This window comes from Xenopus tropicalis, chromosome 7 (genome assembly GCF_000004195.4).
Source record: "Xenopus tropicalis strain Nigerian chromosome 7, UCB_Xtro_10.0, whole genome shotgun sequence".
In the NCBI taxonomy this organism is placed as follows: Eukaryota; Metazoa; Chordata; class Amphibia; order Anura; family Pipidae; genus Xenopus; species Xenopus tropicalis.
The window spans coordinates 101,795,200-102,371,915 of NC_030683.2; the positions used below are offsets into that span (position 1 = coordinate 101,795,200).

General features: G+C 37.9%; 1 protein-coding gene and 1 long non-coding RNA gene across 8 annotated transcripts; one reads left to right on the plus strand and one right to left on the minus strand.

Annotated features, from left to right (window-relative positions):
- Nucleotides 1-19,220: 19,220 nt before the first annotated feature.
- On the minus strand, nucleotides 19,221-419,686 carry prdm16 (PR domain 16). Of its 7 annotated transcripts, none has more exons than XM_031905687.1 (18): nucleotides 419,207-419,686; nucleotides 291,667-292,016; nucleotides 214,689-214,739; nucleotides 83,932-84,066; nucleotides 57,865-57,967; nucleotides 50,431-50,629; nucleotides 48,161-48,308; nucleotides 47,943-48,035; nucleotides 46,687-46,840; nucleotides 41,525-42,944; nucleotides 39,163-39,250; nucleotides 34,958-35,127; nucleotides 34,000-34,077; nucleotides 31,211-31,380; nucleotides 30,388-30,562; nucleotides 25,350-25,586; nucleotides 24,503-24,677; nucleotides 19,221-20,524 (listed from the first exon to the last, which is right to left on the minus strand). In XM_031905687.1, exons 1-18 carry the CDS (start codon nucleotides 419,241-419,243, stop codon nucleotides 20,390-20,392), a joined length of 3,918 nt encoding a protein of 1,305 aa, XP_031761547.1. In that variant the 5' UTR covers nucleotides 419,244-419,686; the 3' UTR covers nucleotides 19,221-20,389. The 7 variants fall into 7 exon arrangements, with proteins under 7 accessions (XP_031761547.1, XP_017950953.2, XP_031761546.1 ...); XM_018095464.2 differs by having other exon boundaries at nucleotides 41,525-42,935; nucleotides 47,937-48,035; XM_031905686.1 differs by having other exon boundaries at nucleotides 47,937-48,035.
- A 22-nt stretch (nucleotides 419,687-419,708) lies between these two features.
- On the plus strand, nucleotides 419,709-422,796 carry LOC116412115. The gene is made up of 2 exons (XR_004223562.1): nucleotides 419,709-420,560; nucleotides 422,199-422,796. It is a non-coding gene; the product is annotated as an uncharacterized LOC116412115 (long non-coding RNA).
- Nucleotides 422,797-576,716: the final 153,920 nt, after the last annotated feature.

Here is a 576,716-nt window from a genome sequence, read left to right on the forward strand (position 1 = left end):
GGCCAAAATCAATAGCGCCACCGCGTCAAAGCAGGAAACATGGGCAACCGCAGGAGCAAACCAGCAGCCGTGCCTTTCTGCTCTTCTGTTGTCACATTCTCGACCACATCACACAAAAAGCTATTGAGTGACAGAAGGAGACTCATAATGAAGCAAGGAAGGCCATAATAATAATCACGTATTTCCCTATGCTTTAGGCAGTGAACATTTTATAGTAAGCTCTATAATTAATGGTCTCAGTCTTCAAACACCCAGGCTAGGTGCCTTTCTTCCCTGCCCTCGGGAGCTCTTAATGCATTGTTAGTGTAGAACGATGTTGCCAGTCTCACCTTTTCTGGAAAAAAATACTGGCCTTCCTATATTTTTATCTGTCTTCACATTGTCATCAAGCAAGTTGTGTAGTCAGGTGACAACCCTACCTGACACAACTTTGTCCCAAAGGGAATCTAACCCACTTACAGCACGTTACATTCAGGTTGGGGTACCCCAAGCTCTTCCACCATAATCACCTTTGCAGGGTAGAAGACTATAGGTGTTTAAAAGTGAAGCATTATGCAGCCATAGCATGGCGCCACAAGTGTTAATGGTGCAGTGGATATTATTGCTGCCTTGAGGATCAATTCCAGCCAGGGCTCTTTCTGCACAAAGCTTGTATTTTTACTCCAATGTCCACAAGAGTTTGCTCTAAATACTCTAGATTCCACCCACAATCCAAGAACATAAAGGCAGGCTAACTACTAACATACTGGCTGCTCATAACAATTGTGTGAATGTGATAGGGACTTACATGGGGACTGTAAGCTCCACTAGGGCTGGGACTAGTATGAATGATGTATAATAGAGTTAAATAAATCATTTGGATTGAATAAAGACAAAAGTTAAACCATATACTAAAGATGCACCGAATCCAGATTCGGCCAAACCCCAAATCACTCGTAAAAGATTTGGCCGAATACTGAACCAAATGCCTATATTATGATTTGTTGCACCCCTAGACTATGGACACCCACATTTACCAATTTGTTTACACCCCACAACCCATCTGCCCCACTTACCGACTCATGCCCCCAACCACTTATACAGTTAGCTAGAATTATAAAGAAAAGAGCTGTACATAAATCATAATTTTGCCCCTGTTTTGCTACAGAGTAGCAAACCTACTCAACTCCCTCCCCCTGCTCTGACACGTCATCCCTACGCTATGACATGGTTTCCACCCCCTCCTGCACTTGCCTGTAAATCCCCACCTACTTCCTACCTGGGAGCCGGCGTGGAGTGGGGATTTATATGAAAAATGGAGGAAGCACTGGGTCAGCTACCTACAGAATACCCACAAAGCAGTTGGGCTTTGGGCAAAAGTCCCTGATTCCATGACCGTGTCCATGGCTAGAGTGCAGGTTTTTTTTCCCTTGACTCCGATCTGCCTCCAGAGTCACGCCATTTCTGATTGCTGTTCCCAGGTTGGGAAAAAACATAACCCCTTGCAGGTAGGGTTGGAGAGTGGATCTGGAAAGAGACAAAGCAGGTTGGCAGGTCTGGATCAGGCACGGGTCTCTACTCTATGATTGCTCCTGCTACACCAAACCTGTTGCCAATAGGTACTATGATCTATGTAATAAACTCGTTCTGTTGCTTTATCACCAGTAGGTCCCAGCAGACACAGGGCATCCATTCAGATTAGAAGCAAAGAGGTATCAGGCCAGGAGTGTTCCCTGCAAGCTGATTGTGTATATTTTCTGCCTTATTGGCCTGTAGGGACCTATAGGGATAAAATGGTGATGTTGGCTTATGCACTGTAATAAATATGCCCTTCTGTGTATTTATTAACATTGGAGACAAACATCACTGGTGAGGTTGCCCATAGTAACATCACCAGTTATTTATTATCAGCAATAAAATTTAAATGGTTACCTACAAGTTGGAAAAAAAGCAATGATATGACTGGTTGCTATAGGCAACATCTTTGGTCATGCTTGTCTCCATGGTTAATAATTATACCTCAAGTGTAATTCAGTTAAGGTTAAGCTGGAAAGTTTTGAGCTCCAACATAGGAGTGGCAGATTGAAGGTATCTCTCCCAGGCCATATTGCCTGTAGTGTAGGGATAGAAAAATGCAATGGCACTCAAGAGCTACAACTGGGACTAGCCCTTTAGATACTTTATTACGGAAGTGCAACGTTTCGGGGCAAAACAACCCCTTTGTTTTGCCCCGAAACGTTGCACTTCCGTAATAAAGTATCTAAAGGGCTAGTCCCAGTTGTAGCTCTTGAGTGCCATTGCATTTTTCTATTTGGATTCTTTGGGAGGGTGCCGATCCCCCTGCAGTGAGCACCGAGCGCAAACTTTTGAGGAGAGTTAAGGGTGTGCGTATAAGGTCTTTTGTTGTGTTTACCTGTAGTGTAGGGATCCCAGTGGATAGGGCATCAGAATACAGAATTCCTGAAGCAAATCCAAGCCACTACGGGTGTTGCAGAGGTGATGTGAGATTCCGCGGGGGCCTGTTCCTCTGGCGCCCTCTATCTTTATTTTTCTGTATAGCAGCATGAGAGGTGTACAGCACCCTCGCCTTCTTCTTCCACTTATGCCCTTTCTGCCTACAAGAGTCCAGTGTAACCCATGTTCTACTGGTACTAGTCCAGGAAAGCAGTTATTAAGCCGATAAAGAGGTTATAGGCCCAAGGGCCGAATGGACAGAGAGTGTATGAGGAGCTGCACATGGTATTGGGCCATTGTTCTGATTGTGCAAAAAGCATGAATGATGAGGAACAGCAGGAAATGAAGACACTGACATGCCATGATATGTGTGCCAACTATCGGTATGTGTATGGCAGCTTTAATAATCAGGTAAATAATCCAGCATAAATGTATTGAGCTAGGGGCATCATGGCCTAGCAGGTGGGGTAGTACCATGCTGTCACTCCTGTGTGTGCGCTCAAAATTCAAGGGAGCAGTCAGAGGAGCCGAATATGTGTTCCACAGAGCAATGGCCGGAACAATCACAATGCAGCGCTGCCCTCTGCTGGTCCCAGACATTATTGTTTCTGAACTGGAGAGAGAGAGAAATTATTTAAATCTTTTTCACAAAGGTTGGTGTCATCTTTATAACTTTATAAAATGTTTTATGTTGTGATTTTAATTCTACCCCCCCCCAATACAAACATTATGTAATCCTCACAGTATCACACTGTATCCTCACAGACCAGTGTTGTTTTTGGCTTTCATTTCAGTCTCTTTACTACAGAGAAGTATGTGCAGGATTATTCTAGTATATAGAGAGGTAACCCCAGTGCCAGATTTCAGTTTGGTGCAGAGGGCTGCCTGCTCCCCCCACAACTGGTACTTCTAACATTAAAAACTTGCTGCCCTAGGCCTGGAATTGTATGGCCTTGCCAATAATATTATGTTATTTAATGTCCACCAGGCCCCCATTTCCCCCATTGTTTTTAATGATTATGAGTCAAAAAGTGCAAAACAGTGTGCCATGGCATATCGGAGTCCCCCCAGCCAGCACTATGGGTTGGTGGGAACTGGTGCAGCTACACCCATGGTTCTGCCCAATGCACCTACCACACACAAGATCTTTATGTATCTGTGCCAGGCTGACTAATTACCCCATTTAAATTATGAATGGCATTACTGCCACAAAACCCAGCCTGAATTTCTCTGCAGTATTTTATGGAGTATTCAGCATACCAATAAGATCAATGTGTAAATAATAAATATATTTGTGGTAATACATCCCCAATATTACTTTCTGCGGAGGCACCACATAGGCAATTTTGACCTTACAGGTTTGTCATTATACACCGATGGGGTAGTGGTCACATGCATGTTACAGCAAATATGGCTCGGATATTCCTGACTGATGGCTTTTAGTTAATAAAAATCATTTCTATCATATCTAGTCACACACATGGGGTTGTTAAGACAATATCAGGCAGACCCATTCCCCATGGTGCTCCCCCCTGTCTGTATGTATGAATGTATATCTTTATTTATAATGTGCTACTTATGTACGCAGCACTAAGCCCTGCAGAGGCCAGTCCGACCCTGCTAATGCCCCCCCCCCCACAAAAATTTGCTTGAGGCAGAATATGACAATACATTGTCATAATGGACAATAATGAACAAATCAATAAACTGAACTGCTTATCATATCCTTTCAGTTCTGTGAAACACAATAAGAACAATACCCAAGCTATACGAGGGTGCCATCTACTGGCAGCAATGGGTATTATCTGTATTACATTCCCAGAGAGGGTGATACAAGAACAGCTACTGAATTAATAGTTAATACTGAGTTAATACTGCTGTTAATCACATCAAACACAATTTTTCCTATATCAGTGCTGTACAGATTCCATTTCATTTCCATGTAATGAGAGGACTATCTCTACAGAGCATTCTGTTGCTACTAACAGGTGCAGGCTCTGACCCTATCTATAAACATGTAACACCAGGCAACTTTCAGGCATGTAATCTTATCAAACAAAGTGCACGCCTTTCGCTGTATTATATATATATTTGCATCCTTGAGTCAGGAACCTGTTGTTTGCATTATTTAAAATGATCAGCGTTACCAGAACAACTGTGCATTTTACACATATAGGGAAGTATTTTATCTGAGTGTGAAAACAAAGCTCACAACAGTTGATCACTCCTGCCCTGATATCTTATCCAACTCTTTTTCATATTACTAAAACAGATGTATCAGTCTGCAACATGGCTGCACCTTTTATTCACTATACAGTAAAACTTGCCGGTATAGTGTCAGTATAGTGTCAGTACAGTGTCAGTATAGTGTCAGTACAGTGTCAGTATAGTGTCAGTATAGTGTCATTACAGTGTCAGTACAGTGTCAGTATAGTGTCAGTACAGTGTCAGTATAGTGTCAGTGTAGTGTCAGTACAGTGTCCGGATAGTGTCAGAATAGTGTCATTACAGTGTCAGTACAGTGTCAGTATAGTGTCAGTACAGTGTCAGTACAGTGTCAGTACAGTGTCAGTATAGTGTCAGTACAGTGTCAGTACAGTGTCAGTATAGTGTCAGTATAGTGTCATTACAGTGTCAGTACAGTGTCAGTATAGTGTCAGTATAGTGTCAGTACAGTGTCAGTATAGTGTCAGTACAGTGTCAGTACAGTGTCAGTACAGTGTCAGTATAGTGTCAGTACAGTGTCAGTACAGTGTCAGTATAGAGTCAGTATAGTGTCATTACAGTGTCAGTACAGTGTCAGTATAGTGTCAGTACAGTGTCAGTATAGTGTCAGTATAGTGTCAGTATAGTGTCAGTACAGTGTCAGTGTAGTGTCAGTACAGTGTCAGTATAGTGTCAGTATAGTGTCATTACAGTGTCAGTACAGTGTCAGTACAGTGTCAGTATAGTGTCAGTATAGTGTCAGTACAGTGTCAGTATAGTGTCAGTACAGTGTCAGTATAGTGTCATTACAGTGTCAGTACAGTGCCAGTACAGTGTCAGTACAGTGTCAGTACAGTGTCAGTATAGTGTCAGTATAGTGTCAGTACAGTGTCAGTACAGTGTCAGTATAGTGTCAGTACAGTGTCAGTATAGTGTCAGTATAGTGTCATTACAGTGTCAGTACAGTGTCAGTATAGAGTCAGTATAGTGTCAGTATAGTGTCAGTATAGTGTCAGTACAGTGTCAGTATAGTGTCAGTGTAGTGTCAGTACAGTGTCAGTATAGTGTCAGTATAGTGTCATTACAGTGTCAGTACAGTGTCAGTATAGTGTCAGTACAGTGTCAGTATAGTGTCAGTATAGTGTCAGTACAGTGTCAGTACAGTGTCAGTATAGTGTCATTACAGTGTCAGTACAGTGTCAGTATAGTGTCAGTACAGTGTCAGTATAGTGTCATTACAGTGTCAGTACAGTGTCAGTACAGTGCCAGTACAGTGTCAGTACAGTGTCAGTATAGTGTCAGTACAGTGTCAGTACAGTGTCAGTACAGTGTCAGTATAGTGTCAGTATAGTGTCAGTACAGTGTCAGTACAGTGTCAGTATAGTGTCATTACAGTGTCAGTACAGTGTCAGTATAGTGTCAGTACAGTGTCAGTATAGTGTCAGTACAGTGTCAGTATAGTGTCAGTACAGTGTCAGTACAGTGTCAGTACAGTGTCAGTATAGTGTCAGTATAGTGTCAGTACAGAGTCAGTATAGTGTCAGTACAGTGTCAGTACAGTGTCAGTATAGTGTCAGTATAGTGTCAGTACAGTGTCAGTACAGTGTCAGTACAGTGTCAGTACAGTGTCAGTACAGTGTCAGTATAGTGTCAGTACAGTGTCAGTATAGTGTCAGTATAGTGTCAGTACAGTGTCAGTATAGTGTCAGTATAGTGTCATTACAGTGTCAGTACAGTGTCAATATAGTGTCAGTATAGTGTCAGTACAGTGTCAGTACAGTGTCAGTATAGTGTCAGTACAGTGTCAGTATAGTGTCAGTACAGTGTCAGTACAGTGTCAGTATAGTGTCAGTACAGTGTCAGTATAGTGTCAGTACAGTATCAATATAGTGTCACTATAGTGTCAGTATAATGTCAGTATAGTGTCAGTACAGTGTCAGTATAGTGTCAGTACAGTATCAATATAGTGTCACTATAGTGTCAGTATAATGTCAGTATAGTGTCAGTACAGTGTCAGTATAGTGTCAGTACAGTGTCAGTATAGTGTCAGTACAGTGTCAATATAGTGTCAGTATAGTGTCAGTATAGTGTCAGTACAGTGTCAATATAGTGTCAGTATAGTGTCAGTACAGTGTCAGTATAGTGTCAGTACAGTGTCAGTATAGTGTCAGTACAGTGTCAATATAGTGTCAGTATAGTGTCAGTATAGTGTCAGTACAGTGTCAATATAGTGTCAGTATAGTGTCAGTACAGTGTCAATATAGTGTCAGTATAGTGTCAGTATAGTGTCAGTACAGTGTCAGTACAGTGTCAGTACAGTGCCAGTATAGTGTCAGTACAGTGTCAATATAGTGTCAGTATAGTGTCAGTACAGTGTCTGTATAGTGTCAGTACAGTATCAATATAGTGTCAGTATAGTGTCAGTACAGTGTCAGTACAGTGTCAATATAGTGTCAGTACAGTGTCAGTACAGTGCCAGTATAGTGTCAGTACAGTGTCAGTATAGTGTCAGTATAGTGTGTCAGTACAGTGTCAGTACAGTGTCAATATAGTGTCAGTACAGTGTCAGTATAGTGTCAGTACAGTGCCAGTATAGTGTCAGTACAGTGTCAATATAGTGTCAGTATAGTGTCAGTATAGTGTCAGTACAGTGTCAGTATAGTGTCAGTACAGTGTCAGTATAGTGTCAGTACAGTGTCAGTATAGTGTCAGTACAGTGTCAGTACAGTGTCAGTATAGTGTCAGTATAGTGTCAGTACAGTGTCAGTATAGTGTCAGTATAGTGTCAGTACAGTGTCAGTACAGTGTCAGTATAGTGTCAGTACAGTGTCAGTATAGTGTCAGTATAGTGTCAGTACAGTGTCAGTATAGTGTCAGTATAGTGTCATTACAGTGTCAGTACAGTGTCAATATAGTGTCAGTATAGTGTCAGTACAGTGTCAGTACAGTGTCAGTATAGTGTCAGTACAGTGTCAGTATAGTGTCAGTACAGTGTCAGTACAGTGTCAGTATAGTGTCAGTACAGTGTCAGTATAGTGTCAGTACAGTGTCAGTATAGTGTCAGTACAGTATCAATATAGTGTCACTATAGTGTCAGTATAATGTCAGTATAGTGTCAGTACAGTGTCAGTATAGTGTCAGTACAGTGTCAATATAGTGTCACTATAGTGTCAGTATAATGTCAGTATAGTGTCAGTACAGTGTCAGTATAGTGTCAGTACAGTATCAATATAGTGTCACTATAGTGTCAGTATAATGTCATTATAGTGTCAGTACAGTGCCAGTATAGTGTCAGTACAGTGTCAATATAGTGTCAGTACAGTGTCAGTATAGTGTCAGTACAGTGTCAGTATAGTGTCAGTACAGTATCAATATAGTGTCAGTATAGTGTCAGTATAGTGTCAGTACAGTGTCAGTATAGTGTCAGTATAGTGTCAGTACAGTGTCAGTATAGTGTCAGTACAGTGTCAGTATAGTGTCAGTACAGTATCAATATAGTGTCAGTATAGTGTCAGTATAGTGTCAGTACAGTGTCAGTATAGTGTCAGTATAGTGTCAGTATAGTGTCAGTATAGTGTCAGTACAGTGTCAATATAGTGTCAGTATAGTGTCAGTATAGTGTCAGTACAGTGTCAGTATAGTGTCAGTATAGTGTCAGTATAGTGTCAGTACAGTGTCAGTATAGTGTCAGTACAGTGTCAGTATAGTGTCAGTACAGTGTCAATATAGTGTCAGTATAGTGTCAGTATAGTGTCAGTATAGTGTCAGTACAGTGTCAGTATAGTGTCAGTACAGTGTCAGTATAGTGTCAGTACAGTGTCAATATAGTGTCAGTATAGTGTCAGTACAGTGTCAGTACAGTGTCAATATAGTGTCAGTATAGTGTCAGTATAGTGTCAGTACAGTGTCAGTACAGTGTCAGTACAGTGCCAGTATAGTGTCAGTACAGTGTCAATATAGTGTCAGTATAGTGTCAGTACAGTGTCTGTATAGTGTCAGTACAGTATCAATATAGTGTCAGTATAGTGTCAGTACAGTGTCAGTACAGTGTCAATATAGTGTCAGTACAGTGTCAGTACAGTGTCAGTATAGTGTCAGTACAGTGTCAGTACAGTGCCAGTATAGTGTCAGTACAGTGTCAATATAGTGTCAGTATAGTGTCAGTATAGTGTCAGTACAGTGTCAGTATAGTGTCAGTACAGTGTCAGTATAGTGTCAGTACAGTGTCAGTATAGTGTCAGTATAGTGTCAGTACAGTGTCACTATAGTGTCAGTATTGTGTCAGTATAGTGTCAGTATAGTGTCAGTATAGTGTCAGTACAGTGTCAGTATAGTGTCAGTATAGTGCCAGTATAGTGTCAGTACAGTGTCAATATAGTGTCAGTATAGTGTCAATATAGTGTCAGTACAGTGTCAGTATAGTGTCAGTACAGTGTCAGTATAGTGCCAGTATAGTGTCAGTACAGTGTCAATATAGTGTCAGTACAGTGTCAGTACAGTGTCAATATAGTGTCAGTACAGTGTCAGTATAGTGTCAGTATAGTGTGTCAGTACAGTGTCAGTACAGTGTCAGTACAGTGTCAGTACAGTGTCAGTATAGTGTCAGTACAGTGTCAGTACAGTGCCAGTATAGTGTCAGTACAGTGTCAATATAGTGTCAGTATAGTGTCAGTATAGTGTCAGTACAGTGTCAGTATAGTGTCAGTACAGTGTCAGTATAGTGTCAGTACAGTATCAATATAGTGTCAGTATAGTGTCAGTATAGTGTCAGTACAGTGTCAGTACAGTGTCAATATAGTGTCAGTACAGTGTCAGTATAGTGTCAGTACAGTGTCAGTACAGTGCCAGTATAGTGTCAGTACAGTGTCAATATAGTGTCAGTATAGTGTCAGTATAGTGTCAGTACAGTGTCAGTATAGTGTCAGTACAGTGTCAGTACAGTGTCAGTACAGTGTCAATATAGTGTCAGTACAGTGTCAGTATAGTGTCAGTACAGTGTCAGTACAGTGCCAGTATAGTGTCAGTACAGTGTCAGTACAGTGTCAGTATAGTGTCAGTACAGTGTCAGTATAGTGTCAGTATAGTGTCAGTACAGTGTCAGTACAGTGTCAATATAGTATCAGTACAGTGTCAGTATAGTGTCAGTACAGTGTCAGTATAGTGTCAGTATATTGTCAGTATAGTGTCAGTATAGTGTCAGTACAGTGTCAGTACAGTGTCAGTACAGTGTCAGTATAGTGTCAGTACAGTGTCAATATAGTGTCAGTATAGTGTCAGTATAGTGTCAGTACAGTGTCAGTATAGTGTCAGTATAGTGTCAGTACAGTGTCAGTATAGCACTGCTATGGAAGGGGTACGTATAGAAAAGACCTCTGTGGTGGCTGCGTGAGTAACCTTCACCAGGGTTCTTCCTCTGGACTTTGTCAGTGGGAACAGAGAAAACAATTTCTTCATTAATATTATAAAGTCACCTTTCTTACTATAGTATGAATATATTGTAATTTGCCATTCTTGAACCGATCTTCAGGCTTGGTTCTGTCTCTGACCACCCTTGGACTTTTTTCAAATACTTTTAGGGACTTTTTTCTATAGGGACTCTGTTCAATTTTCCTATAAATGCTCAGGAAAAGATAGCTTTTATAGGTACAGGTATGGGGCCTGTTAAGGCGGGGGTGCAATGAGGTTGTGACCACAAAATACATAGAAACAACAACTAGAGATCCTCTGCACTCACCCATTATCAATATATATAGGACATTAAGACATTCGGTGCATTAAGCTACTAAGAAATGCCCTTCCCTTTAAGCAAAACAGGGTTTGTTTGTCCATATATTGCAATATACTTCAAGCTGGCCAACTGCGTCACAGTCATCCCCAGTCTGACCAGTTCCTACACTGACTTGTGCGATTCATTAAGAATTCTACTGCTTCAATATTGGCTAAATGTATATTGAAGCAGTAGAATTCTTAATGAATCGCATAAGTCAGTGTAGGAACTGGTCAGACTGGGGATGACTGTGACGTAGTTGGCCAGCTTGAAGTATATTGCAATATATGGACAAACAATCCCTGTTTTGCTTAAAGGGAAGGGCATTTCTTAGTAGTTTCCCAGGTAAGTGGTCTTTTCCATAATTTGGATGGAATTTGCCACCAATAAGGATTCATTTTATCTTAGTTGGTACCTTTTTATTATTACAGAGAAAAAATAACTTGTTTTTAACAATTAGAATGATTTGATTAAAATGGAGGCTATGGGAGATGGTCTTCCCATAATTTGAAGCTTCGTGGATAACAAGATAATGGATTCCAAACCTGTATATATATATATATATTTAAAGGAGATGGCAAGGTAAAAACTCAGTAAGCTTTATCAGAAAGGTCTATGTAAATACAGCCATAAGCACTCACAGAAACACTGTACTGAGTTCTCTTTCAAAAGAAACAGGATTTCTTGTCTCTTTGATTTCCTGTGCCAGAGACATGCAGCTCTCTCCTTTCTCCCCTCTCCTGCTCCTCCCTCCCTCAAGAATGCTAAGAACTCACTCCCCTCCTTAGGAATGTGGATCTCAGCCAATCAGCAGGAGGCTGACTCATAGTCTAACTGAGCATGTACACCGGTCTTGGTCTTGGTGCAGGAGTGAAGCATTATGGGAACTTTCTTTACACAGCTCAGTGTTTTTTTTTCCTATGAGGCTTCTGATCATCTGAGCAGGAGTAATATGGGGAGACTTAAGGGCACTATTGAGAGAACTGAAGGTATGCCTGTAGCTTGAGATTAACTCTTTATTAGCCTTTCCTTCTCCTTTAATATAGTTTTATAGGTCATTGTGTCCTGAAAGCCAATTGAATTGTATTTCTAGATATGAGGGAAATATTCAAGAGGGCAGAAAGATTATTTGTACTGACAATGTACAGTGGTGTGAAAACCTATTTGCCCCCTTCCTGATTTCTTATTCTTTTGCATGTTTGTCACACTTAAATGTTTCTGCTCATCAAAAACCGTTAACTATTAGTCAAAGATAACATGATTGAACACAAAATGCAGTTTTTAAATGAAGGTTTACGTTATTAAGGGAGAAAAAAAACTCCAAATCTACATGGCCCTGTGTGAAAAAGTGATTGCCCCCCTTGTTAAAAAATAACTTAACTGTGGTTTATCAATTTCAATTTTCAATTTCAATTTTCAATTTCAATATCAATTTCTGTAGTCACCCCCAGGCCTGATTACTGCCACACCCGTTTCAATCAAGAAATCACTTAAATAGGAGCTACCTGACACAGAGAAGTAGACCAAAAGCACCTCAAAAGCTAGACATCATGCCAAGATCCAAAGAAATTCAGGAACAAATGAGAACAAAAGTAATTGAGATCCATCAGTCTGGTAAAGGTTATAAAGCCATTTCTAAAGCTTTGGGACTCCAGCGAACCACAGTGAGAGCCATTATCCACAAATGGCAAAAACATGGAACAGTGGTGAACCTTCCCAGGAGTGGCCGGCCGACCAAAATTACCCCAAGAGCGCAGAGACAACTCATCCGAGAGGCCAAAAAAGACCCCAGGACAACATCTAAAGAACTGCAGGCCTCACTTGCCTCAATTAAGGTCAGTGTTCACGACTCCACCATAAGAAAGAGACTGGGCAAAAACGGCCTGCATGGCAGATTTCCAAGGCGCAAACCACTTTTAAGCTAAAAGAACATTATGGCTCGTCTCAATTTTGCTAAAAAACATCTCAATGATTGCCAAGACTTTTGAGAAAATACCTTGTGGACCGACGAGACAAAAGTTTAACTTTTTGGAAGGTGCGTGTCCCGTTACATCTGGCGTAAAAGTAACACAGCATTTCAGAAAAAGAACATCATACCAACAGTAAAATATGGTGGTGGTAGTGTAATGGTCTGGGGTTGTTTTGCTGCTTCAGGACCTGGAAGGCTTGCTGTGATAGATGGAACCATGAATTCTACTGTCTACCAAAAAATCCTGAAGGAGAATGTCCGGCCATCTGTTCGTCAAATCAAGCTGAAGCGATCTTGGGTGCTGCAGCAGGACAATGACCCAAAACACACCAGCAAATCCACCTCTGAATGGCTGAAGAAAAACAAAATGAAGACTTTGGAGTGGCCTAGTCAAAGTCCTGACCTGAATCCTATTGAGATGTTGTGGCATGACCTTAAAAAAGGCGGTTCATGCAAGAAAACCCTCAAATAAAGCTGAATTACAACAATTCTGCAAAGATGAGTGGGCCAAAATTCCTCCAGAGCGCTGTAAAAGACTCGTTGCAAGTTATCGCAAACGCTTGATTGCAGTTATTGCTGCTAAGGGTGGCCCAACCAGTTATTAGGTTCAGGGGGCAATTACTTTTTCACACAGGGCCATGTAGGTTTGGATTTTTTTTCTCCCTAAATAATAAAAACCCTCATTTAAAAACTGCATTTTGTGTTTACTTGTGTTATCTTTGACTAATAGTTAAATGTGTTTGATGATCAGAAACATTTTGTGTGACAAACATGCAAAAGAATAAGAAATCAGGAAGGGGGCAAATAGTTTTTCACACCACTGTATATGCCATACATTTGTAATCTATATGTCTATGTAGATGGTCTGTATAACGTCTCTTGGAAACTAACACGCAGAATGCAGCCTCTCAAGTAAGTACGATAAAGGGAGAAGGCAAATACAGGTATGGGACCCATTATCCAGAATGCTTGGGACCTGGGGTTTTCCGGATAAGGGGTGTTTCTGTAATTTGAATCTCCATAACTTAAGTGTACTAAAAAAAGTATTTAAACAGTAATTAAACCCAAAAGGATTGTTTTGCCTCCAATAAGGAGTAATTATATCTTAGTACAAGGATCTGTTTTATTATTACAGAGAAAAAGGGAATTATTTTTAAACATTTGAATTATTTGCATCAATAGTACAATAAGTGGCTTATAATGGAGTCTATGGGAGATGGCCTTTCCGTAATTCGGAACTTTCTGGATAGTGGGTTTCCAGATAAGGGGTCCAATACATGTAGTATACTGGTATGGAACCTGTTATCCAGAATGTTTAGAACCAGGAAAGACCCCTTGGGGTCTTTCGGATAAGGGATCTTTCCATAGTTTAGATCTCCATGCTAAAAAATAATTTAAACATAAAAAAAAAAACCAATAGGATTGTTTTGTCTTCAATAAAGATGAATTATATTTTAGTTGGGATTAAGAACAAGGTCTTGTTTTATTATTACATAGGAAAAAGGGAATTGTTTCTAAAAATTAGAATTATTTGGTTACAATGGAATCTTTGAGAGATGCCTTCCTGTAATTCGGAACTTTCTAGATTATGGTTTCCGGATAACAGGTCCCATACCTGTACTGGAAATATACCTTATAGACGCACGCCTTCCTTCAGTAATTCTATTCCTATGCAATGCCTTCTCCACAGACCTTTCTAAGCAATAAGACATATTGGACCAGGATTAGAAAAGCACACAGGTTTATTGCATATCAATCTCATGTATAAATTCATTGTAGCATTGGAAAGATTACATTTGGTATACATTCCTATTCTACAGCATTAAACTCAAAATCAACTTTCTTATTTCATTATTTTAAGGAATTTCTCTACTCAAGTACATTTGTCTTTTATCACAAGCATCAAAAAGATTTCCCTCCCCACAAAAAAAAAATCGCTTTTTTGTATTTTTTTTTTCTACACTTAATATCCTGTATTTTCTTTATATTTACCCACATAAGCGATTTTATTTTTTTCATATTAACATCTGCCACAATATATCATGGGCAGCTGATGCATCAAGTCCCGGACAAAGAGTCTAGTCACATATACAGTAAGTGCATCTACAGAATTTTAAAATTGTTTTTTATTATCTTTTTTGTATTTTTTTCAATTTTCCTCTTAGAAAACTCACAAACAGACACAATAATGACGGCAATAACACCAGTCATGCACGGCTTCGCCTATAAACATAACAGAAGCAATATACAATCCAGAGTGTAAAAGAAACAAGCACAGTTCTTGTTCCGAAAACATTTCATTTAAAACATCAAATGAAAACCAGACATTTACAACTGATTTTTACTTTTCTGCAATATACAATCTTTTTTTGGGGGGGGGAGTGGGGGAATACAAGAGAAAAATAATGGGCCCATTGCTATATCAATGGTGAACCTAAACAGCAATATGAAGTATAGTCCAGTGAAAAGAGGGTCTATGGAGAATCTAGAACGCCTTGGAATTTGACGGCTGAGAATTAAGGGTGCCTTAATGCCAAACACACACTCAAAATGTCAATTTCCCAAAATACCGGTAGCAGTTTCTTTTTTACATTCTTTCTTGAATTCTGATAGAATGATATATCAGTGTTATTCGTATATAACAAGCAACAGAGTGAGAGCCAGTGGACTGCTTAAACAGAAGACCCGATGGCTGGAATGATCTGGTAAAATCTTGGTCCCATCCTGCTTGGTCCAAACCAGCTTCCATTTTGATTTATTAGTTCCCTGAAAACTATAAATGATGGGGTCCAATAGGATTATAACTGCGTCCGTGCGTCAGCAGGTAGACAATATAAATCTACAATATACTTCACACATTATTTGTACTGAAGGGGCTTGAAACATGTTAAATACCGTATGCTGTAAGTCATTCATATCTCTTATCAATCATCATGAACCCATTGATCTCAATAGCAATATAAATTCTTCCTTTGACGGGTGTTTTACAGATTGCAGTAAGGACTTATGTGCTGTAACACTTATGTGCAGATCAGTAGCCCAACGGCTAACTCCTGGAAAATCCACTGGATCTAAAGTTTCACATTTATGAAGTTGACATATTACAATATTATATAATGTTATTAACTGGCATGCCAGTGGTTAGGCCCATTGCAAGGTGTTATCTACGAGCAACAACTCATGATTTACTCATAGATGTACAACTACACAACTCAAAATGGTGTCAATTTAAGCCTGTATCCGTATTTTACCTGATTTTGTTTTTCTTAACCCTTGGTATTCAGTGCATCTGTTAGTTATGTGTTGTATAAATTGTAAGTGCAATTAACTACAGTGGATTCAAAACTGAACATTTAAGTACTGATAATAAGTGCTGGTTTTACAAACTGGGACTAGTTTTATCCTCCAATCATTTAATGATTAGTAACCACTGAATTCAAACTCTAAAGAATGATAAATAGACTATTCAATTTAAGCCAGATGGGAAACACTGACATTACAATTGTCTATCACATAAATACATTTAATTTATAGTCATAAATTAGCAACAGAAAAAAAATCTATGAAATTACCCAGTTATTGTATATTTAAAAACCAAAGCATGACCTCAGTGAAACTTCCAATGAAAACCTTTCAGAACTGCAGTCCGACTAAATATAGCTGGGAATTTGTACTTACATAGGCAGGCATTCACTTTTTTAAAAAAAAGGAAATATGTTCCATTGTACGGTTGGGTCTCTGGTGTCATTATTTCAGAAATCCAAAATAGTCCAGTGATTTTTTTATTCATTGTGTCTAAATATAAAATATAGTCAGGGTATTTGAGACTCTGGGAATACTTCAAATTAAAAATGCCCCATAGCTTCTAATAATAAAAAAGCCGATCCCTCAACTTCTAACTCATCACAATACTGATGTCATCAGCTTAAACTGGATATCCAGCGCCGTGATGTCATCTCTTTAGGCTCATTTTCAGAGGGAAAATCTTTATTGGGGAATTTTCCTGAATTTTTAGAATCCACTGGACAATAATATATGGATTAGCCGTAGCCATTCAGCATCTATAGAATATACATTCATCCTTGTTCTTTATGTCAGACTGTCATCAAATACTCAACCATGCATTGTTCCAATGGAACTGTTGAATAACTACATTTTATCTGAGATTCTTAAACGTCAGGACTTTCTTAAAAATAAAATTTTTTAAACTAAATGATCAAAATCAACAATCATTTATTTTGTCTGGAAACCCCTCCCGGGACTCATTTCATTAGTTGTTCTTTGCATTTTTGGAAGCTGCCATTCGAACCAACAGTAGAGGGGTGTTGCCTGCTATTTAATTTCCTTTTTATAGTTCCTATTCTAAAGGGAATTAGTTGGAAGGAATTCTTTATTTGACAGTTCTCTGTTCTAAGATCTTGGGCACCATCCAAATAACACAGCATGCAGAGACTGAAAAGCTTTAAACTTTTAGTGCAGTCTCCGAGTGGAGCTGGTTTTCGCTAATTATTTGTCAGAGGCTTAGTTTTATATTTTGTTTGTGATTATATATCTGTGGCTGGTAATGCAGAAGAAAAATATCTATACTAACCTGAAATAAGATATGTGAGGTATTAGCACAAGTTACAAAATAGCAATGCATTTCTTTCAAAATAATGCCCAAAAAATGCATTCTGAAGCTCACAAATAAGCGTTGGCTAATATGGCAATCTGGAATTGTACAGCAAAGCACTGTCACAAAATATTCTACATTTAAAAATGTATAATCATTTCATTTATGATGAACAGAGCCCACAATTAATGTTAATTCAAATCAGACAAGTTCCAATCTTTTTTGAAAAGAATAAAAAAAGTTATTATGGACAATCGGGTATGTTGATGATTTTATCTGTGCTGAAGAAAAAAAGGAATAGGATGTGTTTTAAGAGCTATGGTGGAATAGAATACAAATTATAGTAAATATCCATTACTGTCAGTGCCTCGTTTTGTGGATATAAAATCACATGGTATGTTCCGTCTTGTGTCATATTAATTGTTTGTTACTGTGCTTAGTGAAATCACATACCTATCTATAAATGCTGCCATTGGATCAGCTAGGAAAATAGCTGCTCTTATCTAGGTTTTTTTTGTAACATTTACAAATATATTTTTAGATTTCTTTCTGTAGAAGAATTCTGCCACTCATCCAGGAGAATTAACCATAAAGAGATGATAAAGGTATCCATGCCTAAGAAATCGATATTTATAAATATTACAAAATACCCCTTTACGTAGTACATATGTATATCCCATCGGGAACTGATATGTATTGATATATATATATAAAGCACAGAATATCTTTGGGCAGCAGACAAAGAGGCTGTCCATAATACTTTTAACAGCTACAAATATGGGCAAGGATCCAGTGTATTGAAATGCCATTATGTCAAAGTAATTGTGGCCTAGAATGCTGGGAAACGTCCTTGTCTTATGATATGGCTTTGGAAGCTATATACAAAGGCAGACAAGCATACCTATACATTTAACATTTTTCAGTCCCCCTTATATTTACATTTTATTATTTTTTTTTGTTTGTTTTGAGTCAGGTGTCTAGTGCTTTAATACAGTACATTATAGAGTGATTCCAATTGATTTTGAACTCACCAACAATGGATAACAATGAAAAGAAGTGACATATTTATTACATGGCACTTACTGCTGTGGAAATGTGAAACCGGTAGCCTTAAATCACTATGTTGCTGTTTTCTCAAGCAAAGCACATGAAAAACATTTTACTTTTTTTGACATAAACTGTCTTTTTTTTTTCTTAAACACTTATGACAAATAAATACAATATTTAGGAAAAACATAATTAGAAAAAAAAAGAAAATAATTTTAACAAATACGTGATTGTCTGGAATTTTGCAGCAAAAAAGGTTAAAGGAGTCATTAAAACCGAACTTTGATCACAGCTTTCAAAAAAACCAAAAAAACCTTAAAAAATAACTAACATATTCTTCAGCGCTGAGATCTTCAATTGAAAAGAATATGTTTTTTTGTTGTTGAATTATTTGGCACATGGAGATTTCCAACACCTTTAATATTATACACATCACAAACTTATTACTCGGTTTTGGTCCTTCACTATTTTCTAATATCAACATTATTTGTTTCACTATAGTGATATGTAATGCAAAAATACTGTTACTGAAACATAAAATAAGTAAACACACCAGAGAAGGAAAATGATAAAATATATACAAACTAAGCTTATCTCCATCTTTTATACTAGTTGAAAAGAAATATTGGCCCCCAAAGCAGAATTTAGCAGAAGGGTAAGCCCAATTGTTGGGTTATTTTCTGACCTAAAAAGCTATTTGCAACCTTGAGGGGTGTCTTCTTTGAAAATTAAAAATGCCAGTGCCCAAACTCTTTTATTTGTATTGAGATTTGAGGTGCTTTCCTATGAACTGGAGATCTAATAGACGGAAAAGGGAAAAAAGAAGCTATATTGCAATAAAATGTGCCTCTCAAATGGGCAAAATGATGTCTCTGCAAAAGGCTGAAATTACCCATTTTTTTTACTTAATTTATTCTATTAAAAGGGTTGTACAGGTATGGGACCCATTGTCCAGAATACTCAGGACCTGGGGTTTTCCAGGATAAGGAGTCTTTCCATAATTCGGATCTCCTACCTTAAGTCTGCTAAAAATCATTTAAACATTAAGTAAACCCAATAGGATTGTTTTGCCTCCAATAAGGATTAATTATATCTTAGTTGGGATCAAATACAAGGTACTGTTTTATTATTACAGAGAAAAAGAAAAACATTTTTAAAAATGTGAATTTTTTGATTAAAATGGAGTCTATGGGAGATGGCCTTTCTGTAATTCGGTGTTTTCTGGATAATGGGTTTCTAGATAAGGGGTCCAATACCTGTATTGGTTAATCCCCCCATCAATTAAGGAAGTGATGTTTTATTAACTTTATAATAAAGGATCCCACATAATTGGCAAATTTCTTACTTTAACCAGATGGAGCAAGAAATGAACATATGTGGTAGAATCACTACTTTAGCTGGCAGGAGAGTATGTGAAATAGATGCCAAATACCTCAATATTTAATCTAGATACAGTGGAACTAAATTTAGAAACACAATATAATTTGTCTGTGTTTTTATTTTGATTATTACTGTGCCAGCTTATTGAAGGAAAAAACATTTAATGGACTTTGAAATATAAAAATATTGCAAATATTGCTTCTAAAATTGCAGTCTGATGCGATTTGTGGCAAGTTTCGATGCCTGTGAGAATAAGAAGATTTAAAAGGCAAAATAGATCCAACTCTCCCATGATGATAAGGGCACACAGGATTATGTGATTGGTCTATACTGCCCAACTTTTGCTTCATAACTTATTTGGAAATATCACGTTTCTATGTAATTTATATTCTACATTTAGAATCTCCCCTACAGTCTCTTGTCAGGCACACAGGTGAACTTTAGCCCAGTGCAGGTCTTATATTTAAACAGTAATCTATGCTTCTGATGGAACAAAAGACTTGGTATATAACTTGACAATATTGTATCTATTTTATATAAATAATTTTACACAGCACCATAAACATTTTTCATTTTCATATGGAATTTTTGAAGATTGAAAATGGTATATTCTCCTAAAATAACTCTAGTGGTTTAACTTACTTCTACCGGCGTATGCAGGACTGTGTTTTTAATTAACTCAACACCATGCTTTTATAAAGGCTTTCAGTGCTTTGCGTCCATCTTTGAGTAAAGGCATTAATAGGAACCTGTGGTTTACACAACATTTTCTTCTGTGTATAACAGTTTCAATGAGGTGGTAGCTTTAAAGGGCCAACAATACATGGAGAACACGATAACTGAAATGATACTGGGGACAAACAATTCTTGCCCCCTAAAGACCAAAAGGACCACTTGAAATCTTCACTTTCCGTTCTGCTTTCTCTTGTGTTGGATAGGGATGTAGTTTAAAACCTTGGTTAAATGTACTCTGTGTTCACAAATGGTTGATTGAATTAAAAGTCCCTGATTCTGGTGTGGCTCCAGCCATGTTCAACCAAGCGTCCAGGGAATTGTGGGAAGAAGTATGAAGAGAAGTGTTTTCAGAAAGGGATAACATCATTGCGTAAGCCTGGAGGGTGTTAATATAAACAATTAGATGTGAAATGTATCATGATAAAATATTTGCACAGGTGATATTATTTACACATTTTACTCCCAGTAAGGAACATTATTGCTATTCATGTTTCTGATCCTATAAATGATGGGAAAATGTTTAACAATAATTTCATGCCACTAAATACAGGTATGGGACCCATTATCCAGGATGCTCAGGACATGGGTTTTTCCAGATAAGGGATCTTTCTGTAATTTGGATCTCTATACCTTAAGTCTACTAAAAGATTATTTAAACATGAAATAAACCCAATAGGATTGTTTTGCCCGCAATAAGGATTAATTATATCTTAGTTGGGATCAAGTACAAGGTACTGTTTTATTATTACAGAGAAAAGGGAAATCATTTAACCATTAAATAAACCCAATAGGACTGTTCTGCCCCCCAATAAGGGGTAATTATATCTTAGTTGGGATCAAGTACAGGTACTGTTTTATTATTACAGAGAAAAGGGAATCATTTTTAAAACTATGAATTATTTGCTAGAATGGAGTCTATGGGAGATGACCTTCCCGTAATTTGGAACGTTCTGGATAAGGGGTTTCCAGATATTGGATCCCATACCTGTACCTATAAACTATTTCATAAGATTAAATTGCTTACAAATTGTGTATCTTTACCACAGTTGGTTCTGTCTCTAAAACAGTCTCATTTTTTCATGTTGGCACCATTTCACTTCTAGAACATCCAGTTGTATGAAACTGTGCCCCAAAATGCTATGAACCTTCCTTTGCCAATAGTTTAAGTAAGAATTGTTCTTAGGAAAAAATACAAATATCTGAAATATTTCCCTCGCTTTCATTCTAGACCATTAACTTGTTTGAACCGGCACTCAACTCTTTCTGTGTTTAAATTTGTATTGGCACAAGTTTTTGTGTACATTTTACTCCTTATATAGAGACGCATGATTTGCAGGCTCTTGTCAAATAAAGAATTAAAAAAAATTAAAACAGGAAATTGCCATTTAAAAGGAAAATGTATTCAAGCTTCAAATCAGCTTTTAACACCTCCTTTATATTGCTGCAAAATCAATCTAATTCCAGTTTTATATTAAGCAATATTTCCATGGCATGAAGTTAAGTAAAATGTTTAATACTTAATAAATATAAATCACATTGCAACTTTGCTTTAAGTTTAGGAAGCCCTTTTCTGTTTGCAAGATTGAATTACAGCAAATGTTCATTTCATTTTACTGTAGTTGTACTTATATTTATAAACCGCGTTCATTAATTCAATTCTGAGCTTAATTTTGTTACACTTCGCACTTAAGGTGACCACAAAAGGTGGCGGAAAATTGTAGCTCATCTCCAGGATTATAAAGATGTAAAAGATTATCCTACATAGTTGTGACAATGGTATACAGGTACAATTTAAATAATAATACAGGTATGGGATCCCTTACCCGGAAACCCCTTATCCAGAATGTTCTGAATTACGGAAAGCCCACCTCCCATAGACTCCATTATAAGCAAATAATTCTAATTTTTAAAAATGATTTCCTTTTTCTCTGTAATAATAAAACAGAACCTTGTACTTGATCCCAACTAAGATATAATTAATCCTTATTGGGGGCAGAACAATCCCATTGGGTTTATTTAATGGTTAAATTATTCCTTTTTCTCTGTAATAATAAAACAGTACCTGTACTTGATCCCAACTAAGATATAATTACCCCTTATTGGGGGCAGAACAGCCCCATTGGGTTTATTTAATGGTTAAATTATTCCTTTTTCTCTGTAATAATAAAACAGAACCTTGTACTTGATCTAGCTAAGATATAATTAATCCTTATTGGGGGCAAAACAATCCTATTGGGTTTATTCAATATTTAAATGATTTTTAGCAGACTTAAGTTATGGAGCTCCAAATTACGGAAAGATCCCTTATCCGGAAAACCCCAGGTCCCGAGCATTCTGGATAACAGGTCCCATACCTGTACTAATATACTTTTAATAACTATTCTTTTTTATTTGCCATTGACTGGGGACAGGATAGAAATAATATTCAAAATATTTTTTTATAAGATATACCAACATGCACATAATAATATCTGGGCATTATTACAAATATTTTCATAGATCTTGGACAAATATGATCAATGTTGTTTCATATGTACACACATTTGACTGACATATAGTATAAGAATACAGAAGCAACCACTTTGTTATGCATGGGACATCTTCAATACCTCAATACCTCTGCTTAGAGCAGATGTCAAAATGTCCATTAAATGCCCTTGATCACTTGAGACTGACTTGATTTGGAAGCTATGCAAGTGTGATGATAGGCTATAATTCTCATTCTGACCTGTGGTAAGCCATTAGGTTTGGGCAGATTTTGACTGTAGCTATTGACAGTAGTGATTAGAATTCACCATTGGTGGTGCAAAAAAGTTACTTCTAGTCTTGTAACCTATAGTAACTAATGATCACTGACCATTAAGTGTTGAATTGACTATTTTCCATCATGGCCCATTTTATAATGTAGCAAAGGCTAGGTTTATGATGATCATTTTCACCTTACTGACCATAATATACTATCTACCTTGGCAACTGAAATGACTCCACCTACATGTAATAGCGGTCGATGCCTGCCAGAACCCACACCCAATCACTAAGTCACTTTTTTTTATTACATAAAATATTCAGGGGCAGGTTTTCTATTGGCTGTTGTGTAAAGATCAATTCCAATCAATCCAAAAGAAAAATAGAATGCGTAACGATTCAGAATGAATAATGAATATTGAATCTTCCTGGCAAAGGGTGCTGACGCTTCTCACAAAGAAGATTCAATCATTATTATTTTATCAATATTAATCAGGTCAGATTAATAGTCTATAATGGAATTCAATATCTCAGACCATTTGGTCTTTTAGAATTCTAAGAGATTGATTTCCAACATGGCTTAGGCAGCATTAAACGGTCTTGACCACATCAATGAGATTATTTGATTAACTGATGCCTATAAAGATTGATGGAGATAAGAAAAACTACAGAAAATTCCATTTGATCTTTAATAAATCTGCTCCTCAGTGTCTCCTCCTTAATAAGTGTTTTTAAAAATTAATATATCTCTGCTTTAGCCTCATTTCTATTAACGATCTGTTATTGTAACTAGTTAGTAGCCTGTTAGTATTTGTCACCTTTGTACTTTTTCCAAAATGAGTTTTTCTCATACTATTAAAGCAGACGTTAGTACATTAACCACATTAGCAGGCATGAAACAGAGACATGCAAATGACTTATACTGAAACACAACACACACCAATGTATCAAGTCTACTGTCCACTTAGCCAAACTCTGTTTCATTACCTTATGTTAGATAAATCATAAATAGGTAGAATAGGGCTTAGTGAAGCAGGCTGCATAAGAAGGATGTCATAATGTATTTACTGTTCTGAGCACTTTTAGATACATGAAAAGGAGTATTTTTAGTCCAAGTCCAGGACTTAAGTCATATTATATTCAAGCTGACACAGTACATAAGTTGCCTGCAATTTAACATAAGGGTTATGTTTAACATAATTAGAATGACATCAACTGTGCCTCAAAGATTGATTGCAGATTTCTGTATCAGGGCATAAAATTAAACATTTATTTATTCTATTCCTTCATTCTCACCAGTATACTAGGGAAGCAAGTAAAAGCTGCGCGGTGGCCAGTGGTTGGGGGCGCAGGGGTTGCGGTGCAATTTCAAGGTGAGGTTGCATAATAAAAAAGGTTCAGGCTTGTAATTCTCTAGTGGGGGTCAAGTGTTCTATGTGTACCCTCCAGTTACAGTTTCTTGAACCCTTACAAGAATATCTAGCTGTAAGTGTGTGCGCAACATGGGTAACAATGAGAGTTACATTTTGTAATTATACAAATTATTACAGGGCTAGTTGATGCTTCTGGATGCCATGCTAAGTGATGTACGTTCGTATTCTGTACATACCTGGTTTTTAGCCTGCCTGTACAGAGTTTCTTTTAATGTTTCAGAGTCTAAGGTGGAATTAAACACATCTTTAACTTCAAATGCTTCCTCTGCTGTTTTTCGAAGGTCCAGCCCCTTCCCAAAATTCGGAATCTGTTCCATATCTAACAGACCGGCATCTTCCTCCTCAATACACCTGTACCAATGACCAGGGGGAGGGGTAGTTGGTGGACCTTTTATTAGCTTGTCTGTTTTTTTTTTTTACTTAAACTAGCCGTTTGTGCAATTTTGCTATTTTGGTGCCAGCATGCAATATGCCATGGGGTTTATTTGCACAAGCCACATGCACAAAAAGAAGGACAGGAATGGAACTGACAGACACACACAGAGAAAATGTGACCACAAATGGATATGTCCTTAATAATGTTTAATGGTCCAGCATGCGGTTCAGTATTCTGTACCTGTGTGACTGCCTGAAATGTTTTTACAAACTCAGGGATTTTTCTTTTTTTGGAAACTGAATAAAATTGCGTTGTATATACATACATACATATATATATATATATATATATATATATATGCACATATAAAATTGCTTTTGTTGCAATTTTTTCATTGACCACAGTCCTTGCAATTAGGTATGCCAACAGTTTTCACTGATATACATTTTGGCCCTGCATTTTTTTTAAAAGAATGTTTAGTGCCAGCAATCTCTTCCAAAATATTTAAGGCCTCAGAGCTGTGTGTGTACATTTCTAAAACAAACTGTGTTGTAAAAATACCCTCTGATATTATGTTTAATGATGGTGAAACACATAAATGATTTATGAACATAAGGCATGGCACCAAGGACGGGTAATTAAATTACCTTCGGGTGTGATCAAAGCTCATTGTGAGGGATGTGGGTTCTTCATCTTCCTCATCCTCTTCATATGTTTCTTGGTTTTCCATGGAAGGTGACACCGTTTCATCTTGTGACTTCCCTGTCAAGCTTCCATCTTCATAGTCTTCTTCTAGTTCATCATCTTCTTCCTCATCTGCATCATCTGGTTTCTGGTTGACCAAACTGAGGCATTTCGAACTGTCTATATCCTGGATTTCTGTCCTATAATATCATCAATAGAAGTGCAAATGCATTATTAGTGAATGTGTATTATTACCAGCTGAACAAACTTTAAACTCCTACTCAAAAATCATAAAGGGTTTTTTTGGTTGAACTTATGGGTTTTCTCTATCAACAGTATCTAGTCAGTACCAAATTTATTGGTGGTGGTTAAAATGGTGGGATCCCAGTCTAGCAAGAAATGGCATATCCAATTATGATGGCTTGCTTGGCCCATCTCTGGATACCTTTTTGTGGACATAAAAGATTTTTTAACCCACAGTTGAACTGCTGTACATTTTGCTTGCCTTCTTTTTGTTTTTTTAATCATTTAACAAGACGGACTTCACTTTTTTCATCCTTACTAGCTATGTTATTTGGAAAACATTACAATAGAATACCTACAGTCAAACTCGTGTGGGAGTTTAAGATGGACCTGTCTCAAGGGTTTACCACTCATAGCATGTGAACAATTTACAATTGCATTGGTTATTGCTCCTACATTCCGTCTTTATGCGTATTATACAGAAACGTATAAAGAATGCAGAAAAGCTGTAACGCATGAAAATAAAACTCATATCTAGATTATTCAGGAAAAAAATGTATGCATCAGTTAAGTCTGTCAACCTACTGATTAATTAAATGTTACAGTCTCAATGAGATTTTACGATAGGAACCCTTTTCCCTGAAACGCCTTTTGAGCCTTGGCTCCTGTCACTTAATCTAAACACATAAGTGGCATGTTTGTGTTAGAGTGTTTCACTTAGTTATTCTTTATGATAAATACCCACATTTGATTCTCTCTCAGGAATCACTATGCCAGTCTGCTACGTATTCCCTTTGTCTATCTTTATCCCACAGCAGGAAAGGCTGAGTGATCTCCAGTTTCCTTCAGGAAATGCCAGATGAAGTTTATTTCTTAAGTATGCAACCCAATGCCTTCACACCCTCTTCCCCAAGACACAAACCCCATAAACTGGTGATTAATGAGACACAAAAAAAAAAACAAGAACATACATATTGTGAAATTCAAAGTGATTTTAGATAACGCAATATGGAAATGGATTTATGGCTCGGTTGAGAAACAGTGCTCTGTGCTGCTTCTCTTATGTGCCAACCTTGATGGTTTGATAGTCTGTACTATGTAGGCAAAGATTTTTTATTATGAAGTTGGTTATACTAGGGGGCTGAAGATAAAAATATAACTGGTTAATATAATGAAAAACAAGCCATTCATTCATACACAGGTATCAGAACCATTATCCGGAAACCTATTATCCAGAAAGCTCTGTAATAATAAAACTGTACCTTGTACTTGATCCCAACTAAGATATAATTAATTCTTATTAGAGCAAAAACAATACTATTGGGTTTAATTACTGTTTAACTAATTTTAAAGACTCCTTATCCAGAAAACCCCAGGTCCCGAGCATTATGGATAACCGGTCCCATACCTGTACAACTTTGGTTACTGGAGGTAGTTACTGAGGCCTTCTAAAAAGTTGTAGAACATTTTCATTTGAGCTATTTATAGTTCCCTTAATTTCAACTACTAAAAGAATTTGAAAAGGTGCTGAAAACTATAAAAGACAAATAACTGAGCTGAGAGCTTATTATTAATCATTATTGCTTAAGGTGCTTTGTTTATTCATTTTTGACATTTATTTATAGGAATCCAGAGCCCCCGACCCATAAATGGTTAAAAACCCCCATCTGTTGTGCAGTATAAACAATGCATGCTACAAAAATTGGTTGGCGATTACATGGCTCATGCTGTCAGCATCTCCGAATGTCATTTATCACCCTCCCAGACAGACAGAAAACAAACGTCATTACGATAGCCTCTATTTGGAGCTGCCCTGGCGACATTTGCAGTATGTGTGGGAATTTGAAATGCACTACATCTCGTTTGTTTTCTTAGCTCGCTAATGAGATTCAGTGGGGAATAACCTGCGGCATGTGCCCCAGCTGCTTTCATTAAAACCTTTGTTCATTAGCTGCCCTCGAGAATTATTTTACCATTATGCAGTAATCTTTAATATTGCAACTTTTATTTGCTCTCATAAATGCAGGTGAGGAAAGTCATTTATGCTACACATTGGCGCTCTGTTTAATAATGAAAGAAATACAAAAGAACTAAAAGTATATTAAAAAAAAATACATCTTTATATGTATACTTATACTGTATATTTATATATATATGCTTTCTATGGTTCAACTGGAAATAAAAATCAAAATCTAAATAAAATAGGGATTAGTGAAATTTAATGAAAAAATAAAGTAGAAAATATACTTTATTGTAGACATATAAAAAAAATCTACATTAGAGAAAGTAGAAGAGAAAAGGATCACTTATTGTGTCCCCTTAGGGTCTTGGAAATGACATTCTGCACAAACAGCTTACACATAGTGATGAAAGACTCCCACACCTTTACATTTTTGCATAAACAACTGCTTCTTAGTACTCCCAGCTGGGACGGCATGATACAGAAATGAACTAGATACTGCTCTTAAAGGCATGAAGGAATTTAAAAAAAAAAGTCCCCCTTGTCTTATTAGAATGATTAATGCTCGGCATTTCTTTTAATATACCAAGCACTTAATTTCTGTATAATGATTGTCCACCTCTGGACTAGGGCATTTTAATCCTGATTGTGTATTGGCAGGGGATTATTTGTTCCTTGTTTATGGGTGCACTCTGGCTCAAGCATGCAAAAATTCTATGCTAAGTGCCCCATATTTTTGCACCCCAAGATACAATCAAATATAAGATTGTTTTTCTGTTAGTGAATATTTAATTTACTATAAAACTAAATAGCCATTAGTATCCAGTAAAGGTACACACTATCATAATTCTCTTTTCTACAGAGAATTTAGTCTATATAAACTTTATAGCTACCACACTCAAGTTACCAAACATCTGTAGAGCTGACAATTAGTACAGAAAAATGAACTGCACTTTATTAAAGAAAAAAAACCTAGATACCCTCTTTTCTAAAGTGGCTAAAAATCTAAGCAATGATGAATATATATGGCAGAATGCCAGAAGGCAACGTGTCCCTGTATCATGTTGTGTCCTTTCTACAGTGTTTTGTATATTTATTTGTATATATTGGTAACAGAAAATTTAAGATTGGGAGGAAATAATGGAATATTAGTCCTGGGGGTAATGTAAGAAAAGTCACCAAGTTTGCAATAGGTCTGGTAACCCAATACAACCAATCAGAAGTCAGTATTTATTGGTCACCTGCAAACGTCTGATTGGGTCTTATGTATTATCTGCTACAGTATTTGTTACTATTATAATATTAGTTCATTTGTTCTTTATTCTAAGTTCCTAAATCACAATATAATTGTTAAAGAAACTAAATCATCAAAAATTTTTAATAATATATTATTGTAACTTGCGCCCTCTGCACTCGTCTCTCATTATGGCCCATTTATTTAAGTTTATAAAAACACACACTTCATGGATCATTTTATCTTTACAACCAAACCCACTAGTATGAATGTTTTTTTCTGATCAAAAAAATGTATATTATTGTATTTCTCTTGCTCGAGACGTTCATTGTTCTTGATGTGGCAAGCTGAACATGGCCAAACACGTAAAAAAGCAGGCAGAATTAACAAGCCCTTATGCTTTCTTATAGTCTATACTGAGAGTTGTCATAAACTATGTCTATCATAGGTTTCAGAAATGTCAGCGGCTGTCCAAACACACCTGCCATTGATCAATTATGTGCGTCCCATTGGGACTCATAGGTGCCACTTTGCAGGCAATGGCACTTTTCGGTTTACATTCCCCACGCAGGTTTGGGTTCTGTGACTTCATTATAGAATTCTAATCTGGAATTCATCATCTCGTTTTTCAAGTGAAGTGTTTTCAGCAGAAAGTACTGAATGTTCTCCAGTGACCCATACATCTCAACTAATTTTATAAACAAAATATTTTCATGGCTTGAATTTCTAACAATCCATTACTTAACATCTTCTCTCATCATTCCATGACACAGCTCCAGATTTGCCTCTCCATGTTAACCTTTCTGCAAAAGGTGACTCTGTTTGACGGATGACACACAACCATCTGTTACACATTTCACGGCTGCCAGTGACACCTCCTAATTGCATTAATTGGAAATCATTAAAAGGAGTTTATAATGTGAAAGAGGATTCTAATAAGGAATAACCCCCTGATCGTTGACTGGAAAATGTCATATTTTCTTTATGTTGTTTATTTTTTTTAAGGACTGACTAAGTTACATAGTTTGATTTATGTTTTGTACATAGTGGTCTATTTTCCTGAAAAAAGGCGCCCAGCACTGGCAGCTCTCTCAATACAGATGGCTTTTAACAGTAAAGGTGCCTATACACCAAAAGACTGGTTTGTTTGGCAAGGTCACCAAACAAGATCGGACAGATCTAATCAAATGATCAGATCACATTGATGGGATACAGGCTGTTGGGACGAGTTCCGCATCAATATGCTGATGTGCTTCTTGCCTCAGGGGGACTTTTAAACCCGACATTTGGACAATTTTCGGCTAGATATTAGTCACCAATATGCTGCCGACTCCGACACCATCAGCAGCTTTTATTGGCCTGTGTATTGTCATCTTTTAACTTTTTTCATTTTTAATTATGACCAGCAAACATCAAGTTTTATGGCACACACATTGCCTGACAGTCTCACAGTTTTTATAAAAATTGCTCCAGTGCCTTTGAATCATCAAGGAAATGAATAAGCACAGAATAGAATTTGTTATCCAATGAAACATGTGTAGTAATTTTTTTATCCGTTAGTTACCTTTTTTCTGCCAGACTAGCTGTTTGGTTTAGCTCGCTATTTGCAATAAAGTTTCGGATTTCCGAGAAATAGGAATCTTCTTTCTCATCTAAAAGTGCATGGTTTTCGGATTCGGAGTTGGGGGAGGAGACACTGGTCCCATGGTGGTTTGTAATGACTCCGGAGTGCTGACTCACTAGACAGGAAATCGGGAAGGAGAGAAAGTTAAGGGGAATCAAATAACGCTCAGGCCATTCTTTGGGGAACTAAAAACATCAGCCCAATAAACCTTTTTTTTAAAGCGTTCATTAAGTACAGTGCTAGAACTACTTAAATATATTTTGTCATCGAGTTCTAATTAAGTCCCAGCAAAAAACTTTCATTCTGGGCTCAGAAGTGAGAGTAGGTGAGTTTTATGGGCTGCCATCACCACTTTATATATTGTTTGTCTGTGTTGCCTGTTCAGGAAAAATGATGCCTGTCAGCACCAAGGCTGGTCAAACTGGGAATATAAATATTCTTATATTTAGGGGGGCTCATTTTTTTCCTTTGTCTTGCAAAAACAAATGCATGTAATGCACTTTGTACATTTTATACTGTCTTGGGGAGCAAAAATAACTTTAAATCTAATGACTGACAATCTTTATATTTCCACTAGTAAAAACTGAGATGGTTTCAAAAAATGCTACATATTCCATAGGATTATTTACAAAGAACTGGCACAAAGCATTATGTTTTTTTCCCCCATGATCCACCCAAAGACTTGCATCTGATGACTTATGTCTTATGATAATTATATTTTGTGTGTACTAAATCAAAAAGACCACCTATTTTGTTATCTTACCAGGAACATTTTCATGTTCATGTTTCTTGAGGTGTCTGTCCAGGTTTGTTTGCTGCCCGAAACATCTGTTACATAAGTGGCATTTAAATGGTTTTTCCTTGTTGTGAATGTTCCGGACGTGCCGCTGCAGATTGGAGGAGATGCTAAATGACCGATCACAATATTTACACCTGAAAGAAGAATCAGCACAAAAGTTGTAACAGATTACAGTGAGACTGCAGAAACATTGTATAACTTTTTTAAATTGAAAAAATACACACTGTTGCCATTTATTTTACGCTGCTTTTTTCCCAGTGTAAATAATTGTACAAGGCATGATAAATAGGCCATTATGGGTATAATGCAATAACAAGTAATATGCTTGCTTTAGGTCTCTTAACCCATAGCAACCAGCAGGTGCTGTTAGTACCTTATTTATCTTAGAGCAAGTCTTTTATAATGCTGACTTTATTAGATGTTAAGCTAATCTGGTACAAAAAAAACAGGTATCCCTAACTGTCATTCTACTATAAAGCTAATGGTACAAGGGTTGATCCACTGCCTTACGCTCTCCAGTAAAAGCAAACAGTCTACATATTGCTGGTTATGGCCACACATCGGTGAGGAAATGTTGAATAGAAAACACAAGTTAGCTTATCCGGTACTATTTATTACAGCTATTATGATCTTACATTTGAAGGCTGTTTAAAATAAAGTTATCATTCCAAGTTGCTTGTACCCTGAGAATTCCAATTCCTTATTGTATGACAAAGACAGCAGACTAGATGATTCCAATTTCACTGAGGTTTTATAAGTAGAAATAAACAATTCATGTCATCTATTAGTTTGTATTGTTCAAGGTAGAATGAATGAAGCCATTCTAGGGCCAACTATTTGGTGGTGGTCAATGTAATTTAATTGGATTCAATTTGAAACAGAATACTGTGGACCTGAGGATGATTTAGGAACCATTAGACATCAGTCACCTAGTAGTACAGAGTACCAGATGCCATCATATAATCGTGGATGCTCATTTAGAGATACTCTCAACACAGAGACCTGGCACCATGCCTCTTGCTCTCTCCCTCTCTGCCCCACTGACTTTTGCTCTCCCTCTTTAGGATCTCCAAAAGTTAAAGAGCATTACTTTTCATCCAAAAGTTAATTTAAAACACCACCGACCAGAAAGCTAAACACAAACAACTGCACCCAGACAGTATGCATTTTCATTCTCCCCCATCACTGGCCTGACCTGCATTTCACCAGACAGAACAGACTTTCACAAAACAAACTTTTTAAAAACAATTAAGCTGACATTCACAGTTGTCAGAGAGCAAAAGAAATCAATGATAATTAAATTGTTCTCTAAACATACCATGGGTTCCCTAGGGTGCTATTACAATGCTACAGTCTCCAGAAGTCAATCTTATACTGCACTGTTACACAAAACACACACATCTTAGGTCTGAGGGAGAAGACTGGCCAAATAAATCACATCATTCCTAGATGTGCACGCTTTCCTTTTTTGGGCAATCATTTAACAGAGCCGGATAAACATTGACCGTAAACGTATTAACGCATAACTGGTAGGATGCGTTGCGCATATTTCAGCTGTGTAAAGATTTATATCATCTGTCTGCACACCATTATGGCTAAATGATTTGATCATCCCATATTTTCTTAGCTTTTGTTATCTTACATGTCTGATTAATTAGGAAGGCAGCTTATTTTGACTCCACGCTTACAGGATAACATTAATGAGTTGCTATTTATTGCATCGTGGATGAAAAGATAAGGTTCTCTAAATATATATTACACTTTTTTTATAATGATTTAGAATTCTGTAGCCATGAACTGTTTACTGTGAAATGCTGCCCCAGAAATTATTAGAGGGACTAAGGGCTTCAAACTTCTATACATCTTACTCCAACACATTCATGTCTCAAGCCAATCCCTTGATTTAGCTGTACATTTCACTTCTATTCACTGGGGTTATGGTTGATTTTTTTTGTTTCTAGTTCTTATTTGACTTGCTCTTCATTTAGCTGTTTTTTTCAAACATTAATGACTCTATTGTGCCATACTCATGGGTGATTTCCGTGTTTTGTCCCTGAGATGCTCAGGGATAAATATAATCACAGAGAAAAAGCTAGGGGAAATTACCAGATGTGGTGGCATTAACCTTAGTCCAGCCATAGATTACAGTGTTTAAAAGGGGCTTTAAAAAACATAATCAAAAGGCACTAAGTTTGCCCAAGAGCAGTATCCCATAACAACCAATCAGCAAGTGACTGGTCACCTCTTTTAAAGCAAACATCTACATATGAGGGATAGACTCATATCTGAACACCCTAATTATACAACTAAAGGAACATTTCCTTGTAAATGGTGTAACCATAGAGGAAGCAGAGCCCACAGTCACTTGGGGGCCCTGACCATGGGGTCTACTTTCTCTATAGAAATCTTCCCAGCCACTTTCCTTCCATGAGTTGGGGATCAGGATGGATGTATGCACCAGGCTCCTACCAAGATTTTTTTGCAGGGTGTGGGGCCCGGTGGTGTATATTTGTAACAAATAATAAAGGTATGTGATTTTACCACTGAGTGCAAGCTGATGGCTGACAGGTTTATTGGCTCTTGACCTTAGTGTGTGTAAATGTGATAGGGACCATAGACTGTGGGCAAGGAATGATGTTAGTGATAAGCAATCTCTGTAAAGAACTACACAAATGTGTTGGCACTATATAAATAAAGGATCATTATAAGTCAAGTCATTGCAGTTTAAAGACCAATCAGTGTTTTCCGTTTACCTGTATGGTTGCTCTCCTGTGTGGGTCCTGAGATGTCTTGTTAGATTTGCTGATCGAGGAAAGATTTTGCCACAGTACCTAGTCATAATAAATAGCAATATTAATCAAAAAGCTGACTATAAATCCCTGTGCCACTAAAGGTAAATATTAGGCATCCAATTATAATTGTTTTGTTTGTATTTGCAGATACTCAAGTCAAAATCCTAATGTGGAAATTCAAATGCCAAGTTTCTAGCTTTATTTGGTAGCTTTTGTTACAGCTGTAGTCTAAGCCAGGGATCCCCAACAAGTGGCTTGGAAGCAACATGTTGCTTACCAAGCAGTTGGATATTGCTCACACTGGTCCCAAAGCAGGTGCTTATTTTTTAATTCCTGACTTGGAGGCAAGTTTTGGCTGCATAAAGACCCAGTGTAATGCCAAACAGAGCCTTCTGTAGTCTGCCAGTCCACATAGGGGCTACCAAATAGCCAATAATAGCTCTAATTGGAACCCCAGTGGTTCACAGGTATAAAAAGTTGGGACCTCCGGACTATGCCCTCTATGCTCAGCAGAGGAAACATTTAGTACAATATATGATGCCCCTGCTTCAGTCTGTACTCAAACCCATGGCTGATTTTCAGTTTGGAGTGCCTAATTGGAAAGAGAATATGTTCCCTTTTGCCTGATGAAGATCAGCACTATGTATATTATATCACAGTGATGGCAGCATTGCTCTCCATTTGCAGTTAACTCCCATTAGCTGCTGTAGATTATGGAGCCTAAAACATCATTTAATTGTTTTTTGACTGCACATTTCCACCCTAATAATGAATAAGATACATTTCTATTACATTATCCTTTTCTTTATTCTTTATTATAGATGGTGTAATATTTCTAAAGGCACGCGGCTGTACATCAACACATTTGATTCTAAATTATTTTCTTGATGCATTTAAGTAGCGTTCCTTTTTTTCTTACCTGCACGTGTACCGTTCCTTTCCTTTTCTTAATATTGAATCTGAGAGAGTTGTGGGCGGGGAGCGGAAGTTAAACGGGTGATGTGGAAGTGGCTGTAAGGAACTTCCCGTGTCTGCTTTTAAGTTGGCAAAATTTTCCAGCTTTTCAGTCATATTTTCAATGGCCGACATCTAGAGAAACAAGTTTAGTATATCAGGTCAAAATGGTGCTGCACAGGAAGAGGTATGTACATTAAAGCAACTGGGCTTGTTTGTGAGACAAAGCAAAAAAACTAGCTTGATAAAAGGTCTTATGTGACCTGAAACGTTGCTGTTGTTGTTTGCCCCCAAAAACTTTGCAATAAAGGCATTTTAATCTACAAAGACAAGAGGTGCAGTTCCTTTTCTTCTGTACCAGGATATGCCGATGGAAAGTGGCCATTGGGGAACCTGCACTACTTCTAACTAATCACAAGGCTTGGTGCTGACTACTACTCTCCAGACAAAGCAAAATGATGCAGTTCCTACACACATGATCCTTATTGTATGTGTTTTAGAGCAAGGATATGAAACCCATGGCCACTCTAACCTTAATATTTAATTTTATATATATTCATTTGACAGTTATATTCTGTACCTTTCAGTGAGCTACGCCCTAGTTATGGAACTACTGTGTGACTGCACACTGCCCAACTTGTTTATTTCTGGTCATTTGCTTAAGGAACTACAATGGTAGCCTAAATGAGCCCCAAGATTACACCAAATTTATTCTTTGTGAAAAACAGAATAGCAGTTAAATGGTAACTGGGACAAAGGCTCATTTCTATTTAACTGCATAATCTGTAAATATATTGGCATCAATTTGGTAATATAGGCTTTAAAGTAAAACTATACCCCTGAACAATGGACAAAGTTCTGCCTTTTACTCCCACACTATTTCTTCTTACAGCTGCATCTGAGGGAACACACAGACCATCATAAAACGGTGCCTCAAGATAAAAGATGTAAAAGGCAATATTTACTAATACATATATTCTAGTTTGGTGAGATTCTTTAAAAAGTTCATTTAATATGATATAAACTATCTGTTGGTTAAGTGTTCATTCTGGGGGTTAAGACTGACATGGTTCAAGAGAAGGAATTAGATCTTCCCGGTATATTAACCTGACCAAATGTCAGTCAGATTTGAGGTCATATCGGCATCGATAAAAGATTTTCAGCTGTTGTATACTACTGGCTTAAAAAGGATGCTGAGTTTTTAATTTTTTAACTCTTGGTGGGGGGGCTTTGATTTTTTTTTCTTCCTGTAGAGCATACGGTAACAATTAAATGTTGGCTTTGTGCCAATCATAGTATGAGATTACCTCATTATTCCAAACCGGAGACCAGAGCCTGCAGCCCTCCAGCAGTGGTTAAACTGCATATCCCAAGGACTCTCAACAGCAGGGGGATATCAATGCCACTGATTAATTTTTTTGCTTGGCCAACTAGCTTGGTAGACACTAAATTGCATAGTATAGATATGGGTGTTGCGACTGTTATTAATTTTAATAGCTGGAACAATATATAAATATATATATATATTTGTTCTCTGATAATGTTTTATCAAAGACCTATAATAACAGCCAAGCCATCAGTAAACATCTGTAAAGCTATTGATGCTTGCTGAGCTACTATTTCTTTTTAGAGATAATCCAGCCACTTTTGTTAGATTCACTTATAGTATGAAGTAGCTTTTCATGGATTATGTTTCTTTGAGAAAAGTCTTGAAAAAAATAAAAAAAAACACAATTTGAATGTGAGCCAAGGAGGGAGTAAAGGACATAGCGAACAAGCGGAAAATGAGAGGAAACCATACATCAAATAATAGATGCTCTATTGTACAGCAAGGGCTGACCTTTTGCACGTTTACAATACATTAAACTAGACTCTGGGGACAACTGCAGCCAAGACATTGTTTTAAAAGATATCATTATTAAAAAAACTCTTGTAATTACCAAATATAAATTGTAGCATGGCTGGCAGCTGATCGTAAGTCCAGTTACATGTAGTAATTAAACTTAATGGATTTAAATCAATAGATTTATGCCCGACAGAGTTTATAGGCCTAACGCAAACACAGAATTCAAATGACCTGAGCGGTTTAACTCTAAGCAGTGACATTTAGGTCATGAAGCGAGCAAAGCAGCGTATGTAATTCTTGCACTAGGCCGCCATTGCAGCGGTCTCTAATTTCTGGGAACCAACCTTATTTTTGACTTTAAAACCTGGAAATGGGACAGGTTTTTAAAACTGACCAGTTGCGCAGGAGCATTCCCATTTCCCTGTGATCATTAAGCAATGCTCTCTTATCTGCTTTTACCTACAATCCCATAGTTATAGTAATATTGCCCATCTGGCATGTCATCTTTTGTTCTGTTGCCAAATCCTCTTCATACCTATGTAGTTATTATTTAGGAATGAGGCTCTTACATACAGGTCTATATTCTGGCAAATGCCAGAGGGGCTGCTGTAAGATGCCATAGCTTAGTGATCCCCAACCAGTGGCTCAGGAGCAGCATGTTGCTCACCAACCCCTTAGATGCTCCCACCAGTGGCCTCAAAGCAGGTGCTTATTTTTTAATTCCTGACTTGGAGGCAAGTTTTGGAAGCATAAAGACCATGTGTACTACAGACAGGCAGCTCTCTGCTCTCCCCTCTCCTGCTCCCCCCTCCCTCAAGAATGCTAAGTACTCACTCCCCCCCCCCTTAGGAATGTGAATCTGAGCCAATCAGCAGGAAGCTGACTCATAGTCTAACTAACTGAGCATGTACACCGGTCTTGCTTTTGGTGCAGGAGCGAGGCATTATGGGAACTTTCTTTACACAGCTCAGCATTTTTTCTTCCTGTTTGGCTTCTGATCATCTGAACAGGAGAAATATGGGGAGACTTAAGGGCACTATTGAGAGAACTGAAGGTATGCCTGCAGCTTGAGATTAACTCTTTATTAGCCTTTCCTTCTCCTTTAAGAGTGCTATGACTCCTTGTGGTAGGACTTTCTTTCTTCATTTGTGTCTTTTATCTGTTTTATGGATGTTTAAGATCCTAAATTCCACCACCCACTGGACAAAAGTTCCATGCATCTATCCTTTTTAGAAAAGTTGAGCTTTTTAAGATGCTTTTAGCCAGTAAGCTTTTACCGGCAGACAACCAATTCCTATGACATGATACATATAGCATTTCCTACACCTGTCACTGCACATGCTGCCTGATACTGAATTGAGTAGCAATGCTGGTGACAGGTGGATTTTGGCCTAAACACATACATTTTAAGACTGAAATCCAATCACTCTAGTGAAAATATTTAGAATTAATTCATTTACTCCTATAAACGTAGCATTTACAGTAGTGTGTAATAAATGATATTGAGCTCCTCCCTCTCAGGCATAATAAATAGGGGGTGGTCCTTAGTCTTGCTTTGTATGTTACTTTACTCTTTCAGTTAGAAAGCCGGAGTCACATGTATTTCTGTCTCTGTGCTATACATTTAATGGCCCGCTGGTTAAAGACTCTAAATAATATGACTATGATTAAATGGCGCATTCGTAGCATATATGTTGCCACTTATCTTGGTGTGAGCATATAGGTGGCACTGCTGTGTCAGACAAATTACATCTATGTTAAAAGCCTCAGGCTCTTCCTGAAGCCGGTCTGCCATTATTAAACATCTCTGTGATATCAGATCCTTTACAAGCAGATCTCCTCGCTATTCTAAGGCAGACAAACACAGGATGTTCCTGGCGGGCCTGGTGCCATTATCCAGTCATCTAGAAGGAAAATCAGTGGAAGTTATTAACTAAACTTCTGTGGTGATGTAAAACAATGAGGGAACTATGTTTAGCAGTGAAATCAGCTTGGATCCAGTGTTCACAAACCTGTTAGCTATTTACTCCATGTGGGAAACTGATTTCAGGGAAAAAAGGCACAATGCATTTGGTCTGGAATGAAAACTCAAAATTCTCTACACTCTGAGGTTGATAAGGAGGGTTCAGTTAGAACCAATTAGCCAAAAGAAAAAACCTATGTGCAAATTTGAAACATAGCTAGTAACCCAGAGCAACCAATTAGTAGTGCCATTTAATAGCTGTTTGAAATGTAATCCCATTGGTTAATGTGGAGTTTTAGATCTGGGGAGAAGAGTTAGTCCGTGCTTGTTACTGAACATATATAGAATGTAAATCTTTTACCTGTGGGTGAAAAAGCAGTGGTGATGGTCTTAAATATTTTTCCTTCATAGTCCCCACAGGGTCTGTTACCTTCCGTTTTTCCACCCTGCTGGACAACAAAACATAGGGTTACGTACCCCCTAAAAAATGTATCACTTTGCAGAGGAACATGGGTTAACAAACGTGACGATAAGCTTGCATGTACAATAATTCCAGGAAAGCAAAGGGACCTTTTAGTCAACATAATTCTTTAGTTTAGTAACCTGTAGCAACTAGTGATGGGCAAATCTCTTGCAAAATGGCAAAAATGCATTGAAGTCAATGGGCGACAAATTTTTTTTTTTACCATGTAACCTTTTTTTTTCACTGCGTGACATTTGTGACAAAACCAGGTGAAAAATTTCGCTCAGCGCTAATAGCAACCATTTAGATGTCTGATTTCATTCTTCTAAGCAAACTTAAATCAAACTGCTGATTGGTTGGTAAATATAGGAAACACTAAAGGAGTCATTTATCAGTGACCCAGACACAATCGCTTACTTACCCAGCACGTTTGTGGCATCGCTGTGCCCTGCAACTACCCTTTATGAAAGACAGTGTTGACAGGCAGTGCTGTATTCATTGGGGAAGCACAGGTCCTTGCAGTCCATTCTGAGGTGCAGAGGCCATGGGCAGGGTGCAAAGCGTGAACAACATGGCAGTGTGGGCTTGCTTTTTGTACTCTGCACCCTTTCCCACATAAATGACTCCCTAAGCGTGTGTGTATATACATGCAAAAACCTAGGAATGCATTCATACAACTTTATTACTCATCCAGGTGAAAATCATCTAACAAGTAGCCTAACTGATGTAAAGTTTGAATTCACATGACATGTAAAAAAAACAACATAAAAGCAAAAAAAACCCCAGACCCTTCAAAATGAAATTAATTTTTCATAACTATATTGGATGATGAAAATGTAACATTGGTCCATTAATGTGAACACAAATAATACGAAACCTTCAAACTCCCAGTATAGATTTGTTATGCATTTCATACCAGTATATTGGTACCCTTAACCATAGCTTTAGTACAGTTCATACAGTGCAATATACAGTTCATACAGTGCAATATTCATAGAAACATTTTCTATGATTTCCATTCATTAAAATGTTAAAAATGTATAGTCTATTTAACCACCTGAGTCAGATTAGTCTTCTTTTGATCTGGTAACTTTATGATACTAGGAATAGTAAAATCCTGCTCTACAATTCATTACAGTACATGGATTTTTAAAAACAGATGCTTTTTTGATAGAATAATAGGATAGAATGTGTAGAAAACCAGAATGTGTGGCACATAATGACAAGACAGCATGGTGTGAAACAAAGAATGTGGGATAGAGAGCTTAGGACAGGTGGGGTGGAATACTAAGAACCTGCAAGTCAGATTGGTGAGGGATAGAAAAATGAGAATGCATAGAACAGATTTTTTAAAATGGGTGAATCGACTGATGAAACTGATGAGATGATGCGCTTGACAGAATGATTAGAATGTAGGCAATACAAAGTGGTGTCAACTGGACAGCATAGGATAGAATGGTTAGAAGTTTTGGGATAGAATTAGTTGTAGTATAGTATATATAGGGCCAAATTCATATCAATTGGAAAACTTTATGATTTATCATGTGTAAACTTCAACAAAGGTTTTATGTGATAAACAGTGAGATAAACTAAACTGCATCTGGCTCTATGAATCAGTTTGGAATTAAATAAGGAGATACATCTTTCTCATCTAACTGAATTTGACCCACATTCTGGGTAGCATTTAACAATAGAAAAGAGGGTTTAGAATGACACTAGGGGGAGTGGCATATAACTAGGATGTAACAATTTTGGAGCCCAGACTCAGTTCATATTGATAACATCTTTCCCATAGAAAGCACTTAGATGAAATGCTTTATTCCCACAGAGCTTGCTGAATATTTAAATTATGAGTAAACCCCTTTTTAACCGTTTTAAAATATTAAGAAACTTTCTAGCAATTGGAAGCCTTCAAATAAAAAGTAGAGCTTAAAATCACTTTAGACTGTCATTCAAACTGTAACTCAGCCCAGCAAAGAGAGGGCTGGGCTATTTGATTTACAGTATTCTTAATGCATTTGGATGAGAACATTTCCTGCAAATTAATCACTTAACATCCTTCTTTTTCTGGTTGAGCTAAAGATCATCAGGACTGGAACACTTCTCTGGCTAAACAGATGTTCCTTTCTCCCTACATTGCAACACTATTTTTAGTGTTGTGACATTACTATTATAAGTCATTGGCTAGGAACAAATTTTATGCTCTGTTATTATATGCTATGACCAACTCTCAGTTGATTAAGCCAAGTTATGTTAATACCTGTATATCGGATCCATAAAAAACGGTGAAGGTTTTGCGTAGTGGAGAGGTGGCTGCTGTGGAAGCTGTGACTGAGGAATTTTCGACAGCATATCATTCATCATCATTTTCCTGTCACTGTAAATATGGTTTCTCCGAGTTTCCCTTGCCCCATTCTGACTGGCTCGACTTCTATTACTAATGCTGAGGTCCAGTGGCTGTTCCTCCCCTGAGGACTGTGGTGCCAAAACCCTAGGTGGTATTAAGGCTGATTTAATCTCTTTTGGCTTGGTGGTGAGATCAAATGGTGATTCTGAACTAGTGCTGCCGACTTTCTGAAGGTCCCTGGGTGACTTTGGTTCAGCTTTTACCAGTAAGTTATGGTTCATTGTCCTATCTGTAAAAGCTGGGTACAAAGAATGTGGGAAGTTAGGAAGAAATTGAAATGGGAACATGGAATGATAAGGGAGGGAACCCATTTTTTTCTCTTGCATTCCCATAAATCCAGGTCCAAAATATTTCTCTGCTATGGATGCAATAGCTTTAATAGAGTCATTAGCTACTCCAATTGATGGAAGCAGTTGCTCTTCTGGGGGAGGAAAGAAGGAATGTTGTGAGTAGAAAAATGGTCTTTCGCCTAAGCTATTATTTAAATTTCTAGATACAGAACTACTGACAACATCTTGCTTGTTTTCCACTGGTTTGCTTTTTTCTTTGTTCTTTCCCCTTTCACTGTCTACATCACTGTCCAAATCCGACCCAGTGCCAGTGGTTGTATCTAGATCAGTTCCAGAGGTTGTGTTGACGTCTTCAAAATCACTACCGTCAGACAAGTCACTGCTCCTGGATTTGTGTTTTTCCAAGTATGAGTTTTCCATGCTGTTTTCAAATTTATCCTCTACAGAAACTTGCTGATTGTGGTTGCTGCTATTTAAAGAGGACATTAAGGGGATGGAAGGATTTCCTATGGGGCTAGGAAGCTTTGCTTCTCGTGTATGGTTCAAAGGGCTTTTAAGAAGAGGGGAAGGAGGTAATAATGGAGGCCGGGGGTACAAAGCTGGAGGGAAAATTCCTGGAAATCCAGGTGCTAGGGTTGGAAATGGAGGTGGAGCAGGGGAGAAAGCAAGGCTTCCTGGATGAGCCCTGGAAGGGAAGTATTCATTGAAAGCCAGACTAGAGTGATTAAGGTTTGGTGAAGGTTTAGATTTGTCCATCAAAGAACTTGGTGTTAAGGGTAGACCAGTAGCAAAAAGCCCACCATGGTTGTAATGATTTTTGCCTTCACAGAAGCGCCGGTGTTTGTTAAGAGAGGAGGTAGTGCTGAACATCTGTCCACAGTCCTTGCATTTAATCTGTGTACGACAGTCTGCATGCATTCGTTTATGCCGGCACAGGTTGGAGAACTGTGTGTACGATTTATGGCAGACCTCACCTGGAATACCAACAGAAGCCAAAAAAGAATAAAATAAATAGGCAGAATGGAGTAATTGGAATTTTTTTCATATTTCTGATCACACAATTATCATAATCACCAAATTCTTATTTGTTGAACAACAAACCAGCCAGACTCATTGGAAAACTACTGGCAGAGTAGAAATATGTTTGAAGCTGTTTCTGCTGTCTTCAATACAACCATATTTTTAAAAAGTAAAAAAATAAATTGCCATTTTTATTTATTATTGTTGTCATTACAAATAAGCTACAAATAGCTAAGTTTTTGTTTTAGTCCATAAATTCTCCAAAGTTGGATCCTCCAGATAAAGAACAGAATATGTTCTGGCTTGTATCAAAAAAACACTAAATAGCATTTACAAAAATTACTTTGCCTTTCTGAAATGACCCCAACATTCAACAGAAGCTACAGTGTAGATGGCTAGCATGTCTCCATCAATTCAGGGAAAACATCTGAGTGGAGCCCTCATGACAGACTGCCAATTAAGTCAGATCTCCTAGTTATAATGCAGATATGGATAAAAAGGAGTAAGTCCAGAATTTTAGTTTTTACAACTCGCAGTTAAAGCATCCATGTCCGCTTTCACCATCTTACCATTTATTTGACAATGCAGTGCTCTGTGACATGGCCCTAAGATGTCCATGGAGCAAGCTCCACATACTGTCATAACATAGAACCTATAAAATATACATTCGGTTTTACTGTCACACCCAACTGTATTTATTAATAAAAGATGAATTGGCTCTATAATATAAAATCTGAATGTTGTTCTCAGAGGAATTTATACCTGTAGTTTTTCTAAACAAAGAAGGGCCATTGTCATGTGTAGTATGTATGCACTGGATTAAAATATTATAATAAATATATATATATAATATCTTTGTATCTCTGTAGAATCGTTTCTTTTTAATACTGGATGACAGCCCATAATATCTGAATATATATTAAATACATCAATTTTTTTGGGATGTTATAATGCCAATTAAATAGGCTCAATACCGATATAAACTATTCTTTTGGTTTGTTTTGCACTTTGGGAATATTCAGTAAAGGTGATACAGGATCCTTTTAAATGAAGTAAGCTTGACATGAGGATATATACAGATGGAGAGCTGCAATCCAATACAAGCTGCAGTCCCAGACAAAAAGCTTCAGAACACATGATATGATGACACAGATGCCTTAAAGGGGCAATTCAGACCAGTGTTCACCATGAACAAAATAAACAGAGCTTGTGTTCAAAATTTGTTTTGTATGGTCTTTTAAAGAATAAAAATCAATACTATTTTTATTAGAAAATATGATGTTTTTTGCCCTTATGAACCTTCCTAATGGAACAAGCAGAATTTAAAGAGAGATAATAGGCTATTTATAAATAAACCAATCCCTTTCCTGACTTTCTTAGTGTGAGGCTTATAGATAAGGCTAGTTTCTCAGTGGGTGTGTTTCTGCTGGCAGAGATATGCCCAAGACTACCTATGCCATGTGTCCTTGAGTTTAATGGCAATCGACTGAAAAATCTGCAAAATCTGCCTTTCTTTGTCAAAATCTGCCTGTTCCAGTGGTGACAATTGGTTGCCTCTAAACATAAGGTGGTTTTGGGCAACCATATTAGCTTAAGGAGATATTTGTGAAATAGAGCCTTTACTGTGACTTAAGAGGTGGAATTAGCTGTAAAATGAAAGTGCTTTCAATGTCATGGTTCTGCACTATTTTTTAAGCAAATAATTTACATTTTTACAAATTTTCTCTGTCATAATATAACATTACCTTGTATTTTATCCCTACTAAGATATAATGAATCCTTACTGGGGGCAAACCGATCTGACTAGACTTACTTAATGTTTATATGAATTTTTAGCAGACTTATGTTATTGTGATCAAAATTACAGAAAGATCCCCTACCCAAAAATCCCCAGGTCCCAAGCATTCTGGATAACAGGTCCCATACTTGTACTAAATTATATTGACCATTAGTATGAGACAACTGAATATTTTAAGGAGAATATATACTTTTCTTCCAAAAAAAGGGGGCATACGTCCTAAGCAAACACATGAAGAAGAAAAATGTCAACTAAAAGTTATTTTCATTAGTGAACATTTTTTTAGTTTCATTTTTTTTCTTGTAAGCCCTATTCTGGTAAAATCTTGTACATCTGTTTTCTGAGATTTTTCTTTTTTTTTTTTTTTAATTCAACAATTACTCAGCCTTTGGAAGAGACTTGGGTCGCAAATGAGCAAAGCCTACAAAATCTGCCAAGTTAAATTAACATCTAGATTTTTTTCCTCTAGGTTATAATATATTTTAGTAAAAAAATGGGTTTTAAAAATAAGAGGAATTAATAAAGTGATTCCCAGGCCAGCTGACATCAGAACTGTTTGGTTCAGGATACCATGGAACCCTACTGGTTAATTTATGCGCTCCAACACCAAACAATGTATAAATGTATAACTGGTGTTGGTCCAGAGCCCAGGGTCGACAGTTAAAAATATCGGCTAACACGCTGTGAAGTTCTTAGCTGGCAATGTACCTTATCCCTTAAACTGCAGAGTACTACAAATAAAAAAACTTAAACACTAAAAATAAGACTATAAGGTAAAGGCAAAAATATTTTTTACAATAGATTTAACCCACCCCCAGCACCAAATTCCCAAAGTCTTTATAGTCAACTGTAAAAGTCTGTGTTTATTGGTAAGTACATGACTAACTTGTAACAAGCAATTTTACTCCAAATGAATTCTTTGAAAGCCATGCTCACCTAGCACTAAATATCCATCCATGCATTCATTTCATAATTGCATGTTTAGTCCATACACCTGATGAATGAATACTGGATGTCAAAACATCTTTTTTTCAATACACATTTTGGCTATCTTTGTTAATAACGGTAATAATACCTCATTTGCACTAACTATTTCTATTTATTTGACCCTGGAAATAGAAAATAGAAATTCTTGATCTGTCTGTATAATTAAGTTTCAATGTATGTATTCCTTGCATTTGCCCCAGTGAGCAATCACAATAAAGTAGTTATTGTTACTTACTGAGAAGTTAGCATTGCCAGAAAGGTATTCTATGTAAGCAAACAGACACTTTGAAAAGAACTTGTTGACTTAAAAACACATTAAAAATATTGGCCTATATTGTAAATTATGATCCTCTTCTATCTAGCCTTGTGAATGGCAGAGGAATATTTGAGGCAGCCATAGTTGGGGTAAACCTGTTTGATTGCAGTACAGCAAACACAGTAGAGTCATCTAAAGCAATGCATTAGAACACAATAGGTGGCTTCGCTTGTTTTGTTTTTGCACAAGGATAGGGTACTTTAGTGAGAGTATCATGCAGGTATTAGCCAGCAGTTGTTTCTGCTGGCTTATACCTTCTTTTAGTCTACAGAAATCATGGGGAGAGAAGAAGACAATGCAGATACTGCAGGCCACTAATTAGACCTCGGAAAAAGGCACTCATGCAAGGGACCCTTATTAACTTATGTCATATAAGAAGCTGACTAATTGGCTACTAAGCTAAAAAGCAGCATTGACTGAAAGAGTTTACATTATCCAAATGTCCATGTTCATATAATTATTGAAAATGTATATAGAAATATATAGTTAAAATGCATATTATTTGTAACAATGTGGCAAACATTGATTAATAGGGCAGGACTCCCTGTTGCAGGATTAAGGATGCATACTAAGCCAAGAGTGCTCTGAGCATGCTCCAACTTACATATGAAAGGCTTGACAGTACTATGAATGTGCTTGTGCTGTTTGAGGCCCGATGAAGTGGCGAAGGTTTTGCCACAGTCAGGGCAAGCATGTGCACGAGCTCCAACATGCTGGGAACGGATGTGTCTCTGGAGGTTGCTGGGGTCAGTGAACACCTGCAGGGAAAGTTAAGCAAATATTAGTAGAATAATAAGCATTTCCTGATGTCTAATATTATTGGGATGCATCTATCAAGTTCCAATGCAGTCAGAAACTGTTTAAGTTATGTATAAACATGGTGCAAATTGGCTTCAGTTCCATAACTCAAAGCAGTCTTTGAGATCTTATCTTCCATAATTTAAATTACTATTGTAATTTGTAATGGATTATGGAATGGGCCAATATACATCATATTACCTCATAGACTTGGAGAACTTTTTTATCCCACTATGGCTGAAATTGGATTAGTTCTGGGCAAAGTGCTTGCTTCACATTCATTCTCATGGAACATTCCATTTGCACAATCTTCTGAAGATGAATATGAAGCAATGTATTTTGCATTTAAAAGGGTTTCAGAAGTCATAGATAACCCAAGAACCCTTCATTGTCAGTTGCCTCCATCAGTGTTTGTTCTTTATCCTGGGTCTGTCCCGGATTTAGGAACAAAATGTGGTGGGGCTTACATGAAGGGGCTGGTTTAGGAGTGGACTGGGTAGTGTTTTGGGAAGGATAGGACAAGCTGGGGTGAATCATTACAGCAAACATGTCCTGAAATGTTATTTGGCAATGATACCAGATATGTGTATAACAGTAATGGTACTATTTATAACATATATAATTAATGGATAGTAATATAGTATATATAACCTAGCGTATTCATTTTCACTAAACCTTAATAACATGAAAAAATACTTTCACAAGCCTCTTCCATACTTATTCTACATACTGCATTAATATGAAGTACAGGCTTTGACTATGGATTCTTTACTCATTTGTATGTTACAGCTAATTAACTAGCAGTTAAAAAAATCAATCAAAATAAAAGCCTAAAATTAGTTTAAAATTCGGAAATCTTTATGCAAAATGATTTTGTGACTTCTCATATAACAAGATAAAAAAAAAGTATAACACACACCTAAAGTACATAGTCACAAAGTTTCTGGGAGCTGTGCTTGCTTATTTGGCTGATGGTACACGGCACAGCTGCCTGAAACATTGTGCTTGTAACTGTGTGTGATACTACAACAAATGGAACTATGTCATAACACTGACGTCTACTTTAGGTGTGTGCTCTTCCGCTTCAGTGTTGTTGTTGCAGTTCAAATTTAAGGGTAATCTGGGATGGAGGTCACTTGGTACCCACGACTCGCTCTGCAAAGGACATACGTGAGACACATATCACTCTAACTGTCAGCCTTATGGTAATAGTTGATGGATGTCACCATGTAAAAGTGACAGCAAAGGCTAAAGGAAAAGAAACAAATTGCTTACAGTACCTTTACACAGTTTTCACACTCAAATCGCTTGCCGCTGTCATGTGACATCTGATGGCGAATCAAGTTGGATTTCCAGTTAAAGGCCTTAGGGCACTGATCACATTTGTACTCCCGTTCCTCAGTGTGGATTATCATATGCTGCTCCAAACTGTAAGTAGAACGATTTTAACTGAAATGTAAAATTCTGACAGCTTTCTTCTTTGCTATGAATGTGCTTCCCAACCCATGGGAGAAATTTAAAAATGTTTAGTAGATAATTCTGCAAGGGGTACAGGAAAGTAATTTTTTTGTGAGTAAACACATTTTTAGCCCTTTTCTTTGTTGCTTGGGTCTATGCACACTATCCACATTCTCCTCCAGTGCACCGGTCCAGCAGAGAAGAGCCCATGTCTATTACTGTTTCTACAGTGTCTATGCCACTGCTTTCATAAGCCATTATGGCGCTTCTCTCATCAGCCCCCGACACTTCTGCTTTTAGCAGCCAATGTATGATTAGCTTATTTTGGCAAACTGCATGTAAAACAATGCAAGCAAAAATGTGATTGGTTGTGATAAGTTACTGCCCATATACAAATGTGTGCAGTGTTGATAAATGACCACCCTGAGGTTTCTTGCATTTAATATTCCTTGGTAGCATGTTTGGTGTCATGGAAATACTGGCAGTTTAGCAACAGCTGGAAAACCACAGGTTGTCAATCACTTCAGTAAACAGTGAAAAAATATTCTATAGGCAATGTTGTTTTACAGTCTAATCAGAAGCTCTCAAAGGCTGTGGCTGTTGAGTAGCTGAGATAAAGAACAGGAAGGAGGTTCAAACCTGTTCACAAAGGCTTATTGCACTGTAACAATCTAAGGTCAGAACTTTGTAAAGAAAATCTTCAGGAGACTTTTTGCTAAACTTTGAGCTAAATTCATTCATTCTATATTGGGCTCCCCTATATTTTTCTTGAAAATGTAAATACTTTTACATGTCCAGCTCTTCTAAACACTGCCATATTTGAGAGCAAGCAGTATAACTGATATAGATAATGACAAGTGGGAGTGTGTTTGATAACTGCTTCCAGAAAACTAACTCTGGATATTTATATTTCAGTCAGCTTTTCCCACAATGCACTAGGGCAAGCTGCATAATCCATGGTTTCAGTGATTTAAAAACCCACTTTCAAGGCAAGGCCAAAGGCAAGCTTTAGCGCGCAGCCTCTGTTCTGCAACAGGAATATATTTATCAATAAATATTTCCCTTTCACATCTTTTCCTTTGAACCATCATTTCGTGATGGTCTGTGTGCTCCCTCCTGACAAAAAATAATGCAGCTCTAACTGTAACAGGAAGAAGGGTGGAAATAAGAGGCAGAGCTCTGCCCATTAATTGTCTGATGTGACCTAACATGTATGTGTGCCTTGGTTTGTTTGTGTGCACTGTGAAACATATGATCAGGGGGGTGGCCCTTAGTACTTTAAACCACAAGCCAGATGTTGACTGATCTGGTAGGCTTTGATTGCAAACTTTTAAACAGAATGTACCATGCCTACAGATATAACCAGCCTAGTTGTACAATGGAGTCAGCAATTCTAGAACAACGAACAACATTCTGTATGTACCAGTGGGAATCACTGGCCAACCAGATTCACTATTTTGATTGATTCTATCCAATGATCCAGTGCAATTGCATCACGTCTTACATAATGCCCCTCCAAACCAACTCCTGCAGCATCCACTTTTAATACCAATGCAGAATTCAATACCTAGGAAGTACCGCATCTATGCATGTGCAATTTGTATAGTAAAATACTGCTTTCTGTCTGTAAAAAATAAACAAACACAAGAGCCATGAATATCCTCTAAATTATATCCATATAAATGGTACTTAGTAAAGTTATAAGTTATCAGTGCTTGGTTATGTAACATTTTTACATGGTTTCCTGTGTTATAATAAATAATGTACCCCCCCGTTGTTAAATATGAGGATAGTAGAAGCAGAGTTCCATGAACTGTATAATCCATTTATTCATGGAACTCCTAGTTGACTTATACTATAGTTATATTTTACTACAGGGGGTACTTTATTCACTATATCTCCTGACAAATGTGCCCCAAATAATCACCTCTCTTTCTGTCAGTCAGGAAAGACACTTCCTTTAGCTGACAGGGCCTATCCAGAGTTTTTATGGAGGCAAAATGGGTGCCCCTTTTAATATCTGTGGGGATTTTCCATTTTTCCATTACTTAAGCCAGCACTAACTTTAAAGTTACATTTACTGACACCTTACCTGTATTTGTTGGGGAAAGGGCGTTCACAGTCTTTACACTCGTGCATTTGTTCATTATCGAACCCCTCCTGCTTGATCTCCTCATTTAGCGATTCGTAGATGTGGTTGACTGTGGTGCAGGCGTATTTCTGGTGCCGCCTCAAGTCCAACTTGGACTGGAAGAGTTCATCACACTCCTCACAGCGGAATGTGTGCTCTTCTGAGAATGGAGAAATAAATAGGAATTAGCCCAAGACAGTCCTATAGCAAACAGCCTGTGCCTTATCTTCACCTTTCATCAGTATGTAATAATGCGGCCCCATTATAATACAGTACATTTGTTTGTTAGTGTTTTTCTGCTAGAAATCCATAGTGCATATGTGAATGTGTCCAGGATCTGTCAGAGAACAATTGGTAGCAGAATATAGTAAAGAGCATTAGGGTTGGGGTGAGGGGAAGGAGCTATATAATTAACTATGTAGATAATAAATTATTATTGTCAAGGTCAAACAAATTTAAAAAAGGGCAGCTGTTATTAGGTTTACGAGGCAGCATCCTGACTTCCACGCCAAGTTAAACAATTGGCTCTGTGCAGTAAATATACGGAAAGTACAGATTCTAAAAGAGTCACAGGACTGTCCAGCACTCCCCTAACAGGCAATTTAGCGAACAGAAGCTTCTTAAGCCATTTAGCCGCTCCGCACTCCAAACATCTTTCCATAATTAAATGTTCATTCCTGTGCAAACAACTTAGAACAAACTTTGTGCATGTAGCGAGGCTCATTAACTCCCAAGGTAGACGGTAATTAAGCTTTTTTGGTGGGGATTTATTGATGCTGGCAAGCATGCCATACAGCCCTGCCACTTAAAAGCCAGGGGCAGGAGGGTTTAGGCATCTTACACTTCACCAAACAGGCTTTTTCATTAAGCACTGCGTTTGATACCTGGGGTTTGTGTTTAGAATCTGTCAGTAGATTTTAAATAAAACTGGAGCTTTTTTAAATGGAAAACATGCCAATGTAAAAGTATGGGTTTTTCATCTATTTATTTTCTTTACATTACATCTAAAGCATTAAGGTACAGCTCAGTGTTCATAAGCAACATCCTTTCTCTGCATATTTGCACTAATATATTTAAGACCTAAAGCTCCCATATTGCATGCCCTCTATAGGCACCACCACCATATCTATTTACGAGGGTTAGTTGTTGTTGTTACCTGTGGGGAATTCTGTTTCTACAGTATTCAGTCCTGTGTATTCCTTCTAATATTCATAGAAGGAATATTTTGTGTGCATAGTAATTACTTCTCTTCCCTCTTGCTTTTTATTTATGAAGAAAAACTCCTTGTAAATAACATTTCTATTGACCAGCTTTGTCTGAGCTAAACCTCCCAGACTTAGCATCTCTTGCAGTGGCATAACTACTCTGTGTGCCCACACTCCTACCTGAGAGCTGGCATGAAGCAGAGATTTATATGCAGTAATGGAGGAAGCAGACCTCGTGGTCTGAGCCCCCCTCCCCCCCCGCAACTGCAGGGTCTGCCACTGATCTCTTGGGTATTTTCTATTAAAACAAGAGATAAGAAACACAATTTTATAGCCTTATCCATTGCTGGCTGTTAAATTCATTCGGTATCACAGAATCACCTCGCCTTTGGCTGCAGTAATAGTGTAGTGACTGATACCATCGATTCAGTGGATATAAAATATTTCAAGATGGCACAAATAATGTCAGGATTAGAGGAAAGACAGCCTAATAGGATGCAAAACATAGCGTTTTTATTTTTAGATTTTGCTTCTATAACATCAGTGAATGTGGGCACTGTAGGGGGCGCTGTGCACTATTATATATAGAGGAAGGCTTGTAGTAATGGTTTGGGTTCGCTTGTTACTCAATAACAAATGTTGCCAAAACATACACTTTTCATACAGGCTAATCAAACATGGCACATTGTGATATAAAAGTTGTAACCGGCTCCTCTTATTGATGTCTCTCTGAATTTTGAAAGGTAATAACTTTTAGCAGAAGTAGCTCTATTTACCTATCTGACTGCTCTGCACATAGCACTAATCTGATTAAGTTAGAAGTCAAAGCATATGAGGAAAGAGACATCAGAAGTTTCTTTTGTCTTTTCATTATTACTTCCCCACAGGATGTCCAGCAAAATGCACAATAATGGGAATTCCGTCCCTTAGGTGATCACTCAGGGTTAAATTAAGATGCTGGGAACCTTGAACCATTTCTATTGTCCAGCTAATAACTATTCACAATGTTCACAACAGCTTCTGCTCTGTACAAACCCCTCTCTCTGTATAGTTTGGTCTAGTTGGATATTTCTAAAACCTCTGGGGAAATCTTATGAATATAAAACCAAACAGCAGACATTTTAATTGTTCATTTTATCATCTGAATTTTGAGATTTTGAGCATTTTGCTGCTCAGAAGTTTTGAAGCTTATGAATGTGCACCTGGTGATTTAAGTCAATATTCATTCAAATGAAGGGGGGTGTTCTGAGCATATTATCCTGCACCTTATACCCTACAAAATGTCAGAAAGATAAAAACACAAAATTGCCCTGAGAGCTCCTGCCCTACAGGTAATGGCACAGAGGGAGATATAGGGTATTTTGTTAGTGGTGGTCCACAAACACTTGATATCGCTTCACTTACAGTGGCCAAGGCTGGATTGGGATTCAAAATAGGGCTCTGGCCTTTTAAGTACAGAGGCCCAAAACAGCCCCACACCAGCCCAATAAGTAGTGACTGTCTATCGCATCTTACAGCAGCCCCTCTGGCATTTGCCAGAAACCACAGATTGCCAGTCTGGGCCTGACAGTGGCAATTACCTGGACCAATAGGTTCAGTGGCAGGTTAGATTGTTGTTGCCAGACCCAAGTCTGCATTCTCTGGTTCAGGTGGTTGCCTTTAAAATGAATGAGGGGTATACAATAGTCCTAAAGATATTTAGGTTATTGGACATTCCACTCTCACAATTCCTTTACTTTTTTGGCTTTCGTGTGGGAATGCTTTTCTTTAACTGTTTGTAAGAAGGCAAATACCTTTTATCTTTTAAAGGTCTCTTGCTGGCTTTTTATTAAAACAGAAAGAACCAATACTCAAGCCCCCAGAGGAAAACACAGCAAATAAGAAAGGTGTTTTCTGCATTTACTTTGCAGACTACAGAAACCAACCCGGAATTGGATTCCATTAAATGAATCAGCTAATTGTTCTTGCTTCCCTAAAATGTGATTATGGTCTGGAGATCAAAATGATGCAGGGGGGGAAAAAACGCACTTCTCAAATTCTGCTCTCCTAGGTTTCGTGCATTCTATGGTAAGCGCCTTCTTTCATATGGGCCTTCTTTTGAAGCACAATGTAAATGTTAGAGCGAAGGAACAGGTTTCTTCTGCCTTGTTTGTAAAACCTGCAGTTGCACCGTCTATCTAAAAGTTCCATCAGTAACACTCGGGACAATGGAGGAATGTAACTGAAAAATAAATCAGCTTCTAATGGCTTTCAGGAAAACCAAGGGGGAGGCAATTATGTGGCATCTACATGCTAATCTACCAGAATAAAGTCTCTAAGCAGTTCAAGAGCTCTACTCAAAATTCCAACAGAGATAAGGGGTCTAGTGCATTTGGCTGAGGTTGGCATAAAAGATTTTTGACGATAATTATCTTCATGCGGAACATTTTTGCATTCTCTTTCTTGTGCAATTCCGACTTTAACTGAGCGAGGAAGTATTTATTTGAAAGTAGAAAAAAAGCTGTATGTTTGAGGGAATTATTTGGTCCTGGCATAATCAGGGAAAAATTTGCCAAGAACTTTTTTTTCTGTGCGCGAATTGGAAATTTCTTTGGTAAGCCAATTTGTATAGCTTTGACTATTCAGACTTGCTATAGTATACTAATATCTAATATACGAGTAGAGGTATGAAACCTGTTATTAAAAATGCTCGATACCTGGGGTTTTCTGGATAAGGGATCTTTCTGTAATTTGGACTAAACAATCATTTAAACAAAAGGGTAAAGACACATAGAGCTACTTAGTAGCAGCTACTTTTTCATGGCTACTAAACTCCAGAAAATATGCTTCCATAGACTATACTGAGAATTGCCTCTGCTAAAACACAAATAGAGAAAGTTATCAGTAAATGATTAGCATTGTCTTTGGGAGTCTGTGTGTCTTCACCCTAAATCAACTTAATAAGATTGTTTTGCCTCCAATAAGAATTAATTATGTCTTAGTTGTGATAAAATATAAGGTTCTGTTTCACTATTACAGAGAAAAAGGAAATCATTAAAAAAAAATGAATAATTTGATTATAATGGGGACGATGGCACATGGCCTTCCTGTAATTCGAGGCTTTGTGGATAACGGATGCTATACCTGTATAGGAATGGCCCTACGGATGTAGCAGGTGGATACACATTATACATATAATACACTCACTATAATTCTATCTCTTTAAGATATCCTCTAAGAATCCTCAGTAAGTTGGTGGCTGTAAGTATGGAACCTATGTGCTTTCCGTCTCTTGGTAAAGACATAATCATTGTGCAGTCGGTGTAAGTGGCTGTGTTTTGGGTAATAATTGTGCTGCACATTGCACATGGCATGGGTTTAGTGACCCATAAAAAACAATGAAAGGTTTACATTTTAGATGAAGACCAGTACATACTATCTTCTAATTGGTTGCTATGGGTAATTAGAGTTGCAGCAAACTTTGCACCTATTATTCCATGACTTGATGGGCCATTTGCTTATACTGTCACATTCTATTTTTCAATTAACACTGTTACATGAACTAGGGCTTTTTATGCTAGCTATTCAGGCCATACATTATTCTTTATTGTGTTATTCTTTTTGGTCAATGTTTTTCAGTCAGCAGTCACTGTAGGCCCCTTAGATATTTTATGGGGCTCAGTAGTCTAATAGGCATAAACTACTATTGTATTAAATCAACCCACAATTTAGTTGTAGCAATACTAAAGGTGGGAAAACACAGGCCAATAAAGCTGCGGACATATTCCTTCCAGACTGAGACACCATTGGGCAAAAATTGGCCATATATGAATTGTCAGGTTTGAAATTCGCATCAGGTTAGCAGCACACTATGGCCAACGACAGTGTCCTGCATATGGGTGGCATTAAAACCAAGCGTGCATTTTCCTTTTTTTTTATTTTTACAGGTCATAACAAACACACATGCTATTAAATGGAACATGGGTATTTAACTTTATTCATACTCTGTAAATCAGAGATTTTCTGGCAAGCGGTTTAGACCATAACTCATTTGTGCACATGCTTTTAAAAATGTTCAACAAACAGCACAGACTGTAAAATTGTGGACTTTAAAATGAAACCAAGTTACTAATATATATCTCACCTAAATCACACAAGTAATTAAAGACATAAATTAAGGATCTTTTTGGGTGGCATAATTATATATGTTAATGGAGCCCTATAGTTTCAACACATACTTTTGAGGGATGGCTACGCTCTTAACTTATACAAAAATATAACCTGTGCAAACATGGGATGGATACTATATACAAGGGTGCGTGTGAATGTTTGCCATATAACTGTACCAAAGCTATTACCAAACCCCTCTGCTCCCTTTAGGAAAAGCCATGCCAAGAGACCCAAATGACTACTCAGAATTTTATTCAAGAGCTGCATCTCTTCACAGTGACTGCTTTCTGCTCTAAAGATTCCATAATTCCTTTTTATCTCCCTTTTAGACCAAAAGCCCAAGACACTTGTGGCCTTCTAACAACCCTCTGTTGGCTTACAGTTTAGGACTGTTCCACCTCACCATATGATGGCCCCAGGTCTTTAGAATGCTTTTGCACTGCACAGTCGTCCATGTGTTTTTCTCCGGACCCTCAAGTGCCTCCAAAATATCCATCCCCTCAATGAGGCACTTCTGTTGCTTTGGTCCAAATACATACTGGCAGCTAAATTGGCTCTTGATACAATCGACCATAGTGTGTGTGACTGTTATAGGGACCTAAGACTGTAAGCTTCACTGGGGCAGAGACTGATATATCTATGGGCAGCTCTTATCCATACTATAGTCAATTTACATTTTCACAAACCCAGCTAGAATATAAGATCTTAAGTGAAGGATTTTATTTGTCTGGTCTTCTAGTTTTAAGTGAAGTCATTTTTTTTATACAAGTTTCATTTATTGTGTGTTGGCCTGGCCTGTTGCTGGGTCCTTTCAAGTGAGTCTGCAAAGGGCTGATATCACATGAGTAAATGAATTATATTACATGGCAGTTGTACCACAGAATTTGGTAACTGTGAAATTGAAAGTTATACACATGGGTCGAGCAGTTAGCTAACCTCCAGAGCCATGCTGTTAGGACTCATATGTACGGCATTAACTCCTGACTGTTTGCCTCAGGTATCAAAGGAGACATTTAGTAACTTGTACTATAAATGGGATTATATTGCTGGCCTACATTTACAGATATAGTAACAGCAGTGCTTGTAAGCGTAACTAGCACCTCTTTGTTTTATCTGCAGGACTCACTTTTATGCAGCCATAAAGTTTCATTCTGGGATCTCCAGCCTATGTGAATATAACTCGTTTAGCTATTAATGCCCAGTCACAACATTAACAAGTGTTTTTCAAAATCTCCAAACTTAACCATTCAATGCATTGCATTTAGACACTGTCTCCAGAGAGTGACCATTAAAGAGGAGCTACAAAATAATCACACCTTAAAAGAGAATCATACACATATTCCCTTTTGTGTACATTTCATTGCCTCCCAAAACTAGCACTTGAGAATACATGTAAAGAATTCGAATACATCCATGCTAACCATGCAAGTGTTTAAAGCACAGATACAGCTCCAAGAAAAAACACTACTTTGTGCAGTAATGTATCTTGGCAATACTGGAATTATAAAATAGACTACATTTAGAACTTAACCATATGAATATGTATGTCCATTTTGCATCACTACATCAGAAAACATAGAGAAACTGCACTGTTCTATATTGGAAATACGTAGGGGAATGGCAATGCAACAAAGGGGATTGGTGTGTGCTGTCGGGAGTTTCAGTCATTGGACAATTATAGGCAGTAGTAGCTAGAAGTGACCCTCTAGTGAATTTCTATGGCCCCAACCAGATTTATTGGGTCTTGTAGTGCTTTAACAATATTTACCAATCCTCCCCTTCCTTTTAAACAGAGTTAAATATTGTGAATAAAATATCTCCAGTGCGGGCCTTAGTGATACTGCTGAGGCAACCATCTTATTGTTTCAACATCTCATTTATAGCAATTCTTATAGAAGGGTTATTAATAACTAGTTATTAAATGCACATTTTCATTTAGTCATTTTACCATTTATATTAGTTTCAGCATCATCATTCATCAAGCATTTCCCATTCCTCAATGCAAACTTGCATAAAATGCATGGCAAAGACAGTAACTTACCATCAATATTTGGGGGCATGTTTCCTGGGGAATAATTCCCCTCCTTCATATAAACCAACAACTCTTCTCCTGGCTCAATGTCTTTAATAACCTTATAGGATAGCTGGAATGAAAGCAGGCAAAGAAATGAATACACAAATGGAAATATCTATTTGTTTCCTATTAACTTAGACACATTTGTAAAACAAATGGGGCAAGATGCAAAGTGAAAATAAATGCAGTTTTATTGCACTTTGCCCCATAGAAATATGCTTGTTACACCCTGAAATTCAACTCTGTGTTCATTGGATGGAGCATTAGAGTTGCACATTACTTTGCTTGCATTTGGCAGTGGTGCATACCGGAGAGGAGGTAGGTGGGTGGCTCAATGTGCATATAACAGGCACAAGTGCTCTGTGAAGTTTCATACCCCAGTCTTTGCATCTGACCAGGGCTAAATAAGCCCTACTCCATCTGTATAGAAGCTGGTGTGTGTTTAGTTTTTAATAAATACACAACAGCCCTAAGAACACAAAGAAATGCATAAAGCAGGGCAAAGGGGACCCATGGCCGTCCTGCCAAAGCTCAAGTGCCATCCATTGACTGTTTCTGGCATATGACATAAAAGGCTCTCATTTGTCCCAGCACTTTGAATTTGTCATTACCTATTTAGCCCCATTCTGGACATAATTAAATCCCTTGTGCTCATGTTGTAAATGGTCCTACAAGTGACACTATAACATATACATAACCTACCCAAAACCTGTCAGGCCTGCTGGGTCTGGATGGGGTTAACGCAATATGTACAGCTTAAAATTGAGTGTTGAAATTTTTAATGGTTGGGTATACAAGTCACAGAGATGTTTTGTGAGAAGGAATTCTGGCAATGTTCTACATTAGGCTGGGTTCCAGTTCTGGTGTTAACATAAAAGAAATACCCACAGCACACCCACTAGATCTCTCGCCGCTGAGAATAAAACAGCTCGCTGGCTATTCAGCATCAAATAAGAGTCAAAGAACCACTGATTGCTTAGTAGATAAACTGCTTATATACTATCTATGCTTTAAAGCAAAACAAAGGGGAACTAAGTCGGCAACTGGAGAGTTCAGCCTATGTTAAGGCTGTGAGTGAATAACTTGGTATCTGTTTCAAGAGAATAGGGAGTTTTTACTACTGCTTCTCAGTGGCTAATACCTATGACAAATAAACCCACATCCAGATGAAGCTTGTAAATGCTCTCCCGCTCTTACCTACCATAAAACCCAGTTGTTTGTCCATTTTCACAACCCTATTACATAAGTGAAACATAAGTATCATAGCATTTCTGATACCTTGCAAATCTGCTTTAATCTTGGTAAATGCAGATTAAGGTTTCACACCGCTACCCCCCCCCCCCCCACGCACACACACACAAAAAATGTATCTCAAATATCCAACAGCTATTTGTGGTTGAAAAAAGTTCATGGGCCGTGTTACGACTTCCAGACTGATCAAATAAAAGTCATTGGACTGGGGCTTCTTCAGCAGAAGAACTGCACCGACAATCAATATGAATCTACCCCCTGCTGACACCGGGGGGGGGGGGTTACTTTTAAAAATAAAAAAAAGCTTGCCTGCTGGATCCCAGTGGTGGGATTTTCTAGTCTATTTATTTATCAGAGATTCCAGCTGCTTTCAGATATCATTAGAAGAATGCTGCTAGCAGGCACATCTTGTCTATCTCCTCTTTATAACCTTACAAGCTCAAATTTCCTAAAACATACACTCAACCCATCTTCTAATGCAGAGTAAACGAGACTTTTAGATCTGTTGTTTACAATTCAAGTATTAAGAGGGTTAAATATGTTTTTTTTTTTTTTTTGCTACTGCTGATTAGGAGGCTACAAACATAATATTTAGGATTCTCAATATAACCCTTCTGGCATTTGGTTTGGCGGGTGTTCAGTATATATTATTTTCCATGCTCCAAATAATGTAATTAACACCTCTTACACCTGCCCCTTGTACCCCCCTGTATACAGTGATTTAACAGAACCTGCCCCCCCCCCGGGCATAACATGAAGACAAGCGAGTGCAACAACTGGGTCCTGTCTTTAGCACCAACCAATTGGAATGGTTAATTAACATGCCGGGAACATCAGGGCCCATATATTTCATAGATGTGTCAACGTGATGCCCTAAATGGCTGTGTAATATCTCAACCAGGTGTGAAAAGTGAACAGAGGCCGCCGCTATGTTGGAGAGCCGCATACCCTATAAATTTCAATGAAAACTCAAGGGGTGTTTTGTTAACCACTGAAAGGAACCCCCACACCCATAAGAAAATAGCTTGGTGGTCTGCAATATTTTAAAGGGAGGAGTGGGGGGCACTAACCAAAATGAAGGTATTTTCTGCTAGAAATTAAGAGATGTGATATTCAGTGTTTGGGTGGAAGCCATGTTTCTTAGAATCTAAATTTCGCCTAACACTACAAAATGCAGCCCATTAACAGCACATGCAGTAAAGTTCTATGAACGCGTGGAGACGGCTTACTGTGGCTGGGAGTTACAATGTCTCCCTTTACATGAGAGCAAGCAATATTGTAGGATTAGGATCCCTTTAAGGGACTAGCGCACCACTACTTTCATAAAACAAACAACTCTCTCCAGCCGTTGGGGGGGGGGGGGAATGATTTTCTAAGTCCCGGTTTGTATGGCCCTTGGGTTTCAGCCGTAAGACTCCGGCATCCATAGGCTCAGCTGACCACGCTAAGAACACATGCTCTAAAACTGTTATACAGGGGTCTTCTGAGTTTATAAACATAACAAGATTATTACATTTAAAGGGTAACAGGGGAAAGGCAGAGAGGTTTAACCCACAGGGTGCCAGACTCGTTCCCAAGGCAGAGGAAATATTGCAAGCCATAAATGGGGCTTTGTATGTAGCATTGTGAGAGTAGGTAACACTAGAGGCGCCTAACATGTCGCTCCTGTTAGACTGCAACCCCCAGAAGCACCTATAAGCCAAACAGCCCCTGTTATTTATTTATTTATTTGTGCTCATTCTGGATAACACACATTAAAAATAGAAATCTCTCCCATTGAGTGCGTGGCTTTTGCCTGTATTTACACGTGCCTTAATCGTTTATTTACAGCAATAACATCCACGTCATCTGGAATTCAGCAAGATCCCAATATTTCCCCGGGTCTGAAATATTTCTCATTTCCCCCCACGAGGTATCCAAATGAGACTAAAGATACGTCGCTTTCTCTAATCACCTTCTATCCCTCTAAGTGCACATTCTGATGACATGTGACGAATGGTTACTAAAGCAGTCTTTTAAATACCCTGCAGCCTTTAAATACCACCTCATTAGTAGCTAAACCATAAACAGGGCCAGACATGGAGATCGGGGCCCCTGCTTAATTAAGGCATAGAGCCCTCACTCCAGAAACAGAACTATTTCATACAGGGACCCTCCAGCTGTCGGTGGCATTCTGGGAGTTGTAGTTTCATACCAGCTGGAGGGCTGCCGTTGTAGAGAGTGGAATAAATTATATATCATTTGTACTTTTATCAAGGAAATATGCCCTTTCTGCCTCTCCCTTACAAGCAGTCTTGATAATAACTGAGAAGTGTTAATGTAATCAGTTTTTTGTTATGTTAATGCAAACAAGGTTTCAGCAAATATACCCCGAAACCATACATGTACATTCGCCATATCAATACACGGGCATAGGGAGCATTAGGGCACATAGACAGTGATTGATGAATAAAGGATTCTTAGTACCCAGCTGACATTTATATTCAGAATTTGGATTTTCGCTCCAAGAGATGGTACACAATCACTATATTTATATGGCAAATTATGAATTAAAAATACACTATATATTTATTTTCATTTTTCTGCAAGATGTATAGTAATGCCAATTTCATCTGAATACTACATTGCTTCAATCTGACTTGGAAACACCACAGTATTTCAGTTTTACGTGTTATTAGGAAATGTTTTATAGGAATTGTTTTAATTGCAAAAGAGGCAGCGATATCTGCAGCAATTCTTACACATATTTTATTAGCATTTCAACCTAGTTTAAAGCAAGTTTAGATCACAATTATTTTCAGGTAGAAAGTCCCTTTTATCCAAGTCATTTGTAATTTGCTGCATATCATAAATACATGATATACATGATATATTGGCAATATTTTGATAATAAAGCAGAAAGAGTAAAGCTCATACTACACAGGGTTTGCTTCATTACAGGGAAATATTTTTTTATTATTATATTAACACCTTTAAGGAGAATGTCAATAGATGTTTGAATGCATTAATGGTTATATTTTAGGTATTGTGCCCAACATTTTTGTGGCAGGGATTTTTTTTTCTTCTTTCTAGCAATTACTATGCAATAATATTAAAAGGGAGGCAGTTAGAGTACAAACGCTGCTCAGAGAAAATGATTTTCATATGTGGCTACTGCAGGAATCTGTAGGTTTATTGTGTTACCTACTTGTTTCTCTTTGATTTTCCTTTGCAAAACTTTTGTACTCAAATATTAGCAAATACAATGCACAATTGTAATAGCAAAAGTGTAAGCTCCTATGCCTTAATGTTCTCTACTGCCACTTTGTAATGAGCAATACTGGCAGTTTGTGCAGTTTACTATAAGAATAAAAACAATATGAGACTGATTATAGTCTGAACTGTCACTTCTTTACAAGCAAATCTAATACATTAATTCAATATACCATGTAAATCTGTATTTGCCTGATTTTTTTTCAACATTTTAAAATATTTATTGCAGATTTGGGATATTCCCAGTCTCCCAGTGAGTGTTCTACCCGCGATTATCCTTCATTTAACTGCGACTGAATGAAAAATATCAAACTCCAGCAAATCTGCTTCTATCCCACTAAATTCTCTGTAACCTCACTTTGACATTTTAAACACAATTTAACACAATATTTTCGCAAAATATTTGGATTTTTTTTCAAACGTTACTATTTGCTGTCTTTCATTTTAAATTACAATCTGTAACAATTGCAGCTGAAATTCCCTGCGATTTTATCAGATGTACATTGCCTCTGGATCCGACTTTACACTACAGACTAATATATTCTATACCAATATAATTTACAATGTATGCGTGTGCGATGTTTGTTTTTTTTTTTTAATTAAATTCCACATCAATTTTGACGATTTCTGAGTGAATTTGTTAATAATGTGCTGCTAATAACTGCAAGTATCACTCCGCTCGCAAACGTCCGGATCGGTGAGCCCGCTAGGTGGCGCTCCAAACACACAGATTCTGTATCTCCCTGTGACTGAACCTGCTGATCCCTTGTACTTTCTCCTGAGCGCACTTATTTACCCTTACTTAGCCAAATCAACTTCATTTTACCAATCTTATAAAAGTAAATGAAACATCCACGAATAAGCAGGGGATGCAGGCAAATCCTAGTCCAACTCGGGGGTCTCCCCTGACCAAAACAAGCAAGCTTACCTAACAAGCAACACATTATGGGCTGAAACTTTACTTTTGTTTTTTTCCCCTGCTGTTTCCCAAGTTCCCCCAACAACTGAAACATGCACAGAAAACGGGACAAAAAGAGAGGGGAAAAGTGACAAAACAAACACAAAACATGTCTAACCTTTTTCCTCTGTGTAAGGTGCAGGAGTTCAGAGACCTGACTTGTGTTTAGAGCCTTCCAGTCAGCTATCCCAGTATCAGATGAGTTTGTGGCAAACACCATCCTTCCAACATTAGAGTGACACACTCCAGCCCCTGAGTGTGAGTGTGTGAGAGTGTGTGTGTGTGCCTGTGTCTGTGGCAGGCCTGAAGATAGCCTTCAACTATCTCTATCTCTCCCGAGGTGGGGCTTCATTGGTGATTATCCGACTCTCTCAATGGTCTGAGATCCAAGCCTCAGACACTCCCCCTAATCTCATCCGAGAGGACTGATTTCTCCAGAGACCCTCCCTACATTATGTCTGTATCAGAGCCTACAACATGCTCAAAATCATAAGAGCAAAGGAAGTTTTGTTTTTTTTTTCTTTCAGTCCCTTTTCTCTTCTGCTCTCTCTCTCTTTCCCTCACAGCAAATCCAAGTTTTCAAACTGTTGATATATTTTTTACATTCTTTAGGAAACTGCATGGCTGAACGACGGGAGGGTTGAGCATGTCCCTAACAATGCTTTTTAATAGGCTTTTTCTTTAATATTAGAAATCTCACCTTATAAACTAGCTCTTAAAAGCCCTGGAGGTGTCAAAGCTTTTTTTTTTTAGAAAAAAGTATATTTTCTTTATTTGCTTTTTGTTCTGGTGTGTTAAATATACTTTAACATTTCTCAAAAAAAAAAAGAATCAAAGAAAACTTAAGTGTAAACAAGAAAAGAAATGTAAGTTTAAAAAAAAATTCAGATAAATGCTTGTAAGGTCAGGTTTGGGGAGAGAAGAATGATTTTTAGGGGGAAACAAAAGTCAAGCGTTTTGAACTGATTTGCAAAAAATTGACAAACAAATGAAAGAATAGAAATAAGAAAGCATTTTTTTAAAGCCTTAGGAGAGAGTGTATATATTTAATAGAAATAAAGAAAATAATAAATTCAAATATAATTAAAAAAAAAGGTTTTTATTATTAAATAAATATGTATTTTTATGTATTAGTGGGATTCCCTGTTTAAAAACCAGCATTCCCATTGTAAACGGTGCCCTCTAATAGATGTTTTAATATCATTAAGTGCACTTACTTATGTTTAGGTGAGTTGCAGATATGGCCTCTAAATGTCACTGTCAGATAAAAGCTCCCTTAATTATACAAAAATTCTAGGTAAATATCTCTAATGGTTGTGCTGTAACAATTCCCCCTTGCAAACATTGCTCTCCATTTGTGCAGTTCATTTAAGCCCACGGGAATGGCAAATGATTTACAATTGAAATAATAAAATGCAGCTTTTAAAAATAAAGGTCTCTCCCCCGTATCTGGGAGATGGCGGCTGTGGGCAGTGGGAGCAGAAGACCTGGCTTTATTGGTATAATATAACGCCAATTGTTACGCGAGATAACCTGATTGGGAAATGGAAGGTCTCTTATCTGTGCATTACTCGTTTCACCTCTCATCCGTGCAAACAAGAAAAAAAGACCTGATCATTAATTGATTATTTATGTCCCAAATTGTCCCCTGTGTTTGCTGACCACTTTGCGGAATCAGGCTTAGTAGCCCAGAGCGAGAGGAGCCAACGTCACTATGTTTTCCCTCAGGCAGATTAAATGTAACAATAAGCACCTCTCTGTGGGAGCATTTCATGCGCTGCTTGGGGGACTGGCAATTTCTCTTTTAAAATGTGTCTTTAAGGTGAGATTGATATCACAAAACAACATTTCATTGATTCCCAATACATATTAATGGTGCCAGAATACATTGTAAATTATATTTAAGGACTGTATGTGTCAAAAAAAAACATTTATTTGGGCAAATATGCAGTGGGGGTGTGGGAGTTGTAGTTCAAATGCAGCTAGAAGGCCACATATTTTTGTAGTCCTTTGTTTAATGAAAGGTGGTAATTTGATGCCTGGCCATTGTTGTAGCACCCAGCAGAACCTTAGTAGGGGTGTTGCTTATAGTGCTTACAGAACGTTCATTGTCTGCCTGTTTGACTTTATGAATATGATCAGGAGCTTCCATGCAGCTTTCTTCAGCACTAGGGAAATGGGGAAGGCAAGCAGTATGGCAGCTCTGGAGAGTAAATGCATATATCCATGCTTGATCTGTCTGAAATTGTAGGTTATACTGTAATTATTAAGCAACATATTTTGGGACTTACTGAAAGTTATTAGTAATATATGTATGTATGCATGAATGTATTGTGCAACAAAAGCCAAACGTGAAACAGTTTTACTGCGGAGGTGGGAAGTCCTTACTAAACTTGCTGATACTGAACAATGAAAACAGTTGGGCTGCCAGCATAAAAGTCTTCCAATGGCTGTCAGAGAATGCTGGGAGTTGTAGTCCACAAAGCCAGAGAGCCAGTGATTTGGTGCCAGCAACAGGAATAAAGCAGCAGAACAGAAAATAACTACTAGTTTGCTATTTAAATGGAAATGCTCATCAAATGTTAATATGTCTGGCTTTATTTCTGTTATTTTACTGTGTTGTGCATTTGTTTTTCAGACCACAACTAATTCATGTTTTATAGCTTGTGCTGGTGTTCAATAGCATTTGATACAGAAATGAGACAGATCATGGCCTTTGGCAGAATAATAAATAAATATTTGCTGTTATGCTGGTGAAATAATTGCTTGGCAGCAAAGCAGGCAATTCACATTAGCCGAGCAGCACACCAGATTATCCTGCCATGCCCAGTTTGAGGATAAAAATCTGAATATTGCAACTCCCTGCAACAAAAAAGGACGACAAGGTTCCCTGTCCTTGCTCTTTGCAGTAAATATTTGAGTATTGTAGCACTGGGTCATGATTTTTTAAAATAAATGGCAATTTATTTTTCAACATAACCTTTCTAAAAGATCTTATCTTTCCTATCATTCTTGGGTTAAGTGAAACTGTGACCTGAGGCAGAGAGGGTATTTTCTTTTCATGTGTACTTTGAAAAAAAAAATCTAGACAAAATAATAAAAATATCATTATGGGATCTATAATCCTAAAACCCATTATCCAGAAAGCTCCTCCACCCCCCCCCCACACTTAGGGTCCGGTTTAACAGTTGTTGAATTTTGCTTATCCTCTGTAACAATAAGACTTGATGATAACTAAACTGCATGTTGGTGCAAAACAATCCTATTGGGCTTTTAAAACATTGTGAATGTAAAGTACATTGATCCAAATTACAGAAATACCCCTTATCAGGAGAATCCCTTGGTCCCAGTGATCCCAAATAATGGATTCCATGTCTGTATTACCAACTTTACCAATACAAGAATGGGACCTGTTATCCAGAATGCTTAAGACTTGGGGTTTTCTGGATAAGGAGTCTTTTCCATAATTTGGATCTCCATACTTTAAGCTTACTAAAAAATCTTTTAAACATTAAATAAACCCAATAGGATTGTTTTGCCTCCTTTAGGGATTAATTATATCTTAGTTGGGATCAAATACAAGGTACTATTTTATTATTACAGTTAGAAGGGAAATATTTTTTACATTTTTGAATTATTTTATTAAAATAGAGTTTATGGGAGATGATGGCCTTTCCATAATTTGGAGCTTTCTGGGGTTTCCAGTTAACAGATCCCATACCTGTATTAATGTATTGATTACATTCAGCTGGACTTTGGAATCTATGAATGTTTTATATCTTAAGATGTATTTTCATTTGCTCTAACCATTTACTGTAAATCACTTACATGGTTCAGAACATAGTGTTATAGAACTCTTGTGAACTATAAATGTAAGGTTTCTGCATTGGGTGTGAGAGAGTATTTTAATTCTTTTTATTCTTATTTTTACTTTGAAATGGGTGGGAATAAAACTAAAATATAGAGAACCAAAGCCTGAATATGTTCACAGAACCTAGTGCCAAAATATGTGTGAAACCCACCTCTGTGAAATGAATTTCATACCTACAGACATCCCTCTTGGTCCTGTATATACAGTTGGTAGTCTCATGGGATAAAAGGTTATAAGGGTTCAAAATCCCAGCAGGTACAATCTCTCCAAAATTCTGGGCATGGAAAAATGTAGAATTGCTGGGCATTGGGACAGGACAGATAAGGTAATTAAGGCTATGCATAAATAACAGGAAAATGCTCATTGCTTGCACAGATGAAAAAGATACTACTGAAAACTCAATGAGAATAACACGGTTATGTTCACACATTGTAGAACTTAATATTTAATTGTTGTTTTGTTTCCTGCCAGCCAGTGTTCAGAGTCCAGACATTCAGGCACATGGCGGGCCCATTCTCTTCAGCCTAGTTCGGAACAGCAATGGGGGGGCGGGGGACAAGGAAGCTGATTGCCAGTGTCCATTCTTTGCCTGAATTACTGGGAAGACGGTATTTTCTTCATGACTGGTGGAGAAAGTTTTCCTTTTGCAGCTGAACAATTGATTGTATTGTGTTTCCTAGCACTGTGAGTGTACTTTTTGTTTTTTGTTTTGCTTGATATTGTCAGTTATGCAGAAAAAAAAATTAACGGCACTGACTTCACACGGTGACCTTTGCAAATATGATAGCAAGGGTGGGATCTCTTATCCGAAATCTTAGTTAATTTAAACAAATAATGCTTTAGTTCTGAATAATTTGCTTATTGTAAGTGGTTTTATTTAATGTTTAAGTATTTTTAGAAGCCTTGAGACATGGGGCTCCACCTTATGGAAACAAGCCTTATCTGGAGAACCCTAGGTCCCAAGCATTACAGATAATATATAAAACGTCTTGATACTTTAATAGCTTATATTTACCTTTTTAAATAAAAAAAAGTCCTGGTCATTCCCCATTAATCTCTTCAGGTCATAAGAGCTATTGGTGTAAATATATAGGTATCAGTTTTATGCAATAAAAAACCCTCCTATTATTAAATCAGAAATGTTAACTGCATTTCTGTGGTATTTCTGTATATTTGTATTTACATCGCTACTTGTAGACATGGAACTGTGCATTTCATACCATACATAAATAGACCAGGCGGCGGAGGGAATAACAGGGCAAGTAAATAAATAAAATATAAATATATACAAATACAGATTAAGAGCTAAGTGCTGAGATACAAAGCAGGAGGGACATCCCATTGCTGTGGAGCTTCAGTTCAAGGGTAACATTACCTATTCTCTTTAATAAGTGGAAATATGAAAATTGGTGGCAAATAAAAACTGAAAGCAAATTATGAAAGACCTCAGGCTGAAAGGATGCTTGCTCCTAAACTTAAGGGCCTCTGAAGCTCAGAAACACACACAGAAAACTGATTTAGTCCTCTATTGTTTTCTGTAAACAGTATTCACATGCAGTACAAATATGCTGGTGATTCCTGCCTTTATGTAATGATAAGATCAGAATGGGATAATAAGGCTGCGGGGCTGCTGTGTGCTATGAAATATACAAGGGTTTGTCTGTATATGATTTATGCCACACACATGTAGTCATCAGCCCGAGCAACATACTCATTTTCTTCTCTTCCCTGAAGCAACATCATAATCATTACAAAAAGTTCAGCATCAATCAATGTTCGGTTTGTAAGCAAAAAAAAAAAAAAAACCACATTACATTTGAATGGCAAATATAGAAAAAAACTGAAATTAAATCACTTTGTGCCCATCAAAAAATGTTCTAGATTTTGATCAAGGATACACTAAGGGATTTGTGTGCGGTGCATTACAGGGAAATAGATTGGAGTCGTGCCTGTTTGGCTTTTGTGTTCCTTTGCATTATTGATATCCTTCCCTCTTTAGATTCCTGCTTACGGCCTTTTAATCTTTGAACTGCAGGAAGTCGGGGGGAAGCATTTTTTAGGCCATCTCTCAGATTGGTACCTTTGTTACACAGCCATGAATGAGACATCATTACTGTTTCCCTTGGGTTGGGGACAGGGGGGAAGGGGATCCATCCTGCAGCCCTAAACTTGTTGTTGAGCTACAATACCCATTGTGCTAGGTTGAGTTATGGGTGTTGTATTTCAGCAACAACTGGAGTATCACAGGTTAGTAAAGTTGAAATTAGAATTAGTATTAACTGTACATTTTGAAATAAAAAATTCTTAATGCATTCTTTTAAACTTAGGATAATTAAAAATTGCTGCTTGGGTATTGGTTGAAGGCAAGGGACATTTTTTTTTCATCATAATAATAATGCTTATTCACTCTGATGCAGAGTGGCCATTTTCTCAGCTTATAAATTGGTCATAAATTCTGGTTTGCACTACTGTTGACACATTGCTAATAAGCAAGGCACTCATGCTTAATTTGACAACACCGTTGATAATATAGAATGGGGCTAAATGTATGACTAACGCCATCTGTTTTATGCATTATATACGCTTCTAGAGGGTTAATGACTGGTGAAATCAGGGGCCAGGGAATATGTATTGATCATTCATTAGCATGTGAGTATATGTGTGTGTGCATTTTGTTCATCATGTGTAGCCAGATAAGTAGCACTTCAATTATACTTAAATAAGCCTAAGTTCACTCCCATGGCCTCCTTATACCAGAGTTATTCTGCAAGAAGTCAGGCCAAACATGAATGTGGTAATGTTACCTCTGCCCCTATCATAGCTGTCATACACCTCATACACCTTAAATAATATTTCTTGTTTCACTTCTCTCCTCTTAAATATACAGGGAACAGTGTACCCCTATTGTAAAATAAATGGAGATTAGAAGTCACTGAGGATTTCCATTACCATATAAAGCTCAGGGCAGAAGGTCATATTTTACAGACGACTCATGGCTCTTATATATTATAAAGGAATATCACTGGAGGATCAGCTTGCAAGACCAATGTATTGGATAAGAGACATTGGGCCCGATTCACTAAAGTCCGAAATAAGGAGTGCTATTTATAGCATGCGTTAAAAATCTTATCACTTCTTATTTTTCACTCGATTCACTAAAAGGACACTTGTCATAATTAAGAAGCGATGTTCTTGGCGTTATTTATCTTACGATGACATATTTTCAAGCAATATATTACGCAGCGCACAAGATATTACGCAGCGCGCGATATTTTACGCAGAGCGCAATATATTACGCAGAGCGCAATATATTGCGCACGTAACCATTACTTTCTGAAAACCACCATTTCCCTGAAAACTGGAGGATGCATCACTCTAGGGCAAACTCCATGTTGTGTTGCCAATAGCTCACGAACCGCAATTTTCTTTAAGTACCACCTGCCCCAAGTAGGGTTAATATTCACACAGATTAACACGATATTTTGCACGTTTAACGCTTCATATGTGTTTGTGAATCATGCGTTAGTACTATTTCTATTCGCTAATTAACGCAATGCGTTTTTTTTGTGCATACGATATGCGGATTAACACATGCGAAATGACTTTGATGAATCGGTACTTAATTATCACATGCTTTTTAATGAAAAAAACTATGCGATAAGCGTTATTGACCTTTAGTGAATCGACCCCTATAACGCTTATCGCATAGTTTTTTTCATTAAAATATGTCATCGTAAGATAAATAACGCCAAGAACATCGCTTCTTAATTATGACAAGTGTCCTATTAGTGAATCGAGCGAAAAATAAGAAGTGATAAGATTTTAAACGCATGCTATAAATAGCACTCCTTATTTCGGACTTTAGTGAATCGGGCCCATTGTGTCAAAGAAAATGTAACCAAGCTGAAACGCGGCCACCTATGACCAGAAATTAATCTTTAAACCACCATATAGTTTTTGATATATGAAACATGTCTTATCAATTTTATTATCATAAACTTGTGACTTTAACCAACTGAATAATTAGAAGTTACTAAATCCCACAGCAAAATCTTTTTAGGGCCTCCAAACTGTCTACAACTGAAAGATTCTGCAGGAATAAATTGAACTGCCTATAAGTTAGGACCCCACTAGGCCCTCTTTTCTTCTTCATTTTATTTGGGGGCAGATTTAAAAAGCAAAAAAATGGTATCAGAATACAATGCACATTAATCAATTAATGCCAAGGTGCACTGTGTAAAACCACTGTGTAATGATTTTATGTGAATGTGCTGCTGAGTGCAAAAATCTGGAGCAATAAAAAGGTGTTAGCTTGAAAGTCGCATAAAAACTGGCGTCACTTTTTACTCAGCGTTTTACAACACTTTTTTTTAGACAGAATTTGTACCATTGACTTAATTTGCCCTAGTGGTATAAAATAACCACATACTATAAAAATTATATAAACAAATTTTCCGATTTCTGTTTGCAATGGATGGATAATTTACACGATTATGATGCATATGGTTAATACCTGAAGCCACCTTTTACTCTTTTTCTTGGTGTAAAATATATTCAATTATATGTAGCCCCCTCAATATATTGTTGCATATCTACTTTATTTACAGCAGAAAATATATACTAGTAATATGCGGCAAATTATTGTGTACAGAAAAGAAACATACAGTATATATATATAACATACACTGGTAAAGACAATGACAATACTTTATAAGAATATTATATGCCTCTAAGGATTTCTGTGACTATATAAAGGCCACAAGTCTTAAGTGCTTTATAATATTTATATTTTTCATAATGCATGAGTGGGAGGTTAGGGCAAATAATATCAATTATATTTATCAAAATAAATGATAATAAAACTATTTGTGGGAAGCAGATTTATAAATATACTTGACAATGATGTCCTCATATCCCAACTGTAAATGCAATTTATTTTCACATTAAGCAGAATGCCTAGTTGAAGGTATGCCAATGGGCATATAAAGGTGTGTAAGGAAAGGGTCAAGCTACTTTAACGTCATACAGTGCAATGCAAAATGTTTATTAAGTGGTGTAATTATTCTACACATAGTTGTAGCTAAATATAAATTCTGCCAGATAAAGAGGTACAGGTATGGGATTGGGATCTTATACAGAATGCTTAATACAGGGGATTTCCCAGATAAGGGATCTTTCCATAATTTGGATCTCAATACCTTAAGTCTACTAAAAATAATTTAAACATGATTCATTCAGCTTAGTTCCCATCAAATACTAGGTACTATTTTATTAATACAGAGAAAAAGGAACTGGTATTATTTGCTTCAAATGGACTCTATGGGAGATAGGCTTATAGTAATACATTGTTTTTCATTGCTATGTATAGTACGCTTCATTACACTCCACTATATATTGATTTAAAAAGCCGCCATAGAATATTGCCACCATGTCTGGCAGAGACAATATCTTAGGGTGGCACCAATAGTGAACTGGTGAATGGAGAAATGACCCAAACAGAACACTGGGAAAAACAATATGGGTGCATTTGGCAGAGAAAAAGCAGAGAGTAAGGGGAACTAAAGGAGGAAATTGCAGGGTGAGAAAAAACAGAAAAGGGATGTGGTCATTGATGCCTTCTTTACTGTCTCAGAGCACTCACCTTAAAACCAGAGAAAAAAACACTAACTAGAGAACCCCAGTGAAAAAGTTTCTTATTCTAAACATCAAAGTATTTTAGCATGCGTTTATCATAAGCTCTCAAAATATTTGTTTCTGCATAAAAACTGCTTTTATTGTCCTTGTATCCTTTTTTGTATCTGTTGTACCTGTTCTAATGATATATCTCTAAAATTCTGTTATTCAGTCGCAATAACTAAAACTTGTTAATTAAATAGGAAAAAAAATGATTTTGCTTCTTTCACAGATAAGAAAAGTTGAGTGTATATGTAACTTATAACCAAAGTGCCTATCAACAACTATAGCCACCTAACCCTTCTTTTAGGAAATCACACTTTTCTTTCCCTTACTAACAGCAGTGGAAAATATAAAGACACAGAAAAGGTGGCACATAGGTTTGCTTTTCACCTTTGCATAACACTTTTTTTTATTAAACATGTATTAACCACAGTGGTTTTACCACTAGGGCTGCATATATACAGAACCTTCAATGTGTAGTCTCTGCTTCGAACTCACAGTTAATGATATGGTAAACATGTTTTTAGGGTAGCCTTAAAGGGATAACTTAAGAATCCAAGCTATTTGGCCAGAACCAGACCAGTAGGTTCATTGCAAGATCAACCATCCGAAGTGCTTGTATATACCTTATGATGGGCAAATAAAACAAAGAAAGAATAGTTATACTGGTGGTCTTTATGTAACTTCTTTATGTTAGTAATATGCAGCTCTGTAGCAGTTCCCATAAGCCATTGCAAACAACCATCAAGTTTCACTTGAAAGGAAACATCTGATTGTATACTATGGGCTACTAGACCTCAATCAAAATTTGCATCGTTAACCCCTTTTTGGCTGTAAAATAGACAAGCATAGAGTATGGAGTACACTTAACACACATTATGGGCCTTGACTATGTGGAAAGATCAAGGGGGAGCTTGTGTAACTACAACTCACTTATGCTGTGTGAAAAATTAAGGAATAAAGAGGACGCCAGAAGGTTCTTGAGGCAAACTCCAGCAGAACTGGTTTTATTGTCCAAGACAATTAATCCACAGGGATAAGTACAAAATACTCGCAATTAGTGATGAGGGAACTTTTTCAGCAGGCATGGATTCACAGGGAAATACCGCATTTTGCCATTTGCGATTGGCAAAAAGTCAACAAGACAAAAAAATCACCAAGACAAAAAAGTCGCCACTAAAAATGGCCATTGACTTTAATGAATTTAGAGTGAAGAAAAACACCTAACACGTAAAAATTGTAGCGTAAAAATGGTTGCCTGTTTATTTCAATGCGTATCACCATCTTAAAGCTCTAGAGGTCATGTTGAAGTCAATGGGAGTTGTCCTAGGCAAATAGTAACAATCTTTATTTAATTAGTGGTTTTAGAGGTTTTTGGGGTTTCATTTGTAAGTCCACAAAAATGGAAAAATTTAAAAAACCCCAAAAAATTGTGGTTTACATGTTCTTTTCATTCCGCATTTTAATTTGTTTTTGCTTTTTCAATTCGGATCTTATAATAAATGACTAGACAGTCATGGTTTTAGTGGAAACGTATTTATTAGTGGTTCAAAAATCCTTAAAACCACAAAAATCAGAATGTTGATAAATGTTAATAACTTCTATACAGCAGTTTAAAATATAGCACAAGAATGTGTTTTTAATTATGTGTATAGTGTATTAATATCAACAGAATTATTTAGGGAAAATGTAAATCTCAAAAATAAATAAAATGTTATTTTTAAATAGTTTTTCATCAGGGGAGGCGTATTTACCAAAATTTGTATTTTTGTAAATGTCATATTTTTTCCTACTTCGATTAACCTTGAATTATTAAAAAGATTTGAATGTTACCTTATTTATTAAACAATCCAAATAAAAAACCAGGATCAAAAAGGGAATACCTTAAATTTGTAGCTTTCGCATAAATTTTAATGGGTTGCAAAGCTCACAAAAGTTAGAAAAACTTAAAAAGCTTGAATTGACTAAATAGTTAAAATTAAACTATGGTTGCTCCCACTGACTTCTACATGACCTTGATGGTTTCAAAGTTTGAGTTTTTAATAGTTTTTAACTTAATAAATAGTGAAAATTTGGGGCACATTTACTTAAAAGTGGTTTTTTTCTGGCCTCGAAACGCGATATGATATAATTTCAAAGTAACCATGATAATTTCTGAAGTTCTAAAATGTCTCAACAATGCTTTTATCATTTGTACGAAAATATTGCAATTGCTTTCCAAAAGTCACAAAATTTTCCTGCCGAAAAGTTTGTTAACGCCATGAAAACCTTTCTGGCTCTGATGCCTTCCATGTCTGGCTTTGGAAGCCTTCCATAGGACTCAATGGCACTCAACAGATCAAACCTGGCGAAAAGATAGACCCGAGGAAAGTGTAACCAAGCTTTCCAAAATGTTTGTGTTCTTTGGGCAAATCACGATTTTTTAATGGAAATTTACTGAAAACCACAAAAACTCATGGAATTTTAACTAAATTTTCGCATACACTCCGAAATGTTCTATAATTTAGAAAAAATAAAAATTTATCTCAAAATTGTTTAGTAATTTGCCCCATTAGGGGCACATTTACTAATCCACGAACGCTCTGAGCGTTCGACCGGCGTATTTTCGGCGACTTTTTCGTACCTGCGGGACTTTTTCATACTTTGCGACAAAATTTGTGCAACAAAATCGTATTGTCGTGCCGAGTACAAAAGTTTCGGATTCATTCACGCTTCATTATCGTGATTTTCCTTGGGCCAGGCTGGAGCTGCACAGTGCCATTGAGTCCTATGGGAGGCTTCTAAAATCATGCACAGAAAGGTTTTCCTGCATTTTACGATCGTTCGAATACGAAAAATTTGTGACTTTCGGATCGCCAATATGATATTAACGTGACTAATACGATTTTTTCGTAAGCATATTCGTGATATTTGCGATCTTAAGAAATTATCGTATCAATCCGATTTAAATCCGATTGAAATTAATTTTTACCACAAAAAAGGTAAATCACGGGGAAAAAATTAACTTTGCTAAATCTGCCCCTAAGAGTATTAATTGTGTGTAGTGATTGTTTTAAGGTGGTGTCAATTTTTTGGTAGCAAAATAACTTTTTGGCTATTGTGGAAACAGTATAATACGGATTATGATCCACTTTTTTTTCTATTGGTAGATGAGTCACTAAATACTTTGTGGATTGCATTAAATAAATGCATGGAAGAATAACTGCTGGCATTGAGCATTTTCTTTTTGTTAATGACTTCTATTACATTCCCCTATAAGTCTTCTAATTTCCCCTGTACTGTAAATTAGATTACTGAAATAAGACCTTATTCCCACTGCAGAAATATCATTTCTGTACCAATATTGCAAATTAAATAGTAGACATGCTAATAAAAACTCTTTTCCCTTTAGCCACATGCTAATATGTTTCGGGGAGTAATTCAAAACAGCCAATCGTCCCCAATCCAGGACGCCCTTGGGTACATTTTAAATAAGTGCACAGGTTGGATATGATATAGTCTAAAAAGACCTATTCACTAAATGCAAATGTCATATCAGGATTTACTGTTTCTCTGATAGAAGATAGTTTGAACCACTCTGTGCTTAGCAAGATATTTTTATTTTATTTTCTGAGATATCCTTACAGGCAAGTAGTCAACCATACCTGCTGCCATCTGTTCCTAATGGAACTCTCATAAGTAACGATTTTAGAAATACCTCAAGGTAATTTCAGTGCATTCAGTTCTAAACATGTCTCAGAATGACTAGAAAAAAGTATTCTGGCCAACTTTATTGTTGTTGTTGTTTTACTATAGTTGTAGGTCAAAGAAATATTGATTATTATGACCCATTCAGTAGAATGAAATATTTATTTCCGGTGTGATTTCTTAAATCTGTTTATTATGTTTTTCTTTGGTTTAGTTTTATTTATGGGACTTGGGAAAGTGTTTTTTTTAACCAGTCTTCTTGAAAGTTTCAGTTTGTGTATTTATAGCTTGCATAAGTATGTGGCAATACAACACATACACTTTGCACAAGTTCTTCAAATCTAGGTGAGTTTATTTCCACTAATTCATCTTTTGACACATTGAGCATTATTGGGGTTATGTAATACAAGGCACTGCATTTGCCCAGGAGCAGTAATCCACAGCAACCAATTAGAATTTACTGGCTACCTGTTTAAAAGCAAACATCCTATTGGTTGCTAGGGGTTACTGCTACTGGGCAATAAGTGCATTTTATTACATATGGGGAAATGGCTTGTAACTTTTCCTTTTACTTAGAAAAACTATTGCTAAGAGCAGGTAAATTGTTCTAAAGAGTGGAAATGACATGATGATGGGACCTGAGAAATGGTTGAAAGGGGTTATACAGGGCTAAACATTTACCTTCAGCCCTCTTACCTTACTACCATGGCTACATTTTTTTTGGTTTATTATTTAAAGTTAACTTTTAGCATGCTCCATTCATCATATTAACAACCCTTCATCAGTCTTAGGGGCACATTTACTAATCCACGAACGTCCGAATGCGTTTTTTTTGTTTTGATCGGTATTTTTGCGATTTTTTGTTGTTGCCGTCGCACCTTTTTCGCCGCCGTCACAGCTTTTTCGCGAATTGATGCAACTTTTTTGTCGCTGTCGCGACATAATCGTACTGTCGCGTTGAGTACGAAAGTTTCGGATTCATTCAAGCTTCAGTATCGTGACTTTCCTTGGGCCAGGTTGGAGCTGCAGAGTGCCATTGAGTCCTATGGGAGGCTTCCAAAATCATGCAAAGTTGCAAAGGTTTGCCCGGCGTTTATGAGCGCTCAATACGAAAAAGTTGCGACAATTCGCGAAAAAGTCATAATGGCGACGAAAAAGTTGCGACAATTCGCGGAAAAGTTGTGCCGGCGACGAAAAAATCGCAAAATGTTCGTTTCCAATCCGATTTTTTCCCATTTGGGATTTGGATTCATGGATTAGTAAATGTGCCCCATAATGTTGTATATCTTATAGTTTTTTCTTACTTGGGCAGCAATGATGTTTTGCAGCACTGGGGTTCTAGTTTTGGGTGCAGCCTGGGCACTATGTGCAAGGAGTTTGTATGTTCTCTCTGTGTCTGCGGGATTTCCCTTCAGGTAGTTCAGTTTCCTCTCACACTCCAAAAACAGGTAGCATAATGGCTCCTGATAACTGACCCTAGTGTGTGGGAATGTAATAGAGACCTTAGATTGGAAGCTCCACTGGGGCAGGGGCTGAACGATGGATAATCTCTGTAGAGAGGTGCTGCAGAATATGCCAGTTGCTTTATAAATAAAGGATAATAAAAATAATTTGCCTTCCTTCGGCCACTTTTGCGGTTGCAATCTAAAATGCAATTGGATGACATTGCATTGGATGACATTGACTCAGGGGTTTGGAAATCTATTGCTCTGTGTGGCTACTATTTTATTGCTATTGTTAATTTTTATTAATTGTCTTTTCTATACAACTTTTTTTGGTCAAAACAACACTTTTCATTGGGAAACATAATATTTTAATGATAATTTTAATGTAATACATTTTTATCTAGCAATTTTTGTCATGTTGGTTTAGCGCTTTTGTGAAATGAGTGATAATTTCATTTATGTATTATGTTAATCTGTTTATGTATTATGTTAATCTTAACCTCTTCACCTTTTGCATTGGTCAGTATTAAGATGCAACCTGTTTGAAACTTTCAATGAAGTATCTTATCCAAATGCTTAGATACCCTAGTTTCAAGATTCATACAGAATTTTTTCTGTCCATAACTTGGCACTATAACATCCCTTTCAGTGAAAGGCTATTATGGTTATGGCTAGCTTTTAGAAAGTTAGAATAATGCAGTGCAGGGATGATTTCAGGGCATCTCAGGAGACCTTTGGGCAAAAACATAATACATAAAAAGGAAATATTTTTTTTTAACAATGATTTGAAAATGTCAGTGGAACGCACAAGAGCCATGAGTAAAAGATATCTTTATAAATAGTGTCTAGGAATGTCTTAAGTTATGACTGATGCTTCATGATTGACTTGTATATCCACCTCAAATCCTTAGCCTCTTGCTTTATATGGTCATGGAACTCCAAATATCTTTCTATATTATAATAAGGTTATTTTTTACCCTTTATATACATTAGGGAGGTCCAGTGCTCAGCTTAGTAATTCAGCAATAGGTGCTGCAATTGATATATATACTTTCCTGATGTAAGTGGAAGATTAAAGAGAAAGACAAAAAATAGTATATAGATTAATAAATGCTCTTCTTGTAAGGCCTTATTCTTTCCAGTCATGCATAGGGTAGATGCAGTGCAGAAGCAATTTAGTGCAGCTTCCTGAGGTTGGATCTAAAAGTAAGACACCTTTCAATAGTATATAATTGAGTGTGAGTGACCTTTCAAGCCTGAGTTAAAAATAAAGGCCAATGCTCTTAACACCCCAGTGATAATTGCAAATGACCCAATTTGCATTATCCCTATTCATATTAACCTGCAGACTGTCATAATCAGCTGCCTGTGGGATAAAGTGCATCCTGTGACCTTGATGATTTGCAGCAGATATGTTCTTTTCATGTGTCCAATGCTCCTGCTTATCAATCACTATTGTACACTGTTCATTATACACAGTGGTTTTGCAATTGAACAACATGGAGTGGCCTAAGGAAGCCCCTCGCGTGGAGCTTCAGGTGGAGAAAAGCTTTCCCGTTCAATGACAAACACGACATGTTTTTCCCCCTAAAGTGCATGCTATGCCACTTATATCTGTTGGTATTCTGACAATATATACTTTATTGTGATTATGAAGCTTACGCAGTAGGGATGATTAGGAACAGAGATTTGTGATTGCAGTTTATTCATCTTGGCAACTACACAGCCCGGAGAATCAGAAACAGAAGCTCCGACAGTGCACAAGGAAGGAAAAATAAAGACAAAATCATCATTTTTTCCTTATTATCCATCCAATAATACAAATTGACTCATGTTGCTAAAACAATGGCTGAAGAAGAGCATTAAACATGAAACAGAAAATTCTACTATCTTTGTCATGGGTCAGCTGGCAGCACTGCATTAGTGTTGGGCACAAATCCCAGCATCACGCCAACATATATTATATGTTGGTCATATAGTATGCCCTTTAGGGTTTTTGTTTTTGCTTTTTTGCCTTTTTAAAAAATATTTTTATGATTTTGGCTTTTATTTTTGGATGTTTGAAAAAAAAAAAAAATAGTCTGAAGAATGGATATCACTGACATAACATATAACATCTTTCATTATTATTTCTGTGCCCAATACATTTATTGGGAACATGTGCTGTATTTGAATAAAATGTAGTTACAAATTTAGAAATACAATACATGGTAAGAATATATTTAAATATAAATATATTCTTACAGAATAGACATACAGGCATTTTAGATCATGGTACTTCTAAGATACATGTGGCTACAAAAATAGACAATACTAATAATTTATTCATCTTTGTCTCTATGTGTTTCTCAGTATTCTCTTTGTAGCAGGGTATATTCTGGCGTTCTGTAGCCATGACATGTAGCTGCTACTAAGTAACAGTGTGTCTTAGCCCTTAGGGATAAAGGTGTAGATCAAATGCATGTTACTTCTGACAGATAATTCCCAATCATAAGAATAGGAAACATGCTGTTTATGGCAGGGGCTTATTATGCAACCAGTGGGAAATTAGAGATAATCTAATTCCAAAGGACCCCATTTACAATGTATGAGGATAGGTACAAGATGCAAAAATAAGTGTGAAGTACAATAACCCTTGGTGCAGAAGAAATAATACACCACACTATAAGGTGCAAGTGATCTGTGGATGGGCCCTAAGGGGCACCATTTTGTACCTTCTAGTGCAAATCTACTATTAGTGAATGAGCCCTCAAATATGCAGCAGGAAATACATTTATTGCTAGCGTCTGCATAAGCCAACTGTATAATTCATGCACCAGCCTGGTAGTTTCCCTAATGAGGAGAAAATTCAGTTTGTAAGGCTCTACAATCAACTCCAGAAATTATCTAATTGGTCTTTGCTTTTTTGCTTGCCTCCTACTGGTGAAATGATTTGCAGCCAATAAGACCTATGATTATGATTGGAGGCAGAGTTTTGGTAATCATGATTTACTCTAATAGCTAATAGGGGTAATCTAAACACTGCTAACATCATTACACAAGTCCCTGTATTTCCATGTGCCTTGGGCATCGATTATTAAGTTGTAATCCCTATATTATGACCCTTTGGGTGTAAAATGTACAGTAGTGAATATAAATAAAATGAATCATTGTTTATGCATCCTACAACACAAGGGGTTTGCAAAAAAATGTTGCATCCCTAAATAAAACTCACAATTGCCTGTTGTTTTAAGTTACCAGCGTAATCATTATGCAAACACAAAAATGATATCTCCTTAAATATCAAGTTATTTATTTTATGGAAAATGTATTTCTTGAATTTGCCCTCTCTATTTGGCTAATAAAAACCTCCAGTGCTGTTTTTTCAAACAAAGGCAAACTTATTCCCCGGCTTGGACGCAGACTTTCTATCCATCACTGTCAACTTTCAACTACAACTGTCTTCTGTTCCTTTCCAGTGGGAAAAAGCGAACATCAATCTCCATTTAGGCATTTTTTTTTACTTGCTAGAAACCAGAATTGTGATTGTGGTCAATGGTTTTTCAGTTTTGCAATTAGGGAAAGGGCATCTGGGCCAGGTGATTCCCACCTCATTAGCTCTCATGGTGGAGTTTTCTTGTTTATACAGTGAGGCAGTGAGAAGCCCCTCAGTCTGATGTTTCTAGCCATAAATTAGATGGTTTTACTAGAATTATCCCATTCTGGAATGTCTTGGGTGGCAAAAGGCAAATAGGAATATACTCCAACAAGAATAAAAAGTTCTTTAAAGAACGTCTAAATTTAAATTTAAAAAAGTTAAAAGGCTACAAAGCAATAAATATTGACAGCCTTTTTTTGGATAATTATTGTATTTTAGTTCTAATGTGCTTGTATACTTGAAGTAGTGTTAATAGGGTGGAATGCAATAATCATTCTGGCAAACAAATGGACTCAGAGGCCATTGATCAAGTGAGATTTGACAGTTTGCTCTTTTAATCTGTATTCAATCACTTTAGTGTCACATTATGTTCACGTTGTTAAGACTTGATGCTAATTATTTAACAAAAAAAGTAGCAAAGATATATCAACAAGAGTGAAATATTGCAGGGGAATCGGTCATACCAAAATAAATGATAAAAAAGTAAATGTATATAAAAAAATATATATAACCAAATGCATGCTATCATGCAAGGATCATGGAGAAGGTCGTCCAAAACATATAACCTAAATAGGTCAAGTACATACACTGAATTTCTACTTCTTTTCTTCATATATGGGGATGAAAGCAATAAAATCTCTCAAAATTAGGAATGAAAATGAGAATTTAGCTATAAAAATTGTATAAGTAATAATATTGTTGGAAAACTATTGATTTGACATAACTCATAGCTCTTTTTCTATGACTTTCTTCAATGTGGTGTGTAATTAGTCACAAATGATCAACGTTTCCATCAAAGAAAAACTGTCATGCGAAAACATGTTTTTCAAAACACATCAGTTAATAGAGCTTCTCCAGCAGAATCCTGCATTAACATCTGTTTTTCAAAAATGCAAATAGATTGTTTTATATTTAATTCTGAAGTTTTACATGGGGCTAGACATATTCTTCATTTCCCAGGGTGCCACAGCCATGTGACCTGTGCTCGGATAAACTTCAGTCACACTTTACTGCTGAGCTGCAAGTTGGAGTGATATCACTTCCCCCCCAGCAGCCAATCAGCAGAACAATGGGAAGGTAGCAAGGTAGCAGCTCCCAGTAGATATCAGAATAGCACTCAACAGTGAAAAATCCAAGTCTGGTTTGGGACTCCTCCATTTACATAGTAGTAGGAGAAACAATAGATTACCTGAAAGCAGTTCTAATGTGTAGTGCTGGCTCTTCCTGAAAGCTCAGACTTAGGCACAATGCACTGAGATGGCACCTACACACCAATATTACAACTAAAGAAATACATTTGTTCAAGAATAACATTTTAAATGGTAGAGTGAATTATTTGCTATGTAAACAGTGTAATTTAGAAATAAAAAGTATACCATAAAAGTCATGACAGTATCCCTTTAAGTTTTATTATATATCTATATATTCACTATGCATCTGCACAAACCAGAAAAATGACACAGCATTTTCCAGTGGTAGATGGGTTCACAAAAGGAATATTGATTAAATGCTTTTTAAACAAAGGAAACATTGTCACAGATGAAAACAAAATGTGCATAGATCTAATACTCTCCCAACAGATTAACAGGATAACCATAAAAATAGGAATATTACAGTAGAAAAGATCATATGTATAATGAGAACAATTTGATTTTGCATGGTCCTATTATTCTACCTGTAGTGTTTTTTGGTTAATACTAAAATTAATGAGTTAGGTATCAGAATGACAGACGGTTGTATCAGCAAAGGTTTCATGTTTATGTTATACTTGTCCGGAGGCTACTTGCCAATCAACAGTTGCAGCTGGTAATTGTGTGTGTGATTGGATCAGTGTGCCTTTGAATGAGCACTTGGGTTTAATCAAAGTGATTGAGTAGTCTGAATCAGGCTTTGGTCAGCAAAGATCAAAAAGCCTTCTCCGTGCCAAAGCTGTTCAGTGACCAGCATAAAATGAGTTGCGGCCTTTGTCTAATTTTGAGTGGACAAGGTTCCACTTCACATACTTACAATAATAATGGCACATGGGTTGAAAGCCTTTAGGGGAAAAAAACATACAAGAAAACCGTCATGCTAAATATCTGCACTAGGGATCAGTAAGCCTTTTACTAAAGTTGAATAACTCTAATGTAGAAAAATTAATTGGAAATAGTTTGTTTATCTTAGTTATTTGCCAGTAACTGTGAACATCTTCTAGTAGTCATTTATGTTTCATCATGGTATCTATAGAATAAATAATACATAAATAGTGCTGCTTTACCTGTTCATTTAGATAGCACACTGCTAAATTTTGTTCGTCGCAGGAGCAGGCGATTCGGATGAATTTGAGCCAGTTCCAAGATCCATTCTGGTTGTTCTCTAAGCACATTTTGTCATTATCTAGTTCATCGGAAACCTGAAAGTTACAAAACAAAGCAATATTTAAAAATGGATCATATTTACCAACATCAACATCATTTTTTAGCTTCCATTGATATTACTTGAGTAGTCATGTTAAGCTGGGATATCGTAACATGAGACTGATTCATGGTGTTTTTGAGGGTGTTAAATAAATCGACATGGTTTCAGTTTACAGTAAGGTGATAATAATGTTGTTCATAAGATACCATAAAGTTAGCATGTTCATCAGTAACTACTGAAAAAAATACTCAAATAGACCTGGTGTAGTGAGTTTGGGACTGAGATATACAGGCATATATGGCAGCAATTCCTCATCTACCATTTACACTGTTATACCTTTTTTCCATTACTATTGGGTGATGAAAAAGAGCTTCTCTAGCTTGTTGCTCCAGGACAAAAGAGCCATTCGTGTTACACAGAGGCTAAATAGGATTCCAGCTTTCTGGATATAAGTTGGAAGAAAGGATGCACAAGCCAAAATCCAGTGGCAAGAAAACCAGTGAGGAGAAGAAGTGACATGGCACGTGTGCTTTATGGCCATGATGTACTGATATTTTTGTTCCCTCCCCTGTCCCTGTTTAAAGGGGGTTACATAGTTAATGTAAGTTTGCTCTGGGAGAAGTTACTATCAGAAAAAGGTATTGCCATGGTGACATTGATCTTTTTGGCCATGAGTTCCTAGACGGTTGGTTGCACTATCCACCTCTACTTGCCCACACTAGCAGGAATTATAGAGTAAATTGTACAAAAAAACTGGCACAGTAAGGCGATTATAAGCAGGGTAAACCCAGCTCTTTCGTCAGGGCTTGCCCCAAAACGCACAATAAACACGCAGGGTTTACCCTGCTTATAATCGCCTTGCTGTGCCAGTGTTTTTGTACAATTTATTCCAGATTGGTTGGTGCCAATCCCTCAGTGGACACTGTGCACCAGGCAGAATACACTTTGGGGGGGGGCCAGGGAGTGCTGGTGAGTCTTTCACTAAAGGAATTATAGAGTGGCTATCAAAGTAAGTGGGTTTTTCAACCAGTATTCCACCCAGGGGTTGGACATTAAATGTTCAGGCTTGGTTAAAGGCCTTGGATGATAGTGTATATTGTAATAATAATACACTTCTTGAGAGTGCACTATCCACAATTAGAAGTTTTGGGCCTGAAGGTTTTGTTATAGAAGCTTTCCATAAACTGTAACCCCCCCCCCCATTTAATTTCCTTTTATTCCCTACTTACTGGATGAATTGGATTCATGCTTATTTTAAAAGTTTACCATAAAATACAGTTGCAGTTTACTGATAAATCTCTTATATAACCTACAGTCTATGATGCAAAAGATCAAAATAACGGCACTGAAACTTCTTTAATGATTTATTTATGTGTGTCTATGTGCATATGTGCATTTCTGCTTCTGTCTCTCACTCTCTCTCTATATACTGTATATAAACCTTTGAACTGAGGACCTCGTGCCTTCAACCCTCAGGCAAAGACTGGAGGCCTTCAACACTACTACATGACTTTTCAGGCTGAATAAACCCACCCCCCCTGTGAGCCCCATGGATTTTATTTGGTTCCCCAACATTGAAGTAAAGGTTTAAGGTTTCTGGTTGATGATGTGATAGAGGCTAAAAAGAGGCCTCATTTACAGAAAGAAAAAATATTTGATTATGATCAGCCAAATTTTTCACACTGCCTTCTTTCCTTGCAGTATTGTCGCAGGTCTCTGAGGTCTCTAAGGCCTCTAAGACCTATGCGTACACTGCATTACCTGCATTTAGCAGTGCTTTATTAAAGATGGGAGGGTTGGGGGAAGCGTGTAAGCTACCCATGTCATGCCCCCTACATGTCCACTAACTTTAGGTTAGGGGCCTGTCCTTACTGTTTGCCCTATGGCAGGTTGTAAGGACAGGGCTGGCCTGCATCACTGACACTGCACTGTGCACCTCACACTGGATTTATTACCCAGTGTGCTGCCTACAAAACAGTCATTCCTGGGGGAACTTGAATGCCCTTATTATAATTTTCTTAATGTTTTTACAAAAATGAATGTCCCTTGACCCGTGCACCCTGAACTATAGATCTTTTTTCATTGGATTGTATGGCTCCATTTAAAGGGTTTATTATTATTATATAAGTGCATAGAGCAATCCGCTGGAGTTTAATTCAGCCATTGTAAGAATCCCTGGGAATGATCATCCTATAAATGCCTTTGCCCAGCATTGCCAGCAGCAAAATATTACTCAAAACAATGAATCACTGTAAAGCCACAAACTGTGCACTGTAGAAAATACCCACTTGTATGAACCCACAAACTATTCACTAAGCACTTTTTTGTTACTTTTGCTAGGTGTGGTAGCAATGCCAGGGGCTAGCTTCATTATTTCCACAAAGGTGATATTTCCATTTGCCAATGTGAGACTTTAATACATTTATAACTGGAAACTGCCCTTATTAACAGATTTTGCACACCCACAGACATGCTCATACACACAGCTAGCTCTGCCTTGAGGCAGCCTAGGGAATGCAGCCCCCCCACACCAATCCGCACTTAGGTTTTTTGCAAAAACGGGAGCTGAGAGGTGCAATAGAGCTTTCTGCACTAGAAGAGACTAAATTCAAATTTAAAAATTGGAATTTCATCTCCTTTTTAAAGTTGCTTTTTTTCCCACACCCTGTAACTTCAGGGGCACCGGTGCCTGAGGCAGCTACTGTATGCCCTTGGTAGCAATAAGGCATTACTTTTGCCTACAATGTATTTAGCAATCAGTAGTTTTATTTCCAGTTGACATGGGCCAGTAAAAAGATGCCAAGTGCAAAATTTTGACGCAAATTGCAATTTTTTTTTTTACCCACAATTCAAGTTGTAGAGGAGCATGTATGAATGGAAATATAATCATAAAATCAACATGGACTTGGATTGCATCAATTTTATCCCTTTGCACTGGCTCTTGTGAATGAACCTTCATATATTGCTTCCAGTGCAGTTGCATTTTAAAATAACTTCGCATTCAAAATATTTAATGACTGTATATTAGAAATATACAATGACATTTTCTGTAATTACGAAACTTTACAAAACTTTATGAAATTACGAGTTTGCTGCTCCTTTTATCTGTGTGGCTGATGGGCAGTTATGAAGATTTTGCTGGTACTTGTCCAGCCTTCAAGACAGATTTTTTTCAGAGGAGCCCATGTGATTCAGCCAACGTCTGTACCACATTTTTCTGTCCCTATCTGAAAACATACGGAATGACTGAGATTGGGCACACACTCAAGAAAGGTCTAACTTTAAGAAGCCTGAATAACTCTTCATAACTGGAGTTGAGTACATCTGACATAGTCAATTGACTTCACCCTTAAACGTTTACTTAACTTTTATGTAAACAGGTTCATGAAAACAGGTCACGTTGAGAACTGACGACAGAAACATCTTAGTTGTGACAGCTGTGTTTTACCTTCACCATGCGAGAAACATGTTATAAAAATATAGATTACTACCAAAAATAACTCCCTAAACTTCCCTTTTAAAAACTAATATTGCTAATGTTTAAATAAATTATCCAAGCTGGAATCCATGATTTCTCAAAGTGAAGACATCTGGAGAGGGTGGAACTGATTTATACCTTCATAAACTCGGCTTGGTACGAAGGTGAGGGGGTCCTACATTTATATTTGACCCAACTGGGCTCTGTTTAGTTATAATGATAGCATGCTGTAATTATTATGATTTCAGCGGTTCTTGTAAAACCCACACAAATAACCCTGTTGTTTTCAAGTTCTCTCATTGTTTGGTTTATGCAGGGGATTCGGCAGTTTCCTGTATTTGACACCTTTGGTGTTATGTAAATGTTAAAAGCTTTTTTTTCTGATTTGCTTCTGTCAGTTTGCATGTTTTCACTTTCAGTCTTAATTTAAATAAGCTGACTGTGGGAACTCAGCTAGGGGAACCCTTAAAAAAAAAAAGCTCTCTCTTAGCAACTATTTCTAACTCTGCGTGTTATGGTACATGGCTGCCCTGTTCAAGTGCTCTAACAGGCCTAGCTTTAAATAGAATACATAACTTATTTTAATATATAGCAACATCAGAGAGAAATAGAGAATAGATCCTTACTACTGTAGGATCCATTTATAGGGGGACAAAAAGTAACTATGTTTGAACCAATTTAAATTTGGATAATAATAGATAGTCTGTCTATGTGACCAATCCAGCCATTGATTGACAGGGGCCCCAATGTGTGAGACAGCAGTTTAGTCCTCTACTACCCAGGACCACTTTACTGCCCCAAGAAATTTGTGATAGTATAACCTTCAAGCACGTGAAGTTTAAAACAGTAAAGCAGGCAGTGAAGAAATGGTCTGTGCTTATAGAAGTACACATGATCCCCAGGTGTGCCACTCTGGGCTTTGGAGCAGAGGAATTACAAAATGGTGATGCCACAAGAAAAAGGGCAAATATATGAAAATAAAAACATACTGTAGAACTCTTCCAGATGATTAGAATGAGGGGTCTGCAGGATGCTTCTGCTTTACAAATGAAAGCTATCTTGGTGGGCCCTGAGCAAATGCCCCCTGCTACTGCCCCTCCAAAAAACCATATTCCATATTCCATTTAAGTGTAACTTCACTTCCTGACCTGTAAAACACTTGACCTATGGCCTCCTGGCATTATGGCCATGAAACCTCTTTGTGATTCTAATATCTTTATGGGGCTAGCCATATTCTTTCCAGGGTGCCACAGTCATGTGACCTGTGCTCTGATAAACTTCATTCACACTTTACTGCTGAGCTGCAAGTTTGAGGGATATCACCCCCTTCCCAGCAGCCGATCAGCAGAACTATGGGAACTTCCAGTAGATATCAGAATAGCACTCAATAGTAAGAAATCCAAGTCCAGCTTGGGACTCCTCTAGTTACAGTTGAGTAGGAGAAACAATAGGTTACCTGAAAGCAGTTCTAATGTGTAGCTCTAGCTCCTTCTGAAAGCTCAGACTCTTACAACCTACCCACCAATATTACAACTTACATTTGTTGGTTCAAGGATTAAACTTTAAATGGTAGAGTGAATTATTTGCTATGTAAACAGCGTCATTTAGAAATAAAAAGTACCCCATAAAAATCATGACAGAATCCCTTTAAGCAGAATCATTTTTAAGGTTATAGTTACTATTATTTACATAGCACCAATATATTCTGCATCTGTGAAAGTTGTCCCTCACATCAGTCCCTGAGCCAGTGTTGCTTACAGTCTTATGCCCCATTACATTCACACACGGTATGGTATGTTTTATCAAGAACCATTCAAAATAACTATGTTTTTGGAGTGTGGAAGAAAACTGGATGAAACTTTGGCTATTGGCTAGAATACAGCCTGGGACTCCAACAATGCAAGGCAGTACTAATCATTGTGTGACAACATAATTTCACTTACACTTTGATTTTGAGTTTTGCTCAGTTATAATAATTGTACCCCTAGTATACAGTAATATTAAAAAAGTGATTGGACCAACATTTAGAATTTGTTGCAGCAACAGGAAGTGTATTTGTGTACACTGTAAACAAAGGGGACATTAATGGTTTGAGCCACCCTGTGTATAGATAAGTTGGCTTGAAGCAGGTAATTTGGTACCAATTATGTATGGGGGGGTGCAATCTGCTAGATATATGTCAGGCCTTTCTTGTCTGTATTAATCACAAATTGCTGGAAATGTACTCCCTATGTCTCTTTGACACAAAAGCACTGCTCTTAGCAATAAAATCATTTGTGATTAAGACATTTTGCTCTCTACCTCCTCGTGTTCATTCCTACTTTTTCTGGAATCTGCTCTTTCTACCCAGTAGCTGTTCTGAAGCACAAAATGATTTGGAAATAAACCAAAGAGAGAAACCAGCATGCTGAACACACATGCAATTTCTGTTAACAGCAAAATTATTGTGAGGTGGAACTTGGGCTGCCACTTCTATTCTGTTTACATGCTTGGGCTCTATGCTTCGTACTGTACTGACTCATCTAAACTAGTCATGGGAGGGATGTACAGTACAATTAAGCTTAATTCTCTTTAGGTGAAATAGGACCCCCAAGTTTATGCAATTAAACCTTTTCTTTTCTTTATAAGTTGTCACATCAACAGCAACTTAAAAACATGCTTGTCAAAACAAAAACCACTTTAGAAGAAAAAATGTGCTTTGTTATTTGGTGGGTATTTTAGACTTTCCTTTCTTTGCTTTTCTTCAAGCCAACCTTCATGGAACTTAAAGTGGGCACTTGTATGAGATTGATACAGAGGAGCTGCATTTTTGCATTTTACATTGGTAGCGCTGCACTATTATTTATCCTTTATAATGTCATGGTGGCACAGTGGTACCATCTCTTCCTTCTGCTTTGTGGATTTTATATGTTATCTTAGTATCTGTGTGGGTTTTCTGTATGTGCTCCAGTTTAGTCCCACATTCCAAAAAAGTATACAAGTAGGAAATTACTTTGTATATATATAAATGAATGCATTCAAACTGGTTTTAGTAACATGCATTTAAGGCATTCAGGTTAACTGGGTAAGCATATTACTGGTATAGGACCTGTTATCCAGAATGCTCGGCACCCGGGGTTTTCCGCATAAGGGATCTTTCTTTAATTTGAATCTCCATACCTTAAGTCTACTAAAAATCATTTAAACATCATTTAAACCCAATAGGATTGTTTTGGCTCCAATAAGGATTAATTATATCTTAGTTGGGATCAAGAACAAGCTCCTGTTTTATTATTACAGAGAAAAAAGAAATCATTTTTAAAAATTAGAATTATTTTCTTATAACGGAGTCTATGGGAGATGCCTTTCCGTAATTCGGAACTATCTGGATAATGGGTTTCCAGATAATGGATCCCATACCTGTACTATAAAAAGTAATAAACCCCCACCCTTAAAAATTAAGCAGGAACTGAGGCCTTTAGTATCAAAGTCAGGTAAACTTTTTTATGGAAATAGGGAAAAGCTAGAGGTTTTGAAGAGATACTTTTCTTCTGTTTACGCCAGTGAGAGACCAAATAATGGAAGCTTTCTTTCAATAGACCAAAATAAACAAGATACGTATAGGCCATTCAGGAGGAAGTTCAAAAGTGACTTGAATATGTGAAAGTCAACCAATGTCCACATCATGATGATTTTCACCCCAAAAAACTTAGCTCTTTGGTTGTCAGACCACTATACTCAATCTTCTGTGAATCTTTGATGTCTGACAAAGTTACAAAGTAAATTGTTAATGAAGTACTGTTATTTAAAAAGTGACCCTGTTTTTAGCCAGGTAACATATAGGCCAATTAGTTTCCAATCTATTAGCAAAGGATAAGATATTGATATACAAGTGCCAGCATGGTTTTACATGCAGTAGATCTTGACAGACATATGGAATTGCCCTTTGTGAGGAGGCGAGCAGAAATCTAGATCTTGAGGCTTCAGTGGATGTGATTTACGAAAGTATTTAATTGGCTAAAGCATTTGATACAGTCCTGCACAGAAGGCAACTGATTAAATTAAGTAATATTTCTAAAGATCTATATTTAAACATATATATAAACATCAAAAGTATTTTTTTCTCTTTGTGCCAATCAGGGATTTGGGGGTGGGATACACTGAGAGTGTAACAGTGAAAGTATTACTGAGATAGCACTGATGGACAATTGTATTTTTTCAAACCAAATTTACTGTGTAGCTCAGTAGTGGACATATGAATTGGGTTGAAAATTATGTTCCACAGCTGCATTTCCTCTGAGGATGAGTTCTTTAATTCCCATGAGATCAACAGTGGCCTTAGTTCTGTTCTGGCATTACAAAGCAGACTATCTATACTAGCTTTGCTTAGTTCTGTTCTGGCATTACAAAGCAGACTATCTATACTAGCTTTGCTTAGTTCTGTTCTGGCATTACAAAGCAGACTATCTATACTAGCTTTGCTTAGTTCTGTTCTGGCATTACAAAGCAGACTATCTATGCTAGCTTTGCCTTAGTTGCATATATTTTATACCATGCTAGAAACTGGCCACTAGGAGGTCTCACGAAAAACAGAACTATTGCAGTACATTTTTTATTTATAACAAGGACCATATCTCCCACCTGCTACCCTCGGCACATTGTTAAGCCGCTAATAGGTGCCGGAGAGTAGGAGACACCTCAGCTTTAAAATGAAGTTGGTGGGGGTTGATTTTGAACTGGGTATAGAATGTATGTTTACAACCATACTACAAAATGTGAAAATCACTTTGATTTACATTGAGAATGAAATGGTCCACTAATGAAAATATAAAGAGCCCTCATTAAATCGATAGCAGATTTTGTTGTGGTAATAGTTTAAGGTATGCTTTAATGTCTACGGGCATACCGGCAAGGTACATAAAGATATATTGGGAGCCATGTGTTTAGGGCATGAGGCAGTGTTTGTGCATGATTATATCGTTATTCAAAGCTGCATACGTTTAGCTCTGCAGAAGAGGTGTTGTGTGACTCTATCCAGCAGTCTTTGGCTAACACCTATAAAAAACAATAGCTACTACAACACCCACGTTGACGTTTGATGCACTTTCTGAGTTTCATAGTAAGGTTACTTAATACCAACAAGAAAAAGCTGTGGTTAAGTCACACATGGGTTACTGTCCCAGAAATGTGTTGATTGATACAGCCCCTGCAAACCAAATGTAACAGTTGCCACCACCTATAACTTTTGCAAGTGGTAGGGTGAAAAGTCAACATGTAAAATGTGCTACCTGCTCGTTTCATGACACACAAAAAGTGGCCTCTTTAAAACTGACTTTCGTGGTCAGATGTGCATCAATGGCATAACTAGATGCTACGGGGCCCCACAGCAAATTCAATATAGGGCCTCAAAACATTGGTAAGCTGACCTATTCTATTATAGATATATAAAACAATTTAACTCCTGGGTCCCTGCGATCACAGGGTCTGCTTCCTCTGTAGTTACGTCCCTGATGTGTATTAAATAAAGAAGGAAAACTATTAAAAGTAAGGTTAATTTACAGTTATGGCACCTGTTATCCAGAATGTTCAGGACAAGGGGTTTTCCACATAAGGATCTTTCTGTAATTTTGATCTCCATACCTTAAGTCTACTAAAAAACAATTTAAAGATTAAATAAACCCAGTAGGATTGTTTTGCCTTCAATAAAGATTAATTATATCTCCGAGGGATCAAGTACAAGCTACTGTCACATTATTACAAAGGAAAAGAAAATATGTATTACATGTTTTAATTATTTGAATAAAATGGAGCCAATGGGAGATGGCCTTTCCATAATTCTGAGCTTTCTGGACAACAGGTTTCTGGATAATGGATCCCGTTTTTGGGATGGTGGAACCCTTTAGAAATATGCAGTTGCCATGCAGCAAATGATCCACCAAGATCCAATAACATCTAATGTTAATACCTTCAATAAATGAATAAATGATGGCATGTAACCCCTGTTGAGGGCCCAGCTTTGTTGCATGATGCACTTGAAAGGAGGAAAAAGGCAATAAAGAACAGTAATACAAGTAAAACAATATAATAAAGGGAAAGCAGACTAGGCAGATCGGAAGTGAAGACAAGATACATTAAAAAGTACGGGACACAGAAAAAGAGAAAACAGGTAAAGCCACCAAGTCTGACATGACATGCACCTATCTTGTAGTGCTGATAGCACAATAGAGGCACTATTAAAAGCTGATGTGTTTGAATGCAGTGCTGTTTCTTGGTAGGGATTGTACCCTGGCTATAAGTATCAGAAGGACCTTTTATGGGGAAGCTATGCAAAAAATGAAGAAACATTTTCTTTAGTCATTTTTTAAACTATTGGTACATACATCATGAATGTCTTACCTGCAACCTGCAAACTATTATTAAATTGCAGCTCCCACTATCCCACTGACAGCCAGGCTGAAGGAAGCAGGTACATATGGTTTATTAACAGCAAGAGGGCTGTATATAAATGTATGTATATATATATACCTTCCTATACTGCCAAGGCACCCTTGTTCTCTAACCCCACATATACCCTTATGTATAGGTACCTTTTGATTTCCAGTTACACACATATGTAAAAGGTATTAATTATTTAAGTGAAATTAAAATCTATAAAGAAACACATTTTTCGTCTCACCCCATGTTGCGTTTCTTTATTATGTGCTTCAATGTGTTTATTTTGATGTTGTCAGAATTTGAAGGGAAGTTTGTGGAAGAAAAGTGTTTAATTAGATCATCACCAACTGTTTATGGGAGGTCAACACATCTGATTTACTTTTCCAGAAGCCAATGTACGAATAGAAAAATGTGGGGAAATTGACAGTATGTGTTGTCATTTTGTATTAGATGGATATCAAACAGAGCAGTGCCGGTGATTATGGAAACATGGAAATATGTGATATATTCTAAGTTGTCAGCATGTTCCTTAAGCAAAGTGATTTTTTAAGGAAATAGGTAAACACATATTATAAGGGAGACATATCAGGGAACCCGCCACCCCCCAACAATTGTAGGCAATAATGAATAGTTTATAGGGCTGGTTTTCCTTTGGGCTAAAAGTTATCATTATCTTTAAAATGGCCCCTTTATTGGAGCACCCTATAGATCCATTCTGATCCCTGTCAGTGTTTCAAATAAGGGATGGGCATGTCCTAATGTTCCCTGCCAGAAGCACAGTAGGAGGGTGATAGCCAATCACAGCCCCTCAGTCACACAAAAAAAGACGGGCTTGAGTTCCCTATCAGGTCAGCAGATTGGTTTCTATCCTACAATGTAGAATGCAGTGTGCTGAGTGCTGCCGGCAGCCTTGCACAGCCTGGGAAAGGAGGCCACAGGAGGCCACAGGAAGTGGCACAGATAGGAGGGGCAGATAGGTATTTGAGGCGAAAATTTCAATAAAGCAACCCAAAACACTACTTTTCTCAGCACATTCTTTTTATATTTAGAGGAGTATAATGCACTGGCGCATTCTTGTTGTTCATGCAATACGCCAGCTTTAAAAGTAAGGATGGAAATATTTAACGGTAAATAGTGGAAGTGTAATACAGAGATATACAAAACTAAGGCTCAGTTTGCCTAAAAAAAATTTCTTAAATCCATTATCTGCTGTTTTATAGTTACAGTCACTTACTTTACAGTTACAGAACCTTTTGATAAAGTCTCTAAACTTCGTTTATGAAAGTCTATTATAATAAAAGGATATTTGAACGCTATATGTATTATTCTTCTTTCTATTACAGGGAGATATATCCCAAGCCCTGTCTATGTGAAATCTTTTTTACCCAAAGCACACACAAATTCTCTCAAAGTCAATGCAAATTCAGTTTAAAGTCTGAATCTTAAAATTTTATTGTTAGAATACATTTTTATTGTTAGAATACATTTTTATTGGTGACTTGAATATAATGACATTTTAAATTCCCTAAGCCGTAGAGTCACTTTACACCAGGATTTACTATGTCAAGGTTGAATTTGTAGACTCTGTCTCACAGTATCCCTTTTGTATCTACTGATGCCGTTTCTGTGATACCTCCTGGCAGTATAAAATTACTCTACGGAATACCTACCAGTGCAAATCCCTATAAGAAAAAATAATAAACATCTGATCTGATGTCAGGACCTTACAGGCACTCCTAATCATTTTTTTTAGTTGGTCCTCAGTTTTTACTGGATTCATTCCAATGATCCTATGGTAATGTAATGGTCTTTCTTTCCATTTCTGAACAAAAGGGCTTTTCTTGTCCGATGAGCTGTCAAGTTTATCCAAATATCCTCAGCTCCCAACTAGGCTTTTTTTTCTAATGATATTTCCAAGAAAAGGACACTTTGTATCTTTAAACTACTATACACCATTAAAGCAAAAATAAAACGAAGGTTGAGTTGCCAAGAATAACTCCTTCATGTCAAATGGAGTGTCTGGGCCGGTAAGCGAGCATCCTGTGTCACGTGCTGAAAATCAACAATTGCCTGAACCCCCATGTGAAGAAATTATAGGTAAAGAAAACATTAAAAAAACATTTATATTCTGAATATGGAATACGTAAGTGTGATTTTCCTTGCCTCAGCCTAAGAGCCAATTTTAGCTAATTTCATTCACAATGTTCAAAGTGATGTCAAGTATAATTCCTAGCAATCCTCAAAATGTTTGGGTTTTGGGTGGTGCTGAGAGTTATTACTTCATAACAACTTGAAGACAGTGACTCTACCATCAGTTAAAATGGCCCTACCAAGGGAAATGTGGTAATTTTAGGTTGCATTGTACAACCATCCAAGCCCTACAATAAACAAATCAGAGGATGTTCTGAACATGAAATAATTGGCAGACACCAATCATATAAAAGTGACTTCCTGGAAATGCAATGTAGGTCCCCCAAGGATATCGTCCGATACACAATACATGCACAGATTTTATCATTATCCAATTTAAATTTTCTTACCTGTTCGATCAACTGAACAACCGTTTGTCATGGTATGAAAATTATCGGGGCGATAATTCTGAGCCCACACATGGTTTGAAAATCGTAGGAAACTACTTATTTTGGTCCGTGTATGGCCAGCTTTAAATTGTAAGCTCCATAAAGGCAGGGGCTGGTGTACTGATGCTATATAGGTAAAATTATAATAATATATATGCATATAAATACTGCCGCATTTAAAAATAAAAGGCATTATTTTTCATCTTTGGCTTTTCTGAATGTCAATACATCATATTTTTTCCTATAGCCTTATCCTTATCTGACCTTCAACATATTCGATTTTCTTTCCAGCCTCTGGTTAAGCAAACCTGAAAGTTTTAGTAAGAGCTTGACTATGTGATTTATTAGTTAGTAAACCTACAAGATTAATCACATTTCAAACACTTTGATCAGCTGACCAAGCACATTTAAGGAACTCCTCTTGATGGTAGCTTGGCTGTACCAAAAAGTATTGGATTTACTGCAAGCAGAACATATTTGGAGATTTCATTGTGTCTCTTGCGTTCCCACAGACACTGATTATTGTGAGAAATAGTGATTCACTCTCAAGTACATGGACATATTACATAATCAGCTATAATTGAATCCCTCTGAAATGTGCTAAACCACAACTAAAAGAAAATACGAAACATTACTCTTTCCATACTAAAGAAACTAGCCCAGTTTTCTTCATATGCCACTGAGCCATAATTTCCACTAGATATTCACTCATAAATGTCTATATGTAACCTAATTAGAATGACTGATTGACTGAAAATAAACCTCTGCCTTCCCCTGAGCCTGTGCAATATTTAGATGGAGCCTTGTAATAACAGCCAAAAGTCAATGTCCCAGTCCAAGCCTGAAAGCCACAGGTGCAATCACATTGGCATTACAGAATGATTAAGCCTGCAAAGGTACATGAAGCCCCTCACTTCACCGAGCCATAAAACTTTTTATGGGGGGGTGGCGAAGAGGAAACTGTGTGTAAGGTTTCCAGTTTATTCTGCATGGTCATTCATAATTGCACTTGTTTCTGACAGCTACATGATAATTAAATAGGGGCTTTGGGTCTGTTTTCTATAAACTGCCCCCTCCCAAAATACATCTGGCTTTTAGCGGTGAAGAACTCTGGAAGTATGTAATTGCCTGTCTAGCAATAATGTCTTTGCCATCCGCAGGACTTTAATTTTGTCGCTGCAGCGGGGAGTAAAGCCAGGGAGGCATAAGATCATTAACAGATTGTCTGACCTGGACTAGAATTCCCCTTAAAGCTGGCTGGCCCATAGTTGCTTAAAAGCTTCATGTCAGAAGGTATATAACTGCATGGCCTTTAGAAAAAGAGCTGTAATAAAGCTGTTATTTTAAATGCTAACGGCAGTGGTTGATTGCAAGATGGAAAGAGTTTATAGGCTCTGTTTAAAATTCTTGTTTAACTTCCATACATTTCCTTTATACAGAACGTAAGCAGAAATCTCTAGCTTATTATATGCTTAGAGGAGGGGTTCCCGACATTTTTTACTCAGGAGCCACACTCAAATGTAACAAGTGAAGGTGAGCCACACAAGCATGAAAAAAGTTCTTTGGGAATGCCAAATAAGGGCTGTGATTGGCTATTTGGTAGGCCAATGAGGACTGCTAGCCTGAAGGAGGCTCTGTGTTTCCAAAACTTGCCTCCAAGCCAGAGATTTAAAAATGAGTATCTACTTTAAAGTGGTGGTTCACCTTCAGGTTAACTTTTAGTAGGTGTCTATTTTTAGCAAGTTGTCAATTGGTCTTCATTTTTTATTTTTAAACATTTTTTGAATAATGTGCCTTCCTTTACTGACTCTTCCAGCTTTGGGGGGAAGGGGGGGGGGGGTCACTGACCCCAGTAGCCAAAACACAATTGCTGCAAGGTTTCAGTTTTATTGTTATTGTTACTTTTTATTACTTATCTTTCTATTTAGGCCCTCCTCTATTTATATTTCTTTCTCTTTCAAACCGCTGTTTGGTTGCTAGGTTAAATTGGACCCTAGCAACCAGAGAGTTGCTGACATTCCAAACTGGAGAACTGCTGAATATAAACCTAAATAATTAAAAAACACAAATTATAATAAATATATTATTATATATTATAAATGAAGACCAATTGCAAATTGTCTCAGAATAGCACTCTCTACATTATACTAAAAGTTAATTGAAAGGTGAACAACCCTTTCAAGGCCACTGGGAGCAACATGAAAGGGGGTTGTAAGCAACATGTCACTCACTAACCACTGGTTGGGGATCACTGGCTTAGAGCATTCTTGTCTATGGTTGTTTGAATTTATGAATTTAAAGGGTGCTGCCATGCTGCTTGGCATTGCGGATGCATGATTGTATCCCTGCTATATTAACAGCTGGCTGTTTATTACCATGTAGCTCTCCTCTCCTGTGCACAGTAAGCAGTACTCTTATTCTTTTGAGTTGGTTTAAGGTAAAAAATAAATGGAAGATAAGCATTACGGTTGGTCAGATAGATGTGGATTTTTAAATAGTAACAACAGGTGTTTTTTTCTCACTTGGATTGGAGTAAACAGTCACTGAAAAACAGACTTTACATTTTGCAGTAATTGGTGTTAGCTGCCAGTCTTGAGGCATACTGATTTAAATTATTGCACAAAGAATGTAATAAATGTCATAAATGGAATAGAAAATCCTCAAAATTCCCATATTTTGTAATATAATTTTTGTAAACACCCATAGTGCTTGAAGGTCAGATCACAGCTATAACAATGGATGAAAGGCACGAGGTGTGCAGTTCTCCATGTGGGCAATCAAGTATGGATTAACATATGGCGTGGACTAATGAATATCACTGTGGCTGTACCCTGATTAAAAAAGGGCAAGTAACTTGGGCCGCATTGAAGTCAAAATGAAAGCAACCATGCTTGATATATTTTGTGCCTATGTGCCAGAATAACTCATCACTATTTGCTGACAGAGACTCACCAGGTCAGAATTAGATGGTATTTTTCGAAGGGGGTTGACCTCTGTACTGGGCAGCAGATCCAACAGTTGCTTGGAAGGCAGAAGTGAAGAGGACAAACCCATAGTAGTCAGACTGCATGGACTGTGCGTGTGATAATATTATTGACAATGCCATATAATTATCTTTTCCTAACACTTGACTTGGGTCTCAACCTCATGAAAGTCACTGTGTGTGTGTGTGGCCTATAAATTATTTTTTCGCTGTTGTCTTGTAAATGCCCCCCTGAGCCTCAGATTAGTATATTGAAATCCCTGATTCTCATTTGACCCCAGCTGATAAAACAATTGCACTTTGCAAATAATATTCAGGTAAGACGCGTGGGTCGATTCACGATTGGAACTCATCCTGGTGCAAATGGCATTCTGGCCTTCTACACCTCACTACAAAAAGGAAAAAGTCCCTCAAGAGGCAACTGTAGTTGTATCAGTGTTGACCCCCTCTTTATTGCTGGGTTCTTGCTGCCTGGTCTGGCTAGTGTCAGGCAATCTATTTAACTTAGTTATTTGCTTCTGTTCAACACACATTGTAAACTTGATCACCTAACAGTCTAGAACAGTAGAACAGTGGGTTTCTGGTTCAGTACCCCTTTGGACTCCTCTTCTATCTCTTTAGCCTTCTCTTGACCCCCACCCTACCACCCCTCATTCCCTTTGCCTATGTCTGACTTTCACCTTAGTTTTATCTCAGTCCTCCTCTACTCTTTTCTCTTCCTTATCAAACCCCCTTTCTTTTTGTTCCTCTTATACTTCCTGCTATTTTCCTTCCTATTACTGCCCTTCTTTTAATCTTTTTCCAATTCCAATTATTTTTTATTTTCCCCTTGTCCCCTTTTTCCCAACTTATCTTTTACTCTCTGATTTTTTCTCACCTTCCTTTTCTCCATTTATATTCTATACCACTACCTTCCTGATGTGAGGTTCAATGTGGAGGTAATAGAAAAAATAGAATGTATAGAAATGTATAGCTTGCAAGAAGCACAATTTGCCTGATGTTTTGTTGTACACTAAACCATAATCCCTTTCGTAGTGCCTGTGACACTTCCCTTACTATGATTAATGAACTTCCTTGAGCCTAGTCAAGTGAGTGGAAACTTCTAACCACAACTGTTGGAGGTAAAGAAGCTGTTTGACTTACTCTGAGCAATTCCCCTATGTTTGCAGCTGTAATTGGTTTACCAACATGAACAATGAGCGCCTCTTCCAGAAGGACTTTTATAGCTGCTTGTCCAATCATGCCAAAGAATCCAGAACTATTTACATTGACATCATTTCATATGCTGAACGAAAACATTGCCGTTTGTGAGGTAGTAAAAAAAGGTAATTAAACGAGCCTGTTCTGCCAATTAGTTGCCTAATTGGGCAAACCTGAGTTTTAATTACTTGCCTAAAGCCTAATTTTATGTGCCCTGTGCCAGAAATTAAGCAGGCAGGCTTTATGAAAGCCAGAGCCTGGCACCTGGGAATAAGTTTGGGATACTGGGAAGGCAGAGCTGCCACAACACGACGACATAAAGATCCCTAATTGCAATTTAACGTAGCACCTGGGTTCATTTGACGGCCTCAGAGCTATATGCCACAATGCTATAGCTAATTCATTTATCCTGCTTGAACATTTCTGTCCACATGTGTAACATATATATTTTTATGAAAAGGAAAATATCATCACCGCAGTGTTTACATTTACATTTAATCACAGTCAGCCTTGAACAGGGCCATTAGGTTTAGGATTCAGAAGTATACACAGTTTTGCAGTACTTAATATTGTATTATTTCTTGATATTGTTTTCTGTTCTCGGTTGTCTTGCTGTGCTTTATAGTCTGCTGCTTGCAATTAAGGCTAATGGGACACGGGGTTCACTACAATTTTCCTCACTGAAAAAATTGGCGATGAAACAGTAGGAAAGCCTGCCAATTTCTTCTCATGTTGACTATGGGAAACACTTGGCTTATCTGATCAACCATCACTCAAAAAAACCCCGAACTTTATATTCTATAGAGATGTTTTCTGTGTAAGCCATAGATGGAGAATACTAATCTTTTAGATAGGACTAGCCTCCATAAAGTAGACCAATTGCTATATATTAACTGTATATCTAGCAATAGCAAAGCTTTTGCAACAGGGCACTAGTGGGGTACTTTCTCGTTTCACATTTTAAAAAAGGAAGGACCAGGTCCCCTGTGGGCCAAAAAAACCGATGCACATAGCAGATATTTTTTTTTACATGAATGTATCATGGACGCAAATATGTTTCTTTATCTGAAGGACACAAGGCATGCAGATGATAAATAATACCCAGGCAGTTAAAAGATTTCTGGTAAAATTAGAAGCCAATTTACTCACTACCTTAAACCTTATAACAAGTTGCAATATTGCTTGACATGTCAGAACCGTCATCTATAGTCTTCAATATAATATGCTAGTCTAGTTAGACATTAGATGGTGATATTATATAAAAGAATACATAGTACTTGGGTATGAAGAATGATTTTCATCAGATCAATGTTTTTCCCCATTTACCAACACTTTCTGGACTGTGGAATTGTGTAGATAAGTAAGTTCATGTCAATTCATTAGAATGTGTTGCTTTGAGCAGTTGAACACATGCACTTTCAATGGGGCGTTAGAACTTAGCACAGTTCAGAAGCAGAGCTGAGCACTAACACGTATCAGGAATGTTAGTCCAAGGTGCAAATTGAAGGGAGGGATTGTCGTTTTGGACAACTATTTTCAATAGTGCAGAAAATATATTGGAGAGCAGTAACTATGCTTGACCCACCATTGATAGACAGCATATTCTATACCCACAGCAAACAATGCCCTCAGATTTTACAGTCTATTTAAGGGAAAGTCATTACTAAATAAATACTCCTTATAAACAGGGCGTGCTTTCCTTTCAACAGTCTCCCAAATACAGGCAAACAACCTCCAAAGAAAAAAATGTGGGCGCATTTCTGCATGCTATACATTTACAAATTTCCGCTTTTGTAACGCAAGATATGTTATCAGCAGTCACAGAGAGCCACATTGTTTTGTTTTGCTATTTTGAATGAAAGATTTGTAACAAACTTAGAAGGCCCATTGTGAGGCAGGAAAAAAAGAAGCTGCAAAAATTTATGAGGATAAAGACTGATGACAGGTGGGGTGGAAGCTGAAACACGAACTCTAACGTTTCTGGAAATAAAGATTTGTTACAGCTGGTTTTGATATGGCTGAATACAGAGATGCTGGCATGTGTACATTATCACTTTATACTGCATGCTGGAAATAATTCATCATACACACAGGGGCTATGAACTAGTTGTAGATTTGTGAATTGGCCTTTCTAAAACTTATCACTGTGGCCTTGAGAGTTAGGATTTGTTCAGAATACAAATCTATATATACTGTATATCTATATATATATATATATTTTTTTGTTTGTTTGTTTGTTTTTTGTTTTTAATGTAAAACTAGAAAACATTATTAAAGATTGGAAAGATAAGTGTTTATTGTTGGACCTTGAATAATGTGACAGAGAATTGCAGTTAGAATAAGGTCATCTTGACTAAGAGCCAAGTTCCGTCTTGTTGCATGCCTACAGACATGCAAAAGAAATATCTCTAAAGCAACATACTGTACTGTACATTCAACTCACTGAATTCTAGCTCCCTTTTTATCATGTCCCTCATTGACTATTGCATCATTCTATTAACTTACCTTGCCATGTGAATGTTAGACCTGACATAGTGCAGGTCAAGAAATCAGTTTTACTGGTTTCCACTACACTTCAGGATCAACATTAAACTGCTGTAATTGACCAACAAAGCCGATTGTATGTCAGACATCATGCATACTATAGTGGTGCAAGCCCAAACATAAGGCAGCATAAGGCAAGGCACAAAAGTAAACATAAGAGTTCATTCAGGTGTAGCTAGGACCAAGGGATCTCCTAAAATTTTCTTTGTGTGTGTTTCTTTTTACTATATTTGCCCACTGTGGCATCATGGACGAACCACCATTGCCACTTAATCATAAAGTATTCATAAATATCTCTAGTGTGACATTATTCTTAAGGGTTACTTCTACTCTACAACTGATCTAGAAGCCCCCAACACTCTCTCATTGGTATTTCATATTCTAGACTTTAAAACCTTTTGAAATTAATAAAAGTCAAACTGTATTAAGAACCCTTAGTGGCCAACTATTTCCCCACAACCAAACTATTTCTCTGGTTTTCCATTCTCCATCTCTGTCAAACAGGGCATTTCTTACCCTCTGTGTTAATATATATTGAATTATGAATAAACATACACTCAACTGTATAGCTTGTTGGGATATGTTTCAGGCATTTCCATAACTAATTTTAATAGTAAGAAATAACACCTAATGAAAAAGAGTATTATGTTTTATGTAGTGTTTTAATGTTCTTCAGATTTGTAAAACAGTTATCATACTTACAAATACTGTAGATTCTAATATTGATGATGAAAAATGGAGAACCATAACTGCATGGGCTTGGATCTAGGAGAATATATTTGGGGCAATAAAATTACCAGAAGATCAATGGTAAGGTTTGCGTTGCAGTATTTGCAAGGTAGGCACAGACAGGAGGCTGTAGGTTGTCTAAACTTTTGTTTAAACTTAAAATCAACAATATCTGGACCTCCGCATCATTGTTATAAAGAAACATTTGAAGACTAAAAGCAAAAAAGTATTAAAAAAAACAAACAAAAAACCCACAAATGGAATATTTGCTGCTGAATAGAGGGAATAAAACTGTGAAAAACGTGTATCTTTGGAAAAAGTCTATTGTCCTTGGTACACACATTTGGCACATTTCAAAATGGGATTTAGATTGAGGTTGAAATTTGACATTTTCATCATGTGGAAACAATTTTGCTGCATCTTATTTTTTTATATTCTTCTTCAGAATCTCAAGTTTGCCAATTTTCGGGGATGGTCCCAACTCTAAGGAATCTGTTATTGTTTTATTAAGCTGCTGTATTTAGATATTGTAGAACGTCTGGATAAGAGTGGATCTTACTGGTAATGACTAGACCTTTTAGAAGGCCTATGGCAATAAAAATATTTTCCATTAAAGAAAAACCTATTTTGCTCGGGCGGCAAGATAATAGGAACCCCCTAGTTTTTTCCTGAGCCAATGTTTCTATCTGGAGAAAACTGCCTTGGCCCATGGAAATTCTAAATGCTACACCAGCATTTACTTGCTTGTCATTGGTCAGTGCTTGGGGCATACACACAAGCACAGTAGAGTATAACTTTCTGTGCTTACTGCACTGCATATGTGTGAAAATAACTTTGTTGTAGGGATGCCTTGAATGCTAGAAAAAAAGGTAAAAAAAATTCTTAGTTCATCACATACTCAATGGGAGGAGGGTTGAAGGGATACAAAATGGCATACACAAGTTCTGTAATAGTTTTACCAACACTGGTGACAAATAAGCTTTATACAATGTTTCTTTTCCAAGGTGCTTTTATAGAACAGCAGCTGTTTCTGCCAACAGTAATGGCCAACATGCAATTGACAGAAACTGGGGAGAGTTCTTCTGATCATGGTGAACTGTCCTCCCCCCCCCCAATGAACTGAAAGCATATGCCAGAAAACAAGATATGTTTACAGAATTATCAAAGAGCTATTGATAGAATGAAGCTGCAAGCCCTCGCTGTCCAACTCTCCGACAGCTATTGAGGGATGGCGGGCGGCCTTCACAAGGTATGAATGTGATGAAAATGAAGCACATATGCTTCAGTGCAAGAAGTGAGCCTTGGCGTTCTCGTTGAGTGGGTGTTTTCATGTTTGTAGAATTATATCACGACAAAGGCAGCACTATTCCGAAATGACAAATTCAAGATGTCAAATGTCGAAAGGTAGAAACACAAATAAACATACGAAGGAATTGATTTTGCTCTGAAAATATGGTATGTTGAATATTGTTCAGAGACATAAAGCAGAGCCAACACAGTTATGGGATTTTAAAGAAGCATTTACCCAAGATGGCTTATATTTCAATTTTTTCCTCAGGGACTAAATATTTTCAGAAATATATGATGCGCTCTTCAATGTAAAACAATGAAATGAAGCGATTCCTGTAAATTCACTCCTTTTAAAGATGCTTTGATTTGAGGATGAATGCCTCAGAAAAGCAGGGATAAAAAACACAAACAGCAAAACAAATACAAACATATTGGTATGGTGTCTGTTATGTAGACAGCCAGATTACAGCGACATTTCCAACTGTCCCTGTCGCAATGCAAGAGAACTAAGGGGTACAAGAATAATGTTCTGCTTTGCAGGTGCAATCTGACTCTGACTGGCTGGTTCTTAGGAGGCCCTATTTCACATCAAATAATCATGCCTATGAGGCAAGGTGGTAATGATTCTAAAAAGTGGTCCATATGTACATTTGCATGCTGGTCCTGATTCTCTTCTTTTCACCTTCAGTGCCACTTATTTCTTCCTTTTGTAAAATACGTTTAAGGAGCCTGTATGCACCTACCGATAAGGTACTTGTTCAGCAGTGAAATCTGGTTCCGATTACCAGACAGTGTAATATTTTGGAAATGTGAAATGAGTTGGTATTTAATGAGCCTATACTCTTTGCAAACTAATTTCCAATAATATCATTGGAATGTCTCTAGAGTCCTATCGCCCTTCACCTCTGACTTTTATAGTTATGAATGCTCACTGCCAGCAAGAGATAATCCCTTTACTTGGGACCATGTGGATATAATCTGATTATAATGGAAACCCCATAGTGCTTCATGTTTTTATAGTATTTCAGAAAGACACACATACCCAACATTGTAGCAATCACTTGAATTAATAGTGCGGCTGCACTTAACAAGTATGCATGGCAGTGGCCATAAAGAGAAATTAGCCATCTACCACTGCATCAACAATTTTCAACAGATGTTTAATAATGCTGAATACCCTTAATGTTTTAACAGAGCAGCCAAAAGCACCACAATCCATATCAGATGTAGCACAATATTTCCCATTCAGCTTGATGTTTACCTGGTACATTGATGATGATTCTATCGTAACAGTTCTAACTGTGGTACAATGGGATTTTAATTGTGTGAAAGACGCCCACTTCACATTGCAAAACTATCAGTACAATCAGTTCAGTGTGCATTTCCACTGAGCCTATCTTGCTGCCAGTTCCAGAGCAATTAGTTCCAGCAGCTTTCTAAACGTCACCGATCATTTAATTTGCATTTGGGGTTTGTCTATCAAGAGACATTTCGCTTAAAAAACACCCTGAAATATACATATGATGACTACACCTCTTAAGCTATTAAATTATTTTTAGTAAGACCCCTTGTCTACAAAACCCCAGGTCCCAAGCATTCTGGGTAAAATCTGTATTTTCATATTGTAACTGAATAAATGAAATAGCGTTCTTCACAGATTTCATGGCCTGTTTTTACAGATTGCTAAGTGTGAGAGCTTTCTAACATCGCCTATTATAAAACCGAAACATGGAACTGCAGAAAGTGTGAACATGCCTGAGCTGAACTGAGTCTCTAAGCTGCTCATAGAGTGGTCACATTTAATAAAATCAGAATGTAACTGGAGCATATGCCAAATACATTTTATTTTTCCTCCTGTCGACATTTCATCACCTTTAATGTAAACTTCATTCAAAGTTTCTTAGTAGTGTTTGCTTACCTTTCTTTGTTAATGCCAATACTTATCTATACATTATTATGTCCCATAGTAACTCTTCATTTTATAGAGCTGGCAAGAAGGTCAGCTAAGGGAGGATGTACAGATAATAATGAATGAAGAACAGATCATAAAAGCACATTTGTCAGGTTTATTGGGGCACAAAGAAATAAATGATAGAAAAAATAGATTGAATATGTGAGTGTGATGTGGGAAACCAGAAAATATAATATGAAAGGAGTGGAAAGGTAGCCTAACAGATTTTTTTGAAACTCAGTGAAATGTCCTAAAAGGAAGGGATGGGGATAGTGAAGTTGCTGTTTCCCATGTATAGCCCTTAAGCACTACAATTAAATGGGATTAGGGTGTTTGTGAAATTGTGAGTGTTTTGGACCTAGGGCAAAGGAAGTTATGGGCATTGATGGAGACAAAGGAGAGGGAGGTTAAGTCGAGTCCTTTCCTGTAGGGGCGTAACACCAAGATCTCATTAGCTCATCAGCGTTGCTTTCCTTCCCACCTATTACTTTCACTTACCCTTTAAATTAATATTGGCCCATACAAAATACCACCATCTGCTTCTCTTCAATAATATGTTAAATATGCTATTAAACCTCCGAGTCACACATAAAGCTTTAGAAACTCACTTTCTGCAGATTTGACTTGACTTTGAAACCAAGAGAGAAAGGCAGAGATCAAGATGTTCATTCCTGTGATATCCCTAGCCATCCGTTCCCATGAAAGGGTGGGGGATATCCACCTGGTAGATTCCGAAGGTGAATGGATTTAATGTAAACATCCATCACACAAGTTTCTATGACTTCTATACACGTGAGAACTCTGATGGGTTGCTAAGGTTTACTAGTGCAGTTCAGGACTTGTGTAAGTAAATCAGCCCTCCAAAGTTAAATATCAAAGTAAGTGTATTTCCTTGCATGCATGAGCATCACTTGCTCCACTTTAGAGTCCTATGACAGGTGCAAAGTCCTTTATGAAATTTCAGTGACTTTTTAAGCCTTTAAAATTAGAACGTGCTGAGATTCTGAAGTATTTTGAACCTCATGTTTAGTTTTAAAAAAGGTGAGATTTTTTGAATGCTAATTACGTGGAGCATGGGCTATAAAACTTACAATGTGCCGGGGTACAGTAGTGTTATAAAGATGTGATCAGCTCTAAATAAGGTTGAAAAAGGTCACATACAAAGTTTTCACAGTTGCAGCAATGCATAGAAAGCAATCATCAAGTCACATTTATGGATCTGCCGGCTGAAAGCAAAAAATCTGAATAGATGCACCTGTTGTTACTTCACCCTGTACTGAGAAAAACTGCAGAACTGTCATTCCCTACAATGGAAGCTTCATGTTACAAGTGTCATGCCTCCAGTGTCTGAAAGAATCATTGTTTCTATTGTTCATGCCACTGCTGACTGAAGAGGCCACCCATTACAGGACTAAGCGGTAGGGTGGTTGTAAAGCTAAGCAGATGCTAATATGAAAGTATGTTACTAAGCCCTGGCTAAATGTGAATCAAAAATGAGTTAATAAGTTGGTAGTTGTAAAGGCATTTTCTCTGATGCTGAACAGGTCATACTAACCAGGGTATATCTATAGAGCAAGCTGACCCTGCTGGTTTGGGGGAAAGGGGCATGAGTGTAGAGAACCCAGTGGGGCCCTAATAATAAGCTTTTGAAAAATGCATTGGTAATATAGGTCGACTTCAGCATTTAAGGAAGCCCTAAAACTAATTTGTTGCAGAGCATATTACCATCGGTTAAAAAATGCATTCACTTACCCACTGTTATTTCAGTAAAATAAGAATGGTAGTGGTATAATGTAGAAAGGCCATGCCCCCTGTGTGTGTAGTCTCTTCTCATTAATCTCCACCAGATCGCTAGTTTGCTACGGGTGGCAAAGTTAACACATCAGAAGGGGCTGGGGGGGGGTTGCTACTGTATAGCAGTTGAAGTTACACCAAAGATGGGTACTGTCATCCAACGTTTACAGGTTATTATAATGGATTCTCTGCAATAGGATATATGGGTACAAAGGTCGCCAGAAACCCATTTTCTATGAAGCTTTGAAATACAGCAATGATATTTGCAATAATATCATATTTAAACACACAATTCTTCATTTTTAACTTCTTTGTTCTTTTGATTTGTTTTTTAATAGTCTTAATGGAGAATTAACCCCTAAAACAAATAAGGGCCGAATCACTAAAGTGCATTAAAATGTACGCTATTTATAGCATGCGGTAACATTTTTATCGCGTCTAAATTTTCGCGACTTAACGCACGATTCACTAAAAGCATACTTGCGTTAATTTACGCACAATACTGCATGCGTTATTTTAGTCGCAAAGACTATTTCCGTGCGGTATTTGACGGTACATGCGCTAATCAACGCCCCTCGTATAAATAGTCGCCACATATAAATTGTAATCCAAAGTTGTGCTCTGAGCTGCTGTTGAGAAGCTAAGCTTAGGGGTCATCACAAATTATCAAGCAGAAAATGAGGTTTGTCTGCTATATAAGATGATGCTATAGGGCTGATTATTACATTCTGATGCTAATTGCACTGGTTTCTGAGCTGCCAACTAGTTATTATCTGTATTAATTACTAGGCAGCCTTATATTGTGACATTTATATTCTGTATATACAGTATATTGTGAGTGTGTCCCTAAGCTCAGTAAGTGACAGCAGCACAGAGCATGTGCACGGAATCAGCAGAAAAGAAGATGGGGGGCTACTGGGGCATATTTGGGGGCACAGACCTTCCCCACTAAAGGGCTGTGGTTGCCTTGGGCTGGTATAGAAACTCAATACACAAAGTACAACATTTCTGCCCTACTTCTTTAGTTAGGCTTTAGTTCTCCTTTAAGAAATGGTGATCAACATTATAGAAAAGACTCTTATCCTTATGCAGTTATATAGGACAACTAAATTGCATGCTGCAATTGAAACTGAGTGCCATGCAAACATAGTTTGTTGCCACATGTGCCTCTAAGAGATTTTTATGGACCCAGCCTGCACAAGGTTTCCTGCTTCTTTGTCCTGTTACTTTAATACAACACCTTACAGTTGGTACAGTGTATAATTGTGCATATAAAGTATGTGTTTGCTCCTAATATAAAAGCTATTACAAGAAAATAATGTATAATAAATAGCATACGGTTAATTTAAAGGCTCTTATTTAACACCATGAAGAATGCTATTCACTACATATTGTACTTTTATTGCTATAAAATACATTGAGGACATGTAATTACAGCCCAGGTAATTGATATTATTTTTACTTGCACCTTTTTAGATAAACAGCCGTAATTTCTTAGGTTACAGGTTGCTTTTTCATCAACCGATATAATTGAAGGCATTTCACAGCTAAAAGGTGTTGCACATTCCAGAAGAGAGTTTATATGAGTCCAACTTTTTTTTTTTTGCCTTTTATATTATTTAATGCTGGGTGGACATATTTAGGGGCTGAATGCTTTGACAGTAATTATTAGTACTCTGCATTAAAAGATTCCAGTGAAAGTATTCAGGAACAAGCTGTGCTGTTTGGTTCTCATCCGATGGTCAGGCCTGAAGGCCTATTAAAAACAGCAGGAGAACTGCAAACTTAATCACACAGGCTGGGCCCATGGAGGGAGACAGGAGCTTAAAGTGAGGGGCGGGGGGATAAAGGGGAAAAAAAAGAAGAAATACGATAATAGGACAGACATGTATTTGTATGTAATCCACAACGTAAAAACTTAAGCAAAGGGAGAGAAGTTGTAATAAATATTTTAACAATAGAAAATTAGTCATAGCCAACTTCAAATGTTCTGTGCCAGAATAAATCTATCTGGCCACGATAGCCAGGAAAAAGTAACATTTACTGACTGAAAGGAGGACAAGAGCTCATTAGTCATGTATTGATGGTAATAAAGTATATATCATCTTTTCATAATGATTTTTATTGTTGCAGATGTTTTGGAAAGGACCCACTGAGTAGCAAATCCAGCTTTTTGCTATGAAGGCTCTGACAAAAGAATGATCACAACAGCAGATAATTCTTAGGCTATAAAGTCCAAACTGCCAACAATTCTCACATTTTTAGATTCAGGATACACTTTGATATTTTTTAAACTATGGAAATTTGTCAGAAAATGATAGGAGGGCCATCTATCATAGAGTCGATTTAAGAAAATAATTCTCATGTTATAAAAATGAAATCAGGCCTGGACTGTGCATTCTGACAAATTTCAGAAGGTTTTGTTGTAGACAGTCACTATTTATAGGACCTGTGGTTGTGGAGGCTATTTGGGCCTCGTTGTGCTTAGAATGTCAGGGTCTGTTTAGATTCCAGTCTGGGGACCAGGACCATATTAGTGGCATACCCATTGGGTTTATTTATGTATAAAGGCTTTTAAGTAGACTTGATGAGCCGAATTATAGAAATAAAAACTTCAGGCCCTGAGCATTTTTGATAATATATTCCATACTTGTATAAAGAGCCAGCTCTTTAACTATTATTATTTTATGGCAACCTGGCAAGAACAGGAGCTTTAGACACTGTAGTCACCCAAACAATTTAATAAATATATATATAGCAAGTCTGCAAAAAAAGCCCCAAAAACATATATATATATATATATATATATGCAGGCATGCTAAAACCATAGATCATTCTTTTCCTGTATATGTGTTTCTGTGTTTCTCTCCCTTCAGTGTATATATGTAACATCTGCAAAATTTTTCATGCAAAATCACCCCATTATGGATCTAGACCCTCCACAATGTTATTTAATATTTTCATAAAATTAACAAAATTATCAAATGTTAAGATCTACTCATAACAATGTTATAGATCCAACTCAGATTGTAAGCTCTATATATATATATATATATATACATATATGTATTTATTGTATTTATTTATTATATCACTCGTCCTCCCTGTGTGTAATTTTGTATTCTGTAAGATTGTACAGCGCTGCGTACCCTTGTGGCGCTTTATAAATAAAGTTATACATACATACAGTTATAACTCCAATTCCATTTACATATCTTGTTTGTTAATAAGAGAAAATTGATGCCTGTTTGTGTTCAGTTGGTTACACCCAATGTTTACCAAAGAAGAAGATGCAGCATACCTGAAATTGTGACTAACACAGTGAGATGTCAGTGTGTATCTTATTATTGCATGTGCTTTTCTTGTTTTGTAATCTCATTACACACCAGTGACACGTTTCCCTATAAGGTAGCCCTGAGTAAATATGTGATTTAGAAGAGAATAACACGCCTGCAGAGAAATTACAATGGCTAGAGGTGGTGGCTCCCATTCCTTGAGCTTTCTCACGATGGGAGAGTCTGCATTGCTTGTCACCACTGTATACTTTTGCAGATGATGGATCACTGTCACCTTATCAGGGAGCTAATTCAATGTATTCTTCATTATAGAAGATGTGGCATAGACAGTTAGCATGAACAAACCCAAAGACTTCAGGGAAACTGGGGAAAATAGGGCTATATTGCAAATAGAAAAAAATTCAATGTATCCAGTTAACTTAAAGGTGGCATCTCTTATAGATGTTTATTGGAGCTTAGTTTTGTTGGCTTCTGTAGCACTTACATATAAATATATATACAGGTATGGAACCTTATCCAGAATGCTCGGAACTTGGGGATTTTCGAAAAAGGGGTCTTTCTATAATTTGGATCTAAATACCTAAAATGTTTTAAACATTAATTAAACTCAGTAGCATTATTTTGCCTCCAAAAAGGATTGATTATATCTTAGCTGGGGGTCAAATACAAGGTGCTGTTTTATTGTTTCAGAGAAAAATTTGAAAAAAATTTACATTATTTGATTAAAATGAAGTCTGTAGATATGACCTTCCCATAATATGGATCTTTATGGATAATTGGTTTCCAGATAATGGATCCCATACCTGTATAAAGTCTTTCATTTTGAATGTGAAATTAAAGATTCTCAGCTTACATACAGTTTAGGTTAATCATTACATTTCCATTATTTATGTCCTTGGTCAGTAAAACAAACTATGGATGTTAACTCAAGCAGCCCTTAAGAAAGCAAGCTTGACAACATTCTAACCTTAGTCCTCAATTTACCAAAATATTTCCTGTTCTTCACCAGATTCGGTTTGAGGAGTTGGTTGCAAAGTAAAGTGATAATATGTGGTGGCATTCAATGAGGCCTGTGGTTACCAGGCACAGTGCAAAGGTTGGACTGTTATTCTGGTATTTTTTTCATAGCAGACACGAGTCATGGATTTCTGTGGTGGACTGAAAGGTCAAGAAGAACCTAAATGTATTGGTCTGTGGCCCTTATTCTAGACCCAGGATGGAAAATCATCAAGTGAGTTATACAGATCTCCACTTCTTATACCGCATACAAATTGGTGACTTGCACACCAACGTCAGATATTGATCAGGAGTTAAAAGAATAAACCCTGAGATATACAATGTGTTTTGGCTTATTTAGAGCATAGACTGTAATTTATATATACATATACAGGTATGGGATCCATTATCCTAAAACCTTTTATTCAGAAAGCTCCAAATTATGGCATGGCCATCTCCCATAGACTCCATTTTAAGGAGATAATTCTAATTTTAAAAAATGATTTGCCCATTTTTGTATTAATGCAACTAAGAAACTGATAAGAAAGAACAAAGATCCCAACTAAGAAACAACAAATCCTTATTGGTGGCAAAACAATCCTATTGGTTTTATTTAATGCTTAAATGATTTTTAGTAGACTATGGGGCACATTTATCAAAGTATGACAGGTATGAAAAAAAAATTCGTATTTGGTACGTTTTCGCAACTTTTGGATCGCCAATACAATATTATGGTGGCTATTCCGATTTTTTCGTAAGCAATTTCGTGATATTTGCGATCATCAGAAATCAGATATCGTATCTAATCCGAATTTTTCTCATTTTGGGATTCGAACTTGTACTTTGATGAATGTGTCCCTTAGGGTATGGAGATCCAAACAAAAGAAATATCCCTTATTCCTGGGTTGTAAGCATTCTGTATAACAGGTCCCATACCTGTATATATATATATATATATATATATATAATTTATTCAGATACTGGAAATCATCATTCGTAATATAGGACCATTATTTTGTATTCTTTTCTATGTTAGTCGTGAGATGGCTCGGAGCTTAACATTTTTCCTACCATCAATGATAATATAAGAAAATCCTACCAATGAACTTTCAACTTTTATGAACTTGTGAGAGTTCTTTTTTTTGTTATTATAGTATTTACTGTCTGGAAGCATAAAGACTAACAGTTACATTTAAATAAGCTTATGAGCAAACAGAGTTGCAGCATTCCCTGCCAAGCTTGACACAGTCCTGTTTATACCATTGAATCTGTACTGAATACTGGCTTGTCAAAGATGCCATTGAAAAGCTGACAAGACATCTGTTGATAGGAAAGCAGAAAGGGTATATGTTGTTGTGACTAGAACCTTATTGTCTGCGCAACTAAGGTGCATTCAGATACACAAAACCAAATAGTTGTGGATGAGAACCTCTGAAATATTCTTGAAAGGGACTTAAAATGTAGGGCATTTTTTTCCCAAAGATTTTAAATAAATTCAGGTGCTATTTACAATAAAGCAGATTAACTTTCTATGAAGTCACGAAAGGAAAAAAATAAGAAAAGACTTTATTCTATATCAGCAAGACTAAAAACTATTAGACACCGGTAAACAAACAAATAAATACATACACAAGAAAGGTTGAATTGCAAGCTGTTGAGATTGCTGAAATCTGGGGGTAATGTAAAAGGCACAACTTTATACCAGGTCTAGTGCTATGTTGCTAGTGGGAGCTTCGAATTTTGATAAATCTGCCATTCTTTTAGTTTAAAGGCATTTTACTGGAGTAGGACAAATAACAATTTATAGATGTAAAGAAGGATAACCAGAAAGGTCCAATCAAAAGACTGCAAGAGCCACTTAGGAGCTAGGTTGCATCTTGTTGGCCTTATGGTTGTTGCCTTAGGATGAAGAAGCAAACAAGGGGTGGATTTCTCTTAATCTCATGTTTTCCTATTCTAAAGAACTGCAGATTTTCTTTTAAAGACCACTTTCCTCTCTAAATTCCACACAAACTGTACAATCCCAGCACTGCTGGAGTCTCTTGCCTATAAGTCTAAAACCATGTTCCAAGACAGGCAATGTTATCTGATGTGCTTCAGGGTTTTATAACTTCGTAATGCAGTTCTGTCCAGAATGCCCAAGACTATAGAATCTACATGGCAAGGCAAGGTCTGGCATGCTCAGGCTTAGTCTTTAATGAGAGATCATTGAAAGAACATACTAAAGCTTTGTAGAAACCAAGGCTTGCAAGTAAACATTTGACATGAAGCAATAATAATAATAATTTATGTTTAGCTTTTTCTAATTAGTTGTGTTTCATACAAACTGCAGAGTTAAGGAATATATTTAATATTCAAAGTAAAATCTAATCCATAGTGTTATGATCAGATGTTTTATGAAAAGAGCCAGATAAACTAAAATCTCTATGTATGCCTCTCAGATACATTTGAGTTGAATCAATAATCAAAACTATGTTTTTCTGCTTATAGTGGAGCAAAGTGTCATTAGGTTACACTGACAGGATTCCTTAATTAATCATGCTGAAGCAAAGAATAGGTGTATCCATACATTATTCTGTTATCTGGGAAGTGCAAGGTGCAATCAGCTTCAGTTTGCTGTGAATGAAAGATAGCAAAGACGTTACCAAGATAAGTGGCAGGAGGAGATTTTTAAATATTTGCTTCATATCCGCTCAACGGCAGAAAAATGATAAATGTAATGTTTAAAGAATCGATAATAAAAGAAAAAGAGAGGATGGGGCAAGCTTCAGGCAACATAATTAGGTACAAGGGTTTTGAACAAGGAACTATACTAATGTTACACAAGTAACTTTTCAGGGGGAAACTAAATCTCTCTAAATATCCCAGGGCATAATGGCACATGTGGTATTTTGTCTGTAAAACACTTTTTGCTAAAAACACACAAACCGGCAAAGGTAAAGCTCACAACCACCATCCAACCACCTTGATTCCCATTGAAGACAATGGCATGTGATACATGGTTGTACTGGGTGTTTTCCCATGAAAAATTAAGCAACAAATGGGCTTTTGTGCCATTGTGCTAAAACTAAATATTGAGGCATGCCACATATAATGATGATTAGTAAGACACATCAACTGGTATCAGCAAAGGCATTCATCGTAATCTCAACCATGCAAGCAGCAAAGGGTGGCTTGGACCCAATGCGTGTATGGGTTACAATGTAATAATTATTTGTGATAAAGCATTTGCAATAATCCTATAAGAGATTTAAGGGGATATGTAATAAAAGGCACTAAGTTTGCCCAGGAGCAGTAACCCATAGCAACCAATAAGATGTTTGCTTTTAAACAGGTTACCAGAAAATGCTACCTGCTGATTGGTTGTTATTGGTTACTGTTCCTGGGCAAATTTAGTGCCTTTTATTACATATGGGAGTTAATGTCTTCTGCATGCTGTAGGTTCCATGTAAGCATTGCTCTCCTGTTGGCAATGTCAGATAATTAATTTGAAATTATGGCCAACCCTGTGGTAGCAATTTAATCTGTAATCTGAGGACCACTGCTAGATTTACCTGTCCCACAGGTAAGAATTCTGAGTCCCAATTGCATGAGAATTGCTCCAGTATTGTACCTGCATATATAGTACTGTACAGTAAGAACCTTAAAGTCCTATTATGATTTAACACACAAACGTGTTTAATAGTTTATTGGAATATATATGATGTACTCTAGAGGGAGAACCAGCAATGAAACAACCCCAAGGCTTGTATGCTGTACATGTAATACATTTGCAGAATGCTTTGCCTTCTGTGTTTTTACAATAGGGAGCATATTTATAAAGCTGTGTGAAATATTTTACTCTAAAAGGGGATTAAAATAACATGGAAATCTACATAGCTCTGCTGTTGCCCTCCTACTGAATTAACGCCATGCATTACAGTCACAAAAATAAACTGCAATAGGTGTCTATGTTGTGCGGCAAAAAAAATTGTCGTCCGCGACTATTCTTTTGTCGCCCGCAGCTATTATTTTGTCGCACAGCTATTCTTTTGTCGCCCGCGGCTGTTATTTTGTCGCACGGCTATTCTTTTGTCGCCCGCGGCTATTATTTTGACAATTTTTGGACGTGCGGCAAATTTTTCCGTGGCAAATTTTTTCATCAGTTTTGAGAAACAATCCGCCAATGGCGAAATGCGGAAATTCGCCGCGAATCCATGTCTGGTGAAACATTTCGCCCATCACTACCCATCACCTGTGATAATGATGTTACGTTGTGTGGAATACATAGAAATTAGGAGAGACAAGGCATCCCAGCAGTAGTGCGACCCCCCTGACCTTACTGACATTTGTACAACTCTCTGCAGGGAACAGGAGCCACTGCCGCTGCCAGCAATAGTGTTACATGCTGATGCTAGGAATGATATATTTCCAAGTGCTCAATCAGTGGGATACAATGGGACACAGCTTCCATATCTGAAACTGTAGCTTAGCAATCCTTGGCAAAGAGTGCAGAGGAGTAAATGTCCCAACATACATGAATTATCAACTGTAGGCTACATTAAAGCAATGCCTTCTCCGCCCCCCCCAAACCTATCTTACATATCTATAATGGCTGCAAAAGAATTTGTGTTTAAAGCACTGGAATGTGTAAGTGTGGCAGAATTTATTTTACTTGCTCTAATGAAGCATTATGGAGATTTATTTATTGGACACACATTGGCACACTATCCAGTGATCTTATGCATTAGCATTTATATTATATGATATCTGCCCAGCCTGCAATGGCTCAGTTGTTCCAGCACAGGTAGTCCGATGACCTCTTCATATTTACAGACAAAGGCAATCCTTTGCCCAGATTTTCGGCCATGCATATTTTGGATTTTGAGCTTGTTTAAAAGTATTGTCAGGAAGAGTAAATTCACTGTTGAAATATACTTCATAAATCATAATCATGTGACTTGGCTATAGTCTTCTTAACAAAGAACAGTGATCTAGACATACTGTAGCTTATTGCGGAGCTTCTAGACTTTTTGAGTGCATAGACATTACAGTAAATAGTCATGCAAACTAAGTGCTATTCCTTTAATTGAAGCCTGGAGACTTTGGGGATCTAAGGGGTCCTCCATGAGATTCCTATGACCCTCTAGTGAAATGTGTTGTTCTTGATAACATTACATAAAAAAGATGGCTGTCAGAGTTGGTGTTACAATAAGAGGCTTCAAAACCAAATCAGACAAAACCAAATTAATAGAATAGAGAATGTTATGTCACAGAATTCCAGACTCTGGGGATGTAAGAATCATTCCATGAAATTGCTATGTCTACAGAAAGGTTCCATGAACTTACAAAATGTTATAACACAGAAGCCTATATTGCAATATGCAATATACAAATTATACAGAGAGGTCCATTTATCAATATTCTCATTTTTGTGGTTTTATATTTATAAGATTTTCTCTAAAACCATGAATGTAAAATGATTCATTAAAACAGCCTTTTAAATAAAGCCCAAATGAAAAAAAACCTGAAAAACACACCTTCACACATGGAAGATGCCTCTCGTTCACATAGCTAGTTTGCTTAGGATTACTGACATTATCATGGCCCCAAAAAGGAATTTATTTCTCATACCTGAAAAAATACACAAAGCAAGATGCTACTTGCAGTGTAAAAATAAGAGAGACTACCTGTCATTTCCTTGTTTTTCGAATCAGTTTTGATCAAACAGAGAATCTTTTAATTTTTTTTTTATAAAAGCAGACACCTGGCGTAGTACTTTAACATTGACAACCGCACGGATGCATCTATGCTCTTATACTGCAGAGTGTTACACTGGGTTCCCATTGGCTGGTTCAGTGCCCCTTCATTATCTCTCTGTGTTTTACAGCAGTGAGAACTGGAATGAAGTGAGCCTAAGGAAAGCCAACTATTACACTCTGTAAATTCCAATACCAAAGATGTCATCCTCTGACATGTGAAAGGTTTGTCTCCTAATGACAGGACTGTAATGAGTTAGTAAGTAAATGCAATATCCCACTGATTTTATTCATAGTTTACGAGCACACTGGAAACTGTGAGAAGAATGAGTGTTAGCCATCAGAACTGATTTGTTTTCATTGTTTTTGTTTGGGGACTTAAATGTGATTGACAGTAGCTTCATACAGAGACGCAGCTTCTGTAAGCCCCACTGATTGCTTCACATTATTTGAATTTGCAGGTTATCACGGGGGTCTGTAACTGCATCCATGACCTCATTAAGTAAATGTGTCCACATCAGCACCTTTCCGTCGCCTTTATCACTCATCATGTGCCATGAAGCAGACTGTTGACACCTCATAGCAAACACTAGTTCTATCTTATCTCCTGCAGGGACAGAGCCCTTAGTAGGAGGCATGGAGCTAGTCTAGGAATGTATCCAGGAGACCAATACACTAATATCTAGCATGAAACATTTTTTGGAGTGGTACATCACAAACAAATTAATGGCTTCTCAAAGGCACAAAGAAAATTGCTTCCCAGAGGTCCATTTGCTAAACTTATGGTTTCTTCAAACTGTATAGACTGCTGTTTTTGTAAGTGTGAGTACTTCAGCCCTACTGTATGCATTGGGAATAAATTATTATTGGAACAGTTGCAGGATAGGGCAGGGAGCACATTTAACCTAGTTATTTTCAATATATACACCGCTGATATCCAAGCTGCAGACTTCCGACAGGTTCCTATTGCACTCAAAAGCAAACATTCAAATCAGATTATACAATACGCAGTAGCATTTAAATAAGGGATTTGTTAGCCCTCATCGACATTATATCAGCGAATTGCTAAGAGCTAGTGCTTTTCCAGAATGTCAACACTGATAGAAACATTCTTATGTTATAACAGAATATAAATGTTATTCACTAATATACGATCAGGCAGTTTTGCAGCAGCCTACAATCAATGCCTCCCATCTCTCATAGTATGTATGTATGTATGTATGTAAATCTTCATTTATAAAGCGCTACTTATGTACGCAGCGTTGTACAGTAGAATAGATTAATACAAACAGGGGGTTATTAAGATAATAATAGATAAATACAAAGTATAACAATAAATACAAATAAATACAAGATACAGTTGCAATAAGCTAAGAGTCAAAGACACAAGAGGATGAAGGTCCCTGCCCCGTAGAGCTTACAGTCATAGTGTCAAAGCTAACTCAATTCAGCTAAAAAAAATGAGGATTTGAAGATTTCAATAGGAGGGCTATCAATCGATCAATCAGATTTATAAGGCTGGGGTTTTAGGAATAATAGTAATATGAGGGCCATGTGTATGCCAGATATTATTGCATTTTTGCCTGTGTGTAGTCACTCAGAACACTGGAGAATTCATGTCTACAGCAAGCAGTCATTAGGTTGCTCACTTTGCTTAACAGATCTAAGCTGTGGAAGTGGTTAAGTAAAAGCCAACTATTTATTTCCAATTTTCTCCTATTACTCTAAACGCACTATTCTGTTGGCTCTAATATGTGCATAGGAATCCCTCTTCTTCCATATAAAATGCATTTCACAATGAGAAGAAACATTTAGTTAATAATTTAACAACGTGAGAAAACAAGATCAATACACTGCAAAAATGGCTTATTGGATTCTATTTTTCCGCTGCTAAAGACAGAGATAAAACCACATTGATAGAGTCATACTGTTGAAAAATCAGACTATTGATGTATGTGAATACAATTTGTCAAAAATAATTGTTTCTTTTATAGTATTGATGTAAGAATGGTAAAATGCCATAATCTATGTACATGGATCCAATAGATTAATTTAGGAAGTTGCTCTTAAAGGGCCAGATATTTCAAAGTGTTAAAATTCTTCGACTCTCTATTCTATTACTACTATGAGACCTATTTATCAATGGGTGAAAGTCAGAGTTCATCATTTAATAAGTATGCATTTTAAAACCCCATAGGAATGGATTGAGAATGGGGGAAATTTACTAAGTTGAAATTTCACACTTTAATAAATTTGCCCCCAAGTCGATGGCTGAAGGAGGTTATTGCAAGGTCTAGCTGATTGGCAGAACCCTACTTTACTGCAAGCTTTTTGGTAGAGCTAGAAAATAGAGTGGGGCAAAATCAGCCTTGAGTGGGAAGATTACTGGGGTGTAGAATCTACTTCATGCAAGAAACAACAGCATGGGCTATTATATGAACCACATTACACTAGCTATACTCAGGAGGCCAGATCTTTAAAGGTGTTTTAATGCAGGAAAGAACAATATAAGTAAATAAAAATTGGGGCATCTAATGTGTTAGCTGCTACCTCTTGTTGCACTAAGAACTCCCATTAGTTGGTGATGTGTATAAGGAATCTAGGTTCAACAACAGCCAGGTTGCCATAGAATACATCCTTAAAAAAAACACTTTAAATTTCTACCCATCAGACGCTACAGATGGAACAAACTTTATCTAGATATTTAGCTCAGATGGCTTACCATGTCATCATGTCAATTCACTCAGATAATCATCACACGTTTTCCCATTCAGATGGATATTGTACTGTAGTTTGCATTGGTACAACATATGGTAACGTGGAATACAGTCTCAAAAAGCCCAGACAGGATCATTATCTTACTAATGATATGGAGTTAGCTGATGTCTCTAGATTCCGGAGCCTTATGGTAAGGAAATGACCAGTTTGCTTGTTGTTTTACTGACGACATGGTTATTCTATTCAGAATTTCACTATTTCATATTTTATTAGTTGCTTTGAATCACTGTTAGCAAATTTACTTTCACAGATTTAAAGAGGCACTGTAATTGGATTGTTGTTAATCTATCTATCTATCTATCTATCTATCTATTATCTATCTATCTATCTATCTATCATCTAGCATCAATCTATTTATCTCTATCTATCTATCTATCTATCTATCTATCTATCTATCTATCATCTATCTATCTATTTATCTATCTATCTATCTATCTATCTATCTATCTATCATCTATCTATTATCTATCTATCTATCTATCTATCTATCTATCTATCATCTATCTATCTATCTATCTATCATCTATCTATTATCTATCTATCATCACTAACAGTCAGTCACAATGAATTGCTTAGGGTGTCAGGAGTAAAGTATATCCCCCATATTTATTAAGGGGTACAAAGTTTGCCCAGGAGCAGTAACCCATAGCACCAAATAAGATGATTGCTTTTAATCAGGTTGCCAGTTAAATCTACCTGCTGATTGGTTGCTATGGGTTACTGCTCCTGGGCAAACTTAGTGCTTTTTATTACCTATAGATTTTGTATTGGCTTATAGATTCTTCCTCTTAGGGCTAAGCACCTGCTAGTAGAATTACTTTGAGGGTGGCAATATAATATGGCAAAAAATATCTGTGTGGCACTAGTTTCATGGAGCTTTTATTGTCTCTTTTGCCCACCCTGTGCATGTGTACTCAAGAATAACTGTCAGTTACAGATACAGCTCTATGCATATCCAATATGCTCTATATTTATCTCTAAGATGGAATTGTTCCTATTGATTGCTGTGAAGCTCAGTAGAATGTAGAATTTAATAAATTACTTCCTTTCTTGTCACCTTCACTGATTGGAGACTTTGCTTGTGAAGTCTACATATTTTCTATGGAAACTCTTCAAAAGTCACACAATTACTTCATTTTATTAGTATCCCTTCCCTGGTCATCTCTAATGCCTCTTCTCCTTGTGATGTGGGGGCAGAAAAGAAAACATATAATATCCTATTCTCCTTAAATCCTTTTCGGCTTGTGTTTTGCACGAATGAATGACAGAGTATTATTCCCTCTGCCAACTTCTGGAGCACAATGCCCTGTGGTAGGGAAATGAAATGTGTCCCGCTCCCTTCTGTAACTGATCCAGTTTCAGCAGATAGAGACCCTGAACCTTTGACCTCCAGATTCGTTAACATTATTGAAACCTTTCAATGTAGTTAATAAACGTCATAAAAGAAGCTATCGTCATCTCATTTCCACTTACCCGTACCAATATACCAAAGTGCATCAGTTCTAAAAGCAGGGTTGTTTTTCTTTTTTTCTCTCGGGGTGATGGGCAAAGTATTTTGTCCTTTAAACAGACAATATTATTTACTACCTGTCTGGCAATTGAATGTGGAAAGAGCACTCATATATGTAAGAATTTCTGTTGTGTATACAGGTAACATGTCCAATAAAGTTATAAACCCTGGGTGCAGCACTTTGGCAGCCTTAGCTGGGGTTCATTTATCAACACTGGGCAAATTTGCCTGTGGGCAGTAACCCATAGCAACCAATCAGTGATTGGATTTTTCAGCCAGCTGCAGGTAGAGCAATGAAAGCAAATATCTTATTGGGTGACATGTTACTACCAATAGGCAAATTTTCCCAGTGATGATAAACAACCCCCATAATGTTAACAAAATAGTGCCCATAAACTGAAAAAGCAGAATGGACAGTGGTGATAAGGATCTGTTAATTCCTGATAATTTATTGTACATAGATTTAATGTGTGTGTAGGAGGGTCATAGTTAACCATAATACTATGCGATAGTAGCGGACAACTGTACTATAACAGGGGAAGTAAAATAAGCACAGCTGCTGTCTAAAAATCTGAAATAACAGTAAATATAATATAATATGTCTTCAATATGTTTGTAGATATCTGGCTTAGAACAGCTTGCCTAAGAAGGTGGGGCATTTGGACATCAGGCAATGACCTACACAGAATAAATGGTTTGCCATTTTGATGGTGACTGGACCCTGTTTGGTGTAGACCCCCGCAGACATCCCCTGAGTAGATAAAGCATGACATTCCATTGCATAATCTAGTTGTGCACACACCAGGCAGGATCATATGAGTGGCTTATGGTATATAGGACAACATAGAGTAAAAAGTGTGGCTCTTATTTAAAAAAAGCATTTTCAAACTAAGATTAGGTAAAAACAAGCCTGATTGATGAGCCATTTCAATATATGCCAGCTAAACAGATTATGTTCTAAAATTGACTGGGCAACAAACAAGATTTTGATGTGGACCCACTAACTTCTTACTTTGCAGCTGAATGCATTTATTTCTTTTGAGCTTGCATTTTTGTGGTCTCTTCTATGGTGATATATACTAGATCAATGAATTCTCTTGTTTATTCTTCATTTGCCAAAGGATGGACTATTTCATTAAGTGCCATGAGACGTGTCCTGTTTCTGCTTGCTTGCTGTACACACTGGCATTCATTCCATTGTACAGATACAAGCCTCTCTTGTCCAGTAATCAGTACGATTGCTCAATCAACGCTGCGCCTTCAGGTTTTTTTTTTTTCCTCTAGACTTTGAACTGTAATTAGATTCTCCTCCCATTACATCCACTCTATCAAGAAAATCACCTATTAATTGATTTCAATTACTCATAATTGTCCCTCATACATTCCAATTAGTCTTCCCTGTTCTCAACAATGGTAGTCAATTATGCAATTAATCAATGTTGGTTTAATAACAACAGCAAGAGAAACTCTTTGCCTACAGTGAGTCAGCAGAAACCAAACTGATTTCTTTTATTTTCCAAAGTGGCCCATAAGCCACCCAGTTGCGAAAGGGATATGTATCTGTATAGGACATATTGAGTCATATTTGTAGAAGGTATACACTATACCTAAGTCATATATTTCACTCCCACCTACAGCAAGCAAATGCAAGGTGCTTTCAGTTAGGAGCTGCTAAGCAGTGCACCTCTAATTAGAGTGAAATAGAACAGGTCCCCCTTAATGGACAATTACAAGTCTTTTTTTTCCCAAGAAACTCTTAGTTTTGGGAAACAATGTTATTTTTGTAATATTTTAAGGAGTAAGTATTGTTAAGGCGTCATCTCAATTAATTTCCCTATAAATACAAATTTATCAGACAGAAAGCTAAACTAGGTGAAAAAAGGGGAAAAAGGGTTCTTTGTCAGCATTTCAGAAAAGAATCTTCTTCCGCGTGTCTAAATTTTAAAGAACAGACACTTGGGGGTATATGAAATGAAGCGCTAAACAAAGAAGTAACAAACCAGTTTAAAAGTATTCTACACATGGATTTACAGTATATACACATCCTACTGCTAGTTCCTGCATCATTCTTTGGGTACAAATCATGTAGCATGTTCTAGACCAGATTTAATCCAATGAGGAAACATCTCTTAACTCAATTGACATCAAAGGTGTTTTCATGAGATAAAGCGCAGCTTACATTTTTCTCATTAAATTCATCTGGGCCTTTAAATAATTAAGGGAAGTAAAGGCTTGTTTACTAATGCCAGGGTGCAAAATTGCACTTGTTAGTGTGAAATGCTCATGTGACTAGCGCAAGGGATCCTGCCATAAAGAGATTGTGAGCTCCTAGTGTTGCCATGCCTTTTTAGCAAGTTATAAATGGCGTGTAAGGAAGGATGTGCCATAAAATGTCCATGTCCCTTTAACTATCAAACTTGCATGCAACTAGCAAATCTTAGCTCTACATTAGCCCTTGTTGTATATGAAATAAATCATGACATAATCTACCATATTTTACTGTGCAGTGTGGCAGTGTTAGGTGGCAAGCCAAACTGTTAAACAGGATGGTGGTTCTTGTATGGGAAGACAGTTTATTGTAGTAAGCGGGTCCTAATTATAGGAAATTACTGTATGACTATTTTACTCATTACGTGTTACTATACTGCGTTGCAAGATATTAATGCTTCCATACAAAAAGCCTTATGGGCCAAATGTATCAGGAAGGTAAGAATAAAATCTTGCATTTCATGGATTCCCCAGTTTAAATGTAATTTTGGAACCCAGAAACTCAGTAGAGTTCCGATATCCAAAACCTAATAAATAACTGGCAGATCTGAAGCCAAAGTCCAGCAAAGGGGTATCTTCACACCATATGAGTATAAAAAAGTCATAAATGATTTTATCCATATTCTTGTATAAAATGTTATTTTTATTTTATGTATTTATTCTCAGTTTCATCTCCCTCTGCTGTTTTTTTTTTTTTTTTTTTTTAAAAAGACTCCCATTCAATGTTCTGGCATCTGGCTTCAATTTAAAGAAACAAATAATATTATGCCTTGTATAATGGGAATCACATAAGTACTGGTGGTTGTGTACATTAATGATTAGCTTTATAGCCGAGGTTACGTATGACAAAATACACTGCGTCCTTTATATAGCGCTACTGATTTTCTACAGCACTGTACAGAGAATCCTTCAGTGACTCTGTGCCTCACAGAGAGTACAATCTAGGGTTTGGTGCCTGGGGACAGGGTGGTTATGCCATTTACCTCAGATCACAAGAAGGCAAAGTGAAGTCTCCCACTTCCACTCATTTAATGAATGAACTTACCAATTCATACAGCATCACTTAGGCAGAAAGCTGATTTTTGCTCAGGAAACCGATTCTTGCCTCACTAAATAAGATCATGAAATCATCATAATGGGACCTTTCAAGTATGAGCTCAAGTTTTGTTTAAAATAAGTTCTCCTTTCATATTCCATGTCCTATGTCCAATATTTTTAGGATGCCTACAGCAAGGTCTGTCATTTAAAATACATTTTTCCCCCCACATGATCAAGTTCACTTAAGTAACATTTTGTTCTTGGAAACTTTTCTTCTCATTACTATTAATGTTCTCAGTATTTAATAAATGTGTAAACTAATTTCATACATTTTAGTAAGGGAACGAGCTACCTTTCAGTGTTCTGGGACTACAGACTTTACTTAGCAAGCTGATACTGGCATTGTAACCATGGTCTCTAGCATCTAAAGCAGGGATATGTCCCTGGTTGCCTTTTTCTACCTCTCTTTTAGTCTGGCCTGAGTGGTTGCCTCCTATAGGAGAGGCAGCTCCTGCTTCTCTTTCTCTATCTTCTTGTTTGGTTTGCATGAATGTTACCTGAAGCAAGGTTCTCAGTGTGTTTGATGTATAAAATGCCCTTGGCAGAAGCCTATTCTTGAGAACCCAGTTTTGTAGTTTTTTTCATAATAAAGGGAACACAATGTAAACCAAAATACAGTTTTTACAATCCACATCATGAGTACTTTTAGGTGCCAGCTTCCAAAAACATTTTTCAGTTCAGCAGAGAATCTCTAACCCCAATAAAGTCCACTCTGAAATTAGTGGTGGACATTTCTTCAGCAAAATTAGCAGACATCAGTCATTTCTGATAACTGACAAGTCATCCTCTGTAGCCCTGCAGCTGCTTGATCCTAGGTTGCAGGGAGTTGTTAACTAATAGCTGGAGGGCCACATGTTTGATATCATCATTTCTACTAAATATATTGTGGTCCTAGATTTAAAACTGCTTTGTCCCTTATTCCTCATTATATGTTGTCTCTGTCCTTCTGCATTGATCATCCACTCAAGAAAACCCCAATTGATCAGCAGGGCTACTCTTAGCACTTTTTGGCTAGTATTGTGGTATTCTTCATTATATACTCTTTATTTTGCCCCAAAACACTGCTCTCTATCCAGCCATATACACAGTATCTGCATATCCACACAGGGGATTTATATCCCTTGTTATTATATTTTAAGTTGTGGAGAACATGAAGTTTTTTGCCCTTAAGCAGACAATTTTTATCACTATAGTGTTTTAGATGACTATTGCTTCTTGTGAAGGGAGCTCAATGATTGGATATAAAACTCTGTGCTACATTACTAGAAAAAGCAAACTAGTATCCAATGATACTAGGGTCACTTTAATGGTGCTAAATATTTCAGGATCTATCCCCCCAAAATATAATTTTTTTAACTTTGTTTTATATTTTGACATGAGAAACAGGTTCTAAAGGTCAGTTCTTTGAAATTGCTGAAGGACATATCAGCATATATCTACCTAAACAATCATGGTTAGAAAACGTGGCATAGGTATGTGAAATTGTGTCTAAGGGAATGGCTATCATGTGATATGCAACTCTACAACATGAACAGTACACTTGATTAAGCACCCAATCATTGCCATTAATACCCTAGCCTGGTCTCTAACCATAAAGCCCATTTTGAGTGACCATTCCAGTCTTAGGTTTCATTTTACAGACACAGTAACGAATGCCAGCTTGAAGCGAGTAAGGATTTATTAAGGATTTATTTTACATATACAAAAAGGCTTGCTTTCAAATAAAGCATTACTCATTTATTTTAATGATAATTTCTGATGCAACAGATGTGTCCTTTGAGCACAACTTGTTTTTCGGAAAGCCAAGAAGCAACATAAATCTTCGGTTTTAAGGTAGGACTGAAATGGTGACGCTGATTCTGTATTGATAGTTTGGTTAATTAAGCAGGTTGTGCCCTTGACAATATTAAACCCAAGACCACAGCTCTGCAATGACCCAATGGTAACTCCTTTGCCACTATGCCTATAAGTATGCAATATTACAATTACCCAAACTACCTTGCAGATAAGGCAATACCGCTTAGAACCCTCAGTACAAACTCAAAGCCAGAGACAGTGAATCCCAAGGCCCAACTTTAGGAAACAAACCCCAAAATATTAGTAACTGCACTCCTTAGCCATTAACAGGGTTAGTGTGACTTATATTCCATTAATGATGAAGGGCCACATGCTGGCAACCTTGATGTTGAGCAGATATGTGAAAATTGATACAGTGATACATCTTTATAATTTCAAGTACCTTTTCTGGAATAACGTTGGCACCCAATGGCAGTTTTCTTTTCCAACCTACCAAAAATACACTGCTTGGATTATTAAAAAAATATTTTTTTGCAATTCTCTATGTTGCAAAAAAGGAAAGAAGTCAACATACAAGAAAGATAATAAACCATAAGGGAAATAGGATGTCACTGTGCCCCCTGGTTCTGTGACATAGACCTGCTATACAATGATTAAATGGCTTTATTTTCTTTTTTTTTATATACTTTTTGAGTGGAGTCACCTTCTCAGTGTTATGTTTAGTGCCTCTCCTTTATCAGATTAGAGAAGGCTGAAGTTTCACTACACTGACTCCTGCCATTCTCTTTACATTCACTGGAACTTCCTGTTCTCTGAAAGTCAAGATTCCATTCACAAAAAAAGCCAAATCTAATCTCTTTTCAACTGACCCTAGAGAACGGTTGAATGAATTGAGTTTGGTTTCTATCTGTGCACATAGGTGACAAAGTTCTGCGCTGTTAAGGGTGAGATATGGAAAGGTTACTTCTATGGATTCATTTGGGGGTATTTAGTGATCAACTCTAAAAAGACAAAAAGCAATTTATAATGATAGTATCACATAGCATTTTACTCTCTCTCTCTCCTTAATCCTCAGTAGGACACACATAACGTTTTTTTTTTTAATGGCTGCTACTCAACAACTTCTTTGTTTTTTTACTATATTATAGGAAACAAAAGGTGCAGATGGAAGAAACAGAGCTGAGAATTTTAGACAGCGGCTATTTAGCTTTACAGCATTTTACTATAGGACGCAAACAGGGACACTTGCTAGAGCATATCCTTTTATCGATCCTCATATATATATATGTATATATCTAATGGTGACCACTAAAAAACAACTTGTTTAGCCATACCATAGTTTAGTTAACTGTTATAGAATGGCCAATTCTTAACAACTTTTCATTGGTCTTTTTTATTTTGTATAGTTTTTTTCTTCTTCTGACTCTTTCCAGTTCTCAAATTGGGTCTACTGACCCTGGCAACTTTAATTGAATTTAATTGAAATTTAATTGAAAGTCCAGCAAACAGTGCTACACTGTATGTACAGTAAACCATTAGCGGTGCAGGTTATTCTTGTTTTCACATTAAAATATTTGTGGTTATTTTTTTTCTCACATTTTTGCCTAATTCAGTTCAAAGGCTTCTGAATGAAAATAAAGGAATTCACCTGTAAGATTGAAATGTTAGCTGTTCTACCTTGGGGAAAGATTTTACGGAAGCTGGCTATGGTCACATTCCAACGGTAATAAAGTTGGACAAGTTGAACATTTTCCATGTAAGAGATCATTACCTACAAGAAATGCTGCTGATGTAAAGTTGCAAACTGCTTCCAGACTTCAGCTTTTTTCGGTGCAAGAAATAACACTACTCATGCTTAACCCTTCAGGCCTTGATACTGAGGTGCATAACTTTAAAATAAATCGGTAGTCACAGAGCAGTAGTTCTATCATGCTTTATCCCTAGGAATTTAGCTCCCTTCATAAGAGAACCTTCTGGCTACTGTGGTTGTTTATATCACTGCAGAGGGTCGAACTGGACCAGTGGGACACTTGTAAAAAACCTGGTGGGGCCTACGGCCTCAAGCCCACTCCCTCCACAAGGGGCCCCTGATGGAGGCTGCAAGGTGAAAGTCGGTACCCGGTGTGCAGCGAGGGGAGGGGTTGCCATAGAAGGAGCAGAAGCTCATGACTGGGGTAAGGGCCCCCAGGCAGCAGCGCCAGGCGGCCCTGGACACAGTCCAACCATTAACAAATTAAAAATGACTGAGATAAGAAAACAGCAGTTTTAAAATATAATTTTAGCAAAGCTGAGTATACTTGGCAAAACAAATGTCATTGTCCAAACATTCCATGAAGTATGTAGAAGCTATTTTATTTAAGGTCCTTGATTGATTCCTAATCTACCACTTTCTTTCAAAATCCTAGCTTTGATTGTTAAACGCTTGTATAATCATATTAGCATACTGTTTGTCAATGTTGTTTTACATCCCTTCCCTTTCCTTTTAAACCTTCTCATTTCCTGAGTTCAGTAGAAAAACCATGTAGCAGATCTCAGGGTCACCAGCTTCTGTGGAGCTGGACAAGTACAAGGTGAAGTGGGTGGCCACCAGATTCCCAAAGCTATAAATAACCCGTCTTGGTTGGGAATGCAGACTGTTGTTTTCTGCAGAATCTCACATCGTGACTTGTCGATAGGAATCAAAATGCCTGCGCGGTGGAAGTGCAGACTCTACTCTTTGCAGAAACAGAGGTTTCCGGCAGGAGAGCAGGCATTCTTTAAACTAGTCTGCTACCTCACTGTCTCCCTATAGCAGCCCACACATGGGTCAGCTTCTGGGATATTTTACAATTAGGCTACACATGGGGATGGTCAAATTGCATCTGACTGAGTGGACTAATCAGCCCATTAATCAGATTTTTAAGATGAATTGTGGCCAGCGCAACATCAAAAGGACCTGGGGAAGGCCAAGAGTAGAACAATAACAGTGCATGGATAGAATGGATTAGATCTGGTGGTTCCAAAGCTTGTGACAAGAATTTTCACTTGGAAATATTGGCAAGTAGTCTGATCTTACTGGTTGGTTCATAATGTGCTGCTTTGCATTAGTTGTAGAGCATCTAATTGACTAGCATTGCTTATGGGCAACTCTTTAATGGCAAGTAATTGCCATAAGACTGGTGCCCTAACATGGATCAATATCTCTGGGCAAATAGGTATCATCTGAAGCATACATTACGAATAATACAAAGTAGGGTTAGCATCTCTTCTGTCCCAGCTACTTCTATAGCAAAAAATTAAAAGACAGATTTATTAAAATGTATATTTGTATCATTTTCATGTTTTATTCTACCACAACTAAACTCACTTTTTCTAAAAGCACAAATGTCTACTTATATATTAAAAAATCCAAAAGTGTGATTGTTTGATTATAAACAAAAAAATCCCAAAACCTCTAATAAAATAAAGATTTTACAGTTTGAGGACAGCTCCCATTGACTTCTACATGACCGTGCCAGCTTGTAGATGGCAGAGTTTTGTATTAGTGCAGTGGCACACGGGCGATTAGTCGCCCTGCAACAAATCTTCATTACCGTGGGCGACTAATCTCCCCGCAATGCCATCCCACCAGCAAGAATGTAAATTGACGGTGGGATAGCATATGTGTCACTTTGGGCGACTTCGGGAAACCGAATCGACGTGTATGCCATCACACTAGCGATTTACATTCTTGCCGGTGGGATGGCATTTCGGGGAGATTAGTCGCCCACGGTAACAAAGATTTATCTCGGGCAACTAATCTCCACGTGTGCCATTGCCCTTAGGGTGAAGACACATGGAGCTACTAGCAGCAGCTACTTGTCATGGCTACTAAAATAGACAATGCTGATCATTTACTGATAACTGTCTCTACGTGTTTTAGCAGAGGCAATTCTCAGTATTGTTTATGGCAGGGTATTTTTTGGAGTTTAGTAGCCGTGAAAAAGTAGCTGTTACTAGTAGCCTAGTGTGTCTTCACCCTTAGTGGTTTTTGTGGTTTTTACACTTAAAAAATAAAGAAAAAACTGTGTTTTAGAGTAATTATCTAAACACACAATTTTTAGCACTAAAACGTTTGATTCTGGGAAATGAAAAAAACCCCAAACATTAATAAATTGGCCCCTAAATCCCTGGAGAACCTCAAACAATAAAGAAGAGAGACCTTCAATTTCTCTTTTGTCATCGGCATCATATTAAAATTTTATTTCTGTATAAAAATCTGCATTAATATACCCATCCATAACTTTTAGTTTGACTTCTACTGTTGAAAGACTTTGATAAATATGTAGCTGTATTAAAAGATGCAGAATACACACATTTGAAACCCGTAAAGAAATTACAAGTTTCAGGATGATTTAAAAAACCTGTGTGTTTCTTTAAGAAGTTCACGGCCCTGTGTGTTATAAATCTGGTCTTACTCAACTTGATGAATTGGTCAAACAGTAATTCAGTATGGGGTTGGATCGTAGTTAGATCAATATTGGATATGGTTAGGAAAGTAAATATATCTTCGTATTTTACATAAAAAAATAACCTCCCACGATATTTACACAGGGGAGAAGGAGAGCAAAGCTAGCCACAGGATTTAAAAAAAAAGAAAAAGAAAAAGATGTATAGGTCTAACTTGAAAAAGAGGAATTCATGCAGGAGGAATGTATAGTTCCCAGAGATTTGCAAACAGATGCAATATCTGCCTACCTGGCAACTTGAGAACAGAGGCACTGAGCTCACAGCTGTATCAGAAATAGCTATGCATGCTGGGAGTTGTAGTATCCCAATACCCAGTGACCTCAAGTTCTATTTATATACAGCTAATTACTGCACAGAGTACACTATGCAGCTAGTTATACATGCACAGTTCATGTTTGCTGCATAATGCTGCACGTGTGGTCATAATCTACCCATTATATTTGTAATACTTAAGGTTTAATAAGTTTAATGTGAAAGAGTGGCTTATCTAAGTATTGATTGTAATAGACATCACTAAGCACTACAATACATATATTTCAAGGTTTATTTATGGTGCTTGTGTATTATAGCACAGGTATGGGTCCTGTTATACGGAAACCCCTTATTTGGAAAGCTCTGAATTACAGGAAGTCCATCTCTCATTGACTCACAGACAAATAATTCAAAATTTTACAACACATTTCCTTTTTCTCTATAATAATAAGACAGTACCTTGTACTTGGTCCCAACTAAGATTTAATTAATTATTATTGGAGGCAAAACAATCCTATTGAGTTTATTTTATGTTTAAATGTTTTTTAGCAGATTTAAGGCATGGTGATCCAAATTACAGAAAGACTTTAGGTCTCAAGCATTCTGGATAACAGGTCCCATACCTGAACCTCTGGTAACTGAAAAATTAAGGTCTTAGAAAAAACAAAGACTCTGGGTACAATGTTATCCTAAAACATACAAGAATGGAAACTACAGATAGAAAATGCACTGCACTTGTTTTTAAAGGGTCACAAATATTTAGTTAATGATGCTTATTCCAAATGGAAAGCCTGTACAGAACCCTCCATGAATATTTAATAAAGCAGCCCTGAAATTTACATTTTACATAGTGAACTCTCTCTTCCATACACAGTTTATTGAAGTAAAACACATTCTCACATGAATAGCTTAGCATACCATGAATTAAATACATCTCTTAATAATTCAACGCATTTCAAGCATATTCGGGAGCCGGGGCTGTTTGTGACAATAAATTGCTGATATTGCACTTGTAACATATAAAAGGTGTATATAGTGCATGCCTTAAAGTAATACAGCTTGTTAGAAATCTCCATTCCAGTTTGATGGTTTCATTTTAAGAAATCACAGTAGATATTTCACAGAATGTTAAATGCTTCATTTGAGTTTTGCAACAATGACTGGTCATGTGCAGATGTAAATGCATTACGTGTGCACGGGAAAATAACCAGGACAGATAAAATATTGGACAGGAATGTCTGCCATTGCTTTAACTTCTCTTGGATCTCTTGGATCCACTGATATTTTCTTTCTTGTATGGAGTTCTATGGAGTATGGAGTGCGGTTGGGATGTCGTCCTGTTGAATGTCAACTCTTTCTCTCTCTTTTTATTTGTATAAGGGCCTTGTCATGTGGGACTAGAGTTGGATTGGATATCTGGATACAACCAGGTACCCCTCTTCATTGTCCACCACCCAGTCACTGCTGCCCCCTGCCTGCCCTCACTCCACTTTGCTCAGCATTTACATTGCTGTCAATTAGGCTGCGCCTCTAGGGGAAAACAATTCCAAATGGCCATGTGTTCCAAATTGTAATGCACTGGCATCATTTGAATCTTTCTGAAGTTGAGCTCTGGTGGCTGGCAGGCAGGCAGGCGGCAGGGCCCAACAGGGTTGAGTCCCACCAGTGTCCAGTCTAACCCAGCAGGGGAGCTTCCAGTAGGCGGTGAAGCGTGGTGATGTGTGGTGAATTTTGTCACTGTTTTTTACACAGCATTATAAATAGGCCCCTAAATCTCCTCCAGCGCAGGGGACAAAAACTCAAAAAGATGTTTCCTTCTCTCCGGCGAATTACATGAATATTAAGGCCTCGTACGGCAGCTTCAGGCTATTTCGGAAAGCAGAGGCATTGCGTATGTTTTCTTACTGGCAAGTTACATTACTACTGGTAGGAAGGAGGCTAGGGACATTTTGTTGTCTGCAGTAGCACAGATTTATAGTAGGGGACAAAAAAAAATATGGTTATTATTTCTTATGTGGCACACAGAATACTTCAAAGCTTATTTAGTAATGCACTGCAAATGTGCAAAGTGCAAATATTGGATGCAAATTGCCATGTTCTTGTGTTTTTTCCTGAATTTGCTAGCTTGTGTCAACTGCAACTTTCAATATGGGTGCAAATTCAGTTTTCCCACAGTTTTTGTGATCAAATGGTGTCACTTACAGCATGTGGCCTTAATAACGCCATTAGTATCTGATTCACTTGGCGCTGGCCAGTTGCAGCTATAGACATAATCTGCTAAGGGTTACCTTGTGTCAGTGCATTTGCACATAATTCATCAGAGCAAGTTGAAGGAGTAAATTGGCGCTCACTGCAATTTGCAAGGGAGCAAATATGGAGTACTTTTTTCAATAATGGCTCAGTTTTGTTGTTGTGTTTTCCATAGACATCAATACCGCTTTATCATCAATAGATGGGATGGTTTTGTTAATGCCAATGGAGGATTCCTCATCCAACTGAAGCAATGTGGCAACTTCCATTCACACACTGGAAATATTTTAAAAAGGACTATTCTGTGTCCTCAGTAAGCTAATAGTTTAAAAATAGATGAACAAAATTTTGCCAAACCCACATGTAAATGTTACATTAATTGAATGAAATGAATGGGTGCTTAAATGTGTGTGCACTAGAGACAATTAAGTAGGAACACAAATGAATATTGCTTTCAGCTTCCTGCTTCTTTTAAAGTCTAATGGGGGCAATTTACGGGGTCACTACAACTAAAAATATAATAATTCGTTAATAAGCGCCTTGCCTGCACTATTTTCCAACAAGTCACACTAACGGATTATGGGGGAAGAGCGAGGCTTGTGTATGAATGAATGAATGGGCAAATTCTTACTGCCCAGAAAAGTCAAATGAAACTGATCACTGTCGGTATCCTTAACTCAAGGCACCTGTAGGACTTTGGCATTATTGAGCCGTCTACGAGATTCTGTTTGATGTTAAGCTATAAAAGAGAGGACATGAAAATATATCCAATGTGAAAGGACCCTCTGGGAAACCCAAGAAGAGACAAAGCCGAAAGAGGTTGGTTTGAAGGAGCCCAACAAAGCAAAAGGCTTTAGACTGACTGTGATACATCTGCACTTTCAACTGGATGAAATATCTATTTCAATATAAATTAATTTCTTCTATTTCTTGGTATGAGACTCCAGTCATGTGACTAGAAATTTCACAGAATGACCTAATTTAATCGACCTCCCAACTATATCAAAGTACATTGAAAGCAAATTGATCGTTTCTGAAACCCACTAGCACTTGGGCATTACAATATTTTATTGCCAGATATGTTGCATCAAAGTGCTCAGTGGGTTTGGGGGTTAAGGCTGCCCCTGAATTCCTGAATGCCATTCAGTAAGCTGAACTGCAAGTTGGCTCCGTGCTCAGAATCTCTTGTGTCCTTCTTTAATGTTGATGGTATGAGGAAATTTAGTAATAAATGTGACCTAGAATTGAGAAAATCTTTTAAAAAATAGATGTTAACATAAATATAATAATAATATAATGATAATATATAATAATTATATATAAGTAAATATATGATTTTGCAATTGTTTAATGAGAAAAGAAGCAAAATCTTCAGAATGTCAACCTAGCGAGCACAATTTGAGTTTTTTTAAAAATTTGGAGAGTTTGTAGAGCCGTTGAAAAGTAAAATAAGAATTTGATGCATTCAAGTTTTTTAATATTTTTTTCAATAAATAAGCAAAAATTTTAGTTTAGTAAAAATTGTACGTTTATTTGAATTGAAAAAAAACCTCTAAAATTCACATATTACATTTTTTTAAAAATAAGCCTCTATATATTATGAGGAGCTGAAAACTAGGCTAACTACCATGCCACTATATACTTTATATCTAATGCCATTGATTAATTGTTGTTAATCGAGATAGTAATAAAGGTAGCTTATAATAATATTAAGTCAAAATGACACTTTGGGCAACACAATTGTTTGTCCCTGGAAGATGAGGCAATGCATTAACGAGCAGCTAACTGTGTGTGAATGAAAGGATAGACATGGCTTCTATACGTAACTGTATTTAAAAAAAAAAAAAAACAAAGACTGAATGAATTTGGTGGAATGATGATTAAAATTCTCCAACTCAGAAACCCCATTCTAAATCCTTATTTTTTCACTTTTTCAAGTGGCGGGTTTAATATGTTATGTTGCTTTTAGGACATATGCTCAGTTTTGTGCTTAATTTGACAGCCCCGTCAAGGAACATAGCTTGCAGTTGTCCATGATCTTGCACAAACACAAATGAGTGAACCCTCTATTCAATCGTCTACGATAACAGGTTATCTACATAGCAGCCTGCAGGTCTTGCCTCATATAATGGGAGAGGCTTGGCAGTTGACTGAAAGCTGATCCCTGTCAGAAGCTATTTTCTCTGGAAGACAGAGGAGACATTGTGCCCTGTAGAGCTTGAGTGTGGCCTTGGGTACTGCCAAAGCCCACCTTTTTTTCCCTGAGACAAAACAGAATCCCCCTGCTGTCAGAACTATCTGGAACTGCTGAAAGGAGATGTATAAGCCTAGTAATGCTGCCCAGGAGATAATTGTCAAACAGAATAAAAAACACTGCCTATCTACCAAGCGGAGGTACTCAAGCACTGTCAAAACTACAACTCAGTGATCAACAGTTCTTGGCATCTGTGAGGTCCCTTTTTAGTAGTCCTTTAATACTCTGGTGAAAGAGGAAAAAAAGAAGACACTGGAGGAATTCAGAGACTGTTGCTCTTGCAGGGAGAAAGAGCTGAATAGAAACAAATTCTTTTTTTTTACAGCGATCTGGAAGAAATAAGTGTAGGTGAAAGTGTGCATATGGAGGGGAGCATGATTGAGATTTCCATTCCAAATGTGCTTTTCTTTCTGAAACTATCCATTAAGGTTATAAAATAAGTTGCAATTTGAAAGGAGAACTAAAGCCTCACTAAGGAAGTAGGATAGAAATGTTGTACATTATGTTTTGGGCTTCTGTACCAGCCCAAGGGAACCACAGCCCTTTAGCAGGGAAGATCTGTGCCCCCAAAGATGCCCCAGTAGCCCCCCATCTTCTTTTCTGCTGATTCCCTGCACATTCTCTGTGCTGCTGTCACTTAATGAGCTTAGGGACCCACTCACAATATACTGTATACAGTATACAGAATATAAATGTCAAAATATAAGACTGATTAGTAATAAATACAGATAATTACTACATGGAAGCTCAGAAACCAGTGCAAATAGCATTAGAATTTAATAATCAGCCACATAGAATCAGCTTATATGTCAGGCCAACATAAGTCAGAATGATTCATTTTTTAGTTTTTTTTTTTAGGTTTTATGGTATGGTATGTTTCAGCAACCATGGTAGGGTTCATATCTGGTATTCTAAAAATAACCAGTGGTCTTGAGCCTGGGGTGTAACTATAGAGGTAATGCACCCTGTAACTGCTGGGGACCCAGGAGGTACAGGGACACTGACAGAAAATAAATCAGTTTAAGTATTAACTTATTAAACATACATTTATGTTGCTGTGGGGAGGGCGGGGGGTTCCTAAGCTACATACCCACACATACCAACAATTTACATTATATTATCATGGTAGAAGGGATATTTGATTTTTGCGTTTCTGTCTTAAAGTTGTTAAGTTAATTAGTGATTAAGTGTAAGTAATATATGTATTCTTTTTTCATCCTCACCTGTATGTGACAACAGAAACATGACCCTGAGGTCCTTCTGAGTAGAAATACGCCACAGTGTTATTGGGATTTTTAAGGAGACATTTAAAATAGTGATTAAAGGCTAAACTCAGCCTTCTGGGTGGCAGGATGAAACTGAAAAACCCAGAGTTCTAAATGGGAAAGAATGTATGCAGAAATGAATATTGTACCTTTAAAAATGTCTCAACAAGCAGTTGTGAACTACAGCTACCAGGATCCTCTGTGTGCCAACAAAGGCCAACTGTACAGCAGCTAGTTTGTCTCACCTGCCTTAAGAGCAGAAAAGAAAAACAGCAGGATTCCTAGGAAGAGACTGTGGTATCGAGTGCCAGAGTTTCTAGTAACTCTTTCAGGCTGGATGATCTTATCATGCTTTACGTTCCAGGAAGGAAGAGAAGTGTTCGCAGAGGCCGCATGACTGACTGCACTCTTACAACTGGTAAATAGCCAGTTTTGTGTTGTTAACAGGATCAGGTTGGAATATTGAAAGTCTACTGTGCGGTTACTCTGAGATACTGATAAAGATCAAACTGGACTTTAAAAAACTAAAAAAATACTATTTCAATTCTGAAATGCAATATGTTAAAAACCTCTACATAGTGTTCTATTTTTGTAGGGAGATTTAAGAATAGTAAGTATAAGAATGGCTTTAACCATCAGACTACCCATTGATTCTAGCAAGAGAAGAAGGGTAATTGAGGCTAGGATGAAATCATTTCAACCTTCCTTACTATCCCATTCAGAAATGCATTGTGAAATTGAAGGGTTCTAGAAATCTTTTAGCAGTAGCTGTGTTTTGGAAATAAATTGTTTTAGCATTTTAGTTATAATGGTAGCCAAAAGTGCTGGAATACTAAGTGCTGCAAAATTGCACTTTTCAGCATGAGCGTATGACTTACCACCACTTTATTGTGTACAGGGCCCTCAGGTTGGCCTTGGTCCAGCACTATAAGCCTGAAATAGCCCAATGTGTGGGTGACCAAATCAGACAAAAAGCCACTTGTTTTGTGACCTTGCCAATCAAGCTGAAGCTGGTAACATTGCACCTCTAAAGCTGGCATTATGCATTCACCACTCTTGACCGGGCTGGATGTTTTTTGGCTTGTGTATAGGGTCCTCAGTAAGGCTGTGGGCTGGCATCATACCTAAATTTGGCCTAGCATGTTGGTGGCCAAATTTGGCAAAGATCCCCTTGTTTGTTGACCTTGCCAAATGAGCTAAACATCTCCCTTTGGATATTGTCTTTATTAACATTAGGTCTCTGGCATGGGTGGCATTTTTCCCTCTCAATCACACTAATCTGTGACCCCAGTGCCAAAATGCTCAAGATTTTTTGTTTTGGTGCCAAGGCGCTGTCACTACTCCATGTGCATTGAGTGGAGCACTTTCCTTTTTACGGTATTTGAAGCAAGCATAGGCAGAGACTGGCATTTTGTATGTCACTACTCTCCACAAAAGATCTGACACAGACAAAATAACCCATGTGGCAGAACCCTTACTATTCTAATGCTGTCATTGGCTACAGGCTTGTCCAGTTATGTGAATGATCTGATTGGTTACAGATTTGTTCTTACCCTGTCATCTTTGTTTAAAGTTTGCTACACATGGACATATGGAGCATGTACTAAGAATATTATTTCAGTAACTTGCACATATACTCAGAATTCTGCTCAAAATTCTGTTTGAAATACCCATGTATACACGTTCCTGATCTTTTCATAGGGTCAGGAACATGTATATATGGGTATTTTAAACTGAGCAGCCTCTAGAATATATTCCATTCTGTTTAAAGCAGGTCTCTGTTTAGAACACTATAGGCCTTTTAAAGCCAATTGATGTTGCCACGCCGGTGAGCTGCGTTTGTCCCGTGTGAACAGAACACATTCTCATATATTTATTTCTCTTTAAACTTGACTTTTCAAACAGCTTTCACCAGGTTTGAGGTTGTCTACAGTTATATGGATTCACTCAAAGTTGTGTAGCGTGGGCAAGAGAATATAGGCAATGCGTTTAAAAGACAGATGAATGCATATTTTGCAATAAGATTTTACTGCTCAGATTAAGGAGTAATCTCTGACAAGAACTTTAGGAAACTCAGACGGCTTCAATCAGGGTCCTTGGACGGATTTTTATTACATTTTTATTGCAGAAGGGCATTTTGATGACGTGTTTCATCTTTTTTCAGCCATTTGGGTTGCAGGTGTGGATTTTGAGCTTTCGATGACTACCAAATCAGTGAATTTCTTGACTGGTAATATAACTGCATCATTTATTTAGGCCAGCTCTATGTCTTGCCTTATGTTGGGCAACAAAGTGCCTTCGGCAAGACCCAATTTTTGCCCAGTTTGTCCCAGTCCCATTATGATATTTCATGAGAACATCGTTTGAAAAGTAAGCAGTAAACGCAACAATACAACTTCTTTCATATTTTTTTTTTTACATTTGTGCTTTTTATTAAAAACATGCCATAAAGGCAAGGCTATAAATTCTACTCTAATCAGACAGCTCCCATTTAAGAAAAGAAAAAAAAAAGTCACTCCTGCCATCTCTAAGGCTTTGATCAAAAAATAGTAGTGAAAGAGAGTGGAAATGTAAATGTGTGAATTAACGACTCCTTGCCGGTGGAGAAGCCAGGAAGCCGGTTATTTGGGTAGAGCAGAGGGATCTGTATGAGGAGAGTGTTATCGAAGCCACTAGGTTGACTATAAAATATCTTAACAAGTTCTACCAGTTGGCTAGCAGCGCGGCTCCCATAGTATCTAATATGAAACAAGTGGTAGAGAGAGTAAAAGGCAGCTTTATTTTCGAAGCCACAGAGGCTGGAAGCTGAGGGGTCGTCTCAGAAGCGCTCAATTGTTTTTAAATTCTGTTTTTACAAGGAGCGTGAGATTTATAGGCTCTTGAGGGGAAGAAAATGATGTAACTTGAGTAAATCAACAGACCATTTATTCCTGGCCCTGTTTCCTCTCTGTCACTGAGCTCTGGAACTGGCCTCCAAGCACTCGGCATTAAAAAAAAAAAAAAAAAAAGAACACCATGCAGACATGTTACAGGGATTCTTAAAGAGGCAGGCTTTTATTTTTTTCCGTGGCCTAATATAGCAATCTTGTGTGGCTTCTATTTGCAGCCTTCCTTGGACAGAACACACACTGTTGCCATTATAAATTGCCATCCCATTTATCCTCATCTACATGTTGTTACAGCCTGAAGAAGAACAGAGCGATTATGATGATGATGTTTGGAACCCTTCCAATACCAATGTCCTTATTTTTTGGGGGAAAAAAAATGTTGGACTTCAGACTGCAGAAACATTCCATAGCTGTGCTGCAGTTATTGAATGCCACACAAATGACTGCCTTTCAGGGTAATACTGGAGCTGTCAGTACACTCATACTAACATGTCCAAATACATCTAAACTATGTTTATATTTCTTTTAAAGGGGATGCCCAGCCAAAAAGAGTTTTTTGCATTAAAACGACATTTTTAAGCAACTTTCCGATATACATTAACTGAAAGTTTTTACCAGTTTTAAAGTTTTTCGTAAATGTTATTGAAAGCAGTGTTTGTTTATCCTTTTCTCTGGTTTTGACTCTTAAAAAACAATGTAACGGGAGTCAGTCTCCTCCAGGTCTGACACTCAGCCCTATTATAGTGTCAGAACCAGGGAACATAAACAGACAAATAAAAACTGCAATTAACTAGTGACGAAACAGTGAAAAATCCGCAAAACGGCGTAAATGTTGCACGTAAAAAAAAGGTCATTTTTTTTTGCTGCGGGCGACAATATTTTGTCGAATTTTTATGCGACTAATTTTGTCGTCCGTTTCTCTAAATAATCCAACAATGGCGAAACTCAGAACTTTGCCGCGAATCCATGCCTGCCAAATTGACTGTATATAAGACAGTGATTTAACTTACATCTGTCATAATGCCAAAAAATAGGTAGAGTCCCCCTTTAAGTTATTAAATACGAAAATTCTCTAATCTTAATAATGTGCCAATTAAACCACTGTTAACGATCACTTTTCTGCCCTATTTAAAGGGACAGTCCCTATGTGGATATTTTGAAACTGGAATCCTCTATGGAGACGCTACACAACAGAGCTGTGGGCTTTGCATAACTGTAGCGTCTGTAGTATTTAAAGGGTAAACAATATGGCTGCTGGAACTCTAGGGTATTGTCAGTTCCGTTATGAAATGTAATTTCCATGTAATATAAAAACTGCTGGATGGATAGACTAAGTCTGAGTACATCTGTGCAAACAAGGTTTTCCTCTGTGAAGTTAATTTAGACATTTTAGTGCAAGTAGAACACCAAGTCCTTGTATCTAGTACAATTGATGGCATTACTTCACCACTAATGAACAATCCGATTGGTTATGAGGCTGCTGCGGTCGCACTGATTATAACTAGTGTACTAGAGCGTTCTAAAGTAAATTAGCGATCAACTAACTTGGGATTTTCAGCTTTTGTTTAACTAGACTTCCCAGCAACCCTTGACAGTCTTTAAGTGTAGGGGAGTTTCAATTCAGCTACAACAGGAGGGCAGAAGCTGCAACATCCCAGATAATTAATAATTTAATCATGTACTGAATGATGAGGTGGTGAGGGGCCCTATTTCAGTCCTGATAAATAAGGCCCTATGCCAATGCCCTTAAAGTGGCCACCACACCCCTTTACTACCGACAACATATCAAATCTACATCCCTTATGGCTGGTTAGTAATTGCTTTTTAATGCATGCTGCATGGGCACACAAATAAATCAGTTCAGTCTGCAACATGCATCTAAATTAATATCTGGCTGGTATTTAAGTGGTGAGGTAGCAACCCTATGTAGACGATACAGTATAGATTGTATTCAAGTATAGATGCCCTTTTTTCATATCTGCAACATTTTGGACCAAAACAAAATGCCAGTTAGGTTAGAACACATTATTTAAGTAGATATTTTGCACCTAGTGGCCAACATCAGTCTGGCAGCTGTGTTAATGTGATGTTAGCTCTGAAAATAATTATCAATAATGGGGTATGTATGTATATACAGGTATGGGATCCCTTATCCAGAAACCTGTAATCCAGAAAGTTCTGAATTATGGAAAGGCCATCTCCCATAGACTCCACTATAAGTGAATACATCTAATTTTTAAAAATGATTTCCTTTTTCTCTGCAATAGTAAAAAAAGTACCTTGTACTTGATCCCAACTAAGATATAATTAATCCTTATTGGAGGCAAAAAAAGATCCCTTATCCAGAAAACCAGAGGTCCCGAGCATTCTGGATAATGGGTCCCATACCTGTACATAGTACATTTATACTGTATATATATATATATATATGACCATGTCCCACACATTGTGTTGCGAATACAATATTTGCGATATGCTAAGTGATTGGAATTTGCGATGATACAGTTTTCCTATTTGGTGCAGTTATGCTACAATGCTGGGGGGGGGGGGGGGGTCAATGCATTGTAGGAAAAAGAAACATGGTGGATTGTAGCGAACAGAGTAAATGAGGCAAAGATTTTGACAGCCTTACTTTGTACTTGCCTATTTTTAATAGAGAAATACAATTTGAATCCACATGAACAAAACTGTACATTATAGGGTGTGTTTAGGGCAGGAGGTGTTTAAAAAATAACTATTCTGCAAGAAGGCAATATGTGATCTACCTAACATTTGTACTCCCAGCATATTTTTTTTTTACAAAGCCACAAAAAGGGGGTATAATTTTCTCCAATCAGCTCAGGCTCATGATTGCAATTACCTAAAATCTTTTTTTAAAGCTTGGCATGATTCACCAGAGACAGGTTTTGGGGCCACGGTGTGTGGCAATGTTTCATTTGTTTCTTAAACTGTCCTTTATTGTAAGGTTTCAAATTCATGCTTGAAGCAATGGGAACGTATGATAATTAGTTAATATAATGGGCCAGATGCCACTAACTAAATTGTATGTCTGACAGGCATGCATCTTGTTAGGGAGTAAGGGAACAAAAGCCAACATTTCCAAAGTATTTTGAGGAGAATGGCTTATTTTATTGCGTTTCCAGCAGTTTAATATTAATTGACCTTAACATTGCCTTCTCCTAAAGCACGAAGCAGTTTATGTTGTACATTTTCTTCCTTTCTTGTATGTTGTGTCTGCTAAAAGCTTGGAAATAAACAGGATGTTATTATTCATGGGCATTGCAAATATTCATATAAAAATATCAGTTTGCACCCACATTGATATTCCCCTCACCCAAAGTACCTTCTCTTCTCCATATCTAAATATGGAGGTATTAGTAGATTCCTATTCTAGTGAATGGGGAGCTGCAGGAGGCCGGCTGATAAAAACCACATGACACGAGCAGTAGTCTAAAGGGTCTGTGGGTTTTTCTATTGTAATATTGTAAGAGGGTGTCTTATCCAGGTATAGAATAAGTTATAAACAAGTATGAGTAGCTGTAATGTCCCAATAATGTAAACTATTATTTATTTATTTTTGGTGCAGTTATGAAAAAAAAAGTTTTCTTGAAGGTATTTTTCCTGAAAATTAATTGTCAATTTGTTTAAAGGCTATATTTCCCACTGACTTCTGTGGCATCTCAGCAGTTTTTGGCAGCAAGATTTTTATTTTGTACAAATTTAATTTGATACATTGTGGGTAAGAAAAAAAACCCTTGGGGAAAAATTGAGGCTCACCAAGTCTCAACCTTGAATATTAACACTAATATTACATTGGTAATTATTGCATATGTACAATATAATTGATTCTGTAGAATGGTATAAATTAGCAAATGTGTGATATTATATATTATTATTGTAACATATATACAGTCATATCTAGGGTTGCCCCTTTTCTCTAGATCCATTCCAGCCAATAACATAAGGGGGGGCCAAGAGGGGGTGGAGTTATGGTTTAAAGGGGATGGATCAGGTGGGCAGGGCAGCCCCTGGCCTTAGCTTGTATTTTATTGGTCAAATGGCTTTGTGGAAGGAGGAGCTTCATCTGAATTTTGTGGGTGGGTGATCTGTTAAAGTTTGTGTGTGAGTAGGTAGAGCATCATTCTAGTTTTTGCCAGTAAGAATTACTATGATGTAAGTATATGTGGCACTTCTATTGGGCATATTGTTTTGATTATTGTTACATATCTGGCAGAGAAAGCAAAAAAACAGAAACAAATTACAAACAAATACAGTGGTCATTTTATTTTGTATTTTCCCACAGATTGTTGCAGGAATATTTTTGTCTGCCTTGGCCTCAATATAAATAAGGAGCAGAAAAGAAAAGTATTATGGCCTTACAGCTTTGTTTATTGGCAAAGTAAATTGCAAAAGGACTGGGATGAATATGAAAAGCACCAGTGTTGCTCTAAACCCACTGTTTTAATCAGAGCTAAATGGCCTCCAGCACTGCTCCCAGTGACAGATGATTCTACCATGCAGCATTTTTGAAATGCAATAGAAGAAGGGCTTTATCTGTGTGGTCTGAGCTCAAATGCTCTAAGAGAAAATTCCAACTCCTGTCCAACTGAAAGCAAGGTCTTGTTCTCTCATCAGATGGATGAAAGGAATTTGGAAGTTTGATACTGTCCCTTGAGATGTCATTTAAATCCACAGATACACACTACAAGAAGCCCAATGTCACTTTTTTCAGACTCATCTTTCTCTCTGCCTTCATTTTACATTCCACAAGAATAACTTATTGTAATATATTGCAAAATGTGCAGGGGAATTAAATTAGCCTTTTAGGAATGTGTTCCTAGGATTAGGTGAAATTGCAGACATGCAATAAAAATTGAAATGATATGTTTATTGGCATGCGATTATGCTAGGCGCTTATTAAAATGTTATTTTATCATTCAGCGTGATTGCTCAGATAAACACAAACCTTAAATTGGAAGGGAGAGCTCATATTTACTTAGTGGGAGAGTTGCTGTCACTTTGAATCAGTTTTGATTGAATACTGAAGTTTGAAGAAGGACAGCAGGGCATGTGTCAGGCTTTCTCATTGCTGGGCTTCGTTTAACAGTGATCAGATTGCATCTATCTGTTTATCTGTCTATTCTCCTGCCTATCTGTCTCTCAACCTATCAGCTTCCCCTAAATTCAAATAAAAATCATGGAAAAAATTCCATAAGGTTTAATATGAGCAACCTACCAAAATGACACAATCTTATTATTATTTGTACAGTAATTAGTAAGATGACAACACAAATGGGGTTTAAAAAGATCTTAGCCTGTACCCGTACTGGGACCCTGTACTACTCTGGCATTAGGCATTTGATACAGGTATACAATGTATAAGCTTCAAACAGGGACAATGTCTGTTTCTTTTCAGTGATTTGGCTGAACCCCACTGATTCAAAAAGGGCAATTGGGCCAGTTTCTGGATCAGGGTAAGCTGAAGCTGAGCAGTGGCGGCTCAAGCCATCTGGGCACCCAGCCAGTCGAGTGGTGATGACTTGGGGGGGTGGGGTATCACATAGACCACAAACGGTGGTGAGCAGGGCCATTTTAATAAATGGGCAAAAGGGGCATTTGACCAGGACCACCCAGGGTAGGGGTCCACTAGCACACTTTCATCTGTTATAACGTTTGGCAGAAACATCCCACAAAGATGGCAGACCCCTCATTTTTTATCAGGGCTCTACACTATGGTTATTTTAAATAATTTGCCTGGTGGCATCACCATTTTGTCATTTTTCTGCTCCCAGGGCTGTTGGTCCGTGGCGGCACACCTGGGCAACATGTCTACTTCAGTAAGCCCAGACCATTTCATCACTGCCTGTCTTACTATATAACTTCATGTGCTTGAGGCTTATTCTAGGCCCACCAGTGAAATTTTGCCCAGGGCCCAGTGGTACCTTAAAGTGGCCCTGGTAATTAGGGACAAGAGCCCAGACTAGGGCAACAGAAGAGGTAAGTGTGTAGCACCCCCATTGTTTTGCCCTAGCCATGAACCTCTTCTGAATCCCCCTAGTTCTAGCCCTAAGGCTGAGCTCCCAAGGGACAGGGCCTGGTATTACTTAAAGTGACTATTCACCAACATTTTAATCAAACTATAATGCAGGCTTATATAACAATATTGTTAATTAAAACCTTCTTAAAATACAAACGCCCTCACTTGTCTATTTAAGAAGGAAAAATCATAGGCAAATTAGGTTGCCATGTCTCTGTCCCTGATCCGATGTATGCAGTGTAAAGAGTTTTGGATAACAGTTGCTAAAGTGAAAGCAAATACTACATGGTTGGCTGTGTTTGCCATAAGAAGTTCAGAATGTTAGTACCTATTTACAAAATACAGTATTACAGAACCATACTATATTTCCTCTCAGTATGGATAATAAATTGTGGCTTTGAAAGTGCTAATAGCACTCACATTTATTCTTATTAATGCTTCCTGGTTTTCAAACCTGGGCCGATTCCAGAGAGAATGTATTACAAGCCTTCCCGCTGGAGGATCTGGGTTCCTTTAGGCTCAATTCCAGTTGTAACTGGCAGCTAATGCTTTCACACATTCACAAATCCCTATCTCCTCCCAAAGAGCAGATCAGGGCAGGAGGGGAGTTAGACTTTGGTTAAGGTCAGCACATTTCAGAGCATTTAATAAGGATTTAAATGTAAGTTCACATTTAAAAAAGGCATATCAAATAATCATACGAGGATGGAAGGGCTAAACTGAATATTGCTGGAAATATGAGTCTTTCCTTAACCAAGCTGCTGAAGGCTCACTTTAGTGAGTTGACAAACTGTTGCAGCTTACTCAACACATAAACTGAAGTGTAGCAAGACAAGAGGAAAGGCTGCTTGGCTTTAACCAGGAAGAAGACAGAGAGCTGTGTATAAAATATGATGTTTCCCACTGATATTTGTATATGAATACAAGAAACGTGGGTTTCTTTATGCTCAGTGGGACTGTATATAAACAACACATTGCACTAGTTTGCTTGGGCTAGTGCCTCAAGGACCATCCTAGACATTACCTACCTCTTACAGACTCTATAAGAGACGTGACTTGAGGAAGGGCTAAGGCAAGTAAACATGTTTTGGGGACAGAACTGCTGATATAGGCTAAATCAAATCCTCACTATTTGTACTTAATTGCCTAACAGTATTAAATGATTTTATATTCCATTTAATTGTTATAGGCTTGGGACATATTAACAGTCATGTATATAAGATTGCTTAGAGACTTTTTATTGACCTTTTTAATGCTTTCTTTCTTATGTTGGGATCATAGATGAAGTGATGGCAGATCATCGACCCGTCACACTGCAATTAGTTACACAAACGTGGGCTGAAAACCTAAAGAATGAAAGGAAGAGTGTCTCCTTCAAAGCACAATGCCTTACACTTCAACAACTACTAATCCAGATATATCCACCAGGACATTCTACTCCAAAAACAAATACTTATATTGCTAAATCGTATGTAAAGCCTTGCATTTTATGTGTGTGTGTGCCACAATTTAATGCCCTACTTGCAGGGACTTCCCCTCCAGATATAAACACCAGAAGCCATTCATAATTTCTACTAATTTTCTTACATTCCCTTCCTTATAAGAGCAGAATGGATTTTACCTTGAGTCATCAATTTAATGAAGACTGATAATATTTGCATCTGCAGATGCCTCAAAGTAATAATAGGTGATGTGAAAATGCTGTCATGTCTCGTATTACTGCCCCATATATGTCCAGGGCCTTGCGCACTTCCAAGAGTTATTTCTGGAAACGTTGAATCTCGTAACAGCAATAAAAGGAAAATACCCCTCCAGCCAAAATAAATGTCTCTTTGGAACCTATTTCAAAAGTACTGGACTATTTGTGTAAGTTTGAAATTCCAAACCCAGTAGATGAACAACTTAGTTGTTGATAGATGTTGTAAAGGAGAATAGATCTCAGTCTGATTTGGGACTTTAATAAAACGAATGGTGGGATGCAAACGTGGTAAATGTAAATGACTAGGATTGTGTTTTATAACCTTTATAATAGTAATACGATGATTGAGGGTTTTTTAGAAGCTAGAATCTGATATTTAAAGACCTCAAGCAACTCTGTAGCTGAAGAGGATTGTTTATAATCTATCTGCAAGTTTTAGAGATTCTGTTTTTACTACACTCCAGTGAAGGGGAGGTCGCGGTTCTGATGAGAGATGAATATTGGGCCTCAGACAGCAAATTCTCAGGGGTGCCTAAGTGCTACACAACCAAAGAAAATTGTATAAAAAAAGCTTTCTTCTAAAGTTACATGCTCCTAAAGGTTTGTTTTTATGTCTGTTGGTTCAGTTCTAAATACAAACTAAAAATTCCAGTCCCAATTTTTGCATAAAAGAGGGGGTGGAGATTATATGAAAGGTACTGCCTTTGCAGAACAGGGGTGTAATCAGGAATACCCCAAGTTTTTTCTAGGAATTGTACCAGGTATATTGATTCCTAAGTACTGCCACTTCATGTTATGAGACAATTTAATTGATAACACATAGTAATATAATATAATATATAATTTGATATATTGTAGTTGACAGTAGTATATGTATATTTGTACAGTACATTTGTATAGTACATATATATGTATATTTGGTACTGACCTATATATGTATACTTATTTAATAGTTAATCATCTTAAATCAGGATCAATGACCCTATCACTCAGATAGTATCCTAAATTGGTTGAAAAAGTTTGAATAGGGAATAAAGGCCAAAGGCAAATTCTCATAAATAAATGTGTAAACTAAATGATAGGTCAAACCTAGTTTTTCACTGAATGTTGTCACTGAAAACATAAAATAACCATCTCCTCATCATAAGCCTTGGTTGTTATCCTATAAAGCAAAAACTGGGAAATGCAAACAGCAATGATATTAGGGGTAGTTTACAATGCCCCATGCAGTGTGTCTGCAATTGGTGTGGGGCATTGTGTGAATAGCTGCAGGCCCCTGAAATGGAGATAGGCCATATATTGAAAAGGGGTGGGGGGGACATAATACCTCTCCTATTTTTAAAATATACTAGTATCTGTTATGAACATTGTCCAAGCCAATAATTAGCCAGATACACAAAAAGAGAAATGTAATGTCCGGCCAATGTTTTATTCTTGATCAGTAGGTTTGGCGATCAAGGGACAGGAAAACTATTTCCCCATTTCAAGGGATAAAAAAATATTCATTTAAATCCTGTGACTAGTGATGAGCAAACATTTTTGCCAGTCATGCAAAAAAAAAATTGTTGCACGCATCAAAAAAATAGTGACGCGTCTAATTTTTTTGGCTTGCGTCATTTTACGCATTTCAGGAATTTTTCAAAGTTTCACAAATTTTTTGGCGAAGCAAAATGGGACAGATTCGCTCATCACTACCTGTGACCTTCCAGCTGTTGTTGAACTACAACTCCCTAAAGCTCTCAGTGGGATACTGGAAGACTGAAGGTTGTACATTAATTATGCATTTACTAAAAATTGTAACATAATAGAATAAGTCCTTTAGGCTTTGCTTTGTAATTTCTCCCTGTAATGCCAGGGGCCCAGGACACATGCCCTCTCTGTCCAGTCCTTCCATGCAACAAAGTTAGCAAACATCCTAAAAAGAACAACAGCAAAAGATATTAATTGCACATTAAATGTCTGCAGACAGTGACCAAGTTGTTATGTTTTGTGCAAAGGAGTTCCATTTGTTAATAGAAAAAGCTTTCGGCAGTAGATGTATAGTCGAAATAAAAAAAAAAAAATAAAGGCATATAATGTTCTTTGGGGCCGTCGCTGTACATTTATAAATAGTATTCCAAGTCAGCGTGTCTTTCAGGAACAACAACAGGATTGCCTCTCTAAAACTAGCCGTGACATCTTGTACTGTAACAGTGGAACGATTGTTGCAAGAGTAATCTGGTTTTCATTAGAGGGAAGTGATGGGTCCAATTTCTCTGCAGGACGGCTTGCTAGCATCTCCCTGGTTGTGCTATGTGTTGGCAGTTAAGTGATGTGGCAGAGAAGGTTCTTACAATTCTTAACAACAGATGCATTTGGTATGTTAACCCTTTAACCCGTGACTTAAACAGCTGAAGTGGAATAAGGTGCTAGATGATAGTAGCCTAGCCTCTAGTGAATTTATTGACGGACCCAATTGGCAGTCAAAGGTCATGTGTAGAAACAAGGCACTAACAGCTATAAGTTTAGAGGGTTAAACCAACGCAACACTTGAGTGATCTGGGGGTGACAGATAAAGGTGTGTGTCAGAGACCACTCCAGTACCAAATGGGTTAATGCTCTTGTATAATCTTAATTCATTTAAAGCTGCTTTGCTGTCACTGCAGGGGCCATGCAAAAATTCCATGACTGTAAAACAAAATGGAAATTATATAGGTGGGATCATAAGGAGGGCTGATTGCGATCTCCAATCTAAAGGGATTGTTAACATTTAAAGTATTCAGCAAGGGGAAAAAAAGTAATATTTTAGCAGCTTGTGGTTCAGTAGAGAAACAGAATGCAACAGGCTTGAACATAGATACACACAGGGAGTCTGTTTTAAAGATACAAAGTTGGGGTGAACAGTATAGCTTGATAAAATTATTTTTGTACAACATGCAATACCATTCTGTCCACAAAAATTTTAAGTTTGTAGCAGAAAATAATTACACTGGAGAGGACAGCATATCCATGTTTGTTGGCACTTCTTGAATAAAAATGATGATGGTGCTAGTTAATCTGATCTGCAAAGATGCAGTACTCTCTGATATAGGAGTGTATTTATTAACACTGGGGACGAACATTCCCTGTGATGTTGCCAATAGCAACCAATCAGATATTTGCTTTTGCTATGGGCAACATCACCGGGGATGTTTATCTCCACTGTCAATAAATGCTCCCCTTAATGCACATCACATACAAAATCAAGGTGATCGTATGCCTTGTGTATACAACTGTTTGGGTATGACTACGTGATGAATCAAGAGTTAGTACTTAAAGTCAGTAAAGCATAGTTTATACAGGTCATATTGGGATTTTGTAGCCAGAAGTTTTCTTAAGGTGCTTAATATGGACCTTTCTAAAGCCAACACAAGGGTAAGTTATTCACAGTAGGGCCCCAACCTTTATGACTCCTTTGGGCTTAATTTATCTGTGTTTTTACATTATATAAAATACAGGGGCCTACAGATCCTGCATTCAATAAATAATTCAATAAGAATGTTTAACTCTACAGAAATACTCTGCTTGGGGATAGTAGTGTAACTATGACACCCTACAGCCTATAGAACTTCACCCAGATACCTTACATTTAAATCATCAGAGCTGAGTGCTCCATACCCTAGTAGTCAGTCGTATCCATCATTTCTCACTATATACAAATACAGTGATTCAACAGTTTGTACCTTTCTGCATCCATGTCCCCTGCGGACCCCTTAAATTAAAAATGATTCACTCCTGCATTGTATTCTGAGTTTGGGTAAGCTGCAATACAAGATTTCCCACAATACCAATTAGACATACAGTTTAACCACATATTACAGTTACTATGTTTAAACACAGCCTTCTGTTTTTTCTATGTGTGGAGACTGAACCTGTAACCAATGTGTTTGATGTATATTCACAGCAAAAACACTTATACATGGCACTATTCTTCTATGACTATCAAAGCAAAATTATTCTTTTATGTGCATTAGCACACTCTATAGACAGCTTCAGCCCTCTGAGAAACCTCATTATAATTCTTTATGTAATATTAGGCTTCCCCCTGCCTGCAAGAACCCATATTGGTATAAAGTACTGCAAAAGGTCAACTGGCTTCTGTTCAACTTGACAACTACCCCCAGGACCCCGCAAACCATTTCCTATCTGGAAATAAGTGTTCTGCAAACTAAAACTGACATGAGGAACCAGTGTAACATCAGGCCTTCTAATAAGGCTTCTTTAGCTGGTGCAATACAGATTTCTTAATATTTGTACAAGCAAAATTAAAATGAACTGGAATGTTTTATCAGTTATTTTTCTTTGAATTTTTTTATTTTCCCTATCTAAGATGACAGATTCTATTTCTACAGCTCAGCAAGTGGATTACAAGGCTGCAAGAAAAGCCACCTTAGAAAGTAACATTACGGTACCCCCTTTTTTGCACATCTTTAGTCTTCCAAAGCTCAAAAGCTTAGAATTTCAATGCTATGCACCATTTTAGATCTTTGCAGTGCTCTCGGATTGACTTTTTTTTTTTTTTTTTACAAAACTTCCAGTCATGGGGGCTGATTTATTAAATTTTTTGATGAAATTTGATTTTTCTTGTGCTACTACTCAAATGTTCAATATTTATTATGCACAAAAAATGTAAAGTTTGGAGTTTTCTGAATTGTTAAAACATTTTTGAGAGTTTGTAGACCCATTGAACACTGAAGTTTTGTTTTAGATTTAAATGTTCATATTTGCATTCTTTTAATAAATAAGCAAACATTTGAGTTTGTAAAATGTTATCTTTAATATGTTATATATATATATATATCAACTGCTGCCAACTGTAACTGGTTCTGAAGTCTACACAAGCTTGAGGATTCACTACTAAATCCTACAGGTCCTAAACTGCCACTGAAAAATACTGCTCTTCTAACTGAGAATAGGGGACTTGTATAGTCCTGCAGAATACACTAGACCTTAATAAATAAATAATAGTAATTGTCTGCTCTTTATTCCTTCTAAATATTTCATATCACTGCACCATCTATTTATTGCACAGTCCTTGGGTCCTTAACATCATTATTATGAATATCTTATGTGTGTTGAAGTATGTGTGATGTCTACTTTCATTAGCCTTGTTTATATTAAATACACTGGAAGGACTGTCTCAAAAACAAATACCTAAAGAATGCTGTCTCTGTCTTGTTTCTTCTGGTTTGCTAGAATCACTTACTTCTCTCTACTAGTGGGATATTTTAGCTCAAAGCATTAACTTCATCTTTAGGAAAAGAAATTCAGTCGGGAGTTATCATTTAACTGACTGATTGACATAGCCAAGAACAGGACTTAGAAATATAAACAGGCACAGAGACAGCAGTATAAGAGGTCAGAGCCTTGGGAATTCTAGTATTCAGGCCTAGTAATTTCACCTCGCTGCGGTTTATCTCTGTGAGCTGGATCATTTATCCTCCTTATGGCAAGACAAAGGGAAAACTTGGCAAAGAGGGCAAGACAAAAGTAGACATTTTGTAACTGTTGAATGCTTGTGTATCTGAAGATAATTCTGCAAGCGGTTCTTTGTTACAAAGCAGAGATGTAACTCCAAAGAAAAGAATGCTAAAGCTTTTTTTAGGGGCTAAAATTCAATTATTAGGATAACGATTGAATGAAAATCTTCAATCTGCTTAAAAGCACAACATCAGTCCCCCCACACAAAGCTATCCATCACCATAGTGTTGTCTAATTATGTTGATCAACAGCTCTGTGACACAGTTCCTGGCATATTCAGGCTCTCCACGTTAGGGGATTCTACAAATCCCACTGCTTGAAACATTCCTTATCATGAAATTTCTGTACAAGTAGCACTATCTGTGTTTGTCTACAAAAGGTTTCCACCTCTTCATCACTTGGGCTCATGAATCAATCTGAATGTGAACTGAATTAATAGGAAAAAGAAGCCAAAACTAGCCCCCCCACCACTTCTAGTGACTGCAACATCACTCTCTATTATTCAACCCTTTAAAAATAATGTTACTCCTTTTTTGTTGTTGCTGCTTAAACACTTTATATCATCTTGATTAATGACAAGCCAACAAACATTTGGACCAGAACATTTTTTTTGTATAATTATATATATATATATATATACATAGAAGCCCTGTGAGAGGAGAAAATCAATTTAGGAGTAATTCTCTGCAACACTGCAAAATAATTATTTTTGAAGGTTACAATTTAGGAAGAAAAGAAACCTTAACTGAAGAAAACATGAAAACGGGAAGATTAGCAAATATGTTTTTTCCCGTTATTGTAAATTGCCATTTTTAAGCCATGATTTAGCTTTGAACGAGTGAAATCAAACTGTTGGTTTCTGATTAATAATTTGGGTATCTGATTATAAACAATCTATCTATCTAGAGAGGCTTCAGATGGGGTTTTTTTTGCCTTCCTCTGGATCAACTAGAAGTTAGGCAGGTTTATACTGTATAGTCATTATGGTTGAACGTGATGGACGTATGTCTTTTTTCAACCCAACTTACTATGTAAAAGATTGGCAAACTATGTAGTCTATCTATCTATCTATCTATCTATCTATCTATCTATCTATCTATCTATCTATCTATCTATCTATCTATCTATCTATCTATCTATCTATCTATCTTATCATCTATCATCATCATCTATCTATCTATCTATCTATCTATCTATCTATCTATCTATCATCTATCTATCTATCTATCTATCTATCTATCTATCTATCTATCTATCTATCATCATCTATCTATTTATCTATCTATCTATCTATCTATCTATCTATCTATCTATCATCTATCATCTATCTATCTATCTATCTATCTATCTATCTATCTATCTATCTATCTGTATATTAATTATTTGCAAACACTTATACATAGGCACAATGGCACTCTGCAGCTCCAACCTGGCCCAAGGAAAGTCTCCCATAGGGCTCAATGGCACTCTGCAGCTCCAACCTGGCCCAAGGAAAGTCTCCCATAGGGCTCAATGGCACTCTGCAGCTCCAACCCGGCCCAAGGAAAGTCTCCCATAGGGCTCAATGGCACTCTGCAGCTCCAACCTGGCCCAAGGAAAGTCTACCATAGGACTCAATGGCACTCTGCAGCTCCAACCTGGCCCAAGGAAAGTCACGATACTGAAGCGTGAATTAATCCGAAACTTTCGTACTCGGTGCTACAATACGAATTTGTTGCAGAATTTTGTTGCAAAGTACGCAAAAGTTGTGACGGTGATGAAAAATTCACGCAATATACGAGTAAGTTGCGACGGCGGTGAAATTATCGCAAAAAACCCACACATTACAAAAAAAACGCATTCAGACGCATTCAAAGCGTTCGTGCATTAGTAAATCTCCCCCTTAGTGTATACTGTAGTTTGTGGCTTAGTCACTTATGGAGTCAATGACAAAATGTCCCTCTAGGTTGCCATAAATTGGTATTTTGGCTAGACATGCCATGGATGCTATGCTTTAAAAAACGATTGGGGTTATTGGCCTTTTTAAAAAAATTAGCTTGAAATTTTAGAAACAAACAAAATTGGCAGTAGCACAAGATGCTTGAAAAGGACAGATATGAAAATATAGTTGTAGCCAGAGCTATCACACCAGCACATCTCAGGCTGTACCATAGAGCAACTCTCATTTGTTAAACTGAACAAAAAAAGCTGCACTTAACTCTTTATTTATGAGTTCTGCTCTCTCTGTTGTTGTATCATGTGTAATTTTCTGGGAGATATTTATTAATATGCCCAAATCAGCTGAAACACTGCTATTGCTTCACCACCAGGTAGTGGTTTATGTCAACCAGGTAAGTTAGTAAATAACCCTTTTTATATAAAGACATGTTAATGTCACAGAGCCAGACGTCACCATAACCACTCAGTCACTAGGAGAAAATCCCAAGTGGAAACCCACCCACAGGAATCCTTGGCCAGTCTGGGCGAGTCCTGGCAATGTTATTCTTTTTAATTTGAATGCATACATTACATAATTTACACTATGTCATGTAGGAAAGCAAAGTCTTAAATACTTTTAGCACTTGCACTGAGAAATCAAGCAACTGGTCTGGAGGGTGTAGGAACGTGTCCTTTTTTATAGTCTGTGACTGAAAACATAAGCACTTTTGTGAAATAACATTGGCACTAGTACAGAAAACCATCTGAAACGTTGTGCTCCTATAAATAAAATATGGCAAGGATTGTTATCTTCTTACGGAAATAAACGTAAAGGTATGTAGCTTGTAATTTCATGTACATTTAAGGGGTAGTTAACTTTTAGTATGATGAAGACAATGATTTCCGAAAACAGTTTGCCTTTGGCCTTCTTTTTGTTTTTTTTTAGCATTTTGCTCAGTAACTCTCTAGCAGCTATCTGGTTGCTAGGGTCTTATTTTACCTAGCAACCAGGCAGTGGTTTGAATGAGAGATTGGAGTAAGTATTATAGAGGGACTGAACAGGTATATAAGTGATAAAATTAATATATAATTAACAATAATAATGTAGCTTCACAGAGCAATAGCTTTTGGTTACTGGGGTCAGTGACTCCCATTTCAAGCTTAATTCAAGTGCCCCTTAAATATTGGACAAAATTGATTTATTGTAAATGCACAAAGATACTTAACTTGTGCACAGTACTCTTGGGTACATTATGCTACTTCCAAACCACTAGCTTTAATAGAACATTTTAACCACAGTCTAAGGCATCTACAGGTAAAGAATTAACCTCTTGTTTCACCAGGCTTGAATAGTTTGCACCCTGAATGCAGTGCTCTTGTGTTGATGCCTTAATAATAGAATAAAAGAATAGATAGAATAATTCAGATAATAGCCACAACACATTGAACAGACAGAGAAGTGCTTACATGTAACGAACACATACATTAGTATTGTAAAAAGATTTAAAAAACTGTTGTGGGCAGGTTAGATAATATGGAAAACATGGATTATACCAGCAAGTTTTAATTAAGAGAATAGAATGCCAAAGTTCAGTCACCATGCAAGCTCCGACCCTAATTTCTTTGGCACGGCCTCAGACCTCTGTGGGAACTTTTGATATTATTACTAATATTTTTATACATCGAAGCGGAGGGTATATACACAAAATCTGTAAAAATACAGAAAAGGGTAACAACTATAAGATTAAAGCAATATTATGCCATGTCACCGCAACTGTCATTATAATTCCACAATACTGTAACATTATTATCATGTTATAGTGTGCTCCTTTACCCTACAGTATGGCTAGTAAGTAGTCAAAAATGTTTTTAAAAATGAAAGGGCTAATTTACAAGCGCAAAGTTCTAGTTTGCCGAGGTGGCTACAATTTACAAAGAGCTTCTCACTGTTTGTAGAACTGGTCAGCAAAATCTTTTCTAGCCTACATCTCTTCTTAAATTGCAAATTTAGAACAAAATACATGGATTCTTTCACTGCCCATGGCAGGGAATGAGCGCGAGACAGGCCTGGGACTGACAGGATGCCTTCTGGAGAATCTTCAGAGACACCCTCTGTAGGACACTTTGAAGCTGAAGTATGTTGTGATAAGTGTGTATCAACACCTAAACAACACTTCTGGGAGGTGCCTTGTAAAAATTATATTCACATGCTTCATGTTAGCTTGATCCAGTGCTGAAATGGAAAATAAGCCCCTGGCTTTCCCCTTTATTTTCCCACTGGGTGCTTTCCTTTTGTTGCATGGGGATCACAAGGGTTAAAGAGCCACATGTTTGTTACAGGCTTCAAACATGGCTATTCCCTTGCAATTTATCACCACAATGAAATGTTAAAGGAGGAACGCAGGCTGCTGTTTCTCCTGCCAAAATCCATGCTGCGGATTTACACATTTGCCATTTCAAATAAAATCATCAGACTGACAAAAAGCACTTGTGTATAAAGTGCATATACAGTTCTTAATTTCCTTTGGCTTATTGGTTTTTCAGAGTTCCAAGCCTTTTAGGCTGTAATGTTATTCTTTTCCTGTCTAGGTTGGTGGGATGCTGTTAATGTACATTACACATATCATTACATCTATCTATATACCATCGCTGCAATGTGCCTCTTTCAATACATCCATATAATAGGAATACAGGCTCTCGCCCTAACACATACGCAACTACATTTATACAAAGGCACAAGCTTCCCAAGTGACAGTGCTGGTGTTAGTCTAGAGCTGATAGGGCATCCTAACAGGGGCCCCTTAGAAAGGAAAAGACCTTTTAAAAGATACAATTCACACATTTTGGGTTTTTTGGTATTTTTGTAAATTTATATAAAGCAGATCACATATGCATCACCCCAGTTATTTCTGACTATACCTGTAACTGACAGCATCAAACAACAGCTAAGGCTGTCAGAGGAGGGCTTATGGTGCCTGAGATATAAAGAGAGGGTTCTAGTTCAGCAACCAACTGAAAAGCAGAGCTTCTTGATTTTCAGACCTCAGTATTAACAACCTTGTCTGTTGCCACTGTTCTCTAACACTGGGCTTGCAAATAGATTTATATACACATAGCTCTAGGTTTAGTTAGCAGTCTATTGCCTGGTCCACCAGTTTTCATAATTATCAACAAAGTTGATCCAGTCCCTTTGGAGTAACTGATGATTGATTTGTGGATATTCTCTGACCTTGTCAACAGCCGTGATTATCGTCAGCTTGGTTCCTGTCTGGCCTATCAGAGACATCCCACAGATATTGTTATTGTTCATTGGTTATACACAGACAAATAAGTGACAGCAATGGGAGCTCATAACCTGAAGAAAGCTCAAATATAAGTTAATTGCAATCCCACTAATTAGTCGTAAATGTATCTTCATGTACATGGTTTGACTTAGCTATAATTTTATAGATTTACTGATTAATGCTGTGGTTAAATACAGCAAGTGATAATATTTGGAAGAAGAGACGTATTTAGAGAAGAGTGAAAGGATTCAGAGTCTGGATCATATAAAATTATAATAAAATTCAATAAAAATTTCAAGATCCGAAAAGATTCTACTTGATTTTATGCAATTGGCCATTATATGTTACTCGGTTACAAGGGGCTGGCCAGGACAATGTCAGGATGGGACCAGCGCAAAGCATAGGAGTGGATTTATGCTCTCTGCATCTATTTTTATTAAAGAGGATTAGTGATTGTCACAATATATACCTGTAAATGCTACATACATTAATGTTTGAAATACTTTATTTTCATGATTTACATTTTTTTGTAATATTCAATTTATGGTTCAAAAACTTGAATGTTCGTTATTAATAAGTGCAAATAATCAAAAAACTTGGATGTAAAAATTCAGCTCGTTAAAGCTTGCGAGTTTATGTCAGTGGGAGTTGTCCTAGGCAAATGCTAGCTGTTTTTCAAGTTTTTTCTAGTTTGTAAACTCAATGATTGGAAGTATTTTTTTTTATTCAATCAAGTTCTCCATATTCAGATTTTTTAATAAATAAGCATTCAAGTTTTTTTTTTTTTTTTAAATGTGAGTTTTTTATGAAAAAACTCTGAATTTCAAAAACTTGAAAATTGATAAATAAGTTCAATATTTAATTGTAATTTCACCTTTTAACTTTAACTATATAAAGGGTGTAAAGCGCTACTTATGTACGCAGCGCTGTACAGTAGTATTAAACATTATTCTATAATTTAGGCCATTTGTGCCTGAGATATAGCCAACTTGACTTGCAAAACAATGGAAAAATAACAACTAATTTAGAATTTCAGTAAAATTTGGATTTATTGTCACCCCATCTGAATTAATGCTTTGAAAAAGACATGACAGTCGCATAGTGATCTAATGAGACTTTGTGGAGCAAGATATGATTATTTCCTGCCTCTGTTATTCACACACTAATATAAATATATTATGTAGACTGCAGCAATACAGAAGAGCCCAGGGTGAAGGTTATGTCACAATCACAGAGCAAATACCCCTTTCAGCACTTAAGGAACACAGTGCAGTTACAGATAAAAAGCCAGCCAAAACCATTTTAGTTATTATGTATCTCTGCATAGTTTTAAGGTGGAATTAAATCCAGCAGCTACAACCCATTCATTTTCTATTTTCAATTGCCTTTCCCCAATGACATAATGACTGTATTTTCTCAGATGTTTATACTTTTATAAACTCAGTGGAATTGCTACATAATGCTTTATTAGCTCATTAGGGGACATTGCGTGGCCTCTTTGTTTAAAGGGCAACTAAAGCCTCTGTATACTATGGATATTTTTAGGATTTAGGAGCCTCTGTAATTACAAGAAGCAAAATATAAGGGAAAATCAAAGTCACAAGGTACACAAATCAGCTGTTTTACTCATCAGCTTACTCATCAAGTTCTAAATGGCTGGTATGGATAAAAAGTCCTGGTGCAAACTTTTTTATGTTTATTCTATTAATTATGGATTGCTGAGTGCTCTTGTCCTTACAATTACCCACAGCTACCTTGCTTGTTGCCTACGTACCCTGCTCTCTGACCAGAGCTTGCAGAATGGAGGAAAAGCAATTGCAGATGTCAGCCAATAGTCTACAACAGATAGGTGAATGCATAGAGTGACTGTCCAATGAGCACTCACATTATTCTTTCTTTCTTTCTTTTTACTAATATTTACATTGCCAAGGCAATACTTATGGCCACTTTGATTGCTGCCAATAATAGTAAGGCCCACCACAGCCAGGCTAAACAGTATAGAAAGGCTGCTGCCACCAGGGTAAACAGTATGGTAACTTCGACTATGAATACAAAACATTGTTCTTTATTCCTAAATGTTCATGTTGTCGTATTTATCAATAGGTAATATCTCTCAACACCGCATTTTACACCTTTTAACATTGGCTCTCTTTGCAGAGGAGTTAATGAGCCTTCCTTTTCAACATGACACCTCTTATTTAGTACAGGGAGGAAAAGAAAGATACAGTTACCAATAAGACACTTAAGTCAATTGTACTAATCTTGACTAAAAGTCCAATGAATGATTATTACCCACAGATAAATCCCTTTAATAAACGATCCAAAACCCAGAGCTAATCCTTTACTATTACATCTAATGATTATAAATAGTCTGGAGATCTATAGAGCAGGCCATTCAGGAAGACCAATGCATCTATTTTCCACAGTAGCCCTCAAATATATTATCTAGGGAAATCAATCTTTTAGCAAGTAAGGCTGCTGTGTGCGGGATCCTGGGTGTTTATATATATATATATATGGCCTCTCAGCTGATGTAAAACAAACATTCCCATCATTCTCAGCTAGCCAGCAGCCAGAAAATACAGTATTCAGACTCCGCAGGGCTTTTGTGATCTACTTGCCCCTAAATATCATATACAGGTGAACAGAGAACATTATAGAATGGCCAGTTCTAAGCAGCTTTTCAATTGGTCTTGTTATTTGTTTTTAGAATTTTTTAATTATTTGCTTTCCTCTTTTGACTCTTACCAACTTTTATATAGGGGTCACTGTCATTCATCAACCAAAAAACTATAGCTTTAATCTATTTGTTATATTTAATATTTTTATTACGTATTTGAACCATAGCAACTGCTGAAATTCCAAACAGGAGAGTTGCTGAACAAAAAGTGAAATCAATAAAATAATCAACAATAATAAAAAATGAAGACCAATTGCAAACTGAATATTACTTTCTATATCATACTAAAAGTTAACTCAAGGGTGAACAACCCCTTTAACAAATATACCTGACAGTAACTGAACTAAACATAATATTGTCAAAAAGGAATTCAATTAACTGTCTCCTGTCTCAAATGTTTCCATTCATACCTCCCTGGTAGACCATATAGGGGGGTTATGTAATAAAAGGCACTAAGTTAGCCCAGGAGCAGTAACCCAGAGCAACCAATCAGCTGGAAGCATTTTACTGGTCAAATGTTAAAAAGCAAATATTTTATTGGTTGCTATAGGTTACTGATTTTAGGTAGTGATGAGCGAATCTGTTCCGTTTCGCTTCTTTCAAAAGATCCGCAAAACGGCGAAAAATTCGCGAAACGGCAAAAATGTTGTGCAGCAACAAAAATTGTCGCCCGCAGCTATTCTTTTGTTACGCGGCTATTCTTTTGTCGCCCACAGCTATTATTTTGTCACGCGGCTATTATTTTGTTGCGCGGCTATTCTTTTGTCGCCAGCGGCTATTATTTTGACGCCCGCGAATTTTTCCATCCGTTTTGCAAAACAATCCGCCAATGGCGAAACACAGAAATTCACCGCGAATCCTGTCACTAGTTTTAGGCAAACTTAGTGCCTTTCATTACATATGGAGGTTCGTCCGTTGAATTGTGTAAGACTATTATTGCCAATACTTGGATTGATAGGAGGGCTCTGAAAAGTGGACAATGGGACAAATCAAGGAAAAATCTGACAGCTAGCACCAACTTTACAGAAGCCAGGGAAAGCTCAGCAACATGCATATCATTATAGATTCCTCCCTTACTGTTTCTAATTGGGAAAAAATGCTTAATGTGCTTTGAAAATCATCAATGAAAACATTTATTTTTATGAAAGGAAAAAGGTGCTGCTCTATAATTCCTCGTTCTGTGCATGAAATTAAGTTCAGAAAACCACAAACAAGTGAATGAATGGCTAAAGCATGTCTACCTTAAAAGTCTGCACTTGGAGCCTTTATCATCAGCATTGTTCCACAGCTGTGGGTACAAAAGACCCCTTCCTTACTGCTATGTCAGGAGAAGGTTGGGCCTACTCCTAATAATCTTGGAAGGACAGTTAATAAGACTCCCGATGAATGATTAGTATGGATTTCTGCCCTGCTAATTTCCGTAACTATCACTCTCTGAAAGACAGCTCTAGGGATTGTAGGTTCAGGGTGCCTCTGTCTGTAAAACAGAACAACGGAGCTGTATTATTTGACAAAGTTCAAATTGGTGTATCCCATTACAGTGATCTAATGTGAGATTCTTTTTAAAACTGTAGAATATCTGGAATTATGTATTCATCCAATGTACTGTAAAGGTCATGGTTGCATGCCAGTAGGAGGATATAAGTGTAAAAAATTCTTGCTGAAATGCTGGAGCTTTAACCCTTGAAGTGAACAGAAAGGATTCTAATATTTTACTCACTGTCATATAACAGATCAATTTACATAAAACTAAAATACATTTGCAGAGATTTTAGCACATGTTGGAGTCATTTGATTTCGAAGTGGATCATTTAATTGTGAGGAACTGCAACTTTCAGCAGTTTTAACCAAAGTGCCTTAGAATGGTGCTGTCCAACTTCTGTGGGACTAAGGGCCAGAATGTTTCTGGCCTACATGGCAGAGGGCCAATAATGGAAGCCACTTCTGACAACTCCCTTTTTTAAAACCACACCCACTTCAAACCACAACAATGTTATCACAAGAGCTTTTAAGAGCATATCCACATTAATGGTGGTATCCAAATAAACCAAATGGTTGGTGCAGGGCAGGCAGAGTATGGCACACACAGGCAGCATAGGGCAGACAGAGTATGGCATACACAGGCAGGGTAGGGCAGGCAAAGTATGGCACACACAGGCAGCATAGGGCGGGCAGAGTATGGCACACACAGTTAGTATATGGTAGGGGGAGTATGGCACACACAGGCAGGGGAGGGCAGGCAGAGTATGGCACACACAGGCAGCATAGGGCAGGCAGAATATGGCATACACAGGGAGCATAGGGCAGGCAGAGTATGGCACACACAGGCAGCATAGGGCGGGCAGAGTATGGCACACACAGGCAGCATAGGGCAGGCAGAGTATGGCATACACAGGGAGCATAGGGCAGGCAGAGTATGGCGCACACAGGCAGCATAGGGCGGGCAGAGTATGGCACACACAGGCAGTGTATGGTAGGGGGAGTATGGCACACACAGGCAGCATAGGGCAGGCCAAATATGGCAAATACAGGCAGTGTAGGGTAGGGGGAGTATGGCACACACAGGCAGTGTAGGGTAGGGGGAGTATGGCACACGCAGGCAGTGTAGGGCAGGCAGAGTATTTAATTGTTTAATTGTGTTTTTTTACATAAAATAAGACGCAAATTAAAAAAATTCACAAATACAAACTTTTAAAATAAGTCTCCATGTGTGCCTTGCAAAGACCTTTATAGGGGCAAATGTAATAAACAAATGCTGGAAATAGTACAGATTTGCATACGCAAATGTAATAAAATTTGCCTTGTTTGCCACTGGTCTAGCACCAGAACCAGACAGCCCAAAGATCAGAACAGTTGTAAATAAAGTGAACTACAGTATGACCCATTTTTGCTTTGCATCTGCTGAAAGACCAAGTTGTCGTTGTAGTTGTTGATATTTTGTATCTGCAAATAAAATGTTCAGTCGTGTCCTATAGATAAACCTGCAGATATACATGGTACAAAGATATGGGTCAGAATCATCTGTCCAATATACATGTGCTAAAAATCACAAACAAAATCTTTGTTTTGTGCTAAGTTATTGATATGTGTTTCCAGCTTTACCTTAGCCTCAAACCTTGCCTCTGTTTAAATTACATATTTTATTTATAACTGTGTTTTTTTAACTTTATCAAGGTGTAAACAAAAGGGCAATAAAACTAGAAAGACAGTAGCTATTTACAGAAAGACAAAGGGCAACGAGGACAGTTCAGAGACAGATTATAAAAACAGCAAGGACAGGAAATTGTATTGGTTTGAGAATATGATTTATAAAGGTTTTAAAGCAGTTCAGGCTAGCGGTTGCTGGGGACAGGTTCAAAATGGTGCTGAAGATTAGAGTTGAAATTTGTTCCGTCCACAAAGTAATATGAGCCAGAGCAAGGCTTCTCTCTAATTGGTCCTAATGTTCTCAAATAAACTGGAGTAAAGTCTCCATGTATTCCCTCTATAGCTAAAGAACACGCTGCAGTGTTGTAATGTTTATGCCCTTGCAGAACTCAAGGTGTACGAAATCCAAATCAAAGTTCGTAACCCCTAAAATAAAGTGCCATTTTTATTCAGCTCCAGCTATTGCACTGTTTACATTGCCACAAACGAGCCATTTGCACTGCGGTTGCCATTCAGTAACATATATTAATGTCTGGGAATGTTTGAGCGGATGAAGCCTTTCTTGGGTCAAAGGTTTTATCAAAGACTGTGCTTGTGCTTCCCCAAACTAGCAGGAAAATGTAATGTATTCACTGCTCGTGGCTCTGTGATTGGGTAACACTATACACCTTTCTACCAAAGCAAATATCTTTAAATAAAGCTTGTCACTATTTCCTTGTTTCCTTTCTCTCCACCATTGCTCCCTATGGAGTCGAGAAACCACCAAGAAAAAAAAAAAGAAAGAAAGAAATAACCTCAGAGAATTTCCACTAAAAATATTGGAATATTTTTCCTGACTGATATAATTCTTCTGTGTATATATATATATATAAACTCTGTTTTGTAGAATAGCAATGCATTTGCCTGGTATCATTCATACAAAAACATAGTATATTTTTAGCACAGATTTTTTTTTTTTGCAGGTGAAAAATGTATTTGCCAGGAAAGATGTTATGGCTCCTGTATTGCATCCAGGGCATACAGTAAGGTTTGTCATCACTTTAACCAACACCAATAGCATTCATCTGTGGAACAGGAGAAGTGAAAGTACCTGCAGCATTGATACATTGTCCAAGTTTCTGTCAGTTTGGAATGTAATTAGTGGAAATTAAGCTGCATTCTGTAAAGGGGAGGTCAGCGAGAACCGGCTGGGTCGTACTGGGTCATTACTAAGCATTCATACTAAGCTAAGGTGCCTTTTCTTTCACTTACCTGAATCTATTTATATAATTGTTTAGAGGAATGATCGTATGTGTATTTCATGCAGTCATCTAGCTGGGAGTGAGGGAAATTTAACATATATTACAGTATGCTACTTTAAATACTGCATAAACACTCAGTGTTCTAAATACATGGGCTATCATGGGCTAAAACCATCACAAAGCCTACTTTTTTTTTTATCTAGTTTAGACAGTGAATAATGAGACTTGAGACTTGCGACTTGCATTGGAATACACTTCTGTTAGTATGCTAGAAAGCAAGAGAACAATGATATTACTATATCATTATATATAATGGTATAATGGTCTGGGCAGATTTGAATAGAATTCCTGTGTATTAATGCACCTTTCCTCACTTTGAAGCTCCTTATTTAGAGGCCGTGTAGTTTACAGGAACATCTGTCTATAGCTGCCTATTAATAAAAATAATAATAACAATAATATGGAGAGGCGAATGGTGAATCTTTGTTCAATTTGTCCACTTACATGCTAGATCAAATGGGGCTAATAGCCCTGGGGCCAACAATTCGTTCATAATGGGATGTATGGAAGCCTATTGGGAAAGGGATCAGATCAATGTGCCAATGTGGCCCTTGCAACCTGATGATTTTCGTCCAGGTGCCTGTTATGAAGGCAGTTTGGAAGGGCCCATACATGGACAGATTAGCTGCCAGCTTGGTCTTAAGAAGTGAGTTAATTGCTTCTATTGGTTATTCCAATGTTTGTGTAAGTAATCTTCCTGTTAAAAAGTGTGATTGTTGTATTCCTTGGGTAATAAGATGGGTGGTGTGGGGGGGCGGGTAAAAGCGCTGGTTTGACTCAACATGGTATGACTAAAGGGAAGCTTGCCTTGCTTCTAAATTAGTTAGATTTTCACTTGAATTCTGTAAAGTGAGTAGAAATACTTCTAATGCTCTTCTGGTGCCCGCAGAATTATTATTTCTAAGTGGTTGCTTTGCTGCCTGTTAGTATCAGGCATATTACAATGAGCGTCACTGAAAGGCCTGGAATCCAATCTTCGGTTAATATTACACTGTATTCCTTAACATGTTTCTGCACATAATTCTTGACTTCATTCCTCCCCCCCCCCGAACAATACGACTCAGAGAACATCTGTTCCTGGCACATTTCACAAATAGTTATAAGTGGAATATAATGCAACAATCAAACACCGAGGTGCTCATGTTTCTTACTTCCAGAACACAGCAAACCAGCCAATTGTCAGCCATCTGAAGCCAGTAAGGCACAAAAAATGCAAGAGAAATAGAAATATTCGTTCCGTCCTTTCTCTCCCTATCAGTTTGACATTTTCTTATTATAAAAACCGCCTTCTGTTACCCTTAAAAAGAAACAAACAAAAGAAAAATCAATGGAAAAGGTATGTCCATGAAATCAAAAAGTATGCAGACAGTTAACTGTGGTCTCTCCAAACATGAGTGTTGCTCTGCTCCAGTCTAATTCGGCGCTCTGCATAGCCATATGCTTTTCATTTAAAGTTGATTCAATTACTGGTACCCATGGAAAAGAACATTGCCCCCAGGGAGAATAGGGGGTAATGCATGAGTGGCCATGCATACAGTGTAGGGACACAAGAACTATAACAGATTTGCATCCAGACTGTTGACTTCATTAGTGTGAAACTAATGTAATTGATTTTACTTTAGATGACATTAGCATATAAATAGTGTTATTGCTACAAAGGTGAGAGTTTACTGCGCAATGGTCAATGTATTGGACCGTAGATTAATGTTGATAGCAAAATCAATAGATGATGAACAGAAAAGTGTATTAACAAATATTGAAATTTGGGGAGGGAGACAGAAGAGGATAAAGGTGTGTGGGTGAATAAGGGCAGGGAACTCTATGAAAAATATATTTTTGTATGGTCGTGTTGCTTTTAGATTGATTCAACCCCCACTCTTTAGGCAGATGCTGGCCACCACATTGTTTAAATGCTACAAAGCCAGCAACAGTCGATGCCATGTGTTAAAAATTTACATACATGTTTTTGTATTTTGTCTGTGTTGAAGTAGCAGTCATATTAGGCTCTTATGTTTAATCTACACAGTCTGGGCTTCTGGCTGTACTTGAAGTCAAGTCAAGCAACCGCAAAATGTTACCACCACCTCTCAGCCTGATCTTAAACTACAGCTCCCAGAATTCTCTGTCCGCAAATGTCTGAGAGCTCTAGCTTAGTAATAGTAATAGTGAAAGATTGGTTGCTACAGGGGCAAGTTAGCACCTATGTTTGTAAATCCGCCCCAAAAAGTAATTTTCGACACCATGGTGATGCATTTAGCTTAGGTTATTACTCCCATGTCTTAATACCAAAGTACCAGTGCATTTCCTATGAATATTCTAGCTGAAGTACTGGCGGATAAAAAGTGGATGAGGATATTGTTCAAAACTGGTGATGGGTGAAATGTTTCGCCAGGCATGGATTCGCGGCGAATTTCTGCGTTTCGCCATTGGTGGATTGTTTCGCGAAACAGATGAAAAAATTTGCTGCGGAAAAATTCGCCGCACGTCCAAAAATTGTCTCCGGCGTCAAAAAAGAATAGACACGGGCGTCAAAAGAATAGCCGCGCAACGAAATAATAGCCGCGGGCGACAAAAGAATAGCCGTGCGACAAAATAATAGCCGCGCGACAAAATAATAGCCACAGGCGACAAAATAATAGCCACAGGCAACAAAATAATAGCCGTGTGACAAAATAATAGCCACAGGCGACGAAATAATAGCCGTGCGACAAAATAATAGCCGCGGGCAACAATTTTTTTTGCCGCACGACATTTTCGCTGTTTCGCGGATCTTTTGAAAGGTTCGCAAATTTTTCGGCGAAGCAAAATGGAACAGATTCGCTCATCACTATTCAAAACATATTTGAGAATATTTGGAAGAGATGGGGTAACTGCTGTTCCATCATTAGCGATGGTAATTTATTGTCTATGGTTTTTAGCATACAGAAGAGTTTGGTGTGTCTTTAACTTCACTGGCAATAGAGACAACTAGATAATTCATATTAACAGGGAACTCACTGTACACTAGAACATTTGTAGGCAGGGGACACAGGCAAAATCTAAGCCTGAACTGGGTTGGTTAAGATTTGGTGCAATCTGAGTGCCTGATCAGGGCTTGTCCATACCATATCCATAGGTAAGTGGTTTGGCATTTGCCTTTAGAACATCGGGGCTTTTTTCAAACAGCAACAAGGCTTGACATTGTTTTGCAGGGTCATATTTCTCAGCAAGTTTGCTTATTTTTCAAGGGTCAAAGAAGTACTGCATGAAGTTGCTCAAGATGTAAAACTGACACTGGGGTATTTTATCTACATAAAGAGTATCTAGAAACATTAGAAAGCAATATGTTTAATGCTAGCAAGCTATTTGTTATTTGTTTTTGTGACCCATCAGCTCCAGAATAATTGAGTAGATTCTTATGCTTTAGTTTTGTTTCACACCTCCTATATAAAAACAAAGTTTATACATTCAACTTGTTTTTTGGGTATGGGTATGGGATCCATTATCGGGAAACCTATTATCCAGAAAGCTCCAAATTATGGAAAACCCGTCTCCCATAGACTCCATTGTAATCAAATAATTCGGAATTTTAAAATTAATTTCCTTTTCTCTGTAGTAATAAAACAGTACTTTGTAATTCAAATTGAGGAAAGACCCCTTATCCAGAATACCCTTGGTCTCAAGCATTCTAGATAATGGGTCCTATACCTGTACCCTTCTTTAACTCGACATTCATGCTGTTTAAGTAAATTAAAAAAGAAGACAAAACTTATAAACCCAGATGACACAGAATATAACCTTAATACAGGTATGGGATCCGTTATCCAGAAAGTTCTGCATTACAGGAAGGCCATCTACCATAGACTCCATTTTAATCAAATAATCAATACAAAAATAACAATCATTTTACTCATTTTTTTTCTTTTTCTCTGTAATAATAAAACAGTACATTGTACTTGATCCAAACTAAAATATAATTAATCTTTATTGGAGGGAAAACAACCCTATTGGGTTTATTTAATGTTCCATTATTTTTTTAGTAGGCTTAAGGTATGAAGATCCAAATTACGGAAAGACCCCTTATCCAGAAAACCCCCCTGGCATTTTAGATAACAGGTCCCATACCAGTATAGTTTCAAGACATTTAAGCAGCACTAAAAATGTGAAAACACCCTATTGGGCTTGCTCATTGCCTTATTCTGATATTGTTAAGGAGTTCAAGGGATTCACACAGCTGTAAAACTAGTCCAAAACATGGTAAATAAACTACAGCACCACATCACTGGAGGCTTCAATATCTAAAGAACTCAATCTAACCCTTCAGAAAAAAGTTGACGCTACCTGAATTTTTTTTTTAACCAAATGCATTTGTCTCCTGAAGCCTTGGATCTTTAGCGATCTTTCTGCTTGCGTTGTTATCAGTATCAGCCATGGCTCTAGTACTATGATTAGTGGGTCACAGGTTTAGGTTCTGACTCCTTTAAAATGTATTTTTATTTTCCACAATAATATGCCTTAAAAGAAATGAATAGGGTTCATGTGAAATGTTCTATTTAGAGTAGACATTACTGGCATAATTTGATTTCAGAGCAAGAACTAGTCTAAATATAATCCATTGCAGTTTCCAATTTCAGAAATAGAATGGTAGGAAATATAAAAGATAGTGAAAAATAGTAGGATGACCATCAGCCAATTACTGCCAAGATATCTTAACTATCTCTTTAAGGAAAAAATAGCCATCTTCATACTTTATCCTTTTAGAAACACCCTACTTTATATGGTCCTATAACTCTGTAATATTCATTATGTCAACAGTGGGCTTCTTTTAGTCTCCATATCAACTGCTGTTGTACATGATGTTTATAAAGTAAAAGTGATGACACTCGGAATGTTGTCTTTTGCATGCCTCTGTCCTGAGTCTCCAGCTCCAGTAAAAACATTCACTGCTTTCATTATGTTTCTGGCAAAAGCACATTTTATGACTTTTTTGACAAATTATAAAGGATTTTTTTTAAATATATGTTTAATTGTATTTACTGTACAGCATCTAATGCCTGGGTTCATCTAACAACTGTGCTCCTCAGAATAAAGTTAGGCATGCATGACCATTTTTCTTATGGTATGTTTGTTTCATGGGGGGAGACATTTACTAGACTGTAATCAAGGTAACGGGGGTGCTTAATACCAGGGGGGGCAATTATGTTGGCTTTGAGGCTTCCTAAAGACCCAGTATTGGTTTCAAATAATTGCCTATGAGATGTTTTCCTTGCCAGTTTTGCATGTTGGAGGAGGTGGGTTGGATTGATTCAGAGCCTGCCTCTCACCTTTCAACTTCAGGCTAGGGGAAAGCAAAGAACTTTATATCCCCTGGCAACACTCTGTAAAGTAGACAATAGGCATAATAATAATGTAATAATCACTTAAAAGCAATTTGTTTTAGGACTATCGCTTTATTTATTAAAAATAAAATCAAGCCTTGTTTAAAAAGTACCTCTGAAGGTGTATAGTACAGGTATGGGATCCCTTATCCGGAAACCCATGATCCAGAAAGCTCCGAATAAGGAAAGCCTGTCTCCCATAGACTCCATTTTAATCAAATAATTTAGAATTTTTGAACGGATTTCCTTTTTCTCTGTAATAATAAAACAGAACCTTGTATTTGATCCCAACTAAGATATAAATAATCCTTATTGGATGCAAAACAATCCTATTGGGTTTAATTAATGTTTTATTGATTTTTTAGTAGACTTTAGGTATGGAGATCCAAATTATGGAAAGACCCCTTATCTTGGTCCCGAGCATTTTGGATAATGGGTCCTATACCTGTACATAAAAAAAACCCTAACCCTGACCTTATGTTGTGCATAGTGTTGGGCAAAATAATTCTTCAGGCATGGATTTTCAGTGAATTTCCGTGTTTCACAATTGGTGGATTATTTCATGTAACGGGTGTCAAAATGTGTGCGTAAAATTTGCCACGTGACAAAAAAATTGTCACACAGCACAATTGTTTTTTGACACGCAACATTTTTGCCGTTTTGCAGATTTTTCTCCCTTTTGCAATTCTTTTCAAAGATTCAAAAATTTTCACAGTCGCGAAACGGGACAGATTCGCTCATCACTACTTATGTTATTGCCAAACTTTCTTTAACACTGTTATATTTTTTAGCATTGTACCATTATGAATTGATTGTTGCCAATAAATATAGGTTTAAAGGAGTGGGGGGAAATTCATCAGTTTGGAATACGTAGTCTGAATCTTCTGCTGATCCACATACTTTCATACTGCCAGAAGATGTATGTATCTAGACTTTATTACAGGTATGTGGGTAAGAAAAACTGCCATCTATTAGTGTTTGGAGTTCTGCATCAGATGGTGTGCCAGGACCTATGCCTTGGGTTTTGATAATGCCCAAGTGATTTTTTAAAAAAAAATTTGTTTCCCTTCTTCTAAAAACTTCTAAAAAGTTATAAGAAAGATTCTTTTATATGATCTGCCATCAGCATTTTACCCACAGAAATCTGGAAGACATCTGCTGTAATTTTGATGGTGACAAATGACCGCATTGTGTGGTATTGGTCAGGAACTGCTTTGATTCAAATGACCTACATTTTTTTTCAAACCAACGTTGCCAAAGAGAGGAAAAAAAGCCTCATAGATGCACTGTCTTCATTATATAACTCCCTGTAATGAACAGCTGGTTCAGCATACACAACAGAATCTGCAAGACTTGGCTATAAAAAGCAATATACATTTTTTTTTAAACTAAAAAGGATGGTCATGACATCTTTTAAAAACCTCATGACCGGAGTGAAACGCTATATAAATATACTCATACACATATTTTTCAAGCAATAGAGGGCGCCTTCATACAGTTTTACTACACGCTGCTAAGAATACAGTCTGGAGAGGATACGTTTTGAGATAATGTTCAGAACATAATTCCAGCAGGTCATTCAGCTACTGTATCTAAATCAATAGCACTATTGTGACTGGAAGATAAATTAGCACTTACAACATTTACAAATTAAATAACATAATATAAAGGAATACTTTCTGTTTGAGGATAATTGCCTAAATGTATCATATACATTTAAGTATTAAATCAACTTTATTACATATGTATAAAACAACTGTTTTTACTGGGCTTCACCTTAAAGGAAAATTAATGCTGGGTGCAAGGCACTGGGGAGTTACAGAAGAAACGACAGAACTAAAAAAAGAAACAAGTGGGTGGGTGACTTGCATCGACTGCCCAAACCAACCTCCAAAAACCCAATTACTGTGTGAGTTTAGTCAAAAGGAGATATTGCCCTGACTTCTGACTTTCACCCTAGTGTATTGTTGCTTAGGAGATGAAGTTTGTGCCCCTAGTAGATGTACTATTTGTATGAAGCTGTTTTCCTTCCCATAAAGCAGACATTTAAATGGTACCTATTGCAAAGGGGGACAGTAACTTGGCTAGGGGACTGAATGCTACAGACTTCCATTGGGTCTAGTATCTATCCCTATATATTGGCCATTAAGTATGTGCATGCGATAAGGATATTAGATAATGACAAGCTTGCTGCATGTATTTACCTAGCTATATATTTTGTTTCCATATGTGTGAGATCAGAAAATAATCTTTGTGCTCCTCAAACAGATAACTGGCCATTGATGCCATTGGGGTTGCACAGAAGTAATAGACCATGGGCAGATAAGTTCATAAGCCTGGTCAATTTTTACAATATCTGGCTGATAGTTATGATAACAATGTATCATAAATTATGTCTCCTTCAACCCAGACACCAGTTCCCACAATGCCTTGCAGGTCTGTAAGTCAAAGAACATGCAAGGCATTGTGAGGATTGGAGTTTTGGCTGAAGGGGAACTGACTACAATGCAGTATTGCAATGGTATATAATCAAGGATGTTCAGTAGAGTTCAAAAAAATAGGAAAAAAGCTTCAGAAGGTTTGCTGCAAAACATTTATTATGGGTAGTGGTAACACTAGGAGCTAAAGCTTTTCTTCACCAGTATTTTATACAAAGTTCACCGACAATTTTTCATTTTTTATTTTTTGAATGTTATTATTATTAACATTTATTTATAAAGCGCCAACATATTCCGCAGCGCTGTACAATAAGTGGGTTTCATACACTGGACATAAAGAGTATCATATAAAGCAATCAATAACCAATACAAGAGGTGAAGAGGGCCCTGCCCAAAAGAGCTTACAATCTACAAGAATGTTCAGTAGAGTCTCTGCCCACAATAGCGGTTCCTTCTTCACACTTAATAGATCTAGAATAGATCTAGTCCTAGTTTACTGGTCACCCCAACAGTGCATGTTTTTACAGGTCCACAGGAACATGTTCCAAAAATACCCACCCATTATGGCTGCACTTGAAATGCAATATTTGAAATGCTCAGATTCTGATTTCCATGTTGGCCACTACTCATGTGATGGACTCCACTGTTACTGTTTATGGTAAACTCTGTAGCACTGAGCCCAGCCAAGTGATATCACTGGGTCCTGACACTTGCCACAATACACAGGCTGGCCTTTTCTGCCCAAATGCTGCATTACAATGGTGTAGGCATAGGGACAGCAGGCCAAGTGGTTTTTGTGATGCCCTCTAGCCTAGATGGCTGGGTAGCATGCTGACTAATTTCAATACATGTTTGCAAAATTGATCTTATTCCACAAATATTTGGGACTTTTGGCTAAAAACAGCTATAAAAAAGAATTTTCGACTATTGGAGTGTAAAAAATTAAAAAAATTGAAAATAAGCAAACATTTCTTACTACAAGCAATTTCATATTATCCAGTTGACTAAGGAACTGGCAAGCAGAGCTTTCAATATAAACTCATTTGAAAAAGATTTCATCTGCTAAGATAATATCTGTTCTAATTGTCAACATATTTGGTGCTGGTGGAGAATTTTCAAGAGTTACGACATTTTGCCTTCAGCCTTATCTCTGGTGCCAATTGTGATCTTACAAAGAAGAATCCTATGGATTTGGAGGCAGAAAATCTGAAAAAGGTTAACAAAAGAGGTCAGCGGAGATAATTTTTTCCAATGAGCTGGCTGTTGCAGCAATAACAAAAGCGCACTGTGGGGTTACATAAAGCAAAGCTGCCGGGATAGCTTTCATTCACTGTAAGTTTGTCCAGGTGTGAAGTGACATCACAGAACAAACCGTATTTCTCAGCCTGTCACAGCTCACTTAAATCTGTATACATAGTAAGGCTTTCAAAAGAACTCCCCACTCCCTCTAATTTCTTCTATCTTTTCATTCTACTTTGGGTTATTTTATTGCCTGAGCAAAATATCAGTCTGAGAGTCTTGAATATAATGTACATACTGTAATGAGCAAAACCAACTCAACTAACTGTCAGATCACACACAAAGCTAGAGGTCTCACGCAGAAATTAAAGGGGACCTGTCACCCTAAGAAATAATTCCAGATTCTTTTCTACTGTAAAATAAACGTCACTTACACTATATAAATTATTTAAATCTTGTTTTCTTCCAACTTGGAATTCACAATCACAGTAAGCAGGCAGACACCATTTTTTGGACACTGTTATTAAGGCAAGCTTTGTATCACCCCCACATCTTGTCAGAATAAGGGACCTGATGCACGCGCCCATCTAACACTATTAAATGGTGGTAAGAGAAGGGGAAAGTGAGGACTGCAGTGACATCTTGTAAAGTGCTAAATGGAAAGTGAAAGTAATTATCTAACCCCGCCTCTATGCTTACATCATATAAGTTACGAAGGGCCCCTTTAATACAGTAGTTGCCTAACTTGCCTTCAGTGGGATGCAAAGTAGTGGGTTTAAGATTAATTTTCAAGTGACTTTCTTTGTATCTTTTATTACATATGGGGCTTAGACCTCCAAGCCATGACCCCCACTTGCTAAAATTAAACCAGAGACAAGGCTAATACTGCAAGCTGAATTAGGAGGGAAAGTCAGTATGTATTCAGCTCTGGATGTTTCCAAACTATAAGGGGCCCATTTATTAAAGTACAAATCCGATTCTTTTCGTTTCAATCCGGAAATTTCGGAACTTTCGTAGTCGTTGCGACAAATACAATTTTGTAGCATGAATTGTCTCAAAGCACAAAAAATACGATTTTGTCACACAAATTGTCGAACGAATTGTTGCAAAGTATGAAAAAGTCAGGAAAATTAACAAAAAAGTAGCAAAAAATACGCACAGTACGAAAAAAATAAAAATTTTTTGCATTTGGAAACAATCGTACTTTGATAAATGGGCCCCTTAATGTAAAAAAAATGAAAATGTATACTTTGATACCATTATGAATTTCTACCTTTGCCCACTCTTTGCTATGCTTCTCCTACTTTTTAGGGTGAGAAGGAAGTTCCAGTCCAAGAAACCATGGCGGCGTTGTTTATGATAATCTCTCTAGAAAGGCCTATTAAAAAGATCTATTATTGTTCATACACTGAATTACCATTATAGTCTAGGAAAAAAACATCAATCAGAATCACAGCCCTAATGTACACTATTATCTGTGCAATATCCTCTGAATAGTGTATTACCCATGGTGGCAGCCGCAATACTAAATGGCTTCCCAGTAACAGGGTTTGGAGACGGGGATAAAGAACATTATGGCCTCAATAGAAAATCATATTAATGACAACTGTTTAATTCATGCAAATAGTTCAAAGGACAGGAGAAATGTTAGATTTATAATGCAATTCGTGAATGATTATGATTCAATTGCGGCTAATGGAAAGATGTTTACTTTATATAATGGAGTAAGCCATTTCTCCTAACATAACAGCACTTACTAAACATACAAGCTTCAAGCAGGTGACTGTATTTACATTTAAAATTTCAGCTACATTTTTAATTCGTCCATTGAAACTTTGCATGATCTAATTGTGTTTTTCAAAGGACTTAGCTCTTCAATGCAACCAGCTACACAGAAAAAGCAAGTTAATGGCAAAAATAACATTGAACTGAAATATCACTAACTGGAATTTTCGAGACTGTATAGTAATTGATTGCATTAATAACTGTTCTCATGAATGAATATAAATGCTTTTTATAGGGAATACTAACATGAGTGTAGCTTGAGGGCTGAAGAACTGTATTGGCTTTATTTCCTAATAACCTTGGACCTTTATTTTTATCTTACTGAACCCAAACTCGAGTTTTATCTGGACAATATTTAATGGCATATTGAAGAATATTAGAGGAATGCATAGCTCAGTAGGTGGTAAGCTAACAACTCATCACTAAATATTACAATAAAGCCTGAAACCATGGGATCTTGCTACACCCAATTAGACATTACACATTTACCTGTAATAATACAAAAATAATTTCCCAAAATCCACAAAAAATGTATTTGTTACACATTGAGTTTAGACACAAACACAAGCTTCTGTGCTTAGTGGTAATATAAAAAAATAGTCTTAAGTCTGCTACTGTCTAGTAACCTGTAGCAACCAATCAGTAAGTAACATTTACTGGTCAGCTGTGTGAAAACAAATATCTGATTAGTTGCTATAGGTTACTAGGTATGGGTAAATGTTTTTTTTATAACATTACTGTATATATGTTGATTATAGTGTCCAGCACCAGGAGTCAACAAGATTAATAGAACATGTTCTTGTGAGTATATTTAGAAAAATATCATTTGGAGGGCCATGCTGATTACAGAATGGCATTTTTTTCCTTTTTGTGAACATGATGTCCTTTTAAAACAGGCACAAAAAATGCAATTTTAATGTTAGGTCAAGTGAAATGTAGTGTGTAGAGCTAGCAATCATGGAGACCTGTAAAATGTAAATACACATGGCTGACTGGTAATGAGTTCGTTGCATAGGACCAAATCTCATTTCTCATTTTTTCCCATTACCTTAAGGCCCTGTTAGAAGAAATCAAGTTGATTATGCTTTGGAAGACACAGAATGGATTTATATAAAATATATTACCCATTAGGGTGCCATAGATATAGGCAACTTGCAAATATTTTTTATAGTACCTACATGTGTCTTTACTCTTTTAAGGAGTATAGACACATGAAGGTAAGCATTGGCGGCTAGTTCATTATGTGTATGTGCATTTTGGTACGTACACATTCGCACTTTCACATATGAGAGTGACAACTCTAATATTTATGGACACACCTTTGACATTTTCACTACACATAATCAGAATAGTGCAATTAATTTAAGTCCACTACGGATCTCTCACAAAAGTCTATGGAAAATTTAAAAAATGTTTGTAAATGCATTGTTCCAGATGTAACATATTGGCATGGGTTATTTTGCACAAAGTGGTTTAATTATGTGATTATCTGTGGGTGCAGGCATGGTTGCTCTGGTGAGCACACTGCATCAAAATAATGCACTCTGGTGAATGTGATATTTTATCTCTTTTTGAAGCTGTTAGAGGCAAGGGAACCAGAAAGGGTACAGTACTGATTGAGTCTGGCAGGGCCCACAGCCGATCACTCCTTTAGCTATAAACATTTAGTAGGTGAAGCAGCTAGCCATCTAAGTTCTATTAAAGTTTCACTGTATTTGTCTTTTTTTCACATTTTATTCATTTATGCGTCTTTATAAAACTTCCTGTCTCCCAGTCACACACATGTTTTATTAGTTGCGTGTCAAATAGAAGTTGGCTCCTACAGCTAGCTTCTCCTATGTGGCCCCATGAACTCTACGGTTACATTTCATTGTGATACTGACTCTAACCTTAGTTTTCACTTGGGGACAAGAGAAGAAGAGGCACAATTTCAGCCAAGCTACCACGTCAGACAGGCCAAGCAAAGCATTGCCCCTTGTATGAACAGACTCAGTATACTAAGCTCTTAGGCACAGTTCACAGCAGGACTCACCATGCCAAAATCCAACTATTTCTGGGAAATGTCTCATGATGAGACATGTGGGTGTTTTCTTTCTTTCTTTAATTCTGCTGTATTTTGTTTTACTGCACTTACTTTCATCCGCAAATATGCCAGAAACAAGTTTGTGAGTTTTCAAAATGGAAAAGGATTTGGTGACAGAATTATGGCTGCCTTCCTGCTTCGTGCAAAGAAAAATGTGGCTTTCTCAGGTGTGGTGACCCAACCGAATTACAGGAAATTTTTAAATACTTTAAAATAATTTGAAATAAAGCTGCCTGCTCCTTAAATGTCATTTTTGTACAGAGAACCTTACTTGTCTGAGCATTGTTATTTGTTCATCTGTGTGGCGCTACCATGCTTCATAGAAGGAACAGGTAAAAGTGCCACAATCAGTAGCATAACTATATGCGGTCAAAAATCTTCAAAAGGGCCAGCACGCACTTGCACCTCTACCTAGCCCCACCCCCAGTAGCCTGTGTGCCAGCCCACCTGCTGGCCCCTCGCTTTCAATGCTCCATGCCAGCTCTCAGCTAGGAGAGAGGCTGGTAAGGATGGATTTCTATAGTGCAAGCAAAGATCACGGTCAGGGTCTGCTTCCTTCATGGTTACGCCACTGACCACAATGGCTATTTTATTATTGTGAAAATAGAATTGATGCATTTTGGGTTAATGTAGAACATTAAGAAGACTGAATCACTTATCTCTACTATAAATATCCAGTTCTCTTTTGCACGAATAATACAAGAATATTTAACAGTCTACTTAAATAGTAAAAAAAACCCTTGGCTTTTCTGTAACCCTGAACGTTAGCGCTAGTTAAGTGCCTTCAAGCAATGACCACAAGGGAACCAGTTGATAAATAGCCCGTTTACAAAACTGTCATTCCAATGGCATCTCATGGGAAATGTGGGAGTCTCTCAAACCAGCATATTGCCAACCTGTGGCTATGGCAATGATCAATCAAACTGATCAGAAATGGCAAAGAGGAAAGCATATAAAGAAGAGGCCTTAGCGCTTTTGTGAGATCAACATGATAAATGATGGTAAGATTGGAAAGGCTAAATAAAGAAGAAAATGATAGGAAGTCTAGCCTAAATAATCGAGAGTTCCATTTAACAAATTGCTTCAATAGCAAAATGACGTCTATTTAGTGTGCGTAATTCCCATATCATTGTAATGCTAGAACATTAAAGCTGCTTTATAACATTAGATTATGTTTAAAGTATTATAGCCAAAATATGTCTCAGCCATCATTAGCAAATACACATGTAAGAAATTAAGGCTTCTATTTAATGCAGCTTAGAGAGTCATTGGGTATTTTGGCCCAGAAAAGATTTGTCAAATATAGTGAAACAAAGGTATACGGGTTTGCAGTTTAACAAAAATGTTTACTTATTTGGTAAGTGTTGCTCTAATAAAGTGTTAACCTGCACTGCTTTTTGTCATGCTGGAAATGATGGCAATCCACAGCAATGATGTTGCCCTTGTAAAAGCTTCCCTATTTTTTTCCATTTAAAAAAAGTACAGAGAACTCATTTTGTTCCCAGGTCTGTTGTGTCATTAAGAAAACACACCTGTCTGCATGTCAAGTTGACAGTCTGGAGTTGTCCATTTGAATTACTCTGCAGAAGTGCATATTATTTTATATGTTGAAGCACCTTATTCCAGGGCCTAGTGTCTCTTATTAACCCGCCCCATTAATTAGATATCTTTAGCCTGTATGATAAATAGGTATTACACTGTATGGCAACAAAATTGGAATATTAAATAATGATGCACCAGACCACATACATGTTGTGGGCTAAGGCTGAAACATTATGGATATGTAGAAATATTTACTGAGCTCAGTTTCTCTTTTTCAACTTTGTTTTTGGATATTTTTACTATTGTATACAGGTTAGCTTTACTCTACTTTTTGTGTAGCATTTTTGGGACTGGTTGTTTTGGCCATAGGATCTACACACACATGCACAGGAATATTGGCAGGAGAGAGTGAAACTGTAAGTAAATACTGGCACTTATCTCAGTATATTTGTGAAGGAATGTTTGGCAGTGGGTATTAGGGGGTTGCAATTTGTGGGAGGTGCTTGGCTCAGTAATTATTTCAGTTAATAATTTACTGTTGACATTTGAAGTGACTTGTAGTCAAAGCGACTAGAGACAGTCACACGTGTCAAAAAATATTTCCCTCATGCAAGCACAAAAAATAATGCTCAATGTTATTTGTTTCTGGAACAAATAAATCCTTTGTTATTGTCATATTTTATCAGTAGGTGCTTGTATATAGAAGTTAAAATAAAAAATATATCTTACAAAGATTCCTAACGCAAAACTATAAATTCCATGCAGGCTGCTGCCACTTTGCAGTGCAATTGGACTAAATTGGAAAACTGCAAACTGGCAAATGCGGTTCAGTGTTGACAAGTGCGAGGTTATGCACTTTTGTCAATTTAATAAAAATAATAAATGTGCTATACATCAAATGCTAGTGTGTTGGGGTATTCTTATTTGAGAAGGATCTGTGGATTTTTGTGGATAACAAACTATGTAACTATAGGCAGTGTCATTCTGTGGCTACTACAGAAAATAAAGTGATACCTTGTATAAAAAATAACATAAATTCTAAGGAAACAAAACATAATTTAGCTTCTATATAGGTTTCTGGTAAGGTTTCCCCTTGAGTATGCAGTGCAGTTTGGGGCTCCATTCCTTTAGAAGGATATTAATGAGCTGGAGAGAGTGCTAGACTGGTAAAAGGAATGAAAGAATTAAACAATGAGGGTATACTTTCAAGGTTGGAGTTTCTTTTTTTCAAGTACATTAGAGAACATTATAGACATAGAAAAGATCAATGCACCAGAGGCCATCCCTTTAGATTAGAGGAACGGAACTTTTTAATTGAAGCAGCGTAGGGGGTTTCTCACGGTGAGTGCAGTGAGGTTGGGGAACGCCCTTCCTAGTGATGCTGTGATGGCAGAGTTTATCAATACCTTCAAGAGTGGCTTGGATGTGTATATATGTGCACTGGGGTTAATTTGGTGGGTTTAACTCAATAACTTTAACTATGTAATTATGTAATTCAACACATAAACATAGACATGTTGCACCAAACACATTAGGATTCTATATATAGCAAATTTTAATTTGTAGCTGCTTTATATGAGCACTGGAGTGCAGTCCATGCCCATTTGTCTCTTGATCAAATGTACCCTCCCCTGGTTATGTGGTGAACATGCAACTTACATGCGTATCGTGCCCCAGTTGGAATTGCAAAATGGTGAAACCATGCTATATTTTTACTATACTTTATATTTCATATTGGGCCAGAGACCTGGACATGCATTATTATAGCATTACAAGTATATATATAAAGATATAAGAGATGCTAGAAAATGTTGGAGGCCTATAGTAACAACCCATGTGAAAAACAAATCCTATGTTATTTAATAAAATTAACAGGAAATAAATAACTTTAGAATGCACATTTTTTGTTAAAGATCACAGCAATCAAAACAACCTTTGCAAGTTCTTAAAATAATCAGAAAACAATTGAAGTCAAAGCAGTTGACACAAAACATCACAATCTTATATTACATTTAATGACTTATGTGTTTTAGCCACAGGAGATGGTTTTAAAACCCCATTTGCTCTGGCTTAGAACAGTTACAACTGCTCTGCAAATAACAAGAATAATCAAATTCTCTTAAACACATTACTAGATTTTCATACTATATACCATTGCCTATATAACCAATACACCTTGTTAAGGCTTACTTGTGTAAATATACCCCCTCAAGGGTAGAGAAATGCTTCAGCCCTTCACTGTGATAGCTAAAATGCTTCCAGTATTGACGTGTTTTTTTTTTTTAGTCTCTAACAAAATCAGCAAAAGTCTAATGCCATCAAAAACTCACTTATGTACATGGAGAAAAAAGCTTTTTAATGGCCACAAAACTTGCCGCATGTCAGTTATAGTGACTTTGTACAGATAGATTTTAGTCTATAATAATCATGCAGCTAAGATACAAGGCCTCTCGTTGGCAATAACCTACATGACATGACTTGGAAGGCAGGTGTTACTGTAATTAGCTATTGTTTGACTATCAAAAGTCAGAGCTGATTAAAGCCACTAAGTACAAGTGCACTATTTTATTTCAAAGAATATTATGAATTGCACGCTGGGACTCTTTCACTGTGGACCTTCCTTCCGGAGTCTGCTAAGAGCCCATGCCAGCAGTAATCAAAACTAAAATCTGCATAAACCTTCGGGGTTTTTAATTCAAGCAGAGTCCTTTCATTAGAAATATGTTACTTTATGAAATCTGGTCGCCAGCAAGGGGAGAAAAATGTGACTTCTTAAGAAAAGTGAATGGCATCTCTTTAGTGATTAACCTAAGATTAATGGAGGCCCCTACTGCTAGGTCTAAGTCCATTTTATTGCTAATTCATTTAGGTACCATTTCACATGTACTTGATGAAAATCACCTGCTAGGAAGTCATGTTTTGGCAAGCAGAGATAGCCATTATGGTCAGATCCTAAATACATTTTTTTTTTTTATCAGAGAAGCTTTGATAAGTGCGTTGTATTAGTCAATCTTATTTCAGGGTTTTATTTAATGTATTCAATTAGTTAAAAGTAAGGTACTTTTAATATTAATATTGCTTTATATTTGATATATCTATGATATTTTTAAGCTTAGGATTGGATCCATGAAATTAAATTCCAGAAGCAAAATGTGTTTCTAGAAAATTGTTATACGGATTATAAAAAAATACTTTATTCTTCCCATTTTCTATAAGTACAAATACAAAATGAGATATTTTCTTGCTGTCTGTTTATATTGCCATATTTAATTAAACTGTTTAGATTTGCATAACAATATACACAGCCATTAGGCAGGATTTACATTTTCCTCTTAGCCTAACCATTCTCTAAGAACCACTATGTCAGTCTGTATTCCACTGCAGTGCTGAAAATACATTAACCCTAATAATATTTTTACTTTATCTGGATAGGGAGACTTATTAAAAAATAAACAAGAAGAAATAGGATTGTTTTCAGAATAGATATATGCATCTTAGTTACCATTAAGTACAAAGTATTGTCTAATTCATGGCTATCCAACTAAAGGCCTGGGGCCCGAATGTGGCCCTCTAGAGGATTTTTATGTATGGTTAAATGTTCCATACACTTAACTGTATGACATCATCATTTTATTTTAATTCGGCCCTCGAACATAACATATGAGAAATAATTGACCCACTACATGTAATAAGTTGTATAGGGCTAGTCTAATTATTACAGCAAATCCAAAAATATATATATTATATAAAATTATTATTATAAAATTTATATTTTTTAAATAGGACTTTACCCTCAATTTCATCAAAATAATATTAAAAGGCCACTATTCCTTCATTAATGATTAACTTTTGTATTTATATAATAAAAATATCAAGTTGTAAATGTATGATTATTTTCCCATTTGGTTTTCTTCTATTTTCTATGAAAATGTAACTGGCTCAGCAATTTAAGCCTTGACTAAGTTGTCAATGTCTGACCACAACACTCTTCCTTATCTCTCTACATCAGGGGGACTGCCTCACTGGTGGAGGAGTAGCAGAAGGGTTCAGCCTAAAAGCAAGTAAGAGAAAGATATAGGCAGAGTGCCTATTTGCTCTTCCAGATACACTAAAAAATCCTTGAACCTTCAAGGGGTACTTGGCCTAATAAAGTCCCACAAAAACTGCCCTACATATGCCTTCTATTTTCCTACAATCTATCCCAAAAAATGGTGTCATAATCTTTAAGCATTCTGAATAGAGAAACACTAAACAAAAATCCCACAATAAGTATTTGTCCCTACTAAGCATTATTTTATATTACACAACATGATCTGATGATGATGGATTAGATGTTGGTCTACCAATATAGTCAGACTAAGGGCCTCAAACATGGAACGATGTTAGCATAATATTGGAGGAAAAACAATCCAACCGGGTTTAATTAATGTTTAAATAATTTTTAGTAGACTTTAGGTATGAAGATCTAATTACGGAAAGAACTTATCTGGAAAATCCCAGGTCCTGAGCACTCAGGATTCCAATACCTGTACTGCATAGTGCACCACGCCTAATGGTGATAGAAATGCTGAGGAATATGTCAACACTGTAAAATACATGTTAGATAATAAAAATGTCTCAGACAAAATAAAACCCAACATGGCATCTTTCACTAACCTGTTCCAAATGAATGCAAATAAGCAAATACAATGATCTATGCTCACACGAGGTTGTAATCTTATACTTTATACTCCCTTTTAGGTAAAATAATACTATTATATAAAATATTCTTCTATCACACAATGACATTTGTAACTGATCAAGCACAAAAAGAGGTTTTCCAACTCATTCTCATCACAGGATTCACTTGATTCTGTAAGGCAGGGGTCCCCAACCTTTTATGCCCATGAGCCATATTTAAATGGAAAAAGTGTTGGGGAGCACACAAGCACAAAAAGGTTCATGGGGGTGCCTATAAGAGCTAATTGTCTCTGAGTGGCTTTGAGGCCACTGGGAGCAACATCCAAGGGGTTGGTGAGCAATATGTTGCCCCCAAGCTACTGTTTGGGGAACACTGCTGTAAGGAATGGGTGTGGTTAGCTTAAACAGCCTGTGGTTGCTCCACTAATAGGACATCTTTGAAATGGTATTTGGGATCGAAATCTTGCATCAAAATTGTGCCCAAGAAAGAGTTTCAAAGTAATGACTACATTTTTTTTGGTGGTTACAGATTTGGTTGCATAAATGCTGCACGGTGACACTCAAGACTTCATGAGATCCCACAAGAAGTACAAGTAAAAAGAAATATATATATATATATATATATATAGCACAATAGGTTTGTAGGAATGCCGACTTGAAGCAAACTATATATATTCAGATATTTATATTAATTTAAATTCATCTGTCAACAGAAATTTGTCACCTGATTTGAAACGTTTAGCCAAATTTGGGTCTTGGAATAAACTGAATCCCAAAGCAAATTCATATTTGTTCCCTGTCTGTTGGTACTGGTGGCTGAGTCCCCTAACCAGAGCCGACAGACTAACCCTATCAACATGGTTTTGTTTTGATCCCCTTCCTTGTCTTTCATTAGCATCCAGTGAAAATGCGCATAAGGAAAGGAATTAATTTAAATCTCAGACATGTGATTAATCCTCTCATTTAGCGTTCTTCAAAACAACTTGCAGAATGGTTCCCAAAATGACAAACTTTTTTGACTAGCTACTCACAAGCTGTTTTGCTGGCTGGGAACCACTGATATTTATGAAATATCCCAACTTAATAAATCCTTTTGCTCATGTGTAAATAAAAACAGAGGCATATGTTTTCTTAAATAACCACCAAATAGACAAGGGCAGAGGTGCCACTGCATTTGACTTTGCTTGTGCCAGGATGTTAGTTTCATCCTTAGACAGATTTGTTTTTGAAAAACAATTACAAACACAAACAAACAATAATATTTAAAAAGTGCCCAAATTATAAATGGCAGATGAAGCTTGACATACTGTATAAATATAATAAAAAAGTTCTAGAAATGATTTATTTAAATGATCAAATCTTTTTTTTTTTTTTTTCCTTTTGATTCTGATTGTTCATACCATAGTCCTTTCATGAAGACTACCAACCTATAATACTCTTGTCTGGCAATTCCCTTTAAATAAATGTGTTAATTATCTTGTCACTGCTGTAATTTCTCCCTGTGGTCTATTAATTAGAGGGTCACACACTAGGAGTGTGTTTACCCAATAGGCTTTCTTTTTTAATTATCCTAACTACTTAGAGTCTGACAGAGGCTGCATCATCCATTTATAGTTTGTGCACAAGCAAATGTGTCAGATGGAAAAAGCATGTGTTGTAGACATTTCAGCTTCTCTCTTAATGCTTTACTCTCTTTGAACAATGGCTGTAGAGCATGTGTGCAATGAACCACATATAACTGCAATTATTCCTTCTCCGTGTTTTCTTAGAAAAGGTTGATTCCCTGAAATGACTTCTGTTCATGTCGTGCCACCATTAAGACCCATGATAACTCACCCTACAAGGGCAATACGCTTTTGATTTAGTTGCATTGTAATTTTTTTTTTGGAAAATATTTTTTTACAAATTAGAGTGGGTGCTTAATTATGCCATATATGTCTATTTAAAGCTTGAGTATTATAAGAAATAATTGGCCCATACTTTAAAATATAAGCATCTTAAATGCCATCTTAGCAATCTATTACCCGTATAAGAACATTTAGCATTTAAGCTTTCAAACATATATACATATATATATATATATATATTCAATAGTATAGCACTCAACAGGACTTTTAATACAAAAAAAGATATTTCATTGGGTAGCCATCAATAAAATATATCTTTTTTTAATGAAAGCCCAGCAGTTTTATATTAGTGAATATTTAGTGAATAATATACCACTATATAAAAATATAAGGATAATATAAGTTAATGAGGAGTTCCATGAATCCAAGATCATATAAAAGACCGAAGGGCACGGAACTCCAAGATGACATCTTATATCCTTATATTTTACAATATTTATTATAATACACATGTTTTAGTGAGTCATGTGACAAAATTACATCACTAAACACTGATTATAACTGATGACAGGATATTCATGAGTGTGTGTGTCTGGGTGTGAGATAGTAAAGAAAGAAAGAGAGAACCCCAGAATATCACATGAACCACTTAAAGCTGCATTTCCCTCTTTAAGATCTCCTGGAACTGCACAAACAGAGAGCAATTGTCACAGCGTTGTTGTTAATTCTTGTAAGAACCATTGTTACTATTATACTATTGTCTTTGTCAAAAGGGCTGCATAGGGAATTTCCTCTGATAACCCCTTCTAAATAGCCTCCGACACAGTCAGAGGCCAATAGTTGTTAGGAATTATTGCTGCTGTGGTTAAGGATACTGGATATTAACAACAACTGGAAGCCAGCAATTGTGATGCTGACAATTCTACAACTGACTTCATATAGTTTTGACATATATAAAGACCTTCATATAGACAACAGCAAAATAATCAACACAAAGAGAGATATAAATGAAATGCTATTTTAGAACTTGCACAAATTCTCTATTGTCCAAAACTGGATCACTCGCAGATCTTGTGAATCTATAATACCCTGAATGCAAATGTATTAGACATCTCATGGTAAGCATGATTGATATATATGAAACAGAAGGTTTCAGCACCTATTGTTTCTCTCTGATGGATTACAGAGAGTTGTTTAATAGTTCATTTGATCAGACTCTTCTTGTATTTCTCAGCCGTGGCTGTGCCAGGTTGCACCAGCAGTCTCTTGGTGGTTTAAGTCCCTTTAATGAAGATTAAGATGTCAGCAATCCAGCACTGTGCAAAATCCCAATTTTATTAACTTCTTACTGGAAAGTGCAAATGGGAACATTCTTTTATATGGAATTATACAAATCAAGTAAAATAATTAAAACGCATTATGAGGAAAGGCGCTTTTGGATCAAGAATTAATATTTTATCTTTAGATAATGGAAAATTTCAAGCAGAAAGCCCTTTATGTTAATAAAAGAAATAGAAATGCTTATCTGTGTCATATGAAAAGATGTAAAAAGTATAAAATTATAAAAGTATATTTTTATTAGTATACCATTACTTGTTCATGCAGAGCTGTACATTACAAAATACATTCATAGAACAGACTGGGAACTATACAATATAGACTAAGTATATAAATACAATGCTATGTATTGGAAAACAAAAACAGATGGAGGTCCTAGCCCCTTAGTTTTTATAGTCTAAGTGGGTAAGTAAGACAATTGGTTGACAATTGTTGTTTCTATTATTGCTGCAAATCTTATTTTTGTTTAAGGATTTTTGGAACTCAACATCACCTTTAAAAAATGGCAGATCCAGTCACTACTATAACTAGCTGGCTTTGGGGTAAAGGGACACTTAGGGACCAATTTATTAATGCTCTGTATTTTGTAACTAGTAGTAATAATGGCTGCCGCTGGGTTATTAAATAAAACATATTCATCAGATTTAATGATCTTTTTTCATGTTAGAACATGTTTAACACAATGCTTATTAATTTTAGGAGGTTTAAAGCAGTTGATCACATTTACACTTTCATCTGCTCTGATTAATGTGTCAATTCATTACAGACTTTACTGACCATCAGAAAAATGTTCTTGGCAGTCAAGAAAGTGAATTTAATTTAAGTAAATCTGCCCAAAGTGTTGCTATAGACCATTGACTCTTGCCATGAGATACTTGACCAGTAGAGACATTGATTGAAAGCAGATCTCAGTGGTTTAAGGTATTTTGTTTATATTGGTTTTCCTCACGAGGATCATGGCGGTTAGTACACTTAATGTGACATTAAAGAGATGGCTCGGGGGCAACCAACCCCTTGGATGTTGCTCTCAGTGCCCCAAAACCAGGTAGTTATTTTTGAATTTCTGACTTGGGGGCAAGTTTTGGTTGAACAAAAACAAGATTTCCTACCAAATAAAGCCCCTGTAAGCTGATAGGGTGCATTGAGGCTGCCTAATAGCCAATCTTAGCCCTTATTTGGCACCTCCGTGAACTTTTATGATGCTTGTGTTGCTCCCCAAGTTTTTTTACATTTGACTGTTGGGGACCCCCTGCCCTACTCCCATGTAACTTGAAAGTGCCAAACTGGACTTAGATTTCTTACTATTGAGTGCTATTCTGATATCTACTGGGAGCTGCTATCTTGCTCCCTTCCAATTGTTCTGCTGATCGGCTGCGTGGGGGGAAGGAAGAGGGGTGATATCCCTCCAATATAAAAATCTATTTGCACTTTTGTAAAATGGATTCCAATGCAGGATTCTGCTCAAGAAGCTCTATTAAGTGATGTATTTTGAAAAAAAACTTGTTTTCATAGTAACATAGTAACATAGTAACATAGTAAGTTGGGTTGAAAAAAGACATACGTCCATCAAGTTCAACCATAATGCCTATACCTAACCTGCCTAACTACAAGTTGATCCAGAGGAAGGCAAAAAACCCCATCTGAAGCCTCTCTAATTTGCCTCAGAGGGGAAAAAATTCCTTCCTGACTCCAAGATGGCAATCGGACCAGTCCCTGTATCAACTTGTACTAAGAGCTATCTCCCATAACCGTGTATTCCCTCACTTGCTAAGAATCCATCCAGCCCCTTCTTAAAGCTATATAATGTATCAGCCAGTACGACTGATTCGGGGAGGGAATTCCACAACTTCACAGCTCTCACTGTAAAAAATCCTTTCCGAATATTTAAATGGAACCTCCCTTCTTCTAAACGGAGTGGGTGCCCTCGTGTCCGTTGGAAGGACCTACTGGTAAATAAAACATTAGAGAGGTTATTATATGATCCCCTTATATATTTATACATAGTTATCATGTCACCTCTTAAGCGCCTCTTCTCCAGTGTAAACAGACCCAACTTGGCCAGTCTTTCTTCATAACCGAGACTTTCCATACCCTTTACCAGCTTAGTTGCCCTTCTCTGGACCCTCTCTAGCTCAATAATGTCCCGTTTGAGCACTGGAGACCAAAACTGAACAGCATATTCTAGATGGGGCCTTACCAGTGCTCTGTAAAGGGGAAGAATAACCCCCTCCTCCCGTGAATCTATACCCCTTTTAATACAGCTCAGAACCTTGTTTGCCCTTGCAGCTGCTGCCTGGCATTGCTTGCTACAGCCAAGTTTATTATCTACAAGGACTCCAAGATCCTTCTCCATTATGGATTTGCCTAGTGCAAAATCCATAATGGAGAAGGATCTTGGAGTCCTTGTCCTTCCCATGACACTATTCTTTTAAACTTTGACTATATTTGCGAGATCTATTAAGATGAACAAACATTCATTGGAACATGTTTTTAGTAGAATCTATACGTATAGAAAGAACTATTGGGGTCACAAGTTGCAAATCTATCTAAGACTATAATTGTGTGTGGGGGTTGTGTGTAAAGGACTGCTAGGAGAGGTCACTAACTAGTTTCCATGTTAGCAATAGCTATTGAAATTCAGGCAAAGAAAAACATTTTATGCAAAGGAACAATTTTATTTCATTGAGAATATTTTTTCAAAATTCCTTTTGTTACATATCCCCATATTATTTGCAACCATATCTGTTTTGGGAATGGGATGTCCCGATATATTAAGTGAATAAGCCTGTTAGTTTTCTTTTAAATATTAATATTAATAAGGGTCATAGTATGGTAAATTAAATATTTACTAAATTTTTTTGTTTTCACTCCTACAAAGGTGTTACTGGCTCAGTTTACAAATGTAGCTTTATCTAAAAATATTGACTGTCCCTTAGACTTATTCTTGACTAACTTTTATATCACCTCTCATAGCTCTCCTTCTGTTCTATTATAATCAAGCCTGGACTGGCAAGCTGTGGGTTCTGGCAAATGCCAAAGAGGCTGCTGTAAGATACTATAGACAGTCACTATTGGGGGTCTGCTTGGGCCTCTATGTGCCAGGGCCTATTTTGAATCCCAGTCTGGGCCTAGTTATAATCCCCTTGCAAATGCCCATGTGAGGAGAGGTCTAACTTTAATGGAACTCCCAATACAGGAGTATCTCCCTAAATATTCTCATATCCTCTATAGAAAGGTGCAATGCAACTGTACCAGCATCTAGGGAATTGGTCACTAGATAATTCTCTATGTTTGTAAGCAATATCTGTGCATTCTTCTCTAAAGTTTTCTTTCTTTGATCTGTTTGGGAGCTCTATGGCAAACCGATTCATCTCATCAGACAAACGACGCTCAAAAACCCAATCACTCATAATGTGTATCCTGTAAACATTGTGACATAGCTACTGCATATTGCCACTGAAGGTTTCCATCTCAAAACCAAGTTTCTTTTCTGTGGTAAATTCATATACGCAAACTGAAAATTACATGATAAATGCACCAGGTTCATTTATAGTTCATCTCAGTCTCCTTCTAAGAACGACCATTTGCCTGGTTCTTGACATGGTTATTAAACGCTGGCTTTGAAATTCAAGAATGAAATCTTTTGTTGACAGTTAAAAATCATTCAATGGGGTTTTTAATACATGGGATTACAGTGCTGGTGTCATGAATGCTGTCTTCTTAGGTGAAAGGGAATGAGTTAGCAGCTAAGCAAACAAAATAACAGTGTGTTGTTTTTTTAGATTTTTATGCTAAAGTTAAGACTTATGATATGTGTTGAAATCCTCAGAGAAATGAATTTCCAACCAGAATCTTTGCACTGCTCACCTCACAGGCAGGTCATAGTGTCATTAGATTGCCCTGGGCTTCTTTTAAGGAGGAGTTTAAATGTAATTGTATAAACCTTGCAGAGGTGACAATTCTTTTAAGGTTTTAAATAAATATATATATAAAATAATTATTACTTTTCTGGAGTTGTTAGAATACAAGTGCAAATAGAGCAGGTTTAATTGAATTTAATTGAATTGATTGATCAGACATTAATTTAGCATAAATCACTACGTTGTTTCTATATTCCTTATGTTTCAATTGTACCCTAACCCTTTAGATTGTAAACTATTGTGAGTAGAGCCCTCTAATCCTATTCTTACTCTCTTAACCCTTCTTTGCTAAATTACTGTAAAATCCCTGTTTGTTATAAATTAATGTAAAGTGTTGTGTAACTTGCTGGCGCTATGTGAATAAATGATGATGATCATCTGGCACCTCCTATAGCCAACCCTTTTTTCTTACTAAACTAAATGGTGTGCTAGGGGCATCAATATATTGCCTTTTCTTCTATAAACCACTCCTTTTTAGCCTGGGGGGGGGGACTTTGCAAAAGTGCAGAGGAATTAGCAAATTTTTGTTGCCTGGTATGGATTTGTGGAGAAATTCGCATTTAAGTTAGTGATAAAATTTTTGCCCATCTTTACTAGAATTTCACCCTGTGTTTTGTTTTGCCAGGAAAAATAGCATTATTTTTTGCAGGGTAGAATGCTAAAGATTGATAAAAAATAGCCATTGACTTTAATGCATCTGATGCAAGAAAAATATGAGAAAAAAATGCCCTTTGTCTTTGATGAATATTTAGTGAGAAAATGCTTGAGAAAAAAACACCCACTGACTTTAATGCATTTGGAAAAATAAAACAATGTAGGTCTCTATAAAAATATATTACATATACCAGCCCATATGTCAAACATGGCTTCATCTAAATAAACCATTTTCATAAAACATACTTTACTAGTACAGGTATGGGATCCCTTATCCAGAAATCTGTTATTCAGAAAGTTCTGAATTACGGAAAGGCCATCTCCCATAGACTGCATTATAAGCAAATAATTCTAATTTTTAAAAATGATTTTCTTTTTCTCTGTAATTATAAAACAGAACCTTGTACTTTATCCCAACTGAGATATAATTAATCCTTATTGGAGGCAAAACAAGCTTATTGGGTTTATTCAATATTTCAATGATGTTTAGCAGACTTAAGTTATGGAGATCCAAATTACTGAAAGATCCTCTATCAGGAATTCCCCAGGTCCTGAGCATTCTGGATAACAGGTCCCATACCTGTAGTATGTGCCACTGGGTAATCCTAAATAGAAAATTGCCATTTTAAGTACTAAGGGCCACTGCCTGGGATCATAGGATTCACGGTGCACACAAACCAACCAAGGGCATATTTATAGTAGGTTAGGTCGCATCAGCCAATGAATGAACAAAATTCTGTCTTTTACACCAAACAATTAGAGCTGTGTTATTTCCTGTCAGGTGTTTCCTGTTAGCACATGGGCCATCGCAAAATGGTGGCTCAAGGGAAAAGATGTAAAAAGGGCAATTTAATTTATCTTTTCTAGGCCACTTAATATTATATAAATATTGTGTTGGTTAAGTTTTCATTCTCAGGGTTAAGTTTACCTTTAACAAATGTTTCCGTGGTTTCACAAATTTTTCAGGGAAGAAATGCAAGGCAGTTTTGCTCATGGCTATTAGAGCACAATGCCACTTGTAGATATGGGCAAATAGTTTGATTAAGAAACTGATGACCAACAGGGCATAGAAGTTTAAATGCATTTGTAAGCTCACTGGGCCAGGGACTGCTGTGAATTATGTATAATCACTGTAAGGTACTGCAGAATATGTTGGTTACCATATAAATGTAAGTGCCTTTACTGAACTCCTGAATTGTAGAATTGTGACCGACACATCACCAGCTTTTCTAACCACAAGGCCTGCCCTTCGCAGACACACAAGGGGAGATAGAGATCAGCCCCAGCTAGAGATGCTAGGGTTTGGTGCCACAGGAAGTGTGCTCAAGCAAATATCTGGAACGGAAACAATGAGAGTTCACTTTCTCTCACATTTCTGCTCTTTCTATTAAACAGCAGCTGGTTCACCAGAGAGATTCAAAATGAATTGTACTTTCTGTGCCTCGAGGTAGAAGTATAAAGTTCACATTTGTGTTGGTGTAGGAGGCATTCTTTCAATGCACACTTGTTAGCCTTGTTTCCTTGTTATCTTATCTGTAGGGATGTGTTCTGCATTGCAACAGGAAGGTGTTGTAAATACAGTAAAAGGAGAGTCTAAGGTGATGGTTATCATAACGCCGTGCTGTTACTAGAACAACATGCAAAAGGCTGTTAAATACCACATAGGTGCAGAACCTTCTGTAAAACTATAGGGTACAGGGATGTGTTCTAATAGGCTTGCTGTCACAACCGATACATAAGTGATTCCTTGTGGAATGGCTGCTAATTTTATGTACAAATATCTATGTTGCAGATACAGCAGTTTTATGGGTGCGCAAAAGCCGTTGAGTTGCTTTAACAGATAAGTTATCTGGAATGTAGGCAAGATAAGAAAAGAGATAGGAGGTGTGTGTTAGATACATATACAAGGAATAAATAAGGGAAAAATGATTGGAGTTTTAAAAACCTGGGGGTTGTGAAGAATTTCCATGTGCATTTCCTAAAGAAAAATATGACTGAAGAATATATCTTTCCTTGCCACAGCAAGTTACATCAGATAGGGCCTAGACTATAGATAATACGAAAGATATTGTTAGAAGTAACATATTTGCTCTGATATTGCTTTTCAGTATCATTATGCCAATATACTCTCACCACATGATTTTATCAACTATCCCTTTTTATTATTATTATTATTTTATTATTATTATTATCATCGTTATTTCATGCTGATATATCTTGCATCTTTCCCTCTCCCAGTGGAGGTTATAATCTAAACCTTGATCGCATTCATACACACTATGGTTCATTATCAGGAGCAAACTACCCTGTCTCTATGCTTTAGGAGCATAGTGAAATTGAATATAGGACTCCATCACTGCAAGGCAGCAGCACTACTAGGCCAACTCTTAGGGGCTGATTTACTAAGACACGAATTCCGACCGAATTGGAAAAATTCCGATTGGAAAACGAACATTTTGCGACTTTTTCGTATTTTTTGCGATTTTTTCGGCGCCTTTGCGACTTTTCAGAAATTATCGCGACTTTTTCGTTACCAATACGATTTTTTGCGAAAAAACGCGATTTTTTCGTAGCGTTAAAACTTGCGCGAAAAGTTGCGCTTTTTTCGTAGCGTTAAAACTTAAAAGGTGCGACGTTTCGCGCAAGTTTTAACACTACGAAAAAATCGCAACTTTTTGCGCAAGTTTTAGCGCTACGAAAAAATCGCAACTTTCGGAATGGCTACGAAAAACTCGCGTTTTTTCGCAAAAATCGTATTGGTAACGAAAAAGTCGCGATAATTTTCCGAAAAAATCGCAAAATACCGATCATTACGAAAAAAACGCAATCGGACGCATTCGGCCCGTTCGTGGGTTAGTAAATGTGCCCCTTAGTGGCGCCCAAAGAAACCACCCACCCTCAATCACCCCCTGTCACAGTGAAGATCATTGTGTAAGGGCTGACGTGCAGTAGCGGTGATGCGAGGTGTGTTGGTGACTGTCATCTTCGCATATCTCGTTGTCCCCTGTCAGCTGGCAAATTCAGTTAAAGAGGGGCCGAACTAGTAGTAGACAGGCAGAAGAGGTATGTGACAAGTAGTGCTGCATCGAATCCACTTTTTTCAGATTCGGCCAAACCCTAAATCCTTCATGACAAATTTGGCTGAATACAGATATGAATCCGAATAAGTATATGCTTATTCGGTAGGGTTAAAAAAAAAATTCAACAATGTGTTTACATGACAAAAAGTCATGTGATTTTTAAGATTTGGATTTGGTTCGGCCAGGAGTGTGGATTCAGCCAAATCCGAATAGTACCAAAAAAGGCAGAATCCCGAATCAAATCCTGGATTGGTTATTGCCAGGGCTTACAAGTTGCACTTCCCTTACCCTCGCTAGGTGCACCTGAAAACATAGCTTGCCGCAATTTCATTAAGGCATTTCACAACCCCTAATTATGTGACTATTCTTTTGTTAAAGATGACTTTTCAAAATATACTTTTCCAACAAACCTCATGTTAGCAACATTCACCCCAAAGCAACTCTAAAAATACACTGTAACATGCCATTTTAGGCACAAGCAAACCCTTTACTATAATATATTTTCAACATATTTTTACAATAGACCTGACCATGTGTCAGCTTTCTTTCCTAAGCCAATCATACTTCAGATACAGAAGTACACAACTGAGAAACCTATGCAGTAAGTTTAATATCTACAGAAAATTTTATCTATAGTAAAGAACATCATGCTCCAGACAGGGGCGCAGCTGCTATGAGTCAAAAAACTCGCCTTAGGCAGCAGCGCCTTGAAAGTTACCAGGGGTGGCAAAAAAACGCTCCTGGTAACTTAAGCCAAAATTCAGATTTTTAGAGAACACTATGGGGGAATGTAATAAAAGTCAGCAACGTGTGCCTTTGCATAAATTCATATGGGATATGCAAACGTGGAAACGGTTTAGTGACCACTTCTGACAGTGGAGGAAAGTTTGGGAATTTTATTGTTTGCGACAGTGCGCAGTGTATGTAATAAAACTTCTTAATGGAAAAGTTGATAAGTTTGCTCCAAAAGTTAACGCCACCTTCAAGCATGCCATAAATGTTTGCAATACGCTATTACAATTCGCAATGCAATAACAGTCTAATGAACAATATTAAATTGCAAAATGCAAATTTTTATTCTCATTTGTGCATTTTTTTCTGTTTACAACTTTTATTACATTCCCCCATATATTTCTACTAGAACCTAATGAGATGGATGCTCTCTAGATGCTATGCTTACCCTTGAATAAGGGAAATTTGAAGCTGTGCTTACTTTGAAATCAAAGAACAGACCAGTTATATAGAAATAAACTAGTTTTCCTCATTTAGAGATTGACTGCAAAGTTTTTTTTTCTGTAGCTAGAATTTTCACTAGATTTACCATTGGCAGCCTTTGATAAATGACCCCCTTTATGCTCCTGAGTTCCTGTGCCTTTACGAATGTAAAAAGACTAATTGGCTGCCTGTCTAATATTCATTCTCTCTTCTTGTTTCTTTTAGCTGCAGTATACAATTTAATTAAATGAATATCCCACACACCTGAAGCTTACAGATTTTATTGAGGGTACCATCTGGCTTCTATAACGCATGTGATGTATTCAATAAATCCTCTCTCTAAAGTTGTTTCATACTCATGGATTCTTCTCACTCCAGAGTAATCCGTCTTCTTAACTAGCCTAATATATATTGTGTAAAGAAAAAATAATAATGTTATGGCAACATTATTGTCAACAGTTAAGGGATTATGATAAGGAAATGACCAATTATAATTCAGTAACTCTCACCTAAAGTTCATTGACAACTTTAGTCACCATAGTAGCTCATAGTGATATCATTTTGCACAGAACCAACTGAAACCGTTTCTAAACTGGAAAAAAATAGGCAGTGTCTACATCAGAGAAGTGAAAGTGTCACTTAGATTATGATTCTCTGTTGGTTTGGGTCAGGGTCTTTTTAGTAAGCAGGTCTGACAGGTTTTCCAAAAGCATTGCTTTTTGAATTATTAATCAGTTGAGCTTAATCATACTCATGAAAAAAAATGATCCCCACAGTAGCAAAGGGATTTATAATCATTGGAAAATGGGTTTGTTGATGGGCTTTATGCTGACAAAAGTTGCAATATGTTTTTCAGCATTTTCAGCACTAGGGTGTTTATCAAAATTTTAAAAAGAGCAAAGCTCCCATTGACAGTAAAGCAAGTTGAGATTTTTGATGATTGTTAAGTAAGTGGAACAATAGAAACATTTTGATTCAAGCAAAGGGCGAGATTCAGTTCCATGAGAAAAGTTGTTTTATGGTGAAAACTTATGGGTTTCAGTTTGGGAGAGAAAACTTTTCTACTAAATCAGTTCTATTTTTTTCTCATAGATTTCAATGGAGCTTCCATGTGATAAACAGTGAAATGTTTTTCTAATTTAACTGCATCTGGCTCTATGGGACAACCTAGAACTGAATAATGAGATATATTTTTCTCATCAGATTGAATTTGGACCTGATGTGCCTATTGGTTTAGTTGCATCTTGGCAGTTTAATATTCTAATTCCTTTTATAAAAAGATGCAAGAAGGCACAAGAAAATTGATAAATATCTACAATATCTTTTTTGCTTTAAAACAGAATATAAATTTCATCTCAGAGACAGACAATTGGATAAATATTTTTTGATTAATAATGTAACAACGCCAAGATACTTTGAAGATTAATCATTAAAAGCTGCTTCCAGTCTGAATTTGGATGGCTCAGTTACAATTACTGAACTGCTAAATTGCTTCAATGCTCAAAATAGGAAATCCTTGAAATCATTTTTCCTCACTATAGCCTAAAGTAGAAGAAATTCTACCTAAAATGTTAATATTTTCACACTTGAAGTCCTTTTACAAAAACTTCATGCTGGGCAACAACTGGATGATTTTTGCTGGTATATTTCGAGTTAATCTACACTAACAACACTGATGATCTGCACCTCTCACCTTAAGTATTACGACTTGCATCATGTCCCCGAGTTGTTTCATTTTAATATTTTTCTATACGATTTATTTTTCAGTGGCATCCAACTCATTACTAATGCATGCATAAAAAGTGTCCAACTACTTTAAGTAGATTGCAACTCCCAACCTGGGTTCTTAATTAGCATCTGACCCCATCCATGTACATGTGGCACTAAGGCAGTGGAACATTGTTGGGCATCCACTTTGTAGACATGTGTTTTGTGGTCTGCATATGGAAATACTACTAAGCTTAATGCCAGGTAAGAACATGTGGACTGCATGAACATATGGAAAGCTGGTTTATTTACAGGGGTTTCATTCATAGAAGAATGACACCCCGGATGCGTAAGCCATAGTTGGATTTACCTTTACATAAACACTCTAGGTTTGTTAGCATTAGTTACTCCAAACATTTCGCATTTTTTGTAAATATATCCCAAACATCATTGCTGTTCTATACAGTCATAAGTGTTCAGTACTGTGTTTCTGCATTTTCCCATACATCTTGGTGACTCCAGAATTGCTCTAAAACCAGAACTCTAATTAGCCAAATTATCTAACAAGCCAATTTATCAACCATGCTCTAGCCGTACCCATACATATATGTACACATGGGTGTTCTGCCCTGAGTTTGAACTGGGGTATGGGGAGGTTAAACCATACAGAAAGGGCAGGTGAGCACATATTAAGAAATGTTCTTGTCCTAGTTTTGATGGCCAGGTTAAACCTCCTTGTTATATACTGAAATAATTTACTAATGTGCAGAATTTTGGTATTATTCTTACCTGCCCATAAGCAAGCTAAATTGAAATGGCCTATTGAGTTGGCCTGACTCACTATATTTCAACACATGAATTGAGTTGATGACATATTGCCACTACTTCTATTTTTAAATTCATATGCGTTAATACTTTAATTACTACAATCTCGATCTTGAATTTTGTTCTCTATGTAATTCCTCATGGTGGACCTTATGCCATATGGGCTACACATTAATTTTATGTCTCTACTCCCTGAAACTCCAGCAAAGAAATAGATAGTAGGGAGACAAAAGAAACACAGTGGGACAAGGCAGTGAACAGGAGGGGAAGAAAAACAGTGTCCCAGAGGCGATCATTCCCAAATTGGTGATGTTTTGTCTGCTTTCATGATTTAAGATTTGTCACAAGATGTCAGAGAGGGTAGAAGGCCAAGGACTTTCTGATGACTGAGGGTTTTCTTTCACATGACCTTCCTGCCGTTGATTTTGGTCTGCCTTCAGCTTTGACAGGGCCCGGCTGGCAGCAGATTCACATGGATCTCCAGGGCATTCTGGCATGTTGAAAATAACTGGAGGCTGCAATACCTTTTAATCATCTCCATGATAAACTCCACAAGTGATTAGTCATTCAGACAGATCTGATTCTATAACTCCTTATTTAACTCAGTCGGCACCAGCAGAGGCTTTTACAAAATGCTGTCATCTAAAGAGGCGTCTCCTACTATAAGGGAAAGGGTTAAGTGACATTTACAAAAAAATGGGACGGCCAAAAATAGCCAAGGGCTATTAAAAAATGCTCAGATACAAAACTGTAGTAAAATTGTTGCTAAATAAAAATTTTTTCCCATAGATACTATCTGTTTTTTTTAGTATAAACATATTGCTCTTTCTAATTATGATAATGGGAATACTGTACCTCTATGGTAAATATAAGGATATTAGAATGCACCAAGCTGTTTCATGACCATATAAAGGCAGGATGCCACAGATTTGGTGTGTAATGTGACACAAGTAATACAGAAGAACCATGATTTTATGTCCCCAGAGTTTATGCCTTTCTAGACACCATTTTGTCGCAGTCCCATACAGGCAAGCTGCATTTTTTTTATTTCCCAGATTTAATGCTTTCCCTGAATTTTCACCTTTTGGACATGGTCCCCTGGGAAATGGAAAACCAGGGTTCTACTGTATCATTAAGCAGCCTTAGCAGATATGTTTTACAGGTGTGTATTATGATAAATAACAAAAGGTAAAGCACAAGCCACTCCCCTTCCAGTTTTAAAGTGGCAGGGCTAAGTATGCGGGGAGTTGTAGTTCAGAATATCTAACTTTTTTAAAGTCTACTTTCCATGAGGCTAGAAATAGAAAGCTACAAGGATCTAATTCCACTGATGGAGTTTGGAAAAATTGAGCCATGGGTAATGAATGAACAGTGGGCTTCCATTAAAGCTGGCCATACATTTAAAGATCCGCTTCTTTGGTGAGGTCAGTGTGAGGGTTAGAGTATAGAGATGTAGCGAACTGTTCGCCGGCGAACTAATTTGCGCGAACATCGGGTGTTCACAAGTTCGCAAACTTTTCGCGTATGTTCGCAATTTGGGTTCGCCGCGTTTTTTTTTTCTCTGCGTTTTTTCTCGCCCTAAAAATGCCGCACAAGCCACACATGGCGTTTTTCAGCCTAGTACTGGTGTAAGCAAATCCCGTTTCCATGGTGCTAATAGTGCGAAATAGCAAAAAACGCCGCGTATTTCCACTAGGTCTGCCAGTTGCCTTTGCGGTTTTACGCAACGCTGTGTCAACAAAGTATTTTTCAGAGAAAAATCAGCCTTCCCATTGAAGTCTATGGGGTTCGCAAAGTTTGCGAATATTCGCACTTTTTGGCGTAAGTTCGCGAATGCGTTCGCAAACTTTTTTTTTGAGGTTCGCTACATCCCTATTGGAGTATTCTACAGGTCACTGGGAACCCATTGAACCAGGGCTGCATCAACAATTTAAATTTTTAAACTCGCCCAACTTACAGATTTTTGACTAGATATATGTTGGGTTGGCAGGCCCAAGTGCCCCATTCTTTTATTAACCTGCCTATGGCTATCTTAAGTCTAAAAGGTACATCCTGTGGCCTCTAGTTGTTGCTCAAATCCCATCAGCCTCTCTCCTAACAGACTGGTAATAGCACCCCTAAGGACCCTTTACATTATGCTGCTGGGCACAAAGACAGTTGTGACAAGGTGAATGGCCACAATAAGGTTGGGAGTACAACAATACCAGTAAATAACAACCTTCTGACACAAGTATGGGCCATACATTTTCCACTACAGTAAATGGAAAGCAAGTGGTAACAGTAAGGAAACTTTGCAGAGATGCCAACCTGGGAGATGGTTGCTTCTTAGCCACCCCCCTACCCAGTTGCACCTTGACTCCCTGCCGTGACTTTACAACTATGGACAACTAATCGAGAATTTTTTCATAGAAGGCCCTTTTATTTATATTTTTTCAATTTGAATATGCAAATTGGGGTTTAAATTATGTTTAATATTTGTCTAAATTGTTTAGGATTCAATATAAAGCTAAATGCAAAAATGATGGCTTTGGCTCATCCCTATGGCATTTCAATTAGAGTCTTTTTAATAAATCATTGCCTGGAGTATGTTTGCTATATTAAATAGGATAAAATGAGTGAATAGAATAGGCGTAAAACAAACTTTATTGGGCAAAACAGAAACCATCAGTGTTTCTCAATAAAGAGAAAAACCAGCAACTTGTAATAATGGCAACTTAAGCAACGTTCTGCCGATTAGCACCTTTCCAGACACATTCCAGTCTTTTTGCCTTCATTTGAGCAAATTCAAGGATGCAAACTTCTCAGTAGTACTTAGTTTCCATGGCAGCCTAAGCTGACCTCAACATTATTGTTCTCAAGAGGGAACTGACTTTACTATATGTTCATTCAGTGAATTAATGGACTGCTGGTTCTTTTATGAGGGAGCCTTCCAACAATGGAAATAGACTCGTTGTAAAAATGACTTTTTAGCTAACTACCCAACCCCCCCTCCCCTCATTACCTCCTTTGTGGCAGACATATTGGAACAAGGCAGTTCTTTTCACAAAGAATATTTTAGAAATCAGGGCTGTCTCTGTCTGTGCCACTCAGACATGAATCGGGCATACTTGGACACATTTCCATAATCTCCTCCTAAGTAGTTTTAATGCAAGTCTATAAGGTTGCTAAGATCAGTGTTAGAAGTCAAATTAAATTCTTTGCTTTATTAACAAGGAAAAAAAGTCCAGTGAATGGGCTAAAGCATACCCCCCACAGATAAATATTACATACTTGCATATGATTTTGTGTAAATGCTATTCATATGTATTGCCTTGATTTATATGTAAATATAAATTATCCATAAATTAAGAGAACAATAGCACTCCTAGTGGTCGTAAAGTGTGGTAACATTTCTACAACTCAACAAAGGCCCACGGCCCCCACTCATAGGTATAAATGAACATAACGTAAGAAGTGAGCTCTACAGAAAATATATTATATTGCAAACTTTATATAAAATAAAGGAACTGATGAACTTGCCCTGGGACCACCACACATCTGGTGATCATAGAACAGCAACTAAAAACACACAGGATGGTTGACTGGCTCCTGATACTAACCATAGTGTGTGAGGGCTAGATTTATTAAAATGTGAAACCACATTTTTTTCCACGCAATCTGGAATTTTTTTTTATAGATATTTAGGGGCAGATTTACTAATCCACGAATTCGAATCACGAATGGGAAAAAATGGAATCGAAAATTTCTGAAGATCGCAAATATCCCGAAAATGCTTACCAAAAAATCGTATTACTCACGATAATATCTTATTGGCGATCTGAAAGGCACAAAATTTTCGTACTGACCATTGTAAACAGCGGCTCGCGAGCGTGAAAAAATCGGCGAGAATAAGCTCGGAGCGTTCGTATGAACGCTCCGAGCGTTCGTGTCTTAGTAAATCTCCCCCTTAGATTGCTAAATCTTGAGATTTATCAGTCAAAAAAAAAAAAACTCAAAAATTAGAATAAACGTAAACCATATGAGCTTCTATTTAAGTTAATTTTTAGGTATAACTTATTTCCAGATATAGGTTGCTTTAGCAACCAATAAGCAATTAGCTTTCAGTAGGCTAATACAAATTTGAAAAAGCAAAAATCTGATTGGTTGCTATGGGTAACTGGCTGCCACAATTTAGCACCAATGTTTGTAAATCAGCCCAGTGTCTGTAGAGCTTTGTATTTGTTTGTTGCATATTAAGAGTAGGCCCACATGGTAAGGTACTTTATAGGTGCTATTTACAAAAACTTTGGATGCAAGTTTGGGCCACAGGACAGGTTAGGGGGGCATGAATATGTGTACCCCCTGGCCAGGTCCTCACAAAAAAACATATAAGTGACACATGTTATTATTGGGTTATCCTACCCCCTATACGGTTGGTGCTCTGGTCTCCAAAAAAACTATAAATAAAAAAAAAGAAAAGAAATAAAGAATACTTGAGTATTCAAGTTACTCAAAAATGATTCCTTATCCATCTAATCATCCCATAAAGTGCTGAACTTTAAAATGTCACTGTAAACAACATGGAACGTGCACAGGCCAACTATGTTGTTATACATAAAGGGGGGTTGCATACAATGCTACACACGCTCAGATGGCAAAATTCCACCCATTTCTTTATTTAACCAAGTTCATTTCAATCAAAGCAGGATTGACGTTTGGCCACTGTCAGTTTTTTTGAGTTGGTCAGTGACCTCTCACACATGTCATCGGGGGCATCGGCAGACAAGATTTCCTGTTCGGACAGATTGATGGTTTCTCGTGGGATTTCATTATGGTGTGTGGAAACTGCCTTGAGAGTGCCCCCCCTCACAACACATTCATGGATTAATGGCGTGGTAATTCGGACAAAACCAGGCTAATAGTCTGATCATAACGCAAGTCCTATAATTTATTTTAGGCTGGTTATCATTCTTACACCTTTCATCCTGTAACGTGGCTTAACTTTTACTAAATATTTTTATTTCAGCTGGCAGGGCTCTTACATTAAGTACCTTCCAGCATACAATGTTTTAATCAAAAATACTTCTAATTCTTAACAGAGCAGAATGACATTGTTGTTCCATAAACTGATATAAGGAATTCAGATTCCATTCTTTGCATTGTAATAATAAAACAATTTATATTCAGGGCAGGACGCCAGTTAATAAATGTGTTTAAGACACAAGCAAGCACTTCTTGGAGAACAATAATTGTATAAATAGAGTTAGTAAATACACATGTTTATCAATATGAATAGGTCCCCTCTTGGCCTCAGGCTGTGTGGCCTAATAATTGCTCTACAAAAGACAGTTAACAGTTGCCTGCGCTTCTCTAACTACCTTCCTGGCTCCTTATTGAAGTCTGGGCTTTGGCTGATCCAGGTCATAATTCATCAGTCTCGTAGCTCCCATAGGAAGACCTCTCCACATCCCTTGTTACCAGGGGCCATTTGTGAAAGTCCAGATTAATAGGAAATTGTGCTTGGCCGGGTGGGACAAACCTCCGCTTATCATACACAAATGATCATTTTACAAATTATCATAATTATCAATCCATCACTTGGCTGCAAATATTGTGGCGCTGAGGTATCAGATGGCTGCTTTGACTTTAAGTATTACATATCTCATTTTAAATGACAAGAGATTAATAGTTTCAGTAATGCAGATGTGTATGCCACAAAGCACTATTATCTTTGCTGAAAGCAGATTTCATGTGCGATATTAAAATGACATTTTTTTATCGCTAGTTGAGGGCAAACAAACTGGTGTGCAACTGCTGCTGCTATTATTATTTTTTATTATTATTTGCTATATTCGGTTCTGTCCAATGTTAAGGCTAGAAGCAACTGAACTGAAAGCTTTTTTTTTTTTTTTTTTTTAAATGATCTCTAGCTAAAATATTGTGCCTCCCCATGAAGGAAGGGGGATGTTCAAACCTAAATTAATTTCGGTATTTATTTAACGACATGGCAGTTTCGTGTAAACCTTTTTCCCAAGCTTCAGATTTGCACTAAGGCTAAGTAAATGTATAAAACGAGGACATAACTCTGTAAACTGTGATAAGAAGTCGTTCCATTTGTTGTTTATTTTCATTGTCCACACAAATAGGTAAAGGTTTGCTTTAGGAGTATAGAATGTCTCGAGGAGGTCAAAATCCTTCCAGATGAGAGGATTTAAGCTAACAGATTCCATCTATTGTTGCTGAAAGATAATGCTGCCTTGTGATATGTTAAAAAATAATTGTACAGCTTTTGCCAAATGTCTATCCTATTGGATTTTGATAAGAAGGCTATTGAGCTTTAATAATGTCTTCTATCCATTTTCAGCCAGCCCTTAACATGTCTTTTTATTTGTCCCTAAAGCCTCTTCAGCATTGCCTTTTCATTACAAGTCTCTCAGCTGGCTCTCAAGAGAGACTGGGCCGACAAGAGTGATAGATAGATAGATAACTCTATAGATTATCTCCCACAGATGTTTTCTCTCCAGTAGCCCCTAGGCTATTCCTTCTAAGTAAACAGAGACTAAATAGAAAGTCTACTGAAGAGAAAATCCTCTGAGGACCAATGTCACCAGAGCTAGAAAAATAGCACATTTAAAGAGGATGGAAGACCTCCAGAATGAAAACATTTATAGAAACCGGCTTTCAGGAAAAAGTCAAAGAAACGAGTTACTATCAAAATGTGGAGGGACTATAATGTTTCATTGTTAAGTAACGGTGTCGGCTTCTTAATTCAGTATTACAAGCAAATATTTAGCACCATTTGTATATGTATAAGGATATTTGCTGTTTTATTTCTTTGGTTAAGAATTTAAGATTTCAGAGGTAAGGGATGAATATGATTTTTTAAGACTCCTCAGCCTTTTGGCACTTAATTATTTTGAATATATTTAACATTGCAAATGCTAAATAATGCATTATTTGTTGCCATGTGCATTTTGTCCATATTTGGCACAACTGCTGCTGAAGAACTGCAACTCCCTGAATAAAGCCAATAACCAAAGGTTTCTGGGAGATGAGTTTCAGGGGCAGACGGTGATAAACAGGTTGATGATTGCCATTTATAAATGATTCCTTGGAGGAACTGTTGTGCCTATGGCACTCTTTGATGTTCACCCATCCCACCCAACTATGCCTCATCAGCAGGATTTATTTGCTGTCACTGAGACTTATACCTTCAAGGAAAAAGGCATATGAAGTGACTTTTATTTATAGTAGCTAGTAAGGCTACACAATATATTTTTTTGGGGGGGGGGGGGTCAGATCAACAAACGTGAACATTTCATGGAATTATTTTTGCTGTCCTGTGTTTCACTGATATATGTATATCAACTGAACCAGGCTAGCTAAGGCTACTACACACATGCATAAGAAACGACTACAAAACACTTAGCACAATCTTACATATATATTGCATTTATTTATATTTTGTTTTTGTGTTGACCTCTGTCTGTTCTGTTAATGTATTGTTTTGTTGTACAGTGAATACAAATATACAAACACACATAATATAGCCCATACATATACTGAAATTAAAGGTGGCCATACACGGGCCGACTATAGCTGCCGATATCGGTCCCTTGGACCGATTCAGCAGCTAATCGGCCCGTGTATGGGCAGGGCAGAGCGGCCTGGCCGACCGATATCTGGCCTGAAATTGGCCAGATCTCGATCGGCCAGGTTAGAAAATCCGGTCGGATCGGGGACCGCATCGGCTCGTTGATGCGGTCCCCGATCCGACTGCCCCATTGCTGGCCACATAATCCGATCGTCTGGCCCCAGGGCCAAACGATCGGATTATTTTTTTTTTACCTAAATGCTCCCTGATATCGCCCACCCGTAGGTGGGGATATCGGGGGAAGATCCGCTCGCTTGGCGACGTCGCCAAGCGAGCGGATCTGCTCGTGTATGGCCACCTTAAGGCTATTTGTGATTCTAATTGTAAATGCAGCTTTCCTGCAATCAAAGTGTGCCATTGCCCTTAGAGGGGGAATCTAAGTCAAAGTACAGGTATAGGTCCTTTTATCCAGAATGCTTGGGACTTGGGGTTTTCTTTCCATAATTTGGATCTCCATATATTTAGTTTCATAAAAATCTTTAATTATGAATTAAACCCAATAGGATTTTTTTTGCCTCCAATATAGATTAACCATATCCTAGTTGGGATCAAGTACAAGGTAATGTTTTTTTTATTACAGAGAAAAAGAAAATAATTCTTTAAAATTTGAAATTATTTGATTAAAATGGAATCTATGGGAGATGGCCTTCCTGTAATTCCTGTAATTCTGAGCTTTCTGGATAATAGGTTTCCGGATAACAGACCCTATACCTTTACTATGATTTACAAATTAATTCAGTATTTTTATGAGGAAATATGATATTAGGCATAAACTGCCTGTAAAATTTTTTTATTAATTCTCCTAATTAGTTTACAATTACATTGTCAATTTTAGCCAGATGGACTCTATGTAGCTATGTACTATGACAGACAACACATCATGAGAAGCAAGGTTTTGGCCCTAAAAGAAACCAAACCTTCATATTTATAGGGTATATATATGTATATATATATATATATATATATATACAAAGGCAAATGTTTTATTTCTTTTTACATTAAATGCAATATTATTGAACCTTTCAGCTTGCTGTCAGTGTAAGCCCTTTGCTATACAGGATGACTCAGCCGCTGTTTATAAAGAAAGCAGATACAAGCCACAAGGGTGCATCTTAATCCAAGAAAAGTAAGGTAATTATTATAGATTCATGATTACCACCAACATGGAAAAAATGACTGCGCCTTTCCATTGGCTGGTGCTCTAATGTTTACAGCTACAGAGACTTTTACTTTTACATTTGTCTGTTGGGTAATTTCTTACAGCCCAAATCAAAACTACTTGTGAACAGAACCATCAAATTTCCCTTTTTGTCATACACAGAGACTGGGAACGTTACATCCAATCAGCAATTAGCTGTGATCAGTGAGAATAATGAGGTTAGTACTGTGGTGACTTTTAAAGAGTGGTTCACTGTTATCTCTTAGTATTTTATAGAATGCCCAATTCTACGCAATGTTTCAATTGGTCTTCATTATTTATTTTTTATAGTTTTTGACTTATTTGCCTTTCTTTTCTGCCTCTTTCCAGCTTCCATATGCAGTCAGTGACCCCAGCAGCCAAAAAACTATTGCTGTTTGAGGCTACAATTTTCATTGTTACTTTTTATTGTTACTTTGTATTACTTATCTTTCTTTTTATACCCTTTCCTATTCATATTCCAATCTCTCATGCAAACCACTCCCTGGTTGCTAAACCAGACCCTAGCAACCAGATAGCTGTTGAAATTCCAAACTGGAGAGTTGCTTAAAAAAAGGTTAAATTATTTAAACAAACATAAAAAATAAAGGCAAATTATCTTAGAATATTGCTCTCTACATCATACTAAAACTTATATAATTCCTTTAAAGAATAGTCCACTATCCCAGATCATAGAATTGGAGGCATCATAGGTTACAGAGGTTTTGCAAGGAAGAGAGCTGCCGCTGTCCTGCCATTGACACCCAATGGAGAAATGTCATCATAGCTTCTATTATCCCCCCGGCACGAATAATGTTTTCTTACTTGTACTAAGAAATTCTGGCACCCAAATAATTTGAAAAAAAACTATAACCAAAAGTTCTATTCTTTCCAAAGTACACTAAGCACTACACTACTTGTCATGCAGCTCTTTAAATACTGAACTGTTGGCATCATTATGGGTTGTTCTGTTTGGATGACACCTAATCACATACAATACTCAATAGCTATATACAGTATACTTTTGTTATGCAAGTTTTTATTTATCAGTATTTGGAAAGCTTAAGGCACTAAATTCTCTTTCCTGGTTTGTTCCACAACATTAGTATGTGTTGCCATGTGACCATTTTCTTTAAAAAAATGATTTAAAAAGCACCCAAATACGTCTCCTAATATGCACTTGCCATAAAAAGATTATTTTAGGCCATCAGAAATGTCAGGGTGTGTCGAAACAGCAACTTTGTTTGTTACTTCCAGCAGCAACTTCCTGTTGCAAAACATTTTGGAAGCTTAGCAGAAGCTGAATTGGTCTGAATGCTTTGAATCATCCCTCTCCTTTCCAGCTTGTGGGCAAAACATTTATACGTGACATGTTGTGTAATGCGGATAACAGGCTGCTTTTCTGCTTTTACTTTTTAATCAGCTGGATTTGTGTAAGATGTACTAATCAATAAAATATTTATTGATGATTTAGAGCCTAATATTTTGAAATGACAAAACACCTCCTAAATCAACATACTGTATAACGTATAGCAGAATTATCTGGGATAATGGATAATGTGGAGTCCAGCCACTGGCTAAATAAACTGACAGTTTGTTGTCTCTGCAGGAATATTCTGTTCACTCTAAAGTAGACAATTCAGCCTTTATGTGGCAAAGTAAAACCTGATGGAACAAATTTAATAAACAAGCTTCTAAGTTTTTGTGAAAAATATAGTGCATGGCACTCCAAGGGTTAAACATGGTTTCCAATCCCATCTACCGTCTAAGAAGCTATACCTTCTGTGAAACAAACTCACCCAGCATGGCATTAGCCATATCTTTGTTTGTTTGTTTTTAGCATCTAGGTTTCAAGGTTTTAGCATCTGAAGATGCTCCTTGCACTTCCACATAGTTGTGTTCAGAGCTCCCGTCCACTCTTGTATATCACAGACAGTATGCCTATTGACAGCTATCGGCAGTAGCTCCAGGGTTCCCACAGTGGCTTGGGTTGCTTGTGACTAAAGAATCAGGTGCAGATGTCATTTTGTGCCCAATGACATCTGAACATTAAAGATTTTTAGCGAAATTGTGTTTAAATGTTCAAATTGCATTGAAGCACATGTGGAGGTTTTAACGTATCCGCGTAACGTAGCTGCAATAACACTGGGTTGCAGTTAAACTGGACACTTACTTAACAATGCTGTAGTACAAATATATTAAGGATCAAGTAGGACCACAAGTGCAGAGTGCAAAGGGCAATTTTGAAAGAAAATCACCACGTTTCCTTATCCACAATGCAGAGTTGCGTCCGACACATTGTGTCCAGTGTGTAAAAAAGAACACTTGTGTTCAGATAATTGTTGCTGAAATGTTTATCATAAATATGGCATGAGTTACAGAGCTTGTTGTGTAATGTGTAATTTTTGAGCCCAAGTCTGGTTTGGCTATTGATGCAGCATGCTGAAGGAACCCTGGCATTACTACCACATTCACAGGATTGGGGGTGGTTTCAGGGTTCCCCTATGCCAGTGATCCCCAACCAGTGGCTCGGGGGCAACATGTTGCTCCCCAACCCCTTGGATGTTGCTCTCAAACCAGGTAGTTATTTTTGAATTCCTGAATTGATGGCAAGTTTTGGTTGAATAAAAACAAGATTTCCTACCAAATAAAGCCTCCTGTAAGCTGATAGTGTGCATAGAGGCTGCCTAATAGCCAATCTTAGCCCTTATTTGGCTCCTCCATGAACTTTTATGATGCTTGTGTTGATCTCCAAGTCTTTTTACATTTGACTGTGGCTCACAAGTAAGAAAGGTTGGGGAACCCTGCCCTATGCCAATAGGTGCACTTGCACTTGACTCAAAAGAGGGTGAGGGATGGACACACTGGTGAGAACAAAACTATACTGAACTGCAAAGAACATCCCAGACATGCACAGCCTTGAGTCTATTTTAGTACTTGCACTTGTGTTCATAAAGGAGCCCTGTTATCTTAATCTGTGAAATACTTTCTTAATATAAAGAGAGCTGTTCCCCACCATAAATAGGTGTTAGCTTAGCATTCTTGTAAGTTGTATAAAAACTCACTTTGTACCCACATTCATACACGCTCACGAGTTAATATATAGGATGAACTGTGATAACTCCACGAAAAACTGTTTCCGACAAAAACTTCCATCCCCTGCCTACGACTTTCCTTGTATATTTGAGGATAAACGATCAAACACTTTTTTTTTTCCAGTTAAGAAGCTTCATTTCAACTATTCTTTCCTAACCATTAAGTGCAGAACTTGAACTATTTACCTTACTGGGGGCGACCTTCTTAACCTTGCCTATTAAAACTGCTGCCCATCCCTCGATGAACTCATTACCTCTCGATGTCACAGCATCGTTAGACAGTTTAGATTCAGCGCAAAGCAAATTTTCAATAGACTGCTCATACATCGTCTGCCTGTGGTATCACTTTAAATCTCGCTACAGTATAAAACAAGAGGAGCCCTTGATTCAGCCCTTGAATACTAACACATGTAGACACCCATGCAGTTTCAGCCAATGCTGATGATACAGCACTTTTGCTTCAAGAACAGACATTTAAATACCTATATATGTCTTAAGAGACAAGTATGTGTTTAGGTCAAGTGATATTAATTAGGTTGGTATGCATAAGCTTTGGAATGTGAAAAATCCCATGATGAGGGTCATACCAACGATGCTGCTCTGCCACCTTGCCAGAGTGTCTCTTCACTGGGAAAGATCCTACTGTGTCACCGGCAACAAAGTGTGAGTTATGGAGGAAAATAAGGTAAAAAGTTCACTCCCATAGACGTTGGTCCTTTTACAAGGTCAATTGATGGTCACAATGGCGTTACAGAAGAACCTTATTCTAGTTGTACAGGTTTATTCTCTGCTCTGGACAGAGTTCAACTCCAATACCAATCATGCAGAGAGATAGATCGACTCTAATATCCCAAACCTTTTTATTCCCATTTATTTTAGCCTCATTTAATGATCTGTAAAAAAAAAGGGGATTCTCTTAAAAACTACATTGGGGAGACTTCATGCAAAAATGCCAAGGCTTAGTATGAAAAAAAGAAAAAAAAAACTGGTAGACTTCAGTTTAAACGGTTTACATTATTGTACAATTAGAAATAAACAACATTGAGCACAAGTCGGGAGACATGAATCTGGTCTCATCTAATGCGCAATGATTTACCATTGACTCAGAAATGTATTTGAAATATGTTGAAGTCTCGCTTCACTCACACTCATCGTTTGCCAAATGATGTCACCGTTAAAATATTTACATTCATGCAATTTGCAGCCTGAGAATTCTCTGCGTTGTGCTACTTAGGGATGGACGATTCAAAGCCAGGAGAACCATACTGAGATACTTTCAGTCAATGATTAACCTTGTGATCAACAGGAGGCTGCCAAATGCATCTGAAGATATCTCCAATCTCCATATCACTCACTATACAAAGCAATCAGCAGAATTGCTCATTTTCTCATTTTATATTCCAATTCATAACATTGGCATTCACACACTATGCAATGTTCCTTCATGATGTTCTTCCATATTTAAAAGTATACTAACAAATATTTGATATGATGTTAGAACAATCGATAGTATGGCTAGTTATTTATTCAGGGTAACCATTCTCTTAAAGTTATTTCATTGTAATAACTGTGCATAAGGTTGAATATTGTGTTCCTACCTTACTGAGGCAGCCATCTTGTGATGTCACATCTGATTCAGGAAGGATCTGCTAAAGAAAAACAAAACCAAGACCACAATTAGTTATAAGAGTTTGATACATATAATGATAGTGCTACTGTATTAATGACTCATAGTCAACCCCTTATGGGTGTCTAGTTCCCCTAATTAGGCTACATGTGATGTGTCCTGGTCTAGGAAAAAGCAAGCAACATTGAGGCAACATTCAACTACGCATGGCAAATGGTCAGGCCCTAGCTGAGATCTTGTGCAAAATTACACCCATAAGCATACAACACAGCATACACAGTATTTAAGAGTCCCTTCTGTTCAACGGAGTGCACATACCACCCTTCTGCCTCCCCTTCTTTATGCTGCAAAGTAAGGAAAGTAATATATCTATCTATCTGTGAACATCACTATATAAGCATATATAAATACATTCATGGGTGGTATGGTGAGGAGAAAAGCAGAATAGTAAGAAGGCGAGTCTTTGTTGAACATATAGGAGTTATTTAGGACATGTGACAATTTTCATTTGGTCCTATCAATCAGATAGACAGATCGATCTAAGGACTTGAAAAATGGGTCCATTATATTTTTAAAAAACAAGACTGGTCCATGACCTAACAGTCTGGATTTAATGGACCACATGGGATGAGCTGGCAATGCCAGATTTATGGCCAGGCTGCTCATGGCTACTACCTTACAATTTGAAGGTAAAAGATCATAAAAACAATATATTTTAAGGTGCAGCTCTGTCATATCACTCTAATTACACCTACGCAGAAGATGTTTTTCATAAATCATGTCGGGAAAAATTATGAAAAGCTCCAAAGAATATATATGGAAGACACCAAGACTTTACCAAGACTGCCTTTTTATTTAAACAATTATACACTTCACAGCAATCTGAATCTCTCTCCTTACTATGCCTCTCTCTCTGCTTCTTTCCCTTTCTCACACACAACAGAACTTCCTCTTCCTTTTTCCCTTCTATAAACCTACAACAACAGCCACCCTTTATCAGATTCTGGATAGTCAATACCATGGTTACTTCCAGATATTACCCCAATAGGCATTCAGGTTAAGACCCCCCCCCCCACACCCACTGCTTTGGTCCCCTAGGGTGCAGATCCACAGAATGGAAAGTCTTCTGTAAGAGAATTCTACCACAATAAGAAATGGAATAAGGATAGGAATTCTTTGGATTGGTAGCCCAAGAGCAGTGATCCCCAACCAGTGGCTCGGGGGCAACATGTTGCTCCCCAACCCCTTGGATGTTGCTCTCAGTGCCCCCAAACCAGGTAGTTATTTTTGAATTCCTAACTTGGGGGCAAGTTTTGGTTGAATAAAAACAAGATTTACTACCAAATAAAGCCCCTGTAAGCTGATAGTGTGCATAGAGGCTGCCTAATAGCCAATCTTAGCACTTATTTGGCACCTCCATGAACTTTTATTGTGCTTGTGTTGCTCTCCAAGTCGTTTTACATTTGACTGTGGCTCACGCGTAAGAAAGGTTGGGGATCCCTGGTCTAAGAGTATGCCTTGTACAGCAAAATTAAACTAGACAAGATACATTTCACGCTTAATATCCCCATTAGGCAAGCAAAATTAATTGCGTCTTAAATGACCTATATTAACCCTTTGCTGTCCTTTTAAGTATGTCTGGTTTTATCATATCATGTCTTAAATTGCATGAAAATGAATATGTATAGCACCAGCCAGATTATTTCTTGAAGATTTTGTGTCTGGGTCTGAACACAAGAATGTGTTACTTAGACACGCACAGGAAGCCAAGTGCACTTCCAAACAACTTAGGAGAGGAGCAGACGACATGACAGTCCTACCATTCGATTCCTATAGAAAAACAGTTTACAAACGAGCATTTTTTCCGTGTGGTGGAAGCTGAATTTGATTACATTACCGAGACAGATCACAACTGCTCCATTTAAATGGTAATGTTATCCTTTTGCTTTACCCGTCTAGATAAACTGTCAGGGAAAAAAAGAACTGTGATATAATGTGGTTTGATGTGCACTTAATGTGGCATCGCATTTTTAGGACACAAGTGAAAAAAAATAAACTCCTTCGCTTTCTCCCTATTTTTAATTCCCAAAGAAAGCTTTTTCACTGTTTATATAATGTTAACGCACATTTCTAAACACTTTCCAGCATATACATTATTTGTGCTTCTCATGTGTTTTAAGTTACTATCCAGCAAATGTATAAAAATGAATTCCAAAAAACTGAAATGTGTAACTATTGCATACACAGAGCCCCCGTCCACCCCAGTTAGGCTATAGTTTTATAGAGCATATCATGGTTTTATTGACATTATTTTTGCTGGTGCCCAAAATAGCCCTACCCAACACAAATAGCTTTTATGTTTTTCCAGGCAGCTTCAGATATCCAATTTTCATAAAATTGCATTAAATGGGTCTGGTTTAGTCTTGCTTTGCTTAGCTGTCCCTTTTTAGAACTTGGTAAGTAAGGCTGCTTGTTTTATGCCATAAAGTTAATGATGTAAGAAATCCATCAATAAACTATCTTCTGTAATAAAACAAGTAGTTACAAAGCAAATACTGTTGTGAAGGCATTTAAATAGATTGGGTCCATGGGGTCCATAAAAGAACCTTATCCAGGCGCCCACCCTGCGCTATATACATGGACAAGTAGGGCCATCTAAACAAGTTAAGCTTGGGGGCCTGAAAAAATGCACTGAGCATAGCAGAATGCTGACAATGTTAGGCCACTCTAATACAGAAGAGACATTTTTTGCTTGATACAGATTTGTGGTTAAATTCGAATTTTCATGAGTTGCAAAAATTTAGCAAATCTATGCTAGAAGTTTACCACGCATTTTGTTCCAACAGGAAATAAATACAAGAAAAAAGTGATAACAATATCCATTGGTACAACTAATATGACCACTGACTCCAATGCATTTGGTATAAACACCCATTGACTCATTGATGTATTTGGCAAAATTTAGCTACAGGTATTTCTGCAGTTTTAATATTTGAGAAGGAAAATGGGGCACTTGCGCTCAATACTACACGCTAGGTTTGGCACTCCCTTTAGCTATAATTGCCCAGACTTGCCATTATAATCACTACAGAAAATGGACAACAAGCTTATTAACCCCAAGATAATATAATCATTACAGAAAATAGATGAGCATATTAACCCCAGCAATGCCAATATAATCACTACTGAAAATGGCTAATCAGCATATTAACCCCAGACATGCCAGCAATATCACTGCAAAAATGGCCACCGAGCAGTCCATTAACCCCAGACATGCCAGTAAGATAATGGCAGAAATTGATCAGTTGAAAGAATTACCTCTCCCACATTTGCACAATCAGAATACCACAAACTTTTTATCTATCCCAGTGCTTCCATGTTGTTCTGCCTCCCTTTGCATAAATGAAACTCCTCTAAAACAATAAAAAAATAACCATTCCAAAGTGAAACGTGCTGCCATCTTTCATTTTATTTCTTTGTCTTTTTTTCCCAGTGCGTCGCGATGTGAGAGGCAGCAGGTGGAGTCTGTCGCCATTTTTTGCCACAGCCCAGTCCGGCCCAGACAGATGTGGCCTCACTAATGGCAGTGATGATATAACAGCACTGTTTTGATTTCTTTATAATGCCAAGGACATTTTCTGAGTGACAAATTAAGTTTACAAACATAAAAGTTAGGACTAAGGCATATGCAGTAGTTTTATTATCATTCAAGAGAAATATACAACCTAATAATAATGAATCCAATTAAATTTGGAATGATTTGAAGGAAGTACATCAGCGTAACCTGGCGTTAAAACTACACCATATTCAGAAAAGATATCCATAGGTGCGTGAGACTGAAGTGTGATAACGTGTTATTTACTACAAAAGAAATATGGCCAGCAAAAAAAAAAAATGAAAAAAAAAATCCATTGTGTATCATTTTCGGAGCAGTAATGACACTAACGTCATTGTTAACAGGTGTGTAAACATTGTGATATAGAAGAAATAGTTATTTTTTACCTCAGTCATTCTTTGCATTGCTATAATCTTTTAATCGCCAGATAAATTCTAGTCACTAGCATCTCAAAGATAAAGGAGCAAATAGTGCTTTCTGCAGCCAAGATGGATGATCCTGCCTCCACCTTCAGCAAATATTAATCCTGCAGCTGAATGGAATCTACCTTACACAAACTGGTAGCTCAGTGCCATGCAGAATACAGAAAGTGCTTGCATGTCTTCTGCTGTGAAATATACCTTTTCCATATACCAGCGATCCCCAACCAGTGGCTCAGGTGCAACATGTTGCTCCCAACCCCTTGGATGTTGCTCCCAGTGGCCTCAAAGCAGGTGCTTATTTTTGAATTTCTGGCTTGGAGGCAAGTGTTTATTGCCTAAAACCCAGTGTAAAGTCAAACAAATCCTCCTATAGGCTCCCAGCCCACATAGGGGCTACCAAATTGCCAAGTGTAGCTCTTATTTGCACCCCCAGGAACTTTTTCCATGCTTGTGTTTTTCTATTGGAATGTCGCTCATGGGTAAAAAAAGGTTGGGAATACCTGTCATATACCATTCTCATATACGTTTCTCATTTAGCTTTCACATAGACTTACATTCACTAATGGGTTTTAACAGAATGATTGTCACATTAAAAACACATATTTAAAGTGTTTAAAAAAAGAAGAAATATACTTGCCCATATATCTATATCCATATATTAGACTTCCTGTCATTAAAGGGGTGGTTCGTCTTCAGGTTAATTTTTAGTCTGTTATAGAATGGCCTATTCTTAGCAACAGTTCAAGTGGTCTTTATTATTTATTTTTTATAGTTTTTGAATTATTAGCTTTCTTATTCTGACTCTATCCAGATTTCACTGACCCCAGAAGCCAAAAACCTATTGCCCTGTGAAGCCACAGTTTTATAGCTATTCTTACTTTTTTATTGTTTATCTTTCTATTTAGGCCCTCCTTTATTCATATTCCTGTCTCTCTTTCAAACCATTGCTGCGTTGCTAGGTTAAATTGGACCCTAGCAACCAGATAGTTGTTGAAATTCCAAAATGAACAAAAAGATAAATAATTAAAAAAAAAACCTCAAATAATATAAACTGACCAATTGCAAACTGTCCCAGAATAGCACTGTCTACATTATACTAAAAGTTAATTTAATGGTGAACTACCCCTTTAACTGTTTGTAACATCATATCAATGATATATCACTCTCTGCCATTTTCTCTTCCTATTATTTATATATCTATCTAATATCTATCTATCTATTATCTATCTATCTATTATCTATCTATCTATCTATAATCTATCTATCATCTATCTGTCTATCTATCTATAATCTATCTATCTATCTATCTATCTATCTATCTATCATCTATCTATCTATCTATCATCTATCTATATCATCTATCTACTGAATCTATCTATCTATCTATCTATCTATCTATCTATCTATCAATCATCTATCATCTATCTATCTATCTATCTATCTATCTATCTATCATCTATCTATCTATCTATCATCTATCTATATCATCTATCTACTGAATCAATCTATCTATCTATCTATCTATCTATCATCATCTATCATCTATCTATCTATCTATCTATCATCTATCTATCTATCTATCTATCTATCTATCTATCTATCTATCTATCATCTATCTATCTATCTATCTATCTATCTATCTATCTATCATCTATCTATCTATCTATCTATCATCTATCTATCTATCTATCTATCATCTATCTATCTATCTATCTATCTATCTATCATCTATCTATCTATCTATCTACTGAATCTATCTATATCATCTATCTACTGAATCTATCTATCTATCTATCTATCTATCTATCTATCATCTATCATCTATCATCTATCTATCTATCATCTATCTATCTATCTATCATCTATCTATCTATCTATCTATCTATCATCTATCAATTCAAGGCCAATAATATCACCAGGGTGGGTGACCCTGTGTCTTGTCAGACAGAAAACATATGTATTAAGACCACAGAGATGCAGATACAACACTTGTCATGCAAAGCGCCTTGTTCTATTACAGTAATTCTATAACAAGCGGAGCGTTTTCCCTCTCCGAGACTGTCTTGAGTCTTGGTTTCTTATTTCTGTGAAAGAATAGTAACTGCCATGGTAGGCCTTCGTTTGACCTCTCTTTCCACATCTAACTGATGCTGAACAAGTTGTAGCCTTTAAAAAAAAGAATAGAACTTGCTCTCCCATTCAGTGGCTCCAGCTGAGAATCCATCCCTTTTCCAAGCCTGGACGCCAGCAGAGGCTCACATTATTGTTAGAAACAAATATATGTATAAGGGTGTTGTGTGTTTGTGCCAGGGTACGTACAGCACAGGCCTTATTATATTGCATGTCATTGTTTATTTGCTTATATAGCACCACAAATAGATGTAGTACTTTACAAACACAAACTAGGGGGCAGTTATTTAATTAGACAGTGAGAATCAATACTAAAGTGCTGGGAGCCTTAATACACGTGAGGTTCTTGCCCCAAAAGTCCCCATTTCACCATTAATCAATGAAGTGCCAAAATAGCAGATTATATAATTTTTGTATATTTACATATTTATGAACTATCTTTGGCATTAGGCTACAATTCTTAGGAATAATAGAGAACAGAATGCTTTCTGATTCTCACTAAAGTCTGAATGGAAAGTCAACCCCAATCACCAACTATATAACATCCACTAAGACCAAATGATGAAAAATACAGTGAGCTGATACACCTACATTCAGTATAGAAGGGTTACAAGGAAAATGCAGCAATGTGTTTGCTAAAGGTTTAAATGGACAATATATAGAATGAGGGGTGTTACATGTAGCTTTGGAGGTAAGGTCCAAATAGTTGTGCATGGTGTCCCAGCGGGGTGCTACTGTTGTTATTAGAATATAGATACATTCCATTGAGTAATTTATTTTATGTTTCATTAATTCATGGAATTGTTGTATGTTGTAGCTATTGTTCTAGGGCTGCCATGACATGATTTGCATATTGTGGGGTCGTACTGGTATGACAGAAGTGCTTCATTTATATTTTCAATGCATTTGATTAGAACAGCAATTATTTAATTGCTCTGTTTCTAACAAGCCATCTATTACTGGCATTGTCAGCATGTCACAGTAATACTGAGTGATTCAACGTCCATAGCAAAGCGTTCATTCAGGATTCTGGTTACACTTACTATGTGAGGCTGTAATATCTTGCTGAAAGCCGCACAGGCTGCTCACCAGAAGCTTTAAGGCTAATGCCCCACAGAGTGGATTCTTGGCCTGCGGATATGTGCAAGCTGAGAATCCACACCTACGCTTCAAAAATCTGATTGTTGTGCCTGTACAGGTATAGGACCCATTATCCAGAATGCTTGGGACCAAGGGTATTCCGCATAAGGCGTCATTCCGTATTTTGGATCTCCATACCTTAAGTCTACTAAAAAATCAGTACAATATTAATAAACCCAATTGGATTGTTTTGCATCCAATAAAGATTAAATTTATCTTACTTGGGATCAAATACAAGGCACTGTTTTATTATTACAGAGAAAAAGGAAATTGGTTTAAAAAATCTGAATTATTTGATTAAAATGGGGTCTATGGGAGACAGACTTTCCATAATTTGGAGCTAATAATGGGTTTCTGGATAACGGATCCCATACCTGTTCCTGGAGCCCTTGCACTGACTGAGGGGGGCAGGCACACAAAGTGTAGGGGAGGATTCTTATCCGCAGACTGAGAATTTGCCCCTTGTGGCATTAGCCTTTGAGTTAAATTTTAGTATGTTGTACAAATGACCAGTTTTTAGTAACTTTTCAATTGGTTTTAATTTTCTTTTTCATTTTAATAGTTTTTTAATTATTTGCCCTTCTCTTCTGCTTCTTTCTAGTTTTCAAATGGGGGTCACTGACCAAAAAAACTATTGCTCTTTTATGGTACAATTTTATTGTTATTGTTACTTTTTATTAGTTATTTTCATATTCAGGCCCTAACCTATGTAGATTCCAGTTTATCATTTAAACCACTACCTGATTGCTATGGTAATTTGTACCCTAGCAACCAGATACAGTAGCTGCTAAAATTCCAAACTGGAGAGCTGCTGAACAAAAATCTAAGTAACTCAAAAACCACAAATAGTAGAAAATGAAGGGGAAGTACAAATTGTCATGGAATAGCACTTTCTACATCAGTGATCCCCAATCAGTGGATTGTGAGCAACATCTCACCACCGCCTGTGCCCATTTTTACATTTCTGGCTTGGAGGCAAGTTTTGGAATCAAACTGACATAGTTTTATTCCAAGCAGTGCCTCCTGCAGGCTAGCAGGCCACATGGGGCTACCAAATAGCCAATCACAGCCTTTATTTGGCACCCCCAAAGAACAGTTTTCATGCTTGTGTGGCTCACCAACACTGTTTACATCTGAATGTGGCTACCGAGTAAAAAAAGGTTGGGGATCCCTGCTTTACATCATACTAAAAATTAAGGTGAACAAATAACGATATTCTCCATTTGTCTATTTATGTTATTATGTTGTGTTTGTTTGCTGGGTTTGTACTGGTTTATGGGCTTTGGGAATAATATATTACAAAGGTGTCAGATTGATGCTAAAGATAGCAGCACATACGGTGTATAGATATATGTGTGTGTTTACTATGATGGGTTATATGCTTCTGTCCCTTTAACCTTACACCCCTTGTCCTACCTCTTCGCTGTTTAAAGTTCAGCTTTTTATTACATGTACATTCTAGGAAGTTATGTTTCAACGTAACACCGCGCTTTACAAAGGAAGATGAAAGCTGCTGAACTAAAATAAATCACAGACACAGAAGTGATTCTGAAAAGGAGACCTTCCACTTGTATGTCATTGTTATTTTGTCTCCCTCCTGTTCTAATCCTCAAACTGGATGTGCAAACAGAACACGGCATGGCGTAGTTATCTGTTTCCACCTCACTGTGTACAGTTGCACTTTTCACCTGCAGCTTCTGACACTCATTATGGTGTCATGATTAATGGCGAGGGTTTCTTCCAGCATTCATTTCTTATTCATGTGAGTTCATATAGATACATGTCAAAGCCTTCAATTCGCTTTGCTTGTTCTGTACGACGTTCCTATCAGAGTTCTACAGTTGTTTGATGTGCACTGAACTTATTGCACAGGGTATGAATCTGATTCTCCGGCTAGCCTTTCAATAATGGCAAAACTGCAACACGTGTGCTGTACTTAGTTCTGTCTGATCTGCACGGTCACAGTGCAAAAGTTCATTTCCTACTGCAAAAATGAGCTCCAGCTCCCCAGAAACCCCCTTTTTATCATGGTCGCCAACAGAAGGAAAACCTAGGATCAAAAGCTTTCAAAATGTGCTTTGACTGAACCCCACTTTGCTGTACAAAAATGGATACAAATTCACTGTAAACTAGGTAGGATAAAACTAAAAATTGGGGTTATAGGCCGGGTTAATTAATTTGTATTATTGCCCCCCTCAATATATCAAAATGTGCAACAATGAAAGGCATGGAGGTGAGCTCAGTCTTTGTGTTCAGTGGGTTAAAGTGGTCATACATGGGCAGATTTCAGCTTGATAGGCCTCCCCAATTGATATCTGGCCAAAAATCGGACAGATGTCGATCATGTAGGCTTGATTTTCCCATTCGATCACCTTCATTATAAAAGGGGCCCAAGGTGGGCAAATAGAGAGAAAGATCCGATCAGTTTGGTGACCTTGCCAAACAAGTGGACCTAGCAGTGTATGATCACCTTTAGTTTAAATAACTGAAAAACCACAAATAAAAAATTGTAAACCAATTCCATATTGTTTTAGAAGATTCCCAGGTCTTTTAGTAGACAATGATATTCTGAGACAATATGGAATTGGTTTACAATTTTTTATTTGTGGTTTTTCAGTTATTTAGCATTTTTTCAGCTGCTTCCTTTCAAGTTTGGAATTTCAGCTGCTATCTGGTTGCTAAGGTCTTGTTTATCTTAGCAACCAAGTAGTAGTTTGGAATATGAATAGGAGGGGTCCTGAAAATAAAGATAAGTATTAAAAAATTACAATAATAATAAAACTGGAATCTCACAGAGCAATAGTTTTCAAGCTTCCAGGGTCAGTTACTCCAATTTAAAAGCTGGAAAGATGTAGAAGAGGAATAAGAGATGTAGAATAGATGTAGAAAAGAAATAATAATTCAAAAACTATAAAAAAATAAATGTTGAAGATCAATTGAAAAGTTGCTAGGAATAGGACATTCTATAACATACAAAAAGCTAACTTAAAGGTGAACCACCCCTTTGGACATCCATAGTAGATCTAAACTGATCAGATGTTGAATTATATAGCCTCGTAGCAAGATGGACACTAAGGAGTGTTTCCTAATTTTATTCTCTTGGGGGCCGCCACATGGGTGCATATATAGATTGCCACATGTGCATAGAATAATAGAATAAAGTTTCAATTCTATAGTTGTTTTACCTGCCCCCCATGAAAGACTCTAAGAGGCAGATTTATATAAATGAGAGTTTAGAGCTTAATACATAAAAACTCGCCCACGTTCTATTCATTCCTATGGGATTTTTAGAAGCGTATTTATCAATGGGTGGAAGTTAGAAGTCACCATTAGATAAATAAGCTTCTAAAAATCCCATAGGAATGAATAGAACATGGGCGAGTTTTTATGTATTAAATTTTAAACTCACATTTTTATACATTTGCCCCTAAATTTGATACAATTTTATTCTCCCAACATTTTTTAATTTCAATATGTGGCCTTTATTGGATTTCTTCAATATCTGAGCAAGATGGCATGTACAACAAATAAATAAAAAGCATCTTTCCAATAATAACATACCAGACGATTTTTTCGATTGAACTATTAACCATTTCCTTCCAGGGTAATAACTTCCAGGCCTGGCCTGAAATGATATGACAACCTTGATAATGTGACAGATGATATTAACAGTAAGATAAAAGAGAAGCTCTCCTGTATGTGCCTGGGGGGGGTTCTTCATGTTCATTTTCCTACCTTTCCAACTTCAACCTGTCACATTATGACAGCCTAGTAGGAATAATTGGCAAGACAATAAAGTTCAAGCTGAGACATCTGTAATTTAAAACAGAATATCACAGCATCTGGTTGTTCTAAAGAGAACATGCCTGGTCAGTTCTTGTCTTTAGTTTGAAGGTCATCTGAAAAGCACCTTTAAAGATACTTCAATTATTCTCCCCCATGAGGCAATAATGAATCTCTGTTTGTGCCTTAGAAATCTGTTACCTTGGCTAATAGCTTCCTAAATGTGTATGGTTTTACATATATTCAATATCTGGCATTTTCTAACCAATTTGGTTATATTGAAAGGAAATGAAGAAATGTGTGGGCTGCTTGTTTTGAGAGGCAAGATGTTTTTATGTATCATATCACAATGGTGGCTTAATATGACATTATGGCAATTGGCACAGATAAGGCTAAACAGATATCCACAGAATTTTGGCACTCCTTCTATTTCTCACAGTAGTTACTGTATACACAGTTGTGCCCACATTGACATGTCCATGGTCTTATGGGATGCCTCTCTGGATGCATCTGTGTTCATCTTTATCTCTTCCTAGACCTCTTTACCCCTGGTTCCCAACAATAGCATCAGGGCCGAACTGGTAGACCAGACCCTTGCGGCGCTCCCCCTGCCCGACGCGTTAAATTTATGCTCTCGGGGAAGGACGTCGGGTGGGGGGCCCTGCGAGGGGGGTTAGGGGGGCCCCTCCGGGGGGGGAGGCTATGGGCGTGGGCCATATGGGCGGGCAACGGGCCCCCCCAGTCCGACCCTGAATAGCATGCTGGAAATGTATACTAATGTATAGCCCTACTAATGGATCAAATAACTCCAGTTTGGTTAAAATCAAGCCAATGTCATGTTTCCTATTAAACTGGAAACATTTTAATGGAACCCATTTTTGGAACATCTTCAACATGATTACTGAAATACCAGTTCCACCTTTCCAGCGATGCTGGCCCTTGCAGAGCTGCAACAGTTAGTAACAGCATACAGGTATATTTAAGCAGCTTGACGTTTCCCAAGGATTTATCAACCCCACTAAGGATTTGTTCCATTCCTTCTCTTTCATCACCATTTGTCCACAACTAAGATCTCTCCTTTGTCTTTTTCTCAGGCTTGTTCCAACATGTTCCATTGGAACCTAACCTTAGCGGTATAATAAAGGCTCCAATGCAATGACTGGAACTGGACCACCAACACCTCTTATTATTAATTTCTATTATTGCTATAAATTGAATTAACCCCTTCTTGCTGCATTTTATAGGATTTGGTGTCACACCTATTGCTTATTTGACCCCACTTATGGCCAAGAGTATGATGGCAATAATAACTGCATCTCCTCCCATTATTGTAATCCTGCATGATATAATGCAGTGTTCCCCAACCAGTGGCTCATGAGTAACATGTTGCTCCCCAACCCATTGGATGTTGCTCCCAGTGGCCTCAAACAGGTGCTAATTTTCTAATTTCTGGTAAGGAGGCAAGTTTTGGTTGCATAAAAACCAAGAATAATGTCAAACAGAGCCTTCAGTAGGCTGCCAGTCCACATAGAGGCTATTAAGTAGCCAATTAAAGCTCTTATTTCTACCCCCAGGAACATTTTTCATGCTTGTGTTGCTCCCCAACACTTTTTCCATTTAAATGTGGCTCATGGGTATAAAAGGTTGGGGATCCCCAAACTAAAGGGTTCCTATACTTATCCATAGTATTTAAAAGAAAGGGCGTGAATTTTTTTTTTATTCCATGAACCTGTCGGGATGGGAACAATCTCAAAAGCAGGTTAGTGAAGATACTGGTTTTATATTTTGTTTACAGCTGTGAAGGGAGACTGACCTGCACTGGGTCAGTCAGTGGTTCCATTATGTAGCTGAGGCTTTGCATTGAACAGAAGGTAATTATTAAAATGGTATTTAAATATCTGTGCCTGCTGGCAGACAAAACATCAAATGAAGTAAAATAAGCTCTAAAGTCTTTTCTATGTACATATGTGAATATTAGAACACAACCTCATAGGTTAATGAAGGCTTGGGGTGGCTATGGATTTACAACAATAGGCCAGAGGTATTATACACATAATTGGTTTTATATTTATCCTGGTAGAGATGTATAATAAATAAAATTAGCAATGGTTATACCTTGCAATGTGTTCTAGCTAGTTAACATGCGACAGGCCCTGCATTTATCCTACCATGTGTTCTGGGATATTGTAAAGGAAACCCATCATTTATCTTGCCATTTGCTCTGGTTCATTATACTTGGAACTGGCCCTCTGACACCATTAAGGATTCTGTGTAGAAAATGAGATTAATAAGTAGCCTCCCCAAACATAAAAATCTTCCTGTATACATAAATAATATATTCATGCAGGATCACTCTGCAATTTTAATGTGCAAAGTTAATGTGCTAATGATGACGTTGTTACTACACTTTGCACGCTCAATGCATGAAAAAATGTAATAGGTAAATATGTCTGTTTGTTACACATTTTTCCAATTGGGGCTTAAGATGCATTGTCACATGAACTATTGCCCTTACACTCCATACAGCGTTCTTTAAAGTGAAACCATCCACATATTAAGGTAAGAGTCAGACTGTTGACTTAAACACTGAATGAAAGTAACTAACCCCTATGGCTAAAATCATACTACTGAGTCTGAATGGCTTTGCTTACTTGCGAATGCTCTGCTTGATTGTCACCTGTTCTTACAATAATCAATATGGGGGCTTGGGTGGTTAGTAAGATGTGAAGCTCCTACAAGTGCGCTATAAAATTGTTCTGAATTCAAGCTCACCATATACTGTAAAAGGAGACCATGCCCACTTATCCAATTAAAGCAACATTTGGCTATCAAATGCATTGTGTTCAGTTGCTTAAAATTGTTATTAATATTTCCACTTATGGCAATAAGTTTCAATACCAAATTTCTTGAATCACCACAGAGGGGATAAAAAGGCACCCAAGGCACTTTGATTAAAGCTTCAAATAGGGGCAATTAATACCTCTAATGTGCCACAATATCAAAGGCAGGAAAAATGATTAAACAGATGTTTATAAAGGTATTAGCCATGCTTATAAAAGCATTTGAAGGGTTACATGCTGCAACTAGAAACTGGCTCCTCCGTGTTCACTGGTGAATATTTGTGTTATAAAAATACATTTCAGAATATTCCTAGACCATTTTAGGAAACTGGCATAGTCTGTTTTTTTTTTAATCAGAAAAAAACCACAAGCGGAACATCTACACTAGTAACCTTGCTTTACTTTCACCCAAGATATCACTGCCATGATAGACAGCTACTTAATAACCTCCTGGTTTCATTGTATTTCATCAAGCAAACAATTATCATTTTTCCAGGCAATGCCTACTGATAATAGAGCTGTTCTCATTAAATATTTGTCTTTTTATTAGGTGTCTATGATGTTATCTGATGGCAGGGGACATTAAACATTGCAACCATCAAAGCTTTGCCAGGGTCCAGCCCGTCTTGGCTAATAATCAATCTGTTTGTTTTATTACTTAAAAACAGAGGCCTCTTTTCAAAAGAAGAAGCTTCCTCATTGCATTATTGATGTGCTGGCCCAGACATGATAAAACTATGGTTACAAGACTATGCCCCTGTCAGGGAATGGGGAGGGTGGTGATTAAAAGAGAACTGCAATAAGATTTTGAAAAGACTTTTTACAATGATAAAAGTAAAGATATACCTTTATTTTAAAATGGGATTTAGCTTATTTAAAGATGCAGTAAAGCAGAACTGCCATTTTTAAGTTAGTGTATTTCTAGATCTTCAAACAAATACACTGTTATAGTTGTGGGGGGGGGGGGTTGTAAAAGTTATTCTGTTACTATGGGTCGTTTCAGTATGGCAGCTCTCACATTTGTATGTACATATGTATTAACTATAAACAATTTAAAGAAGACGTAGAAGGTTTCATGCACCCCTGCTCACCTGGAAGGCTCTATGAGACAGACCAGATATGGAGGATAACAGGGACTGTGATAAAGGTGTGGGTCTGGGGATGAGCTCTTTGTCCAAAAGATATTAAATTAAGAAGTGGCTTGTGCAGGTTCTGGGAGAACAGAGAGATGCCCCCACCAAACTATTGCAAATTAATAATTTATCATTTACTGGGATTACATTGACCTGATAGTGGCTAAAGCCCTATTAAAGAACAGGCTTCCTATATATTTATAGACTGAGAGCGAACCAGTAAGCTCTGATTTCAAAGGAATAATTTTTTAATGCATGCATTATGTGCTATTGTCAACCCTGTTGTGAATAAAACACAGGCAAGTACCTGTTTGAAGTTACCCAGGGCATCCCTGTCTTTTTCTTGGGAAAATGTATTATGAATGTAAATGAATTCGCAGAGCTAAGCTGGGTAAATGAAATTGATGTTACTAGTGACATCAACAAAGATTATGTATCACATCACTGATTGCTAACATAATTCACACCATCAAAACAAAATGTAGCAGCAATAAGCAGAACAAGACATGGCATGAGGAAAAAGGTAAACTCTAGAATGATATTATATCATCTACATTTGGCTTATTACTTGGCAATATGGTTTTCCTCTTATGCTGTAGTATAGCCTGCGGGACCCCACCCACCATATACCCTTTTAACACCATGTTCCATGTAACTACATGTCACATGATCAGGCAACTTCCCCAGTGGCTGAAATTAGCCCACTCAATTGGGTGGCAAAGATATGCTCACTTGATGACATCATGGGTGAATTTATAGAGAGTTTTAGTCCTTTTTAAAGTATCCTTAACACTTTGCGTACTAGTTGATTTCACATCAAGGGCATCGTGATTTGCCAGTCAATCTGAATAAAAAGTAATGTAAACAAGTAAAGTTTCTAACACTGGCAATCTGTAACATAGATTCTGTGACCGACCTCATGTTAACGGGACACTGTCATCATTTTTATGCTGTACCTTTTATTTCTAAATTACACTGTTTACATAGGAAATAATTCACTCTACCATTTAAATTTTTTCCTTGAACCAACAAATTTATTTATTTTTTTATGTTGTAGGCACCATCTCGGTGCATTGTGCCTGAGTTTGAGCTCTCAGAAGGAGCCAGCGCTACACATTAGAACTGCTTTCAGGTAACCTATTGTTTCTCCTACTCCCATGTAACTGGAGGAGTCCCAAGCCGGACTTGGATTTCTTACTATTGAGTGCTATTCTGATATCTACTGGGAGCTGCTATCTTGCTCCCTTCCCATTGTTCTGATGGCTTCTGGGGGGAAAGGGAGACGGTTGATATCACTCCAACTTGCAGCTCAGCAGTAAAGTGTGACTGAAGTTTATCAGAGCACAATTCGCATGACTGTGGAACCCTGGGAAATGCAGAATATGGCTAGCCCCATGTGAAATTCCAAAATTAAATGTTGAAAAACAGATTTCAATGCAGGAGTCTGCTGGAGAAGCTCTATTAACTGATGTGTTTTGAAGAAAAGAACACATTTTCCCATGACCGTATTCCTTTAAACTGTTTAGTCAGCAATGACTAAAACTGGTATGCTTTATCTTTAAACAGAAAAGGAATTTCTCATCAAAATTTCATATTGGCTGTAATATTAGACATCAGAAAATATATATGTGGACGGAATCTTAGTTTGATAGAATGCATATAATACTGGCTCTTATAAAAAAAAGCATGCAGACATCACCAGTAAAGGTTATAACCATTGCAGGAACTATACTAGGGTTCATTGAAAGCTCTTCTTTGGCTGCTGGATTTACAGAGATTGTTTGTCTCCATATTCAGAATATGACATTGATCTAACTTGTTACTGCAGATGTTTCTTGCCCAATCCTTCTGTCAGGCCAAAAGTCCAACAATGGCAGTTTGCTCATCATTGTAGTGAAAGACAAACATTACTTCAGTCTTAAAATAAAAAAAATATTCATCAAGGTAAACCTATTTTGAAAGACCAATAATACAGAGGTGTATAGCAAGGAAATAATCATTTCAGTTCTGCAGAGAATCAGTCAGTTTTTCACAAATAGCATTATTTATTCATGATGGGGATTTTTATACTTTTTTTTTTGTGAGTGGGTATTTAAACAGCTGGGTAACCGTCCAACGTGTAGTCTGAGATTCCTGCTAGTGATGAATGCTAAGAAGTATTTAGGGTTAGTGGCAAGTATGATATCTTACGCAAATTGAAAAATAGCTTTTTACGTGTGATTTAATTCAGTGAAAAGATGAACAAATAAAAAGTTTAAAACTTGAGAAAGCGAGTGTTGTCAGGTTGAATAAATAGATTCACAGAATAAACATGTCTCTATTCACTTAGATTATTTCTACAGAGGTTGTTCTTAAAGCTTTAGAATCTTCACTCCCATGCTTGACTTGATGTTAGAAGGAAGAACAAATACATTATAAAGGTCATATCTGGGTTATTTGCAATCTCTAGTTCTTCCAAAGCCTCTGACCTAGCTGTGTTAATCTGATATGTAATAGAAATACTTACAATCAACAAAATCAGTGGCTTAGGGCAATGGCACAAGTTTATTGCCCCCACGTTTAAAAAAAGCCCACTTTTAGGAATACCCACTCTGATTCCAGCTGGGACACTGTTGTGAATCCACAATCTATATTGACAGCCTTAGGCCAAAATAGCTGATTCCCAGTGATGAGATAGGCTGCATGCATTGGTAGTCGAAATACAAAGACTTTTCTAGCCCTATTGTCCTAGGGTTTCATCTAGTAAACTGCTGAATAAGAATTTTGGGACAGAAGTAGGTCTTGATTGCCACTGTCCACTAAGGGAGAACCACAATAACATTTTAATCTAGAGTAAGGAAATGGCCACCTTTGTAGTATGCATCAATGAAGAACATGGAAGCCAGGATTCTTTAGAAATGCTTGTTATGCCAATTGTATTCAAAAGGTGTACTTTTATCTTCCAGTAGATATTGGCCAGTAGGCCACAACTGGTGTGGAATAAGACAGCCCCTGTAGACTGTTAATCAAAGGCAGGCTTTAAGTATAGGGATGCCTTATGCTCACAGGAATACATTCTGAATCCTACACAGTTACCACAAAGGGGCAAGTGATCCATGGATAGGTCTTAAGAGGCACAATTTTGTGTCTGTTAGAGCTCGAGCACTTCTTGTTCATTTCTGGAATTTATAAATGAGATCTTCAGAGTTCATGAATTAAAAATCCATGCATATTAAAAAAAACGGGGGACTCCGGTTTCCAAATCAAAATTTGTTAACGAGCCCCATAAAACACAGAAACCCCTAATATACCTATCACTGTAATCTGTTCCTTCAAAAAGTATGAATAAATGACATTTTTGTCCTGCTGCAAAATAGTTCTTATCATTCTGAATCATTTGAAATCCTGGCAGGGGAGGAGGGACTAAAACACTGATGTTACAAATTGTAACAACTTCTCCACAGTTTACAGACAGCGTGCAGGAACTACATAACCCACAATGCATTGCACTGTGATATTCCTTTCTTTATTGACATCACGTGTGCAGGGAATTGTGGGATTTGAAGGATGCAGGCGGAAGGCAGACTGAGGACAGCCGACCACTGTTATATTTTATTTGAGTCTCAAAGTAGTCAGCCAGATCAGCAGGGGAACAGGGGGTGTCCAAACCATATTATTACATTAAAAATCATGAAAAGGCTACTACAAATTTTGTTTATTTTTCAAAAAACTGTGTTTGGGTGGAGTTCCTGTTTAAATGGAACAGGTGAAAGCATTAATAATGAGTTTGATGATTTAAATGGAAACTGTATGTGACAATAGTGGGCAGTGAAGTATATATTGACATATTCGTTTCTGTCCACAAATGTTTTGTCATATGGAAAGGTTAATGAGGCTTGACCTTAGACATCAATATCTGGAAATCTGGCTTCAAGAATATCAATTTGGTATAAAGTAAAAATGGGTTGCAAAGTGTGTGTTTTTTCTAACTCATAGAACATTTTGTAATATCCATGATAATTTTGTTAAAATTTCATGACTTTTTTATGGTATCTTTGTTATTCCATGAAAAAGTCCTACTTTTCACGACTACGAAAATTTAGTTATTCATTCAAGCTTTGATATCGTGACTATCTTTTCGCCAGGTTGGGTCTGTAGAGTGCCATTGAGTCCTATGGAAGGCTTCATACATTTTTTTTCAAAGCCAGAAAGGTTTTCACGCCGTTTACGATCGTTTGAATACTTTCGGATTGCAACCATGATATTTTTGCATGACCAAGAAAAGAATTTTCGCGCAGTATTTGCTCATCAGAAATTATCGTGGTTACTCCAAATTTTTTCCAATCATGCTTTTTTAGTAGCGAAAATTTGTGCTTTAATGAATGGGCCCCTATGTCTACTAAAAAAAAAATGTATTTATAAAATAAAACATTTATTTGGAAAAACATTAAATAAACCCAAAAGGATTGTTTTGTCTTCAATAAGGATTAATTATATCTTAGCTGGGATCAAGTACATGATTCTGTGATATAACTACAGAGAAAAAAGTAATCATTTTTAAAAATATTAATCATTTGATTATAATGGAGAATATGGGAGATGTTTGCTGGATCACAAATCCTATATAGGTATAGGACCTGTTATCCAGAATGCTTGGGACCAAGTGTATTCCGGATAAGGGGTCTTTCTGTAATTTGGATCTCCATACCTTAAGTCTACAAAAAAATCAATAAAACATTAATCAAACCCAATAGGATTATTTTGCATCCAATAAGGATTAATTATACCTTAGTTGGGATCAAATACAAAGCACTGTTTTATTTTTACAGAGAAAAAGGAAATCAATTTTAAAAATCTGAATTATTTGATTCAAATGGAGCCTATGGGAGGCGGGCTTTCCGTAATTCGGAGCTTTCTGGATAACGGGTTTCCGGATAACAGATCCCATACCTGTACCTGTAATATGTAGATACTGATATTCTGAGGAAATTAAAGCTGATCTATGTGGTTTTAATTGCTTGCCTTTCTATTCTCCTGCTTTTTTACATTTAAATGCTTATGACTCAGTGATGCCCAGCACTAAGATATCAGATCAAATGTCTGCCAAGATTTGTATTGTTTATAATTTTTTAAACTATTAGGGCTCTGGCACACGGGGAGATTAGTCGCCCGCGACAAATCTCCCTGTTCGCGGGCGACTAATCTCCCCGAAATGCCATCTCACCGGCGAAAATGTAAATTGTGTGCCAGAGCCCTTAAACTATAAATATTAATTATCTTTCTGTTCAATTTTGAATTTGAGGGTTTTTCAACTCTCATTTTTAAAATTAACAATCATAAAAATTAACAATCAAAAATTCAAATAAACCAACTGGCAACTTAAACCTAGGGAGCTTCTATAGCAGTCAATGGGAAGTGTATTTTCAACGTTTAAGCTATTTTAGTTTTCAATTTTTGTCAAATTTATTAAAATGAACGGAACAGAATGGTAATTTTTCCCCATGAATTAATACAATCACGTTTTTCTGATTTAAGTTTTGTTAAGTTTTGTGAGTAGTGATGAATGAATCTGTCCTGTTTCGTTTCGCCATAAAATTTGTCATAAAACCGTGACTTGACTTGAACTTTGACTTGAACAAATTTTTCTGTGGCAAATTTTTGCTGAAGTTTCACGAAAATCACCAATGGTGATATCGGAAATTCGCTGCGAATCCATGCCTGGCAAAAGAAATTTGCTTATCACTATTCATAAGTAAGTTGAAGAATAAAAATTTAACAATGATAAAGTTTATACTAGAATTGCTTTTCATAATCAAATTTAGAGAAAACTCAAATTTGAAAATGAGTTAATTGGTCTCCCCATTATTAGTTTAATGAAAACAGAGATACAAATGTATATAATCATTTCTGTATCATACATAAAGAAAATGTAAAGGCGAAAACCCTGTACAGGTATAGGACCTGTTATCCAGAATGCTCAAGGGTATTCTGGATAAGGGGTCTTTCTGTAATTTGTATCACCATACCTTAAGTCTACTAAAAAATCAATAAAACATTAATTAAACCCAACAGGATTGTTTTGCCTCCAATAAGGATTATGTATAGCTTAGTTGGGATCAAGTACAAGGTACTGTTTTATTATTACAGAGAAAAAAGGAAATCAGTTTTAAAATTCTGAATTATTTGGTTAAAATGGAGTCTATGGGAGACGGCCTTTCCGTAATTCTGAGTTTTCTGGATAATGGGTTTCCGGATAAGGGATCCCATACCTGTATAATATATAATTTAAGAAGCATTCTACCACTTGGTTTGACATGTAAATACAAAGAAGGAAATACATGAATACAAAAAACTATTTTCTTTCAATCCTCTCTCTTACACACATATTTAAATAGCTGCAGTCCTATGGCACACAAGGTGATCATCTGACAGCAGAGTTCAACAGGGGGAGAAAGCAAGCAGCCAGATGGATTGATTTGAATGGCACAAGTAGAGTTTATTGCAGATATTTGCGCTGGTAGGTGGGTATTTAGGAATGCTAAATTCTGCAAGGATTAGTCCTGTCATGAGTATTTTGTTTGCCATTCAAATAAATGTATTGTAGCTGTTGGCGCAGAGGGCATTTTGATCGCTATGTCATGAGCCTCAAATTTTAGTTTTTAAGGTAAAGGAGAAAATAAATGAAAACAATTTTCCTCCTACAGAAATGCCACACGTCATTAATATAATCAAGTTAGAAATATATACTAGGCAGATTTATAAAAAAAAAAGAATTTTCTCATTTTCGATATTCAAAAAAAGTTGAAAATCTTGAACGTTTTTTTTTTTTTAAAAACTCACATCTTGAAACGTAAAAAAGTCCTCAAAAATAGTGAAATCACATTCAACCCTTAATTTTCAATGGATCTGCTGGATTTTGAATTAGTCTTAAAAAGTCAAATGGAAAAATAGCTTGAATTATAATATTACAACTGCTATTTATTCCAGTATGAATTTGTCCACTGCTTGTGCTTGTGTGCCTAAAATTCTCTTTATATAGTATACAGTTATTTTTGTTAACTAATATTTTTCTTTCTAAATTCAATTTTATTATTATAGCAATCTGGATCTGCTGTACAGGGATCTGCAAAACTAAAAATAGTGTGCAGTGTGCTGTGTGAGGGCTGCAATGTAAAGTGCTGGAATGGAAGTAAAAGACATCAAATAAATGTTATGGGCGATGCACTTAGATTTACCTAATTTACTTGACTGTCATTAATATATTCTGTCTTCATTTAATAGAAACAGGACAATCCTTTTGAACTCCATGAACAATGTCAGAGATCACTGATGTCACTAGAATTCACCTTTGACATAAATGAATAGCCACTAATAGTCTTCATTTGATGTAGACGCCAATAGACTGTAAATTATAAGTGAACTTTTAGCCCTGTATCCCATGGTGAGTTCAGTGGTAAGGTCAGAAGCCAGCACTCATGTCACAGTGCCATATAGTGAGCCAGGAGGGATTCTGGGTAAGAGATTAAGGCATCAAATACTCAGGTTCATATTACGGAGGCATTTATTTATTCTGATTCCTCGTTATTAAGAAAAATATCCAGTAAGAAGATGTAAAAATAAATTACTTGGTCAAATCACCTTCACATGCTAACAGCGAAGTGGAAGGGGTGGTTTACCTTTAAGTTTACTTGTACTATGTTATAGAATGGCCAATTCTAAGCAACTTTTCAATTGGTCTTCATTATTTATTTTTTTGTATTTTATGTAACTTCTTCTAACTCTTTCCAACTTTTAAAAAAGTGTCACTGACCCCAGCAGCCACTGCATATATGTACATGTACATGTATATTACGGGCCTCAACCTAGGTGCAATGTAGCTTACAATATGAAAAAGATATACTTTGAGCTAACGTGGGTTGGTGGTGACCGTATTTATTGTATGTACATTTTTTGAGGAATACAGACAACATAGTGCCAAGAACCTTTCTTCACCATTGGCTCTAAGGAAAGAAGGCTCCTGCTACCCCAAAAACCTCTGCATCATGCAGACCAAAACTAAGGTCACATCCCTAAGCAGCATTAAGATACCTGCAACCTTCAAATATTAGTAAACTGCAGCTTCCAGCATCCTCCAATGTCCAATTGTGGCCTTTTAGTCATTGGTAAATTACAACTTCTGTTATTACTTTGCTAGTTTAACAAAAGCAGCAGTGTCTCAGGATGGACATCACTTTTTAAGAAAAGAGCAGATAAATGATGCTGTAATAAAGTACATTCTTTATACAAAAGTGCCTCCAGCCACTTATGTGCAGAGTTACCACAGAATGTACAGTATGTTTCATTTGACATTGCCAGCCAAGGGACAGACTATATGATGACAATATATTTCAGAGCTGTTAAGTAAGAACCTTGCCAGTGCTACAACAATTCATCACAAGGTCTTCATTGGTTTTCAGGACACTCTGTTTAAAGCTTTGCTGTTTGAAATGTAAGTGCATTAAAGAAGAACTTCTATAGACTATGTAGTATAAAGGTTAAAGCTGTACAGCAATCCTCATTTATTTTCATAGGGTTTCTGGAGGGCAATACTTCAAAATGACTGCAACTGCGTGCTGCAACTTCATTGCAAATCAGACGCAATTGGGACTGGTGACAATTTTCTGTCTGGTGTCATTTCTCGTGTTCAGCATGCAAGAGAGTTCTTTCGGTGTAACTGAACTGCAGTGATTAACGCAAGGTGCTAAGGGTACATTGGAGCCATTGCCTGGAAAGGAGGTAGCTTTAGGGTTTCCCTAAGTCAATAGGTGCAACAATCCTCAATTCAGAATGGAAGGAAGGAGTGAGTCTCACTGGGCGCAACTATACAGAAGTACTGAGAGTGCAAAGTGATGCAAGTACTGACTGTGTTGAATTGCAGGGACCACAACTGCTCTTGCGGACATAAATGATCCCTAATATGTCATAAATCTGCCCATGTGTGGTGATGGATAGAAATCTCAAACTTCATGTTATCCTTGTATTCCCGGTATAACTTTTAATTTTCGTGAGCAACCAGTTAATGACTCCCATTTAAAACGAATTCCCCAGTCAAATGAATGGGTTGGAGAGCTGCAACCACATGGAAGTTTATTTAATGATGGTCTTATGCCATGGATGTCTCTCCCCTGTAAAAAGCTTCAGAGCAGGAAAATTATCCTCTGAGACCAATGGTTTTGGAAAAAACTCCTAAAAAAACCAAGTTAGCAGGGATATGCCAACATAAAAAAATACAAACAGAGATAGTAGATTGGACTGCCATATGGGATTTAACTTGGCATGGAAGCTTTCATGATCATAAACTGGTACCTTTGTTTTTCAAAAATATATTGAATAAGTCTTTAAAAAAACAGGGGGATGAGTAATGTATATTGACCAACCCCAATTATTTGTTGAGTACCCTCATGTGCCATGGGTTGTACAATAAAATTAAACCAATGGATTTTCTCATTTCGGTAGAGTTTATTTACACTGAAGTCTACGCTGAATGCCACTGAGTGCACTGAATGTCACTGATTGGGAACTCTGTACACAACCAATCGATATTTGATATAACTTTTACCCAAAACACCCATGCTGCACCTCTGTTTGCCTAAGATATTCTGACACGTAAGTATGTTGCAGAGGTTTAAAGTTCAGAGCCTTGTTGTGAAGATTCACACATAATAAAGGTGCAGCAGGTGAGAAAAATACAGGCAAATTCAACATTCACCTGTGTATTTATCTCAATAAAGCTTTCAAGTTTGTATTTAGGAATCTCAGAAGGAATCTGCCATAAAATTGTCTGTGCCCTTTAAAGTATCAATATCATGTTTTGGTTCTAAAACTGCAGGAACGTTCTTGTTGCTATTCTGGCCCCACCAACAACGTTAGGAGTTTGTTATATTTGCTGCCAAAAAAGATTCAAAATGTTGTGATGGTCAAGATGTGTAATTTAGTCAAGAACTTTCTCTCTACCTCTTTATGTGACATAGAGAGGAGGGGCAGAGTCCCCACTCCTTTGAGCAGACAGAAAAAGGCCTGCAGAGGAAGTGCTGGGAGGGAAGCTGACAGAAAGAAAGGCCTGCAGAGGAAGTGCTGGGAGGGAAGCTGACAGAAAGAAAGGCCTGCAGAGGAAGTGCTGGGAGGGAAGCTGACAGAAAGAAAGGCCTGCAGAGGAAGTGCTGGGAGGGAAGCTGACAGAAAAAGGCCTGCAGAGGAAGTGCTGGGAGGGAAGCTGACAGAAAGAAAGGCCTGCAGAGGAAGTGCTGGGAGGGAAGCTGACAGAAAGAAAGGCCTGCAGAGGAAGTGCTGGGAGGGAAGCTGACAGAAAGAAAGGCCTGCAGAGGAAGTGCTGGGAGGGAAGCTGACAGAAAGAAAGGCCTGCAGAGGAAGTGCTGGGAGGGAAGCTGACAGAAAGAAAGGCTGCAGAGGAAGTGCTGGAAGAGAAGCTGACAGAAAGAAAGGCCTGCAGAGGAAGTGCTGGGAGGGAAGCTGACAGAAAGAAAGGCCTGCAGAGGAAGTGCTGGGAGGGAAGCTGACAGAAAGAAAGGCCTGCAGAGGAAGTGCTGGGAGGGAAGCTGACAGAAAGAAAGGCTGCAGAGGAAGTGCTGGGAGGGAAGCTGACAGGAAGCAAGGCTGCAGAGGAAGTGCTGGGAGAGAAGCTGACAGGAAGCAAGGCTGCAGAGGAAGTGCTGGGAGAGAAGCTGACAGGAAGCAAGGCTGCAGAGGAAGTACAGGGAGAGAAGCTGACAGGAAGCAAGGCTGCAGAGGAAGTGCTGGGAGAGAAGCTGACAGGAAGCAAGGCTGCAGAGGAAGTGCTGGGAGAGAAGCTGACAGGAAGCAAGGCTGCAGAGGAAGTACAGGGAGAGAAGCTGACAGGAAGCAAGGCTGCAGAGGAAGTGCAGGGAGAGAAGCTGACAGGAAGCAAGGCTGCCGAGGAAGTGCTGGGAGAGAAGCTGACAGGAAGCAAGGCTGCAGAGGAAGTGCTGGGAGAGAAGCTGACAGGAAGCAAGGCTGCAGAGGAAGTGCTGGGAGAGAAGCTGACAGGAAGCAAGGCTGCAGAGGAAGTGCTGGGAGAGAAGCTGACAGGAAGCAAGGCTGCAGAGGAAGTGCTGGGAGAGAAGCTGACAGGAAGCAAGGCTGCAGAGGAAGTGCTGGGAGAGAAGCTGACAGGAAGCAAGGCTGCAGAGGAAGTGCTGGGAGAGAAGCTGACAGGAAGCAAGGCTGCAGAGGAAGTGCAGGGAGAGAAGCTGACAGGAAGCAAGGCTGCAGAGGAAGTGCAGGGAGAGAAGCTGACAATATTAGGTGAAAATTGGCTGGCAGGCTCTATGTATCAATGTATTAAAGTTATTTAAAGGTACAGTGTCCTGCAAGTAAACCTTATTTCAACCTTATCTCTGTGTGTAATTGGGCTCAGAAAAGTTCTCAGGGAGGGGTATTACAGCCCAGTCTGTCCTGAGACACTGCATGGACACAATCCATTTTATAGTGTAACAGCTTTCCCATATAGTAGAGTCACGCCACTCTTGTAGCACAGAAAGAAGGAAATCTGTGCAGGATTTCCTTCAGTAGCAGAATAGGGATATATATATATACACATATATAGTTTGGACGAAGGTTCCTGTAGGGAACTGAAACGTAGGATTAATAAAATCACACCTCCTTTTTTCGAATTTTTGTTCTTTTGTTTGTTCGATCGGCTTTGAAACCCTGTGAGTGCTGACATTTCCCATAGCTATAGTTTGTATATATATATATATATATATATATATATATGTATATATACATCCTTACATACATACATACTATATAATGTTATGACTTTAAAAGCATTCTTTCTCTCTGTATATATATATATATATATTATACACATTTAAATTTAGTACTACTTGTACAAATGGTCTTGCTCCCCAGCGTTTGTATGTATGTTTATTTTTAATCATACAATGCTACTTGTATTACATAAATAGAACAGACAAGGGGTAGAAGAGAGTAAATAAATAAGCAAAACATAAATACATATGCCATTACATCAAACAATTGCATCAAGCCTATAACAATATAATAGCCCCCCTCCCCCTCACTGGAGGTGCTGACTAACAGGCCCTGCACTCCATATGGGGGAAACATTTGTATTTATGCAAGAATAGCGCCCTATTGAGTGCTGTGCCCACAAAGATTTAGTTGCATCCTGGGGCACATACATACATACATACATAGATTACACATATACTTAGAACACAGTGATGCGCATGTGCATTTAGCACGAGCCAGGAGAACTGAATAGGAAGTCTGTTATTTTTCATTTAAAGGGTATTAGCGGTGTTGTTGTAACATTTTAGGGCTATTTAGCTCACAGTAGAGGTCAAAATCAGATGCCAGGTTCTGTTAATGTTTTACTTTTTTATGTCTTCATTGTTAGGCTAATGGAGCTGTTGTACATGGAGAACTCTCTGTGTTGAATAGCCTCAGCAGACAACTCCTTTAGGCTGGACTGTAAACAGCTATTTTGAGTAGAATGGGTAGCAAGCTCCGGAGGGAGTTACCAGTGGAATGCATCACTGTGTACTTGGCAGCCTTACAATAAAGATGGGATGCTTCACTTTGATATCCATCAACTAAGAAAGCATAAATATTACTTTAACATGGCAAGGTCATTGTCAGAACAACTGATGAAGAGAGATGAATGACCCCATTAGTGCTATCTGAAGCAATGGGAAGATATGAGGCAGATTTGCTAAAGGCAACAGAAAACAAGAATGTGACTGATAAGTTCATGGGGTTTAAATGATGTTGTCATGAAACATCCTGTCCCTTGGATTGTGTTATTATTATCTTTATTCTTGGATAGGGCAACTAATTATACACAGACCTGTACATATTGGCTTTTCATCACTGTAATTATCTGCCCTGTGGGCCGGTGACTGCTGGCCCAGGGAATGAATATACTATATGAAATTAGGCAACTTCAGCTGTAGGTAAATAAAACATGTCAAGTAATAGTAAAACATATTTTTAGTCTGCTTTGGGCATTGTTTTATTCTTCCCTAGAAAGTGATATAAAAGCCTGTTGGGCTGTTAAGGTAGACACAAATAGGGCAAACCTCTTGTGATGAATCAAATCACAATCAAATTTCAATGATCCCGTTATGGGGCAAACAGCTGGTAGCGGCTCCCAGTCTCTGTTTTAGGTTGAAAGATGATGTTTCAGACACATTGATAGGCAGGGATGGAACTATGGGTAGGCAGAATGGCACATGCCTAGGGCGCAACGGTGTTTGTGTGTGTGGGGGGGACTAGGACCCTAGTACATTCCTTGTCTGCCTCTAACTCTTGCTCTGCTCTTAGTATTAGTTATGATGGCAAAGGGGACAAGGGAAGCGGTGACGGTGGAAAAGAGGCAGTGAGTTGGGGGGTTGAGAGTTGGCAAGTCAGGGGAGCATGGGGGGGTTGGGGTGGGTGGTAGGAGTGTTGCTAAGTGGCAGGGGTAGGGAGAGGCTATGGGGAGCCTTGGGCACCTTGGGAATCCTTATTCATTGGCCAAGCTCTCCTGATAGGGGCCTCAATTTACCATATTTTCAGTTAGGACAGACTGAGTGCATCTAATGGCAACCCCTGCCAAATTGCAATAGTGTCATCTCTTGCTAATAGCCTTGTAAAAAATGTCTTTTAGACTGAAAGGGTGGGGTTTGTGTAAACACCTGCACTTAGACAGCAGATAAGCAAACACAGTAAAATAAAAATTGACATCAAACAAAAAACTTTCTTCACTTGACAGGAACAACTGTCCTGGAAAACTCCTGTCCACCTGTCTTCATAACTGGAATTTTCCATGCACGTATCAGATGGCTACTTTTACTTTACTGTCTACACTTCCATTATGGCCATACAACAAATCAGCAGCATTTATCTACTAATTCAATGCCCTTTTAATAAAGTGCAAGACACAGGGCTACAAATCGGAAGTGGTAACTCCAAAGCTCATGTCCACTCTAAAACTTGTAGGTTTGTCACTACTGATATTAACCAGTTTAACTAGTTATTCAATATTTATGAATCAGCATGTCTGATGGTCTAGTACTCTATTGTTCTATTGTTACTTTTTACTGTAGCATTCCCACCATATGTAATAAAATTAATGTGTCCTGGTGCAGTAACTCATACAAAGAGTTTTAAATAACCTGACCTGTCAACTAACCCTGTAGCTTACAGATCCGAATCTGCCTTGATTTAAGCTAATTCTGACCTAATCAAATGGTCATTGGCTTGCTTGACTGCCATGCCTTTATTGGATAGTTTGGTACATAGCATCTTCAAAAGAAAAAATAAAGAACGGCCAATATACTCAGTATTCAGATTTTAATACTCCAACACTCATCAGCCTTCTTTTCAAGTAACCCATAACAACATATTTATTTTCTGTTCTGACATTGCTTTCAGCATTTCCATGGAATAGATATTTTCCAGTTATCTTCCCTATCAAAAAGAGCTTAAGTCATTGTCTGCTGCTTGTCTGGATATCTGTATATCATTTTGGGTCAGAGAGTCCACTGAGCTCCTGGTTTCTCTCCTCACTCACACAATGCAGAAAAAGATTGTCATAATTAAATAGGCACAATTTGTCTGTCACGGCTCTGCTAATTATGTCAAAAGAAAGCATGGAAATTCCCTCCACAATAAAGCTAAAAATGTAATTATGTTAGAGCTATGAATTATTATATACAGGAGCCCTTTTTAAAAAGAACACATTGGAATAAACTAATTAGTAGATAATAATACATCAGTGCTATGCTAATTATTTTACAATATGGTAGGGAGCATGTACACAATTAACTGGAATTGAATTGAAGTTTCTATTAGCTTTGGAGTGGTCACACTTATTGGGTCCCCATTTGCACATATACAAGAGACTTGTAATACATACCCTAAAGAAACAGCAGGTAAAAAGACAGGGAATTCTGTGGGGAATTCTCTCTTCATTTGTGATAAATATGCACCAGTAAACTGTGTGCCACTCTTTACATTGTTTATGGAAGTAGAACACATAATTCCCCTGTATTAGTAGTTCTATGAAGGAGTTCTGTGTTTTGAGCGTTTTCATGGGATTTATTTCCCATGCTCTTTGTTTTGTTTCTTTCTACCTGCACTTAATGGTGACAGAATTACTTCATTTCTCCTGGGAGCCTATTGACCCATAGCAAACTTGCATGGGAAAGTGTATTTCCTGAGATGATTCTCTTTGTGGCTGAACAGCAATCATATCTTGCTTTATGACCAGGAGCCTAGATATAACGGATCGATATCCCTTTATCTGAAAAATACCTTTCCTACACGGACTCTTGGAGGTCTTTGTCTAATGCAGCAATAAAAGAGATAAGATATCTGGATGAGACAAAACAAACACACCTACTAACTTTTAAAATGCAGGTATTGGATCCATTATCTGGAAACCTGTTATCCATAAAGCTCTAAAGACTCCATTTTAACCAAATAATTCTCATTCAGTCTTTAATGATTTTTTTGTATACAAATTACAGTTATCCAAATTACGGAAAACAATTAGCCAATCACTCCGTATTTATGTATAACTACGGAGGGGCAGGTCTTTATTAGCATAGAAATTGGTACATTGGTACATAAGCTCTGTGCAATGGATACATGGAGGCAGATTTATTACATTTTGTATTTTTTTAAATTTGCAAAAAGTCACAAAAATCCCAAATGTGTGCTAATTAAAAAAAAAAAGAAAACTCAGTTGTTTGAAAATTTGAAAAAACAACTGAAATCACATTATGCCCTTAAATTTCAAAATGTTGTCAGTTTCACAAATTTTTCATCAGTTTCACGATTAGTGATTCACTCATCGCTACTCGTGATTCTTGCCAACCCTCAAGGCCCTTTATGTTTCGGGACCCCAAGCAACATCTGTGTCTTGTAAAGAAGGATACTACGAGAGACAAAAGGATAGTCCAACCCACAAGAAGACAAATAACATCTACCTAAAAGATTTAGAAACCTGTTTCTTACTGACGTTAATGCAATTAAATTTTGAGTTGTGGAAGATTTGGGGCAAATTTCGGCCCCATTACCAAACTACAGCTCTTACCCGGTGTGTTGAAATGTGTCCCATTTTCCTGCTTACGCCCTGTATTAAAGATTTTGCCAATATATTGACCTGTCATACAGGTCAGACTTTAAGACCACCTAAGGCCATATGCAATTAATAACAATGTAATAATTGTGTTCATTTTCTTATCCCCCCAAAAATCAGAATATGATTCATGCATTGCCTTTTATTCCGCCTGTAACTCTACAGTAGAAATGCAAGCCCATCCATCCAGCTTTCGGAGAAAACAAAAGACTAGACCTTGTGTTAAAAGTGTTTTTGAAGTGAATAGGCTTGACAGAATGATAAAGGGAAAAAAAACTCTCCTAAAGTTTTATCCTGCCAAATGTTCATTTTGCTTTTTGCAATTGTGTTTAATGTGCCTTTTTCTCTTGTGTTCACTTATTATTCTTTCAGCTTTTAGACCTCTGCTTTTTGACATCTGATGTTTAGCCGCCACAGGTGCATATTCAATGAGTTTGATGCTCGCTGCAACACACCATTACCAATACTTATGTGGGGTCATGCCAAAGTGCAGAATACATTGTCAGTGACTCTCCAGCTTCAGAAATCACACCAGATATCTCATCTACATTCTATTCCGAGAGAAAAAAACACAGCCAATTAGCAGTGACAAGGAAAATTAAGCCCAGTGAGAATTGACATTGTCCCTTTAACTTGTAGAGGAAAGCCAGAGAACTGGCTCTAAAGAATAAACAAATGCATTGCTGAAACATTGTCTGCCTAGATATGACATTAAAATTGAAATTAGATGCACTCACTTTAATATGTAGTTATTTATTTCCTGTGGATTTCATACAATATGGTCCTATTATGAATAGGATTGCTCCCCCCACCTCCGCACAATATAAAATGCTTTATCCTTTCAGCATTTAATTGTGTTCAGTGGCAGATCTGGTATTTATCATTACCCCTGCTGTCCCCGTGCCCGAAAGATAAACCATCCTTAGAGCAATAAATGTCTAACTATGATTATTGATGCTTTCAGTGAAATTGATTATCTATTTGAGGTGCACCGGTGGGCTGATTTATGGCTGACTCTTTAACATTGCACCACAGCTTCACTTAGAGATGAACTCTTTGATGGCTTCAATAGATTTTCTATGAAATCTGAAAATTTTCCAAAGTGACAGGCTATGATCACAGGGCTCGTTAAATTGGAACGATGGAGACAGAAATATTTGTTGCTTTAATGCTCCTGTAGCTTCTGAGGAGAAAGCGACAGACTTGAGCTGCAGACATTTCATCTACTATAAAATGTTCCTAATTTGGCCTTGGATATAACATCTGAATCATTTAAAGGGCCATTGTACTGATTGTAGTATTGGGGACAGCAAATAATATGTGCCCAGCCTTCCTTGTTGAGAAAAATATAGATAGATGATAGATAGATGTTATGCTAGAAATTATGCTGATAATGGGGACATGGTGCAAAAATGGACACCATTACTTAATTTATCGGAAACACTTTGATGCATGACATGGTGCCATGAGATTGTCAAATAGCTACTGTGGTGCCATTACTTAAAATGGATCCCATTTTCAGCCTGAAAATAATAGGCCTGTTTGTTTGACATGGGTGGTGGGAAAGATTTTGGTGGAGGCATGCACAAAAGATTTTGCCAGACAATTGCCATCTATAAGAAGGTAAGCGGAAGCCTAAACATTGGGGTGGTAGTGGATGTGATCTACTTAGATTTTGCTAAAGCATTTGATGCAGTACAGCACAAAAGGTTACTGTTTCAGTTATGGAATATCAGTTTGGAACATAATATATGTACTTGTTCAGAGAACTGGCTAAAGGATAGATGACGATAAATGGAACATTTTCTAATTTGAGCAGGGATGTAAGTTGTACAACATGGGCTCTGTTTTTTCCTCTCTTAATTTGTTTATTGATGACGAGCTGGTCATTGTAAGTTTTTTCAAAATTTTTGCAGATGATACAAAATTGTACAATACAAGTTGTAGGGTGACTTCTTAACTGAAAAAAAGTTGGGGATTTTTGTGTATAGCAAGCTTTGTAGCTATAGGCAGATTCTATTAATGCCTTTAAAAGTGGCTTGGATGACTTCTTGGACAAGATTAATATCCTGGGTAATTGTGATCTCAAGTAGTGATGAGCGAATCTGTCCCATTTCGCTTCACTGAAAAATTTGCGAATCTTTCAAAAGATTCGCAAAACGGTGAAAAATTTGTGAAACGGCAAAAATGTCGCGTGTCGAAAAAAATTGTCGCCCGTGGCTATTCTTTTGTCGCCCGCGGCTATTCTTTTGACACCCGCGACTATTCTTTTTTGACGCGTAACTATTCTTTTGACGCGGGCGACATTTTTTGGCCGCGCAGCGAAATTTTCCGAGCCGAATTTTTACATCAGTTTCACAAAACAATCCCCCAATGGCGAAACGTGGAAATTCGCCGCAAATCCATGCCTGGTGAAACATGTCGCCCATCACTAATCTCAAGATCAACAGTTCAGTCATTTAGAGGGGCTAAATTTAAGGATTAAATTAACTATGTGATTAAAATTCCATTAATTAATTAATTTATTAATCATGTGTTTGCCAATAATGCACATTGCACACTCATATTTGCACCCCCGCTGTTAGGAGTAAATCTTTGTGTTGAATTCTGGAGGCGCTAGTAGCAGCCCAAGGTAGGACTCAGTTGTCCAAGGGATTGATGCACTTTGCACCTTATGCCAAAGTCATTTATAAACGTGCAACCAGCTGCACCAGGCATTGGCACAATTGGCATGGGAATACCCTTGTTTTGCTAAGCAGGCAGAAATATGTAATTGTATTAATTTTTAAATTGCTAATGTTCAGTATGCTCCTTTATTGTCAAGGATTCTAGAATGTTTGGTCACTCAGTATCAATAAGAAATTCAACTATAATTGTTGCAATTGTACTACAACCACAACACATGTAAAACCATTCTGTCTGGTTGTAACCTAGGGGCAAATGCCTCTGCTGCCTACACCAAAATGCAAAAAGAAAAAGATTGGGTTGTGGGCGTGTTCATATAGGGATAAGGCGATATATTATGTTACATTCCCAAATAAAAGATAAATGAATATAAAACAGTGTTTTTGATGTCTTGATTTTAACCTTAACAAAAGGATGAACTTCGACTCATCACTGCTGTTTTTTGTTTGTTTAAGATCATAAAGTCAGTATCATAAAGTCAGCAGTATTCACTCATCAATGATTGCTTCAAAGACATCGATTTTTAGAGCTGTGCAACTGTGAAATTATCTTCTTGGATAATCTAATAAAGTCACATAAATGTTTTCAACATGAAAAGATGAACTAGTAACTTATTGATTGCAAAGTATGAAAAAATAAAGTTTGGTGTGGAATAAAGGCACCCAGTCACCACAAGTCCAGACCCCCTGATAGTTTCATAAGGTTAGGTAACTATCATATTTAGGTATTTAATGTGTTTACGCATTTATGCAATTCACCTGTTTTAAAAAAAAGGAAATGATGAGACACATTGCACTTGAGTGCTCCAGCAATGAAGGGCAAAGAGTCGCATATCACTGAATGAAGAACTGCCCCTTCGCCAGCTTTGCATTCAGAGGGGATAGTAGGTGGGCGGTATGTGGGTGCCATCTTGATTGTCCCCTAGCTTGTGCTTTTGACAGGCATTAAGGACAGGGTTCCCCTACTCCTAAAGATGCTGCATTTTGCACCTTGTGTGAGATTTGCATTGGTGCAATCGACTGACAGAGGCACAATTGCTTCCTTCATGTACCCTAAGGGGTGCATTTTTGAGACCTGTAGTTCTCTTTAGGCATAATATTTCTTGAGAAGCCCTAGATTTGGACCCAAATAAGTATGTGAGGCATCTGTAACATAGAAAGGCCTATGAACGGGCACCAAAAACTAGCACACCAGCCCTAAATTAATCTAATGGAACTTATGGCTAAAAATCAGGTAAAAAATAGGGGTGGTCAGATTCCTTTATCTGCCAATCTCCACTTCCCACACAGAACTATGTAGAACAGGCATCCTAAAGCACCAACACGTGGAGCTGAGCTCAGAAACATTTCTGAGAGTTGTTCTTTAGACAGTGCTTTTTGTACAGACTACTATAGGAAAAAGTGACAGCTGGATACTGGTATGTTGACCCATGTTTTGATATAATTTGAAGGTTAAAATAACTTTAGCAGTTTGTATATCCCCAATGATATAATCAAGAAGATGCTGGGGTCTAGCTCCTTAACAAGCGTGTCATTGTCATTGTAAGAGTTTTGTCAGACTCACCGGAATCCATCCAAAAAGTCAGATACATTGAAATACATTTTAATCTATGGGTCTATTTAAACTAAAAATTCTAATGTAAGGGTCAGATAAAATTGCTGCATGCAACTTTATAACTCATAACTCTAGAGAAATCCCACCCCAACCAGACTATCAATTTCCCGTTCATCTCTAAGAAGCCATGCGGAATTTCCTGTGAGAATTCAGACTGTCTAAATAATATTAAAATTGCGTATACTTCTTTTTGTGATTTTGGTTCATTAGATTTTCATGCTGCACAGTCTGCCCAACAAAGTAATTACCGTGAACAAGACTCAAGATTTAAAGTCTTGACAAAAGTATGCCAATTACTCCTTTGCCTGCCCAATTTAGCAACATGCTGTTAATCTGACCTCTAAATTGTGTCTTCTAAAACCCAGGGTTTACAAAAAGGAATCAAGTATCCACTGATTAGAATAATATCATATCTGATTGGGTAGAAAAGCCATCACGGCACAGTAGGTTGAAATGAATTTTTACACTGTACACGGAGCCTCTGATATAAAATCCATTTTAAGCCTTTTATTCAAAGACAGATCTTGCATAGGGAAGGGGCCTGCACATCTTCAAGGCATCTGCTGTGCTTCATGGGAATGGCATCTGGCCTTCCATGCTCCAAAAAAGCTCTCCTAAAATCACAATGAGAAGGGACATGGCTGATAATGAGGAGAGAAATTGCTTGGCAGAGGGAAGAGATGGGCCAGAAGTGAAACACTGTGAGAAACTGGTATGCGCGGGTACTTTACAGACTTTAGCTAAGATCTGAGAACATTGCGAGGTGATCTAACTCTGGAAAGCTGCCCAGACCGTGGGCCTCTGTGTCTCAGTTTATATTATAAGATTTATATTCGATTCCACGATATATAAATACAAAGTAAACTAATCCAAGCACAGACAAAAATATGTTATTAAGTAAGGGAATATTTTTAACCAAAGAAATCTTATATTTTTTTCTCTCTGTTTACCAATCGATAGGAATGCTTGTGATGGATTGCTCCAAAATGACATTAAGATAAGGCAGTTTAGCCATTACTGAAGAAGTAATTATGCATTTTTGAGTGTTTAAAAGCAAAGCTCAAAGTTTTATTTTTGGCAGCAGACTGAACGGAAATAAAAACTTTAGCAATAAAGTTGAGACTACAATCTACTGTATAGGGATTCATGTGGAACAGCCCAGCACTGGGTACTTGGTGATATAGGAGTGAAAGTTTATAACTTTATAATGGTCCATTGTTGTCTAGAGAGAAATATTTACATTGATTAAAGAGGTGAAAGTGCTGGCACAGGCCTGTATGATCGAGAGTACTGTGCGCAGTCAGACGCCATTTAAAACCCACCAGTGGGCTTTGCAAGCTGACTTTAATAATGAGGTGGCGGCACAAACTCAGGGCCAACTAGCCCATGCTCCTTGTATTTTATTTTTTAGCTCAAATAGCGTTGGATTTTTTGACTGGCTTAGTTTAGTTATTCTTTTCCTCTCAAGCGATGGGCGTTATGAATTTGTGGCCAATGACCCAAAAATGTAAACATTTTTCTTGCTCTCTCAGCAAGCATACAGCAAATCACTATGGTTTATTAGCCACCAGATGCAGCAATGCCAAGGAAATGCTTTGTCTGTTAATTGCAATATACAGTATATGAATAAAATATTATTTTTTTAGATATTCTTTGTATTTCTAATTTAATTAGTGCAATGCAGTTTCTTGTGTAATTTAGTAATCCAACGGGAAGCTCAATGGCCAGATGCGGCCTGGGCTTTAAAGACTTCTCTGTATGGTTTAAAGATTAAAGATAATCCAGCCCTCCTATATGTGGTGTACTGTATATTGGTATGACTATACTGATACAGCCGGCAGCATTTGTTGTATAGGGGTTGTTCCCAAACTGTGGGGATGGCCCCTCCGTGGGTAATCAAAGCAATGGCAGGGGGTCCCTGACATACACCTAAAAGCCAGTTATGATGATATCTGGAGTGAGTACTTATTTGCTTTCCTAGATATTCTTGGAACTATGAATGATACACCAATGTATTCTTATATCTGTAAACTTGTTATGAGCATAGGGGCTCCTGACCAAAAGGCTTGATCTGAAAAAGTCTATCAATTACTGCCCTATAGCAATGTACAACATCTGGCATCAGGAAGTCATGTAAAAATATACAGCACTGGCTATGAATTTTTCACTTAAAACCTGCACTTTTTTTGTGGCTGTTAACCTCCAAGTAGTTGTAAATGGAGTCAGATTTCAATTTATATGTATGAATTGTAGAATATGTATGCACATAAATCCAAAAATTCCGAATTGACACTCACTCGACAAATGCCCCCAAAAAGCTTGTTATCAAGTAGAACTACACTTGTTGCACAATGCTGAGTTGAGTAAGTGCCATTTGGGAATTTTTAGACATTCACCTCTACTTGTATTCATGAGTCTTACGGACATATTAATAAAAGTATATATTGAGTTTTGAATTAAATTTTTACAGTGTGACAGAGTAGTGAGTTGCCAGAGGTTACAGCAAAATCATAAACTTAAATGGACTAGGGAACATCCATTGAGTGTTTGGGACCATACTAATCCCCATATTTAATAAAAGGCACTTTGCCTGGGAGCAGTAACCCATAGCAACCAATAAGATGTTTGCTTTAAAGCAAGTGACCAGTATATTCTACCTGCTGATTGGTTGCTATGGATTACTGCTAGCCTAGTAAGATTGCTTAGGGCCACAATCAGTGAATAGAAGGCCCTTCTCTATAAATTGAGCTGTCCATGTGATGCTAAAAGTAACCCCCTAAAATGAGACCTGTCTAAAATGCATGGAAAAGAGAGTCTTGGGAGGTTATTTATATCATTGATAGATATTTTTGCATTTTATATAAGATATTATTGCTTGACAGTCAGTAACTGTGAATATGAAAGTCCTGACCTAAAATAGCATTCAATTTTGTTAATAGAACTTCTGTTATAATATGGGGCTATGACTCTTTTGGCCAGAATTTGCCTACAATATGGAACATTGCAAAAATTAGGTCTGAATTATGGCAAATTTCAACCTTTGGTGCTCCAAGTTGAATAAGCATTTTTTCCAGGATATAAAGTCTAAAGACCATGCATTGTTTGCAGTTTATTTTTAGTAGGTGCAGTTATTACTTTTATTGATATTGATTATCTTTCGCTTGGCAGGTAACTAGTAGAAACTAGTGTGATTGCTTCTTAAGGGAATCTATTTAAAGCCTTCTATTTTTATTTAATTTATCAGTGAAGCCCTGCAAATAAAGGGTAACATACAGGGCTAAACATTAGCTAGTGGTATTTTGCCTGGCATAGATTAATTCTGTCCAGTTTTTCTTGATTTGTGGTTGGCCACTTGCTTTATGTGCCAGAGCCTGCTGACGTGCTGTTATTGCTAGTGTAATATTTTTGGCCAAGTCACATGTAAAAGGTAACAGGAAAATACAATTGATGACTAACATTTCTTTCTATGCTCTACTACTGTCTTGAAAGCTTTACAGTATGTGGCCAATACTTGATGCTGTGGCAGACCATTCTGGTGTCCCAGTTGACTATTTAGCTCAATGTTGTGAATAGATTGCTTAGAATTCAGATAACAGGATGGACATTATTAACTGGGTCTTGCCTTATTACACCTTATCTTATAACTGGGTCTTGCCATTATTGAAGTTTGTGGTGCCTGTTGTTGTTTATATTCTGGAATATATATTTAGCTTTCGGTAAACTTTTATATAGAGCCTATGTTGAAATTGTCATTTATTTATACTAAATGTTGCTGTTGGTTACATAGTTACATAGTGAAGTTGTGTTGAAAAAGACCAAAGCCCATCAGTTCAACCCCTCCAAAGAAACCCCAGTGCACATATATACTCTTACCACACACTATATTCACATATATAACGATACTCATACAAGCTATGTATACACACATATATAACATTTATATATCAACATATCTATACTAACTGTAGATTTTAGTATCACAATAGCCTTTGATACTTGTTCAATAACTCATCCAAGCCCCTCTTAAAGGTATTACTAGATCACCTACTATGATTCAAATAAAAGTTCTATTCCTCTAATCTATAGGCCCCCCATCTGTCTATAATGCCCCCTAATATACTTGTAAAAGATAATCATGTCCTCTTGCAAGCATCTTTTTTCCAGTCTGTTCTTATAGGTCAAACCTTCCATCACCTTTACCAGTTTAGTTGCACCTCGCTGTACTCTTCAGCTCATGTTTAATTGTATATTAAAATACATAGACTCTCAACAGAAAGAAAACATTGCTTTTCATTGATCTAGCAAGGCCCAAATTAGGCCCAAATTTTTTGTGCCCCCCCCCCCCCCCCAGCCTCCAAATTCTGGAAAGAGTTTGTTTCCCAAACCTAGATTGTACAACAGTCAGGACCAGCACTAGGCCCTCTACACTTCTAGGCCTCCCAGGAGCTGCTGGATCTGATGTGTCTATTGTTGCATCTTTGGAGGTTTCCCTTCCTGTTAAATATTTTATTCTCACCACAGCTTGTACACAGAGCACCATCGTCACAGATAAAAATGATGGCTACATAGTTGCCTATCACTCAGCTACCCACTTCACTGAATTCCTTTGTTAGGTTTTAATGGATCCTCTGTTTTGCAATCACAGATGGAGAACAGATCAATTTTCTTGCATAGCTTATACACAAAATTTAGGGGGATGCGTAAATGATTATACTAAGCTTTGGATACCAGCAAGTACTATCTGTTGAAGGCATTAATTGTGTCAAGTCAGGTATCTGACATTCCCAGAGCTCTATCGCTTGGCTTCTGAAAGGCATAGACATATCAGGGTAATATTTAACCTAGCTTAAGTAATGCTCCCAGAATTTATAGTATGATAAAGGAAGAGGCGTTGGTTTCAGTCCAATCCCTGTGGCTCATCCTCTCCATGCTAAATAACAAAAATGGGAAAGGCTGAGAACGTGATCAGTGTGGAGCTGGCACATTAGACAATGTATGTCTTGTGTGAGTAATTTAGCACTGTGGCCAGTCAATCTGGTTTCTGGGCCCGCTGCCCTGACCCTCTTAGTGCTGCTCCCTCTCCCTGCTCAGTGTGAAACATTTCCTTTCACTGACCTGACACTTTGCAGATTGAGACGTCAGGCCTGTCCAACTGCAGCAAATTAGCAATTTTTCTTTTGCTAATTGGAAATAAAAATGCTTGCTAAGGGGATCATTCACAGGAATGCAGTTTTAAGTTTCCCCATTTTGCTTGAGTTTTAAGCATATGCATGATTATTATTATTATTATTATCCCCCCCTTTGAAGTTCCATCCTGTGTGTGATCTATTGTCAGAGGATTTATTTTTCCCAATTCCTTTTCCCAACAATTTATTCCCAGTAATGTTTGAGGAAGCTTTTAGAATAATTAAACAACTGTGATTAATGATTGCAGTTCTATGTTATCATTAATACTCAGTAATGGGAAGGCATTTAAAGCTGTGTCTATAGAATATATATATATATATACCTATATTTAGTTATGTTGATATTTTTCTTTTTTTGCAATATTATACTTTTTTAGGCTTGCATTCAGAAATTGTGTCTATGCAACTTTTAGGTTTTCTTGAAGAGTTTAGCTTGGTTTGTGATCATTATAACCATAGGGATATTCTTAAAGTTAATCTTCAGGTCTGGAATGGGAGTCAAAAGAGGCTCAAAAAGTTCCCACCAGCCCACTAAATGGTGACTTTCTATGACAACAAATAGCAGCCCCTCTGGCATTTGCCAGAACCCACAGATTGCCAGTCCAGGCCTGTTAATCTTAATCTTGGTCATCTGATTTCACTCTCTCATTCATTATTCGGTAGCTAGCATGGAACAAGCCAATACTATGCTGTAGGCTACACAAAAAAAGTGTACCGTTGGCTGTGTAGAGAAGACAAACAAATTTCTAGAATACTTCAAAAGAGATTCACTAGTTACCACTTACCCTCTGCGCCATTATACAATAGAGCAGTGCTTAGTGGAAAATATCAGTGTATCAGTGATTCAGCCATAGTTCCAAGAATATTGAAACAGAAAATATCTTTTCAACTCAATTCTCACCTTATTTGACCTTTAAACTAGGCTTCTAAGTGTATCAGCAAATAAGCCTTCAGCTGTAATCTTTCCCTAACTGACCTTCAATCTTAGCATCCCTTGCTCTTGCTTGCTCCCACAGAGTAGAAAACCACTGCACTATAAAGAGAGATAGGGGAAGGGGCTACCTGGGATTAAAAAGTTTAATAGGATAGGTTGGAGCCCAGGGTAAAAGGAGACATTACAAAGGCAAGTTTGGTTGGAGAAATGATTACTAGAACCTAATTTTTTCAATAAAATTGTATTTATTTGTGTAAAGAAGTCTGTCAATAAAATAACTCTGTGGTCAAACAGAAAATCTGATAGGCCAGTGACTTTATGACTACATAATATAATATGATGGTATATGAGATGGTATATGAGGTATTACCCCCCCCACCAGCAAGTGTATATTGCACAGAAAGAAAATTGAGATTAGTTTTTTAAATCCTGTTTCTTTACAATTTGCATGTCCCAAGCTATCTCCTGCAGTTTCAGTATGGTGTAACAGTGGTAAAGTGTAATTCTGATGAGGGTAGACTTAAATAGACATGAAATAAGCAAGCTAGAAGGAGCAGTCCATCCTATTGGGCAGATAGGCATAGCAGAAAACAGCCAGGGGTTGAATATATTTCATATGTAAAACAAAGAAGAATAACATGTTCCTTGATATCCTATCCTTAAAAAAGTACCATGCTTCTAAATTCTTCATTGCATTAAAGATGCCAAATTTGCAGCCACCCAGCTGTTTTGAACTACAACTCTCAACAGCTGGTAGGCCATAGCATGGATTGTTTGGGATCATCAGAAGAAAATTCCAGGGCATGTTTCCCAGGTGTTTTATAGCAAAACAAAATCCCAAAGTCACACACATTCATTTTAATACCTACAGCACAGCTTTTATAGGACAGGAATCCATGTGCATAAAGACACCCACCTGCAGTGCTGTAGATTTCCAGCAGTTCTGAATACAGAGAAATAAACAAAGTGCAAAAATGTAAGCAAAACCGCTTCCATTTGCAAAATTCTTGCTTTAAAGGGGTGGTTCACCTTTAAGTTAACTTTTACTATGCTATAGAATGTCCAGTTCTAATCAACTTTTCAACTGGTCTTCATTATTTCTTTTTTTTAAAGCTTTTATTAATTCTTATGAATCTTTCAAATGGAGGTCAGTGACCCCAGCAGTCAAAAACTATTGCGCTGCGAGGCTACAATTTTATTGTTATTGTTAGTTTATATTATTTATTTTTCTATTCAGGCCCTCTCCTATACATGGCTTGTTTAAACCCCTCCCTGGTTACTAAGGTAACTTGAACCCTAGCAACTAGATACCTGCTGAAATTTCAAGCTGCTGAACAAAAAGGTGAATAAATAACAAACCACAAAATGAAAATTAATTATCTCAGCAAATGATCTCAGAATATCAATGTCTACGTTACACTAAAAGGTGAACAACCCTTTTAATGCAGGCTCCTTTGTACTAAATTCCCATTGCCCTTGCTTTGCTGAATAAAAGTCCAAGCCACAAAGATACAAGAGAACATAAGTTCTGGTGTTTTTTGTGTTGCACCTGTATATCTAATTGCCATTTCTGTTCTAGGCCTGCCAGGAGCAAATGCAGGGATCATTAATAAACCTGTGCTAGTCAATGCCAACCAGCCATCAATAAAGAACCAGTTTATATAGTTTAGTCTCTAATGAGCACAGATTACGTCACTTGACCCTTCTGACAGTTTGAAAGATCCAGAACGCACTGTTATTGGTCCATGAACATTAGCTTTATTATTATTATTATCAACATTTATTTATAAAGCGCCAACATATTCTGCAGCGCTGTACAATAAGTACAGGGTATACTTATCAAATGGCAAAGAAGAAATTACCTACAAAAATCAATTCTCCTTCAAAATGAGAAAAACACCAATCCTACAAACTTGTATTAATACAATTGAAAATGTATGGGGTATGTTTACATTATTTGTTTTGCCTTCTTAGCAGATATATAAACGTATTAGCCCTTTCCAATAAGTTTTAGTAAGCCTCAGCATTTAACAGTCACTGTTGGCAACACCTATTTTGAATTTACTAGTAACTGGTTAAAACCTAGTAAAAGCATACGTTTTTGGTAGCACTTAATGACTTAAGCAGATTTTTATGATTCTTTTAAGCATGAAGGTCATCAGACAAATTGGATTTATCTGTAATTGTAAGTAGCTAGAAATTATAATACGTCCAACAGAAGTGTTACTGTGGGCTTCTTGTTTTTCCTGCTATAGAAGCTGACAGCCATGCCTAATAATTCTTTCTACTGAGCTTTTTTCCTCTTCTTTTCTTGATGTCTTTATGTGAATATGAAGCTGGAATGAAAGGATTCGGGTGACCCCAGTGAGAGAAGAAAAGTATGAGCTTGGGATGCAGGCTCCCTGTGGAGTCATAGGCATCATCTCCAGCAGCCCACAACTTGGCTTCATAGCGGCTTTGTGAAAGAAAAGGACTCTTCTTCACTCGGATTACGACAATGGGGTTTTTGTCAGATATGGACAGGGGAAAACCAAAGGAAGGAGGGGGGACCGGTATTGGGGGGCTGCAGATGCAAAAAAGAAGGATGATTTATTACACTAGTGTCCTCAGTGGCATTTGGCTACCTTCCCAGACCTCGACATCGATGGCAAAGGTGGAAAAAAGAGGTTATTTTCAGTATAACCCCAAGCATCTTCAATACCTTGTATGGGCCATAGAGAATGCCATGGTGATTTAATAGAATAGAGGATTAAAACTATAGTGAAAGCTCTGTAAAGAAGTCATTGTACAGTGAGTTTAGATGTGAATTCACAGAAGAAAATCACATAATCCAGCAGTGAAGTGTTCCTGCATTCTGCATGTATTGCCCACCCAAGCAATAGGGACAGAATAAAATGTAAAAAAAAAAAATAATTAAAAGAAGAGATTTCAGGGCATAGTACCGAGTGATTTTAATATATTTTTGTGCCAGCAGCAAAAATAGCATAAGTATTTCTAGAACTGCAGAACAATCATAATGACCATTATTATATATTGTTATAACTAGAGAAAGATTTAAAGGATGACATTTGTCATCAGACTGCCTCCCTTCCATTAACCTAATTTAGGGTTCCCATATTTAGCTATTTTAAAGGCCTTATGTATAAAAAAAAGACATAATGGAGAGTGGCTGTGGTCAAACTGTAAACTTCAATATTCCTTTTCATGACTGCACCTTATAAAATGACTGCACTGTAATGATCCTGTCAAAAAAAGACAAGGATTTATTATTACATACACACATTAATAGTATTCAGTATTCAACGTGCTTGGGATCTTTCCCTGTTGTTACTTTTTCAGTTCAAGATTACTTTTGAAGGTCCACACTTTGGCCAGGACCTCCCTTTATCTCGTTATATGAGTACAGACATAGGTAAATATGTGTTTATCAGCAGAGTCAGACTGGGGTTTCCAGGTCCCACCGGGGCTGCCATGACATCATAACATCAAACCCCCCCTCATCACCGCGTACCACACTTTATCCTTGCAGCCATGATGGGGGGAGATACATTGGTGCCAGCTGTTGGCATAGGGAATGGACTGGGTTGGCAGGGGCCACAGGGCCCACAAAGGCCATGGCCCATCAGGTTTTTTCCCAGTGCCCTGCTGGCCCAGTCTGACCCTGTGTGTCAGTCATAGTTTAAATATCTAGAACAGCAAATTTATAGCCAATTCAAATCGTTTTCTAACTGACTATCAATGTAAGCTTTCAGGTGCATCTAGAAGAGCAAGTGGTCACTCTCCCAAATTCTCTCCATAAATGGCCTTCAGGCTGACCTTCCCCTCTGCTCCAAGTCCCCCTAGGGGGCAGCCCTGCAGCTTGTAAACAGTAGCGTTAAAGCTACCATACACACTTAAAAATAAAAACAAACCAATAGGATTGTTTCGCCACCACCATGGATTTATACTAGCCTGGTTACCATTAGGTGCAAGGTACTGTCTTATTAATATAGAAAAAAAGAAAAGCGGTCAAAAATGTTGAACTGTTTATATAAACAGGACATGGAAATATAGTCTGCCATAAGATTCCCACTGAAAATATTTTAAGTATGTAATGTGAAAAGGATGAATGCACTTGGCACAAATCAGTAGCATCATGAATCCACATAGTAGCAAGATCAATTGCTCTATTAATAACATGAAGCTGACGATGGTGACTTAAAATTATCTGACCTAGTCTACTCACGCTGGCTTGTCCAGTATATTTTCTAAGTAAATAATAGACATCAATATTTTTGAACACCATCATCCCAGATCCTCCAGCCAAAAGACTCCTGGATGGGGTCCAAGCCAAAGGAAGAGTTTCAAGTTAAATGAATCAACAGATCAATGACCCGTGAGACATGTTAACTCATTCAGCACCATAAGGGGCAGTCATGATATGCTAACTCTAGCCAGTAGCGCAATCATCATTTCCTTTTTAATATATATTGAAAGTGTTATATTTATTGTATTACAGTAAATATAACACTTTAAACCTGAAACAGAATCAGGAAGAAAAGACAAAAAAGCAGAAAAGCACAATAGATAGTTACAACCTTGATCTTCCATTGATAATAGCTGCTGTCTGTTAAACCATATGTTTTTGGTGCATGATCTGACCACTAAAAAACTCTGGACTGTGCCACTTAAAACCCTAGTCCAATGAGACACTGTACCATTAGCAACGATTCTCTGTACAGAATTCTTCAATAGACGTACATTTGGTTTTCCAGAGTCCCATTCTTAGGCCAAATCTTTGTTGCCCGCGTCAAAAGAAATGGTCACGCACGTAAAAAATTGACCTGCACGCCAATTCTTTTTTGGCATCATTTTGTGAATTTTTTGCCATTTCACTAATCTTTTCAAAGAGTGGCAAATTTTTCTGCAAAGTGAAACGGGACAGATTTGCTCATCACTAGTAATTGTTCTGTAGAAGGAAAACTGCAACGAGGTCAACCAAACCATTTTTTCTTTTAACTTATGAGTGCCACTTTTTAGGCAACATTTTTCACCACATACACTATATGGCCAAGAGTATGTGGACACCCCTTTCAGTAACTGGAATTGTCTTTTTTAAGCCACAGCCATCATTATACACACAGTAAGTGGCTTTAGATCATACATTATTTACAATTCTGAACTTTGTGCTATATTTTGTGACAGCAGTTTGGGGAAGGTCCTTTCCAGTTTCAGCAGGATAATAACCCTGTGCGCAAACTAAGGTCCATATATAATGGATTTGCATAGATGGGAGTGGAAGAACTTGATTGACCTGCACAGAACCCTGACCTCACCCCAACTGAACACCTGTGGATACAAATTTGAGTCATTCCTGATCCCCAACATCAGTGTCAACTTTTTAAATGTAAATAGAAACAAATCCCACCAATAATGTCACCACATCTAGTGGAAGATTTCTCAAGAGTAGAGGATAAAAGGACAAAATCCATATTAATAACCATTGATTTTAGAATTAGATGTTTGATAGGCAGGTGTCCTCATACTTTTGACCATATGTACTTATTTAATACCAGTACTCCATATCAGTACACCATATTTTACACAGCCTAATGAACAGGCCTCTAATTGATGTAGTTTATGAAATATGATAAGACCTGGAGCTGATTTTGAGCCAGTTATAATAAATCTGCCCATTCACCCTTCAACTGATCTACTCCAATCGCCTGTAATATATTGAGGGTGTTAATGCAATGTTAATAAGGCTTTCTGGTCAAATATTTGTCATTTTGTTTAAATACAGGTATGGGATCCCTTATCCGAAAACCCGTTACCCAGAAAGTTCCGAATTACGGAATGGCCATCTCCCATAGACTCCATTATAAGCAAATAATTCTAATTTTTAAAAATGATTTCCTTTTTCTCTGTAATAATAAAACAGTACCTTGTAACTAACTAAGATATAATTACTCCTTATTGGAGGCAAAACAATCCTATTGGGTTTTTTCAATATTTAAATGATTTTTTAGCAGACTTAAGTTATGGAGATCCAAATTACAGAAAGATCCCTTATCCAGAAAACACCAGGTCCCGAGCATTCTGGATAACAGGTCCCATACCTGTATATTATTTATTGCTTGATCGTTTTCTATGTAAATGACATATTTTGCAGGAAGAATTGTGCCGGATTATTCCCTTTAGTAGTATGTTTTCTCTCACGCCCTCACATGTATACTAAAAATCCAGAAACCCTTCTTTTGCCGCTATGGCATCTGTTGAAAACCGCTTCCTTCCATTGTATGCGTATTATCCATTACAGCTGAGCCGGAGGTGACAATCACAAACATAAAATCTAGTATGTGCTATTTTTATGTGTTTATTAACTGCTCCTTAGCTGCTCATTTTGACACCTACAGTACATTACTTACTGTACTTCAACTAATAATGAAAAAAAAAGGTGAAAAGTAATGATACATTAGCACTACAAGGAGAATAACATGTTAATGTTCATGATTTGGCAAATGTATGAATTTTCAACCAGATTCATTTGTGTGGAGCTACATTTCTACCCTTCTCCTCATTTCCATCTATTAAGTGAGCTATTTTAAGGTTGGGCTATTGTTCATTGTACTGATTCTTATATATCGATATACAAACACTATAAAATAGAGTTCACTGCAATATGTTTTCTTTCTTTGTTACTTATTCAACTCCAAACATTGGGCACTCTATCCAAGACATTACTAGATAATTTTGTATGATTCAGTAATAGAAGCATCTGTACGTGCAAGTTTCCGTCCCTACATTTTCCGTGTAGTCAGTAGCGCATAAAAACCATGCTGCACCTAATAATACAGGAGAGCCCTGGACTAGAACCAACTTCTGACCAGGCGGTAGCTCCAGGCTTTCCTTAGCACCCAGCATCAATACGTTTAGCATACTTGCACCTAAAGAATCGGGTGCAGACATCACTTGCACACGAAATACCAGAAATAACATCAGATGGACTTCCGAGCAATTGTGTCCGATTTGCGACAAAATCCTGTGCCATTTTGGCAATTTTGCATTTTTATCAAATGCAATTGCTGAAGGAGCAGTGCACTTGTGTCAAGAGCATCTCCCGGCAATTCTGCAATGACCTCAGAATTCCGAGAAAAAAACAATGCATTGTGGGAAAAAACTTTCAGATTTTAATTACATTGCAGTTGCAGATGTATGTGTGCCCTATTATGCAAAAAACCTGCAGCTGGACTATGTAGATGTCCCTCAGTCCCTCTACCCAATAAAACCACTAGCATGGTAAAAGGATACACAAATTTAGGGTCTAAAGACAAATTTAGGGTCTGAAGTAGAACCCTAATATCAGTGCTGTATTTAATAGGGCAACACTAACTGTTAAATACATGCACTGGCACAAAGTAGTGAAATGCCCATGCCCCATCCTCAGCACTAATAAAGGTAAACTTTATAATTACAATAGCAACCAATAAGATGTTTGTTTTTAAACAGGTGAATGCTACCTGCTGATTGGTTGCTATGGGTTGCTGTCCCAGGGCAAATCTAGTGTCTCTAATTGCATAAATGCATACGAGTTCACAAGTATTATGAAACAGTTTGAAATTTGTTGGTTGAACCAAATCTTGATATTCCAAATCAGTAACAAATTGCATCATAAACTGATTCATGGCATTGACTCATCAATGTGACTCACCACTTGACATATAGACCAGTTCCTGAATTGTATAATGATACCATTATGATGATGATACTATTATGATTCAGTATTTCAGCAAATACATGGAATTGTTACATATTCAGTCATCTCTGCTTCCATCTCCAATGTTTCTTTCTTTTGATACAGGACAACATTTAGTATGATGGCTCCAAAATGTGTTCTCTTCAGTTTAGCAATCCTACTGGTTCTGCTTCCCCAACTAGGTAATCAATGCTTATATAAAGAAGTAATGACTTGAACATCACAAAGTGTATAGGAAAGTTAAAGCGGATGTCCGTCTTTGAGTTAACATTTAGTATGATGTAGAGAGTAATATTCTATACAAATATTCACTTTTTGTTCAGCAGCTTAGTGTTTCAGCTGCTATCTGATTGATAGGGTCCAAATAACCTTAGCAACCAGGGAGTGGTTTGAATGAGGGGCTGGTATGAATAGAAAAGGGCCTGGATAGAAACAAAGTTATAAAATGTAACAATAACAATAAAATTGTAGCCTCACAGAGCAATAGTTTTTGGCTGCAGGGGTCAGTGAAAGCTGCAGAGAGTAAGAAGAATGGGGCAAATAATTAAAAGAAACTATAAAAAAAATACATAATGAAAACCAATTAAAAACCAATTAAAAAGCATGCAGTATTTTGGGGGAAACGCCTTTCCTACTCAGGTGCATAGGAATTTCACCCAACATATTGTGTGGTTTACATGGCTTAAAACTTCATGCATTAATGCATGAACCCTATATCTTAGTTAACCCAGCATATGGTAACCATGAGATGAAGTCACTATGTAGTCACCATATCATGACATCAGCATGACATCACCATAACATTAATTGCCACATAGGGATATTATTTCCCTTCATGGGTTTCCTGAAGTAGCAGTTCTGACAAGAGAAAGAAGATGACAGCAGTAGGTAACCTGTTGCTCCAGCAGTTTCTGTTTCTGGCAATGAGAAAACGGGGTTCATTTTTGTGCATTATTGTCTTTATTCTGCCAGAAAGAGTCCCTCGTGTTTTTAATTTAATTCATGGAACAATGATCCCTTTCATAGATTTTCTTTTTTTTTCTTAAATAATAGCCGGTCTCTTACAGGCCAGCAAAGTTATGACACTTGAAGATATGTTTATCCGTTTCCTGTAAGAGTTTTAATAGGGTTAAAATAAAAACTGCTGAGGAATGTAGTGTTACCAGATTTGTTTTTGCATCTGATGGGCAGACAGAATATTCTTCCTCGTGATGAAGTAGATGCCACATCAGCACATAAATACCTTCACTTCATTTTTCATACATAAGGATGAGGAAATATTTTCCCAGGCAAATAAAAATCCGTTCTTTGTGAGAGCTGAAGCTGCTTTGCCCAAGTTACAGTAAAGGTTAAGCCCAAACAAGAGACAAGGGATAAAGGGACAGACAAAGACCATCATACACTTCCCTTTCAATGCTTGTTTTCATAAATGTATGAATAATTTAAATTATCATTGTGCCGTATTTGAGCGTTTCAGGGGGAAAAATGCCTCTTCTCTTTTCTCTGTCCCTATTTTTTTTTTTTCAGTTGATTCTTTTCATTTTTGTCTCATCTCTTTTATGTGCTGCATAGGCTGTTTTCTTGCCATCTGAATCAGTTTTTTGGAACAATGGGATATATGAGGGTTGAGGGGGCAGTTGAAGAATGCGGCTCTTGTTGTACACTCAGTCACTTGACATTGATTAATGAGGGTGCGGACATGGGCAGAATTTGTGAGAGAGAAGGGGAAATGAGAAGACCTGAGGGCACCGAAGAAAAGCGAGTGAGAAGATGATAGAAGCAAGGCCATGGTGGTGCCAATTGCTCTAGAGAACACAATAAAAAAGGAAAGGTTGATCATGTATTGCTATATCGCCTCCGGAACAATATTGGTACAAAAGGCTATGGCCTTGTATAAAATCATTCTGTGTTTGCAGGACTAATGCTCAGTTCTGAAGATGCCTTACTCACAAAATGCTGCTTTATGTCGTACGTACTCACTTGCTGTAATGGAATCATTTGCATTGCAAAACAACCAGCTTATATATATGTTTGCTGAACTCAGATCATGGCCTTTACTTCCAAGAGAGTGAAAGTGCACAGGGTACCAGTGAGCATATCAGTGTTGCTGAAATAGTTTTATATGAATTGCAGCAGTTTCACATCCTTTAACAGCAAGGCCAATAGTGTTGCTACCAACAGTGGGCTGATTGATAGGTGCCGGCTACATCTGATTTGTGTGTTTCTGCACAGTGAAATGTTTATATACTATGCTGGCTTCTTTATGTACAGCCTGCAAATGTAGCAGTTTCTGCTGCAGCTATTCCTGTATAATACCAACTGACCACACCCCTATGATGACAGAACAGTCCCCCCCCCCCTGACCAAATGGCCATTTTCACAATAACTTCTTGGAGGATGACTGTTAAATTACAGGATACCTATGGGAAGTGATAAGGAAGACTGTGGACAGAAAGCCTGAGAACAATAGCATCTTTAGCAAAGCATAAGCTGTAAGTAGAGCAAGTGATGCCTTTAATAGAAGCAAGAAAAAAAAGACTGAAATTTGCTTACATTTGTCTAGCTCTGTGAATAGTATATGCCAGATATGGAGCTGACTTACTTACATAAGTGCTAAATTGCACCAGTCCAGTAACCCATAGCAATAATTCAGATTTTTTTAATTTCATTTTCCAACTGTTTATTGCAACTGAACTTCTTTGATTTATCACTTATGTTAGTAAATGAGCCTTATAATTTTGTCATCTCTCTACTGACTAAGAAGAAACCAAAAGGGTTCTCCTGACCGTTCTTCTTTAATGCCTATCCCACACATGGTACTTTGACTGCTGTGGTGGATTCAGTGAGCCACAAATGCCCTTGTTTTCCACTTACTGAAAAGTTGAAAACTCTTTGCCCATGGCAGACATTAGGTGATGAGACAAGAGCACTGCCCAGGAACATAATAGTGAGCATTACCACAGGCATTTCCATTCTTTTTCATGGGTAATAGATAATTTAGGCAGGAGGACTGTGCCAGGCAGCCATCCACATGCACTATTGCCCTTGCAGGATCAAAACTAATACCTGATTGATTGTCTGAGCCAGATGTGCCTGTCCTGTTTGGTATCAAACACTGGTCTTGTGACTAATGGCTATGAGGCACACTATGTACCCAATTGTTGCTTAAAGACTTTTACTCTAGATAACAGCCAGCTAAAATTAGAAATGGCTTATAAGAAGTTAGAGATTGGGACCCCTCAATTCTGCTCTCCATGTGATGCCGAAACAAAGTTTTAAGTTTTACTTAACAAGGTAATGAAATGAAACATTACTAATTCACATGAACACACAGATCAAGCTACCATATTGCTTGACTTGTGTAAGACACCAATTGCCCAGCACCATCTGAGGGTCATAAATATTTATAGGAGTTGCCTTAGGTAATCAGTATGACAGCTAATTTTCATATGTATAAATGCAAATGTGAGGAGAAGGCATGTTCTGTGCACACAATTAGCTGTGACATAATAATAATACAGACTGATTAGGGGAATACGGAGAAGATAAACCTTACTTGGACACAATTTTACATTAGGGTTAAAAACCACAATCTTTCTGTACAGCCCTGTGATAATATTCAGCTATCACGTATAAAGACGTGACCCCAGGCCAGACCCCGAGTATTTTTGCTACTGTTGGAACAAATGGAAGAACTTAACTAGTTCAAGCCTGGCATGAAAGGAATGGGACGAAGAAAAGGAAGAACAAAGCTTCCGTCCAATTTGCTCTTTTTGGCATTGTAAAAACTGGCCCGTTTCCCAGTATATCACTCTGACATTGAATGAGGTCAATTGCAGAACAGTTCTTTAGCAGTCCTGATGGGTTTTCATGTGAAAGTGAATGGAGTGCAAATTAGCCAAAGTTGTCAAAAGGTTTTTTTTTCTTTCCCTCCTCTGTAATAATGACAGACCACAGATACATTGAGAATTAACCCCTCATGTGAGTATAACATTTCTGAAGTCCAACTTAGTTCCAAATTATTTACTCAGAACTGACCTATACTGGCTGAGGGGGAATTCTTCTGCTCTGGTGTCTGATGCAAGTGGTCATGGTTACCTGTGGATTATGCTGTATCCATCTGATTCAGCGGCAGACTTGCCCATATCATTGTCTGCATTCTGTGTCCCATTGCAACACATGTATTTATTCATTTCCTGTCATTCTGTTTGGCAGAGATCTGAACATGTATCATTTACAAATTCATGATTGCCGTAACTCGAAATTATTATTTTTCCTTCATTGTATTATCAGTGCTGCAATGGGAATGGGGAGTGGGTTACAATATCCTATCCACATTTTCAAAAGAGGAGCTCCTGACCACTGGAGATGGATATTCACTTAAAGATGCACAAATGCTTGGAGAATATGTTGGTTCATGCACCCCAAAAAGGCTGTATCACTTTATTCTTGGAACAGGAGTTTTCCTCTTCTAGGAAATCTTTTCATTGACAAATAACTGCAATTCAAGTTTAACCAAACTTTGGTGCGGTCCTATGGGGAAAAACAGCAGCTTCTGAATTTGGTAAAAAGTGATTTAAATATCCTGTGATTAAAATATCCCACGGTCCAGTTCTTTCGCTCAGTTCCTGAGTGGCCTCGGGTTGCAGAGTTTATAATATGCACAAAAGGTACTTAGATAGTAACACTTGGGTGATAATATGTTGCTTCTAAGGATTTGGAGAATCTTCCACATCCAGGAAAATTCTCTTTGTAGTGTAATGTGTTAAAACTGGCCACAAGTGCAGCTTCCTGGACGTCTCACCGTTATGGCTATAGGCCAATTAAATATTGTGCAGTTTTGCTAATTTATACTTATCTAAATTACTACACATCATTTCTTGGCTTTTCTAAAAACCTAGAAGTGCAAAAGGGAATATTTGTCATACTCGGAAATTATTTTGATTTTTAATATCCTTATATTGTACATTAAAGCTACATTGTTCCCTGTATAATACAAAAGAGCCATGTATATCCTGTAAATGATATCCATATAAATGGGGCTTAGTGATATAATCAGTTATAATTAGTGTTTTATGATGTAATGGGTCACATGACACAATGGGTCACACTTCCCTGTTATAAAATATGAATATATTAAAAGTCACGGCTGGGTTCTATGACCTGTATAAAAGCTCCATGGTCATTTAACTACTTTCTGACTTAATTTATAATATCCTTATATTTTACAATAGGGGATACATTAATCTCTACATAAATAGAAATGTACAAAAAGGTTCAGTGAACATATGACAAATGTGCATAATACCTGAAGGTCCTATCAATTAAAGTAAAAGTCAATATCATCTGGAAAGATTATAGTCTTATTATGTCATGATTGACCATACATGTTCAGATATTGTCATTAAATGAGGAGGAGCAATTGAACCAAGTCAACAACCAAAACTGTTATTTTTTAATGTGTGATAATATCTGTCCTGAACTGATCATTCTTTCAACACATGTACTGACAATTATCCTATAAATAATTATCAGAAGACTATATTTGTAGGTGTATGGCCAACTTAGGAATGGAAGAAAGAGTACAGTTAACCTTGAGCAATGATCCCCAACCAGTAGCTTTTGGCAACAACTTGTTTACAAACCTCTTTGATGTTGCTCCCAGTGGCCTCGAAGCAGGTGGTTATTTTTTAATTCTTGGCTTGGAGGCAAGTTTTGGAAGCATAAAGAACACATGCACTGCCAAACACAGCCTTCTGTAGGCTGCCAGTCCACATTGGGCTACCAATTTTTCGCCAGGCATGGATTTGCGGCGAATTTCCGCGTTTCGCCATTGGCGGATTGTTTCGTGAAACGGATGAAAAAATTTGCAGCGGAAAAATTTGCTACGCGTCCAAAAATTGTCGCGGGCGACAAAAGAATAGCCACGGGCGACAAAAGAATAACGCGCAACAAAAGAATAGCTGCGGGTGACAAAAGAATAGACGGGCGACAAAACAATAGCCGCGGGTGACAAAACTATAGACTATAATCTTAGCTGGGCAACAATTTTTTTTGACGTGCAACATTTTTCACCATTTAGCGAATTTTTCGCTGTTTCGCAAATCTTTTTCGGCGAAGCGAAATGGGACAGATTCGCTCATCACTATTCACGAGTAAAGAGGATGGCGACCCCTGCCCTAGAGTGATGCTCACATTTACTTTGACTTAAATGTATAGTGCTTATTCTCTGGGGGTTTTCGTCTTAGTGTATTTCAATATACCTGCCGCTATTGCAAAATGCATATTAATCCACAGTTACAAAACGCATATTAACATAATCAAAAGGAAAATTAAAATCAATTCATTGCTTTTCTAAACTTGCATCAAGCCACTGTTTTGACTTCCATTCATACTCTTGTCACAGTGAGATTATTTTTGCGTGATTGCACATTTTGGATTTATATATAGCCATTGCACTCAGTGTGATTGTTAAGATGATTTAACAAATGCTTTAATTAGATGCTTGCCTATTCCTCACTCTTTAGCCTGATTTTTATTAACACCAGAGCCTTAGGGCTGATACAGATGGGTATTTCGCCCTGCGTTCCCCAGCAGTGGAACGCAGGGTGAAACGCAGCGCAGCATGCTACGTTTGGTGCTTACATGTGCCTGTGTGAGTACAGCACAATAGGGAAGAAAGGGCTGCATCTGTTCCTGCATTTCCCTGTGGTGGAACGCAGGAAGCATCTACATCAGGGGAATGCAGGACAGAACAAATGAGCATCAAACTGCTGCTCTGATACCTGCCGCTGTGTGTTACAGAAAAACCACCTAGCTTCATCAGAATGACCTTAGTTGTGTTGGTAGATTTACATGAACTCAAAGCCAGTTAGCAAAGGGGGGATTAGTTAATAAAAAGAAAGGCTCCTTAACTTAAGAAACACCAGAAAATGGTCTACAGCAGTGTTTTTCATATGTCATTGCCAGGCTCTCTGCTGAGCCTAGTTGACACCTTGTTCCCCTAACATGACAGAGGCTGCTACTACTGTTTTCATAGATCATATACAGTGTCCCATCTAAATTTCTTCATTCTAATGACACATAAATCTTTATTTTCTATAGCATTTTTATAGCATTGAATCCCATTTGTTCCAATAAAAAAATCAATACCGTTAATATTACATTACAAATTAGTGATATGTGTTCATTACAATTTCATTATCATGGTAGAACGTAGGGTACTGTTGTGGTTCTTCATCCTGGCTCAACAATTCACTTTAAACATGCAGTATAACAAATGGCATTTCAACAATAAAAGGAAGCGAAGAAGATGGCTACACTTATTATTGCCTAGGACAGCTCCCATTGGCTTCTATATGAACTCGCAAGCTTTTTTACATTCAAGTTCTTTTATAAACATTTTTGGTACTTAATAGATATCGGACATTTGAGGGGTTGAAACCATAATTTAATTTGATGAGTTTTGGTGCAAGAAAACATGAATTGGAATGTTGATAAATCAGCCCGTTTTGATTTTTTCAAATTTTTGATATTTAATAAATATTGAACAATTCAGTTTTTGAAAGCATAACTGGAATTCCCGAGTTTTAGCTAAAAGAAAAAAAAAAAAAATTCAATTCAAAACTGAAATTATATAATGTACTAGGTGTAATTTAAGGTGACTTTCCAGAAGGTCATTCAAATAATATTGGCAACTTTTATTTTGCTATAAGATGAATCACCCAGAGAGGGGCATTGTTGCTTCATAAATCTTATTACCTAGTGTATATGGTTATATAAATATAGTTTTAGTTTTCATCAAAAACATCCTATTAATATTTTGAAATATGTTCCTGAACAGTTTAGCATTGAAAGAAGTCATAGCAAAGCTGGTGCTGACTCAGACTGGCCTAATATGATGTGGTTTTATTTCATTTTCCATTGATACTGTCCAGATATAAATACTCCAAAGACCAGACACTGGTTTAATGTCAATAGAAGAGGAGTTACTAACCATTTCCTGTATGAAAAGGAGCTCAGAATTCTTTCATGCTTTGTGAATAGCCCACCTAATTTAGGCTGAATTGTATCCTAACCTTTACTTCCTTTTTGCTTCTTTACCTCATTCATGGATTTCTGACTTCAGCTAATTCACTAACAATCCCAGCTGGTCCTTCCCAGTCCCCATTTCTTCAGTGTATTGTCCAAGAGAACATTTGTAGAAGTAAGTGCTCCCAGCTACATCATCATCATTGTACTCGCCAATTAGCCTACTGCTGAGCTGGCTGGTTCCTCACCATTTATTTTACTACACATCCTCTTATTATTAAATTCTTTCTGATTGAAGACTAGAGACTAAGGGTTGTCCAAGGTGAGACCTTTCACTTTATGTGTATAAATGCATGTTTACTGTATACTGCCATTAAGCTATAGCAGACCACTTTAGTGTTACATAAATGTTGTCAATTTTTGCCAACATTAAAGAGAAGAAAGTGTATAAAGCTCCATAAATGTAGTTCCTCTAATATAAACAGAATAGTAGTTGTACGTCCACAGTGGGACATGGCATTTTGCGTCTCAATAAACAGCCATGTCAAAAACACCAACAACTAATGACATCTGGTTGCTGTAAGAACTAATGACAACTTTCAGCCATACCTTTGCCAAGGAAATGCCTTCTGTATATGGAAATACATCTTGTTATTCTACATGTAGAGTAACATACAAAATATATGTCCATAAACATGTGGCCAAGGCATTCTGTACAGAGAAAGATGTTTATCTCATTGGGAGAATGACGCTGAAAGTCTCCAAACCCACAATTATGTGCTGCAATAATCTTGCCCATATTCCCTGCTGGCTACCATACTTTAAATGGGTGGTTCACCTTTAAGATAACTTTTAGGGGAACATTTATTAATGCACGAACGCTCCGAGTGTATTTTTGGCGACTTTTTCGTACCTTGAGCGACTTTTCCGTACTTTGCGACAAAATTTGTATTCGTATTGTCGCGCCGAGTACGAAAGTTTTGGATTCATTAAAGCTTTGGTATTATGACTTTCCTTGGGCCAGGTTGGAGCTGCAGAGTGCCATTGAGTCCTATGGGAGACTTTCCTTGGGCCGGGTTGGAGCTGCAGAGTGCCATTGAGCCCTATGGGAGACTTTCCTTGGGCCAGGTTGGAGCTGCAGAGTGCCATTGAGTCCTATGGGACACTTTCCTTGGGCCAGATTGGAGCTGCAGAGTGCCATTGAGCCCTATGGGAGACTTTCCTTGGGCCAGGTTGGAGCTGCAGAGTGCCATTGAGTCCTATGGGAGACTTTCCTTGGGCCGGGTTGGAGCTGCAGAGTGCCATTGAGTCCTATGGGACACTTTCCTTGGGCCAGATTGGAGCTGCAGAGTGCCATTGAGCCCTATGGGAGACTTTCCTTGGGCCAGGTTGGAGCTGCAGAGTGCCATTGAGCCCTATGGGAGACTTTCCTTGGGCCAGGTTGGAGCTGCAGAGTACCATTGAGCCCTATGGGAGACTTTCCTTGGGCCGGGTTGGAGCTGCAGAGTGCCATTGAGCCCTATGGGAGACTTTCCTTGGGCCGGGTTGGAGATGCAGAGTGCCATTGAGCCCTATGGGAGGCTTTCCTTGGGCCAGGTTGGAGCTGCAGAGTGCCACTGAGCCCTATGGGAGACTTTCCTTGGGCCGGGTTGGAGCTGCAGAGTGCCATTGAGCCCTATGGGAGACTTTCCTTGGGCCAGGTTGGAGCTGCAGAGTGCCATTGAGCCCTATGGGAGACTTTCCTTGGGCCGGGTTGGAGCTGCAGAGTGCCATTGAGCCCTATGGGAGACTTTCCTTGGGCCAGGTTAGAGCTGCAGCGTGCCATTGAGCCCTATGGGAGACTTTCCTTGGGCCAGGCTGGAGCTGCAGAGTGCCATTGAATCCTATGGGAGACTTCCAAAATCATGCACAGAAGGATCAAAGTCGGAAAGGTTTTCCCGCTGTTTACAATCGTTCGGTACGAAAATTTCAGATCGCCAATACGATATTATCGTGACTAATACGACTTTTTCGTATGATATTTGCGATCTTTAGAAATTATCGTATCCAATACGAATTTTTCCCATTTGGGATTCAAACTCATGATTTCATGAATGCGCCCCTTAGTATGTTATAGAATGAACTATATCTGACAACTTTGCATTTGGTCTTCATAATTTATTTTTTATATAGATTTTGAAATATTTAAATATTTGACTCCTTCTTCTACATCTTTTCACATAGGAGTCAGTGACCCCACCAGCCAAAAAATATTGCTCTTTGCAGCTACAATTTTATTTTTATTTTGACTTTTTATTCCTTTTCTTTCTGTTTAGTCCCTTTACTGTTCCTATTAGCGCCTCTCATTCACACCACTGCCTGGTTGCTATGGTAAACAAGATCCTAGCAACCAGATAGCTGCTCAAATTCCAAACTGGAGAGCTGCTAAACAAAAGGCTAAATAACTAAAAAACATTAAAAAATTTAAAACCAATTGCAAATTTCTACATCATGCTAAAAGTTAATTTAAAGTTGTCTTCTTCCATCCCCAACTCCCTTCTAGAGCTCACAGTCAGTTTCCCACTAGGCTCACCCCATCACTATTCCAACCTATAAGATGTCGCTGTTGTACTTGTGATCTAGCATTCAGTGTACAAGTCTGCAAAGCTCCTCATTTGCTGAATACATGGGACAAGACAGATTATTAATCTTTAATCAAGGAAATATATCATATTAATTCGAGTTTACACATTGTAGAGACTGTATAGGCACAGTGGATTTTTTCCCCTTCATTTATATGGCAAGTACAATTTGTAGTCTATTAATTCCACATGAAGTTTAATCTCGTATCAAATTAGAAAACAGTTTTATTAGCAGAGAAGAGCGTGAGAGTGTACAATCTAAGAACTACCCAGGCGATATTAGGCCTGCTGACCTATCAAATGCTTCAATGTGAAGTTAAATGCAATTTAATAGCATGAATTCCAGAGGCGCAGAACATAATCCAAGGTCTTTGTATCTTTGATGATAATGATTGCCATGAGAAGCCATTGCCAGGTCTTTCAGGCTAATTAGCTGAGATGTCCTGGGTGAGCAGAATAGTTGCTACACAGTATCAGGCTATACTGTATCTCTTCAACCTGGATCTCAGCTAACTAACTAATTAGGCTGGGGATATCAAACCATAGCAACGCTAAATTTGCAACAAGAAAATAAAATTGATTAAGAAAATTCAGATAATTTGAATATATATGCTCTATATTTTACAGGGAAAATGCCATCACAAAGACATTTATCTGTACCTTAAAGCAATGTTTTATATTCTAGAAATAATGTGATAATTACTTTTGAAAAATGCATAGTCTTGCTCAGTGGAAGGATTCTAGATATACACAGTAATAGTAACAGTAATAGTCTCAGAAAGCACACAGTAGCTGCTCTTTATGAAGGCTTCTTTCCCTGTTATTTCCACGTGCAATAGGAATAATGCTCACCTATAAAATTGCATACAAGGACTTACAGGCACAGTCAGCACTTGCATTCATTAACTTGCACTCAGAATGACAGTTCTAACAGCTCATCATGACAAAGTTTGATTACAGCCAAGTATTTGGTTTACATCTGAATATAAATATACTAATTATTAGCAACTCCCTCTCTAAGTAACTAAACCTTGGATTCAGTACATCCCTCGAATAAATAGGGTAGTTCACAAGTTATATTCTTAGCAACTTTTCAACTTTTTTTTTTATTGTTTTAGAATTATTTCCTCTTCTGCCCTTTTTGCAGCTTTCACTGGGGGTCACGGACCCCGGCTGCCATAAAACGATTGCTCTATGCTACTTTAGCCATTTTTTTTATTACTTTTTATTCAGCTCCTCTCCTATTCTCCTTCTAGAGTCTCATTCAAATCACTGCCAAGTTGCTAGGGGAAATGGAGCCCTAGCAACCAGATAGCTGCTGAAATTCCAAACTGGAACGCTGTTGAGCAAAAGTTAAGTAACTGAATCAATAAAGTGAGGACCAATTGCAAAAGGTCTTGGAATATCACTGTCTGCCCCATACAAAAAGTTTATCTAAAGTTGAACTAATTAGCAGGACTCTTGTTATCCCCTGCAGCACTCAGTAATGTATAAAACTAAACCCTACCGAGTTGCTAAACATGTTGGCTCTTTATAAATATGAGTGACTAACTATAATGATAATAATAATATAACAAGAGTGATTTGCCAGTAGTTTCATTGGGTTAATGTTTGTGCCTTCTAAATCCAAATAAACACCTATAATGGCAAAAATCAAATCAAGCCTTGACTGCTTTCCTGAGAGCAATTTAACTGCTTCTCGACTCCACTTCTCTTTAGCAAACAGCGTGTTCAAGTTTAAGGAAGCTCGCCACTTATGGTCATTTACAGCTTACATCCCAGTAAATCCAGAAGGTGTCTGCTGCAAAAGAAGGACTAGCCAAGCATCTTAATCCTCCTGTTCATTCATGCTCTTTATAATGTTCTTTCAGGCCTCTGCTGAGAGCCTGTGCTGAAACGAAGGCTGATAAATTAGTCTGGAGGGAAACAAGACAGATCCTGCTTGTAAAAGGTCATTCCAACTTTGTTCTGGGTGAAGCTTTATCTTGACTGCAGCTGTGACAGACAATGCCCTGGGCATTAATGGCAGAAATCTTAGTTCTGCTCATGAAATTGCTCTGCTGATAAAGTAGAATAAACTTCACTGGGATCTTAATAAAAAAAAGGGATATAGATTTTCGGCAAAGCATCATTCAGCTGGGGTGGCACAATAATATAGATAATTTAACACTGAAGTCCATCTGTTGCTGTAAAGAAATGAATGGAGAATGCATAAATGTATAGAAATGGGGACTTTGTTTCTGGATAAGCCTTTCCTGGTCTTTGAGATGTTTGGGGGTTTGTATCAAGTTCCATGCATAGATTGTATCTGCTGAATCTTTAACCTTGAAAGCTGTGTGCTACTCTATGAAACCTACATATGCAGAGTTAGTGAGCCAAGGACGTGGTTCTTGATGCCTCTTATCCTGGATGGAGGAACCTATTGTAGTGCCTGTTGTTGTTCTGGCACTTTAATAACCAGCATCAGGCATTTAATAATATTATACAATAATTAAACACATTATTCAGTGAGAAACACAACCATTTATTGGCTCAGAATTTAAATACAAAATTCAAAAAACAAAACATACTATACCAAATGGAAGGTACATCCCATGCTACCTGGCACCCTCTCTCCTTCACACTTCGCACACTAAGAGCACTTCCTCTGATGAAGCACTTAGTGTATGAAATGCGTTAGGAAGGAGAGAGGGTGCCAGGTAGCATGGGATGTACCTTCTATTTGGTAGAGTATGTTTTGTTTTTTGAATTTTGTATTTAAATGGTATTTTCAGGACCTTTCAGTGAGATACACCTTAGGTTTTCTTTCTCAATCTTACTAATTGTTATTGAACATTTAATAATTTTACAGTGAGCACCATCATCAGGCCTTTTCATGACTCTTAGGGCTCATCCAGATGAGCGTTTCCTCCTGGGTTCCCCCTTCGATGCCACCTCAGGGAAATGCAGGAGGAAAGCTTGTCTGTATGAGCCCTAAGAGTCATGAAAAGGCCTGATGATGGTGCTCACTGTAAAATTATTAAAGTGCCAGAACAACAACAGGAATAGTGTTGAAAAACAAAGCCCAATGAAGAACAAAGCCATTTCTTTCCCTTTCTCATAAGGTAGTTGGTGCTAATTCCAAGCATTCATTAGGTTACATGCTGCATCTGTAAATTATCATTTATTATCAAATTCATGAAGTCAGTGGTACAAAAAAGTATATTTTTGTCTTTTTCATTCATTTGAGATCCTTAAAGCTAATTTATTGACTTAATTTAACAACTAAGTATTCAATACATATTATCATAATATTTTGCCACACAAGCAAGAATGACCAGTACTTGCAACTGGCAAAATGGCCCCACACCAAAGTAATAATCAGGAGCAATACCAGTATAAAATAAATACAAATTACATCTAAAATGAGTGGGTCAGAGGAAGAAGATCATATAGATGGCACCATTAAACAATTTAAAGGAGACGCATATATATGGCTGTATATAAGCCTATAGTGGTAGTGTAAACCATAAGCCAGTTAGTAGTATCAGGCACAGCAATGCTTGCTTCAATATGACAGAAAACCTTATCTGGAAAACTCCAGGTCCCAAGCATTCCAAATAATATATTACATACCTGTACATGCAAATTAAAACTAACTTTGGGCCTAAATAATAATTTCAAGCATGAAATGTTGTAAAACAGAAATGTAAATATAACACAGAAGAGAGGGGACAAGGCACAATCCCACATTCAGGGGTTGATGAGGACCCAGATATAGTAAATGGGTCCCCAGAGTAGGAATTTCTTCCTAGACAAATGTTCCTTGGTGTGGTCTATGCAGAGCACAGTCATTCTTAATGTAGAATGAACCCTAAAGTGTAAATAGGCGAGTGTGGGTTGTGGGGACAGTGGTGGGTAAAACATAGACCTTACAGACGTATATATATATATATATGTTTAGTATGTATACCAGCTTCGTGTGACTGCATTCTAAGGGGGTCATCCTTTCCAGGACAGGAATTTTTAAGCTGTAAACCCACTTGAAATAACATTCATTTCTGTGGCTCCTGGTGTGTGTTAAAAAATGGCCCTTTTTCCACATAGCACAAGCCGAGCCTTTATTTACACATCCCACTCCAGTGTGCATGCCTGCGATCAATGCAAACACATTAAATGCTTTAAAGAGCATCATCACCAGTCTGGAACTTGATTAAACTAGCCAGCTAGCACTTAGCCAGGTGTCGGCAATAATTCTAATATCTGTTTATTTTTAAGAGAGGAATCTAAAAGCAGGAAGCCACTTAGCTGACGCTTGGTCCCATGCGAAAGCAAAAGAAAATGTTTATGTATTATTTTAATTTTGCCTGCTAATTTAACATTTTAAAACACAGCGTAATTTATAGGGTGACAAGACATGTTCCATAATGCACTGGTGGTCAAGCTGTGGCCTTCAGATGCCAGAGGGAAGTTGAAGTTACGTAATATCTGGAGGGCGCCGGGTTGCCAAAGCTTTCATTCATGACAACAATTCAGCCTTCAGTCACTTTTCTGTAAGTGTCAAGCCACCTTACTGGTGAAAACTTGACCCAAGTTCAACTACTTGTTAGTTGGCTGTGGAAGTACCGTAGTTATCAATAGACTGATACTCAAGCTATCTATACATTAAAAGTCACACTCATTTGGGGAGGTCACCAGATAAGCAGATCTTTCCCCGATATCCCACCTTGAAATGGGTGATATTAGATTGATGCAATAGTTTGACCCTTGGGCCCACCTATCAGATCGCATTGACCGAATATAGACGGGGTACAGACCTATTGAATTTTTAAACCTGAACGACATCTGGATGATTTATGCCCAGAAATTGGTTGGGTAGGCCCATCAAGGGGCCCCATGCGCACACCAATAAGCTGCCTACTTGGACCGTTAGCAGCTTTTATCGACCTGCGTATGGCCACCTTAAGGCTTCTAGCCCCATTACTGCACTTTAGTTTGTTAATATTGTCAATTATTTTCTAACTATTTTCTTGATTTCAAAATGTATTTGGTCTTTGTGGTAGGCAAGCATGCCCTCCAACAGTCCCAGTTTTTTGGGACATTCCTAGGTTCCTACAATGTAAAGGAATAAGTGGGGTTCTATGATTTCTAAAGTGAGAATGTTGAGAGGTAGCATCTCCTTTCAGCAACCCCCATCCCAACATTGGGAAACCCCAAACACATTGCACGTGCAAAATAGCAGTGGAAATTTTGAGGAGATACCAAAAAAACGTTTTCCCCAAGAATTTGGTTTCAAAGGTGATGGTGATTTATCCCTAATACTTACAATTGTGATTTTGCTGTATATAGGATAATTAAGGGTACGATGAGCCGTGCAACATGTGCCTCTGTACTAATACATATAAGACAGATCATCTGTTTTTTTGAATAACTACAAGATTAGATTGGAGCTGAGGTTGCTAAGCTGCTTTCTCTATAGTAAAACATTCACTGGCCTTTAGGTAAAAGAGGATTAAGAGGATTCTAATTAGTGACCTGCACAGAGCCTCCCAGAACAGCCTTGATGTGCTTTATTTAAGAGATGTTGTTTTTCCCTGGTTTGTGGTTAATACGAGGCAGTCAGTTCTCTGCTGAAGGAATATGATAAAAGACTTTGGGAAGATCTCGGTATGCACTGATGGCTTCTAAATATGAAAAGAAAATATTTATTTCCCTTCCATGCCAGTGAGTAAGAATGATCTATTTAAAACTTCAGCACTCATCTCCATTACCCGTGAGTTATTTCCGCTCATGGAAATAATATTGAGATTTCACTTAGTCATTTCTTTTTATACATATAAATTTCCCATACATGCTGACTATGATAGGGAGGAATACGGCAGACTCTTTCGGCACTGGGAAAGCTTTACAGGTTCCCATAAAATCTTCAAGATACTATATCTGCCCAACCGTTGGCTGAGCATTCTGGGAGCTAAAATTTAGTATATATTTATGAGCTTTGATGTTTAACACTATTCTGTATCTGTATGCATTGTTATAGTATATTGATGTATATGACCAGTTCTTATTGCTCTATACAACAACGAATAAAATGAATACATATTGATATTTGGAAACTGCAGTTGGTCCAACTTTACAAGTATGGGATCCAGGGGGACCTGGGGTTTTCCAGATAAGGGATCTTCTGTAATATGGATCACCATGCAAAAAAAAAAAGCATTTAAACATTAAATAAACCCAATAGGATTGTTTTGCCAACAATACAGATTTATGCGGCTTATTTAGGATCAAGTACAAGCTGCTGTTTTATTATTTGCTTTTGATAAAGTCTATGGGAGATGACCTCCCTGTTATTTAGAGCTTTTGGGATAAGGGATACCTGTACATGTATGGAGAAGGTAGAGAATAATGCTAACTTATGGGGGTATGACATAATGAAGTCAGAGTAGTGATGAGCGAATGTTTTTACCAGGCTTGGATTCACAGCGGATTTCTGCATTTCGCCATTGGCGAATTGTTTTGCAAAACGTCTGTGAAAATTTGCAGTGGAAAGATTCGACTACAAAAAAGTTGTGGTCATGGAAAATCGGGCACAGGTGACACCAAAAAGATGCAGGTGCCAAAAAGTAGCACAACAACTGAGTTTTGTAGATTTTTCACTGTTTCACAGTGTCACAAATTTTCTTGTTGTTTTGCGAATTTTATGGCGAAGCAAACCTGGAGAAATTCACTCATTACTAATACAGAGCTGTCAACCCCCCCTATTTGTTTGGGAGTTACCCGAATTTGGCTTCTCACCCCCCGTCTCCCGATAACCAATAGCATTTTACCAAGTTTACATCAAATTGTAGGGGGGGGGGGCAGTGATCTTTTGTCTTCAGTTTGGCATTTGCGCATGCATGTGATGTCAGTTCCGGGTGTAGCTGCAAATCTTTGGTGCAGCTCTGGCATGCACAACACTATTCCCCGGCCACCAATGCATTTAAGTTGCCATCTCTGTGAGTAGTGTTAGTAAGAATGAGGTTAGGTGCCCTTCTGTGGCTCCTGATATTACTGGTATCACCAATGGCCGTTTCCCTGTGACTGTAACAATAACTTATCTCTCATTATTGCCCTAAACACGCATAAGTAGTTTAAAGGATCTATGGAGTATTTGTTTCAGTGATGAAAATGTTCAGTGTGCCTTAGTTTAGATGATAAAGTAAGTAGGTTCTGAGTATTTCTAGGTAAGGGTAATGGACGGGTAATTAATGGTAGAGGGTGGGGGCTTTGCAGGATTGGTACTGCAAACATTTTTCCTCTGTTTCATGTCTTTATTTGGGCCTTAAAAAAGGAATTTATAAGCATAGGGAAAGGGTGGGTGCCTTAACTAATGATGACATGAACACTAAGATATATTTGTTTACTTTAGAAAGGTATGTTTATGTATTTAATGGCATACAAAAACCTGCCAGATTAGCACAAAGATCTCTCAGTAAAACATTTTTCCCAAGGGCAGTAAAAAAAAAGCCATAAACTAAATGGAATCTATACCGAAAAAAAAAATCATGTGAGCTTGACCTAGAGTGAAGCACAATAAACATGATCAGTGCCCCCCCCCCCCAACTAACAAAACAAGACCAATCACATTTACTCCTGTTTATTTGAAGGTGGGTATAGTACTGACTACTGGCTGAGCTACAGCTATGTCTAATCCTTATTCTCAGGCCCCTTTTTTGCCACATGTTAATGGGTTCATATGTTGCCAAGGTCTATCAGGTCAACCAGTTAGATATTTAAGTAGTTGACCTGCTCATTGGTTGCTGTGGGTTAATATAAAGGTGTAGGAACCATCCAAGCCTACTATTCATCAAGGTTCCAAAACTAGAGCAACCAGTACCACTTTTCATATCCAAAAGATAGTGCCATAAACAAGCATCTTATGTGTTTGGATCACCCATATGCCATAGACAGAAAGACCACGGCATCCCCCTTCTTCTGCCTCTGTAGGCATTATGTATGATGCCACATCTAGCTGTTATTGAAATTACAGTTGTCATTAGAATAGAATTGTATACAAAAAAATAAATGCCTTCCCCTTCAGTTATACTTAAGCCCCCCATACGTTTCCATAGGAGTCTTTTCCTCTGAAAACAAATGCTATACCATGAATTAAACTAAGTACAGATTTTAGATGACTTCTCCGGCAGTATTTTCCTCACACTTGTCAATAGTTGCCATCTTTTAATTAGTAAAATAAACAGTGCTATGATAAATGCCATTATTTACTCAATAAATGATCAAAATCATTGTTTTTCTTCTCCACTGGGGCAATAAACTCAAAACGTGGTGTGATTTATGTCAGAGCCAGTGACTCTGTGTCAGCAGGCAAGGGAGTAATAGACTCAAGAGAGCATGCATAAATTTAATCACATCACACAAAATAAAAGAAGCCTTTTTCATCTTCCCTGATAGCGTTGTACACCCGGAGCCAAATCAGAGGATTTCATTTACAAAGTAACATGGTAACCATGATATTCTCTAACTGATTCCACTCTGAAGAACAGCAAGGAAAACGTGGTACAGTTTTGGAAAAGGGATCCTTAATCCTGGAAACCATATAGAAGGGATTTCTATTTACTAAATCCAAATATTGTAGATAACGTGTATGAAATCTGACTGTGGTCATTTAGTATACAGTTCAAATAATTTTCCAATTCTTCTTCAAAGTTTATATTCCAGTCAATGAAACTGTTCCAATACTTCCGCTGTAGCCTCTATATTTACATGAAATATTTAATGACATTACTTTGGTAAATCTTATGCAGGTATGAGATCCCTTATCTGGAAACCAGTTATCCAGAAAGTTCTGAATCACAGGAAGGCCATCTCCCATAGACTCCATTATAACCATTATTATCTAATTTTAAAAAATGATTTATTTTTTCCTCTGTAATTATAAAACAGAACCTTGTACTTGATCCCAACTAATTTATAATGAATCTTTATTGGAGGCAAAGCAATACTATTGGGTTTATTCAATACTGAAATGATTTTTTGCATACATAAAGTTATGGAGATCCGAATTATGGAAAGATCCCTTATCTGGAAAACCCCAGGTCCCGAGCATTCTGGATAACAGATCCCATACCTGTAATACATTAAAAGAGTGAACTGTATTTCCCATCTCATTCTTATCACTAATATGATATATCAGGGTTGCTAGTCACTTAGTAGGTTTGCAGGTTTCCGAAGATTATTCCATAATTCAACTTATGTCTATAGATAATTTTAAAGAGCATGCCAAACTCCCAATGTCTTTTATATCTTATAAAAGCTTTATATGTTGACTTAAGGATATATATTTATTTGCCTTATTCATGATGCACAAGCTAATAGATTTTATAAAAATATAAAGATATTAATTTCTGGATCATATTTGGTTTTTTTGATCAAGTAAAGATTTTATTTGTATTTCTTGTTTGCCTTTACAAATAGTTGTGGACTTTGGACTACATTAAAATTAATGGTCTGATGTGTCTTTCAGCTTGCTTTGTTGTTTTCCTGCAATAAGCTGGCCATGGATAGTAAGACCTTCATTTACAGTTAATATGACCATTACTGAGTTTATTCAAACTCACTTGTTTCGTACAAGGCAATGCAGTCTTTTCATATAGACTAATTCAAAGTCATTCTGGTAAATAAATAGGCAATAGCCAGTATTAAACTTGTATATTAAGCAATTAGAATGCTCAATACATCTGAGTCCTTCCTTGGCATGGATATGAATTTATTTCACACTAATCTATCATCCATATTTAAAAAAAAAGTGTGTGGACCAGTAGACATTTAGCAAATTTGTTTTACATTGTGCCTCTACAATTACATAGTATATTTGCTAACTAAAAAATATATTTCCAAGAATGTTTCTCTATGTGTATTAATGTCACTATCATTGTCTTTTATCATTTAGTGGGTTACGTTAGCAGGGCCAAATCTAAATGGCAAAGTTTAGGCATTAATGAAGGGAGATCAAAATGCAGTATGAATAAGGCTTACCCTTGTAAAATATATATTTTATATTGTGGCATAGTAGCTTTGGAAGACTCTAAAAGGAAAGGATGTATCTCCCAGAATGCTCAAAGAGCAAATGTGGACTATAACAGTGGTTGCGTTCACTGAGGTTAGAAAAGCCAGTACAGCTACTGATTAGTGATGAGTGAAAACTTTCGACAGGTACCAATTAGCGGCGAATTTCCATGTTTCACCATTGTCGTATTTTTTTGCAAAATGGGTGCGAAAATTAATCACAAAAAAAATTGTCGCATGACAAAAAATTGTCGCACACATCCAAAAGAATGTCTTGCGCAACACTTTTTTTTTGAGGCACGGAACAATTTTTTTTGATGGATGTCATTTTGCCCATTTAGTGAGTTTGTGAATTGAAAACTGTCTGTTTTGCTGTGAGTAAAAACCAGTTTCATTCCGACTTGAAAAGTACATTGTGTGTACTGAATGCATTCCTACAACATCCAAAAAAAATCCACTATGCTGTTTAGGGTGTTTTTATATCATTGCTTTTATTGCAGTAAAATATCCTGGTTCCATAGAGATCAGTAATTAAAACAAGGTGCAGTTATTAATTCTAAAACAATCTTTGGGTCATAAAGTGGATTCTGATATTTAATCTGGGTTCTTTTAAAAAAGGTTAAGAAGCCCTGCTGTAGAGCATTAGGGATGTGAGGTCACTTCCGCTCATTAAGTACACCTAGAAAAACAAAAGAATTAACACTCCCAGGTAAATAGAAAGGAAAATATAGTTTACTGCAATCAATGCAAACACAGTATCTCTCCTTGGTATTGATTGCTTCAAAGATTGTTTTAAAATGTGACCTTTACACATGATACCTTAGCAGAATTAATAGGAATAAAATATCGTATTGCAGAGTTGTAAGGTTAGAAAGTTCTGCTTGTACAAACTTACAAACTAAAGGAAAAGCCACTTCTGCTCAAGATGGGCTAACCCTTTATAGTGACCAAAACTGTCCCTAGAATCATACAACATTGTTTCTTAATATAGTGCATACACTAGAATATATATGAATTATATTGCTGAATGCTAGGGTTGTGAAGTGCAGTCTATAAAAAAACCAACTAAACTCTTAAAGTAAGGTTTATCTATCCATAGGTTGGGGCTACAACTAGGTTGCTCAGTGGAGTTCTATCTGGAAACATTGGCTGACCTCTGTACAATCGTTGCTAACATCAACCTAGTATTGAAATCAAATGCACAAATGATACGTGTATAGTTCCGACCATGGTCTACACCAGGGATCCCCAACCTTTCTTACTCGTGAGCAACAGTCAAATGTAAAAAGACTTGGAGAGCAACACAAGCACCATAAGGTGTCAAATAAGGGCTAAGATTGGCTATTAGGTAGCCTCTATGCACACTATCAGCTTACAGGGGGCTTTATTTGGTAGTAAATCTTTTTTTTATTCAACCAAAACTTGCCACCAAGTCAGAAATTCTAAAATAACTACCTGGTTTGGGGGCACTGAGAGCAACATCCAAGGGGTTGGTGAGCAACATGTTGCTCCTGATACACTGGTTGGGGATCACTGCTCTACACTGCACAACAAAGTTTCCTAAGGGATAAGTGAATAGTGTTGGAAAAAACTGATTGCATTGAACATTAAGAGACTTTCATGAGGTGCCTAATGGCCAACTCTCATCTGGTCTTGGCCTTATATAGAGAGTTAGTAGAGTAGATACTGTATGGTAAGCACATAATGAAGTCATTTGCTTTCTAGTGAATAACATATACTTTAGAAGTTGTTTTATCAATTATGATGTCACCATACTGCAATAAGGCTATTTTTATTGATGATATCCCTGTTAAATCAAGCCCAATCCCATTACCCATGCATGTGTTAAGAACATGTGGTTTGACTACGTGTTTGAGACTCCAAAATGTCAATCCGGGTGAACATTTTTCTTGGTGGCTTCAAATCCCAAATGTTTAGCTAAGCTTTAAAGCTGATATTAACTTTATCGAGATATGTGATTTACCTTATGAATTTTGATATTCGGTCACGTCTGAGTTTGATATCGAGACTCGAGAAAAAAAAAGAATGATCAGCATTCCTTATTTGCAGATTGTAGTTAATCAAATCTTATTTACATAATCTATAGCTTTTAAAGGACATCTTACACATTTCTTATAGCCAGAAAACAAGTGCTGAAAGATAAGAGATGCAGCACAAAGCAAGCAATTTATCTAATTGAAATGTGAATACGAGGTCAAAACAGATAGTGATTGGGTGGGTCTGAGGCACTGTTTGAGGACGTTAGAAGGAGGGCAAATAATTTGAACTGCTCGTATAAAAGGTAGCTGTCAGGTCAGGATCAGGGAACAAAGGAACGACAGAGAAACATGAGGAGCACCATGGAGAGAGAAAGTATTCTCACGTAGACCAAAAATAAACAATATCGCAAAGTCAACATCATGGCAAATAATAGAAACTGCCCGTACCAGGCTTGAGGTTCAATGAGTAATAGAGATATGAAACATTACTTAAAAAGAAGAAGGTAAATATAGGCTTGCATCAGGATAAGAGACAAGAACATTTGCTTCAAGGACATTTATGCCTCTTCATACAGCAAAGCTTGGAATCAACAGAGTAATAGGCACTTATAACCCATGTTTCAAATGATGGTGGCTCTGTGTAGGACAGTATGGTAAAATGGATAAACTCCAAATGATAGCTTCACTGATTGCTATCTGCATGCTTCAAAGGAATATATTAGCAGAAATTGCACTGGCATGCATAAACATGTGCATTGTTAATACAAAAACATATAGGAAAAGGTCATTGCCAGCCTGTGTACAGGTAACCTCAGCAAATCTAGTGTTCACAAGTGTTTATTCTTTACAGTATCACCTTCATTTTTAAGGTCTATTTAAATAAAATTTGATGTAGACTAAAGTAGATAAAGTAGAATGTTTAACAATGGCAAAGTAATGACTTCTCATGTAGAGTAAATTCCAAACATTGCTCTCACAAATAGAGATATATAAGATATCCTAAATGTCGACAAACTATAAATAGATATATATATATACAGTATATGTGTGTGTATCAGTCCATGAATACAATTTAAAGCTTTACATATGTTATACATAAAATGGTAAAGGGTATAAAATCTCCCACAATTTGTCCCACAATTACAGAACTTGTAGAGTTTCATTGGCATACATGCTTTTCAGAGGTCATGTCAATACAAAGAAAGAAACCAACACCTACTGAGGCTCTGGTATTTGTGTGATAACTATTTAAATATTGCGTCTTCTGATAAAACAGTAAGAGGTTTGTCACTGATATCAATCTAAAGCCAGAATGCTCGTCATGATTTGTGGATTCTTTTGAAGTCCTCTGACAAAGGTGTTTACTTTCACTCACCTATGTAATACTAATGTAGATAAGTGATTTGTATCTTTTAGCTTGACTCATTAGCACATCCATCAGATCAAGCCCAGACCTGGCTTTTGTAGGTCATGCAAATGGCTTACTGAATTCAGGTGGTACAGTTCACCAAAATTCAAGCTCAGTAAAAGAAATTCCACAGTGGATCTAAATGTTTGTGGGTTACAGTAAGCTGCCATCAACTAAAGGTGGCCATACACGGGCCGATGGTAGCTGCTGATATTGATCCCTTAAGGTGGCCACACACGTGGCGATTTGCGATCTTTCGTGCGACCATTGTACGATATTATCGGTGCGTGTATGGCCAGCTTTAGACTGATTCGGAAGCTTATCGGCCCGTATAGGGGCACAAATGACGGGCCTGCCCGACCAACATGTGACCTGAAATCGGGCAGATATCGATCGGGCAGGTTAAAAAATTTAGTCGGATCGGCAACTGCATGCGGTCCCTGAACCGGCGTTCTAATTTGAATTAGCCTAAATTCACTCATAGGTAGGCGATATTGCTTGGCAACCTCGCCAGGTGAGCGGATCTTAACGTCTATGGCCACCTTAAGGCTGATTCCAGTGCAGTTATTTATTTGATATTTGCTCTTATTTTATACATTGCTATAGACTAATTCCTGAACTTGATTATCTATTCTAACTTCTGACACATATGATCATGAGGGAGTCAGTGAATAATGTATGGCCATCAGAAGTACTTTGGAAATACGGAAGAAGGTACTCTACCATGTATAAGAGAAATCCACTGGAAAATAGGCTACTGGAAAATGCTCAATTCATTGCTACTGTATGAATACCGTCACAAGGCTGGAAAGGTCAGTAAAAGATGTTACATTGCTATGTCATTTAGTAAAAGTTACAGTGTAATGTGAAGGGCAAAATTGTATTAAAAAGGGGAGGGGGTAGAAATAGGCAATAATACAGTATTTTATACATTTGAAAGTATGTTATCCAAGGGATATTGATGAGCTGATATGCCCCGTTTAAAAAATTCACAAAACTAAAGTTGAAAACACTCTACATTTTTTCTTGCATTAAATGCATTAGAGTCAGTGGTCATTTTTTCAGAGTTTTCAGAGTTTATTCAGGTGCAAAAAAATGCTTTTTTTCTGTGACAATAAAATGTATGGCAAAAGTCTAGTACTGTCATTGGCATTTTTCTCTCATCTTTATCTTATCTGTATCTTATCTTTATCTTATCTGTATCTTAACTTTATCTTTCCCAGTGAAACAAAATAATTTTGAGCAGATCTATGAAATCTGCCAAGAGCAGAAACGGGACTGGAGCAGGAAATTGAATAACTTACAACAATGGCCAAGCAAAAGCTAATGCTCAGGGCAGGAAGTGATGTAATAGCTGCCTTTATATAAGGCATAGCTGGCTCTGACCAATAAAACTGCTAAGATGAGAGGGAAAATCCGGGAGAAAGGTAATGAGGGACATAGCCAGCTGCTCTCCGGCCCTAGTGGTTAAGAAGAGCAGTCAGAAACCTTGAGGTTCCTAACTTGAATCCAAACCAATCATCATTTCATATTCCAAAAGGAGAATGTTGTTTCTAAATAGTTACAGTTACAAATATTCAGAGCATAAACAAATTATATAAAAAATATAATGCTTTAGTCTTATATAAATAACTTCTTCTGCAGCCCTTATATTAAAGAACCAGTAACGCCAACAAATGAAAGTGCCCTAAAAGGATTTACAAATGATGTTAGCTTTGCCTGCATCTTATAAAATGTGGTAACATTTCTAGAAAGCATGATAATTGTGTTTAAAAACACTAGTCGTTTTCCTGGTAGGAAATACAATAGACTGGGTGCTTACATGACTGATAAAAAAATGGCTGCAGCAGCAGAACTGATAGAAAACACTGCAATAAAACCCCTTCAGAAAGAAATAAGTAATATATGAAATCAAATTAGTCATTTTCATTTTTGCTCCTGGTCCTTTAAGTACAATAAGAAACTACTGTATATGTATAGCATCCTTTAAATCAATCAGTGTCAAAATGTAATATTCCTTAAGGAAAACACAATCTATTTGCATTATTGATCTAACATAAAGCCAACATATAAATGAGTAAAGCTGCCGAAATTGCTGTTTTTGTAATCTTTATAAAATAACCCCTGTAAGCACATCTGCAGCGAATTCCATTTCAGCAGAAGCATAAAAATACAGAAGAAAAGGGGATGCTTTTTGATAGAGACAGATTTTATGTACGTGTGACAAGTGCATCATCTAACCGCAAAAATGACTTTAATGGGTTTTAAATAAATGGTTTGTATTGTAATACATACATAAGTGGGGAAGGTAGGAGCAATGAATGAGCATTCCCTGAGGCTAAGCATCGTTCAGCTGTGACACCGTGACTGCTATGGGGGGAATAAATTGTACATACTGCTCATGTCTTTGTACAAAATAACAGTTTGGTGGGAACCTGGCCTTTAAAATGGTAACATCAATCAAGCAGGGGGCATGTAGATTTTAGATTACCTTTGGCTTTTTTGTTAACGCTTTAAAAACCGAGAGCCTAGTTTCATAACCAGTAGTGTGTAGGCAATAGTGTAAAGGCTAAGATATGGGCTTGAATCAATGCATTTTGTTTACAATGGTAGAGGCCAAATGAAGTATCCCAGTGCCAGCTTTATATAATAGGTAACACTTCCCAAGTAAGATAGGAAATATATAATATAAAGGCAATCAGGAAGGACTCTGTGCATAGCACTCTTTAGAAAAGCACTCTCCAGGCAATGTCTATGGTCCTGCACTATTCGTCTTCCCATCATCTCATGACTAACAATATCTGCTGATGATTTCTTAGTACAGGTATGGGATCCCTTATCCGGAAACCCCGTTCCAAATTACGGAAAGGCCATCTCCCATAATCTCCATTATAAGCAAATAATTACAATTTTTAAAAAATGATTTTTTCTCTGTAATAATAAAACAGTACCTTGTACTTGATCCCGGCTAAGATATAATTAATCCTTATTGGAGGCACATTTTTAGCAGACTTAAGTCATGGAGATCCAAATTACAGAAAGATCTCTTATCTGGAAAACCCCAGATCCCGAGCATTCTGGAACAGGTCCCATACCTGTACTTAGTTTCTTTGGCTTCTACCATAAACACTCTATATCTCCTTTGTAAAAGCATTTTTAAACAACTGAATGTGTACTGTGAATAAAAATATACTTTGATATATTATGATATTCAGTTATCTTCAAAGATGAAAAAAACCCATAACAACATTTGGAGACTGCAGAAATATGCAATTTTGACATATTGGGCTTCAGATCTGTTTAACCTTTGAGATTTTTTTTAATACCACAATATGATTACAAACCATAAATATGTAACTTGAATAAACAGACACCCACTCATATCCTTTTCCTGAAGGGCACACTCTTTCCAATTATCTTTTTCTGAAATCATTGCATAGGAAAAAAAGGCTCTGATTAGCCCCATATTTTACTTACTTCCCATCCTAGATTGTTCTCTTTTAATGTGGTCTTTTGCATCATGATGTAAGGTCCAAGTCTTTCCCCTGCTTCAATCTTCTTTTTGGCCCAGATACCAAGTCCTGCTCCTGGAATGGAAGATTCTCTAAGTTCAAAATCTGGAGGGATTGGAATGTCATCAGGAATGTAGACAGGAGCTTCATAAGGTGAGCCCTCTTTTGGGGTGAAGTCTTCACTAGTTGGAAAGGGGGAAGGAGGTCCTACAGGAATAGGAGACATTATACTGTCCTCAGTTTCTTCTTCTGCACTTTCACCAGCAAGCAGATCCGGGTCGGGCTCATACATATTATTTACAAGGTCACTGTCACCTGAAAGAGAGAGGCCAACATTATATTTGCTACAAGGTATAATGTTAACCAGATTTGCACAGGGGCTCTTTAAAAAACCAATGCTCTTATCTGTACTGTTATTAGCCTTTATTTATATAGTGCAGGCACATTTACGCAGCGCATTATATAGACTGGTTATTGTTCATATCAGCCCCTGCCTCTGTGGAGCTTACAGTCTCTATCACATTCACACTCAGGCCAATATCATTAGGATAAATAAACCTGCACAGAGGTAAGTAGGGATAACATACAAACGCCTTGTAGGACCCCAAGACTGCAGGAATGCTAACCAAGAAGCCACCTTGCCACCAAGTTTTGAAAAATACAATACAATGGGCTAAGTCCTTTTGCACCCAGAGTTTGCAGCAGTGCCACTTTTCTTTGGTGAATGTACAATATACATCAATACAATGGCTGTTACTTTATATAAAACTGCTTTAAAAAAATCGAGATATCTTTTTAAAATACAAGCCAACACCCCATTCAAGTTTTTCCCAAATGTCTGCAGCTAAAAGAACTCCTGGGCCCTGCCTCCCTGTGCTGTGGAACTGGAGATATCCATTGACTAGTTAGTGTAAAAGCCTTGCATAGCTATTGGGATAAGGCACTGTAATATAGTATAAATTATGATCAAAGTCACAGTTATTTTATTTGTTAACTGGAGGCAAAGTCAACCAAGTAATGCATGTGACAGTTAACATTAATAATATGCATTTTATATTGCTATTAAACTGTTTACTATATCCCTGCTATAATAAAACCAAATGTATTTTGTATTTACTTTTAGAGACTAATGTGTCTTGGATACTCCCATGCATGATTGGTATTTTAGTTAGTAAAGGGGGCAGTGTATATCTAATCTATATGTCTGACCACACAACCTGATAAATTCATTTTGCCATGGCTACACATGACTATATCAAACTGAACATGGCCACTGAGTGGTCATTTACTGGCCTTTCCAGGCCCGGATTTGTGGAGAGGCCACAAAGGCCCGGGCCTAGGGCGGCAGAAGTTTAGGGGCGGCATGCCGCCCCACCGCAAGAACATTTTTTAATTTTGCTCCCATACGGAGCAGTCGGGACCTCTCCCCACTGCTCCGTATGGGAGTTAAAAAGAGCGTTCGCGCATGCGCTGGCGCTTTGCACATGCGCAATGGGGAGCTGGCGCTTTGCGCATGCGCACTGGGGGCGCTTTGCGCATGCGCACCGGGGGCGCGCTTGCGCATGCGCACTGGGGTGCGCGTTCGCGCATGCGCATGGGGGACTCCCACAGGGACGGCCTCGGGGCGCACCAAAGACAAATCCGGCCCTGGGCCTTTCCATATGGCTGGCACTATATGTGGCCAGTTTAATTGGTCTATGTGCAGTTTAGGACTTTTTGCAGCAAATATAATTTTCACTCAGTGGTAAGTAGCTGTTGCTTAGGAAACACATCTAATAGCAAATATGTGTGGCAATGGAGTGGGATTTTTCAGTGTTTTATTAATTTAGGTGACACAATGGAGTCACCACACTGATCAGTCTGTGTGATCAAAATCTAATACAAATTTAGTGGCTCACTCTTTTGTACCACAAGCTGGCCATACATGCACCTATATCACATTAAGATTAAGATTGTAGGATAAAGTGCTATACCATCCCAATAAATTTCGGACCATGGCCGATTGGACAGGTTAGAAAATTTCTTTTGGATAACAATAAAATCTGCACATGTATTGTGTAGCAGACAATATCCTTGGGGGAACTATAATTTATTTCTGGGATGTCACTTTCATACAATTGTTGCCAATTATTTTATGTTCAGAATATCCTCCAATTTATTCTGCAATTTCAGTCTGAATGTTAGTTTGAGACTGTTGCATTTAAATGTATGAACGATATCTGAATGTTTGTTGGAAGAAGACTAAAATCTGAACGTGTATGGCCAGCTTTAGACCCTCCTTCTCATAGCTGTGTGTAAGGTTATATTCAGACAAAATGTAAAAAATATAAAGAAACAAAGCGCACACATCAAGCGCACACATCATTGGCCAATTATATCTCATGTAACACATTGAAGGGGGGAAAATTAAAATGATGACGTTTTAAAGTATAGCCTATGGAGCCCCCGAGCAGACTGAGGGCCATAAAAAGCAGTTGCTACTTTTTGCACATTCATTTAGTTCAGAAACATTTTACACTTAAATTAATACTCAGACATGCACAGTTTATAATCTTCATATTGTTGTACAGAAAAACTCACGGCATTCACTAGCTCTAAAAGAATGCTGGGATTTTTTAGTTTACTATGGTTAGGGAGCAGGGACGTTTCATATTTCTATACTAAAAATCACATTTCTTCAATTCCCACAAGGTTTAAAGCCATAGACTGAGAAAAGAAAAAAAAAAATCAAATCTCCTTTAACCATAGCTATATGTAAGATACATAAATATACAGAATCAGTACGGTGTAATTTGTCTATGTACACTGCAGTATGCAATCCAAACACTGGGCCTGCAATCAGCACTAACCAGGCCTCAATTGTGGCAGGAGTGTTTCTAATCACGCTTTCATAGCCCGCTGTCAGCTGCTGCCAAGAACATGGATTTTTATGACTTTGGAAATCCTTACTTCACAATAGCATGTTATTTTCTCGCGTTATAAACCTGAAATTCTTGACTACAGTTACCCCAGTGGTTTAAAAGTTAAGGCATATGGGTTAATGAGTGCGCTAATGACTCGTCGGTATCAACTCATTAAAAAAAAACAAGAAAATGGGAGAAAAAAATTTAAAAATGGGTTACAGCTCAGGATGATCTGTGTTATTTGTGCCGTAGTTCAATATAAATGAACTGGGTCCTGCCAAGGATTCAGCTAACTGAGCTGGCAGCAGGGAGATCGCTGGGATTAGATCCAATAGATCCAATAAAGTAAGCAGCAATTAAACTACAAATGTCATCAAGTAAACAGCAGATGATATCTCTGTAATGCCATGGCATGAAGGGTTGTTATATTAAATTTTGGACTAACAAAGCAAAATGAGCCATGAGGCCTTTCTTCTTATTAAGGGGATTGCCTTTTGGTTGAGCCCAACCTTCTATAGTGGAAGTGATTGTGATTCCATGTGCATTCCTTACTAAGAGCCTAGAATGAATGTAGAAGGAAACACAGGCCTTTGACAATACAAGCAGGCAGGGAAGTGTAAGGGCAGATTTGCCTTTTTTCAAACATGAGGCAGCATGACTGTGCTCACGCTGAACAGTAGTTTCCACTATAATAACAAGCACAACAACTGCTTCATTGTGGGCCAAAGAGAAGCAAAAAAGAACTCCTAGGGTGCATATTAATGGCAAACCAATCAAAGTGGGGATAGCAACCGGTAAAAATTAGCTTTCACATCTAAAAGGGACATATTTTTGCTGCCAAGTTGGAAAAATGGAACTAGCAAAGGATAAATGTTACACCATGTGATGCAACCCGTCACTTTTAAAACATAAAAATAGCCACTTTAATAAATGCCTTGTCCCTGTTGAGGGATTAAGGCCCATCACTGGTTGGAAGGACATTGCAGAATAATGTGTCCCTACTGTATTCCTGTGATGTTTAGCATTATTATAGCATACAAAGAAACTAGGTATTCAAATAAACTTCTGCAATGGCTGTGTGTATCTGCATTTCAACCATAAAACTGAATCTCAGATAGTGTCTAGCTAGAAGGTTCATTTAAGCAAGACTTAAGAAAGCCTCTCCTTGGCAAAAGTTGACCACTTTTGATTTTGTTGGTAGGTCCAAAACAAGGGCCTCTTCAGCAGAATGATCTGTCAGATTGTGGCAAATGCCGGAGGGGCTGCTGTAAGATACCATAGATAGTCACTATTTATTGTGCTAGTGGGGGGCTGTTTGGGTCTTTATGTCCTATTTTGAGTCCCAGTCCAGACCTGCTCTCCAGTCATTTTCTAATCAGGTCTTGTTTAAGTATTGATTGGTAAAGGTGGCCACACACGTGACGATCTGATGATCTTTTGTGCGACCAAAGATCGTCACTAACCTTCAGGGCTGAAACAGGCAGATACGGAGGAAGAAACAATAGGATTTATACCTCCTTCTGCCGATCAAAATCTTTTAACTGGCACGATCGGCGAGTCGACCGATATCAGCAGCTTCCTGCGATATTGCTCGACTCGCCGACTTGCCATACACGCGACGAATATCGTACCAAATGATTTTGTACAATATTATCGGTGCGTGTACGGCCAGCTTAACACTAGAAAATCTCATTAGGCAAGGAACTCATAGGGCAGAGAAAGCAGTACTCTATCAAGGGGCCTCCAGGACCCCTCCCTGTGGGTACAAAAAGGTGCAAAGTTTGTATCACAAATACATTTGCGAGTCATTATGGACCATCTCTTCTTCTGCATGCAGTCAGTACCCTGGCATCATGGCTGGTTTGTAAATGAACACAACACTACTCTTGTATTCATTGTTTCATATGAAACTGAACAGGAATATTCAATTGAACAAATCCACTAAGTGACAGGGGCGTTGCGTTGGAGGATGTCTTCTCTCCAGTTTTGCTCGCACGTCACATTAGGAAAAAAGCCTCATAAATAGTTCCATATTGACTGCAGTGGAAACATTTAATATATTTCGATCTTTCAATAAAACATAAATTGCATTTCGCTGTGTTTATAGATACACACTGCAGGTTGGTTTCATAACTATGTGCCGCTGGATTTGCAGCACGGTAAAAAAACGGTGCCAATATAAATATTTCATTATTGAAGCAAAAGAAAATGAAATGCATAAATACTCGAGGAGAACGATTTAATAGTGTTCCACATTTTTTACACAATTATTTTTACCCCAACTTGTGTTTTTTTATATAAAGTTCATAAAATGGAAATTTGCATGCTTTGCATTGCGCAATTTGGTCATAACAGTTGTACACTGAAAATCCGAACGCTGGTAATTGCCCTTATTTATCTCCTGGTTCATTAAACTGTTAAGTGCACGAGGAAAATTGAGTGGAAAATTGCACGGTAATGATTCTGTCAGGCCAAAGGGGGATGACACTTTATCACTGATAACAAGGAGATGTTGGATGATCACACTATAGATTTGGAGAGGGGCGGGGGGGGCAAAATAATGTTGTCATTTAAAAAACAAACACATTTACCTTAAATATTACATTTAAATTAATCAATTAATGGGGAAATGTATTTGTGAGTCAGACATAGGTTGTGTACATATTTTAGTGTCTTTTTTGCTATACATAAGCTGTGTATTTGCTGATATTGGGTTTACTAAGCCATTGGGTCAGATGGTCTAATATTGTTTGCTTTGAATATCCGCACTAACCATGATGTCGATCTATCTCCCAAGGTACCTTTATATGCACCAGCTATTGGGCAATAAGGATCGGTCAACCAAACTGCTTAATAATTTAATGAAGAAATGGCCACCGTTAGTAGACAACACACAGCTCTTGGGGAGCATATATTAACACAGTTTACAGGACCTTATCATGTAACCTGGTTATCAAGTGACTTGAGGTTGCTAAAAAGGGACCTGGAAAATGCAAAATTCTTCATAATTGAGTCCTGCTTGTCCAGTACCCCCCAGATACTGCCGGGCCCTTAGTTACACAGTGATACAGTCTTACAGGCACTCCCTACTCTCTCCAATTGTTCCATCTGGTGCTTAATGCTGGGAGGGGGGGTTAATTTTGCAGTAGCCTTCTTGATATGAGTAAATGAAAGTTTGCAATATATGTAGAATGGTCTTCAACATATTTGGCTAATAAATAGAATGATAAAGCCTTGCCTAGAAAAAGGGCACGTTTTCATGTAACAGAGAATCCATTCAAACATAGAGTAGGTAAAACTGCATAGACTTAATAAATCTGAGTTTGCTCACTAAGGGGCTGATTTACTAAGACACGAATTCGAATCCGAATTGGAAAAATTCCGATTGGAAAACAAACATTTTGTGACTTTTTCGTATTTTTTGCGATTTTGTCGGCGCCTTTACGACTTTTCGGAAATTGTCGCGACTTTTTCGTTACCAATACGATTTTCGCAAAAAAACACGAGTTTTTCGTAGCCATTACGATTCGCTCGTATCTTGTCGCGAATTTTTCGTATTGAGCGCTCGTAATCGGCGGCCGAAACTTTCAGACTTAGCATGATTTTGGAAGCCTCCCATAGGACTCAATGGCACTCTGCAGCTCCAACCTGGCCCAAGGAAAGTCTCCCATAGGGCTCAATGGCACTCTGCAGCTCCAACCTGGCCCAAGGAAAGTCTCCCATAGGGCTCAATGGCACTCTGCAGCTTCAACCTGGCCCAAGGAAAGTCTCCCATAGGGCTCAATGGCACTCTGCAGCTCCAACCCGGCCCAAGGAAAGTCTCCCATAGGGCTCAATGGCACTCTGCAGTTCCAACCTGGCCCAAGGAAAGTCTCCCATAGGACTCAATGGCACTCTGCAGCTCCAACCCGGCCCAAGGAAAGTCTCCTATAGGGCTCAATGGCACCCTGCAGCTCCAACCTGGCCCAAGAAAAGTCACCATACTGAAGCTTGAATGAATCCGAACGCTACGAAAAAATCGCAACATTTTGCGCAACTTTCAGAATGGCTACGAAAAAGGTGCGACTTTTCGCGCAAGTTTTAACGCTACGAAAAAATCGGCAGATTTTGCGCAACATTCGGATGGCAACGATAAAGTCGCGATAATTTTCCGAAAAAATCGCCAAATACCGATCATTACGAAAAAAACGCAATCGGACGCATTCGGCCGGTTCGTGAGTAAGTAAATGGGCCCCTAAGTGTCATCAGTGGATGACATAGAAGTGGTTTAAACATTAGGAGAACAATTCTGGGTTGGTTCCCAGCGGAAAGGAAGGCAGATTATTGCACATTCAGTTCTGCGGAACATTCCGTAAGTTGTGGGTTGCAAATTGATGTCTCAGGCAATTACTCTATTAAAATCCTTGCAATGGTAATTCCAAAATGTGGTGATGCAGAGGAAGCGCTGCTAAACCCAGTATATTTGTTTCAGCCTGTTTGACTTTTATCTTTTAATATACACTACTCACTGCTTTTATTTACCTTCTGCATAGAAGAATTGCTTTATAGTTCAGGGGATAAATTGCATGTGCAAATAAGTAATAGGGGTCATTTTAATGTGCACATAAATAGAAAGTTCTTGTCATCATAAAAAGTGTGGCTTTTGCTTGGGCAATTAAAGTCTAATGATAAGCAACATGCAAGATTTCAAATGTGGATGGTTGTACCCCCAGTGTTCCTAGATGCAGCCATGACCTGTTTTTATCAGCTGGGATTCAAGCTTGGAACCTACAAGTTTCTGGACGCTCTTCCTAACCATTAGACTAATTGAGTAGCTGGTAAATGTTCACATCTGCATGAATTCTCAGGATTTTCACCTTGCTCTTCCTCACAACCCAGCAGCATTTTTGGTCCACCAATCAGAGCTGTCCAAGCCCTATTTAAACCCCTCCTTGACCTTACTTTCTTGCATTAAGGTAGTTTTGGTTTGATTGGATGTGCCTTTCCCCTAGCTCTAGCTCTTCCTTGCTTGCACCCTTCCTTGTCTTGGCCCTGTTCCTGCTCCAGTGTCGTTCCGGCCTCTACACCCACTCTGTCCTGTTCCTGTCTGTTCCTAGCTCTACACTCACTCCATCCCACTCCTGACTTTCAGTCCTGCCTTGGTTCTGTTCTGTCCTGCTCTAGTCTGTCCAGCTTGCTCTCAAGCAGTCTCTTGCCCTAAGGACTCACCAACCATCCTATCTGTGTATTGGGTATTTACCTTTAAATCCCTGACAGTTACATAAACATGGAGTACAGTACGAATGCATTGGTGGCATGGCATGAATTTACCAGATGCAGTAGTTGGTATGCCCTTCTGTGTGTTGGCATAGACAGTTCATGGCACTTTAGTAGTGTGTTCACTCTGTGCTTAAAGAAAGTCAATCAGGCAAATGTTGGGGAAACAATTGTGGGGATACAGATTGAGATGAGATTTTATTTCATTGGACCAAATCAGAATCCCATATAATTGAATGCGATAATTGAATGGTTCTGTTCATGCTATGGTATCAGATCCATATCCTTCATGGAGGGTTTTTGGGATTGCAGCATATTTCAACTTTGATCTGCTGAATAATATTTTGGCACTGAATTATAAAGCATAATACTAACCATGTGGACCAATGATGGTATCCTCTTTCATCTCTATGGAATTGCATGGAAATTGGATGTAAATTTGATCCCCAAGCAAAGAGTCACATGCAATTTCCACCGAAAGCATTTTCTTTTACATTTTCATTTGGAAATTGGATCCAGCTAAATTGTGTCAAAAACTCCTGGAGATTCTGTATGTAAAATGCTAAACTGGATCTGTTTGGCTGCACATGAGCTACACACATGGCAACTATCTTGTATATAAGAAGCCAAAGAGATTGGACAGTACGTTGGAGAAGACTAGGTTGTAACCCATTTGGTCCTTTATAGACATAAACCTAAGGGGTCAGTGTTTGAGAGCAAAGAGCGACCACATAGATACTAAGAAATCAAAAAAACATCTTTGTATTACCAGTTGTTGCTTCTGGGGAAATACTTTGATCCCAACTTACATTCCCAGACAGAGGGCATCAAAGCAAAACTGCATGTTGTGTAAGCCATAAGCAGCACCCCTTGCACACAGCCAGTGTACCAATCACAATATACAGTAGTGGTTATCAAACATCTTCAGTTCAAGCGTCTCCATGGAGGTGATTAGACCCCACTTAAGCTCATAACTAGGTTACAGATATAAAAACTGGTGTATCAGCCAAGTCAGAGGATATCTAGGACTAGAACTGCAAAAAAGGTTTTCAGCCCAAATCCCACTCTGAGCTTCAAACTTGACTTCCATTGTATCTAGAGAGCTTATATGCATTTTCCCTAATTCTCGGCCTAACTGGCCTTCAGGCTGAGCCCCTGGCCACTGCCTTCTTCCCCACGGTGGCCAGCCCTACAGCTTGGGAACCACTAGTGTAAAGTGTTTCATATTGGGTAATAGGTGTATATTTGGACTTTCTAAACCAAAATGCAGCTTTAAAACTGCATGTTTTCTTGATTTATATCTGATTAGATCACTCTTGTTTTGATATTACTTGGGAGGAAACATTCATTCTTACCCTATCTGAGCCAACCATATGGATGTGGCAGTTGGGTAGCAGAGTTCATCTGGATGCCACACGTTTAACTAAGCTTAGTTCAGTCAACCACTACTACATTTTTCCACTATAATCCTATAAAGACATATGAAAAGCATACTAAATGCAAACCAAGCAAGACAATGGTACGGTATCTCATAAACGTCAGACTTGCCTAAAAAGCCTTTTTAGTAAAATAGAGCAGAACTATTCAAGCTAAATGGAAATAATGCCATTCTATTAAAAAAGGGTCATTATTACAAACTCTAAAGATGTGGAACTAAGAAACTTGACCTGTATCTCCAGCAGCCAGATTCCTTGGCAGGAGCAGCAGTGCTAGCCAGTCTGATGCCAACGGGACCTGCAAAGCTGTTAAATCGCTAAGACGTGCTTGGAAAAGATTTTGCCACACGGCACATACAGTGTATGCTTATGCGGCTGATAAATTATTACTATTCCTCCTTTATTTCTTATCTTTTTAATAAAATAATGGTTCATTTAATGCACTTCCATTGTTTTTTGAGGGTACATTGAGGATTAACCATGCCTACAGTGACGGTAGTATATAAATTCCTCTTGATAACAAGGTGGGGGGATTACATTTCTGTCATTTATATCAGCTTTAAAGGTAACCATAAAAATGGGGATAATATCTCATTGCCAAACCAAGTTAAAGACCATATCAGTGGCTCCTTGAAATGAAAGCGTTCGACACCTGATTAAATGCTATCAGGCTTAGTAACCTAACCACGAATCCTCCCACCTCAGCCCACAAGAAATACAGATAGACAGCTTAAGGGCCTAGGTGGGATTTTTTTTTCTCTTAGCAAAAATGAACAAATAAAATAGAGTCCCCAGAGTTCCACCGCCAGCAGAAAATAATGTTACTAGATCCTCACAAGTGTACATTGAAAAACCTAAATAATATCTTTTTAACAAGCAAACGCTAGCATATAATTTGAAAGGGTTTAAAGGCCTTGCAGCTAAGTGATAAAGGCAAAATTAAGCGTGTTCTTTAATTAAAGGATTTCTGCTCGTGAAATAGGGAAAGAAGCCTGTAACGATAATTTGGAGTATTCCCTCAAACACATTTTCCAGAGTACAGTAAAACCAGCAGGGAGGGTTTCCAAATAACTCAGCACTAAATGCCAGTATTATATTTCCAGTAAAAGGCTAGTCAGCCAGGCATCAAAAATATTTTCGCAGAAAAGCTTATTACTGCGTAAGGCCCATGTGTGTGTGGGGTTTTCAAGATACAATTCAAGCTCCGTACCCATGATATGGAAAAATGGGATCTTTTTAGTTTACTTTTTGGTCATAGAGTATATATATACTGTATATAGAGAGAGAGAAGGAAGTATGTAATGATCTTAGCCGATTATACAAAACATTAGCAACATACTCTGAAAGGAGAAATAGACACCACCCTATGGCATAAGAGTAGGATTTAGGATAAACTTGTTCTGAAATTCTATTCATTTATTGGTATGGAGACATCTATAGGTGTATCTCAGCCAACCGCCTCAGGCTGCCACGGTCTTAAACCCCTCCCACTGGAAATAAAGTATTGAGAGATATGCAGTTGATTTACCTGCTCACTATCCAGAAGGAATTATTATTATTACAGGTATAGGACCCGTTATCCAAAATGCTAGGGACCAAGGTTATTCCGAATAAGGGGTCTTTCCGTAATTTGGATCTCCATATTTTAAGCCTACTACAGAATCAATAAAACATTAATCAAACCCAATAGGATTGTTTTGCATCTAATAAGAATTGTTTAAATCTTAGTTGAGATCAATTACAAGGTACTGTTTTATTACTACAGAGAAAAAAAAATCAGTTTTAAATTTCTGAATTATTTGATGGAGTCTATGGGAGATGGGCATTCCCGTAATTCGGAGCTTTCTGGATAACGGGTTTCCAGATAAAGGATCCCATACCTGTATTATTATTACCTAAAATGTATATAGCAACAACATATTCCATAGGTCTTTGCATCATTCTACATCATTTGCATCAATCCCTGCCCCAGTAGAGCTGGCCATTTAACTCTAGTACAGCTGTACATGATAAATGTTGTTAGTGGTAAAATAATGACATTATGAACAACCTAGTTACTATATATTACTATATACACTTTGTGATAATGCACAATGTGTGTAATATAACACTGTATTAAATTTGGGGTTTTCTGGATAAGGAATCTTTCTGCAATTTGGATTTCCATTCCTTAAGTCTGCTAAATATAAGCATTAAATAAATCCAGCAGGATTCTTTTGCCTCCAATATGGATTCATGCAGAGTAGTTTCAAATACAAATACAAGGTACTGTTTTGTTATTACAGAGAATAAGGAAATTATTTTTAAAAATTAGAAATATTTGCTTATGATGGAGTCTATGGGAGATGGCCTTCCTGTAAATCAGAGGTTTCTGGATAACTGGCATCTGTATAAGGGATCTTGTACCTTTATTCCAGTGGAAATGATTTTCTTGTAATGCTCTCCTAAAAATGTATACAATACAACTGTCATGGCAGAAATTACCACCATGGTGTAAAGGACAACACTTCTACAATGTTAGAATGTTAAGCTTTTTTTATGGATATGTACTTTGTATTTATAAATAACATTCCCCTTTGCTTTTTATTGAGGATTAATTATTGTGTGCAAATAACGTGCCATTTAGCCACAAGTGCATTTAGAAATCTAAATCGCCCACGTTGTTCCCTTATCTGAAGCTCTGCCCAACATCATTGTCATATTACTATTTATATGGAATTAATCAATAAGCAGAATACTTCCTCAATGCCAAGAAATGGGGCTCCTGCCAAAATGCATAACTGCAAATACAGGTACAGGTATAGGACCCATTATCCAGAATGCTTGGGACCAAGGGTTTTCCGGATAAGGGGTCTTTCCGTAATTTGGGTCTCCATACCATAAGCCTACTAAAAAATCAATAAACCATTAATCAAACCCAATAGGATTATTTTCCATCCAATAAGGATTATTTATATCTTAGTTGGGATCAATTACAAGATACTGTTTTATTAGTACAGAGAAAAAGGAAATCAGTTTTAAAATTCTGAATTATTTCATTAAAATGGGTCTATGGGAGATAGGCTTTCCGTAATTCGTAGCTTTCTGGATAATGGGTTTCTGGATAAGGGATCCCATACCTGTATAGGATTTATCCCCTTATCCAGAAAGCTCCAAATTATGGGAGGGTCATCTCCTATAGACTACCTCTTAATCAAATAATTAAATTTTTAAAAAAAAATAAATCATTTTTCTCTGTAATAATAAAACAGTACCTTGTACAGGTATGGGACCCATTATTCAGAATGCTCAGGACCTGCGGTTTTCCGGATAAGGGGTCTTTCCTTAATTCAGATCTTCTACCTAAAGTCTGCTAAAAAACGTTATTTAAACAGTAATTAAACCCAATAGGATTGTTTTGCCTCCAATAAGGATTCATTATACCTTAGTTGGGATTAAGTACAAGGTACTGTTTTATTATTACAGAGAAAAAGGGAATCATTTTTAAAAATGTGAATTATTTAAATAAAATGAACTCTATGGGCGATGGCCTTTACGTAACTCGGAACTTTCTGGATAATGGATTTTTAGATAAGGGGTCTGATACCTGTACTTGATCCCAACTAAGATATAATTAATCCTTATAGGAGGCAAGTACCATGCATTCTGGATACCAGGTCCCACACCTGTCTACATAGAAGATAATTTCTATGTCTAAAATAATCTTTTGTTGACACAGGGGAAATAAACAGTAAAGGGGTATTATGAAAATAGTAATAGAGCTATGACATATGGGGTACATTCATATCAGTATGACAAATGGTGGTGCTTTACAGTTACTGTTTATGGAAGCTGGTTTAATGTAGTACTGAAAGCCTTGAAGCACAATAGCTTCTGCATATATGCCTCCCAGGAATAATATAGTCACCTATCTAAATTGTATATTATGTACCATGTTCTTCTCTACCTTTGTACTACAAAAATAATATTTGGTGTGTTCCTGAGCATAGAGACTTCAGTTTGCAAGGAAACACATGGTGCAGCTTTAATTTCACATCTCCATTAAGAACTGTAGGCGACTGCAGCTGTAGTATCTATTCTGGTAGATATCATTGCCATTCAGCTCAGCGCATGTTCCCTCAGGGCTCAGAACAGGAGTGCTGACGTTTATTAACACAGCAGATTAATAGCAGAGGGGAAAGACATTTTCGCAAACATGATAAATATTAATAATAATCAATAACAACCTATATGTCCGTAATGGAGCTGCAGACATTCCCCTGGAGAACAGGAGGGGAAAAAAAAGACTGCGCACATGGTGAAAGAGTTTAAAAGAGGGGTGTTCGGATTGAAAAATGGGGTTTATGCTTCCATATTCATCAGCTAATGGGAGCCATACCTAGTGGCTCATTACACATACAAGTCCCCCTCTTCCACAAGTGGGTTTCATGAAGTTCATATTCAAATATATATATATATTTATGTGAGTAAACTTTGTGCATAAGTCCACCAGCTGGGTTTATGTGCTTATGCAGATTGAAGACCCCCCCCCAACCATACCATCTTTCCATAGTTGCATAAACATATTGATGGTAAGACTGGGGCCTTCTCATGTCTTTTTAATCCAACACATTATCAAGAGGCCAAAAATAATTGTGATTTTGCTGTTGTTGCCTATAAAGAAGATTTTTTACCAAGGCAAGTAATATGGCAGCTCCGACTTAGCCGAAAAATCGCGAACCTGCTGAAAAATGTGTGAAACACATTGAAGTCAATAGGCAACTTTTTTTTAAAGCACAACATTTTTCTTACTCCAAGTGCATTAAAGTCAATTGGCGTTATTTTTTACAGCAACTTTTTTGTGGCTGTGAAATTTTCTTGGGTGACTTTTTTAACTTTTTTTCTGCTGCAATTTAGCAAAAAAATTTGCTGAAATTTCACTGCAAACCCATGCCTGCCGAAAAAATTCACTCATTACTAATGATAGTATAGTTCGGCCCCAGTATTTAACTATCCCCTATGATTTATACAATTGATGTAACATTGCTTATTCTTTTGTCAACATAACTTAAAAGGGTGGGTCATTATTTAAATGTCCCAATTTTTTTACCTGCAGAAATCCTGATATGGTCCTAGTGATTTAGTGATATATGAATACCCCCTTATAAATGTAAAGTGAGGTATATATATACGTATTAATATATAATATCTATATTAAGCAGAGCCATGTTAATTTAACAGCAATTTGTAAGTATAGAACATTGGCTGGTATAGCCCTCTCTAAGGGGATGCTGGAACTTGGAGTTCAGCCTTAGCTGTAGAGTCCCAGGTACAACATCCCTGCTTTATATACACTGCAGTGAGAGCTCCTCATAGGCCTGCTCCTTTATGAACTGGCACATATCCCACGGTGCTTCATCTATGCCGCTAACACTCAGCTTTTCAAAGTGTGATATGAGGTGTTGTAAACACCACCTGGCCCTATTTAAAGTAAAATGTTGTATACTGAATGGAATTATTTATATATAAAGTGCACATGGGACTCCAGTATTTGTATTTCAGAGCTGCCACATCCCCCTATTTCCTCGCTGCTCGCACAGAGCCTGGGGCCAGGCTGGTGAAATGACTTGTGATGCCACTGTAATTTTTATCAAGGCTTGTTTCTACTAAAAAGCCTCTTTGTTTCTCAGAAATGTGATTTGGCCTTTTCTTCCTATCTTCTATTCCTTAGTTAATATACCACTTCCACTTGCCCTGGAGGTAGGAAAGGTATTCCACGCAATGGCTCACATCCCAATGTTTTTGCTCTCAAGCACAACAGAACTTTTTTTTTTCCTTTCAGCTCAAGCTGTTTAGGAGCTGGAAGTGTGGAGACAACAGGAATTTATTATATTTAACCATCAGTATCTTGATTTTGTTTTTAGAACCAAGTATTGGCTGAATCTATAAAAAATATTTCCTTTTCCAGGGCAGGATTTTTATAATGGAGTCAGACACTGGCAGTTGGTTCATGCAATCTGAAAGGCAGGATTTGGGGTACATCAGAAAGGGTATTGGCCCTGGGTCCCCAGAATCAGAATCATTAAAAAAATACCAATAAGATAAATATATTATATAAAATATATAGTGGTTCCAGAGTGGCAGAAGAAAAGCATCATATATTGTGGCATCACATATGCAGGTGCAGTAGTAATGTGCAGGTCGAACCAAACCGCCAGGTCAAGTGGGTTTAAGGGTAATTTTGGGCAACCATTGAGGTTTCGGGTTGGGTGAGAGTCAGACTGGGGAAGTACATTCTTCCTTTGCTCCTGAAGGTTCCATCTTGGAACCAGAATCATGTTCAGAAGTAATGTATGGAGTGGGATGCTGTGGGTGCGGGTTCTGAGAAACTCACCTAAGAACCAGCAGCATCCCTGAAATTTACCAGGGGCAGCGGAAAGCCACTCTTGGTAATTTAAAGAGCTGAAATCCCGATTCTTTAATCAAGATTTCGGCTCCTCTAGTGCATTAGCCCCCTCGTCCCCTCTGACACCTATGCATGGAGGGGTGAGGGGGTGGCATCCCTGGGGCCGCCCCATGTTGACACTAGTGGCTATAATGCCCCTGTAAGCGACAATGACAACATATTGTGGGTTTGGCTCAGGTGCGGGTTAAGGTTCTGGCTGTTAGGGTTGGGTGCAGGTTGAGTCTTTGCTAACCCGTACATCACTAAAGGTGGCCATACACGGGCCGACTATAGCTGCCGATATCGGTCCCTTGGACCGATTCGGCAGCTAATCGGCCCGTGTATGGGGAGAGCAGAGCGGCCTGGCCGACCGATATCTGGCCTGAAATTGGCCAGATCTCGATCGGCCAGGTTAGAAAATCTGGTCGGATCGGGGACCGCATCGGCTCGTTGATGCGGTCCCCGATCCGACTGCCCCATTGCCACCCACATAATCCGATCGTCTGGCCCCAGGGCCAAACGATCGGATTATTATTTTTTTTACCTAAATGGTCCCCGATATCGCCCACCCGTAGGTGGGGATATCGGGGGAAGATCCGCTCGCTTGGCGACATCGCCAAGCGAGCGGATCTGCTCGTGTATGGCCACCTTAAGGCACACATGGCAATTCAATAGAAAAGGACCGATAATGATCTATTTAAAATGAGTCTGGAGAGTTAGTTCTATCTGTACATCAGCACTTGTGTCCTTCCAGCTGTTACTTTTTAAGTATAAATGTTATAAGAACAAAGACGTATTTAAACAGATACAATCATCCCTCAAATTCTTCTTTTTCCAATATTTTTATTTTGTTTGTAAGCACTTCTAATTAGTGCCGGGCAGTGGTCTGTTACTAAATATATCCAGCTTTCATTATTTTACTGGAGTTTTTCCTTTGGCTTTGTGAGTTTTCATTTATCAATTACTCTGCCAATGAATCCTGTCAAGGGCTCAAAATCCCACAGTCAGTCAGATCAGAACATTGTGGTCTGAAGGCAAAGTTAGAAGTATAGCTAGAATCTCTGCCATAAAGCATTAGAGTACTGCTGCTTTAGGAGAGAAATGAATTACACATATCTATGCAAGTTTAGCGCTGAATATTTTCTTCCAACACTTCTGTTTTGGCTATACTTCAAGGCACAAATACAAATTACATTTAAAAGGGTTGTTCACTTTTGAGTTGAATTTTAGTATGATGTAGAGAGCAATATTCTCAGACAATTTGCAATTGGTCTTCACTTTTTATTATTTTTAGTTGTTAAACTATTATATTTTTGTGCAGCAACTATTCAGTTTGGAATTACAGCAGTTTCTGGTTTCTAGGGTCCAAATTGACTTAGCAACCAGGGAGTGGTTTAAATGAGAGACTGGAATATGAACAGGAGAGAGCCTAAATAGAACAGTAAGTAATACAAAGTAACAATAAAATTATGACCTCACAGAGCAATAGTTTTGTGGCTTGAGAGTTGGAAAGAATCAGAAGAAAAAGGTGCAAAATTCAAAATAAATTATTATTATTATTATTAGCCATTCTATAACATAAAAAAATGTTTCTGGGAGGGAAACCCAAAGTGCCTGCTACTGACACTTCTAATGCTGCCCACATTGATACCTATAGAGGTATAAATACACTACATATTTCCTTTAAAATGCAGCTAATATCTTTAGATACTCTTAACAGAGCCGCAAATCATCATCTGCATGTACGTCAGTTTGAGTAAGGTCAATATAAACAGATACTGTATGACCACAAGAAAGAACCAGAATCCAACAAGCAGTGAAATTTGTCTGAATATAAATGATGCTCCTGGTAGGGTACCATCTGGGGCCCGGGATATTAAATACCCCTTTCTGAATACAGAGCTGCTGAATGTAGGCAGAAGTGCATTCGTCTGATATGTGCAGGACATATTTATTTTGGCGTATGGGTACTACACCTGGGGCAGGGTTCAAAGTGCAAAACAATGGGGATTTGCTCCAGTTCCTTGCACTTTATACCTATCTATAATATTATAGAGCAAATGGAAGTGCTCCCCCACTCAGACTGTTTAGAATATATAATGGTATTTTGTTTAACCCCTCATCAGGTATGGACTAAATAGTAAGTGCCTATGGTATCTTATAGCAGCGCCTCTGGCATTTGCCAGATCCACACATTGCCAGTCTGGACCTGCCCCACATCAGATACATACAAACGTACCCTCTTAAGCATCAATGAGTACCAGTTATACAAAATTTCATTAAATTTCTCAACTGTGTCCTTCCATAGTGCAGGCAGATGCATACTTTGTCCTTGGTACTTTCTGTTGGAGCCATAGCCCAGCACTTAACGCACAATAGAAAATATTCTGACAATAATGGGCAATAGCAAATAGGAGCAGTGAACACCCTTTCCTTGTTCTTTAAAAGATTGACATAGACTGTGATATGATTTTCTGTAGAATATTTTGAATGATGAAGAGTGTGCTGGGATTTTGGAGGGGGGGCAATACTGAGTAAAGGTCTGGGGACTAATGATTCAGTCTGGGGACAAATGATTAATGATTTTATTAAAGAACATTAAATGTAAACCTGGTAATAGAATGCCTGAACATAACATTTATATTGTGCACAATGCAATTCCCATGAAGTGTAACGTGCACTGGGCCTGGCTATTTTTAATTACAAATCATCATGTGTGTCATAACCCCCTGAAATATTGCCCTCCATTTATGAGAAAGTACATGGGGGAATAAACCATATATTTAACTATAAAATAATACAGTCATGGGGTGAATGCTAATTTGCCACTCTATATTATTGGAAAACCATAACCCTATAACTTGGAATTTCTTTATAAAAGAGGGATATGAAAAATAGTTAGACTGCAAAAGTTTGTGTTTGAATACCCAAAATCTTACAAAAAATTGCTTTAAAATCTGGTCTGATTGTAATACAAAAGGGCGGTGAATAGTGTGGTGACAATAAGTAGACATATTTCCTCTGTTACAGCAGTGAAATGCAGTATAAAGGCAGGCAGCATGTTTCTTGGTAAACAGGACCTTACCAGGGGTGCAACATAACTCCACTAAAGATAAGCTGACACACAGTTGCACTATGTTACAGATTTAAAGAAATGCTTTGTAGGATAAACTGGGTTAATAGCCAGCAAAGGTATCTGGGGAATCAGGCTTTCATTTCAGATGTAACTGGATTCTAGAGCCGTGCACTTGGGTCTACTTGAAAACCAAGTCTGGAATGCTTATGAAGAGAAGGAGAAATATATTCCTTCCCATGATAAATTAACCCCCAGGCTTTAGAGAAGCCTGAGCGGAAAATGGAGGCAGTTTAATATGGATACTTTAGAATGGGCCCTATTGCAAGAAAATATCTCGGAAAAATACATGAACACCTACTATTAATATATACATGTAATGTACAAAACTAGTGGCATATCTATAGTGGAAGCAGACCCTGGGGGTGCAGAGGGGCCATGGGGGAACAGATGGCCCAGGAGGGGGGGTCGTAAGTGACCCACGATTTAGTGCATTGAGTGGAAAAAACCTAATCAGTATTTCAACTCATTTTACTCCTCTGCAGCAACCAGGGCTATAATAATAGATGCAGCTAATGTTCTTGCTACTACAGTGGCGCTACAGGGTTTGTCTTTAGTGGTGAAACCTGAAACAACACAGACCCTTAAGCAGTGCTTTAAGCCCATATTTTGGGCAACACTGATATAGATATAAAGGATTAGTGGTGTCATTAGTGATGAGCAAAATGTTTCACCAGGAATGGATCTGCAGCGAATTTCCGCGTTTCGCCATTGACGGATTGTTTCACGAAACGGATGAAAAAATTTGCAGTGGAAAAATTCGCCGTGCGTCCAAAAATTGTCGCCCGCGTCAAAAGAATAGTTGCGGGCATCAAAAGAATAGCCGCGGGCAACAAAAGAATAGCCAGCGACAAAAGAATAGCCGCACGACAAAAGAATAGCCGCAGGCAACAAAAGAATAGCCATGGGCAACAAAACAATAGCTGCACAACAAAAGAATAGCCGCGGGCAACAATTTTTTTTTATATGTGCGACATTTTTGCCGTTTCGCGAATTTTTCGATGTTTCACGAATCTTTTGAAAGATTTGCGAATTTTTTGGTGAAGCGAAACGGGACAGGTTTGCTCATCACTAGTTGTCATTTTACCCACCAGTGTCCATCTTGCCCTATGATTGTTTCTATTCCCCCCCTCCACACACAAACACAGAAACTTCCTACCTGTAACTGTTACACTGCAAGCCCACACTAAATAATGCCCCAGGCAATCACTATCTATTTGGTATTTTCCCCCTAAAGTCCAGTATTGAGGGTACCCTTTGTTTATAGATTTATGCCAAATATCTGTACTTGCATGTAAAAGAGACTAGTTACTACTTGTCATTAGAGATGTAGCGAACTGTTCGCCGGCGAACTAATTCGCGCGAACATAGGTTGGTGTTCGCAAGTCCGCAAATTCGCGAACTTTTCGTGATGTTCGCAATTTGGGTTCGCCGGCACCGAAAAAATCGCAAAACTTACGATAACGGTACGAATGCTCCGAAAAAGTCGCAAAACTTACGATAACGGTACGAATGCTCCGAAAAAGTCGCAAAACTTACGATAACGTTACGAAAGCTCCGAAAAAGTCGCAAAACTTACGATAACGTTACGAAAGCTCCGAAAAAGTCGCAAAACTTTTGATAACGGTACGAATGCTCCGAAAAAGTCGCAAAACTTACGATAACGGTACGAATGCTCCGAAAAAGTCGCAAAACTTACGATAACGGTACGAATGCTCCGAAAAAGTCGCAAAACTTACGATAACGTTACGAAAGATCCGAAAAAGTCGCAAAACTTACGATAACGGTACGAAAGCTCCGAAAAAGTCGCAAAACTTACGATAACTTTACGAAAGCGCCGGAAAATACGAAAAAGTCGCAAAATTACCGATCATTTCGAAAAACGGCATGTGTCAATTTTTCTGAGGTTTTTGCCCTTGATCCCCCTCCTGCATGCCACTGTCCAGGTCGTGGCACCCTTTAAACAACTTTAAAATCACTTTTCTGGGCAGAAATGGGTTTTCTAGGTTTTAAAGTTCGCCTTCCCATTGAAGTCTATGGGGTTCGCAAAGTTCGCGAATATTCGCAATTTTCGGCGGAAGTTCGCGAACAGGTTCGCAAACTTTTTTTTTTAGGTTCGCTACATCCCTACTTGTCATACTGCCAATTACCTGTCATAGGTTTTGGTGTCAATACCATTATCTGTTTACAATGAGTTTGAAGAAGAAAGCAAAGATCTGATCAATTGCTATGGGCAACTTTACTGGTGTATATTAGCCTATAAATCAGTTCATGTATTCTTTGTATTTGGGATATATACTCTCCAAGCATATACTCCATCAAAAAAGGCCTCCAGTGTTCCATAGCACTCACATAATCCTGCCGCCATGCTTCCTTGACCAGACTTCCTATTCTGCTTTACAGTGTAACAAATCTTGCAGTTTATTGAATAAAACAGTATGTATTGCTGGGGACACATAATATAATGATCTCACTCTCCCTGGGAAGAATGCAGTAGCCATATTTTCCTCCTGAAGGCATAGGGTGAAGGGAAAAATTAAAGGACACAAATGTCCTGTAAAACCAACAATGAAAGGTCACCGGATCACATCTGGCTCAGGTTGGAAGTGAGCAAATGTCATTAGCATTTGACAGCTATTGGTGGCGTATTTGAAATGAGTTGGTGGTCTGCATTAATTCCCTGAAGAGCATGTGTCTGATTTGTTAAAGTTTCCAATGGGTATTAATTATGTCCATAGTTTTGTGAATAAACAAATAAGCCAAGGACATAATGGGTGGGAAAAGAAACCTGTCATTTAAAATCTATCAGAGCTTCCTTTGATTTAAAAAATGCAAATGGATTGGGGGGGTTGGGGATGTAAATCCAAGGGGAACTTCATTCATTTTTTATTTTAAAGTTAAAACATTGTGGTATATGGGAACCTAATTATAATTATAATTATTTTGCAGTTTTAGATATTTTCCTATAAGTGGGAGCAGTAGCCATAATAACTTTAGCAGGATAAGTAGATCTATAGACCATGAGCTGGGCTATATTGGGATGAATCATTTGTTGGTCGAGGAGCCAAACTGACTCATACCACGGGCCTATGGAGACCTGTTGGGCGAGGAACACATAAGTGGTTCATTGTGGTTCCCTCTTGACTGCTATTTTGAAACCTCTCTTATAGATATCTGGCCAATTTTCAGCCAGGTCCCCAAGTGTTTGGGCTACTTAAAAATGCAAAAGGCAAAAGCCCAAGCTCAACCTAAGAACCTAGGTTAACTAACTTGGCAATCACTGCAAACATTTCTAGTTAAGGAAATGTAAAAGTCAATTTAAAAACATGGGACATAAATGCTACTATGTATTGGCTAGCGATGAGCCAGTCTGTATCACCTTAATACTCTCTAAAAGGCAAAAATTCCCACAGTGACTTTTTTTTTGCGGTGCACAATACGTTGGAGTTTATGGCCTCCGTGGTGACTTTTTTTCGTGCAAACTACACTGGGGTCTATGGGTGCTTTGTCTGTGCATTTCTTTAATGCAGAAATTTTCATTGGTCTTGATAAAATATTTACCTATGTCTAAATGCTGATTTTGTACATGAATGCATACCTAGTAACAAGTATGGCTCCTAACTATATATGACCTATAATGTACCTGTGCTTCTTGCATTAGACTTATTCTAGGCAAAAGAACTATATGAAGTCTACAATGGCAGGCAGACTGGCATGTATTAGGCCCTTTAATCACAAAGTAAAAATAACGCTTTGCATCAAATAGAGCCATAGCAATCGTATCATGTTCTATTTTATAAATGCGTTAGGCTGTAAATGTCATTGCACACTAGAAATGGTGGTGCCATTCAATGCACTGTGCTCTGCCTAGAAGCTATGCTGTCATCTATATGTGAGACTCTTTCAGCTGTTACTTTGTACATTTACCATTGTTAATAACCAACATGCTATTAAAAAAGCAATAATACTTTTTACTTTTAGCTACCAGGTGGATCTGGATAGGGCCTCAAACTCACCAAAGTAGCATAAAGCGCTTTTCAGCTGAAATGTTTTATTGCAGTTAAAATGTGTCCATGACATGGCTCCTGTTGGTATAAATGGAAACACTGGATAGTCTTGGAGTGAAGCCCTGAAAATGCTCACCAACTTTGGTTGCCTTGCTTCCTATTCACGTCAATGGAATCTAAGGGAGGTGATTGGGCTGTAAGTGGCTGTAAGTGACTGGCGTGGTTGTAATCTGATTGGGACAGGATCAAAATGCCCTGAATATAGCCATGAGCTCTCAACAATGTTCTGAAATGAACCACTATGTAGAAGCTGTAAGAGACCAGACAAACATAATCCATGGATATTTTATATTTTATTTTATTTTATATATTATATACTTTCATAGCCCAGACCACCTTGCTGTGTAATAACACAATGTTTTGGTGTAACTGAATGAAAATCAGTTAAATATCCAAGCAATGGAAATTAGATATAAACTGGGCATTAAAAGTTAAGAAATAGAAGAATGCAGAAGAATGTAATTAAAGGACGGGGGGGAAAAACTGGCAGACATTTTTAATGAATAAAGTGTAATATATTTCCACCAAGCATTGTTCTGCAGCAGTGAACAATAGATTAGCCACAATGCTTTTGCCAACATTTACAGCCTCCCAATCAAAGCCCTTAATTCGCTAATCTCCTGTATGTGTTCACTGACTCCATAGCTTCATTTAGTTAGAAGGCCATAAAGTGGCCACAAGCTAAAAAAAATTCATTAATTTTTATTAACAAGGAGAGCCATTTGTTCCCAGTGACAATATTTGACTTGTCGAAATGATTTTCACCTCTGCCACGAGGTGAACGATCCCCACATACATCACCCGATTACTCCTTGAGTGGCCAGACTTGCAGTCATTAGCCAGTGAATTAACGACAATGCACAGCGCTATTAATCACACTGACAAAAGTGTTAGCTTGCAGCGGGCTCACTGCGGGGACAGGGGAGGAAAAGGAAGCTGTGCAGTGCCTTGGGCTGTGGAAAGATGTCTCTATAAACATTGGACAACTAATAAGGGAAATCTGGGCTCTTGTTAACTCCGTGGATCAAAACAAACAAAGAAGAATATAACATTTCACATTTCAAGACGTTTGAGATTGCCGTCGACTATGAAAGCATACAGATTTTTCTTTTGTGGTTGAAATAAACTAGTAGTACTACTCAGCCTCTGGGATCCTAAGAAAATTTGCAATTGGTTTTCATTTTTGTTGGGTCTTTCGAATTATTTTACTTTTCGGTTCAGCAACTGCCGTACAGTCAGTTTGCTAAGGTCCATTGATCCCCCCCAAGAAAAATGGCATCGTAGAATGGAGTAGAATATAAAGAAAAATCTTTTTACAATACAAAAAACATTAAGGCACATGTAGGTCTGCAAATGCAATTTAGAGCACAATCACCATGTTTTTTTCTCACAATGCAGCCTTTTTTCCCAGAATTCCAACATCATTGTGATCACAAGGCACTAACGTTCTTGATACAATTGTGCTGCACCTACCACACTTGCACCCAATTTGTCATAATTACTGCTTGGTTTTACAAAAAAAAGTGGTTTTACACCTCTATTGATGGGTCTGCATAGGCCCCTATTATGATCTGATTGTCCAATCATACGTTTGTGATCTGATTGTTGATAAAGTTTCCAGTAATCAGATCAAGCTGATTTCTCCTGCCATGTAGGGTACTTTGTGCTAGAGCTTCCATAATATGGATTCACACTACCATAGGATATAATTAACACTCTTTTATGGATGTATTGAGGTAGGTGACCATAGAGACGTTAAAGTAGTGAAGCTTCTCAAGCCACAAGGGTGCTTACAGCAGCATATTGTGGAGCCCAGCTTGTAGACCAAATAGGGAAGTTTTGGAGTTGACTTTTTATTTGCTGCTGTGGATAAAACTAAAACTATAGGGTGTGACTATTACAATGGCTAAGTATATCTTTTTATAATCTATGGAGAAATATTTGATTTATTTTATTTTATTTAAAGGAAGGGTTCTAAAGAACTTGAAAATAAAAGGTCTAATACTTTTGTTCTGCAGACTATATCATGGTCACCATCATCAGTGGCTTCTGCTTATAAATAGCACCATAGCAAGTAATTTCCATTTGAGTTGATTAATATCCTAAGAAATGTGAACTGAGGGCAGTCATACTCAGCCCTTTTGTCTGTAACTCTTCAGTTACACCATTGGTTTTGATATGAGGAGCACAATCCATCCATTTAAAAAAATTTTTTTGCACTCATCTGCTCATGGGAAGATACAGTATGTGTGTCGGCTAAAACCCAATAGGCAAATTGTTGATAAATGAGTCCATGCTTGAGTTTAATGGTATTCCACGATATTTTAATGTACATTTTAGATGGCATTAGGGATGGGGTCATCACTGGTTACATGGATTAGTCCCCAAAGAGAGTTTTACATTTATTTAAATTTTTAGCTAGTGGTTTCCCCCAGAGGAATTAAAAAGATAAGAACTAAACTAGAGAATTCCTGGGTCATTGATTATTACAGTGATAGTACAGACATAAAGTGTAAATCTAAATAACTATGGGATCACTATGTGTGATTTGTTATGGCCCTACATCAGCTTTACTGTATAGACCCCATAATGGTGTTGCACAATAGTTGCCCGATCTGCACAGACTAAAAATGGAAACCGCAGGTGTTGGATGATTGATGGGTTCCACAGCCATATAGCCCTCCAATGGATTCTCCAATAAAAAAAAATTATTTGACTAAATGCAGTATGGCAAATTTGCATACCTTTTCATTATTCTGCTCAGCTGTTCACGTGGCTAGTTGTACCACTGAGTCAATGCAGCCCTGCTAAGAATAACCTGCATTTTACATATCGTGTGAGCCTTTACTTATTGTAACCTTTTCTTGTCATATGGATGGACAGACTTTTTGTTCCAGAAGCCAGACAAGACAATGGTAGTTACAGCAATAATAAGAGGGGAGATTTGTGACATACATAGTTAAGAAAAGACAGCAAGTGGGTGATGAAGAGTTCATGCTGGGTAAATGTGCCTATGGTCTCATTATATGGCTAAATCAGTGGGAGCCAATGGATTTGACAGATCAAAGTGTTGTATAATGCAATTATTAAAAACAAGATATATTTGTGTTTTAGAGGACCTCTAAAACATAGTAAAATTCATCTTCAGGCATCTCTGAACCCAGTTATCGATGAGATGAGTGAAATGAAACTCTCAGACTTCTCAGTCATACGTGTGATGTCTGATCAGTGGTTAGTACTGAAGCTCTGATTTAGTCTTTCAGAAGAAATTAAGCAATAATGTTCCCTTCTATGTGCAAATATGACTATGGGTAAAATATTGTAGTCCGGTAGGTAAAAATTGCTATGTATTGGCTGTCCACTAAGTCACTCCTGACAAAGAACAATATCTAAACAATACTTGGTCAGATAGAAATGATGGAAGGATGAGGAAGGATGAAGAATTATGACAGAAGATGGCCACATCAGGCATCTGGTCCTCATCTAACAGGTCTGCACAGAACCCCATGTGATACAGTTGTTGAACTGAGGACCAACTAATTGCATCTCCCTGATTTGTCCCTCCCTATAGGAGCCAATATAGGAACATTTACCAAATAAACTAATGCTACTGTGTATGGTCAGCTTAACTCAGGTTGTGTAAATAGTGTATTTTGTTCCTGTAAACACAGCTATTACTGTAAACACAGCTATTACTGGATCCTTCCAATATTCCATCTGCATAATATAGCACTGATGTCTTCCAAGGGCCCATCTTATTTATGGTAGGCTTTGTGTACAAACATATCAATTGGGCACTTTTTAGAACTGTGTGTGCAGATAGTTGTGTATTCAAGACAATATTAAGCTGAGTGTGTCCATACTGATTTTTGTGCTCTACACAAATAGTTGAGCACAAATGCCCCATCTAATGTAATTAGAAGTCTATAAATATCTTTCGACTGAAACTTGTGTATTATATTAAATATTGTACCCCCCATTGTAAAATATAATGCTATTAGAAATCACCTCTGACTTTCATGACCTGTAAAAATAAAAGTGGTATAGAACGCTGTGTAAAAACCAGCATTATTTAATCAATGGCATTTACTCTGCTTCATTACACCAACCTTTTGCATTTGGCTACACATTTGCATTATATCATTGCACAGTTTTATAATGATACGTATGATTTTTCCATCAAGTAACAAGGTGTTAAAGTGGTTATTTGTGCTGTATGTAAATGCTTTTTTACATACCCTCATAAACATTTCTTTATCAACGTATGCTAAATATTCCCAAAAGGGGAATGGGCATAATCACATTATGTTAATAAATACAACCCATGTAATTCACTACTGTTTGATTCTGGTTAGAATTAAGTGATGGGAAAAGAAAAGATTAATTAATGTAAATAACAAAAGCATTTTTATTAACTTAAACTTAAAATCTACCATTTTTCTATATTTTCCGTTTCCCTATGGTTAGGTAGCTGTGAATAGATGGTATGAAAATCAATGAGATATGTTAGTGGCACGTCCTATTTTTCAGCTGCCTCTCTGTTTTCCGAGAGAATATTGCTGATGAATTTGCAAATGGTCCCGGAATATGACAGACATTTTTTTTTCCTTTGTTATTTATTCCCCCCACTGAGAAGCTCTATTAGAGACTACAGTGACAAATGTGTGAATAAAATGCAAAAGACAATATTTTAGTCCCAAGGCGTAAATCTCTCTTTACACATTATTAATTTAAGAAATCCATTACTCCTCATAGCACAGAAAAAAAGAGGACAGAGGTGTATAAAAGAGATGATTTCTGGGAGTCCAGAGCAGATAAAAATGTTTTATGTCCCTCTTTCTGCTTTATTTTTATTTAATCAATATTATCAGTAAACCATCTGCTCTGCCTTACAGGTGACACAGTCACAGTTACTGAACCACTGATAAACTCAACTGTGCTCAAGTAAGAAGATCCCTGAAATCTGAACTTTGTGCAATGACCATGACCTAGAGCGGAGGAATAAATGTAACCTTTGCCTTCCAGCATTTCCACATTGTAATAAACCTTTAATAAACCCTGGGCAATGACCTGGGCACTTTGTGTTTATATATACAGTATATATGTCTGGTATATTACTAGATCTTTCATTACGATTAGACAAGTATATCGAAAATGAAAAATCGGGGGGAAAACCTGCAATTGTCCATTATTTGGCACTTTTGTTTACTTCAATGTATTTTCCACTGCCCGTGTTTCTCCATCTTCCTCTCTACCCTCCTTTTGTTCCCCCACCCCGTGAAAAGGCGATAATCTAAGGAAACCCTACTTATATCATAAGGAAGGAAAAGGAAAACAGATGGAAAGTGCTAAGAATTACAACAAGTGCATTTTTGAAACAATACAACAGGTTCCTTTCTTCCAAGGAACAGACTACCACTGTGAAAATCTGTACACAATAATCCAGTTAAACAAACATAACAAAGATAACAGGGGAATAATTCTGTGAACCTGAGCGAAAAGTACTTTCTGTGACAGAAGATAATCAGGGACAATCAGCAAAGCCCCTGTGGTTGCCTACAGAAATATCTTGCCTTGGTGAAATCTCTCAGCCAAATGTATTTAATGAAATATCTGACAAATGGTGTCCCCAATGGGAAAATGAATAGGATACTTCACCAGGATTCTTAACTGATTGGGCACCACAAAAGTCTTTAATCTGCACTTCCAGTGCCCCAAAGCCACAAGATCCAAGCAAATCTTCCCCCTAGGCATCATTCTATAAATATATATGTATTTTTAGAAATATATAACCCAACACTCGCTCATTCCTACACACACTGCATTTCAGACTGATATAACAACAATTACAGTGACATGCCAATGGTTTCTTAACTGTTTTGGGCAAGATCAAGATGTATTCTTGGAGCTAGCTACTTTTTTTTACTTTAAAAGTTAAAAGAGGGAATGTTATTATAAAAAAGTATGATTAAGGTATCCCTACAACTAGAAATTGTATAATGTTTAAAAAGAAAAATGTGTTTCCTAAATTATTATTTTTTAAATTGAATTTTCATATCACATGTGATGAATGTTAATACAATACATAAGACTGTCTAAAGCAACTGAACTTTCTGAGTATTCTTGACAATGTTTCACCACTTATCTCTGCAGCTTCTTCAGTTGAACTGTGTGGTAGGGAATCCTCTGGCATTTAAACCCTTAAGGGTAGTACAGTCACAGATCCTTAAGGTTTTGCTGGAGAATTCCCTACCACTCAATTGAACTGAAGAAGCTGCTTGGATGAGAAATTAAACATTTTCGAGAAAACTAAGAAACTCCTATTGCTTTTGACTTAATTCTACTAGATAATGTATATTATGAACTGGATACATTACTCTGTTAAGTCTATGGATCAAGGTCACAGCCCCAGCAATGAACTTGAATGATCAGTACTAAACCCTGTAAACAGACAAAGCTAAAATTAACTTTGAAGGACCATCATTATGAGGTCAGTTAACAGGCTCCTATCTCCTGTGGTCATTTGTAATGAGTCGCTTGTGGATGCCTTTATTTGCTACTTCTGCAGTGTGAAAATGTACCCCTGTATCTACCATCATCGTGGATACTGAGCTGCATTAGAGGCTCCTTTCTCAAGGACTCACTGGGTCTGTCTTACACAAAGAGCTTTAACAATGTATTATTGCCAACTCCCTTTTAATCTCATTCGAAAAACTTCATAAATGACTGTAGTAAAACAAAACCTTCCAGTGGCAAAGATATAAAGAAAAATGGAGGAACAGGGAATCAACTTTATCATGCTATACTTTTTAACAAAGAATGTCTCTTAGGGGGTATTCATGTATCACTTACCATCCTGAAGTGTCAAATGCAGTTGTAACTAGATTTAACTAATACCTTCCCAATTATTATCTTTTTTGGGAGGGACTTGTCTGTGTATGGTCAGTGTGTTAGTTGGTCAGTGCTCTGCATAGATCTGAAGGGTGGCCAATCAGAAAAAAACATCTGCTCATTTGACAAGGCAAGTTCATTTTTGGTGTATATCCAGATCAGTGTCTATGAAGTCACTGATAGAGTAAGCTGGAATAAAACAGGGGGTCATTACTGTTCCAAAATATGAGGAATGTATAATTATGTATTTAATTATAATTGTAGCCTCTAATATATGTATATTCTACAAGACTATGAACCTATGACACCTTTTGAATGAAGTGAATTTAAGTTCCTTTAGGATGAAGCTTAGGACTGTCAGACGTAGGATGGCTGATCGGCATTGTCCTGGAAAATGATGAAAAGCCTCATTATTTCTCTCCCTGCCACAGACATATGCCATGCTAATTGTGAGCAAATTAGTCTGTTTCATAACTGCGGAGCATGAGACGCGTACAGCAAAGTAGTAGGATAATTTGTCTGTTGATGGAAGGTCACCGGGGTCAGTTTATAAATAACTGAATGCCTTTACCTGCATGGACCGGCTTCTGTAATTTGAGAGAAAGTCATCCTTTGTTACTGCTATCTCCACTGTAACATTCTGACATCTCTTAGAGACAACTGATCAGGCAGGCATGTCGCACTTGCCTTTCACTCAGGGGATGTAAAAATAGTTAGAGAATAAACTATGATATACAGGTAGAGTTGAAGATGGACAGATAGCTAGACAGACAGACACAGAGACAGACGTACAGATAGATAGGTAGATAGATAGATGTCCCAATTTTTGCCCTCTCCTAGAGCTTTGGTTTTGCTTTACATTTTTGTTTTTAATGAATGTAATTGACTGTCATACAAGACACACAAATGAAATTATATTTAAATACAAGATGTAGAATAAAGTATGGGTAAGACTGGAATTGTACCATGCAGATCCTTAATGTATCTTACAAAGCCTAAATGACCTACTGTAAGTGATCTCTGCAGTTATGGCTCCCGAACATTTTAGTCCTCAGCCCAAGTAAGACAAGACTTAAGGTGGCCATACACTAAAAGATCTAGATAAGTATGCATTCATGAGTTTACTGCCATGAAATATTCCATTCTAACACATTGATTAAGCTTATATATGAATGGAACTTACCGTTAAACCCATAAACACAAGTACATTCCCATGAATATAATACTGAAGAACAAGGCCTATCAGCATGTTGTTGCCTAAATCTGATGACTGAAAAGTTCAATATTATTTTTAAAAATTAATGTCCATGAATCAGAAATGAAACAAGAGCGGGGAAAAGTCGTAAAAACTTTTTTTCAACTTGTGCATGAAAACCACTACTTTTTTGAAATGTTGCACAATTCCAAAATCATCTAAAGTCTCAAAGCAAAGAAAGATCTTCCAGGGAAGGGACATCTGCCATTGACTTCTACATGATCCTGACAAGTTTTAGCTGGCGAATTGTTGGATTTAGATTTTTAGACTTTTTGTCGCATAGAAATCTCAAAAAAGTCGCAACCCTTTTTTCTGTGACTTTTAGTGCTAAGAAATCTGAATCGGAAAAAAATCTGATGGTTAGTAAATGAACCTTGTTCATCAGTGGCTCTAGATAAGATGCATCTCAAAACATGACAATTAGTGATGGGCGAAATGTTTCGCCAGGCATGGATTCGCGGCGAATTTCCATGTTTCGCCATTGCGAAACGGATGAAAAAATTTGCCGCGGAAAAATTCACTGTGCATCAAAACATTGTCACGGGCGTCGAAATAATAGCCGCGGGCGACAAAACAATAGCCGCGGGCGACGAAACAGTAGCTGTGCGACGAAATAATAGCCACGGGCGACAAAATAATAGCCATACGACAAAACAATAGCCGTGGACGACGAAATAATAGCCGTGCGACAAAATAATAGCCGCGCGACGAAATAATAGCCGCGGGCGACAAAATAATAGCCACGGGCGACTAAATAATAGCCGTGCGATGAAATAATAGCCGCGGGCGACGAAATAACAGCCGTGCGTCAAAACAATAGCCACGGATGATGAAATAATAGCCGTGCAACGAAATAATAGCCGTGCGACGAAATAATAGCTGCGGGTGACAAAATAATAGCTGCGGGCGACTAAATAATAGCCGTGCGATGAAATAATAGCTGCACGACGAAATAATAGCCGCGGGCGACAATTTTTTTTGATGCGCGACATTTTCGCTCATCACTAATGACAATATTCTATTCCATTATCTTTTTATGAATGGGACCTACCCTTAAACATGTGCATATCAGTTCATGCCTATGACCATATAACCAATGAAAAATACCCAATGACTAGGGGGCTGATTTACTAATCCACGAACGGTCTGAAAAGCGTCTGAATGCGTTTTTTTGTAATGATCGGTATTTTGAGATTTTTTCGTAAATTGTCCCGACTTTTTCGTAGCCGTTACGACTGTTTCGCAAAATGTCGTGACTTTTTCATAGCGTTACGACTTGCGCAAATTGTCGCGGCTTTTTCGTAGCCTTCGCGCCGAGTACGAAAGTTTTGGATTCATTCAAGCTTCAGTATCGTGACTTTTCTTGGGCCAGGTTGGAGCTGCAGAGTGCCATTGAGCCCTATGGGAGACTTTCCTTGGGCCAGGTTGGAGCTGCAGAGTGCCATTGAGCCCTATGGGAGACTTTCCTTGGGCCAGCTTGGACCTGCAGAGTGCCATTGAGCCCTATGGGAGACTTTCCTTGGGCCAGGTTGGAGCTGCAGAGTGCCATTGAGCCCTATGGGAGACTTTCCTTGGGCCAGGTTGGAGCTGCAGAGTGCCATTGAGCCCTATGGGAGACTTTCCTTGGGCCAGGTTGGAGCTGCAGAGTGCCATTGAGCCCTATGGGAGACTTTCCTTGGGCCGGGTTGGAGCTGCAGAGTGCCATTGAGCCCTATGGGAGACTTTCCTTGGGCCAGGTTGGAGCTGCAGAGTGCCATTGAGCCCTATGGGAGGCTTTCCTTGGGCCAGGTTGGAGCTGCAGAGTGCCATTGAGCCCTATGGGAGACTTTCCTTGGGCCAGGTTGGAGCTGCAGAGTGCCATTGAGCCCTATGGGAGACTTTCCTTGGGCCAGGTTGGACCTGCAGAGTGCCATTGAGGCTTCCGAAATCATGCAAAGTCTGAAAGTTTTGCCCGCCGTTTACAAGCGCTCAATACGAAAAACTCGCGACAATGTACGAGCAAATCGTAACGTAATCGTGCAAGTTGCGAAAATTTACGATAAAGTCGTAACGGCGACGAAAAAAACACGAAAAAGTCACAAAATGTTTGTTTCCAATCCAAATTTTTACCATTCGGATTCGAATTCGTGGATAAGTAAATCAGCCCCTAAGTCTAATGACTGAACTGTTACTGTTCTGGCACTTTTAGCTCATGTGAAAGATACAAGCTTGGGCCACCATGCCAACAGGCACACACAGAACAGAACAAGGCTAATCTGCAATGCACTATAGATTTCTTCCTAATACATTCTACTATTTCACTTCTAAATTTCAAATTCCTGGCAAGCTGGAATTTGGAAACAGGTCCATATGACCATAGTTAATGTTCTCAAAATAAAAATGTATGGCCGCTAAGCATTACCCTGTTTCAAGCATATTCTGTATATACACATTTCATCTAATATCTTTCTACTTAGCATATTGGCACCTTATTACATTACTCATAAGAATAATACATTTCTTCTATCGTTGGAGTGTCCTGTAGCCTGGTAAACAACTTGGAGCTACTTGGGCATCGTTGCTGCTTCAATGAACTGCTCACCTTATTTTTAAGCTCTGTGTTTATGGCAAGAAAGGTCTTTTGTCCGAGAAAAGCTGTACTCATGATAAGAGACAGATTTATTTTAATTAAATTTAGGTATGTCTCCAGAAATCAAGCCCAGCTGAAGCACAAATGCAAACGTCATGCTGTAAAGATGTACTGAATTTAAATGGACGATGTTGTGACTTTCCCTGAATGATTAAATTGGATGAGGAAAGATACCCGATAAGTTCACATTTCTCCATTCCCAAGGAAATAAAATCAAGCAAGAAATGTGGCAGAACACTAGGTTCCAGGGGGGCTTTAGCCAGCTCATTATCCATGCCAAATACCAAAGAAACTTGAAGGATATAAGTTGTGTTGATGGCGAAATTCAAAAAGGAAACATTGCTTATGTGCCTTTTAACTACTGGAACCGATTTGACCTTTTTGCTGCAGGTAACCACAACCATCGCTGAGAAGTACAATTTAAAATATGTTTCTTTTTCAACCTTATCTTGTATCCTCTGTGGGGCTGAGAAATATTCAATGTTACATAAATAGTACTGTATTTCTGTTACTGTTGCAAATGATATCAGCAAGGAATACTGGCCTTCCCCACAGGAAAACTTTATGGTCAGATTAATCCTTAAAAAGGTGAGGAATGAGCATATATGAATGTATATTTTCAGCCAGCTGATATCTGCCAAACCCCTGCAGCAGGGGTCACATTGCAATCACTGCAGCTCCTTATAGGCTTATACAAACTGAATAAAGTATGGTAACTAACACAAGGCTGCTGATACCCACCAACACTTTTCCACTGGGTCTCAGGGTAATCACTGTGGTTCTTCTACCTATGCTACAGGTATGGGATCCCTTACCCGGAAAGCCATTATCCCGAAAGTTCCAAATTACGGAAAGGTCATCTCCCATAGACTCCATTATGAGCAAATAATTCTAATTTTTAAAAAAGATTTCCCTTTTCTCTGTAATAATAAAACAGTACCTGTACTTGATCCCAAATAAGATATAATTAATCCTTATTGGAGGAAAAACAAACCTATTGGGTTTGTTCAATATTTAAATTATTTTTAGCAGACTTAAGTTATCGAGATCCAATTTACGGAAAGATCCCTTATCGGGAAAACTTCAGGTTCCGAGCATTCTGGATAATAGGTCCCATACCTGTATATGGAAAAATATGTGTAACTTAGCACTGAATGCGCAGTAAGTGCTCTAAATGTGCACTCAAGAAATGTCTCAACAAATCCTTAATGCTTGATAGGAATGACAGTATCCAGTGCTGCCATTAAAAACCCAACAGACCATTTGTGAAGGTTCAAGAAATGAATGGACCCAATACAATTGTGTTGTAATTGCAATATAATTTGAAAACATTATAGAAGTTGCATATTCCTTTAAAGGAAAATATACCCAGTCTATCCTTGCATGTTTCTCCACAAACCTTAATGAGATAATTATATGCAGGTAACACGCTTACCTCCATATGTAATAAAAGGCACTAAGTTTGCCCAGGAGCAGTAACCCATAGCAACCAATAAGATGTTTGCTGAAGAGTAAATTCTGCCTGCTGATTGGTTGATATGGGTTGATATGGCTCCTGGGCAAACTTAGTGCCTTACATTATATAATCAACTGAATGTTTATATCAGTTAATACACATAATGCCAACCTAGGATCAAGCAATATCCAGAGACTCCCAATGTGATTATAAATAGATGGCACAATTCTGCTGGTCTCTATGGATAACACTTCGGCAAAGACAGCATCACAGTAATGCATCAGGTCACAAATGGTCAAATATACACAGCAGGAAGGCTTTTTTTCAAAGATGATAAATAGAACTTATAAAGGAGTTAAGGCAGATGTTTTGGTCACCGATACTGAGTTGAGACAATGGAAATGCCGATGACGGCCCAGGAACACTTTCTAGAGACAGCAATGCAAAGTACAAAGAGCAGCCCACGGGCGGCAACTGTTGCTCTAACTTGCACGCTAGCGTGTTCTCAATCACAGACTGAGGGCTTCACGTGAAATTCTTTTGTTGTCCATTAATGTGATCAAACTCCCTATGCCATATCCATTTAGTAATATTTATATGAAGGAATGTGTAAATGTTTTACATGTTCAGGGTTGACATCAATAAATTCAGATAATATGTTGAGCATTCTCAAGCTATCAATGGGAATCTTACTGACCATTCTGTGCTCCTGAAAGCAAACAATATTCTCATGCACAGTATACATTATTTTCTTTATATTATTACTGCCCAAAGAAATGCTTTTAATGATTAAGCTGTGTGGCCTTTCATGAATAGATTAGTTCATAAGAATTCATTTCTTGTAAGGGAAATAACTCTTTTTATTCCTGCAAGTGTATAATAGGCATTTCAGCAGCTGATAGAGTCGAGTATCATAAATGATTCATTGTATATAAGAAGCGCAGGCCCTCACAGCACAGCAATATATACTGTAGCGCATTTCATGCCCCATATGTGCCTTCCCTTGTTTGCAGCCCATGCTGAATAAAGCAGCCCTTTATCATCATCATCATCATCAACATCACTCCAAAAGCAATTTATTTATTAAGAAGTAACATTTTCTGCAGAGCTGTGCAAAATGTGGAAACTGTGTAAGCAAATAAACAGAAACAAACCAAAACTAATGAAGGAAGTCCCTGCTCAGTGCTCTGGTCTATATCATTAAGGTTTAGGACCCCTACTGCTTGTACATTTTTAGTAAACCCCCAAGAACCATTTGTTGGGGGATGTTGTAAGCAGAAGTTTACAAATGATGAGGAGCTGACATATGAGATACAGCGATCTGTTTAATAATATGATAAAGTCTCCAATGACATCAATGCTTGAACATGGTTGGCTGAATCTATTGTAGCCAACCACAGGAAAATACGTACATGCATAATGGGTATGCCAGGGACCAATCTACATGTTGAACTATAGTTATAGATATTACCATTCCCTTTCTTATTTTCAAAGTTTCCATTTAGGAATATAATTTCTGAAATATCAAAGGCATTATCTACAGCAGAAAGGAGAGAGAAGCATATGGACCTAGATAAAAAAATGTGCGGCCTCTTTCCTATGGAGCCAAAACACCTACAATATGTCCACAGTGGTTAATATTTTCTTAAACCCCCCACACTATTTAATGTCAACCCTTGTCTATGGGAATTTTGTAAAGCTCCCCCTTGTTACTTCAGTACTGAATGATCAAATTACTTGTGTCTATAGTTCCTCCTAAAGTCATTGGCTGAAAATTGTCAGGTTTAATTTTCCCATCAGATTAGGACTGCATCGACTCATTGATGCAGTCTTTGCTCCGAGGGATCCTACTCCCGTTGTTGTAATCTGATCATTTGGCCTTTGGGAAATGATTGGATTACTCAGATATTGCCCAATTTAGGTGGGAATATCAGTGGAAAGATTTGCTCGTTTGTCGAGGAATTTTACTGTGTATGGCTAGGTTTACAGGGATGTACAATATGGGAGGACATATCTAGGAAATTTCTAGGACTGTTAATTTTACTACAGACTTGATTTGACTTCCCAGGTGGGAAAGAGACATGGGCGCTGCTGCAATGAGGAAAGTTGAGAAATTCGCCTCAGGCGGCAGTGCCTGACAAGTTCCCAGGGGCGACAAAACACTGATCCTGGTAACTAAAGAGCTGAAATTCCGATTTTTAAATCAGAATTTTGACTCTTCTAGTAAAGACGGTGCTGGCCCCCCTCTGATGTGAAAAAGCTAAGCATGGGGAAGCGAGGGGGGCGGCATCAACTTGGCCACCTGAGGCAGCCAGGACCCTTGAGGCGGCACTGGGAGGCGAGGTAATGCCTAAAAGAGCTGCAGCCTCAGGGCTATAACCATAGCTTTTCAACTTCTTGGGGACCAGGAATGTAGTGGGGCCATGTCTCATTAGTAATTTCCATATATAATTGCAAAACAATTATCATCAGAAAATTTAGGGATAGGGCAAAAATGTATTGTTCCATGACTTGGTAAGCAAATAAAGAGGCACAGGTCTGTACATTCCCACCATAGCTGGGCATCAGCTTGACGCTTAGTTAGTTATGGCACATTTTTAACAATTATAGAAATAATATTTCAGTATAAAATTATATTTAAACTGATATTTTCCCCTCACAGACACACAAGAGTGACAAGATAGTTTCTTTTTCTCCTCATTCAGGGCTTAGTGGCACAGCTCTCTGTCAGACTGTTAGTGCCAGCTGTTCTTCTCCCATTTATCATTCGCTCTATACGACACAGATCACTAACCACCTTGTGGAGAAGGACATCTTAAGGACCAAGAGATTATTCAAGTGATTTTCATATCACCAATAACTAACTCCAAAGACAATTCGTTTTATGAAAGTAGATTTAGATTTCTCAGAACAAACACATATATATATATATATATATATATACATACATATATAAAACACATATATAATATATATAATTATGAAATTGTCTAAATAACCATTGCATATCATGCTTAAATCACAACAACATTTATATATATATATATATATGTCACACAGCTAGACTGCCCAACAATGTCACACAGCTAGACTGCCCAACAATGTCACACAGCTAGACTGCCCAACAATGTCACACAGCTAGACTGCCCAGCCATGTCACACAGTTAGACTACCCAGCAATGTCACACAGCTAGACTGCCCAGCCATGTCACACAGCTAGACTACCCAGCCATGTCACACAGCTAGACTGCCCAGCCATGTCACACAGCTTGACTACCCAGCCATGTCACACAGCTAGACTACCCAGCAATGTCACACAGCTAGACTGCCCAGCCATGTCACACAGCTAGACTGCCCAGCCATGTCACACAGCTAGACTGCTCAGCCATGTCACACAGCTAGACTGCTCAGCCATGTCACACAGCTAGACTACCCAGCAATGTCACACAGCTAGACTGCTCAGCCATGTCACACAGCTAGACTACCCAGCAATGTCACACAGCTAGACTGCTCAGCCATGTCACACAGCTAGACTGCCCAGCCATGTCACACAGCTAGACTGCCCAGCCATGTCACACAGTAACAAGACCCTTAAGGAGATAAGTTCTAAAACGCCTGTGGTGTTTCTGTGGTCAGGAAGGTGAAGACAGACATCTCACCGTGAGCAGTTAAACAAACTCAGCCACCAATGGAAACCACTTAGATAACTTGCAATTTTCTGTTTCTAATTGGCTTAACATTGAAGGAAACAATAGTGGATGTGAATGACCTCACTGTCTGTGTAGTTTAACACATTTTCTTGATATGAACTAGAAAGGAGGGTCTTGTCTAGGTTTTGGTTATTGTTGGCCTAGAATGTGAACACTTAATAAGGGCATATTTATTTATATATTTTCACAGAAAGCTATTTTAGATAAAAATCTAAGGTCACGCCAGAAGAAGGCTGATATTTTACTTCATCTTTCTAAGTTAGCAGTGGCCCAGCAGGGCCCTGTCATATATTTCATTTCTCCTAATAACAAAAGAGAGAAAAAAAATCCGCTGGGCAATTAACATGCAAGATCCGGTGGCAAGCTGCCATAGGAATTATGAAAGGCAGCTCACAATGAAAGCATTTAGTCAGCACTTTTCCAATATGACATTTCATTTCTGATCCAGTTAATTGAGTTGCAGTTAATAGGGGAAATCACCTGTTTATTTGCCATATCAGGAATAATAAAGGTCATTTGTACACATATCATACACTACTGCGACATTTTACATTTTTAGGGAATGTAAATAGAATCTCAGAGTTAATAATCAAAGGCTGCCTCTCGCCACGCAATGTTAAAGGGAAACAAAAGCAAGAGAATCAGAATTGTGTTACATGCCTTTACATAGCATATTATTCAATGAGCATTTGTGAGCTGGAAAAATATGTGGGCTTGAAGAGACGGGGAGAAGAAAGTTTTTAGTTATATGTCAAAGGGTTAAATATATAAAAGTCATTCATATATTTAAATTCAGACATTAAGCAAACTTATATAGTTGCGCTTGCTATTGCTAGGCTTGAGATATTCCATTATTTGCAATGTTTTGCTGACCAGGCTACACATTTTAGGCTATCAATCTGCGTCCTGGCAAGAAAGACTGTGGCCAGCCAGCCTGTGAATAATGGAAGCTTAGGTAAGACTGAATCTGAATCAGTATCACCTTCATTGAAGCAGCTATGGAAAACAAGGCCAGAGACAAGAAATATGTGGTGTGTAAAGGTTTCATGCAGAGAAGTCCCTGATGTTGCTTCATATACTAAAACAAGGGATGGCATCCTTTCCACTCTAGCTGTTACACGGCTACAAATCATTCCATTGCTCTGCTATTCAGTGGGGCTCAGCATTATTTTGTCATTCAGCAGCAGCTGGACCTGCCTGTGCTGTCCTCTGAAGCCCCCTGTTTGGCATCAAGTTGCAAGTTCCAAGAAATGGAACTTTAAAAACATAACATGTATATACAAGTTTTTGGGGGATTTGTAGCCACTTTGGATGCAGGTTTCCAGTGATTGGAAGACCTGCGTCCATGTATACATGTTAACTTAGAAACATTAATTAATTATATTTTCTGACAGGTTGGTTGCAACCTGAGGGGTCACATTACAAATGTTGCTGCAGAATTGCCCTCACCATAAGTTGCAGTGTTTTGGATAAGACGGTCTGTAACTGAAGTAAATGGCTTTGAATAAGTCAAGTGACTTATATATGTTGCAATAATTCATTGAGTCTTATGGTTGATGCTTGGCCATGCATCCTAAAAACAGGAGCACTGTTGAACCCCAAGGGAGTAGGTGTGCAGCTGGGAATACATTTATAAGACATTTGCTATGAAGAGTGGAATTTACAAATGGTTACATTGTAGAAGTGGGGTATTTGGGTCCCCCTTGGGATGAGCCCCACCCCTGACAATGCCCCTTCACCATAGCATTGTGTACCTCTTGTGACTGCAGCAAAACAATCCCCCTCCTCCCCACAGGATTTCTCCTGGTGTCCTGTTATCCCAGTCCAACCCTGAATGGCCATGCCTTGAATACATCAAACCTCACTCCTAGACTACAAAAACGTTTCTGACTTGTGGTCAGTGGCAAGTAATAAGGAACTTGGGTGCCAGTCTACCAGAAATTCAATAACGCTTAGAAAAGACTTAAGTTGGCGATATCGGGGAGGCATGTAGGTGAATTCGATCATTTGGCCCTGGGGCCAAAAGATCGATTTCTACACGCGGCAATGGGGCAGTCGGTACGGGGACCGCATCAACGAGCTGATGCGGTCCCCGATCCGACTGGATTTTCTAACCTGCCCGATCGATATCTGGCCAATTTCAGGCCAGATATCGGTCGGCCAGGCCCCTCTGTTCTGCCTCTACACGGGCCGATAAGCAGGCGAATTGGTTCAAGGGACTGATATCGGCAGCTAAAATCGGCTCATGTATGGGGACCTTAAGGATTTTGGCAGACAGACTATTAATGTTCAAGTAGGGACCTCTGTTCCCTACTTGAACACTTTTGTAGTCAAAACAGCCCCATGTGCCAAAGGCCTAAAACTTCAAGCTAAGCCTAAAAATCCTTTGTAGAAGTGCAAAGAATAAAGCAAATAAAAATGAAACCTTCTTGAGTACCAGGAAAAGCTCCATGCATTATATATATATAACAGCCTATCTATTTTCTTACAATGTTAAAAAAGTGACATTGTTATTTAATGGCAAACAATGCACGGCCCTGGCAAAAGGCCACTCAGACATGCCAGAACACACCTTCAATAACAACAGCTAATGTGTAAGACTCAGGGGTAAAGTTGCGTCTGATTTTGATATCTTATTCCTAACATATTGTACAATTATACTGATTTGACAATTTTCATTATGGCTGATCAAATATTTAGCGAGCCCAATGATGATGTCCGATTCAAACACCATTTGTTTTACTAATGGGGGGGTGATACTTAATAAATAAGTCAAAAGCATGTGAATCACATTCGTATAGCTCCCCTAGATTAGATTTGCAAATTACTGGCTCAAGGCATAAATTACTGCACTGCAAAAGTCAGACAATTGCCAAAATGACAAGCTCCCGGGTGACTTGCTTTTTGAAACATACACATTAATCAAAGTGCAAAATGGAATTGCTTCTCTGTATTTCCTACGCAGAAAAATAATATTTATGTCCAGTACTTTGATGTCCTATCTATTTAATTAAAGACCCTTATGCAACAGATATTTCAGATCCTTCTTTGAATACAGGCTTCTTTTTTGAAGACAAATGGTAAAAATGGAAATTGGGCATTTATATTTGTGTACAACTATGATGAATCCAAACAAAATACAGCTTTTAGTCAGCACACCTGATAGCCATGGAATCTGATGGAACTATGATGAAGCATCACAAACGTATTTACCTTGGAGATGCAATGCAAAGAGAAGGATATGCTTCAGCTGTAAGGTTGATCAGTAATGAGTACCCACCCTACTGCTGGAATTGGGACTGTACTGGAGAAATGTTAGCATAATATATAAACTTACAGACCAAATACAGTTCGAATATACCACTGGACTATAATAAGCAATGGCAAAGAGTTTTAAGGACAGATGAATGATGCCAAGGTACCTATCATGATGTAAAGTACTTCATGGGGTTAGGGCAACTTTAACTTTATCCTTGTATAAATCCACTAATAATATCCAGTGTCGGAAGTCTGAAACCAAACAGTGCAAACGGTATCAGTAAGGTCTCCAATAGCATTTGCTGTCTATTAAGGTTTCCTCAGATGAGACAAACGATATTTCAGCCTTTGTTTATGTGTATAGAAGTAATAATCCTGAGAATTAATTGTTATTACTTTCCTTTATTTATACAGCCCTGACATGTTAGGCCATGCTTTACACAGATTGTCTATCATTTACGGGCCCAATTATTTTTGTAAATCCAGAGTACTCGCAGAAAGGCCACAGAAGACACAGAAGAACAGAGCTATCCATGTTTCAACTTCACCATGATGTGCATTCAGAATCTCCTAGAGCAGTGCTCTCCAACTTATTACTTATGGGCCAATTATATTGCGTACATACGGTATGTTAAGTGGGCAGATTAAACTAAAATTGTGATGTTATATAGTGAAGTCTATGGAGCCTCTGAACAGACCAGGGGCCATAAAAATCCTTTAAACGGCCACAACTGGCCCATGGGACCTCTAATTGGACAGCCTTTTCCTAGAAGATATTCTAGGGGGCTAGATTATGTTAAAATGCTCATGTCATAAAAATAAGTCTCAGAAGCCCATGAACACAATGTAGACCATATAAAAATGCCTTCTATGCCACAGGCCTCCAGTGGGACAAACCTGAAGAGTATACATACAAAATCCATGCACATACTGCCCTGGTTGGAATCAAATTTGAGAACCATAACCAAATTCACTATGCAAGGTAGATCTCCAGCTGATTACATCTCCAGTTCTTTAAATACAGAGTCTGATCAGGGTCCTGTACAACAGTGATCCCCAACCAGTGGCTCAGGAGTAACATGTTGCTCCACAACCCCTTGGATGTTGCTCTCAGTGGCCTCAAAGCAGGTGCTTATTTTTGATTTCCTGGCTTGGAGGCAAGTTTTAATTGCATAAAAACCTGGCATAATGCCAAACAGAGCCTTCTGTAGGCTGCCAGTCCACATAGGGGCTACCAAATAGCCAATTATAGCTCTTATTTGCACCCCCAGGAACTTTTTCCATGCTGTGTTGCTCCCCAACACTTTTTCCATTTGAATGTGGCTCATGGGTATAAAAGGTTGAGGATCCCTGCTGTAGAACAAGCCCAAAGCTCTCACCCCAAAGCCACTGTCTGTTTCCTGCTCATATAATTCATATTGTTACACACTTAGTACATGTGCAGATTCTATGGGCAGAGAGGATAGGTGCTGATACAGTGATGAGATCAATGACAGCAATTCTTAGTAGAGGATCTAAGAGAATTAGATAGCACTCAACACTACCGGCCACAGCCCAGACCAAGAACAAGAGAAAAAGTTGCTATTACATTATATTATCATGTGATAAAAGCTGGTGTTTCCTTTTCCAATACAAGTGATCGTTGGATCTTCCATGTTGCAATGTTTATTTACTGTTTAAAGGATTAAAATATGACATCCACCATGAAAGACTGCATCGGTCTAATGCCCTATTATAAAGTCACACCTTGTCACTTTCTAAATCCTGCGCCTTCCCAGGAGAGACAAATCGCAGCATGCACCTGTGCTAACCAAACCGGCTTGGAGATGACATATTCATAGTTTGACTAGAAGACATGATTAAAGGGAAAGTTTTTTTTTCTCCCTGAGGTTAGTGCTTTGCTTTCCTAGGGAAAATAATGGAGGAGGAAAATTCATTGAAAGGAAAGAATGAGGAACGATCATTGTCAAGTGCGGCTGACACTCGACTTGCTAAAAAATATTAATGTTTGACCAAGAACAAAGAAAGTCATAAAATATACAGTTAAGATATTGAAAGAAAAGGAACTAACCCAACCCTTATACAATATCATTGTACTCTGAATTGCCTGACACGCAAGGGTTTTTATTCATGAGCAAAAGCTTTTTTTAGGAACATAAAGTAATGTGCCTATTCTGCAGAGTGATGTATCTTTAAGAATACACATTACGGGGCATTGAGGATCACCAGAGACCAGAGAAATTTTGGATCCAAACGGGATTGCCACCTGTATAGTTTTGACCTGGACAGCACAGTTTTTCAAGGGGCTCTACAGGTCTAAACCTCCTGCACGGTTTTCAACATTCTGAGAATCGGGCAGAAATCCTCCGAATTGCATCTGGCACATGCAATAACCCTGCACCGACATCATCACGTGACCAGAAAAGTCATCACACGATGACGTAGCATGATGCCATGGGCGACACACCACCCTAACGCCATCACTCACAGCCCCTTAGTCTAGCTTTATAACATGGCAAAGGTGGCAACTCTAGATACAAAATCCCCATAATCTCAGGGTAATTATTTTTAGTGATGAGCAAATTCTTTCACCAGGCATGGATTCGCAGCGAATTTCGCCTGAAAATTCGCCGCAGAAAAATTCGGTGCTCGGAAATTTTTTTGTTACACGTCAAATTTGGTGCGGTCGCGTCAAAATTGGGCACAGTCACGTCAAAAGAATGCAGGCGACAAAAAAGAAGCGGGCGACAAAAAAAACGTGCAACAAATGTGTTCTGCAAATTTTTTGCCGTTTTGCGAATTTTATGTTGAAGCAAAACGGGACAGATTCGCTCATCACTAATTATTTTTATATCTTTTTTTTTATAAAAGATGCAGTTGTCCTTGCATTTTGATGCAAATTGGGTTTAAGTTGCTTTTATAATTTTTAAAGTTGTGTTATTGTGTGCCAGATTGATGGATCCAACTCTGGGATTACTGGAGCCACCACCAGGTCCAGGGTGGTGGTAGTTCCACGGTTTCCCCAGTGTCAGTAGACCCAGTTAAGCACCATTATTAGAAGAAGCAGGATGGACATAATCATTTGGAAGTGCAGGAGCGCATTTGGACCTTAATGAATTTTGAAAAATAAATCAAAACATTTGTCCAAATGCAACCAATTCTAAACCACCACTGTATCCTTAAACAACTTGTACATATTAACTGCAACTCCCAAAGACAGCTGTAGTGCCAGAAGCTGCTACTGGATATGGGATGCAAGAAGCTATAGCACCACAACATCTGGCATCCCACAGGTTATACAGATCAAGAACATACAGTATCAAAGGACATATTATTAATATGACGAATGTACGGCTGAATAAAGTAGGCTACCTGGTGACCCATTTCCTACTATGACTCTCTCCACTTTAAGCTTTCACAGTAAGGCAGCTTGGCAGTTATTAACTCATTCCCAGCCAAGTTACAGAACTCTGCTACGCTCCATTAGAGATTATAGGCAGCTGAGGTTACATATTATTGGTAACTGAGCACTAAAGTATGGAAGAAGGAAATACATTTAAAGTGATCTGAATGGCAAGCTGTAAATCCTGTGCTGAAGGGAGGGAGGAAAGTAGCTACGGCTAAAGAATAGTGCCCCTAGAGGCATTCTGTATTCACCGTCAAAAAGCATGCCATGATAGAGTAAATGAATTGGTCAACTCATTCACAGAAATGTAAGTGGACAGGGGTAATATTTGGTTGGCAATTTGTTTGGGGGGGGGGGGTGCATTTCTATAACTGCTTTGCCCAAAGTACCAGAACATAAAACACATCTGAGACTGCATTGTACATTCCTGCCGTCACTGTACATTACTGTCATAGCACAGAGCTTTACCACTCCAGAAGTGCCAGACATTTTTAGCCAGATTTACAATGGAGAGCACATTCATATGCAGAACGCCAAGTAATATAGACACCTAAGGAGTAATCAACCAACTCCTCTATTCCCCCAGCCACTATTCTGCCACTAGGTCTGCACAATGGCTGGTCAAACGCCTATACATTCCCCCCCATTGGTCATGCTTAGTACACAGGCTACCCCCATTGCTCTCTCTCCATTTGCCTGCAATCATTAAAGCTCTCTGAACATGATCTGTTCCCCACTGGTAGCAGCCCCCAAACAGTTGTACCTAATGCACATGCCTCTTCTGCAGTCCCCTAGTTTAGAAGGGGGCCACTACACAGCATAGTTAGTATAGACAGCACAACAAGGCCCAGAAAGGGTCAACTTTAACCATTTCTCTAAATGATCCATTGTTGTACATCACTCAAAAAGTTTTGGGTATGATTAGAAATAAAGTCAGTTGTAATGATATCAAGATGCATAGGATTCAGAAGTAAGCTTATCTTGTACCTGTATTCAAAATTACGATGGCCCTTCATCTCCTCATACAGAACGATGGGAAGACTGAAGTGTTGCACTGTATTCTGTCATGCAGCCATTTTGGCAGCACTGTCTATGTCAATGGGGATTTTATTCTGACATTTCTGGCTACCACAAGATATTCTGCTTTAGAAACCTAAGAATCACCCGAGAGAAAATACTAGACGTTGCTTCATAATTCCATTTTCTCAAGCTCAGGAAATCTCTTTGACGAGGAGATCTGTGTCATTACCAAACAAGGTATAACTTTCAGGAGATTTATGCATGCTTGCAGACAGTGATTTTGATATTCTAATCTATTTATGAAACCATCAAACTCTGTTTTTAAATTTCAAACATTAATGGTAAGCGCGATCCAACAATACAATATGGGTTGTGACATGAGAAGTACATAATGAAATACAAGATGTCAACCAATGTCCAGAGGAAAAATACATCTTTGATAAAATAGATTTTGTCAGTCAACTCCATGATCATTGTTTATGTTATAAAGGCAAACTTTAGTTATTGCGGTATTCTCTGCAATAGCATACAGGGTGATTTCCAGTTTGACCCTCGTGGGTCAGTAGCAGTATCGGACTGAGATAGCAGGGGCCCACTCTTTATTATCCTAGTCTCTTTTCTCTACATACTATACTCTATTCTTCCATCTATCAAGCATCCTTGTTCCCATACAGAAATAGTGAATGACCATAAAATAAGCTAAACCTGGGCCCACCGCGAGTTATCCTGTTATTCTGGTGGTCCAGTCCGACACTGGTCAGTAGATTATAGAAGCAGAATATTAAACTGGTTTCTGAAAGATCAACATTAGAAGGGATGACCTTTGACTGTAGTGGCACACCCTGCATTGTTTGTTTCATTATAAATATGCTGTTAGGATTTTGTATTGGTTTTGGCCGTTGACCATGTAAGATACAACAGTAATTATATTGAGCTCAATACTAAAAATTCTAGTTTTTTGCTGAGAGTTGTAATATGGCAACGAGTCTGTAACTGTGCCGTCCGCTGTTTGTCCTGTGTGGAGTAATTCTGCTTATATCCATGTTCGCTTCATCCAGAGACAAAAGAGTTAACATTTTATGGAAAACAAATCATAATCAGCTCAGTAACTTAATCACACCAGTATCACTTGAAGACAAAAAAAATGTGTTCTGTCTGTTTGGTTTGAGATACCAGACGTATTGTCCTTTCACTTGTCTGGCAGGCCCTTCTGTCCCCGGGATTTATCTCATACACATGATGCAGCTTTGCGGAAGGGATCGGCAGGGACTTTACATTCCTCTTGTAGGATGATATGGGCTTGTATCTAAATCTGTTCCATATGACCCACCTCACATGGTCGTTGCTTGGCCCATGCACATGGAAAGGTCAAGGAGGGTTTGCTCACTTGTGGCTTCATGGGATAGTCGTCAATTGAATCTTATAGGGTGAACTGGGTCAAAAGTGAAATCATTGGTTTGATAAAACTCAAATTGATTCAGTTCTGTAGGATTTGACCATGTACTCGATCCAGGGTATATGTTATAGTGGGCACTAATAAAAGTAAAGACAATATAAGAAGTAATCTGCCTTCTTATGAAATCCAAGTACATTATAAGCATCTGAATAGTTAAAGGTACTTGCTTGCAGAAGTGGAGGGTATCTGACCTGTGGCCGCCCACCTCTAGTAGAACCCTTTATCACAGACAGGGGTTGCTGAGAGCTGTAGCTCAATAACTAAAAACATGCAGGATAACGGGGCGGACCAAGCCGACCGTCCACCCAAAAGAACCTAGTCATTGCCCCCGACGCATATTGACAAGCAGCAGGGGCAATCAGGATCGGACTGGGGGTGTATGGCCCACTGGGGGCTATTGGGGGCCCCACACCCCCAAGGTACCTCCATCAGGGGCCCCCTGCCACCCTTAGTGTTCAAATGGTCCCTTGAGTATTTTAGTGCCATGGTCCACCTGTTGGCAATGTATTGATCAAAGCGCTGGTAAATCATAGTCCTTAAACAATAGTTGTGACATGTAAAGTCTTTAGCTGGACAAGATAAAACTATTACAGTCTAAATATCTGACCATATTAGCTGCCACTCTTGACTTAGGCTGCAACCTGTGTGGCCCATGTATGGCCTATGAGTGAGTGTCCCAATAGGCACGAAACGCATGAGGTCAATATTTTTTGTCCTAATATATACGCTTTCAACTTCAACTATTTTTTATATATTTTCTGTAATTCCCACATTATTTTTTCTGTTGCACTTTGTACCATGCACCCACAGACAGTTGGATAGTTACTTAAGCTTGTTTGTACATCGCACAAAATTAATGTGTACTTTATTTACAACTTTTACAACCCTGAGCACTGATCACCGCTTAATTTAAATTTTTGCCACTGGCCCAGTGGAAAATACTGTAATACCCTATGTACATCTTAAACATGGGTATTTTAAAGAAGATGTTGGAACAAATGAAATTATCTTCCATTGGCAGCAAAATCTCCAACCCAGGTTTCCACGGCTATGTGGGGAAAATGCAAATGCCATGTATCTATGCACCAATACAAATTAAATGAACAGGAGCTGTGGCACGGTATAATAAAGCTCTGTAGAATCAAGCTTTTTCTTGCTCTATACTCTATCTTCTTTTCTGCTTTCTAGAGGATATACTGGTTGACACCACAAGAATATTAATATTTGCCTGCAAGGGTTTTTCAAACCAACTGATAAATAAATAATAGAGTCAAATAGAGTCTGTGCCCTTTATTTTCCTGTGCAAAAGTAAATTGAAGAAAGCAGCATCAGACCTTTACAAAGAAGATGAATCTCTACCTACAACCAATGTCTTGCAGGATGCATTTCATACTGTATATATTATATGGTAATTACTGAGCAACATAATGCCAAGTATAAGTCGCAGCTGGTATTCTGTGGTCCATGAGATATAGTTTTATTGCACAAATCTGCAGTTGGAAAGGATAAGTATTACATCGCAGAAAATGACCTCTTTCTACCTACTATATAGACAGATAGGTAGAAACACACGTCCATATATTCTTCCATTTATATATTTTTCTTCAGTGAGTGGGGGTGACTTTTTATCTTTGATTTTTAGGGGAAAAATGTATATTTTGTTGCTTGTAGAAGATGCTTTGTGGGTGGCCAGTGTTTTACCAGTAATTTTGACTTTTAATCCCCTTGCTAATTCCCCAAACTGCTTTGTTTTACTGGCAATAGATATGTTGTATCAATGAGTCCCGCACACATAGCCTAAAAGCAATTTCTAAGTCTCTTGCCATCAAGTCTTATAGGGAAACAAAAGGCAGCCTGTTCAGTTACCCTTCTCTTTAGAGAGGCTTAAGGACATTTTTGTCATTTTTGAACAGCTAATATCTTGCAATAGTGGTCTAATCCCTTTAAGTTTAATCTTTATTTAAAAAAAAAAACAAAAAAAACATGGTACTGATGATTAATATTTAGACTAATTAAGGAAAGATTACTCTCAATTGTAGGGTAACATTTTCTTCTTGTATTTAAATGCACATTAAACATTTTTTTTCTCCAAAAGTACATTCTTGGTGGTGGTGTTTAGAAATGAAGTGCAAATTCTATGCATGTTATTCAAAGAATGGTTTTCATTTGTATTTTTGTAGGATGTAAAAAGAAACACAAAAGAAGATATTATCTGAGATGACATTGGTGTGGTCACCACATGTAAGACATTTACAGTATTGTTATCAGATGGGCCTAATATACTTTTAATTGGAATGGGAGATTCTTGAGCTTGGGAAAATCTTGTAGAGCAGAATGGTTTGGTTAATTCTATGACTTGATGTTTTTCTACTACAGCCTAATCTCTACATCCCCCCTTATTGTCTGATAATCTGAGGGCAGCAATTCATCAGGAGGCAGTAAAATTACTAATAGGACCAGTAAAACCAAAAATGAAATTATTAATCTGACTGGGCATACTATATACTAATTACCTTTCCTGCACTGAGATAATTCATTCCTGGGTAGTGCATTTTGGGGCTGATTTATCAACTTTCAAATTCAATATTTTTTTTCGTGATTTGAATTTTTTTTTTTTTTGCAAAAACTCCCAAGTTCAAATTATGGTTTCCAAAACTCAAAATATTGATATTTCTTAAGTGCAACATAATTAAAAAACTTCAGCATCTAAAAGCTTGCCAGTTCTTGTAGAAGTCAATGGGAGCTGTCCTAGGCAAAATGCAAAGCCGGCCATACATGCACCGCATATTATCATCCGAAATCTCGTTTTGTACGATATTCAGTGTGTGTATGGTGACGAGACGGCCAATTTCGCAAAGGCTGCGGATATCAGTTGTCTTTATATTAATAATTAATAATTATATATATATAATATTTTGATCGGGCCGTGTTGAAGGTGAACGTTTAGGGCTGAATCGTTTCTACCTCCATATCTGACAATTCAGCCCTGAACATCAATGGAGGGTGGGAACAATCTTTCCTGCAACCAATGGTAGCACGAAAGGTCTTTATTGCTATGTGTATGGCCACCTTTGGTGGGTTTTTTTTACCAGTTTCAGTTTTGGATTTTTTTTTAGAGTTTGTAGAACCATTGAAAATCATGAATACAGTATGAATTTGATGCATTCAAGTTTTTTTTTTCCATGGTTTAATTCAATCATACTTTTTATATTAAGCAAAGTTTGGTAAAACTGTGAGTTTATTAGAATTGGAATAACAGTAAAATTCACAAATTCAAAAATTGATAAATAATCCTCCTTATGTTTGATTGTTGCTACAGTAGTGGAACCATAATGCATACGGTCATCAGTGCTTATGAGTAGGAAACTGATTCATTGTTGAATATGAATTGTACATACAAAACTACTGCAGTGCTTCCCATTCACCTTGATCACAAATCTCACTGCCTATTTTCTCAATGCCCTATCCATATTGGTAACCATCTGTTCCCCCCTACAGCAGAACATCTTCTCCTAGGTCCACACCCCAGAGCAATTGGCTTCTATCCACAGAACAGACAGAGCTGGATGTAACTTAGGTTACAGTTGGCTAGGTTCACAAGTGAATTTTTCGTTTGTCAGACTTGCTCTGTAGGGGCTATTTGTCCCATTTAGAGTGACTTTTTCCTCAGCAATTAATCACCATGGAAGAGTTGCCCATGTGAAATGATTGAGTATCTTGGCTAAGTAGTGATTATACGTTGAGCAGGAGTGGTACAAATTGTGCAGGGAAAGTCAATTTAGCTTAGTCAGTATGCAGTTGTTTTAGTAAGCATATGATTTTCATTTTTCCTTCCAAATTTCTGGGTTTGTATTTGGAACATACTCACTATTAATGTTTTTTGCATATTTGTTATCACTGTCAAAACTAATATATCTACTAAACATTATGCATTAATATGATTTGAAAACATTTGTTTTTTGTTATGACATTTGGGTTTATGTATTAATACAGGGCAAATTTGTACCTGGGTAGTACCCATAGCAACCTGTCAGTGATTAGCTATGTTCAGTGCGGCAGTAGGAAGGCTAATGAAAGTTAGATTGAAGATGGGTTGCCAGGGGTTACTGCATCAATGCAAATGTGCCTACTGTTAGTAAAAGAACCTCAGTTAGGTATTCTTGTTGTTTATTCTGCCTTTGTCTTGCACAGGCTAAACTTGTATATAACCTCCTTTTGGTCAATTCCTTATTCATGAAGAAACAAAATCCCATGTTAATACTTAGACAGGACTTTATAATAAAAGGAGCAAACTTTTGAGTCATCCATAGCACCCAATCAGTAGCATTCTCTGGTCACTTTTTTAAAAATAAATATTGTTGGTTGCAGTAGGTTCCTGCACCTACCTCTTATTATTTACGAGGGAAAGTGTTCTGAGGGGGAATATAGTCATTTACTAAGTATTTAAGACGACTTAAGTTCCATTAGTATTTTTTCTTGCAAAATGTCAACTTTTGTTTAGATCAATGGACAACTGAATACCGTAGAACCATCTCAGCCACAAGTTCACCACCACAGTCAGTAGACTGTATAAAGAATAGTAGACTCGGTAGACTCAGTATAAAGAATAAAATGTGCAAGAGAGGGCATCTCTACTTCTGTATAACACATCTCTCTAGCCACAGATCAGGCCATGGTCATGTCTACACATTTATTTTGTGACCCATCAGATGTGTGTGTATCTGAATGTATATAAGGAATGTCGTTGCCATTGTACATGTAGAAATATTTTTGAAAGACAGGGTTAGTGTTTCTTTCTTTTTGTGATGAAATGATTAACATTTGACCACTGAGCAAATCTGATATCGGTAGGAAAAAAACCAGACAAAAACATAAGATATCTTTTTTTAGCTGAAAAAAGAAATATAACAATGTATGTTAACTCCTGGCAAGAACTTTTTTAGTGTTATGCATATTACAATACTTTGGGCCAAAAGGTATGTTTTGCCAAAAAAAGCCTAGAAATAGTGATGAGTGAATCTTTCCTGCTTCTGTGAAACAAAGCAAAAACATAGGAAAATGGGTTTTATTTTCCGCGACCGCACCTATTTTGACTCGACTGCGACCATTTGACACGCGACAAATTTTTCTGCGTCAAATTTTTGCTAAACAATTCACCAATGACGAAATGCAGAAATTCGCTGCAAATCCATGCCTGGCAAAAATATTTGCTCATCACTACTCAGAAAGGCAAAGCTCAGGTCAGACAAAGACCAAATGCAAAGGTGTATCTGTGTGGAACTTGGAACAGTTATGATCAATGGAACAGATATGTATCAAATGGGCAGCATCAGAAAATGTCTCTTCTTTTTGGAAAAAGTCATGTTAGAAATGAGCCAAGTGGCATTATTTTTTAAATTCTATTGAAAGAAAATTTTTATATATTTAATGAAGAATATCAGTAAAAATGTTACATCTTTTCCCATGAGCCTCCATTTCATGATGGTCTGTGTGTTCCCTCAGAGATCACCTGACAGGAAATAATGCAGCTCTAACTGTAACAGGAAGTAGTGTGGGAGTAAAAGGCAGAACTCTGTCCATTCATTGGCTGATGGGGCCTAGCATGTATGTGTGCCTTGGTGTCTTTATGTGCACTGTGAATCCTATGATCCCAGGGGGTGGCCCTTAATTCTTAAAATGGCAATTTTCTATTTAGGATTACCCAATGGCACATACTACTAAAAAAGTATACTTTTATGAAAATAGTTTATTTAGATGAAGCAGGGTTTTGCATATGAGTTGCTTAATGCAATATATCTTTATACAGACCTACATTGTTTGGGGGTATAGTTTTCCTTTCTTTATTCTTTATACAATTTGTTGGGTTGTTTTTGTTGGGTTGTTTTCTTGCTTCTAGATTACTAATGCATTAAAATTGTAACAGTCAAGGGGAGCTAGGGTGCATTATCCATAGCAGTCCTAATAGGCTCCTGTTTTTCCCCATTGTTTTACAGAGCGGAATATCCACCCTGGTATGCTGAATGGGCACAATGAGTGCAGCAGAATTACCTTAGGAGAGTAAGCAGTTTGATCAATGTACAATCACACTACTGCTTCTGCTTTTTACAAGTCTTTAAGCAAAGATCAGCCACTCAAATTCTAATTCCTTTTGCTAATTAAGCAGCCTGTTAATTGCTCTTGGGGTCTCTAATGCCATGTCATTATGCGTTTTAACAGCCTGCTTGACATCAATAGGACTGCAATCCCTACACAAACAAAAGGGGCAGCTAGCTTTTAATGAATTAGGTTAATGCTGTATCCTAACTGGTTACTGGTTCATCGCCTTTTGAAAAAAGGACTCCATTATAATTTCATCATCCTCCCCCCTAAAAAAAAAAAAAGCAAGATACAAATGTTCAACACTTGCCATAACAAGATAGCTCAAGTACTGAGCCTAATATGGAGAGATGTGAATGATTTCAGCTGGTCAATAGGAGTTAATTGTTTGCCAAAACACAATGGCCTCATACTCTTGTTAAACACTGCCTGATTGTTAAGCTTCTTGACACGATCTGCCTAATTTCAGCTATTTATTATGCTTATGGGTCTGGCTAAATGGAGCGACACGGTAACATAAGATCTCACAGCTTTTACACAATCAACACTTATTTACTACATTGCCAACTCAATAAATAGATTGAAGAGTAAATAAATGTGATGCTGGAACAATGTTGGTAGGTACACTACAAGATCTTTAGAGGAAAGTGTTTTCGGCCTTCCAGCTCTTGCTGTACCATAATACAAATAAATACAAAGCAGACCCAGACAGCTCCCACATGACCAGAACTTTACTTCTCCTTTTTGGGATGAAGGGGTTAATGCTGGGCCCTGAGAACTGGGTACTTTGGTCACAAGATGTCATTATAAATTGTATATATATAAATTATATATGATTATATTACAGGTTACAGCTATTAGTGGTGATGTTGGTACAATCCCCAAAGCCCAAGTGTAAACAGGAAGATGCAAAGTATTTATAAGAACCCAAAATTCTGTATCAACATCTTCGGAAAAGCCTTCTATCACTGCCCATTACCAAATGACATAAGGCAAATGTCTTGTAATAACTGGTGTTATTGCTGCAGGTGTAATAGCTTTCATCAATATTACATTTATCAAAGTAAGAGGGTTTTTTTTTACGTCACCGCTGCTATTTTTTTGGTTCAAAATACTGTACTACCAAATATAACTATTGTCACAACAACAACACAAATGAATTGTTTATGATCCATTATAAATAATTACCAGTTATATACTTACCACCAATTTATTATATAACAGTCATCAATATAAACCTAACTATTGTTAATTAATACAAATTATAAATGTTTTCTATTTTATATGAATTATTGTTATTATAATAAATTCATAGGTATCGTTCTTCACCAAATTTCACATTCCCCCAATCAGACAAAAATTGTATTTTTTACATTAATGCAACCCTTTATGCCCATCCCCTGATCCACTAGGCCACACTTACAATGAAGAGTGCATATTAAAGCAATATTGACATGACTTAAATCTAAAGCAGGGATCCCCGAAATTTTTAACCCATGAGCCACACTCAGATGTGAAAAGTGTTGGGGAGCCACACCAGCATGAAAAAAGTTATTTGAGGGTGCCAAATAAGGACTGTGATTGGCTATTAGGTAGCCCCATGGGGACTGGAGCAGGCTCTGCTTGGAGAAAAACTGTGTCTTTGTGTTTCCAAAACTTGCCTCCAAGCCAGAAATGTAAAAAAGGCACCTACTTTGAGTTCACTGGGAGCAACATCCAATGGGGTGATGAGCAACATGTTGCTCATGAGACACTGGTTAAGGATCACTGGCCTAAAGACTTTCCTGCCCTGCAGCTGCACTTTATGACCCTGGAGGCTACCGAGAGGCAGTAGCTCCAGGGCTTTGACAGAGAGTTGCATCAATAGGGGCATCAGGGGCAGTGAATCTGTTGAAAATAAAGTTTTGAATGCACACTCTGGAAAATGTTGGATGCAACTTGCACTGATTTGCATCGAAATGCATGCAAGGTTGCGTAAGCAACAGCCGCAATTATGCTGAAATTATGAGAGGGGATAAAGGTGCTGCTTTATGGGTAAAAAAATTTGAGTCCAAAATGACACTTTGCACACTGAACTTTTGTTCATAATTGATTCCCCTTATTTTAAATATACAGATACAAGGCACAATAAAATACTAAACACCACAAAACAGCAGCAATATTAAAAAAATGTCACACCAATAGGCTTTCTTGGTTTAAATTTCGACTCTTTCCTCTTTCCTTGTGTGTGGAGGATTGCAGAAAGAGTCAAACATGTGTCTCCAGCTGAAATAGTTTGCTTTTTCCACTCTATTATATCTAAATAAATTCCACCGGGGAACCGATGAGTGAGAAGCCTTGTCTGCTTGTCACCGATTCCGCTCTGACAAGGGTGGGTCCTGGGGACATATCCCAATTTGCACAAGCCAAGCGTTAAACAGGGATCTTAGGCAAACAAATGACAGACTCCTCCTCCCATCCTGAAAAGAGGATTCTTCTGTTAACTCTCACATAGGCACAGATAGCCTGCCTTACTTAAGAAAATACATTTTTCCACATATTAAAACACTTGGGATCCTGCATATCATGCAGCTTTAAGCCAAAATCCATCTCCCCATCTAGCTCTCAGGTCAAAGCTGTCAGTAAAACAAATGCAAATAAACAACTGAAAAAAGCAAAGAGACCCATGACACTTTTTCAGCTTTAGTCCTGATATGGAGTAGTTCTCACTACTGCTGTGTGGGCAATGCAGGTTTCCTATATCCGACTGGCACAGGTGTACATTTATCTGCTAGTCTTAGTAGTACCTGTCTGAGCTATAGCAGGGCTGGCCAACTGGAAGCTGGATATGGTCATTCAAAAGTATTTTGTGTGTCCATGATCTCATAGACCACTATGAACCCTCATTCCTAATAAAGTTTCACAGATTATTTGTCTACACAGAGAAGATTAATGTAGTCCAAGAGGTTTTATCTCTAGTAAAACATCTATATTGCTGCATTTATTGAACAACAGTTAATAAGCAGCAAGCGGAAAAAACACTGCCGATCAATAGCAGAATAGTAATGGGGTGCTTAACATACCCTTTAAAGCTGATGGGTAGAGATAAGTGGGAAATTCCAACTTTAAAACTGATGAGGAGAGATAAGTGGGAGATTCGAACTGCTCTGCCCTGTTTATAGAAGTAGTTAGCGGTACAGATTATGGGGAGAGTGTGGGTTAGCAGGTTGTGAGTGGGGGGGATGATTGGGGTAGGGAACAACTGTGAGGGGCAGTGGCATTACTATAGAGGAAGCAGAGCCCGCAGTCTGCTACCTTTATTGCCACTCCCTGTAACACTCGAGGGGCCGGGGGGCACTAGGCTGCTGTGCGCACCCACCAAAGATTTCTTCCTGGGAGAGTCCGCCCCATGTCATTAAACTGCTTCTCAGAGGGTTAGACTGGCATAAGCTGCAGGATGCCAAAATTCTAATTTTAGCATTTTCTGGATACCAGATTTCTGTATAATAGATGCCATGGAATATACTAAAGAGTTACCAAAAATGTTCATTTGGCTCAGAACTTAGTAAGACTGTACTTGATAGCTACTTATACTACTGTATATAAAAATACATGGTTTATTTCTGGAAAAGGCACAAGTAGCTTCCCAGAACCCATTTTTTTTTTTTTTTTTTGCATTCTGGAAATATGAGATTTATGGATATCTGGGCCAGTATAATTAATTTGCCTCCCAATGAAAAGTTAGCTAGCACATACATGCTGTCCAAGTGTCTGCAAGCATATCCCTACCATAATGTGCAGTCTACACAATTGTTTTATTTCATGCAGTGTTTATTTTAGATTTCAATAATCATATTGTTAGGGTGGTTTGTTAAATACCAGTCTCCTGCTTCAAATAGGAGCAAGCCATTTAGCTGACAAGCCTTGTGCTGAATCTCTGCTTTTGGCAGTTAAGATTCCCCATCTATTAGTTTAGGGCTCAGGAAACATAAACAAAACTCAAGTGCTTGGAGCTTGGAGAGGATCATTAAAGCAGTGAAAAATTAAACAACTTGACCGAGACAGTGCAACAATTCAGCGTTTCTTCAGACATGTAATTACTTTTCTTGAAAGAAAGGAAGGGAAAACACACATTTAAACTGTATTACTTATGGAGTTAGCAGCGTTAGATGCATGCAGCAATGAAGTCACCGAACGGGATCTCGGCATCACAGTCTAAAGGTTGTGTTTGGGCACTGATTAAATTAACATAGCCTGGAAAAATATCATTTACTTAGATTCAATGTTACAAATTGAATCACTTTTTAAAACATTTTTCAAGTGATTTAATCTGAGTTTGTGTTTTTTAAAAAGACGCATGCCATTGCTGACTTCATGACTGACCAAGCTGTTTACACATAACATAAACAATAAGAAAGCCACAATAAAAACAAAGATCCTGAGGTTTTGAGGGTCTACTGTTGTAGCAAGAGGCTTTTTAAGGAAGGGTCTACATGGGAGACTGCAAAGTTATGGCGCACAGGTCAGTTTGATCACTGCTGCTGATCACTGCAATAGGAAGCACCAAGAGAAGATAATGATACCCATGTGTCAGTAGCTCAGTAGCAATAACTAAACAACAAATGAGGGGCGCTCTAAGCGAACTCTATTTTAGGGGAATTCATTAGTGAACCAGCATAAATGTAACCAAGTGGAGACTCTGCATAAGTCAATGAAACAGCAACTAGTGATGAGCGAATCTGTCCCATTTCGTTTTGCCATAAAATTCTTGAAACGGCAAGAAAATTCATGAAACGGCGAAAAATTTGTGAATTTTTTTTGTCGCCTGCGTCTATTTTTTTTTTGCCCACGACAATTTTTGTTGTTGCCCAGACTTTTTTGACGCGCCCACTCCTTTTTTTTTACCCGACCGCGCCTTTTTTTACACGACTGCACCTTTTTTACAAGACCGCACCTTTTTTACGCGACCGCGCCCAATTTCACGTGCGACAAATAAAAATTCCACGTGATGAATTTTTCTTTGGCGAATTTTCACGCAAGTTTCGCGAAACAATTCACCAATGGCGAAACAATTTGCTCATCACTAACTACAGCTACTACATGCATAAATACTGGGTGCAGCCTACTTAATGTAGAAAGCAGTCTGATAGCACTTACATGAACAGGCAGGCCTGCACTCTCTTCAGTACATGGATCAACTGTGGAAACCATGGCCTTCTTTATATTTTTTCATGGAGGTGCGGCCTGATGTTGGGTACTAAGTAGCTGTGTGGTGCAGATCAGTGGGGCGGATAGGGGGCAGGGGATTTCAGTGTATGGGTGGTTGGGTGGTGGGCCCTTGACCCCAGTGCGACATTGACACCTTTCTCATCCTCAATACCCGGTCAGGCCCAGATAATTTAAAAATGACTATAACTAGAGGGGAGTGCACCCATAGTATAGACCAGCATAACATTTATTAAAGTAAGAAATATTATAAAGGTTGATAAAAAAAGAGTTATCTAACAATGGCTAAGAGTTTCTGCATGTTGCCATGTTCAATTTTTCTTCATTGGATTGCTTTTTTGTTCCCTTTCTGTATAAAACACTGACATGGACATATCCATAAGTTATCCATGAATCATATATCAAAATATGTGAGCTACTTACTTTTAGTGATGGGCTAATCTGTCTAACTTGTAAAACCTGGTGAAAAATTCTGCTCATCACAACTTCTTTTCTTTTTGCACTAGGCCAACTGTATAGCCAAAGGCGAGTACATTACTCGTTTTCTAAGTATGATTTAATTTAGCTCATTAAACTTGCTCAGACTGTATAACCTTTATTGCAGAAAGGCATGTTCTAAACTGCTTTTTTTAAAATCATTATTTTACCTTTAATATTGCTTACAAAGCATTAAAGATCTGTCTGAAAAGCATTCTTTATGCTCCAGCGGCAACAATCTGGAAGCCATGGTGCATGGGGAGTGGTACAGACGATGACCTTAAGAAAAAGGTTTTAGCAGACATACTCAAAGAAATGTAGGTCAAAGATATACAGTATATTAGGAGACTTAATTTAATTTTAATACTACAGTGTTAAAGGGTCCCTGACACATAATTTATACACATCGTATATTACTGCTATTTGAGTTTTAATCGTACTGCAATAATGTGTTCATCAGGGAACATATCCTGTTTAGCAGAGGCGTCCCACTTGTGGTGGGTTTCATATTTTTCATATTATTCTTCTCTGCACTGGAATAGCCTCCAAATAACTGGCCTACTGAGTTCAAGACATGGAACATGGATCATGTAACAAAATAGGGCAAATTTTCACCTGGGCAATAACCCCCAGTAACCAATTGGGCAAATCAGCACCTGGGAAATAACCCATATAAGCCAGTTGGTTATTAGCTCTATACAACTAGCTGCAGGAAGAATAATTAAATAAAAATGATGCAGATTATCCATTGTTGAACCTTAGTCATGTACTGAATGTGCTAAATCAGTGATCCACCACCACCACCAAATAAAGCTATTTCAGTAGATGTTAGTAGTAGAGAAACCAAGAATAAATATTACTGTTTCCCAAACCAAATACAGATGCCTTCACTCCCCATGCTGGAATATAGAGTCACACGGGCACATGTGGAGAAAGTTTCTCCTTTGTTAGGAACATCCCTAAATATTTAGATAACCTATTACTTCTGAAGGGAAAACATCTTTACATGGGTTAGGAAGAAACATTTTAACTGATAGAGAATATAAAGGTATTCATCTGTGAATTAACTGCAGGACTAACCTTACAATATTCAGGAAATTGGCTCCATGTGGCTATTGCCTCCGCTAATGCTCTTCACCTTTTAGTCCACCCTGGTAGTGAGGTTCTCAGAGTTAAAGTTTAACAGTCCTGCTTTATATAAATGATTTGACCCTAAAAAGTCCATTTTTATCAGTAGTATAATAAATATTTTGCCCCAGATGACAACTGTTACTGGGACCAAGGCAAATGCAGGCAGATATAAATAGGAATTGAAGTTCAAATGAACTGGGTTGCACCATTGTTTGATCTTCAAATGCAATATTATTAGTACAGTAAAGGTGGCCACACGTGGCGATCTGGCGATGTTTTGTGCGACCATCGGTCGCACGAAACATCGTCAGATCCGCCACACACCGTTCAGGGCTGAAACAGCAGATAAGGAGGTAGAAACAATAGGATTTCTACCTCCTTCTGCCGATTCAGCCCTGACAGCAGATTTTGCTCAGGCGCCTTCTATGGCGCCAGATCAAGATTTTCTAACCTGACCGATCGGCGAGTCGACCGATCTCAGCAGCTTCCTGCGATATCGACTTGCCCACATGCAACGAGGTTTCGTACGATATTATCGGTGCGTGTATGGCCAGCTTATAGAGACCCTTAGACAATTTAGGACAATAGTGGCCACTATCTTTAAGGGTTTACAAAGAACAATGATGTCCAGCTTGTGGACCTGCAACTGCTGTTATAGTTGAATAAATGCTGGAAAATCCTAATGCAAAAGCTGAAAATATCTGAAAACTGTCATAGAATATTATTAACCCTTTGTACTTTTATCTACATCCCCCCCACAAACACAAATGAATTAGGATTATTCTAATGCTTGGGTGGAGCCCAAATGGCTATTCTGTCTTACTGTTCAACCATGTAGGTTGATCATTGCTAATTTCAGTATCTTTATCATAAGGCAGGGCCCCATGTTATTAGCATTGCCCTGGGCCACTTCTTCCCAATCCATTGCCCTTTTTTTTGTAAGTGGAGGAAACGAGTGAGTTACAGGCAACCATTGTGCTAATCCACATCAAGGATGCTGCACTAATCGGATCCATACTCACACACACAGGTTTAATACAGGAGATATGGTTTTTATAAACGTATATCAACATTTTTACATTCAACGGAAAGGCTTTTGTTCTGCGCAGATTATATCAGGATTGGATTTCACTAGCTGCGATGCTACACTCAATCTATCAGAAACATTAGCAGCACTTAATAAGCATCCCTCTCACTTCCCAGCCTGCTACTTCTTTTTGGCTGCCTGTATCAAGGGATACACTTCTTCCGCCTAGTCTTGCAAAGGTCTACAATGTCTGTGCTGCTGATTCCTGTAGCATGATATTAATGAAACATACACTTTCATTCGCTGGGTGATTCCATTGAGCGTTACTTTGCAAATCCACAGCTGTAATTGGCAGCTGTTTATTCTCTACTGCCGCAGCACTAATCCTAGCCCCACAATACTTGTTCTTAAAGGGATACTCACCAAACCAATATTTTTGTAAGGCTTTAAAAATACCCAATCTCTCATAAGTGCATCTGTCTTCCAATTCTTATATACTTAATGTGCAAAAATGTATTGTGGGCACAAAACATTTCTTTCATCCATAATGGATTTTATTTGGATCTGTGTGAAAACACCCATATTGCTTGACATATTCTCCATAGGAAGCTATGTACCAGCACCATACTGGACATAAATAGGCAGAACTGCTGCTCTGTTAGTATAAATATAGTTTTTAAGCACCAATGAATGAGATCAGACATCCAGAGAAGAAAAAAAGAGGAAATTTTACTTAGAGAGAAGTACAAGATAACTAAGGGGCACAAAAACCTACAGCAGTAGAATGCAGTGCTCTGGAGGACAGAATTAAAATTTTGAGCCAGAAAAGACATTAAGTAGTGGTGTGGAAAGAGGTTTAGATGTAGATGAAATAAGTATGTGGCAGCAGTAAGGATTGTAGTGGGCAGAGAACATAAAAACATTATAATAATGTGTTAGTAATATGTTGCAGTAGACTATGCTGGGGAGTATAAGGGCTGGGATCAATGTCGTTGCAGTAAAGTACAGAAGAAGGGATGCATTTTTGCAGAAAGAAGAGGAATGTCCTGGTGAGGGATCTTGTATGGGCTCAGAAAGTGAGGGGTTATAGGGGGTGATACCTATACACCTTCCTTGGGAAACTGGATTTAGGATGATGTTGAGGTCTATAAAATGAAATAAAAAGGGGTTTGGGTTTAGGCTGGAATATCAATTAGGACGTAGACCTATTAAGTTTCAGGTTGTGAGAGGTCTACCAAGATGCTATGGCAGTATACTTGGTCTGCAAGGAGTGAGGGGTTGGTGAAAGTGTAACAGTCAGGGTGTAAAAAGGACTATTAGTCCCAAATGGTTGCCCTTTTTATTGGCCACCAAGGTGATCACCTGACTGTAATGAATGATCTTAGCTAAGACATGGAACTGCTCCTGTATAAACTACAGCAAAAAAGTTTCAATAGTGGCCAAAAAAAGGACAACATTTTGAGAGTGTTAACCCTGGAATGCACATTGCAGGTAAAACATAGTTACTGTGAAAAATGTATAACGAAGCAGTAGAATAAGATGAAAGTGTAGGACTGGCCAAACCAGGGATTATTTTGACGTAGTTGCCCATTTTGAATATATTGCGATATATGGGCAAACACTCCCCGTTTTGTTTAAAGGGGAAGGCATTTTAGTAGATTTATGTGCAAAATGCCTTAATGTCCTTTGTGAGATGTTCCCTATAAAAGTGATACTGCCATAGCAAGGCTTGTACATTATTTTAGTGCCTGTCTAGTCCCAGATAAATAGTTCATCTTCCCTTATAAATAAGGTACAACTATAAATAAGTTGTCATTAACCTCTTTTTTGAATTTGAATTTCTGATCCCTACATGCAGTATTTTACTTTATGACATTTAAGATCCCAAGCACTTAGCCATACCTTGAGTTTCCTAAATCATTAGTCTGGCTGCTTGGCACAGATGTGCAGATATTATGGGAAAGCATGTCTGTTTTTCTACCTTATTAAGAGAGCTCCCGCTATACAACCTTACACAAAAGTTTCAAATCTCAACAGAACTGTAATAAATTGTGCTTCTTTTTATGTAGCATATAATATGTTGCATAGTCAACATTAATCCTTATTTTCCCTCTAAAAAAGACTTCACATCTGTTTCTCAGTATGTGCACACTCAGTATTGCCCTTTGCCCTGTACTCACTGGCTCTTGCCAAGGGCTTCATTACACATATTTAATAAGCATGAGGCAGAGCCAAGGAGAGAGGCGACTTCAGTCCAAGCAAAGCCTTTTGCCATAGTGTTTGATGATATTTTCTTCCCTATAACAAAACTTTCTGTTTCTTCTGTTTATTTTTCTATTATTAAGATGGAAAACTTGTTACATAATCTATCCAGAATGTCTTCATGTTGGTTAGAATTGGAGTCAGGGTAGTCATTTTTTAAAGAAATGTCAGTAACCAAACTGTTGAATGTGTCTTGTAAAAAAAAAAAAAAAAGAAAGAAAGAAAAAAAAATTAAAATAAGAGAGCAGTCTTCTGTCTATATACACTTACAGGCTCTGACTTATGGATGGGTTTAAAGAAACCAGCCAACTGGCTCAGTAGTTGGTGTACTGGTTCATTCACCGAACACTAATGTGTGTAAATTACATATCAGTTTTTCTCACTGTGTCCTTATTTGACCTCCTTTTCCATCTCTCATATATTTCTATTCCCTAGTATTGCATGGCCTATGGCCCATTTTATCTTTTTCATCTCTTCTATTTCTTTCTAATTTATATCCCCAGCCATTTAAACACTCTCATCATGCCTACCAACAAACTTTGGTCAGTGCCCCTTAGTTTATAACAAAAAAAAGTACAGATAAATTAAAATATTGGTATCAGTCACTAAGTCATAGTTCATAGAATATCTAGAAAATGTCTTCTAACTAATCTTCAAGCTGAGCTTTCAGGTGTATCTAGAAGAGAAAATGCCCATTCTCCCCAGTTCTCACTTTCGGGTTGGTCCCAATCTGCCACTGCTCCAAGAACTCCCTTTCCCCATCAAAGAAACTTAGGTTGGGAACCACTGCTATAAGTCTGACACTCCTAAATCCAACAAATGGCTCATAGCTTTAAGACATCTTGGCTATATCTTGCTTCTGTGGAACAATAACCTCTGCCTCAGCCTGAGTTCAATGCTGTATATATTGCTCCCATGTAGCTGGAGTGTATTTTTGATTTGTAACATAAACCGTGTGTATATATTTCTGTCATCAGAAATTATCAGAACTGCTCTAAAAGTTTCTTGTTGATACTTTTAGTTAAATCTAAAGAACTCTACTCCTGTCCTATTTAGTAGACAAGTTCCATGCAATACCATTTATTCATAGGCTGGATTATAACAACATATTGATATTTTACAGAACAATTCAAACCTTTGGATCTCCATACGGACAGCCTCATACTAAAGTAACAGACCATAATTTGTTTATTTGGTATATCCTGGGTGTTGATATGTACCTAAGCACAACTGTCAATCCTAACGCAGGTTAGGACTCAGGGGTCTATTGGCAGGAACAGTAAAAGACATTTCTCAAACTTTCAACTTAATCTCTTATAAGAAACATTCAAATCAGGTTTCCTACCTGTCAGCTTTCATATTTCTATCTTGAGTGCAATGAAACCAAGAGAGAGTGAAAGAACCATAACCACATTTACATTGCAACCCAAACAAACATCTCCCTTTTCGAGCCCTGTTTGCTTCTCCACTGGAGGGTCTGATTGGTTCAGTCCTCAGGAGGACATTCATTAATTGCTGCACTTTTGCTAAACAAGAAAAAACCTTTAGTGTAAGAAAGACCCACATACATCCCAGTAAAAGATTTTGGCATGTTAACAAGTATATGTTATATATCTGTCCCTCAAGAACTCTCTGGCCCTCTGTCTTTCTGACAGGATTAGTACAAGGGGTGAATTCCGTACACATTTAATGCTTGTTCAAAAAGAAATAAATCCTAAAAAAAGACTAATTTCGCCCCCAAAAAAGATTTTTCGCCCCCAGAAAAAAATTTTATTTCACATTTTCATTGTTTGATAATCCTTTGATTTCAATCAAATATAATGTGAATAGAAAGAATAAGCTCTGGTTGCTATTGATAGCCAAAGACAGAGCAGTGTAACATGATCACTGGAAATAGCACTGAATATGGCAATTGCTTTACTACATGTTGAACTAAGTCATATTTACATACATCTACCATTCATATATACTGCTATATTATATGCAATAAAATCTGTATACAGGTTGTCAGGCATTAAGGTAGAATCTATTTTTAAATCCTTAGCTCATTGGGATTGGTGTTAAAGTTTCATTTTGGAAAATCCCTGGAACTTGGACTATGTTTTCTCAGCAATTATACACTTCTTTAGACAGAAACTGAAAAGCCTTAACTTGCAAAAGTCAACAGCATTAAGAAAGTAAAGGACTCATTAACATTTCTTCATTCTTCAAATACAAAAAGACGGCAACTTACTCATGCAGCTCACCTTAGGTAGAAGAAGAGACCAATTTCCAAGTTGAAACAGGCACCAAGCTGGCCAGTCAATTCAGAATACAATACAGATTGTTATTGCTTTCACCAAGTTAAACAGGACTACTGCCTATCTACAGCTGATACATAGTTCTAGGTAGATCTGCAGAAACAAAAAGGTCTAAAGTGGCCATGCATTGAAAGATCTGCTTGGTTGTTTAGGTCGCCAAATGAGCAGATCTTTCCCTAATATTCCCACCTTGAGAAGCTATGCAGGTAGTAACTGCATCAGTGCACAGATCCTGTCCTCAATCCTACAGGAAAATCAAACCTGCTCCATTGCCATATTTGTTGGTTAGGCCTGTGGAAAGGCCCCATAAGGGACCAATAAGCAGCTGACCTGTGGACCTGTGTATGGCCACCTTATCACAAAAATCTACAAAAAGTGCAAAAATATGCAGTACAAAACAATGACAAGCAGCTCTCCAGCAATATAAAAGCAAACGTTATCATCTAGCAGTAAAGGCAGATATTCTAACTGTAAATGTATTCAATGGCAGTAAATGGATTACTAACTAATTATTTGTAATGAATTAATTAATTAACACATAAATTATTATTAATTATTACTAGAGGTAAATGAAGGACTAAACAGCATCAGCCTTTCGCTAACCCAGCTACCCCCTGGGTTGTAATAAAATTGCAGTTTCATAATGCCAGAGGAAATATGATGCATTTTGGGTGGCTGTTTCAAGCCTCAAATTGCAGTAGACATTAGACCCTTATTTATCTGGCAATAATTCAAGAGATAAAAGGGAATCAAATCCCCAGACCAATAACTGGATCATAATGGGAGACTGAGATTTTCTAACCGTCCAATGACATATCTGGCTGTATTTCACTGCATTTTTTACTGTTAATGTGACAGGAGTTGATCAACAGCAGCTAGATGGGTCCAGGTTGAACACCCCTGATGTATACATACAGTACATCCCAATATACTCCTTGAAATAGTTAAAGAGGTGCATTGTGCCAAGCTGTTCTGATGTTTTTCAAGCTTAATCAGGTGTAGTTTCCCTTCACAAATGAAAATGGTTGAGGGAATAAACCAGTGGGTCAACAGCAGAGATTTTCACAAGATGGAGTATTTGGGAGGTATGCTATTATACTAAAAGCAAAATAATGCTTTTTATTTTCCATTGTGCTCTTCTGAATGCATTCCTAAGGGGACCATGTCATGCAAGAGCAAATCCCTTTTATACTCGAGCCTAAAACTGGACCGGCTAACCTACAGTAAGTTCCATACATATTTACTCTGTTCCTAGTGCATTCTGGAGCTCAGCACAATGGTGCCAATATTACTTTAATCACCTGCCCATTTCCCTACATGACTCATTTTCAGAAGCCATAAAATGCATTTAGCATAATAACACGCTTAAGAAATCTCAATGAAATTGAGGGCAATTGCTTAACTGCTCTGAGATTTGTTTTTAACTGAAGATCTTGGTTTCTCTATATTGGCACATGCCTGTGAATTGCACAGGGGTACAGCGTTTAAGAGGAGCATTTGACTTCTGGTTAATAGAATAGAACACCCTGCCTATTGTCATACAATTAATGACAGCTGCATATAACAGAAAGGGAATATTTGATCTCCCTCTATCTGCAATTGCGTTGGCGGTCTGCTCATTTGCAACTCATTTTCCAGTGCACTGGGGTGAGAGCTCACTGAAGACTATTCTGTATCTTTTCTTGGGAAACAATAAGCAGCACTTCCCATACAGAATCATAAGGGAGAGCATACCCCTACGGCTGACATGCACAGCGAGTGACTGTTCGTAAAAGGATAACAGCAAGTGTTCTCTATAGACAGAAAGACAATGCCCTACTTCATCACAGCATGCTATCCATTTCATTTTCAGATGACTTTATGAGAGATGTTGCTGTAAAAGCTAATGCACAATTTGCACATTGATAAAATATCAGACGTCAGTAACAGCCAAAAAGCACTAACAACTCAGTTGTAGGCATGCCTAGAGGATCTGACAAACCTATGCTAAAAAGGCTTAGCGATATTCTGACACAAAATGTGTTCCTCATGCTAATTAAATATCATTTTGGTTTTAATTATGATATTTTTAGTAGTGACATAAGGGATGTGAAACCTTCAGCTGTCAACCCAACTATACTTGGTGGGCTACAAGTTGGACACTTTGATTTATTTACATCCTTCTCTTGGATAACGGGCCAATAACCTCTAAATTGCTAGTGGCCCCCTCTTCTCTAGCTAAATCCCATTTAAAAGTTAGTGTATAGCAGTACAGGTTTCCTATCCCAGTTCTATTGTGTTCTGCCTCCTCTTCTTCCCCTGAAGTAAAATCATTATAAAGTGTTCCTCTGTGGGATGCAGAGCCCTATGGTATATGTCTTGCCTCTGGCATGTACATTATGTTATCAGGTACAGAGGGACGGGTGACTGATCTGGAAGGTAGGTGTGGAGTTGAACAATGCACAAACTTCTGTATGCAAGAAGCAGCACAATGGCCCGAAATCCTAGTACAATATTTGAGTCTTTAGTTGCCTCTATGGTAAAACAGCAGAGATCAAAACTCCTTTGCTTGCTGACAGCGGCTTCCCATTGGATTTGCCACTTGGTCAAGGTTGATATTGGCTTTTGTGAATGAATCTTCCTTTGCATTTATATTGTCATGTATGTAATATTTTAGGGGCAATAGCACTTCCTTAGTTAGTAGATACAAACCAATGGTGAGGGATCTATATAAACACATTCACCTAAGTAATCAGGGTGAACCAATGTAAGAGGCAGTGCAGTGGGCCTCCTGTTTAGCCCTATGTCCCTCTTCTGTAAGTCTTCCCCTACTCCTGTTTTAGTCATCATCATAATAATAAACAACATAATGACAAACAATCCTTAATGTTGCAAATATAATGTTTGTTGGTAATGGGAGATGTCTTAACTGAATATGCAGCCTATTCAGTAAGTTTGATATTTTGTATTTAAGGAAAATATGTCATTTGGTATTGGCACAGCACCAAGGGCAATAAGCAATTAATCAGATGTTTGCTTTTAAACATACTGACAAGTAAATGTGGATTGGTTGCCATTGGATGTTAGACTTCCTCTTACCCAGAAACCATCAGTTTTACAGCTCACAAAAAAACTTTTGGTTAAGCAGATATGGAGGATTTTCAAGGTCATTATATTTAGGGTTTTTCTACACTTTTACAGGCTGAGGTATTTTTGAAGGTATTTTTGAATTTTTTAATCTTTCAACCTTTGTCAGTCAGTGGCACTTAAAGCAAAAACTACATCAAAAACACAAGCTATTTCTGTATAAAAGGCAAATCAACAAAATTCAGAAAAACAATCTAAAAATGCATTTTTATAAATAAACCAATCCAAAAATGTTGTTGTTTTTTTTTCAGGGTAAAATATGGTTCTTTAGCCCTATATTTATTATTTCCTTTCTGCAGCCCAGGAGCTAGGCAACGCAAATCAATTCAGTGACATTTATATGAGATATTTTCTATATAGGCCGCAAGGGCCTGCGCCAAGGGGGGCAGCACAGGTGCCTATTTAGATATATTTTTTAACTGAATACTATGTGAAATCTGGCTGCAGAGTTGAGGAGGATGCTGATATAGTGCACTATAGTCTATGCACGCATACAAACTGGATTTGAGAGGGGGTTACACAAGGGGAAGAGTGCCTAGGGCACATCATTTCTGTGCTGATAAAGAACTTTGTTTTTAGAAAATTATATTTTTATCCTATGGGTCGGGATTTCTAAACCAGGTCTTTGGTCAAAAGGTTGATTTCAAACCTTACAATAATTGACTAATGGGATTATGTACTATGAATCACCATGAAACAGAGTAGCGCTGGTGTCCCTTCTTGACCTGGCACATAGAGGGGTCCCCATGGTTTCATTAGAAGGTACTGGGCACCTATCTGTTTTAAATAGCAAATTGGCCAGGACCACAATGAGGATGCTTCACTCCTCAGCCCCTAAGAAGCCACTGTTTGGGGTCCTAAGAAGAGAAGCTATAGTTGGGAAGAGTGTAGAAAAGCTCAGAAATGTGGTACAATTATTGGCAACCTTGTAAAGGTAGCATTTTATATCAGAGTTGCACAGTCTGCAGAGGGCGGTCTGTGGATATTGAGCTATGCTGGGAGCTGTAGGCTATAGGACAGACAGTCCTTCTTTAAATAAATAATGGGGGCTCTGCAAAATCTATTTAGCTCTATATGTCAACACCACTGTCCTATCACTTATTTCCTTTACTATCCCTTGTACTGCTCATTTGCTGTTATATCCTTTAATCCTAGTGGTAATGGTGACAGAATCTCCCACCAGGAAAGATGGTCCAAGAGAATGCTGGGAATTGTAGATCAGCCAAAGCTGAACTCTGAAGGGTACCAATCCTCCGTCTAGTGTAAAACGCTAGAGGAAATTTCACGGAAAGTTGATGAAGTTACCAAGTAAAGGAAGCTAATTCCCAAGAAACCAGTTAAACCATGCAACACAATATTCTTTCACATGCAATTAATAGGCCCTTTAGTTTTCCTTTTAATATTTTTGCTGCAGATCTATATATCGTGATATGTATAAAATATGGCCATAATATATTTTGCAAAACTTTTTCCACAGATTTGAATCACCAACTATTGTCAGTCAACGGCAAAAAATACAATTTTAGAACACGTTTAATGTGCCCTTTAGATTTTGCCAGAAATCTGTGTCTAAGCTCATGGTTTGTGTTTCTGGTTTATTCATTGATGAATGCGCACCTCTTGCTTTCAAAGAAGGGTGTGGGGCAATGACGGCTCTTTATGAAGGAAAGAGATGGAAAAGGTAACACAATATTTTTTATTGGGCCAAATGTAGTTTTTATTTTTCAGAAATGTAAAAGCCTGCTCTTGTATTTATACGACAGATGGAAGAATCTTTTATGAATAGTCAGAAAATACAGTATTTAGACTGCTTGTTTTCATGGAATGGCTGGTTATCCAAAGAAGCTGCACAAACATATTAAACAATTAGCATGAATAACCTACTTTGATCCCTTATTATAAATATCTGTCCATATGTTCTTAAAAACAGGTCCCTCCCACTAAGAGTCATTTAGATGTGTTTTTCTTTATATCTGTGTGTTTTGCCCTTAGCTACATAATTGTAGATTGTAAGCTCTTTTGGGCAGGGCTCTCTTCACCTCTTGTATCGGTTATTGGTTGCTTTATATGTTACTCTGTATGTCCAATGTATGAAACCCACTTATTGTACAGCGCTGCGGAATATGTTGGCGCTTTATAAATAAATGTTAATAATAATAATGTGCCACAATCAAGTATAACGTAATATATGAAGGCCAATAAGTTGAAGGGTTTTCATCTCTGGAGCAACAAGTTTTTGTTTAGGGTTTAGGGTTTCCATCTCCTTAGGTACCCCCTAGTCACAGTGTCCACAAATGCTGCCATTTTTGTCACTGGTGAGAATATCAAATGAATTCACAAATAACTGTCAACTATTCTCTTTGGATAATATATATATTCATTACAATTTAATGAACAACAAAGTTGTGCTTCCTTGTCAAAGGGTGACATAATCAGGCAAACTCCTTTACCCTATATCTAGCCTAGAGCAAAACTGCCCCATTTTGCTTCACAGAAAAACTTGTGAGATCACTGAAAATCCATGATACACTTCAGCAAAAATATGCCAAATTCAGTGGAATCAATTGGCATTTTTTTCTGCATTTTGTCTCATGTCCAGTGCATTGGAGTCAATTGGTGTTTTTTCCCACAAGAAAAGAAACCAAACTCATGGCAAAACACAAGTATGGGACCTGTAATCCAGAATGCTTGGACATGGGGTTTTCCAGATAAGGGGTCTTTCTGTAATTGGGATCTCCATACCTTAAGGCTAATAAAAAATGATTTAATCAGTAATTAAACCAAATAATATTATTTTGGCTGCAATAAGGAGTAATTATATCTTAGTTGGGATCAAGTACAAGGTACTGTTTTATTATTACAGAGGAAAAGTAAATACTTTTTAAAAAACTGAATTATTTAATTAAAATGGAGTCTATGGGAGATGGCCTTTCTGTAATTTGGAATTTCCTGGATAATGGGTCCCAGTTTCACAAACATTTTTTTCCACTTGAAAAACTGCTAATCTGTATCAGGCAAAGTGCTCACCCCTACTTATATGCAGCTGGTTTCTGGCACAACATTATGCTTACTCCACCCAATCTGACTTTCTGCATATAGGTTTTAAATCTGTGTTAATATATAAAATTAATGATAATCTGCAGGGCAGACCCCTTATAATCTGCACGTAGGACTATGGGATGGCACCTGCGGACTTCAATTTTCTGCCTCTCAAGTACCTCGGTCTAGACTTGGCCAAACCACTTCTCCCACTGAGAAAGTTATTCTCCTACAGTTATACAGTGGAGTTCACGATTGCCTTGATCAGGTGTATGACTTCAAGCTAGATTTCAGTAGCATCGGTCACGTGTTTAATTACTTATTACCTTATAATCTGCACGTAGGACTATGGGATGGCACCTGCGGACTTCAATTTTCTGCCTCTCAAGTACCTCGGTCTAGACTTGGCCAAACCACTTCTCCCACTGAGAAAGTTATTCTCCTACAGTTATACAGTGGAGTTCACGATTGCCTTGATCAGGTGTATGACTTCAAGCTAGCTTTCAGTAGCATCGGTCACGTGTTTAATTACTTATTTATCACTAATGATTGCTTTGGCATGGTGGCTGTTTTGTCTCGTACAAATTAGCTGTTTAATGCCTAGACCTCATAACATTCAGCAAAAAAATAAATACCCCTTTGATATGTTCAGTTCAATGGTATCAAACAAGGCTTCATTAGAAGAGGATCTTACGGTATTATTGTCTCCTAAAGAACAGCCCGTCATTCTATACCTTGTGAATCTGTTTGCACCTGCTTTCTCTGCTATTAAGATTCCAATAAAGACAAATGGCTGCATTAAATTCAATGCATTTTTCTTTGTCGGAAATAATACCAGCACATTCCTTCATGTGCCCAACTTGTATGAGGTAAGCTAACTGGCAATAGTAGGCTATAGCATTTCCTGTTGTTTCATTTTGTTTTTGTTAATCCCTTCACAATGGGTACCTTTCTGGAGCATTTATTTCCTTTTAATTTTATTAAAGAGAAAGAATCCCTGAACTCCCTAATGCTGGGCTGAATTGGCCTAAAATAATTTAAACATCCTTGACATAATGCTAATTAGCAATATTTTTTATTGAAGCATTTTAGGTAGAAACCAGATAATTGTATGAATTAATTAATAGGAAAAGTGATTAGTATAGAACCTTAAATGCAGAAACATAGTGGCCACGGATTGGCTACAGTAGTGATCACAATGGCTTTACTTCCTTGACAATGATCCTTGGTGCTCATTAATCTTAGCTGTTAGATTGCTGTTGTGTCAATAGAGGTGTTCCATAAATAAATAGGTTTCACGTATGACACCTATTCATTCACTTAAGGAGTGTCTGGGTGACAGTTGGACTCCCAAAGGCGGGATGTGCAGCTTCAGCAGTTTCTTTGCAGTGATTGTTCCTGGGTAGCAGCAAGCAGCTGTAACTGTAGCCCAATAGTAAGAGGTTAGGCTGTTTTAGTTCAGAGAGGACTAATACGTTTTTTTCATGAGGTCTAGCAGTATCTACTAAAATAATTAGCAATTTAGCTAAATTTAGTAATGAGCAAGTCATCCTAGATTCAGCAAGATTCTCATTGACTTGAACTTAGATACCAATACTTCAAGGTGTGAATCAACTATGCCTCATTCTGATTCATTTAATTGCACATTTCCAGTGCTCTCATCTTATTGAAGTTGTTTTCCATTATAGTATCAAAAAATAACTTTGATTATACTGTGATAAAAAAATATATATTGTCCCACTGGACGTTTGGGTAGATATTACTGCAATTTGATCGTACATATGGACAGTTAACTTGGTAGCCATGTGGGACAGTTCAGTTCTGTGCCTCAGTGAAATTAGTTGTTCAGAAATAGTGTAGTTTGATACATGTGGAAAAGCAAGGCTTCCTATTATAGGTACAGGTTCTCAAACTGTGGGGCTAACCTTGCTGAGGAGACTTGGAGCAGTGGACAGGTGGGCGGCTCAGCCTGAAGGCCGCTTGGGGTGAGATTAGGGGAGAATTACTATTTCCTTTCAGGGATACACCTGAAACCCAGCCTGGAGATCAGTTGGCCAAGCTAAGCTAAGGAGAACCATGATCAAAGACTTTAACTCCAAGGGGGGCTTCAACTGAAAAAGTAAGACAACCACCGCTTTAGATTTAGACCACCACTATATATATGTTTATTGCTTTAAAATATATATATATTAAGTATTTTTAGTGAATTCTGTGCTTGCAAACCAGGGTATGACACATGATTCTTAGAAAACTAGAATACAAATTCAGGCTCATATCTTTCAAATTGGAAGCTTCCTCTAGTGCCTTGGCTTATAAAAATCAGGAGACTGCAGTAAAGAGCAGTTCTAGTTAAGGTTAATTTAGCATTAGTTTGGGTTGTACATTCCCTTTGTGAAATATTTTGCTCTGTTAAAATACCCTTGCTGTTTAGTAGTTGTTTCTCATCTCCAACTGTTTAGTAAAAAAAAACTCGTACAAACCATAAATAAGAATAATTGAAATAAGAACATAAAAAAGGGCATTACTATTTTATTTAAATAACTGCAATCTTGTAAATTGGTATAAAAAATAGGTAAATATTTTATTCTATTTAGTAAAATTTGTAATTCCTCTGTTATTTCTCCATTGGTATACCAAATAACCAATCATATCCCTCATTTAGCAACCCCCAGAAACATTTTTCATAAGTGTGGCTCATCGAGACTTTTTACATTTGAGTGTGGCTGGCGGGTAAAATATATTGGTGACCCCTGCCTTGAAGTATTGTGTCACACATGCAACTGACCAGTACCTAGGGAATCAAACTCAATTTTGTGAGCACTCCCATTAAGTTGGATTTCTGGGAAAAATGCTGAATCATAAGTGAATTCATGCATTTTTAGCTTAGAACTTTACCATAAAATATATTCCTGTGCCATATGGTATATAGGGTAGCCATCTTTTGCAAAATATGTCCCCAGACAGTGGGGGTGGAGATTAAAGGGGCGGACTGTGATGTAAAAGGGATGTTGTAAAGGGTGAGTTCCAGTGACAAAATAGGGTGGAGCAATAATACAAGAACAAACTGAAGACTGATAACAGAGAGAATAAATTATAAAATTGGGCAGATTGGGGGCTTGAATGGGCTGGCCAAGGGCAACTTAAGGGCATTACAAATTTACATGAAACAGGCCAGGGGCTCAACTTAAGGGTATTACAAATTTACCCAGAACTACATTGCTGGTAAATTTGTATTACCGACCCAGGTGTCTTACTTACTAGGACAGTACTATACCAGCCAGGTGTTAACCCTAATAGTATAGGAACAACCTCATCTCATTGGAACATGGCAATACGGGCACTGTACAAACACACTATACTCATGTTACTTTGGAATTATATCCACATCATTCCTTTAGTGCTCACATATCCAGTGAGTCAGTGATAGCCGCTATCAGAAAACACAACTATTTATTGAATTATTCACATCAAATAGTTACTGCTGATTAACTTCCATAGCGATTCGAAGGTAACATGTGTTTCAGTTCTCTGTCGCTTTATTTAAACTTTGGGATTCTTTTTTTAGCAATGTATGCACCGTGTATCTGGAGTGATCTTTCTTTTGTCCACACAAATACTATTCACAAGGTCTCAGGCTCTCCTGTCTGATAGAATATTGATCCCCTGGGGAGCAAAGTCCAGCGTGCCATTAGCCAAATCTGTTTTCAAGCTGACACAATCCCATCATTTGTCATCTTTTCCTGTCCCACTGTGTTTGTTTAGGAGCAGGATATTTGCTTTATCTGTCACTTTCCAATCTTCACTGTATTCTTTGCCTAATATGGGGTTTATTGGGTCCACAGGTTTCTCAGAGTCAAGAATAAGAGAGATTATGATTTGCCAAAAGGATTACAAGGGGCATGTTTACAGATTCCATGTTAGGTGTTGCTTTAGCCTGGATGGAAACACAATCATTCCCAGCAAACAACGGCAATTCTCTAAACAGTGGGACTTTAGTTTTCTTTATAATTTCTGGCACCCAGAGCAGGAGTAGGTTGAAATGTGATAAACAAACATGCAAAGGAAGAATAAGAAACTCTAGCACTATTGCAGTCCACTATTATTGTAAAATAAGCAATAACTAGTAAGTGTGCAGGTGTGAACTAAAGCCAGTTCAGGGCCAATTTGTAACATTTTATAAACTGAATTGTGCTGTTAAGTAAAGCACTGATCTTTAGCTTGCAAGTCAGAATCTTACAAGCTACAGATCAGTAGAATGTAATTTTTTTTTAGGGCCAAGAACTTCTAGTTGTGCAATTATCTTCTACTGAGATCTGCAGGTGGATTTTATAGTGGTAATAACTAAATGAGATATAAACATCTTTAACTTCTCGTTCTCACCATGCCTTATTTTTCCAGTACCCCCAATCCTGTATCATTCCTAGGGAAGAAATTGGACATCCCATTTGCACCCCATTAACTTAGATCAACCAATCACATATTTGCTTTTCATAATTCCATGTGTTCTAGGCTGTTTAAAGCTAATCATTGATTAACTATGGGCTACTATAGTGGGACATTATCTCAAAGAACAAATTGGAAAGCCATTCACATGTGTTTAATGCTTTTAGCCAATTTTATAGATAGAGTTCAGTGATTTGGGGGCAATCTGTGGGCAGCGTAATAAAACTGGCTAAATGCCATAAATGCATGTGAGTATCGTTCCTGTTGTTGTATGGGGATGCCGTGCCAAACTTCCAGTGAGCAAGGGCACCACTAAACAGAAACAGAATGAATTTCCGAGAATTGTCTGGTATAGACACTTTTAACTTTACTGAAGCAGATTATGGCATGTTATTGCGTTATCAACTATAGCTCCTTTTCTTTTCTGACTACATGGTACTAATATTAACACAGAAGTTAACTGTTCCCTGTTAAGCATAGTGAGCCTCTTCTGGTAGAGTAAGTTCAGATTTTAGTTGTCTTTCAACAACCGATATCGATCGTATGCTTTAATGCAGTGATCCTCAACCAGTGGCTTGCAAGCCACATGTTGCTCCCCAACTCCTTGGATGTTGCTTCCAGTGGCCTCAAAGCAGGTGCTTATTTTTGAATTCCTGACTTGGAGGTATTTTTGGTTGAATAAAAACCAGGTGTACTGCCTAACAAAGCCCCCTGAAGGCTTCTAGTCCATATAGGGGCTACCAAATAGCCAATTTCAGCGTTTATTTGGCACCCCCCAGGAACTTCTTTTATGCTTGTGTTGCTCCCCAACTCTTCTTGCATTTGATTGTGATTCACATTAAAAAAAGTTTGGGGACACCTGTTTTAATGTAACGATCTAAAACTAACACTTAGACTGAAATTGTAGGATTGGAGTCCTATAATAACAAATTGGACAATGATTTGGCCATTAACAATTGCCAGACAACAATCATATGACAGTTATGTAGGTCACCCATGGATATCGCCAGATAGGCAATACATGCACAGATATTATCATTATTCAACAGAAATTTTCTAACCTGTCCGACTATACAACCAATCAGGGTGATAATTTAGAGCCCACACAGTCCAAAAATCATAGAAAACTTTGTTTCATATGATTATATTGGTGCGTGTATGGCCAGCCTTATTGTGCATTTATATGTAGCTATTGCAGCAGGTTTCAGCACGGTCAACAACTTCTAATTTGTTTAAATGCTCTTCATCTTCATTATTTTGGTACCTTTCTGTCCATTTATCATGGTCTTTGCAAATCTAACTATATTACTCTCAAGTAGCAGTTTCAATTTGTTCATACTATATGTATTGGAGAATGATGTGTCAATCAGGTGGACCATGTGAAACTCCCTTGGGTCACACAGTTCATATAAGCATTTTACAACTTGCCTGTATCAATTACATTTCTCTTCTATTCACCCCTATATAATGCTCTGATCATAGACTATGAGTTATGATAATCCTGTGATTGTGATGACTAAACATTTGAGTGAATCCCTCTTAGCATATAAGAATACACTAGCTTTGTGCTGACCTTTAGACAGATACCCTTTTCCCATGGGAGGAAAGTGTAAGGATTTAAGGTACGAACACATCATTCTTTTCAACTAAAAAAGATAAAAGTAATGTGAAGAGATCTTGTGATTAAGCCACCCATCCTATAATCTCCCTGCCATCCTTTCTGATTAATGAGAAAAAGGCAGAGGAATGGATCATTGAGCTTTAGGTTTGATATGAAACTAGAAATGTCAGCAAGTCGTGTTCTCTCCCTGCTTTTCAAATCTGTAAAAATCTGTATGAAATTGAATGGGATATGCTTATATTGTATGCGCAATAACTCAATTTATCCCAAATCACGTGTGTCACCAAGGAAATCAAAGCAATACTTTATATCAATATATAACCATAGAGACTGTGTAAAACAGACTATGAGTAAGTAAGCAGATTTGCATAGGTTTCATTGCATAGATACAATGAACAGAACATTTCTTCTTTATTATTGTAATAATAATTTTGTTTTTAGAGTACTTTACCAGTAAGAATTAGAAAATATCAAATAATGCACAAAAACACAAAACTGCCATGTACAAATTCTGTTGCATACACGAGATACACTGTCACCTGTCGGTGGTTAAGCCCCATGAAATGATCTGCAACACAAATTTGGATTTTGAATGTATATTTTTTTTATTAATAAGACCAAAATTTAAGCCATGACTGAAAACAAATCTTTGTTAATTATCTTCATGAGTCAGCCATTTTTCTCTAAAATTATCCTACTAGAAATGTTAAACCAAGGCTATGATTCCCATGAGCCAACAGCTTCATTTTCCATGTATGTTCATCAGCTTACCTATTCTTTATAGAAACAAAACATATGTGCAGTTATATTAGGAGTACATATCACTAGATTGGTAAATCACCATGCAGGCACAATTAAGGTAATCATGGCGCCCTATATTACTGAGGGCACTCCCCACTGGGGCTTCATATATATATATGAACCATACCCATGCACCATTGTGACAAAACCTCACCCAGAACACACCCCCACTCTCTGTTACCCCATCCCCCCATGGACCCCCCCCCCCCTATAACAAAAAGAGATCCTGAGATTAGAAGCCCTCTGATCCTCCCTATAACTTTCTGACACTGAGCTCATTCAGTTGGGATTTAGTAAAAAAAAGTGCATAAACACTGTCTGAACTTCCACAATAAAACTCCCCTTAGGTTCACAGAGTCATTCAACCCGCACCCCCACCATGTTATGCTGTGAAGTAAGGATTCTGGGACTTGAAGATCCTCTGCTTTCCAGAGAATCTGTACTCCAATCACCCACTATGGAAAGCAGATGGACATCAAGTCGCAGAATCCATCATTTAACAATGAAACAAGGTGAGGGAGGGATTGCTTTACTCTATGAGCCTAAGGGGATTTGGAAATAGTTCCTATGAGACAATTATGGTTTTCGTTCAATCTCTTAATCATGTAAGGCACTGCAAAACAGACATTGATATTTATTTTTGGAATTTCAGACAGGATTTTTGTACATTTGCTCAATTGAATAGGCTCTTCCCTTTGAGTAGGGGTTTTGAAGCTGAGGGATTAGTGAGGCCTAGCACAGTTGATTACTTACCTCCTGGTGGCTACCCTGGGGCTAAAGGGCCTGGAAATCATGCACTGGTAACAAAAGTAAGATATTAATGAAATGATTTACATCAACCAAAAGTGAACGTGCTTGAAATCTTTCTATCTATCGAGGCAAATACGCTGTTGTATTTGTCTGTGACTGTACAAAGGAATCCTGACTCCCCTATTTGGGATTCCACCACTAGCTATACTCAATTATCTGCATAGAAAGTTTTGAAAAAGAGCATTTTTCTGTATAGACCTCCTTATCCTTCTTTCTCTTGGTCGCCATTGTGAAAAAAAAATCTGGGCTTCTCTCAGGGGATTTTTAATCCCTTTAAACGACACCATGAATAAAACTTTTTTCCCCTTCAGCGAAGACCTTTCTGGCATTCCTTTTTCACCCCCCCCCCCCCTTTCCTCACTAAATAAAAAATACATTTCACAAGTTCATAAGCATGGATCCCTGGGTTGGACTTTTATTAAGTCTTTTCTATTTACTTCCAACCTAGATAAGATCTTAATCATAGCCCTCAAATTATCCGTATTGACATTTATCAACTCTAGTCATCTTTTCTATAGCATGCTCCGCCTGACAAGTCTGCTTTTCTTCCACCCCTTCTGTTCAATGGAAGTTAATTTCGAGTACATGATTTATCTTGCTGAGCTAACAGCACCGAGGCCGTCCACCTTTTCAAAGGGCTGGCCGGGGAGTGAATTATTGCTGAGTTGTCCGGTGATTGCGTTCAACAGAGAAAGAGAATAGGCTGCCAGTGTGATGCCCTGATGTGGCGCTGGGACCTTTTCAGCGGGCAAAGAAAAAAAGATTAGGCCTCTGACCGTGGGGCTGACAGGCGAGCGTTATATCAGCAGACAAAAGCCTGAATACCTGAAAGGATCAGAACTGCATGTACTCTGAACCGTGATGTTGTTTGCGGCACCGTTTGCTGACCATTTCTCACATTTGCATAATATCTTTCTGCAGGGTTGACTCTTGGTAATGCTAAGAAACCACAAGGATTTTGATACTGATCCAGGCCAAGCCAGCCTTTGATGCTGATACAGTGGTGTCATAGCTTTCATTAATACCATTCTTTGATATGCCATACAGGGAAAATAATGTTTGGTTTTTTAAGAACATTTAATATATATTTTTTCTCATTTTATATAAGTAGCCAATGCTGTTTTCATGCTTGGATTAAGGAATTCTTTATGGGCGGTAATGTGGGGCACATGAAGGTAAGTCTGGTCATCCAGCCTGATTAATGATTGGCTAAAGCTTTGGTAGCACATGTGTAGGGTGTAACTGGCTATTACAGGGGTTGTTCGCCTTTGAGTTAACTTTTAGTATGGTATAGAGAGTAATATTATGAGAAAATTTCAACTGGTCTTCGTTTTTTTATTATTTGTAGTTTTTTAATTATTTCAGTTTTTTGTCCGCCAGGTCTCCAGGTTGGAGCTTCAGCAGCTATTTGGTTGCTTATGTCCAAATTACCTTAGCAACCAGGGTGTGGTTTGAATGAAATACTGATATATGAATGGGAGAGAACCTGAAAAAAAGTAATATAAGGGCTCTGGTACACGGGGAGATTAGTCGCTCGCGATATCACATCCCACCGGCGAAAATGTAAATCGCCGGTGGGATGGCATACGCGGCGGCGCGATTTGCGATTTGCCTCGAGAGGCAACTTCAGCGATCGCACCACCGCATATGCCATGCCACCGGCGATGTACATTTTCGCCGGTGGGATGTCATATCGGGGAGATTAGTCGGCCACAACAAGGGCGACTAATGTCGCGGGCGACTAATCTCCCCATGTACCCTAAAAAAGCCTAAAGTAACAATAACAATTAAACTGTAGCTTCACAGAGCAATAGTTCTTTGGCTGGGGGGTCATGTTTGAATTGGCTACACAGAAGCAGATACCATAGGCAGTAAGCACTCTCAGATCAACTGATGACACCATAGTTGATCCTACTGTATTTTTATTGTAAGTTTATTTATTTCAGCAAATTGGTAATGTAGACACTTACAAGTCAATCCAAGTCCACACAAGAAAAGAGTTTTATGATCTTTAGAAGAGGATATGTCTGGAATGTGGGGAAAGGTTCCCTAAAAAAGCCCCACACATCTACATAGAGCTATGGGACATTTAATTTTTCTATGAATCTTGTTCATCAAAATAATTTAAAACAGTATATTTAATGGCACCACTGAATGCTCTGTTTGTGCTCCACACCTCTTGACTGACCCAGTTCTGAATCACAGGCCTGAAAAGTGATGAAGATCATGGGAATGGCTGGTTGTAACTGGTCATGGTTTGGGCAAATTAGGGACATTGCTTAAATATTCTAGGTATCATGTTAGGACCAATGGGGGTATGGTGCTGGGCTCTTTTTTGGAGACAGAAATAGCAGTACTGCTTGGAATTCACATTTTGAAGCAAAGTATGATGAGTTTAGATCTTCAGTGAGAAAACAATGGCCTTAGAGACCAATATATCCAACCACAACTTTTAGCAAATTCATGTAAAAGACACAAGTTTGAATGATTTATTACATATAAAATAAAAACCTGCCAAGATGCCCCAGAAGTCATTAAAAAGTGTATACTTGGGATGTTGGCAAGTGAATATTAATATTCTGTTTATACTGTATCTGCAGATTGTTCAAAGGGCTTAAAAATCATACTAAAATTCAATAACAGAGATTCATTGACCAGGTTTTTTTGGCCAGCCAGCCAAACATTTACTTGTGGTCATTAATCAACTGCATCCAATGGTGGAACCCCTGTGAGTCTAACTGTGCACTGTGGGGCAGTTTGGCCCATATGAAAAGGCAAATAAACCAGGGACTTAGTCATTCAGCAGTCACATAACTTAGTGCATGTGGTCAATTTTAACCACAAAGCAACATCCTTTGGAGAAAAGGGGTAACCCACCTACAAATAACTCACAGCTGGTTTGTCAACTAAAATAGTATGAAAATAAACCATAGAGTGTTCTGTAATATAACTATTATTGTAATGCATTATCAGAGTCACCTAGGCCACATTTCAAGGGCTATAACACCATTATCTGTATCCTATGAGTGTACTTGGCAACAGAAACCACTATTTATTGGGTCACATGCCAGCTGGAACCATCTGCAAGCTAGGATAAGGCAAATCCTTTACAGCAAACAGATATTTTTTCACATAATATTGGGATACAGGATGATATGGAGTAAAAGGAGCAGATGTAACATACAATTGCAAATGCACATATTATTTATATGAGGATCTTTCTATCGGTTGAGCCGGGTGGTTTAAAATGTCCTTCAGGTGAACCTGATTCTTGCAAAGCAATCAGTAGGCTGCCCTGAGTAATGAATGAAACGAAATATTGCTTTAACCTTGTCGTACAAATTCCCCCCTTTCTTTGCATAATTTTCTGCATCACAAAATCCTCTCCTGTATTTCAGACCTATGTACAAATGCTACGGGGACAAGAGGCCAACAATATAGGCTTAGTTAAAAGCGTATCATTGCTCGGAATAAAAATATATTTAGAATCGGTGGAAATATGCAGCGCTGGTGTGTGCTCATAATAAATGTTTGTAGTCACCTCTGAGAGTCCTTATTAGCTCAAGTAATCTCCCTGCTCGCGGTTACATTAGAGATAATGTCGGCTCTATGGTTCTTACAATCTAAACGTGTATTAGCTGCCTGGTTAATGTTTCACTAAGCGTTCTCACATACTTGTACAATACAAGGTAACACACAGCCTGTGCATTTTTACCATCTCAAACTCTTTATTCCTCTGGAAAGACTTAGGGAGACAAAAAAAAAAAAAAAGGAGGGGGGGGGGGAAACGATTTCACGTCAAGCTAAATACCTCATTTCAATGCAATTGTGTTGCCCCCTTGATTCGAAAAGTTTATATCATTCATTCTAAGTGTCTGTGGTCTTTTTAAACTCATTTATCACCTTTTTAATCTCCATCTCGTTAGCATTTAATAGTGCTTAAAACTCAGCTTTGATTGGATGACATAAGGCATGCGTGCTGCTACTTTATAGTAACAGTCTGAATGCTTCTTAAAAACACATGCCATTATCTATGCAAGATATGCTAACCTACAAGGGCTATAATGAGCTCAGGCTGGGTTTAGCGACTAATTAGCATGCTGTTTTTTCGGGAAGTTAAGAATGTAATTACTGTGAGTAGGCCAAGCCGTTAGAAGGAATGCATTTTAAACGTTACCATAGGAATCTTTGCTCAGTCTGTTCATTGTGAGCGTAATACAAATCACTATCACACGGAAAGGATTGCATGGATATCAACTGTAGATTTGCATCTGATTAGATTCAAAGTCTACAGGGTTTTGCCATTTTCCTCTTTGGGCATAGGTACAAAGCAATTTAAAAAGATAAATGTATACTATGTAAGCTGTAATTCTATGCCCGTCGTATAACATTCTAGAATAAATCATATTATTAGTATATATCAAGAATGTTGTTCTGTTCCCAATTTGTTACTACACTAGAACTCCCAAAACTGGAACCAAAAGCTTTTTTGTCTAGATAGATAAATAGACTGGTTCTACCAGTTGTATTGCCCTGTAAAGAGCATACTAAAGGTGGCCATACACAGGCCGATTGTAGCTGCAGATATTGGTCCCTTAGACCGTTACGGCAGCTTATTGGCCCATGTAAGGGCACAAACGATGGGCCTGCACGACCAACATCTGAAATCGGGCAGGTTAAAAAATTTAGTCGGATCAGGGACTGCATCAGCTTGTTGATGCGGTCCCCAAACCGACTGCGCCTATTATCAGCGATCTAATTCTATTGTTTGGCCCCAGGGCCAAATGACCGAATTAGCCTGAATTCACCCGATATCGCCCACCCGTAGGTGGAGATATCGGGAGAAGATCTGCTCGCTTGGCGATCTTAACATGTATGGCCACCTTTACAGTATATACAGGTATGGGGTGCATTATCCAGAAATCTGTTATCCAGAAGGTTCTGAATACTAGAGAATTCCCTCACTGTAGCATTCAGGCTACTGGCCATGTTGGATCTCAAACACTGGGATCTGTTTTCACCTCAGATTTTTAGTAGAAGGCACCTGATATGAACTGATATCTTACAGCTCATGAGTTGTTGAATGTTTAGTTAGACCGGGCACTTGACTTTGAGAGGCTGAGATGGTGCGAATGATAATGGTCCCAATGCACCGTCCCCAGCTATGAGTTTAAAAAAGTAAGCACTGGTATATTTTAGTGATGCGTGAAAAAATTCGGCAGGCATGGATTCCCAGCAAATTTCCGCGTTTCGCCATTGGTGGATTTTTTTTTTCCGAAACGCCCAACAAAATCCACAGCGGAAAAATTCACCGCGCTTCCAAAAATTTATGCCTGCATCAAAAGAATTGTTTTGTGCGTCTAAAGAATTGTCTTGCGCCAGAGAGAATTGTCTCTCAATAAAAGAATTCACAAATCTTTTGAAAGATTCGCTAATTTTTCAGCAAAGTGAAACAGGACAGATTTGCTTATCACTAGTATATTTCTTACAAATTTCAGGATTCTATACTTATTAGAAGCCCAAGGATCAAAAGACCATCCTACAACTGAATAAAGTGTGCAACTTAATGGGTCTTTTTGTTTTAGGTTTCAGTTTTTGTTAGTCCAGGAACAACCTCTATGGTACATTTGCACAAAATGTGAAAACATTCATTGCTCTGCTTATCACCGATCTGTTTGCACCCAAAATAGTGGTTGATAATTAAACAGGAACGCCAGATGGAATGAAAGTTAAAGGAGATGGTTATCTTGCTCCATAAAAACATCATTGGCTTTGTGGTATTTCAGGAAGATAACATTAGTCTTGCCATGACTCAGAGATCTATTCTAATGTATTAGAGTTAAGACACACAGAGCTACTAGTAGCAGCTACTTGTCGTGGCTACTAAAATAGACATTGCTGTCATGTACTGATAATTATCTCTACGTGTGTTTTAGCAGAGGCAATTCTCAGTATTGTCTATGGAAGGGTATTTTCTGGAGTTTAGAAGCCATGAAAAGTAGCTGCTACTAGTTTGTCTCCACCCTGTCGCGGGCGACATCTATTGCTGCCGTGTAATCTCTCCATGGGGCATTAGCCCTTAAAAGGTAGCAGGAGGAGTGTAATTATCGAAGATCACTATAATAAAATTTGCAGTCAAAGAAATTGTGTTTAGTGGCATTACCATACAGAACCAAAGAATACAGGATATTAAAGGATTTGTTCACCTTTGAGTTAACTTTTAATATAATGCAGAAAGTAATATTCAATTTGCAATTGGTCTTTATTTTTTATTACTGGTAGTTTTTTTTAGTTATTATACTTTATGTTCCGCAACTTTCCAATTTGAAATTTTTGCAGATATTTGGTTGCTAGGGTCCATATTAACTTAGCAACCAGAGAGTGGAATGAATGAGGTACTGGAATTTAAAAAGGAGAGGGGCTGAATAGTAAGATACGTTTTTGGCTGCTGGGGTCAGTTACCCCCGTTTGAAAGTTGGAAGAAGAAGAAAGAAAATATTTCAAAAACTATTAAAACTTAATAATGAAGACCAATTGAAATGTTGCTTATTATTGACTATTTTATAACATATTAACTTTAACTCAGTAGTAATAATAAAGTAGTAATAATTAAACAGTAACTTGATCCCATTAAAGATATATTTAATCTTTATTGGAGGCAAAACAATCCTATTGGGTTTATTTCATGTTAAAATCATTTTTTAGTAGACTTCAGTTATGGAGACCTAAATTACAGAAAGACCCCTTATCTGAAAAACCCCAGGTCCTGCATTCTGGATAACAAGTCCCCATACCTGTATAATATAAAATAGTTTGTGCTTGAATAGAATTCTTTTTACCCCATCACTTCTGAGGTCCTTCCTGCAGTTTCCATTTTCTGCTAATTAAATGAATCAGATAAGCGGGGGGGTGGGGGGTGGGGGGGTAAGCCCACTTTAGACAATGTTTTAAATTCCTAAAAGCAGAACTTGGAAGTATTTGCACAGCCAGAGATTTGCACAAGAGACCATTAATCTCCATGAAAAGGAAACATTATGTAGGATGCAGAAAATCCTATTTGGCACTTACCACAATGTGTAAAATCCTACGTTTAATCTTCCTTATAATCGCATGTGTTAAACTCCTCAAAAAATTACAATAAGTTGAAAATCTACTACTGAAATGAGATGTGGATTTCCCGTGCCACCAGAGTTAGGCAAACTGGTTGTAAGAACAAAAGATACAGTACTGTGCCCGCTTGGTTAAATTCTAATTTTACACAGTCATCCCCAGCTGGGGAGCATTCTTAATTTGATTCGAGAATACTCCGAATGCAGGCTTCCATTCCAGGGGCATTCTGTACATAAGCCAATATATTAAAGAGCATGACTATAAAATAACTGGCATTATGTAGACTGTCAAAGTGAGGATAACACAGATAGAGAACAAATCCCAGTTTCTTCAAAGCACAAAACTAGTCATATTTACTCAAGTTCTCATTTCCAAATGCAGGTATCGGACCCCTTATCCGGAAACCCATTATCCAGAAAGTTCCAAATTACGAAAAGGTTATCTCCCATAGATGCCATTTTAATCAAATAATTCACATTTTTAAAAGCGGTTTTCTTTTTCTCTGTAATAATAAAACAGTACCTTGTACTTGATCCCAACTAAGATATAATTAATCCGTATTGGAGCCATCATAGGGTTAAATTACTGTTTAAATAATTTGTTTAGCAGACTTAAGGTAAGAGATTCGAATTACAGAAAGACCCCTTATCCAGAAAGCCCCAGGTTCTGAGCATTCTGGATAACGGGTCCTATACCTGTATATGGATTCTGGGAATACTTGTATTGTATCCCATAATGCTGGTTTTAGGATAGGGCAGTCTGCTCAGTCTGGTTCTGTAGAATAAATGTCACAGTGATTGCCAGCATTATATGATGCTATAACCGCCAGCATAATATAGTCAAGTGACCTGAGTATAAAATGGTACAATGACCATAAGAATAACATGGTAGAAAAAGCCACAGTATCAGGGTTGGACTGGGGGTAAGTAAAAAGCGTCAGGGGAGGACATCGGTGGTCAGAGGAAGCAGCAACAAGGATCAGATCTGGGCTGCTGGGGCTCACAAGGACCTGGGCCCACCTGTTTTTTTCCTTGTGTCCCAGCTGCCCAGTCCGACCCTGCCCAGAATTAAATGGCACAGTGACTCCCAGCAAGTATTAAACTGTACAAAAGACTCCCAGCATAATATGGTAGAGGATCTCACCCAGACAAACTTGGTAGGACAGTGGTTCTGCCAATGCCAAAGAACAATAGACTTACTACTCATTTGTACCTTCTTTTGTTTTCCAGCAAACAAAATAGGAAGTCTACATTTATGTCTCACAACCTGCTTTGTTCTATCACAGTGTGGTGCACTGACATACAATAGATATGAATTAGCCATAATGTCATATACTTTAGTATATTTACTATACTTTAGTTAAAGGCATGGGATCTATTATCCAAAAACACCTGGATAATTATCCAATATCAAACAAACCTAAGGTGGGCAATATCATTCTAATCTGATTGTTTGGTTCTAGGGCCAAACCATGGCATTATGACAAAGGCGATAGAAGGCCAGAGCAATGCGATCAGCCAATATGGTCCTCCACCCAATAGGAAAATCAAGCCTGCCCAATTTTAGGCCAGATACCGATCGGGAAGGCCCATTGGAGGTGTATAGCCACCTTTACTCAGTCCTGCTCATGTTGTCTTTGAACACCAGGACCAAAGATGAAAAACATGGATGTTCCTGGGAGATTGGGGCCCAATATACAGTATATCACTGAGCCCCTTCTCTACCCTTATTCTTGCCCTTTGTGCAAAAGTGTCTGAACTTCTGTCAAAGATATTTCTTAGAAAAAAACTGAAGAGCAACATCCAATTTTACATGGGCCATTTATGAGCAATAACTTTCTAACATTCTGAGGGTTTTAAAAGCCGGTTTGTTTATACAACATGCTACACAGTTCAGCAATAAAAATCTTTAAATGGTTCAGGGTTCTTACACCATGAAAATGTAACTTGTCCGGCCAGGTTTATTGCCCGCATGCCGAGCGCCAACTGTAAATCATCCGGTACTTATGGACTACAGGAATTCAATTCAAAAGGTGAAACTCAGAAAGAAAGAAAGCGCATAGCATTGCCTGACAGCACTTGCATTTTGCACTCCCAAAATTGTTATGCAGTTTAATAGATATTTAAGCAGATTTAAACAAATATTTATTTAAATACGTTATCAAAAGACTTCATTTTTATAATATATTTGTATTTTTTTAAATTTTCTTTTATGTAAGTAGAATGGGAATACAAAAGTGGTGATCTTTTTGCTTCCATCGCCCACCTTCTATAAGTTATTATGGACTATGGACATTTTAGCTTCAGGACAATGGTACAAAGGAAAACTTGGGGTGTTTTTTACATGTCAAAACACATTGCTCCACATAGTTCTCCCATAGATGGGGTGCAGTAGGTGTCATAGAATGTACTCTTGCCACATTCAACCTTAACAAAATCTGAGCTACAGGTGTACAATTAGGCCATTGACAAAACAAGGGAATCATGTGTTGCCCTAAAGTGCTGACTTGTCACTCAAAATATCAGAGCAAATAATAGTAAATAGTAAATAATAATAAATAAATAAATAATAATAATAATAATAGTAAATAATAATAAAAAGTCAATGAAATAAAAAATAGCCAGCGGGAATGGGTCTGTGGTGCATTGATTCATGCTCATTTATACTTTATTACTAGCATTAATTGCAGGGGTTAAATAATATAGGGGGTCTGTAGGGGACAAGAAGATGGACTGTTTATCTGAGTCTCTACCCAGACTCCAAAAGATGAGCTATGGTTGACCAGGCAAGTCATATCATAAATGGCTTTAGACAGGGGCGGGCCAAGCCGTCCGGGCGCCCTAGGCAACCCAGTCGGCCACCTCGCCCGCCCCGCCCCCTCCGTTGGCGCGCATGCGCAGTTCGAGGGGGGTGCGATGCCGTGGGTCATTGCCCCCGCCACTTGTCATTAGCGGCGGGGGCAATGGCAAAGTAGGGGAACTAGGGGTAGGCAGCAGAGGCTTCTGCCTGGCGCCCCCTAATCATTGCGCCCTGGGCAGCTGCCTCTTCTGCCTACCCCTAGTTCCGGCCCTGGCTTTAGAAAGTAAAAAGTAAGTCCTAAAACAGAGGTGAGGATGTGCTATAGTAGTTCTTCAAGAACCACAACTCCTATTCTTCACCTACCATCTTAGATAGCTGAGGAATTCTGGGAACTGTAGTTCTGTAATATCTATGCTATGCAAGAATGCCTGCCCTTGCCCTAACCCATTGCAGCTTTTACCAATGTCCTTTAATGTAACCATCCTTTGCTTGTTTTTTAGGTAGCCACCATGTTCTCCTTGCTGTATATTCCAGTTATATATCATTAGCTGTGTTTGAATACGATCAAGTAATGCGTTTATGTGAGAATTCCAGCTCAGTGCCATATGAGAAAAGCCAACTGTGCGAGGATTAGTAATGCCATCACTTGGCTGGCATTCCTGCAATCTGACTCCCATGTGATGTGTCTCAGATAGCGGAGCAGAGCTTAGCAGCAAGAGAAAGCAAATTACAAGATAATTCTGCCTTGGCACTGGCAGGGGAAGCAGAGACAGTTCATAATGTTGCTTTGTGTCTCACCCAGGGGAGCATCAGTTTGTCCCATCCCTCTTCCTATACCGTTGGCCCTATGGGCTACAGAATATTGTGCTGCCCTCTGTTTATTTGCCATAGTGCATAAGGGAGAAGCATACTTAAATGTTCCCTTATGCTTGTGGCGCAACAAGCCATTCAGCACAGATAAGCCCCTCTTAGAAATGAAGTAGAATTTAATTCAACCCTTGAGTGACAGCAGGAAGATTTATCCCTTTGCCAGACAATACGGCTTTTTGGGCTTTAATCTTGCTCAGACAATGAGCTGTTTCTCGGCCCTCATCTTGGGCTTTTCCCACGATGCTCGTTGATTAAGAGGGGCTCCATTGGATGGCAGCCACTATCTCTTATTTAGTAGTGTTTGCCTCTGTGTCAAGAGATGGAAGGAAGGGTGAAGAAATGAACAGCTCTCCTGTGTATCAAATCTGCTAACTAACCCTTTAGCTGTCAGGGGGTTACTGCAGTACTGACCTTTCAGTTGTCACTCTGGACCTCATTTTATATTGTGCTGCAACGCACACTGCCCACCACATGGGGGTGGCAGAATTTTTATGAACATCCTGTTTAGTCATTTTGGAACAATGTGGACAGCAAGATTATGCATAGGGCCATGTAACTGTCTCCTCCCTCTCTGCTACAGACAGAGCGTTATTTGGAAAACACCCCCTTTAGCAACCCCCATTCCACTGTTGTTTTATTATACTGGTTGTTATAGTTCACCACCTCCCTTTATTTTCTAGTCTCCCTTTTTATTTTAGGATTAGAAAAGATGCCCTAGGGTAGTGATCCTCAACCAGTGGCTCCTGAGCAACATGTTGCTCACCGCCCCTTTAGTGTTGCTCCCTGTGGCCTCAAAATAGGTGGCCATTTTTACAATTCTGGTTTGGAGGCAAATTTTGGAAGCACAGAGATGCAGTTTTGCTCTTGCAGGACAGCAGTCCACATGGAGTTACCAAATAGCCAATCACAGCCCTTATTTGGCATCCCCAAATAACTTTTTTTCATGCTTGTGTGGCTCATCAACACTTTTTACATCTGAATGTGGCTCACAAGTCAAAAAGGTTGGGGATCCCTGCTCTATGGCTTTGACTGACTACATTGGAGGCAACCCGTAAAGGTCATTAAATAGTGTAGGTCACCTGACACCACTGGTAAGTAGGGATGTAGCGAACCTCAAAAAAAAAGTTTGCGAACGCGTTCGCGAACTTACGCCAAAAAGTGCGAATATTCGTGAACTTTGCGAACCCCATAGACTTCAATGGGAAGGCGAACTTTAAAACCTAGAAAAGCCATTTCTGGCCAGAAAACTGATTTTAAAGTTGTTTAAAGGGTGCCACGACCTGGACAGTGGCATGCAGGAGGGGGATCAAGGGCAAAAATTTCTCTGAAAAATACTTTGTTGACACAGCGTTGCGTAAAACCCCAAAGGCAGCTGGCAGACCTAGCGGAAATACGAGGCGTTTTTTGCTATTTCGCACTATTAGCACCATGGAAACGGGATTTGCTGAAAAACACCATGTGTGGCTTGTGCGGTGTTTTTAGGCCGAGAAAAAACGCAGCAGAAAAACGCCACGCGAACCCAAATTGCGAACATACGCGAAAAGTTCGCGAACTTGTGAACTCGCGAACACCCGATGTTCGCGCAAATTAGTTCGCTACATCTTTACTGGTAAGTAAGTTGTTAAGGCACATAGGCTAGAGATAGGGTTAGTTTATTTTGTGTCACTCACCTCAGGAAAAGTGTGATGTGCTCTTTTTAGAAGAACTAGGGCAGTTCTATGTATCTTAGACGTCCCACCCTGTGCTTACAGTGGGATAGAGTATTGGTAGGGATACGTCTAGGTGTGTTTTAACCAAACCCAATGCACATTAAATGTATCCTCTCAAGACCACTTTGCAGTTTTGTTGGTTAGTAAAAGTTCCACGGTCAAAAGACCAATACGTGCCCTGCCTGGGCTATGCACTCATAATTCCACCACCCTGTCTTCTGGCTTTGATACATGCTGTACATTACCCAAGGAATTGGTGTAAATATAGCCTGATTCAAGGAAACCCTTAAAGCATTGCAAAAGGTTTATAATACTGGGGACAAGCTAACTGAAATTAGGGCAGATGGTTCCAAGCTTACAATGTCTATTTTTGATAAACTGCCATTTAGAATACTCTTCCCTGTTCAGAAATCTTTGTTTAATCCCAAGCATTCATGTTCCATAAGAGTCTTGAACATTTTCTCTATGAAGCACCAAGCAGTTGGTCACTTCCACCATATGTTGCTCCAATAAAAGGTCCCCTACTTACTAATTAATCACTTAGTGTTCAGGTTTCTTTATCAGTCATATCCCCTTTTTTACAAAGGCATCTTTTTATTCCATTCAACGCTGAAGATCTTGGCAACGCGGTTGGCTTTAATGCAGAGGATTAGTAAATAATGCTGGGTGTTAGTCCTTTATTTAGTCAGTTCCTAATGCTCTGGTCTCTTGTCAGTTGGTGGCACACCACCAGCATATGTCAAAAGGAACAATGCTCATAAGGCTGCTTGAGAGATAGATCTATTCTACGTGTTCTCAATAACTCACAGGTGTGTGAGGTTAATCCGTTCTTGGAGCATAGGGGCCAGATAGAGTAAGTGAAATCAAAGAGTGAAGTGTGGGTTTTTCTGAACTAATCTTTGCCTTTAGTTTTTATCTTGGTGACATTACTATTTCTTAACTGGAGGCTACTGGCAGTGAAATGACCTGCTGGGAAGGAGGTCAAGAATCTATCAGACTTGTGTTGTTCTCAATTGCTTACACTCAAAGGCTTTTGCCAGTCATTTTCTTTTCTCTTGGTCGATATTGTTCTTTAGGTCTGATATAGGTTAGGCTGTACCTCATCGGTCCAAGGAACATGTTTATTTGGTTGCACATATCCAAGCAGCAATCATTTAAGCCACCACTACACCTTTGTTTTGTATTTTTTCTTTATAATCATCTAAAGCTAAGAGGCAGATATATCAAAATGTGAGTTTAGCTTAATAAATAAAAACTTACCCACGTTCTATTCACTCCTATGGGATTTTAAGAAGCGTATTTATCAATCGATGATCGATGAATTCTAAATTCCACCCATTGATAAATATCCTTCTAAAAATCCCATAGGAATGAATAGAACATGGGTGAGTTTTTATGTATTAAGCTCTAAACTCACATTTTGATTAATCTTTGAATGTGTATATATACAGGTATATATATATATATATATATATATTGAAGAAAAGACCAGCAACACCGGATCTATTGCAAACAATCAATTATATATTGAAAAATACATGAACAGCCAACGTTACGTTTCGGTCCCCGTCTTTTACCGTGCACCTGGGATGAGGATTGAAGCGGTGTGCCACCCTTGGTTCGATATATATATATATATATATATATATTGTTTCTCCTTCAGCATTTTATCTGCTTACTTTTATGAAGATGCTACCAGTTCTCCTTTAGTCTTATCCTTGCCTAAGCTGGCATTGTCTTTTGGGTCATCTGACTGCAACTTTTCTCTTTCTTCCATAGCCCTTGTTTTGTGTTAAAATCACTTAACAAAAAGAAAAGAGTAAACATAGCATGGCAGCTCATGGGTCTCGTGGAAGTTCAACATTGGGTTAAAACATTTCGATGCCAAGGGACACCTGGAAATCTATATCTGGCCCCATTTATGAGGTCTCATTTATTATTTTGGGGCAGGTTGAAAAGTGCTATAATTGTACACAAAGCACTCCTGTTTTTGCACTCTAAATTATGAGACTTCCATCTTGCAACCAAATATGCAACTTGGCAGTCCCTGCCATGCCCCCTAGTTTACCCATCATTCAAACAGGAGTGTCCTGTTCGTTAGCTACTATAGCGACGTACTATGTTCTTTGGACAGAATTTGTATTCACACACAGATTCAGAGCACTATTGAATTAATACTGTGCATTATTAGTGACGTGGGCCATTGTGTGCCACTTATTACTCTTATACTTCATTCTGGGGCAAAATCAATGAGCCCTATAGACAGGTTTGGTTTTCTTAAGGCAGAACTAATGGTTGTTAATGAGGTTTGCCACTATTTGAAAAACCACACTGGTCTATCTGACTTGTAGCTATGGAAATTCAAAGAACACAGTCATGCAGCATGTAATGGCTGCATGCAATTCAGTCTGCACAGAATCTATGACAATGAGTGTATGTAAATATGTTGATAATATAAATACTTTTTCATAATAATAATGAATATTCCCCATCAGAAGATATGTCCAGAGCAAGTAGGAGCTTTAGATTGCAACTATCTTGTGCAACACTAGGAATTACACTGTATGTTTGTGTGTGAGTGAGAGCGGGTGTGTAATGGTTCAGGTTTTAACCAGAAACATTTAGAATTCTCAGGTATCGTTAAACTATAGCTATGAGAAAGGAGATGGTGCTTATAACACTGTTGTGTCTAAAAAAATGTAAATTGCTTGTCATCTCTATGCAATTGTCTATATCACAATTGCTCCTGAGCCAGCCTTTTGTATTTTTGACACTAGAACAGCTGCCCAGGGTTCTGGGGAATGAAGTGTTAATGTGAAATTATTTGTCCTTCAGCCCTGTCTTTACCCCAGGGTGTACAATTACATGTTGGCTATTATATGGAGAAACACACCTTGCGTTTTTTTTAATGTTTATTTTGTTCTGAGTATCCTTAACTTTCCATGCCTGCGGGTAAAATTGCAATAGTCAAACTATCAGGAAACAGCTATCCCTTTCCTAACAATTTTTGGCAAGGATACCCGTGAACTGTTCATGCCACTGCATTTCCAGAGCAGAGCTGAAGTGCTTAATGTAAGTCCTAAATATGTTTTGCATATACATCTGAATGTAAATGTGTTCCACTAAGGAATACTGGAAAAACAGGGTAACATATGTACAGTAACTGGGTAATTTGCTGAATAGAAAATATATGGAGGAAAGGGTAAGTGAGCTAAAACTTCAGAACCACTGTATGTATATAAGTAGGTATGTATAACAGACAAATGCACCAAGCATTAGTTCAACTTGCAGATGAAATTTAATATGAACATAAACAAAAGGAATGATTCTTGTTCAGTAATCTGCAAATCTTGCTTTGGGTCTAGTATCCCATAGGAACCAATCAGATATTTGTTTCAAAACAGCAGACCATACATGCTACCTTTTGACTGGCTGCTTTGGCCAGCTGTTATTACATTACCCCCCACAGCAAGGTTTTGCCCACTTGCTCTGGATAATAAATAGCATCTACCTTTCCTGCCTTGTGCCTTAGGCACATGGGTACTATTCAGGTCTGGACTGGCAATCTTAGAGCACTGCCATAGAGCAGTGACCTTAAGTAGTGGCTCAGGAGCAACATGTTGCTCACCACCCCCTTTAAAGTTGCTCCCAGTGGCCTCAAAGTAGGTGCATATTATTAGTTTCTGGCTTGTAGACAAGTTTTGGAAGCACAGAGAAACAGTTTTACTCCAAGCAGAGTCTCCAGCAGGCCAGCCGCCCCCATGGGGCTACTAAATAGCCAATCACAAACCTTATTTGGCATCCCCAAAGAACTTTTCATGCTTGGAGGCTCCCCAATGCTTTTTCCATCTGAGTGTGGCTCACAAGTAAAAAAAGGTTGGGGATCCCTGCCATTGAGAGTCACTGTTTACTGAGCTTGTGAGGGCTTTTTGGGCTTCTGTGTACTTGAAATGCCAGGGCCCAACTTGGATCGTAGTCCAAGCCTGGTACTATAACACTAACAGCAGCGCACACCCCTATAATACATGTATGAAAGGCTCACAAGGAGTGAAACCCATATTTTGGCAATGAGCTCACAGTGGCGGTTTATTTGGGAGAGAAATTGAAATGAGATGGTTAAATTGCTAGAAGAGTTTTAGTTCTGGGCTTAACTCCCTTTAAGAAGTGCCATGGGGCCCCAAGGAAGCACAAACACCTCAGAACCATTCATAACCTCTTCTTTCCTTACAACTATGAGTCAATGGTGAATAGTGATTAGTAACTGTCTGCAACACGGAGAGTCTAGGTGGGACATCAAAATAGTAATAAGGACAGACTTTCTGATTCACTTGCTCATAAAGCAAATCATTTCCCGACATGTTTCCTGCAGGAACTGCTTACTGTTCTATGGAAAAGTGAAGCAAATAAGTCATGTTTCCTATGGGTTTTGTACAAGGGGTTAAACATTTTCCTTGCACCTCTGACTTTCTTGTAGTATCTGTATGCTGAGGGAAGGAAAGTGTCCCAAAATATTGTTTTGTATAGTATAGTACAGAACATAATATGCATTATTAAACATGATTTCTACATATGGAAACATTTCCAGTAATATCTATAAACCTATGAAAATGCTTCAGCATGTACAGTCAGCTTGCACATTAGCATTAGTGTAATCTCGACAGCTGCCAGATAACTGCTCACATCCAAATGCATGGTTTTTATTCCCACGTCCTTTATATCTATAAAATGGTTTCATGCCTTTATACAGCCTTATCCAGCATTCCATGCACATATTGACTATAGGAGAAGCCTTTTTTTCACTTGGGCTCTTCATGTCATGCTTAGGAGGTTCACTTAACCACTTATACCAGGTCTATACACCAGCTCTGAAATTACCTGGCTTTAAAAGGTCTTATGAAACATTACTGTTTGTGCATTGGATCAAAAATAACTTGTTCCATCAGTCTAATGCTGCTGGTCTCAAAACTTTCATCAGTATTATAGAAAATGCTAAGATACCATTAGCTTCTATATTACTATCAGAACTGTTCTTGATATATTAATACAGGTATGGGACCTGTTATGCAGGTTTTCGTATTGAGCGTATTTTCTGCAACTTTTTCGTACCTTTGCGCAACTTTTTTGTACTTTGCGACAAAATTTGTGGACTTTCCTTGGGCCAGGTTGGAGCTGCAGAGTGCCATTGAGCCCTATGGGAGACTTTCCTTGGGCCGGGTTGGAGCTGCAGAGTGCCATTGAGCCCTATGGGAGACTTTCCTTGGGCCGGGTTGGAGCTGCAGAGTGCCATTGAGCCCTATGGGAGACTTTCCTTGGGCCAGGTTGGAGCTGCAGAGTGCCATTGAGCCCTATGGGAGACTTTCCTTGGGCCAGGTTGGAGCTGCAGATTGCCATTGAGCCCTATGGGAGACTTTCCTTGGGCCGGGTTGGAGCTGCAGAGTGCCATTGAGCCCTATGGGAGACTTTCCTTGGGCCGGGTTGGAGCTGCAGAGTGCCATTGAGCCCTATGGGAGACTTTCCTTGGGCCAGGTTGGAGCTGCAGAGTGCCATTGATTCCTATGGGAGACTTTCCTTGGGCCGGGTTGGAGCTGCAGAGTGCCATTGAGCCCTATGGGAGACTTTCCTTGGGCTGGGTTGGAGCTGCAGAGTGCCATTGAGCCCTATGGGAGACTTTCCTTGGGCTGGGTTGGAGCTGCAGAGTGCCATTGAGCCCTATGGGAGACTTTCCTTGGGCTGGGTTGGAGCTGCAGAGTGCCATTGAGCCCTATGGGAGACTTTCCTTGGGCCGGGTTGGAGCTGCAGAGTGCCATTGAGTCCTATGGGAGGCTTCCAAAATCATGCACAGAAGGATCAAAGTCAAAAAGGTTTTCCTGCCACTTACGATTGTTCGGATATGAAAATTTTGTGACTTTCGGATCGCCAATACGATATTATCGTGACTCATACGATTTTTTCGCAAGCATTTTCGTGATATTTGCCATTATCAGAAATTATCGTATCCAATCTGAATTTTACCCATTTTGGGATTCAAACTCGAACTTTGATGAATCAGCTCCTTAAGTCTACTAATAAATCATTAAAGGAGACATATCCTATAAAAATGATGAATGTACCAGTGAATTATACTCCTCTAGATATAGAAGGAATGTGCTTTAACAAGTTGTGTTTCTGACTGATTTATTGAGAAATTCCACCAAAACCCCACTAGCCCCGCCCATCTGTTCCACTTCCTGCTGGCTGAATTTTCTGGATGAGCTGGGGAGCCAGCGGCTCTCAGTACACTGCACTGTAGGATAGGAACCAATCAGCGCTAGGCTGACCTGATAGGGAACTGAAGCCTGTCTGTGCTTATGGGAGTGCAGGGCTGTGATTGGCTATCCCCCTCCTACTGTGCTTCTGACAGGGACCGTTAGGACACGCCCACTCTTCATTTCACACTGGATGGAAAAGTGATACGATCTATAGGGAGCTCTTATAAAGGGGCCATTTTTACAGAGAGGATTCATTTTTAGCACAAAGGGAAACCAGCACCGTATATTATTCATAATTGCCTACAATATTAGGGTTTTCCCATTTATCCAATATGTCTCCTTTAAATAAACCCAATGGGATTGTTTTGCCTTCAATAAGGATTAATTATATCTTAATTGGGATCAAGTACAAGGTTTTGTTTTATTATTACAGAGAAAAAGAAAATCATTTTTAAAAATTCAAATAATTTTATTAATTACTTTATGGATCTATGGGAGATGACCTTCACATAATTCAGAACTTTTGGGATAGCAGGTTTCCATATAACAGATCCCATACCTGTACTAATATAGCTAATGTATTAACATTATATGCAATTGTACATTACAGTCTGTTGAAGGTTTATATTATACCTTTAAATGCCTGTAAACATTAAACCAACTCCCAGTACTAAACCATCGGAGTCAGTTCTTCATGTTATTACATCACATAGGGTTTCCCATGTTTCTCCCAAGTCACATTGAATTACAGGAACCCTTGTAGTCACTTGCAATCTTGAAATCCTAATACACATTGATATACATTAAAATGGTGTCTTAATACATCTTTCGAGATATTTTCCCAGTAAATCATATCCACCAGACACGATAATGTAAATAATGTGCTTAGGTAAGCCTTCCGCACATGCCTTTAATAATATACTGTATACTCTTTAAGTTAGGGTTTAGCCTTCTACTTATATTGTTTGTTTATTGAATTGCCATATCCTTAAAAGACACATGATCTCGTATTTGTTATCTTGTACTAAAAGGATTATACAATTTCATGCTACTGTACATATATTCTGAATCCAAATAATGTGATGTCCTATTATTAGAGATAGATTAGAGAGATACTTTGCTTCATTCCAGATGGGTTGCATGGAATATGTGTAGAGCTATTATGTGTAATTATATGTAAACACAAGCACATCATTCCTGATCATAAACTTAATCAAAACTTTCATTCATTTCATTAAAAACTATGTAGTATTTCTTTTTTTTTTACTATTTGTGTGTTTTTTTTAATATTTCACTTTTGGTTCAGAAGTTCTGCAGGTTAGAATTCAGCAGCTATCTGGTTCTTAGGGTCCAAAGTTCCATAGCAACCAGGCAGTGGTTGGAATGAGAGACTGAAATATGAATAAGAAAAAGTCTGAATAGAAAATGTAGCCTTGCTGAGCAATAGTTTTTTGTTTTTTTTATGCTGGGGTCAGTGACCTCCATTTGAAAGCTGGAAAGAGTTAGAATAAGAAGGCAAATAATACAACTACAAAAAATGCAAAGATGAAGAGCAATTTAGAACTGACCATTCTATAACATTCTAAAAGTTAACTTCAAGGTGAACTATCATTTTAAGGTCTAATTTATACTAAGTTATACTGACTGTGCTGAGGTATTGCTTGGTATGTACATACATTTGGGAGTGATCGAGTAGATAGCAAATCATCTTTTCTATATTTCCTGATGTCTCACTATAAAGCGGTAGGGTTCCATTATCCTCCTACTACTGACAGCAAGCCTTGCCTGGTTTGCCCTTTAGTAAGATGAAGCTATGATTTTTGGGTGGTTGGAGGTTTGCTTAGAGCAATAGGAAGTAACATTTCCGTCTGGTTCGGATAGAGTGATGTTGATGATATACTGTATATTTTAGCCAGATCCCACATCCTAGTGCCATCTTTCTTGTAAGTAGTGATGGGCGCAATAATTCGCCAGGCATGGATTCTCAATGAATTTCCTGTTTCACCATTGGTGGATTGTATTGGGAAAACAGAACTGTAATAATAAAACAGTACCTTGTACTTTATCCCAACTAAGATATAATGAATCCTTATTGGAGGCAAAACAATACTGTTGGGTTTAATTAATGTTTTATTGATTTTTAGCAGACTTAAGGTATGGAGATCCAACTTACGGAAAGACCCCTTATCCGGAATACCCTTGGTCCCGAGCATTGTCGATAACAGGTCCTATACCTGTAGTATACAGAACACAGCAGCAAGCTATGTACAGTATTTCACATACTTATGCAGTATATAGTAGCAATAAATCTGAAGCAATTGATCATTTTACTTGTTACTGTGTATCATCACCTGGATGAATTAAAACCTTCCCAGACCATATTCATGGCTGGCTCTACACTTGGGCAAATATAGATAAACTAATATATCATTTTATACCTTTAAATCGTGTAAGCTTAAATGATATACAGTATATCTTCCTCTGTCACCAAACACAGTGCACAATTTGGGTTTTATACAATAGCTAGTCGTCTCCTGTCAGAATCTACAGGAAGCTGACAGTTCTCTGGCCTGCGGTGCATAATGAACCTGTACATCAGCACAGATCCACTGATTAATCTAATAAAGAATGCAAGAAATAAAAGAATGTACCATGAAGACACCTTGAAATGCAGACATCTAGGAACAAAGGCTATAAAGGGAATGCCTTTTTAACCTCCATTTAATTGTGCCACAAAGGTTTTTTCAGTAAATAAGTCAAATACTTTTTTAACTGATGACAATGGCTCTTATGAAACCTCCAGCTCTGAGTATGCTTCAATGGAAAGCCATAATGAAAATATGATCAAATAAAATAATCATGTGCAATATTGCTTTAAACAGTGCACTGGCCTTTAAAAAATAAATATATTTCCCTCATCCAGCCCTACAACAGAACATTGAACATTTTATCTGCCATGGGAAATGCCAATTAGCATCAATAAGTAACAATGAGGTTTGCCCTGGATCAATGATTTTAACCAGAAACAGTGTCAGACTGGCTGAGGCGCAGCCCACAGGAAAACTGCAGCAAAGGACCCCACCACTCCAGTCACACCTTTCTCCCCCATCTAAGGGCCCAACACTGCTGCACACCACTCCGCCCACTGATTACTAATTACACAAAAACATTTATTAAATAAAAAAAAATACAGTTTTCCTAGGTAAATTGTATTTAATTGGTGGCTTTTAGGTGTTTTTTTTTTCATTTGCAAGCTCACAAAAAAATGTCTTATTCTTTTTATTCTGCATTTTAATTTGTTTGTGCTTTTATATTTGCGTCTTTTAAAAAATGCCTAGACATTCATGGAAATGAGTTTTTTGTGGTTTCAAAAAAACTCTACGACCACTCAAATCAGAATCAGAATGTTGCTAAATCTGCCCCTTAATGACAGGACTACTCAAAATGTTTTTCAAGGGGAAACCCATTTTTTATCAGTGCTTCTTTATGTAAAAAAAACTTGATTCACAGAATGTGGGCCAAGAAGAAAGATATCTCCCTAGCAAGGAAGCCTTTCCAATCTGAGTTTTATTCCAACACATGAGAATATATTCTCTTTGGGGAACATTCACTCACCCTAGTGTATATCCTCCAATTGTCCCTTCCCAGCATTTAAAAACCCATTAAATAACAATCTTATCTTTTTGCTCATTCATGTAAAATCATGATTTTTCTCCTTCTTTGTTTCTTGCTTTTTAGGAAAGTGCTGTTTCTCTCTATACAACAATATAACAATGTTATGTACACATACCCTGTACAGTAAATCACCAAGCAACACAGAGGATTGTCTCCAGCCTTGGCACTGCTGAGAGCTATGTTTTCCAACTCTTATCAGATTCCTATATATTCTTAGAAGACAAGTTTGTGGAAGAAGTGTAACCGAGACCCTCACAACACCTGAAATAAAGAACAGCCTTCTAAAGCATAGATCAGATGAAAAAGGAGAGACATTTAGTGAGCGAGATACATGCGTCCTTCCAGCTAAGACCTGTAGATACCGAATAATTACCCTCTTCTCACAGGTAATCTGAACATATAATTACTCCGGAACAGTATGGGTGGAGAGCTTGATATTTAGTTCAAGTAAGAAAGAAGGAGACTCACTACAAAGGGGAAAGGCAAGGTGAGAATGGCTTGCCAATAAGGAGGTAATACATTTTAAGATTGCTTAGATATACTATCTTATTTGGACAGATAGCTGCCTGCTTTAAGTGCTGTTCTCCTGTCTCACTACAAAAGCTACAGATAAACCCTAAGTGAATGTACCTCTGAATACACTGGGAAACAGGTATTTCCTAAAACACTTAGTGAAAAGAACACTGGCTCAGGAGTCCAATGCTTTGAGCCACAGATAGCCGGGAGCAATAGATATGCATTCAGTACTGAAAGAATGGCTCCAATACAGTCAGTGGTGGCCTACATGATAAGATATGCAACACATGAAGGTCTCAAGAAAGAACTGCATTACTGCTGTCATCTTCTTACCTCCACACATGGCACACAGGTAGATTAGTAGATTTCTAGTCAGCAACAAGAAGCAGTTACTTTATCTTTAATTTTATTAAAAGAGGTCCTTCTTTCTCCTGTGTCTTACAATGTGGCATCTCATCTTTGTAACTGTATATAGAGAGAATAATGTACCTCTGTTTTAAAAATTGGGGATATTAGAAGTCACCATGGAGTTGGTTAAGCTGTTAAAGATGCAAAGTTGAAGGCCAAGTGCTTTTATAAAGTTCATGGAACTCTGTGGTGACGCAAATTGTATCACTAAGCAGTAATTATTACTAATAGCATCATTAAGCACCATCTATAAGAATATATTTACAAGATATTCATGGCAGAAAGTCTAAAAGAGTGGCCCTAGCACTAGACTGGGCATCCTAGGGTCCACCAGAGAACCTGACACCCACAACAAGTTCGCACAACAAATATATACATAGTCATAAGTATTATAGGTATATGTATAGGTCTATGCTGGAAATAAGAAAGAGTTGATGGGAATTATCCTTGGATTGGACTGTCCAGGAGACCCTCTTATACTCTGACAGGCCTGTCCTACCCAATCTATGGGTTCTGTTTAATGGGGCTGCTGTAAGATGCCATAGACAGTCACTATTTAGTGGTCTGGTGGGGGGGGGCTTTTTAGGCCTCTGTGCACTGTGCTACGGCCTATTTTGAATCCCAGTCCAGACATGCAGAGTGCTATTATGTTGGGACAAGGCAATAACATGGTTATAAAAAGATATATAAGCACTGTAGCTATACAATTATGTTCCCCATTAGTTTCAGCTCTATCTTGTTTGTCTTGTTTGACTTTGTTTTGTTTGTTTATGGACTTCGTTTCAACACATAAAGCTCCTGATGCCCCTAGTGACACTGTGGCAAAGAATAAGCAAACATATGTTTTATCCATTGCTTCTTCCTCATCCGTGTCATCAGAGTGCTGTAGCTGATACACGCATGACTTGTTTTATGAGAGCCGGGCCTCTCACTGGGAGCTGTTAGTTGGCAGCTGGTGGAACTGGGACGGTTTCAGCTTCCTGGTGGAATGTACATTAAATTGGCAAAATTAGTTAGAGATTTTTCTTTTCTGTTTTGTTGGATCATACAGATGTCCAGCTACTGCTCCTTCTAGCATACTACACTGGCAGGGAATTCTGGGAAATGTAGTCCATTCAGCTTATGGTATACCTTTATAATTTGCACCTGTTTGTTAGAGCTCTACAGTGTGAGTCCTTACCAAGTCCTTTATTCCTTTGTCAATGCTGTAAATGAAAGTTAATTTGGAGTTAAACCTGGCAGTATATTCTTATTCTGTTTCTTCTCCCGGCTTTTGTCTAAGTGATATTCAAGGTGTACAGTTATTTGGGTTTGCTTTGACGGCTAGCCTGGGAAATCGTAATGACTGTACATAAAATGGAGATCCTTTTTATTTAAATATCATAAAATATAATACCATATTTCTGAAACCGCAGTTCTATGAAAGTGAGGCACATGTGGCAAAGGCTAGAATGTGAATGATTTCTTCTTTTAAGTACTGATACTTTATCCCCTATTATCTTTTTGAAGCATGTAATTTCAAAAGACTTTCCAGGGAATTCACCAGTGTTCTGGTATCAGAAATGTTAAATATCTGGGGGGGGGGTTCTTTTTAGGTATTTTTTATGCTCGCATTTAATTCGATCATTAATGTGATAAAAGCCCATTTGTGATACATCTTGTGTTGTAGCTATAGCAGAAATAATACCTTATGGTTAAGGGGGCACATTGTACTGTGAGCAAAGAATATTCCTGGTCTGCATATTGCATATTGCATTAGTACTTTGAAAGGGTACCATGAATGTACCTTACATCCACAACCAACAATATGGCTCACAGTTACCTGTGAAAAGGTAAGTTATACAGAATAATTTGATAATGCAACTGGAATGTATTTAGGTGCAATTGGCAACATAAGGGACAGAGTAAGTGGGACACGTACCTTTTTATTGCATGCAAATATTTTTGACACAAGGCACAATGCCGGCCATATTTTCTGTGTCCAGTCAAGGCAGGAGTCAGGAGCTAAGGTGCCAGACAGGTGCCAGACACAAATAAACATAAATGCATAAGTCTTTACGAATGCCATATTTATTTTATGCAATTTCCTTGAGTGCAATTAGTAAATAGATCTCTGTTAAATTGATCAACTATTTACTTAGCCTTTGCGCAAGCCCCGCCTTCACTTCCATAGTTCCTCTAAATGTTTTCAGTGCCAGCAATGAGTAGGAGACACATCGGATCTTACTGAGCATCATAAAGGGATATGGCTCTGACCAGCATGGCCCATTAACCAACCACATTCTTGCATGCCATCCAGTAAGATCAGATGTATCTCTAACTGAGGGTTGGCTGACCAGGGTGTTCATCAGAGACTTGAAAAACTCATGGGACTTTAGGACAAAGAAGCCTGGGGGTTTTATTAAATAACCTAATAGTAAGAAATTAATTTAAAAAAAATATATACTAGGCTTTACAAAGAGTGGCTATTAATGACTTGCAGATACACAGTTATCCTATTCCTCGTCTCTATTAAATGGAAACAAGAGTCATTCTGTCTGTCTCTTCTATTTCACTGTATGGTGAATTGAATGAGAATATGGGAATATGATTTTTAAAGGGAGAGCCGTGAAGTATTCATTAATCATTGGATGGTTCCAAGAACCAAGGGAGAAATTACAAGGACACTAAAATTAATTAGAACATTTATTAACAATCTAGAGAGCATTTTTGATGCAATTCACCCAAATCACACCACAATCGGCACTGTATGAAGTTACCACAGCAACATGATCATGATTTGAGATACTTCATAAAAGATGAAAAGGAAAAATCTCATTTAAGTGCACATTTTTCTGTGGGTGCTATTGTTCTTTTTGCTATTGTGCAAATATTGATAAATATGCCTCTAAATCCTAAGGGCTAGATAAAACAAAGTTCAAAAAAGGTGTGATTTTTGTACAAAACTTAGCAAAATTAGTGATGAGGCATGAATTCGCAGTCAATTTCCGCGTTTCTGCATTGGCAAATTGTTTTGCATAAAAAATCTGTCGCACGGCAAAAATGTCACGGGTAAAAATGGCCACAGTTGCATAAAAATAGCCGCAGTCACTTAAAAAAAAGTCACGCACGACACCTCTGTTTCACGAATTTTTTGCCGTTTCGCTACTTTTTCTGGAGTTTTGCTAAATTTTAGCCAAAGCAAAACAGAAAAGATTCACCGATCACTAAGTGAAAAATTTGAATCAAATGGTGAAAATTGCTGCGACAATTGGAAAAAGTTGAGTTTTCAGACAAAACCCAGTGAAATCTCTAAAGTTTCGAGACAAAAGAAAGAACTTCAAGGAAAGGGCCTTGCCATTGACTAAATGAACTGGGCAAGTTTAACCTGGCGAATTGACGAATTTGGATTTTATAGCCATTTAGACACATAATAGATTTGTAAAAAGTTGCATCATTTTTGCCGTACGACTTTTTGTGCTAAAAATTTGAATTACCAAAAAAAATGATGGGTACTTACAGGGTCTCTATGGGTTTTATCTGCAGTTTAAGATTTTTCAGAGATTTTCTCTTGTTTGTTTCACCAGAATTTTCTATATAGCTCGGAAGCTCAGAAGTGCCAACAGTTCCATTCAATATCAATTCTTGCTCCTGAATCTTAGGGGCAGATTTATTATGCTGGGCAAAATTCACCACACATCACCAGGCTTTGAGTAAAATCGGCATACATTTTTTACATGTTTTCTCTTCTGCTGGAACTTTTTAAAATAATTTAATGCTCAGTGAAAATATGAGAGGCAGTGTGTGTGAATTACAAAAAAAATTGTACATTTATTGAATATTGATAAATCTGCCACATTCTATCACTATAAGTCTGCCAGGTAAAATGTATGCTTTATGGATAGGCATCTTTTCACAGCCAGATCTATTATATATCTATGTAACAGCAGCACTGCATATCAATAAAGAATTAATATTTACTACAGGTATGGGATCCCTTATCCAGAAACCCATTATCCAGAAAGCTTTAATTACAGAAAGGCCATTTCCCATAGGGTCAATTTTAAAGGAACAGTAACTCCAAAAAACAAAAGTTTATAAATTGAATTACAATATAATATACTGTTGCTCTACACTGGTAAAAGTTGTGTGTTTCCATCAGAAAGATTACTATAGTTTATATAAGTAAGCTGCTGTGTAGCCATGGGGGCAGCCATTCAGAGAAAAGGCACAGGTTACATAGCAGATAACAGATAAAACACCACTTTATTCTACAGAGTTTATCTGTTATCTGCTATGTAACCTGTGCCTTTTCTCCTTTTTTTCAGCTTGAATGGCTGCCCCCATGGCTACACAAAAGCTCATTTATATAAACTATAGCAGTCTTTCTGTAACAAACACACAACCTTTACCAGTGTAGGGCATTATGTTTTAATTACTTTAAAGCTCTTTTATTTTTTGGTTATTGTTCCTTTAAGCAAATCATTTTTAGAAATGATTTCCTATTTCTCTGTAAAAAAAAATAACATTGCCTTGTACTTGATGGTAACTACGCCACATGAATCCATATTGGTGGCAAAACATTATTTTTGGTCAGGTGATCTCTGAGGGAGCACCTAGCCCATCACTAAATGGTGGCCCCAAAGAAAGGAAGTAAAAGGGCAATATTTACTGATATATATATATATATTCCAGTTTGGCAAGATTCTTTAATAAGTCACTTAAACTATCTGTTGGTTAAGTATTCGTTCTGGGGGTATAGTTTAAATGATTTTAGCAGACATAGGGGGGATGTTACAAAAGGCACTACATTTGCCCAAGACCAGTCACCCATAGCAACCAATTAGCAGGAAGCATTCAGGGTCAGACTGGGGGTGCAGGGTCCACCGGGGCTCCTGCCCCAGGGGCCCTGTAGGTGCCCCTGCCTGACACGTCCCCTAACCCCCTGACCCCCCGCAGGGTCCCCCACCTGATGATGCATAACGCGTCATGGGAGGAACAGTCGGGGAGAGGGAACGCCGGCAAGGGTCGGGTCTAGGCCTGGATTTTTCCCGGTGTCCCGGCGGCCCAGTCCAACCCTGGAAGCATTTACTGGTCATGGTCACCTTGTTTGAAAGCAATCGTCTTATTGGTTATTATTGGCTACTGCTCCTGAGCAAACTTTAGGTATGAAAATCAGGAAAATCGAGAAACAAAAATCAGGAAATCAAGAAACAAAACAAAATATGAATATTTAAAGAGAAAAGGGAGAGATACAGCATATATTCATTTTATTTTATTTCTTTCTTGTAAAGCATAGAAAAAATATGCAGGCTCATTTTCAGTTAAAATAAAAATATAAGCAAAAAAAAGGAAAAACATTGTTGTGTTTTTTTTAACCAGACACAACCCTGTTGAAGCTGAACTACCTTAGGGCACTATCTAAGTTTAATGGGGGCTTCTAGTGGTGCTGAATAAAGGAAGTTCTGACATTTATAAGGAGCTCTGCTGGTGTTTCTCTGCACAGTTGTTATCTGTAGTATAAATAAAGCACAGACCGAATCTGTGTAAAGCCTCCACTGTGTAAAGAATGAATGTTCTGCCCTTATATGAAATTCCAGCTGTGTTTCTGTTTGACTTTAAAGCCTGACGCAGTGCTGTACAAAGACAGTTCTAAAATACAATTTTAATGACACAGTTTTTGTTTTGCTGCCTATTTATTTTTATGTGTTTTCTACATTTTCCCTACTAATTCCGCATTAAGAACCGATTTGTAAATGCAGTTATAATATGCTCACATCCAGGCCAGACAACATCTAGATAACAGCTGGCAAAGTTCTCTTGGATACATAAAAAGGGATCTCGGTGCTACCCAAAAATATCCCGTAACACTGTATGGCCCACAAATGTGGCGTGCAGGAACATATATATTTCCATCTCTGTCTTTCCAGCAACCTGCTTAAATGTTTATATTTTTGTAAGCTTTTACTTTTAGTCAGATGTTAGAATAAATCATAGCGCTGAAACGGCTTATAAACATAACTGCTATTCCATATGCTTGTTATTAAGTTAGGATGCTGATAGAAATAGATATCGCAAAGTGAAATGAGGATAGGAAAACAGAGCTAATGAAGACAAATGCCTGAGTATGACACACAGGAACACGGCAAAATATAAAACCCTTTAGAAAAAAGTATATGCTTTTAACAGTTGAGGACTTATTTGTGGTTTGTCAACACAGTAAAAAAATGATTCCACTGGAGCCTTAAGCAAAGCAACCTTCCCCAAAATGCACTGAACTTATTAGGTCACTGGGAAACAAGAGCCTAAAGAAATCCCTTCTGATTGGTGGGGACAAGCAACCGCTCTATATAAACATTGCTCATAAGGTCTCTTACTTAAAATAATCACATAAAGGGGCCCATTTACTAACATTTGTATCTTTTTTCATTTTCACGGATCATATTTTTTAGAGCTAAAAATATCTTTGATTGTGCTAATTACTGGAAAACACAAAAATATGTAATTTATTAAGCGTAAATTAAATACAGAACTACGTCATCTAAAAGCTGTGGAAGTCATGTAGAAGTCAATGAGAGCTGTCCTACGCAAATTGTAGCAAACTTTTACAGGTTTTTCGCGTATGAAAATTCTTATGAAAATTAAGATTTGGAGGTTTTCGAATATTTGTTAGGTTTTTTTTGCAGGAATTTTCATTTGTGCTTTTTATATTAAAATGTTTTTATAAATTACTTATAATATGTGGTTTTAGTGAAAATGTTTTTTTCTTGGTTTCAAAAACCTCTAAAACCACTAGAAGTCAGAATTCTGCTCAATGGGCCTCACATATAACATTATTAATATTAGTGCATTAGGTTTCCTTTATTCCCATTAGTATTGGGGCAGATTTATCAAAACCCGAGTTCGAATCCCGAATGGGAAAAATTCGGATTGGAAACGAAAATTTCTGAAGATCGCAAATATCCCGAAAATGCTTACGAAAAAATTGTATTAGTCACGAAAAAATCGTATTAGTCACGAAAAAATCATATTGGCGATCCGAAAGTCATGTAATTTTCGTACCAAGCCATTGCAAACAGCGGCAGTCTTTCCGACTTTTCGCACGACTTTTTCGTGCGCCCGCACGAAAACGCCGCGGCCGCTCGAAAAAATCAGGCGGTCGCACAACTTTTTCGTGCGCCCGCGTGAAAACGCAGCGAATCCGCTCGGCGCGTTCGGACCCATTCGGGTCTTAATAAATCTCCCCCTTAGTGTAGCAGTTTTCTTCATAAGATCTATATAGTTCACCAACAGAAAGCCTGCTCTTAGTAGCCTCCCCAACCAAAAGTGCAACATTTCCCTCCTGGTTTTCTTAGGTTTAAGTTCCAGTCCAACATTCAGCCATCCCCCCCAACCATAAGTTGGTTACAGAGCAAAAGGCTCAAAAGTCCCCTCAATATCATGGCTTTGGGGATGGGTCCTTCAATCAATTTTTCTACACAGTTTGGGCCTGGCCCCATGGCATGTTGACCTGTGTGAAAATACCTGCCAAATGTACTTTTTTTGTGTGCATTAATACAGAGAAATATTCTGTAAATGTTGTGTAACAGTCAAAAGGCTCCTTTCCTCTCTCAAGATGCAATTTTGACCAACTAAGGTGCTGCTATAAAATGAATATCAGCAATGTCAGCTTCTAAAAATGAGTAATATGAATGATGGTCACTTGACTATGATCTTTCTTTGGGGCCATACCTTTTCCTAATTACCCTCCATTACCAGCTCTACTCTTTTCAATCCTTTGTTTGGAAGGAGGAAGGTGGACAACCAATCATAGCTTTCCAAGCAGTCCCAGTTGCAGACTGATTGTAAATTAAGATTACAATTGTAATATACTATATATAAGAAAGAGCTCGCCCTATGAGTTCAAACAATATGCACAACCCTTACACAAGTTCAGTAGTACAAGTCAGTTCCTGTTTTAATGTTTCAAAATTGGCTTTTTTTATTGAAAATGCAAATTGTAATAAAATGTCCCTAACTGAAACAGGCCCCATTGCTCTTGCATTGTTTTTAATTAAAGTACAAATTATGCACACGGTTCTCTATTATCGTTTTATGGGTCTCATTGATTCCTCTAGACTGAAGAAGGGCTAGGAGATACAGATATAGCAGCATAACAAGCAGTCACAGGGTGCTATTGTAACCCTGGCCTACTATAGATTCCGCCCTTTATTCCTTGTACTCTTCTTCTACTACTACTATAACTACTGCTTTGTGGAGCCCCAGTATATGTGAGGCCGTGTCATTTACCCTATCTGTGCTCCCTAAACACAGCTCTGTGGCTCAGCAAAAAACACCACATTGGCAGTGACAATCATGACCATTGGCCCCAAATCATAACTATGCATAGCTTCAGCACTCATCATCTCAGTCTATTTCCACTATCCCCATACTCAGCTGCTTAACAAAAAGGCCAGAAAGTTATAAATATGAAGTCTGAACACCAGTGACTATAGAAAAGCTGGAAATGCATTTTCCATCTCTAGTTTTCAGTTTCACAAAAAGCCACTTTGGATTATAGCATGTCTTTACCTTAAGTCGATAATGAATTTACCATCTTGCAGAGGCAATGTGGCTTGTATCTCCTTATCTACAACTGACTTTTATCATATCTGCACATAATACATTATACAGTGATGGGGGGCAATAATTTCCTAGGAATTAAATTATTCTTCTAATCAGGTTATTAGTAGCCCTGACCGTACCATTCTCTATATGGGGGGCAGCTGGAAAATGAACTTTAAATGGCTTAATGGTTGCCATACACATTACAATTGTAATCTTTCCTGCGACTATTGACTGCAGGAAAGATCATGTGTACACTTCACTAACAATCAGAGCTGAATCGTCAGATATGCAGGTTGAAACAAAATAATTCTACCCCTATCTGATAAATCAGCAATGAACATTTGCCTTCAAAGGCGCCGGATAAAATTTTCCATCCAGCCCGATCAACGAGACAATCAATATCCAAGGCTGATATCGGCCTCATCTTCCACCATACACTCACCGATTATTGTACGATAAGAAGAACAATAATATTGGTGCATGTATGGCCACCTAAACAGGACTAACTTAAAGGTGTTAGTTACACAACTTTAGCATTCACTAGCTTTGCCTTATAATGTAACAGCTATCATTAATGTTATATTGTAAATGGAAAACTAAAAATAGAAAAAGTAATTCCACATTTAATAATATGTGTTGATAATTGCAGGTGGATATCTATGGTGCCTAATGTGTGAATAACCATGTTGTTTGTTCAGCACAATAAGCTTGCAAACTAAACAAATACCAAGAAACTAAATTCTGGAGCTAATTTTATTCTGTGCATGCCTGGCCTGGAGTATGTCATATATAGACTGTAAGCTCTACGGGGCAGGGACTTCCATGCTCTTGTGTCTTTGACTCTTAACTTATTGCAACTGTATCTTGTATTTATTGTTATACTTTATATTTATCTATTATTATCTTTAACCCCCTGTTTGTATTAATGCATTCTACTGTACAGCGCTGCGTACATAAGTAGCGCTTTATAAATAACGATATACATACATACATACATACATACAAGCATAGTGGAATTGAAAATGATAATAAACAGTGGAAACTAAGGGGGGGTCATATTTATTGGTATTTATTTTAGGAATAAACCAAATCTGACATTTTTTGGATTCAACCAAATAGCAACTCCTCCACAAATACCAAACCAATTTGAAACCATAATTTCTATACTCAAATTTGAACAAAAGTTGTTCAGTGCTTTTAAGTTACACAAGCTCAAGGGTTTGGTTTGGCCAAGTGCCGGGATTTTCTGAATCCCTTACTTATTTTATGTTTTGTGATGGACAGGTTTTGGTTGCCCACTGTACCTGCAGCTAATGCACAGTTTTAAGAGATGTTTGATAGTATATAGGTAGGGTATTTTTATTTCACTTACCATATAACCCACTTTAGTCCTCCCATGTGAAGAACAGATTGGGGGCACTAATGGAATATGGGTATTATCGATTGTCTCAGTCCTCTTAGTCAGACCAATAGAGATCAAAGAGCCCAACTCCACTGACAGTGTTTCCCATTAACCTGAATGCAGAACCTCTATAACAGAGCAATGACTACCCACAGCCATAATCATCTGCCATGGACAGAGTGCTTCCAATATAGATGCATGGGAACTGGGTGTTTCTGTGGTTCTCCTGTAAGGGCTATAGGGATCTCAAAATGTCCCATGTCATTAGCCATAGACTGTTTTCCTTTATCATGGCGTAGTGAGAACTAATGACAGAAATAGCTTGTTAGCACATTTTGTTATATAGTTGTGAATTTATGGCTTTATTTAGCTATTAAACAGTTTATATGGAACCATAGTTGAATTTTCGGGACAGTTAAGGAGTGAAATGCGGGTCTCCACCAACAATTCCTAAATCAATTTTGGCATATAGTAATATGTGTATGCAGGAGTCATGTGAGTAACTTCTGTCTTAAGAAGTCTTTTATTGTATTTATTTGAACTTCAAGTGTTTCAACAATCATGCCATAAAAGTTTTAGACATGAAAATAAAGTATGCCATATGTACAAAGAATATAAAAAAAAGAAGGAACGTTCCCTCACAGCCAATGAGGAACAGCACATGGATTTCACTCAAGAAGTAAGGATCTCTGTGTTATAATTACAGCCAGCTCCTTACAGCAAAGATGGAGACTTGGGGGGACAGTAAATTCAAATTTGTTCAGGATGTCAAGGGTAAAAATCATTATTTATCAATTTTATGTTTACTACATGTTTTCCTTTACTGGTCACAGACTGGTACACTAGTAATAGTGGAAGCAAACTCTGGCAATAATGAGTAATCTATCTGTCTTGCTGGCCATGGAGTAGTATGACTGGTCCATGGCCAGCAAGAAGATACAATAACCCATCTCCACAAGTGTAGCTAAAATGCCAGCAGTAGTCTGTGGCGTCAACAAATCTTTACAAAGATAAAGTATTGGGGGGTGAGTTAAAGTTATGAAAGGAAACTTCACATCCCCCACTGACCACCTAATACTATGTATAGTTTGTTACTTATGACACCACTGAATTCTGGGTGTTGGTAAGGATGGATTCAATTGGTAATGAAATGAATGTGCAGGAGGTTGGCATCAGGGATGTAGCAACCGGGATTGGCACCCGGGTAAATTCAGGCAACTCCAGACCACAGGGGCCACCTCAATTCCCTCTGTGTCCTGGATCCAGAAGAAGCTTCGTTTTCCTGGGAAGTACACATTCCTTTACTACTGCACATAAAAGATCTGGAATAATTCTAAAGATATTGTAGCCTTGAGGGGAAGTTGCTGTAGAAATCCAGCACCATGCCCTTATCTCCCAAGAAGAGAAATAGAAAATAATCCCTGTCCCCTAGTGCTCACAATCTGATTGTAATGCAGCGTATCATGCTTTATAGGCTCCTTAAGGAGGTGTTTTTTCCTTTAAGAACATAAAAGTCATAGTGTAATGCAGCATTCCAGAAGACTTCCACATAAAGAGGCTTTATTGTCAACGAGTAAGCCTGTCCCCATAGATGTATATTTACATATCTGTGTAAAACTGCATATATAATGCCCATTGCGCTTTTTAAAAAAAGGGGGGGGCAAAGCAGAGTCAAGGCTCGTATAAGTGGTGAGTTGATTGATATATAGGTAAATAGCCCACATCAAACTGTGATTGGCCTCCTCCCCTGACACTTTTTGACACCATTTGTACCCCGTCACTCAGTAGGTTTGTCGGCAGTCCAAGCCAAGAACTGAATACCCCATTTAGAAAAGAGTTCTCTCTGCATGTTATTGCAATTTAATATTTTCTCACATAGACACATCATTATCTGGGAACCTGACACTACAAGGATAATTATATAATATTTAAAGAGCTTCAGATTTTTAAATGAGAGCAGTGAGGCGCATGATTGATCTGAATGGTGTCTCGTTTGCTGGGCTTCCTGTATGTTTGTGTGTTACCAGTGAATGGCATTTTATTCCTGGTGTGCATTCAGTCTCGGCACTGCTTTCTTAACTGCTAAAAAGATCCTTTTTCATGTTGGTTCATTTAATTTTATTTTCAGTGTTTTGCTTAATGTTTAGGATGCACAGTTCTATAAGATACTTGCTAGATTTGGTCAGGATATTAGCTTCATCTCACAGCATTGGGAGCAGGGGAGAACTAATAGAAATGTACTTGGGCTGTTGCTATTGATAAACTGCAGAAAATAAACCATTCAAGGTGACTGAAAAGATTAGCACCTGTCGTTTGGATATGTCGGCCTCTATTTGTCAACACAAAGCCTTGTTATGTCCTATATGATCCCATTCAGTTTACCTTTTCCCTATATATAGACACTTTCTGCGTGTACTTTGTGGATCACCTGGCAGACACCAGCCCCAGACTGGCAATCTGTGGGTTCTGGCTAATCCCAGAGGGGCTGCTGTAAGATGCCATAGACAGTCGATAGTTAGTGGGCTGGTGGGGCTGTTTGGACCTCTGAGTGCTTGAAATTCCAGGGCCCAGTCCGGACCTCGGTACAGCAGTGTGGGAGCAGAACATATATTTACAGGTACAACTGGCAATCAGTGAGGAATACAGGATAGATACTATCACAACAAGGGCATCCTAGGTCAAAGAAATCAAACTGTGCTTTGTGATTAACGTAATCAAAAATTCAAACTAAATACAATATGGTAGGGGAACCCCAAAACAGAATTCAGAGAAACATATGAAGCTTACATCATTTCCAGCAGCTCTGTTTGTTTTATGGTCTGCACTTGCAGCCATGGATCTGTAGTTTTTTGTAGCACTTCATGTAGAGTGACCAGATCACTTGAAAATTCAAGGACACATCTAGAAAATCCAACTGGAAGGGCTACATTGATTGCAGTTTAAAGGGGTGGTTCACTATATTATAGATTGGCCAATTCTTACCAACTTTTGGTTTTCATTATTTTTTTTAAAAAATGTTTTAAATTATTTGCCTTCTTGTTCTGACTCTTTCCAGCTTCACTGACCCCAGCAGCCGAAAACTATTGCTCTGTGAGGCTTTAGTGTTAATGTTATGGTTACTTTTTATAACTTCCAGTCTCTCGTTTAAACCACTGCCTGGTTTCAAGGGTATAAATAAGACCCTAGCAACCAGATAGCTGCTGAAATACCAAACTGGAGAGCTGCTAATGCATGTATGGATGTATAACTTTATTTATAAAGCACTACCCGGATACGCAGCATAGTACAGTCATACAATATCCAAGATAACACACAGGGAGGACAAGTATATAATAAATACAATCAATAAGTATAAATACACAGAGATTAAGTGCCATGTGGTATGAGATACAGTAGGAAGGAGGTTTCTGCTCCATAGAGCTTACAAACTAAGCTGAACAAAAAGTAAAATAACTGAAAAACCTTAGAAAATGAAGACCAGTTGCAAATGATCTTAGAATATTAATGTCTACATCACACTACAAATGAATTTAAAGGTGAACAACCCATTTAATTTAGATGCAATCATTGTACCCTGCATCATGCATTTATTAGATGTGATCTGGTCACCCTACTATTTAGCCTTTACATTACAGAAGTGAAAACTGCAGGGGTGAAAGAACAGGTTAACATATTTGCACATTGCCTGGAGCACACATATAAGTAAGTGTTCTGGAGTCCTTGTTTATGCAGATTATTAGGGAATGTTAGGATTTTTTGGGGGGTAAGTGAAACTATTCGTGTGGCATTGTGCTGCAATCTGCTTTCCCCCCAGCCAGCTTCCTTGCCATACATTCCCTATATTTGGTGGAACTGTTACTTTTTACCTACAGTAATGGGATCTTTCCCTGTGTATAATGAAACATAAAGACTTTACATGCATGGAGAAAGCAGAGCTGGAGTCTGCGAGTAAAAGTTGCATAAAAAAAAAAACCTGAGCAGTTTAGAAACCTGACAAACAGCCAACAGAATCCCAACAAGGGGTTAGCACATTTATAGCAGCAGAGACAGCTGCGATTACTTCCAGAGAACAAGACTGGCAGTATGTACATCACTGCCTCAAAAACAAGGTGATTAATTTGACTTTCAAACCTATGTGTTTATGTGACCTAGCCTTTTAAAAATTTTAAATAAGGCCCTCAAAAGTATGCAAGCTACCAGAAGCGGAGAAAGAAAGAGAGAGAACACATGGCCGGTGTGATCTGGGGACTGTGTACTGCACGTGCATTTCTGGGAGTCTGCCCGGAGGCTCACACACACACACTGGTATAATATAAAGTGGCGCAGTTAATATTTTACCGATCTCGACATTTTTTTCAAGAAAAGTCTACGGTTACATGTGATTCATTGTATTTAGCGTTTAAACGTTTAATGAAGGATGCTTTAAACATGGGAACTTTTCTTTAATGGGAACGTAGGCGAGCCAGACATTTCCCCCCATCTTTGTTTCGACTTCTCGCTAATGCTTAGTTACCCCCATAGTATTTACCTTGTTTAAAAATCATTAATGATAATTGGCGACTTAGGCAGAGAACCGCTGTAGGCTCTGGCATTGGAATTTGGAATTACCCCTGCGACACTTAATATCGAAATGACCTGTTTCGAGCAACACTGCATAAACTGGTTAAAACCAAATTGTGTGCGTTTCTTTTATTATTTTTTTTTTTTCCTTCTAGCAGAGCAATTTGCAGTCAATGAAATTAAGGGCCCGATTTGTATCTATCCTCAGGGGATGAGAAATTGAACTTACTGACAGGTGATATGTATATTTATGAAAATAAATTGCTGACAGCGAGATGGGTTAATTGCAGGCAAAACATTCCTTTGATAGAAATTAAACCATTTTAAGTGGGCGGCCATTGAGGACCTATAAAAGCAGCAACAGTTTGCTTAATACGAATTCCTGTTTTTGTAGGTACAGTGGTACTAATGTAATTACTGATGCTATTAATAACAAGGTAATGTAATAGCTGGCAACGATTAAAATACTAAAATAGAAAGAAGAATCTATATAAGTATATAAGCCTGTGAAATATGATCAAACATTTACTCAGAATTCTAAGCCTTCTCTGCCAGCCTATTCAACAGGGAACTCCTGAAAAATGTATATGGATACATGGTATGTATGTATATCAATAATAAAAAATGTATATCAAATACGAGTTTCTATTTTTCCCTTCTGTTTTGTTGCATCTTTCCCATCACCTTCCCTGATATGGAATTTCTCTTTTTTGCTCATTGCCCCTCCCACTGCCCTTGCCTATTGATTATTGCCCCTTCTCTGCCCTCATTGACTGTTGCCCTCTACCAGCTAATATACTGCTGTGATGTTCCACCTCTGACAATAGGAGCAGTATTTCTTATATATTATATCTTACTTATTCTAGTATCTGCATCACTAGGACCATCCTTTGCTGTGCAGATCTCAACCTTTGCCTTGCTAAAAAGAAACAGTTTATGTTCCAGTTGTAGCTAAATAACACACAGAAGAGACAAAAAAATAAGGAGGATGTAACACAGAATATACAGCAAAATACCTATAATATATACAAGCATGGTTGATAACTAATAAACTAGCAGCCACAATGGGGAATAGTCCTTGTTCTAATTCTCTTAGCCTCCTAATATTCACTTGAACTGAGTTGCCTTAAAGGCTTGTGTCACATGATGACATATAAGACTAAACACTGCATTGTAAACACAAAAATCTGAATTCCGCCGGTGGCCCTTAGGCCTTAGGCAGTGGCCCTTAGCCACAAAAGAATCAGGTCTCAAAGCCCTGAGTGTGCAGCCTGCAAAGCAATCTCTGGGGAAGCAGAACTGCCAGTCTGGCTCTGATAATCTGTGGGAGTTGCATATGTTTGCATAAAGCAAACTGAAGCATAATACAAAGTGACATTGTCCCTGACTTCAAGAACCAATCTTAAATAAATAAATAACTTGAATAACTGAAATAATTTTACCAAAACAAATGAGAACATGGCTAAAACTGCATTTGGGCTTTTGGTCTTAATGCTAAATCCCCCTTAAACTGAAACTTTAACACTGTATTTAATAAAAGTTTCTTATACACGTATAACATGGTAGCTTCATAAAGCCGGGATGCCCAAACTGTGGCCCCTGAGAGCCAAAGGCTCTGGTTGGGGTGGTGATTCAACAATAGAGGACCATACAACAAGGTACATCTGTAAACATCTGTAAAATGCCTATATTTTATGGGAGCACTTGACTTCAAAGCATAAAGAGATCCTTCAGTAGGCTTAAGGTGCCAATTAACTGGCCAGTTTGCTTGTTATCCAACCGATTAGGCTGTATGCCAAATGGATCAATTTTAAGTGATTGATATGGATATCAACAGCATTGATCCAATAGTTTGGGCCACAACTATTGTGTCTAGGCCAGCGCAGACGATCAAGCAGTCAGAATGTGGTGTAAGTTCTGCATAGCCTATGGGAGAAAATTGTGACCTTAACTGTCCAATTCCAGGGTCTCCCCTTGTGCTACACCTCCAGGAACTGTACTAGGTTTGCATGGCAAAATCCAGCCCAGAACTAGCTTAATCAGTCTGGGCCATTCTGGGTAACTTTGCCACCCCAGATCCTAAAGTTATATATATTTTACAGATATCCTAAGTTCTTCCAGGGCATGGAATTACTATTAATGTAACAAAACGTAGAAACATGGAATTCCACAAAAAGTGTATTTTTACTTTAAGACAATAAATAAGAGAGTAGCTGCAACCATTGTGGGGCTAGATATAAAATAAAAGATATACAAATATATTGCTTCGGCCAGTAATTACTGCTGGCTGCCCAAAGAACTCCAGCACACAAGCCAATCCCCAATCCCCTCCATATGCTTCTTATTGAGAGCAATGATAAAGACTTCTGTAAACTGATACAGAACAGGGGTTCATGGCAAGGAACAATGGGCTGACAGTAAACATACGCTCTATGGTATACACAAGACACTGAATGATGAGTTGGCTAATATTTTCCTTTGCTGAACTGCACTAAAATGTAGCCCATTTGGCAGATATTTTTTTTTTTTTTGTTCTTTCTACATAGACTGGTGAAAAGCAAAAGGGGGAAAGTCTTGTTCTCCCAATATAAATAAGGTTTATGGCAGTCACCTTTAAAAAACAAATTCACAATTCCCTGCTTGCATTTTTAAAATAAATCAAACCTCTCGGTGCTGAAAGTGTTTGACCAAACAAATTATGAATGTTTGTATACACAAAACTCTGGTATTCCAGAGCGGGTATACAGCAAGGCCCTGTGCGGAGTGAGAACTCTGAATTCCTTCATCACCAGCCTTATAGTAGTTGCATCCTTGGTATAATATTACAGTGAACGACAGCTTAGAATTACACTGCTCCTGTGTTGTGAAATTCAATCTGTTACATCACATCTTGTCCATGGTTAAACTCGGTGTTTCCCTCGAGCCTTGGGGTATGGTCACATGTGGGCTTGGGGCCGAATGTATTTCAGGAAAGGTGAAAGTGCAGCAGAATGAAATATGGTGCATTTGGGATGTTTATTGCTAAAGGTGCTGCTTTATACAGATTCCCATAGTGTGGCTGTGCATGGAGGCAATGTAGCACTGAGTAGTGTAATGGGGCTGCATCGTTCCCTTTAAAGGGGTGTCTTTGCCGTACAAGCACCCCATTGGCATCCAACATGTCTTAAACCCACCCTTAGCTCATAGCAACATTAGAGATACATAAATGAATCTTATGCTTATCACCCTGTTATAATGTTCCAAGTGCAATCAATCACCTATACTGGATTAATGATAATGATCACCCCCCTTTCTTATGTTTTGGGGGAACTGCTCAAACCAGCAGTAAATGTTAATAAAATGCAGGGGTGTCACTATTAGACTTCATACAGTGTCCCTCTTTAACTGCAATGTCTTCCTTTAACTCTTTCACTACTAGTTGGCTCAACTTAAACAGTAAGTATGGGAAAAAATAAAAAGCTGCAAATGAATCCTAGACAATTATTTTAACCTCTTGAGCACCTTAACCTGCAAGAAGTCTGTTTTTTTTATATAAAATTATTTTTGTTCAAACAATACCTGGTCATTTAAATTCTGCCAGGTTAAGGTATTAGTTAAGAAATGGCTAATAACCTGGAAAATAAACACATTTCTAGGCTTTTTTTTAACCAGTCACAGGCTACAGATTCTGTTGTAGGCAACACAGATTTGTTTCAATGTATTATTATATTAGCAACACTGTTCAAATACAATTTTCCTTAGCCAAAATGGCTTTAAAATTCAAAACAAACTGCCACCAAAAAAAATAGATGGGATCTGCTATTTTTGTTTTTCCTCTTTGAGTCTAATTACACATCTTGTTGATTACTTGTACAGCAACACTTTGTAGCCTTAATTGCTTCAGTGAATATAAAGAAGCTTAATAACACTGATTGGAGATGCTGGAATGAGGGCAAATATTAGGGGTTTAATAGATGCCAAATTAGAATATTTTAAAGAAAGTGTGAATCCCTCAGCATATTTTAGTTTAACCTACAATACAGATATAGAATAAGGGTACATATTGCAGCGTAACATAGGAAAGACTTTTGGTACATTTAGCGCTAAAAATGAAATTGAGTTTCCATTGCCATATCCCGACTAAATAATGTGATTAGCGCTGGGCTCCCGGCCTTACACCTACACACACACACTGAGGTGCGCAAATAACCCACACACTGTACATACACACACAAATGTACTGAACACACGGAAATCTGGCTGCCCTGCTGCTTTTGCAATTGATTTGCCACCTTGTTCATATTTTTTTCCCTATATTTATAACATAAGCACAAGCACATTCATTCTGCACCTTTGAGGAATTCAGTACCACTGGGGAGTTTACAGGGGTAAAATAAATATGTTTACCGGCTGGAATTCTTATTATTATTAATCTGCAATCATTTATTAAGCCCAACAACAAACCAGTTAAATGCTAATTGCAAAGCACTGGCATGTACAGCACATATGCCATTTATATAGCTGGGGCTGAAACTCTGTTCCCTTATGATTAGTCTTGTGTTGAGATAACAAGGAGGCTTTTATTATTGTTCGGATTCTGTTCTCCCCAATTATGGGTTAACAACACCGAAAAAAAATGGTCTTTTCTTTCAAAACGGGCAACTGTTTTCTTATAAAATCTAATAAAGCTGCGACTGCTCGCTGCGCCGCAAACGCCTGTCAGTCAAATATTAAGGCTGCAATAGAGGATGCATACATGTGTATTTAGCCCTGACAAGTCTAAATCTCCTTCCAGACTGCACAAAAAGACGTAGAAAAGCTTTCAATTCATCTCGACTCTAAACACCAAAATATCCCTTGTTGGCTGCATATTTTCTCTGTATTGTGTAAATGTTCTGTTTTGCTCCTAAAAACCATTCTCCAGATTTGCACTTAGTTGCTGACTGCAGACTTGTATTTCCACTGCTCCTTTTGGAATAAATAGGGATTTATGTTAATGAAATTAATTGTTGTGTGTTAAGGGTAATAAAAAAAATCTGTTTTCAATAGATTATATTTAAAAATTGCTGTAGTGCGATGTCCCTTTATTCTGCAATCAGCCAAACACAGAAATGGGACGTGCAAAGCACATAAATACAAACAGAAGGAGCACTATATTTTTGTAATCTGCCTGCTCTGTGACCCCATGGCTAGGAGAGTGTATTAACTTGCTTGTACTTGAGTAATGAAAGTGCACAGAGATTGAAGGGCGAGATTAGAGTAAGGAAATAGGCTCAGATGGACACACAAAGGGGACAGGGCATGTGCCAAAAGCAAAGGACAAGGGGGGAAAGGCAGATCCCTAACCAAAATATGCAGTGCAAACAGCCTCCATGCAAGCTAATCAAACCAATATATGCAAGAGATTTGAAACTGGATAGGTCTGTTGATATATATACATGTGTATATATAGAGCTATATATAAATATATGGTTAAAAACTGACTAAAGAAAAAATAGCTATTTACAATGTATATAAAAATGTATTCATGTCACCATCAAACTTGATACAACATAACACCATTATATATACTCATTATATATATTATTTACAAGGTACAGGGACGCGTTTTTATAACCACCATGACAGCTGATAATTATATTATATATCTATATATCTATATATATATAGATATATAGATATATATATATACATACATTTTGTTATGGCGAGAATATGCTGGCCATTAAGTGTAATATGAGCGTATCCTTTGCATGACACGGTAACTCCAATATGTAATTTTGTTATGTCCCTAATGGAAAGCAAATGTGTATATAGATTTCATTTCTTTTACTCTCCATATATTTTTTGTTTATTTGTTTTTTTTTTGTAAGTCTGAAATGATTACTTGTTATACTGGACTTTAAAAGGAAGGAAGGTCTGTTCAGTTAATATCTCATTGTCATTTGCAAGTCAGGTATCTAGTCGTATATATTTAATATATATAAATATTCATATGTAGATGTTTTGATAATAAGGTTTGTTTATGCTAAAGACAAACGTGTGATTTGTGTAGGTGACCTACAGCATTTAGTGAATCCCTGAGTTGCACACAGCGCTGCATGACTTTCCATCTGAGCCTGAGCCAGCGATCTTTTATCCATTCAGCCGAGTCGCTGCTGCTCAGTCTGTGCGTCTCTGACACCAAGGAAACAACAAGCAGCAATGGAACCTGCTGAGCAGTTGCACCTGGGGGAGCTCACTAATCTGGGGGCCACTCTCACAGAACTCAGGCTGGAAACATGGCCATACTGGGGCTTGCAAGGTGTAAGGGAAAAAGAGCACCGGCATCTATATACATTTATATCTTAATTGTAAAGATAAAAATATATTTTTTGTGAGTGCTGATGATAGTCTCATACATGTCAGTATGTTTGTGTATTTACATTAAATATATATATATATTTACACACATATAGATTCATGAGCAGGTTTCTATATATGCAGCAAGGTTTCATATAAACTCTCTAGGGATACAGAAACCTTGGCTGTAGGCTACTGTTTTGAACTGTGATCCCTAAAATCCTTCTCCGAAACCCCATAAACCGTTGGCCTCGCATTGAATGAAACACCTGATTTTAATCAGCGCTCCCTCCCGAATAAACATTTGCCTCCTATAATGGGGCTTCCAGGGGCCGCTGTCCCACTCTCTGCTGTGGCCCCCACTCACTAAATCCATGAGCCCCCCTCTTGAAATAAAGCTGAATAAATAGAATGTATAGAACTGCACAGACAGGTCTTTTTTCAGGTGTCAGACCTTTAATAAATACAAAAATCTATGTATTACTGTACAGCGCTCAGCTTTCTAATGAATACAATTTATTCGTCCCTGCTTGATAGTACATGCCTGTATTATAGATCATTGTATTTAATATATTCACATCCAGTCATATATTGAAATTAGGAAATGCCACTCTAGGCCCAAGCACTGTAGTCTGAGAGCTACGACCTGCGGCAGCCAAGTCGCTGTGTACGGTGCAGTTTACACAATCGCACAGGATCATTTTCATTGTAGAATGTACGCACTACAATATATAACGTCGGGGTGCGATTTGTCTCAGTATAAATAGTATACTATATAAATAGTCGCGGCCACAGGCGACCTGTCATTGGTAAGCCTTCTAGCAGTTTGTTTATAAACACACCGGCTTTAATAAAAATATTTACAAATTTGTGGCAAACACACTAGAACAAGCGATAGAGCGGAGTCCTGGCTTGGGCCTGCTAAGCACAAGGGAAGTGAAAATACTGGGAACTTGCGACGTCTATGTACCTGCGACAAATTCCAAATTCCAGTGAGTATGTGTAATACTAATGGCAAACTGCTCAATAAATAAGATCGCTTTGTTATTGTTCATTCACAGTGTGTGTGACTCCTTGCAGGGTGTCAGTGAGGATTGTGCAGGTGTGTGTGTGAGAAAGAAAAATGTCTATATCAGTGTATGTTTGTGAGTGTGAGAGGGGTTTGTGTGTGTGCAGACAAAGGTGTGTATCTGTTTGAGAGGCAGAGGTGTGTGTTTGTGAGAAAGAAACAGGAGAGAGAGATAGAGGGGTGTGTATGTGTAGTGTGTATGTGTGTAGTGTGTCAGAGAGATAGACAGGGGTGTGTGAGAAAGATATTTGTGTGTGTGTATATGTGTAGTGTGAAATATGTGTAGTGTGCATGTGTGTAGTGTGTATGTGTGTGTATATGTGTAGTGTGTCTGAGAGATAGAGAGACAGGGGTGTGTGAGAAAGATATTTGTGTGTGTGTATGTGTAGTGTGTATGTGTGTAGTGTGTCAGAGAGATAGAGAGACAGGGGTGTGTGAGAAAGATATGTGTGTGTGTGTATGTGTAGTGTGTATGTGTGTAGTGTGTCAGAGAGATAGAGAGACAGGGGTGTGTGAGAAAGATATGTGTGTGTGTGTATGTGTGTGTGTGTGTGTGTGTGTGTGTGAGTGCAATTACCACCATGCCATGACCCCAAGGAATGTAAATAGCCCCTCCAATGGCATACTAGAAATGTTAGCTGAGCACAGACAGGTGGGCTTCCCTCAGCCCCCCATTACACAGCAGAGAAGTGCAACAAGCGCAACACCAACTGCACAAACTCACGACACACTTTCAGGCTGCAGTTCTTTTGCCCCAATGAAACAGAAAGTAAAGCGCTGCCCGACACGGGAATAGCGCTGCCCCTAATCCCAACTCCCCCAGCAAGCAGGAGCCTCAGCCCAATACCGGCACCCAGTGCCTGCCAGCACCCTCATTTGTCACAATATCGTCATCCAAAACTTCAGGCGCAAACATCTTGTAGGAAATGGAGACAAAAAGCAAACCTCTGAGGCACAGCAGTTAGTGAAGGAATGTCCCTGCGCCTGGCGGCCCCCCAGCCCCCCACACATATCCCCCAGGTGGCGGGTTTTAGGGGAGCACAAAAAGCAAAGCAAACGGATCCATACAGCGCTGGGAGCAGCTCCCTGGCCGGTTCCTATTCAGTTCAGCTCTGCCTGACTCTCTGCATTAAGTCTATGTGGGGCTGCTCTCCTTATGTCGTGGGCAGTCCTCTAGCGCCCACTATTTTGAACGCCAGGAATATAATTTCACAAGACTTGGAACGGCTCAATAAAAAAAAAGTTGCTATCCCTTTCGTCAACTTTTAGTTAACTTTCGTTTTTACATTTATTTGCCATTTTTGTGGGTCTCAGCTTTTGTTGAGAGGAGAAGCAACAAGCTGCTGCGTTAGGAGGAGAGGGCAGCAGGCAGCAGGGCTGGGACTCAGGGCTACACAATGCTGAGAGCTCAGAGCTAACAGGGAAGGAGGCTGGACATCAGGCAAATCATCTCTTTAGAAAGCAGAAAAGGAAGGGGGAAAAGGTGCTGCTTTCCTGCAAGTGCTTATCTCTTAGCGATCGGCCGCCGGCTGCGCACATCTTGGGGGATCCTGAAGGCAACTTTGCGCATAGGTGAAGAAAGAAAAGGACCTACTTTTCGCCAGTTTTCTCGCCCTCGCCTTGGATCTCATCTTGTCGGCTTGTGGATTCCTCTCTCCTCCTTGAGCCCAGAAGCAAGCTACACACTATCTTCATCTCCTAAGCATTGTCAGTTCGGACACCTTCGCACATGCGCACAGAGCATTCAATCTGACACCCTCACCAGGGCCAAGAAACTTTCCAATGTATTCATCATCATCAGTTTTTTTTGTCCTATCCTCTTCTTCAGATCACTTATCTTCCCCCCCTCCTCTTTTTTCTCCTCAGCTCCATCTCTGCATTTCCCTGCACTGCCCCTTTAAGAAAAATCAGACCTCTCTCATTCTAACCCAGAGCACAGTGGCCCTGCAGCAGGAACCAGGTATAGAATAAAAGGTGATTATTGATTTCTCTGATTGGTTATGGGTGGGACTCTCTGAATATCGATCTATCGATTCTGCTTACAAAATGCCGACTGCTTGCCATGCCTACCTATACATCTATATATACATCTATATCTTTATATCACAGATAGATATTACATTTTATCATTTGTTTACAGCGTTCCCCTATGTATTCTAATTATTCCTTCATCACCCTCATCATCTTCGCTCTCTGTACTCTCATGCCATGATCCCGTACAGCAAATTCATTTTAACCCATTCACTGCCAAACAGATGTAGAAATTTTTGCTACAGTATGACGTTTTCTCGCCTGTTTTGGGTCTGGTGCTAATATTTTGACTGTGTCCAATGTTGAATGAAATGGTGGCATCTTATTACAGTCTATCAGTCAGTTCTGCTCGCTGTCACCTTAACTGGAACCATGAAAACAAGTCACAGCGAACAGACCAACATGCATTTTTATCAGCACTGCCACTGCCTACAGTAGGTACTTGCACCAGCCCATAAAACCTCTCGTCTTCATCTTTTCCAAGTGCGTTTTTATTGATCCTTTGCTTTTCCTTTGACCCAGTCTGCTTGCAATCTGTCCCCCTCCTCTGTATGAAAATGTAGGAGAATGGCTGCTCCCCAGGCTGAATAATGACATATTGAGTGTTTAAAGGTCTTTGGCTTGCAGATCTGGGTAAGTCACAGATTTATTTTTAATTTTTAGATGCCTGGTATTTCCAAGCTAATCACTAATAAATATTACAATATGCACCTTTTTTTATCTGACCACAAAACTGATATCCACTTCTCATTGATTACAGGAAAGAGAAGTTGAGTTAGGGAACTGCTTCTGATGCCTTTAAAGAAATAAGAGACGTTTGAATGGCTTGTTGATTGATGTGCAGTCTGGTTCTCTGGGAGAAAGAAGTGTTTCAATACAAGTGGCCAGGTCACCTAGTCATGGCGACAGGTCTAAAGGTAGCCTTTAATTGGCCCACTATAGAGAGAGAGGGGTGCCCTTAACTGTCAGGGTTTTACTAACTTTATTCTATAGCTAAATATTTATTGTTAAATGGTTTTAGCATGGCACTGCAATAATTATTTCTACAGGATTTTAAGGCCTAGTGTATGAAAGTCATAGATAGATATAGATAGATGATAGTACAAAATACAATATAGCCGTGTTAAGTATTTAGTGGGTATTTGACGTATTCATTCTATTTCTAAATTAAAAAAAAAAAATACAAATAACAGGAATAAAAGCAAATAAAATATTTGTATTTTCGCCAATTTATATTTTAATTCATTTTGTAATGGGCAATGAGAAATATTTCTAATTGACTTTTTGAAATATTACCTGTATCCAAACATGTAAAAAAAAATGAAAAGGAATTGTTCCTATGTCAAACCTTCTGGCGCTGGGCAGGAAAAAAATTAAAAAGATATATTTTATTATTATATAGAATTAAATGGCCTTAGACTCTATCCTATTTTGTAAACAAAATATTTTGTAGGCACAAAAAAAATGCCCACAGCCATGTTTATAGTGGCCTAATGCATTCTCTTTTACCCAAAGTTTATGAAGGCGAGAGAAATTGATTCGCTGCGAATAAAAAGCGATGGGGCTGCCATGTAGTTCAGAGGCTGCTGTAGGTAGTAGTTATTGTAACCTTTAAGCCCTCAGTAACACCCATATAAATTAATAATGAATTTCGAATTTGTATCCTCTCTCCCAGGGGATGTAATAGTTAAACAGGCAGCAATGAATATGGACCCTGTATGTGTGGGCAGGGAGAGCTTGATACATTTATTATTGTAGGGTTTTTAAATCAATGCAATTGGGGGAGCGAATGGTTGTATTGTTTTGTAGAGTTAAAAGGTGTAATAAACGGAGAGAAAATGATGCAGAAAGAAAAACGACAGAAAGGAAGGAAAATGGAAAGGACAAGCCAAGAGTACAAGAAATAGAGAGAGATAGCGATAGAGAGAGAGAGAGAGAGAGAGAGAGAGAGAGAGAGAGGTGTCAGAGGTATCGTTGCCATGAAGCCCAGTTACAGAATGCCACTGAGTTCCAAGGAGAAAATATGTACTTATATACTACTAATGTAGTTATGTGCAGTTCAGCTGTAGGGATGTGCTGGGGCTGTCACTCTGTCTCAGGCTGAACCCCGCAGGGGGCAACAGGGAAGCTGTAGGGCAGGTAGCCAGGGCTATCCCAAGGGGTCATTTCTCTATTTATCTCTGAATTTGCACTGAAGTTTGTTATTGAGGTTTAAATGGGGCATTTGCAAAGAGAGTTACTCCTACAGTATCTTTATAATCACATTTGGTAATTGTATAGCGAAAACAGTGCGATTCCCTTGTCAGAGCACCTTCTGTCCTGCTTTATTAGAAACAGTGCGCTAAGCGCAAACTAATGGTATCTGCATACAATATCAGGAGACTTTAAATATAACTACATTTAGGATCTGTGTGGGGACAAACAGAATCTGTTGGACCAGTCCTGGTGATGATGGAATTCCTTCTGTTCCCATTGAGTTCTGTAACCCTCCCCGTAGGAAGAGGAATGCAGGAGATCAGGCTCCATGTGCTAACGCTGTTTGCATTGCTTTATAGGGATCTGCGCCTGGAAGCGTACAGAGGGGCGCAGCCGGCGATTGTTTGCGATGTTAGGAGATCGCAACCCTCTTGAGGTTTTTCAGAAGGTCGTGAAGAAGTTCGTGTTTGGGGAGAGTAGCTGTAAGTGCTGAGGCCCCTTCAATATCCCAACCTCAAATACCCAGATATTAAATAATAAATGATTGCAAAACCATCAGTTTGTAAACGAAAACACAGTCTGGCCTTCCACTTGCTCTATCAGGGATATTCACATTTTTTAGGACGCAGAGAAGAGTTTATTTCTGCAAGTTCTGAGAAAAGCATTCATATATATATATATATATATATATATATATATATATATATATATATATATATATATATATATCCATTTCTTATAGGTACCTGTTTATCTTATTATTTTTTTGCATTACATGTGCCCAGTAGTGATATATATATATATATATATATATATATATATATAAAAGAGCTCAGGTCATTAAGTAAAGCTATTATATGTGACTGTATTACACAGCGACATCCTTTGCTGAAAATTAAATGCTTTCTGTCTGTAAATTGAGTTCTATTAAAAATATTCAAAGTCATCAAATGCAAATCACGTTTCATTTTTTTTTTCGCCACCTTTTGTCTTTTAAACGTGTTTGTAAGATCCACCCAGCGCTAAACTGGGAATACTGGGGAGGACAATATTAAATAATAAGTTGTAATGGAATATGTTTATTTGAATATAATTAAGGCTTGGGGCAATATCATTAAATATTTCACTATTTGTATGTAATTAAAATAAATATGCTTAAATACACACACACACACACATACACATTAAATATAATTGTGTTTCATATAAATGTATTGGTATGAGAAATACGTTTATAAATGTACACGATCAATTATCTATAAATACATCTACCGGTTTTCTATCTCTCCTTCTATCTCTTTATGTCTCTTTCTCTCTGTACTGGACACTTCTGAAGAAAAATCTATTTCTATTCAATATTTACGCATAGAAACCATATATTCGTATGGGACGGGTTAATGATTGATGTGGTGAATATTAATTAACCCCTTCAGCTTTCTTATGGGACCAGCCTCAGCTTATTTTATTCGTTCAGGCAGGAAGCGTCTTGCTGAAATATAATATTAATATAAGGCTATTTGTGATCACAGGATCCTTTTCACTCTCATTAATAATTAACTCGATATCTCAAACTGCAGCAATATCTGGACTGAGCCTGTGTATCACCATTTCTGTCCAGCTCAAGTACAAATAGACTGGGTGGAATTGTTCTGAAATCCGACATATCTTTAGAAATGTGAGCAGCTCATTGGCATCACGTTTGTGGGTGAATAGCCAGAGCATCCCTTTGCCCTTTTTGATATTGAGTTTATTGATACCAGATAAATGATTTGCAAATGATCTAAAACTTTCTTTCTCCCCACCTTTCCATATCCCCTCTCATATGCTAATTATGCAGTCAAGTCGGTTGTATAATTATTAGCCATTAATTGAGTTCAGGACCTTTTATAGCTGTGGGAAATGAGAACTCTGACCACTAATCCCAATAAGGGTTTGTGCATACAGCCAAGAGCTATGGAAAGTCAGCCAGGGATGGCTGGACCCAACCCTCATCTAATCCCCTGGAGAGCAGAATAGAGACATTAACGAAACAGTTCATTAGGTGAAAATTATACAAACTTCGGTTTTTAAAGACCAGTGAACGTGCCCTAATCGGAATCCCATTGCCAGTGGCCAAGAGGCTAAAGAAGTATAGAATATGGGGCCATGGAAATTAGCTGTACTGTACTGAGAGTGTGTGCAGAGTGTGTGTGCTTCCATAAGGCAGGAGTGATAGGGAATTAACCCCACCATCACCAGGTGTTTCTTCAAATAACTGATACCCCCCTCCCCCAGAAGCGAAAGGGAAAGATCCACAGTATGTATATGTAACACCAACACACCACAAAGCAAATGCTGTATATATGGGGTGCACCCATCCACAACTTCACATTCAAAATAAAATCTTCTGGTTTTGAAATGTTTCCCCCAAAATGCATAAACGTAAAAGTGATAATGATGTTGTTTAAAGATTAATATATACGTGTGTTAAATATATATATAAATCATGTATATTTATAGATTTGTGGATGGATAAACGCACAGATACACGGGCAGATAGACATTATCAATACATTCCCTCTCTCGAAATGTAAATATTATTTATAGAAATCAAAAGCCTCATTACTGTACATTTTTATGTGTAATTTTGTATTTATTTATTGTTGTGTATATTATGCTTGAAATGCTTCTGTGCAGAGTGCAACAATTGTCCTCTTACAGAAATATTTGAATGTTAACAAGCTGGAGTTTTTTCCTTTTTTTTTTTATAAATGAAATTTAAACAAGAACAAGTTTGCGCAAGTTAATGCCTTTTTTATTAACACGATGTGGAAAACGGATTAAGCACTTAAAGAATACGAAGAGAATATACACATAGCCCGCGGTGTTTATTAATCAAATAGTTTTTGTTAACAATTACAAAATTGTTTGGAGCTCTGCCAAAATGTATGATTTCAATTAAAGGGATTTGCGAGACAAGGGGAGTATTGGGAGCTATTGTTGGCATTTTTTGTTTCAGGTGAAAAGAAATAACGGATGGAGAATTCGGAATCGCTGGGGCTGCTTTTAGTTGCTCCCTATGTCTATTGATTTTCGTTTAGAAGAGGGACCTGCTATAGAATCATTCAGAAGATGTAGTTGGCTCACACTCTAAATAGCGCACAGTTGGTTGCTGGCCAGGCAGCTACATCCCAAGCCCCAACCGCTTATGTATTTAAGCTTCAGTTTTTTATGTACCATGCTAAAAGGTGTAACCGAATCTGGAATTCGAATTTGCAACATTTTTTTTCCTGTTGAATATTAAACTGCTTTTCAAAATAATCCCAAGTAAAGAGTTTGCCCAAGAAAACTTTCGTTACCTCTTAGCCTCCACCGACCTTAGTAAAGGATTTATTCTGTATCCATTATGGGCTCAGCTACAGCCTTGTTTCCTCCTCTCAATTAATGTTCTGCTGCCTAATTACATTTCGCAGCCACGTACTTCGATTTTGGTGGAATTGATCTGGTTTCAGCTAAAGCCGCTTAGCCCTGGGCACAATTTGTTCTTATTGTAACTATTACCGTGTTACAAAAATATTCAACTGTCCAGGTAAAACAGCTTATTCGGTGATATATTCAAAAGCCCAGTCTGCATGAAATGGTTGTTGTCCTGTAGTCCCCTGCAGGAGAATACTGAGGCAAGTAAGTCAAAAAAAGAAGGGGAACTAATTGATTTTCTTAATTATTCCCTAAACCCTGCCTTTTTACAATAAAATCCTATTCTATCGAAGTTACACAATCCCCAGCAATTTACTGAACAATAGTTATCCATGGATCTGTCTACACCTTCAATACTTTGTCTACACCTTCAATACTTCTAGTCTCTGTCTCTGCCTGACTCTTCTGACCACTTCTGCCATCATCTAACTATTATCTATCTATCTATCTATCTATCTATCTATCTATCTATCTATCTATCTTGCTGTTATCTATCTATCTATCTATCTATCATCTATCTATCTATCTATCTATCTATCTATCTATCATCTATCTATCTATCTATCTATCTATCTATCTATCTATCATCTATCTATCTATATATCTATCATCATCTATCATCTATCTATCTATACAATGTATAGCCACCATACATAATTATTTCTATATATTTATCATCTATAGAACTAACTTTATCTGGACCATTTAATCTCTCTCTCTTTCTCTCCTTCATACATCTCACCTTAATTCTCCACCTCTCCTAGATTCCTCATATTGTTCTACCAGTCTGTCTGTTTATATATCCATTTCCCTAGCACAGCATTTTTCTCATACCTGTCTCTTCTTCACTTTCCTGTCCCAATCTTTGTCTCTCTCACATTTTACCCTTTTGTCTGTCTATATCTAGCACTTAGTTTTCCCTATTCATCTTTCTTTCTTTCTTTTTCTTTCTTTCTTTCTTTCTTTCTTTCTTTCTTTCTTTCTTTCTTTCTTTCTTTCTTTCTTTCTTTCTTTCTTTCTTTCTTTCTTTCTTTCTTTCGTCTTTCTTTCTTTCCCTTCTTCTCTCCTCCCAACCCCCAGTCTTCGCCCAAACTGATTGCAATATTGATATTGTCTCAGACTGAGCCCTCCCCACACCTATTGATCTGCCTGCAGGCCACACGGTTGCTACATGCCGGGCACACACGTCTCCCCCAGACCCTGGGCTCTCACAGACATCCATACGCCCTAGGAAGACACCTTATTATGATATTAGGGAGGTTTCTGTATTCAATTAGAGAGCAGCCTTGGCCCTTTCCCAGCCTGCAGACAGTTTGAATAGCTACTAACAGGTACTCAAAGCATCATGAACACATTTTATTCATTTAGGACACAACAGCTTTTTCTTCTTCCAGACTTAAAGCCAGCGAAGGGAACAATTTAGGGAGAAAAATTATGGGGTGTTATGTGACTTTGCCATGATCTTTAATTTACCAGTGGGTTGGTGCCGGAGTGATGGAGTGAGGGGGCTGATCATTATACAAGGAACCCAAATGTGCTATAAATATTGTCCGGGGCTCAGGGGCCAGGCTCCTGCCTTCCACTCCAACTGTGTCCATTCAGCCAGCAACCAACTGGTTAACCTATAAGTACAGCAAGGGAGGGGGGGAGGCAATTTTTGTTAACACCAATAAAAAGTGATCTGAGACTTCTATCAGGTCACAAAAGGTATTTCATTCAAGAACTTGCTGTAATAAATTCCATCCTTTATAAATCAACAATATAACCACCTATTCTGCTTTAATATAATGTACTCCATAAGTCATGATGGAGGAGTTCGGTGATTTATATGGAATAATTATGCGCTGACTTCATGGTCACACTGCATTGCAGTCCATCAGAGCATCAATGTATCGGCGCAGCTCCATCTGTCGCAGGGCAAAGCTGCCCGTTCCCTTGCTGCATGGGGGGCTCTTTGGCATCACACTGTCAGCTGCCACAACCGGGCATTTATACCAGCGTAAATTTCACACAAGTCATTAAAAAAAAAACCCCAACACATTTTAGAATGTATGGCTATGGCAATTTATAATTTTGTGCGACAAAATAGCTATTGGCTTGCAGGCTGGTTGAAATGTTTCCAGTGGGTAATGCTGATTATTTAGAACCAACAGAAAATAAACTGTACAGCTGAAATGGGCAGATCATTGCGAGGTAAGTAGCAGCAACTAGATGCAGTCTGCGACCTGATGCCTATTGTAACCCACTCTTTATTATTATTATTATTATTATTATTATTATTATTATTATTATCAGGAAGCGCTAACATACTCAGAAGAGCTGATTTCTTCCTTTTCCACCAAAAGCTGCATTTGAGAACGGAGTCCTACTAGGCTCAATACAAAAATATACACACCATTATCAGCAACATCATTTATTTATATAGCATCGGCGCAGTACAATAAATTAGCAAACAAGGGTTACAGAGGAAATTATTATAGAGCACTGTTCACAAGAGCTTACAATCTATATGTTTATGTGTCGGTTACTTGCACAGAAAGCTGCAGTTATGGGCAAGAGGGCAATATACCCATCGCTTAACTAAGCATCTGATTCTCAGATCGCTTGCTCCAATCTTTTTAGCGATTTGGCCGCGCCTATCAAATAACAAGCGCATTTCTGTTGCCAGACTTCTAGCTGCTTGTGATATCAGATTGTCGTAACGGATTTCCATGCCCAGTGTAGAGCAGAGAGGCACACAAGGGGTTAGTTTACAATCAGATAAAGCAGCTGGATTTTTGAGAGTATCCAGGCTGTTTCACATAGGAGACAGTCATAAACCCCCCCCCCCCCCCCAGCGGAGAAAAGACCATCGTGGGCACAGACCTAGTCAGACCGATCCAGCATCGATTGGCACAAAGCTGTGTGTTCAGCTCGGCTGCCTATAAAACTGATCAATTCAAATAGTAAGAGATATGCAGCGCTGGCATGTCATAATCAATAATAATATATGCGGTTCTGCAGGGACTTGCTTTTCTTTGTGCCATTTTGATGATGATGATTTTCATTTGACAGTATTTCCATCCTTCTAATTTCATTTTCTGCCCCACTCTATTTGCTGATCGCCCAGAAGAACAGGTGCAGAGATTCGAATTTTGTTGTAGATACCTTTACAAATAAATGGAAATGCATGTGGTCGGTCACAAATTTCTGTTACAAAAGTGAGCAAACGAAAAGACAATCGGAAAGAATAACAGAACCCAGACAAAAGCAACAAACATGGCAACTTTGTGTTTAGTTGTTGATACAGTGCTGCAGACTCAGAGCTTCCATTGTTTACCTAGACACACCATTAACCCCTTCTGTGGCTGTTTGCCCGTGTGACTTTAACGAATTCGTTGCCTGTTAGTGAAATGAAGGGAAGAAGGTGCCAACTTAACCCTTTGGTAGCTCGGTTAGCGAAAGGGTTACAAGATCCCCTGCAAGTCCTATCTGCTTCCTTCCTCCTCTCTCTCATTCCTACAGTCTCCTTTTCCTGAGCACTAAATTATTAATCTCAAAGGTGTAAAACAACAGAACTAAATTCTACTGGGGCATGAAAAAAGCCCACAAGCCACATGTCCAGGGGCCACAGTAATACCAGGAACAAGAGACCTTAAATTGACCAGATCAATCAATTCTATGGAGAAGCAGATTTTCTTGCAATGGGAACTTTGAAGAAAGGGGAGGGCAAGGAATGGTGGGGGTCTGAGAATTATAAAAACAAGAATAATTAAAATATATATTATTACTACCGTATATGTCGTTTTGGATGACATCAGCCACAGCAGCGTAATAGCCAAACAACCCATTACATTCCCCCAGTTTATATAAATTGGCCAACTAAATTTATATATAAGATTCTGTTTTAATAAGGCACCAAATCCAAGTGGAAACCACTACCCAGAAGCAAGGATTTTGCCTTGCGGCTATGTGCTGAGACGATGACAATATAAATATTAAATACAGAGCAGGGCTGCTTTTCCAGTGGCTGAATTAATAGGGTTAATAGAGATTTATGCAGGAACGGCCGCAGTCTGTCCCAGGCGCTGCGAACAGAGGGAGATTTATGCAGATTTGCTAACAAAAAGCGCCTGTTAGGCTGGATTGTAATAAATTATTGTTTTTTTATTGATACCTAATGATGTCTCTAAAGAAAAGAGAGCAGTATAGGGAGGTATAGAGCACAAAGGCTGTGGGTGCCCATATAGGCAGCAGGGAAAGTATCCATTTCAGTACATGTGAAGTTAAAGTGCTCTGTAATCTGCTCTCACGTTTTGCTGATCCTACGTGTAGATTGATGTCCTTTCTCCATGATTCTTGCACTATGGCAATCTTACATCTCACAGTTCTCCCTTCTTTGTGTCTGACTCCATGATCCCTCCTGGGTATTTCACAATGATCTATAGCCGGGATTATCAGGCAGTCACACAATCAAACCTTGTTAGAAAGTATATGGGAAAAATCTATTTCTTCTTTACCTGAAGTCAGATTAGTTTTCCACACACTAAAAGATGTGCTCAGAACTATGTTTTATTACATTTACTGTTACTATTTTATTACTTTTACCATTATTAATAGAAAACTAAATGCATAATAGCAAACACAAGACTGGAAAGTTAAACAAACAACTTAATATTTGGTTAAAAGCATATTGGTTAGCAGCAATACACAAGTTAATATATACATGCACACAAAATAATCCATCTATCATCTATCTATCATCTATCTATCATCTATCTATCTATCTATCTATCTATCTATCTATCTATCTATCTATCTATCTCTCTCTCTCTATCTATCTATCTATCTATCTATCTATCATCTATCTATCTATCATCTATCATCTATCAACTATCTATCTATCTATCTATCTATCTATCTATCTATCTATCTATCTATCTATCTATCATCTATTATCTATCTATTATCTATCTATCATCTATCTATCTATCTATCTATCATCTATCTATCTATCTATCTATCTATCTATCTATCTATCTATCTATCTATCTATCATCTATCTATCTATCATCTATCTATCTATCTATCTATCTATCTATCATCTATCTATCTATCTATCTATCTATCTATCTATCTATCTATCTATCTATCATCACCATCTATCTATATCATCAGCTTAAAATGCCCCATAAAAATATTTCTCATCTCCCTTTTTGAAATTAATTTAAATGTAAATGACAAAGAATTCAGAAATTCTACTTTAATTTTAAGAAATGAAAATGTAGAAAAGTGTGGACAAAATTATTTAAGTGTCATGTAGATGTATTTTTAAGTATTGCATAGCTGCACATAAGCAGAAGAAATGTATACCTATAATATAGTATAGCAAATCTATCTATCTATCTATCTATCTATCTATCTATCTATCTATCTATCTATCTATCTATATCTATCTATCTATCTATCTATCTATCATCTATCTATCTATCTGTCTATCTATCTTTCTATTGATCATCTATCTATCTATCTATCTATCTATCTATCTATCTATCATCTGTCTATCTATCTATCTATCTATCTATCTATCTATCTATCTATCCATTCTATCAATTTATCTATATATCTATTGATCATTTAGCTACCACTCCATCTTTTTGTCTATCTTTTATGGCACAGTAGCTGGGAAGAATCTAAAGGGAAGATAGAGAATGCTCTATGAAAAAAAGGAAATGAGGAGAATCACTGGGACTGTGTTCACTGAGGCTGGAAAGCCAGTGCAGGTGTTGGGATTGATGAGTCACCAAGTGTGGAAAAGAAAGTGGGTCTATGTCTTTCTTCAGAAAGTAGGAAGTGAGGGGTACAGTTCTGCTAGCTGAGGAGAAAAGAACGTGAGTAATATATCTGGAATTTGCCATATAGCGTCTAAGGCGCTATCCAAAAGCAGGTAGTGTAAATATACAGACTAGTCGGTGAAAATCCTGTTGTGAATAAAACACCATCAAATACCTTTTTGAGGTTACCTTAGAGGTAGATGTTTTTTTCTTTAAAAAGGTGTATACAGTATCACTTCTGCCATTTGAATGAATTCATCTATCTATAATCTATCTATCTATGGATCTATCTATCTATCTATTATATATCTATCATCTATCAATTATCTATCTATCTATCTATCTATCTATCATCTATCTATCTATCTATCTATCATCTATCTATCTATCTATCTATCTATCTATCTATCTATTATCATCTATCTATCTATCTATCTATAATCTATCTATCATCTATCTATCTATCTATCTATCTATCTATCATCTATCATCTAGGTGGGTAAGTACACGTGGGTAGGGTTGAGGGTGAGGAAGAAGTTAGGGGGGGCAGTGTGGTACTGACTCATAAGTATGAAAGGTTGTATTTACAATGACTTCCAGCTACACCATTGATGCCCCATTGATGCCGATAGCAGAAAAGATTTATTTACCTCCAAAAATTCCCCAAGATCTTGCTTCTCTGCCCGGCGCAGCACATACTCAGCTGCTGTCAGTCACCAAGGGATCAGCATACATGATACTGGGCAGGGAGCAGGAAAGCCTCATCTCCCAGATTCATTTCAGGATTCAGACAGATCCCAGTCTGTTTTAGCAGATCCTAGCGCCTGGCCAAACTATATCTGAACCTTTAAATCCCATGACCTTTGATCTGAAGGAGAGAATCTTCATATACAGGATTTTTTTTGGGGGGCTATTACACTCATTTGTATATGCAAGTTAGGTTAGAATGTGGTGCATTTGGTATTCAGCTGATTCCTAAAATTGTGGATTTGGTGCATCCTTGTAGATTGTAAGCTCTTTTGGGCAGGGCTCTCTTCACCATCGGTTATTGATTGCTTTATATGTTACTCTGTATGTCAAATGTATGAAACCCACTTATTGTACAGTGCTGCAGAATATGTTGGCGCTTTATAAATAAATGTTAATAATAATAATAATCACGTGGAGAAAGTTTGCTCATTCTTCATTTAAGTAAGATGCATTTTTTCATATATTGTTTATGTAATGCCTATATTTGTTGAAGCCAACACCTACTAAGCTGCCTGATGCCAGGCTGATACATACTGCCACCTTATCCTACTCTCTTTTTTATACTTTAAGTCCTGGGTTGTTTTGAAATTGTCAAACAGCATGTTAACCATAGAATAGAACATAGAATCTACAGATTCTACAGAATTTATTTGTGCTCATAGACAGACAGTGGCTGGCTCCTAAGGATTAATGGACACAAATAAGTTTTACAGAATGCACTGATTTTTACTTAGCCATTTTCCATTCCCTCTCTCATCATGACATTATCCCCCATTTCCCTATGTGCCGGTATCACTGACTGCCTCTCTCCTGCAGTATGTGCCTTTCTCTTGCTCTTTCATTTTCTCTCCCTATGTGTCCCTTTCTCTCCCTGTCATTTTGAGCCATCTGATTCAATTTTGTGCCATTCTCTCAAAATTATCTGACCTACCTCCCCAGTGAAATCATGTGACATCAGCAGTAACCAGTATAGGCTGCAAGTTCCCCATTGGGTTGACAGTAGATGGGTTAAGCAGAGATGTCCAAGGGGTAAATTCCCCCTTGATATTTTTTAAAAAAAATAAAATCAAAATCAAGCCTAGGAGAGGTGGCCATACACTGTAACATGCGCTCATATGGATCTTCTCCCCATATAGGGCTAATTTGATTTTTTGGCCTTAGGGCCAAATGACTGATTGGGTAACAATCTGATGGGAAAATCAAATCTGCCCAATCGACACCTGGACGATTTTGCCCAGATATTGATCGGGGGGGGGGGGGGGGGGGGCACATACACAGGCAGATAAGCTACCAAATTGGCCTAAAGGACTTAAATCAGCAACTTAAATCTGCAACAACAACACAAATCTTTATGTTCTAGCAGCAGTTATAACAATAGTTTCCCTTTCTCTTTTCATTCCATATCTCCTTTATTGCTTGGCTTGGGATCTGGAACATATAAAGTAACTATAAATATGCATCCAAATAACATTTCAAAACTAGGAGGACTCTGCCAAACCATGTTTCTGGTATAATTACTATATGGTCAACTGACAATTTCCTATCACAGGAAACGGTACATACATCATATGATTTAGTTAAATAGACGGTTCTGACAGTAATCTCTTATCTTATCTTTTGCTCTTCCTAAATATTATGCATTTTCTTTGCCTGGAACTCTTCCCCCCTTTTCCCACTAAAAACCCAATTATTTATACATTATCTCTTCAATGACAACGGACAGGTTCATTTCTCTTTTGGAATTTGCCTAACACAAGCGAATGCAACTTGTAGAAGCTTTACCATTCTACTTGTTTTTATGATCTTGAATAGGAATCACAATTCTGCTACTTAGGAACTGGACTGTTTGTAAAACTCAGATAAAAATTAAAAAAATAAAAATGCATCCAAAATACAGATTTAATAGGATGGTTCATAGTATCTTAAGATACATTTTCCTATGTCTGATTCTTAATTATTTAATTGGCTTTGATTTTTATTTTATAAATATTTATTTATTTTGTTAATGTATTTTGTCCTCCTCTCCTGCCTATTTCTAGCTATCAAATGGGAGGGGGGTGGGGGGTGGTCACTGACCCCGACAGCCCATAGACTTTGGTACTGCAAGGCTACAATTTTATTGTAATTGTTAACAAGAGGTTGTCCACGTATCATTCCCTTATCCGCCACTGATGAATACAGCTTTGTCAAGCACAAGCAGAGCTGTATTCAAGAGAAAGGTTCAAGCCACAGGGCAACAATTGCACATTACATGCCATAATAAGGAGTACTCTGGTTTGAGTTAAAAATACCTCTTTAATCATCACTAACCTTATGGGGTATTAGCAGTGGGGCATTCTAAGTGGCTTTACTGTCAGACTGATGTTGAATTGTGTAGTGGTGTGTGACATTTGTGAGATCACTTTAAATTTCCATGGAAACCGCTCATGTTTATTTCTCACGGTGCCTGAAAATGCATTATATTTACAGTTCCACACTTTGTGTTCCCCCACGTTGTATGGTTTGGCCTGACATATAGCTGCAATATAATGTCCATTGATACAATAAAGTACAACAGACAGCTGCCTTATTACCAGCTAGAAGTTGTCAGGGAAGTTAATAAGATCAATAATACAGAATAGAAACATCCATAAGAGAGATATATGGTATGTATGTATATATGTAAGTATATATGGTATGTATATATATGGTATGTATATATATATATGGTATGTAAGTATATATGGTATGTATATATACATATAATACTATATACATATATATATAATGTAACAAAAGATAAAAGGTACCGCACTCACAGGACTTATTCAAAACTCAAAATAATTTATTAAAAAATTGTGTCTAATGTTTCGGCTACCACTGCAGACTTTCTCAAAGACAAAGTGAAAAAGTGGATGTGCATTTTAAGTGCACATCCACTTTTTCACTTTGTCTTTGAGAAAGGCACACAATTTTTTTTGGATGTGGGTGTGCACATAAAAATAAAAAACTATGAAGGACCACATGTGGTCCTTCATAGTTTTTTATTTTTATGTTTCACTTACATTGGGATATAATGTATTCTATGTGTATCCTCCACACTATGACGTCACTGATTTCACGCCATTTTGTGTTTATGAATGCACATCCACTTTTTCACTTTGTCTTTGAGAAAGGCTGCAGTGGTAGCCGAAACGTTAGACACAATTCTTTAATATTACTTTGAGTTTTGAATAAGTCCTGTGAGTGCAGTACCTTTTATCTTTTGTTACATTATCCATTCTTTTTGGACTGCACCCAAGCATTTACAATCATTTTTGACGTGAGTGCCTGTTGTTACATTGTTGAGATAGATATATTTATGGTATGTATGTATATATGGTATGTATATATATATATGGTATGTATATATGGTATGTATATATATATATGGTATGTATATATGGTATGTGGCTATATAAAAGATGCTTCTAACCAAACACTGTTCATTTATAAAGTGTTTATAGGAAATGTGCAATGTTTAACAAATGTTAGTGTGACACTGTCACCAGCAGGGGGCTCTTAATAATCTCTCCACAACAAATTAAAATAGATAGATTAGTAAAAGGTAAGTATTTAAAGTACGGTAATGAGAAGAGAAAAAATGATAGACCAATTAATTCTAAACCTATAGACCAATGATAAGAAGAAATGAGAGGGGGTAAAAAGAGAAGAAGAAGAGTTAAGAAAGGAAAAGAAAATATGGTAAAGACCAAAACTGTTTAATTTTCCCAAATTATTTAGGCACAAGTTTGGAAAGAAAAAGAAGCACCATGGGAAGCCACTTAGCTGTTGTCCATTCATATATATGGCTTCAGGGGTGGTCGCTGGCTTTCTGTCCAGCCAATAGGGTGACCTGGAGGTGTGTCCTTTGGGATTAATTGTTCAGAATAAGAATCCCTAGCATCCTACCTACTGCAGGCAGCAAAATCACTGATTCCTCAGAAATGGAAGTCTTCCTCTCCCCCAGCATATAAGGAATGGCTAACAAAAGTAGAAGAAATAAGGAAACTGGTAGATAGTCAATTCTACTGTAGGATATGGTCACCATGGATAGACTTCTTGAATAACCCAGACCGATAATAGGATATTGAAAAGTTCACTAGTTTAGCAATGTATATAAAGACACCCCCCCCAACCCAAACTACAGAAACGAATGTGTGTATTAATATTGCAATAACAACTTTAAAGGATGTTGTATATAATTGAAATGTGCCTAAAATACACTACAAAGTAGCAATAACTTGTTGTCAGCTTAGGACTAAAGATGATGATTGTAAAAGATACAATGCTTCCCTTCCCCATCCCCCCCTTCTTTCCTTCTGTACCCCTCCCCTATTGTTGAAATCCAAAAATAAAGAATATATAAGAATCCCTAGCATCCATATTTTAGTGATTTTATGTAACCCTTTCCTGGCACTACCCTCTAGAGCAGGATTAAACTCCACCATAGTACAGGGATCAGGCAAACCCAGAAACCCAACTTGGTGGGAGTACTTAACAGCAGTGTCTCTACCTAATGGGTGCCAATGAATACACCCAATTAACCCCAAATTACTTTTGGCCAGGATATTAAAGCACAAAATTCAGTCCCTCCTACAATGTGTTTTCCCAAGTGCTCTTGTACCTGAGGTAGCACCACCTCTACAAAGTACCCCTCCTTGAATAAAAGACATTTCAGGCACCTATTCTTTTTCTGCTTTTGTAAAGATCTCTCTGCGTGGGAGTCATTATAGAGAGTCCTTTACAGGCTCGGGTAAATCTCCCTCTGTTTTAGGTGCCAAGATTCTCAGACCAAGTGGAAAAACTTCCCAGCACTGCATTTAGCATAAATGCCAAAAAAGACACAGTATGTCACAGGTCCTTTCCAACATTTTTGAACTTAATCAATCCTGGATCTGAGCAAAGAGGCCATAGAATTCTTCAATTTGATTTGCCATTACCAATTAGTGACATCAGGAATAATTTCAACTGATTTGTGAGACATATTGTTTGATATTATACTTTACTGACTGAATGAGTGAGTTCAAAGCACAGAGCAGTTTCCAAAGGAAATCATTCCGAAGAGTCGAGACCTATATATTGCATAATGGAATCCACTGTAGGATGCACTTTAAGCTCAAAAATAATTTAGAGAAACATTTGCTACAACATAGCATACTCTGCTGCCCATGGAAGCATAGGGTTGATTCACTAAAGTGCGACAAGCGCTATCTCATGCTTTTTTTGCGTTAAAATTGACGCAAAAAAAAACCCTGTGCGATTCGCTAAAGTATCGCATACGTTAAGTCGCATATCGCGTGCGTGCGGGGCATGCTTTATGATATTCATATCTGATAAATTGTACCTGGGCAGATGCTTATAGCACTCAAGCATATCTGTCATTCCATTGGCTGGCTTTTCTTTCACCTGTTTGCTGTTTGGTTGCTACTGGAAACTGTGAATTAACGTAACCTTTAATTGGTTGGAGATCATTTAAAGTGCCATACTCCTACTTATTCACAGAATGCTTTTGTGTTGAAATAAGAAAATGTAACATAATTCATATAATTTAAGTCAAGTCTTCCCATATGCAATTTTTTGACAATCACTTCTGATGGAAGGAGTTCTCGGCACTCACTTTAGCGCTTTATTTTTTTTTCTAAGAAATATGGAACACAAGCACACAAATATTTTCCTTAAGGTGTTTTAGAATGCAGCCAAAGACTCAATGTCCTTTCTACAGTTTAATGAGCTGAATGGCATTAGTGCTGCCAAAATAGTTACAGATGCCCAACTGTCAAAAAATACAAATGCCAATGTTTTCTATATGATACTAAGGAACTGTTTGAATATATGGATACAAATACTGTCACTTTAGACTGTTCAATATATAAGCACCATAAACAGTGCAGTTGGTCCTTATTATGCGCAGAACCCGTGCCCCGAGCAGATTCCTGTTAGTTGTGCCAATGGCGTACATTTTGGGTCACTGCTCACTTTCATTGCAGTTGTCACTGTATCACTTTATGCCGAGGGTTATTATACCATTGTATCATCAACACCATTCTGCTTAGGTGTCAGTGATCCATTATATCAATAGGGGTCATTGTACCATTTTATGTTGTGTGGATCACTGTAACTTTTTATCATGAGGGGTCAAAGTAACATTCCATGCATAGAATCAGTGTACCATTATGTTAGGTGGTCAGGGGTCACAGTACCATTTATTTTTCAAAGATCACTGTACAATTATATGTTGGAAGTCACTGAACCATTTTATGCTGGGGATCACTGAATTACTTTATGCTTGGGCCATAGAATCATCAGGGATCATTGTACGATTTATTTTTGGAAGATCACTGTACAATTTTAAGCTGGGGATCATTAAATGACCTTATGCTTGGGCAATGGAATCATCAGGGATCACTGTACCATTTTAGGCTACGGCCAGTATAGCTTTTTGTTATGTTTAGGGATCACTATATAATTAAACACCACTGTACCATTTTTATGTGGCAGCCACAGTACCATCTTATACTAGGGGACAGAGTACCATTTAAGTTGGGCTCATTGTTCCATTATATGCTGGTGGATACAGTACCATCTTTTGTTTGGGGTGGGGTGTCACTGAATTATCTTATGTTGAGGCCACTGTACAGTTATATCCTGAGAGGTCACTGTACCATTCTTTGCTGCTTTGCAAAGTGAGCTTTACCATTTGCTGCTGGGGGTCACTTTACCATTTTATGCTGGTGTTCATTATACTATGATATGCTAGGAGTTGCTGTGGCTTGTTGTTTAATTATCCAAAAACCCTATTAATATTAATGCCCATTTCTATGATATCATACTCTATTCAAATTCAATATCAAATGCATGGTGGTTTTATGAAACACTGTAATGTAATACAAAGAGAAGAATGATTACCAAGCATAATTTTTAATCTAAAACAGGTTTATGCAGATCCACAATATGAAAATGTCCATGTGTTTGTGCAAAGTTCTTGTGCAATCTCTGTGCCAAGGTCACAAAGGAAGAGAATCCAGCAATACAAAACCTTCACGTGTTCCTTCTCCATATTAAACACTGTCCCAATAATGAATGACTTATTATATCGGATGGGGATGCCTGCCAAGGCTATTACAATATGTAGCCTTTCTCAGCAAAAATATGCTTAATATTCATTGACATCCTAAATGGGACCAAGTTTTCTATGGGGGTGCAGAGCATTTTTATGGGACCTTTTTGTGATCATTATTATGCTATTTATATTTGGAAAGGGTTGCTCTACCCATCCCTCTGGACATTTTCATGAGGACCAAGGGTATGGCAGACTTTGGGGTAAACAATGAATCCCTTTCAAGTGTCAAAGTCCATCCCTCTGGAACGTATGACGTAAAAACAAAGGGCACACTTACACGCCAGGTTATAATGAATGGACAGTTACGTGAAAAACCTGGACGAGGGTTGGGCTTGAACAGAACAGTACAGGAAAACACACACAGAATGCCTCAATATTCCTTCTGCTTGCCATTCTACCTGAAGAAGCAAGACTGGAAGCTGTTACCTGCATCAGAATTTCTTAAGATAAAGTAATAACTAACATAAGGGTGGAAACAAAGGGTAGAACCGTGGGGATAGGAACAGGGGTAGGAGTTACTCTGACCAGCTTCCATCTATGCAAAATTGTGATTGCTTCCACTTGATTTATAGAAGTATTCCTATTTTCTGTTGAGTCTAACAAAAACTGAAAGGCCTAAGATTCTTTTCTACAGCATTCACTTGTGCAACAGACATGTAAGGACAACTAAAATGTTTGTTGTATTGTATCATTCCACTGGTCAATGAGCAGTGTGTTCATCTCTCGATTGGTTGATGGTTTAACAACAGATGAAGGACATCATAATAGTAGTTTCTGATTTATAATCTAGGAAAAGTAATAGAATGCAATTTGTACTTACAACCAGGACATTTTACTGGGCTCCCTTTAATGTCAAGGGTCCAGTATTTTATTATGGTTTAACAATAGATGGAGGACTTTATACTGGTAGTTTCTGATTCTTAATGTAGGAATTTCTCCCCGTGTAATAGAATGTCATTTGTACTTATAACCAGAACATTTCATTGGGCCTCCTCTGAGGTTAAGGGTCCAGTACTTTACTGAACTTCTGTAGGCCCATCCCTAGCCCTAAGCTTGATACAAAAACAAACGCAGATCCTTCAGTTTTGAATTTCATTTTGCATTTCCATCAAAAAATAGTTCAAATATGAAAATATGGAACAAACATGTACTTGTTTTACCTTTTCTATCAATTAAACATTTTGGATCGTTATTTTATAAAAGGCACTTTTTGTATTTTGTTTTCGTGACAAAACTGAACCAATTAAGACTGAAGAACATGTTTCATGAAAATCCTGATTGTAAGAAAAATAGAATAATTCTGGTTATTGTATAATAAATTCCAGCTTAAATAGTCAGTGAGTGAAACAACCTATTCAGAGTGGCATATGTTTATTGACAACCATAATTTAATTGGCCTGGCTCTAATAGCACTGAGAATAATTGCCAAAACATATAATTCTATTGGGCTGCAATAAGAAAATGAAATCAATATTAACTATATTCTCCCTGCTATAAACATGTCATTAAAACTTTTCATTCAATTTATTTAACTTAGTGTAACGGTAGTAATATTCATTTTTAGGAAAGTAATAGCATGATAACAACTCAGCAGACTTGTACAATAATCACCTTGGCTGCACCTCAGCATTTAATTGCACAGCTGGAGTGCCTTTTCCAGTCTTGTAAATGGTTTCGAGAAAATTCCCATTGCAAGGCCTGTAACAGCACAGGATAAGCAGGTTGAACAGAATCGTATATTATTGATACCATACTAAAAAATTAGGCCAAGTTCCAATGAGCAGGGCTAAAGCTTTCTAGGGGATTAAGGAGGTACCTTTTTATACTATATCCAATCCAATAATCTGGGTGGTTTCTTTAAGGACTAATGCCTTCAAATGCTGGGACAGACACGAGGTGGACTAATTATTTGGATAAGTTGCAGCTAGGTCCAAAATGGATAAATAGAACTTGTGATTTTATGGTAATCCTCCCATTTTTATTACTAGGGGTTTCACCTGACACTGATTTTTCTATTGGTGCCGTCACCCTAAGCTCTCCAACCTATAAACCTAATAAACAGCTCGTACCGAGGCATATAGTAAGTTCTGTAGTAATGGCTGAAATAAACCTTTAGTACACACACTGTTGTTACTGTCAAAATGGGAAGCAGGTGAGCTTAATAGCAGCTTAATTCACCAGCTAAATTCCTTCAGGTCCCTCAGGATTCCACACAGTTTCCAATTATATAAACTGATGAAACAGTACCAGGATCACAGTGTGTTTATCTAATCCTTTGCCCACCTTCCTGAGATATTCCCTTCACTGAGGGGACACCTTGGCTCACTGGTGTCTGGACATGAGGATGAATACTACCTGTCAAGAACCTACTTAGTCCTTGTCACTGTGTCCCTGACTGGCAATGTACTGTCGGGGTACTGACCCCTTTCTTCCTCCAAAATGGAGCCTCAGCTGCTTGACTAGCTGACCTGTATTTAACCAGCTCACCTTTGCACCTCTTTGAGGTAAACTGACCTAAGGTCCCTTGGTATCATCCACTCTATCTTCTTCATCAGTTAGGGAAGTTTGGGCTCACTAATCTCTCTCTCCCTAGACTTTCTAGGGCAATGGCCCCTCTCTCCCGATTGACACAGAGGGACTCCTGCTTCCAGAACTTTCTAAAGGGGGTCCCCTGCATCACAGCACTATCTAGTGAATAGAACCAACAATAACATCAAAATAACATTTCCACAGAAGCTTAGATGCTTCACAGGTAGGTTCACTATTAATAGGGGAATTAACTAGTGGATTCGCTTTTACCACATCCCCTCAATCCCTACACAAGTGTAAAAGTGACCAACAATTTCTGTTTCATTATTATAAAAATACAGTTAGTAGGAGAGGCATCTATACCCAATAGATTAAGTGCATACATTACTTTAAGTAGTCATGTTACCCTAATGCAAAGAAGTGCTTCAGTTCTGTACAATTCCCAACAGCAGCATTTGAAGCTTTACTCACTTCACTTTTCTGATTTTAAAGCTGAAGTTTGTAGTTATGCCAACTGGAAGCCGCTTTAAGCTAGGGAATTCCTCATAGCTTCATATAAAAATAAATTATGGAGACATTTTTTTCATGTCTACATAGGAGGCTTCTGTAAAAAAACAAGCATGCAAACCCCTGACATGTATATTGCTTTACAAACACTACAAACATAGAGGATAAAATAAAGCTGTTTTATTCGATTGCCACACATGGTATGCATTTCATTTCATATGTTTTGAAATGGTGCTGGTATTTTGACTGAAACTTGTATTAGTATTTTTGGTGCAGCAATATGAACGTGACTGAGGAGTGGAGAAGTTCAGCTTCTTCTAGGTATGAGTGAGGAGCCTAGTCTAACCTCACAACAAAGAATAGAAAAACAAAAGTAAAAATATTACTTTTAGCTCCAAACAATGACATGAGCTCTGCTGCTTTCTCTCATAGTGCCACTTAATAGGTGGCTAATTTTTCTAATGTTTTGTGGTGATTTAATAGTCATCTTTATGCAGGTACAACATCCTCAGGCGTCATACCTAAACTTGAGATGTGGTGAGTTCTGGTAGTTAGCACTGTTGGCAAGGTGGCTGGTATTGGGTATTTTGGGTATATACTTTGGGTATTCTTCACATATCAGAAGTCCAGGGAAGGGAGCAGAGTGCAAAAAATGGGTGCAAACCACCATCTGTTTTGTACTTTTTCATCCAGTCCTACACTTTACGCTCTGGGTGTGGGTTTTTTGCTCTAGAATGGACAAACACATTTGCTTTTCCCATGAGTACAGCTTTGCTTGAATTCAACAGCACTGTATTCATGAGGGGTGGGTTGGTGGTGGCACATAGACTTCCCCTATCTTGTGTCCTACCAGCCCCATAAGTTGAGCATCACTCAGATGTTGAAGTAAGATAAAGCCGTTAATGCCACAGATTTATTGAGGAGCTGCAAGGGCCCACCATTGGGATATTTGCCTGGGTCAACCAGTGCTTTAAAGTGGTCAGACCTCTGTGTCCTACAAATGTCCTATTGAAGTGGATGGGAAGTGATTGCCAGCAGAAAAAGTAGCTCTCATAGCCACCATGACACTAACTGCAAAGGCTTCACTTACAAGAAAAAGAATGGCAGATGGTCCTGAATGGTCCTGATGTCATCAAAGGTGAGCCAGATAAAGGCCAGTGGCCACTTACAGATATGCTCATAGCCTGAGCAATAGTTCTATATGCTGCAGTGTCATTTTTAAGCTCATTTTGTTCATGTTATGTGAATGAGAAATATTAAAGTACAAGCAAACAAATTCCATTCACGGAACTCTGCAGAACAATAAAATAGTATATACAATACACATTATCAAGAAATACTTTATTAATAAGAGCTGGATGAACAGATACACATTTTAAAGGGGACCTGTCACCCACACATAAAAGTTGTATAATATACGTGAAACATTAAACCCAAATTCTTTTTTTAATGAAATCACCAATACCTTTAATAAATGTATTTAAAAATCTGAGCTATCAATCATATATTGCCTGCTGCCGCCTCTATGCATTCAGCACTTCCTAAATATTATATAGATGGCAAATACACAAGATTTTGGGGTGATACAGAGCTTGCTTTAATAACAGGGTTACAAGCACAATTTCTTGATGGGTACACACTCCAGACACAGGTGAAGGTGGTTAAGAAATATCTTTATTCACAATAATTAGGATTAATGTGAATAAAGCTTTATCATAACCACCTTCACCTGTGTCTGGAGTGCGCACCCATCGAGAAATTGTGCTTGTGACTGCTGGGTCTCCCTTTGCTACGGGTCTGGGGTGCTGCACCCGGACCACTGGATCAGTGGAGTGAGTTTCCATGAAAAACTGTTATTTACGTGATATTTTAATGAAGAAATAGTCGTGAAAAAAGTTTCCCTGAGTGAATGGTCTGGGGCAAGGCACCTGGGTTCCCAAAATGGTGCCTGCCTGCTTGCTGTGACTTGTAAATTCCAGGACTGAAGGGAAAAAACCTTAAATAGTTTATATGGTGTAAGCAAAGTTTATTTTGTTAAACTAACATGATAGTAAAGAATTTAGAATCATTTTAAAGGGTAACAGATCCCCTTTAAATGTAAAAAAAGTCATTACTGTTCTGTAAATTAAACCTCTTCTCCAAAACATTGCCCAGTTGGTTCAGGGTTATGGTGTTGGTTGGCTGTGTCTGCCATAATAACACATGAATCTGTAGTATGTCTAGCATAGCTATAGTGTAGCCCCTATAGAAGCTGCAAACTTTTCTTTCTGCTAGTTCACCAGGGGTTAATGCTTGGGCTAAAGGTAAGTGAGACCACTGGAAAACTGGAATTTTGGTGTAGAAGAAAAGGGATAGTAGGGCATCATGTGTTTAGTGCCCTAAATCAATATATTAATGTATTGGCCCAATGTGTTGCCCAGTGATAATATTTTAGATTTGATCCTGCACGTGGCAGTTGGAATAACTGGCAGCAAAGCAGCAGAATCCATTAAAGATCAGAGTGATCCATTAATACCTTGGAACAGTCATTTTGTGTGTGCAGTAATGTAGCTTTACAAATTGTTAATTCCTGAATTTTAGTGCCATTATATTCATACCGTGCAAACCACAATTTTTTGAATGCTGCTTTGAATAAAAAAAAGCATTGTGTTTATAGTAACACATCCAGGTATCAAAAATGTGAAGGCGCGCTCTCTTTCTGCTAATACAAATAAGACATTAGAGCATTTCGTTAGGTACGCATTCCATATTCATATTTACATTTTAAAACTGAATGCTTTTGACCAAGCTTTCAATACATATTATTGTTACTCTTAAAGTATAAAAAAGGTCAATATTTGAACTGGCAAAATTTGTACCTGCTTTTTTTTTTTTTAAAATAAAAGCAAGAAGTACACCCTCCGTATGTTTTTTTTTCTAGTTGCTAAATTATGGAACATCACTTTTTGCCCTATTTGTGACCTCAAGTACTATGGTGTTGATGTAAACTGGTTCTTGGCTGCGCCTACCCAAACCACACTCAGTTTTTTACCAGTGAAAACAAGGTGTTCTTTCACAATATCTTTTCCAGCTGAATGAAGACCAACAAATTCCTCAGGCTCTTGGCTGCAACTTTCACATGCTCTATGGTACATCTGACTATGGCATGCTTACAGTACGTGGCTTATACTAACTAGACACAAAACCTTATTCACCACTGTGTGCCCATTATCAGATGCAATTAAAGTGGGACTCAGGCCAAACTTTTTTTTTTTTGGTATAAATTCATCAACTGAATAAAACATTTTTTCTATGTTTTTTCAGTCTTCTTTCTTAAGAATTTCAGAGCTATTAGCTATAAACCTCTGCAGCTTCTCTGTATGTTGGGGTGCCACCTTGTTTTCTTTATATTGCTTTTAATTAGTGATGGGCAAAATGTTTCGCCAGGCAAAATTCGCCGCACGTCCAAAAATTGTCGCAATTGTCAAATTAATAGTCGCGGGCAACAAAATAATAGCCGCGGGCGCCGAAATAAGACACTGGGATACACCTATCCATTGTTTGGTATAGTATGCTTTATATGTTAGTTTTTTGTTCTGTTAATTTGAGCCAATAAATGTTGTTTTTATTCCACTGAAATTTCTGCTGTTTATCTATAAAAAAAGGTTTCCCATTTCTCTGGACAATGTAGGTAGCTTTGATATATCAAGTGGCACCAAAAAGTAAAACAAACACATAATTGGTTGTAATAGGTTACTGATCCGAGATAAACGCTTATATCAAAATTACAAAGTTATTGATCACTTTTTTCCAATCCCGTTGCTTAGTACAAAAGTCAAGTGGTCTGTTACATCACATATATACGGAGCAAGAGGTCCTCTGCACTCGCCCATTATTAAAGGAACAGTAACACCAAAAATTAATATTTCAATGTAATTAAAATATAATGTACTGTTGCCCTGCATTGGTACAACTGGCATGTTTGCTACAGAAACCCTACTATACTTTATATAAATAAGCTGCTGTGTAGCAATGGGGGCAGCCATTCAAGAAAAAGAGAAAAGGTACAGGTTACATAGCAGATAACAGATTGAATACCATTGTATTCTACAGAGTTTATCTGTAATTTGCTATGTAACCTGTGCCCTTTCTCCTTTTCAATGTATGCCCCCATGGCTACACAGCAGGATATTTATATAAACTATAGTAGTCTTTAGGCAAACACATAACTTTTACCAGTGCAGGGCAGCATTATAAATTAGTTAAATTACTTTTATACATTTTAATTTTTAGTGTTACTCTTTCTTTAGTATATATAGGAAATTCTACTGCTTCAATGTACTGCATTTATTGAACTGCGTTTTACCTGTAACTTGCTTGCTTGTAAGGTTAAAACCTTAAAACCCTTTTTATTGGCTCGATTGGGATCACATACAATGATGGGAGCTACAACATGGTTGGCCAGTGCTCCTGTATAAACTATAGCAAACATGGAAAAGTTGTGCTCACCACTACATTTTAAATCATTAGGAGGGGGTACAATAAGGCTGTTCTTTCAGTCTGTTCTAAATGCTGCCGCTAGACTTATTTCATCATCTATCTCATCACTCCATATCAGCTGGTCCCTTAGCAGATTCCTTCTATGCCCCCAATTTCAAATCAGTCAAATTGCTAACATTCACCATAACAATAAAGCCCCTCCCTTTATCTCATCTCTGATGTCTAAATACACCTCCATGAAACCTATATTCTGCTTCTGCTTCTTGCAAGACTTCTCTTGATCTTTTGCTTATCTCTGCAACTCCCTGCTGCCACCTATCTGATTCTACTCTTCCTTCCAAACCATCAAACACTCCCAAAAGACCAACCTGTTTAGTGAAGCAAATTCAGTGCACCCTGATTGATCAAAATACAACTTAATAAGATCACCAATTGTTTTTAACATCCTAATATTTCAACTGTTCCATCACCTTTAGATAACCCTTGTTTGTGAATGATGAATGGGCCAAATAGCAATATGTGCATAGTAAGACGTTGACCCCGTAGAACAACATGATTATAGTTTTCAAATAAATGATCATTTCTCTAGCTCAGGTTTTAATCAGAATATATAAACAAATATGAATATTTTCAATGTTTGCAGATCCAAGAAGTAATATGTCCACAGTGTCCCCACCAGACCATAAGAAAAAGCCCAGGCAGACCATCCTGACACCTACAATTAATTTTCTCTTCAGTTTAGTTCTTCATGGAAATATTTTCAAGCAAGGTAAAATTCCCCATCCCATCTCAAAAGAAACTCCATTTGGAACCTGTTAAAATGCACATATTTTTCTCTGGAGACAGCCCAAAAAACAAATGAAATCAGGGAAAGAAAATACAAGATGTGAATTAATCTCACATAAATATATCTTTACTCGTTTAATCCTGACTTCTAAAATCTTGCCAGTTGCTAAGGAACACAGGATGTTTCAAATCTGACCTGAGACTCAGGGATCAGTGGTCATGGCGAGTTAATTCTCTAATTTCTTTATACATGGGATGAATTTCAAATGCAAGTTATGCATTTATGAATATATTTAAATATGTGCAGAGAGTCTGTGCACAGAGATGCTAGTACTGGCTATAGACTGGCTTGGATCTTGAGGAGCTCACAATGGTAGGGCACCCAAGTACTTTACTCAGACACTTTGCAGGGAATTCACCCCTTCAGGCTTCTCTGATGAATAGTGTTCAAAAATAAATGCAACTAAACCCTAGAACTACCTCCAGCCTGAATGTGTTGGTAATTCCAAAGATCCCTTAGTGGGTTGTATCAATATCCACGGCTGACAAGCCTAATGACTCTAATGCCTTTATTAACACCACATATGTCTCATTAAAATCAGCTGCAATCAGTGCTAACATCTTCCCATGTTATATTATTGGCCCTAGAAAATGCACACACAATGTCCAGTGTGGTCAGAACGAATTAAGGATTTTTCTCTCCATTGCAAACTTGGTGTTTGAGGGTCCACTAATAGGCTTTAAAGTACTTTAAAGTTATTGATTGAAACCCCAGCAATCCTTAACACTTGTTGATGGCTGCTGGGGCTCCCCAGTTAGGCTACTTTTCAAAGTTTATGTTTATAGGTTGGAATCTTAGGATTGAATTTATCAAAAAAATGATTTGCCGTTTTTTCTCAATTTGAGAAAAAAAACATGCTCAAAAAAATATAGTCAAAAAGTATTTTCTAAAACCTTGAATAGTTGGGATTTATTAAAGAAAAGAGAGGCAAACCAATCCCTCTTTAGCAGACCAGTTCCAATTCAACTGTGTAAAATATGAAAAACAAATTTACTCACCCAGATTGGTGATATAGTCTCTTATTTACTACTCACAGTTAAATAATCATTAATACGTTACCCCGCCATTAAGTTATTCATCACATTGGTAGGGAAATTGATAACCTGACAGGGGTTATAGTAAGAGTGTCTGTCCTATGCTGTCCATCCAGGCTTAATAATGGCCTTGGGGCGACCAAAGGGCCCCCAGAAATCTGATTTGCTTAAGGATCTACTTCAAACGCTGGAAATTTCACTTTTCCCTGATACAACAAGGACACTGTTTGGTTTCCAAAACATTTCTATTAAGAGCATAATATTTTTTTTTCCACAGTACTGGAACTGCTAAGTCACAAAACATGTTTTGTCTCTACTTTTCATAATATGGCCAAGTGCTCTGAAATGGCCAAATGCAGACTAAGCTGGAAACTGTGGAATTATTTCAGCCATTTCTAAAGTTTTTTTGTCAACTGCCCAGTCCCAGGGCCTATATTTGTAAATGTTGATTATATCCCCTTATTTCTCATCTAAGAACTTCCTTTCTACAGCAAACAGGACCAGCCTGTCGAGTGTTCCTCTAGTGCAAGATCATCCCTTACATTAATGACATCTTTTTTCTGAATTTTTGAGCTTTTACTGGTAGGTATGAAGTGCCATTACAGAAGTATAGATGGGTGGCAATGGTTTAACAGATTCATAAGTAGAGATGTAGCGAACCTCACAAAAAAGTTTGCGAACCCGTTCGCGAACTTCCGCCAAAAAGTGCGAACTTTGCGAACCCCATAGACTTCAATGAGAAGGTGAACTTTAAAACCTAGAAAAGCCATTTCTGCCCAGAAAACTGATTTTAAAGTTGTTTAAAGGGTGTATGTATGTATGTATGTATAACTTTTTTTATAAAGCGCCACAAGGGTACGCAGCGCTGTACAGTCTTACAGAATACAAAATTACACACAGGGAGGACAAGTGATATAATAAATAAATACAATAAATACATATATGTATATATATATAAATAAGTGCCATGTGGTATGAGACAGTAGGAAGGAGGTCCCTGCCCCGTAGAGCTTACAATCTAAGTGGTTGGGTAACATACAGGCACAAACTGGAAGGTAAGAGTGCATCAGGTATGGGCATTTGCCCTTAAGCGCAGGACTGGGCAAAATAATGTTTTAGTGCTCCAGAAGGTAACAGCTGAGCTTTTTCTTAAAGAGAGTGGGTGAGTTTTCCCTACAGAGGGATTCAGGGATAGAGTTCCAGAGGTAAGGAGCAGCGAGATAGAAAGGTTTAAGACGAGAGAGCGCAGTGGGTGTGGATGGTGTAAAGAGACGGAGGCTCTGAGAGGAGCGGAGGAGACGACCAGGAACATGCAGGGAGACCAGTGAAGAAATGTAGTGAGGAGCAGAGGAGTGAAGGGCTTTGAATGTCAGCAGAAGGATTTTGTAAGCTATCCTTTGCTTGACAGTCAGCCATGCTAGTGAGCTTAATTGAGGCTGAGCAGGATCCCTCTTAGGAGAGAGCAGGAGGATCCTGGCAGCAGAGTTTAAGATTGATTGCAGGGGAGAGAGGTGGGAGTCTGGGAGGCCGGTTAGTAGGAGATTGCAGTAATCTAAGCGGGAAAGGATAAGGGCATGGATTAGTGTTTTAGCTGTTGCTTGTGAAAGAAAGGGGCGTATCTTGGCAATATTGTGGAGGAAAAAGCGGCAGGTTTTGGCAGTGTTATTAATATGGTTAGAGAAGGAGAGTGACCGGTCAAAGATAACCCCAAAGCAGCGTGCAGAATTTACAGGGTTGATGGTCATGCCATCAATAGTAATGGTGAAAGGAGGAGGAGGGCCAGGTTTGGGCGGGAAGACCATGACTGGACAGTGGCATGCAGGAGGGGGATCAAGGGCAAAAGTTTCTCTGAAAAATACGTTGTTGACACAGCGTTGCGTTTTGTGCTGTAAAGGGCAGAAATCACGCTACATTTCTAAACTTGTGTAATAAACTGCTTTAAAACGTCCGGCATCTACATGCCAATCAAGTCGTGTAAAGGTTACGGCCGGTTCACACGCAGTAGTGGATACGGAATATATTTTATTACAATGCAAATTATGTCACTACTATGTGTAACGTGTTTGGTGCACTACTATGAATAACAGCAAACAGCACTGGACACGTTAAAGAACAGTAAGTTAAATTTTAAAAAAAAATTAATAATAAAAAAAAAGTGATCTCTGGTTGGTGCTGGGGGTGAACTACTAGGAGCAGCACACCAGTCCCCAACACAGCTAGACTAATAGCACTCGGCTCTATAAATTACAGTAGCAAAGTAAAAAAACACAAATAAAAAGAAATGATGTGAATGTGTGGTTGGTGCTTAGTGCACTACTCGGAGCAGCACACCTGTCTCCAACACACACAGACGGAGCTGCAGTACACAATGTAAAGAAGAGTAACAGTAATCAGAAAATAAAAGCAGTCCTTACAAGGACTATTGGGTTACAGCAGATGAGATCAGCAGGACAGCTGCCCACAGCAGCTACATACAGAGCAGTAGAAAGTAGATTACTAGTCAGCAAAGCTACCTAAACTGTCCCTCAAACCCCTGCACAGCTCTCTCCCTATGCTAACTCATCAAGCACACACAGGCAGAATGTAAAATGGCTGCTGGGCTTCGGTTTATATATGGAAGGGAGTGGACCGGGGGTGGTCCAGGAGGGAGAGCTGCCTGATTGGCTGCCATGTATCTGCTGGCTCTGGGGTGAGAGGTCAAAATTTGGCTCCAGCTAAGGCAAACCCAAAATTGCGAACATCGCTAAAAGTTCGCGAACTTGCGAACACCCGATTTTCGTGCGAATTAGTTCGCCGGCGAACAGTTCGCTACATCTCTATTCATAAGCCAGCAAAATATGTATTGTGCTACAGACATAATTATATTTGTCAACTATAGCATAATGTATAAAAGGGAGGAAATATGATGACAAATGTCACAGAGGGGAAGAGAATATTAAATACACTTGATGAATCACTGTATTTTTGGGTTGCAAAACAGTCTCTGGAATTATATCTGCTGAGATTCCCAATGGGGACAGACAAAGAGATAAATCTTCAATATACAGTTCTATAGGCATTAATTGAACAATATTCACTGTCATTTGTCTACTGTAAATTAAGAATGGAACATGATGGGGTACATTATTACTATATTACTTAGTGGGAAAGTTGTTGTCCTTTAAAAGGTTTAATCACCAGTTATTTAATATTAGTATAGAACAGGGGTGGCCATACTCAGTCCGGTTGTGATCGACCAGACCGAGGTGGAAGTGTGGCGTGCGTGCGTACGTATGCGACGCAGTGCATGTACGCATTCATGGAGCACTTCCGCATCCCCGGCTTTATCGCGGTCCACCAGGAATCCTCGGGGGATCGACTGGTGGACCGCGATTGACGTATTGGCCACCCCTAGTACAGAAGATAAAAGAAGTATAGAAGAGATGTAGAGAATAATATTCTAAAACAATTTGCAATTTGGTCTGTGTTTTTTTAAATTTCACTTTTTGTTCAGCAACTCTTCAGTTTGGGATTTTCGCAGTTATCTGGTTGCTAGGGATCAAATTGTCTTAGACCTAGTTTATAAACCTATGATGCTGTTTACAAATTCAGTTTGTTGAATAATTAATAGTGATTTCCTTTGCCGAAAATTCACAAAATGGTGACATCTCACCAAAATTTCGCCAAACGCATTGAAGTCAATGGGCATTTTTTCTCAAGTGTTTTCTGATGCTAAGTACATTGAAGTCTATGCCAATTTTCTCTTGCTTTTTTTCCAAGTGGAATAAAACAAATGGCAAAATTCTAGCACAGATTCATAAAAATATTTGCCACTTGCAAAAACACAAATTTTGTTGTGAATCCATAGCAGGCAAAAGAATTAGCTCACCCCTGATCATTAAAATATATATACATAGCGTCATTAGCATTAAGCTGACTATTAACAACTTGTTTTTGTAACATAACGCTTGGCCACTTGGAAGTATGAATAGGAAAACTCATATTTTTATGTGCAACAAATTACACATTACATCTATAAAGTCTTTAATGGCTTGAAACCAGAATGAGAGATTATTTTGTACGTTCATTTGGCCGTTTTGCCCCATGAATTGTGGTTAATATTCATTCAGCAATTTTCCAAAATGTGTGTAAAATATGTTCATTTTGGCAATAATTTGTTTCTTTAAGACTTTGTATCTCAAAAAGTATAAAAGTCAGTTTTATTAAACTTTGGAAAATGATTTGGAACCACAATTGCTACAAAACTGTCACACTTAATCCATATCTAAGCTGTACCCTCTCAAAAACTGGTCTCCTGGAGTACGGGTTGTAACACTAAATATTATGCTGGAACCAAGCACTTTTAGTGTTTCGGAATTCTTTATACAGCACAACCAGAAAAATGATTATTTTGGCACATTTGAAAACCATTCAGAGCTTTGCAACCTCAACAAGCCTACCCAAAGTGTATCCATTTACATGGTTGTTGAAGGAAGGATAAGGATTTTCCAGATTTTCAAGAATGGTTGACCTCTTTACAGATGGAATGGGATATTAAAAATAGTGTTTAAATAAAGTGCATTAATGTGGGAATTTCTGTAAAATGTTTTAGATTTATGAATTGTACTTTATTCATGGGACAGTTGGTAACCTCCACAATGTTTACTCCAGCAATTCATAGTTACACATTTAGTACGGGTAGTTAAGAACAATTCATTAGAAGATCTGTATTTACTTCTAAATAAAAGTCAGAAAATCCTTTTAGTTGGTGATTCTGGTGAATTATGGGTTTCAATGAAGAAAATGTTTCTTTACAGAACTCTTAAAGGGATTCTGTCATGATTTTATGGTATAGTTTTTATTACACTCTTTATTACATTTATATTACACTGTTCACATAACACATAATTGATTCTACCATTTAAAATGTTGTTCTTGAACCAAATAATGTATTTTTTTTATAGTTGTAATATTGGTGTGTAAGCGTCATCTCAGTCTGAGCTTTCAGAAGGAGCCAGCGCTACACATTAGAACTGCTTTCAGGTAACCTATTGTTTCTCCTACTGCCATGTAACTGAAGGAGTCATGGCTGAGTTAGACTTGGACTTTTACTATTGAGTGCTATTCTCTTATCTAGCACTAGGTGGGGAATGGGAGCAATTTTAGCAATGTAGATGTCAAGGAGCTGCTATCTTGCTGCCTTTATTGCAGCAGTAAAATGTGACTGAAATTTATCAGCACATGACTGAGGGCACCTGGGAAACTAGGCATACATTTAGTCCCATGTCAAATTTCAAAATTAAATATTAGAAAATCTGTTTGCTCTTTTTAAAAATGGATTTCAATGCAGGATTCTATTGTGGAAGCTCTATGATGTATGATAAACTGATGTATTTTGTAAATTTATGACAGAATTCCTAGAATTATAGTAAGCAAAGTAAATGTAATATTTCAATATAAAGCCATGTGTATGTGCCCATTTGTTTTCAATGGATCTTGAGAGCACTGACCTCTGAATTGTTTTGGAGAGAAATCGCCAACAAGAAGCTGTGAGAAAATCTAAAAAAGTTGAAAAAAATCTCTATCCACACTCACATAACCCTCCAGTCAAAAATACTTTTTATGAAGCTCAGATCATGTAAACCCAAATGTATTGACAGCATGTTAAAATCTCAAAAATCAAAATTTAGTATGCCCAGGGGCATTAGTCCCCACGTGTATATGCTCTGCTGAACATTATTCAGTTATTCATTAGTGAGCGACACACTATAGAACATATAGGCATCGCAAAGCAAAACCTTTATGGCTGAATAAAAGTGTTATTGTCGAGGTTGGTAAGAAAAAACGTGCTTTTAAAGCATTCAAGTTAGCTGGGACAGCGGAAACTTTCATCAGGTACAAGGAAGCAAATAAAGCATGCAAAAAAGCTATCAAGCAAGCTAAAATAGAGATGGAAAGGGATATTGCTGCTAGGAGTAAAAAGAATCCTAAATTATTTTTTAATTATGTGAATAGTAAAAAAATGAAGCAAGAAGGGGTGGGAACTTTATTATCACGGGGGGGGGGGGTAAGTTGGTTGATGAGAACGGGGAAAAAGCTGAAATTTTGAACTCTTATTTTTCATCTGTCTATACATCTGAGGAGCCAGATAATGAAGGCTTCCCTTGTAATATGCCCAGTTCTAGTAATTTAGCTACTGGCGCATGGGTCACTCGGGAGGAAATTCAAAAGAGACTTGAACATGTAAAGGTAAACAAAGGTCCAGGGCCGGATGGGATTCATCCCAGGGTATTAAATGAGCTGAGCGCTGTGATTGCCAAACCTCTTCACTTAATTTTTCAGGATTCATTGAGGTCTGGCATGGTGCCAAGAGACTGGCGGATTGCTAATGTGGTGCCGTTATTTAAAAAGGGATCCCGTTCTCAGCCTGAAAACTATAGGCCTGTTAGTCTGACATCAGTAGTAGGAAAACTTTTGGAAGGGGTAATAAGGGATAGGGTACTTGAATACATTGCAGTTCACAATACTATTAGTTTGTGCCAGCATGGTTTTATGCGTAACAGATCTTGCCAGACTAATTTAGTTGCCTTTTATGAGGAGGTGAGCAGGAACCTTGATGCTGGAATGGCAGTTGATGTCATCTACTTGGACTTTGCTAAAGCATTTGATACAGTACCTCACAGAAGGTTAATGATCAAATTAAGGAATATTGGCCTAGAACATAATATTTGTAATTGGATAGAGAACTGGCTGAAGGATAGAGTACAAAGAGTGGTGGTAAATGGAACATTTTCTAATTGAACCAGTGTGGTTAGTGGAGTACCGCAGGGGTCAGTCCTTGGGCCTTTGCTTTTTAACTTGTTTATTAATGACCTGGAGGTGGGCATAGAGAGTACGGTTTCTATTTTTGCTGATGACACTAAATTGTGCAAAACTATAAGTTCCATGCAGGATGCTGCCGCTTTGCAGAGCGATTTGACAAAATTAGATAACTGGGCAGCAAACTGGAAAATGAGGTTCAATGTTGATAAGTGCAAAGTTATGCACTTTGGTAGAAATAATATAAACGCAAACTATCTACTGAATGGTAGTGTGTTGGGGGTATCCTTAATGGAGAAGGATCTAGGGGTTTTTGTTGATAACAAGTTGTCTAATGCCAGGCAGTGTCATTCTGTGGCTACTAAAGCAAATAAAGTGCTGTCTTGTATAAAAAAGGGCATTGACTCAAGGGATGAGAACATAATTTTGCCCCTTTATAGGTCCCTGGTAAGGCCTCACCTTGAGTATGCAGTGCAGTTTTGGGCTCCAGTCCTTAAGAAGGATATTAATGAGCTGGAGAGAGTGCAGAGACTGCAACTAAACTGGTTAAGGGAATGGAAGATTTAAGCTATGAGGTTAGACTGTCGAGGTTCGGGTTGTTTTCTCTGGAAAAGAGGCGCTTGCGAGGGGACATGATTACTCTGTACAAGTACATTAGAGGGGATTATAGGCAGATGGGGGATGTTCTTTTTTCCCATAAAAACAATCAACGCACCAGAGGTCACCCCTTTAGATTAGAGGAAAGGAGCTTCCATTTGAAGCAGCGTAGGTGGTTTTTCACGGTGAGGGCAGTGAGGTTGTGGAATGCCCTTCCTAGTGATGTGGTAATGGCAGATTCTGTTAATGCCTTTAAGAGGGGCCTGGATGAGTTCTTGATCAATCAGAATATCCAAGGCTATTGTGATACTAATATCTACAGTTAGTACTAGTGGTTGTATTTATAGTTTATGTATGTGAGTGTATAGATTGGTAGGTGTGGGTTAGGTGTGCTGGGTTTACTTGGATGGGTTGAACTTGATGGACACTGGTCTTTTTTCAACCCTATGTAACTATGTAACTATGTAACTATAATAGTCTGCATTCAACTGAAATCAGGGAGTTACACTTAGAGGAAGATAGATCATTAATGAGTAAAGCCAAGAAAAAAATGCTACTGAATTCTCAAAGTGGGAGGAAATCAGTGGTAAACGATGAAGAACATTTATACCACAGATGGCGTTTTTAAAAAGCGGTTTATGTAGACAACTTGTTTCCTCTTTAGTGGATTTTGGATCAGTTTGAGAATCATATTCCAATCTGAATACATGAATCACTGTATGATTCGCTGTATTATTTCCCCCTCTTAATTATATTAGTCATTTATTTGTTCTATGGGCTTAGTTCATCAGCTTCTCATTATCCTGACCCTGTTATTAAATAACACCGATAACCCAAAACACTCCGTACCATTTCACTTACTCTTGTCTAATTGAATATGCAATGAATGGCTCACATATGAAAGCAGAATTTGTCTAATTTGCACATTTTAGCCTGTGCCAGGCAAGCTCGTTTTCCTGTTCTTTTCATTAAAGCCATATGTTGGAAAACAAAATTCACACATCCTTTGTGTTATCAGCCATATGAAACTTCCAAAACAGCAATCATAGAAGTTCATAATTGAAAATAATATCTGTAGAAATTAGTCTCTGTTTATTTATGAGCACGCTTTGTGTTGCAATGGAGAAATGAATGTCATAAAGAAGGAAGAATAGGAGAGGGCATAATGTGAAAAGTACTATCAGTAAGGAAATATGAGTGAAAATATTTCTTTATAATAAGATATGCATAGGAATATGTCTAATGGATTACTGGTTGCGATTGCTTGATGTAAGTTTTACATTTTATTTTCCTACTCCATTCTCATAATGCACAAAGGGCCTGATTGGGAGGGTCATGGAAATTGCTTGAATTTATACTTTTGTTACTACAAACACTCTAAAATCTGCTGAACGTCATGTTTACAAGTAAGTTATTGTTTGTAATATGAAGACACATTGAAGAAACACTGTCAGCAACAAAGTGCAAACCTAAAGGAGAACCCTAAAAACAAATATGAGTAGAAATGCTGTACTTTATATACGTAACTTACTGCAACAGCCTAAAGTTTCAGAATCTCTATAAAAGTAATGATTCAGGCCTTAAGAGTTTTGCACAGTGGGTCACCATAAATGGTTTTGCCCAGATGAAAATAGACTATTGACTGTCCGGCATGGAGTTGTGACCTCAATGGAACAGCTGTGGGATGAGTTGAGGCAAGGTCTCTTTCTAACATGAGCGCCCGAACCTCACCTCATACTCCCGTGAAAGTGAATCCCACCAACAATGTTCAGTAGAGGCTGTAATAACAGCATAGGGAGGACTAACTTCATATTAATACTCTTTGTTTGGAAATGTTGGACAGGCGCTAGTCTGTCTTATTGTATACGCAATAATGTCCCACTTTCTGAATAGCTTCAAGAAGGGGTTGGAGGGCTTTTTTTTGTAAGTGAGGGAATACAGGGTTATGGGAGATAGCTCTCAGTACAAGTGAGGGAATACAGGGTTATGGGAGATAGCTCTCAGTACAAGTTGATCCAGGGACTGGTCTGATTGCCATATTGGAGTCAGGAAGGATTTTTTTCACCTCTGTGGAGAGTAGTTTTTTTTTGTCTTTTCTCAACTAGCATTTAGGCAGGTTATATACAAACATAAAAGGCTGAAATGTGTCTTTTAACAACCTAACTTACTATGTTACTCTAAATACCCACAATGTTTTTAGTTTAAAGTTCGAGATTGTTTTGGCCAAGCCTATTCTAAAATACTACTCTCTGAAAGTCTTTAGAGGAGAAGGAAAGTAAGCTTTATCAGCATGGCCTATGTAAATACAGCCATAAGCACTCACTGAAAAGCTGCACTCAGTCCTCTATCAAAATAAACACATGATTTCTTGTCTTTCTTTGTGTAAACATGTTCTTCTGTATCAGACTTCCTCTCTCAGAAAAATCCTTCATTCCCCTGGCCTGAGTCTACACAGCTCTCTCCTTTCTCCCTTCTCCCCCTCCCATAAGATTTCATAAGAATTCACTCCCCCTCCCATCAGAAAGTGTGATCTGAGCTACCAGGGGCTAGAGCTGCAGCATGGAAACAACTGAGACTGAGCTAAAATGGCAGCTGCTATCTTAAACAAATGGAGGGAGTTTCTAGGGCTGTTTACTCAGGTATGGTAAAGCTTTCTGCAGAATAAAAATAGTGTTCTAGGTGGCACTAATATGCCTAATGTATTGGTAGTAAAATGCCAAAATGCCTTTCCTTCTCCTTTAAACAATGTTAATCAAGTCATATTTGTTAACATACTTATTTTCGCTGTCTTTTGGATATCAGTGTTGGTGAATCCCAGTGGGCTGGGATATTATAATCTGGTTGTTTGGTACAAATTGGTGGTTCACCCCATCTGGCAGACATCCACTATTAGAGTGAATTTAGTCTCTTACAACTGACACTACCCCCCATATGTGATTAAAGGCACTAGGTTACCCAGGAGCAGTAACCAATAGCAACCATTAAGATGTTTTAAACAGGTGACAGGTAAATTCTACCTGCTGATTGGTTACTATGGGTTACTGCTTCTGGGCAAACTTAGTGCCTTTTATTACATAAACCCCTAGTAATACTAGCCCTAGGATTGCACGCTCCATTGAGGTTAATAAATGGTGCACAGCTTTGTAGGAAAGTAACACGGTTATTATGTCTGTTGACATCTTTTTAGGGCTTTAAACCAGATTCAAGTAAAATTCAGAATCTGTTCTAATGGTTGACAAGTCAGCATTATTGTTGAACAGAAAGCCACAAGAACATCTGCTTCTGGCCGGCCGTAGAGTAAATCCCTGAATGCACACAATGCATTTAATCATGTCCCTAAGAAAGGAGACCTATTTGTCTCCTTTTTGAGATCAACGCACCTTGTAAGAAATAAAGTAGGATTTTAGAAAATTACACAAAGATTTGCTGTTCGGGTACATTTAATCTTATGTATGTGCCCTGACAAATTTATTGTACAGTTTTCTGTGGTAGAAGCAGATTTTAATTTTGAGAAAAACATCACAATTGCTTTTTTATGCTGTCCTGCGTCTTGCTGGGTAATAAAAGGGGATTGTGTGGGACTCGAAATTGGCGAGTAAAACCTGGAAATCCCTTTTAGGAATTTTATGCGACCCACTTTTTTGGCTGGTGCTTACACTTCTGGTTTCTGTCAATGCGCTACGCAAGAACAGAAGTTCAATTAATAGAGAAAGCCACAGAGCTTGTTTTGGTGCATTCTGCAATTTTATAAGGAGAGTCTGCAGAAAAAAAAGCCTCATGTAAATGAAGCATAGCACAGTAATGAGCCGAGCGCTTACTGTTTACATCAGGCATTGTGTGAAAGGGTTCAATTCATAAATTATTGCACATGTTTTATATGAGAATTCCGCTTATTTGCAAATGTTTCTGGTTGCATTTTATATAAACTCTCGTTTGGAGGAAAATGAACCCTTGATGAAAATAAACAGGCTACAGCCACTCCTGTTACTGTCATTTTGCAAAGAGGCTCTTGCCATAAGGAAAAGCCAGTTGCTGCCAGCTGACTGTGTAGCTTGTGTGTCTGTGTGAGTGTGTAAGGGTTTGTGTGTATGGAGTAGTCAGTGTGAGCAGACTGTGTTGTAAAAGTTAATCAACTACTAATGTTTTCCCTGTGCAGGATATGTACAATTACCACATTACTAGTGATGAGAGAATTTTTTTCACCAGGCATGGATCTGTAGCAGACTGCGGAGACTTATTCCCTCCCTTCCAACCATATCCCCCCAATATAACCACATGACACAAGAGAAACACACTGACACCGTTTTGTGGGTGGGGTTCGGCCACAGCTTTATTAAACATTAACATTAACATTTATTTATAAAGCGCCAACATATTCTGCAGCGCTGTAAAGAGTCCAACATCAGAAATAGTCCTTGCCATGTATTTCAAACTTTGCCAAACATCACAACAAACTTTTTTGCTGTTTTATAATGAATGCCGGCCACTGCAGTGGGCATGTGGAAACCACCAAACAACACCCGAAGTTAAATGGCCACGGACTATCCCCCACCCTTTGCTGTGACAGACCAAATATATATATAAACATATATAAATCTTTAATTTTTTTTATTTTTTTAATAAACAGAACCTGAAAAGAAAACATAAAACATGTAAATTGAGTAAAATTACAGGCCTATAGTTCCCTAGCTAAATGCGCTAAAACAGGGAGGGGGGGAGGGAGATGCTGCTCCGTGTTGCAGGAGTGAGACGCTACTGTGGAGAGAGCTGGCAGGCAAAAGGGGAGGGGGGGTGAGTAAGGAGTCTTACTTTCCCGCCCATTAGCTGAGCAGGTTAACTCCTCATGTGCTGGAGGGAATTGAGCCATGGCTGGCTCCACAGTCCCTCAGCGCTTTCATGAGGTATTTCAGCGCTGTCTAAAAATCCTCATCCTCACGCAAAAAAATTTGCCGTGGAAAAAAGACCAGGACATAAATGTCACCGAGATGAAAAAGTTGCCGCCAAAAAAAAAATGCCCATTGACTTTAATGCATTTGGAGTAAGAATAAAAGTTGCGCGTAAAAAATGTCACGTGTAAAAAAAAAGTCACCCTTTGACTTCAATGCTTTTAGCAAATTTTTTTCGTTCAGATTCGCTCATCATTACACATTACCAGTGTTGGACTGAAGCATCCCACAGCCTTTCTGTCACATCATAATGCTCCCTCTGCCAGCTACTTACTGCTGACATTAAAGGGGAACTACACCCAAACACAAATTTTCTAAAAGTGAACATAATTTCAAGCAACTTTACAATATACATCAATTAAATAATATTCAGCCCTTTCATGATTTTTAATGGAATAATATGGTTTGGAACAGTTCCCTAAGCCCCGCCCCCTGTTCCCCTGCTGATTTGGCTGGCTTCTTTGAGACTCAAATAAAATGTAACAATAGTCAACTGTCCTTCAGCCTGCATCCTCCCAATCCCACAATTCCCTGCACACGTGATATCAATAAGGAACATAGCAGAGCAATGCATTGTGGGTTATGTAGTTCCTGCATCCTGTCTGTAAGCTGTGGAGAAGTTGTTACAATTTGTAACATCAATGTTTTTCTCCCTCCTCCCATTTCATTTCAAATTATGCAGAAACAGAAGAACTGTTTTGCAGCTGGATTTCAGCATATACAAAATTTCGGCTTAGACTGCTGAAGACGGCTTGAGTCTAAGCTGAAACGTTGAATTAAACACCATTTTTTTTGCTTCATACAAGTCCTTTCAGTGTGGTTTGTTTGTGCTTACAATCTATCTATCTATCTTTCTATCTATCTATCTATCTATCTATCTATCTATCATCTATCTATCTATCTATCTATCTATCTATCATCTATCTATCTATCTATCTATCATCTATCTATCTATCTATCTATCTATCATCTATCTATCTATCTATCTATCTATCTATCTATCTATCTATCTATCTATCTATCTATCTATCTATCTATCTATCATCTATCTATCTATCTATCTATCTATCTATCATCTATCTATCTATCTATCTATCATCTATCTATCTATCTATCTATCTATCATCTATCTATCTATCTATCTATCTATCATCTATCTATCTATCTATCTATCTATCTATCTATCTATCTATCATCTATCTATCTATCTATCTATCTATCTATCTATCTATCTATCATCTATCTATCTATCATCTATCTATCTATCTATCTATCTATCTATCATCTATCTATCTATCTATCTATCTATCTATCTATCTATCTATCATCTATCTATCTATCTATCTATCTATCTATCTATCTATCTATCATCTATCTATCTATCTATCTATCTATCTATCTATCTATCATCTATCTATCTATCATCTATCTATCTATCTATCTATCTATCATCTATCTATCTATCTATCTATCTATCTATCTATCTATCTATCTATTCTGTTTAAGATTGGGTCAGGGGTATGTTCTGTAAAACTAGACTGATGATTTACTATTCAGTCATTGTTGTATTGATGCAGACTGATTTGCCAACAAGTTCTTACCTCATCCTACAGCTTAGTCACAAATAACTTCATAACCTTCAGATATTCTCTGAACAGATGTAATGATATGTCTTCTTACCCACTGTCTTGCCGTTGCCTTGTTCTGCATATTATTACTGTGTCCTTTTTTAGCCTTTTTCCTTCTGCTTTAGAATCTAGGCAACTACTATGAGGCATAAGATACCGCTCACCCAGTGCCACTTTGGTCATCTTCCAAACTCTTCATCTGAGTAGCTGGAAAATTATGAATTAAAATCAGCAAAGTCATTTTGAGGTCCAATGGACATTTATACATCTGTCCTTTTTAAAGATCTGCAGTGAATGACAGTATTATACTGTATATGTAAGCCTATCTCTTACCTCTTTTCCTTAAACAACTTATGTACATCTAGACTAGTCTAAAAAAATGAACCTTGCCTTTGCCGCATATGTGTCTTCTTTAACTCCTTGTGTGCTCGATTGATTACAAATTCCATGAGGTTCTGTAAGTCCTAACTTTAATAGGGGTGGTTCACCTTCAGGTTAACTTTTATTATATTATACAATGGCGTATTCTTAGCAACTTTTGGGCTTCATTTCTTTATTTTCCTAGTTTTTGAATTATTTGCAATCTTCTTCTGACTCTTTCCATCTTTGGGGATCCCTGACCCCAGCAACCATAAAATATTGATCTGTGATCCTACAATTGTATTGTTATTGTTAATTTTTAGTACTTATATCGAGTACTTAAATTTTTATTTAGGCCCTCCTATTATTATAATTTTGTCGCCCTTTCAAAACACTGCCTGGTTGCTAGGTTAAATTGGATCCTAGAAACCAGATAGCTGCTGAAGTTCCAAAGTGGTGAGCTGCTGAACAAAAAGCTAAAAGCATTTTCCTCCTGGGGGTATATCTTGGAGCGGCCTCAAATTCTTCTCTGCTCTCTTTAGCATTTTCCCACCTGGAGGTTTTTTTTAAAGGGACCTCAAATTCTTCTTCCATCCTCTTAAATAGTTTTTCTACAATTTGGCTTCTGGAGGCACTTTTTGATAGAGCCTCAAATTCTTGTCTTTAACTAGTAATGCTAACATTTTCCTCCTGGAGGTTTATGTTAAAAGAGTCTCAGATTGCCCTGCCAATTTATTAACTAGTTTCTTTACTGTTACTCCTGGAGATACTTCTTAATAGATCCTTACATCTTTCTACCCATTTTTCTAACTAGATTCTCCAGCATTTTATTCCTGGCTCTTGATAGATCCTCAAATCACACTGCCCATTTCTTTAGCCATAATAAAGGATTAGCTTTACTTGGGGCCCAAATTATTGAGAGATCAGATCTGTGTGTGAAGTCAGCGTGATTAACCCTTCCTCTACCCTACAGTGAGGGCCCACCTGACAGTGTTCCATGTAATGCATGTTCTACCAGGAAATGCAGGACGTTATAACTTCCAAAGATTGAGTGTGACAAGCATGGTGCTTGGTAATAAGGAGTGGCCTAGATCCTAAATGGTGTTTTTTTGAAAGCTACACTGTTTTACATAATATCACTCATTGCATTTAGCCAAAAGTAAAAACTTTATATTCTGGAAACAGTATCCCTTTAACATCCAATAGAGAGTTCATGGCACAGGGTTGGTGCCAGGTCGCTGATCTGAATACATTCATATTTAATTTCATTTTAGCCTGCACTGAAATTCATAATGCATCCAAGTGTTCTGGCTAATCATGACTGATTCCCTGAGTTGATGGATTTTCTAACGGGCCAAACAGGATGGAAGCCATGGTACGGCAGATAATCCAAGAGATATTTTTTTAATTTTATTTTGGGCCAAAGAATTATCCACTGGAGCTAAAGTAAGAAATTGTAAACTTAAATGGGAATGCCGTGTTCTGACCTTATCTACGTAATGCAATCTAGTGCTAGCATTGAAAACCTTCAAATATATGTGCTGCAGGCATAAAGTGTCATATCCATTGCAAACCTGACACTTGGAATGACAGATTGGTCCTAATTTCTATTCTACTGTAACAGCTAAACTGTGGAAGAAAAAGTAATGGTGTCAGTTCGCTTTTGGCTTTTCCCCCCTTTTTTTTTGCCATATCCGCCTTCCTTTCTCTTGCATTGTCATAAAAATGTTTATTATCTTACTGACATGGTTTCTTCGAGCGCTTTTAAGCACAAAGAAAATGGGTCTTGATTTGTCAGCCGGTGCGTGTTGTTTTTATATTTTACATCTGTGATAGCATATTGCATGACAGAGTGATTGATATTGCTTTCAAAATGGCTTAAGCTGCATCTTTGCTACTTCACTGAAGCTTTAAAGGAAAACAAGTTGTCGCGGTACATTTTCTGCTGGAACAATCCGTATTGCCTGGCAATATCCAATATCTTTGCTACGGCTAATGGATATTTTGTTTCTTATAAGCTGCGGGATTTTGGTAAGCTGTTAAAATATCTTGTGTTGTTTAGTAAAGTTCCTATCAGAGTAAAAAAGAAACCAAAATATAAATATAAAAGACACCCACAGAAAGTATGTAGAATCTGCAATATTATATAAACAGTTTAAACTTATTGTCCTAGCGTCCGGATCCACAATGATCCACAATCTATGTAAGTTGGTACTGGACTTGTTCTGGCAATACTGTGACAAGGTGTTGCCTCAAAGCCAACAGTTGGCAGAACACTTCATGCTGGATGTTCTGATGGTCGGTGGTACAAGAACCATTCAGGGGGCCATAATTTGATTAAGGAGTCATAAAGGGGTTTGCCACTTTTCTAAGAAAACAGACCGGCCCATTATCTTTCTTAACCGTTTATAACATTTGCACAAAGCTTCAGCTTTTCCAAGTGGCTAGGTGACAACTCTTAGCACTCAATGGTGATGAAAAAAGATTAACCAAACTGGTAAGCAGTAGAAACAGTCACCCTCTCAATGGACCGAACGGTCACCAATCTTGGAGCACAAAAGGGAAAGCGCTCAGGCAAAATTTGGCAGGGCTTCAACAGTTTAGGGATGTGTGTGAATATAACTTTTTTTAGTTGGGGCAGATTGAAAATGGCCTAAATTGTTTCTCTGACCAAGCCTTTTCCCTATTGTATTTGCCCAGTTTCAAACTCGAGAGGTAATTTGTAGTGATGAGCGGTGAAAAAATTAGCGGAATTGCAGAAAAATTTGTGAAATGTGGCTACCGCACAACTCTTTTGATACACACATCTTTTTTTTTTTACAGGACCGAAACTTTTTTGACGTAACCACAACTTTTTCCTCACTCACACAATTTTTTTCGCTGGAAATTTTTTAACCCATTTCACAAAAAGATTTGCTAGTGAATTTTGCTCTTCACTAGTAATTTGCAAAAGCCTCTATCACACGTACCAAAATCATGCCCTTTAGCGCTCATTTACTCATAACGTTTGAAATTTGTGCTACGTATACTCCTTCCACCTTGTGCTGAACCAGGTGCACTGTTGTGGGTACAAAGCAGCCCTGTACCTACCTCCTGCCATAGACACAAGGTTCTGGCTCTGTTGCAATGAACATATGCCCATGCTTCCTAGTACATATCTGACTGATGTGCAAGTTAGAGGATAGGATACTACATGCCTTCCCCAGCCTGCCCCTTATGAACACAGGGCTACTGAATACAAATTGGTCTGTATTCATTGGCACGCCACAGGCCTTTGTGCTCTAGACTACATTTCATCTTTCATTTAAGGGGTAAAGGAATTTAACATTTTTTGACATTACTTATTCTTTCTGATACTATTATGTTTTCATAATATGGTGCCTAATATTTGCAATATGCTTAAAATGTATTCCTATTGTTCAGCAACGCTTACAAAAACACTGTGCTAATTCCGTCTTTTCACAGGTATTTGGGAAAGTTAATTTGAGAAACAACATAGAAAAAGTGAATTTAATGAATTAAGCCATGGTGGGGAGGTGGTCTACAACTTTGCCCCCATTTGCAGCACAAAACTAAATTTTTCTATATTTTCCACTTTATGCCTGCTGACTTGGCATAATTATTGTTATAATATGGTAAAAATATGAATTATTTAATAACGCTATGGCCTAACGCTAATTGCTTTGGCACCATTGCCAGCCATGAGTGGTGATGTCCGCTGATCTGAGGAATATTTTTTGTAGAGCTACTGACCAAACAAGAGACACGCCTGCTGACATATTGTAGGTATAAGCGAGATACACCTAATCATTTCATAATGCAATATGTGTGTTGTATTTATTTATCTGCAGTGAAAAAAATACAAATGAATTCAAATCAGAATAAAAATGGAAATCGCTTTTTCTTATTTATGCCCTTTTTGTGCAAGGACAATATTCTGAGGATAAAAAAGGTGCCAGAAGAATTTTAAAATAAAATGTGTGGTAAAGAAAAATTTGCTCCACTTCAAAGTTATTTTTCTTGCGAGAAAGTGTCCCAAGTTAAGCAGGGCCCGGGATAATCTAGATCCCATTACATTGCACTACACGATCAAGTAACTAATGACTAAACTTCAAACGGAAAATGCATCTTTTTTACTTCAAAATGGTGTTATTAAACCCAACTATAAAGGCGTTATGTGATCCTGTGTATATCAGGGATGTTTATGCCAGCTTAAAATTATCGACAGCGGCAATTTGTTTCACTTATTTGGTTATTATTTTTATTTCCAAAGAGCAACATTTGTATAGTTTATAACATGTATCATTTTGCTCCTTTCAATAACATGGGTGTGCACCTTAAATGGGTACCATAATCATATTGTTTGTTTTTATAATCTGATTTATTTATAACTAGCCACCTAAAGAGGATTGCAATCTTAAAGGACATACCAGAAAAGATCAGTTGTTACTGAGGATGAGCACTAAATGTAAAGCATAAAACATGAAATATCCAGCTAAGCCAATCTCCAATTTGTTTTTATAATGGGAAAAAAATACTGTTTAAATATTCTTAATCTAGACTTCATAGCTGTGCCACTGGCTGCATTTTTGTCAATGTAACCCGGTGTAAATAGACTTTAATGCATAACTAGAGTTCACTGCCATTGGTTTTATTGAGTTTCCCTCTAAGCCAGCTGACTCATGGGCAAATAAACAAATAACCCTTGACCTGATAAGTCAACTCGGACACAACTAGATAAATTTCCTGTTCTGCAGACCAATCGGTCACCCAACCTACATCATTATTGACAGTTCAGCCTGGGAGCCGATTGGCTACCTGCACCTTGTCTCTACTGACCTCTTGAAATAAGGAGCACTGTTATCATTTCTTAGCTGCTTCCACTGCCACAGTGATCCCCAACTCCCATCCATCCTGTTAATTATACAAAAAGGTAAAACAACCACCTTTTTCATTAAGCAAGAAACATAACCTTCTCTTATAGACGTAACATTCAATGTTACAGTTTGCATTTACTTGTCTTTTAACTGTCCCTGAGTGAATATTGAAATATACAGGATATAACTATTACTAAGATGTCCTGTACAGAGATTTTTCGAATGTCCTAGAAGAATTGTTCAGACACTGCGGTGCTGGACAAATAGGTGTATCAGATCAATGGCTGGGTGACTAAAGGTGGCCATACACGTTAAAATTACGATCTCTCCTGCGACCATTGGAAAGATCGTTCGTACCCTCCACTGACGTTCAGGGCTGAATTGTCAAATATGGAGGTAGAAACAATAGGAATTCTACCCCTATATAATGATTCTGCCCCAAAAGCAGCCTTCGCTTGGGCGCCTTCAACAGCACCCCATCAAAATCTTTTGTCAAGCCCAATTGATGAGACGACTGATATCCAAGGCTTTTGTGATATCAGTCATCTCGTCGATCCACCATACACACACCGAATATTGTACGAAACCATGTATGGCCAGCTTTACCCTGAGGCTCAGTATAAGACAGATTTGGGGATAATGATTTGGTCTCCTACATACTGATCCAACCCCCATCCCATCGATGTAAATATTTACTTTGTATTCCTGTCTCTATTTCCTCAAATATCTCCATTATCATCAGGAATTCTCCCTTCCAAAACAAGGTTTTGCAGATAGGGAGTTGGGTCAGTGGGTCTGCGGGTCTCATATATAGCAAGTTTTACTCTAGTTTTACATTAAATCTTTCCTGGTTTATTTTTACCCCCACCCACAATACATTCCTAACATAGCTTAACTACCTTGTGTTTAAAGCAAATTGCTATAAAATGATTCAGTTCTTTGGAAATTACAAAGTAGGCTACACCAAAGTGGGTACCTGACCAGCTGCAGTAACAGCAGCTCCAGTTTAATGGTGGTCAGCATAAGCCTTGGATATCAGTTACAGGTTGGGTAGTCGGTAAAAGGCAGGTTTAAAAAAGTAAACCCATTCAATACTCTACACCAGAATGTGTGATCATAAACACATATTGGCCCACTTCCTTATTTCTTGGATTTGATGCTACAATACAACTGTCGGTTAGCCCCATAAGAAAAAGGGGCTGACTGATGAACTGAATATACATGTTTGTAGTGCAACTGCAAGGGGCCTTTCAGATTAATGGCATTTTTCTGTGTGTAGCTAAATTGATATGATTTATTTCTAAGTTATTAAGACTTATTTGTGTATCTCTGCATATAAACATTTCAAACATTATATTCCATTGGTTGTACAACTGATTGTGGCAATGGAAATGAATGAAGTTGAACTAAATCTTACCTTGTATATCCAAGGTGCAGGTTGCCATGTTTTTTTAGCCACAATGCAATATTTATTCACATTTATTTGCAATTGTTTATTCCAGCATCATTGCCACAGAGTACAGGAGTAGTTGAGTGATTTCCTTTGCTCAGGGTCAGTACTTCATTTGTGCTTTATTTAATGGGTACAAGCCTACTGCTCCTATTAAGGCAGCCTGCAGAAGGAACTCTGGAATCTTCAGAATTCCTTTGCCTTAATAGACATAACTGAGCATGATTTGGAACAGGAGGTGGGGCAGATGCACTGGCACTAGTGATGAGCGAATCTGTCCCGTTTTGCTTTGCCGAAAAATTAGCAAATCTTTCAATAGACTAGCAAAATGGCGAAAAATCCGCGAAATGGCTAATATGTTGTGTGTCAAAAAAAAATTGACGCCCGCAACTATTCTTCTGACGCCCGCGACTATTCTTTTGACGCCCGCAACTATTCTTTTGACACACGACTATTCTTTTGACGCCTGCAACTATTCTTTTGATGCGGTGACAATTCTTTTGATGTGAGTGACAATTTTTGACACGGGCGACAATTTTTGAATGCGCAGCAAATTTTTCTGCAGCAAATCCGCCAATGGCAAAATGCGAAAATTCGCCGCGCATCCATGCCTGGCAAAACATTTCGCCCATCACTAACTGGCACCAAAAGCAGCTATAGGCCAGTGCAATGATCATCTCTGAAGGTAAGTACCATTAATAAATGGTATCAACGCTTGCATCAATCCAGAATGCACCCATCCAACTTCATCTGTAGTTGTAAATTAGCCCTAATGGGACCTTTCCCTAATTCTGATATTTTAACTGGTGCTCCCAGTGTGCTAATGTCATAATTTTGAATATAATGAAGATTATAAACAAAAACATTTCAATTATTTAAAGAATAAAACTCCACAGTTAATGATGGTTACTATTCTGGACAATGAATATACAATTTTCACAAAAGGCAGAGAGAATGAGAAAGTTTGGACTTTGTTTCTAGTCACTATATGGGATTTCTCATCTGATTCAGTGCTTTCTGTAAAACATATACAATTGTGGTTAAAGTCTAATGTCTCCTGGGATCACAGGCCAATATTTTGCATTTAGACTTATTTAGCCATTATTGGATAGTTCTCCTGGGAGAGCCAACTTAATAGCATAATCTGTAAAGTATAATAAACGTCGATGGTGATAAACAACATGGAAGGTGAAGCTCCCCGAGGCATTTACAACTTAATTTAAACAATTTAGAAACCAACCATAGAAACAAAATCAGTAGTAAAATGCAAAGAAATAGCCAACACTGTGACTCTAAAACATTTACACAGCAAATTATCCTTGGAGGACAAACCCTTGCTTTTTGCAAAGGAAATAAAATAAATTGTACACCTATTGGAAACCCAGTAGTTTTGGTTACAGGATGGTCAGCAGCACAGCGGCCCAAATCTATCCCAAATCAACAGCCGTTTACATGATCTGGGATATAATTATGGTCATAAAAATTGAAAAATTGAAAAGAATATGTACAAAGGTTGACAAGTCATTACAGAATATAAGATTTGATAACTGTATTATTGGTGAATATTATGTCCCTTTATCAGCTTTAGGTAATTTAAACCCAGGTCGTTTCAACCCCCACAACTTGCAGTGCCATGGGTCACCCTGGAGCAGTTTCAGGTGATAAATGCCCACAAAGGGCAGGCTGCTTAATGTCTGATTCAAGTCAATATGAAGAGAACTGTGGCAGTTGTCAGGTATTGTGCTTGTGGCTATAAGAATGACCAACATACATAGTTACATAGTTACATAGTTACATAGGGTTGAAAAAAGACCAGTGTCCATCAAGTTCAACCCATCCAAGTAAACCCAGCACACCCAACCCAGACCTACCAATCTATACACTCACATACATAAACTATAAATACAACCACTAGTACTAACTGTAGATATTAGTATCACAATAGCCTTGGATATTCTGATTGATCAAGAACTCATCCAGGCCCCTCTTAAAGGCATTAACAGAATCTGCCATTACCACATCACTAGGAAGGGCATTCCATAACCTCACTGCCCTCACCGTGAAAAACCACCTACGCTGCTTCAAATGGAAGCTCCGTTCCTCTAATCTAAAGGGGTGACCTCTGGTGCGTTGATTGTTTTTATGGGAAAAAAGAACATCCCCCATCTGCCTATAATCCCCTCTAATGTACTTGTACAGAGTAATCATGTCCCCTCGCAAGCGCCTCTTTTCCAGAGAAAACAACCCCAACCTCGACAGTCTCACCTCATAGCTTAAATCTTCCATCCCCTTAACCAATTTAGTTGCACGTCTCTGCACTCTCTCCAGCTCATTAATATCCTTCTTAAGGACTGGAGCCCAAAACTGCACTGCATACTCAAGGTGAGGCCTTACCAGGGACCTATAAAGGGGCAAAATTATGTTCTCATCCCTTGAGTCAATGCCCTTTTTTATACAAGACAGCACTTTATTTGCTTTAGTAGCCACAGAATGACACTGCCTGGAATTAGACAACTTGTTATCAACAAAAACCCCTAGATCCTTCTCCATTAAGGAAACCCCCAACACACTACCATTCAGTAGATAGTTTGCGTTTATTTAACAAATTAAGTGCCCCTCTAATACAGCTCTCAGTCTCATCTTTTTGTAAGCACTTTTGGGTAGGACCCTCTTTATCCCTTTTGTTAATTATAGGTTGGCTTTGTATGTAATCTGCATGTTTAATGTATACATCCATGTATTGCATGTATGGCACTGTACAATATGTTGTCACTTTATAAATATGTGATAAAAATCACAACTAGAAAGGGAAGTTTGATAACAAACCCACTAAATTAAATCTGATTGGCTGTCGTAGGCTCCACCCAGTTTTTCTAACCTTGGACCACACATATATGTCCCCGCTGAACTCAATTAAAGAAATGTGATTGGCAGTGAATATGTAGTCACTCAGTGACTGACTGTGCAAAGTTTGGGAACCCTGACATAAATAGTGTGAGAAAAGCAGAATTTTAAATTTAAACCAAAAAAATTCAAAATGTGAAAAGCAAGAAATTGTCATTGTAGTGTATGCAGCACAACTGATACTGCTAATAATGCCATTAAACAGAGTACTGTTCCATTCTATGCATATGAGAATAAATATAAAAGGGAGAAAGAAGTGAACAGAGTGCATAGCTTGGTGACATCAGGGAGTTTGCGGAGATAAGGCAGCTTTAACATGGCAGCTAATCTTATTAATTAGGGTTATCTTTTTTTTTAAAAAGTGCAAAGTTTGTATAGGAATACACCTCTGTAGCATCCAATCATCCAACCAGGTCCCAAGCATTCCGGATAACAGATTCTTTATCTGTACATATTTTTCATGAAACAGCTTTTCTAAACATATACTACACACTGCATTCTCCTATAGGGCAATCTGCTACACCTCATTCTCCTTGTGATAAATAACTTTTATTTTCATTGCTTTATCTTGTTATTTGCCCATGGCTGTACCCTGCATCACATGTACGGATGGTGCTGCCGAGGCATGACCCCCACTTGTCCCCCTTCCTGTTCAATTTATGCACCCCCCCAAAGTCCATACGCATGCACTGATTGGATCAGGGAGGGATACAGCCTCAGCTCTGCTCCCGGATTTTACAGCAAATAAATGTGGCCAAACATGGTAAAATGAGCCAAACAAGCAAATCTTTCCCCCAATAAGCCCACCTCGGGTGGGTGCTATCCTGCTAATGTGATCGTTTGGCGCTAGTAGATCTTTGCATCAGCATCCTTTGCTGTTAGTGGGCTTTCATTTTACAGCATTTTGCAGTATGGAGCACTTGTTATTACCAGTCTCTCAATGCAAATGCATATAATTTAGTGCAGAGAAAGTGACAGCATTCAGTCAGAACTAAAATCCTATCTGGCACAATGAAATAGCATCAGAACATTCAGGCCTCCAGCCTAGTAAATAGGCTCCTTTGAGTCCTATAGGGCAAGAAAAACATAGCATACAATATAGATGTGTTTATGATTAATAAAAAAGCCAAATAATTCAAACTGTTTCTGTCTAAGAAAATGTGATTTTTTATATAAGTCCCTGCATTGATTTCTAGTGCCAAAAATAAATAGGTTTCTTCATTGCTCTTTCTGCGGGATTATTATTATTTTTACAGTTGCCCTTACGTTTCTATCTTAAATTTTGTGCATAATAAAAAAAGATTCTGGAAAGTGTCAGTTGTGTGTTAAACAGGAACTAGTTTATAAATATTTTCACGTCGAGTCAGAACCACACAGCTTGAACAGCTAATCTTCTATGAATTCCCTCTTCACGTAAACCGCATATACACAGGCAGCTAATTTATCTCTTCCATTGCTGGATCAATCAATCAAAAGTACCAATGTTAATTGTTTATTTAGATTTATTTTTTCAGAATGTTGTTACAAATCACGGGTGGTCAAACCCCCGCTCACTAACAGGACACATACAGAATTCTGTAGGTACGCTGCACTTGCTCCTGTGCTTTCCTATTAACACTGCGTGTTTTAACAGAACAGTAAAACTGCCCACCGAATTGCATTCATTTATTAGTCCTAAAAATACATTTTATTTATATATCTATATCCTCAGTTAAAAAAAATATCTGGACAACTTGGCCGCTACCTCTAATTTCCTCCTATACTCAAAAGCATACAGGCAGGCTAACTGGCTCCTGATAAAAATGACCTTGGGTTGTGTGAATATAAATAACATGTAAAAATAATGCCTTTATCTATCTCTTTATAAAAGACTACCCCTATTTCTAGAAGACAATGAACTCACACAATATTTACTTTTAGATATAGATAGATAAATAGATTTGCCACATTAGTACCACCTAGAACACTATATTTATTCTGCAGAAAGCTTTATCATACTGGAGTAAACAGCCCTAGAAGCTTTCTCTGTTTGTTTAGGATTGCAGCTGCCATTTTAGCCTGGTCTTCATAGCTTCCTGTTTGCAGTCTAGCTGTTATAGCTCAGAACACACATTACTAAGGGTGGGGGGAGTGAGTATTATGAATTCTTATGGGAGGGGGGAGCAGGAGAGGGGAGAGAGGAGAGAACTGCGCAGACTCTGGCCCTGTGAATAAAGGGTTTTTTGGTGAGAGGAAGTCAGATACCCTAAAAACATGGTTACAAGAAAAAGGAGATAAGAAATCCTGTGTTTCTTTTGATAGAGGACTCTGTTGCTGTTTCTGTGAGTGCTTATGGCTGTATTCACATAGACCTGATAAAGCTTACTTAGTTTTTACCATTCCTTCTCCTTTAACTGGACACTGTCACCTAGTTGTGAAGGCTGCTGAAGGGGAAAGGAAGTTATTACTGATTGTCAGAATTTGATGGGGGGGCGGGGTCAGGTCTTGTAGCTAAATGGTTTGTCCATATTAAGATTTTATTATTTTAAATATAGATAGTGGTTGCAATAGGCAGCTTAAGGACATGGTGCCAATAGGATACAGTATATGGCTTAATACAGGGATCCCCAACCTTTTATACCCGTGAGCCACATTCAAATGGAAAAGTATTGAGGAGCAACACAAGCATGAAAAAGTTTTCTGGTGGTGCCATTAAGAGCAATAATTGTCTATTTGGTAGCCCCTATGTGGGCTGGCAGCCTACAGAAGGCTCTATTTGGCATTATACTAGGTTTTTATTCAACCAAAACTTGCCCCCAAGCCAGGAATTAAAAAATGAGCACCTGCTTTGAGGCCACTGTGAGCAACATCCAAGGGGTTGGGGAGCAACATGTTGCTAATGAGCCACTGGTTGGGGATCCCTGGCTTAATGGTGACAACATGAAGGAAACACACAGTGGCAGGGGTACATGAGCTCTTAGACTTTAATGTTTCCATTCTATGGCATATTAACCAGAAAGTTCCTCAAGAAAAGGACTGTTTGCATTTCATTTTAAAGGTAGAGTGGCAATTTGGTTTTAATATGTTCATGTTTCATATGTATAATGAAACTGAATCAAGAGGAGGTGGGAAACGCTATGTATGATACAGCTTTTGTAAGAAGCTCTTCCGTGCCAGTATTCATCGGTATGTATAAAAGACTAAACATTTTTGTCATATACAATAACCACTGAAGGGATGTAAGAGAACAGACACAGGAATGAAAATCTTTAGGAATCTCAGGTTCTAAGTAATGGATTTCCCAACAATACTTTTGATGGCAGTTCCAGGGAGACGGTGATTCCCCTAAAGCGGAGGCTAATCTTTAAACTTAATTTTGTATAATGTGAAAAGTTTGGTCCAGTTTATGGAATCAATGTAGTGAGAGGCAAGGTGAGCAAGGTGGAAGGAGCAGGGCAGGATATATACGTGATATTGGGGCGGGAAAGTGTCCGGGGTCAACAGGATGTCTCTACAGTTACAGATATCAGAAACCATCTCCAGCGACAGAGGGGACAGTCTGTTTTTGGAGTTCATGACCAAGGCTCACTTTGTTCCCTGCAAAGCAATCTAACATCTCTGGTGTATCTGGAATATTATTATTATTATAACAGATTTAAATCTTTTCAAGATTTCATGCTTTGCACATGTTTAAAACTAGAACTGATTACAAAATACAAAATTTCTTAAGCTTTGGAAGGTTGCAGATCTCAACGATTTGTAAAATTATGTTTCAACTTTCACCGATGGAAGCTGAATTTTCAAATTGTAAGCTATATTTCAATTAGAGTTTTCAAGATAAGTCATTGAAAATGACAAGTTTTGGTTGAATAAAAACCCAGTATAATGCCAAACAGAGTCTTCTGTAGGCTGCCAGCCCACATATGGTCTATTAAATAGCCAATTATTGCTCTTAGTGGCACCACCAGGAAACTTTTCCATGCTTGTGTTGCTCTCCAATACTTTTCCCATTTGACTGTGGCTCACGGGTATAAAAGGATGGGGATCCCTGTTCTAGTGTGTTTCAATATGGGATTATCCAGTGGCACATACTTATTTTTAAGTAATAAGTATACTTAATATATATGATATATTGTATAGAGACTTGCAACATCCAGATGGTACAGTTTCCATTTTAATCTGAGACCATGGGAGGAATGCCTGGTTCAGCTTCATTTTCCCATAGAATTTAAAACCTTGCTAAAATGTCTCCCATATCCAGTTGCATATTCCCAGGCACAGCACAACTTGGTCTTGTCTGAAAGTTCAATGAGTTTGTATCAAAGTTCAAGATTAGTGATTTACTTAATACAGTGGCAGCACCTTATGAGTGTAGCAAACAGCCTCCCTCTTCACTGAATGGGACCCAGATAGTGACCAGATCTGTGTTAGTAATGCAGGGCTTGCAATGCTTCTATAGCCAAGCCACAATTTTAGCATGAAAGGAAGCTATACCCTCAGAAAGAAGACTTAACCAGCAAATCATTTACATTATATAAGTGGCCTATTAAAGAATCTTACCAACCTGGAATATATATAAGTAAATATTGTCCTTTTACATCTTTTCCCTTGAGCCACCATTTTGTGATAGGATGTGTGTTCCCTCAGAGATCACCTGACAGGAAATAATGCAAAGTGTAACAGGAAGAAGTGTGGAAGTAAAAGACAGAACCTTCTTAATTAATTGGCTGACTTAAGGAAATGGTTTATTTCTAGGAAGCAGGGTTTCACATATAAGCTGTTTTATGCAATACAGGTATGGGATCTGTTATCCAGAATGCTTGGGACATGGGGTTTTCCAGATAGGAGATCTTTCTGTAATTTGGATCTCCATTACTTAAGTCTGCTAAAATTTATTTAACTACTGAATAAACCCAATTGGATTGTTTTGCCTCCAATAAGGATTCATTATATCTTAGTTGGGATCAAGTACAAGGTACTGTTTTATTATTACAGAGAAAAAGGAAATCACTTTTAAAAATTAGAATTATTTGCTTACAATGGAGTCTACGGGAGATGGCCTTTCCATAATTTGCAACTTTCTGGATAATGGGCTTACCAGATAAGGGACCCCATGCCTGTGTAATTGTATAGAGACCTACACTGTTTGGGGGTATAGTTTTCCTTTAACAGTGCATATAGGTACACTTCACAACATCAAAAATGCTTTTCTAGAAACTCATGGTAGGAATATTAGTATTGTATTTCCATAGTGGCACATCACACCATTATAACAAAGCAATGAACTGTTTAGTTATAATGTAGGTAAATGAACACTGCAGGGGATTCATCTCAATTCAAGACAATTGGCCATATTGGCCAATCTTTTGCATTTTCAAACACATTGTTAAGCCCGGAGCGCCAGTTTTGCAAATGAGTTTACTGCCCTGCTAGACTGTGTCAGCTGGAATTACTGAAGGAATGGTTCCTTCCGCACATGGTACAGTACTGAGGCCTGTTTGGAGCATCTTGGCCAAAGTATAACAAACAGAATTAAAACCTTATTTTTTTTAAATATGGCTTTGCTAAGTATTGTGTTACCCGTTTTTGCATTTCATTAGTTAATTCAGCGCTTGCTAATACAATGTGAAAGCTGTTGCTAAATTCTAACCAGTGGACTTTACCTGGTTTTGATCAAATATGAATTAAGTGCTTGCAATGGAATGCTCTGCATCTGTTCCAATTAAGGCTTGCTTTTTTTTTTTTTAAACTTCCTAAATGTTACTGCAATCGCTTGTGTTCTGTTCAGGTCATGAATAGGATATTGTTCAGGCTGTAGTATGTTAACAGCTTATTAAACATCTTGAGGCAGAGAGCAGAATAATAACAAAATAATGTTATATTAGTTTATATTTACTGGTGGCTGTTTGTGATTAACATTTTAGGGGGGGAGCTGGCATACTGTATGTTAGGAATTACTTTTTGCAATGTGCAAAGGTTATTTCAGGATTAAAAAGGTGCTGTTTCTTGATGTTTGCAAGTCACAGTATTAGCAAATATAATCTTCATCCTAAATGATGGGACTGCACACGATCTATACACAGTACCTCATTTTTTTACTTTGTCTAAACAGGGTTTCAGCACTTCCAAAGGCTATAACTAAAGAGCTTACTAACAATTTCAGATTGTGTAGCCAAACACTCTGCATATGTACACAGCTAAAAAGTCCACACAGAATCGTACAAAAATAGCCTAAGAAGCATATTGATTTCCTTGTCATTTTCTAACAATTTCTCTTGTTGCCTTTAATAAATATATGCTCTGTTACTTTTATATACTTTGAGTATATTTCATTATCTTTAAAAAAAAAAATTGAAAACCATACGTGAAGACCATAATTAAAGATACAAATTTTTGGGTACGGAAAGTCCCCTCTCTGTGGCAAAATGTGGCAAAATGGTACTTGCTTCCAAAGATGATTCTTGCACTTCCATATATTTTCACTATATCATCAATGTGTTCCACCTGCCTGGTCTGAAGAATTGTGTGCAAGTGGCCCATTGACACTTTGGAACCCTAGAATTGCCTTCAACTTGTTCATGCCACCAGTTCCAGGGTTCCCACAGTGGGTTTGGTCAATATTCACTGCAGATAGGGCCTCAATGGCACTTCAATTCTGTGGAAAATGTTTTATTCAAAATCCACACACTGCAAGTAAATGTGACCATTTATCTAAAAAAATCCAAAAGTAAGATATCTTCTGGGCACTTTAACAATTTGCAAACAAAATTTTTTTAACCCTTTGCATTTACAATCACTTGGGGGTACCTAACATTTTGGCATTGTCTATTGATCTCCTTTAAGAACACAAATGTGGCATACAAAGTGCACTTTTGAACACAATTCGCCATGTTTTTGACCCACAATGCAGTGGTTTTGTCCACAATCAGCATATTGGATGCAAATGCAATTAAAATTGTCAGCATGGCATCAAAATGACATTTGTGCTTATTAACATAGCCCACAGTTGGAACTCACACATCAGCTCCAGGATTCCTCTGCATCCATAGGTGTAAGATTCATCGAAACAGACAATTGCACTTGGTGCAAAGATATACAGGTGCACAAGAACCTTTAATCAATGATGTAAATATGTACAACAATTGCCCCCTTTTTTGTGCAGTTGCAGTTACGACTACAGTTGTAAATGAGCCCTGTTGTCTCAAGCTCAAGGCAATTCTCATTAAGTGTTTCCAAATCAGTAACCTGAGTTTAACTTTTCCACAGTTACTAAGATTTCACCTTCTTTCCATACTGAAAGCATCTACTACCTGTACCTCAGCCCATGTACAAGTTAAAAATAAAAGTAAAAGTCCAAAGAATACACAAAACCAAGAAAATTCCAAGGAAGAAGCTACCCTTTCTGCAGCACAGCTATTATTTTATAGAGAATATTGGCTTTAATCACGGGCACAAAAAGTCAAACAGAGAGTCTACACTGCTAACTACTAACCATCTCTTTCATATACTGAAGAAGTCTATCTGTGCAGTATTATTTTTGACAGAAAATTGTTGGTGCTATTTATAACAATAAAATGGCACCCCATTCTATGGTTCTGCTTGTGGGTAGGATGAATGATCCTGGAATTTCTTCTTTTCTGGAAATGTTATTAAATACAACATCCAGGTAAAAACAATAACCTTCACTTCTATACACAGCACCTCAACGCTTCTGAACAACTGCACACAACGGGAAAATTAAACGCTCTTAAATAAGATGGATTGTTTACTAGCAAAAATCACACTGCCCACACAAACACATTAAAACAATTAGAGCATGCTTACATGATCTCCAGCATATATATATATATATATATACATCTATAAACAGGACCAGCACACCATTTCACAGCAATTGTGTGATTGACTTTACAACAAATAAAAGATGCATTCTGAGGGGTATATTTATCATGCTGTGTAAAAAGTGGAGTGAAGCATTACCGGTGATGTTGCCCAGGGCAACCAATCAGCAATTAGATTTCAACAGCTAGAAAACCAAAGCAAAGCATGGGATTGGCTGCTATGAGCAACATTTTGGTAATATTTTACTCCACTTTTTACACAGCATGATACATATTATAAGATATTTATTACACATTTTATGACAATTTATTACAATTATTTATTACAATTATTTACTACAATTATTTATTACAATTATTTATTACAATTTATTACAAATTACATATTTATTATTTATTATTTATTATATTTATAAGATATTTATTACAGATGCTATCCTTTTATAGGATAGGTGGGCACACTGGCATTCAATCAATAAACAGTCTTTACATACCTGCCACTCATGTTGTTTAAAGGTTAACAGTAAGGCTGCAGCATCCCCTTAATCACTTAAGATTTCTTCTCCTCCTCTAACTCACTTGGTCCCCTCCCTTAGGAATTGACTTTGGTTCTTGACTACTGAGCATGCTCAGTTCTTCTCAACCCTGGTTACTAAACCCCTCCAATATAGCAGCCAATGAAGAGATGTTAATGCTGGTTTTCATAAAAACTGTGCTCTAGCTGTGTTTCTTCAGAGCTCAGTTTAACCATTACAGTGCCGAATCCAAGCAGGACGTTTTATCTAAGTAAGTTCTGCCTGTGTAAGCTTGCATTGCATGAACTTTACAGCGCACATGTGCTGTTTGCAGATGCAAATGTCACTGAAGATGTGTGAGGGAGAAAATGGCCACCGGCATATAACAGAGATGATATATGCAATACAAATGGTGTGATTTGGGTGGGGAAGATGTGCCCAACTTATATACATGGTAGGAAAATGTAGATTTTACATGTCCTTTAATAACTAAAGCTGATGGCACATGACGGACTTTGTTGCACATAGGATATTGCCTAATCTATAGGAGGCAAAGTGTCCAAAAATACCTAAGCAGCTGTATAAACTGAAATCTCTGAAAAATCCACGCAATAACATGAAAATGCCTTCCTCCACATTTTTGCACAATTGCGCTGGTTGGCCACACGTGTGTGATGAGAAGTTTGATTTTTTACACATAAATAGTAAAGCTTAGTGTGTTGGGGTATGTTTCATTATCAACATTAGCTATCAAATACTGATGCCAGTTACTCATTGTCAGGAAATACGGGTTGTGTATAGATGGGCTGGGGCACAAATGCTGGCTGCCAATGGTAAATGGGACTGTGTGCATCTGCAGAAAAGGTAGAGGGTATAAACCCCTCCTAGTGATTGCAGACCAAGGCTGAGTCCAGAAAAGAGGCCAGAGGTCTGGGCAGGCAGCAGGCAAAGAAAGAGCCCAGTGTACAGGAGAGCCAACACTTCCTGAGATGTATTAGGCATAGAAACGTCTAACCATTCACTAACATAAACTGCCATGGCAGCAAAATAAGTTCTTGGTAGGTTGCTGAGAAATCTTCTAAAAAGCAATAAAAGTAATAGGCCCAGTCTTTTGTAAAATTAGCCTTTAGCATTGCCAGGAACAAATAGGGGGACTTTAGGATTTCGGTGTATCCTTTGGGCCATTTCTGGCTTTCCCCACCATAGGCTACTTTTCATATTCTCATGCTAAACATTCATTTACTGTAAATGTTATCTGGAACCTTTATTTGTAACAGTAACAGATTCTTTTTATTATTAAGGTAGAGATTTATCAATGTTCGAGATTGATTTTTATTTCAAGATTCAAGTTTATTTGCAGTAAAAAAAACTTGAATTTAAGTTTTGGTTCAAAAACTCTAATGTCTGGTATTTAAGTGCAAAACCCCCAAAAAGTCAAATGTAAAACTTTGCCATCTAAAAGCTTGTTTCTATAGAATGGGAGATGGGAGTTGTCCTAGGCAAACTCAAGTCATATTTTCAATTCCAGCTTCGAAAATAAAGAAGAAATTTTTTTTAATATCCAGTATTGTTCACAAAGTGCATTACAGGAAAGGCTTGCACAGGAAAGGGCACAGGAGAGGGCAGGCTTTTTTAATAGTTCCACAGCCGTAAAGTTTGAGGAAAGTCAAGACAAGCATCCATCATTGTCAGCCATTGCCTTACTACAGAGCCACTTATATAAGTACATAACTAGGTAAAGAATGCAGTGAACCAATGCAAACTGGTATGATCAGAATTGCTATCTGACTCCCTGGATACACAATTTTTACAACCTTATAAAGGTTTCTGTTGGTCTGTAAAGCTCCTGCCAAAAGGGTCAGATGTTTCCTAATGGTACAAGTACAGCAGTGCCTCAGGTGTGTGTGGGGTTAGACTGAATTCTAGACCTTAAAGACATAGTAGGATTCAAGAATGAGCACCAGGATCTCTATTTATATTAAAAGGATTTTAATTATGCATTGGGAGCAAATGTAGGGAAAATATGTATTTCAGGAACTGCAAGTCAGGGTAATCTGGACAACATTCCCACTAAGCCCAACACTTGTGCATGAACAAACAAATATAAAGATTGGTGCACTAAAGATCATTTTTGTTCCAATGTCCAAAAGCAAATTAGGGGACACTGCCTAGAAAAGTGCTGCAATGATTTTGGTGGCACAAAATTATGTATTGTACCCTTTATAACAGGGATCCCCAACCTTTTATACCCGTGAACCACATTTAAAGGGAAAATGTGTTGGGGAGCAACACAAGCATGAAAAAGATTTCTGGGGGTGCCAATAAGAGCTAAAATTGGCTACTTAATAGCCCCTATGGGGACTGGCAGCCTACAGAAGTCTCTGTTTGGCATTATACTTGGGTTTTATGCAACCAAAACTTGCCCCCAAGCCGGAAACTCAAAAATAAGTACCTACTTTGAGGCCATGGAGAGCAACATCCAAGGGGTTGGGGAGTAACATGTTGCTCACGAGCCACTGGTTGGGCACCACTGCTTTATAAGTTGTAGGTAATTCAAAGGTAAGATGCCAGCCCTGGCTAGGAGGGACCTCCAGGAGTCCAGGCCCTGGAAAAAAAAGTATAGGGCTCATTTACTATTAACATAAGTGTTAACATTCCCAGGTACAGTTACCAATAGCAACCAATCAGGATTAGCTTTGACCAGTCTACTACAAGTATCAACATGAAAGCAAATGTATGATTGGTCATTATGGGTACTAATTTAGCATCTATGTTCATAAACCGGCTCCCTTGTAGCTGTTTTATGTATGCTCATATTCCTGGACCATACTTGATACAGTATAATGTTTGTAAGTTTGGGAGAGGAGTTTCATAAAATGAAACAGACGCCTTTAATAAGGTAGTCCTAATTAAAGAATTCTGTCATGATTTTTATGGTGTAGTTTTTATTACTAAATTACGCTATGTACATGTCAAATAATTCAAAAAATTTTATTCTTGAAACTGATATCACTTCAGTTTGCAGTGTCACATGGCTGAGAGCACCTGGGGAACTAAGAATATGGCTAGGCCCATGTCACATTTCAAGATTAAATATAAAAAAATTGATTTGCTCATTGGAAAAATGGATTTCAATGAAGGATTCTGCTGGAGAAGTGATGTGTTTTGTATAAAACATGTTTTCCTGGGACGGAATCCCTTCAAAAGGAGATCCAGCCTTATAATTCCCCTTTATGCAGATGACGTAACTATATTCAGGGTCTTCTGATCTTTATGATGCTTCCAGGAGTTGTCATGATGATGCTGGATTCACTCTCCAAGTTGGCCTGGACCTCCTCCCATTTCCATATATACCCTGGAATATGGCACAGAAAAGAAAATATCACTCTTATTGAAATTTGAAAAGATTGGTTCAAAAAGTCTGCATTTTCAACTTCAGCTTAGGGATTTCATTACCCACAGGGATGATTTACTAACAATTACCCAGGGCAACCTATTGGACCTTTTCACTTTCTAAATTATAGAGAACTGATCATAGCTAACTGTAGACTGATTGCCATGGGCAACTTCACAGGTGCAGTGTAGTACCTATGGTATGTAAATAAGCCAGTGATGAAATAATACCATACAAATTTTCAGTAATAACTGGAACTGGTTTTATTAGAATCCCTCAAAACTCCACCAGAAAACGTTCTGTATACGTTTTATGTATGTGGAAGCTTTTCAAAGTATATAGAATTTGAGCCAATGCTTTATGTCATTGCATAGCACCGGCAATTGAAAGAGAAAGACTGACTGCTGAATTATGTGGGACTGAGATGAAACAAGATATGATAGATTCAGTTAAAGTGTATTCAGGCTGTTAGAATGAGACTGATGATGTGCAGCTTGACAGTCTGTAGCTTAAGCCCTTTATACGGCTGTATAAATACACCGTGGATTCATTAAATTGTGTAATTGTATGGCAAATGGAGAAATGGGAAAGTTAACAAACTTAACACTCTTCTCTTATATTTGCTAAAAGTCTGGGAAATCTATTGGAGAATATAACGTTAAAGGAAGGGAGCTTGAGTATTTTTACAGGGATACTGCTATGTATAAGTACCCCTACCATCATTTTTTTAATACTAGCTTCAAAAGTATTGGTGTTTTTTCCTTTCTCATGTATTGTTGAGTACTGAGGATTCCTCTGCTACTACCCTAGACAAAACTCGCCATTGGAGTCAATTGGTATTTTTTTCTTGCACCTAATATGTTGGAGACAATGGGCGCATTTTATCACATCAATTGCATTAGAGACAAAGGAACTGTTTTTTCAAGCTCTAAAAGACTCAATTTTTGTTTCTAGTGATAAACAACACATAGTAACACTGAAGCACCTATTTGTAAAAAAATATTCACGAATCTGTATCACACGCGAATCTGTATTAGTGATGAGTGAATCTGTCCAGTTTTGCCATAAAATTCGCGAAACGGCAAGCAAATTCGCGAAACACATTTGCCGCACAATTTTTTTGTCGCCCACGTCTTTTTCGTCAACCGCGGTTTTTTTTAGTTTTTGTCTCCCGCCCTTTTATTGACTTACCTGCGGCCACTTTGACGTGACCATGCCCTTTTTTACTCTACCTTGCCCAATTTGACACGCAACCAAAAAATTGTACGCATGACTTTACACACGCCAAATCATATTTTTACCGAAGTTTTGCAAATCAATGTGTTTAAGTTTCACTTGAAAATGGGTAAAACTGAAAACAATGATGGGATTAATTTCCCCTTGAAACTCCATGAAACTGAAAACAATGAGGGGATTAACTTGTCCTTGAAGCTGGGTGAAACTGAAAACAATTAGAGGATTAACTTGTCCTTGAAAATGTGTCAAGGACAGACTGTAACTGACTATTCTATTCCTCTGCTATTCTAAGCCTCCATAAGCCTCAATGGTACCGAACAGATCAAACCTCTCTAATTTTTTTTTGACAAAAACTTAACATTAATAAATCACGAATAATGGGAGTTACTTTTGAAAAACTCTTTTTTTTCAGGGAATAAAAACGAAAAAATCGAGTTCTGGCAAAAACCCATTCATAAATCTCAAAATTATCTAGAAGTAAGAAAAAAAATCAGACTTTATCTCAAAATTGCTTAGTAAATGTGCCCCTAATGTTAAAAAATAATTTAAACATTAAATAAACCCAAAAGTATTGTTTTGCCCCCAATAAAGATTTATGATATCTTAGTTAGAATAAAGTACAATTAGATAATGTACAGGTAACGGATCCATTATCCGGAAGCCCATTATCCAGAAAGCTGCAAATTATGGGAAGGCAATCTCCTTTTATTGTTCTCTAGTGATGAGCAAATTTCCGCATTTTGCCATTGGCGAATTGTTACGTGCAGTGGAAAAATCCGTTGCAGTGAAATTTTTTTGGCGTGTGTCAAAGTGGGCACAGTCGCGTCAAATTGGGTGTGATCCCATCAAAATTAGGCGCTGTCACTTAAAAACAGGCGCGGTAGCATCAAATTGGGTGCCAACGCGTCAAAATTGCACGCTGTCACTTTAAAAAAAAGGTGTGTCAAAAAAGCACGGGCAGCAAAAAATAGACATGGACAACAAAATCATGCGTCAAATGTGTTTCACAAATTTTTCGGCGTTTCGCAAATTATCACAAATTTTATGGCGAAGCGAAACGGGACAGATTCGCTCATCACTATTGTTTGCAATTTTAATCAAACAATTCCAATATTTTAAACGATTTCCTTTATCTCTGTAACAATAAAACAGTACCTTGTACTTGATCCCAACTAAAATACAATTAGAGGCAAAACTATCTTACTGAGTTTAAATTTTTAATAGACTTAAGATATTGAGATCTACATTACGGAAAGTCCTTATATCTGGAAAACTCCAGGTCCTCACCTTGTACAGCAATTGTGGATAACAGGTCCCATACCTGTACAAGGTACTGTTATTATTACAAAGAAAATCATCATCTTTTTTTAAGAAAATCAGCATTTGATTGAAATTACAGGAAGATAGTTTTCCTGTAATTCAGAGCTTTCTCGATAACAGGTTTCTGGATAAAGGATTCCATACCAGTACTCGAGTTTTAAAACGTAAAAAAGTGCTTGGAAGATACCCAGTGCCTTTTGACCTGGTTTCTTTCTTATTCTCTGTAAATCAGAGCATTTCTGCCGAAGTCAGTGAGCATGTAGGCTGCCGCTGACATCTAACAATAACCTTTCACAGGATAGGCAGGAAGCTTGTCCACCCAGGTGTGTGATAAAGTCTTACAAACAGAACAAATCTTTAGTCTCTTCAGCTATTGTTTGGCTTCCAGCAAAGCCTTTTCATGGGGTTATGTATAGCAAAGAGAAAGCCAAGAATTTTTTTTTTTATTTGTCCCTTTCGGAATGCTGAAAAGATATGACATCCGAGTAGTCCTGTGGATTGGGTTGATGAAAAAAGGCTTTGCACTCCTACCTACCACAGAAGCAGATAAGTTAGAGACAACGCTGCAGAACAGGTAACCAAAGTGGTCTCAGGAGAAGAAATGTCCCAGTTGGAAGCATGACTGGCTTCAGGCTTCTTAGGGAAGAAAGCATTGGTATTTCAATCAACGGCTGCTTTATGAAGCAAATGAAAAAGATTTTGTAATGCAAGTTGCAGAATTAGATTTCGAGGGCATATCTCACGATTCGGGCTGCACACTATTCCCGTGTCGACCTTGGTGGCATTCTGTGCACTTTCATTCTTCTGTCATCAGATTCCAAAGTGCTTCCTTTTCGTAAAAGGTAATATCATTAGCCACACTTTAGTGTAATAATAACCTAGGGATTTCCCTGCGTATATATGGCTGCTGCTGCTGCTTTAACCCACACAAACACAAATTTATTTTCTATTGGAATTTAATTACTTATTAAAGCCATCATTTCTCTAAGCACATTGCCCATCAGAGCTGTAATATGAAAATCAGAGTAGGATACCTAATAGTTAATCTAAAATAAAAAATAAATGAAATATTAAATATAATCTAAGTGGTATTAGTCCAGAAAACATCATTATTCCACTTTGTATTTTAAAGAGAAATTAATAAAAGAAATATTGAAAGATGAATGAATATATTTTTTTTATGCCTAAAATCTCTGCGGGGGTTATGTAATAAAAGGTATTGAGTTTGCCCCCAGGGCAGTAACCCATAGCAACCAATCAGCAGGCAGAATTAACTGGTTTACCTGTTTAAAAGCACACATCTTATTGGTTGCTACGGGTTTCTGCTACTGGGCAAATTTAGTTTCTTGTAATACATATGGGGGTATCTTAGCATCCATGCACTGATTGCATGAAGATTATGCCTTTTTATGGATATAGGGGGTCATTTACAATAATAAAGACAGCTTGCAAAGTACAAAACTTTTTGTTCAGCAACTCTCTAATTTGGAATTGTTAGCAGTGATTTTGTTGCTAGGGTTCATATTACCCTAGCAACCAGGGAGTGGTTTGAATGAGAGGTATTATGTAAATAGGAGAGGATTCGAATAGAACCCCAGTTGCAATTTGGAAAAAGTCAAAAGAAAAAGTCAAAAAATTAAAAGAGAATATAATAAAGACCAATTGAAACATTGCTTAGAAATGGCAATTCTATAAAAGTTATCTTAAAGGTGAACCACCCCTTTTAAACTCTACCGGCATTCTTTGGGTTAATAGACCTGGGATAATTTAAATTGATTGTAACAAGTAAAATCAATAATTTACTTGTTAATAGTGATGATATAGCCATGCCTGGGGATTTTTTTCACAAGGCATGGATTTGCTGCAAAATTCTGTATTTTGCCATTGGTGATTTTTTTCCTCAAAAATTCGGTGCAACAAAAATTCTGCAAGTGAGGAAAAAGTTGCGGTTGTGTCAAAAAAGTTGCAGTCATGTCAAACAAGTCACGGTCACATAAAAAAGCCAGGATTACCCAAAAAAAAGTTGCGTGCATCAAAAAAGCTGAATCTTCCGGTGTTTCCTGAATTTTTCAGCAGTTTCCCCAATTTTTCACAAAGATTCGCTTATCACTAAAGCATCGGTAATTTGTTTGTTCGCGCCCACTGGCTCATTTCACCTGCCATTTGTACCCCACAAAACTACTGAAATTTGTCAAAGTCAGAAACAAGCTTTTATACATGAAGGTTATTTTGGCATGTGGCATGTAGGGGTTGGTTTAGCTTGCTGAGAATTATATAAATGGAAAACCCCTCTTTTCACCTGTGAAGTTATAATATTTATAATGGCCTGAACTTATGGGACTTGTGGTTGCATTGGCTTTGTTAATCCTAAGGTTCCTATTGGATGAGGTTTATTTTCCCTTTTTGATTTACCAGAGGTTTGCATAAGGTTATGTATACTGTGTTGTGCTTGGCCCTGCTTTATGCCACCTATTTACTTTTCCCTACCACTCCCATTTAGGTGATTTTACTCCCTCTGTCCCCTCAGCTGTTATTATTTCTCCCTTCTTTCCTTTTATTCTTTTATCAGTTTTTGCTTTTATCAATAACTTCTCCCTAAGGTCATATTTACTGCTGCTACATCCTGCCCCTTCACTCCTCCCTCTTTATTCTGCCCTTAGCTGATAGCTGCATAGGTGGGAAGAGCGGGGAAGCAAGGAAAGTTTTTGAATATCAACAATATCTTAAGTGGTAACTAGAACATATGTAAACAGTAGGCAGACTTCTGTTTCTTGGAATTCTGTATTTCTGGGTTTGCATTGAACTGAAAGTTGTTGGCAGAATATGTCTAGGTCTATGTAAATCAGGTTTTTTGATGTGTAGACAAACAGCAGCAGCAGCAGTTCACTCTGGGACTGGTTGCTCGTTGGTACAATATAGTACATTTCATGTGCTACAAGAATGTTTCTGTATACATTCAAAAACAGTGACAGAGAGCTAATAATTTTATAGATAAGGTGATAATGAGTTTTTTTGGGGCTGTTTTACATAAAAATTGCTTTCCATGACATTTCTTGGAGGTGGTAATCTAATCTTTAGCACTCCTTAAGGACAGGCCAAGTCAGCAGTTTATCAGCCCATATATGGGGCCCTCCATACCAGTTTAAAAATCCTTCAGCTTTAGTTTGTTGATGTCCCTTAATAGCCTGCATCCTGTCATTGTGATCTGATCATTTCTGATCAACCGATATCTCCCACCTCAGGGTATAGGTATTCAACTGCACAGCCTTACTGCTCCCAAGCTCAATGCATTGAAAAGGAGAGCATCATCATGCAGATTTACTTTTTTGAAAATACTGTTATTTCAGACCACTGCATACTATGGGGCACATTTACTTACTCACGAACGGGCCGAATGCGTCTGATTGCGTTTTTTCGTAATGATCGGTATTTGGCGATTTTTCGGTAAATTGTCGCAACTTTTTCGTAGCCATTACGAATGTTGCGATTTTTTTGTAGCGTTACTACTTGCGCGAAAAGTTGCGACTTTTTCTCAGCTTTCGTGCCGAGTACGAAAGATTCGGATTCATTCAAGCTTCAGTATGGTGACTTTTCTTGGGCCAGGTTGGAGCTGCAGGGTGCCATTGAGTCCTATGGGAGGCTTCCAAAATCATGCTAAGTCTGAAAGTTTCGCCCGCCGATTACGAGCGCTCAATACGAAAAAGTCGCGACAAGATATGAGCGAATCATAATGGCTACGAAAAAGTCGCGTTTTTTCGCGCAAATCATATTGGTAACGAAAAAGTCGCGACAATTTCCGAAAAGTAGTAAAGGCGACGAAAAAATCGCAAAAAATACGAAAAAGTCGCAAAATGTTCGTTTTCCAATCGGAATTTTTCCAATTCGGATTCGGATTTGTGGGTTAGTAAACGTGCCCCTAGGTGGGCATATCAGGGAAGTATCTACTTTTTTGCTGACCTCTCCAAACCAGCATATCTTTCAGTGCATGGCCACCATTACATGGGCTAAAATGCCAGTGCTGCAAGGCATTCATATGAATATGAAGATTTAAAGCATACAGAGCCACAATAACACTGAAAGAATAATGGCTGGGAAACTGAGCTTCTATAAGGAAACATTTAATTAAAACTATGCTTTAATAATACAAGCTTATTCTTTTATTCTTCCTCTAATGCCATTGCAAACCTGGTGAAATCATTAAGAACATGCTATTTAGAAAAATTCGAAATAATGCCAGGCAGAACTTGTTTCTTATTACCGGTCTGTATCCATTACTGAGGATGCTGCAAGAGTGAAACAATACATAATGTATAAAATTCAAATAAAGACAATTTTGGACCATAGGTAAATGAGTATTTGCTGAAAAGGGTTCAGCAAGAACAAATGGAATAAATGTTTGGCTTTCGCTACTCTCACTGCGTTAACAGGATGGTTCTGTTCTATCCTAGCCCCGCGTTACAGGCGGCTACTTGTCTGATGATTTTCCTGAAGATTAAGGCACACTTTCTTTTTGATGTATTTAAAGGCTTCTTTCACTTGTTTGTTTTTCCTGTCAAATTACTCAACTTGGGCTCTTGTGTAAGTCTGATAGGAGGGTATACCATTACCTTGAATAAACAAGGATCTGCAACTTGACACTGAAATTGACAGTAAATTAGGTTTAGAAAGGGCAAGCCTACAGAGTTCTTCTGGAAAGTGGACTTGTGTCTCAAAGAAAAAACTTGCATTTATAATGGATTATGTTGCGCTGCTAGACTGAGAAAAAAAAAAATCCAAGAATGAGTCTGTGTGGCTTCGTCTTTCCATTGAAAGGATCTTCCTCCCTAGCATTGCCACTCTGAGCTTAATGAAGTCGACGTGCTAGGGAAATCCAGTTTCTCTGCCTTCCTTTACCTGATTGTTTCTTATATGAACCATGACTGTTGAAAATAGAGTACAGAAGTAAGTGTCTCCTATCAGATTAACCGCTCGGCTCCTTAATGAAATCCATGCCAGAAAAACAATGTGTAGCGATGCAGCTGATGATAGAGACAGTGGGACTTCTTCCGTTAACATTAGTCACAGAGATACTGACATTCCAGATTTCTTGATACTCCGTAAGTAGGAAAATGCCGCTATTACATCACTGAGAGCCGAGTCATTTCCTACCAAATGTTATTGACACAAAGGAATGATTCTTGTCGAAGTAAATCTGTAGTGCTTTTCTGAGCATTTTTGCAATTTACTTTAAAGGATAAGTAAATATTGTTGCCACATGGCTGGTGTTTGACCGGCCTAGCCAGTAAATCTCCAGCTATAGGTGGCACTGGTATTACAAATATACTGAAATGTACTTGCTGGTAAATTTGTAATGTCCTATAAATCCCTCTCTTCCCTGACCCTCTCCTTGAAGTTGGGGTTGGGGCGTGACATCATCTCTGGGGCAGGGCTATGGCTTAAGGAGTAGGGAAATTTATGGGCTCTGCGGGGAAACGGAGGATGGGCCAGGAAATGGGCAGGGTTATAGGCGGAGCAGAGGGTGGCCCCTGGTTACGGCTCCTGATAATAAAGGGGGGTGATTGTAATTGTGGTTTGAATATGGATAGGAGATTAACTGAATATAAAGATAAGTAATACAAGTAACAACAATAATAATAAAGCTCACAGAACAAAAAGTTTTTTGGCTGTTGGGGTCGGTGACCCCATTTAAAAGCTGGAAAGATGTACAAGAGGAAGGCAAAGAATTTAAAAAAGATAAAAAAAAATAAATACTCAAGACCAATTGCAAAGTTGCTGGGAAGAGGGCATTTTATAGCATTCTAAAAGTTAACTTAAAGGTGAACCACCCCTTTAATAAAAAAATGAATAGCTCTGAAGCTGAAAAACTAAATAGTGAAAAAAAATTGGAAAAATGCTTAGAAAAGCACCGTGAGCAATTAATTAATTAATCTTTAAGTTTTAAACCTTTTTAGTTGTGTGGTTTTTCTGCGGCTCCTCTGAGGGCAGGAATGTTTGCTAGTAGAGGTGGATCTGGGTACTGGGGAGGAGGAATCATTTCATTTTGAAAAGTGCAGATATGGCTGTTAAATTGAAATATTACTTATTATTTTCTAAAAAAAAGATTTCTGAATCTACTGGGGGTTCTAAAGGAAACCATATATAACATTTTGATTTAAATGGCATTCCCGTGATTTGGAGCTTTCTGGATAACAGGTTTTCTGATAACATACCCCATGAATAGTGATGAGCAAATTTTTTCGGCAGGCATGGATTCGCAGCAAAATACAGCATTTCACCATAGGTGAATTGTTTAGCGGTCGCTTCAAAATAGGCATGTTGTGTCAAAAAAAGATGCGGTTGAGTAAAAAAAGTTGTGCAGCACCCGCATTTTGCGAATTTTTTGCCATTTCGGGAATTTTTCTGTAGTTTTGCAAATTTTCGGCAAAGCAAAACGGGGCAGATTCGCTCATCCCTACCCATGAGTACAATATCAAGTGTTATCATTAACAATTATATAGTTTATTATCCTTTATTAACAAATCAATTTTAATTTGTATTAAACGCTTAGTTATACAAGTGAATTCTTACAATGTAGGTTCTCCAACTTGTAAATACTAATAACCTTGTAAAGCTATTCCTCTGTCTTTCTTTAATGGGATATTACACTGAACAAGCAGGGGTTTGCAACGTTTTGTTCTGCTATCATGTTCTTATGCCCCCCCCCCTCCGTCCGCCATCTAATGGTTTAAAATGTAGTGGTGAGCACATATTTCCCTTGGTTGCTATAGTCTGGAGCAGGGCCAGCTCAATGTTGTAGCTCCCATCCTTCCCAGCTACAGTCAGGTGATCCCAGTAGTAGCTTAGCGCACAGAATGTCTTACTGTCCTATATATATTGATAATGGGTGAGTGCAGAGGATCTCTTGTCTTTGTCTGTATGAATTTTGTGGTCACAGCCTCATTGCACCCCCGCCTAATGGTTTAAAATTTAGTGGTAAGTACAACTTTCCCTTTGTTATATGGAGCTTTTTGTCTGTCTCTGCAATCCTAAGGCAGACAAACAGTGAACAAAGCATTCCTCTACACAGCTTGCCACTCCTAATACTACTTATAGAAAAACTATACCGCCTGAATGAATACTTAACCAACAGACAGTTTATATTATGTTTAAGTGGCCTCTTAAAGAATCTCACCAAACTGGAATATATATATCAGTAAATATTGCCCTTTTACATCTTTTCCCTTGAGCCGCCATTTAGTGATGGGCTGTGTGTTCCCTCAGAGATCACATGACAGGAAGTAATGCAGCTCTAACTGTAACAGGAAGAAGTGTGGAAGCAAAAGGCAGAGCTCTGTCCATTAATTGGCTGATGGGGGCCTAGCATGTGAATCCAATGATCTGAGGGGGTGGCCCTTAATTCTTAAAATGCCAATTTTCTATTTAGGATTACCGAATGGCACATACTACTAAAAAGTATGGTTTATTTAGATGAAGCAGGGTTTTGCATATGAGCTTGTTTATGAAATATATTTTTATAGAGATCTACTGTAAAGTACGTCTGTTCTGATGGATTACCTGGTTTCCTGACCCTGCCTGTTCCTGGATATTCCTTGTCTGAATCCTGTTTGACCTCAGCCTGTATATGGACTTTGCTTCTGTTCTGCCAACTTAGCCTGTCTGACCATGTTTCCTGCTTGTCGATTGCTGGTACAGGTTTCGAACCCCTTATCCGGAAACCCATTATCCAGAAAGTTCTGAATTACGGAAAGCCCATCTCCCATAGACTCCATTTTAATCAAATAATTCACATTTTTAAAAATGGTTTCCTTTTTCTTTGTAATGATAAAACAGTACATTATACTTGATCCCAACTAAGAGATAATTAATCCTTATTGGAGCCAAAACAATACTATTGGGTTTAATTACTGTTTAAATAATTTTCTTAGTAGACTTAAGGTAGAAGATCCGAATCACCTAAAGACCCCTTATCTGAAAACCCCCAGGTTCTGAGCATTTTGGATAATGGGTCCCATACCTGTACCACACTGCTACTGATTACAAGCCTACGGCGCAGATCTACCCTGGCCACTCCTCCACTGTAACCGCTCTGTTCCCACCTCTGGGTGCTGCTACCTATGGGAGGTGCGGGAAAGGCTAACTTCCTCAACCTCTGGCTCCTATTGAGGTACGTGTTACCCCTAGATTGTTTGGGGGTATAGTTTTCCTTTAATGTAGGACTATGGCACCAAACTGCTAACTTGAGCATTTTAATGCCAAGGTTTACCTATTAGTACTTTGGGTAAGTCTAATAGTGCCCTTTCATTCCAGAGAAAGGGTTGTTTCTGGTGGACAGAATGCCCAGTTTGCAAGGGACCTAAGGTCAAAATCTACTGCCTCAAAAAGTAAAGCAAAAATTCTATCATTTCAGGAGCTTTTGGCCACAAGTGGTCAATTCTTCTTGTTAGAGAAGGTCAGATCAAGCAGATAAATAAGGTTCTCAGAGCAAAATAACCTAAGTAAATCTATTTTACTCAACAGGTTAAGGCAATAAAGTGAAGGCAATCTCTTCTTATTTACAGACATGAAATTGCTTTTCATGAGTTCCGTTCCTCCCTTTACCCTGTTCCTAACATTTTTAAATAATATTGTTAACCTTAATTGTTCAATATCTTTATCACGTTGTTCAAAACACAATATTTTCTTTTTTGAACCGGCCTGTTTAATTCCTACCTTTATTTTGTTTTTGCTATTATTTTAAATGAAACAACCTTTTTAATGAAAGTTTCCTCACAACCTTGTTTTAGGCCAATAAAACCTCAAAACCTATGTGTTTTGGATTATGGATAAAAGAAGGACATTTTCTTATATTGATTCTGTGTTACCTCAGTCCTACTAATATTGGCTATTTTCCTTATAATAAAGTCTTTTTAATACATTTTAATACCTTTGTTCTTTTTAACTCCTCTTTCATTTTCATCTTTTTTTGTGATACCCCTCCATGTTGTTCTGGTTAATCCTGTAAAAATGATCATTAGCACTATGTTTGACTCTAACAGATGCTCTTGTCTCTGATTCCTTTCTTTTTTTTAATTAAAATCACAATTTATTTCTGTGATTCAGCAATTTCTTCTCTTCATCAATCTTAGTGACCTCCTTCTGCACCTTGTTGTAACAACTACATATCTACCCTGCAGCAACTGAGCAAGCTGCATGGTATTTATGGTGGACAGATTGTGCTTGACTATAGTCACATCTTGAAATTGGTACATGAACATAAAGCCCATGATAAAGTGCTCAAGGAGCACAAAACATTTAAGGCAATTGAGATGTTGCTTTGATAACATTTCTTGTTTTTAACTTATTTATCTTGGTGACCTGCGTGTTTTTTTGATTGCCTAACTTCATTTTTTTGTGTTGATTAATACCTGAATATCAAGCACATGAACTCAGTCATATCATAAATAGAAATTAATATAAGAATGTCCCTAGGAATCTACTCACTGTGTACCAGTACACATTCCATTTTTCAAAAAGTCATTATTCTCTTAAATTACTGCCAAACCAGACCCTGACAACAGGGCATTGCACAAGGAACATTAAGCTTCTTCCTGGAATTTCAGATCTACTTACTTTTACTAACTTTTTTATTTCATTTTATATTACCTGGGGTTTTGAGTTTACAAGTGACACCAATTTCACTATGTGGAATGTGCTTCTTCATGCCACTGGGAACAACACATTTCTTGTATATATTTTTTCTTGTTCGTTGATTTCTTCAGGATACCAACAGCAAAGACACTTTTTTCAGACTAAGACATGTCTTTGCATAACGAGGATGTTCTTCATCAGGCAAGCAAACTAGGGAGGGAACTTTGGTTGTACATTTGATCCACATAACGCCACATGGATTTTTGTTAATAGCATGTTTTTGTGACGTTTTCCATAAAACATGACTACAAACAGCAATCAGTGCTTGATAATGGATTTTGTAATTACTAAAGGTGACTGTAAAGCTGATCTGAAATCATAAACCAGATATCTGGGCATCCATGTTGGATTCTGTTTGGGTGTGGGTCAAACTGGTCCAGTGCAATGCACATCCCTGTCCCTGGTGCAATTTGTGAGAATGGGTTGGGCTTGGATCTTAAGTCTGTTCTCATCCTTAGGCTAGGCTGGGCTGGGTTTGGGTTAAGAAGAGGAGGGGTGGGTAGTTTCTGACCTGTGCATTACTACCCTAATCAAACAATGAATGCGACATCACTTGCCTATAATTGGTTCTTCTATAGTATCATATAGTAAAGCATGCTACACTGGTCTATAAGTTTCAAGGTTCCAACTTGCTCCATTTTTTAAATGGTGATACCACAATAGATTTCCACCTGTATATATATATATATATATATATATATATATATATATTATCTGATACTGTAAATGACATCACCAGCCTATGTGGGTGTATTCTATAGGGATGATATTTTCTATTTTCTAATCTGGTTTAGTTTTACCTCTTCCTTTCTTTTGTTTTTTTTATACCCCTGTGTATTCTAATTTTATAAACCAGAATGCTCTTTATTCTAGGGGTTGGTTCTAGTACAGTACTTTACATTAATAGTGGTTCAGTTAAGCTCCTGAATTTGTGTTACTGACAGGAATAAACATAAAACACTTTATAATACCCTTACCCTTTGCCGCTGTGCTTTGTATTGAGAGAACTCCGCATCTCCAAACTAATTAGCCATTTAATTAGCCATTCTGAAAGAAATAAAAGACATAATGTTCCTAATTTCTTTACAACAGGTCTTGTCGAAACTTGAATCAAAGAATATCAGGTTGTGATTACTATTGTCTAAATGTGTGTGGACTTTGACATGACATCAGTTCTAGTTGACAAGTCCAACAGAGAGTCAATTCTATTTCAATCTATTCAGAAGATGCAATTTAAGACCCCAATAAATATGCTTCCCATTGCTGAAGGGCTTATTTCAGCTACTCATTTCATATCTGGGCAGCTGAAAAATCCCATAATTAAAAACCCTTGTTTTGTAGCCCACTTAAATCACGTTAGAAAAACCTTTATCACTTTAAATGCAACCCAGTCTGTAATTGTTTGGTGTTTTTTAGATTTCTATAGAGGTTTTACATCAGCTTCTGTTTGAATCAACTGAAGGGAATAGGCCAATATCCTTTCCCCACTGGTTCTGTAAAACCTATAATATCTTCTTCAGCGACTATCACTTCTAGTTCACTAGCAAAGTCCAAGTAGATGACATCAACTGCGGGAATGGCAGTTGATGTCATCTACTTGGACTTTGCTAAAGCGTTTGATACAGTACCTCACAGAAAGTTAATGATCAAATTGAGGAAAATTGGCCTAGAACATAATATCTGTAATTGGATAGAGAACTGGCTGAAGGATAGATTACAAAGAGTGGTGGTAAATGGAACATTTTCTAATTGGACCAGTGTGGTTAGTGGAGTAACGCAGGGGTCCGTCTTTGGTCCTTTGCTTTTTAACTTGTTTATTAATGACCTGGAGGAAGGCATAGAGAGTACTGTTTCTATTTTTGCTGATGACACTAAATTGTGCAAAACTATAAGTTCCAGGCAGGATGCTGCCGCTTTGCAGAGCGATTTGAAAAAATTGGAAAACTGGGCAGCAAACTGGAAAATGAGGTTCAATGTTAATAAGTGCAAAGTTATGCATTTTGGTAGAAATAATATAAACGCGAACTATCTACTGAATGGTAGTTTGTTGGGGGTATCCTTAATGGAGAAGGATCTAGGGGTTTTTGTAGATAACAAGTTGTCTAATTCCAGGCAGTGTCATTCTGTGGCTACTAAAGCAAATAAAGTGCTGTCTTGTATAAAAAAGGGCATTGACTCAAGAGATGAGAACATAATTTTGCCCCTTTATAGGTCCCTGGTAAGGCCTCACCTTGAGTATGCAGTGCAGTTTTGGGCTCCAGTCCTTAAGAGGGATATTAATGAGCTGGAGAGAGTGCAGAGACTGCAACTAAACTGGTTAAGGGGATGGAAGGGTTAAACTATGAGGTGAGACTGTCAAGGTTGGGGTTGTTTTCTCTGGAAAAGAGGCGCTTGCGAGGGGACATGATTACTCTGTACAAGTACATTAGAGGGGATTATAGGCAGTTGGGGATGTTCTTTTTTCCCATAAAAACAATCAACGCACCAGAGGTCACAACTTTAGATTAGAGGAACGGAGCTTCCATTTGAAGCAGCGTAGGGGGTTTCTCACGGTGAGGGCAGTGAGGTTGGGGAATGCCCTTCCTAGTGATGTGGTAATGGCAGATTCTGTTAATGCCTTTAAGAGGGGCCTCGATAAGTTCCTGAACAATCAGAATATCCAAGGCTATTGTGATACTAATATCTACAGTTAGTATTAGTGGTTGTATATATAGTTTATGTATGTGAGTGTATAGATTGGTAGGTGTGGGTTGTGTGTGCTGGGTTTACTTGGATGGGTTAAACTTGATGGACTCTGGTCTTTTTTCAACCCTATGTAACTATGTAACTAGTAAAACACTTGCCTTCCTTTCACTACCAGGTTCTTCCCTATCCCACAGTGAAATCAATAAATGTGCAGGGAGTTGCTTCTCTTTCCAAAACTCTGTTCCAACTTTAACTCATTCACAATTCATTCAAAGAGTTTCTCAAATTACATTCACACTGATGCTTCAGACCACATTCTTACTTGTCATCCTTTTCAGGCAGATAATTAATCAATCAATCAATCAATCAATGTTGTGCCTAACTGACAGGGTGTCTGTCAGAAAGCAGGGCTGGACTGGCAATCTGTGGGTTCTGGCAAATTCCAGAGGGGCTCCTGTAAGATGCCATAGACAGTCACTATTTATTGGGTTGGTGGGGCTGGTTGGGCCTCTGTGTACATGGAATGCCAGGGTCTATTTCAACTTCCAGTCCAGACCTGTCAGAAACCCATTATTTCTGCCTTGCCTATCTTATACACCTAGTGCATGCTATAACATCCTCTATTCTCGCCTACTAGTCCTAACTGCCTTTAACTAGATATGCCAACTGGTCCAACTCACCTCCTGTAGGTAGATGATGCCATGCTTTCCCAGTCTGGACCCCTGGACCAACTAGCACAGTCCTTTTATACCGTTTTTTACCTTTTTTCTCTACTCCCTTCTAATGACCACTCTCAAACCCAATTCCCGCATTACACAGTACAATCATTTCAGAACTGACTGATGCTCATACAATTATACATTTACATGTATCCTTACATTCTCCTCCTCCATACAAGCAAACTAAATTCTTCTATGTTTTGCTGATCACAAGTAGGTGTTAATCACAAGTAGGAGTGTAAATATTCTCTACATAATTTCCTCAACTCTGAATCAACAGACCCTGGCTTTAAGAGTACAAAATGGTTCATAATCAATGCAATGTGTCTGCTCTAATGATGCAATCTTACTTTATATATTTTTTAATCAGAAAAACTCCAGTTTTTCTTATGATGTGTTTGTAATTCTCTGCTCTGTAAGAAATTTGGCAGAGGATCATTAAAATGAATGCTTTGATGAAATAGCCCCCCTAACATCATCTTGACATGTATTTGACTTAATGTAAATAAAGGGCAAATACATTTGTGCAGACAAGGCAATAGTCCGTCATTTAAAGACCTTGTAAAATGACTGGACAGTCTGTCAAAGACATTTGCTGGTCGGCCTGAATAAATGCTAGCTTTTCATCCATCTCTAATACAGCTACTGTTCTTGAAAATGCATATGTGATGCAGATGAAAATACATTTTGCTTTCTAATTTTAAGTTTTCATCATGGGCAAAATAATTTTATTTTCAACGTGCAGTTTTAGATTTAAAGGGGCTGCCACGGTCTCTCTAGCTGGCCGCCATTGTGTTATGTTGCCTCATGTTTGCGGTACTAGAAATGACATTACCATTAGGTGCAAGTAAATTGGATGTGTAGGGTGCCTCACGCAACTGGAGCCATGGAAGTAACAATTCTTCAAAGCAGGTGTTAATTAAAGGGTTCCATTCTGTCTGTGTGCCTTGTACTTTCCACTTTGCACCTTATGAAGCAGCACAACTGACTTTTTGTGAAATTTGACAGGACTACATAAAAATGCAACAGTGGCGTAATGTCAGAGAAAGAAGACCCGGCAGAAAAAGTGGCCCGAGTCTGCTCCCTCTTTATAGGGGCACTTACCACTGGGAGAGTGGGGAAACATTTTTTGCGGGGGGGTAGCATATAATTTTTTTCCTTTGCACTGCACCTTGTGATTGGAATAAGCCTTTTTGTGTATGTTGAATTATAGAATTTATATTCTATATTATATTGCTACAGTATATACATATATATAGCTTTATATCACCACTCTACTCATCTTGCCATTGACTTACACTCACCACACCCATATTGTGATATTGCATCTCTCAGTACATGGCATGAGCAAATTTACTTTGTTCCTCCCGCTATGTTTGGAATTTAACATTACTATATAATTTTTGATTGCTCATATTCAAAATGATGATTGCCCACACAACCATGGTCAATTGGCCATGCCTAGGCCATGCCTCTTGCAAGATTGCAATCATTGGAGATAAAGAAGGGTTAGGCAGGACAGCTAAAGTTTAATGGCGATAGCTGAAACTGCATGCTAAAGGTGGTCATAAACTAAAAGATCTGCAAGGCAAGGTCACCAAAGGGCGGGTCTTTCCCCCAATATGCCCACCTAATTAACATTATTGCCTAAATAATTTACATTATTAAAAATGATTTCCTTTTCTCTTTAAAAATAAAACAATACCTTGTACTTGATCCCAACTAAGATATAATGAATTCCTACTGAAGGAAAAATAATCCTATTGTGTTAAATTAATGTTTAAGTGCTTTTTTAGTAGACTTAAGGTATGAAAAGCCAAATAAGACTCCTTATCCATAAAACCCTAGATCCCAAGCATTCTGGGTAACAGGTCCTATACTTGTGTATAAACTATATAAAATGCAATTTATCCGTTAGGTGTATTTCATATATTGCAGACAGATGTCTAAAATATGGCAAAAGTACCTAATTCAGGGGCACTCTACAAGAAAAACCCACTGAAACTTATATGTGGCAACTAATATTTAAAGAAAATATATTGAACACTTACTTCCTTTTCATGCTCGATTTCAATATGAGTTTGTGAAAGCTAAAGTCAAACATAAGTACAGAGTAGAAGAAAAGTCCAAGAAAACTACAGGGGAAAATGTATAATTGTATTAAGTGTAATGTGGATTTGCTATGTCCACAGGATTCAAAACATATTGTTGTACTGTTTTCTCGAGCTAGGTTGAATTCATTATATTACCTCCCCTGGTGCCTCACAGAAGAGTAGAAAATCACAGATGCTTGTAGAAAAATATAATTCTTTTTCCCCCTCATTCCACGTGCAGAGTTTTTGTATCAAATGATTGATTATTTAAAGCAATTCCTCATTAAGGCTGTCAGAGCTATTTTTACTGCACCTGGTGAAAAATGTTTATCACAAAATCTCGCCATATAATGCGCACAGACAAACATTTCATGTCAAATAGGAGAACTTTATTAACTATTTCAAGGAAAGAAAGTCTAATAGTCCTACAGTTAAGGTCTCTTTGCCTCAGTCCTGCAATACAGGTATGGGATCCCTCATCTGGAAACCCCTTGTCCAGAAAGTTCCAAGTTACGGGAAGGAAATCTCCCATAGACTCCATTTCAATCAAATATTTAATAATTTTAAAAGATATTTCTCTTTTCTCTGTAATAAAACAGTACCTTGTACTTGATTCTAAGATATAATTATTGGAAGCACAACAATCCTACTGGGTTTAATTAATGCTTAAATGATTTTGTAGAAGACAATGGGGCAGATTTATCAAAATGTGAGATTAGCGTTTACCACTGAAAAATTCCCCAACTTTCTATTCATTCCTATCAGATTTTTAAAATCTATCACATGGTAAACTCTAACTTTTACCCACTGATAAATACACTTCTAAAAATCTGATAGGAAGGAATAGAAAGTCAATGAATATTTTTGTGGTGAGTTCTAACCTCCCATTTTGATAAATCTGCCCCTAAAAGTATGGAGATTGTGTTATTATAGAAAGATCCCTTATCCAGGAAACCCCAGGTCCAGTGCATTCTGGATAACAGATCCCATACCTGTATATTCCGATAAAGCTCTTAAGCACTAATGACTTTAGAGAACCTTTGGAATTTAGAATGCCACTTGCATATACAGAAGCTTTTAAGTCATTTTAAAAACCACTGAAGGTTTGGGAGACAAACCCCATCCCTAAAAAAGTGCAATTTAAAAAAAAAAAAGCCTCAAGCAATGTAAGAGTAAAGCAGCTTGGGAGTCCCTAAAATCCTTTTTCATTATTTCAGATCCAGCTGATTGTTTTTGTTAAAGATTCTGGACAAGATCTGGAATGAGACAGAACAGCAATCCATCAATGGTCTAATGATTTTACCTGGTGGTTAGGGTATAGGCATTTTAAAAATGCCAAGAAATGAGCAGGGTCAGACTTGGGGTAGAAGGCCGACCAGGGTTGCTGCTCTAGGGGCCTCCACACCCACCATGGGCCCCTGCCATGGCCCCAACTCCTTCAGGGCCCACCACCCCCATGCAACCCCCATCCCCAAGTACACCTACATTATACTTATCTTGGGCACGATCAAGGTATTGGGGTTAGGGAAGGGAGCTTAGTCTGGTCTGGGTCGACAGAGCCAGCCGGCCAAGTATGACCCTGAGAATGAGAACGGATTAAACAAAGTAAAGGATTATTTGGTTCAAAGTTTTTGTTTCTAATGAGTTTTCTAATTTCTTCTCATGTTTTTTAGCCATTTTTGTAATGGATATATCGCTATTATCATGTGCAAGTGCATGTATTGATCCTTAGAACTATGATCATTATGAATGATGTGCACTGGAAAGGATGCTATTCTAACTCAAATCATGTGACAATTGCTTTCAATGCAACTCCAGTGCAATTTATTTAACAATGCTACATTTTATCCATATTGCTGCACTTTGCCCAATTGCACCAGACGCAATAAAGTAAAAGGCTGCAATAAAGATGGAAATTTGGCAAAAATTGCTGCATTGTGAGAGAAAAACTTGACACTTAGGGGCACATATCCCAAATATGCCTACAAAAAAAAATCGTATTAGTCACGATAAAATCGTATTGGCGATCCTAAGTCACGAAATTTTCATATCTGAACGATCATAAAATGCAGGAAAACCTTTCCGACTTTGAACCTTCTGTGCATGATTTTGGAAGCCTCCCATAGGACTCAATGGCACTCTGAAGCTCCAACCCGGCCCAAGGAAAGTCTCCCATAGGGCTCAATGGCACTCTGCAGCTCCAACCTGGCCCAAGGAAAGTCTCCCATAGGGCTCAATGGCACTCTGCAGCTCCAACCTGGCCCAAGGAAAGTCTCCCATAGGGCTCAATGGCATTCTGCAGCTCCAACCCGGCCCAAGGAAAGTCTCCTATAGGGCTCAATGGCACTCTGCAGCTCCAACCCGGCCCAAGGAAAGTCTCCCATAGGGCTCAATGGCACTCTGCAGCTCCAACCCGGCCCAAGGAAAGTCTCCTATAGGGCTCAATGGCACTCTGCAGCTCCAACCCGGCCCAAGGAAAGTCTCCCATAGGGCTCAATGGCACTCTGCAGCTCCAACCCGGCCCAAGGAAAGTCTCCTATAGGGCTCAATGGCACTCTGCAGCTCCAACCCGGCCCAAGGAAAGTCTCCCATAGGGCTCAATGGCACTCTGCAACTCCAACCTGGCCCAAGGAAAGTCTCCCATAGGGCTCAATGGCACTCTGCAGCTCCAACCTGGCCCAAGGAAAGCCTCCCATAGGGCTCAATGGCACTATGCAGCTCCAACCTGGCCCAAGGAAAGTCTCCCATAGGGCTCAATGGCACTCTGCAGCTCCAACCTGGCCCAAGGAAAGCCTCCCATAGGGCTCAATGGCACTATGCAGCTCCAACCTGGCCCAAGGAAAGTCACGATACCGAAGCTTGAATGAATACGAAACTTTCGTACTGGGCATGATAATACGATTTTGTTGCACAAATTTTGTCGCAAGTATGGAAAAGTTGCGAAAAATACGAAAAAGTCGCGCAGGTACGAAAAACACGTTCGTGGATTAGTAAATGTGCCCCTTAGAATCTGAGAAGTGCCTCATGCCAATACATGTGTTGCATTTGCTGTATTGGGCACTGAGTGGCTTAGGTACCCAACCATGTATAATATTTTGCTGACAGGACGGTTACATTTAGTGATGGTAGTGTTGTATATGTGAATGTGCCCACACCATCCAATGACTGCCCAGTTGTCTTCTCCATGCTGTACTGAAGCTTGCTCCTAAGTGAAGAAAACAACATCTGTTAGGATACATATTCCTAGTCACTCCATGACTTAGTGGAACTTTCCACTTTGAAATGAAGCATGGGATAATCACTCACTAGGCATATGATAGTGGTTTGGAAATGTTAACATCGTGAAGCGTCACCTGTCCAGTGGAAAACAAATGAGAACTCTTCTTGGTTAACAGTTAGGCGACTACTAGCGGCTGCATTTATTTTGTATGATTTTATTTTCAATGGAAAGTAAAACTCTAGAGGGGTTTAATGTAGCCCTTGATTAATTATGCCTAACTTAGGGGCAATGGCACACTAGGCATTGGATTGTCTTCTCAGGCAGACTTTATTCAATCCAAACAACTTCTCTGGACCAGACACTTTCCATTTGCCTGAATGGCAAGTCTTCTTCCCATCAAAGATGTTTGTTCTGGTAGGGCCTTATTCCACTTACTAGTGTGGGTCATTTTTCAACACTGGTCAAAGTTGCCCATGGGCAGTAACCCATGACAACAAATCAAATTGTTGAATTTACCGTTCTACTTGCAGCTGGCTGAAAAAAGTTACTCACTCTCTAATTGGTTGCTATGGGTTGCTGCCCACGGGCAAATTTGCCTAGTGTTGATAAATAACCCCCACTAGTTACTGACTTTATCATTCCCAGATGATATGCTCCTTACTGGGGCAGTTGTTCTTTAAAGTATTTTAGGAGTAAAGAAAGCGGCTGCAAGTGAATTAAAAGCATTATGATTACTACATAAACTAAATACCCAGTGCCTACTGCTTATCATGGATGGCTGATCAGTCAACAGCATCTACAATTTTGTCACACGGAGATCAATAATGGTTACAATAAGATGACTATCAATTTAAGTTATTGTTTTGTGAGGAGCAAGCTTTTTACTATGGGGCTTGAATTTACATTTTTACTGCTATTTGAGTTTTTTTTTTGCTCTAAAAATCAAGTATTTGTTAAAGAGATACTGACACCATATATTAAACCTTTGTTTAAATTTATCATAACATGTCTTTTCACCCTATTTATAATTTTATCATAAAAGTATATGTCCAATGCTTTTACATTACCTGTCTGATCCACCGTGTTCCTCTATGAGGGGGCGGCCATATTTGTGCAGCAGGAGGCCGTTAGCATTAGAAGCTATAACTGACAGGCTGAGAAGGAACAGGGTCAGGTAGGCAAAACAGTCAGGTTTAGGAACTTCAAGTAACAATTACTTACAAAAGCAGAGCTATTGGTGAAAAACTTTCATATTTTGAAGAGTAGTTTTTTAGTGTCACTATCACTTTAAGCTAAAAAAATTGAACATGAAACTTCTGCATCTTAAAGCTTGTGCGGTCATGTAGAAGTCAATGGGAGCTATCCTGGGCAAAATGTAAACTATTTATTCAATTTGAGTTTTTCAAGTTTTTTTTCAGCTTGTAAACTTACAAACTTGAGGAAGTTTTTTTTCATTATTTTATTTGTTTTATTTTATTTTTTGGATTTTTTAATGAATAAGCAAACATTCTTGGTTTTTTTTGTTTTTTTTTTTAAATTGTGAGATTTTTTGAAGTAGAAAAAACCTCTAAGAACCTCACAAATTAGAATTTCAATAGATAGGCCTGTACGTATACAGGTATGGGACCCCTTATCCGGAAACCCATTATCCAGAAAGTTACGAATTATGGAAAGCCCATTTCCTATAGACTCCATTTTAATCAAATTATTCAGAATTTTAAAACTGATTTCCTTTTTCTCTGTAATAATAAAACAGTACCTTGTAATTGGTCCCAACTAATTTTGTAGGCAATTATGAATATGGTGCTGGTTTCCCTGTGAGCTAAACATTAATCCTATCTGTAATAATGGCCCCTTTATTGGAACTTCCTATAGATCCTATCAGTTCTCTGTCCAAGTTTGAAATAAAGATTGGGCATGTCCTAATGGTTCCGGCCAAAAGCACAGTAGGAGGGGGAGCGCCAATCACAGCCCTGCAGTCACACAAGCACAGTTCCCTATCAGGTCAGCCTAGCTGCTGATTGGTTCCTATCCTACAGTGCAGTGTACTGAGAGTCGCTGGCTCCCCAGCTCATCCAGACAACTCAGCCAGCAGGAAGTGGAACAGATACAAAATAACCTGTAGCCAACTACAAGTAGCAGCTACTTATCGTCCTGTTTAACATAAGCCTTGCAGTTTATATCTCTGGCTTTGGAAACAATATACAAACTCCTGACCTTTCAGTTGTGGGTGACCACACAATACAAATCTCAACACATTGAGAGCAACAATAAGCCAAACAGTCATGTCAAAACCATGCTGCAATATCTATGGGTTATTTTAGACGTAGTAAGGAACCTCTCTTAAAAAATAAAAAAGGTTTACAACTTGCTGACTGTGTTATATAAGAGCAGTAAAAATCCTATTAAGTACGCTGCACTCCTGTACATGGTGAGCCACGCTGCTTGCAAATGGCTGGCCTTTGAGTGCTTATTATTATTATTTTCTATTGTGTTCGCTGGTAATGCAGTTAAGCTAATGTCGTTTGGCTGACCTCTGTCCTTTCCTATAGCAGTGGACTTGTTTTTTTTTTTGAACCTGCACTGAATGTTTACAAATTCAATCCTAAAATAGTAGGGCAACCCTCTTAGAGCACATAAAATGTGGTATTTGCTCTACTCCGCTTCATGCCAGGGACTATAAAATGACCCTGAAATGTAACCATTGCCAAGTTATGAAGGTGATATGTTGGTAGACAGCTAAAAGTCTCTTCCTTGAATGCTCTTTTATTTAGTCGCCTTCCCTCGCCACTACTTACATTTTTTTTTTCTAATAGAATTATTCTTATCTGCAAGTGATTTAAACTCTAAGGTTTACTGAAGATTTAAAGAGTGTGAACACAGTTGGAATGTTTTAAACTAACAGTACAAGTTGCATTTTAAGAAAATAATTAACTCCCAAGGGAGGTGTGGTTCTTGGATCAGTGACAAATTCAAGTCTGGCTTTCCCTATATGGAGTTTCCAAATAATAAAATATATTTAATTCCCTACTGGTGTCAGATGAGAAGCTGTTACTTGCTAGTGGACTGTCATTTTTAGTAGACCCCTCAGTGTATTAAAGACACAATGAGTGAAGGTAATCTCATGTGCAAATCTTAGCTACAAAGAAACATTTATATTTACTGATTTGGGGTGTTAACAAATATTTGCGTTTTCACTCAAATTTTTAAAATAAGCATTTTTATTTAATTTCATTGCTACAGGTAAATAACAGCAAGCATGCCTGTGGCACTGAGTATTAAAATGAATGACTTTGTAACGTTTCCTACTGAAATAAAGAAGATGGCTGACAGGACAACCTGGATTCACCCAAACAAACATAATGCTTAAATGTTCTATAGGAATGGTTATATCAACATTGTTTTATTAATTAAAGGGGTAGTTCAACTTAAGTTACGTAAGTTAACTTTAAGATATTATAGAATGGCCTATTACAGGTATAGAACACGTTATCCAGAATGCTCGGGACCAAGGGCATTCCGGATAAGAGGTCTTTCTGTATTTTGGATCTCCATACCTTAAGTCTACTAAAAAATCAGCAAAACATTTATAAGCCCAATAGGATTGTTTTGCATCCAATAAGGAGTAATTATATCTAAGTTGGGATGAAGTACAAGGTACTGGTTTATTATTACAGAGAAAAAGGAAATCGATTTAAAAAATCTGTATTATTTGATTAAAATGGAGTCTATGGGAGACAGACTTTCCGTAATTCTGAGCTTTCTGGATAACAGATCCCATACCTGTACTAGCAATTTTGCAATTTGTCTTTATTATTTGTTGTTTCTAAATGTTTAGCCTTCTTCTTGTACCTTTTTCCAGCTTTAAAATGGGAGTCACTGACCCCAGCAAGTAAAAACTATTGCTCTGTAAGGCCACAACTATATTCCTAGCAATTTTGCAGTTGGTCTTTATTATTTATTCCTTGTTGGTTTTGAATATTTGCCTTTCTGTTCTTCCTTTTTTCAGCTTTTAAACGGGGGTCGCTGACCCCAGCAACCAAAAAACTATTGCTCTGTGAGGCTACAGTTTTATTGTGTTGGGCTGAAAACCCCAACAGACTGTTCAACTTCAGCTTATTCTTCCGCTTCTTCTTCTTCCGCTTCTTCTTCTTCCGCTTCTTCTTCTTATTCTTAGCGCCCCCCATTTTCTAAACGCTACTCCTCCTACAGTTTTAGGGGTATAGAAACCAAACTCCCCACACTTCTTCGCCCTATAGCGGAGCAGGTTGCTTGTGCTTTTCTAAGCGATCCGGCTCCCCGTCTTTTTGTGACGCCGCTCCGAACCCCCCAATTGTTCCATTGACTTTAACAGGGAAGAGTTTTAAACTGCTTCCACTCTTACAGCTTTGAAGCTACATCCCCCAAACTTGAATAACGTAATCATGGGGTCACCCCAAATGAAACACAACATTTGTTGAATGACCCCAAAGTGGGAGGGGCCAACAACAGCCAAGCAAATTTCACCCCTTGACTTTTATGGGGAAATTGAAACTGCTGCCAATCTTACAGCTTTGAGGTTTCACTCACCAAACTTGAATCACATAGTCATGGGGTCAGCTTAAATGAAAATATGATGATTGCTGGATGCCCAAAAGTGGGCGGAGCTGTGAACAGCCAATCAGATTTTACCTATTGACTTGGCAGAAATTCAACCTTCTGCCATTCTCACAGTAATAACACCAGGCTCCCCAAACTTTGCAGAGTTAGGCACCAGGTAACTATGGTTCAAGGTTAGAAAAAGTGGGTGGAGCCACCAACAGCCAGATTTTACCTATTGACTTTCAATAGGGCAATTCAACCTGCTGCCATTCTCACAGTTGGTCAATAGGGGACTGTAGTTTTAGTTTTGAAAAGTGAGCAGAGCCACCAACAGCCAATCATATTTCACCTATAGAATTTTATTGGTTTGATGCCAGGGTCTGGAGGGGAAAGTAAAGTGAATGATACGGTCCTATCTTTAGTTACAGGGGGTCATGAAACTGTATCATTATCACCCCCCCGCCCCCCTAAAGTGGTACGGTCCAACCCACCCTCAAACAAAATGGTATGGTCCAACCCCCCCAACAAAATGGTACGGTCCAACAAAAATTTCATTCAGTGACTTAACATTTTTCAACCCAACATGAAGTTTGTTCTCAAACTTCCCTTTCTAGTTGTTATTGTTACTCTTTATTAGTTATCTGCCTATTCAGTCTTAACAATACTTTTTCCTGTATCTTATTAAAACCACTGCCTGGTTGCTAAGGGAAATAAGACCCTAGCAGCAGATAGTTGCTGAAATACCCCAAGGGAGAGCTGCTGAATAAAAAGCTAAATGAGTGAAAAACCATAAAAAATAAATCCAACTGCAAACTCAGTTTAAATCAGTGATACTGTCTGCATACTGTCTACATTGCCTTTAATTTAAAGGTGAACAACTCCTAATTTATATAGCATTTTATAGACAGGCGCAATAGCCAGTAAAAATGAAAAGATTTACTTTGTACAGTAGTAGAGAGTGTGGAAAACGATGGGTAGAGAAGGGGAGAATAACTATAGACTGAAACTTAAAAAAGAAGAAAATACTAAAAATAAAGAAACAGGTACAGACAGGGTACCAGTTACTTCAGTCTATAGCCATCAGGGTCAATTGGGAGTTTGCAACGTAGGTCAGAACCAGGAGAGTCCATGTTTTTTCCAACATACATGGATTTTGCTGGTGGCAGAGAGAGAAGGATAACCTTACCTTTTCCCTTTTTTTATATACTGTATACAGTGAATAAAGTCAGTTTCAAATAAGAAGGAAAATTGTCACAAAAGGAATTTAAAAAAAATTAACAGTTGCCATTTTAAATTGTAGATTTCAGGGGAATGTATGTGTATTTCAGCAGCAAGGAATTGCCTTCATGGTGTGCCCAATAATGCCAGACATAAAGGAAACCCTTTTAGTAGCAATTACATTTACATTAACCACAGAACATTTTTAACCTTTAATACAGGTATGGGATCCGTTATCCAGAAACCCATTATCCAGAAAGTTACAAATTATGGAAAGCCCATCTCTCAAAGACTCCATTATAAGCAAATAATTCTAATTTGTAAAAATGATTTCCTTTTTCTCTGTAATAATAAAACCTTGTACTTGATCCCAACTAAGATATAATTAATCCTTATTAGAGGGAAAACAATCCTATTGGGTTCAATTAATGTTTAAATTATTTATTATAACTTAAGGTATGGAGATCCAAATTATGTAAAATCCCTGGTCCTGAGCAGGCTGGATTAGAGCCCACATTCCTGTACCAGAGAATTTCTTTTCATTCTTTTTTTATTCATTAGGGAATATATTATTTTTTTTTTGTTTACACACCCTTTAAATTAAATCATATTTAGCTATGCATTTAAATAATAGCATTAGTGTAACTTTCCAACATACTAAGTAGATTTTGCAGTTTTCAGATAGCCAACCCTTTTGCTATAAGCTTAATACCTGGCATACTAAGCAAGCCTAGGAAAAGCCTATGGCATACCGTTGTCTTCCAATTCCATGCCATCTCTTTAGTGCCATCTAGTGTCATGTCAACTTGTTGTCACTTGTATCTATCAGACGTAAAAGCCAATACATTTTTTTTGATCAGGGTGAAGTATTTTTTGCTTTAAAAATTCCGGCCAGCACCCTTGCTGTTTAGAAATGATTTGTCCAACACGAAAGCTGAAGAAATGACCTTTCTCTTTGTAGATGATCATATTTTTTTGTCTTTGTCCCCAGCAATGCTGCCATGATAAATCAATCAATAGGTATATAGCGGGTTGTAAAGGTCAGCCCTGAACAACACACAGATGTACAGCCCCCCAAGAACAGAGCAAGATTCATATTATGAAACAATAAGCGAATAACAATGTCCTAATCTCATAATAAGAGTAAGATGATATATTCTGCTTGGATGCATCTATTAAATATATATAAGGATCTTTATAGAGTGTTATTGACACGAATAGAGCATTGTCACATGCAAAAAAGTGCATCCCCTTTTATGACTAGGTACATAAATATATATCACTATAAAACATATTTGCACACAAAACATTAATAATAAAAAATAAATTGCATTTTGTGTGGTCCTATCCTTTAAAGACGAGCAAAGCGATCCTCCCTGCCAAAGATGAACGCCGTTTCCTTCCAAACCCATAAAGTGCATTTATAACAACATTCATGACTTCAAGTTGGATTAAAATTGTGCTTTTCCTGTCTCACTCTTGGACATCAATGTTACGGAAATATGACAAGCACCTTTGGAAATTGTACATTGTGTGAGTATAACTCTACACGGCCCTGCAGTTTCTCAAATATTAACATTTCTACATGTGTTACCTACAGAGATATCTCTTTTTTTCTCTGCTGGCAATCTAAGGAATATTTTATTACTTGCTCCATTTTTTTCCTCTGGTTCAATAACACAAAACAGCTGCTTAATACTTTAGTATTTATCCATTACACATGACTTTGCTCATTCTGGCAAGCTACGCAAAACAGAATACATTTGTTACACAACCATTTATGATTAACGGTGATTTTGTTTTACAGTAACTCCTGACGCACAATTACTTGTGTTAATAATGTGTATTAGTCAAACCCCGGGAATACACATGCAAACATAAATACTTCACTTCTGTATCATAAACAAGAGATTGGGGAGAGAATGAAAATCCACTGTTTTGGTTTGTCTTTCTAATGTGCAATTAGACTGTAAGCCTTACTGAACAGGGAACTCATTTAGTGTTTCGTTAGCCTGCGTACTGCCTTTAAATTAGCCATGCCCTAAATGGTACATTCCAGTACAAAGTAAATAACATAGACATTTGTACATACCTACATGCCCATACAAAATGGAAATACACATGGTCAGAAAATAAAGAAAGCATACATATTCTTAATAAATTTATCTGACATAGGAAAATGAAGTCAATGAAGTATTTCTTATTTAAAATGAGAAGAGGTTAACTGACTGATGATACTGTACAAAGTGCTTAAGAGAGGGGATGTCAGATGTCAGCGTCTATTGTATTTGTTTTAAGCACATTTTGGGATAGGTGAGTAAATGGTAGCGCTCTTTGTTTGGCACACTTCCCCTCCTCAAATGTTTTTCACCTACTGGACACCCTAAAGGATGTTTAGAAGTGGCCGTCAGGTTCAGATGCTTTTTCAAAGTTCAGTCGTAAGGGTTAAAAGAACAGTTTGGCTCTTGTAAGCCTTGGAGAAAATAGAATCTATTGGCAGTCTAGGATGTCACTGTATCTATCTGACTACAACCCTTTCACTACGACCCTCTATGAACAACAAAAGGAACAGTAATAAGGGACAAAAGAAACGGTATTTAGTATTTTTCAAACAGTATTTATCTTGGGGTTAGTCCTGGGTTAGTGACATTCTGAGTAATGTCTCGCTAAAGCTTTTACTCTGCTATAAGTAGAGCACTGGAGCAACTGAAAGCCTACAAACAGAAATGCTACTTTTCAGATATCAACATATCAGATATCAGATATCAACACTCAAAAAAATTAAATTTGTCACCTAAACTTGGCAGACATGGCTGAGGCCACATGGAAGACATGCTTCACCAGACCTGCCAGTATAGACAAATTACTTACAGTTTTATACCACCCCAAATAGTTAAACTTGGCAACAGGCACTAGTCCTTGCCATTATGAAAAAGTCACAGCTTTGCATGTACAAGTGCAAGCATTAAAATAAAAATGAAAACAAAAGTCACCCCTCCGACCCTATGTGTGACCCTATGCACTTGGGAGCTAGCTCCAGCCTTAAGGGAATTTTGAGCTTGCTGAGACGGTAGGGTTTTAGTTTTAGTTATTGCTGTACTAAAATATTAGAAGGGATTCCCAGCTACAAGGGTTGTCACCAATAGAGATGTAGCGAACTGTTCGCCGGCGAACTAATTCGCGCGAACATCGGGTGTTCGCAAGTCCGCAAATTCGCGAACTTTTCGTGATGTTCGCAATTTGGGTTCGCCGGCACCGAAAAAATCGCAAAACTTACGATAACGTTACGAATGCTCCGAAAAAGTCGCAAAACTTACGATAACGTTACGACTGCTCCGAAAAAGTCGCAAAACTTACGATAACGTTACGAATGCTCTGATAAAGTCGCAAAACTTACGATAACGTTACGAATGCTCCGAAAAAGTCGCAAAACTTACGATAACGTTACGAATGCTACGAAAAAGTCGCAAAACTTACGATAACGTTACGACTGCTCCGAAAAAGTCGCAAAACTTACGATAACTTTACGAATGCTCTGAAAAAGTCGCAAAACTTACGATAACGTTACGAATGCTCCGAAAAAGTCGCAAAACTTACGATAACGTTACGAATGCTCCGAAAAAGTCGCAAAACTTACGATAACTTTACGAAAGCACCGGAAATTACGAAAAAGTCGCAAAATTACCGATCATTTCGAAAAACGGTGTGTGTCAATTTTTCAGAGAAGTTTTTGCCCTTGATCCCCCTCCTGCATGCCACTGTCCAGGTCGTGGCACCCTTTAAACAACTTTAAAATCAGTTTTCTGGCCAGAAATGGCTTTTCTAGGTTTTAAAGTTCGCCTTCCCATTGAAGTCTATGGGGTTCCAAAGTTCGCGAATATTCGCAATTTTCGGCGGAAGTTCGCGAACAGGTTCGCGAACTTTTTTTTTTAGGTTCGCTACATCCCTAGTCACCAAGAACAGAACTCTGAGTTACCCAGAAGACACTGTCAGGAATTACTTTATAGGAACAGGAAATGCTGCATAAAACAATTGCCTGCCAGACATCATGTCATTCTTTTCACAGTGCCAACAGATTCAGGCAAGAAGCATTATGAGATGATACAAATGCAAAATTACTTCTAGAATGGCTGACCTGAAGTTGCTGAAAGGCACAACCTGATCTTTGAATAACAATGGCTGAAAGAATAGAAATGAAAATAAAAAAAACAATATTTTAGTCCCTCCTATTGCCATTTTCAAATCTGCTCAGCTTTAATGACCTTGATATGGAAGTGGAGTTCCCCTCAAGCCCATGGAGGACAAACAAACCACTTGAAGATAAGTAAGGGAATTTGTCTGTTGCTGCAGGATCCCCCTGACAGCTTTGTACTGTTGACATCAGTAACTTATATTCACACATTTAACAGTACTTTGGAATTAGAATATCTAACATCCCAGAATTTACAAAACAAAGTTTTCTTGACCCATCCACTGAGCCAAACTACACACAAAGCTATTCTCTAATAACCTCTACCCTTCATAAACTAAGGTATCAGTGAGGTCCATACTTGCAATAATTCCCCCTTGCTAAACCACTCAATATGGACTCTCTCTCTAAATCCTCATATATCAGCCAAAGCATCCTCATTCTAGCCTTGCATAAGTACTGTTAGAGTTCATTTGTGAAAAAAACCGACATGACATTTCTAGTTAACTTCAAAATAAAATGGGAAGAGAGACTGTGATTTTTATTATGAAGCCTCCTAACCTAAACCATGCACCTAGACACCTATAACCCACTACTACTGAGTAGGTGTTTCTGAAAGGAGTCAATTCTTGGCCTGAGTCCCAGGTAAAACTTCAGAGTGTATTTGTATATACTGACAATAAATGAGCTTTATAGTAACTTTGTACTGTAACTTACCCTCCTGAAGTTTGTACCTTAGGTTCACTTATATGGATGATTGAGGCCCAAATGAATCTTCTTCTCTCAACTTCAAAAAAGCATACAATCATGCAGCATTTTAATACAGGACTCATTTTGTGGGGTTACCAACACAGACATTGGCAAAAGGCATTGCATATGATTTGTCAGTCAGTTGTGCAATTGAGGCCCAAGCTCTATGCAGAATCAAGCCCATATCAATCCATTGTCATCACCATGATGTGGAAGGCCAGCACCAAACATGGCAATTTTTTTTTTGGGGGGGGGGAATATCATGCTCTCAAAATGCTGAAAATGTTTTATAGATTACTTCCCAGATTGTTCAGAGCACAAACTGGGAAGTTTTCAGAGGAACTGCCTACAAGTGTCCATCAGATGATGACTATACCTATGGACCATACTTGCAATAATTCCCCTTTGCTTAGCATTGAAAAGTAAACCCGACAGTTCTAGCCCCGTTGCCACTGCAGACTGTTCCTAGAGACAAAATGCAAAGTACAGCATTAGCACACAATTAGGCAAGTTATAAAAATAAATATGCATTTATTATAATGCCGTTCCCACAGCAGAAGGCGTTCATTCATTCTTTTTAACGATGCCATAAATGTTATTCATTACCTCAATGACAAGATAATTCGGATGATTATCAAAACAAAGGATTTGTGTTTCAAACAACGTGGATTACGGCAAACTAGATTGCAGACAGATGGAATCCTTCCAGACGCTTTGCCAAAATATACACATAATTGAGTGTTATATTTGGAAACAGACAGTTATCTTATACTCCAGCAAAAACAGATCACAGTCTAGAGGATTCATTTCTACTTGAAGCAAAAATGTTTTCTATTTGAAACCAATGTATTGTATTGGAAATAAAAAAATATATATATATAAGAAATTTGTGCAAAAATATCTCTTTGCCTTTTATTTCTGTGTTTTTTGTTATTTCTTGATCTAAACTGGGCAAACTGAAATCACTCTCACTCTCTTCCTGTGGGAGATATTGTAGGAGGAGCAAACTACAGGAAGAGAGAGCAGCAAGTAAGTGTTGTTAAAACACAATAATGATGTTAATGCTTAATGATCAGAAAAAAGAAAAAAAAATTAATTAAAGGAATAGGCAGAAGGTTTTCAGCATAAGTCCAAGCTCAAATGCCCAGCAACAGTGAGAGATTTGTGGTTAACACTTTTATTGTTGGGTAAAGGGGGAGCTTGAATAAATTCTGGACCACAAAGGGTGTTTCAATGTCAATTGCTCATTTACGTAAGCAAGTGCAGTTGTGCTTCTTACTTTTCCCCTCTGTGAGCTGTGCGGTAAACCCCTTTCATTAAAGGTCAAAATGGGCTCCTTGCACTTCTGTATAGTGGCACTTGGCACTGGTTCGTCCCTTCTGCCTTCTATTACAAACTGACATGAAAGTTCCCTGGAGCTACACCCCCCCTCCCCCTGACCTCCTGACCAGGCAGTTCCTTACACACCCAGCGGCAATAGGGGCAGCCCACTTGCACTTAAAGAATCTGGAGGGAATTTTTTCAACTGGGATAGATTAGCAGTGAATTTCCGCATTTCATTATTGGCGAATTGTTTTGCGAAACTTCAGAGAAAATCCGCCGCCGAAAAATTTGTTGCATGTAAAAAGGCACAGTTGCGTCAAAAAAGGGCTGGGTCACAGCAAAATACCCACTGGGGACAAAAAAAGACGCGGGCAACAAAACAATCACGCAGCAAACCCATTTCGATAATTTTTCGCTGTTTCGCAAATTTTGCAGTCGTTCGCTAATTTTTTAGCGAATCAAAACAGGACAGATTCGGTCATCATTACTGAACAAAAGTAATGACGCCAGGCAGACATTAGCACAATTGCAGGCACAGTGCAAGTCCCTTGTGACCTCTGTGTCACTGGAATTCTAAGGCAAAAAAAATTGCATTGTGCTTAAAATTGCCCTTTGGTCACTGCACTTGCAGATGTAAACTTGCCCTAATACCCCCTTTATTAAGTTTAGCTTATTTTCAATTAATTTACATTTGACTCTGTCCCAAAATGATAAACACTGATCTGTTTGACAATGAAAACATACGGAATAACAAGTCTCAAAAGTCCTGTGGTACTGTTAGCTTTGATTCATGCATCCACTGCTAAAAACATATAGTAACATAGTAAGTTTGGTTGAAAAAAGACATACGTCCATCACGTTCAGCCATAATGACTATATATAACCTGCCTAACTACTAGTTGATCCAGAGGAAGCAAAAAACCCCATCTGAAGCCTCTCTAATTTGCTGCAGAGGGGAAAAAATTCCTTCCTGACTCCAAGATGGCAATCGGACCAGTCCCTGGATCAACTTGTACTAAGAGCTATCTCCCATAACCCTGTATTCCCTCACTTGTACTGAGAGCTATCTCCCATAACCCTGTATTCCCTCACTTGTACTGAGAGCTATCTCCCATAACCCTGTATTCCCTCACTTGTACTGAGAGCTATCTCCCATAACCCTGTATTCCCTCACTTGTACTGAGAGCTATCTCCCATACCCCTGTATTCCCTCACTTGTACTGAGAGCTATCTCCCCTACCCCTGTATTTCCCTCACTTGTACTGAGAGCTATCCCCCATACCCCTGTATTCCCTCACTTGTACTGAGAGCTATCTCCCATACCCCTGTATTCCCTCACTTGTACTGAGAGCTATCCCCCATACCCCTGTATTCCCTCACTTGTACTGAGAGCTATCTCCCCTACCCCTGTATTCCCTCACTTGTACTGAGAGCTATCTCCCATAACCCTGTATTCCCTCACTTGTACTGAGAGCTATCTCCCATAACCCTGTATTCCCTCACTTGCTAAGAATCCATCCAGCCCCTTCTTAAAGTTATATAGTGTATCAGCCAGCACGACTGATTCAGGGAGGGAATTCCACAACTTCACAGCTCTCACAGTAAAAAATCCTTTCCGTATATTTAAACGGAACCTCCCTTCTTCTAAACGAAGTGGGTGCCCTCATGTCCATTGGAAGGACCTACTGGTAAATAAAACATTAGAGAGGTTATTATATGATCCCTTTATATATTTATACATAGTTATCATGTCACCTCTTAAGCGCCTCTTCTCCAGTGTAAACAGACCCAACTTGGCCAGTCTTTCTTCATAACTGAGACTTTCCATACCCTTTACCAGCTTAGTTGCCCTTCTCTGGACCCTCTCTAACTCAGTAATGTCCCGTTTGAGCACTGGAGACCAAAACTGAACAGCATATTCTAGATGGGGCCTTACCAGCGCTCTGTAAAGGGGAAGAATAACCCCCTCCTCCCGTGAATCTATACCCCTTTTAATACAGCTCAAAACCTTGTTTGCCCTTGCAGCTGCTGCCTGGCATTGCTTGCTACAGCCAAGTTTATTATCTACAAGGACTCCAAGGTCCTTCTTCATTATGGATTTGCCTAGTGCAGTCCCATTAAGGGTATAAGTGGCTGCATATTTTTACATCCCAGGTGCATGACCTTACATTTATCCACATTAAATCTCATCTTGCCGCCCAGATTGCCAGTTGGTCAAGATCCTGCTGCAAGAATGCCACATCCTTGATAGAATTGACTGGTCTGCAGAGTATATATCATATAATAATAGCATTTCAGCATTTCCTGTCTGACTGTTTCAAAATATCCAACAGGTTAGCATTGATAGAATACAGGGGGTTACTAAGAGTTTATTAGACATAAGATCAGCATGTACAGTATGTATATCATTGCACTATATAGACCATAGGGCCAGGTTGAGTTGCATGAGAAAATGTTATTTTAAACTTTGGGCCAGATTCAATTCAGTAAGGAAAAAGTTATCTCATGGTTTATCACGTAAAAACTTATGAGAAAAAAACTTTTATCCTATTTCAGTTCCAGTTTTTTTCCAAGTTTTCAACTGATAAAAAGTCCAAATAAAATATGAGAAAAACTTCTCTCCTAATTCAATGCCAGATTTCCTATAGTCAGATGCAATTCAGTGAAAAAAAATTGATTTATCACATGAAAACTCATTTGAAGTCTATGGGGAAAACTGGAACTGAATTAGGAGAAAAGATTTCTCTGCTCAAATGTAATCTTGTCCATACGTTTTCATGTGATAAACCATAAAATAATATTTTTTATGGAATCGAATCTGGCCCATAGTGGGAAGTTGTGGTAGTGTAGTTTTATCATGATCCAAGGTCTACACTAGTATGGGTAAAGGTATTGCCCTTTATTCAACATCACAAGTCAAGTCATGGATTAGGAAACAGCATATTTGGCTGGGCAATTTAATCTCATCAACTGATGAACGGGAAGAGCATAGAGAGCATTTACTTCTAGGATAGTGCATAATTTAGTGTAAGTTTTTTGTGGGTTATAAAGATGTATTTATGAACTTTGTGTGTCAAATAAAGTACTAATGGCTAATTTTACAATTTATAGCTGTATAAAAGCATTTGTCTTTTGTGTTAGTGTTATAACAAAGAAATAATGTCTAATATTAAATTATAGTGGTGATTGATCCTGTTGTTGCAGGAATACTGTCATGGGAAAACATGTTTTGTTAAAAAAATGCATTGTTAATAGAGCTTCTCCAGCAGAATCTTGCATTGAAATTGTTTTTCAAAATAAAAACAGATTTTTTTATGATTAACTTTGAGTTGGAGTGATACCCCCCCTTCCCAGCAGCCAATCAGCAGAATAATGGGAAGGGAGCAAGATAGCAGCTCCCAGTAGATATCAGAATAGCACTCAATAGTAAGAAATCCAAGTCTGACTTGGGACTCCTCCAGTTACATGGGAGTAGGAGAAACAATAGGTTACCTGAAAGCAGTTCTAATGTGCAGCACTGGCTCCTTCTGAAAGCTCAGACTCAGGCACAATGCACTGAGATGGCGCCTACACACCAATATTACAGCTAAAATATACATTTGTTGGTTCAAGAATAACATTTTAAATGGCAAAGTGAATTATTTGCTATGTAATTTAGAAATAAAAAGTACCCCATAAAAATCATGAAAGAATCCCTTTAAATATTAATCTGGACTGTTGTACTTCAAATAAGAAAGCGCAAGCAGCGAATATTGTAGATGATGATAGATAGATAGATAGATAGATAGATAGATAGATAGACAGATAGATGATAGATGTATAGAAAGATGATGATGATAGATGATAGATAGATAGATAGATGATATATAGATAGATAATAGATAGATAGATAGATAGATAGATGATAGATGGATAGAAAGATGATGATGATAGATAGATAGATGATAGATGGATAGAAAGATGATGATGATAGATAGATAGATAGATAGATAGATAGATAGATAGATAGATAGATAGATAGATAGATGATAGATGGATAGAAAGATGATGATGATAGATGATAGATAGATAGCTAAATAGATAGATAGATAGATAGATAGATAGATGATATATAGATAGATAATAGATAGATAGATAGATGATATATAGATATATAATAGATAGATAGATAGATGATAGATAGATAGATAGATACACATATAGACAGATAGATAGATGATAGATAGTGCTTCTGTTAGCAGAAAACTGCACTGTCTTCTGTCTTCACAATGCTTGTGCTTACGCAGTAGATGAAAAAAATTAACTTTAACAAGAAAGTCAACATAAGCATGCAGTAAGCATATGCCGGCCCGGGATTCAAAAGAATGAAGATAGACGGAAGAGAATCGCTCAGTCACAGATACCCAAACAGACAGATAGATAGATGTGTAGATAGATAGATAGATAGATAGATAGAAAGATGGATAGATAGATAGATAGATAGATAGATAGATAGATAGATGATAGATAGAGATAGATAGATAGATACCTATATTTTTTTAATTTAGCACAATGAGTTTATTGTATTGGAAAATGTATTTTGGGGAAAATATACTAACAAGGGCAAATGGAGATAGATAGATAGATAGATAGATAGATAGACAGACAGAGAGACAGACAGACAGACAGATAGGCAGACAGACGATAGATAGATAGATAGATAGATAGATAGATAGATAGATAGGCAAACAGACAGACAGACAGACAGACAGATATAGATAGATAGATGATGCTAATGTTAGCAGAAAACTGCACTGTGACCAAGCATTCTTCTTCCGTCTTCTGTCTTCATGATGCTTGCACTTGTGCAGTACAACGAAAAACCAAACTTTTAAAAGAAAATCAGCATCTTCACAGTACTAAGCATGCATTGGCCCCGGGATTCAGAAGAATAAAGATAGACGGAAGAGGATCGCTCAGTCACAGATAATCCCGCTACAGTTTTCTGTTAACAGGAGCACTTGCCAGGAGTATCAGGTAAGTGATTACAATTAATGGGGGGAATAAAATCGGCTCCTCCAGTGATTGTAACTTTCCTTCTCCTTTAACCGTTTAACATCTTGCAACTAATGATGTAGGAAATTCTAACTGAGATGTTAAAACATTACATTAATATGCTGGGGACCACAGGATAATTAAAATGACAGAAATCTAAGCAAATAAACAACCCTCCCATCAACATGTGATTGCTCCGGCCCAATGTTCATGCTTAGAATGTACAGACTAGTGATTTTTTTGTTCACAATGCCACATATTCAGTCCTTAGCTTGAAAATGGTGTTCTTTGTCTGAAAAGCAGGAAGTGGGCTATAAATCTTTAGTTTAAAAGCAATCTGAAGCTTGTGGACCAGATATGTTCTCAATCAGTAGTCAGGCAGTAAATAAACATTTATATACAGCAACTCCTCTCAACCAGCCTGACCTCCGGCTATTACAGGGCACATAAAGAGGAAATTTGTTTAGTCTCATAAAAGCCAGAGCAATATATCAATAGATTATTAAAAATGGAAACAATCTTAGCTAATGGGTTATATTGATTTTAATAAGCGTAAGTATAAGGGATTCGAAGATAAGGCTAATTTTCCAGATGACATCTCATGGAGTGATACATTAACCCTTTCAGCAATAGAACAGCTTAAAATGGATTGGTTTGTCGCATACAGTCCAGGATCTTCTGTAAGAATCGCTCAACCATTACTGAGATTTCCTGTACCTCATACTCAATGGGGCCTCATTTACTAACAATGGGCAATTTTGTATCTGTGCAATAGCAAATGGCACCGATCAGACTTTTGCTTTCAGTTTGTAGAGATAAACTGCTCAATGTTAAGTTGACTGTAAGCTGTTGTAGAAGCCTTTCCACCATTTTTATTAAACTGTATTAGTTTGGAGAGCACATACTGTGAGCCAGTTCATAGCTTGTCTGATTTACAGGGACAAAAAAGGTAATATGCTGAATTTTCAAGAACATATACAGTAACAGGCAACAGACAGGTGATGCTATAAAGAAAGTGACTATGTATAAAATGCGACTGTTAACAACTGCCATTTTCATGGCATCACAAACCTCCTTTAATAGTGGAGTAAAGAGAAGAAACAGTCTCTGCAATAGTCAGCACCCCCCACCACCACCGCTCCACATGTTCCAGGGCACAAGTAAGTGAGGGCAGAACATACAGACTAGGCTGCATCAGCCCTAGATTTATAGTAGCATATGCAAATTAATAAATGGTTGGGGTAAAGGGAGTTGGTTTCTGAGGTTTATCTGCTTAAAATGCTAATTTGCCAAAATAAGAAGTCTGGAGATGGGTGGTACACTGAGCTTTTTCAGTACTCATGGACAAAGCTGAACCCCTGTGGCACAGAGTCTAATAAAACTTCTGGTCTTCACTAGGGGACTTGGAAGAGCTACAGGTCACAGCCCCAAGGGAATTCTTGTTAGAAGAAAGCTGACTTGAAACTAGAGAAGCAAAATAGAAAGCAAGTCAACTTCCATGAACTAGACAAAGGTAAGGGGCAGGCTACGAACAAGGTCAGAAACCAAAGCCAAGGCAATATAGCCAAGCACAGGAGCAAAGAAGCACATTTTCACAGGTAAAGACAGGAACAGAAAGTGCTGCACAGGCATGGACTCAAATGCTAAGGGTTTATAGAGGTGAAGAACTACTGTGGTTTTCCACAAGGGGGACAGATGTGAATCCAATGAGTAAGTAGATTTCTGTAGATTGTAAGCTCTTTTGGGCAGGGCCCTCTTCACCTCTTGTATCGGTTATTGATTGCTTTATATGTTACTCTGTATGTCCAATGGATGAAACCCACTTATTGTACAGCGCTGCGGAATATGTTGGCGCTTTATAAATAAATGTTAATATTAATAATAATAATAATAATACAAAGCATATCATAGCAGAGAAACGCTTGAGAAGAATGCATGTGAACATGCTGAGGACATGGATAAAGAAAAAACAAATGTGTGTTGGAGATGCCTACAAGTAGTAGGGGCTATATGTATAGATGCAACATTTTGGAGTGGCGCTTGGGGTAATGGCAATACGATTGTTTGCTGTTACAGTGATTTCAATAATCAATCTATGTTCATGCCTATCACTGATTCAGGCAAAAAGGCTTTAAACCATAAAATATTGTTTTTCAGGGGGTTGCAATGTTTTTCTTTAAACAACCTCTGTTACCATATTGAAGCCACTTTTAGAAACTCTAGAATCTCATGAACAACCCATCTTTGATGGATTTGTTGGCTTTTAACAGTTGCAAAACTCTAATTCCGACACTGCCTCTTCTCAGGCAACAAGATTCAGTTCACTGTTTTATCACGTGAAAACTCATGGAGGAGATTCAATTTGACGAGAAAAATGTTTTCTTTTTTATTCAGTTTCATTCTTTCATGTGATAAACCGTGAAATTAATTTTTCAAATTGCACCTCAAATTGAATCTCGTTCATCAGTATCACACAATAAACCATTTTCTAACTAAATTGAATCTGGCCCATTGTATGTGTTCAGGGTTAATACTTTGTACATGTCCAAGGAACTTGTGGGTAAAAACCCATTGTACCAGAGATCAGATTGAGCTGACTACAGAGGGACTAACTGGACATTGGTCTAGATCAGTGAGCCCCAACCAGGTTGCTCACCAATCTCTTCACTGTTCTTATCAGTGTCATTAAAGCAGGTGCTTATTTTTTAATTTCCAGCTTAGAGGCAAGTTTTTGTTGCATAAAAACCAGGTGTACTGGCAAAAAAGATTCTTCTGTAAGCTGGCAGTTAACATGGGGGCTACCAATTAGCCAATAACAGCCTTTATTTGGCACCCCATCTAGATCCGTAGTCTAGAGGTTCAGCAAATGTAAATGGGTAATAAATCTAGATGATCCTCTGCTTTTCATAATACAATTTTGTTGCTCATATATAGAAGGGAGAGCCTGACCAAAGAAAGTGCGCAAAATAGTCCCAGGCTACATATGTGATCTTTCTCACCTGCTAATGTAACCAAATTCAATTGTGATGGTGCAAATAAAACAGAATTTATGGTTGCCTGCCCATCCCTGGACTAATAAACGGGGGTATATAATGACATGGAGAGAAGGCTGGTAATTGCTGGGGACTGATAAATGCTCCACTAGAGCAGAGTTTACTAGAATAGAGGAAAAACATTTTATCAGTGTATTACTGTTACACATTAACATTTATTAGGTGCTCAAAGATTGTTGTACATGAAAAATTGATATTTAAAATATTTATATTGATCTGTTTAAAATAAATTGTATCCATTTGTAGGCACTGATTTTATTTTTAAAAAGTATAAAGCCTCCTCAAACACACACACACACACATACAGTATTTTGTATATATATATAGTATGTGTGTAGAAGTTTCTGCTGGCTCTTCTAGTGTAATAAAAACAATGTAATTGCAATCAAAATGAATTCCATGAATGACCAAGCAATGGAAAGTATTCCATTTGGCATGGGAAAAATGGGAGTTTTTTTGGTCTGAAACTTCATTGTTGTTCTTAAATGAATTGTTTTGCACAAGTAAATTGCATTTCTCTCATACCAGCTGATGACTGGAAACCAGGTGTTTTCGAGTGGCGCGGAGAAACCGAGAAGCCTGCACTGTACTTAAACAGAATTAACAACAGGCATATCACAAGTTATATGGGGCATGAGGGCTATAAAATATGCAGAAATCCTAGATTTTAGTGGAGAAAGCACTTTGACAAGTTTATTTTTAGTGATTATAGTGACATGTGAAGCTGAACTGACAAAGCCCAAACAGTCCCAAAGCAATGCCATATAATAAAGGATAAATAACAGTAACATATATGCTGCTGCTATATGAAAGAATGTTTTTTTAATATCCATCTGCACTGACATATATTTCATACAGACATATTTTTTCGCAGTTTTAAAATCCCTATTTCATTTGAGGGGGGGAGGGGTGATTCCTACCATGCCAAAGGTTTGTGGTTTGTGGCTATTTCTAATGTCCAGCTACCAGTGGTATTAAAATATGCTATCTTTCATATGAACATTGAAATAGAGATACATGGATACATGGTGGCACAGTTGTTATTAATTCTGCTGCATTGGACTAGGACAATGGTCTGATTATGACCAGGACATTCATTAGTGTTAATTGTGCTTCTGCCAGGATGGGTTTCCTCTTACTGTCCATATTCTACTAGCTTAACAGGCTACTGTTAGATTGTAAGCTCTTATGTCCAGGGCCTCATTACCAGTTGTATTCTTGTACAGGTCTGGGACCTGTTATCCAAATTGCTTGGGGTTTTTAAGATAAGGGATCTTTCTGTAATTTGGCTCACCATACCTTAAGGGCTCTGGCACACGGGGAGATTAGTCGCCCGCGACAAATCTCCCTGTTCGCAGGCGACTAATCTCCCCGAATTGCCATCCCACCGGCGAAAATGTAAGTCGCCGGTGAGATGGCACACGCTGCGCAGGCGATTTCGGCAAATCGGCGAAAATGCCTCGCGAGGCAACTTCGGCCACTAATCTCCCCATGTGCCAGAGCCCTAAGTCTGCTAATAAACTATTTAATGTCAAATAAACCTAATAGGATTTTGCCCCCAATAAGGATTAATTTTAACTTTATTGAGCAAATTTTATATTTATAGAGCAATTACAAAGTTTTATTATTTCAGAGATAAATAATTGTGGAAAAATGTGATTTCTTTGATTAAAATGGAGTCTATGGGAGATGGCATTCCCACAATTTGGAGCTTAATAGGTTTCTGGATAATGGATCCTATACCTGAATGTAATTTGTATGTTTAGTGTATATACCTATGTATTGTGCTGAGGAATATGTTGGCTTTTTATAAATACATGTTACTACTACTAATAATAATAATAATTGTGGCTGTGACAGGGAAATAAGTCTGTAAGCTCTATTGGGGCAATGAGTGATTGATCATTCTCTGCGGAATGTCAGCGTTTGCAATGTAATAATAATAATAATAATAATATAACTGCTTTGAAAAGTGCCATTAAATCTTGACGATAAGAGCCACCTCTTTGTAGAAAAAGATAAAAATATATTTTGCACAGACTTAGATTGTTAAAGCTTAAAGGGGAACTCTGCTCAAATAATGCTGAATATAAAAAAAAGTAATTCTATGCAACTTTTCAAAATGCATAAATTACACATTTTCAATGATTTTATTCATTTAGGAAATTAAAATCATTGTTTGCTTGTCCCTAATCTGCTACCTTTCCTCCAGCCAAAAGTCGATTTCCCTCATTGCCATAAAATGCTTCCTCACAAGACTATTAATCAGCTGACATCCACTGGCAAGAGTCAGGTCCAGCAGTGTAGAGAATAGAAAGAGACACACCTGTTGGTGCAGGTGTCAATTTTTTTTGCTTTGCGGCATTTTCGCCGTTTCGCACATTTTTGCCATTTTGCAAATCTTTTGCAAAGTTTGCAAAATGCACTTTCATATATTTGCACTTCTCAGACCTTCCTGACTTCTGTTCTGAACCACAGAGGAACCCTCCTGACCAGGTCGTAGCAAGGTTCTCTTTGAACCAGTGGCAATAGACACAGCTCACTTGCACCTAAAGGCACAGACATCACTCACGCACCTACACAGACAGCTGACAGACTTCTGCACAATCTTATTTGCAATGAAAGTTTCTTTAATTTTGTTAACTTGGATGCAATTTCATTAGGCATTTCATTTGTCATTGTGTCAGGGATTTTGCTGAATCTTACCTTGTACTGGCAATAAGTGGCCCGGGCAAAATCACTGCAGCTTTTGCAAGATTTGCCCAAAAGTGCGATGCATTTTTTCCCCTTACATTTGAATATGCAAATCATGGTTTGGCTCGAGATGCAGATAAATCTTTTGTGGAAGAATTCATATTTACTCAAATTGAAATTTGTAAATCCCTAGACAGGGTCGAACTGGGCCGCCGGGGTCCCAGGAAAAAACCCAGTGGGCCCCATTGACCCAGACCCGTTCCCTGACCGCGCTCCCCTTTCTACCGATGTCCCTCCCCTGACGTGACACTTATGCGCACTCAGAGGAGGACGTCGGACGGGTTGCGGGGGCGCCAGCAGGGGTGAGCCCTGCACCCCCCAGTCCGACCCTGTCCCTAGAAGAATTATCCTTTACTTAGATATAGAAGAGCTTTCCTTCCACTTGCTATTTTCCTTAAAATTAAGAGAAACTTTTCTAAACATTTGAACTTTATTGTAGAAATTTGAATGTTCTGATAGTTTACAACTATCATTAGGTGCTCTCAGGTGAAACTACCTAAATATAAATGGCAAATATATATATATAACAATTGGCCAGGTTGGAGCTGCAGAGTGCCATTGAGCCCTATGGGACACTTTCCTTGGGCCAGGTTGGAGCTGCAGAGTGCCATTGAGCCCTATGGGAGACTTTCCTTGGGCCGGGTTGGAGCTGCAGAGTGCCATTGAGCCCTATGGGAGACTTTCCTTGGGCCGGGTTGGAGCTGCAGAGTGCCATTGAGCCCTATGGGAGACTTTCCTTGGGCCGGGTTGGAGCTGCAGAGTGCAATTGAGCCCTATGGGAGACTTTCCTTGGGCCAGGTTGGAGCTGCAGAGTGCCATTGAGCCCTATGGGAGACTTTCCTTGGGCCGGGTTGGAGCTGCAGAGTGCCATTGAGCCCTATGGGAGACTTTCCTTGGGCCAGGTTGGAGCTGCAGAGTGCCATTGAGCCCTATGGGAGACTTTCCTTGGGCCAGGTTGGAGCTGCAGAGTGCCATTGAGCCCTATGGGAGACTTTCCTTGGGCCGGGTTGGAGCGGCAGAGTGCCATTGAGCCCTATGGGAGACTTTCCTTGGGCCAGGTTGGAGCTGCAGAGTGCCATTGAGCCCTATGGGAGACTTTCCTTGGGCCAGGTTGGAGCTGCAGAGTGCCATTGAGCCCTATGGGAGACTTTCCTTGGGCCAGGTTGGAGCGGCAGAGTGCCATTGAGCCCTATGGGAGACTTTCCTTGGGCCAGGTTGGAGCTGCAGAGTGCCATTGATTCCTATGGGAGACTTTCCTTGGGCCAGGTTGGAGCTGCAGAGTGCCATTGAGCCCTATGGGAGACTTTCCTTGGGCCAGGTTGGAGCTGCAGAGTGCCATTGAGCCCTATGGGAGGCTTTCCTTGGGCCAGGTTGGAGCTGCAGAGTGCCATTGAGCCCTATGGGAGACTTTCCTTGGGCCGGGTTGGAGCTGCAGAGTGCCATTGAGCCCTATGGGAGACTTTCCTTGGGCCAGGTTGGAGCTGCAGAGTGCCATTGAGCCCTATGGGAGACTTTCCTTGGGCCGGGTTGGAGCTGCAGAGTGCCATTGAGCCCTATGGGAGACTTTCCTTGGGCCGGGTTGGAGCTGCAGAGTGCCATTGAGTCGTATGGGAGGCTTCCAAAAACCTGCGCGGAAGGATCAAAGTCAGAAATCTTTTTCTGCCATTTCCGACCGTCAGATATGAAATATTTGTACTTTGCAGAACAAAGTTTGAATTTTTCATACTAGCATATAAGATTTTTTCGTACTTTAAAAAGCACAATACAAAAAAATTGTATTCAATACGATTTTTTTGTATCATGCTTTTTAAAGGTACGAAAATCGTACTTTGGGGCGTATTTATTGTGGTGTGTAAAGCTAATTCGGCGAAAAAACGGAGTAAACAGCTGTGTAAAATAAATGTAAAAGATCGCCGTCTGAACACCAGATATTACGCCGGATATTACAGCGTTATTTTCCATAAGTTACGGAGGAAGAAACGCGTAAAAAAAATTACGCCGTGTTTATGCCGTTTTTACAAGGCGAAGCCTGGCGATATGTGCCGAATTTTCTCACCGTTTTTTACACAGCATAATAAATCTGCCCCTTTGATAAATCTGCCCCAAAGACTCATTATTTAATGCTTTCATACACACATACAAAGGTATCGCTATTAATGTTACTAATGCCACAGAAATGTGATAGCTGAAGATTTCGCCACTATCAGTGAGGATGTTTGATTTAATTGCATCACTTTTGTCACCATTTATGGCAAGAGCTTTAAAAGCTTTGTGTCATAAAAAGACCTATTCAACTGAAGGTACTTAATGCAGCCATGCAGATTAAACACACACACAATCAAAAATATTAGCACAGATTGAAACCTATTAGCATCTAATTGCGACAAATAACAGACCCAAGTCCCTGATGACCAAGCTTGTTATCAATTAAAACAACACATTAAAGGTCTGCTCCTTTCAAAGAAAACAAATAATAGTTTTATGGTGACAGGCACTTCAGAATAGTGATGTTTAAATGTTTAAAGGCAAGTAAATTAGACATGCTTTATTGGAGAGCAAATTGAGTATCATATGCTTGCATTTTACACTATGATGACAAACAGTTTTATGAAAGAGTAATGCAAGGAAGAGAATATGCGGAGTGCACAGGACCAAGGAAGCAATTGAGCAAATTTATAGAGCAAACAATGTTATTTCATTCAGCAAAGCTTGCATTAAGGCTAGCGTGACACAATTAAGCCTCTCATAGGTGTTACCAGTGCAGCCAAGCTTTATCTAAGATAGTCTTCAGTGATTTAAAAGGACCACTTTGCTTGAACATCTATCAATTGATCCCATTTCCCTTACTGTACATATTAACTCTACTTCCCACCCTGCTATCAATATCCCATTACACAGCTTTAACTAAAGCATATGTGGAACAGCTTGCCACGGTAGAGGTTCAACGGGAGCAAAAGAGTTTGCTTTTGACGCTTGAAAGAAATATGTACAGTATTTAGAAACATTATCGGTTGTTGTAATTTGTTACAGAAACAGAAAACAAAGGCAGAAGTTTCAGGGACACCCCCTTAGTGTTGAACTAGGGTTTACATTATGATATAATTATATTTTTTCTATAAATGGCCAGCAAATAATATTGGCACTATGTTTTCTGCACAGAGAGTTGTTTATGCAATAAACTATTATTATATAATAATATATATAATATATAACCACCCAGAGAATTTTTATTGTTCTTACAATAGTCAAGGTCTCCACAAGCTTCTTTGTATTCTATTATTAATTTAAACTAGTGATCCCCAACCAGTGCTCATAAACAACATGTTGCTCCCCAACCCCTTGGATGTTGCTCCTTCAAAGCAGGGGCTTATTTTTGAATTCCTGATTTGGAGGCAAGTTTTGTTTAAAAACTGCCAAACTGAGCCTCCTGTAGGCTGCCAGTAAACATAGGGGCTGCCAAATAGCCAATCACAGCCCTTATTTGGTACGCCCAGGTATATTTTTCATGTTTGTGTTGCTCCCCAACTCTTTTCACATTTGACTGTGGCTCACAGGTAACAAATGTTTGGGGATACTTTAAACCATCACAGTTTTAAGAGATAAGGGGTGTATTCCTTAGTGTTACCATGGTTTTCAGAAAACAGTTTCTAATTTATGTGTGGTGAGTAGTGATCGAATCGAAAATTGAAAATTTGCAAAATGCGCCTAATGCATGGCGTTTTTGACACACAGAATTTTTTTTACGCAACCGCTACTTTTTCCTCAATCCACACTAATTTTTGTCACAGCAAATATTTACAGCAGTTGCATGGAAAAATTTGGCAATGCCAAAATGCAGAATTTGGCTGCGAATCCATGTCAAAAACATTTGCTCATTACTTGTGGTGGATCTTATTACTTAAATTTTCATTTTAGGATCCAAACCATCCAAAGACAACCTTCCTAACCATTCCTCTTTCAAAAAATCCACTAGCCTCAACTCAATACAGTTTGGATATGCCTTAGATTTCATGTAAAAGAGATCACAGTCACACATCCTGGTGCTCCAACAGTAAAATGTTTGGTCACAGGGCTGGAGGGATCGATACCCTCCTAATCCAAGTATAAAGCAGTAAGCGCTGGCACATAGAACACAGAAGTACAAGGAGGGCAAGACCTTGCAATTTTATTTGCAGAAGTGCAATGTTGAAAAAGGGGGTCCACCATGAAACACTGCACTTCCACAAATAAAAAATGTTACTCTATATGCAACGGAGGAAACAATTGTGAGAGTGCAGGAGAAAGGGAACATCGCACTAATAAAGGTACTCTAATGTATGGTTCAATAAAGGCTTTAAATGTCCCTTAGTAAACCATTGGTACATTTCCTTGCCAAAACAATCACACATTTCTCTCATTCCATGCATCAGTCTGTAATTATTCCACTGCTAATCAATGTACTTCACATCTCAAAGATACCAAACAAGAATTATTTTTTGTGAAGTAATAAATAATATTATTGAATATTTTTGGCAGGAAAACAAGGATAATATTTGCTTTGCTTAAGAATACAAATGCCAAGTGGCCTACTTAACATACAGTGCATAGTACATAGATAATGGCAAAACATTTAAGAAGAACTAAACCCTAAGAATAACTATGGCTAGAAATGCCATATTTTATATATTAAACTTGTTGCACCAACCTAGAAGTTCAGCATCTCTATAGTATTAATGATCCAGTAGTTCAAAGTTGTCATGGGAGCTCCCCAGCTTGGAATCTGCTCTGAGCAGCTGTTGGGAACCTAAGCTTAGGCAGCGCCGGATTTGTCTTGTGGCCGCCCCCATTGGTCGCCCCCCGTAAGCGCATGCGCGAACGAGCGCCTCCCCCCGGGCTGCGAGTGTAGGTACGCAAATGTTTAACGTCCCATACGGAGCAGTGGGGAGAGGTCCCCATTGCTCTGTATGGGAGCCAAATTTAAAAATTTAGTTGTGGCGGGGCGGCATGCCGCCCTAGGCCCGGGCCTTTGTGGCCTCGCCAGAAATCCGGGCCTGAGCTTAGGGTTTGTTGCAAATTATCAAGCAGAAAATGGGGTAGGCCTTTCATATAACCTGATGCTACAAGGCTGAAAATTAAATTTTGAAAATAATATCACTGGTTTCAGAACTATCATGTAGTAATTATCTGTATTAATTAATCATCATACTAATCAGTCTTGTATTGTGACATTTATATTCTATACATACAGTATATTGTGAGTCGGCCCCTAAGCTCAGTAAGTGACAGCAGCACAGATAATGTGCAGGGAATCAGCAGAAAAGAAGATGGGGGGGCTACTGGGGCATCTTTGGGGGCACAGAACTTCCCTGCTAAAGGGCTGGGGGTGCCTTGGGCTGGTACAGGAACCCAAAACACATGTGCAATATTTCTGACTTGTTTATTTAAGCTTTAGTTTTCCTAAAAATAGCTTAAATCCATATAGCAGTGAATTCATAATTGGGAAATTTTGTAAATGATTTAGTGGTTCATTTTTATTTTCTAATCCCTTGAAACACATGCTATGCTAGAACATGGGTGAATATCTCACCACTGGAAAATACTATTTAAAAAAAATCCCTGCATGAACAGGTTACTGTATTTTTCACAAAAGAAAAGCTGATGCAGGAACTGGGGAATTCTAGGAAACCTGAAAGGTTTCTGATTAAGGAGTATAACTAATGCCACATAACTAATGCCACATGCTGCATTTTTATTAGTGTTTGTGAGGTTTAGTGTTTGCTAATTGTAATTTAGGGCTAGGGGAGGTAGGAAAAGGTAGATTCCATCAATGTAAGTGCGTTGACATGAATTTTTAAAAACAGTGTAGTGTAGACCACTGATTGAAGCTAAAAAAGAAGAAAGAAAGAGCCTTGTTTAGTACAGTATTTATGTAACAGCATAATGAACCTTTGAGCTTATAATAATAATAATTTCAAATATTAAAAATTATTTATATTTGCATAAAATATTTTTTAGCCCATTGATTCCTCATTGCCCCTGATGGATTCAAAGAATGTAATGTTGCACCTTATGTTTTGGGCTACCGACTCAGTCCAAGGCTACTATAGTCATTTAACAATGAAGATCTCTGCTTCGGAAGATGAAACCAGGAGATCGCCATCTTCTCTTTTGCTGCTCATTCTTAGGGACCAGCTTACAATATAAGGTATTTATACAATATAAAATTCAAAATACAAGGCTGATTAGTACAGGTATGGGATCCCTTATCCGGGAAACCCATTATCCAGAAAGCTCCGAATTACGGAAAGGCCATCTCGCATAGACTCTATTATAAGCAAATACTTAAAAATTTTAAAAATGATTCCCTTTTACTCTGTAATAATAAAACAGAACCTTGTACTTGATCCCAACTGCGATATAATTAATTCTTTATTGGAGGCATAACAAGCCTATTGGGTTTATTCAATATTTAAATGATTTTTAGCAGACCTAAGGTATGGAGATTCAAATTACGGAAAGATCCCTTATCCGGAAAAACCCAGGTCCCGGGCATTCTGGATAACAGGTCCCATACCTGTAATTAATTCAGACTCAGATTAAGTTACCGCATAGAAACCAGTGCATTCTTATCTGCAGCCTATAGCATACTGAAAGTTATGTAGATTCTGAACCTCTGGGCCAATACAATAAGTTTAGTATATAATTGGGGTCATTTAAGTCTGTAGTGAGTTATGCATTAAAACCCCATTCATTAAAGGAACTTGTGGTCTTTGCACTTACTTATATATTTGCACTAGGCACGGCTCAGTCCTATGTTTTGAATTGAGTGCTGCTGCAGCTATTGGCACGGGAACCCTGGAGCTACAGCCACTTCCAGACCAGGAGGTAGCGCCACAGTCCCCTTTATTCCCAGCATTAATAAGAGCAATGCATTTTCTCCTAAAGAATCAGGTGCAGAATTCATTCGCACGCAAAACACCAGCAATGGCCTGAACGCAATTATGTCTCATTTGCATCAAAAAGCAGGGGCAAAAAACATGCTGATTGCCCTCAAAATCTAACTGAGCCCTAACAAGCTTTATTTTTCGCCTCTTTTTAGCACGACTTCCTTCTTTAAAAACAATTTTAAAAGATTCAAGCATCGTTTTCCTAAATAATACATTTTGCAATAGTTATGATTCTAGAAACTCCAATCCAGGTCTTAATAGTCAAAAATATTCTATGTAACTCATTTACTCCTATGTAGTCCCATGTTTGAAGGCAACAAAGCCCATGGCAAACACAGCCTTTTCTTGAGACAAGTCTACAAAGTGATCTCTCAGTGAAGTCTGAATTTTGCCTTGGAACATTTCTGTTAATTGTCTTCCATCAAACGATTTTTCAGGCTTTCCTTTTGTGTCCTATAGCAGCGTGTCTCCAAAATAACTTGCAGTGGGTTGAACAAGGTACAAATTTTGAAGTGTTCATGCAGTGTAATCGCATTGTAAAGAGTTTTGACAATCGGTTCTGATCCAAAAAGGACTAAAAATTACTTGTACTAAGTGCAGAATTCATACTTCTGTATACACTGTATGTCTTTATTTTTTTGGATGTACATTATATAACAGTTTATTTTGTAAAAAAAACATATGTATATTAAAATAAATTATTTTATTAAAAATATGATAGTGTTTGATAGTTCATTTTGGTAATGAATATTCAGAAATATATTTTGCTGCTATGTACTTCTGTTAGTGGTTGTTCTGGTTTGTTTCATAAGTAATCCGTAATTTGGATCTCTATACCTTAAGTCTACTAAAAAGTCATTTAAACATCATTTAAACCCAATAGGATTGTTTTGCCTCCAATAAGGATTAATTATATCTTAGTTGGGATCAAATACAAGGTACTGCTTTATTATTACAGAGAAAAAGGAAATCATTTTTAAAAATAAAAATTATTTGCTTATAATGGAGTCTATGGGAAATGGCCTTTCCGTAATTCGGAACTTTCAGGATAATGGGTTTCCGGATAACGGATCCCATATTTGTACTAAAAAGTCTAAACTGAAAAAGTCAGTGTGGGAAAAATCACAAGAAAGTTGCAAAGCTACAAATTTTTCGACTTGTCACACTGAAACCTCTGTTTTTTTGAACCGTTGCACAAAAAAACAGCGCTAAAAAATCCTAATTAGAAAAAAAAATTGAGCTTTAGTAAATGGTCCACCAAGTGTCTCAATGAGCATCAATTATCTGATAATTCTGCAGTAAACAGTGGAAGCGCAGATGTGAATGGTACCTTTTCTAAACCACTGGTGAAATTGGTGATGTTTCTTTCCTATTTATCCGGCTTCTGTCTGCTATATCAGCTACTGATAGAGCAATTGTAAATCTCACTATCTTCATTACTAAGTAACCACTATAATCAGGCAGATGCCCAGAGGCCTCTCAGAACTGTAAAACAAATAGCAACATGTTGATAAAGCACTGGCTTCATTGCAGATGAAATGGAGTATGAGGTGTCTGAAAATCCATACGAGTTACAAAAATATAATAGTATGTTGATGCTTTATTTATAGGAAAAGAACATATGTTACAGGCAGCACAGCATGAAATAATCACATTAATTTATTGATTGCTCGTATAATGTCAGATTGTGCCTGCTATCTATTATTTTCCATTTTTTTTTTAGTTTAGTCAAAAGAATAATGAAAAAAACACTTTACTATTAGCACTTTACTATTAGCACTTTGATGTTTGGTTGACTTAGTGTGACTAAGTGCTCTTGGAACACGAAACTCATAAGGCGATGTTTTATTAATAAACATTTTTATTTTTAATATACTTTTTTGGTGACCTATATGGTTTTCTTGAGTGCCTATTGGAATACTCCATTTTCCCCTCCTCTTGTTGAGGGTTTTGGGCTGGTGCACCTGGACCATATTCTATACTTGGCAAATTATTTTTTCAACATATTTTACTTTTAGATACTTATCGCAGCATATGTTTACCAGAATACAATGTGGTCTATATGCTATTTTGGGGGTATATAATAAAAAGCACTAAGTTTGCCCAGGAGCAGTAACCTGCGGCCACCAGCCAGCAGATAGAATTCACCTATTTAAAACATCTTATTAGTTGCTATAGGTTACTGCTACTGGACAAACTTTGGGGTACATTTACTTACCCACGAACGGGCCGAATGTGTCCGATTGTGTTTTTTTTCGTAATGATCGGTATTTTGCGATTTTTTCGGAAAATTGTCGCGACTTTTTCGTTACCAATACGATTTGCGCGAAAAAATGTCCATGATTACATATGGGGGTAAGCGTATATTATCAGGACCAAAAAAGGGGTTTATATTTATACAACTTGAGTGCCCTAAGCACCCAAATGATAAGTAAGTGCCCAAAAACCTTGTAATATAAATATTAATTCATATGCATTAATGTGAAATGCAAGACATAGATATTTATTAATCAATGGGTGCTGTATAAACAGTGATGAACAACATTTTTCGCCAGGTTTTGCCATAAAAAACACCCACAGACTTTAAAAAAAAAAGTGCGTGGCATGGAAAAAGTGAAGCGAAACAGAACAGATTTGCTCATTACTATCTGCTACAATTGCATCCGCTGTATCAAAGCAGATGCAGATGTATGTGCATTTTGAGGCAAATCGTTGTGTCTAGCTGTGACTAGCATTTTCAGGCTGGAGGTTGTATCACTTCTGAAGTTCGCTTTTAAAACAGCGTTTGTATATTGACACAACCAGCTGTGGGAACCCTGGAGCTACAACCAGGTCCAGGGTGGAAGAAGCTTCACTGTTCCCCAGTGTCTATGGGACCAATCTGCATAGAGGTACAACCTAGTACTGTCTTATGAAATCCTATTCGAGAATAATGCAGATATCTCATGTGGGGAAGCAGCATGTACCTGGTGTGGGTGTGTGTAACTGGAGATTGCTTCATTAGCAAGTCATGGGTATCCTAGACATGTATGCTAGACAAAAGCCTGGTTCTTGTTGAAGTTCTGTTTTAGTTATTGCATTCAGTGATTTATTAATGTGAAGTTCCTACACTCAGAGATTCCAAGTAGCAATGACAACCCCTTGGTTTGCCAAGATGGGCTGTTGGGAGGGCCTGAAGGCTAATGAATAGAGATGTAGCGAACCTCACAAAAAAAGTTCGCGAACCTGTTCGCGAACTTCCGCCAAAAAATGCGAACTTTTGCGAACTTGGCGAACCCCATAGACTTCAATGAGAAGGCGAACTTTAAAAACTAGAAAAGCCATTTCTGGCCAGAAAACTGATTTTAAAGTTGTTTAAAGGGTGCCACAACCTGGACAGTGGCATGCAGGAGGGGGATCAAGGGCAAAAATGTCTCTGAAAAATACGTTGTTGACATAGCGTTGCGTTTTGTGCTGTAAAGGGCAGAAATCACACTACATTTCTAAACTTGTTTAATAAACTGCTTTAAAACGTCCGGCGTCTACATGCCAATCAAGTCGTGTAAAGGTTACAGCCGGTTCACACGCAAAGACAAAACGCCGCAGTAGTGGATACGGAATATATTATTGCTGGTGGAAAAACATCGCTCAGGGGATTTTATTGCAATGCAATGTCACTACTATGTGTAACGTGTTTGGTGCACTACTATGAATAACAGCAAACAGCACTGGACACATTAAAGAACAGTAAGTTAAAAAAAATAAAAATAATAATAATAAAAAAAAGTGATCTCTGGTTGGTGCTGGTGGTGAACTACTAGGAGCAGCACACCAGTCCCCAACACAGCTAGACTAATAGCACTCGGCTCTATAAATTACAGTAGAAAAGTAAAAAAACATAAATAAAAAAAATGATGTGAATGTGTGGTTGGTGCTTAGTGCACTACTATGAGCAGCACACCTGTCTCCAACACACACAGACGGAGCTGCAGTACACAATGAAAAGAAGAGTAACAGTAATCAGAAAATAAAAGCAGTCCTTACAAGGACTATTGGGTTACAGCAGATGAGATCAGCAGGACAGCTGCCCACAGCAGCTACATACAGAGCAGTAGAAAGTAGATTACTAGTCAGCAAAGCTACCTAAACTGTCCCTCAAACCGCTGCACAGCTCTCTCCCTATGCTAACTCATCAAGCACACACAGGCAGAATGTAAAATGGCTGCTGGGCTTCGGTTTATATATGGAAGGGAGTGGTCCGGGGGTGGTCCAGGAGGGAGAGCTGCCTGATTGGCTGCCATGTATCTGCTGGCTCTGGGGTGAGAGGTCAAAATTTGGCTCCAGCTAAGGCGAACCCAAAATTGCGAACATCGCTAAAAGTTCGTTTTATTTATAACTTGCGAACAGTTCGCTACATCTCTACTAATGAATTAGAGCGAGCTATGGAATTGAATGCTTACTTCATAACATGGATATCGCTGAGGTGCTTCAGGGTGAGTTTTACATGTTTTGTTTAGCTTTTACTTTGTTATGAGAGGTTGACCAAATCTTTGACACCAAGCAAGATTTTCATTTGGGTTGGGGAAAATTTTGGCATTCATTTTCTCATCCCTGCATATGTATTATCCCAGATCATTCTTTAAAAATACCATCTTACTGATCTCCTTTGACAAACTGAACAGGTGCCATATGGCCTTTATATTTTGCTATTTGGCACAGAAAGTCCTGAGTCCTTTGCTTTCTTCATATAACTGCACCAGTCCAGGGACATGGCTTATCAGACCAAGGAAAATGATCTCCATCATACTATATAGCCCCATCTGTGCAACATTTGATGTATTTCGACAAATAAATCAGTGACTTTTCCAAAAGTTCTGACCATTGAAATTCAGCCCATGCATTTATTTATAAAATTCTCTTAAAAGCTGGTGTTTCTGATGACCTCCGCTGGGCTTTGTGAACAACTTCTAAAATTAATATAAAATATGGTAGCTGGGTGCATTTCTCAGTACGGCTGGGAATGGAACCAAATGTGCATAAATGTACATTTCTCCTATACCATGATGAATCATCTATTCATGGAAATAATATATTTAAGCTCTTTTATGTAAAGATATAAAAGAACCATATGCTGCTGTGGTTGCTTTTAATCTTAAAAAGCATAGCTAATAGTTTTACATTTCGAGTTAATGACAGCTCTAGCTTGGCATTTTCTTCACAAATCTTAAATATTACATTTAAGCTCAGTTTAATTATATTACATTTAGGAAATACATTTTTTGCTCTTATTGCAAGATAACTAGCTTTATATTTGTCACTCTCTGATGTCACATTGTAGAAAAAACACTTATAGACCACTGAGTGTCCTCTTTCCTTTACTGGCCTTGTCTGCCCCTTTTGCTGTCCTTTCTAGGCTCAGCTCTTTCCAAATCCAGTGCCTAGGGGTGCCTGGGGTTTTCCAGATAAGGAGTCTTTCTGTAATATAGAACACTATGCTTTACAGCTACTAAAAACCATAATGGTTTATACAACTTAGTTAATTTAACTTTAAGTACAAAGTGATTATCATTACAAAGAAAAGGGTCTGACTTTAATAGGTAAATTAATATCTAAAAAACAAACAAAATTTAAGAATTTTTAGCACTTTGGGATATCCTGAAGAAGTCATTTTTCAAAGAGTACTGGACCCACATTTCTAGGGACCTAAGTACAATATAGTGCATTGTTATTTAAAGGTGAACCGTTGCAAAAATAAGATTTTATACAAGCTTCATCTCATGGAAATAAATTCCACACTGTTTCTAAAATAATTAAATTATTCCTCACTATCAGCAATTTGTCTCTCTTTTAGAGGAGCTCCTTTACCCAGCAGATGTATTAGAGGTAACACAAAAAACTGACTCAAGCGCAAACAAAATCTAACAAAATAACTGACTCTGGCACAAATCCTGCATGTAAAGACCGGATTTCTACCAGTTGACGATAATAAATGTTCTAGACAAAAAGAGCACTCTTCCCCAAAGGATGTTTTAGACCTAACCATCAATCAAACTCTGACTCCTGTGTGAAGTGAAACAGGTGTAGAGTGGGATGGTGGCAAGGTGAATAGTAACTTGGTTAATTCAGAAATGGTACCGGATTTATGATTTTAATTGATTATGTTTAGAAAGTTTCTTATTTCAGTGAAATAATGATGATGATGAGATGATGCTTCCCCCAACTGGGACTTGGACTGTGGCCAAGTTTCTCATCTCTCTAATTCATGGCTAATTAGTTATCTGTAATCTGTCTTTCTGGTTCTGAGCTGCATTCTTAAACTTTTCAAAAACTAGAAGCCAAGGCAATATTCAAAGAATTCCATAAGAGATTGCTACTATGCTCTGCCGTTCCTTACTAAAGACTTTAGATCAGCACTATGTCATTATATCCACCACTGAGTATTAGGCTGCCTCTACCTAAAGAGAGGATGGCCCCAGACTCTGCTACCAGCAGGAGCTGCATCTCCAACCATGAAAGAAGTTCAGCAGCCCTGTTGCCGGTCCTGAATCTGCAGTGTCTCGATGATAGGAAATCCAAGCAGGCTGTCACATAGCACAAGCAGTAGTAGCGTCTGTATCAATCAACCCACCGTGCAGTCAAAGGAGACAACCTCCTTTCTACCTCTTCTAAAATTTCCTGTGCAGTACTCTGGCAAGGTCCTACCGCTGCTGTGACAAATAAAACTTAAAATATATTATCATATATCCATATCATAAAGAAGAGAATCTCCTGGCATTTAAAAATGCAATTTTAAATATGCAAGAAAAAGGGGAGGGAGAAGATAGGAAGTGAACTGCTTCTGTTTGTGACATCACATCCTTATCCTTTTAAACACCCAGCTCAGCTTTTCCCCGCCTTGACTCATTGCTTCTCACCCAATCACAGCTACTTCTAATTCTGCCAATCTTTAGACATAAACCTGTGTAATCTGTCTGCTGGTCACTGGATCCCTTGTCATGTAGCCCCTGTTACTCTGTACAAGTACATTAGAGTAGATTATAGGCAGATAGGGGATGTTCTTTTTTCCCATAAAAACAATCAACGCACCAGAGGTCACCCCTTTAGATTAGAGGAGCGGAGCTTCCATTTGAAGCAGCGTAGGGGGATTTTCACGGTGAGGGCAGTGAGGTTGGGGAATGCCCTTCCTAGAGATGTGGTAATGGCAGACTCTGTTAATGCCTTTAAGAGGGGCCTGGATGAGTTCTTGAACAAGCATAATATCAAAGGCTATTGTGATACTAATATCTACAGTTAGTATTGATGTTAGTATATATGGTTTATGTATATTTATGTATAGGTGCAGTAACCTATAGCAACCAATCAGCAGGTAGCTTTTACTGGTCACCTGCAAACATCTTATTGGTTGCTATGGGTTACTGCTCCTGAGCAAACTTAGTGCCTCTTATTACATAACCTCATAGTTTCTTATTATTGTGCTGGAATAATACCAACTTTACTTGCATATCCAATGATCAGATCAGTCAAGATTTTCTTTAAGCATAGAAACTTCTGGCTCATGATACTGAATATATTTTCCAACTGCAGCCAATGAATCACTGCTTTTTTTTTTTTTTTTAACAACAAAACTCTTCCTGCCTAGTAAATGGGAATAGGTATTGGTTCATTTTCACACAGCTTTTAAAAAGAATACGGCCCTAAATCCGATACCATAATTTGAGTCTTGGCAGAAGACATGCTAAATTAATGATCCAGGTGTGAGGAGTTGTTGAAAAAAAAAACTTCTAATTCTTTATAGGAACACTGGGAGTGGAAAAATGCTAAATTAGTAGTTTCGCTGTATGTTGTGTTTTTTTTTAATATTTGAAATTTGCCGAGGATTACGTTCTCTTCTCTATTTAATATATTGTTTTAAATAAAAAACACTAATAAATCTTGAGTAAAATATGTCATAGTGGTGCTTGAAAACCATAGTGCAATATATAACAGTTCATAAAATATTCTATTCAAATAGCTGAGGCTGGACTGCCTTCGAAGTAGGAGAAGTTAACTGCAGGAACAGAATTTTATTAGCTACTAAAATTAAGAAAGAGCACTGCTGTTTCACAGCCAGATAATTAAGTGCCGTTTTCTCTTTTTTTAATAGTATAAAATGAAACTTCCTGTTTAAAGGACCTGGATATAGTAGCAATGAAGGGCTCATGGCTGAGCCTTTAGGGCATAACGAGAAGCACAACACTGCACTTATTCTAACGAGACTTTAGATGGGATTGGAATCTCGGTGTTTGATGAGAAATGCTGCAGCAGGCAAACAAGAAATTGCAGGTAATAAATCAGATACCCCAATTTTTCACTTCATTTTAGCTAATCCATTAAATCTCATTGAAAAGCAGTCCACCTGAAACAGAAGCTGCTGCAGACGTTCAGCCTTTCATATTAGAATTAAAAGTGTGTAGCGCAAGGATAGAATATAAATAGGAGAGAGGGGCTCCCGTTTACTCAAAAACTATAATAATAATAATAGGAATAATAATAGGGCTCATTAACATCTGCAGGCGCAGTGGGCAACTTGCATTTTTACCCACAGTGAGTTGCGTTAAATTGTACTCTGCGCATTTCCATATTGTAGCACTCAAATCGATCAGCCCTTCTTGCCTTTCATTCCAAATTGGGCATTGCTTCACCATTCAAAACATGGCGCTGAGTGAACCCTGAAGCTTCCGTTTCTTCCTGACAAAGGGTTCCCCTTTAGCGTTCTGCACCAATAGACACAGCACACAGAATCGGGCACAGATGCAGTGGTGTAAAAACAGCACAATAGGCCCCACCCACAAAAAAATCTTCAGAGGGGCCCGCGCTCACAGTAGCCCCACCACCTGTCCACCCACTTGCGTCCCTTACTCCCCGCCCACTTGTGCTGGGGTATGTAAAAACAGTTTGGGCTGCCCCTGTGGCTGCAGGTTCTGCTTCCTCTATCACATATTAATTTGGGGGGTTCAATGAACCAGCTAAGCAAAAGACCACTTTTTGGCTGGAAAAATTTTGATAAAATAAAGATAAGATAAATTCAGATGTTTTCTTGTTTTTATGTGTTTACATCTTTTTTATTTTTTATTTCCTATAAACAGGTACAGATGAACAAACTGCTAGTGTTTTGGTTTGCTGACAATGGTTTCAACAATAGACCATATTTTCCCATATGACCTGTTTAGAAACCTTAGCATATACTCATTTTGAATTGTCACACAACCAAACTTCAACACTTGCCTAAACATCTCATTTAGATGATTATACTGGATAAAATCTCTGTCCGTAGACCATGGTAATTCCCATGGTGTCTTATTAATACAAATATTTCTAGCTTTTTGATGGATTTACATTTTTTCTCTAATCATTATAAATGATTACATTTGTAGTGCCATTCCTGCTAGTGACATGGTGCCACCATACTGTCAATTTGGTTATTGGATGCTCACATACCTATTCCTCTTTGTACTAAATACATCATGGTGGCAGCACATGTGCGTTACTGATAAAGGAGTATTATCACTTACTAAAGGACTTCCACAATGACCAATTCTTTCTTGTTGTTTGTTGGCGCTGCTAACTTTGCCTTAAAATATTGTATGATATTGTATAAAGAAAAATGTTTAAATGAAAAAAAAAACCAAAAAAACAAAAGCATATTTCTTCCATAGAGGAATCCATTTCCAGGTACTGTATCTACTCCAATTTTTTTGTCAGCAGATCTGCCTTGTCTCATGGAAGGGATTCCAAATATAGCCCCAAACACTGCATTGTAAAACTATGTGAAATTCTAAATGTGATAGATAATAATACAAAAAAACACTACTAAAGTTGAATGGAAAATAATGGTATAATAAAAGGGAATGCTATTATATTGTGCATTCAGTAACATTTGTGTGTCGCAGAAAATAAAAAGGGGATTAACAGAACAATGAAGCCTTACTGAAAAATTATATATACTACTATTCAGAGACACCCTTTTGGGGGCCCTGCTGTAACACAGGCCTAAACTAGACCACTTGAGAACCCCTTCAATTCAAAGGAACAAGACTGAATAGGAATCTACCAGTGTGTGTGCGACCATCTTTAGGGCCAGTGTCGGACTGGCCCACCAGGATACCAGGAAAACTCCCAGTGGGCCCAGGTGTCAGTGGGCCCTCCTGCTCCTCACCATTTGGCCTGTTTCATGGTCATTCCCTATTTCTGTATGGGAACAAAGAGAAGAGGAAACAGATGAAAGGATAGATGCTAGCATGTAAATAACAGAGACTAGGAGAATAAAGAGGTTGGGGGAGGAAAGAAGGAAAATTAGTTTGGAGAGTGGGCCAATGGCCTAAGATTTTCTGGTGGCCCCTGGGATCCCAGTTTGACACTGTTTAGGGCCTCCATATATTAGAGACACTATTTTAGAGACTTAAAATAGATTGTTTACTAATAACACAATTTGTTTAAGGGGACACGTTTTACCATGATCCCAACTACTGCAGAGAACCCTCCAATACAAGTCTTTGTTATTGCGTGAGTCATTATAATTAGCTGCGAAATGCAGAAATTGCTAACATCTGCTGTTGGCTCAAGAGACGATAAATGTGATTTTTTTTAAATATGAAGTTTTGCTAAACATTTTTCCTTCTCTGAGATATGTATGAGAGCTCAGGAAAACCTGATTATAATGAGCATAAACTATAAATATATATATATAAATTTGTTTTGAACCAGTGAACTGGCAGGTATATTATAAATCTTTAATTCAAAAATATTGTACATCAACAGACTAGTTGCCCTTCTTCCAATAGGGTAGATAATCACTATTATGTTTAGTGGTCAGATCTAGCGATGAGCGGATCTGTCCTGTTTCGCTTTGCTGTAAAATGTGCAAAATTGGTGAAAAAATTGTGAAACAGTGAAAAATCTGCAAAGCACTACCGTATTATTTTTTTGACGGTCGTGACTTTTTTTTTACTTTTTTTTATTTGATTTGACCTCAACTGATTTGACATGACTGCAACTTTTTTGACAGGACCGTGACTTTTCCTTACACACCGAATTTTTGTAAGAAAATTTGCCAATGGTGAAATGCTGAATTTTGCAGAGAATTCATGACTGGCAAAAAAATCTGAACTTCTGAAAAAGTCTGTCAGATGCTAGATTTATGCATTTGTGGGTCTTTGTCCATAAACAAGGGGCTATTGTAATAAATGGGCAAAAGGGGCATTTGCCCAGGGCCAACCAGGATAGGAGGCCCACTAGTACACCATTTATCTAGCATAATATTTGGCAGAACCATACTTCAGAGATGGCAGACCCCTCATTTTAATCAACTGAAAGGTCTTGACAATATTGTTCTTTGCCTTGGTAGCATCACCATTTTGTAATTTTTCTGCTCCCAGGGCTTTTGGTCCATGGCGGCACACCTAGGGATTATGGGTATTTTGTTCTTGAGGGTTATTCTTTCACAAATTTATTGGGGAAGTGGGGACCTACCAATTAAATTTTGCCCAGGGCTTAGTGATACCTTAAAACGGCCCTGCATAAACACATACTACAAATTAACATTAGATTCTCATAATTGCAATGGCAGGATATGACCGTTGCAATTTATAATAACATATATGTTTAATACCTGTAATGTTTGGAGGTTAGTCTTCATTGCCTCTTTTCATCTTATTTTTGTTGCCAATAAAAATCATTAATGCCTAAATTTGGATGTTTATTTAAAATTGTATTTCTTTTTCTAATTAGTCTAGCAAAAGTTATGAAAACCTATAAGCTGGCTGGCAAATACTAAATTGAAAGCTTTTACTTGTGAAACAACAACTATACAAAGCTTGATGGACTTTGGTATTTTTTCAACCCACACTAACTATGTAACTATGTCAAAGGAGGTGTTATGAAAGGTTTCTGTAGACATTAACCAAACTGAATGTTTTAGTAAAAGTAACCATGAACAGTTTGCTGATTGTTGAGGGCTAGTGATGAGTGAATCTGTCCTGTTTCACCGAATATTTAGAGTAACTGCAAAAATCTTGCAAAAATCTCATGAAATGTGGCTACTGCACAACAGGGCTGATTCACTAAAGTGCGTTAATTTTTATTGCACGCTTTTTTGTGTTAAAATAGACGCGAAAATTAATGCACGATTCGCTACAGTATTACCGCGTGCATTAAGTCGCACATCGCATGCATTGATTTATGAGCAACCGCATGCGTTAATTAGCTCGCAGAAATAACACTAACGCATGATTCACAAACACTTAGAAACGCTAAATATCGCATTAGTCTTTGCGAATATTAACACCTACTTAGGGCAGGCGGTAATTATAGAAAAGTACAATTCATGAGCTTTTGGCAACACAATATGGACTTTGCAGTGTGATTTATTCAAGTCTGTGTTGGCCCCAGAGTGATGCAGCCTCCAGTTTGCAGGGAATGGAGCATTTTCAGTACAGTAATTTTCCGCAAGTATTGGCATGTATGGCTAACATGGCGTGCGTTTATTCGCGCGACTATTTATATGCGGCTACTATTTATATGCAGCTACTATTTATATGCGACTACTATTTATATGCTACTATTTATATGCACTATTTATATGTGGCTACTATTTATATGTTACTATTTATATGCGACTACTATTTATATGCTACTATTTATATGCACTATTTATATGTGGATACTATTTATATGCTACTATTTCTATGCGACTACTATTTATATGCTACTATTTATATGCAGCTACTATTTATATGCGACTACTATTTTTATGTGATTACTATTTATATGCTACTATTTATATGCTACTATTTATATGCGGGGCATTGATTAGCGCATGTACCGTCAAATACCACACGAAAATAGTTTTCCCAAGTATAATTAACGCAAGTATGCTTTTAGTGAATCGTGCGTTAAGTCGCGAAAATTTAGACGCGATAAAAATTTTACAGCATGATATAAATAGTGCATGTTTTAACGCACTTTAGTGAATCGGCCCTAACTTCTTTTAAGTACACAACTTTTTTTGACACGACCATGACTTTTTTTTTGCTACACCAAATTTTTGCGGCAGTGAAAAAATTTGGCAATGCCGAAGTGCTGAATTTCACAGCAAATTAAAATACCTGCTGAAAAATTTCACTCATCGCCCACACTTTTTGTTACGCGACCGCATCCAATTAGATGCAACCTTTTTTGACTCGACCGCGCCCAATTTGATGTGGAATTTTTCCACAGCGAATTTTCACGGAAGTTTCGTGAAACAATTCGCCAATGCAGAAATTCGCTGCTAATCCATGCCTGGTGAAAAAATTTGCTCATCACTACTAATTAACCTTCTTGCAGTAAGCCTTACCTCAGCTTTTACTGGAGGTCAGTTCTATAAAATATATTTCAGCTTGCAGAAGGTTGTTTTTGTGGAAAAACAGATGAAGTCGTTAAAAGAGGCATAGAGAGAGTAATGTGTGTTAAGAAAGGACTACCAAATTCCACTGCTTGAAAGTAAGTGGTAGAATGAGGTAATGTCATAAGAAAGGAGGATAGGATGAGATGACATGTACAGAGGTTAACTAACTCGTAATTTTCAAATTCTAAGGGTTTCTACCCATACTTTCATACTTTCAGCAGGACAGATTGGGACCATGGTGTAATGCCATACGAGTCATGAAAAGCTGAAATATAAAGCTTTCTCAAACCTCCAAGGTTTGCTCATAACCTACATGTCTAATACATGATAAAATGCATATTTATTTATTGTCATCCGGCTCAAACAACACACAGTGAACCATTATATTACAGGAGGGAAAAGGTACAGTTAAGGGGGTTAGAGCACCTTTAAGAAGGTGACACTGGAGCCAACTAGAGATGTAGCGAACCTCAGCGAACTTTTGCGAACTTTGCGAACCCCATAGACTTCAATGAGAAGGCGAACTTTAAAACCTAGAAAAGCCATTTCTGGCCAGAAAACTGATTTTAAAGTTGTTTAAAGGGTGCCACGACCTGGACAGTGGCATGCAGGAGGAGGATCAAGGGCAAAAATTTCTCTGAAAAATACGTTGTTGACACAGCGTTGCGTTTTGTGCTGTAAAGGGCAGAAATCACACTACATTCCTAAACTTGTGTAATAAACTGCTTTTACAAGGACTATTGGGTTACAGCAGATGAGATCAGCAGGACAGCTGCCCACAGCAGCTACATACAGAGCAGTAGAAAGTAGATTACTAGTCAGCAAAGCTACCTAAACTGCCCCTCAAACCCCTGCACAGCTCTCTCCCTATGCTAACTCAACAAGCACACACAGGCAGAATGTAAAATGGCTGCTGGGCTTCGGTTTATATATGGAAGGGAGTGGTCGGGGGGTGGTCCAGGAGGGAGAGCTGCCTGATTGGCTGCCATGTATCTGCTGGCTCTGGGGTGAGAGGTCAAAATTTGTCTCCAGCTAAGGCGAACCCAAAATTGCGAACATCGCTAAAAGTTCGCGAACTTGCGAACTTGCGAACACCCGATTTTCGTGCGAATTAGTTCTCCGGCGAACAGTTCGCTACATCTCTAGAGCCAACACAGAGTGAAGCATAAACTCCCTCAGGCCAGATTATAGTAAGTAAAATGCACACATTTCAGGTAAGAATAACTGTTTTGGAAGAATAGTTAAGGGAAATAGTTTTGTCAACTTGTTGACCATGACATTTGAAAAAGTTATAAACAAAGATTAAACAGGCAAATCTTTTAGCACATGTTGAAAGATACTCAATGGATGAGGTACAGTGTTAATCGGTGATGATTTATTTTACAATTGAGTTATGCTGAGATAGATTTTGACACTGAATATATTTGAAGCAGATTTTCAGTTTCCATTTGTTTAATTCTAATAGTTATATGATATGTCAACCATTTATTTTTTAGTTTGTATAATTTTTTACCTGCTAACATTTAACATTTCTACTGACAGCATGTTTCCCAGCTCAGCTCTATCACAATAGGCTTGAATCCTGCTGACTTATGCTGCTCAGAGTTGAGATGTACATTCATATATAGATCACTAACCACCAACAAGGCATTTTAATGTGAAAGTATTCACACAGGCAAGGTATGGAGCAGCAGGAGGTGCAGGTCACATCAGGCTTTGTGGCAGGCAGTAAGGACAGGGCTGGGGTGCTCCTCCTGCCACTGCGTAACATCTGATTCTTGTCACTTATGATATAATAGTAGCCAATGTAATTTGCAGCACTTAAGGAGGATTCCTTTTTGTGTCTGTAAGTTACCCACCCACTTAGATTGTAAGTTCTGGTAAAGACAGACCTCATTCTTCTTGTCTATAAACAGGACAATATACATGCATACATATAGAAGTGAGTGGATCAGGGTTTGGCAAGTTTCAGAATTTAGGAGATTTTGCAAAAAATGTAATTTTTAAATGTATCCAATCTTGTTAGATTGTATGCACTACTCCATAAGCACTATTTGCCTTTATGCACTAGTAATGCCTGGGTCGGAATGGTTACAAGGAATATAGTGTGCCACATCTGGGGAAGGGACAGATAACCAGTCTGTGTGGACTTTTATTACTATCAAAGAACATATTATATACTCTCAATTAGTGATGGGCAAAATAATGCGGCAGGCATGGATTCGGGAGGAATTTCAGTGTCAAAATATTGTTGCCCACATCAAAAAAAAGTCGCTCATGGCAAAAAATGTCGCCTGTGTAAAAAAAATTATGCATGTCAAAAAAAATGTTGTGCGCAACAATTTTTCTTTTCCCGTGTGTCATTTTCTCCGTTTCGCTAATTTTTCGCCATAGTGAAGCGAAACAGGACAGATTCACTCATCACTACTCTTGAATCATTCTTGGACAATGTCCAATGTCAACTTAAAGCTGTACATTTCTCTACCAGTGAGTCAAGCAGTACTTGATTGCCTGTCTTGTCCTGAACCATTATGAAGATTTCCCTTGTGAAACCCAGTGATCCAAGAATGTGAGAAGTTTACTCATAGAAACAATGGCAGAAAGTACCTTTAAAACATTTTTAGAAAAGCTTAGTTTTTTTTAAAATGCAGACAAAATGTTCCAGCTTATTGAATAGCAAAGGGGTTTGCTCATCTTTATTCAGGAACATTGGGTGGGTTGTATTGATGGGTAGTTCTTTGTTCCTTTACATTTGAAAGAAACAGGCAAAGGATTGGTTTATTTTTATAAATGTGAAGGAATGAATTTGGATCATAATTACTTCATCTCCACTTTTATAAATCTCACCTATTGACTTTTAACCTATCATTAAATGTATAAAAAAATAAACTGTGGTTTTTTTTCTGTCCCCTTGGGCATTTAGGGTTTTCCCCTCACAGTTTAAATCCATGGCATTCCTTTAGATCTTCAGACTCAGAATGGTGTTGAAAGACAGCAGAAAATGATACATTAAATGCAAAGTAAAACATTTAAGGTCTCCATTTATAATAAGAATGCTCAAAACAATGAATCTCCCAGAGAGAAAGAGATGAAATGTATAAAATGGTATTTAGGAATTAAAAAAAATACTAGGAAATACATGGGGGAGGTTTATCAGACTGTGAGATTGGTGATTATTACATAAAAACTCACCTACTTTTTATGCCTTCCTATGGGATTTTTTACATATATATCAGTGGGTGAAAGTTAGAGCTCACCATTTGATCAATATGCTTCTAAAAATCTCATTGGAATCTCATAGGAATGAATAGAAAGTGGGTGAATTCTTATGGTGTGAGCTCTACACTCACAGTCTGATACATCTGCCCCATACTCTAGTTAAGTCCTCATGGGTAAATGGGAAAATACTGTGTGTATATTGTGTCTGAGTGGTGTTTTAATTGTGCATATGTGTTTTTACTTATATAATGCCATAACATAAAGAGTATTTACAGAGCCAAAATTTAGAAAGGGGACAGCAATAACCTGGAAAAATATGTCCCGAATTCCTTACAACATAGTAACATAGTAACATAGTAACATAGTAAGTTGGGTTGAAAAAAGACATACGTCCATCAAGTTCAACCATAATGCCTATATATAACCTGCCTAACTAACTAACTTAGAACCTTATATTTATCAAGAGTAGAAAAAAGTTGGGTTTGGAATATCTAGTGCAGTGCTCACATTTACATGGTAACATTTATAAAGTATAATGGCATATAATCACCATCAAGCTTAGTGCTTAAAGGGACAGTATAGACCTAAGAATGAGCACAACAAATGGGACAAATGCAGGAAAATAAGGCAGAAATATTTTAAAAGCACTAATTTAAAAGTTGGGTTTTTACTGTACAAACTACTCCTCTATTTGTATAATATGTTTAGAGAACCATATGTATGTATGTATATATCTTTATTTATGAAGCACTACTTATATACACAGCACTGTACAGTATCTGCCTTTGATCAAACACTCTATGCAGCAGCCTTTGAGCAGTTTATTGTGGACAGGTAATTAGTTCTATCAGCTCTTCCTGTGCTCTGCGGGACCAGAAAGTGACAGGCGAAACTGGATTCATTTTCTTGTTAAGTGCCAGAAATAATAAAAAAAGATAGATATTTCTTATTTAAAACAATAGGCAGAAAGTATGTTTAGCACAAGCCCTATTCATGGAGCTCATGTTGAAAATCTATCTATATACCTCTGGTCATAGTCATCATATGCTGGCACCTCCCTGCCTTAGTCTCCTGACCAAAGCACTGGTGTCAGTTGATTTTTGGGATCACCTGACTGTAGCTGGGAATAGTGGGGGCTACAACATGGAGCTGGCCACTGCTCCTGTATAAACAATAACACAAGAAAAAGGGAAAGTTGTGCTCAACCACTAAATTGTAAACCATTAGGCGGGGGTGCAATGAGGCTGTGACCACAAAATACATATAAACAACCACAAAAATTCCTCTGCACTCACCCATTATCAATATGTAGAAATAGGACATTAGGAATTTCTGTGCATTCAGCTACTAGGAAATGCCTTCCCTCCCCACCCCAAAAAGAGCGATTGTTTGTCCGTACATTGCAATATACTTCAAGCTGGCCAACTACGTCAAAGTCATCCCTTCTGGCCAGTCCTACACTGACTGACCTATATAAGTAATTTAAGATTAGTACTGAGCAAATGGACTAAGTTTTACCTGCAACATGCTTGCTTATAAGGTTAAAACTCCCATATGGTTGCCCTTTTATTGGCTCCATTGGGATCACCTGACTGTAGCTGGGAATAGTGGGGGCTACAACATGGAGCTGGCCACTGCTCCTGTATAAACAATAACACAAGAAAAAGGGAAAGTTGTGCTCAACCACTAAATTGTAAACCATTAGGCGGGGGTGCAATGAGGCTGTGACCACAAAATACATAGAAACAACCAAAAATTCCTCTGCACTCACCCATTATCAATATGTAGAAATAGGACCTTTCTACATATTGATAATGGGTGAGTGCAGAAGCTTTTATATGGTGAAGATCTCCAAAACCAATAACCTTTATTATAGTCTTTATTAACTGATGAAACAGTGAATTCTGCAATAAAATCTGTATAACTGCTCCTCCTATAAGACTACTCTTAATAATATGTGTAGATCACAAATAGCAAACATAAATGTGTACTTTCCATTTACCATAGCTTTATAAAATACATTGATCCAACTTGTTGGAAAGGCTCAATGAACCAGTGAATACATTTAGTAACTGGTGGCATCTTCTCAGTCACAGTTTCCTCAACAATCTCTTCCCAGAGGTTTATTTTTCAGGTTCTGGAAAGATGACCCTCACACATTTTTCATCCTTCTATTTTAAAAAATAAATCATTTTTTAACAAAATAATATGAAGTGCTAAGTGATTTTAAACATCAGCTGAGTAATTCTGAAACTATATGATTAAGTAGAAATGTTTTTTTTATTATGAATTCCACAGGCATTAAAGAGATACTGACACCAAAAATTAAAAGTCTTTGCATGACCTTCATTTTTGCCATAAAAGTATTTACCCAATGCTTTTATATTACCTGTCTGATCCCCCATGTTCCCCTATAAGGAGGCTGCCATATTTGTGCAGCAGGAGGCCGTAAGCATTAGAAGCTATAACTGACAGGCTGAGAAGGGACAGTCAGGTTGGCAAAACAGTCAGGTTTAGGAACTTCAAGTAACAATTATTTATAAAAGCAAATCTCTCAGCGAAAATCAATCAACATGACCTATAGGCAACTTTTTATGTACTGTACATTCATATTTTGAGGAGTCATTTTTTTGTGTCAGTATCACTTTAAAAAGAACTGGGTCAAGATTCTATTATTAATTCACATGAAACCTTACCTATAGAACAAAGATTCTAAAACGTGTTGGGTTTACAACTCCTTTACAGGAAATCAAAATTATGTAGTGGCCATTACTCTACCAACATTAATATATTATACAGGGTTCCCCAACCTTTCATTGTCACAGTCAAATGTAAAAAGACTTGGAAAGCAACACAAGCACCATAAAAGTCCATGGAGGAGCTATTAAGGGCTATGATTGGCTATTATGTAGCCTCTATGCACACTATCAGCTTACAGGGGCTTTATTTGGTAGTAAATCTTGTTTTTATTCAACCATAACTTGCCACCAAGTCAGGAATTAAAAAATAACTACCTGGTTTGGGGATGGTGAGCAAAATGTTGCTCACAAGCCACTGGTTGGATACAGTTATACAGTATTATTCAGCTCTAACTAGTCTTGGCATAAGCATTCCTTTTACTGCACCTTTCTCGGCTATGTTACATACTCACACAGCAGCAGAGAATGGCTGATTAGAAACATTCTTCATATTGTCGAATCTAGGCTGAGGTAAGATTAAGGAGGCATAATCTCAAGCATTTTTATGTGAGTTGCCAAATTTCTCTAAAGGCCAATATATTTAAAATCACACTGTTATTACATATTATGAGAGTAATGTAATAAATGGTATTAAAGGAGAAGGAATGCTACTGAGACTTTTATTGCCAATAGATTAGTCACAATATTGCAGGCCATACCTGACAAAACAGCCATAGAAACTCTCCCTGTTTAAGATAGCAGCTTCCAGTTAAGTTTGGTCTGACTTCCCTTCCAGGCAGCAGTGTGCAGGCAGGAAACAGCTCTAAGCTCAGATTACAGCAGAAATGGGAGGTGGGAGGAGAGAGAAGAAAACAAAGCAGGCTTGTGCCATGCCCTAAAGGATTCTTCTAAGAACAGGAAGTCTGACACAGAATAGAAGGAAGGAAATGCAGTGTTTCTTTTTACTGAGGACTCAGAGCAGCAGTTATGTGAGTGTTTATGGCTGTATTTACATAAAACTTTCTGATAAAGCTTTAGCAACCAGTCAGCAGGTAGCATTTACTTGTCTGCTGTTTGAAAACAAGCATCTTATTGGTTGCTTTGGGTTACTAGTAGATGTGAGTGAACTACTTTTTAATTTCCCATTGTAAATTGTATAATTTACATAATAAACAATAAATATTTTAAGGATGCACTTAACCTTTTTTTTGGTGCAATATTTGACCAAACGCCAGTATTTATTTCAGAGACTGAATGGTCTGATTACAATAGAACTCAAAATCCCAACTCTGGTAGGCAGCAGTGCTAATTACTGAGCAACCAAGCTGCCATGTTATTTGTATGCTCCAAACCCTCTTTCCCCACATATATAATTATACTGTATGTGTTTTCCTAAAGCACTACGAATGCACTAATAATGCACTATAAGCAAATAGTTTGTACCAATCCATCTTGACTGCATTAAAACGATCTGCCTGCAATCCCTGATTGATCTCTGATGCTTCATTCTTAACTTCTAAACTAGAACTACAGTATGTGTTCTCCTTTGTAGTTGGTCCCCCATAAGCCCAAGTTCTTTCTGTAGCGTGTAATAATTTCTCATCCTATCTTCACTAGTCGGGCCTGCACTTTCAATTACCCTGACAATACTAAAAACATCTTGGGGGAGTGAGATCAAGTTGCAATCACAAATTCTTACTTCAATAGCAGCAATAAAACCGAGGTCTGAAACATGTTTTTCGCTTTTTTTCAAACATTAGCAACTCATCTGATACTTAGTCTGCAGATTCGGTTTCCTGAAATTCGATGACATGTGCGACCACAAGCCTGAGGCTGTTTCGGCACTAAAAAAGCCAAACCTGAGGAAATACAGATGCAGATGTGTTGTGAGTGTCATTTTTTTACATTAAATTCAATCTTTGGCTTATCCTTTGATTCCTACCTGGAAATTTCCATGTATAAAAAGATAAATGCCACATTTTCTAACGAAACCCTGCTGTAGGAGGTCAACAAGCTGCAAACGGAAAATTATATAAACATACAAAAAAGAACAGACATGTCTATTTAAACATTCTTCTGCAAAGAAGTGTACTATATACAAACTATGAAAGAAAGTTATTACTTGCCTTACTTCATAAGGTATTGGTTATTTGCTTCCAAAAGGGATCAAAAAAGCTTGTCGTTAATTTTCATAATAGACAATGGGTTACATTTTATTTTCTATTAGCTTTTTTACATTTGCTGCTATGTCTGTTACTTCTGATGGGACTGTGGTTTATATCACAGAAACCTTGTTTGTTGACAAAGTATAATTAGTATAATTTGGTCACATCCAAACCCGCAACATCACCTGTATGGGCAGAAAGAAGTAGGTTGGAATTGGCTCTAACAGACAATAGTCATACACAGTTTCCGGCACATGCAAGTATGGCACCTGTTATCCAGAATGGTCGGGACCTGGGGTTTTCTAGATATGGGGTCTTTTTGTAATTTGAATCACCATAGTTTAAGCCTGCTAAGAATAATTTATACATTTAATAAACCTAATAGGTGCCTTCCGGGTGCAGGTTTATAGAATATTGGCAACTTGAATAATGGTTATGGCATAGAGGCAAGGAGCTTCTTTTACAAGGTAGGGCAATCTAAATTGCACTTGACCATAATGTAATTTTTCCTTATAATAGACTCCTATGCATTGTAAAAAAAAATTACAGTTTCACACTGAAATGCAGCAATTCTGCTCATTACCAATTATAAATGTGTATATTAAAGGATGTTTAGCTCCTTTTCCAAACATGGAAACAGTTTTGGTCAGTGGAAAGTTTACATTACAATGAAAGTTTTACTAACAATTTCTTTATACATCCTATGATTTGAAGTAAATAACACAAAAACCAAAATGTTTCTCATAAGCAATAGAATGAGTAATAAATATAGTGACTTTGCTAGTCCAAAATAAAAAAAAGTCATAATAATAATGAAAACTTAATTGAGTATTGAACATGATTTTGATTTTATATCAGATAAAGCAGTTTTTATTCAATAGCCCAAACAAGATACAAATCAACCTGCCCAACAATAATCCCACAATCAATTAAATGGTTCTTGTGTCTGGAGCTATCAGCACTGCCAAAATATACACTTTGGTTCCCAAAATCAGGTTACCCAATGAAATGTGTGTGCAACACTTCTTAACCCCCACATCACATTGATATCTGGATATATTAACCAAATATCACCAATTATCAAATTGTGGTTGGCTGACACTATGGGGTTCAGTTATTAGCAGCGGGCAAAGTTGCACTTATAGAATAATATTTAGCAACCAGAGGTTTGTACATGATCATTGTACGTGATCATTAGTGATGAGGAAAGTCATTGGATGTTTTTTTGCGGGTACTGATTTCATGGCTACTTTACATGCAGAATACATTGGAGTCTATGGGCATTTTTCCATGGCAAATTTTTTGTGGCAAAAATTATTTGCGGCGAAAATGTTTTACGCAAAAATATTTGCCAATGGCGGAATGCAGAATGCAGTGAATCCACACCTGCTAAAAAATTTGCTTATCACTTTAGATCATAGCTACTGTAAGTGTATTGGTTGCCATAGGTGACTTCATTAGAGCAATTTTTACCGGTTTTAGTAATTAAACCCCTTCATATTATCTGACTTTCTGTATTGTGACTGCCCTTATGCAGAGTACCTAGTTTAGCTCAGTGAGTAACATATTGCAGTAGTCTAATTGTTAGCATCTGTTCATGGTGGTCCCAAGAGTGATCACTGACATGTATTGTACAAGAAAACATTGTACAACTGTAACCTGTCTGCTTAAAGAGAAAATATACCCTAATTAAAAGCAGCATTTACATTCACTTTACTTTTCTAGACATTGTCAGTAATACATTGGCTTACATCATGTGGAACATGGATTTGGCTGCACATTTTGGTTTGTTCATACGTGGGAACATCCAACATACTGTAGCTCTGATGGAAACACTGCATCAAAAAATCCACAGGAATATGGCAACAGCAAATGGGAAATGAGCTTCAGAGGTTTGCTACAAATAGGTCATCTCGAAATGGAGGAGGAAATTTGGAATTACTATGCAGTTTGGGAAACAGGATTTTTCTAATTGGATTCACTTGATTTGAATGACAGATTGTAGCTTCACATTTCAAATATCTTTCTCCCTACCATCCAAGGAGATGGAGTGTTATGTATAGCATGCTGTTTCTCATATCAACAGTAAGTTGTTAGACGGTATTGTACAGTCCTGTTTAGAGCTGCAATATGTGTTTATGGAGTTAGGTAGGTGATAGAAACCAGAGCGCTAGTGCTATAGGATCAGCTGAGATTAAAGCCAGGAACATACAGGTCGCTGGCCGATTTCCTTAACCATTAGGCCAGGAAAGCAGCTGTTGACTTCTCTTCATTTGTTCTTAGGTTTTCACCTTGCCCTCCAAGCACAACCCATCAACATTATTGGTCAGCCAATCATAGCTGGCCGAGCCCTATTAAACCCTTCCTTGACCTTACTTCCTGGGCTGAGCATTGATAGCTTGAAAACAATCCCTAATTTTTTCTCCCCTTGCTTTCACCCTGTTCCTACTCCAGTCCTGTTCTTGAGTCTATGCTGTCTAATACTAACCCTTTGCCTGCTCCATCCCGCTCTTGCCTGTTCCTGTCTCTTCGCCCTCTCTGTCCTGCTCCTACCTGTCCTGTTCCTGACTGATCACAACAGCTAGTCCTTGCTTTAAGGACTCACCACCCATCTAATTTCTTATAGCTAGTGGCCCATATTCTACCCCATCTTGTAAGTTCAGATAGCAGAATTGTAGGGAGAAATCAAAGAGTTCTAGATGATAAGCTTTAAGCTGATGTAATTCTGGACCAACACTGTCACATATGGAAAGGCACCCACATTTCTTCAGGCTTCCAGAATAATAACTTATTAGAGGGCCATACCTTATGACAAAAGAACACTGTTGGGGTTATTGTTTAGTTAGCAATGCGTGAAGGTTTGCATTTATTTCAATTCAGCACCTTCCAAGCCCTCGGGAAAATAAAATCCCTTTACTAAGGAAAAAGTGTTATTTCCAACTATTTAAGCTGAAATTTTCACATCATTATAGTTTCTAATAAATGCAGTTAGCTTGCTGTGAAATAATATCTGTACATGTGCAATGACAGAGCTATGCCACGGCGCATGGTCTCCAGACTTTCCTTATGGAGTTTATTTGACTGTATGGTGAATTTCAGCCCGAGATGAGTGTAGCCGATGCACTTCTGCTTGAAATTAAACCATATCTCTTTACACAAGGGTCATATTTAATAAGAATGAGTTTTCCATTTACTTACTGAAATGGTGCATAGGAAACACTTTATGGTAGTGTATTCACTTTGTTCAATTCTAAAACCTTCAAGATGTGTAAACTTATTTCTGCTAACAAAATACAGGTACCTGGCAATAATAATACATGGATAGAAGCCCCCTAACAAATCTGTATTGTAATGTCTACTTGTTCATGATTTTATTGATCTTAGTTGTTTCAAACATAATGTTACCTTACACTTCTTTTTAACCACTTTAGTGCCGAAGAATGCTGTTGTGGTTAACTTCAAGGGGTGCAAAAGAAAATCCCTCATTGCTTATTCTTAGAGCACTGTAGTCTGGGATCTGACCATTTTCTTTATTTAGAAAACTATACAATGCATAAGAACAGGTTGTGTTTATTGTAACAATTTGGCCCCTTAGGGCTCTGGCACACGGGGAGATTAGTTGCCCGTGACAAATCTCCCTTGTCACAGGCAACTAAACTCCCCGAACTACCATCCCACAGGCGAAAATGTAAGTCGCCGGTGGAATGGCACACCCTGCGCAGGCGATTTCGGCAAATCGCCTGTGCCAGAGCCCTTAATGTTTTTGTTAATGATTGCATTATCCATTAAATGTTGTTATCTCTTTGGTGTCTATTTGATCAGCTGATTTTTTTCATGGTGATTCTGTTTAAGTTTACACTTGTATTTAATCTGACCAATAACAGAACAACTGGTGAACAACATAACTGTTATGGACAAAATAGCCAGTCTTAGATATATACTGTGCTAGGCTACTAGAATTTATTTGAGTTTTCTGGACAGAACACACTTTCTGACCATGACCAGTAAATCAGGTATTTTACTGGAAGGCCTGTATTACAAAATATAGTCTATAGTAACACTAAAGGCTAAAGAGCAATGTAATAAAAGGAGCAAAATGCGCCACTGTTGGTTAACCCATAATAAGCAGGAGCATGCTCAGACCAGCTGTTTGAAAACACACATCTCATTGGCTGCTGGAAGCTAGACTCTGTGCCTTTGAATGACCTGTAAATATTTAACTCACAAGGAATTAAGAGTAAGGTAGACTAAAAACCACAGTTATGGGACCCGTTATCCAGAATGATTGGGACCTGTGGTTTTCCAGATCTTTCTATAATTTGGATCACCATGCCTTAAGTGTACTAAAAAATCATTGGGATCTATCTGGATAATGTGTTGCTGGATAACAGATCCCATACCTGCATTTTCTGGAAATAGGTATCTACCAGGAAAGGAAATTAAATCAACCCTCTTTGGTTATAATTCAGAAATGTCAAAAAGCTACAACTGAGAAAGAAAGACAAAGAATCCTTCAAGAAGTTAAGGGCAGATGTCCAAAATCTGCCCATTTACCAAGGAACTTGGTGCTGTTATCTTGCTAAAAAGAAGTTGCCCTTAGAAGACCCCTTTGCTTAGTAACAGGGGAAACTTCTACAACAGAAGGGTCCTGTGCTATTGACCCGGGAAAGAAGTGTAGCGTGCTAAGTGGCACAAGAACGGACACACAATGATGGATGGGGGAAGGAAGGGGACACCTACTTACCTCCCCCTGTCTGCCCCTCCTGAATAAAACACCAATAAACACAAACAACACTTTATTCAAGGAGGACCCCAATTTCTGTTTGGGAAGAAAGCATTACTCTTTCAAACCAAGACATACTACTTTTTTAGCATACACAGCAGAATAGTTTGAACATTCTTGCTATTTTATCACCATATCAATAAATGACAAGTTTTTAACACAAAGGAATAAAACTGTTTTTTTCAGATGAGGTATAGACCAAAAAACATATATTGCCATTCTTGAGGGATAAAAATAGTATCCTACTATAAACTGTAAGAGTAGTGTATGCCACAAAGGAGATAAAGAACATTACCCCATAAAAGCCTGAGATTACTTTATTTTTTACAGTACAAAAATTCAATGAGCTTTGCTAATAAAAATGACAGAACTAAGCACCTAATATTAGTGATGACATCACTAACCATGTCTGTATCAGAATGAATGTAATCCCTATTGTAAAATAGGCGGATATTAGATGTCACTGAGGAGTTCCATGACCATACACAGATAGAGGCCTCAGACAAGGTTTTATAGATACGTCATACTAATTTATAAAGTAAGGAGTGAATGATTTCTTTTAAGACATAAGTCTGAATGAGTCATGTGACACAACTGACATACTAAGCTTAGTTTACAACTGATGACTTTACTGGGGAAGCCTTGCACCCTTCATAAAGTTATTTTAATTATATATATATAAAGCTTTACATTTATTAATGTATATGTGTAACATCAATTCAGTTTCTGCATTTTATTTTTTAAAAAATGGATTTCAGGTAGAAGATAACAGAAGGTACAATATTACGGAACCTTAGTAAGACCAGCATCCCTGCACTGACACAGGTTTTATTCCTAATACATCATTTCTGGAAGCCAGGTGGCAATAAGTACAAATTAGATCTCCCAGACTTTCCTCATTTAAGCCCCCAAGAATGTTTTCATTTTATAGGTGCTTCATATCCCAATTCCAACAAAAGACATCTGCGGGCCTTATGGGTGCTGTAACCAAAAGATGAAGTGTAAAAAGAACAAAGGAAGACACTGAAAGCATCTGAATAAGGCACTATTGCTTCTTTTCCTTGAATTTATCCATGTGAAACAATAATGTAATGCATGTTTACTGGAGGTTTTATAGCTTCATAAAACAAAAATAAACAGCTTTTTACATCCTGATAAAAAAAAAGACAGAAGCTCTGGCTTCTGGGATAACCCCAATAATAGTTCGTATGCCTGTCATGGTGCCTTGCCTGCTACTAAAATGTACTTTTGAAAATCAAAGTATAGATACAGGAAACATTGTAAAACAAGCAAGATGGAAATGTGGGAATGCTTAATGTAAACCACATTTCAATTTTTTTTTATTTTATTTCTTCACTATCCTTTTGATTTTGTATACTACAGAAAAGCTTTTCTTGTCAAAGGTGTTCAAACGTGCATTATATTCCAGCCTCCTTCACTCTAGGGGGCCCATTTACTAAACAATTTTTGAGATAATTTGGTATTTTTTCTAACTTATAGAACATTTCGGAATGTATGCGAAAAGTTCGTTAAAATTCTACAAGTTTTTACTTTGTACTTTGCGCAAAGAATCCAAACATTTCAGAAATCGTTATCGTTTTGGTTACACTTTCCTTGGGACTATCTTTTGGCAAGGTTTGAGCTGTCGAGTACCATTGAGTCCTATGGAAGGCTTCCAAAGCCAGACATGGAAGGCATCAAAGCCAGAAAGGTTTTCGTGGCATAACAAACTTTTCGGCATGAAAATATTGTGACTTTTGGAATGCAATTGCAATATTTTCGTACAAACAATAAAAGCATTTTCGAGACATTTTAGAACTTCAGAAATTATGGTGGTTACTCTGAATTTTTCCATATCGTGTTTTAAGCCCAGAAAAAAAATCAGATTTTAGTAAATGTGCCCCTATGTATCAGTCTTTGTCTTTCATATTTAGGTCTCTGGCACACAGACTGTTGACTGTGATTGACACTTTCATATATATATATATATATTATATATACATATATAATATGTTGAACAGGTAGTTGTGGGTAGGGATGTAGCGAACCTCAAAAAAAAAGTTCGCGAACCTGTTCGCGAACTTCCGCCGAAAATTGCGAATATTCGCGAACTTTGCGAACCCCATAGACTTCAATGGGAAGGCGAACTTTAAAACCTAGAAAACCCATTTCTGCCCAGAAAAGTGATTTTAAAGTTGTTTAAAGGGTGCCACGACCTGGACAGTGGCATGCAGGAGGGGGATCAAGGGCAAAAACCTCTGAATAATTGACACACGCCGTTTTTCGAAATGATCGGTAATTTTGCGACTTTTTCGTATTTTCCGGCGCTTTCGTAAAGTTATCGTAAGTTTTGCGACTTTTTCGGAGCTTTCGTACCGGTATCGTAAGTTTTGCGACTTTTTCGGATCTTTCGTAACGTTATCGTAAGTTTTGCGACTTTTTCGGAGCATTCGTACCGTTATCGTAAGTTTTGCGACTTTTTCGGAGCATTCGTACCGTTATCGTAAGTTTTGCGACTTTTTCGGAGCATTCGTACCGTTATCGTAAGTTTTGCGATTTTTTTCGGTGCCGGCGAACCCAAATTGCGAACATCACGAAAAGATCGCGAATTTGCGCTAATTAGTTCGCCGGCGAACAGTTCGCTACATCTCTAGTTGTGGGTTACCAACTGTAGTAATAAGATGAAAACACCCCACTATTGTACAGTATGTCAAGTGTATATATTATGCAAAATATGATATTAGTAAAATGTTAATACTATGTAGGACTTTAATAATACCTAGTTTGTTAAATATAAGTTATGATTCTTAAATTACAGGTATGGGACCTGTTATCCAGAATGCTTGGGGGACCTGAGGTTTTCTGGATTTAGGGTCTTTCTGTGATTTGGATCTCCATTAGTTATTAGCATGGATTCGCAGCGAATTTCGCAAGTGGCGATTTGTTTTGCGGAACTTCCGTGAAAATTTGCAGCAGAAAAATTAGTCACACGGAAATTGTTTTTGTCATGCGTCAAATTGGGCGCGGTCGTGTAAAAAATGGGCGCTGTCGCATAAAAAAAGCGCAGGCGACAAAACATAGACGCCGGCGACAAAACATAGACACGGGCGACAAAAAATAGATGCGGGCGACAAAAAAATGCGTGACAAATGCGCTTCGCAGATTTTTCGCTGTTTTGTAAATTTTCTTGCTGTTTTGCAAATTTTATGGTGAAGAGAAACGGGACAGATTTGCCCATCACTAATCTCCATACTTTATGTCTACTTACATTTTGAAACATGCTTTAACCCCAACAGGATTGTTTTGCCTCCAATAAGGATTAATTATATCTTAGTTGGAATCAAGTACAAGGTACTGTTTTATTACTACAGAATAATAGTGGAAATCAATTTGAAATAATTGAATTATTTGATTAAAATGGAGTTCATGGGAGATGATCTTTCCGTAATTCAGAGCTTTCTAGATAACAGATCCTCTACCTGCATAACAATTAAATAAGGTTTTTTTAAAAGGAGAAAAAGCCATGGGTAACATATTTTCATTTTTGTCTTTTTACCATACGAGCAACTATGATCTGGGGCAGCAGGAGTTGCCAAGTAATGGACACTCCTAGATCAAAAGCCACCTGGAAACAGACGCTGTAGCACTAGTAGTACTGTGGAGCATTAGGGCCAGTGCAGTAGATTCTATGAACCATTTGGAGATACAGATTACACAGCATGCTAAGCCCCTGCAAAGCTGCACACTTGTCTGCACCAAGTTGTACAGAGTAATTTCAATAGCACCTATTACAGCATATGGTGCAAGTAAAAAAGGTAAGCTCTCTGCCCATATAATTCCTACACCTACAAGTGGTGATAAGTACAGCATGGCATGCAGATCCCTTTGCCCTTAGTTCTTAATGGACACATAGGGGTGGTTCACCTTTAAGTTGACTTTTAGTATGTTATAGAATGTCCTATTCTAAGCAACCTAGCAATTGGGCTTCATTTCTTCTTCTACGTATGTTTTTTTTTTACAGCTTTCAACTGGGGGTGAGTGACCCCCAGTAGCCAAGACTATTGAACTGTAAGGGTACAATTTCATTGTTATTGTTACTTTTTATAACTTATTTTTCTATTTAGCCCCTCTCTATTCATATTCCCATTCCCAAGATAATTTGCTCCCTAGCAACCAAGACAGCTGCTGAAACTGGAGAGCTGCTAAACAAAATGTGAAATAATTAAACAACTAAAAATAATAAAAAATGAAGACTAATTTCAAATTTTCTCAAAATATTACTATTTACATTATAATAACTCAAAGGTGAACAACCCCATTAATATCTACAGTGTCATCTAAACCAAATCTTAATGGAGTTATTAGTAAGGTATGTCTGATACCTGTTAAAAATATTAAACGGGGTATGTTAATGGGAGGTCTGACATTTCAGTCAAATGATGTTCAGCATTTTCTCAGTAAAGGAAATGATTCTTTGCTGTCTATAGAAAATGTTATCTGTATATCAGGTGAGGAGCGGCAGTTACTCCAAGTGATACACTAGAAAAATGTCTTTTTAATCATAATAGCCCAGATACGGCTTCCCACTCTTAAAAACTGATTATTTCTTAAAAAGTAAAGAGACAAGTGAAACAATATTAGTGTTTCTGCACAGTCATTGCTTCCAAATTGATTGGCAGAATATGGAGCCTGTGGGAAAAGTGGGAAAAAAGCCTCCAAATTAGAAATGTGGTCATTAGTGATGAGCAAATCTGTTCCGTTTCGCTTCACCATAAAATTCGCGAAACGCCAAGAAAATTCGTGAAATGGTGAAAAATTCACAAAACGGATTTTTCGCGCAATTGTTTTATCACCTGTGTCTTTTTTGTCGCCCATGTCTTTTTGTCGGCCACCCTTTTTTGACGCGACTACGCCCAATTTGACGCACAACAAATTTTTTCATGGCGAATTTTCACAGAAGTTTCGCAAAACAATTCACCAATGCCGAAATGCGCAAATCCCTGTCTGGCGAAAAAATTCGCTCATAACTAGTGGTCATGCCATTCTTCCTAACCTAACACATTTCTAAAGAATAAGATTTGTTTTTATTCCACTGCTCAGGTGACCCCTTGAAAATAGCAAAAACAAGCACACACCTATATTGATGTGCCCTGGATTCTGCTAATTTTGGGAATAGTGATGCATGAACTTTTTTGTAAGGCCATTGACAAATTTTTTTGCGAAACGGCCACAAAAACTGAGCACCAAAAAAATTCACTAAGTGAGGAAAAAGTCACATATACATAAAAAAAAGTCGTGGTTGTGCCATATACATTGTGGTTACATTAAAAAAGTCAGTAGCTGCTTTGGCAAATTTTTCACCACATTGGGAATTTTTTATGCTGTTTCACAATTTTTTTGGCGAAGTGAAATGGGACAGATTCACTCATCACTAGTTGGGGACATTCAGGTAGCCCCCTCTCAGTGAACACTAAACATTATAATACTATTATTAGTGATATTTGATGTGCCACCCTACCACCTATGTGCAGGTGAACCCTTGAATCTGCCATTCCAACTGAGAATCCTATTGTACTATTAATTTTTAATGAGGCTGAAAATCTCAATTTGTTTTCAAATAAAGTTGTTAGAGACAATTCCCAAGTCAAGGTTTAGAAAACATTTACATGCATATTCACACATGTTTTTTACTATGTTTTGTTTTGTTTTTTTAAATCCAGGAAAAACTCATTTTTTGGTAACTCTGCCCTGTTCAGTCATTATGCTGTAGGGTTTGGGGTGGTGCTGTAGCCCTTCCCTCCATTTTTTCATTTTTGTTGTTTTTTGTATGTAGAAAAGTGGTGACAAAATATCATATTAATTGATTTTGTTCAGCAAAACTGAATGGAAAGATTTTCAAAACCAGAAACTGAAAGCAATTAACCAGCAATCAGTCCAGACAGAGTAAGTATATGTGTAGAAATATCAGTAATACCAAGGTCAGTGTATATTACTTCTGTTAGGGGGAATAACATTGCGATTTGCTAACTCTGCAAAAAACAATGGAAAGGCTTCAAACCTTTGACTAATGAATGAGGGATGCCTTGTGGTTTAGACCTCAAAAATGCTTATAATAACTAGTCTATACATACCCCATTGCATCTAAAAGTAGCAAGCTTATTGCAGCTTCAAATGCTACTATACTTGAAGCAACTTTGTCGTACCAAGGTGACCGTGTACAACACAAAGGGCCATTGCATTCTCCAGTGGGATGAGAAATAACCTCTAGTAATGAGAGAATCAGTCCCATTTTACTTTGCCGAAAAATTAGCAAATCTAATTTTCGCGAAATGGCGAAAATGTCATGAGTCAAAAAAATTGTTTGTTTCATGCGCATAACTTTTTTTTGACGCTCGCCATTTTTTGTACGCATGCATCAATTTTATTATTTATGTTGACACAAACAATAATTGTTTGTCGCTTAGCTAATCCATGCCTGGTGAATTATTTCGCCCATCACTAATAACCTCTAATCTATTCTTACACTTCTAATAAATCAATTCAGGATATAGTAAGAAAGGTTTCCATTGCTCACACCCTTTCTATTACGTTTAATTCTAAAATACAAAATGAATTAAGATACTGAATTCAGGATACTGAGACCTTCTCATAAGATACGTTTCTAAAATGATTAGTCCTACACTGCTTCGATGAGATTACATGGTGCCATGGACTTTGGCCAAAGCAGCTGTAACCGACTCAAGTTCCCAATCCAATTTATTAAACCTGATTCATGATCGAACACTGTAGCTCAAATCCAACATTCCTTGTAAAATCTACCTTATAAAACTTTATTGGACCTCTAATTTTAGGAGAGTATTCCTGTTCAAAGTGCTAAAAAATGAAGAATGCTATTGCATTACAGAGTGTGTACTTCACACATGATTCAAAAATTCCTCCCAGCGTGCAAATAGACCACACAGAATACTCAGAAGGTATTTTTGAAAAGTGGGTGAGTAAGTGTTGGTTTTATTAAGTAAAATGTTTAATTTTATAAGTTATGTAGAAGTAATTGCAATAGCAAAAGGAACTCTGATATCATAAAATAATCAAAATATGAAATAAAAAAATAATAAATAATGATGTCATTCATGACTCATATTCTTTCATTTTTAATTAATAATAGCATCACTAACGTGTAAATGTACTTTATACTGTATATTAATGGCAGCTATAATAAAAGAAATTGGGGGACTATAACAGTTTGAAGGGTATCGGTGTGATTACTATTATACTTATAAATATGTTGCAGAATTAGTTCATGTATAAATAAAAAAAGCTTTACATTATCCATGGAAGGTATGCTGATTGTGCAACAAGCATGTCTGTTGCAGTGAGCACTTAGTTTATTTAAAGAGAAAATAATTAATGACTTGTTACCTCCATAATTAGTGAAAAATTGGTTCATATTCACATTAACGATTTTTTTTAACATTTAATGATTTAAAGCCTAACTGCTGTTTTTCAATAGCATTTAACCTTCAAGCCTCCAGTTGTGAATGCACATAAATCTTAGAAACTATGGCCAGAATTACAGCAAAGGGGGTACGGGGTAAAACTGTTCCGAGCTTCTAGAAAGAACACAAAGATGCAGATAAGTGGGGTGCAGGTCGGCCACAGCTTCATTAGAAAATACCTCATCGTACCTTGCCATTAGTGATGAGCGAATCTATCCCACCAATAAATTTGCGAATCTTTCAAAAGATTCGGGAAACGACGAATATGTTGCGCAGAAAAAAAATTGTCGCCTGTGACTATTCTTGCGACAATTTTTGGATGCGTGACTATTCTTGCGACAATTTTGGACGTGCGACTATTCTTTTGACTCCCGTGACTATTCTTGCAATAATTTTTGGACGCGGGACTATTCTTGCGACAATTTTTGGATGAATGTTTTCATCAGTTTCACTAAACAATCCGCCAGTGTGAAACGTGGAAATTCACCACAAATCCATGCCTGCCAAAACATTTCGCCCATCACTACTTGGCATCTGTTTTCACATGTACCAAAACATCTTAACGATGCAACATTAAAGCAATTTTTCAATTCAAGTTTTTCAAATTTTTTTAAATTTGTAGACCCATGCAAATAATGAGTAGATTAATTATTATATGCATTAGAGTTTATTCGAATTGAAAAAAATCTACAAACTTATAGCAACCAATGCATTTGTCCCTAAGAAGCGTGGTGTTCACCATGAGAAACATGTTGGACTAATAGGAATCATTAATTTTTATATGCACTGTGCCAAGTGGACCTTGAACATTGTATTTTTATACTTTTTAATAATTTATTATTATTATTATTATTAACATTTATTTATAAAGCGCCAACATATTCTGCAGCGCTGTACAATAAGTGGCATTCATACATTGGACATACAGAGTAACATATAAAGCAATCAATAACCGATACAAGAGGGGAAGAGGGCCCTGCCCAAAAGAGCTTACAATCTACAAGGAGAAAGGGTTGAGACACAAGGGGGCTGATTTACTAAGACACGATTTCGAATCCGAATTGGAAAAATTCCGATTGGAAACGAACATTTTGCGACTTTTTCGTATTTTTTGCGATTTTTTTCGGTGTCTTTACGATTTTTGCGTAAAAACGCGAGTTTTTCGTAGCCATTACGAAAGTTGCGCAAAGTCTCGATTTTTTCGTAGCATTAACACTTGCGCGCAAAGTCGCGCCTTTTTCGTAGCGTTAAAACTTAAAAGGCGTGACGTTTCCCGCAAGTTTCAACGCTACGAAAAAATCGCGACTTTGCGCAACTTTCGTTATGGCTATGAAAAACTCGCGTTTTTACGCAAAAATCGTAAAGACGCCGAAAAAACTCGCGTTTTTACGCAAAAATCGTAAAGACGCCGAAAAACTCGCGTTTTTACGCAAAAATCGTAAAGACGCCGAAAGAATCGCAAAATTACCGATCATTGCGGAAAAAAACGCAATCGGACGCATTCGGCCCGTTCGTGGGTTAGTAAATGTGCCCCAAGGTGTGGGAATGGGCAGCATCTTAGGTGATAAATGATCGTATTTTGGAGACATTTCTTAGGTGAAAGTGACATGATTTGATAAGTAACTGGATATGAGGAGTGAAGGACAGGGCAGAATCAAGGATACTAACCCCAAGGCACCAGGCCTGGGGAGATGGGGTGATGGAGAATTGTTGACCATTATAGATACCTCAGGAACAATTTAATTATGCTATATGCGATTTTATTGTTTTTTTTAATATGATTGTTTTGGCATCCCACTGAGGGATTGGATTCTGGATATGATTGATGTGAATTTGATACCCCTATCAGTCTGGCAAGTAGATTGGCTCACTGTGCAGCAGGTGAAGGTAGATCATCATTGTATTGCACGTCACTTAATAAGCGCTGTCACTTAAAAGTTTTACTAGCACTTTTGGGTGTATGTTCTTTTTACTAAAATACTACACCATAAAGTTCCTATTTTTACGCTTCCTTATAGCTTTGCTATCAATATAGTTGTTGTTTGGCTCTTGGACAGAGAAGAGAAGGAAGGAAGCTGCATTTATAACTGGAGATAAGACACTAAAGTTATATTTTATCTTTAGCAGCCAATAAGATGTTTGCTTTTTAACAAGGTGACCAGTAAATCCCACCTGCAGATTGGTTGCTATGGGTTATTGCCCCTACACACCTGCCTTTTATTGTTTAATCTCTTAAGTATGCTGGTACAGGTATCGGATCCCCTTATCCAGAAACCCGTTATCCAGAAAGCTCCGAATTACGGAAAGCCCATCTCCCATAAACTCCATTTTAATCAAATAATTCAGAATTTTAAAACTGATTTCCTTTTTCTATGTAGAAATAAAACAGAACCTTTTAACTGATTCCAACTAAAATATAAATAATCCTTATTGGATGCAAAACAATCCTATTGGGTTTAATTAAAGTTTTATTGATTTTTTAGTAGACTTAAGGTACTGAGATCCAAATTACGGAAAGACCCCTTATCCGGAATACCCTTGGTCCCGAGCATTCTGGATAATGGGTCCCATACCTGTATACCAAGAGATTAAGTGGTTTGTCCAGAGTCACAAACAGTTGCCACAGGGAATTGAACCAATAAATAAACAACTTTTGCTGACCTCTGGGCACCATTTCTAGAGACAATAGTGGTCAAGTAAATCTGACTTGAGCTGAGAGATATTGCCCAATATCTATCATTATATCTATCATAAAGTCTGATGGGTTCTTCACTCACTTGTGTTTGGTTATGTGTTGGGCCCAGTTGACACAGAGTAAATGTTTGTGTGTTAGTCTCTAACGAATACATCTGATTCATAGCAGATCAATCATTTTGGTAATAATGTCTGGTGATTAATATAGATCATTTAGAAACTATGAATCCATTTTCCCCAAAACAATCAATATTGAATATGCCCCTGCGAATATTGCCCAGAGTATTCATTTTAGTACAAACGTAACAATGAAATCTTTGTTGAATTTTTAATTTTTGACCATGTTGTAATTTCTACGCTCTGTGCAAAGCTCTCACATGGTGGGTCTTTTAAATTCACACCATGAAAGTGTTAATGCAGCTTTTTGTCAATTTCACAAAATATGTTTTGGTGTCACTTGGGGCTTAGTGCTGATTAAAACCCGAGGTTAGAAAGAATGACACCATAATAAATCACAGTTAGGTTAATTACTGAATGTCTGCTTCTATTTATTTTGTTTTGTTGGTGGTGTTGCCACCATTTCAATTCATGTGAAGTATATTTCAGCATGGAAACACTGATCAGGGTGCTTATATTACACTTTCTTAACCATCTGCATCATAGGCCCCCATCCTTGTACAGCACATGACTTCTATTATACACTGCAGGTTTATTATTTTATTGCTCACAAACTTATGTCAAGATTTTTTTGGGAAAATCTTGGTTTACCTCTTTTTCATATAAATAAAAGAAAATAGGTCACTAGCATTTTATTAAAGTTATCATGGAGGTAGTGTGTATTTCTTCAACTAATTCTGCCTACTGGAATCGAAGTAGCAGCGAAAGTGAAGAAAGTGGAAGTAAGTGGAAATTATATATATATTGTGGCCCTTCAGGATGTATATACATACACTTTTATATCAATTTGCCTAACTGATGCAAAGTTGTACCTTTAAATTACTACACTTATGTTAGTGAAGGTAAGAGTTAGTCATTTTTGTTTTCTTTACCTAAACATTATATATACCAAAATTGTCAATGTACACTGGCTGGGATACTCCTTTCACAAAATTCCTACTCATATTAAAGATAAGATCCCTGCATCTATATGTGTTTTCTAGCAATGTATAGCTATGTTGCCTGATTCTTGAGTAACAATTCTTTGTTCTATGCTAATTAAAAGTGTTCATTTTAACTAATTCGTAGCTAATACAGCTCATAGCAACCATTATAAAAAAATGTATATGGTTTCATTACTTAAGAAAGAAATCCACTTCTGATTTTCTGTTTCTGATGCTCTGATTGTAGTTGTAGGACCCAAATAAACTCAACAAAAACAAGTCCTGCTGAAGTAAATTGGCTGTGGTTTGTCGTGTGGGAGGAGGTGTTTAGGATGGGTTACTACTTATGGTCAATTATACTGACCCCTACTGAAAGAAGCAAAATAAAGAGTTATATTCCTGAGACCAGTTAAGCAACCCCCTACACGTGCCAGTTCTGAGATTTCAATGACTACAGATCAAACCCTATCTGGCAACTAGACTTAGCAAATGACTGGTCAAAATGAGCTCTAAGTAATTGGGTAAAACACCAACAGAGTGGATCCATTCCGTGCATATAAAGGTTCGTCATAGTTCATCTTAAAAGATTCGAAACATTTTGCAGTGTTTGGGGGAATCAAGGGAAATGCTTCCTGATACCAAATCATAGGAAAAGAATGAAATGAAAAACACGGACAGAGACAAGAAGAAAGTGTAGTAAAGAATTCTCTGTTTACTCTGCCTACAGAAGCAGGGGGTGACAGCAATAGAAACACGCTTTATTTATTCCTTTTCAATTATTACTGGACATCATTCAATTTATAATATATGGCCAACCTGATCTAGAATTTAACTTAAAAACCTGTCCAAGCTTATATTGCCCGTGAAACAGGAATCTAAGGATTCAATAACAAACTTGTTTTTTATATACCGCAAATTCATTATCTCTGTAATGGATGGGGGGGGACAATTTCGGCAGTTAGCATTGTCCATCATGCCCATCAGTTTTTTTGTTTGTAACCCCTAATTAATTTTTATTCCTGCTCAGAATTTGAATCTTTTGAAAATGCAACCAAGAATCACACTGGTATACTTTTGTTCATTTGGAAGAGTATTTAAATGGGAATTCTGCGCTAGCGATTAATCGTGGTTTTTTTGGTTTTTTTGTTCAATATCCACTGCTCATCATCTGAAATGTTTGAATAAAGAATTCAAACAAACTGTAGTGTTTTTTAATATTTTAAATTATGCTACTTTTTTTGTACAACGTAAAAGATTTTTCTATAAGGTATTTCCACTATAGTCTGTTCAAAGACATGGAGTCTTATTTATATGCATTTGTCAGGTTATACATCTTTAATGAGAGGTAATGTGCCAACTGGAAGGTTCTTTTAAATATTTTTAAAGATATTTTTGAGAGTTTTTGTGTCTATAGTTTAATAAAATGTGCCTTTACATCCAGCGGAGTGGTTCCTATTATATGAAGATAGTTGTTTGGTGACTTTATAATTTTCTTCTGGGAATTCCCAACCCTATTGTTTACGGTTTAGTATTCTAGGCTGATGCCACACGTGGCGTTTTTACACTGCATATTTTCTAATTCTCTCAGCGTCTGAAAAACGCACAATATCATCATCCATAGAAATAACTTGAAAAGACTTGAAGCAAACCACACAATGTGTAAATACGCTAGAAAACGCCTTACCACGGATTTTTCAAGCGTTTGCCGAAATACGCCAGTATTTGCGCAGCAAGCTATTCCTATGTATTCGCAAAGGCAGCTGCCAGACCTAGCAGAAATACGTGGCGTTTTTTTACTATTTCGCACTATTAGCACCATGGAAACGGGATTTGCTACGTCACCAGTACTAGGCTGAAAAACACCATAGTCAGGGGCTGTGTGGCCTGTGCAGCGTTTTTAGGCTGAGAAAATACGCAGCGTAAAAACGCCACGTGTGGCATCAGCCTTATACCTCTGGAAACAGTGTGGATTACATACAGGTGATAGCTCCTAAATTGCTATGTTATAAGCTTGCACTGTCAGTATAAGCTTTCCTAATCATGAAAAATCAGGAAAACTTATAGGAAAGCCAGTTAGAAGCGCTGCAATATATCCCATAATTTAAATGTAATATGTAACTAATGCTACTTTTTAATGATTATTATTTTAAAAATGTTCTTGATTTTTTAAACAAACTGTTAACCTTGCTATGCTTTCCTTTAAAAAATGGATTAAATAAAAAATGTACTGACTTATACCAAGCCCTATTGTTATCAATTATGTATCAGACATTCTGTAGGGGCATGAACTAGTTACATTATTATAATAAACAAGCATGTAAGCCAAACATGACAGCATCATAATTCTAATTATTAATCCTGTAAATGTCTCTATGTTCTTTTAAAGGAGACATATAAAATATCCATGATTTACTGCTATAGTATTGCATTATATAGCATGATTATGAATGAATATTTGACTATAGTATGATCATGAAGATTCTTTATTTATATATCAGTCCTTTCCATAATGGAGCTTTCAGTCCACCCCATACAAACACTTTTATCTTTTTATAAAAAGAATCAGTCTTGAAATGAGTGGGGAAACTGGGCCAACTTCATGCAGTTTGTGCTTACTTACATCTTCCAGGAAATGTGCAGGGCTCCCATACATTGCATATATTGCATTATGTGATACAATGCTCTTATTAGCAGGTCATAATGGAAAATATTCCCTTCAGTATAAGTATTGCTTCTTCCTGTGTAAAACAACCTTCATGCATTCTGCTTTCTTTTATGTCCTGCCCATTACTTTTTGCAATCCATTTTAGTAAATGATTTGTGATTGTAGAGTGCCATATTTCTATCCTTTAGTTATCCTCTACAGTCATTCCTTGATGGTGGTTGTTCCAGATTTAATTTTTTTGTTCTAATTCAGCACCTGTTAAAGCCAGTATATTCTGCAGCGCTGTACAAAAAATGGGTGCAGACAATGAACATACAGATATTTACAAAATACCAACTGATACAAGAGGTTAAAAAAGATCTGCCCAATTAAATGTATGTAATACGTAGGGGCATATTTATCAATAAATGACATTAGAACTTCCTATATTGAAATTCTTCCTTTTCAACTTTTAAATAAGGTTAAATTCTCCTCTGAAATCCCCATATACATTAATAGAGAGTGGTGAAATTTCACTTTAGAAGATCTTATCCCACAATTGGCCTTTTTTCCCATTGCACACTGTTCTGTATTTCCTGTATTTCTATAGGTTATGGAGCACAGAGACCTGACACTTGCCCTTTGAATAGGCAGGAGGAGGCCTGCCCCTCTACCAGTCCCCTAACTTGCGCATCATTCTGACAGTCATGTCAGGAGTTTTGATCTGGCACTCAGTGCAGAGAGCAGGATTTCCCCAGGTACAAGGACTTGGTAAGTGAGAAAAAAGGGATACGTTCTTGACTCCTTAGCACTCTAGCACTCATGCCCTGGGGTGTGAAGAAGGTCCCCCTTGAATGTTTTGCACAAATTTGATGAATAATTTGAATACATAAATACAGATTTATTTAAAAAAAAGAAGAAGAAGAATGACTTGATTTATTCAAACCTTTCCTCCTTACTGGTGATTTCCTTCACACTGTCTTTATAATGACTCCATTTATGAGTTCCCCTAGGACTAAGTTATGCACTAAGTAAAATCTTTAGGATACATTCTATTGGTATTTGGCCAAGAGAAGTTCTAGCTGTTTTTTCAACCTGATCCGTGTCAGACAGAATGCGGGTGTGCAGTGAATTTTATTTCTGAACCATATTCTCATTGCTTTACATTTGCTTGATAGTATTTACACCTTTATAGTATTTACACATACCCAGATTCCCGCACCCCTATATTAAAGTCAGCATAGGCAAGCTCTTAAGAATGAATATCGCTACTTGATGGAAGCACCAAGGAGGCCCTCATAAATATGCTTGATCCATATATATATATATATATATATATATATATATATATATATATATATATATATATATATATATATATATAAAGGAACAAACAGGACCACACCATGCAAAAGATCAGAGGCCCTGGGTGCTGGCAAAAAACAATAACAAAGAAGCAGAAAGCCGCACACACAGGGATAAAGCATTTATTGAAAAAAATTGAAAAAAATCCGACGTTTCGAGCACCAACAGTGCTCTTCTTCAGGGAAACCTGATGCTTGTCCTTGAAGAAGAGCACTGTTGGTGCTCAAAACGTCGGATCTTTTTCAATAAATGTTTTATCTTTTTGCAAAGTCCCTGTGTGTGCGGCTCTCTGCTTCTTTCTGATTTCTGATCCTTCTGTGCATGTTTTTGGAAGCCTCCCATAGGACTCAATGGCACTCTGCAGCTCCAACCCGGCCCAAGGAAAGTCTCCCATAGGGCTCAATGGCACTCTGCAGCTCCAACCCGGCCCAAGGAAAGTCTCCCATAGGGCTCAATGGCACTCTGCAGCTCCAACCTGGCCCAAGGAAAGTCTCCCATAGGACTCAATGGCACTCTGCAGCTCCAACCTGGCCCAAGGAAAGTCTCCCATAGGGCTCAATGGCACTCTGCAGCTCCAACCCGGCCCAAGGAAAGTCTCCCATAGGGCTCAATGGCACTCTGCAGCTCCAACCCGGCCCAAGGAAAGTCTCCCATAGGGCTCAATGGCACTCTGCAGCTCAAACCGGGCCCAAGGAAAG

Excerpts from the sequence above, each read along its gene's own strand:
- prdm16 (XM_031905686.1), bottom strand. The coding sequence starts at position 419,243 with ATGAGATCCAAGGCGAGGGCGAGAAAACTGGCGAAAA. Across the intron at positions 30,563-31,210 it reads TGAACATGAAAATGTTCCTG|TGAGTCAGCACTCCGGAGTC; the intron begins GTAAGATAACAA and ends TTTCCTGTCTAG. Across the intron at positions 20,525-24,502 it reads ACAGGCAGGCTAAAAACCAG|GCTTACGCAATGATGTTATC; the intron begins GTATGTACAGAA and ends AACACCCTCCAG.